Source organism: Lissotriton vulgaris, chromosome 10 (genome assembly GCF_964263255.1).
Source record: "Lissotriton vulgaris chromosome 10, aLisVul1.2, whole genome shotgun sequence".
Lineage (NCBI taxonomy): Eukaryota > Metazoa > Chordata > Amphibia > Caudata > Salamandridae > Lissotriton > Lissotriton vulgaris.
In genome coordinates this window covers 63,862,718-64,350,304 of record NC_141698.1, presented here as the reverse complement: position 1 = coordinate 64,350,304, position 487,587 = coordinate 63,862,718, and the positions used below count along the sequence as shown (strand labels likewise).

At 45.4% G+C, this 487,587-nt stretch overlaps 3 protein-coding genes across 3 annotated transcripts; 1 reads left to right on the top strand and 2 right to left on the bottom strand.

Annotated features, from left to right (window-relative positions):
• Nucleotides 1-884: 884 nt before the first annotated feature.
• Nucleotides 885-243,492, bottom strand: LOC147684635 (hexosaminidase D-like). The gene is made up of 14 exons (XM_086940480.1): nt 243,359-243,492; nt 190,515-190,611; nt 167,129-167,411; nt 164,408-164,517; nt 156,191-156,278; nt 118,919-119,083; nt 117,770-117,953; nt 108,829-108,900; nt 107,283-107,487; nt 85,949-86,031; nt 62,737-62,815; nt 52,157-52,258; nt 29,752-29,844; nt 885-2,401 (listed from the first exon to the last, which is right to left on the bottom strand). The coding sequence occupies exons 1-14, from the start codon at nt 243,366-243,368 to the stop codon at nt 2,206-2,208; spliced, it is 1,767 nt and encodes a 588-aa protein (XP_086796606.1). The 5' UTR covers nt 243,369-243,492; the 3' UTR covers nt 885-2,205.
• Nucleotides 243,493-296,088: 52,596 nt separating this feature from the next.
• On the top strand, nt 296,089-365,136 carry MLST8 (MTOR associated protein MLST8). The gene is made up of 9 exons (XM_086940479.1): nt 296,089-296,187; nt 310,115-310,258; nt 315,304-315,355; nt 323,269-323,431; nt 333,260-333,335; nt 350,506-350,658; nt 351,269-351,393; nt 358,837-359,000; nt 364,389-365,136. Exons 2-9 carry the CDS (start codon nt 310,130-310,132, stop codon nt 364,505-364,507), a joined length of 981 nt encoding a protein of 326 aa, XP_086796605.1. The 5' UTR covers nt 296,089-296,187; nt 310,115-310,129; the 3' UTR covers nt 364,508-365,136.
• Nucleotides 365,137-370,874: 5,738 nt separating this feature from the next.
• Nucleotides 370,875-473,390, bottom strand: BRICD5 (BRICHOS domain containing 5). Its single transcript, XM_086940478.1, has 6 exons — nt 473,275-473,390; nt 465,759-465,890; nt 422,091-422,231; nt 421,517-421,624; nt 376,965-377,118; nt 370,875-373,820 (listed from the first exon to the last, which is right to left on the bottom strand). The coding sequence occupies exons 1-6, from the start codon at nt 473,338-473,340 to the stop codon at nt 373,726-373,728; spliced, it is 696 nt and encodes a 231-aa protein (XP_086796604.1). The 5' UTR covers nt 473,341-473,390; the 3' UTR covers nt 370,875-373,725.
• Between the last annotated feature and the right edge of the window lie 14,197 nt (nt 473,391-487,587).

Here is a 487,587-nt window from a genome sequence, read left to right as displayed (position 1 = left end):
GCAGAACCTCTGGACATGGGTTTGTGCACAGCATTCTGCGGAACATTAGCAGTACTACTATAGTACTACTAAACCTACTACAAAATGCAGTTTGAGAATACAGCTCAATATATTATAATACCATTAACTTGATTTCGGACAATATCGTTTCTTTTAGGAAGAGCCCCTGCTTTTGTTGTCAATGTGCCCACATTACTGATCTCAAGAATAAGGCAGGAGGTTTAAAGACATTGTAATGTGGTTCATATCTCTGCATTGTTGCCAATGGAAAGAACCTGTTTTTTTTAATGGGGCCAATACTTTTGTGATTGTGCAGAACTAGCAGCAGAACACCAGCTCATTTTCAACTTAATCTGTCCACCAAACAGTGACATTTCCAGCAGGCATAGCTGGATTCCTAACTTTTAAACTACCTAACTCTTGTGACGGAGCTATCGCCTGATAACCATGACAACCACTAAGAAGTCAACAGTTAGTTGAAGGCTTCTCTAAGTAGAATGGTAAAGTACGGCTGTGGGTCCTACATGTATATCTCCTTACGGATCTCACTCTGACCAACACAGGTTAAAGTTGAGACAACTCATCAATGAAGAGCCAATAAGATACCATCATTCAGAGAAGTAAAAAAAGTTTGACAGACTGTCTAAATCCACATTCGCACAGAAGATGTGAAACCTCCATCTCGAAGTTCTGACAAGATTTGAAACCCATCTCTGAGCAACAGAAGAGAACTCTTTCTTGCCCACAGTGATATATCACAGAGCGGTTGCCCTTGAGCTAACCTTCCGTTTCATGGGCTCTTGAACGTCTGAAAGTTGGCGGAGTCTGAAAGTTGGCTGAGAGTTGTAAATTGACACATACCAGTGAAAAACATAAGACATATCCATTTTTAAAAAAATCAAACAATTTATTAAATTGCAGAAAAGAACTGAGCAGTAAAAAAAAAAATAGCGCGCTATTTCAGTGAACTCCCTGAGATTTTGCAGTTGATCTCCCCTTATTTGGGCTTGCTTGCCTTCAGTGGCGTCCTCTGAACTGTTTCAAGGGCCTCGTAGTCTGTTTTTGCTGTATGTTGGAGGCCTTTTCAGTTCAGGCTAGACCAACAACTACTCATCTGTAGTACATTGTACGCAAGCTAAATTGTTTGCTCACCCTACTATCAAGAGAAGCAGGGCCTGGACCTTCTGGGATCAGATTAGTTCAGTATGGTAAACAAGGGACAATAGCCATTTTCCACCACAACTAGAGGCCAACTGCCACTGAATAGAATGGAGCAAACATTAACACCAGAAACAAGTACTAGATCATGCTAAATCAGGAAATAGGGATTCCACCTCTTCTTCAAAGCTCATGGGGCTTTAGGACTGCCAGGGCTTCTATATATGGCCAAGAGTTCAAGAGTTCTATCTCGTAAACCACCCAACTACAGTAACTGCTTGATCCATTCAACGTCAGATAGAAACCTAGAAAGCGACAACAATCTAACCATGCAACCAGATGTACAGCAAATGAGTGGAATATTTGTCTACATAGGTTCTCACAGATAGGTCAAGAACTGGGACAAGAAATAACAAGGAACCCTGACAATTTCTAGATAGCTCATCTGGCAAATGTGTCCCAAATAATCTCACATTCTCATCAGAGAGGCTCGACCGCTGTGATCATTACTGCCACAAAAATGTTACTCGCGCAAAGTGATGCAACTAAACTCAGCACTCAAAGGGCCTCGGTTGTGAGAACACCAACATAACTCTCCAGCATGATATCATACAGTGGTTTCATTTGGGTAGGACCATGGGTAATATGCAATTATCAAACATGTCTGGTATCTCCAAGTTGAACCTCCCTCTAAGATTCTTTGCAGTTCACCCATTCTGCAACCTATGCAATCACTTCCTTGAAAATTGAAAGAGAGAGTGAGGTAGACTTATTGGCCCCTAATGCATTCTGCTAAATGAGTAGTATAAAAGCAAACTCACATTTCATCGTGAATTTCGAAGCAAAGAGAGCTTAAATACCCAAATCTGAACTCCAGTTCCAAAAGAAAACCCGAAAGCCCCTAAATCACCAAGTCTGGTGGTGGGTGACCACATGGAATTAAACCCATCCAACCAAAGACACAAAAATGTAATTGTGGTTAAAGTCTTGTTCACAGGCACGTTTTCTCTCGGGCTCCATTGCAGGGTTTCATCGTGTTTCGCTTGGCTACCGCCTCTTCAGGATGGCCTTTGGTTGCGCGTTGAGTTTGTGGATTACATGGTAATCTTTAACAAACTCACGCAGAGGGTCCATATGTGGATTTACATACTCCTCCATCCACTCCTCCACTGTGTCAGGGAAAAAGACCTCCTCCAGGTGACCACGTAGCTGCTGAATCACAGCCTCCAACTCCTCGTGACTTCTGTTGGCAAGACATAAGCAAAACAAATTCAAATGTATGTGAATGGAGAGGTGAAATGCTGAGTGTTCGAGACAGTGACTGAATTGCTGGAGAAGTTTGTGGAGTGGATATCTCAAATGATAAATAGCGGTAGCCGTTAGGCATGGGGGTATTTAATAAGTAGATACATGAAGACTGAATGAATTACTGGTAAAGCAAAAAGCCAACAGAGTGGTGGGGATGAATAATTAAAGGATGAACTCCGGGGCTGAATAGCTATGTGAATCAATTGAGTTGTGAATAGCACAAGGTGTGACTAGCTAGGTTTTATGTATGGGGTTGTCCTGACTCTGTTGGACACGGTCGCTCCCTCCTGCCCTGCTCTTCCCTTAACGCTGGCTGGGTATCGTTAGCGCTGCTACTGTGCATACTTTGTTTGAAGCATTATTTAAATGCGCCTCTGCTTGCTGGAATTTACTGTATCTCGCTAGCGCTGTAAGAGTGCCTACATCGATTGTAGCCTGCTATTTTTCACAGTGCCTTGCTCCTAGAGATAGCGCTTTGTCTGGCTGCTTGACTGTCTGCGCCCCGCTACTCACCACAGATTGATTAATTATTTAACTTTTTGTCCCCAACCCGGTCGGCTATTGCCTTTGAGCCGCCATTACCTGGGTTGTTGTTGTTGTGGCCGGAGCCCGCCCCCTACACCACGCACCCGCCTCCCAGCAGCTCCTCCCTCCCACTCAGAGGCAAGGCTTCCTCGTGCACCTCACGACGCTGTGACCGTCCTGACTCTGTTGGACACGGTCGCTCCCTCCTGCCCTGCTCTTCCCTTAACGCTGGCTGGGTATCGTTAGCGCTGCTACTGTGCATACTTTGTTTGAAGCATTATTTAAATGCGCCTCTGCTTGCTGGAATTTACTGTATCTCGCTAGCGCTGTAAGAGTGCCTACATCGATTGTAGCCTGCTATTTTTCACAGTGCCTTGCTCCTAGAGATAGCGCTTTGTCTGGCTGCTTGACTGTCTGCGCCCCGCTACTCACCACAGATTGATTAATTATTTAACTTTTTGTCCCCAACCCGGTCGGCTATTGCCTTTGAGCCGCCATTACCTGGGTTGTTGTTGTTGTGGCCGGAGCCCGCCCCCTACACCACGCACCCGCCTCCCAGCAGCTCCTCCCTCGCCCCTCCCCCTTCCACTATCCTTATATGACAGTTGTCCCAACGCGCAGCGTGTACGCGCAGCGATCGCGCCCAATCCGCGCCGAAGGTGCGCCAAAGGTAAGCCCGTCTACGCCCGTCCGCGCCTGGACCGCGCCCAGCGCCAGTCCCCCTGCCCCTCGCGCTGCCCAGCCCCCCCGCGTTACCTACGATGCAGCCACCCTCCTAGCCCTCAACCCCGGTCGCGCCCCCACCTGCGTCCAAGCCGCTCCTGGACGCACCCATGGACCGTTCTCCTGCTTCTCCTGCAAATTTAGCGGCACCGACAACATCTCCGCTACGACCACAACACAGATTCCCGACCCCAACCACCTACAATGCATCCTTCTCAACACCCGCTCGGTCCACAGGCACGCCATTGACCTTTGGAACCTACTAGACACCATCTCTCCAGACGTCGCCTTCCTAACGGAAACATGGTTGAACGCTTCCTCCGCCCCTGACATCGCCATCGCTATCCCTGACGACTATAAGATCACACGCAAGGACCGCACCGACCATACAGGAGGAGGAATCGCTATCGTCCATAAGAAATCCATCCGCATCTCTACCAGCTCCGATGCCAACCTCGCTAACTCCGAACACCTTCACTTCCAGATCCACATCGACCCCAAGACAACTCTTAGAGGCACCCTCCTCTACAGACCTCCAGGACCCCGCGCAAAATTCAGTGAAGACATCACGGACTTCATCACCCCACACGCGCTCCCCTCCAAAGACTACATCCTTCTGGGAGACCTCAACTTCCACCTTGAAAAGATCAACGACCGCAACACCGCCACCCTCTTAGACAACCTCGCCAACCTCGGACTTAAACAACTGGTCACTTCCCCCACCCACATCGCAGGTCACACACTTGACCCCATCTTTACCTCCAGCAACCATGTCTCCTTCAGCCACACTACGGATCTCCTCTGGACTGACCACAGCTGCGTTCACTTCACCTACAACAAGCCGAAACCCATCATCCACCTCCAACCAACTCTACAAAGAAACTGGAACAAAATCACCACGGATCAGATCACCACATCGCTCCTTCGAACCTCCCCAGCCCTCTCTTCTAACGCCAACGAAGCCGCCTCCAACCTCACCCTTTGGTTATCCAACACCGCCGACACCTTAGCACCACTGAAAAAACGTCAACACAAACTTGGCAACAAGAAGGCCTCATGGTTCAACGATGATCTCAAGAAGTCCAAGAAACTGTGCCGCTCCCTTGAAAAGGCCTGGAAAAAAGACCCATCCAACAGCAACAAGGACGCCTTCAAAAGCGCCACCCGTACTCACCACCAACTGATCCGAAAAGCCAAGAAAACATCTTTCAAGGATCGACTTGACAACAACGCCCACAACAGCAAGGAACTTTTCAACATCGTCAAGGAATTTTCCAACCCCTCGGCCAACTCCAACGACATCACCCCCTCTCAAACCCTCTGCGACTCCCTAGCCTCTTTTTTCCACAACAAGATTGCTGACATCCACAACAGCTTTGACAACCAACCCGGAAGCCAACCCACCCTACCATCTGATGACCATCTACCCCCCGTAAATACCCTTAACGCCTGGAACCCAATCTCCACTGAGGACACCATCCGCCTGATGAATTCCATCCACTCTGGATCCCCCACAGACCCATGCCCTCACCACATCTTCAACAAAGCAGACTCCGTCATAGCTCCGCACCTCCGAGACGTCATCAACTGCTCCTTCAACTCCGCTACCTTCCCAGAAGACTGGAAACACGCTGAACTCACCGCCCTTCTAAAAAAACCCACAGCGGACCCCACCGAACTCAAAAACTACCGCCCCATCTCGCTTCTTCCATTCCCGGCCAAAGTCATCGAGAAAGCCGTCAACAACCAGCTCGCCGCCTTCCTCGAAGCCAACAAATCACTCGACCCCTCACAATCTGGCTTCCGAGCCAAACACAGCACTGAGACCGCCCTCATCGCAGCAACAGACGACATTCGAACTCTACTGGACAATGGAGACACAGTCGCCCTCATCCTCCTCGACCTCTCTGCAGCCTTCGACACAGTCTGCCACAGCACCCTTTTACAACGCCTCAGAAACATCGGAATCCAGGGAAAAGCACTGGAATGGATCACCTCGTTCCTCACCGGAAGAACCCAGAGAGTCCGCCTCCCACCATTCAAGTCCGAGGCCTCTGAAATCATCTGCGGCGTACCTCAAGGATCCTCACTCAGTCCCACCCTCTTCAACATATACATGAGCCCCCTCGCGACCATCGCCCGCCAACACAACCTCAACATCATCTCTTACGCGGATGACACTCAACTGATCCTTTCTCTCACCAAAGACCCCAGCACCGCCAAAACTAACCTACACGAAGGAATGAAAGAAGTCGCCGAATGGATGAAACAAAGCTGTCTGAAACTGAACTCAGACAAAACAGAAGTCCTCATCTTAGGTACATCCCCCTCTGCATGGGACGACTCCTGGTGGCCGGAAGCCCTCGGAAAAGCACCCATCCCGACAGACCACGCACGGAACCTAGGCGTCATCCTGGATTCTTCACTCTCAATGAACAGACAAGTCAGCGCCGTATCCTCTTCCTGCTTCAACATTCTTCGCATGCTCAGAAAAACATTTCGCTGGATCCCCTCCGAAACAAGGAAAACAGTCACCCACGCTCTAGTCACGAGCCGACTGGACTACGGAAACACCCTCTACGCAGGTTCCACCGCTAAACTCCAGAAGAAACTACAACGAATCCAAAACGCCTCAGCCAGGCTCATATTAGACATCCCACGCAATGAACACATCTCTGGTCACCTTAAAGACCTCCACTGGCTACCCGTCAACAAGAGGATCACTTTCCGACTGCTTACCCACGCACACAAATCACTCTACGACATCGGACCAGATTGCCTCAACTCTCGAATGTCCTTCTACACCCCCTCCCGCCAACTTCGCTCTTCCAGCCAAGCCTTCGCCACTGTACCTCGCATCAACAAGACCACCATGGGAGGCAGATCCTTTTCTTACCTGGCTGCCAAAACATGGAACTCACTCCCCGCTTACCTTCGCCTCACCCAGAATCACCTAGCGTTCAGAAAGCAGCTTAAAACGTGGATATTTGACAAATAATCCTCCTCCCCTTCCTAAGCGCCTTGAAACCCTCTGGGTATGTAGTGCGCTATACAAATTTTATGACTTGACTTGACTAATAGTTCGAAGTGTGAAGAAGAATGAATAAATGGATGATGTATAAGCCAGAAGGTTGAATAGGTGAGCATTAACAACCAACATGTTCAAAAGAGGGGACTGAATAACAATAGTCATGGGCAAATAGCTGGAGTTGCTGAATAGCTGTAGATAACTTGGAGGGCTAAAAGGCTAGAGAGCTGAATAGCTGACCATGTTTAATAGAAGATGATTTGCACCACTGTCCAAAGAACACACAGATCTTAAATCCTTCAGATGGTCACATAACTACCGATCATAGCAATCTCTGAGGAGATGATCTACACTGCAGTGCAAAAACTAACTGATGGTCATAATTTTCTCCATACAAGTCAATAAGGCAAAGATGCAGCACCAAGACTTCAGGCATAGGACAAAGCCATAAAAGCACTTGATGGCAGCTCCTACTTATTGGTATTTCTTGATCTCTCAGCTCCATTAGTGAGGCTCAGGTATGAAAAACCCCTAACAATTATGTGCACAGTTTATCCAAGGGCAGGGGGGGGGGGGGGGGGGGGGAGGCGTGTGATAGGTAGCCCAAATCACCCTCTAGAGTTTTTGGGCTGTTGCAAACAAAAACAAAACGAGCATAACTCTAGCTGGAAAAATGTACATATATTAATCTATAATAAAACTGGAATTATTCTTGGAATCATATCATAATTTATCAACACATGTATCAAACTCATTAATCCATCCAAACACTTCCTTGAATGTTGTTATACATACATATTGTATTTGTGAATGCTTGTATTAAATCAAATTACACAACCTTAAATCAAAGACACACTGTAATAAGTAGACGGCCCAAAACCATCATTCCTAGTTGGGTCCGTCACGAGGTAGTCCACTTTCTGTACTTTGCACCCGTTGCCTAATTTCCATATACTGAACATCTAATGGGATCAGGCTAGTAATCCTTGCCTCAATCTTCCTTTTCTATCCTTGATGTGGACTCCTCAAGTAATAGTTGACGCATTTGGCCAATCAATTTCCGGCCTCTTCAGGACCGTACGAGGGAGTGTGGCCCGCTTATTTTAAACAATAATAACATAAATAAGCCTACATCAGTATGGATCATTATCATAAACATCTTACAAATATATTTACATATAAACAAACTTCTACTAACATAGAAGATTAAAGTGGCGCATGGTGTTTCGTGTCTCTATTAAAACAGTAGATACCAAACGTACAAGTCGTGCCTGTCAAATAAACACACAGCGCAGACCTAGCCACCAACAAACGAAAGTTGCACCAGGGGGTGAAGGAGGAAAACATGCCAACTCCACTAAAACTAACCTCAACAAGGTGGCAGTTCATGTGGGCATATACTCCATCTCAATTTAAGGTGCATATTAGCAACTAGTGAGTTGAATGCCATAAAGTCATTACCTAAATTCGTTACCAAATTGTTTATAGTCAGACCTCTCTCATACGTGTGTATATAACCCGCTTACTACATCAGATGTCTTCACGGGTAGGGATACTATTAAGCAAAACTTGTGGCTCTGTCATATGGGAAGAAACACAAAACTCTTACTACAAGGAGACCAAAGTTCCAGGTCCTAAGAAAAAACCTCTACCGGGTCAACAATTACATATAATTGATGTCCAGTGGACCGATTCTAAGTTACGATCAATCAGTTTTGGCTGCATGGAACAAAGGCAATCGCCATGGGGTGAGTATGCCTCTATACGTTGTATACAACTCCACGAGAAGCCAGTCTGTCCACAGGGTTTTGTTGCACGCCATTTGATCCACTGCCAGGCTAACTTCCTCAATCACCGAGGGGGGATCTCTACCACCGGACATTTCTGGCTGTGTAAAGTACCCAGGCAGGGGAAAGGCAGGGCTTCCAAATGTTCCAAGAGCCCAGGTTCGTCTAACCTGACATCCTCCTGATAGAGAACCTGATAGTAATTGAAGGCCTCCTAATGGCCAACTGTGATGTGAGTATGTCCCCCATCGGTGATCGGCTGGCCATCAATTTAGGCCGTTCTTCGAGCTGCAGTAGCAACGCTAGGACCCGTCCCTCACTGTCACCCTCTGCATTTTGTTGAGTTGTGTATTCAGTGTATTCCAGCCAACTCAGTCTATCCGTCAGGGCCATATGCTCCGTCTGGAGCCGGCAAGTTCCTCTACGTGGTCATCCCCGAATGGGTCTCAACCGCTCAGATTGCTACCTCTATAGCCGTCAGCTATCCAACGCAATGACAATTTGATGCCCTAATTAGTATTTATACAAAGGCCTCCCCTGACCACCTTGAAGGCATCCCATTCCACCCCCCATCTGATCCTGAGCCTTCAGGCAGCTCAAAGTATTCTAATAATTGTGTGGCTATCGGGGGCGGAGCTTGCCGGCAACCAAGATGGCCAGATAAGCCCGGAGCTCTGCTACGTGGTTGCAAACTATCCTTTATAATCCTGCACTAGCCTGATTTACGGATGCTATAACTGGCACCCCTGCACTGGTGAAGAGCCGAGGTTCGATGCGAACTCAGTCCGGCAGCACATTGCTACCGGTGACTGGAGCTTGGACGCACATCGGAGCGGCGAAGCTGAAGGCCGGAAAGCCGCGGCCTCGAGTGCGTAGCTGCCCTACGCGACGTCGCAGTACGTGCGGCTGAGGAGTGACGCTGCGCCGAGGGACGTTCTGAGTGAGAGCCTCGAATCCGGCTACGCAACAAGTATCGGCCCGGAACAACCTGCGAGGCGTCCCTGAACTGTGCCTAAGCTCTACAATGCGCTGGGACACGGGGAGACGGCCCGGACACACTGAATTTGCAGAGGTGACGGCGCAGACGACCCACGAAGCGGCGACCATCGCCAAAGAGCCGACAGGTGCCCTGCAATAGAGGTGCGTGAAGAGTGGCTGTGCCCTCAAGAAGGAAAGAAAGCGCTACTTGGCCAGCGCGACGACAGAAAGTGAGAGAAAGTAGTGACGTTGATGCACATGTGGGGCCCGCATAGGGAGAGTCTGGCCCAGTGACCATATCCCCGGCGCAGTGAAGTTGATGTGCTAGCAGTAGGAGGAGTACTGTGTCCTGCTGAACTGGGTAACAGACAGACACGAGCGACCCCACTCCAAACGTGGCGGCGCGCATGGGTGGCCCAGGCCGGCTACAAACAGCGTAACGAGGCTTTGAACTGCCCTAAGTGCCACCCCGAGTGCCAAACCACAGACGACGACTCACCCCAGGTGATACATTGGGGGGTGAGACACACGGCAAGACCCGCAAGGCTGTAAGGTCAGTTAGAGGAGCCACTGACTTGGAAAGGGGAGCTCTGGGACTCTTCCTGGAACTACATCTGAATTATAGCGACAAGAGGGGCCCAGCAGACGAGGCCTCGGTGGTTTCTGTCAGGCCTGCTGAAGAATTAGACTCATCCATGACGCGGGAGCACGTTGACTATCACGGTGCCTATACTGCACAGCGACACACACAACGCTTTGCGCCATCAGGAGCTACACACGATTTGGGACTAACTGGAGCATAGCACGCTCTTTCTGCCACAGTGCTGGTCACAGAGTCGGGGCTCTGCAAGATGGGAAGAGGAGATAAAACCCAGACAAAAATCTCCTTCAATCAAAGACGCTCAAAGTCGCAAGAAGCTGCGAATTCAGACAAGGTGGCCTTGCAGGAAGGCAAAGAAGCGGCAGCAGGCTCGGATTTAAAGAATATGCTAAAAGCTATGGAGAAGGGCCTCCAGAACAGCATGACAGCCCTGGGCTCGAAAATAGACCCCCTAATTATAGTATAGACAGGATGGCGGAACGGATCGATAAACACGGAGAAAGGATGGACATGTCCGAGAGGAGGTTGACGGAGGTCCAGGAGGCGCAAACAGAACTGGACACGGATCACAAAAAAATTGAAAAGCTCATGCAGACTCTACAGGACAAAACCGAAGATTTGGAGGCGTAGTCTTGTCGCTGCAACCTGAGAATAACGAGCCTTCCGGAGACAACGCAGACAGGCAACATGAAGAGATTCATAGAAAAATTGCTGACCACCTTGCTTGGGGAAGAGTCTTTTTCCCAGATGTTTGTTGTGGAGCGCGCCCACAGCTCCCTTGGTCCGTGCCCGGCCCGGGGGCCCCACAGCGTCCGATCATTGCCAAACTGCTCAACTATAGGGACAGAGACGTAGCACTACGCTTGGCCAGAGATAAGAAATCTTTGCAGTTTGAGGGTTCGGAAATATCTCTGTATCCTGACTTCACCGCCAGACAGCAGGAGGCTCGTAAGCACTTTGCCCCATACAAACGTCACTTAGGGACCTGGGCCTGGACTACGCGATGCTGTACCCTGCAAAATTAAGAGTCAACAGACAGGGGCAATCCCACCTGTTCACAGATCCTCGAGCCCTACAGCAAGCCCTAAAGAACTGGTTGAGGGATCATCGCAGGGACACCTTGGAGCAGAGGGACGACGCCAGCGTGAACAGCCAACTGGAGGAGCAGGAGTAATGGACTTCGAAATGGTTGCACCGTACGGCGGTAAGGCGCAAGGGCTGCATTTAGTTAGGAGCTATTCCCTGTGAGCCAGTTGTACAGATGGTGCAACAAGTTGGGGCGCTGTCCCCAGGACACGAGTGGGACTGCAGTGAAGGGCTTGGACTTGCCTAGTGACTCAGGGTGATAACTGGTTCGGGGCGCGCCCTGCTTGCAACAGCGCGGAACTATTCCCATGGGATCGTGCTCTGCTTACTGGTCCGTAGAACGATAGTGTTAATACCAGTGCAGGGGAACGATTTTGAGGGATATCCTGTCCCTAGTAACGATTGCCTGGCTAGGCAATACCTTTCGCCTCCAGGTTGCTAGTGCATACTATAATCCACAACGGGTAGCAAGCGGAATGGCTCCAGTGTAGTGCACTGTTGCACTGTTTGCTGGTGGCATGGCAACCTCTGCCCCCGCGCGCAATGCTACCACATGACTCCTTGGAGTTGTTTTTTTAGAAAGTTAAGAGTGGGGAAGAGAGGGAGGGAGGGTGGGAAGGGGCTCTGCAAGGCCAAATTTGGGGAGGTCTGCTGTGGGTTGGGGGAGGGGATGTTTTGTTGTTCTCTACACAAGTTGAAGGGGGGGGGGCCATGTTGTTCCACTGTGTGCGCACACTGCCCACCCTGGGCTTACGAAATATCTTACCACACGAGCTACACACACATAAGAGAAATGTCATTCACAACCAAGTCGACTGCACATGATCCGCAAGCTGTGCTCAGAGCACTCACATGGAATGTCCGGGGCCTCAATGATCACCGCAAACTTCGCAGGGTGTTAAGCTACTTACAGCGGCAAAGGATTGACCTGGCTCTTCTGCAGGAGACCCACTTTCCACTCACAAGCAAGATGCTACTCAGTAGGGGATTGGTGGGTACTTCTACAGCAGCAGGCTTTACGACACACTCCAGGGGCGTGCTGACATGGGTCAACCCGAGATCCAAACTGACACTGTCACTTCTGAAGGCAAACCAGGAGGGTAAATTTGTGATATCCCACTGCAAGGCCATGGGGATGGATCTTGTAGTCATTAATGTTTATGGCCCGAACTACGACTCCCCGGAATTCTATCATAATCTAGCGAGTGTTACATGCACTTATCCCACTACGTAGGTACTATGGGGGGAGACTTCAATTTGGTGCTTAACCCGGCACTAGATAGGTCAGCTGGCCCACCGTGCAAGCCCTCAGCAGCTGCGCAAACGCTTTAAACGGAACTCACTAGATTGGATCTGGAAGATGTATGGAGGTGCAGGCACACAACACAGGGAGGTTACACACACTATTCTGCCTACCATGACATTCACACCAGAATTGACTATTGGCTGGTGTCTTCCTCCATGATGGGACGCATTAAGGATTGTGAGGTCCTGACTCGTACGCTGTCTGACCACTCCCCGCTCCTGTTGGTACTAGTGGCCCCTACGAAACAGATCCCCCCATTTACATGGCGTTTCCCCCCATACTCACTGCTTGATCCGCTGTTCAGGGGAAAACTAGCGGAAGTGATTGATGTCTTTTTTGAGGCTAACATTGGATTAGTAGACAGCTTCCAATCGGTGTGGGAAGCCTTTAAACTGTACATTAGGGGCATAGCTATGTCAAAACATTCTAGTGTACTAAAATCTATCCGACAGAGGCTGACTATGCTAGAGAAACAATTAGAGATCCTAGAACAGTGGCAGCAGAGTACGTCAGACACTACTGTTGCGGAGGAGATAAGAACCCTTATTACTGAATATAACGAGGAAGCGGACAGGGAAGTGCAGCACATGGGAAAATATGTGATGGCGCGAACATATGGAGAGAGGGAACGACCGAGCTCGCTCCTGGCTAAATTACTTAAGGGCAACAGGGGAAAGACTCACATCACCGAGTTGAAGAGACCAGACGGCCAAGTGATCACTGATGAAACTGAGATAGCGAACGAGTTTAGGAGTTATTACTCAGATCTGTACTCCTCTAGAGGCGGAGACCTGTCTGATGAAATCACGGATTATTTAGAAAACATAGAATTACCCATCCTCACGAACACTCACCGTGAATTCCTGATGCTACCGATAGGGAAAGACGAAATCACAGAGGCCCTGGCGAGCATGCGCTCTGGAAGCGCACCTGGTGCTGATGGACTCACAGTAGGCTTTTATAAAGCATTTCAGGACAAGCTGATCCCTCACTTATCCACACTGTTCGATGACACCTGTGTGGAGGGCAGCATGCCACAATCCATGAGGGAAGCACTAATAGTCACAATACTTAAGCCAGACAAGGCATGCGACGTGTACAGCTCATTCAGGCCACTATCCCTCCTAATCTTGGATGCCAAACTCTACGCGAAAGTGCTGGCGACCCGACTCGCCCTTCTAGCACCCAAGCTGGTCGCTCCAGAACAGGCGGGATTCATTCCCAGTAGGAACTTGACCTACAATATTCGCACGGTTCTTGGAACTATGCAGCATGTTAAGCATGTTGCGAAGGCAATCGCGGTTTTCTTGGATATGGAGAAAGCTTTCGACTCGGTCGAATGGCCATTCATGAGACACGAGTTACAGCGCCTGGGATTGAGAGAGCCGTTTATACAAATACTCTGTGCCCTGTACCACAAACCGACGGCTAGGCTCCGATTAGGTGACCTGGTAAGGCAAATGCTACTTACCAGTATGCATCTGTTCTTGGCATGTAGTGCTGCTGACATTCATATCTGTGCATAGATCGCCGCCTAGTGTTGGGTCCGGATGATTGCACATTGTTGTCCTGGAAGAGTCTTCGAAGTATCACGAGATAGGTGGCTCCTCCCCTGGACTACAGTGCGCATGGGCATCGACTCCATCCCCAGATTGTTTTTAGCCATTGTGGCCGAGATGGAGTGAACCTTGTGAATGATGACCATGCCATGAAATGATATGTAAATCCTGCAGCTGCTACAGGCACCGGGGAGGAGGGCGGGCGATATGAATGTCAGCAGCCCTACATGCCAAGAACAGATGCATACTGGTAAGTAGCATTTGCAGTTCGAGACATGTGGGCTGCTGAATTCATATCTGTGCATAGAATACATAGCAGTCCCTCCATTAGCGGCGGCCGCCCGTGCCAGCTACAGCAGTTTGGAAAAGTGTCTTGAGAACAGCCTGCCCTACAGCTGCCTGCTGTTTGGAGTGCACGTCTACACAGTAATGTTTAGTAAATGTATGTGTGGTAGACCATGTGGCTGCTCTACATATGTCCTCTAAGGGAATGTTTCCAAGGAAGGCCATAGAGGCCCCCAACTTTCTGGTGGAGTGGGCTCTCGGTGGAATTGTAAGAGTGCGTTTAGCTTTCGCATAACAGATTTGAATACATTTCACGATCCACCTAGCAATACCAGCCTTGGAAATAGCGTTACCCTTGTGGTGTGACGCAAAAGCAACGAAAAGCTGCTTAGTCTTTCTAAAATCCTTGGTCCTATCAATGTAATACATTAGGGCCCTTTTAACGTCAAGGGTGTGGAGCATCCGCTCCGCCAGTGACTCAGGATTTTGAAAAAAACCGGCAACTCAATTGTTTGGTTTAAGTGGAATTGAGACACAACCTTGGGTAGAAATTTAGGGTTAGTGCGGAGCACTACCCTGTTAGCATGAACCTGGAAGAATGGCTCTTGGATTGTGAGGGCCTGCAGCTCACTAACCCTCCGTAGCGACATAATTGCCACTAAGAAAGCCACTTTCCAAGTCAAGAACTGAAGTTCGCAAGAATGTAGTGGCTCAAAGGGAGGACCCATCAGTCTTGTAAGAACCACATTGAGGTTCCATTCTGGAGCTGGTGGGGTCCGTGGTGGAATGACCCTTTTGAGTCCTTCCAGAAAAGCTTTGATAGCAGGCACTTTGAAAAGTGAAAGGTGCTGTCTATTCTGGAGGTATGCGGCCATCGCAGACAGGTGAATGCGGATGGAAGTATATGCCAAATTACACTGGTATAGATGGAACAGGTAACAGATGATGCTCTGAATGGAAGCATCAAGTGGATTAATGTTGTGGTTTGCGCAATAAATGACAAACCGCTTCCATTTGGCCGCATAACATGCTCTAGTAGTGGGCTTTCTTACCTCCTGAATGATGTCCATGCAATTGGGAGGAAGGTTAAGGTAGCCAAACTCTAGGACCTCAGGAGCCAGATCACCAGGTTGAGCTGTCACGGATCTGGGTGCTGAATGTCGCCATGGCTCTGCGTCAGAAGGCTGGGTGTGAGATGAAGCCTTTGATGCGGTACCACGGACAGTTCCAGAAACGTGGTGTACCATGGTTGGCGAGCCCACGTTGGAGCAACCAGGATGAGAGTCATCGAGTGTTGCCTGAGCTTGCGTGCCACCAGCTGTATCAGGGGTGCTGGGGGAAAAGCGTACGCACATTTGCCTGACCAGTTCATCCATATCGCATTGCCCTGCGATTGCGGGTGTGGGAACCTGGCGGCGAAGCTTTGGCATTTTGCGTTCTCCCTTGTGGCGAACAGGTCTATCTCTGGATGACCCCATCTTTGAAAGTACGGCTGGAGTACTGATGGATGTATCTCCCACTCGTGCATTTGGTGGCTGTGCCTGCTGAGCAGGTCTGCCATCTGATTGTCCTTGCCTGGGAGGTGTTCTGCCATGAGGAAGATGTCCCTCTGAATGGCCCACTTCCACATGCTCTGAGCCAGATGAGACAGCTGCGGAGAGTGTGTTCCTCCCTGTTTCTGAATGTAGTACATGGCCGTCATGTTGTCCGTCCGGATCAACACGACCTTGTTGCACAGATGTACTTTGAACGCCTTTAAGGCCATGAAGATCGCCATCAGTTCCAACACATTGATGTGCATCTTCTGTTGCTGTAGAGTCCATAGTCCCTGCACTGTGTAATGGAGTACATGCGCTCCCCAACCCTGGAGAGAAGCGTCCGTAGTCAGGATAATCTGTGGCACAGGCTCCTGGAACGGTCGGCCCTTGCAAAGGTTTTGTGGATTCCACCAATGCAGAGAGTTGTATGCCCGACCGCTCACCAACACTAGGTCTTTCAATTGCCCGTGAGCCTGAGTCCACTGACGTGCTAAGCACTCCTGAAGCGGGCGCATATGTAGTCTCGCATGCGGGACAATGGAGATGCAGGAGGCCATCATGCCTATCAACTGCATGAACACTCTTGCTGGAAGCGAGTGCTGAGGTCTGAATCTTTGGACCAGCGACTGAATACTGTCGATTCTCACTGAATTCGGCTGCGCAGTGGCCGCCAGTGTTTATTGTCGCCCCCAGATACTGCCGTATGTGGGCGGGCTGGAGATGGGATTTTGGGTAATTCAGTGAGAACCCCAGATCGTGCAGAAGGTGAATAGTGTGGGACACGTGGTCGGCGCACTGCTGGTTCGACTTTGCCTGAATGAGCCAGTCGTCCAGATAAGGGTAGACGTGGATGTTTTGACGCCTTAGATGCGCCGCCACCGTTGCTAGGCACTTGGTGAAGACCCTGGGCGCCGTGGTGACGCCAAAAGGCAGAACCTTGAACTGGTAATGCTGGTCCTGAATGGTGAACCTTAGGTACTTTCTGTGAGAAGGATGCAGGGGAATGTGAAAGTATGCATCCTTGAGATCCAGAGTTGCCAGGAAGTCCCCTTGCCGAAGCAGTGGGAGAATCTGCTGCAGAGTGAGCATATGGAAATGCTCTGACAGAATGTATAAGTTTAGAGGTCTGAGGTCTAGGATGGGCCTGAGGGATCCGTCCTTCTTTGGAATGAGAAAGTACAGGGAGTAAACACCTGTACCCCTTTCTTGTAGTGGAACGAGCTCTATTGCCCCTTATTGCAGCATGACGTTGACTTCTTGCTGCAACAAGTACAAGTGCTCGCCGGACATAGGACGGCTTTTTGGAGGTATGTTGGGTGGAGTGGATGTGAGCTCCAGACAATAACCGTATTGGATAATAGATCTGACCCACATGTCTGTGGTGATGGACTTCCACACGGGCAGGAACTGCTGGAGTCTCCCCCCGACCGGTGTTGCGTGGTCGGGGGGCAGTGACAAAGCGTCACTGTTTGCTGGCGGTGGAGGACCTGGAGCTGTTATTTCCACGCCCTCTGCCTTTGACGTTGTTGCCACGGTATCCACCCCGACCCTTGTTGGTATATGAGGATTGGGTGTTACTTTTATAGAATTGCGTGGATTGGGACGCCTGACCCCTCGAGGTGCCTCTGTTATTGGAGCGGCGAAAGGAACCACCCCGAAACTGCTGGGACTGCAGGGCACCCATAGATTTAGCAGTGTCAGTGTCTTTTTTCATCTTTTCGAGGGTGGCATCCACTTCTGGCCCAAACAGGTGGCCAGGATTGACAGTTTGGTTCAGGATGGTAGTCTGAATGTCCGGTTTAAAGCCTGAGATTCTGAGCCATGCATGTCGGCGCAGTAGAACGCTAGTGTTTACTGCGCGTGAGGCGGTATCAGCTACATCTAGAGCACACTTAATTGAGGCATTAGTGATAAGTTTTCCCTCCTGAATCAACATTTCAGCAGTCTCCTTGTACTGATCTGGTAAGTGCTGTAGAAGGGTCTCTAGAGTGTCATAGTGTGCCCTGTCGTAGCATGCAAGTAGCGCCTGCGTGTTGGGTATGCGCCATATATTGGCTGCCTGCGCAGCAATACGTTTCCCTGATGCCTCAAACACCTTTGATTCCTTGTCTGGGGGAGGAGCATCACCCGTGGTCTGTGAGTTGGCTCGTTTACGTGCGTTGGAGACAACCAGAGAGTCTAGCGGCAACTGTCCTTTGATGTACGTCGGATCAGTGGGCGCTGCCTTGTACTTTTTGTCAATACGAGGATTAATGACTCTTGCCCGGGTGGGCTCCTTGAAAACCTCTGGCGCATGCTTTAACACTCCCTTGAGCATTGGCAGTGTCTTGACAGTTTTTTCAGCCACTGAGAAAGTGTCAAAAAGAAAATCGACATCCACTGGGTCTGCATGGAGGTCGACGTCATGATTGGATGCAGCCCTTTCAATTAGAGCGTTGAAGGCCGCAGAGTCTTCTGTCGGGGAAATTTTTGCAGCAAAAAGTTGTGGCTCGTGTCCCGAATGGGGGTCCCCAGGGTCTCCCCCAGCAGACCATGGCTCAGTGACATCCTCTGAGTCCGAGTAAACTGGATAAGCATACTCATCCTCGTCTTCTCCATCACCCTCCCCAGCATTGGAATGAGTGGGTGAGAGTTCCTGACCTTGCGGAGATACAGGCTCCAGAGGGGCAGATGTACCCGCAGAGTCCAACTTCTTTTTAAGTGGGATGTGGAAGTGCTCCAACGCTGGCTCCGGCGTGATCTTCCGTTTAAGGAGAGACAGCTTGCCTGTGTTGGCGTCGATGGCCACCTCTCGACGCTCCTCCTCCGCCAGTGGCTGGTGTCGTGGGTTTGGAACCACCGACGATGCCTTCGGCGTCGAAGTTAACTTTAAGGGCACCCAGGTTTCGCAGTGAAAGCCTTCGGCGCCGTCCTAGGTGGGAGCGTGAAAAGAATCAGCGTCTTCGCCGGTTTCTGCAGAGGCTTGGGCGACACAGTCTTCTTTGGCTCGACCTCCGCAGCACCCTCCCGAATTCGCTGAAGGGACTCCGTGACCTTCTTGGTAAACGAAGCAGAGGGACGGACCGGCTCGAGAGAGTCCTCCGGATTAGGGTCGGCGACCAAGACCGCAGTCTTCGGAGCCGACGCAGCTCCCCCCTTCGCCTTGTCAACCGGAAGCGGTGCAGCCAGAGACTTGGGGTCGTCCTGGCACTTCTTCGGGGCCTTCTTATGGTCATCGACCTTTTTGGCGTCGACGCGACTTTTGAGAGCGTCGACCAACTTCGGCGCCGACGCAGCCGCGTCGGGCGCCTTCGCCTTCGACACCGCAGCCTTCGGATCGGCCATTTTGGCGTGGCTCTTGAGCTCGACGGCCATCTTGGATTTCTTCTGCGCCGAGGCCTCCGAAGCCTTAGATCCAACCAGTGCGACTTGCCCTTTCGGTTTCGATACTGGTGGCGTCGATACCGACGGTTTCACTTTCAGTTTCTGCACCTGTAGCGGTGCTGCACCAATGTCCGTGGCCGGGCCGGAAGGCGGAGCCGTGGGACGGGTATCGAGGTCTTGGGTAAGGCCCGAAGGCGATCCCTCGACCTGGGCCTCATAATGGTGGCTGGCCCCGGAGTCAGTGTGAGGAAGCTCCTCCTCCGAGCTATCCTCTACGGTGGCAATGGCCCCGTCGTCGTCCCCTACCTCGTCGACGACTTCCTCGAACTCCTCATCTTCCGCGTCGTAGCTTTCCTCGACCTCTGACGCCGGGTTAGAGTCCGAGACATTTTGGATGGTGTCGTCTTCAACATCCTCCTCGAAGATGTTCGCCGGAGGGGGTGCCGAACTCTGGGCCTGCAGTCTAGCGGCCCGTCGTAGCTTGAGAGTCTTCTTCGACCGGAACTTGGAACAGGCCATACACTTGGCCTCGTCGTGGTCCGGTGACAAGCACTTGTTGCACACTGGGTGCACATCGATGTGCGGGTACTTTGAGGCACACACTGGGCACCTCTTAAATGGACTTCGTTCCATGATGAAGTAGTCTGGAGCGTCGTATAGGCCCGTCCGCGCCGATAGAACGCGGAAGGACAGCAGGTGTTCGGAGCCGATGAATAACCAACCCGAACGATAAACAATACCGACGCGAGTCCTAAAGACCTTTTGGTTTCAAGTAAAGAAAGTTAAACAACTATCGATTCCGACAGAGGGAACCGAAACACATCCAAACCCAATGGCGGAAAAAAACAATCTGGGGATGGAGTCGATGCCCATGCGCACTGTAGTCCAGGGGAGGAGCCACCTATCTCGTGATACTTCGAAGACTCTTCCAGGACAACAATGTGCAATCATCCGGACCCAACACTAGGCGGCGATCTATGCACAGATATGAATTCAGCAGCCCACATGCCTCGAACCGAACCCTTTCCCAAATTGCAGAGAAACTAGACAGGGCTGTCCATTATCCCCCTTACTATACACACTAGTGGCTGAGCCGCTCGCCTGCGCACTGCGGAAATATCACAGTAATGAGGGGGTAAGTTTACCAACATATAAAATAGTTGTCTCGACGTAGGCAGATGACACCCTGCTGTATGTTAGAGACCCAGAGCATAACTTGTCGTCTATGCTTAGAGAGGTAGTCCGTTTTGGAACGCTCTCTGGCCTGAGAGTCAACTGGTCAAAGTCAGTGGCCTCTCCCCTAACCCCGGGGACCAGCAGGTTCGAAATGGAATTCCTGCTGCAATGGACCGTGGATCCGGTTAGATATTTAGGAGTCCGGTTGCATCCGGACTCAGAAACACTGCTCAGAGAAAACTATGGGGTGGCTTACAGCTAGCTGGAAGACGACGTAGAAGCACGGTGCAGACTACCGCTATCCCTTATGGGACATATGGCCATCATGAAAATGGTAATACTGCCCAGATTCCTCTTCCTGTTCAGCGCCATTCCGATGGTGCTATCGAAAGCCTTCTTCCAGACCACGACACAGCTTATGATTAAGCTAGCGTGGGCAGGCAAGCAACCTAGAGTGAAGTGGACTGTCCTTACTCTACCGTACAATATGGGTGGACCTGGAGCTCCAGATTTTGAGCTCTACTGCAGGGTGGCGCAGGCCGCCCATCTGCACACTTGGTTACATGGAGACACGAGCATCCCCCATGTGCGAATGGAGCGATTTTTCGCTGACCCACTATCTCTCCCAGCCATGATTTTCAGACCAGTGGATCGATGGACGGGCATTTTGGACTCTATTACTGCTACGAATCATGCCTGGCACTCCCTCTTGCAGGCTCAGAGTGGCGCTTTGCTGTACTCGCCGAGCATGCCTCTGGAGTGGCCTCTTTGGCTACCGCCAGTTAGGGAGAGAGGAGTGGTGCAAGCATTACACAAATTGGGCATCCGAGCGGCGGGAGACCTATTCTTGGAAGGCACAGTCAAGACTTGGGATCAGATAGCGGCAGAGGGAGGAGGCGCCTCATTGCTGATCCGTTTCCAATATAATAGGGTGCGTAGTGCCCTCTTGGACCTGCTGGGGCCAGACTTGGCTGAGCCACTAGAGGTTCCAGAACTCACATACATTGTCAAAACAGAGACACCCCGTAAGTTAATAACGAACCTGTACAAAACGGCAATATCACATCGAGAGCACCAGCTTATGAAAGCCAGAACGGCCTGGCAAAGAGACCTACAGGTCACAATCGACGACGATATGTGGCGGTATTGCTGTATTAGCCCTAAGAAGCTATCGCTAAATGGTAGACACAGACTGGTACATTTCAAGTTTCTCCAAAGAGTGCACTACACCCCGAGAGACTTTACAGATACGGTCTCAGACAATCGGCTGAATGTGAACGATACCACGAGCCGGTTGCAGAGTTTATGCATCTTGCGTGGCAATGCCCTGGGGTACTGCAACACTGGGACAGGATCTTCACGTCAGTAAACGAGATCCTGGACCTTGAGCTGACCCCAGACCCAGCGCTAGCGATCCTTGGCCACTCCAGAGGCCTACCGGTGGCAGTGGGATGACTCGCTGACTTGGGGATGCTAATAGCTAGGCGCGTGGTGGCGTGTTGCTGGATGAGGGGCCCACTTCCGACAGCTAAGCGATGGGCGCGCGACTTGCTGTACTTCTGCACGCAATCCGAGCATTACAGTGAGCTGATGCCTCCGACAAGTCGACCGAAGAACTTTTGGGGGCTATACCAAACTCATCTAAGGGCAGGGGATACAGGGGCCACTGAGGAGGAGGGACTGAATGACGAGAGACCGCAGTCAGTCGCATCAATTATAACAGAAGATGACTATTTACCAAACTTAGGACGGAAAAAAGGCATCAGGAGAGACCAGGGGAGGTAGGGGGCACACAGCAGGGGGGGTAGTGTTGAGGGAGTAGGGGTGCGGGAGGATGGCGGAACGCCACTGACGCTCAGGGACAATTAGGCAGGTGAGAGGCTCGACACACGTTGCACTCGGTCACGCATGAGGATAGGGGTGCTTAGTTAGGCAGCAGATGACTATTGGTTAGATTAGACTTGAGTGTGGATAGATGCTTGGATAGCCGTTAATACGGGGGGGTTGTGTGTTTGCTGGACTGGGAGGGGGGGGATTTGTTAGTTCTACCAAGGTATGTCAGAAGTTTACGTAAGGTGGGAACGTATAAGGAAGAAGAAGGATTAGGCAGGGGTAGGGGGTAGAAGTTAGGGCACCATAGTTCATACTTGGGGGGAATAGTATGTTATCCTTCAACTTGAACATAAACTGAATGATGTACAAATTAAAACGTACATTCCGCCGCCGGATCCCAGGGTTGTCAGCTAAACGGCTGTGTTAATCTTGCAATTCTGTGTTTTATCCTTAAAGTCTCACTGCCGCCGGCCTCCGGGTTGTAGGCTACTGGATGGAGGTCACCTTTCAAAGAAGCAATAAAGGTTTTTGAGAAAAAAAGAAAAGAAAAAAGAAAATAAAAATAAAAAATTGTGTGGCTATCGTCTCCCGGAACAGTGTCCTGCAGTGCATGGGCAGGCATAGGAGTCCGACCGCTACCCCTGTGCAAGGTGACCAGAAAGGGGCAATGATCTGACAGTGTTCTGCCCAGTGTTCCACCGTCCGAATAAAGGGAGTTAACCCGGGATTACGCAAGAGTAGGTCAAATCTCGTGTGGAGTTGATGGAGCGGCGAGAAATGCAAGTATTCTCGCTCAAGGGGGGTATAAGGAGCACCAAATATCCTGCAAACTACTATCGGTCAGCCAATTTGCTAATAGACAGGCAACTCTGTCTGCCTGCGTACCCTGTAGACCGGTCTACGTGGATATCATGCAGGCAATTAAGGGGACCCCCAAGTCTCAGAGCCTGAAGATCATGTAGCAGTGTGGGAAGGAGGGAATGAGGCGCACCTTCCAGGTGGTCCTCAATTAACAAACATCGCCCTACCGGGTCCACTCTTTGGCAAACCATCACAAGGGGGACTGCGGGTGCCATCTATAATAATACCCCCCTAGCATATGCTGAATGAGGGGTGCCCACTATCTGACCCCTCCAGCGTCACTGCGTGCTGCAACTCCAGTGATGTCATGTGTGTTTCCTGAAGATAGGCCACATGTATATGTCTGCGCCAAAGGTAAGAACATACCTGATGGCGCCGCTTAGGCATCCCAAGTTCATTCTAAGACAAGAAGTTATAGACAGGGGGAGAATGAGCAATTCACAGCATCATTTACTAGATAGTGAGACACTCTCTCTTCCCGCACCCCACTTCCCACCCACCCTCCTACCCTATCTGCGCAGCCCACCAGCATTCGACCACAGAAAAAAGGAACCAAAGAACTTATAACAAAAACATGAACTGCAACCCCAACTCCCTGGCACTCTATGTGCTAGTTCCACCAAGAAGAATGTGGATCGTCGTCCGTCAAGGACAGTGTGAAGCAGCCAGAACGCCAAGAAGAGATCCATATTAGTACCCTCTGCTCCCTATGGCAGCTTACTAAACTAATAATATTGAGCCTCGACCTGCCTTTTGCATCATTTGCACGGGCACATAGCAATGCTACTTCTGTACATCAGACACGGAAGGACGCAGGTCTGCAAGGGTAGTGTCATTCGGGTCCAGTTGGCCTCTCAGTTTAGCTTGATCCGCCCGCAGGAGACTCATCTCCATCGTGAGAGCATGCACCTTAAGGTTCAGTGAGACCTTGACATTCCTGATGGCCTCCAATAGCTCATCCAATCTGCTCAAGGCGGCTGCTCCAGCTGGCACCTCCGGGGCAACTCTCTCGAATGTTCCACATTCTGCGCAGGCAACATAATCCCCCACTCTGTTTGAAACCCCACTTAGGGCTTTGTTGTTTGACCATTTTCACCTCATTTTGGTCAGGGGGTTCCCTTTGACGCACCCCTGGAGGTTGAGTGCTGGGATGTGAGATGTACGATCTCTCAGGTACAAACAGTTGAGTCCCGCCAAGAGGAAAGGACCCAGCTTCAGGCAGCAGCAGAGCGGGGAGAACTGTTTTCCCAGGAGTGCGACCCAACACCAAGGACTTACCATGTGAACAAAGGCAGGGCATCAGACTAGCCCCAGTGCCTCAAAGGGCACAGGTCAAATGCGCTCCCCGGTCAAAGTATCCTCAGGTACCGCCATCAGTCAGAGGGCAGTCCCCTCTTACCTGAAGATCACCACCTGCTGCACCAGGTGATTACTACAAGTGTGTCCCCAAAAACAACTGAGCCAGGATCCCGGGTCCTTATAGTTCGGTGCTGGTTTGTGTTACTTCCCGATACAGGCTGCACCCAGGGGTATGCGGATAGTCTCAGCAACAGGGAAGCCAGGCAGTGTCCTTGGGTCTTGACCCCAACCGGCATGAATCACTTGATATGCAGAGGGAAGACCTACCTTTAATAAAGCGATCTGCTCCATGAGTGCGAGTCTCTGTTGTCAACTGGTGTATGAACGCACCTACCAGGATATCTGAGCCTGTTCCTGCAGGGCCACTGTTACTGCAGTGTCCGGGGTGCTGCTGAGAAGAGCAGGAGAGAAGGTAGGGGGGGCCCTTGCGATGAATGAGCCCCCTCAGCATGGCCACTGCTTAGGAGGAGCTCACCTTGCTGCATCGAAGCAGCATCCGATGGACCTCAAGGAGCGGGAGTTAGGGGAGGTCAGCACAGCGTTCAAAGGGGCTGGTAGGCCCTGACACTACTCCCACTAGCGCTCGCAGTGATCGCCGCAGCAGTCCCTCTGCAGCACCGCAGCTGACCCGAAGAGGATCGACGTATGATCAGGGGGCCCCACAGCACGGGGTGAAGGAGAGAGAACCCCCTCCCCAGACGTCCTCACCTCTGGTCCGGAGTCCACGTCCAGCCATCACTCTTCATGAAGCCTCTGAGCTCATCAATTGTTTCTTAGCGATGGAGTTTGGTGGGCACGCACAGCGTAGGCCCTCTCACGGTGCCCGCATACTCAATTGATGATGCTCCAGAAGCTATCCCCCACGCCGCAATCCCCGTTAGCGGCAAACAAATGTAGTGCGGGCTCGTGTCAGAGGACATGCCCAGGTCTCAACTCCCCAAGTGGCTGCTCCTCTCTACTCAGCACTTGTCTCGCCACGTAGGAGCACTTGGGCATGATCGTGGGGGCAGAGAGGCAACAAGTGCCTCTCTAGAACAGTAAGCCAAAGGAGTGTCCACAATGGTACAGGATGCCTTTACAAGGGAGAGGAGCTCACTTACCACACATCCATCTCGTCAGACATCTTGGCCATGCACCCTTGATATTTAAAATGTGTTTTATGTATTCATTACTATGTATATCTAAACATATTCTTTATATCTTTTGTTCACAATAACTTTTTTTGATATGTTTAAGTAACTTTTTTTGATGTGTTTTGTTTGATATAAACTTTGATTCAACATGCTGTGAGTATAGATATGTACTTCTTGACAAGGTTTTTAATATAGACCACGCAACCAGATACGATGAAAGATTTAGATGGATTTCCATACAAGAGATGCAGCTGAAAACTTGACCCTTGTTCACTACAGACTAAGCCACATTGTAGACTCCAGCAATATCTACATATGAATATGTTTCCACTACCTTTTTGGGACTGTCGTGATCAGCCCTTTTGATACGAATACCGAATGATGCGATTTGTGGGCACCCGCACAGACTTTGGCATTCTTCGGTTGTCCATGGGCCATGCTGTAGTGAGCCAACGGTGAAATACTTCTCCCGTTACATAGGTTTTGAGATATGGATCATTGGTACACAGATGAAAGGGTCCAATCTAAGATGAGATTTAGAGAGTGTATGCAGTTTCTGTGTGAACACGGGGGAAGACAGGTCTTCCTTCAAGTTGCCCTCACACACCCCGAGAGGTGTCATGCTTCATCATAGGGCTTTTGCCCCTCGTCAGGTCGGCGCTGCAATGCCTGATGGACTCCCGGAACCGGGGCTCTTTGTCGGGGATCTTTTGAAGAAGAAGCTGTGAGGTGCGTGCGGGTGTTGGGGCTGGGTAGTGTATAGAGAGGTGAAAATAATTAAAATAGGTGTAGAGCAGTCCTCTTAAATCAATTTCAATAAAAAGGTAGCTCTGGCCTAATTAAAAATCAAGCGTGTGCCCCTGTGTGGGAAATAATGTTCCTAGGGGGCAATCTTTGTGTAGAAGGTCGACATGTTTCGTGCCTGGTCTTGCCCCTAACTGGTCAATTGGCACTTCATCAGGACCGAAAAAAAATAAGTGAAATTCGTGCACTACAGCCTGGTATTCAGTAATTTAGCATAAATTGCCAGGAACTGTAGAAATGCCCTAGTTGACGTGTACTGGGGAATTCAGTAGAACCCTAGAACAACGTTAAGGAACTGACCGGGATAGCCGGAGCTCCTTGTTGCTCCGGTGATAGGCGTGGGTTAGCAACTTGCCGTCCTCCTAACCAAGCTCCTTGGCCCCCAATCTAAGATGGCCAGTAGACCGTCCCCGCTGGACAATATTCCAACTTGGCAGCGACATTGCCACGCTTGGCGGGAAACAGGAAGTCATTTTATTACTTCCGGAGTCATCTGTTCGTGCATAAATGGAGACGAGGTGCCATTGGTAGCTCGGACAGATGCTAATGATAACAAGCGTACAGCATGCTGCATGGGGAGAAAGGTCTTTATACATATATGGTTTCCAACAGCATCTTGTCTAACATTTAGTTTTTTTACGCTATGCACCACTTTAATCCTTTATGTTACTAGAAGTTTGTTTATATGCAAATGTATTTGTAAAACATTTATTATAATGATTCATACTGATGTGGGCTTATTTATTTTATTATTCTTTAAAATAAGCGGGCACACTCCCTCGTTCAGCCCTGTATAGGCCAGAAATTGATTGGCTAAAACAGGTCGACTATTACTCAAGAAGGCTCTACATCAGGGGTGGAAAAGGAAGATTGATGCAAGGATTACCAGCCTAATTGCATTAGATGTTCAGTATATAAATGTTAGGCAACGGGTACTAAGTACAGAAAGTGGACTACCTCATGACTTATCCAACTGGAATGATGGTTTGGCCCTTCTACTTATTGTTATTTAAATGAGAACGATATGTCTTTGATTTAAGGTTGTGTAATTTGATTTAATACAAGCATTCACAAATAAAATATTGATGTATAGCAACATTCAAGGAAGTGATTGGATGGAATAATACGTTTGGAACATGTGGTGATAAATTGTATGATTCCAATAATACTTCAAGTATTATTGTGGAGTAATATACCTTCATCTTTCCCGCTAGAGGGCTCCTTCATTTCCATCAAGAAGATCACATTTTGTCCAAATTGAGTCCACCAAAGCCATAGCTCCTTCCTTTTCCTTTACTACATGGAACAGCTGGGTGGTGTCAGAGCTGCACTAGAAGTCAAGACTTACCAGGGTCACCGCAATCTATTCAATAGTCTCTTTCAGGAAATCAATATTGGACCTAGTCAATCTTTCTAACAATAACCCCAGAGAAATGAGAATTTCTCTTCTTACACTGTAGAGAGTTTACAATAAATGTTCAGACATAGTGTTTTGAATCTACCACTCTACCTCCCCGAGCACCCCCAGGAAAAACCCCAGGCTTCACACTAAAGTCTGACATCTTGAAGAAGCAAATGCATAAAACGAAATGCTTCCTCCTCCGGCAAGTCTTTTGATCTTCTTCTGAGGTACGGGCACTATCCCATTTGAATGAATGAAAAGCTTCCTACAAGTCATAAAAATGTGTACCCAGTGTGCCCTTAGGATGTTTATTTATACGCTATAGAAACACAGCACAAATGTCAAAGAAGGTGCCCCTCCAATCTTTGTACAAGGTCTGAGCAAACACTGTAGAAAATGACTGGCTCAGAAGAACACATACACCCCAGCAGTCAAGGGGTTAAGAAAAAGTTCAGTAGCTATTTATTCCACACAATGTTGGTTTCTCTCCCAGTATTACCTTCTGGATGAAATCACACAGCAGCAATATAGAATGTCATTAGACAAACCTGGCTATTCCTACTCCTGAACTACTGTGCACGACCAATCCATGAGCATATTTACAGCAAATAAGACATCATCATTATCATCCAGATGAGGATTCCATTTAAAAAACGTTCAACTATTTAGTCTAGATGAGCTCAAATCCCATGGCCCAGCACAAAAATTAAGCAACAAATCATCTGACCTTTTGAAAGGGAAAATATGACTTGAAGTCCATTGATGGCAGAAAGTGATTTATTTTTACAGTTCTATATCTGATGATGTAGTTTCAAGTGAATTTCTAATCTATCAAAACTTGACTACTGTAACCAGGCTAAGAAATGGTGTGAAGTGGCTCCAGCCCACACAGTTAATCTAACATGTAGAGAGCTCTCTGACCTGCTATCCCTATCTCAGAGCGCATAGTCTTCTTCTGCATAATCACCCCAAACAGCTCACTCGGTGCGGCTGTGATATACCACCCTCTCATTCCTCATTCCTGGACCCATCCCTAGAACTCGCCCCTTATCTACAAATACATGGTCATGGTACTTACTACAGACTGCTCCAAGAACATGCAAAGGTTTACTTCAATCAAGGTACTAGGCCCTATGTACTGAGGGCCTAGTACATAAAATATAGAATGCTCCCACCTGTACTGCCACCACAGTCCTTGCAAAGCAATCTCTCATCTCCCTCCAGGACTCTAATCTAGTACTTCAGCCTTTACCTAATAAACATCAATCACCGAACTGTCTGGCAATTAAGAGTAAGTCACCTCAACTCACTTTCGCAATACAATAGAAACATTTCAGCGTTGAGGAGTTTCAAACAACTAACAGCACAATTTGTGAAATCTCCCTGAATTCCTCGCATCCCAAAGTCCCACTGGAAAACCTCTATCATAAGATTTCAAGTCCACATGACTAACATGCCTCACTTGCAGCAATAAAATCAAACACAGGCATCAAATCCAGCAGTAGGAAGTCCAATGAGCAGCAGGCTACACTGAGAAAAACTAGCAAAGATCCTTTGTATAAGACAAGTGAGACTGGGTACAAGTGTCCAATTCCCAACCTCACTGGCACAGCAAGTGCACCCTATGGTGAAATGGGAGTCGCCTCAGCACGTCTTTATAGTCTGTTGAGGAGCCTTATCTATTGTTCAAAAACAATTTGTTGCTAGAGGTTGCTTGTCCCGATGAAGGTTTTGTACCAAGCACTAAAAACCTGGGTTGACACTTCGCAGACACCGTTTGCTCGCTTACCTTCCCTGCTACCATTATGTTCTTTCTGGAATATAAAGGACGAGACTAAAGCAAAGAAATCCACTGGAATGTTGAGAATGCAACAAATAGCTCAAGAAAGTTCCTTAATTTTTTACTGATTCATTACGAACCATAGATTGTGTTCTTACTTTAATACTGTGCTGCCGAACAGCTCCATCTTGTACGGGTTCGCAAAGTGATGCTTGCGGTGGTAGCGCGAAAACCAACCAGGTATGTTGTGCCTGTAGAGGGACAAGAGAGAGAGAACAGTGGGAGGGGGAGATAGAACCAAACAGAGGGTATGTGTGTGGGAAAAAAGAGAAGAGAGAGTGAGAGAGAGAAAGATAAGAAAAGTGAGTTACAGAAGAAAATAAAAAAAGAAGAAAAGAGCGAAGGGAACATAAGAGGGACACCGTACAAAGAGAGGGCAAGAAACAATATAAATACATATATACACACACACACACACACACACACACACACACACAAATATATATATAATACACACACATTTTATACACATACATATATAGCAAACACACACACACACATAAATACATACATACATACAGAGGGAGAGAAGGTAGAGGATGAGAAGAGAGTGAGAGGAGGAGAGGGAGAGGTGGTGGGTGAGAAAATTGGGAAACATGGTTCCGTTAGTCACAAGCTACTGACTTAAAAGGCAATGAATGAGTTTTTTGAATGTTTTTGATTATTCAATTACAAGTTTTAAAAAGTGATAAGATAGCACCAAGGATTCAGCAGGGCACTGCACAAAGCCAAGGAGAAAAGGAAAGGAGAAAAAGTACCTAAATAACAAATCGATTAAACCTAAAGACATTGAAAGCTTAATGCAGAAAAGCATTAACGCTGAAATACAAGTGAATGAAACTTAAGTAGTGACAGGCAGACCAGCACAGGACTGCCAGGTCGAGTCCCTGTGCTGGGCTGCCCGAGATAGTTCTTGCTGAGGCCTAACACTCGACAAATGTGGGTTACGGCTATGGTGAACACAGTCACATATATTGTGGAACACTGGTTGTATCCATTTTTTAAAATTATTTTAACATATAGATAATTCATCTACTTCGTCCTTCATTTAATGGCTGAGTGACTCCGCTCAAGGGTCCTGAAGAACGCCTCATCCCTCACTTGTAGGGTCCTTAAATTTGCAGAAACAAGTTGACCTCTTTAGCATTATTGGGTTGAACTTCCACTACTCTTATATTTATTCTATCCGTTAATGGACACAAAATAAAGCATTGTGTTAGTCCCCCACAAGATGTAGTTTTATGTCACACACCTGCTCCAATGCATCTGCATTACTCAACCACACCTACAGTTCACATAGAGTTTTCACTCCAAATTCATGGGAGTTGTAGCCCACACGAACCTCGGTGAGTGGTGTGAGTAGGAACCCTATGATAAAGCATGCCACCTAAGGGTGGGTAAGGGTTCTCATCCTTAACAAAGGAGTGTGTTGCAACACAAGAGACAGTGACATTAACACCTATCCAATGTGAGTGAGATTTCAGACAATGTGTACTCTTGTGCCCTCAATACTCCTCTGTGACATAAACAAGATTTCTCCAGACCGAAATGCAATCAATAAAGATTCCCAGTTAGCAATATTTCTCTTGGACAGAAAACCACACAGCTACTGAAAGTGATACCAAGAAATAATATAGAAAACGAGGGGCAATACATCGCTGTGACTCAAACCAAGATTTACCCAGACCTTAAAACAATATAAATGATTAAGGGAAAAGGGTTGTATCTGATTAAACGAAGATTTGTCTGAACCAAAAAACTGTACAGATTACAATGGGGTAATAAATCTCTGTGGTCGAAACCAAGATATATTCAATAACAAAACAGATCTCAACAGGATGTGGTTCTCTGTGACACAAACAATGAAGTATTCTGACCTGAACAGACACAGGTCCCTATATGGCTGATGTTCTCTGTGACAGAAACACCTTGTGAGCGGGGTTATTCTTCTGACCTGAAGAGCTCAACATGAACATTAACTGCTCTGGTCAAACCCAGACATGTACCCACAGGCATAACTACAGATCAAATAAAGGACACCCTCTACCAGTCTTAGTTTTTCAAAGGAGGCCTGTGTCCTGTTTTTTTCGCTTTATTCTTTTCTATTCCCTGGAAATACAAACATTTACTTTCAATTGACACATTTTATCCAAACCAGTTTTTCTATGGAGAATGGTAAGGCTTTTCTAAGAGTGGTGGATCTCAAGTATATTAATAGTAGTAATATTTATTTGTTGATTACTTCAAATCATTACAATCAGCAAAATACATATCCAAAACAAAGTCAGATTAAAAATATACAGATACAGTGTACATTATTATCCAAGATAAAATCCACAGCTAAGCCCTGACATATTTTGTTTGACTGCAAATAATCGGTTTGCAAGAATAAAGTGCGTTGTGCCAACAGCATAATTCACAAAATACAATACTTTGAAACAAAAAGACATAAAAAAGCACAAAAGAATAACATTCAAGACAAATTTGACAATAAAGTACAATTAAGCTAATAAACTTTTAGCAGCAGAGATAAAGTTGCCTTGTGCTAGCAGCTAGATTTCGCAGATAAACATTTAGGATAAAAAGTACATGAAAAACGACCAACCATAGAGAAATTGCGTTAGAAACGGCATTAGCAATAAAGTGCATTTATAGTAATAGACTTTAGCCGGGCTTCAGAATGCCCACGCTCCCCCATAAAAACATTTAAAACCGATATAAAAGAACCACACTTGGGCTATCAAACCCTAACAGCTATAGTTTGAAGACAGTACATAACCAAGAAAATCATTTCAGCTCTTTAAATAACTTTCATAGCAGCAATTTCTTCACTTAAATTGCCTATATTACAAAGTTTCTTTTCAGCTATAAAAATAAACTTAACAAATCGGTAAATGAGACTGGTGGTGGCTCCATTTAAACATGAAATAATTGCGTTTCTACAAGATCTTACTCCTAATTCATTAAAAATTGACTTTAAGATGGTCTCTGCTGTTCTAACAATTTTGGGCATAAAGTTACTATATGCACTAGGGTTTCCTCACAAGACCCACATAACCTACATAGGTTGGATGCCAGTTGTTCTCCCATTTTGGTAAACCATCTTTAGTTGGATATCTCCAAAACCGCAATAACATACATTTATTTCTAATTAAAGGTTTTAAATGAAACAGCAGATAAGGTTGGGGAACCAATTTACCAAAGGAATTAGTAATTGACCATAGATTTTTTTTTTCCTTAGTTCATCTTTATCCATTATAGTTGACAATAAGATAGCTGATAGGTTGCTTGATTTTTTATAAACCACTTTAGTCCTCACTTCATCTTCTAAATTTGGACAATCGAAGTTACGTAGACACTCATTTAAATACATTTGCCAACTACTTGCATATTCACTTATCATCTCATGCCAACACTGATTTGCAAAAGAGCCCTCTTCAGCACGAGACCGTGACAATAAGGTCTTTAGAAATGTAGATTGTCGGGCCAAAATTTGATTTTTTTAGACCAAATTCTAGTCTTATATTGGCACGACTAATATATCTAGGTATCATAAAAACTGATATGTATGTCCTTAATTCAAGGTCATCAAGAATTTTTGCATCTGTACCGCGAAAAATAATGGAACCATAATCCAAAAATGGAATTAACTTTGCTTTCATAACCTTCAGCATAATTTGGGCATAGTAGCTTATCTCTCAGTTTTCTAAAAGCAAATGATAATGCTGTTCCCTTAGCTTCAAGGTTGTTAAAGTGCTGCCTAAATGACATACTATCATCAAATTTGATTCCTAAATATTTGTACGATTTTATACATTCAATGAGAAAACCATTAATATTCCATTCTTTTAATCCTAATTTACTTTTTCCCACAGTCATTATTTCCGTCTTTTTTGTATTTATTTTTAACACATTTTAGCAACAAGTGGAAGTGGCCTTCCTCTCCAAGAGACTAGGCCAAGACACGTGTTACTGCAGTCTTCCAGTGCGCTCACCGGCAGCACCCTTGTGCAAGATGGTGCCTCTCACCCAAGCTAAATCCACGGCACTCCTGTGTCCAGTCCATGTGCAGGTTGGTGCCTCTCACCAGTGCTGTTCTTGCCGTTGAGGTGGTGCCCATAAACCTGCAATAGATTGCGTCTGTAATACCACTCATAGCTGCTCTTCACCACTATTGAGTGCATGACCTGAGTTACACATGGTGCCGCTGCCTGTCTGGCACGTTTCTAAAGCCATATGTTACACCACCTTGACAGTGTGTGCAGCAACTGATCTGACCGAGGCCAGACAATGCAGGAAAGAAAATCGCCACATGCTCATCCTGTGCTCCAGGCTGCACAAACGAGGAGGCCCAACAGAGTACCAGAAAGACAAAGAGGATGCCAAGGGTGCTCCTCTTAGCGTTTAAACTCAGACCAACGCTACCTAAAAGGGTGCGGCCAATAGGCGAAGCACAGGACATGCTGATGGTGTGTTATGAATCGTATCCCAGATCAAGGTATGCAAAGAACCTGACTCACCATTAGCTAGAGTAGGAATCCACCAATCTAGAAACCGCTTCACAGGAGCAAGACTAAACATAGACAGAACCAACGTGTGAGGCAGAGATGAGGCCAAGTCACTGAGCCCTTTGTCATCTCAGAGCGGCAGGCTGTACAAACCATCAGGTAGAATCTGTGGGTTGAGAGACTCATCATTTATTTTACAACCACCAGTGCGGAGGACAACCGAAAGTGGCCTCTGCTGCTACACCTTGCGAGGAGGATATCAACAAGTTACCACGCAACATATAAAGACAGGTCAGTGTTCAACTAATCCACCATAGTTACCGCACTTAAGAATCTTTGAGTCAATGTCCAACGTGGACTGCAAGTGATTCTCACTACACCAAGCTCAGCAGAGCCCAAATGAATCTGTTGATGCCTGATGAAACAGAAAAGGTCATGGGCTGCGCCTCGGCCAAACAGAAAGCAGATACTCAAAAAAACCTGCAAATCATTGCAGGACATAATAACCCTAGGGCTTCTAAAATTGGCTTTGAAGGTGAAAGCCTCACACATAGAATCTGCCCCCTACAAACCCATCAAAGGCGATGTCAACAAACCAGATCATCAACTTTGGTGTCCTGCCAAAGGGAGAGGCACACCAAAGACCACATCAAACATGCAGACTCTGTGTAGGACTGTTCGCTCCACCAGGTGTCTGCCCGGCTAGTGGCAAGAGATTCTCAGCATGTGAGAAGATGAACCATTTCACAGAAGTATGCTGGTTGTCTCACACACAGAAAACACCCCAGAAAAAAAGAATTTGTTATTTTACACCCCTCAAAAGGCAATAAAGCTGCAGAGCACATGGACGACAATGAAGGAGAAAGAACAGTGCATGTGCTATATACTGTTGACCAATTCCATACCCAGTTATGCTCCCCACCACCGTGCCAAGTACAGGTCTGTGATCAGCCAGTTACCGCCGTCATTAAAACCGGCGTGCCCATCAATGTCATGACCAAAGAAAAGCGAGAAACCTTACCATATAACCATATCAGCTGGATATAAAACCTAAAAAAAATAATGTTTTTTGCATATGGACACTCAAAGCCGCTGTCTTAAGCAGACAAGTTTGTCATTGACATTCCCATGATGTCACTACCCAAGCAAAAGTATATGTCACACAAGGAGGAGTAGGCGTGCTACTGAGCTGCCAGACATGCCGAACAGATGAATGGCTTCACCCTATTCAGTTTGCATTCAAGTTGCATACTAATGGACTTAGAACTGCCTACTTTAAGACTTCAAAGAACCATGTCAGATAACTGAATGCCTAAAAGGGCAGATTCTACAACTTCACATCGATCACTCAATACAACCTACAGCCCAACGACACTGCTGGGTGGCGTTTCATGTCTGGCCGAGAGCGGAAGAACTGCAGTTAGAGGAAACCGATATCACTGAGAGAGTAAAAGCATCTATTCGGTGGGTATTGACGATTATTGTAACCTGTAAGGCCGAACTGGGGAAAGTGAGACTTTGTATAGACATGCCTATCCTGAAACGGGCGATCAAGTGAGAGAGACATTTCACTCAGATATTAGATAATCTAGTGTGTGAAATACGTGGATCTTGCTGGTTCTCCAAAATGTGCAGCAAGTCGATCTACCACCAAATCTTGCTGGACGCCATGTCCAGGTAAATCACAACTGTTTGTACACTTCAACCTCCGCCACAAAAGGTTGAGCCTTAGTATACCTACTGCAGCAGAGGTATTTCAAAATACTGTATAGGATGTGCTGTAAGGGCTGACAAGGGCCATCAACATGAGGGACAACATAATGGTGCATGATCCGTCACTCAAAGAACACCATGCTCTGGTCCGCAAAGTACTGAAAAGACTTGGAACTGTGGCCCAATGCTTCACAGAGAGAAGTGTTTTTAGGCTACCGTGTTTGAGCAGAAAGAGTGGCCCCAAAACCCAACAAGGTGAAAGACCTAAAAATCCCCCCCACCAATCCTCAGTGCTGGAAGTGTGGATTTTCCTAGGCATGGCCTATTATTGCGGGAGGGTCATGAAGAATTTGATGTTTCCTTTTCAACTCACGAAAGTGTCAACCTTTGGTCTTGGGAAGAGGGCCATGAAATGTTGTTACAAAAATAGTGCTATCAGTTGAGATCACGTCCTTTGACCTGGTCAAGAAGTCAACGTTCTTTGTAATGCTACCTACACAGGGCTGGGGGCAGTCCTGTCACAAAAGCAAATCTCTGGGGAACGGGCCCAACACAGCACTCCCCCTAACTGCATAGAGATACTCCCAAATCAAGAGGGAAGCTATTGCCATCCACTAGGGTTGTAAACATTTCTATCTGAACCTGTAGGGTCACTTTTTTCAAAGTGTAAACTGAACACAAACTACTAATCCCACTATTCCAGGAAGGCTGAAGTTTACCTTCTTAAACGGCTGTGAATTCCTTTAGGGCAGTGCACTTAAGCTGGTTGTATGGCAAGCAGAGAGGAAAACACATAAGGCAGTCATTATGACACTGTGCCAAAAAGGGAGATCCTTCCAGCTCTGTTATATCCTCATTTGCCTTTTCAGCCGGTGTAATATGTTTATTACAGAGATAGCAGGTTGTTGTAGAACACGGTAGTGTTATATTATCCCATTTATCTTGTTCTTATTTGAGTGTAAGTGGCAGAATGTTCCCTTTTGCTTCTAAGTTTAGTTTGACTCTATCAACGCCTTAACTAAGACAACCAATAAGGTTAAACAGTGCATCGGGAGCATGTTCATCCATCAGTTTCTTTGACTCTGTGACCTACTCGCACCTGCTCCTTGTCACTGGAAAGGTGATCTGCCCTGAGCTGTTAACCAGAAAGAGAGCAAAAGAAGCTCTTAGGAGCCATAGTGTAGAATATGCTAGTTGATGCTCTTTAATGTTGTGTATAAGTTACCATTCGCTACACCATTTTCTTTTGTCAAGCACCATTTTATGTACTGTTTGAAACTAATCCTGTTTGATATCAAGAAATGTCAGTTGCTAAGTTATGTTTCTGTAACGAGGAACTGTTCGTGCCAGTGCTTAGCTTTTCCTTGAAAAAGGCCCTCTCCCACCTGTCTGGTAGTTTGATCGCAGCCCAGGGTGGAACGGCCTTAGAAAGTGTTCTGAGCTGTGCAAGATACGAGAGTTAAAACCTTTCTTTGTCTTTACGATGTTCGCCCACATCTATTGGGAAAATTCCACTGTGGACGTGTTATTAGTTGACCATGTAATTCATATAATATATCTTTATGCTTACAGTTCCTCAGTTCCCTCTGTAGTACACTCTCGAGACTGTGCAGACTGAGCCCCGCTCTGAGAGTATATAATAAATGATTATTGGTGTATATTCTCCACTGTTTCTCTGACTCTTCATTTAGCATGGAAAGCTGAGAGGCGGTCAGTGGTGACCCGGGTGACCCTAGTTTGGTCACTTCCTTCGATAGGCCCCTCTTTGTGTGGACAAAATAAGTGACTAACAGGGTCGGGACAGGGAGCCCAAAACAGCCCTGGCAATTTTGATGGACCAGCCTCCTGGGGGCCAGTGGGGGTTGAAGAGTGTAGCACAGCTGCTTTTGTTACTGGGGGGCAGTATTGCAGCACCGTGCCAAAACCTGCACCCAGTAACAAAACCACACAGGGGAGCCACAGTCAGCAGAACGAAGTCGGTACTGAACCTGGTTACAAAACAGGTTCCATAAACCCACATCCTCACTATGAATCCCAACACCATAGTCACAGTCATTTATTGCAAGGACATTGGATGTTGTAGGACCCACTGTCATACATTTACAGCCAAACAAGTGGCGCAAAAGTCACAGCGAACTTGTTCACAGATATTGAGTCACTTAAAGATCTGAGTAGCAGAAGGGACATTATGTACTCACTGACACCAGATGACATTGTAGGGTTGACCATAAGTCCCTCTCTTTAAAATGCAACAGTCTGTATCTGTTGCTGTGGAGTTTTGGGAAAGGAAAGGAGTGAAAAGAGCATCAAATGGCTAAGAACCCTATTTACATTCTGTTGCTGATGCTGCATTTATGCCCTTATACAATGGATAGTAAGGGCAGGGACAGCAGTGTCAATGCCAGGGATCAAGAAATAAAAACTGGGAGTAGCAGCGGCCACCCCAAGCTTCTCTTAAATGAATTCCAAGAAACTGTTTTCAGTAACTTAATCAGACAATGTCTGCATAACAAAATATTAACTTATTTTACATGAATGGGACAAAAGAGGCACCAGGAGCACAGATGGACTGACATGCACTGTTAAATCAAAATACAGATGTAGTGTAAAGCAAACCAAATGGCCAGAGTAAAATGCCTGGCCTTCAATGGCACCATTTCAGAGTACTTCCAGTAACACGTTTCTCTAGGATTCAACATAGTAAGACAAAGGTCTTTTATGGAGGGGTATCTATATGTACAGCCCATTTCATTAATGTTGGCACTGGGCCAGTGACTTATTCTGAGACGTTTAGTAAGTCTTTTGATGTACATTATAACATTTGACATCTTCTATTCAAATGTTTGTATTGAGATTTCTAAGCAAACAGAAAGCACGGAAGAAAGGAACCGGCACAATACAAAAGTACAGTAGTATTATTGTGAGACGCATTATAGTAAACGTGTCTTGTATAGAGGTCACAATATGTGAAGAATAACGCACAGAATTTCTGGATTACGCAGACTGAGGCCAGGATCTCTGCTCTGGAGGACACCCACCAAGAGCAGATTCTTGATCTCACAGGATCCATCCTTAAAGCGGTAGTGGCTGAAAATGAGGATTTGGAGGGTAGCTCTCGCCAAAATATGTCAGGATACTGGGTGTTCTGGAGTCTGCTACCAACTTTAACTACAAGGGATTTCTGGCAGAAAATCCTATGGATGCTCTCTTTGGCTGCAGAAAATGGTCTAATGTTTTTACCGTGAAGCAGGCACACTGCACTCTTGCACCCAAAACAGGCCAAGCTCCATGCCCAATCATAGCAAGATTATAAAACTATAGGTACAGAAAACTGATATTACGGCTGAACAGAGACAATCAGATCTTCAATACGAGGGTCCGAGATATCCTTTTACCCTGACTTCACCCCTGTGGTGCAAGAGGCATGCTGTTCTTTTCAAGAGGTGAAAAAGCTCCTTCAGTCACAGGTATGATTACGACTAGAACACAAGAGTAAAACCCATTTTTCTGCAAACCGCCACTGAGCTAGACTTTATTGAACACCACATCTAGCCGGACTCGGCTAGAGCCTCCTATTCATCCATCCCAACTACCTCTTGGAGTGTTGGCTGACGGGGCACTTCACCCTTAGTGACAATGATTAGCTATTTGTTGTCTTAACTACCTGTTGCATGATTTTTCGGATGCAGTGACATTGTGCTCTTGTTGTAGGGAGAGCCACTCCTCATTCCCGGGGAGAACTGTTTCCTCCGCTGTCTGTTGTCTGCCCACCTGTGTAGCTGATTCCTGTGTTGACTCCCTGCCCTGTCACTGTACTCGCATTGTAGCATATGACAATGGCTCCAATGTCAGCTGTGACGATGACCTATCCAGTTGTTATGATCAGAGCACTGCCGTGCTCTCTCGGCTCCCCCTTGCGTGAAGCACGTTCATTGTGCTTAGTCAAGTCAAGTCAAGTCAAAGGATTTATATAGCGCACTACATACCCAGAGGGTCTCAAGGCGCTTAAGGAGGGGTGGGGAATTACTTGTCAAATATCCACGTTTTAAGTTGCTCTCTGAATGCTAGGTGGTTCTGGGTAAGGCGAAGGTAGGTGGGAAGTGAGTTCCAGGTTTTAGCTGCCAGGTAGGAGAAGGATCTACCTCCCATGGTGGTCTTGTTGATGCGAGGTACAGTGGCGTAGGGGTGGGCGGAAAATCCGTTCCGCTCGCGGATTTTGCGGATTTTCGGGAAATCCGCAATCCGCGAGATTTGCGAATCTCCCGCAAAATCCGCAAATCCGCGAGCAGCGGATTTTGCTCGCACTGCTCGCACTGTTCGCGGGAGTTCGCGTGAGTTCGCGCCCCGCGTATAAGTGCAAAATTGCAGAAATACGATCTTAGCAAAACTGAAAGTAACTACTTACCAGGTTCAAAAGTTCAGGCTCATCATTAGTAGCCATTTCCTGTAGTGCTTCCTGAGGGGCCCCTCCAGAGTTCAGTTGCCAGTTGAAACTATTATGTGACCCTGCTCTGAACCTCAGAATAGTTACACATATGCCACAAAGGTCCTGAATTACAGCTAAGGGAGACAAGCAGGAGCCAGGCTGGAAGTTAAAATCCATTAATCAGCCCCTAATTCATTATTGTCAGTTGGGGCAGGGCAGGTGTTGTAACTAATTTTGCAACAATGAAAGCACTTAGCAAGTGCAAAAGATCACTAATCAGGGCGCACTAAGGAAGCAGGTGCCAGCTAAAAAAATATTCTGTGACACATTAATTAGCCCCAAATTAATTCAGGTCACTTGAGGCAGGGAAGGTGTGCTTTGCTTTGCCGAAAATAATGTACACTGGACAACCAGAGGGTGTGGTGATGAAACAGAGGGTGGCATGGGTGGGCCAGAGGGTGGCATGAGTAGTCAGAGAGTGGCAGTGGTGACAGAGAGTGGCAGTGATGAAGAATAGTGTCCCAAACAGGCTGGACACGTAGAAACAACAAGATCGCGAAACTTGCGACCCGACAGGTAAGTTCGCAATTTGCGAAAGTGTACAAAACCCTCGCGAACTGGCAGAAACACGGGCGAACACAAAAAAAAAAAATCCGCAAATTCGCGGGAATTCGCGGATTTTGCGGATTGCGAATCCGCAAATCCGCAAAATTCGCGAACGCGAGATCCGCAAAATTCGCTCATGCCTACAGTGGCGAGGGCTTGGTTGGAAGAGCGAAGCTGGCGGGAGGGGGTGTAGAAGGACAGTCATGTGTTGAGGCATTCTGGTCCGATTTCGTAGAGTGCTTTGTGTGCGTGGGTTAGGAGCCGGAAAGTGATCCTCTTATTGACGGGAAGCCAGTGGAGGTTTTTCAGGTGACCAGAGATATGTTCTTTACGCGGGATGTCTAATATGAGCCTGGCTGAGGCGTTTTGGATTCGTTGGAGTTTTTTCTGGAGTTTAGCGGTAGTCCCGGCGTAGAGGGTGTTTCCATAGTCCAGTCGGCTTGTGACCAGAGCGTGGGTGACAGTTTTCCTAGTTTCGGTGGGGATCCAACGGAATGTTTTTTTGAGCATGCGAAGAATGTTGAAGCAGGATGAGGAGACGGCGTTGACTTGTCTGTTCATTGAAAGAGAGGAATCCATGATGACGCCCAGGTTCAGTGCGTGGTCTGTCGGGATGGGTGCTTTTCCAAGGGCTTCTGGCCACCAAGAGTCGTCCCATGCAGAGGGGGAGGTACCTAAGATGAGGACTTCTGTTTTATCAGAGTTCAGTTTCAGACGGCTGTGTTTCATCCATTCGGCTACTTCTTTCATTCCTTCGTGTAGGTTAGTTTTGGCGGTGCTAGGGTCATTGGTGAGTGATAGGATCAGTTGAGTGTCATCCGCGTAGGAGATGATGTTGAGGTTGTGTTGGCGGGCGATGGCTGCGAGGGAAAGGGAAAAGGGTGGGGCTGAGTGAAGATCCTTGTGGTACGCCGCAGATGACTTCAGTGGCCTCTGACTTGAATGGTGGGAGGCGGACTTTCTGGGTTCTTCCGGTGAGGAACGAGGTGATCCATTCCAGTGCTTTTCCTTGGATTCCGATGTTTCTGAGGCACTGTAGAAGGGTGCTATGGCAGACTGTGTCAAAGGCTGCGGAGAGGTCGAGGAGGATGAGGGCGACAGTGTCTCCATTGTCCAGTAGATTTCGAATGTCGTCTGTTGCTGCGATGAGGGCGGTCTCAGTGCTGTGTTTTGCTCGGAAGCCGGACTGTGAGGAGTCGAGGGATTTGTTGGCTTCGAGGAAGGCGGCGAGCTGGTTGTTGACAGCTTTCTCGATGACTTTGGCCGGGAATGGAAGGAGCGAGATGGGGCGGTAATTTTTGAGTTCGGTGGGGTCCGCTGTGGGTTTTTTCAGAAGGGCGCTGAGTTCAGCGTGTTTCCAGCTTTCCGGGAAGGTGGCGGATTTGAAGGAGCAGTTGATGACGTCTCGGAGGTGCGGTGCTATGATGGAGTCTGCTTTGTTGAAGATGTGGTGAGGGCATGGGTCTGTGGGGGATCCTGAGTGGATGGAGTTCATCAGGCGGATGGTGTCCTCAGTGGAGATTGGGTTCCAGTCATTAAGGATGTTTGAGGGGGGTGAAGGTTCGGCAGATGGTTGGGTGGGTTGGTCTCCAGGTTGGTTGTCGAAGCTGTTGTGGATGTCTGCAATTTTGTTGTGGAAGAATGAGGCTAGGGAGTCGCAGAGGGCTTGAGAGGGGGTGATGTCGTTAGAGTTGGCCGAGGGATTGGTAAATTCCTTGACGATGTTGAAAAGTTCCTTGCTGTTGTGGGCGTTGTTATCTAGTCGTTCCTTGAAGGCGGTTTTCTTGGCCTTTCGGATCAGTTGATGGTGTAAGCGGGTGGCGTTTTTGAAGGCGTCCTTGGTGCTGGTGGTTGTGTCTTTTTTCCAGGCCTTCTCAAGGGAGCGGCAGAGTTTCTTGGATTTCTTAAGGTCATCGTTGAACCATGAGGCCTTCTTGCTGCCAGGTTTGCTTTGTCGTCTTTTTAGTGGTGCAAGGATGTCGGCGCTGTTGGATAGCCATAGGGTGAGGTTGGTGGCGGCTTGGTCGGGGTTTGAGGAGTGGGCTGGGGGGTTTAGAAGAAGTGATGAGGAGATCTGGTCGATGGTGATTTTGTTCCAGTTTCTTTGCAGAGTTGGTTGGGGGTGGTTGTTGGGTTTGGGCTTGTTGTAGGTAAAGTGAACGCAGCTGTGGTCAGTCCAAAGGAGATTCGTAGTGTGGCTGAAGGAGACATGATTGCTGGAGGTGAAGATAGGGTCGAGAGTGTGACCTGCGATGTGGGTGGGGGAAGTGACCAGTTGTTTAAGTCCGAGGTTGGCGAGGTTGTCCAGCAGGGTGGTGGAGTTGCGGTCGTTGTTCTTTTCAAGGTGAAAGTTGAGGTCTCCCAGAAGGAGGTAATCTTTGGAGGGGAGCGCGTGTGGAGTGATGAAGTCCGTGATGTCCTCACTAAATTGTGCGCGGGGTCCTGGTGGCCTGTAAAGGAGGGTGCCTCTAAGAGTGGTCTTGGGGTCGATGTGGATCTGGAAGTGAAGGTGTTCAGAGTTGGCGAGATTGACGTCCGAGCTGGTTGAGATTTGGATGGATTTCTTATGGACGATAGCGATTCCTCCTCCTGTGTGGCCGGTACGGTCTTTGCGTATGATCTTATAATCTTCTGGGATGGCAATGGTGATGTCTGGGGCGGAGGAGGCGTTCATCCATGTTTCAGTAAGGAAGGCGACGTCCGGAGAGATGGTGTCTAGTAGATTCCATAGGTCAATGGCGTGCCTGTGGACCGATCGGGTGTTGAGCAAGATGCATTGTAGGAGGTTGGTGTCGGGAGTCTGAGGTGTGAACGTAGCGGAGTGGTTGGCGGTGCAGAAGAATTTGCAGGAGTAGCATGAGAAAGGTCCATGGGTGTGTCCATGAACGACTTGGACGCAGTTGGAGGGACGGCCGGGGTTAAGGGCTAGGAGGGTGGTGGCATCGTAGGTAATGCGGGAGGGCTGGGCAATGCGAGGGCCAGGGGGTCTGGAGCTGGGCGCGGTCCAGGCGCGGACGGGCGTAGACGGGCTTACCTTTGGCGCACCTTCGGCGCGGATTGGGCGCGATCGCTGCGCGTAAACGCTGCGCGTGGGACCTGCTGTCATATATGGATAGTGGAAGGGGAGGGGCGAGGGCGGCTCAGCTGGGAGGCGGGGCGGGTTAACTCTGACCACAACAACAAACAAAATGGCAGCGGAGCGCTGGGGGATAACGCGCAAGCACAGACAAAGTTACACTGGCAATTACAATTTAAAACAGAGCAAAAGCGGCAATGTTAAATGTCAGCAGAGCACAAATGCGCCAAGCAAGACAAATTGCAGGTAAAAACAACGAGGCGCTGCACAACGATACCAGGTGTCGTCAAGACACTGGGGAGCGACCACTCGGCTCGGGAGAGAAGAGCGAGAATTTTTGTTTGTGCTATGAAAGGTTTCCCTCTCCGAGCTTGGTTATACTTCTTCCTCTCTGTATTGGGTTTTCTTTCGGTATTCTATGATTGGATCGGCGGGGTGAGGGGTATGGTGAGATTGCAGTGGTTGATTGTTACTATTTTTGTTCAAGGTTCATGCAGTCACACTCAAACATTCAAATGCACACTTTTCTTCTCCCTCTATTGAAGGGCCCAGGTGCAGTCCAGCCAACTCACAAATATGCCCAGTCCTTTGGTGTTACGTCTACCTATGGTTAATTATTTGCCATGGAATATGCACAGTCTGAATAACTCCTGTAAGGCCAGGAAGGTGTTGGTCTATCTCGATTGTGTTAAAATTGATATAGCATGTATATGGACGATGCTAGTCCTTTTGTTGGCAAAAAAAGATTGACTTAGCAATGCTAAAGGAGATTCGTTGCTCCACCCTAATGCTTATGTTTGCTGCATCCTGAGGCTCACACTACTGCTTTTCTTCATATTCCAATAAATCCAGAGGGGTGGTCACTCGCGTACCGAAATTAGCAAATTTTTCCCTCCTAGAACTAATCGCAGATGTTGGCAGCATATTGTTGCGCTGGCCGGTACTTTCGACGGAGATGGCCTGCTCCTGATAAACATACATGGCCCGCGCGTCAACGACCTTGCTTTTTTTCCTTCAATATAGCAATTATGTTCCACCTAATGATAATGATGATACTGGCCCACTATTTGGTGGGGAGACTTCAACCTCACTCTTTCCATGCTGCATGATATATCCTGTGAGTCCTTCCACTTGACACCATTAATCAACTTACCCCTAACTCATATAATGCAACCCTGATCTGGCAGAAGCTTGGTGAGCCCTTCAGCTGAAAAAAACGGAACACACATTCTACTCCCCAGTGCACAACACTTTTTGCGAATGGGTATGTGGTTACTCTGGAGTGCTATCATGCATTGCGTGTGTAGTGCTGACATCATGCACCGCATTCTCCGGTGAAATTGTCTTTGTATCAACCGGCCCCTGCTCCTTAATTCCACACATGAGATTGGATGGTTCAGAAGCAAAGTCTGTGCGGTCATCTTTGAGTATTTTAAGCTCAATAAGGCCTCATTTAGTGATGTCGCCATCCTTTGGGTAGCCTTTAAGGCCTATATTTAAGGAATTTGTAGTTCCAAGAGTGCCAGAGAATTGAAATCCATTAGATATCGGCTGTCCCAGCTTCGGAGGAGGTAACAATGGAATGTGAGACCAGGCATTGGGATGTCAAGACTGGGTTGAAGGATGGAGCCGGGAGGAGGGGAGGGGGTTGTTTGATCAGGATATGAAGTACTTCAGGCTCTCACTTCAGATTGTGTCAAAAAAACAGGAATGGACCCCAATGACTTCAACAACCTCAGATCTATCATGAATCTTCCCTTCCTAACCAAAACACTGGAAAAATGTGTTCTCCTTCAACTAAACCGACACACTGAGGAATTAAAACTCCACAACACTTTCCAATCAGGATTCAGGAAAGGTTGTAGCACCGACATCTCTATGCTGAATATTTAGGATGACATTCACAGAAACCTGGATGAAGGTGATACCTGCCTCCTAATCACCTAATCAGTGGCATTCAATACAGTAAATCACCCAGCTTTACTTGGAACTCTCAGATATCGCATGGGTGTCAATGGCACAGTCTTGAAATGGTTTCCGTCCTATCTGTAACATCGCTGTCAGCAAATTAAAATCCACAACTGTTTCTCCAACCCAGCTCCTGTGACGCTAAGCGTATCCCAAGGCTCTAGCCTCTCCCCAGCCCTTTTAAATATCTTCATGAAACCACTCACCGCCATTTTAAACCAAGCAGCAATCAAATACTTCCTATATGCCAATCACATACCACTCAACTGCAAAATCAAATCATGCTGTGACCTCTGACAATTGAACACCACACTTCTTAATATACGATCATGGCTCAAAACCAACTACCTTAAACTAAATCCCAAAAAGACAGAACTACTTCTCTTCTCCCTCAGTACTAATCCTTTACCTATCCTAGAATTGATCAAGAATCTAGACGCTCTTAACTGCTCTTTCTCTCTCTCTCTGTCTCTAACAACATTAAGTCTCTGGGCATCACCCTGGGCAAAAACATGTCCATGGAGGAGCACATCAACATCTCTGCCAAAGGAGCATTCTGCACACACAGATCTCTCAAGAAAGTAAAGCTGTTATCCCCCAGAGAATCTTAAAATGGTAGTACAATCTCTTGTCATCTCAAAACTAGATTACGGCCATTCGTTCCTTAGAGGAACACCTGAATGTCTGCTGGCGCCCATTAAAGCTGCTCTTAACGCTGATTCCAGACTCCTCAGAGGTACTAAAATATTTGACCACATCTTTCCTACCCTCAGTAGTCTTAAATGGCTTCCCATCGAAGGAAGATGCTTTTTCAAGATAGCCTGCATCACCTATAAAGTGCTTCATACTAAATCCCCTGAATACTTAGAAATCAGAATTTCAAGAGCTGGAAGAATCCAAACACTGAGAAGTTCCAACGCTCTTCTTCTCATTCCTCCCAACTTCAAGAAGAAATCCTCAGGCTCGCTCCTTCTCAGGTAATGCTACGAAAATCTGGAGCTCGCTACCCAAAGATCTCCGCTGCAACTTCTCCTTCTTTAAACAGGACCTTAAATCTCTAATCATCAACAGTTACCTCACCATGCACACAAACTGTTCTAAGTTCCCCTCATTGATTAAGGCCTTCTAGATGGCCAAACAACTTGCTTAGTTGCCTCTTTGTCCCTTATTCTCTCCTTTTCCTCCATGTGCCCTGTGTTATACTTTGTGACTTTATAAGCACTTACAGCTGACTGTCTTGTGAGCTTCACATAACGAATTTCCTCATGTACCTCTTATAAACATATTTATGTATTCTCATAACCTGTAGAGCACTCCGATACCCTCAGGTCCAGCTAGCAATATATACAGCTCAAAATCCTGTTTAGCTGGAAGGTGTAATATGAGGTTGGGAAAATGTGTGGAATGCCGCCTAAGCATTGATTATTGCTGCGTTATGAAAAATGGCAATAAAAAGACTAAAAACAACACGCAAGCATTTTTTTTGCAATTATAAGTCAGTCTTTTCTATCATAGTTATAAAAGCATTAGTCTAGACGTGGACAGGATATTCAGGGTCATCCTGTAGTGAGAGACTATCTTGAGAAAGTCTTGAGCCAGAATGCTTGAGCAGCAGTTGCAACAATCTGCCATAACCGATCCAGAGTCTGCAACCTATTTCCTGTTCATCTAATACCAACGCTCATTTCTGCCATGTAATTTTATAACTTTCCTGAATAGCATTTATCAAAAATGCCCACATTTCCACTGTGAACTACCAGTTGCATGTCATTTTAAGGACTAAGGGGCCTATTAGGATCCTAGCGGGGATTGGGACCGCCCGCCATAAGGGCGGGGGTCCTGCGGGGGGGTATTAGGATGTGCCCGCCACAGTGGCGGGCACATCCTGCATTTTTAGCATTGTGGCGGGCGGTGCTCTCAGCACCGCCCGCCACAATGCTAAAAATGCATTTCAGCATTTGCGTAAATAAAGCGGCAGGCATCGCGTGGTGCCTGCCGCTTTGTTTATGCAAATGAAGGGGGGGAACCACAGGTACCCACCGTGTGCAACCTCCACTCCTCCTTCACTCTGGGGGCCTGCAGGGGGCCCCCAGAGTGAAGACCGCATGCCTTTCCGTGGCGGCAGGTAGCTGAGCAGAGGAGCCAGGAGCAACACAGCCTCTCTTTCCCCCTCCCCCCCCCCCCGAAAAAAGAAGGAAAATGGCAACCCAGGAGAGAGAGAAGGAGGGAGCATAAAGAAAAAGGAAGATGAAGTTCAGTGAAAAGGAGCTGGAGGTCTTCATCGAAGACGTCAGCAAGGACAATGAAAAGCTTTTTTGGCAAACAGTCCCTTCATGTGCAATAGTCTCAGAAGAGACAGATCTGGCTTGGGAACCAGAGCAAGATAAATGCCATTGGGATTACCCAGCGCTCCATTGAGGACATTAAGAAAAGGTGGTATGACCTGAGGAAGACGGCGAAGGCAAGGATGGCGGAGAGGCAGAGGCAGACCATCAAAACTGGTGGAGGGAGGAGCAGAGCACCTGCACCAATAGCTCTGGAGCTCATGGTAGAGGCCACCCTCCAGCCAGAGAGTGTGAGTGGGATCGGCGACGCAGACAGCTCTGCCAGAGCTGCCAGCAAACAAGGTAAGATGCATGCCCAGCATGCTGGGCTTCCCCCTCCCCAACCCTCATCATGGGAGATGTAGTCATAAGAAACACATGTTCAGAACAGTCAGTCTAGCAAACTCACTAGCATGTGACAGCAATTAGCAAGCAGAGGACAGTGAGTGTGATTGGCAGGCATAATGTTTAATGCAATGCAAATGCTGCCAGATAAGTGAGTATATCTACATTTTATCATTACAGGCGAGACATCTCGCAGTGCAGCAGAGGGGAGCAGAGGGAAGGCACCCAGGCCAGAGGGGAGACAACAGGAGGAGGAGCAGTCGCCTGCAGGGCACACAACCACCGCACCACCACCACCACCACCACCAACTTCTCCATCCCCACCATCACCGCAGCTCCCGACAACGCCGGCATCACCACCAACACCATCCCCACTACCACAATCAACACCACCACCACCGTCAGGCAGGAGGCATGCCGTGGCCACCCTCCAGCAGATGGAGGTGTCAGAGGAGGAGAGCACAGGGGTACAACAGTCACCAGTGGCTGAGGACGGCAACATCGAAATATCTGATACCCCATCAGAGCGCACGCACACACATCCTCCAGACGCCGCAGGGCAAGGGCAGCCAGTCCTCCAATCTCGGACCAAGGTGACAGTGTTCGCTGGGCTGGAAGGCAACATGCTGAAGGTCCAGCGCCTGCAATGAAGAGCGATGCGGTCAATGCAAAGGGAGATGTCACACATGAATGCGCACATGCACAGAATTGAAAAGGGAATCAGTGCAATGAACAACACCATGTCTGAGGGCATGAGTGAAGTGGCGTCGGCTGTGAGGCAGCTCTACAGCAAGTTCGAGGAGGACCACCTGTCTAGGCGCAGGGAGAGGCAGAGACTTGAAGCATACACCAAGGCGGTGAACCGGCTGTCCACTGCTACCTCCCTCATGTGCAGAAGGTCAATAGCCATGCAGGAGGAGATGGCACACTGTAGTAGGGATGTGGCTCGGGGGATGATGACAATGACCTCAGCACTGGAACTGCTGCAAACCGAGAAGGTGGCCACTACAGCAGAGAGGGGGGGGGGGGGGGGGGGGGGACAGTGAGGAGGCTACGAGCCATAGTAGCATCACGCCCTCTCCCACCGAGACCAGGAGGCGCAGCGAACGCCACAGCGCTGGCCAGGAACATACTGGCAGTGCAGACAGTGGGACCAAGGAACGTGGCAGTACAGCGCGTGGGCGCAGGAAATAGAGCCAACTAGGATATGGTGCTCATAAAATGGGTGATGTAACCCATCTCTGTATGGACATTGGTTTTGATCTTGGTGGTGTGCTCATTAAACACCATCACTCAAATACAGTAACTGGCTATGTCTCCTTACTCACTCAGAAATAGTTGCGTGTTATCTCAGCCCGTCTGTATCACCCATCCGGTGCTGCTGCCACACCAGCTGCGCAGGGCTCTGACTGTGGATTGTCCTCGCCCTCAGAGTCAGTTAGTTCCACTGCTGTTCCTTTCTTTGTGGCAAGATTATGTAGCATTGCACATGTTGCTATTATTTTGCAGCAGATGATGGGGCGGCACTGACGTGCACCTCCACTTTTGTGGAGGCAACGGAACCTGCTTTTTAGCAGTCCAAAGGTGCGCTCCACAACGTTGCGTGTGCTTTCATGTGCCACATTGTATCTCCTCTCCCTTGGGGTGGATGCGTTGAGATATGGCGTTAGTAGGAAAGACCGGAGGGCATATGCGTGGTCACCTAAATGTAAAAGAAAGTGCCATTAATTTGTGTCACCAATACGTTAATCCAGGGTATACATCAGGGTGTGTCACATTGATTTACCTAGTAGGTATCCTTCTCCAAATTCACCAGCAGCCAGACGTGTATAGATCCCACTGTTCTTGAATATGTAGGAGTCGTGGGTACTCCCTGGGAATTTAGCAACAATGTCAGTGCTGATGACATTTGCAGCACATCACCTGCACGTTGGAGTGAGTGGATTTGCGGTTGCAGTAAATGTATTCTGTAGCTGCTGGAGGGCAGATTGGTATGTGGATCTCATCGATGGAGCCTATTACGTGTGGGAACTGTGCCTTTTGGTAGTAATCCAGCTTGATTTTCTGCAGCTCCCCCTGTGTGCTGGGGAAGCTTATGTAATGATGCATTCTGTCCATCATGGCGTCCAGGAAGATGTTGAAAAAACGGGATAGGCAGCTCTATGACACACCACCTGCTGCGGCTATCACACCCTCGTAACTTCCAGATGCCAGGAGGTTCAGGCAACAGAGTACCTGTACATAGGTGGGTATTGCGTGAGCCCTTGGTGTCTGGTGCACCAGGTATGGTTCCAGGTCCCGTATCAGGTCAAGGATGGTGTGTTGGTGTAGCCTGTACCTGTCATGGATTTCTGGCTCAGTCAATTGGAACAGTGTGACACACAGTCTATACACACGCTCTTCCCGTCTCCAGAACCTCACTCCTGCTGCTCGCAAACGTATCCGCCTTGCTATGACGTAGAAGCCCGCCATTGTGTCCACAATGTTGCATTTTGGGGCTGTTTTTATGCACTGCACCTGATTACCACCTGCTCTGGGTCAGTGGTAATTAACGATTCTTTAGTACCGATTTTGGTCAAATTCGGTATTACTGAATTTTGTTACATCGAAATTTCGAATTTTTACCGATTCCTTATTTACCGAATCAGTATTTTTTTGTTTTGGGTTTCACCGATCTGTAAATAAGGATTTGGTAACTGTTTCCCTTTAATTTACTGATTCGTTATTACCGAGGGCATTCGGTAATACCTACATCGCAGAGGGCTAAATACTGGTCGGTAAAGCCGAAATTTACCGAATTTCGGCTTTACCGACCGGTATTTAGCCATCTACATCTAGCCCTTAGTCTATTACATACTATGATTCACGTTCACCATTTTTCTGCTTTGACTGCCTTAATTCAGATATATTTTGGCATCAGAAAAAAAATAGAATTCAAATTGAAGCTGTTAATGTTGATGGATATTTCCAAATAATATGAATTGAGATGAGGAGATATTAATAGTAGGAGAACATATCAGAGGTGGGGATTCAGCGTTCTGATTCACAAATAAATCTGTTAATGTTTCTAGCCAGTCTAGAGTGATTTGTATGGCAAGTTTCCAAGGTCCATGTTTGAGAAGCTCATATAGTGCAGGTTTCTTTGCTATCTGGTTATTCCAGTTCTGGATTTGTAGTGGAATAAACCAGACAACACGTGCTAGAAGGCAAAAAACACAACTGCATTGGACTAGCTACTCAAACATAGAATCAAGACACTTGAAAATCCTGTGTGGGTACATGGATCTAATTACAAAGTGACTGGGTGGGAATACATGGGGCAGAAGGTGTCAATTCAAGGCCTGGAAGATTCTGAAGCATCATGCAAGTCAGCTTAGTCTAATTTCAGAGTTTCCAGCTTGTAGGCAGTCATCATTCAGAGCTGTCAGTGTATGTTGTGACCTGTCAAGAAGCCCCAAGAGATCAAAGTAAAGGGAAGCAGCAAGCAAGATTTCAGATATACTTGGAAATACAATAAGCTGCTATTCTGTTGCTTACCTGGCATCATTCATTACATCACGAACCTTCAATTCGAGCTTGTGATGGATCTGATTCACCAGCTGATAGATCTCGGAGCCTGGAAATGCTCCTTTCCCTTTGCTGCCAAGAGTAAGAAAGGATTGTGTTGGTGGCCTTATGGCAGAAAGGCAAATTTATTTGATTTCATTTTGGGTTCTTGCAAACCCACATAGTATCTTAGTTGCCTAGTCCCATCACTCATGAGTGGATCATGCACAACAGAGAACTGATGCCACACTGAAATGATGCACAGTAACCTAGAAAATATGCTACAAGTCATTATGCAAGTCCGGCCAATATGCACCCCTGTAGCCCTTTGGATAGTACAATAATTGGGGTGCATTGGGTCCCTCAGAACCCTGGATACTTGTGACACTTGACCAGCTGCGCTTATGACAGCTATACCATGGTTGCAAATCTTCCATAAGCTGCTGTCTGCTCCATCCTGTACCTAGAGCCACCCACCAACAGGCATTCACATTTATCCCTTAGCTTAACCAAATATGGCATATTATTTACTTGGCCAGAAAATAAAAATGAGCGTAAACTCCATACATTCAAAAGATGGACAACCATTCCTATCAACCATCTGAAACTATAACACATCACAGATCACACACCAATGGGAACCACAAGCACTTCAAGCAACCAATATTTTTAAAGTGATAATTTATTCGACTTTTAGGTTTGTATGCTATCCACTCTTTCTTTCCTCTTCTTTGACAACAAGATGCATATTTGCGCTCTTTAATGTCTTCTTAAGTTTCCTTAACTTATAAATACATATCTAGAAAGCCTCCCAATACCCAAGATACAGAGTTATTCCTTGCCAAATAAAATTGTGACTCCTCCATTCAGGCCCTAGGCCCTAAAATTAGCTACCTGATAATAGCAGATTATCTACCATTTTCAGGAGTCTCGTAGACCCTTGGGAGTCCCTTAGAACTCTCAAAGGTTTTCATCCTACCATTTTGGGATTTCTCCTAGACCCTAATTATCTATGGTATGAACTTAACACATAAGTAAAGAAAGAAATCATTAGCTTGACATAAGTGTGTGGCATATTAGGTGAATAGATAAGAATACCTTGATCAACATTAGCTCAACCCCAATCAGAAAAGAAATAACACGAAATAGTTCTGCCAAGGTGTGGCATCCTGAAGTACTTTAAATTTACATATATAAAGATTTCTTTAGAGCAGCCAATATGAAATAATAAGGGGTATTTTGGAAGTCTATCTGAAGACTCCTGGAGCCAAATGTAATTAATTTGTCTTTACAAACACAATCAACCTTAAAGAAAAAGTCAGGACTACTAAGACACTGACCAGAATATACATTATCACAAACCTTTTTAGAAGACACACATATGAGAAAATAGGGACTATGCATTTAGATTAGCTGCAGCTCTGTTAAGAAAGCACATTTCCTGCAACTACTTCCTTGCTATTTCCCTAATGTAGGAGGTGGGTTGCATATGACTTTAATGCAAATACTCCTGGAGGAGAGATAAAGTTACAAATAGGTAACTATTGCATTTCCTCCTGGCCATCTATACCAATAGTCAAAAACAATGAATAGTACAGCAAGTCCACTCCAAAAGAAAGACAGCAAGGAAAGTAGCTCTCTAACCAAATACATTCCTAATAAAGCATCCACTGCAGCTTGGAGAATCTCTGCAACTGGGATGTTCTACAGCAAAGTAATAGTAGTGGCCATAACCACCACGTGGAGCGAGACCTATGTCTAACAGGTAACATTGTGTTCGCTTTCTGGTAACTGCAAGGAAACTACCCATCTTTAAATGCATTGCCTTGCAGCGGCTAGGCCAGTTTTAACTGGCCCATTGTTGCCAAAAAGGTTTTATTTTCATAGGTCATTAAGCTTTGTATGAAGGGACATCTCTGAAAAAGGAATGGGACTGTAAAAAGATGGAGAAAGTAATGGTGTGGATGGATCATGTGGAAATCTGACTAGTTTGGGAGAAACCTAGTGTGTGTCGATCAACACAATCACTTTTTTGTGTGAAATCATGTATATGTTTCATGCCAGAACAAGGTTCACTAATCATACATCCCATGGTGATTTATTTAACAAACCTGGTTTTCCAAGTTCAATGCTACAAAGGTGTCTTGCGAGCAGGCTCAAATTGAGGACAATGATCATAGAGAAGACTATTTTATGCTCTCAAGGAGGGACTGTCTTCTAACTGGAGGAAACAATTTCTTCATTCTAGAAAACCCCTGAAAAATAGGGCTAAGAAGGACATTTCATTTTCTGCATGAAGAAACAACTGCAAGGTGTACTTTCATGGATGAGAATTTAGGCCGATTTTGTAAGTAGATGAAATAATGCAATCCCAAACCTTTGGGTGGTAGTGAACCACAAAATCAGGTCGCACATCACATATAAGGGTAAGTAAAGATAAAAAAAAAGGGAACATGTGTGCTATACAGGGATTGGTCACGCTACACCATCCACCTAGTGTTAAAAAGTATCAGAAAATCCAATACTTAATACATAATAATTTATCCCAAAGCACCACCTCAATTTAACAGTCTAGGTCTGTTGGAAAGGCAGGTTCAAGGAGTAGTTGATACACACAAAGAACAAAATGGAACTATGCAGAAGATTATCAGAGTTCAAACAATAGAAGGACTTTTGTTTGAAGTTACAAATGCTTTTAATTTCCAAAGATGAACAGTCTGGATAGTAGCAAAAAAGAGGGGACCCCTGAGAAACTAGTGTGAAGTACACCTAGAAAGGGAAAATACACCAATGTAAGCTTTCTAGGGCTACTTCAACTTGAACAAATCCCTATAACATGATTAAAGGGAACATAATAGAGACACACGAACCAAATTTACCCCTTTATCATCGCGGTTCTTGGGACCTGCGTTTTGTAAGGAATTTGTCCTTTTTTATCAGGTAATTCGTTTCCATGTCCCTTGCCAAGTGAGATTTTTTCTTGTTTTTTGCATGTTTTCTTTAAAACTCTAGGGCCCTTGCATCACATTGTGTTTTCACTTTTTATTATTTTCTGGTCTAGATTACAGTATTTCTGCGGAAGACCATCCAGTTGTTGCCTCTCCTTCATATTGGAGATATTATCTTGAGACTTCTTGGTGAGGACAAGGCTTGTCAGATTGCCAATTTACTCTTTTTTGTCATCTCTGGATGATCTTAGCATGCGGTCCTTTGAAATTTTCATGGTACATAGGTTTGCCTATCAAATTATGTGTATATATTTATCTTTCACATAGACTTTACTTGATTCTTTTTACCATTTTGGCTCCTGTTTTTGATCTAAAGTGAATGTGAGACACTCATTTGGGTATTCATTATCATTAGGCTTTTCCTTCTTTTAATTATCTTCCTTTAGTGTATCATATGCAACTGCAACACAATAGTGACACACTTTTCATTTTGTATATGAGAATATATGTATGCATTATTACTCTTTTTCTTTCACAGCACAACATCTAGAGGTGAAACTCCTGATGAAGACAGTGTTTCTGTCGAAACGCGCGTTGAGTCAGCTTTGCACCCGTTCCTACAAAAAGACCCATCAATTCATCCAAATAAATTGATTATGTTTTTGGTCTTATTAGATTGCATATCATCCATATTGCATATCTTGTGAAAATCAATTTCAACATTTTTGTCTGAATTGAGTATATATGGGAAAGAATGAATGTGGTATGTATGTTGTGCGATTGTGAAAGTCTCTATGATAATTGTTTGTTTCATTGTCTCTATGTAATTTACTGTGTTTTATAATATATTGAACAAATTAGAAAATTGTATTGATAAATATTTTGAATTTTTCTAAAAAAAAAAAGTAAATTTGGTTTGTGTGTCACTATTATGTTCCCTTTAATCATGTTATAGGGATTTGTTCAAGTTGAATTAGCCCTAGCAAGCGTATATCAGTCTGGATAGTAGTCCACAAATGAGCAAGATCAAAGATGAATACAGCTGACACGTGTTTAATCGAATGACAACATTTTCAAGGCTCCAAAAAAAAGGGATTTTCACCACATTTCCTGGAAATTACTGGTATGCCTCAGAGCCTTGAGGACATAAATGAGTTGGTGGTCCCTAGTCTCGTAACAATTAATTTAGCACACACCATTATAAGCAGCCTCATGCTTAGAGTCGTAAGCGTGCTTAACAAGATGAGGGAGGACTATGGTAGGTCCAAATATAAAAGCCCAAAACCGCGGCACCTCGTCTTGTTCCCTAGTAAGGGGCAAGACGCGGTGCCGCATATTTGGACTTTTATATTTGGACTTACCATAGTCCACGATCATCTTGTTAAGCATGCTTATGACTCTAATCGTGAGGCTGCCTTATAACGGTGTGTGTCGAATTATTTGTTACAGGACTCGGGTCCACTAACTCATTTATGACCTAGGGGCTCTGAGGCATACCAGTGGTTTCCAGGAAATCTGGTGGAAATTCCTTATTTTTGGAGCCTTGAAAACGTCGTGATTCGAAACACGTGTCGGCTGTATTAATCTTTGATCTTGCTCATTTGTGGACTACTATCCAGACTGTTCATCTTTGGAAATTAAAAGCATTTGTAACTTCAAACAAAAGACCTTCTATTGTTTGAACTCTGATAATCTTCTGCATATTTCCATTTTGTTCTTTGTTTGTATCAACTACTCCTTGGACCTGTTTTTCCAACAGACCAAGACTGTTAAACTGTGGTGGTGCTTTGGGATAAATGATTAATACCAAACCTTCTAGGCATGTTGTAGAGCAATATTTGAAAGTATGGACTGGATGCAAAATCTCTTCTATTTGAATCGACATGCAGAACTGGTAGATAAAAATATAGCTTCCTACAGAGCGAGATTTAATTGGCCATATTTGGATTCGTTCAGGAGCCAAGTCACCACGTTAAGCGATGATGATGGTGTGAATCATAGGACCCCTTAACTTATGCAGGTAAGCTACCTGTGTGGCACGCTCATGTGTGGACACAATGACAGGAGAAGTGGGAGGCAGAACCATCATTGGTTTGGCCATTATGGGGCTAGTGGATCACCTTGACCTTGAGTTGTTATCAGGTGAGGTAACAACCCAAGGTATCCAGAGTACTGGCTGAAATGCTTAGAGACACTTACCTTACTAGTCAATAAAAAATACATTCCCCGTATTTCCCGGCTGCTAATACCTGGCAGCTAAATCCAAGGATTTTTTTGTTGTTTGCATCTGCAAAGGGGTAGATGGAAATCACACTGGCAGATGATTCCATCATGCACCTTTTTTTAGTGTCTATTCATAGTTCTTGGTTAAGGTCTTCCTGTGGGAATCAGTTTGCCCATTCTGAACACCTGGTCAGTGAAATGCAATAATTTGTAAATTCCTGTCTGTATACCATTTCCTGATTGCCTGTGTTCCTGAGATAAGATTGTATTGTGTGCTTCCTTCTTTGTTCAGGTAATACTCTGCAGTGAATTTGTCCAGAATGGAGTTTGATTTTGTTGCTGGAAGGCCAGGTGAACCATCAGTGGTTCCCAAAAATGAAAAATGTGAGAAGTCCATTATTTCTGTGGTTATCTTCCCTACATCTGAGGGAGCACCATGTGTGTGTTTAGAGAGGGATCCGTCACAATGGTCTGTGTTGGAATATTCTGGGGAAAGTACCACCCTCCAGCACATTCTCCAGTTTCCACCCAGGAATTTCTAAACTGTTACCTGGCTAAGGGTGAATTTCTGTTTCAAGATATAAGACAGCTGGCACCATTGGTCTTCTAGGCATTGTGGCAGAGGCCTCGTTTGAAGTCGCCCAGGAAGAACCAGGAAAAAACAGGACACATTTGAGCCTCAGAAGGTATGCCATCTGACATGGTGATGGGTGAGATGTGAACAGAGTGCAAAAAATCAAACAAACAGACAACAGCCTATCCTCAGAAGTACACACTCTTATTTATAGAGTGATTAATACATTGTCTTGTGAATCGACCGAACTGTGGTGGACATGACCTTGGCTTGACTGTCTCATAGTGCAAACTGCTGGAGAATTCAGACTGTTAGCTGGAAATGACAACAAGGCAGCAAAGGAGTCGAGCCAATTATCTACACACAGATGTACAAAGTTCCTCTTTTTTCTCAGATGTGCTACAACTAGTCACACATTTCAAGAACGTTCTGGGTGCCAATTTCCAAACCGAAAGGCAGGACATTGAAATTATTGTAATGATCATTGCCTACCAAGAACCTTAGAAATGCCCAATCCTTCTGAGATATTGTAATTGGGAAACAGGCATCTTCAAGATTAATGGCACACATCCAATATCTAATATATCTGCATCCTGAACTTAGCTTTAGCTCGAGAATGAGTCTGAATTCTTGTTTGGGTGCTTTCCTTCAAACAAGATATTAATAGAAATACACTCCTCTTTGTTTTTACGCATTCTTCTCCAGAAGGATTTTGACTACATGGCATACCCAGTCCTTATGATATTGAGATGGCTTTTCTGCAGGAGTCCCCATTGGAGGCCAGGCCAGTTGAACCTGTTCCAATAGCCATGTTACACACTAGTCAGCACCAATATGTCTTTTGTAAAATGTTGCTATAAACATGATTAAAGTAGCTTTTGTGTCCCAACGTAGAGGCCGATGAAAGGGTGGAAAGGGAAGAACCACTGCTTCCACCCGCTAGAGGCATCCCTACAGCCACACTGGGTGGCTGAGATCCTTTCCCTCAATTTAGGAACTTCAGTGGATATGGCTGCCTGTGCTGCGCTGCTTCTTGGGTTGTTATTGAGGCAAGCGAGGGGTTTTTGTGCACCTTATAGAACTCAGGACTAAACTATTGATAAAGGAGAGCTTTTATTTATTTTTTGTTAGAGATACAGAACACAATCCAATGAACTTGAGAAAAAAGAATGAAGCTGTGGACTGAAATAGATTGGAATAGACTGGGATTGGGGCACTGGACTTGCACTGGGTAGTGCCTGTAAGGACAAAACTATACAGAGAAGGCATAAACTAAACATTAAACAATAAGAAGGAAATTCAACATAAGAGTTTGATAGGCAGACTATCAAAGATTACAGTTTTTTGCCTCTTGAAAGTGTTTTTCTGTGAGGTGACAAGATCTTTAAAGAAGGCAAGATTAATCTCGCAGAGTTCAGGGAGACATCCGGCAGATCTTATGGAGGAAGAGCGTTGTGTGAGTCACTGTGCTGGAGGCACACGACTCAGACTCTTACTGTCGTCCTCAGCAATGCTAATCAGGATTTTAATACAACCATACGAGAGGACAAAGGCAACAGAGAAAGAAATACAGAAACAGGAAGTGGCCTCAGGGAAACGCAAGACTGGATACAAGATCAGTGTAAGGACTAGACTACACAGGATTAGAAACACTAGGAACAAGACAGGGAAATCTGTAAACTAACAAGGTCAGGATGGAAATATGCAGACAGAACAGGAACACAGAACACAAGGCAAAGAGTATGTACATAGCAAGGGCACTCAGGGAGTGTGCATGAAGAACTAAAACCACAGTCAAGAGAGGCACAGAGATGGCAAAAATAACAGGAAACCAATAAGGCAAAGTAACCAACAGGAAGTAAAGAGCTGGAAAATAAGAGAACCCAAAGAACAGAGTGTCAAGGAGCAAGCGTGGGAATCAGAGTAGCAAGCCAATGCTGGAACGAATGAGGCCTCAGCAGAAAAAGACTGCAAGTCAGTGTACTCTCAGTTTACAATGCACGAATAGCTGGAGGTCACAGGAGGGGAACATGTGAGAGGACAGGCATTAACCAGGTGTAGGAAAACAAGAAAATAACAATGAATGGAAGGCTGTACTTCAAGAAAGACTATTCAAACCAGCAGGCACACAAAGGGGAACATAAAAACCAGGAAGCAAGTGCGGAATGGAGTTGGAAAGAAGATAAGTCCAGAGTGCAAGTATAAAAGGGTCAGGAAGACGATAGAACCCAGGAATCATGATAAAGAATAGAGCACGTCCATCAGCATGTGATTCGGTAAGGTTTTGGCAACAAAATGTACTACAAGGACCATGATACATAAGGAAAACAGTGCAAAAACATGGTCTGGAATGTGAGGCAGAGCCAAGAATGCATGGTGTAGAACTGTATATCCCCCTATACCTAGTGGCATGATGATAGAAATCCGACATCGGCTGAAACTTTGGCTGGAACAGACACCTTTCCTGTGATTTGTATTGATGATTCCTATACTCGTCTCTCTTCCAGGCCCTCAGACTTATGCTGAATTATTTTAATCTGCATGACCACCAAACAAGGCATTTCTTGACAAAGAACCCATTTTGAGCCTCTGGCTGCAAGGGTGTTATGTAGAGCCGGGAAGATCTCAAGAGTAAAACTGTAAAGGTAGCCTTGAGTTGCCAGATCAGCACAGTCTACAGTCATACTAATAAAATAATTAATGACCATTATGCTGTCATTCAAAATTTCTTCAATGTCTATCCATTTTCTCTGAACAGGCCCTCAACAACCCAAGTAGACAGTCCTAAAGGGAGCAGGCGTATCACTCTAAAATGGCAGTAGCACTGGTAGTTTCCACAGAGAGTGAAGTAGTGTGGCTCACTAGTGAAGTAGTGTGGCTCACTGGTTAGAGGCGGCAGACCCGAGAGCAGAGGACGGCCCGGGACCAGGGTTCGAATCCCGGCGCGGCAGGTTTCTGGACCAGGGTCAGCGGACTCGATAATTCTCTCGCCTCGGTGCCCACTCTGATCAGCGATCACACTCGGCAACTCTGGGCATTAGCTTGCCTCATCTTCACTAACGGCCCCACCAGACCGCCGGGGATGCCTGGTCTCACCCTGGAGATACCCATTAAGGGACCATCTCTCAGGGAAGCTAGGAAGGGTTTCGCAGCAGTCGAAGCGCCTTGGGACCCTCCGGGTAAGTAGTGCGCTATATAAATGCCTATACATTTACATTTACAGATACAGCGGACATGCTGCTGATTTTTCTTTCTTCGTAACCAAGCCTCTTGATCTCCTTGTCACTGTACGACAGAGGGAAGGGGCATGAGATCTCATGGTTGGAGAGACAATTAGAGGATCCACTTGCATATCTTCCCTTAGAAATACTGGGGCTGTATTTGTTCTGAAGACAAGACGGGAAGTATTGATCGTAACAAGCATAAGACCTGTCTGTCTGATTCCAGTGGTCAGAGAGCAAGGGTAGCATCACTCTCCAGACCTCTCAGACGTAGCATCCAGGCATTCTCGCTCATCATGTTCATGGAGCTAGATGTTTACAAACTACTCCTAGGTCAGCCAATGCTTGCATTTATATAGAAGGGGAAAGTGAGGCACGAACATAACCCAAAGGTTGTAAGGGTCAAAAGAAGCTTTCTTTTTTCACAGGAAGGGCATTTAATGAAGAGTTATGGTACTTTTGTGGAAAAAGAAAATTGTTTCCTGTCAAGAAATGGTTACACTGTAACTAGAAAAAACAATGTCAAATGGTTTTGAAATATATATAGTTTGATGGCTGGACAATGTCTGCTGATCCTTGTACAGGAGATCAAAATAAAACTGAACTCAGCTCCACTGATACTGTATGATAGGCTCATGAAAGATATGCCTTCTTAAAAGGACAGTTTCACAGCTTCTAAGGGCTGTAGCCTATCTACTTGCAAAACTATTTGTTGGGGACAAGCTTTTAAATAACTAATTTCTCATTCTTAAATGCCTTAACAGTCAAAATTAGACTTTCTGGAAAAACTAAAGCTCATCTGATCGAACTCTAGCTAAAACAGTCATTTCCCTTATCTCCTTATCTCAGAATAATGGTGCCTCCTGTCAGTGATTCACGTTTACTTTCTCACTTCCCCTACATCCGCTTAGCTCTTTCCTGCCTTCCCCCTTCCTGATTCCAATAAATCTGAGACATACTCTATCTCTTTTTGTACCCTCCAACTATCTGCCTTTGAGCCTCTCACCTCAACCCTTCTCTGATCCCACCCAGAATGCTTTTCTGCTTTTCAGCCTCATCTTACATCATTATTCTTTTTTTCATTGGAAGATTTGTTTTTCTCCAGGGTTTTACCTTTACCTTAAGGATCAAAAGTCTATAAACATATCAACATTTACTTCTGATTCATTGTAAGTGATAAATGCCATTGGTCAGTTATATGTACAGAGGACTGATATCTTTTGGTGGAGTGCGCTTTATAGGAATTAATATAAATTTATTGTCCCTATTTTCTTTCATTTTTTTTATTTTGTATAAATAAAAGTGAATTTATTTTTTGTAGAAAAAGTTTCAAAATGTATTATTATTTTTTCAGACTGGCTTTTCTGAAGAAAAGGATTTGCATTCTTTAAGTTTGTGACGTACTTCGGGATCCCGCACGTCAGCAGGATTATTAGGTTCTAATACTATTAATAACGATTCCTTGGGGGAGAACCCATGTCTCACAAGTGCGCTCAGAATGCTCCAGGTACAGCCTGTTGAACACACTTGAGCATTTAGTATAAAAGGAACAGTTGGAAACATCTATCTCGTGCCACTTACTGCAACAAAGAAAGGGACACATACCAAATGTTTGAAGTCAAATTCAGGTCCTGAAATCCCAGTGATTCCAAAACATGCTTCTTAGCTTGTTTGGTGAAATTACCTGAAAATAAAGTCAAACATAAAATCAGAGAAAATAGAAGAGCAACCAACTTCCGGAAGATTTAACCTCAACACATTGCATCCAATACATCAAATCCCCTTTGTTGTGAAAGAGGAAATGTAGTGGAAGTGCTATTGTATAGTGGATGAGACAATGCAGTGCACCCCGATGCAGGCATTTTAGGCGCTATATTAGACTGTTGATGCATTGGCAAACAGTAAAGTAACATACTACATCCAGGACTTTATAAAGCCGCTCAAGGGGATGCTCAGGACTTTATATTATATCAAAGATCAATCTATTGAGAATATTTTATATCATACTGGGGATCAGAACAGTGTCCAAGAATTTATATTATACAGGTACTTAAAGCAGTGGCATATTTGTACATCGTACAGGGCCTCAGAGCAGCACCCAAGACTTGTACCAGAGTTCAGCGCATTGCCATTATTTTATATCATATAGGGGCTCAGAGCAGTGGCCAGAACTTGATATCATACTCAAAGCAACGCCAGTTTGTATCTTGTACCGGAGCTAATAGTAGCATCATAATTCTATATATACTGAGACTCAGAGTGGTTTGCAAGACTTTAAATCATAATCAAATTAATAGAAGTATAGAATAAGTTACTTACCTTCCGTTATGCCTTATCTGGTGGAGGCTCTATCTTGCAGCTGATTCCTTATCTTATAATTATCCCCAGGTGTCAGATTGGGTCTGGAAATTTTCTGGTAGTACCACTGCACGCCAGAAGGTGGCATCTGTCGGTTACATGGGGTATCATTGACATCGTCCATGCCAGAAGCGATGTGCACGGCACCTTTATGGGCGCCACCTCGGTGCACTGATGCCAGTTCATTTTCATGACTTTCCACGCAGGTAGCTCAGCGCCACAATGAAGACGGACTACTGGTGTGAGTTGCTAGGGCCCTTCGTAAGGAGAACCCTCAGTTGTTCATCAGGTCGCAGAGCGGGGGGATCGGTATGGAATTTGCGGCTAGATAGGGTCTCTGAAGGTAAGTAACTTGTTCATCTGAAAGAGACTTCTACTCGCAGATTCCTTACCTCAGAATAGATAACAAATCAATGCCTCCCCGGAGGCGAGTCTGCGAACACTCGTATACCAGAAAGTCCTGCAGGACCGAACTGGCAAAATGCCCATCCCAATGGACCTGACTGTCCAGGCAGTAGTGCTTTGTGAACGTGAGCAGTGAAGCCCACGTTGCAGCCTGACAGATGCCAGGACCGGAACTCCACGAGCTAATGAAGAGAACCCAGCTTTGGCTCTGGTACAATGATCATGCAAGCCTTCAGGTGGTTGCGCTTTGGGCAATAGGTAGCAGATTTGTATGCAGGCACAATCTATCTGTAGATGGTTAATTTCTGCACATCCTTCCCTTTCATGGCCCCAACGTACCCTACGAAGAGTTGGTCATCCTCCCAGAATTAGTTTATGAGTTCAAGGTAGAACGACAACTCATTGTCTGGATCCAGACGGTGGAATCTCTCCTCTTGATTCGAAGGACAAGATTGGGCAAGAAATGTAGGCAGGCTGATTGTCTGGCCTACATGGAAAGGGGTGACAACCTTTGGGAGTACAGAGGTACAGGTCCGGATGACCAATTTCTCAGGAGAAAACATGGTCTAAGGCGGTTGCACCAAGAGAGCCTGAAACTCGCTGACCCTCATGACAGATGTAATGGCACAAGAAATGCGGTTTTGATGGTTAATAACTGAACAGGGAAGTTGTGTAACGGCTCAAAAGGAGAGTATATCAGCAAAGTAAGGATCAGGTTCAAGTCCAACTGGGGCATTATGATTTATCTGGGGGAAACGTGCTGCAAACCCTTGAGGAATGTCATCACAATGGGTGACTTTAATAAGGAAGTTTAGTCTGGCAACCGCGAAAATTTAGAAATGGCTGAAAGATAGCCCATAACTGTGTCCAGAGCAGTGCTCTGCCAGGCCAAAGAAAAAACAATTAAATGGACCTGAAAAAACAGGAGCAGATAGAGGATCAATGTTTTTTGATACACACCATGCCACAAATTTGTTCTATCAGCAGGTGTATACCGATTTGGTGGATGGATTCCTGGCAGCCAGACTAAATCAGACTTTTGGAGGAAGGTTGAAGCCGGTCAACTGTTGCTGCTCAATCTCCACTCATGAAGGTGTAGAGTGTGCAGGTTTGGGACCAGAACCCTCTCCTGCTGGTGCAACAGAAGATCCTTCCAAAGAGGCTGCTTGCCTGGATGATCAATGCTCATACTCAACAGCTCGGGATACCAGACTCTCTGAGCCCACTCCAGAGCCACAAGAATGACTTGGGCCAGGTTATTCCTGATCTTCTTGAGAATTCTGGGCAGGAGTGGTATTGGCTGAAAGATGTACAGGAGGCCGTACCTCCACTCAAGACAAAAAGAGTCTCAGAGCGAGAGCTGCCTTGGAAACTCCAGAACGAAGAACAGCTGACATTGTGAGTTCTTGGTGGTGGTGAATAGATCTAACTAAGGCTCTCCCCAATCTTGGAAGAGGACTTGCTTCACGTCTGGATGGAGACGGCATTCATGAGCTGCTAGGCATTATGGGCTGAGTGTGTCCGCGTTGGAGTTCAGGGAGCCCGCCAAGTGTTCAACCACCAGAGAAATGCCTTGGTGTTCCAGCAATGTCCAGAGACGCAGGGCTTCTTGACTAAGAGTCCATGATCCCACCCACCCTGCTTGTTGCAGTACCACATGGTGGTGGTGTTGTAAATGAACACCTGCACAAGCCTTCCTTTGATGAACAGTATAAAGGCCTTCAACAGCAAGCACATTGCTCAAAGCTCCAACAAGTTTATGTGGAGTCCAGACTAAGCCAGAGACCACAGTCTTCTGATCTCCACCTCTCCCAGGGGGTCTTCCCAGCCCAGAAGTGACACATCTGTTATTACAGTCAGAAATATTTGAGGAAGGGAGATGAGTTTATGTGGGTGAGAAGAGCGGTAATACAGCTTTGGGGCTTTGTTAATTTACAAATCTGTACTGTTTATTGGCCAAGAGCACACACAAAAAAAGAAACTTGAACACAACAATGTCTGGCATATGTACAAGAATCTCGAGATCCAGTTGTGGGGTATATTTAAGCACTTGACAGGCATAGTGATGATCTTTCATTCCTTCACAGGGCCCCAGAGATGGCTGCCACCGCCACCACCCTCAAACAAAGGAGTATGAAGAAGAGGTAAGTAGTGTGTTTCTGTATCTTAATTCCACAGTCACCAAGCACCCCTGTCTCCCCATGCCTGAGTCTCTCATTCCACCCTTCCCTTGTAGTGAGATGCTCTAACTGTGATAATGCCCAAGAGAAGAGTGACAAGAGTGAGAATCCCTCTTCTTACGTCACCATCACAAAAAAAGATACAATAATTGACAGTAAGGAATAAGGATAGGGAGTTGCCAAAACCAACACAAAAGTCTCTTTCTTGAGTCCTCTAGATCCTTTCCTGCCCCCCCCCCCCCCAGCAAGCCGGTTGTAGCCCCCTCTCTCACCAGACTAGCCACAACTCTCCAGAGTTGGGTCAGACTGGCTGCATCCCTTCTGGCGGCATCCGCCACTCTTCTGACCAGGTCTCCGAGGGCTATTCCGTCTACTGGTCGGTACCTTACCTCTCTACCTCATCGTCCTCTCGGGTGCTCGGGCCGCTCCACTGCTCGTGTTTACCACAGTGGAGCTTCCCCTGTTCTGTCAGCATCGGCCTGCAGCATTTTGGAAGGGGACCCAGAAGTCAGTTTTGCCATGGCCAGCCAACCCGTCTCCTTTTTCAATTGCATGGCCCCGCCCTCCTCCTCCTGAAAGGAGATGTACATCGTCAGTGTTTGAGGAATGATCCCTGACTGCCATCTTTCCTCTAACAAGTTGTCCTTCTTTCCTGTCAGGTGCCCTCAATCGTGGTATGTGGAGGTGCAGTCGCATTTATCAGGTAAGGAGAGGGTGTGGAAGGGGGGTCCCTTCACATACCTCCATCCCTACTTTCTTCTTTGGAAGAAACAGATCTACTGGGTATCGGGACAAAAAGTCTGCATTTACCTGTTCTTCCACTTATGATGTTAGGTTTTAAAACTGAAAGGTCGTAGTGCCACAAACCAGCTACGATGCGTGGAGTATTGCTTTCATTAAATGACATACACTCAAGAGGTGCGTGGGCAGTGTACACGGAAAATTCTCATCCTTCAAGACAATAGGGAAGGGCTACTATAGCCCTTAAAAGACTACATCTTCTTCTTCTACCATTGAATAATTCTTCTCCGAGGGGAAACAGTTTTCGGCTGATCTACAAAATGAGTTTCTCAATTCCCTCTTTGTCTTTCCGGGTCAAAACTGCACCCAGCTCCACCCCTGAGGCATCTGTTTGTAGGATGAACAGCTGTGAACAATCAGGGCTACGGAGAATAGGTTCAGATACAAGAGAGTCCTTTAACATACAGAAGGCACTTAAATAGTCTGTGAGGGTTGGCATAACCCTAATTCAGCTTATTTACCTTTCTTCAAGGGATCAGTCTAAGGAGCTGATAATTGGGAATAATGAGGTATAAAGCATCGGTAATAGCTTATCAGTCCTGGGGTTCACCTTGAGGTTTACAGAACTTAATGTTTGAAGGACATTTCTTATCTGCTAGATGTGGGTTTCCCACACCCTACACCCGGACTGGCCTTTGCGGGCACCAGACGTTTTGCCGGTGGTCTGGAAGGGTGGGAGCAGGTTTTGGACAGATGGTGGCCATTTTTGCTACTAGAGGCCAGTTTTGCAGCAGCAGCCCAACCCACCCCCTCCCCCAGGGCCAGTCAAACTTAACTTCCAGGACTAGTTTGCGTACTCAGACCGGCCCCGTGGGATTGTAGATAACAATATTGTCGATACACGCCGCAGCATACACCTGGTGTGAATTTAGTAGGGTATTCATCATTCGTTGAAAGGTCGCCGGGCCCCATGCAATCTGAAAGGGAGGACAGTGAATTGGTATAACCCCCCTGGAGTGGAGAATGTGTTTTTTTCTTTGGGATGGAGGGACCGGCCAATAGCCCTTACAGAGGTCTATGGGGCTAATTTACTGGGCTTCTCCTAGTTTTTCAATCATTTCACGACTCTGGGAATGGGATAGGTGTTGAATTTAGATATTTTATTCACCTCCCTAAAGTCAATCCAATAACGTATTGTGCCATCTGGTTTTGGGACTATGCCAATAGGAGAGTTCCATTAGCTTACGGACGTCTCAATAATTCTCATTTTCAGAACTGATTGTACCTCATCCTCAATGGCTTGTCTACGGGCCTCAGGTATCCTACAACGTTTTAATCCGACTTTCTCCCCAGGCTTGGCATGGAGTGATAAATCAAATGGGTCCTTCTCGGGATGGTAGAAAATACCCTTTTATATGACTTTAACTGTTCAAAGCAGTTCTTGTTGTTATTTCCCTTCTAACTCGGGATCAATACAGGTCATGAGTAGATCGGGTTCTTCAGGGGTGGAGCCAAAGAGGGCTAGTCGTGGGCCTTCCCATTTCTTCAATATATTCACATGATAGATTTTTTCATCTCAATTTAGTAGGTGACTGGAGTAACTCACTCTAAAACCTTAAAGAGTCAATGCTATTGTCACAACATTTTATCGCCAAAGGAAGGTAAAATCAACAATACTAGATCGTCTACCTCAAATTCTCTTGAGCATAGCACGTTTATCATATTGGTCTTTTTGTGCCTGCTGCACCTGTTCTAGGTTTTGTCTCGTTATTGAATCTAATTTAAATGTGTCTTTAATTCTGTTACACAGCCCAGCAGGGTGTTAATCTTTTTCCTGTTCCCAAGACTCTTTCGCCATATCTAATAGAGTACGAGGTTTGCAGCCAAACACCAATTTAAAGGGTGAAAATCTTGTACTGCTCTGTTCTTGACATCTGATAGCAGAAAGGGCTAGTGGTAACAATTAATTGTTCCCACTTTCGGACTTCTAAATCTAATAGTTTTTTTAATGTGGCTTTTAATGTTGCATTCTATGACACCATCTGTTTGGGGATAGTAAGCAGCGGTGCTCATCTGTTTAATCCCCAATTGTGCACATATTGGTTTAATTAATTTGGAGGTAAAGGGGACCCCTGGTCTGTTAATCTTTCTTGGGGGGAAGCGGAACCTTGAGAAGAGCTCAGTAAGGATAGTGGTAGGGTGGCGTAAGAGAATGGCCTCAGGATATCATGTGGCGTTTGGGTACCCACTCTTAGAGGTTATCAATGGGCCAATAATGACCATCTCCACCCGAGAAAAAGGGTAATCAATTATCGGTAGGGTTAATAAGGGGGCTTACTGGGTACTATGCTTTTGACAAACTGAGCAGTCCCTACAGTATTTCTTTATATGGCTATAAGTACCAGGCTATTACAAACGCTCCAGGACTGCTCCCTCTGTCTTCTTAGGAACACAATGTCCTCCTAGTAGATGAGTAAGGGCCAAAAACAAAACTTTATCTCTAAAGGGGGTGGGAATGAGTAATGGCTTAGGCTGGGTGCCTCCCCTCTTGCTATATAGTAACCCGTGTTGTGTGAATAACTGGGAACCTACTGCATGAGGATCGTCTTCTTCCTTACTGTCTGGAAGCAATAGACAAACCTCAACAGCAGAGCCATTCACAGCCTCGTGACCCAGGACCCTAGTAAAAGGCACAATTGCTTGGGACAAGAAAATGTCAGCTTCCAAACAGTGGCATTTTCAGAATTATGACTTAAAATCTGACTTTTTGGAAATTAAAGAGGATTTTTAATTACAATTCATTGAATCGTAAACAGGTTGAAATGGCAGTTTAAAACTGTATTACAGGCTGCAACGGCAGGCCTGAGACATGTTCTAAAAGGCTACTGGAGTAGGTGGCACAAGGAGTGCTACAGGCCAACTATTAACATTTAATTAACTGGCCTGAGCACATATAGTGCAATTAGCTACGGACTTATTAGTAAATTAAATGCACCATTTATGCAAATGCCAATTGTACAATGTTTTAGGGACAGAACACAGGCACTGTACCACCGATTAGCAGGGGAAAAGTGCACAGAGTCCTAATGCCAACAAAAACGGGTTCAGCAACGAGACAGAAATCTGGGGGTGACCCTCCAAAAGAGGGGTGGGGGGAGGTGCAAAAGCCAGATTCTGGAAATTCCCTCTTCTGACCCATTTGTTTGCAGTCATGAGATTCAGTATCAGCCTGCATTCTGTCTGAATATTTTTTCTGGACTAAAAATTACCTCAAATACATTCCTGTTCCTCACTGAGCCAGTGGAACCGGTTCTATGGCCCACTTCATCAGTAGAACACACATTTTGTTATATATAGGACCAAGAGAGATTATACTTTTGTGCATTTGTTGGTGTAATTGGTGGTGGTCTATTGAAACGATTAGCATTTCCACTTTGTACTCTATACAGCAGTCATCTGTTGGTGATGTCTCGCCCCTCTTCAGGTTAAAGTTGAATACTCACCCACTTTAGGCAAGCACATAAAGATGAGGAAGGAGGAGAATCATTGTTGTGAGTTGTTTTGACTCTGCTCTGCTGAGAAAGATTCTTCTCTGATAAGGTCAAGGTTACTGTTGTTGTTATTGCGGTTGAGGTTGATACCAACTAGGTGACTGAACACTCTATAATAGGTAGTAGTAATTATCTCTCTCATTGAAGAAGGCACATAAAAACTTCTTTTTCTCAAGCCTTTCAACATTGAAGGTTTCTGTCTCACTATGCATCTGCTGCATTTCTTCGTAGATATGCAGACAAATATGTACTGAACCAATAAAGGAAAGGTTCAGTATTTTCAACAGAGCCTCATTCCCTACAGTTGTTACCTATAATTTGGATGATTTTCTAAAGGTAACTTTATGGCAGTACTATGCTTAAATCATCTTGCTCACACTATATGTTTTAGGAGCTAATGCATGCCTTTTATGTACAGAAGAGACAAGGGCGTTAGTTGGGCTTATTGTAAAGAACATATCTGTAGTATCCTGTATAAGCATTTATCCTGTTGCTTTCTCCCTAGCTGATCAGCTTTGAATGTGCTGCATGGAATGTTGGTGTGGTGATGATGAATGGAATGTTTGGGTGCCTATGAGATGAGGTGTGACAGTTGGAGTTGGGAATGAGCAGCAGGCAGGCTTCACTCCGTGGGGCTCCTCTACATGAACTTACCATGCTACAAGTAAGACTGAATAAACCTTCTTAAACTACTAGTCGGGCTACTGGATCTTCATTACTACATTTGGCAACAAGGATGGATTTTGTCCAGTGTGGCCATACACGGGTGAGAGATTGCTCACCGGCTAAGTGTTTTATGTCATATAGTCTTTGTCTCTTAATTATCTTACCAAGTCGTGGATTGCTACTACGTATTTTATATCCTCGCTCTGCCAATTCTGTGTATTTGCTTATTGCATATCAGCACTGACTGATTATTTACTATTTAGGTGTTGTTTTTTTAGTGCGTGCAAGGCCTTTGTTTTCATTTATGTTGCTGCTGTGGTAACATCTTTCTGGTATGCGTGGAGCAGGGTGTCCCACTCATTGGTGCGTGGATTTTCCTACAGTTTCATATTTTAAATGACATCTTAGGCTACATTACTACATTGAACTTTTCATATCCCTTACACGTGGCATTGCATTATGGATTGGATGTGCCCATTTTCTTGGATTATCTTTTGTGCCCTGACACGAGGGTGGTGCATTACTTCTATGCTATGACGTGTGTTAGTCATTCCTATGGCTAGTTCGTGTCATGCTGTGTTGTGCCACATCTCATCTCTGTCTGTCCAGTGGGTGTGGCTGTTTCTTTTGCCATATTTTATGAATTTCTATAGAGGGAGAGGATGGGGATATACTATCTTGATTATTATTTATGCATCTTTTTTATTTCTATTTATACATGCATCTTCTTCATTTTTATTCATCTATCTATCTCCTTTATTTTTCTCAATGTTTTTTTATGGTTCTTCTGGTTAATGCTTTATTCCTTCTTGCAGTTTCATGTTTGCTATATAAAGGGAGAGGATATGTAGTATCCTGTATTCATGTATATGCATTTATCCTGTTGTGTTCTCCCTAGCGGCTCAGCCAGTGTGAATGTGCTGCATGGAATGTTGGTGTGGTGATGATGAATGGAATGTTTGGTTGCCTGTGAGGTGAGGTGTGACAGTTGGAGTATGGGCTGAGCAGCACGCAGGCTACTTCTGGTGGGGCTCCTCTACATGAACTACAACTACGACTAAATAAACCTTCTTGAACAACTTCACGGCTACTGGATATTCATCACTACAATATCCTGTTCAGATGGGCAGTATTACTTTAATAGACTTGGTGCAGTGGCTTCTGTTGGAGTGTGTGTCAGAAACCTGTCTTCGGAAAGTTCTTCTCGACCTGGAATTAGAGGGTGTGGCAGTCTGGGAGAAAAACGCAGATATAGTGTATGAGGGACTGCGGCAGGTGGCGACTCTACTGGGATACCCCACTTCATGGCCCTTTGTGCAGAGACATCTTGAATAGTTAGACTATCCATCAAAGTGTTCTACAAAGGAGAACAGGAGGTGAGGTAGGTGTTTAAGAATGGGAGTCTGAAAAATGTATTTTGCTGCGTCAATGAATCTCCTGGAAGGCAGTCCTCACACATATATCTTTATTTTATGCCTGGGAGGTTGAACTACCATAGGCAGTACCTCATCAGGTTGGATTTATGGAATAGGTATCTCAGATGGCATACTAGGCCTAATAGCAGCTGTAGCAGCAGCAAAGAATGGAACCTGATAAGCACAGGAGGATGCATCAAAGGAGAGCTGGACAGTTTGCACACTAGAGATATGGATATGTCAAATGGACCATCGCAGATCTGGGGGACAATGGATGCAACTTCAGCAGCTGTAGAGTTGTCTGTAGTGGGTCATCTGGTGAAAGGAACATGACTGGGGCTACTGGTCTGCCTGGAAACTCTTGCGTAGATATAGAAGACAGAAAACCCTTCTACAGCTTTGAAGGAGCCTGCACTTCCTTTAAAATATTGCACAACACTGAGTGCAATATGTAACACTATTAGGAATAGTGATTCCCTAATTGTTATTTTCTGCGAATTCCAATTAGATAATTGCAATTCCTAATGTATGAAACTCCATGAGTTTCATTTAGCATTTCCTTGGGGGTCGCAAATCGTCCTACCTCATTAATATTAATGAGGTAGGTCGCAATTTGCGACCAATTGGGAATCGCGAAAATCATGGGGAGGGTGGCCTGCTGACCACCATGTCTGTGGTTGCTTTTAAATAAATAAATCTTTTTTTTTAATGCAGCTCGTTTTCCTTAAAGAAAAACTGGGTGTGCTTCAAATAATTTTAAGTTTTCCTTTCATTTTTTAAGAGCAGGCAGGGGTCCGTGGGACTGCCTGCTGTTGAAAAATGTTTTCATCAACATTCACAAAAGGGAAGGGGTCCCCTGGGGAATCCTTCCCATTTGGGAATGGGTTAACATCACATTGAATCTGATGGTAAACTGCAAATGTTTTGCAACCGGTATTTAGTTGCAAAACATTCATACATATCACTGCGATTCGGTATTAGCAAGAGACACCATAATACACCCCTTCCTAATACTGACTCGCAAACCCATTTTGCGATTTGTTAACAGGTTTCCGTATCGCAAAATAGAAGTTGGTACATTGGAAAAGCATTTTTTGAGTTCGCAAACAGGCCGATTCTAACGTAAAATAGCTTCATACATGTATCTTGACATCACTCCTTTGGTCTCAAGTGATACAGCAGCAGTTGTTCAGACGTAATAAAATTCCTTCACAGTGACACACAATGCCAGAAATGTTGGGGTTTATCATGCAATACAGTTTTGGGTATTATTTTTATGCAAATGGATAAAGGAACACTGAATAATTCTGAAAACATAGTCTATGCAAGGGGATATTTGTTCTACTATAATAACCGTTTTCCCTAAAAACGGTTTCCTGGTACGGTGAACAAGCGCTCAGGAAACCCCACATGCTGATAAGGATGAGGAATACTCAACTGTTTATGATTAACACTGAAGATCCTCCAAGGCAGAAGAAAAAGAGTTTCTAGGAATGCATCTGAATATAATACATTGTTTTGTTAATGAATTTCTTTTTTCTTTTTTTTTTTTAGAAACCGAAAAAAGTTGTGACTGTAGTAGGCTTAGAGATGGTTTGACACTAACGCTACAATTTCAACACACATAGTCTTGCGTGTAGATCTCCACTGCTGTCGCAGTGAAAGCCGCCAAGGAAAATGCTAATCTTCTAATGAGAATATCCAAGTGTAACTCATCCATATCAACGTATCAAAGGAAAGCACCGAGCTAACTTGTGTAAGGACTGAACAGATTCCCTCTAAACAAATCCCACACCTCGTTTGATGAATCGTTAGACTGACAAAGGAATATAGATGCAAGGCCAATGCATCGCTAAGACTTGCCCAAAAGTATGAAGTTGCTGTTTTGGGCAAAAGCCTTCAAAGCACAAATTTAACCTGCATGTACTGATTAGAGACCAAGGTGTATGCAATGGTTAAAAGTGCTAAAAATTGATGAATCCCCTGTAAAGGTTTTGTTCCAACAGCTAAGAAACCATCTGTAACGAGGTGCACAGATACATACCCAAACAACATGGAGTCGCCCTGACAGCAGGAGCATAGAGGAAAGGCGTGGGCTCCTGTGGGGTGGCTCCTAATGGGTGAAAAGGGAGTCCCGACTAGATAGAGGAATTTTGGCAAAGTAAAGATGAGTAAGGAATCAGGTCGCAATCCCAGGACAGCGTGCAGAGCTGAGATAAGGAAGGGCCACAAACTGCGTGCGTATTTCTTTCCTGCAAGGAAGACAGATATCCAACCAGGAAACCAGAACTACAGGCATCCCACAAGGAAAACGGCGGAAATCACATGATTACACTCCAGGAATGGGAGTGGAGTCAGGGTTTTTTTGTTGGGGGGTGGAGAATAAGGATGCAGGAAACAACAGGAACAAGAGGAAGGAAAAAAGTTGAGGAACGGGGAATGTGGCGACCAATGGATACTTGGGAAGAGGAGGGGAAGAAGGAAGGAGTGGCCAATTCCTATAAAATTCAGGAAGGAACCGATCAGGAGAGGACACAAAACGAGAACAGTACCAATTCGGACATAGGAAACTATGTCTCAGGCGAAGGCATTCCATGCCCACTTTGAGAGAAAGAGTAACACCTGGGTCTAACTGAACTGTTGGAAGATGGTCCAGGGACTGAAGAAGCAAATATGCATCCTTAAAGACTTGTGATAAAACTTTTTAGGACTGGAGTAACTTTTTGAGAGCTCACTCGATTTTTGATATACAGTCTTTAATTGTGAATATCTTCATGAGTGTTGAGTTAATCTGAGAAGAGATGTAGATAAATACTTAGGTGACATATTAAATAAAGTTCTGTCCAAAGTCCTTTGTGTACCGGACGATTCGGTACACCATCTTACCAACATCGTTGCATAGGGTCTGTTGTTTTCTCTCTGTAGGAAATATTGAAATTTCTAAACCCTTGCCTTGGTCACCAATCTAGAGCAGTCCATTACCCACCAAATGCCTGTAATGTATTTCACAACCTAATTAGGAAAGGCTGATTTATGATTCAATTTTTTATGAACCCTTTCCTCACACTAATACATAATGTATATACTACTATAACACCGACTAACAGCTCATATATTCAATAATTGTCTATCTCTATCAATGAGTTAACCTCAAATGTAAATCAACCAACCACTGGCCTCAACAACACAAGATCGTGCAGACTTTTTAGTGACCATAAACTGGAACAAAATGGGTAACATTTTTCTCTCTCAATGAGCATCATGAAATGTCAAATATCAATAACTAGGGAGTTTTAAGATATTTATGAGGACATGTCTGTATCAATTAGGAAGTGGCAAAATTGCTAAACATGTTGGAAAAAAAAACGGACTACTGAAAAGACACCCGACACCAGTCTGTGACAGACTGATGCAAAAGTCAACACGCAAGATATAAACACAAACAATTCAGTAGAAGAGCAGGGTCTATCATAGATAATGAAAAGGTAACTCATATTTTTTTAAATAATATGCCACAGTAACTGATCACAAACCACCTAAGAGGTAAAAGATGCATGGTTAATCTTCTAGCACTGAGATCAACTTTTGTGCCACTGGTTGCAGACACAGGACGGTGCGCATTCTATAAAATGTTATATGCTGCTCATTTAGATGATGTTTGAGACACCAATGATCTCTCCGGAGACCTCTACTTTAGTTCTGACATAAGAAAATAAAACATCGTCAACAGGACATAAAGCCCTTATCTCAAGGTTTGCTGCCAGAATTTTATATGCATAGCTCTCAAAACACCTGGCTTCTCAATTGTAATAACAGGCTAACTCTGGATAAAAAACTGGGATATATAGATATATAGACTGATTTAGGCAATAATAAAACGTAACAGAATAGTAACAATGACAGATTACCATTAAATATTGCTGATGGACATGGTCAGTAAGATTTAGGGATAACTTTAGGTAAATACCATGCTCTCAAAATGGCTTCCTTAATTTAAGCCTCCCAGGTCATAACACCCTATTATGCACCATGTTATTCCCAACAGGTCAAGACTAATCAACCTCCCTTGATACAGAGAAAGTTTTCTCTAGAGTATTTTATTTATTTGAAAAGTTTTATAAAGCGCAAACAAGACCCAGATCGGGTGTAAGAGTGCTGTACAAAGAGGACAATTTGCGTTGCCGTGAGGAGACAGTAAAAGACAATACAAAAAGGGTAGCATAGGTGGAACCAGGTGAAGGCCCTACTAGATGAGGCTGTGCAGTTTAAGCAGCGCATTACTCCGCAAGAACGATACAGTACATTTCGAATCGAGTACATATTTCAAAACATATAGAGAAAATGATTGTCTAAAATACATTACAATACACAAAGTAAAAATGATTGTCAAGCACTCGAGGGAAGTGATTATCACATGACATAGAAGCTATTGCTGCTGAAGTTCTTCCAAAAGTAGCCATTTGACTTGTTTCTTGAATGAAGCAGTCGAGGGGTTGGCTTTGATTTCCGTTGGTAGGGCATTCCAGATTCTTGGAGCCAGCCCTGAAAAGATGTGATTGTAAGTTCTTTTTTTGTTAAATTTGGGTGGTTTCAGGAGTAAGGTGTTGGAGCTTCTTAAGTTTTGACTGGAACCAGAGAGCTTGAGTTTCTTTGCCAGGTAAACGGGGCTATTGCGGTGTATAGCTTTATGTGTCAGACATGCTATCTTGAAGCGGATCCTTTCAAGGGAAGCCAGTTAAGTTGAATTAGGTCTGGTGTAATATGATCATGTTTTCTGGAGCCTGTGATTAGTCTGGCAGAAGCATTCAGGTTAGCTCTTAGCGGAGCTGACCTTGCTTTAGGAAGCCCTACTAGGGTTACCAAGCCATATTCTACTTGTGAGATAACAAGGGATTGGACTGCTGACTGGATGTCCTCGGGAGGTAGAAAAGGTTTGATTTTCCCGAGAGTGTGGAGCTGATGATTAGCACTCTTTGTAGTGGCACTGATGTGTCCTTGCATGTTAAGATATTTGTCCAGGGGGACACCTAAAGAGCAAGCGGAGTCCACCACGTGCAGGTAGCAGTTGAGTGCAGAGATATTTTTGATCCACTTTTGCGTGGGGGTCTCTTGGTTGCGGGGTGTAATCAGGAGAAATTCCGTTTTGAGGGAGTTTAGTAACAGATAGTTATGCGTTAGCCATTGTTGAGTTTTTTGGAGTGCTCCACTATAATCTCTGAATGGCAAATCAAATCGGTCTGATTGTGGAGAATCTTCATTCCAGTCGGAATGGTTCCAGGCTGACCTATCACCCAAAAATCTCAAGCACCTTCTGAAATAGGAACGAAGCACAGAACATAGACCATGCGGTCTAATTAAAATGTGAGGCACAAGGGAGATCTTGTCCTGCCATTGTATTCGCCCCTACATCCATTTCTCAACTCTTAGGCAGTGTCTTTGAATGTTAATGTTTGAATTACACCTCACTTCCATTAGAGTCAAACAAGAACAAGCTCCCAGTTTGCACTCCTTATGATTTCACCTCTGTCGAGAGAAGGATGCCTGTGCTGTGTTACAAATTGGGCTCTTTAGTATGTAACCGGTGTAAGAAATCGGAGGAAATATTGAAGTAGATGTTATGAACTTATTTTTAGTTTTTTCATCACACACTCTCTGTGTGCAGCATTAAAACAAGCTGTTTTCTGAAAAGTGTGTATGTGTCTTGCAAATGTAAAAGGAATATGCTACTTACCAGTATGCATCTGTTCTTGGCATGTAGGGCTGCTGACATTCATATCTGTGCATAGATTGCTGCCTAGTGTTGGGTCCGGATGATTGCACATTGTTGTCCTGGAAGAGTCTTCGAAGTATCACGAGATAGGTGGCTCCTCCCCTGGACTACAGTGCGCATGGGCATCCTCTCTATCCCCAGATTGTTTTTCGCCATTGTGGCGTAGATGGAGTGTAATACTGAAAGTGATGACCATGCCTGAAAATAATTCTGAGTGCTACAGCTGCGACAGGCACCGGGGAGGAGGGCGGCGATATGAATGTCAGCAGCCCTACATGCCAAGAACAGACGCATACTGGTAAGTAGCATATTCCGTTCGAGGCATGTGGGCTGCTGAATTCATATCTGTGCATAGAATAAATAGCAGTTACCTCCTTAGTGGCGGTTGCCCGTGCCAGCTGCAGCAGTCTGAAAGAGTTCTGAGAACAGCCTGTCCTACAGCAGCTTGCTGTTTGGGGTGTACATCTACGCAGTAGTGTTTGGTAAATGTATGTATGGTGGTCCATGTGGCTGCTCTACATATATCCTCTAGAGGAATGTTCCCTAGGAAAGCCATGGATGCCCCTAGTTTGCGTGTGGAATGCGCTCTTGGGTGAACTCTTAAAGTGCGTTTAGCCTTTTGATAACAGATTTGTATGCCTTTAACAATCCATCTGGCTATACCCGATTTGGAAATGGGGTTGCCTTTGTGTTGTGGAGAGAAGGCAACAAACAGTTGTTTAGTCTTTCTAAAGTCTTTTGTCCTGTCGATGTAATACAGGAGAGCCCTTTTAACATCTAAGGTGTGCAGTGCTCTGTCTGCCACTGAATCTGGGTTAGGAAAGAAAACTGGCAGTTCTATGTTTTGATTAATGTGGAACTGCGAGATTACCTTTGGCATGAACTTGGGGTTGGTGCGCAGCACTACCCTATTAGCATGAATTTGTAGGTAGGGCTCCTGAATTGTCAGGGCTTGAAGCTCACTGACTCTTCGTAGCGATGTGATGGCTATTATAAAAGCTACTTTCCATGTAAGAAACTGTATCTCACAAGAATGAAGAGGCTCAAAGGGGGGCCCCATGAGCCTGGTGAGAACGATATTTAGATTCCAGACAGGCGAAGGAGGGTGTCTGGGAGGGATTACTCTTTTAAGGCCTTCCAAGAAGGCTTTAATGGCAGGCACTCTGAAGAGGGAAAGATGCTGCCTGTTTTGAAGATAAGCAGCCATTTAATTAATCAAAGGAAGAATGGACACTTGGTACTACTTAACCATTGGTTAAGTTGGGACACTCTCATAAACGCGGTGTTGTTCGTGCGGTGTATATCTTTCTTCCGCCCCTCACTCGCGTTGTGGCATTTATCATTGAGTGTTCCAACAACGTGCTATATGCCAAGCCTCAACCAGAGGCAACCTCTGGCGCAAGTAGCAGTGTCCAGAGATAAAAAATGCATGGAAAGGGCACCCAGAAAAAGTTTGTAAAAAACATATACTGCACCCGTGGTGAGTTTTAATGAAAAAAGGTGAAGTATTGTTATTAAAATTAAGGATTGCGGTATTACTGGAGGTCGTGTTAATGAATCTCCTTATACCTTATAAACTACAGTGTCAACATGTTTCTGCTCCATGTGGCCCAGCCGGGTCTACGGAGCATTCGTCAGGACAGAACATAACAAATGAACAACAGACAACAAGGGGATTACTTGCACGATTTGTGTAGTAATATGATTTCAAAAGTTGTATCCAAAGGAGCCTTTTGGAAATTTTCTGAAAAAAGGCATAGTGATAAGCAGCCATGGCAGCCAAATGTATCCTAATGGAACTATACGCTAGATTGCATTGATATAGATGCAGCAAGTAACATATGATGTTTTGCGTGGACGCATCTAGCGGATTAATGTCATTGTTGGAACAGTACATGACAAAAAGTTTCCATTTGGCTGCATAGCACGCCCTGGTTGTAGGCCGCCTTGCCTCTTTGATGATGTTCATACACTCAGGGGGCAAGTTGAGGTAGCCAAACTCTATGACCTCAGGAGCCAAATCGCTAGGCTCAACTGTTGCGGATCTGGGTTCTGAATGTCTCCACGGCTCTGAGTGAGGAGGCTGGAAGTGAGGCGCAACCGTTGGTGAGGCACCACTGAAAATTCAAGGAACATGGTGTACCAAGCTTGCTGTGCCCACATTGGAGCAACCAGGATGAGCGTCATGGAGTGCTGCCACAGTTTGCGCGCCACCAGCGGTATGAGTGGGGCTGGGGGAAAAGCGTACGCAAATCTGCCTGACCAGTTCATCCATATCGTATTGCCCTGAGACTGCTGGTGTGGGAACCTGGCGGCGAAGTTTGGGCATTTTGCGTTCTCTTTTGTGGCGAAGAGGTCGATCTCTGGATGACCCCACTGCTGGAAGTATGGTTGGAGCACCGAGGGGTGAATCTCCCACTCGTGAATCTGATGACTGTGCCTGCTGAGTAGGTCCGCCATCTGGTTGTCTATGCCCGGGAGATGTTCCGCCATGAGGAAGATGTTCCTCTGAATGGCCCACTTCCACATGCTCTGGGCTAAGTGAGAGAGCTGCGGGGAGTGTGTGCCTCCCTGTTTCTGGATGTAATACATGGCAGTCATGTTGTCCATCCGGATCAACATGACCTTGCTGCACAGGTGAAACTTGAACGCTTTCAGTGCCATGAAGATTGCCAACAGCTCCAAAAGGTTGACATGCATCCTCTGCTGTTGTGCCGTCCATAGTCCCTGCACACTGTAATGGAGGACATGCGCTCCCCAACCCTGGAGAGATGCGTCCGTCGTTAGCACTATCTGTGGGACAGGCTCTTGGAATGGTCGTCCCCTGCAAAGGTTTTGTGGATTCCACCAATGCAGAGAGTTGTATGCACGACCGGTCACCAACACTAGGTCTTTTAGATTTCCATGAGCCTGGTTCCACTGTCGCGCTAAGCATTCTTGAAGGGGACGCATGTGCAGCCTCGCGTGCGGGACTATGAATATGCAGGAGGCCATCATACCGATCAGCTGCATGAACACCTGTGCTGGGAGCGATTGTTGAGGCCTGAACCTCCGAATGAGCAGCTGCATGCTGTTGATTCTGGCAGAATTCAGCTGCGCTGTAGCCGTCAGAGTGTTCAATGTTGCCCCTAGGTACTGTTGCACATGGGCGGGCTGCAGGTGCGACTTTGCGTAGTTGAGTGTGAACCCCAGACTGTGAAGGAGGTGAATTGTGCGTGACATGTGGCTGGCACACTGCTGGGCCGACTTTGCTTGAACAAGCCAGTTGTCCAGGTAGGGATAGACATGAATGTGTTGTCTTCGAAGGTGCGCCGCCACAGTCGCTAAGCCCTTTGTGAACACTCTGGGGGCAGTGGTGACCCCGAAAGGCAGGACCTTGAATTGGTAATGCTGATTGTTGATGGTGAACCTGAGATATTTCTTGTGACTTCGGTGAATGGGAATGTGGAAATATGCATCCTTGAGGTCCAGGGTCGCTAAGAAGTCGCCCTGACTGAGCAACGGCAGGACCTGCTGTAAAGTTAACATATGAAAGTGTTCTGACAGTATGTACTGGTTGAGGGGTCTGAGGTCTAGAATGGGCCGCAGGGAACCGTCCTTTTTTGGGATTAAGAAGTACAGAGAGTACACTCCTGTACCTCGTTCTTCTGCAGGCACGAGCTCTATTGCCCCTTTTTGCAGCATGGAGAGTATTTCTTGCTGCAATAAGTGCATGTGCTCTGCGGACATAGGACGGTGCCTTGGGGGTATGTTGGGGGGGGGGGGTGGAGGTTAGTTCCAGACAATAGCTGTATTGGATAAGTTGTCTCACCCACCTATCCGTGGTAATGCCTTCCCAGACTGGCAGGAACTGCTGGAGTCTTCCCCCGACAGGTGTTAGATGGTCAGGGGGCAGTGACAAGGCGTCACTGCTTGTTGGGAGCGGAGGATCTGGCATTGTTATTGCCACGTCCTCTGCCCTTGGCGCTGTTCCCACGGTATCCACCCCTGGTATTCTTTGTATAGGTGGATTGGGTGCTCCCTTTGGTGTACTGGGCTTGCTCTAAAGCCTGTCCTCTAGAGGCTCCCCTATTACCGGAGCGACGAAAGGGACTGCCCCGAGGGTTGTGTCTACCTCGAGACCAAAAAGGAAGTCTGGGTTAACCGGCTGGTTGAGCAGAGTTGTTTGAATCTCGGGTTTGAACCCAGAGATGCGGAGCCATGCGTGACGTCTCAACATTACACTAGTGTTAATGGCCCTAGCTGCTGTGTCTGCCGCATCCAGTGCGCATTTGATGGATGCATTAGGAATTAACTTCCCCTCCTGTATGATCATTTCTGCTCCCTCTTTGTAAACATCAGGCAGGTGTTGCAACAACTGTTCTAGTGTGTCGTAGTGAGCCCTATCGTATCTAGCCAATAGGGCCTGTGTATTTGAGATCCTCCAAATATTAGCAGCCTGTGCTGCCACTCGCTTTCCTGACGCCTCCAAGATCTTTGAATCTTTGTTGGGAGGAGGAGCGTCACCACTAGTTAGCGAGTTTGCCCTCTTGCGGGCATTGGCCACTACGAGGGAGTCCAATGGGAGTTGTCCTTTGATGTAGGTGGGGTCCACTGGAGCAGGCCTATATTTTTTTTCAATCCTTGGGTTGATAACCCTTGCTTTTGTGGGCTCTTTGAAAATGTCCGCAGCATGCTTGAGGACCCCTTTTAGCATAGGCAAAGTCTTTGTGGATCTTTCAGAGGTGGAGAAAGTGTCAAATAAGAAATCTTCTTCCACAGGTTCTGCGTGCATTTCCACGTCATGGTTGAGGGCTGCCCTTTCTATCAAAGCGTTAAACGCCGCCGTGTCTTCAGTAGGCGAGGGTTTGACATTGTAGGACTGAGCGTCCGGTGCAGCTTGTGGATCGTCAGGGTCTACAGTTTGATCTACAGCATCAGGCCATTGCTGAGGTTCCTCCTGGTCAGCGTCAGCGTGATAAGTGAAGGCTGCTTGACCATATTCATCACCCATGTCCTCCTCACTCTGTGCTGGAGAGTATGCCATCTGTTGTGGATAGCTTTGAACGTGTTCAAAAAGAACTGGTGATGTGGCAGAGTCTTTCTTCCTTTTAAGAGGGATTTTATAAGCCTCTAAGGGATGTTCAGGTGCAATCTTCCGTTTATGGATGGTAAGCCTGCCCGATTCCGAGTCGATGAAGAGTTTCGACTGGTTGTCGTACGAGGGTTCTTGGAACACAACCTCTTCAGAGGTGGGCCTCGAAGGTGCAGACAACGTTTTGGAAGGGTCGGCGCCTTTGTGGTGTTCGAGTGGCTTGGCTCGAGCCGTTGGCGGAGGACCGAATTTAATCGGAGGTTAGCCGACCTTCTTTGAGCCTGCCGTAGCGGTCGATCCGAGCTGCTTCGGCGACTCAGTAGTACGTTTGCTTGATTGCGTCGACTCGGGCTCCCGGTGCATAGCATGCACGGCCTTGGGCATCGATGTGACCTGCTGTTTCGGGTCGACTTTGGCTTTCGACTCGAGGTGTTTGCTTAGGAGCGGCTTGAGCGCTGAAATCTTCGGCTCAACAGCCTTCTTGGCCTGGAGGCCTTTGGTCTTGTCGCCATGTTTGTGCGTCGACGCCGACGCAGACTGCGTCGAGGTGACGTGCTTGACGGTAGAGCCCTGTTTTGACGCTCCAGTCTTCGAGGCGACGGCCCCTTTCGACGCTGAAGGGTCGTCGATAGTCTTTGACATGACTGGCGTCGACGTCGATCCGACGACCACTTTAAGTAGTTTCGGTTTCGATTTTGGCTCTGTAGGTTTCGGTTTCGATTTCGAAGAATCGACCGATGGCTCCTTCGAGGTGTTCTTAGCCTGGCTTGGACGCGGGGCTATAGAATGTAAAGGAAGATCTTGGCTAAGGCCTTTCGGGGATGCCTCGACCTGAGCCGTAGGGAGCGTATTGTCCGTAGTAGGCCCCGCTACTGGGGTTGGGCCCGGCTCATCACTGGAGTCGTCATCGATGGCTCTGATGGCCCCCTCGTCGTCCCCTACCTCGACGACGTCTTCTTCGTGGACGTATTCCTCGTCTTGCTCGTCCACCTCGAAGTTGGAATCATGCTCCGACGCTGATTCCGACTGCTCGTCAGGATATTCTTCTTCTTCTACTTCTTCGGCGCCTTCGTCGTCACCGGCCTCGAAGATGTTGACCGGCTCGGGCGCCGACTTCTGCGCTGACTGTCTTGCTGCGCGTCGAACTCGAAGCGTCTTCTTGGAGCGGAACATCGAGCAGGCCATACAGCTGGCCTCGTCATGCTCGGGGGATAAACATTTATTGCACACTGGGTGCACATCAATGTGGGGGTATTTCGAATTGCAGACGGGGCATCGTTTAAACGGGCTCCGATCCATCGTCGTCGTAGTTTGGGCCTTTGGTGTCGAAAGCGAAAAACTGCTTCCGACGTCCGGTTCGAAGAACTGGAGAAGAAACAGGCACCGAATGAGACAATACCGACGCTTCGAAGGCCTTTTGACCTTAGGAAAGAGTCAATACAAAGTTTCCGAACTGGAGTCGAGAAAGTACATCCGAACCCAATGGCGGAAAAAAACAATCTGGGGATGGAGAGGATGCCCATGCGTACTGTAGTCCAGGGGAGGAGCCACCTATCTTGTGATACTTCGAAGACTCTTCCAGGACAACAATGTGCAATCATCCGGACCCAACACTAGGCGGCGATCTATGCACAGATATGAATTCAGCAGCCCACATGCCTCGAACATATATCTTCTCCTGTGTCATGGATTTAATGATATTCTCCTCTAGTCTACTTTCCTGACAACCTACCAGCTGAATTCTTTTTTTATTCTTGAAACATTAGCATTTTGTCCCTATACAGAGGCTGTATGGCGCCTGACAGATAACACTGTAGGTAGGAAGGCAATAGAGCCCTTTCAACACACTCCATATACAGCAGGCAAATGGGTTACATTATGCACCGCCTCACAAAGGTCGACATGCAGAGTAACATACACAAAATAATAAAGCAGCCACGTCTAATATTGCACAATGGAAAGTTAATCTCACGCTGCAACTGATTGGAAACTCAGAATTCCCAGGGCATTATCTGTAAGGAGGACTGTTACACACCTAACCAAAAAGTGAGGTTTTTAAAAAATGTTTAAAGCTGCATGTGGGCCAGTATAGACCTTTCAGTACAATTATTTCCAGAGTAGCTCAAAGACGGCCAGACCTGTTCCAGATTTTCAGAATAGCCACATAAGACATATACCTATAAAGTTTCTTAACGGAACTCTTTTATGTGATCAAAGATCATTCAAAACGTTGTCTATGCGTCCAACCCTCTCGGACCTACGTTGAGCATCCCGACAATAGCAGATTCATTTCAACCTTGCCACCAGCCTTTCATTCTGAGCCATTTTGCTCTACTAGCACACCAAAGTCAGAACTTTTTGCCAGAATATACCATTAGAAAAGGGACCATTTGCAACAGGAAAGTAAAGGATATACTTGGTGTAGAATTAGCATACCTACCCTCTGGAATTGTATCTTTCCCCTGCCCCCACTAACATTGCATGAATGAATCTAGAAAGTTCACCAGCTTGTGCACTTGCAAAGTCCAGCACTGAGCAAAAGTACCATATACCCTCGGCAAGAACATCATCTGTACTCCTGAGCCATATTTCAATGGCGTCCACCTACCCAGGACGGTCCTTACTTGTTCCTTACTGTTCAAACTGGAGTATCTCACCGTGTTCCAGGGTCTGCAGGCAGACGGCAAGGGAAGGAATACCCACAGGCAGCAACTCGCAAAGCGCCGAAAAGTGATCATATCTGAAAAAAAACAGTGTGTGCCAAAGCAAGTTAATTTGTTTTACCGGTCAGTAGGGAAAACAGTTTCTGTTCAAGTAAAACTGGTAAAGATGAGGTTTAAAAGAGAAGGATGTATTACATCTGGAGTTAATTCTGAAAAAATAACATTATCCAAATTAATGCAGGGATATACTGTATCATTGTATTTTGAGGCTCACTGTGATAGTATGTGCTATATTATCCATGTGCTATTGTTGCTAGTGCTAATAACGCCTGTGGTAAATCCAGAATGTTTACATCTCTCAGCAGCACTCACACCAACCAGTAACAGGCAAAACTATAACTCTACCAAAAAGCAGGTACAAATACAAGCTGGACAGAGACTCGACACAGATGGAAATGTTCTTTCACAAGAGTACAATGATAAGAAAATGGCATCGCTGTGATGTACACAAGTAACAAATTTAAAAGAAATGGAATAACTATTCAAAAACACCACTCGCCACACACACTGAAAAATTAGAATTTATCACTACTGGGAGACCTGAACATGCATTTAGAAGACACCACCTGCAAACTAGGTCAGGCTCCTATTGAGGATTTGGGTGCTCTCAACCTCGATTTGATTAATTCCTCCCCCAATCACAAAGCTGGTAACTTGCTGGACTAAATTTTCTCTAATATCACTGGTCTCACCTCAGATCCTCCTCTTCCAATACTCTGGTCTGATCGTTTTGCAGTGCCTTTTTCCATACCTTCCTCCTCTCCACTCAGTCCCCCAGTAAGCGGACCTTAAGTCATGACCAGAAAGTGGATCAAACTCAACATTACTGCCCTAAATAAGAGTTTATCAGACACCCCTACTCAATTAGTGCATTAGTCGACAATTGGCATAGAATCTCTCTCGACCTAACCCTGCCAGCTAAAATCAAATTTGTGTCCAGGCGGTACCCCCTGGTTTAGCTACAGGAACAAAAGAAACTAAGAAACTCAAGAGAGTCTGGAGGTAGCAATATGATGATTCAAAATATAAGACAGCCTTGAATAATTATTATAGACACTGTAGTGTTTAAGTGGTTCAAGAAATGTCTGACCCTAGCAATATCACTTACCCTCTATCACTTCCACATGCTCAATGTGAAGGGCTGGCAGATTTCTTTATAAAATAAAAGTGGCAAAAATCCGCCTTACTCTGGCTACTAGAGCTTTATCTGAAAACGGCAGCTCACACCTCACCCTATTCCTTCAGCTCCTGAGGAAACATCACCCACAGATACAACTCTATCACTGGCCCAACTTTAATCCTTTCCTCTCCTGGACTCAGCTTATCTCTTGGACATTCTGTTGTCTATTAAATTAGGTGTCCACTTGATCCTATCCCCCATGCAAACTCAGTAATCTGAGTCCACACCTTTTCCTCTCATTAGTGGAGCTCTTAAACTCCTTTCTAAGGGAAGATCACTTACCCAAAGACTGGAAGCACACAAAGGTGCTTCCCCTGATAAAAAAAAACCTCACCTTGACCACTCTAATTGGGCCAACTCTAAATCCATTTCTCTGTTGCCCATTCTCTGGAAGATCCTAGAAAAGCACATTAACACTCAATTGGCCACCTACCTGGAAGCCCGGAATGCCCTTCACCCCTTCCAGTCAGAATTTAGACCTGAGCACTGCAGAGAAGCTGTGCTTGTAGGAGTCACGGAACATCTACGAAGTTGACTCCTAGACAGGGGCGGCACGGCCACACTGATTGTATTAGATCCAAGAGCAGGTTTTAAGACTGTTCTCATGACATTGTTCTAAAAAAAGTAGCTCAACTAGGCATTCAAAAGATGGCGCTTACCTGGTTAAAATCCTTCCTGACAGACTGTACCTTCCAGGTATTCTTCACCAACACTGTGTCAAGCTGTGGCCTAACCATACTCCCATTCGCCGACGACACCAGGATCGTCTTTTCTCTGTTGTCCGAGCAGGAAGCCTGCTCAGAAGATCTTCATTTCTGCCTCAACTGTGTCTCTATGCGAATGAATACCAACTACCTAAAATTAAATGTAGACCAGACCGAGGATCAGATACGGGGCAAGAATCCCCAGCTCTGGGGTGCCCAGCATTGGCCTGCCCCTCTGGGAATACTTCCTGAACCCTTCAACAAGGTAAAAAATCTGAGCACCTGGCTGGATTCCGCCTTGTTCATGAAGCCACAAGTAGCCAAGGGTGATCCTTCCTGCTTCGCCATTATGAATTGGCTTAAAAATATACTTTGGATACTTCCTTTCTCTGCTTAGAGAACCGTCATCCAGGCCATTATACTATCTAGGCTGGATTATGGTAACATCTTCTATCTGGGGGCTGACAAGACAGTGATAAGACATCTCCAGCTGGTTCAAAATGCAGCAGCTAGGCTTCTGTCCCAGCTCCCCAAATCCTTCTCCTCCGTGCCTGGCCTCTTTCAAGACCTCCAGTGGCTCACAGTGGACAAATGCATCAACTTTAAGGCTCTCTGCTTCATGTAAATAATCAAGCAACATTCAGGACCATGGTTCATCGAAAATCTGGTTGTGCCCTACAACCCTCGCCACATGCTGCGCCCCAGAAACCAGTCCCTCTTTACAGTGCCTAAAGTAAGAAGCTCCTGAATGGGTGGCCGCTCCTTTTCCTTTCTGGGTCGCAAGAAGTGGAATGCTCTCCAGGAGTCTATTAGAGGCTGCTTCTCTCTACCCTCCCTAAGAAGCTAAATACATGGCTTTTTAGGTCACGTGCTTCGTCTGCTGATACGTGCCCTCAATCGTTAGGAAACCCAACGGGTAGCTATGTGCTAAATAAGAACTCAATTATAATAATAATATTAATAATACAGAAACACCATGACCGGTGAACAAAAAAGGCAGCTAATAGTACTGGGAGGTGAATTGTAGGCATTAGGTTTTCTTTCATAAGCAAAGGCATCTATCTCGGGATAGCTCAAATCAAGGAAAATATGGTGCAGCTTGCATCTTGCAATACTCAATGGCGATTTTCCAGGAATGTTCTGCAGAGTGAGTCTACCTCTGTAATCTTCAGGTTCATGGCAATGAGTCATTTCTAAATTGTTTGAGCTTCCAGACACAGACGCCTGAAATGATTCCCACCTAGCTAGCTAAAACAGTAAATTATTCTCACGTTGTCTGTACCAGAAGAACGCAAATTTTAAAAGCTGTCAGAAACAACTTGAGAACTAGAAAAAAATGTTTTTACTTCTATAAAGTTGATGTGATCAGACATCTGTTTTTTGGACCATGTTACAGGTAACGGAAGACGATCCTTGTGAGCACTACATACCATGAGAGTGGCACCTATTATAATTGTGTACACTGGGATAGCCTGATGGAATATACTCCCTGCAGCAGGTTTTTTGATTGGCAACAAAATAAGGGAATGACCGAATTTCAGACTGAGATACAGCAAGTCTGTCTTCCCAGCTGGAGGTGCAATGGTACCAATGGTCCTCGAAGGGTTGTTGAAGAGACCTCATGCGCAGTCGATTATGTGGTACTAGAAAAATGTAGGAAGCCATTGCCCCAAGTGAGCTGATATCTGATTTGCTGCCTTTAGAAGATTGCAAAACTTCAGACAGATAGATGATAGTGTTTCTCGAAGGAGAAAGATTTGGCCCAGAGTGTCCACTATGGCACATAAGCATTGAGTGGACTGGACTGAATGAAATGAAAAGAAATGAAAAGATAATTTATAAAGCGCGATGGCTACCCTGGGGCGTCCCAGAGCTGCAGAGGTTGGGCTAGGCGGAGTACGCTAGACTTAAACGAATTATTAAGATGATTTATTAAAAATATGATTTATTAAAAAGCCAGGTTTTAAGGAGCTTTCGGAAGGTAAGTAGTTTAGGTTCTGATCTGATCTGGAACTGATGTTAATATGACATGGGTGACTTGCAAGTCAGTGATATAAGTTTAGGTTATAGTTGTGCACAACTTGAGGTTTAGGTTGTATATTAAGGCGTAAATCGTGCTCTTTTGTATACTCCCTGCATTGGAGTATTACTATGAACTAAAAGGTGCACTAGCACTGGACGGCACTAGTGTCACAAAAGGCACTGATATTTCATGTGCTGGATCACCAGCTATGTTAATCAAGAGAATATTCCAGATTCAAAAAGTTCCTTTTCATTGTAGTATTTTATTCATACTTTAGTTGATGTGTTCAGTAATCCATAATCAAAGTTCATTAACATTTGACTGTGATACATTAGTTCCCAACCATCCACTAGTTCCAATGCATTTCGGCCCACTGGCCTTCATCTGGGAAATATTCGATTGATCCTAAATGTAAGGCTTCATGAGTCCTCGAGCCGTGGAAGAGACCGGAATAGGTGCCATGCGGGGAGCCGCCAGCTAGCGAATTCTGACGTGAAGAATTCCCCCACCACGGACTCATGAAGCCTTACATTTAGGATCAATCGAATATTTCCCAGATGAAGGCCAGTGGGCCGAAATGCATTGGAACTAGTGGATGGTTGGGAACTAATGTATCACAGTCAAATGTTAATGAACTTTGATTATGGATTACTGAACACATCAACTAAAGTATGAATAAAATACTACAATGAAAAGGAACTTTTTGAATCTGGAATATTCTCTTGATTAACATAGCTGGTGATCCAGCACATGAAATATCAGTGCCTTTTGTGACACTAGTGCCGTCCAGTGCTAGTGCACCTTTTAGTGACTTGCAAGTCAGCCATCATGGAGGACGGGCTCTAGGCGTGCTCTGCTCTACGCCCTGCTTATCCAGTGAACATTCTGCAAGGAGCCCGACATCTGCCCCACAGAGACCTACCCCATGCCACTGACTTCCATGCTGTGCCCAGAGGAGGGGACGTTGCTGCAAGACGGTGTTGAAGCAATACCGTAGACTCCTCTTTTGCTATTACCAGGAGTTGGATCACGGCCGGAGAGGCGGGTCATTGGAGCTGAGCCGCTGATAACTAGCTTTGGAGAACGACAGGACTATGGCTGTCCGTGGTCATAAACTGCAGAGTGGCAGTAAACTAGGACACAACCTGAGAAGACTTGCAGTTGCGGACCCACGAGGATACGCGGGGGTGGGGTTTGAGGGCGAGTTTTTCCTCTCATTTTCTCTTTACCTGCTAGACTGCAGGTGTGAGGTGGCTACCTGGATGGATCCAAGGACTCCTCATCGCACTTACACCTGTGTTGGTGATGGGATAATGCTGAGAAGGTCTTAGAAATAAAGTTCACTCACACCGGAAGAAATAAAGACAGCAATCACAGCTTTGGTCACTGGCAAATACCCCGACCCTGATGGTCTGCCGGTGGAACTGTACAAAGCTTAGGCATTTCAACTGGCTCCACGTTTGTTAACAATGACAAGGAAGTCATTCCACTGGGCAGTCTTTCTGCATACCAGAGAGAGGTGACAGTAATTTCCTTAGCTAAACCTAACTAATACCCGTTACTCGTTGGCTCTTATAGACCACTTGCACTACTCAATACTGATTACAAGGTTCTGGAGATAATACTTGCTGATCGACTGGCACCCATGCTCCAGTCCTTGGTTCACCCGGCCCAAAATGGGTGTATCCCCGCTTGCAATACCTCCCTGAATTTGCGTCGTTTCTTTAGAGTCATGACGTATTCCCGACAGGCATGCACTCGCACAGGATGCCTGGTCTTGGACTAGTGAAACTGTTGTATACTAACCTCCAAATTAGGGTTAAGACAGGGCCTTTCATATCAGATGTAATTCCTATCTACAAAGGGACAAGACAGGGCTGCCCGCTGTCACAATTGATGTTTTCGTTGGCGATTAAACACTTGGCGTTGGCGAAGCGCCATTGGGGGACACAGTTGGGCGCCCCTCTGGGAGATGGGATACACGCAATATCATTATATGCCAATGATATGTTGTTATACATTTGGGACACCCACAACATACATGACACAGTTGCTTTGACCCTTGTAAGTCAATTAGGCGAAATCTTGTATTTTTCCATTTCACTCTGATGTACCCGATCCATGCTTTTGTCTCGATGGGACGCACCTGGATTGGCAACAACATACATTCAGATACTTGGGGGTGAGGGTTTACTACTCTCTGGATGATTTGTTTGAGGGCATTGTCGTTCGAGCAGTCACATCACTACACGCCCAGATGGCTTCTAATGCACAATGGCATTGGTGGTAACAAGCAGGGTGGCGTTATTGAAGATGGTCGTTTTGCCCGCCTTATGTATTTCTTTATGAATCTACCCATACACATCCCTAGCACGTTCTTTTGTGCGTACGAACAACAGATCTGCGAATTCATCTGGAACAAGTCGAGATGTAGAGGGACCTTCACAAAACTTTACATACCCATGGGTGGGACGATGGGCTTTATGGGGGCCGGCTGCCACATATTTTGAACAATACAACATTGCCGCCCAAGTCCAATGGATACCTATGTGGTTGGCGGGCTTATATCTGTTGGACACTACCACAATCTCCCCTGGTTGGGGTCTGCCTGCTTTATTGCATCTATTTTACCCTTGCACAAAAAACGCAGAAGTCCAACTCCCTATTGCTGGGTTGGCATTCCGTTGTTTTTGGAAGTGCCCCCTTATCACTAAACGTACAATCTCCTATGCTCCAGGGTTGGCTCTACTAGGTATGCCTGGGGGTGGGGGAGTCCCCACATCGACAGACAAATTGGCAGTATGGCATGCGGCAGGCATATACATGTTGTGGGACCTATATAGAGATTGAAATGCTGGTGGAGGACGGTGGCCAACCACCGAGACAGTTCTTATTGCACAGCGCATTGCTTGTTATGCTTGGACGCCACTGGTGCGACGTGACCACCGAACTACACATGCACCTCACAATTCAATACCTACATGTGAAGGGCAGGGGTAGACATCTTATACGTTGGTTCGATGACTCCCTCTGGTCCCACACTGCTTCCCAGCTCCTTTCATTGCTCTCCCGATGGGAGGAGGAATTAGCTCAACAATACTTTGAGAAGCAATGGGCCGCAGTATTGGAGTGCCCGCGACACATGCCATACAAACGCCTGATTCAAACTCATTCGGCTATACATTGTTCATAGGGTTTACCTTACACCTGCCAATATCAACAAGTTTTATCACAGGGAGGGTGCTGCTTGCCCGCGCTGCTTTCATATAGATGTTGACCGAAAGTACATGCTTTGGTCCTACACCCACTTGCAAGCCTATTGAGCCACCATCACTGCAAAACTTTCTGCTTGCACTGAAAGCCCTGACCGCCATACATGGGAGGTATGTCCCTAGGGACTGTTTCGTAGGCAAAGGAGGCATAGGGTTACCTCCCGCTTTCTAGATCTTGGATTCATAGTGGCTAATCGTCTCATCACCTGCAGATGGAAAGCCTTGGAGCCCCCACGAGTTGTGGATTGGGAGCAATCCTGGCTCAACTGGGTGCAAGCCGAAAGTGTGGCGTTGCATGAGGGAAGATATACTAGTGTTATGAAAGTACACTAGCGCTACTTAGTGGGACACCATTTAAACTGATTTGCAATCTAATCATTCTTCTGTGATGGGCTGTACCTCTGGTGCAGTGGCGGAGACTAGAGGTTAAGCAGGCAGCGGCTTTAGACTAATATCACTTATTGCTTTCTACTGGCACACCTTTCTGCATACTCCCCCCCACCCCATTCTTGCAGGACGACATGGTAGTGGCTGAATGACGTAATGTCTGTGGGGATGACATCAGGGGAGGATGATGGCGAGCTGGTAAGCCGTGGGAACTGTTCTGTTGTTTTGTTTGGTACCTTTGTTCGAAGTGTATGGCTCTATTTTTATTATCAGACATGACTCCAATGGCACTCCACCGTTCCCGTTTGTTGCCGCATGAGTTGCCATACCTATTTCACTGTATCTATGTGTGTACATATGGATTGGTAACCTATACTTTCTTAAAACTCGAATCAGAGTTTCCAAAAGCCCTGCAGGCTTCCTAATGCCCTCATCATTATGACTCGTCAGTATAGTGGACGGTACGAAATTATTACATTTTGATATTATGTGAAATTCCCAGCGTTTTTGGCTTTTCTACTGTATTTTACGAAAATGTAAAATAAAAATTGCAATAAACAGTTCCAAACAAACAAAATTGACATGGGTGACTTACACCCAATTGGAAAAGGACAGAGTGCATTCTGATAGTAGCAGCAAACCTTCTGTGGTGTTGAGACTTTGATCATCTAGTCTTCCTCAAAGGGATAGATTAATATGTTTTACTTCCCCAGGTAAGAATCTACCACTGAGCAAATACAAGGAGATAATGGGCGGAGCACTGAAACTTTTCAGACACTCACCCCCAGTCACAGATCTGGGTTGAATCCATCATCGTTCTTTAGCTCACTTAGCCACCTCAGTTCAGACCCAGCTATATGCAAATCAGTCTTGACCCTGTGCCTCATGGGTGCAGTCCAGCCCGAACTGCCATGCCAGGTCTACCCTGAACCGGAAACGAGCATCTTGGGACCGGTTTCAGGGCAACACCCCTCATCAGCCAGGCTGGCTTGAATCCAGTGGCAAAGTGAGCAAGGGAACCACGCCTGGGCATACCCTGCCAACATAAGGCGAACAAAGCAAACACAAGGAGATGATGGACGGAGCACTGAAACTCTTCAGACACTCACCTCCAGTCACAGATCTGGGTTGAATCCATCATGCAAATCAGTCTTGACACTGTACCTCATGGGAACAGTCCAGTCCGAACTGCAAAGCCAGGTTTTTCCTGAACCGGAAACAAGCATCCTGGGACCGGTAACACCCCTCATCAGCCAGGCTAGCTTGCATCCAGTGGCAAAGTGAGCAGGCTAGTTGGTGCTGTGAAAAGGAGTGACCTCTGGCCTCATAGTCCTCTCTCATTATCATTTGATACTTGAGTTTTTAAAGTACGTGATCACCGATTTTATCTTTTGTAATGAAAATAAATAAAGAACTTGCAGACACTAAGGCATCAACAAAATTTATGGCATCATCATGACTCGCACGCTGATTATATGCACCTATACCTAAAAACAATGAAAACATGTCAGCTTATACAGTTAGTGGACATAACGATATGTTAGCTTAGACAGTAAGTGGACATGATGCTAACATTTCTAAGCATGTAACACTTTCTATGAAAGAGATAAGAGTCTGAGCAGAGGCGCTTAATGAAACAAGCATTTGCAATGCAATAGGTTTCGCATGTGGGAGAGTTTAAGCTATAGGCATTGTAAATGCCTTTTTTTATCTGTTTTGATAATGAACACATAAATAAAAGGCATTGTCATTTACAATGCAATTGCTCAAATTCTTGTAAATACGAGACCTATTTCATTTCAAAGAAGCGACTAACCATTGTCTCGGACTGCTTAGAAAGTGAAAGCCCGCATGGTGAGCTGAATGTTGCAGAAAAACATGTTGCGCCTGCAGTAGGAGAAACTCGTTTAAGAAAATAGTGCTTATAAACATACTGTGCAACAACAGAAGGAAAAGGACCAGTCCTCATGGGAGGTTACAAATGAAGACAGGGTGATACTAAGGAGGGACTAACAAGCATATTAACGAATCAGAAGCCAGCATTCACAAAGGACAATGACACAAGCCAATCAAAAATATGAGAGTGATCGGAGCTTCTAGTCCATACTCGAATACAGCATGCCTCACAGAGCAGCACATGTGCTGCCCAGGCTTGACCTAAAAAGACTGCCCGGTAGGGTTAAACCATGGAAACAGAAGACCTTGAACGGGAACTCTCACAGTGTTCACAACAGTCCCTCCACAGCACAATTAAGGTGCAGGTGAAAGATAATCTCCACGATGAAGCATGCAACCACTCTTGGATCCAGGGTCGCTGTAAGTATCCTACACGGAATATTCGGATGATGTACCTGTGTGTCATTTATAATGTCTATTAATAGGAACACTAGGAGCTAAAATATAACTTCGTTTTGTAGTACAGCCTGCCAATCCCTTGACTTAGGTAAGTTACGAGTATAGGAAGGCAGGGCCTTTAATATCCTCTTTCTCTCTCCACTGACCGTAACTAGGACACAATGGTCTGGTCACACCAGCAATCTCAAAAACCCAGAATTTTGCCACTAGCGCTCCGTGTGCCATGCCCAGGAGTGGGACAGAAGTTTGTTATGAGGTCAGGTTTATTACACTCCAGGTCATAGGACAGGTCCATGATTTCACACAGTCAGGAACCACACTAAGCCTTTGCACACATGCTTAGATTATCATGATGCTAGGGCCAAAGTAAGAGTTGGAAACCAGTTGCAAGCACAGTAGGGTACTCAGGGTAAGGAAACACGCCTGTATACTATGCTAGTGACATTCCAGTCCCAACATATTGTGTCCTCGCGTTGGGTGTACCTTTGGAATGATTACAGTTTGTAGCCAAATCCCACTATCAGACCAGGGCAAGGATAGATATTCAAAGCGATACAAAAGGGGATGATGGACGGAGCGTTTGAGCAAATCAAACACTCACCCCCAGTCAACTGATCTGGGTTTAATCCATCACCATTCTTTAGCTCACTCTGCCACCCCAGTTCAGACATTGCCATATGCAAATAAGTCTGACCCTGTGCCTCATGGGAACAGTCCAGCCCGAACTGCCAAGCCATGCCTTCCCTGGACCGGAAACACGTATCCTGGGACTGGATATTCATCAGAGGCAGACACAAAAGCACTGGTGAAAAGAACCTCTGCTTCTTTGGTGTAGAATCCTGAATATGGTAGGTTTTACTACACCACTGTGGTGGACAAGGTGTATTTGCTGCAACGACAGATGCAAAATCCAGCAACCAATCTTAAATGTAGTCTACTATGGCCTACCAAAAATATCAATGACAGGCTATACCATACACAAATCAGGCAGGGAGGTTACCCCCTAAGTGGAATAATTGGGACCACATAATAATCTCCAGTGACAGAAGTCAGAATCTAATTTAAAGTCCTTTGAAATTTAAACAAAGCTTTCTACAATAAAGACTCAGAAAGCTGGCTACGCAATAAGTTCCTACAGGGAACCTTGCTTCAACCCACACACAAACCATCTAGGAATATTTTCCCAACAGGTACGTTCCAACATCCATGTTAAAGTTTCAAGAACAAAGAGGGTGCCTTGTTGGCCGAACACCAGGCAAGCCACATGCTTGCAGACTGAAAGGAAGGAAATAATGCATCTCTTCCAGGATGACAGGAAAATGCAATGCATGGACCTTGCGCTGTTGTCTGATTCGCTAACCATCCATCTATGAATGGACAAGACTGTAACATTTAAAAAATGGCAATCAAGTAGAGTCAGTGATTCATAGAGAGAAGTTCTGACAGCAGGATGACGTTTGGAGGAATGTCCAGGGACAGTCCTGCCAGGCAGGGACCAGAGATTCCCCTGAAAGGGGCAGTTGCCCTCTTAAACCAAGCCCCCCACCTGGCTGGAAGGTAGGTTACCAGGCCCTATGGTTGTTGCGCCACTGGTGGACAGATATCACAAGGCTGTCTCTTTCAATGAGTCAGTTTTCATCAGTGTATAGTGCCATGCGCTTCTATTGGTAAATGGACAGTAATTCTGCAGTGCAAGGGCAACATAGTACCAAACATAGTGATGAACAAGTTACTTACCTTCAGTAAGTAAAGCATTATCTTGTACAGACAATATCTAGCTGCAGAGTCCTTACCTTTGAATTTCCCAGGCATCAGACAGGATCTGGAAACTTTTGCATGAGCAGTACCCCTGCGTGGGGTCGGGTGGCTCTGTTCAGTTCCGCGTCGCATCGGCACCGGATGTGATGTTGGGGTCACCTATATAGGCACCACCCAGGTGCACGGATGTCAGTTACTTTTCACAACTTTCGACGCCAGAAGCGTAGAGCCATGAAGTGAATCGACTAGTGTGTGTGTCCAAACTAGGACCCTGAAAAGGGAGAAATCCTAGGCCTATAAAAATGTCTGCAGAGCTGGGAGGCATGGGTGGGTCTGTAAGGAATCTGCAGCTATATATTGTCTCTACCAGATAATGTGTTACCAAAGTTAAGTAATTTGTTTATATGATGGAGACTCCTAGTTGCAGATTCCTTGCCTTTGATTAGACACCCAAGCCAGATACCATCCTGGAGGTGGGCTGTGGACAAATCACTAGACTAAAAAGTCCTGCAGGATTGAACGGGAAAATTGCTCATCCCTGCTGACCCGACTGTCCAGGCAGTAGTGTTTAGCAAACGTGTGCAGGGAAGCCCAAGATGCTGCCTGACAGATGTCCTCGCACACTGTGAAAGGTCTGTGCAGGACGGTGGCTAGGGTATTGCTGCCGCGGTTGAAAGCCCCTTCCATTGCCAGGGGCTGAGAGGCAGACTGTCGGCGAGATGTCACTGACAGGCCCAAGGACCTGGCTGTAGCCTGCAAGTCCTTAAAGCACTGCAACGCCGAGTCTGCCTTCTCTCCGAAGAGACAAGTCTCATCGAAGGGCATGGCTGTGATATGCTCTGGACATAACCCGAGAAGCCAGATGTTCTCAGCCAGACGTGGTGCCGCAAGGCCTCCATCAACGACACCGCTCTGCCCAGTGAGTCAGTCGTATCCAGACCACACATAATAGTGAACTTTGCTGCATCCGTCCCAACTCTCACTGCTTGGAAGAGCATGGCCTGAGCCGCCTCTGGGACCTGTAGCAGCACTTGCACAACCGTTTCTCATATGGAATGCAAGAAATGGCTCAAAAGGTATGCAGTGTTTACCGACCGCAATGAAGAAGCCTCTTGGACTCCCTGTCTGGGGGAGCGGAAGGGAACACGCCATGGGATGTTGAGCCTTGAACTATCAAGCTCTCAAGGGTAGGATGTTGGCTGAGGAAACCTGGATCACCCGGGGCAGGGCGATGGTGGCGTGCTATTGTCCTGTTCACAGGAGCCCCTGTGCTAGGCTTGGGCCAAGTGCCTAGAAGGACATCTGTCAGTGCTTCATTGAAGGGCAAAAGTGGTTCGAAAGAGGAAGCTACAGGTTGAAGCACTTCGGTCAAGAGGTTAGTCTTGACCTGCACCGAGGGCAGCTTCAGGTCAAGGACTTCCGCTGCCCTCTTCCCCACCATAGCATACAATGCTACCTCTTTCATAGCCACAGTTGGTGGAGATGGCAAACCAGCATCTGGAGGGGTGTCCACTGGCTTCAGTAAGCTCCTCATACCAGTCCAATTCCTCACCAGGAGTGTCTAACTGGTGTTCTATAGTTCCAGTGACCCCTTCCCCTCTTCTCCCATGCCTGTAACCAACTCAAAATATTCAGTCAACTACCTAGAGCCCCTGGGCTCTGTCGAAGCCGTAATCGGCATAGATCGCCCCCTTCCAACTCAGAGTCATCAGGAATCAGAAAGGAGCTGGCGCCCCCAATGGGTGCAGGCGACACTGGGATCATCGATTTCGGGACCGGCGCCGGCAAAGTTTGCTTTGGCACGACCAGCGTAGATTCTGGATCGGATCCATGAGACTCCACCGGTACAGCTGGCGCAGAACCTGACGGGGCCTCTTCCGACCCCAAGGGGCCTTGAGGAGAACCTGAGGGGTCAGCCCACTCAAATACTTGGCGCACGGCCTCATAAAAATTGTTTATTTGAGATGGGGTCGGTCCGACTCCTGGAAACGGGGGTAGGGGCAGAGTCGGGCCTGGAATCGGCTCTGTAGAACCATGCCTAGAACTGAAATGTTCTTTACTCGTCTTCTCAATCCTCACAAGAGGAGGTGAAGTAAAAATCCATCTAGACAACATCTTGTGCTTCTCCCCAGAGTGTCAGAGGGGCTCGAATGCAATGAAGAAGGCTTGGGGCACCTGGAGCAGTCCCGTGACAATCTCTTCCTCGATCACGACCGAGATCGCCTAGTAGTTGTGCTAGATGGCGTTGACTGCCGGGCTGCAAGCAGTTTTAGGGACCGCTACGTCAAAGCTTTCGGTGCCAAGACCCATCCAAGCACGACTTAAGAGTTGTGGTTGCGCTCAAGATACCATAAGCACACAAGGTGCGGGCGGGTAACCTACATGGCGCAGTGACAGGTGCACATGGCTTTGACACACAAAGAAAAAATCTTTGACAAAATGCCGAAAAAAAGTCAGTCAAAAAGAGATAGAGGGGTAGCTCTTCTCCGGGTCAGCGCTAACGGAAAGAAAAGAACTGATGTCCACATGCCTGGGTTGCGCCTATATTGGGGACCACGATGTCACATCCGACGCCAATGACGCCACGCAGAACCAATGGCATGCATGGGGACTGCTCACGCAAACGTTTCTGGATCCAGTCTGGTGCTGGGAAATTCAAAGGTAAGGAATCTGCATCTAGAAGTTTCTATCAGATATATGGTTAACATAGTGTCAGCATTCATGCCCTCGTTTTGTTAAAGGGCGTTTACATGACAAACTGTCTATTGTTTGATCACCCACAGAAGGGTTGAGAGGGTTTTAGAGCAAAGGACTGACATGCATGTGTGCTCCTGAACTTATTTCTGTAAGTATACCTAAGAAGTAGGCGAGGGAGCACTGACAAAAAAGGCGCCAAACGAAAATACCTTCAGACTAGCTAAGTGCAAGGCGAAAACCTTAGGATTGCTATCGCACAAGTTACTACTTGTGTAACGATATATCTGTAAGAGACATTAGTTAGTGATAGATTCCTTACCTTAGAATATCCCCAGGCGTCAGACTGGATCCGGAAATTTTTGCGTAGCAATACCCCTGCGCGCTGTTAGGCGTCGTCTGCGGCTCCGCGTCCGTCGTCGGCGTCGTGAGCGCCGGGATGACGTCATCGGAGTATATAGACGGCGCCCATGCGCGCTGACGTCAGTTCTGATAACACAGCTTTTCCGCGCCAGATACGCAGAGCCATGATAGAACTAACACTGGTGCCATGAAACTAGGGCCCTGAAAGGGGATGACCTTAACCCTAAATATCGGTTCGCAGAACGGGGAGGATGGGAGGGCGGTAAGGAATCTATCACTAACTAATGTCTCTTACAGATATATCGTTACACAAGTAGTAACTTGTGCATCTGAAAGAGACACGTTAGTGATAGATTCCTTACCTTAGAATAGATACCCCAGCAATACCAACCCCGCGGTGGTGGGTCTGCGAACCAATATCACACCAGAAAGTCCTGGAGGACGGAACGGCCAAAGAAGCCATCCCTCCGGACTTGACTGTCCAGGCAGTAGTGTCTTGCGAACGTGTGCAGCGAGGCCCACGTGGCTGCCTGACAGATGTCCTGCAGGGGGACACCGCGGCCCAGGGCAGTTGTCGTTGCCGTGGCCCGAGTGGAGTGAGCCCGCAATCCAGCCGGGGGCTCCTTCCTCGCCATGGAGTAGCATGCTTGGATGCACAAGATGATCCACCTGGAGATGGTCCTCTTGTGTACAGCCTTTCCCTTCTTCGCGCCCACGTAACCAACGAAGAGTTGGTCATCCACCCGGAATTGGCGAGTGCGGTCCAAGTAGTAGGAGAGCGCACGTTTTGGATCCAGACGGTGGAGCCTCTCCTCCTCTTTCGAGGGATGCGGAGGCGGAAAGAAGGTGGGCAAGGTGATGGACTGCCCGATGTGGAAGGCCGTGACAACCTTGGGCAGAAAGGAAGGTCGTGTACGCAACACCACCTTATCAGGGTGAACAGACAGGAAAGGCGGAGAAGAAGAAAGAGCCTGGAGCTCACTCACTCTCCTGGCAGAGGTGATGGCAACCAGGAAGGCCGTCTTCAGCGTAAGGAGGCGAAGAGGACAGTTATGAAGTGGCTCAAAGGGAGCACACATCAGATAGGTGAGAACAAGGTTCAAGTCCCACTGGGGCATCACGAAGGGAACAGGAGGGAACATGTGTGTGATGCCCTTCAGAAATCTACTCACTATAGGGGACTTGAACAAAGAAGGCTGATCAGGTAGCCTCAAGAAGGCTGAAAGAGCAGAGAGATACCCTTTAAGAGTGCCCAGAGCAGAGCCCTGCTGGGCAAGGGAAAGAAGAAAGAGCAGCACTTCCGAAAGGGGTGCAGAGAGGGGATCCACAGCCTTTGCTGCGCACCATGCCACAAATCTATTCCACCGGCAGGCGTATACCGACTTAGTGGAGGGACGCCTGGCTGCCAGAATGATGTCACAGACTTCGGGAGGCAAGTCAAATGGCCTCAACTGCCGCCGCTCAATCTCCAAGCTTGTAGGTGGAGACTGGACAGGTTCGGGTGCAGGACCGTCCCCTGCTGCTGCGACAGAAGGTCCTCCCGAAGAGGCAGACGAATCGGGGGATCGACTGACATGCTGAGTAGCTCGGGATACCAGTATCTTCGAGCCCAGTCCGGAGCCACAAGGATAACCTGGGCCCGGTCGCGCTTGATCTTCTTCAGCACTCTGGGCAGAAGTGGTATAGGCGGAAAGGCGTACAACAGGCCGCAGCTCCACTCGCGACGAAAAGCGTCTCCGAGCGAGTGCCGCCTTGGAAACTCCAACGCGCAGAACTGCTGACATTGCGCGTTCTCTTCTGTGGCGAATAGATCTAACCAAGGCTCTCCCCACTGTCGAAAGAGACCTTGCGCCACGTCCGAGTTCAGACGCCATTCGTGATCCATCATGCACCGGCGGCTGAGTTCGTCCGCCCTGGCATTCAGAGAACCTGCCAGGTGTTGAACCACCAGAGTCACGCCCTGATGTTCCAGCCACTGCCAGAGGCGCAGAGCCTCCTGGCAAAGGGTCCACGACCCCACACCGCCCTGTTTGTTGCAGTACCACATGGCGGTGGTGTTGTCGGTGAACACTTGCACCACGCTCCCCCTGACAGAGGGGAGGAATGCCTTCAGTGCAAGACGAATCGCCCGCAGCTCCAGAAGGTTGATGTGGAGCCGGGACTCCGCCGGAGACCAGAGGCCTCTGATCTCCGCCTCTCCCATGTGGCCTCCCCAGCCCTGGAGGGACGCGTCCGTCACAACTACGTGCTCCGGCTGGGGTAGAGAGAGGGGTCTGCCACTGACCCAGTCGCGGTCCGTGAGCCACCACTGCAGTTGTCTCGCAGTGCCCTCCGAGATCAGGACATGATCGGACAGGTTGCCCTGATGCTGGGCCCACTGAAACTTCAGGTCCCACTGCAGAGCCCGCATCCGCCACCTGGCGTGACGCACCAGAAGGATGCAGGAGGCCATCAGTCCCAGAAGCCGCAGCGTCAACCTGACCGAGACCCGGGATAACGGCCCGAAGACAGGAATCAGAGCCTGAATATCCCGAACCCGCTGCTCGGGTGGGTAAACCCGAAACTGCGCCGAGTCGAGAACCGCTCCGATGAAAAGGAGCTTCTGAGAGGGACACAGGTGTGACTTCGGCACATTGATGGAGAACCCCAGCAAGTGCAGGAGGTCGGCCGTAGTCTGGAGGTGGCTGACGACTGTCTGGGGCGAGCCCGCCTTCAACAACCAGTCGTCGAGGTAGGGGAAGACTGACACCCCTTGCCTGCGCAGATGGGCTGCGACCACCGCCATCACCTTCGTGAACACCCGTGGGGCGCTGGTAAGGCCGAAGGGGAGCACGGTAAACTGAAAGTGCTCGTGGCCTACCGTGAACCGCAGGTAACGCCGGTGGGCCGGCAGGACGGGGATGTGGAAATAGGCGTCCTGCAAGTCCAACGCTACCATCCAGTCTCCTGGGTCCAGGGCAGCCAGGACCTGAGCCAAAGTGAGCATCTTGAACTTCTCCGTACGGAGGAAGCCGTTCACGTTCCGCAGATCCAAGATAGGGCGTAGGCCCCCTTTGCCCTTCTTGGGTACCAGAAAGTAGTGGGAGTAACAGCCACGTCCTACTTCTGGCCCAGGAACGCGCTCGATGGCCCTCTTGGCCAAGAGGGCCGAAACTTCCCCTTGCAGAAGTCGCAAGTGATCCCCCGACACACGGTGGCATTGAGGTGGCATGGATGGAGGGGAAGACTCGAAGGGGAGGGAGAAACCCCTTCGGACAATTTGCAGCACCCACCTGTCCGAAGTGACTGTATGCCAGTGGGAGAGGTGATGGCGAACCCTGCCTCCCACAGGCGTCACATGGGCCTGAAAACTCGGACTAGGAAGGTTTTGAGGCGGGGGCTGCTGAGGGAGGTGTGGACTGGCCTCGCCGCTGGCCCCGACCACCGCCACGGCGGTTCCCACGGCCGCCACCGCGTTGCTGAACATTCTGCGGCGCGTGGCTGACGGTCCGTGGTGGGGCGCCCCTTCCGTGGCCACGAAAGGAGCGAAAGGCACCCGATTGCTGGCGTGGGGCCGCAAGGCCCAAGGACTTGGCCGTGGCCCTGGAGTCCTTAAAACGTTCCAGCGCATGGTCTGCCTTGTCGCCGAAGAGGCGACGGCCATCAAACGGCATGTCCAGGAGAGTGGCCTGGACATCGGCCGAGAAATTGGCGGACCTCAACCAGGCGTGGCGTCGAGCCGCCACCGTCGTTGCCATCGCCCTGCCCAGTGAGTCCGTGGTATCCAGCCCACACCGGATGGAAAATCGTGCCGCATCTCGGCCGTCCGCAAGGGTTTGGCTGAGTTTAGCCCTGACCTCCTCAGAGCATTGTGGCAGCACCTCCGCAACCGTGTCCCACAGAGTGTGGGTGTAGCGGCCCAAGAGACAGTTGGTGTTGACTGACCGGAGCCCTAGGCTCACAGACGAGAAGACCTTCTTCCCGAACTGCTCATATCTCTTGGATTCCCGATCGGGCGGGGCCGTCGGGAATGCGGTCTGGGAAGTGGAGGCCTGGATGACCAGGCTCTCGGGGGTGGGGTGGGTGGACAAAAAGCAAGGGTCGCCCGGTGCCGGGCGGTAGCGTCTGGCCACGTTCCTATCCACAGGGGGACCTGTGGCGGGCTTGGACCAAGTGCCCAGCAGAACGTCACACAAGGCCTCATTGAACGGCAGAAGGGGCTCCGCGGAGCCGGACTGCTGTTTGAGCACCTCAGTGAGGAGATTAGTCCTCACGGCCGCGACGGGGAGCTCAAGGTTTAGGGCCTTAGCTGCCTTCGTCAACACTACGCTGTAAGCAGAACCCGCCTCCGAAGCCACAGTCGGGGGCGATGTAAATCCAGTGTCTGGCGAGGTGTCAATACCACTGGCCTCCCCAAGCTCATATGTCCAGTCCTGATGTGACTGGCAATCACGTGCCAGAGGGTCCTCGGACCCCTCCCATTGCTCCTCGTCACCCAGCTCCTGGAGACCAGGATGAACAGCCAGGGCCTCCTCGTGGAGATAGAATTCTCCGACGGCCGACGGAATCGGCGCCCAGCGGCGCCCCTCCGACGCCTGAGGCGGACCGTAGGAAGCATTGGGGTCGGCAACCACTACGGCTGCCGGGGACGACACCTGAAGGGACGGCGCCGGTGAGGTCGTAAGGTCGACCGGCGAGGTCCCGGATCCGGAGCCGGATCCAGCGAGGTCGCGCGGCGCCGGGACCGAAGTCGCCAGCGGCGCCGGGCCCGAAGCACCCGACGTCGTCGGGGCCGAAGCGCCCGACCCGGAAGGACCTCCAGACGGAGCCGATCGGCCCGAAGGCGCCACGGGAACCGACTGAGGAGGGAGGGCCCTCATGGCCATGAGGTACCTCTCGACCTCCTCCTGCGACGCGCCGTGCCCAGGGACCCGAAGGTGTGGGGCAGGCGGCGACGCTTGCGACTCCCGCGGAGCCGCGTGGGCGGTGTCGCCCGAACCCCCGGCCGCATCGAGCGAGCGTCGGGGCGGGTCGGAGGACCGATGGTGGCGCTCCGACCTCTCATGCCTCTTACCTGAGGACTTGGATCCAGACGATCGGTGACCACTCCCGGAGCGTCGATGACTCCGACCTCGCGACCTGTCCCTCGACCTCCCGTGGGACCGGGACCGGGACCTGGAGCGGCGCGGGGCCGACTGCCTCAGCTCGAGACGCTTGCGGGACCGCTCCCGCCTAGCCTTCGACGTCAGGGCCCGGCAGTCGTCACAGGTTCGATCGTCGTGGTCGAGGCCTAAGCACTTCAGGCACCGGCGATGGGGGTCCGTGACCGACATGAGTCGGCCGCACTTCGAGCAAGGCTTGAACCCGGGCATCCCTGGCACCGATAGTCGAGAATCGACTAAGTAGAGGATCAAAAAGATCAAAAAGTTTTCAGTCAAAAAGTGACTGGGGGTAGAGCTTCTTCCGGATCTGCGCTAGCTGGCGCGGAAAAAAGAAGAACTGACGTCAGCGCGCATGGGCGCCGTCTATATACTCCGATGACGTCATCCCGGCGCTCACGACGCCGACGACGGACGCGGAGCCGCAGACGACGCCTAACAGCGCGCAGGGGTATTGCTACGCAAAAATTTCCGGATCCAGTCTGACGCCTGGGGATATTCTAAGGTAAGGAATCTATCACTAACGTGTCTCTTTCAGATATGCCACAATACAAGGGTGCAGTTTTAGTAGTGACTCGTAGTGGTCCGTTTAAAGATGACGTAGGTTTTAGGGGGTCGGTGAATCTGAAATTCAGCAGGAAAACTGTTACTCACCTGACCAGTATGTAGTTTGAGAAGACAGACAAAGGTGTAGAAATGTAATTTAGTGGTTAGTGATACATACGACTTTGGCTAAATTCTCAGGTGGATTAGAGAATGGCAAAGGAGAGACACCTAACAGGCATTTCAAGTAAGGCACTAAATGAAGCTTTGAGGGACCTGCAATTCTTCGCTGTGAAAGTCACTTGAGTAATCTTAGAAGCAGGCAGAAACTGGTGCAACAATACCACCTGATGGCATTCAGGCTATGGGTTATGTCCTGAGGTCGATGTGGCAGACATGATGAAGCAGTGAACTTAGTGTAGCACATTCTGAAGTCCGGGTGAGGGCACAAAGGAAATGGTGTAACTGTGAATGTGAAGTCTTTTATTTTTGTTAATGTGCTTGGCATTATGTTAATTTCAGCTGCAGGAATACCTTGTTTACTTATTAAATATATACATAATTTAGGGACACTGTTTAAAGTAGAGGCAGAGGAAAAACAAACGGCTTCTGACCATGGACTTTAAGAAAGCAAGCTTTGAAGTTAAGCTATTTATACACTCAGTAGTAGAACCTCTGTTTGTAATGGTTGAGAAAAAAAGCAATAAAAGCTAAAGAAGCAACCCAAAATTGTATCTTTTAAATAATTAGAGTGATGAGGGCAGCCCAGGAGCAGGGGCTATGTGTGATTATCAGAGATCACAGGCAGCTTTAGAGCTTGGCTTCCCTATTGTTGCTGCAGCATATCTTACCTCTGCCACCCCGTCAGGGCGATGCCTTGGAAGGTGGTGTTAGGGAACTGCTGTTGAATCTGGAATACCTGCCACCATCCACGGTGGTTCTTCTGGTGCATCTCTATCGGAGTCCAGACCTGGTCTGGGCCGCTGGCTCCTTTAAATGCACTAGCAAACCAGACGGTTTTAAACCCGAGCCCTTGGTACTTGGTGATATGCTGTCCTGTGTAAGAAACAGAAACAGAGGAATGTGAAGGTTGGTCTGGTGGCTGGTGCTGGTTCCCAGCCTGGCACAAGGTGCACAGAATTGAGCAAACAGTTTGTCCCCCTCCCCTCAAAAATCCCAGGCAGGGGGCTACAGCCAGAAACTGGGCTACATTAAAATACCTTGGCCCACTCTTTTATTAAATTCAATTTAAAATCCAAGTCTTGATTATCTAAAACAAGCAATGGTTGCATTTTGCCACAAAATGGAAGTTGATCATACAGAAATTCTGTCTGTGTCCTGGAGTTTCCGTGTGAGCAATTTCACTGCGCGGACATTTGCTTGTGGGTCCACTGGAAAAATCTGGTGAAAATCCAGACAACACAGAGTCTGTACGTGTTCCACAATCATATTCAGGTTAGTTAACCACCATGACAAATGATCACAAATGTCACTTCCTATCGGGCGAAGGAGTAATTGTATTTTATTGGTGGAAATGGAAAGGAAATAGTCTCAAAATTGTTGAGGGTTCAGAAAAGGGGTTTCAACATTTGAAACATGGGAACACAAAATGATATAATTTCAAATGTAATATGCTTTTTGTTACATTCCCTCATACAGAAATGTATACCTGTTACACTGTTATATGTGGAAATTGTTGGGAATTATGAATGCTCCCGGGAATTTGCAAAGGGCTATGTGTTCCAGAAGTACCCCAGAGATTCTTTGTGAATTCCTAAAAACTCGAGATGTGTCCCAAAACGTAAAGGTTTCTATAATGGAACCCACTGCAGGTTTTTCTCCAAGGAAGCTACCAATGCTTTTTCGCAGTCACAAAGTAAAATGTGCCGCTTTCCCACTTTTAATGAGGCAAAATAGAAAGAAATTTTAGTGGCAGCCATGTGTTCAATTTCAACCAATCTGTCTAACAAAAAGGAGTTTGGCCCATATGGACAGAAGTGGGGTAAGGGCCCAAATACTTTGTGAAAAAGGAAGGAACCCACACTTCGATATTTCAACCAAGGCAGGAAAAAAATGATAGCTGTTAAAATTGGGGAAAAAATATTAGTGAGCCGTTCAATGCCCCCAAAACATGTTTGATGAAACTCCCCTTTTAAATATGACCCAGGTCCCTAAAAGAATGGATGTGACAGTGGTAACAACCAAAGGCATTTAGAAAAGCTAAGTGACCGGTGACAAATAAGGGAAAACCAAGAGTATCTTATTGCTTCAACCAGGCAAATACCCAAACAGAAAGTGTATGAAAACACAGTAATGAGCAGGTTGGTCTGGTGGATGGTGCTGGTTCCCATATGCCAGAAAATCCCAAAATTAATTGCACTTTCAGGGGTCACTTACTGATCTGTCCCAGTTCCAATTTTGGTCCATAGAGCCATATCATAGGTGCTGCATGCTTCGTAATGCCAGATTCTGGAACACAAACAAAAAAGTGAGAGCATAAGTATCCTATGCATACTTTCGTGGAGCCTCAGACATGCCATGGTCCAATGAAAAATACTCTTCCCCAGTCAGTTTTACAAGCTGTGCAGCGTCTATCACCTTTAGGATTAGAAATCCATTGAACACCCCACAGACCTGAGCCTTTACACTAAAACACCTTTTGTCAGCTTTGCATAAATTATCAACCAATATCCTACTATCAAATGTCTTAAACTCATTCCATCTTTTGACACATACAGGAAAAGAATGCAACTAAAATCTACCTTTATAAAGAGAAATGCTCAAATATGCTACTGTCCAAAGTCTTTGAACCATTATCCTCAGTCACTTTTAGGAAGAAACATTCTGAGATATACTATCGAAATGATATCAGAAACACCATAGCTTCTTTCCTCTATAAGAAGAGCCTTCCCCGGATTTGCTTTAGTATGGCAAGACACATATTAGAGATATATGGTTTGGAACTTCCTGTAATTCACTTATATCCAATTCTGCACTTATTTTTACGGATACTTTCCCCATTGCACGACCCAATCATGAGACTCAGAGACATCGCAAGCTCTTTCATTGTCAAGTGGACTCCTCCCCCAGGTACTCCAGCCAATAGTCTCATAGATGTCACACCATCTGTGAGCATAGAATGAAGTCACAACCAATATGCATTTAACTATTTCATCCCCAGGAACGGTCAAACTTTGTGTCACTATTAGACTTTTGCTCAGATGAAGCTAAGCCTACCAAAATAAATGGTAAATACACACAGCACAAGCTCTTGTCCTCCGGCAGCCACACGCAGAAACCATTACACTTGGCATCGCTATACCCCAGCAAGATGCCTTTCACATGACACTACTTGAAAATCCCAGACCACAAGTGACAATATTTGTGACCTATACAACATACCTCTACAATTTAATAAGAAGCAGGCGAGTAAAGAAACTAAAAGATGGGGATACCTGGCTTTTTAAGAAGCTGACTATCCTATTTCAAATCCAAGTAACCTTGAGGATTTTGTCAGATACAGTCAAAACCTTTGATTGCAGATGACACCAGGTTGTCATATAGAGCAAATGCCTACGTTACTGCTTATCTTCTTAGCCAGTTGTTTTACATTCTAAAAAGCCAAACTGGACCCATCTACTTGCATACATCCATCATGCAGCAGACCTGTCTTTAAATAGCCACCCAATCACCACTCAGTCATCTCAAGGATCCTGCACAAGACTCCCATACCTTCCATTATTGCTCACCACACTACTGGCATGCATATGCCAATATCACTCACATTAGAACAATAATACAAATGTGCCCTTTCCACAAAACCAGTCAGGCTCAACTCCACAATATCTCCAATTTATAATTCATCTAATTTAACAAGGTACCTTTTCTCAAACCACCACTTACTAAGCTGCTACACACCCTGTAAACTTCTCCAGGCATGATTAGTTCAATCACATCACCTTTCTTTCTACTCCGTCCCAATTAACATCTTCAACTACAGGGGACTAGGGCCAGAAACAGTATTACGTTCTTTTGAGCAATTGAAAAGGATTTGCCCTATTACAGAATGACTGGCAATTCAGTTTTTCCTATTTGTATTCCACATAATGAGCATCTAAGATTGGCTTGCAGCCAACAACACGTGTACATTCACCTTCAAAACTCCATTAAACCTTTCTACTTGCCAATTGCATCGTGGATCACACAATGCTGGGGTTGACAGGCTTCAATCCAAATTACTCAATACAATAATTCAGTCTACAAATATAGCATCTTGTGTACTTTGAACACTACTGTTGGTCAGTAAAACCTCAGTACATCATTCCAAGAAAAACCCTTCTTTCAAGATCATGATGACATAACTAATATTTCCACTCCCATTCAACATCACCTCTGATCACTGTAAGTGGCAGCTGACAATACCCAAAGCAAAATGCAACGTTTATGGTGAAATCTTCAATAGGCTGATAACATTAAAAGCCATCTCCTACTGTGTCCCGCACATTGGCATCAACTGGAGAAACAGCCATCTTCAACCACTTCAATTGCACATTGCCCTGTCAAGCTCTGCATCTATGCTAGAACCATAGTTAAACTCAAACAATTAGTGTTTCACAAAGATATTCTAGAATGACAACCCTTAGCTTTCCTCACCTCCTTTTCGAGAACATGATTTCCCACTCTCATCAAGAACCATCCACCTTTACAAAATGCCTCCACAAACTTACCAAATAACCCCATTTTCTTTAGGAGTCTATTAAAAGACGGTTGCCCATTCCATCCAACGTGCAAGGGGCCTCCTACCTTGAACCACCTCATTACTCTCCTACACACTCTTCTAATTCCCCTCAGTCACCCCATTCAAAGATCCCGCCACACTATCCAGAACAGCTGTCACATCATTGTTATGATCCTCTAGTTGTTCTCCTCATCACCCCCAACCCTCAATGGTAATCTGGATATGCAGTTTGTTTAAAAAAAAAAATCAAACACGGACACCACTCAATTCTGGCAGTGAACAGTCTTCTCACAGATGCAAGGGGTCAAGATATAACTATTCCTCATGTTTTGGAAATGGTCCACTACCCACGTCTGTGCTCTGTTGCTGACAACATATGTGAGACAAAACTCTTATTATACCTCCTAATCTAAGGAACTGATAAGTAGTGCCCCAGAATGTAAGCATCCACATCTAAAGATATTTCACCCCTTATTCCTTAATCTTAATATAGGGCAGATTCCTATGCATTTCCTCACTCTGAAAAGTGTGAAGAAATGTTCCTTGTAACATGCTTTACCTTTTACGCTGTCTATCATTCTATGTAAGAGTTCCATCTTATTTACAAAATGCACTATTATCTCACAGCAGGGGAAACATCCTTTACGACGCAACTTTTACAACGCAGTGCCTTTACAACGTGGTATTTACAACGAATACCATTACAACGCATTGCGCTGGGGGGCGCTCTAGGATAGGGAATAAGTTTAATTTACTATCCAACACCTTCCCTAGTGTCCACGGGGACTGGAGTTGGAATAGTAAATTAAACTATTCACTATCCAGCACCCCAAAGCGATATGCGTTGTAAAGGTTTTCGTTGTAAATACCGCGTTGTAAAGGCATGCGTGGTAAAAGTATGCGTTGTAACGTCATACATCCCACAGCAGTATACACATATACAACAGAAAGATAATACTTTCTATCTATTTTCGCTGCTTCTCTTATTTAGGAAATAATTCAATATCCACCAGCTTGGATAGTGTAGCTCTCTCTACCTGGATGCAGTGCCTGTAAATTTATAATTGCCACCATTAAGTTGTTGAGAATTTTACATATACTTTCATCAAATAATGCTTGAAAGTAATACCATCCTCTGGGACATTAAGCCTTAGATACCATGCTAAATGTTTGGTTAGCACAATTGTCAAGTCAAGTCAAGTCATAACATTTATATAGCGCACTACATACCCAGAGGGTTTCAAGGCGCTTAGGAAGGGGAGGTGGATTATTTGTCAAATATCCACGTTTTAAGCTGCTTTCTGAACGCTAGGTGATTCTGGGTGAGGCGAAGGTAAGCGGGGAGAGAGTTCCATGTTTTGGCAGCCAGGTATGAGAAGGATCTGCCTCCCATGGTGGTCTTGTTGATGCGAGGTACAGTGGCGAAGGCTTGGCTGGAAGAGCGAAGTTGGCGGGAGGGGGTGTAGAAGGATAGTCGAGAGTTGAGGCAATCTGGTCCGATGTCGTAGAGGGATTTGTGTGCGTGGGTAAGCAGTCGGAAAGTGATCCTCTTATTGACGGGTAGCCAGTGGAGGTCTTTAAGGTGACCAGAGATGTGTTCGTTGCGTGGGATGTCTAATATGAGCCTGGCTGAGGCGTTTTGGATTCGTTGTAGTTTCTTCTGGAGTTTAGCGGTGGTACCTGCGTAGAGGGTGTTTCCGTAGTCCAGTCGGCTCGTGACTAGAGCGTGGGTGACTGTTTTCCTTGTTTCGGAAGGGATCCAGCGAAATGTTTTTCTGAGCATGCGAAGAATGTTAAAGCAGGAAGAGGATACGGCGCTGACTTGTCTGTTCATTGAGAGTGAAGAATCCAGGATGACGCCAAGGTTCCGTGCGTGGTCTGTCGGGCTGGGTGCATTTCCGAGGGCTTCCGGCCACCAGGAGTCGTCCCATGCAGAGGGGGATTTACCTAAGATGAGGACTTCTGTTTTGTCTGAGTTCAGTTTCAGACGGCTTTGTTTCATCCATTCGGCGACTTCTTTCATTCCTTCGTGTAGGTTAGTTTTAGCGGTGCTGGGGTCCTTGGTGAGAGATAGGATCAGTTGAGTGTCATCCGCGTAAGAGATGATGTTGAGGTTGTGTTGGCGGGCGATGGCCGCGAGGGGGCTCATGTATACGTTGAAGAGGGTGGGACTGAGTGAGGATCCTTGAGGTACGCCACAAATGATTTCAGAGGCCTCGGACTTGAATGGTGGGAGGCGGACTCTCTGGGTTCTTCCGGTGAGGAACGAGGTGATCCATTCCAGTGCCTTTCCTTGGATTCCGATGTTTCTGAGGCGTTGTAAAAGGGTGCTGTGGCAGACTGTGTCGAAGGCTGCAGAGAGGTCGAGGAGGATGAGGGCGACTGTGTCTCCATTGTCCAGTAGAGTTCGAATGTCGTCTGTTGCTGCGATGAGGGCGGTCTCAGTGCTGTGTTTGGCTCGGAAGCCAGATTGTGAGGGGTCGAGTGAATTGTTGGCTTCGAGGAAGGCGGCGAGCTGGTTGTTGACAGCTTTCTCGATGACTTTGGCCGGGAATGGAAGAAGCGAGATGGGGCGGTAGTTTTTGAGTTCGGTGGGGTCTGCTGTTGGTTTTTTCAGAAGGGCGGTGAGTTCAGCGTGTTTCCAATCTTCTGGGAAGGTAGCGGAGTTGAAGGAGCAGTTGATGACGTCTCGGAGGTGCGGAGCTATGACGGAGTCTGCTTTGTTGAAGATGTGGTGGGGGCATGGGTCTGTGGGGGATCCAGAGTGGATGGAATTCATCAGGCGGATGGTGTCCTCAGTGGAGATTGGGTTCCAGGCGTTAAGGGTGTTAACGGGGGGAAGGTGGTCAGCTGATGGTAGGGTGGGTTGGCTTCCGGGTTGGTTGTCAAAACTGTTGTGGATGTCAGCAATCTTGTTGTGGAAAAAAGAGGCTAGGGAATCGCAGAGGGTTTGAGAGGGGGTGATGTCGTTGGAGTTGGCCGAGGGGTTGGAAAATTCCTTGACGATGTTGAAAAGTTCCTTGCTGTTGTGGGCGTTGTTGTCAAGTCGATCTTTGAATGCTGTTTTCTTGGCTTTTCGGATCAGTTGGTGGTGAGTACGGATGGCGCTTTTGAAGGCGTCCTTGTTGCTGGTGGATGGGTCTTTTTTCCAGGTCTTTTCAAGGGAGCGGCACAGTTTCTTGGATTTCTTGAGGTCGTCGTTGAACCATGAGGCCTTCTTGATGCCAAGTTTGTGTTGACGTTTTTTCAGTGGTGCTAAGGTGTCGGCGGTGTTGGATAACCAAAGGGTGAGGTTGGAGGCGGCTTCGTTGGCGTTAGAAGAGAGGGCTGGGGAGGTTTGAAGGAGTGATGTGGAGATCTGCTCTGTGGTGATTTTGTTCCAGTTTCTTTGTAGAGTTGGTTGGAGGTGGATGATGGGTTTCGGCTTGTTGTAGGTGAAGTGAACGCAGCTGTGGTCAGTCCAGAGGAGATCCGTAGTGTGGCTGAAGGAGACATGGTTGCTGGAGGTGAAGATGGGGTCGAGAGTGTGACCTGCGATGTGGGTGGGGGAAGTGACCAGTTGTTTAAGTCCGAGGTTGTCGAGGTTGTCTAAGAGGGTGGCGGTGTTGCGGTCGCTGATCTTTTCAAGATGAAAGTTGAGGTCTCCCAGAAGGATGTAGTCTTTGGAGGGGAGCGCGTGTGGGGTGATGAAGTCCGTGATGTCTTCACTGAATTTTGCGCATGGTCCTGGTGGTCTGTAGAGGAGGGTGCCTCTGAGTGTGGTCTTGGGGTCGATGTGGATCTGGAAGTGAAGGTGTTCGGAGTTGGCGAGGTTGGCGAGGTTGTCGGACTTTAACTTGAAACCCTTTACTTGTAGGTTTTCACACACCTTCCATAATACCTACATATGTGATTTTTATCTTCTGTAAACACTGGGAGAGCATCTTCAAAACATATCAGCATCCCTTCATGTCATTAACAAGACAAACATCCCTCTCTGAAAATAAATAGCCTAGCCGGGCCAATGAGTACTCAAAATGTAATTATACATTAAGGGGTTAGACTCGTGCTGTAAATCAAGTTAGAAGTGCCACAAGCAGGTCCAGGAAAGAAAACTACGACACGCCTTCTCAGGGCTCCCCTAATTGCATCACTGTTAAAAGGATGAGATTCTACCGGACTATTAGCAGGCAGTCTTCTTAGATTAACATAGAGGCACATAAGCTTACAGTTCCAAAGCTTGACGAAACAGTAAATAATACTTTGACACCTCCTCTCTTTCATTGATCGCTTCCTCAATCCTTAACAGGCTCAGGATTAGATTTCAAATAGATTTTGTGTGAGCTAATATGCATGTATCCTTAATGACCTTTGAAAACTAGTGAACAATTGCTTGCTAACTTCCCCAACAGCTATTGATAAAACCTGTTCCTTAATGCAGGTATACAATTCTACATGCAGCTTATATTTCCCTCACAAGTACAGAAAAGTCAAACCCTTTCTTGCATTATACACTTTAATTATGCCTCCGCTTCCCTTCAGTTGTCTACCTTACATATGAAGACACAATAACTTCGATTCTGTCCTTCAAAGGATCACATACACATATCAGTTTTACTCAATACGCCCATTATACTGCACAGCTGCGTAAAGAAAAGCTTTTGTTTAACAATGGTGAAAGGCAAACCGTGATTAGCAAAATCCTTTATTTTCCTCTCCATATCGCCACACAAAGACAGTCCATAGATCAACTGTTGTAATTCAGCGTGACCCACTGGTTCATCTTCCTGGACTTGTAAAATCACTTGTTGGTCATCACACAACTATTTTGCCAATTTTTCCAATTGATCAAACTCTGAATTTGGTTGTTAAAGGTACTTTCCCATTCAGTTACATGCCCTAATTCCACCCCCAATGCTATCATCATCACATGTCCTATGATGTTAAGTACCAGAATCATAAGCAATACTTCATAAACCTAATGCATATCCCATACCGCATCACATTGATATTCCTAACCCTAGCCATAACACCAAGGCTGATCCAGACCTTCTCTGTCACCCACACCACACCTATAACCTAACCCTTACCTTAGCTCTAACCCAATGCTAACTCCGACCTTAGCTCTAACATTCGCCATAAGCCCTAATGTAACTAGTGACTTTAACCTTATCCTAAAGCTAACTGTAACCCTAATACTAATACTTTTTCAGTCTTTACCCACCTGAAATGTTCCCTAATAAAACATGTTAGTTAAATATATTTTATTTTTTAAGCTTGTTTTTTGCACGCATATTGCTTTCCAACTTGGCCTTTCAACCTATAAATACTGACCGTATGGAATTTCTTGCTATTTCATTCACATTTTGGACTTTATATCCTTTTTTTTCAACTCTGGTCACACTTATAATCTTGGCCTGCTTCACAGATTGAGCTATAGAATTCTCAGTGTTACACACATCCACCAAACTGGCATCCGCCATTACACATCATCTCTGCTGTATTTTCCTGCTATGGCATGGGCAGTATATTGGTCCCACAACATTTCATCTATAAACTGTCCAAACCTACGTGTAGCAGCTAATGTTCGCCTGCAGCTAAAATTCATAGACATTTCCCATATCACTCTGCATAAAATCGAAACTTTTCCCAAACTTATTTTTGGTTTAAAAAAGTCTAACATCACTAGTGCATTCTCACATTCGCCACAATACACCACATTTGGAGACATTATCACAAGTAATTCATGTCTAAACCCATTACAGCAATGTAGCACTACTCTATGCTACTGAGTAACACAAAACACCCACCAAACACATTATACATGACATCACACAAAGGAGACAGACTGCAAAGGGAAAAGATGGCTACGCTTACAATAGTATGAAATAAACTATTGTTCAACAAGGTGCAGAACATCGCCCATTGTGTCACCTACATATTGATGCTAGTATCGGGTACACCTCTACCTCTAGGCCTCATCCACTACACTTCTGTGCAATAAATTACAAAAGCATCACAAATATCAGCCACACACAAGGAAAACCTACTACAATACACAATTGACAAACAAGTACCAGATTATCACGTTCTGTCAATTTCATCAAGTGACTCAGACATCTTTATTGCAGCTTCACAAACCAGACACTCATGCTTCTGTGGTATCTTCCCAAAAGAGTCTCCATATTTAGTTGTCTACATACAGTTCTGGTAGGATTTAAACACATAGATATTAGCACAAAGAACAAAAAAAACACAGTGAAGAACAGCCTTTGGATCTGCCATTGGATGGAATACAGAGAAGGCAAAATGGTGCAGGCCATGAGAGTGGAAGAAGGCACAAACCAGGTGGTGATTTCATAGGGGCGATGGTGCCACCATGAAGCAGCAAGGATCATTTGGTATAGTGGACAAATAAACAAAGAGGGATGAGGAGATAAAGAAATTAAGGAGGCATTTCCCCAACACGTAGAAGGAGATTCTTTTCAGAATCTAGCACAATCTCACAATCAGGAATGTTGGAAACTGCCATACATGTCTGTGCGCGGAGAAAACTAACAAAGGGATATGAGACGGATTCAGAAGTCTTTGAGTTGGCTGGCCAGAGGCACTCATACTTACTCTTAATGGAATCCTCGCTAATCCATCTCAGCATGTCGTCCCACATCAGGAGCTGGATCCCTTTGTACCTAGAAGTCAGGAAGCTCACTACCTTCTGAATATGGTTGAGGTACATCTTTCCCAGGTCTCCATTGTTGCTATTCATCCATGACTTGGAGTCGTGGCCTTCGCCAAGAGAAAAGACCTGTGTGGGATGAGAGGAAGAATGAGAAAGAAAAGGGGGTCTGATGTGATGTGTTGATAAGTGTAAACCTATTCAAGTGCAGATGGCATTCAGAGAAGCCTTTGGAACAGTGTACTTGCAGGTGAGATAACTTTACAAGTGAGACTCAGGGAGCATTTATTTTTTTAACCGACCTCGGTATCTTTCACAACACGGTCTGGAAGACCAAAGCGGTATTCCCCACTGCTGTTGTGACCGCCACCCAGAGTATCAGAAATTTCGAGAGGAATAATGTGGTAATCTGTCGCTGGGCTGAACTGATCTTAGGGAATATAGCATTATAGCAGAAATTGGAATTATCCACCAGATTGTTTGGCATTTTCCCATTTTCAGGCCCTTTCCTAACCAGAAATGTCGCAATTTAGAAATGGTGAAATTCCCAGGAGGAAGTATCAAGAATGTGCTACTCCAGCATGTCATGTAATTTCAGAAATGGCAGAATGCTTCTGAATTGGAAATAAGACTGCTCTTCGAGTGGCTAAAGGTGGACTTATATGTAATTGTCTTGTTACAGAAAAGCAGAAACTGCGATGGCAGATTGTAATTTTGCTAGTTCTCTTTTATGAAATGTACAGTGCTTCAATTGTTTTGTCATATTCTCATTCTGGCTATCATTGTCCTTGTTTTTGTTATTAAATCCAGTAAGTATATAACTATATGATAGATTCTGAAATAGGATGAATAAACCAGGGTGTCAGTCTGAAACTGAATGCTGTGAGAAAAAACATATTTATTGAATAAAAAGGGAGGGACCTGCAGATCACTACATTTCAAGCCCAGATACATTTAGATGTGAACGAAGGTTTGTATTATGCCTATCAGACATAGGTTTTTAAAGACCGTACTACCACGCAATATGACATCATTGAAAGCCCATGATTGACAAATTAAGAGACAGCAGTGTCCATGTGCTCTTTATCTTTTACCTCATCAGCGCCAATGTGAACCCAGGTTTTCTTTGGGTGCTTGTCCAGAACCTGCTGCAAAATCAAGGTCACCAAGGGCAGCGTTTCAACAGCATGGGGGTTCAAGCTGTTGGGGTACTTCTCGACCTCCCTCAAGTGCTTGTACTTGCCATGCTTCAGGACAAACTGGCAAAGAAAAGAAAAGGGGAATGTTAGAAGGGTGGAGAGAGATGGAGAAAAGTGCCTGGCTTGTGAGTACAAGAACTCACCCTCCTACTGAAGAAGTAAACTCTGGCCACTAATGCTTTACTCAAAGACCAGAGCAGCACCTCTCAAGATCTGAAGCAAGAACCCAACCATTATATAAATTCTGCTTTGCCCACAAGGAAAGGCACAGAGTTGCCTGGTCCATCATACTAAGTAGATGCCCACCTATTGCCTGAGCAAAAACCCCAAGGTCGGATTCATAGAATCGCTTACCATTGCTCCTGCCAAAATAGAAGCAATTAATGGGACGGTCACTACAATCCCATGATTCACCCTCAGGAACTCTTTGTCCCTACTCAATTCTCTAGAAGCAGACTAAAGAAAGTTCAGATAAAACATGTAGACTAACTTCTATCTATCTAACTCGGACTTAAAATCAAGCTAATCTCACTGAAAAGCTTTCTCTGCCAAAGCCCCTTCCTCTTCCAGTCATTTGGTGCAATTTTTGAGCTGCACTAACAAGTTATAAAGGCAATAAAATAAATAAAGAAGACAAGCTCCACCTGTGAATCTTAGGCTTGCCATAATTTAATTAGGATGAAGTTTTGGGCTTTGTGGTGTGCATAATAAATCAACAAGCATTGGCCTCGCTAACAGGCCAGGCATTTAAATTAAGCCTCCTCTTTGATCATTGATGGGTTTCAACACTCAATAAGTTCCCATACACGTACTCTTCCATACGCTTACTCTTGCACTCCTGATTTTGTAAGCGGGGACGTGGATGCTGCGGCCAAATTGTGGCATGGTAAGATATTGGTGATTAACTCACCTGTCTCGTGGCATGATCTGCTGAATTTTATGGACAGATGCAGCCCGTTTATTAGTTTCTCCCCCGTGTGGTATATTCATACCATGTTCGTTGATAATTTATTTTCATCAATATATAATTTTTGGACACTATTCGAACGCCTGAAAGTAATAAAGCGTCGGAATGCTTTTAGAAATAGAATTTTGGACTCTCTAATGACCTTTCCAGTCCTGATGATGACCGCATAATAATAAAGCGGTCGAAACGCCATCTACGCATATGTGGCCAGCAATTCAATGAAGGACACATTTTTTTGGTTCAAGTTGTTCCCTCTGTATGACGCACGTTTTTTAGTTTGCCACTTGTCTGGTTTGTGATACACATTGTCTTTTTGCACCAGCACATTGTATTGAGCGTCAGTGTCGTAGCTGTTTTTAGTGTGTATTAATTGTAATAAATGTGCATATTTTTCGATAATTATTTTTGTATATGGTCCCTCTTTTTCCTTTTCTATTTTTTAATTAATGGGCTGTTTGTTTATAATGTGTATTTGTTTGTAAATACTGTACTTTTTTTGTAAATTGCTTTGTGTACCACTGTTTAGATTATGTACTCTTGCACTCCTGCATCCTTCTGACCACTAACCAACTCATTCTTACATTTAATCACTTATACAAATCTAAAACACCCAAAAATGTTCAACAACATATGCAAGATAAATTAAAATAATAAAAATAAAACATACAGCCACCTTTACACATTGGGCATTTGCTTGCGATAACAAATAAAATTAAACATAGCAGCAGGTTTTCGACTTGCAATGGTGCTGTACGCAGTGTATCGTCGTTTTAAGTTCCAGCACAGGTGACACGTTTAAAACCAATGTGTTAGTCATCTTGTAACAATAAAATAATAATACTCTATAGCCAATGCCATTCTTAGATGGGCACCTCGTTTAGAGGGGTGGGCCATGCTGGACGTGGCACACTGTAGATGAAATGAGCGACAATCAAGAGCCAATTGGCACTGTCTTGGGAACAGTGTATGCTTCAAAAATAAAAACAAAAAAGAGAAAGACGGAAAGAAAAATCCCACTAGAAAAATGGATAAGTCAGTAGCATTGACAATGAATTAAATTAAAATAGAAAAGCAGGTCAGATTAAACAAAAAATGGATTACTATGGCCCTTCATGGGAAAAACCCACAGTGAAAGAATAAACCAAGAAGACCAATAGAGGAAAAACATCCCTAAATCTGTGCTCGTGGAATGTAAATGGGGTACGTAAAAAAAAAAAAAATGCTCACCTAAACTCAATGTCAAACAACTATCAGATTATTTTCTTACGGGAAACTTGGTCTATAAATCCAGTAATACTTGAAGGTTACAAAGAATATTTTGAGGCAGCAATTAAGCAAAACAAATATGGACACCCAAGTGGGGGCCTGGCAACGTTTATCGCCATAAATTTGAAAAGTGGAGCATGAATAAGTTATTACGAACATCAATCATTTCTTAACAGTATAATTACGGTACATGGAAAACAATAAATCAAAATCAATATTATTAATACATTTATATATACACCCCACAGCAAGCACAAGGAGTAATATGAGCACTATTCACATTAATTTCCTATTACATCAAATGATTGAGGATCCATTAATTGAATACATCATATCAGGAGACTTTAACCTAAATCTGCTTGTGCTCTATTTAAGAGATTACCTAAACCAGCAACATGATTATTTATGGGCAATTCCTCAGCAAACAATACCTGCAGTAACTAATACAATTCAAAGCAAGTTAGGCATAAGCTTCATTAAAGATGTAGAAGCAATGGAATTAAGAATTCTAAATGGAAGGCTACCACACGACTCACCTCCAGCATGAACATATTCAAAAAGCCATAAATCAAGAATCGATTATACAATAGCATCTTTGAATATCTTTAACAAGATAACTTCCTTTAATATGGAGAAAGTGTCTGACAGCGATCATAGTCAGCAAATACTTTCTATAATTCTATATTGTATAAAACATATGCAACGGTACCCGGGTAGGTGGGAACAGTTAATTATAGGAGATTAATCTGGAAAGAGAACACCAAAGAAGCTACTAACAAACTGGCTCAAAAATTGATTAAAGAATGCTTTCAATAGGAATATTTATCTGAAACGGAACAATGGGTACATTTCATACAGAAACTAGTTAAAACTTATGTGTCTAAACAACATTATAAGAAATACACAAAGACTCAAATTGGAACAAGGAACAAAATCAGTCTAACCAATACAACGCGGATCATGAGAAGAACATGCAACAGCCTTCAGAGACAATAAAAAAAATGCCCAAATGATATGGATTTACGTTCTTACTTAGAGAGTAATAATTATAATCTGCAGAAGTTAATCTGGGATGAAAGAAATCGAGCAAAGCATGATCTCTGGGCTAAAGTACTGTACGCAAGTAAACAATCGAACTCAAGGGTTTTTTGGAAAACGATAAATGGAAACAGCTGTATCATCCAAATTAAATGAAAAAGATTAGATTAGGTTCTTGACAACAAACCTAAACACCAGCTGGAAAACCAACCAACTGGAAGACAGTGTGAATGTGACTGATACGCTAAAACAAGATCGGGAGCATGAAATTGAGATAACAACAAATCAAGTATGCAAACTAATTCGGAAACAAAAAGATGGTGCTCCTGGGCCCAATGGCATTCCATTTGCACTTTACAAAGAAAACCCGCATATATGGGCAGAATGTCTCACAAAAGTACTTAAGGAAACTGTCAAGACATCAACAGTGAAATCCCTTGGGAGAACGCGATCTGCTAACCAAGATTAGGATCAGTAATGAATATAGGCACCCGAAAGCTGTGATATCTTATATATTATCTATATAGGATGTTATATTTTTCTATTTTATGTATAATGGCATCTACTAAATCTTAGATGCCTTTGGAAACATATACAGTTACATCTTTGATTGTAACTAGTGTGCGGTATATACATGAATATTCCTCTATATACTTTTGCAAAAATAACAATATATTCATAAACTAATGAACATTCTTTCTTTAATTTTCATTAACAAATGAATCGATATCATTAGATGGTCGACTCTTTAAAAATGCTCCTTCATTAAGCCTAACGATAGGATATAACAGTGCTTCTGTTTATGTTTAGTAACCAAAGAGAAATAGCAGGACTTTTTAATAATAAAAGGTTTGTCATAATATAAGCCATAAAATAAGACATACAATCCGTTTGTTTATCTTTGGATTCTCAATCTAGAATCCAGTCAGTTCGTAAAGAACGATATTGAGTATGTTGCAAATAGGATAGATTAGTCTGTTCTTTAGTTTCAGTCACTATCTCCTGACCTCGGTCACACCGTAGGTACTAGGGAATAGTCCGTTTTTTATGTTTAGTTATTTTTGTCGATATCAGTCACATCACTGATGACGATAACACCCAGGCAACTGATACGGATAATCTCATTCAAATCTGTTTGTTTATTTTTGGATTCTCAATTTAGAATCCAGTCAGTTCGTAAAGAACGATATTGAGTACGCTGCAAATAGGATAGATTAGTCTGTTCTTCAGTTTCAGTCATTATCCCCTGACCTCGGTCACATCGTAGATACTAGGGAATAGTCAGTTTTTTATTTTTAGTTATCTTTGCCGATACCAGTCGCATCACTGATGACGTTAACACTCAGGCAGCTGAGACGGATAATCTCATTCAAATACTTCCATATAAACGCGACTTTTCTAACGTTTGTCGACATCCTGTTTGACGATTGCAGCCGCCAGAACCACGCTTCTCGCCGTCGGACCGATAGAGTTCCTTTAAACAATGTTAGGAGATAAGAGCTATACTCCGTCTTTAGACTTTTTTATTCAACTACACTGCTTAACTGAGATTTAGTATCCAGTTGATCCCTATAGTTAGCAACAACTAATATTACTTATCTTTCTCTATATCTTTGTTAGGAAACTAAAAAGAAAGAACTTCCCCACATCAGGAGGAATCGTCTTAGACCTAAGGGTATATTTACACCCACGCAGGTAGATCAATACTTTGATCTTCTAGAATCGTTTTTGCTTTTTGCCCCCTGGTTCACACAAGAACTCAGGACACATAGAAGCAAGTGTAAGAAACTTGAACGTCTCTGGAGACAGAGCTATGACCCAGCAGCCAAGGCACTCTACAAACAAGGCCTTAAAGAGTTTCGTAAACTCAAACAATACTCTATGAGCTCGTACTTCTCTGACACCATTGCCAAAGCTAAGAATTCCACCAGGACACTCTTCAATATAGTCAAAGACTTCACACAGCCCAATTGGACTAGAAGAGCGGAGGTTTTTTATCAGTAAAAGGGTGCACTGCCTGTTTATACGCATATAGTTTCAGAAAAACAAGAGTAGGCAGGTGCTGTACGGCGAGTGGACAAACCCAAACCACTCCTATGAGTAAGAACACTACTCCTAATAAGTAAACGGTTTGCCGCAGCACTCAATAATGTAAAGACGTTTTGTACAATGACAATATACAAGCATATTCCAGAGCACCAATTGACAGAAGTAAACAAGTTCCACAAGATGAGTCTTTTAATGAAGATTACAGCCAGCCGACACGTGTTTCATCGCCTTCGCGATTCATCAGGGCTGAAAACAAACAAATAAGTGGCATATAGCATATTCTTTGGACAAATAAATTACTATACCAGACCATGCTGTCTGGGTATTGTATACATACAGTAAATGCTTCCTCCAGCAGTGAACATACCGTGATTTGTTCAGGCTTATTTTTCTAGTGCTACCACAACACATCCGTGTCGAATGAGGTGTCTATAGTCGATATTAAATACAGACGTGAGTGTACGTGATAGTGGTTGTGAAGGGTTTGTGTGGGCGGAGATAGTACCTCACTGTATGTGGTCACTGATCCCAATGACACATCGTGATAAAAGAACCTGAGGTGCAGCGAGAGTGCCCTGACCGTGTGCGGCTCTTACATACTTCATGCTAAACTTGTGCTAAAGTGCAAAACTGTGTCATTGAGAAGACATACCTAGACGGCCGTGTCAACATCCGAAGGTCTGTATCCATGTTCAAAGAAAGATAAAACGGAAAGATCTCATCACTAACTGTACTCGAGTGATGTCTGGGCAAGATATCGCCATAGTGAGACTCATTTACAATTATGCACGTAGACTCACCGCTTAGCTGGTGATAATTCCAACCCAGCCGGGCCTTCTCTAGTAGCACTAGTGTCAGTGCGTCCAGAAGCGGTGAAAGTCCTGGTATCTGTGACATAATCAAGGTAAAATATGTCACTATAGCTATGCAGTGTTGCCCTCATCTATTGTTAGCTCTAAGCAGAAACTGCCTAAGCCAGAAATGTCACCGACATTCTATTACTCGAGTCCTGTTATTATACAAAAAAGTGCGCTGGAATTTCCTGTTTACTATGTTCATTGTTGTCAACAATTCTGTATCATACGTAGAATATTGTATATAACTCCATACACGGTAAATCACTTAAACTTACAATTGTTTAAACAGCATGTGCGTTTTAAGACGGGCTCGGAAATCACTCGGTGTCTTTCACCAGACTTTCGAAACTTCTATGGTCAGAAGTATGCTGTTAAAAGAAAGGATTGCTTGCATCAGTAACTATTATGTTTCTTTACCATTTTGTGATGGTACCTGTCAGAGCGTAATCGCTATCTTACCCATATCAAATTAGTAGCAGGAAAACCTGGTGCGGTTCCGAATATAGTAAGTATCGAGGCTATTGATAGTAGACAAAAGCGGGATTAGGGGGACTTACTCGTAATTAATGAATAAACAAGTTATATATCCATATTTATATTTGTGGGCGCATAATCCCCGCTTACCCGTGTGCGGCGTTTTCATGAAGCGACAAGCTAGTGCAGCTTTTCCCGGGCCCGGTTCCGTGTATGGACACGTGACCGCATATCCGCCCATATAACAGCGCGTCACGAGCGCAAGGCGTTCCCTCCCGCGTGAGTACAATTGGGAGGAAAACGGGTCGGCCATCTTAACACGATAGTATAGATTCCATCTCTACACGATATATCGGGTTTATCTGTCGTTAATGCGTTTAATTCATGGAGATGAATATTATAATTGGAGATAAGAATTGTGTGAATTCAATGTAAGATTACTGTTAATAAGTGAAACAGTCAATCTTCATAATGACGTTCGTAATATTTTACTTAATGATACAGAGTTGAGTGTTTGTCGTTATTTCACGGAATTCCATATTTTATCTAGCTTAATTCATGCTCCCCAGTGCAAAGTGACATTCCGAATTTGATATCGTGTGCCTTGGTGCAATATGCACCGTGATTTAAAATATATAAAATCGCTTTATCTTCTATTGTGAGAAAGGCCCAATCATACTGTGACAGCCTATCACAATACAATGAGTATATTATCTAGATCCATGTTTAAGTATTTACATCAGTCTCTGTCGGCGCGGGAGAAACATCCCAGCATTAAGAAAGATATTGAATCAACATTTTCCCATATTTCCACATATACAGATCTACAATATTAGTGATTCCCTTGAACATCTCAAATGAGTACAACATATCAATCTCTGTATTCAGTCACCCAAGAAGTATTGCATCTCATGGTCATAATTCAATCCCAATTTTACCGATTTCAAACGCATAATCCAGGTCGCTTCTGTGCGTCTTAGTCTTAATTCGCGATTACCACCTCTTATTGCCAGAGGTACCGTTTCTATGCCAAAAAATTGGACATTTTTATTCTTCTGACTCTGTTGGCAAGAGGCCACATGTAAAGCCACCGGATATTTGGGGTCACAGTTAACAATAGCCCTCATATGTTCCAACATTCTTTCTTTTAAAGATCTGATCGTGCTCCCCACATATCTTTTGCCACATTCACATTCAATGACATAAATCACAAATTTAGTTGCGCAGTTGATATTGCTTTTGATGTTATAACATACTCCATCAGGGCCCATAAAACTGGTTATTCCGTGTTTTGCCCATTTACACATACTGCAGAATCCGCATTTGTGGAAACCCAGACCACGTTGTGTCAACCAATCTGCACTCCTAGTGTCTCGGGGTACAGTGGGACTCAACTTGTTCCGTAATGTGTTCCCTCTTCTAAAGGAGATTTGTGGTCGTTCTGTGATACAGTTACTTAGTGCTTTCTCAGATTTCAATACACTCCAGTGTTTAGTGAGACTTTTTCTTAAGTCAGAATGGAGTGAGTTGAAGTCCGTGACCATTCTTATATAGTCTTTACCATCAGTATTTAGTTTCTGTTTAGTGATTAGAGTGTCTACTCTCTTCACTTTCTTGATCCTCTGTTCAGCTTTCACAATGGAGTTTTTTACATAGCCCCTGGCCTGAAATCTTTCTTTCATGTTGGTAACGCATCTCCCGAACTCAACATCCTCACTACAGTTTCTTCTTGCCCGAACAAATTCACCAAATGGTATGGCGTTAATCTGGTGTGGGGGGTGAGAACTGGAGGCATGCCCAATGCCCTCGTTGCCCCTATTCCCTTGTCGCAAACATTATGCGACAGTCTCTCAAATTTCTTTGAAGAGAAAATTATCAACATTGCTACCACCATCCAACAAAATGACAAGGTCATCACCAAAAGTCCCGACATTAATCACGATCATAATCTGGCCTCCACAGCATTCCAACCTCTCTCTAAGGAACAAGCTACGAAATTATTTCTGGACTGCAAGTCGGGCTCTCCTCTAGACCCTGCTCCAGCCTCAATCCTGAATGACATTGCTCCTTTAATTATCGATTCCCTTCTCGAAATCTGGAATTCCTCCCTTTCCACCAGTGTGGTCCCTGCTGCCTGCAAACATGCGCTCCTTATCCCTATTCAAAAGAAAGTAGGTATGGATCCTCTTTGTCTGAGTAACTACCGTCCGATTTCACTTTTGCCTAAACCCGCCAAAGTACTAGAGAAAGCAGTCCAGCTCCAACTTTCAGACTATCTGGAATCTAACTCCCTGTTTCATGACACCCAGTCAGGCTTCAGACCGGACTTTAGCACGGAGTCTGCACTACTCGAAGTCTCTGAGTCAATTAGAGAATGCACGGACAGGGGAGAGGAGGCCATGTTGGTACTCCTCGACCTGTCCGCTGCATTCGACACCATCTCACACGACACATTAATGACTCGCCTGCAAGAGACAGGGATTGGTGGCCCTCCCCTCCTGTGGATAAAATCTTTTTTAAATAACAGAACCCAACAAGTGATGCTAGGATCGTTTCTCTCTGACAAAAAACCACTGACCTGGGGAGTCCCACAGGGCTCTGCCCTGAGCCCTCTCCTCTTCAATGTGTACCTTAAACCTCTAGCAAAAATTGTGGAATCATGTGGAGTCAAGGTGACTTTCTACGCCGACGACACACAACTGGTGTTCTCCTTTAAAGACCATGATGAAAAATCATTTGACAACTTCCGCAACTGCATGGTAAAGATCGCCTCATGGATGGCCGAGAACAATTTAAAACTCAACACTGATAAGACGGAAGTCTTATTCTTTAATCAAAAATCTCCTCTACCCCCCAATATCTGGTGGCCAGTCGAACTAAACCCTCCCCCTGTGCTGGTCCCAGCGGCCCGAAACCTAGGATTCCAATTCGATACTGCTCTCTCCTGCAAAACCCAAATCAGTAAAGTAACCTCTGCCTGCTTTGGAAAGCTACGCATGTTAAAAAAAATCATTCCCTACCTACCACTTGACTCCCGGAAAACAGTAGTCCATGCCCTGATAACCTCCCACCTGGACTACGCAAATAGCCTGTATTTGGGGGCACCCGCCTATCTCATCAACCAGTTACAGAGAGTCCAGAACGCAGCGGCCAGATTAATCAACAACATCCCTTTTCGACACTCCATCTCCCCCCACCTTATCAAACTCCACTGGCTCCCAATAAAAATGCGTATACAATTCAAAGCCCTGACCCTGGCCTTCAGAGCCCTCAATGACCGTGGCCCTGCATACCTCCGACGCAGACTGAGACTCTCTCACTCACAGCGTAACCTCAGATCCAACAACCTACGTCTAATCACAACCCCCCGTTTCCGCCTCTCACGCACGGGTGGAAGGGCCTTCGCCGTTGTCACCTCTAAACTCTGGAATCAGTTACCCACAGAGTTAAGATTCACCTCCTCGGAACCCCTTTTCCGAAAAAAATTAAAGACCTGGTTCTTCTCCCAGATCTAATAACTCTCGTTCCTCCCCCATTCCTTCCTCTGAGATAAGGTCTTCAGCGCCGGGACACCTACGTCGGAGGTAGCTGTGCGCTCTATAAAACCCTAAATAAATAAATAAATAAATAGGGTACTTGATTGCCATACGAGTAATGTATTCGATCTTTACAATTTATTACTTTTTGTTCTTTTTCAGGGACTTATCAGTTTTTTATCCTGCAAAGTATTAGTCACCTGGTCACATTAACGGCGAGAAGCTTAAGTCGTTTCATCTGTCATACCAGGTACAGGTTACTAGAATAATCTGTACAAAATGAAGGAAATTTAATCATCTAAGGGAATAGTAATACGGTTATTCATTCCGTCTCCCTTTCTCGGTTCTCTTAGACCCGGCTCCTTTGAATCAAAAACCACAGATTATATGTAACCGGACATACAAATCGGACACCGAGTTATGGTAATTACCTGTTTAGATTCTCTTTATCCCTTAACAGTTATCCATTAATTTGTACAAAGCAACCTATTGCTATAGAAATAAAGATTGATTCCCCGCTCGACACCCTTAGAATGTAAACGGAAATTAATTTAGGGGGACAAATGAGGACATTAAGATATGTCTTATATGTGAATTGGTTAATACGAATAAAGACTGCCCATCATAAATTAGAAATTTCTAATTATTACTTGTTTTCCACAGCTCTAAGACCTGTTAAGCTGTCAATCCTTTGGATTTTTCTTGTTAATTAGAAGAAACGTGTGAAGAAAGAAATCAATTGAGTCATTTTGGCTCCTGTTTTAAATATATCGGTTCTGTATGTAAGTATACAGGTGAAAGATTTACTTTGTTCTAAACCCTATATAGTAACTGAGAGATCCCTCATAGTACTCCCTTGTCCATTGTTTATCCTCACTGTTTAGAACTAGATAAACAAAGATAGAGATAATGTTCTAATAGAAAGAATACCTTATAACTGGTTCAGTATAGGAAGTGTCCCGTTGATTTCATCTACAAACTAATTAATGCTTACATAAATTTATCAATCCATTACCTTCTTTTCTCTTCCCACTCTCTCATCTCTTGTCTCTGTTCGGAGATATATAGGAAATTGAAATAAAATGTTGATTGTTGAAATTAGTTTTGTAAATAAAAGGTTAAATGAAGCTACCTGTTGATAAATGTGCCTTTTTTAGACAACGTTAATGCTTTTTATATAAAAAAATTGTGTGTAATGATTTTTATCTCTGTATGTTTTTTACAATATTATCTATAGAAAACACGTGGCTCCTCCAGAAGAAGGCGCTGGTCGCCGAAACGCGCGTCGAGAATTATTATGCCACTTCCTATTTATGAATTATTTCAGTAATGAGTCAATAATTGTGTGTTATATTGATTTAAAAACTCTTTTTATGTATAGTGATTATTTGATCTGTTATGATTTTTTTATGTATATGAAATTCATGCTCTTTTTAATATATATGTCAATAAATACTAGAATCTGATTTCACCGGTAGCTCTCTTTCCTTTAATATCTTTGTGTTCATTATTGAATTTTAATCATGATTGCCTAGGTTGTTGTTTGCCGATCAATCATCAATAATTCCTGAAACATGGAGGGGCTCATTAATATCACCAATATATATAAGTTCTACAATCAATCTGTATGGGCAAAGGAGAAACAGATAATACCACCAAATCAAACAGGGTTTATGCAAGGATTAGGCACCACAACAAATATATTAGTACTATCAGTATTAATGGATAAATGCATAGCAAAGAAACAACTACTGTATTTGTGTTTCGTTGACTTTAAATCAGCTATCGATTGTGTACATAGACAACTACTGTGGCAAAAGTTGAAGGATCAAGGTATTCCATTGTCCATCTTAACATCAATCCAACTCCTCTATTCAAACACCTGGGTCAGAGTTCGAATGGGAGATGGCTTGTGTTTATCAAAGGAAATTCCAACCTCCACGGGCTTAAAGCAAAGGTGTGTATTGGCACCTTTGCTTTTTAACCTGTTCTTATCAGACCTAACACAAGAGTTGGATGAAGTGAATGCCTATCCTCCAAAATTAGCTACCACTCAGATATCAAATCTGCTATATGCAGACAACGTTATCCTATTAAGTCAAACAAAGCTTGGGCTACAACGCCTAATAAATAGGATATCAAGGTACTCATAAGAAAATGGAATGGTTATAAACGAAACCAAGACAAAAATTATGGAGGTTAACAAAAATCTAAGGTTGACAAATCACAATAAGAACAAGTAAGAACATACAAATACCTGGGAGTACTATTTGATGATAAAGGATCTTTACATCTAGATATAGTTGATATGCAACAGAGAGCAAATAACCTGTAACTGCATTTAGAATCTTGCAGAAGTCATTGGGGGGGCTGAGTTAATTACAATTTTTAAAAGTAATATCGTCAAAACTGTTGCCAACATGAACATATGGTAGCAAAGCACTGTGTGGGAAAAGATTCTGTAATCATCAATAATGCTGTGACAAAACATTTTAAATCTCTTTTTCAACTTCCACACAACGCATCACCTGCACAGATAAGATTGGAATTTGAGTTAACCAACCAGCTAATTGCACGAAAAGGCCAATTTATAAGAGTGTGGAAAAGAATAAAAATGCATAATGTAAATCAAATGTCCAAATTGTTATGGCAGGAAATGAATGCAAAGAAGAAATCACAGTCCTGGAAGTACTTACATGCTACATTAGACAAATACTCAGCAAATTCTATCTGGGATATGCCAATAACTAAAGACTTGTTTAAAAATCGATTAATAAAATAACAAAACATCTATCATTACTTCTGGATAAAGACTCTTGCAAAAAGAAAGCATGCATGGTCATTAACGAATGGATATACAAAGGTGAAAGCCCAATTATATCTTGAAACTCCATGTTCTCTGAAGAATAAACATATTTTTATAAAGGTTCGTTTTGCTGCTTTTTTTGGCTTATGCCATGTAATGACTTAGCTTTGAACAGTGGAACTGCGCTGTATCGCTTATGCAAATTGGAGGAAGATAATATTATTCATTTGCTGTGTGTATGCCCGAAACTTAAAACTGAAAGAAAATCTACACTTAAGCGGTGTTTTAACTTACGAGGAATACGGACTTGTAGACAGGCACTGATAAGATATCTGTATTCAGACAATATAATACTAAACTCAGCTTTTGTAAAGTTTTTATTGATATTAAGAACAGAGTTAGACCTGTAAACTCAATTTGAGAAGTTATATAGGATGTATATAAAATGTAATCTGTATTATGAAATCGGAATTATTAAGTATAACATTTTTGATAATCTAATAATTGGTTTATCTATTTAGGTTTTTATTAGTTTTTAGAACTGGATTTTTTATAACAGTAATGATTGGTACAATATTGTAAGATTTTAAATAATCAAACAATATTATAATTAAATTGGACCTTTAAAAGGAGAAAATAGAAATCAAAAGGGTAGGCCCACCAGCTCTGTCACTGAAGCTCTCTTATTTTAAGGAGAATGTACAGTCACTCATAGGGCAAGAGAGCCAATGGCTGATGTTGAACCACCCTTTAAGCTTTGCTGTATGCTCTCATGGGATGGAAGCAGAGGGTAAATCATACTCATGCAGACCAATGACAGAAGAGGGCTGGTCTAAAGCCCCTAGAATTATGGATAGATATTTATGTCAACTAAGCCTGTCAGACCTTCCAAAGAGATTCTTGCACGATTTATTTTAGTGCACATCTCCTACTTTAGGTTATGGCAAAAGGGTAATCAGTACCACAATCCTTGCCTACAAAGGTAATCAATAACATTTCATGTAAAAGGATACAGCTGCAGGTTTTAGCACACTTCAATAACAATCCAGACAATTGGTTTACCACATGCCCCATAACATTTCATAATCAACTGATCTGAATTAACTTTTCCCAATGAACCAAGGAGCCTATAGTCTTTATCATTGGCTTGCAACCCAAACCAAATAACTACTGCAGCAACCACTAGGTATACAGTAATAAAATATGCACAAATATATGTATGTATATGTATGTTTACGCAGTTGTCAAAACAATATACAATCCATCCTAAGAGGGCCTAATAACGATTCTAACAGTAACAAGCTTCAATTTCCGCAGTTTGTTTGAGTGGGTCACCAACACCAAACACCGTGTCCACTACTATCATTTGTGAGATTCCAAATAACTAAATACTTGCCTAGAGGCTTAAACCAGTGTAACAACAATCCACACTCAAGGCTTCACGTTCTATTGCTTTTAGCGCATGCTTTTCACAATTAGTAAGTCAGGCCTGCTATCTTTCTCATAACTTTCTATAATAAACAGACCAAACATATAGAATCGAAAATACCTCTTCCCAAACAACTGATAAAGCCTATCGCATTTATGAGCGGCCTGTAACCAGTAACCATTGTTTTGATATAATAACTAATTCAGATGTACTGAAGTGTGCACAAACTGGCAACCCTCATGCATACGGTTATAAAATTACAAATTTGGAAAACATTACAGTTGCCAAATAAATATACAACCCATCTCAAAAGGGTGCAACAAGGATTATTACAGTGAACATGTTCTACCCACAGGGTTTGCAGAGAGGGTGACCAACACCAAAACCCTTACCTAATCCAGTAATCAGTGAGATTTCATGTAACAAAAAAATACCCTTCTATACCATGTATCACAGTGTGATAATCCACTGTTAAAGGCCTGTAACACAGTGGGATAACAAGCCCCTCTCAAAGGCCTGTAACACAGTGTGATAACAATACACCATTAAAGGCTTGTAACACAGTGGGATAACAAGCCCCTCTCAAAGGCCTGTAACACAGTGTGATAACAATACACCATTAAAGGCCTGTAACACAGTGGGATAAAAATACACAATTAAATGCCTGTAACGCAGTGTGATAACAATACTCCATTAAAGGCCTGTAACGCAGTGAGATAACAATACTCAGTTAAAGGCCTGTACACAGTTGGATAAGAATCCACCATCAAAGGCCTATTGTACCCAACAAGTTTTTTCACAACATCAGTTACATATGCATCAGGATGGCGTACCCATTATTTTTGCATTGTTCAGTAACACCCTAATACAAAAGATTCAGTCAAACCCAGTATACTGGCTTACATAAAAAACTGGACAACATGAAATTGGTGCTGTTTGCTGACTGTAATTTCTTTTATTATGGGACAGATCCTGAGATCTTCCTACCCAATCTGCTAAAATAATTACCTTTTAGGCATCCTCAGGTTTTCAAATTAACCATTGGAAACTAAGAAGCACAGGAGTGTTGAGTCTGCAGAATAACAATACGAATATGCTGGAGAGATAAGGGCTAAATTGCACCCCTCTAGGCATAGATTATGGGGGTGAGAAACATTCCCACCATGGATGAGGTATACGATTGTAATACTCACCAACTATTGAACAAATTATAAAAAGACCTATACCAATGGAAGTAGCCAGAGATTTCATAGATGGGAAGGATATATTCTAGGAATCATTATTTTTTTGCTAATTATTGCATGTGATGCGAGCTCACAAACAATCAGGATTTTCTAAGCGCGACTAATCACCTGATAGGGTATTCAGGCGCTTGCAGTTATTTGCAGACGGACACCTCATTCCGGTCGAGGGTCTGACGGAGGGGAGCGGACTCCCAGTCGGACAATTTCTCCTACATAGACAAATCATCTTGGACTGTAAACAGACCTGGGATCTGACCAGGGGGACACCCACGACACACCCAACACTCTGCACAATACTGACCATGGGCACAGGGCGCCACCTTATCACATATATCTATAGAGCTATTAGAGAACTTACAGCCACGCCATTCACCCAACTTAGGCTAATGTGAGAGGAGTAATTTGGGCACACATTGAACGACAAAGAATGGCAGACCGCATTAGAACACCACAAGCAAGTGTCACATAGCCAGTGCTTTAAAAACATTAAAATCAATATACCACATCTGGCATATCTGACACGAGCAAAGCTTCAACACTGTTACACTATGACACAATTTCAATATCCATGTTGCCGCCTCGCTAACGTCACATTCCAGCACATGTTCTGGATCTGCCCCCTACTGAAAATACACAACATACTACAAGAAATCACAGGTCTCGCGGGTCTCAATACATGGACGGCCAGCACATTGGGAATCTCCAGGCGTAGGAAAGAGATAGAGCGATAAAAAAAAAAAAAGGTTTGCATCGCTGACCCTCCTTCTAGCAAAACAATGCATTGCAGTGCACTGTTGCGCACCTACAGGGCCTCCATTAGAGGCCTGGGCGGAGCTGTAATTAAATGGGTCGCAGCGGAAGAAGACGCAATTAGGCTTGAAGAGGCACGCACTGCCTCCACATCTCCAAGGAGAGGGCAACACTCCTTCAAAATAAAAAAATAAAAAAACAACCCTATCACTCAGGAACTCCGCTATAAATGATGGAACCCTCGAACTTTGCCCTCTCAATCATAAACATGCACAGGCATATCTCCACCTGCTCCTCCCCGTAAGCCTTTCCCACACAGACACAGCACTGATCCCCCGTGAAATGGTACATCTTCTCAACACCACTATGATAACCCTGTGTAAAATGCAGTAAGGCCCACAAAAGGAAGACACACAGACACTGGCCCAACACCCATCTCCCAACCACACTTTCCTAGTTCAACCCCCAGTTGGGTAATCGTACCCACATCCCGCACCCACAGAAGACGTGCCCAACGATCAAGCCTTAGGACCAGAGGCAGCAAATGCAGACCAAATACATCTCCATCACGACTACACAATAGACCACCCAACCAAACACAAAGAAACCCCAAGATGGTCACATTCCAGAGATGTAATGTAATTCACTGTCATTCGTAAACGATACTACAGTTGAATATAATGTGCGAAATGGAAAACTTAATAAAAAGGTTTAAAAAAACAAAAAATCCAGGCGTTTGCATGCCCGAACGCTTATTCCAACAGCCAGGTCTTGAGGGCCATTTGGAATTCCAGAAGTAAAGTGATGGTCCAGAGGTGCATCAAGAGGCTTTTCCAGGTCTTTGCTGCGATGTGGGAGAAGAAGAGTCCTCCATCTCTGCTTCGGTAGATGCGGGGGGTATGGGCAAGTGAAAGGGAGGCGGAGCATTGTCTTGGTGAAAGTCTTGGCTGGTGAAAGTTCAGACAGTGGCTAATGTAGGCGGGTCCTTGGTTGTTTAGAGCCTTGTGTGCGTGTTTCAGAAGCTTGGATTGGCATATTTTCTCTACGGGAAGCCAGTGGAGTTTCCTGAGGTGGGGTGTGATGTGGGTTTGTCAGGAAAGGCAGAGGATGAGTCTGGCTGCGGCGTTCTGTATGGTCTGAAATCTCTGTAGAGGGGGTCAGTGGCAGCTCCTCTGCTAAGGCGGAGGATCGTCGCCCCACTGCCAGGAGCAGCAAAGAAAGGAAAAAATAAAATGATAATAGCTGAATGTTATTATCATTTTATTTTTTCCTTCTGCTGCAGCAGTGCATGGGGGACGGGGCGGAGTTGCAGGGGAGAAGTGGTAGAACACTCCTGTGCGAAATGACTGTTTGGTCAGCCCTCTCGGGCCACCAAAAACAGTCATGAGCACTTCCTTGTTCTCCATGCAGGCTGCATTCCAGCCTGCATGGAGAATATGCCCACACCTCCAGCCCCTGGCTGAGCGCCGTGTCAGGGCGCTCAGATCAATCACAACGCTGCATTGCAGCGTTGTGATTGGCTTAGGGGTGGGAGCCTGGTTGCCTGCTTCCTGTTCCGACCTGGAGACGAACACTGGCGATTAAGAGAGAAGACGCGGGACCTGGCAGCAGCAAGGTAAGTTTTATTTAAAAAAATGTTTAAAGCAGCCCGCGCCCCTAACCTTTGCCCCCCACACCCATGAGCTGTGCCGGCCACCCCTGGAAAGTGTGCAGCGATTCCTACATAGAGGGCATTGCCATAGTCCAGTTAGCTGGTGGTGAGGGCTTGTGTCACGGTGTGTCTCGTGTGTAGGGGTAGCCACTTGAAGATCTTACGTAGTATTGGCAGAGTGAGGAAGCAGGAGGAGGAGACGGTGTTGATCTATGATTTCATGGTGAGCTTGTTGTCAATGATGATTCCGAGGTTTCTGGTGTGGTTGGTTGTAGTGGGTGCGGGTCCTAGGTCTCATGGCCACCAGGAATCGTACCATGTGTTGCCAAAATCAGTATTTACTTCTTGTCTGTGTTCAGCTGCAGGCAGTTGTTCTTCATCCAGTCGGCGACATTTGTTATGCATCTGTGGAAGTTGGTTCTGGTGGTGGTGGGGTCGTCGGTGAGTGAGAGGATGGATTGGGTGTCGTCTGCGTAGGAATTTATTTTGAGACAGTGGGATCGGATGATGTTGGCCAGCACGGTCATATATGCGTGGGGTGTAGGGCTGAGGGATGAGCCCTGGGTACACCGCAGGTGGACTCTGGTTCAGAGGTGAAAGGTGGGGGTGGATCCTTTGATTTCTTCCTGTGAGGAACGAGGTGACCCATCTGGTAGCGGCCCCTAGGATGCCGATGTGGTGGAGTCTATAGATCAGGTTGTGAAGGGATACAGTGTTGAAGGCTACCGCATACCAATCCATTCTTTTTCATCCACCATGCTACCTCAGTTTGAACCCAGCCATATGCAAATCACTCTTTACCATGTTCCTCATGGGAACAGTCCAACCTGGATCCAAACTGAGGTGGCATGGTGTGCAAAATAACGATGGACTGGGATGCAGCCTGAGTGATTACCAGTGGTTGAGAATAATTAAAGTATTTCATCCATCACTGTTTTGTATACTTATTGTTCTGCGCTAAATGAGACAGGTATGCCCAGACATGGACCCTGTGCACAGGGTGTCACTGGAACCAAGCTGTACCTGGCTGATGAGTCCATAACCAGGGTGATGCCGGTCCTGGGTTGCCTATGTTCTGGTTCAGGGAAGACCTGGCTTGACAGTTGGGGCTCGGCTGCTCCTATTGGAGCAGGGTCAAAACTGATTTGCAGATAGGAAGCATTCCACCCGTCACTGTTTTGTATCATTATTGCGTCTACCAAAGCATGGAATCAAGAATGCCTTGGCTATGGTTTGTGATGTTCTTTTGGCCACAAAAGAGAGGGTAAAACATTATCTTCTGAAAGAAATCTGACATCATTACAGGTGTGGAATGATCGGGGAAGAGGAGGCAAGTCACTGTTTGTTTGTTGCGGGGGAGGTGCAGGGTGTGGAACCCTTACCTCTTCCCTTGCCATTGTTGCCTCTAAATCCGCTGCGAAAGTAACCTCTTGAAGAGGGTGACTGACTGTTGCCTCTATATGATGTTGAGGTGTTGTCTGTGGATACGTTCTTGGAGCCCCCCTGTAGATGGAACAACTAAAAGAACCCTGATTGGATGGGGACTGATGGGGCTCCCATGGATTTTGCGACCTCTGTGTCCTTTTTATCTTCTCTAAGGAAGTGTCTACCAGAGAAACAAAGATGTTCCTTATCAAAAGGTAGATTTAAAATAGAAGCTTGGACTTCGGGTTTACAACCTGAAATTCGAAGCCAGGCGTGCCTTCTTAGCAAGACACTAGTGTTGACTGCTCGAGCTGTAGTGTCAGCTGCATCCAAAGCACATCTAATTGAAGTGTTTGAAATTAGTTTCCCTTCCTGACCTAGGCCGTGTGCCTTAGCTTTATCCTCATCAGGTAGGAATTGTAGCAATTGTTCCAATGCATCATAGTGCGCTCTGTCGTATCTGGCTAAGACAGCCTGGGTATTGGCAATACGCCAGTGATTGGCTGCCTGTGCAGCAACTCTTTTTCCCGAGGCATCTATTCATTTAGATTCCTTGTCTGGAGGAGGGGCATCCCCAGAGGTTTGCGAGTTTGCCTGTTTACAGGCATTGGAAACAACTAGGGTATCTTGATATAAACTAGATCTGTTGGTACAGATTTATACTTTTTATCTACGCTTGGTGTAAGAATTTGTGTGGGAACAGGATATTTAAAAATATCGTTCAAATGTTTTAACGTACCTTTCATCATAGGTAGTGTATGAGTAGATCTCTGGGAAGAGCTTAATGTTTTAAAGAGAAAATCCTCCTCAAGTGATTCTTTATGCAGCTGAACTCCATGATACTCAGCAGCCCTATTTATTAATTCTATGTACCCTACATTATCATCAGGTGGAGAAGGATTTGAAGGCTATAAATCCAGATCGTTATCTGCGTTTGGATCTGTATTATAATCCTTCCATGGATCAGGACTATTATCATCAACCCCATCCCCATCTTCAGCATCTTGGTTGTGAGGTGATTGTGGTGGTGGTGAATTTGTGGGTGTTATCAACAAATTTGGGTTAAGTGGGGAAAGAGGTGATAGAGGAGGAGGAGGAGAGGGGTTAGTATCAATATGTTTCCTCTTTAGAGGAATGTGGGAATTGTCCTCAGCTTCTGGTTTGTGTTTTAATGGTAATTTTGCAAGAATATGTCCAGTTTTGGGATTGATGGTTATTTTTGTTTTGGGTTTGGGTTTGAAGGTGGGATGTCAAAACGATGCTCCTTTGATGGAGTAGGACCTGTCTTGTCTTTCGGTGCCAATATTTTTGGAGCCGATGTTTTCAGCGCCAAAGTGTTTGGATCTGAAGAGGATTTCGGTTTTGGAACGACAGGAATTGTCACCACAACATGTTTCGGTGCCAATTGTTTCGGCTCGGTGCGCGAATGGGGGCGACTCAATCCCAAGCCGGAAGGCTTTGATGTTTGTTTCGCTGCTGGGCCCTACGAAACCTGTTCTCTGTACCAACCTTGGCCCGCAGGCAGAAGAGGCACCGAAGCATTTTTCTTGGGAAGACGTAGAGTTTGGGGCAGGGGAGGATCGGTACTCACAGTACGTCGACCCTGGAGAATGTCTTAGTCCTTGTCGGAGTAGGTTTCTGACACAGAAATGTGTTTGTCTTCTTCCTCTGGTACTCGCGCATCTTAGACATCTTGTTTGGAATCTTCTCCGAAAAGATCCGGAATGCAGCCGCTGTGTTGTTGTTGCATTTCGTGACGTCAGGCCTGATGGTCACGGAGCGTCTTCCTGGATCGGAAAGATTTGCACGTGTGCAGTCTTGTTCCTCATGCTCCGGGAAGATGCACAAGTTGCACACTTAGTGCGAGTCGGTGCGCAGGTACTTGGTGTGGCCTTGAGGACAAAATTTAAATGGAGTCCGTTCCATCGACTGCGAAAGCGCTTGACGCGGCTAGGCCCGACGGCCTTATCTAGTCTCTAGATACTGACCAATGCTGCCTACTCATACTCTTAGACCTATCAGCAGCCTTTGACACGGTTGACCACAAGCTACTCATCAAAGCTCTCCAAGGAAGAGTAGGTGCAGATGAGGTGGTCCTACACTGGTTCTCCTCCTTCCTACACAACCACGCCCAAAGGATAAAAATCAAAACCTTTATGGTAGACCTACACCCAGTCAGCAGAGGTGACCCCCAAGGCTCAGTGCGCTCTCCTCAACTGTTCAATATATACATGGAACCCCTCACCAACCTACTTAAAAAAGCCAACATCCCCTTCCACCTTTATGCCGATGGAATCCAGATCTATCTGGAAACCTCCTCCATCGATGACATTCAGAGATTCAATGACACTCTAAGAGAAGTTCAACAATGGCTATCAATAAACCACCTAAAACTCAACCAAGATAAAACAGAAATCCTCTTCTTCTCCAACAAAGAAGAAAACCAGCATATCATAGAATGGCTAAAAGCAATTGATGCTGTCAACGGCAATCTCACTCTGGCTAACTCTGTAAAATCATTGGGAATCACCCTAGACCCAAAACTCGACATGTCCAAACACATTAAGAACTCCGCAAAGAGCCCCTTCCTCAATCTGAAACTACTCAACAAAATAAAACCCCTCATCCCGCCCAAGGACCTCAAACAAGCCACTCAATCACTGGTGCTATCTAGACTCGACTATGGGAATGCAGTCCTCACCGGTACAGCAAAATCCCACCTGGCTCCTCTCAAAAGAACTCTCAATGCAGCAGCCACAATGGTCACCGGAGTTAAGAAATTTGATCACATCTCACCCGCACTCAGAGAACTAAAACGGCTGACAGTCAAAATGCGGGCCAGTTTCAGAACCGCCTGCCTCAAGCACAAAGGTAAACCCGACTACCTAGCCTAAAAACTCAAGAAGGCCGGTCAGACAAGGGACCTCCGGAGCTCCAACACCCTACTAATCATCCCTATGAAGACACGCAAAGAAAAAACGCTACTCAATCCTTTGCTGGGAGCGCTCCCAAAATCTGGAACTCCATCCCAGCTGATATCAGGACTATCTCTTCCTTTGTAAAATTTAAAAAACTCATACAAGTCCTCTTCCTCAACCATGCCTTCCCGAACGGAGAGCCGACACAGAAGCGAACAAGCATGCACTCTACACAACCCTGACACTGTGTCATTAAGACCTACCTCTTCCCTGCTCCCCAAACCTTCCTCGTTCCCTCCTCCCTGAAAGAGGTTCAGCGCTATGACAATGTGCACCAATCGAAGTTATCGCAGGACTTCCTTCCTCAATGTTGCACAGCACACTGGGACTTCCGAACCAATATGTATAGAGGTATTACTGTGTGTCTCTTGCCTTAAAATTGTTGAAAAGCGCTACAATACCCTCAGGTCTGGCCAGTGCTATATAAAACTCCTTAATACATATAAATAAAAATAAATAATAATACAAAGTTTCCAATAGAAAGAGATTTTTCTTTAAACGATACGCAGAGAATGGGAAACGCGATTGAATAACAATACCGTTGAGGGTAAGTGGATTGCGCACCGGGGGAACCCGCGAAACAGTGTCGAAACAGTGTGTAGCAATTCACGTCCGAACGCGATGGCAGAAAAAAACAATCTAACAATGGAGTTGCTGCCCATGTGCACTATCACAGAAAGGAGGAGTCATCAACCTCGTGACTGGAAAGACTTCTTGGAAGAAAAACAAAGTGCAAAGATCCGAACACAACACTAAATGGCAGGACTATGCAAAGCATGTGATCTGCAGCTCACATTCCTCGAACATATTGTTATCTCTTAAGAAAGCTACACTCTGGGGTAATTGAAAAGGCATGCCCAACCAGCCGCACTCCAGGAGACCAATTTAAAATTGGTCTGTTGTTTCAAATAAAGGGATCCTGGCTCTCCAGTAGCGTCTCCAGGAGCTTGACAAAAAGTGTTTTACCCAAGTAAATGCCAGTCAACTCCAATCTTTTTGCATTTCATTTTTGTATGTTCTTCATTTGTCACAGAAATAATTTCAACACTAAAGGAGTTTTTCAACCTTCCTGACGTATGTGGTGGAGGACCCACTTGACAACCATTTAAAATTAAGTGACACCTTTGGCCCAATACATGGAGTAAACCTTTCCTCTGTAGTCGAGAGACGCAGCAAGCACATGTGGATATGTGTCAAAACATGCCCCGTAACCCTAACCCAAATGCCACATAGAGACCTAGCTTGCCAGAGACACACTTGGCCGCTCCTGAGCAGTTTCATTACATTTTCTTAGCCTCTCTCTTGTGACGCGATGGCCTAAAGGAGCAATGGTAATGAATCAATATCTATTGAATTTTAGGTGGGACGATACGGTGTGTGAAAGAATATTGCTTTTAATACGAATATTGTGCTTCCGTCTCTAAACATGTTACAGGGCAAGAACTCATTTATATCATCTTTACCAGGGTGAAACTGATGCTCTGTAAATCACAACTCCCTGGACTAATGAACAAGAGCACAATGCTCCCTAGGCAAAGTAAGGTTGAGAACTTATGGTACACCTCCTAAATGAAATTGACACACTTTTGGGTTTAATGGGAGTGTTCCAATGACAGTCACCCCAAGCACTTCAACTGTATCCATCCTAATATATTTAAGCTTTTGGCTGCCTCTATGTTTAGTTTCCCCTCTCATCAGGTTCAAGTACTAGTGCAGGAATAAGTAAAGAAGTCACAGAACTCTTTGGAGGGTTCCTGTCTCGTTCCCACAGCCATGTATGGCCAAATATATGTTAATAATCATGGACTATATAGACACTGTCAAGAGAACCCTCTCCTTATATCAATCACACAATAGACGGTAAGTACCCACATGTGCTGCTGCATCTATCCTCACTCTCTCCACAACACACATGTTTATGCATTGCACCACACAAACTCTTCCCCCAAACTTCCTCCAGTCGACCACTTTTCCCCACATAGGCCAAAGTACCGCCAGGACCATTTTAACAATACACTTGAAGGGCAACCAGGACATTAATGTAGAGTGCTCTGTGACCTTATAAGGATTGGAAGAAAGATACATATTATACTTAAGAAGTTTCACCTTACTCAACAACTAAAAGGGCTTTAGGCCTCAAGAGGGATATGTAAACACTATAAATAGACTGTCATAAAACACCTCTCACTGTTTAACTGATGAACTGACCTGTTAATGCCCCAGTTAATCTTTGCATTTGGAGGAACAATGTCTACTGGTAGTCCTTCACACAACATGCAAAACTAATTGGACACAACATTCACTGTCTTAGGTCCAGAATTGTGTAACCATCTCATGTTACTTAAGAAAAGTCACAGCTACCTAGTGCAAAAAAAGAAGAAAAGGGGCATAGCGTCATAGTGCAGCAAATGTAGTGGCACTGGGTCTCAAGGATGCAATAGGCCCACTTCTGCCCCAATATAGCTCTTTGATTTCCCAACACAGTACAGGATACTGTTTCCTCACTTGCATTAAGGGCCGCAGCACCCTTACTATGGCACTGACACAATGTTCAACTGTTTGATTCAACAAGACTGATGGAGTAACCCCCAATGGGAGGATCTCCTGTGCTAGGCTATCTATCATTGAACACAGTTCCATGCACAACCTCAATCCCTAGAGGAGTCAAGTGAAGAACTGGCACTGAGGACACTCATGTGCTCCCAAAATAGCAACTGCTGTTGCGACAGTAGTGCCCTGTCATGGAGAGAAATGAGAAGCCTTTCTTGCACAAACTGCTGAGAGCACTAATGAATGATCAGGGTGCTTGAAGAGGAACAGTTCTCATTATAGAGTGGATGGATAAGCCAGCACTGAATTAGCTGATGACGTAAAGAAAATGCTCTTCAGAAGGAATGACTACGCCATGTTGGGTCAGGTAGGTTGCGGAATAGCAGGTACTATACTTGTGTAAAAAAAAGGCTCTTTAAATAGAGGACTAGAGTGGAATGAGTCTGTCCCTTGCCATGCCAAAGATAGAGTCTGTAGGACTCACTTATAGGATGTCGCTCTCCCAGGTTCCTATCCATAGAATGTGGTGGGTCTTTGAGGTGTGTTGGTAGTCTGAATGGTTAACGCTCACAGTTTAAAGGTTTCCTAAAGAGGGTTTTCATGAGCAGATTAGTGTCTTCCTGGGTTCTGCAGGCACTCTCTTGATTACGGGCTGCACAAGATGTGTGAATAAAGAATGACAGAGACTGTAAATACTCAGATTATTGTTTTACATTCCAAACATTGCACACTGTATACAGGCCTCTTTTACTGGGTGGACGCACAGCCGTTCAAGTGTTGTTTTGCAGCGCACAGCACACATGCAGGGCATTGTCCCTTGTGTAAAGTGAAAAATAGAAATGTTGCCAATGTACTGTAGGCAAGCAGGTCCTGAGGAATCAATCTCCCCTGGGTGAGATCCAAGTAACTTCAGAGCAACATCTAAGACAAAATACCAAACTGTCTAATGATGAAGAGATTGAAGCAAGCATTAGCAGGTACTAGTTCAGTCAATAATACATTGCAATAGTCGCTTCCTCCTTTAAGGGCAGATTTGTTAAAGAAATAGTGTCTGCGGTCGGACCACCAGTCCAGTCTTGTTACACAGGAAACATCGCCACCAACCCGGCACTGGTAGTTGTATTTGGTGTTCCCTGACTATAAGTACAGTCTTTTTTGCCTGAGGCAACTCCTTGGGGAAAAAAGTCTCAATGATTGCATCTCCACATTGCAATGGTGCAAGGTAGCCATGCTGTCACAGATGGAGCTACCTGAAAAACAGCAATCATGGAGGCCAGGACATTTTGAAGGTTTTCCAGAAGACCTTAAAGGTTTAGATGTCAGTTTTGCACAGACATAGCGATGCTAGAAATAGTGAAAAGTGGACAACTCTAAATGGGAAGGACGGTCAGATGCCATTTCCAACAGTCTCAGGACCGCTAATTGGTCTTCATATGTCTGAGTCTTCAGCGGCGTCGGCATCTAAAACATTCCCTTCCCACACACACACAAACTGAAAGGGAGTAAACACAGAGATTGGCAAAAGGAACAGCTGTCAATTTTTGGTGAACTACTGCAATAATCTCTTTGTGAAACAAAGTAGAAGCATTTGGTAACAGTGTCATTTTTGTTGCTTTTTCCAGCTTGATTTAACTCTTTTTGACTCTTCATTCAAGACAAACTCACCAGAGACTGCACAGGGTGGAAATTCCAATTGGAGGCAAAGAAGACCTGAGTTCTGCAGGAGGGGAGTCTGCTTTCTAAGACGAGTACCCTCGCTGGTGGCTGAATGGAGGGCACATGGGTGCTTGTCCTTACTGATTTAAGGTAAGGCACAAATTGCAAAGGAAAAGGTTATGCCTTCTGGGCACCTCACTGAAATGCAGAAAGCACCTCCAGTAAATATTCAACCCCTCATCCCCACAAAGAACCCATAAGCCTTCTACGTGTTTGGCGAGAGAAGAAGGGTTGTTGTTTTGGAGTGTCCTGCCACATCAATCACATTCACTGCCAGTCGCACATTTTCACCAGCCTGCCTATTTCAGACAAAACTCGACTGGTAACTAGACCTCAACAGCGGCCAGATGTGAGTGTAGACGGGAGTCTAAGATGGAGTTAAATATTTTGACATCAAAGTTTAACAGGTGGAGCAGGCCAACTGATCTTTGCCCGGTTTCAACTGTAGGGTTAAAGTGAATTCTATTGTGGTAGGTGTGACAGATTTGGTGGCAAGAAAAGAGCTGTATACTTTAGAGAGGAGTTCCGCTAACCGTACACAAAAAGCTTTATGAAAGGACACTGAGAACCCATCTGGCCCAGAGGCATTACAGGCTTTCAATTGGTGTATGGCCGACTTCACCTCTTCAGGGGTTATGGGCTCTTACAGTTCCTGGTCAAGTGGGGGTCCACATATGGGCAGGAGAAGTGACATAAATGGGCGGTCTGAGAAACTACGGATGAAGGGTGGGCTTGATAGAGCAGTGTCTAATATGGGCTTGATAGAGCAGTGTATAATATGGGCTTGATAGAGCAGTGTATAATATGTCTTAAAGAATATCCATTCCATTTCCATTTATAAACTTTATTTCGGCCACTGGGGCCAAAGAAATGCGAGAACAATAAAAATAGATAATATACACTATATAGTTAAAAAAGGAGAAAAACACACAGTGCATTATAGTTACAGCAGGGATGTAAAATGATGTATAAAATTGTCTGCAACCCTTTAAAAACAAGGTAAAAACAACCATCCGCAGATGGGATGTGTTCTAAACTTTTTACAAATGTTAAAAATGTAGGACAAAGATACAACCCCAAGCATGAGTAGACAGTTGCTCAACCTGTGCTAATTCAGTGCATTAAAGAATATCAATAATATTGGTTGTGTCTGTGTAGGAAACCCTGCCCAGTCTCTTATGGCAGAAATATGGTGTCTGCCTTGCTTCCGCTTCAGTTTATAAACCAGCAACCGATGCACTTTATCCCCCTTTTAGTAGTATTTCTGGTTAATAGTTTCCTTGCCGCTTCTGCCATGTAGAGCTGTTCTAATACACAGCAAACCCTTCTCAGTCCCCTATAGAACTTATGGGAGCCTGTAACCTTGAACTGGGACTCGAGCAGGGACAAAGGAGTCTTCAGGTCCGCCTTCTGAGTCTTGGCTAATCGGACAGGGTGGATGTGTGATTTATAAGCTCCCCTTTCAGTACCGCCTTTGCGGCATCCCACAGGGTAGCCCATGATACCTCCCCCGTATCAATTTCCTTAAAGTAATGGTCCAAGGACTCTCGGATGGAGTCACGTAACGCCAGATCTCAGAATACCATTTCATTAACATACCACTGTGGGGTCACTTGCTGATGGAGTGTAGCAGCATCTAAGACCAGGAATACTGGGGAGAGGCCAGAGAGGGTCTGGGTGCCCAAAGAAGTCAAAACTACCCTCGGTTGGAGTGCAGTAATTATTAAAAAGAGGTCAATCCATGTGTGTTTTTGGTCTACATGAGAGTAGTATGTATAGTCCCTTTCCGTCGCATGGGTTTACCTCCAAATATCCAGCAAACTCAGGCCATGCATACCTTGCATAAGGTTGGAGGGGATCGAGTAAGTGTTATATCGTGATACAGAATGGTCCAAGGTGGAGTTCAAGACTGTACTGAAAACCTCCCCAAGATTAGCTAACCCTGAGCATAGCTAGCCAGGAGTGGGAATAGGAAGCCATTGAAATCCTCTTTGGGGCCATAGATGGAAAAGAACATGACTGCCCAGGAGCTTATATGAGCCCGTACTCCAACTGCTCTACCCTCTAAATGAACATGGGATGAGTCCACTACTATAGGCAAGTCTTGCCTAATATAGAGAGCCACGCCCTTGGTCTTGTTGTGGTCGGGTGAATGAAACTGTAACGGGTACCAGTAGAAGTCGAGTCTCTTGGTGTCTGGCGCTAGGAGATGTGTCTTCTGAAGCATTGCAATATCTCCCTTCTTGGAATGGAGTCATTTTAGAATCGCTTTCCATCTTCATCAGAGAATTAAGACCCTGGATGTTTAGGGAAGCTACAAGGAGACACTGTGGTAAGCACCAAAGGGTGTAATCTCATCATCTGTGTGGGCCATGTTGCTGAGCAAACTTGAAAATGAAAGTAAGGCCCTCACAGACCTAGCCGAATCTCATGCCCAGACCAAGTGAACCCTGGAGGGTTGTGCACGCCCCAAATCAGTGAATGAGGGAAAGGATTGGAACTGTACAACTAAGTGGAACAACATCAGGAGAAACAACACCACAGACAATAAAAAAGAAAATAAAAAGTTTGTCAGTCAGACAATGACAATCGATGTACCAAAAGGGGTAGCTCTCAAGGGTATCCGGGGTCCTGCGTAGAGACGGATATCACATAAATAGGGGGTCTGTACGAGTCTGAAAAAGGCTACCAAATGAAGGAACAGTTTTACTAATGGGGCAGACGATTCTGCGGTTGCCCCATCCTCAGGCCTGGTGACTTCTTCAGAAGCAACATTCGTACAGAAGTTTATCAATCATTGTCCTGATCAGGTTGGTCCATATGCCAATCACACCACCGTGAGAGTTTCTTGGATGCCTTTGTAGGTAGTTGTTGCTATTTATCCATGGCGTGGAGGGATGCCGACGAAGCACCACCGTCCTCGGCGGGAGGGTCAATAAGCAGCAGGGTTCAGGCTTCATCGGGGTGCACAAGGACACCCGTTTGTTGTCAATGGTGAAGAATAAACACAGCAGGAAGCCCCAGAGATACTGGATTTTCTTATTGCGCAGGTAAAACAGTACATCCCGAAAGGTACAGCATTTGGCCAGGGTCTCAATGGATATATCCTGAAAAAGAGGGAGGCTATCACCCCTGAAGTGATGGAATCCATCTTCTGAGCTGCTCTCAAAATGTCCTCCTTTACAGCCAGGCTGACAGCTGTACAAAATCTTTTTTCCAGGCCACATGCCTACAATTTAAAAAGTCTGAAAAGGCGTGGAATAGGGATCAAAAAGGTGATGGCAGAAGTATACCGCCAAGCGGGTACAAGTGAAGAAATTTCTGTGGAATCCGCAAGCCCAGATCCACCACAAAGTAGGGAAGGTGAAAGAGTAAGAGCCTGGGACATCCTAACAGGATCCTTAATGGAACTCTTTTCGGATAACAAAAGTGAACATTCCGCCAGGCACCAGAAGAAGCTCATGCGGGCAAGCAGCCACCATCCCGGGTTCAATCATGAACTTCGCAAGCAAAAAAGCCTAATAGTATGCAGAATAAGAGCAATCTCAAACCAGTTAAAAACAGGGGGGAAATCTGACAGAAGCGTGCTTAAAAATTTAAGAAAACAGTATAAGAAAAACTGCAGAGTAGCTAAATCTAGTTATCAGGTTGCAATATGGAATAAACTCCTCTTGGCTAGTAAACAACGGAATGGAAAACACTTCTGGTCTCAGATAAATTTACTGACACTCAGAAAAAACAGACATCAAAACGCAGGGATAAATGAGGAAGAATGGGTAGCCCACATAATGAGTATGTATAAATAATTAAAGTTTAAACCAACCCCAGGTAGTCCAACATCAAAAAAGGACAAAAGGAGGCATATAGAACAAAACACACAAAGTCTCCCTGTGGGCCTAAATGCGAATAACAAACTAATCTCCCCTAAATATAAAAGCAATTTAATTGAAGTAAGCGAACTAATAAAAATCATCAAAAAGCTAAACTCGGAGGGTGCACCAGGACCAAATGGCATTCCAAATGCCCTCTTCAAGGCAGAAGCTTCATATTGGGCCCTTTATTTTTCCCCACTCTTTAATGAATGTTTTGAAACAAATGAAATCCCTGAATCCTGGACGGGAAGTATTATACAGCCAATTTTCAAAGGGGGAAATACAACAATGCTGACCAACTACAGACTAATTACTTAAATTGATGTCGAAGCAAAGCTATATGCAAGTTGCCTACTAACCAAACTAAACAAATGGTCCGATGGAAACAACCGCATCCCGAGATCTCAAACAGGGTTTCGGGTGGGAGCAGGAACTCTAATAAATTTAACAGCATTTACCTTGTTAGCCGAAAAAGCTACATTTAAAAACACCTGCTGGTTCGCCTGTTTTGTGGACCTTAAGCAAGCTTTCGACAGCGTGCCCCGTGAATTTCTTTGGGAAAAACTGGCCAGCTGGGGCATCCCCATAAATCTGGTAAAAGCCATTATTATATTCACGTACATGGAGCCGAATAAAGGTAGGAGATGGCCGGTGGGTAACCAAGAAAACAAAAGGGCTTGAAACAGAGGTGCGTGCTAACACCTACCCTTTTTTATCTGTACATATCTGATCTTGAAGATGCCCTTGTGGAAATAAATAGTCACCCACTATCGATTGTTAATGAGGAAATTAGGTGCCTTTCGTACGCCGATGATTTAGTACTCCTAAGTCAAACGCAAATCGGTTAACAAAGAGGAATGAATGCCGTAGCCAAATATTTACCAATACAAGGGCTAGAACTGAATTTATCAAAAACAAAGGTCGTACGGCTAGTAGATGCCAAAAACAAAAACAAGAAATATACATGGTATATAGAGGGGAAGAAAGTCGAAATAGTTGCTTCCTACAAATATCTTGGATGTACGGTAGAACGAAAATTAACCAACAAGTCACAGCTCATTTCAATGAAGTCAAAATCTCAAAATCTGATATATGGCTTTAATGTATTAAAAAAGAAATTAAGCTGTCCGTCATATGGCAACTTATTAACAGTTATGCAGGCACAGTTAATGCCAACAGTAACCTATGGCACTGAAATAATGAAAGGATGTGAAATCACGGTTTTAAACAAAATACAAACAAAAGTACATAAAAAGTCTTCCAAATCCAGCAAAGCGCATCGCCTGCTCAGGTGCGGCTAGAGTTTGGCTTATTAAACCAGGAATTTCGCAGCAAAGGAGCTTTTATTAAACTGTGCTGGAGGTTGCGTGCTTCTGCTAGTGGAACTATAGATCACCTATGCTGGAAAGAAATAGAAAGACAAAAAGGAAAGAAAACGCAAGGATCCGGGGGTAGTTACTTAAACCAGGTGATAATGGACCTCTCCGCCCTAGATATTTGGAATCTTAGCATAGGAAAAAAGGCATTCAACAAACTAATTAACATCATAGTAAAATGTTTGTCTCACTCAAAGGATGAGAACACCCTACTGCAAAGAAGGCATGCCTGGACAGTTATTAATTCATATGGGAAAAGGAAGCCTCAGGAATATTTATCAGCGTATTTCTCACGTACTCTAAAACACCAATTTATGAGGTTGCCCCTGGGCATGTGGGAAACAAAAGACTTAATCCCAGCATGAAAGGATAAAAGGGAACATCGAGACTGCAGACTATGCGGATATAAAGACTAATCTGTTCAACACATTTTTTGTGTATGCCCTAAGTTACTGAATGAACGGAAAGCACTTTTAAAATCACTGCTGAACAATTTGAATATACGCTCATGTAGAGAAGCGGTAACCACCTGGCTCGGCGGGACCTCAATCCCATTAGTATGTAGAGGGGTGAAACTTTTAAACGAGTATCTGAAGGAAATTGGTTGAAACTATACAGAGAGCGAAAAAGATTCTCTAAAAAACTAACAGCCAACCAGAAAATTTAGAAGAGTCAAAGTGCTGTTTTTTTGTTTTTTTTAATAATAATGATGGTAGAAAGACATGATTTTTCTTTTTAAACTTTGTTTAAAAAACGAAATTTTTAAATATTAGAAGCATATAAGTAATTTATTGATTATTTTTGTATGATTAAACAAACTATTCTATGTGTATATATGTAGTAGTATTATATAAAAACTGTTATTTGGTGTAATGGTTTTTGTTTTTAAAAAAGACCGATCACCCAAAATAAAAATCTTGAAATCTTGTCCTCCTTAATCCTATAGAAATAGACTCTGGTGAGCACATCCAGTGCCAATTGGTTCCACTACTGGTATGTAGAGAAAACACGGTGAGTAGGATCGAGGGTGAAATCACAGCCCTCAGTGTCCTGGAGAATGTGCTTAAACAACTGCTGTCCACAGTTGTCGAGCTCAGCATTAGGCACAGAGGCGCTCACGCCTCTAATCCGGATGTTGTTGCGCTGGGAATGATTCTCGTAGTCCTCTAGCATGTCTTCCAGGAGTTGTTGTTAGGTTTCAACTGCTAATACCCTTCTATCAGGTCGTCCTGCACCTGATCTAGCTGTGGTACTGTCACCTCCACCAGGTCTATGCTTGACTCTACCCACTTCACTGTTTGGTCAAGATCTGCAAGTGTTTTGGTAACACTGCCAGTCATGGCAGCGATATCCCTATTCATCTCCTGGAGGAGGGATTAGATATTCCCTTTGTTGTCAATGGAGATAGATCGAGATGCCACCCACCTGTAGCGCCTAATCAGCTGCCTTTGTTACACCACCACTACTAGGTATCTTCATGGCCACCATCATGTCTTCAATTGAGGAGGTGCTTTTTGGTGCAAAGAGGCCATGAGGGAAGGCCCCCTCATCCAGTAACTCAACTGCCGGAATGGGGCATGATTACGGTCCATCAAGGAGGAAGGCGAATCCAAAGGACGCCCACAGTGGCCTCAAGGAAGGAGTTGGGTCTTTTCAAGAATGGTAATGTATTCCCTGAGCGCCGCAGACCTCACCTGCAGCCCTACGCTGCCCCCGACCAATATCGTAGGCAGTGCCCCCATAGTGCAGTAAAATAAGTATTCCTAGTGGGCCGGGCGGATGCATTCAGCGTTGGCTGCATGCACGCTGGGAGGGATGCGGCATCAGTGTGGGCAGCTATCTTTGGTGTGCGGCTGTATTTGGCTCACCCGTGGCAGTACAGCCACATTCACCACACAATCCACTCCACTAATGATCAGGCTGTCCCCAGGGTGAGGGCGGTCGGCTGTTGCCTCCTTTGGACCCGTTGTGATTATGTGTCAGACATTTATAGGAGCTCCGGCTGGAGAGCTCAGACAATAGACACCATCATGTGTCCTCCTTCAGGCTACGCCCGCCACACCTGTGTTAAGGCCTGATTAACTTTATTTCATAACAAATACAGAAGCACATTTAGAAAAGAGTTCATTTATGTACCGAATGCACCTCAATAACATAAATAATCTATTTTATTCTTCATGGGACACTGCCGTCATTAAGTAAAATCCACTAATGGGCAGTACTGCTGTTAGACCTACTCAGTGCAATTGTTCTTCAGAAAACTATGACTGGATGAAAGGCTTGAAATCGACCTTCCTACACACAGTGGTGGAACTCTATTTATCATCATCAGAGAACTGAACAGAAAATGACCCCTATAAATCTGAATTCCATTTGGTCCCACCTATTTGGCCTCCTGAATATCTGCTATATAACATCAAGAAACTATGCAGACAATTGTTCCTGAAAAGATGAAAAGGTACAAAACAGCCTTTGATGTTTGGAACCTACACTAGGAAATATATTCTTTTAAGTTATTTGAGATTACCCCACTATGACCCTATTCCATTTTTCAAACCCTTGTACTGTGTACACTCCTGACCATAATAGGGTAATCACCTTTCCCCTTGGTTCCACTGCACCCTACTCATGGCCTCACATTTCAAGTCAAATATTCCTAGCTCCCAGAACCACATTAATATCAGTATATTGTGGTCACCCCTCTGCCCCTTTCTGACATGTCCTTTGATATGTTGACTCTTCCCACTGCCTTTGCATTTTGTTGTTTCATGGTGGGAAACTACTACATTTCAAAAAGATATATTTTTTTTTTAACTAGAGAAAACTTGTCAGGCTAGGCCTAACTGAGTAAAGCCAATCTCCTTTCATTTGCTTCCCTCTTCTAGCGGGGACAGTGGAAGGACTACAAATGGGAGACAACCAAACGGTGAATGTAGAAATTGCACCGGCTTCTCCATTGCCCAGATACTAACAATGGATGGGCCACAGTCTTCTTGGAAATCGCTTACAAAAGACATAGTGGTCCATGGAGGACAAGGCCCTCAGCTCCTATGGTTGGAAGCCTATACGTTAACTGGTGCATAAACAAGATGCCCTGCTCACCACACCAAATTCATACCTCCACATTAGAAGTCAACTTTTTTAAGTATACCACTAACTAACCATTTGCGCTATGCTCAGCACTGGATTTTATTGAACTAGCTTCCTTAACACTGGGAAGACTCACCCTCATTGGCTCCGTAGAATCTTCAACTCTTTCTTTCACCTGGCCAGATTCCTTAAGGCCTCCTTAACCCTTGCCCATATGGTGTGTAACTTTGGAATAATAGGAGACTTCTATCCCCAGATCAAAGCAGTCAGAAAGGACACATGTCAACAACTTCACCAACTACATGGATTACTACAACTTTCTCATACAATTGTATTGGCTCTAGCAGCATTAATTGCAGGGCTCAACTATTGTAAGTCTATTTGTATTAGTCATCCAAAATGATATTCTTAAAACTACAAAGAGAACCATTTTGACTGGCTCATTTTTGTTCAGCGTTACTGCAACCACACCATAACGGACATGAAGGCCCTGTGATGGCAGCACGTTAAAAAAAACACACTCAGGCTTCTCCAATGAGTAGCTTGTGAGCTACTAGTAAATATCCAACTGCCTTTGAGTAGCTCTTCTGTTTGCCAGCCTAGTTAATTAGAAACGTTTTCTTGGTGGAATTAATATATTTCTACTAAAATTGAAGTGTATATTGGAGACAAAAATGTGTGTATTTTCAGAACTCATAAGATGATCTCTGGAGACACAGGGCTGAATTTCAAAAATATGTTTGAAGCTGAAATTTCAGTGATAAATCATGTGTCATTGGGAAGCCATATTACTAATATTAATACGGTGCCATGTGAATTGCAGCTATGGCTGCTACGTATTACTTATGCAATTGCATTCCAAATTAACTGCAGCCTTTTTATACTATTGCTGGTAACTATGCCTGGCACACTGAGGTGGTCATTGCTGACAGCCTTGCATAGGTTGCCCACTAATATAATCTTGTTTAATGCGATCACTATTACAACACTAATGATATTAGTAGTTAAGGATAGCTTTCACTGAACACAACTAGCTCTTGTTACAGAAAAGAGTGGAGATCCTTGCTCTAGATAGTATGCTGAACTCCCCAACCACTTGATATCTTTCAGGCTACGAAACATCCAAATATGTCAGGTCGACATCTCAAACTAGACTGTGAACTATCCAGACAGTTCAAAGGATTAAGAAGCATATCACGTCACCTAAGGGGTTCAACACTTGAACCTGCATTCTCTCACAACTGAAATTAAAAAGAGACATCCTCAAAGTCTGCACGGGGTGAAGGCCTAATATTTCCAAATAGACTATGACTAAGTGCCACATCAAATAGGATACAACCTCATGCAACTCACAAAAGGTTGTCATGTAATTCTTCCCAGTAAGTGTTGCCCATGGGTTTTATGCCTAGGGTTAGCCTGCACCATCCACTGACCCATTAGTCAATGCACAGTGCTCAACAACTTTATACAGCAAGGCTTTAACTTCATGAAATCAACACTTGACTCTTCCTAGACCTACATAGCCACCAGGATAGCTTTTTTGCTTAGCTTAGTAGATCCTAGGATGAACTGAAGCGAAAACGGTCTTTAAAGGAACAATCCAAAATACGCTGTGCCAGAGGTTTTCTGATTTGGGTCACTAGCCCAAATCAATTTCCAGTTTCATTATAAAAATCTGGATTTTTAAATTATTTCACGTTGCATCAAAATGTTATTATTTCTCCAGGTGATACCTGGAATTATGGCATGAATGCAACTCTAGTGGACCATTGTTGGACCGGTAAGTGATGAGCTACCAAATAGCTTTCCTTCCTCTCTCCCATACTGAAAAGCACAATGGCTATCAGATATGTTCAGAGATTCATCAAAAGCATCAAATAAAACTAATGCAAAAATTAGTGCAAGTGATTACTTTCCTTGTGAACAGCAGCTGTCAAATATAAACCCTGTCAAGTTGTAAATTCCATAAAGCACCAGGCGTAAGCACATACTCATAGCCCAGTCCTACGCCAACAGCCTCTGCAAACAGTATAAGACTTTTGAACACAGAATGGAAAAGGTTTATACTAGTTAACATGTGGCCCCTGGCTCACCTCCATGTGTCCGAAGCATTGCACCAAAGGGACCACTTCCAACTTATTGATCTCAGCCAAATGCAGGATCTTCTCAATGTCTTGTTCACTATGAAGAAAGTAAAACGTTAGTTACATACAATGGCCACACACACAAGCCTGTGTCTCAGTGATGTAACTTCTGCTCAGAACCTCGATTAGATTAGTTGTCCCAAAAAGTGCTAAATGTGTAACTCAGGAATACTTTAGTCAGAGACTCCTCAAATTAATGGCAATGTTCAAATGGTTGGATGTTCAGCAGTAGCTGAAAGAACATTGTCTCCTTCGCAAATCTACCCATTAACACAATCCGCAGATAACAGCTTTTGGAATTCAATGGGAGGCCTTTCTCTAGTGAACCAAGACTACTTTAAGAGTCTCAGACTGCATTAGCCAAATGCTAAGCCAGTGATAAATAGCTAGGCAGCAGAACGCATTTAAGCTTATTTGCTTCACCCAAACTACTATTTTTTTCAATCTGAAATGCAATAATATTTTGCCTGATGGATTCACTAGAGTAAGTAAATTAATGATATTGGATAGAAATAATCAAATATATCAATTGCAATAATAGGATATGGGTGAATAAATTATATCATCATCAGTACAGCAAGATATATGCCTGAGAAATAGCCTGTATAGGGTCAAATCTTTCTGAAGGGAGAGCGGGGAGAGGGGAAGGAGAAGGGATTTGAAGAAAGGAAAAAGGTCAAAAAGAAGGGGGGCGGAGGCAGGGACACAAAAAGAGGTGAGAGGTAGGGAGGGTTCGGCAATTAACAATTCACATATACCAAGGTGAGGCACACAGAAAGACAGGTCCAACATGGTAGCTAGGCATGGTGGCGATGATAGTAAACTTCACGGCGTTAGCAGTGAAAATGATAAAAGAGCATTGCTGAACCCTCCCTAACCCTCATCTCTTTTTGTGTACCTGCCCCCCCTTTATTTCCTTTCTCCAAACAACACCACCCTCCCTGCTTCCACTCCTGCCCTCCCTTCTGAAATTTTTGGCCCTTGCGTGGGCTATTTCTCAGGCCTATATCTTGCTGTCCTGATGATGATCCCCTACTCTTGCTGGGATCGAAACGTCATCCACAACCACATCTTGACTCCGATTGACTTATTATTGAATCCTAATTATTATTAATTATTATTATTATTAGGATTCATGTGGAGCACAAGACGTTTTTTACATTGTGACTGGGAGTGCAAATGCCTGAGGTCTGGAAATCTGGTGATTTCCAAACCTGTTTTTACCCACTGCCCTTTAATTATACTTTGTTTTTTCTTTTGGATTATTTGTTTAATAAACGCACTTTTCCATTTGGATAATACCAATACAGGTCGCAATGTAGTTCTGTGTAACATTGTTAATATATAGTTGTTCTTGGTTGGGTCTTCTCGACTTACAGGGTACCCTTGTTTCTCTATAAAAAGTTTAAGATTACAATCAATAGCTGTGGTTGGTGACAATGTATAGCTGCAGGTAGGAAATGTGGATGGCTAGGCGCCCGCCGCGTGAGGTGGATTTAAGCAGAGAGCCAACCAGTCAAAGCAGCCAATACAGTAATTAGTTGATACAGCAAACTCTTTTAAAATACCTTTTTTTTAAATAAACCAATGCAATCTAATTTGTTCTACCTCAATGCACAATTACAAGGGATAGGAAAGTGGTTAAGCAGGGTCAACCAACCTCGTATCGGTAGAGGTGACAACTATTTACATAGTGGAGTCATTTGAAGGATATCGTTTGAAGTTGGGCAACACACAGTGAAGTTTGAGAAGGAGAGATGCGAATGCTCACGGTTGGGCGGTAGTCCAAGAAGGAGAGATACAAAGGCTCATTGTTGGGCGTTTTTTCGTCTTCATGATGCTAACAAAGTGGAATTACCACAAGAAGTTTGAGATTAGGAGTAATAATATGTTCATTGTTTATGACTGCTCATAACAAGGATGTTCCCGAAAAGGACGTCCGTTTAACCCATTGTGGGTTTTTCTATATAAATGTGCCATTGTGAAGTTTTTGACCGAGGTTTTGCATTTAATGTATTTTTATGCAAGTCATTTTTTTATTTGGGAAGACTATTTATTTAATAAGCCTTGAGGAAAGTGGTTTTAGACTCCCACCCCACCGAAACTGCTGCATAATCTATTAGCACTGATCAAATTGTATAGGACAAAGTAAATCGTACAGTGATATGGAATTATGGATATTTATTTTTGAAGGCTAATTTGATAGCTCATGTTTGCACTTCTTCCTATTTTATGTTTGCTGAATAATTGTGATTTTATGCTTTTTTGCATTTGACTGTGTTTATGGAAAAAATTATGAGTTGACAAAATCATTATAATAAATTAATTGTAACAAAATTCTAATTTGTTGGGGTATTGTTGGCACAGTACATGGGCTTATATGCGATTGTGTGACTCGAAGGTATAAATAATGTCACCCAGGGGAAGTCGTTTTAATTTCTGGTTAGCAATACCCTGTCTCCTTGGTGCTGACAGGTTACTCTTGTCCAGGGTTCTCCAACCTTTTCTGTAATAAGAGCTACTTATGCTCAATTAATATCATCCCAGCTTACCAGTATCATTATTGTTGTAATTGTGACATTTCAGACAAGATTACATTAGCGGCCACCATATGCAAAATGACCATCAGTGATCACCTCAGTGTATCAGACGGGAGTGCCAGCAATAATGTAAAACAAGCATTTACAATGCAATAGGTCTCGCAGCATTAAAGTTTGAGTTATTGGCATTGTGTATGACAATGCGTTGCATAAAAGTTTTAGCAAACTTTGAATTGGTGAGCAGTGAGAGTGTGTGCAAGAGTATGCTGTTGCTCACAGCTGTTATTCTTCACACAGCTCTGATGATGCACCTCATGCACGGGGCCGAAGCAGTTATTATTCACACAGCTCTGATGATGCACCTCAGACACGGGCTCACAGCTGTTATTATTCACACAGCTCTGATGATGCACCTCAGACACGGGCTCACAGCTGTTATTATTCACACAGCTCTGATGATGCACCTGAGCACGGGGCTGACGCAGTTATTATTCACACAGCTCTGATGATGCACCTCAGACACGGGCTCACAGCTGTTATTATTCACACAGCTCTGATGATGCACCTCATGCACGGGGCCGAAGCAGTTATTATTCACACAGCTCTGATGATGCACCTCAGACACGGGCTCACAGCTCTTATTATTCACACAGCTCTGATGATGCACCTCAGACACGGGCTCACAGCTGTTATTATTCACACAGCTCTGATGATGCACCTGAGCACGGGGCTGACGCAGTTATTATTCACACAGCTCTGATGATGCACCTCAGGCACGGGCTCACAGCTGTTATTATTCACACAGCTCTGATGATGCACCTGAGCACGGGGCTGACGCAGTTATTATTCACACAGCTCTGATGATGCACCTCAGACACGGGCTCACAGCTGTTATTATTCACACAGCTCTGATGATGCACCTGAGCACGGGGCTGACGCAGTTATTATTCACACAGCTCTGATGATGCACCTCAGACACGGGCTCACAGCTGTTATTATTCACACAGCTCTGATGATGCACCTGAGCACGGGGCTGACGCAGTTATTATTCACACAGCTCTGATGATGCACCTCAGACACGGGCTCACAGCTGTTATTATTCACACAGCTCTGATGATGCACCTGAGCACGGGGCTGACGCAGTTATTATTCACACAGCTCTGATGATGCACCTGAGCACGGGGCTGACGCAGTTATTATTCACACAGCTCTGATGATGCACCTCAGACACGGGCTCACAGCTGTTATTATTCACACAGCTCTGATGATGCACCTGAGCACGGGGCTGACGCAGTTATTATTCACACAGCTCTGATGATGCACCTCAGACACGGGCTCACAGCTGTTATTATTCACACAGCTCTGATGATGCACCTGAGCACTGGGCGATCCAGGCTTGAACAGGAATAAGAGATTTGATTGAAACGTTCTTTCCTTGGCCATGAAACACAAATCTAGACCTGAGAACTAAGTCCTGGAATCGCCCAGAGCTCTTAAAAGAGTTGCATTCATTCATTGTGTAAAACATTATTGAAACACAAAGAACCATGATACTGGTATAGTGGGATAATACAGACGCTTAAATCCAAAAGATATCCAATTAGTGAGTTTGATTTTGGGTGGAGACATGGTCTACCTGCTAAATGGTTGGCTGTGAGACCTTAATATCAGAGTGTGAGTCCTGGCTACCCAACAAAATCAACATTTTGTGATCCTCTGCAGATCACATCACCTCCTTTGACTCACGTGCCACATCGTCCCAAAACGAGAAGCCTATGAAACAAGACTGGTACCGGTACTGAGAGATACAGACAGACGTGCATAGACATACACACACTTTTAGACAACAGCACTTTGAATTGAGTGACTTTCATTGTGCGATTGGTAAACCCCAACTATGGGACTGGCTACAACTCCCAGAATGCAACAAGCTGTAAGGGCTGTTTGAAGAGTCTATAGGGCATGTTATGTATAGTAAAGTAGTAAAAAAGACTGCACGTAAAAATGGCTTTATTCTTCCTGTGGCAGGAATAGGTGTACTCCACATCCGAGAGCCCATGTATCACTGTGACTGTCCATGCCATAGAATGTGTATGTGTTTAATGACAGCTGCAAGGAGGTCCCAAGTCATATGAATGACTCCAGTCAGTCTTGGATTTTTAGCCAACTCGCTTTGCATGCTGGGATCTTGGAGGCTAGATTCATCATCGCCTTGGATGAAAAGCCAGAACGTGAAGGTGTCACGCTTGGCATGGTGGGTGTCACGCATCGTGCGTGTCACTTTGACAGACAGCTATATGATAATGATTAGTTCCTGTCAGCATGTCCGCGCCATAACATAAAATGTCATATTTATACCAGTTTCCAGTGATCAACTGTTTCAGCCCCCACCCAACCGACAGACGCCATCCAGTTGCATTTAATTTGTAAACCAAACTGTCGTTCATTACTGCTTCACACCGTGGGGGAGACTTCCTGTGTGAAAGACGACCCCCGCCCCCCACACAGAAGTGAAAACCTATATGTGCGCCGGGCAGCTGTGCACCCTTTCGGATTCCGCGGCCTGCCTCGTTGCCCCGGCGACGCCTCATTAGTGCACCCCGGGGTCGGACGGCGCTGAGAGCAGGCACTGTGCGCTCCTGTGCTAAGTGCGTCCGGCACTTCAAACAGTGGCAGCAGGTCCGCTGCTGCTTGTCCCTGCCTCATTAAACCCACGAGTGCAATAAAAGGAGCGGCTAATGGCCGGACAAACCACTTGAACACGGCAGCCCGAGACCGCCCCCACCCCCAGAGGGGGTGAGGCGGGGGTGAGGCTGCACCCCGGACCAGGCACTTAAGGCATGCCTGATGAATGCAGCGCACCGACCCAAGGCGTGCTCATGTTGTCACGTGCAAACACAAGTGTTTACCTTTCTCTTGTCTTCCACAAGTCTGGCACCCCCTCTCCCCGCACCTACCTACGTGCATCTAATGCCCCTCATTAGCGCGTGGAGCAGCACCCTCCTTAAGGGCCCCCTGTGCCGCCAGAGTTCAGTGACTAAACAATGACCCCTTCTCACAGCACCCCTTCTCCATCTCGCGGATAAGACTTAAGAAACTCGTTGGATGTGAAGTTACAACGTGGATGCTTCGCCAGCAGTGGTTTTTAATCTCCACTTTGACCATTTGTGCTGCTTTAGCCAGCCACAATGCATTCTGAGAATTTCTAATGGGGCCAGGTCAAACAGCAAGTCCCAGAACCCGAAGCCCTGGTGTCACTGGACCAGGACTGGCGCTGGACTGGGTACCTTTGAGTTTATGCGCTCGGGGTTGGCAGGATCCGACACCGGGTTTTAGTTTTAGAATACATTCCGATAAAGTACCAAGATCACACGCCGAGACCGCTGCCCGCTCGAAGGGCACAGAAGGACGTGCTGGCTCGGATTGCGGAAGTTTCCTTCTCGAGCCTTCCCTTGTCTTACTAGGAAACAACACTAAAAGTAGCTCCTAAAATATAGTACTGGCTATCTCACCCTTCCGTCCCCCCCCCCTTTGCCCCCCACTATTACCCCAACCTCAGAGGTAAGTCAAACTAACGCCAATTGTAAACCCAGAGCATCGACAGGACGGCACTTAAAGCAAGGGCTCAGGGGGCGCAGAACACCCCTTGTCTATGAGACTGTGTGCCACACAAGTGCCAATTATCAATAACACTTCTGCACCCTACCAATTTGCACTTTCACCCCCTAAGGATCTGCACTTCTGCACCCTACCGATTTGCACTTTTGCCACCTAAGAATCTGCACTTTTGCACCCTAGGGTTCTACAATTCTGCACGCTAAGGAGTTGCACGTATGCACCCTAAGGATCTACACTTTGCACATTAGGGTCTGCACTTTGCACCCCAAGGATCTGCACTTCTGCATCTTAAGGATCTGCACTTCTGCACCCTACGGTTCTACGGTTCTGCGCTTCTGCACCACTGCACCATAAGGGTCGGCAACTCTGCACCATAAGGATTTGCACTACTGTGTTTGTTTAGCACGTTTAGTGCCCCGCACGCCTCTAAGCTCCATGACGCCATTGAAGCCCCGCTTTGTTATAAACCACCTGGGTTCTCCTTTTTGTAAGATTTTATGACAAAGTTATCAAAACAGAATACACCGGTACGATTTTGAGCTTTTAAATAGTGTGGCTGCTCTGGAGTAATAAGATCGAAATGTAGCGCCACGATATTCAAGCAGAAATAAACGATGCGCCAAGCAGTGATTTTAAAAGGCACGTGTGACCTTTTCACGACTGTGCACAAGAAGCAGGCACCTTTCCAAGGCGATTCTTACCTGCCTTGCTTTGTTGAGTGCTCCGTGGTGCGCAGCTCTACCTTAGGCGCCTCCATGCCTCCGCTGAGGTCCCTCCGAGAGGGGCTGCTCTGAAACCCTACGAATCCCTCCGGGCGCTGCTGTCAGGGCTCAGCTGTCGGAAAGTTTCAGATCACAGAAACATTTAAACCAGCATCCCCCCTGCTCGCGGCCGCCCCGGGCATCTTCCCGTGCTTGTGGCGGTGTTGTTGAGCTCCCTCCCGCTTGCCCTGGCCGGGGAGAGAGGCCTCGGTGGGAGAGGAGCTGCTGCGGCCGGGCGGCGGAAGGGACTTGGTGAAGAAGTTGAAGAGGGTGCTCTGACGGGACATGGCGGCGGTTGAGCTCGGGCTCCGCTGTGGCTGCACACGGGATCTGACCGGGGAGCGCGGAGCGGCACTGGCGGTATGTGTGCGACGGTGGGGGGCTCGGTGCACTCGTTTGTGTGTGTGCGCGCGTGTGTGTATGTGTGCGACGGAGGTGTGTCTCTCTGTATGTATGTGTGCATGGGCGCTCGTGTGTGTGTCTCTGTGTGTGCGCATGCGTGGGTCTTGGAGCTTTCCAGGAGAGGAGACAGGAGCTGGCCACAGCGAGCGCATTCGCGTGCACGTGGCCCGCTCACTTCCCTGAGCGTGGCCAGCTCCTGTCCCCTCTCCTGGGAAGCAGAGTCGCTCACAATAGGTCTCGGGCGAGACCGCACTTTCACGCGGTTCAACGCCAGGAGACCTAAAAAGGCATTCCCAATTTGGAATGCCTTTACATGAGTAATACATAACAGCTGTAGCTGCAATACCCCTGGCACTAAAGTATAATATTAGTAAAGAACTGCCTCACTGACACATGATTTATCACCTAAATATCAACTTTAAATACAATTTGGAAATTCAACCATTTTTTTTTCCAAACTGAATTTATAAAACCTGAAAATACATTTATGTCATGAATACACACTTTCAATTTAGCTATGTATATAATAATTCAGCTGAACAAGGTCTCCAAATTTGGTAATCTGGGCTACACACTGGAGAGCTACTTACAGGTAGCTAGAAAGCTACTAGTAGCTCATGAGCTACTCGTTGGAGATTCCTACTCTAGCCAGTTCTTTTAGGGATGCTTTAGAAACACTCACTGTGTGATAGACTTTCTAGCCAAAGCCTTTGTCTCTATCTCTTCCTGGGTCTCCTTGCAGCAAAACTCCTCACTCTCACACAAGATCAGTACTTGCTATACAAATTACCACAGCATGACATCTAACTCCTACTTTGCCTGAGGAAGCCATGACTGAGCTTTACCTGTAAGCATACGGAGATCTGAGAATCTGGAGCTCCCCATGAAATGGAAACATGTCTTCATACTCCATCAGAAGTCCAGTGGCACCAAGCTTGGCAAAGAGCGGGAACACCTGCAGGACACAACATCAAAGATCAGTGACTGTATCTGCTCAGCCATTATACAAGCAATGGATGCCCTGAAACTACTACCATACCTCAAACCTAGGGACAACTACCTCCCCGCCTGGCAACTAGGGAAGCAATGGGATCAAAGGTTACTGGTCAACTCCTGCCACCAGACAGGAAACAGACAGTCAACAGGCTCCAACCCTCCTGACACTTTTTTTAAAACGTGTTTTTTATTCAGAATTGCACAATAAGGCATATTACATGTTGTCTCAAGGCCAAGGAGCAGAGAAAAGAAAAAAGCAAGGATTTATCACACAATTCAGATTACCAATGCAGCCTCCTACATTAAACCGGGTAAACTGTTGTTACTTTCAACCCAGGAGCAACATTATGAAAAACATACCTTCATATTAACATAGGGTACAATTCCTGTGAAGATTTTTTATTTATTTATTTAGTTCATTTGTATAGCGCAACAGCTACCCAACAAAGGGTTTCCCGGCGCTAATGATCCAGTGATTTGATGGATGCAGGTCTTTAGATGTTAAACAGCCAGGTTTTTAAGGCCTTCCTGAATTTCATGTAATTGATTTCATTCCGAAGTGTCAACGGAAGAGTGTTCCAAAGTGAGGGTCCAAGATATGAAAATGATTTGCCGCCCATTCGTGTCAGCCTGATTTTTGGAATCACAAAGTGGTTAGCCGTGGCTGATCGAAGGGTTCGAGATGGGCGGTAGGGATGTACAAGATTTTGTAGATACTTTTGTAGATGTAGATAAGATGAATCATCCAAGATAAAATATAACAATAAACATGGCAGCAACAAGCAGAATGGATGCTATCGTCCACAGGAGCCTCACACAGAGAACAGGAGAAGGAAATAAATAAGCCAGACACCCGGGCTTATAGGGCAGACAACTGGCACACCCGTGCAGGGGGTCACCTGGAAGGCAGGAGTAGAGTAGTGCTCAAGAATCAGAGCGAGGCAGTGTTCTGGGAATCAATAAGAGTATTGTGCAATGGACGACACAACCTGCCACTTCAAGATCACAATCCATCTAGACCACAGTAACATCCACCCGCCAGAGAGAGCCCCCATCCCACGGAGGTCCACAACCACTCTCATCGTCAGCTTTGCCACGGGTACCTCCCCCCACATGTACCCCACACCTGCAAGCTCCATGCAGCATCAGTCAAACTTAAGGGATTAACCTCCGGTGTCAATGTAAGCAAGGTGGATCAAGCAGCCTGGGGAGGAACTGCATCTCCCGGCTCCTCATTCAACATCAGCCTCACCAACATATCCCCACAATCCTCTAAGTCGCGTTCTGTGTTCTCGTCAGTATGAACAAGCGTAAACGACGCTCCTCAACACTCCTCAGCAAAGCCCCTTAGCGATGCCCCATTCACTCAAATCAGATCTCCATTTATCCAGCTGGGTGAGGTATCGAGGGTGTGTCCAGTGCATTGCAATGCTGCGTTTAGCCAGCACAAGTCCCAGGAGGGCAAATCTGTGCTGCATATGGGACTCGGTCTTGGAGGAAGGAAGAATGCCCAGAAGACAATGCTTAGCCGAAGCCTCAACATGGACCCCCATAACATCAGAAGGTTTTAATGCAGGCACTGTCAACTGAATTGCCTGTAAGAGCCACTACCTCTTTCTCTCTTATTCCTTCTCTCTATTTATTAATAGCTCTCTTTCCAAACTTCTATAACCTCCCGCTGACTGCACAAGCACTCTTTCATGGATATCAATAAGGGATAATCACAGAAGGCTGCTGCCATCCCTGGCTCGCCTTTAGGTGGTGATCCTAGTGCTGCATTTGCTGACCTTTGATCTAAGAGGTCATTCAGGCAAACGGGGCTCTAAGCGCCATGCTTACTTTTAGTACCATTCCCATAGCTCTTCAGAAACCAACAAGACACTATTCATGAGCTATGGGGAAGACAAGCAGTCAACCCTGTTACCTCTGGGAGGTCAATGGCCGTTTGAGGACTCTTCGGCTATCCCATATATTTATATATGGGAAAGCATAAATATATTTTTTATTTTGGTGAGTCAATGCCCTTAACTTGCTATTGATCTGGCTTTTGGCCTTTTTCAGGACCTGTAGTTTAGACCCAGAGCCCTCTCTCTGACAGAACTCCTTGTAACTCCAAAAGTGTTTTTATTTTCCAAGCCATCCAATATCTAGCCCTATGACACCCCATGCAACAAATCTCTTTCTTATTGATTCCAAGAACACTTCCTCGCTCTGATATGATTCTTGAGCACTTCAAACACCCACTTAGCATCTAAAAGCCCTTCCTCTCTGCCTCAATGTTCTGTTTATTTCATCTTCTTGCACCCATCTTTACAGCCTATCTCTTCTCCATCTTTCTACTCCTCACAGTCACCATCCTAGATGACTTTCTTGGACCACTTAGCCACTGTCTACCTTTGATCCTCATTTTGCATATCCTTGGGTGCCTATTCCTAATGTCAATTTATCTCACAGCATGGACTTAACCTCTTGTGCTCAACTTCCTCTAACAATTGTGGAATAACATGCACTGACAGATGCCTACCCCTCCCATGAAACAGGCGTTCTCTGCCTTAACCGGGGTGTCTCACCTGTTCAAAATAGGATACTTTGGGAGCAGCCCCCTTGAGGTCCAGGTGGACAAGTCGCATCTGTCTGAAGCCTTCAGGGGCTGGTTGAACACTTCTAACGGGCGGCAGATCTTCCATTGCATTCAGAGCCTCTTCCTTTGGGGGTTGAGGAGGCAGTTCCTTCCTCTCCTCATCGTGTACAGAATCAATGGCTGGGGTTTTCTCCCAAAATAAATCCTGAGGTTTTTTTGGTTTGGGAACCAGTACGTCTTCCAACCTAGGAAGCCGCACAATACTCGAGGACCTGTGCAAAAGAAAACAAACAAAAGTGTCACACATAAGTGCATCACTCCCATAAGAAAAGTGGAAACTATGCAGCAACAGCAGAGGAAAGAATGATGGACAGCTGAAAATTTTCTTCAGCAGATCCAGATCTGCATGAGATTATGCAGTCACTACTGAGCCAAGATTTAATGTCACAGCCAGAGGCTGATTTATGTGCACTTGCTATTCTACCATCACCTTCAGCACCTGCATGTCTTTTATAAAATCTTAGTTTTCAGATCACTGAAAGCTAGGAATATTTCTATTTTCAGGGTCACATACGAAGGACTCATCCTTTACTCAGAGGAGGGAGGATCAACCCTGGACATTTCCCAGCAAATGGCCTTTAGTGAATGTGAAAGGTTTTCATACTGAAACACCAAGCAAGAGGGAGCAATAAGATACACACAACTCTCAGAGGGCACTTATGGATGGAAGCAGGCATATGAAAGTTTAGTGAAAAATGGTGCATGGCTATACTTTTTACAGCACATGCTTCCAAACTTTTTTATGAATAATATGTTCCAGGTTTTAAACACAGTTCTAAAGGGGATCCAAAAAAAATAATTTCAAAGCCCATCACAGCAGCCAAAATCATTACTCCTCAGAAAAAGCAAATACATTCTGGTGGACATCAGAAAATTGTTCAGTGTACAAAAACTCCTAGACTACCACCTAGCCCTTTGGAAAATTAAATTAGGAGAAGAAGCTCCAGTACCTTCAGCCTCCATCCTTAACCCTGGAATTTATTTTGACGCTAACTTGTCTCTGACAAGCCAATTAAGCTAGCTGTCAACCACAAGATGCCTTCTTTTAAGACCGTTACATATGATTCTACCCCATTTACCAGCAAAGACAAGTGCCTTGGTGGTTCAGGTGACTATACTGAGTCGCCCTAGTTACTTCAACTCCTTACACTTCCCAAGCATGATTAAGCGGTTGCAAAGAATACAAAATGTTGCTGCTAAGTTGCCCTACAAGCCTTAAATCACCTTGGCCACTAATGCACTGAAGGATCAAAACAGGACACCGGTTGAAAGAGGATTCTTTTCAAGGGCATGTGACCGTTCTTTCGAGCTTTTCACTGCCTGGGACCGGTCCATATTAAATACAAAATTCAAAACTATTGTCCCATGTGAAAGTTAAGATCAGTCACAAACTTCATAACCGGGGTCCTCCAAAATAGGCAAACTAGGTCCAGTGGACGCACATTCTCTGTGATGGGAACTTAGACATGGAACACCCTGCCCTTCTATTTAAGATTTGAAACTAAGCTTTTGACCTTCTGTAAGCATTACAACTGGATGCACACACTACAGCAAGTTGAAACTGGTTAGTTGAATTAAGATGCTTGCTGTTTTCGGCCTCCAGTTGCTGGGTATCAGAGCGCTCTATAAATGAGGAGTACATTACAATACATTACAAGCAAAACAGGTACATTTGTACCACAAAAACATAGTGAACGCATCATATAGTGTACCCATAAGAGCAAATTCACATTAAATAATTGGTGCATCAGGTGAAATAACACATGCTTTAAATGTTGTGGCAGGAGATATAACACCTCTTACTCGCAGCACTCAGATATTGCATAAGAGAAGAATAAAGCATGTTGGGATGGGAATGTGAACTGCATTGTGCATAGTCATGTTCCCTTACACTGAGTGTGTAACCGCAGGTATTTGGTAATCCTGGTGTATATTTTGACCCTGGCATTCTGTTAATCTACGCATGTATACATAGGCCTATTCCTGTCTATTAACATGAGTTAGGTCTTAGACCCCCCCCGTGACCTGCAGGAGTGCCCCAAATGCATCAGCATTGGCAGAAAGTGGATACCATCCCTGTCATGGGTTTAGCACATAGAGCGGTGATGGTAGTATACCATGTTTTGTGAATCCATAGTTATAGTCAGACCTTTTAATCTCAGTCACTGGAGTAGAGGCTTATTGGGCCCTTCGTGTAAAGTTCTGCCTCTATGCCCTAACCCAACTTCTAGCACTAACATCCCAAGAATACATGTAGCGCATATCTCTTGCGTGGTACATGCATGGTGTGTGTGAGTGTGTATGAGAGATCGAAAGTAATGGAAACTGTGGGGTCCATTTTAGATACTCTGGCCTGGCCTAGCACTCAAGACGGACGTGCAGTTGTTTTTGCAGATAGTCTGGATTTACTGTTTCCATGTTTCAACATTAATTACACTACAACATGTCTACATCTATCAGCATTTTTCTCTTACATTTCAAACAAACCAAACTCATTAAACAACAACCAAAGTTGTCCCGATTACCTTTTGAATTTGGTGTAGTACATTCCAATTTCCACACTGCATGTCTTGTAAGACAACATTTCTTTTAATATATCATTTACTAATACCCCAAATCTATAATTGTTTTAGTTTTTCAACCCCGCCCCATAGGTTTGAAGCGTTTCTCTGTTACTTATGGTGGACAAGTATCTCCTTTATATTAATAAGGCTTCCCAGGCTAGAATGATACCCAAATTTCTGGTTCTGCGTTCCTGATCACACTTATTTCATTTTCCACACATCCCTTTCTTCCAACTTCCGGGTCTCCACTCTAGGCAGAGCAGACGATTTCCAACACCTGGATATTTGGCGTTAGACTAATAGCATCACCAGGTCTATAACGAAAATGCCATTTACCCGGTAAGCATCTGTTTGTAATGTGATGCTGTAGATTTACATACTTAGCATACTCCCGCCATCTAGTGCTGGGCTCCAACGTTTGCAAGTTGTTTATCTTCAAAGAAGTCTCTCAAAAAAGAAATAGTATGACTCTCATTCTTGATGTACATTGCACTTGGGTTTGGACTCCATGTCAAATTGTTTACGCACAGCGCGTGGTGGTATGAATGAATTGTCAACGTAAGTAAGGTGAGTGAAATGCAATGTGTGGTTAAAATGCAGTAAGTAAGAGATCTGCAAAAGACACAGGCTTCCAGAGAGGAGGGCAGGCACATGTGAATCTACAGCACTACAAGATACAATCAGATGTTTAGAGGGTTAAGCAGCATTTCCCGTTTGTAGCAGGTGTGGCTGTGAAAGCACAAGCATAGCATAGACTGCATAGTAGTCCCCTCCAGAAGCTGTGGCAAGCGTATAGATGATGCTACTATCTAGAACAAGGTTCTTAACACAGTTTGGCAAACAATGGCCTGTTAGAGGGCTAAGAAAGAGTTTTAGGTTGCAGAAATGTCTTCCTTTCAGATATACACTAGCAGGATATAACCAAGGAAGACCATGGTCTCTCCTTTCTTATAAGTATTAACAGGTTTGGATACATTTAACTGTGCACCTAGCTATGCTTGCCTTGGAAATGGGATGCAGTAAGGCTTTGCAGTGGTAACAAAGAGCCGATCAGAATTACTGGAAAGGCTTAGTTCTGTCAATTTAATAAATATGGTCGCTTCGATATTTATTGTGTGCAACATTCTCTTCTCAACAGATTCCGTTGCAAGAAGTAGACTGGGAGCTCGATGGTTTGGTTAAGGTGGAATGGCAACACCACCTAAGCGAGGAGCTTTGTGTTGGCTCTAGAACAATCCTTGCGGACCTGTATAACGTTTTCTTGTAAAGCGAGTGCTTCCAGTTCACTAATGTGTCAGAAAGGTAATGGCCACTGGAAAGCCACATGCCAAAAGTGGAAAAGAAGGGGGTATGAATGTAGAGGTTCAAAGGGTTGCACCATGAGTCTTGTGAGGACTACACTGAAATTCCAGAGGGTAACAGGAGGCACTCTAGTAAGTATAACCCTCTGGAGATCCTCGCGAAGGCCTTAACAACCAGAATTCTAAAGGGGGTGATTATTCCCTATTCTGTAACTAGGCTGCGACTAGAGATAATTGTAAGTGTAAGCAAATGGAAGTATAGGAGAGGCCTACATTTTGCAAATGCAAGAGGTAACGAATAATGTTCTGGACAGAAGGTTATAGAGGGTCCAGATTCTTCACATTACAGCAGTCAACAAACCTTTCCTGTTTTTTAGCATAACAGACCCATGTAGTGGGTGGTCAGTCTTCCTTTAAAATGTACATTCATGGTGAAGGTTGAAGTAATGAATTCTAGGCACTTAGGTGCAAATTCACAAGTTTAAGCTGTATGGGATGTGGATGTCGAACTTGACCTTGCCTCTGTGTGAGAAGGTCCAAACTGAGCAGGAGGCATTCACGAGGGCGGACTGACAGTCCCAAGAGAATGGAGTACGAAGGTGTTTTGCTTGCCTCCGCTAAATTTAAACCCCCAATAACTGATAAAACCTCACAAAAGGAAACAGTCATTATCAGTGGAAACATATAAACACTGACAAACACCAGCACCACCACAAACTAAAATACCATTCAAAGAAGGGGTATAGTTTACATAATGAGTCACTTTTATTTCTTCCTGAACAGGAAAACACAATATAATGTTGTTATACAAGGTAGCCGCAAGAAACACTGGTCTAAAATCTGTTGGTTAGAGAGGTCAATAAAATATTGCTTATTCTGCCTTTTGTTTCCTCCAGTTGTGTGTGCAGAGTTTAGAAGCAAGGTTTAAGTCTGATCTAATTATTTTCATACACTGCACATAATATATGGGAATAATTATTTCACTGATTGGGGAAATGGCCGTATGTACTATGACATTTAGCCTCAGACAAAGAATGGGAAAAACCCTCTGCTATATCAGACCCCTTCTCTGACAAGTCAGTATTGATTCATGTCACTTGGCAAACACCACGGACTTCAACCGTTCAGTGCAAGGTGCAGTGACACATACATAAGAGTGCTGTCATCATGCACATGATATAGTGGTGCAAACATGACGCAAGACTTTCCACATAGCAACTCAATTCAAAGCTGCACGATTGTCCCATTGTTAAGCTTCCCCCAGGCCTGCGTTCAACATGGAGACTCAGTGGAAGCTGCAGTTGGGACTGGGTGACGCTTATGGTGAACCTATGGCCGTGGAGCAGAGAAAGTAGCATCTATGAGCAGGGTTAATGGAGTGGGGTGTTGGTAAGAGTTGTATGTTGTTCAAAGCAACACCCACTAGTCAGATGTGATGTACTCCTAATGAGAGAAGAAATCATGTATCCTACCTCGACTGGAGACATGTGATTTAGGGATGTTGAGGGGGAGCAAGTCCCTATCTAGAGGCAGTTGCTACTTCTCTACAATCACTTTTGCCCTTACCCCTGTAGTAGCTTTGTTGAAACCTCTTTCCGCTTGCAAGTCGAAGGACTGCTGCAGCCTCTGGTAGGAGTGTGACGGCTCGGTGAAGTTGTTTTTGTTCCATCCATTGGATGCTGTTTGCGAAAGAGGAATGCTTTGCAGTGCGGCCATTGGACTTTGTTTCTTTAGTTTTCCAGCATTTGCGGCAAAAAAAGTTGCTCATTCTCTAACAGGAGCTTGTGGATACATTGATAGACCTCTGCTTGAGCCCTAAGATACAGAAACAGGAGTGGCTCTTGGGAATAATGTAGGTATTAATGTCTGTAGAGGCTATGTCCATGCCACCTAATGCACAGCGAACATAAAGATTGATTATGACATTGCCCTTCGACACTGTTTCCTCCTGTCCTTTCCTTAGGTGACATGCATGTCCGCCTTATAAAAGGCTACAGCTCCTTTAATCACCTCATGAAAGGCCAAAGAATCATCAGGAGATGAGGCTGTAACTAGATAGTGGCATAAATCAGGATCACCTGGGCAGGTCTATATTATAGTCGTCCTGGGGGTTATCAATGGGAACTGTACCCGAATACTCGTCATGGGTCAAATGGGCCATATGGGCTACTTGGATGTGACTGGTTTACAAGGGTCCCCTCTGGAGACTCTGGTAGAGGCAGCGGGGTGCTGCGCATTGGCGTGGAGGTGGGGGGAGGCGTGGGTGTTGGTGGAGGTAGAGGTGTGGTTTACTGCAGAGGGAGAGGACTGTCAGTTCTGTCCTTCTGTGTATTTGGTGCCAGCTTCAGGGAGAGAGGCTAGGAGGAAGGTTCCTCTTCAAAGGCCAGTCTCTTCATTCAAAGAAGAGGTTCTGGAGGGGCACGTGGAGGGAGTGTCACTGAGATCTTGGCCGTAACAGGAAATGAACAGGCACTTCTGCCTATCATTAAGCTGATGCTAAAGTCTCTCAGGATGGGAACCTTGGTGTCCTGAAATCAAAGTGTTGATGGGGGCTCTGAGATTTGACTTTTAGGTTGAGCAAAGTTTCAGAGACAATAGAGTCTTATGCACTGGCACAGAAGCCTTCGATGCTTGCTTTGAGTCGGACACATAGAATTCAGTGTTCTTGGAGAGGCTTTGGCCCTTTGGGGGAAGGTTGCTTTGCTGCGGAGCCAATTCCTGGTGCCAACTGGAGATCAAATGTGATGGGGCCCTTGGCATAACCTTTGTTTGCAACTGGTCTCCAGGCTTGATGCCCAACTCCCACAGCAGTAGTGCTCTACCTCATCATAGGACTTGTTTTGCAGCCCTGGCTTGGTGATGTGGGCCTCCGGGGTTGATGGCAAATACTCCTGATCCTTGGCGTGGTCTTTGTACAAGGACCTCTCTTCGGGCATCAGCTTGATGACCTCCATTATATTTAGAGTCTTCCTGGATCTGAAGATGAGGCACAATGCACAGGAGTCATCGTCGTAGCCATGGGACAGGCTCAAGTTGCACACTTAGTACTAATCCACCCATAGGCTTTTTAAATCGCAGTGCGGGCAGTTTGAAAGGGTGTCCACTTCATCACACGCACAGCATTCTCTGGTGATGAAGGACTAAAGACAACTCTTGGTCCTCGAAGGGCAGGAGCCCTTGTTGCCTGTGGCTTCTCTGACGTTCGTCGGTGCTGTCAGAGGTATTTACGCTTCGGGAGGGAAAAAGAATGGAGCGTTGTTGAATCTGGCACAACGGGATCAAAAAAGAACCAAACAATTGAGAACACAACAAACTTGGAGCCCACCTAGTATACATCTAAACTCAGGCAGAAAACAACAGTCTAACACGGAGTCAGTGCCTATGGGCAATGTACACCAAGAAGAGGAGTTACATCACATCATGAGACTCGAGAGACTTCTTTGAAGATAAACAACTTGCAAAAATCCAAATCCAACACCAGATGGCAGTGGGTTTGCTAGCCATGTGTATCTACAGCCACCTATGCTACAAACACTTACTTTCTTTTTTAACATTCTTGGCTCAGGACATTACTGTCAGAAGATAAATCAGGGGACTGTGTAGCTTGTTCCTGTGGATGGATCTTGTAACTTTTTCCCAATAGTCCACCAAACTTCCACACAATCACGCTATGTTATAAAAGTTGGTGCCCCACATTTTGGGCAGTATCTAGGAATCTTAGTTTAAATCCTTTGTAATCTTAAAGGGGATTAAAATGTTTTGTGCAAATCGTTAAATGCAATACATAATTCGAGCAAGTGGTTGCCGGTGGGTGCTAACGGAATGCATTTTTGGAGAATGGAACATATTTTTATTTCATCTGACATTTTACGAGAGCAAGAGAGGGAAAAACATACATATGGGAAAGAAGAGAGACAGAAAAATAGTTACAAAGGGAAAAGGCAGGATACTGCAGGAGTGAGACAAAGGGGCAGAGTGTGTAAGGTAGTGTTTTAAAGAGGCCGGACGTGGATTCAGCACTAGCAGCCCTGGTATTCGATGAGCGGACATTTGATACCTGGCTGGGCTTCTGAGGAGCGCTTTTGGGCACTAATTAGTTTTTTTATTTTTACAAATTAAGCACTGGTTAAATTAAATATATATTTGAGAATAGAATTTCTAGAGACCTTCTTAGGACCAAGTTTAATCCTGTCTCACTGTAAATCTGTGAGTTCTTTACTTAGTGAGTCTTCCCATAAATTATAGATGCAGCACCCTATCCATGTGGTGTTTGTCAATTCCTATGTCCCACTTTTGTTAGGCTGCATGGGTGATCCAATAAACTGTCTCACAACAGGTTACATTTTCCCTTTAATTCTAGATATTTTTTCAAGTTTTCTCCACTAAACAAATCACTTATTTTGGTAGTTTCACTATCCGTCCCATACCACTACAATTGTGCAGCGGGATCCCTGAGGTGTATTCCATAATCAACTTAGATTTGTTAGTGTATGTTAACAACAATATCTTGCAGAAGCAATCATTAAAGGCAAACCTCCCTTCTATTATGTAGCCCCACAAATATCCAACACTATTGAAGTAATTCTAATGTGTTTATTGAGTAATTTAGTATCTGGTGCCTTAGGTTCTGTCATCCATCTTGCCATCCATTATATCTGAGCCGCCAGAAAATATAGTTCTAAGTCAGATAATCCAGCACCACCAATCTTTATTGGGAGCTTAAGTTCGTATAATGCCCCTTTTTTCCTATCATGGGCCAGATTATCACCACCTTTCTCACCCCCCAAGCCAGTAGTTACATTACTAGTGCAAAGATTACAGGAGACAGTGGACCCCTCCACCCCTAATGGATTCCTCTAAAAATGTCCCACCTCTCCGAAATAATTACACCTCTAATAACTCTTGCAGAAGTTGCCACATATAATATCTTGAGCCATTCAAGGACATGCTCCTAAAATTGCTTATGGCATAGCGTGGCATAAACATGCTCCCAATTAAACAAATCAAAGAAGGTGTCCATATCACTGGCACTGCTGAACGGTTGTCACCATTTTACATGTTCCCCTTGATGTGAAGCAACCTCTTCAAATTATATGACATACCCTCCCGGGAAAAAATAAAGCCTGATCGAGCAGTATTAATATTGGTACCATCCGAGGTAAGAAAACAAGTTACTTACCTGTTACTTCAGTTATCCAGTATTGGTATCTTTCATAGATTCACATGCCTGAATCATTCCCCGTCGCCGAGGCGGGAGTCCCACGGTATATAAAAAAGCAGTGCCAAAAGTAAATTACAGTAGTAGGCCCTATGAGAAGGCCTGAGGCCTAGATTGTAGTAGCCTATCTACCTCATTATGCTAAAAAGACCAAAGTCTTTGCACCAAACAATCAGCTTACAACACAACTCTCTCTGCATAGCCAGTTCTCCTCAGATTTCGTAGCACAAGAGGGAATGAGTATCCCAAACTTAGAGAACTGACTCTCCGGGGAGGAGGGTGGGTGCATGTGATTCTATGAAAGATACCAATACTGGATAACTGAAGTTACAGGTAAGTAACTTGTTTTCTTTCCAGTATTGGGGTATCTTTCATATATTCACATGCCTGAATCAGAATAGCAAGTAGTAAGCCAGGCAAAAGTCGGTTGCGGATGGTGGGAGACTTATTGTGGTGCACCCCCATAAACGTATATTTAACAACCAACAAATGCAAAGTGAATGATCTACTAATAAAATCATGTCTAAATTCAAAAGAGTAGACATCTAGTACTCCACAGGCAAGGAATATTAGCATAACATAAACAAGTAATCTGTTAAATATACCCTTCTTTTATATCAACAAAAATACTGAATAGTATACACACATTAAAAATGAACCAAACATTGTTACCTGAATATGTTCTTATGGAAACAGGTGACTTAAAACCACTTGGCCAACTGCCGCATCCTCTTGATTTGCTGATTGCAGGCAGTATTGTCTTGTAAACATGTGGACATTCTTCCATGTCGCAGCACGGCCAATGTTCTCCTGCATTACTCCTGCAAACAATGCTGTAGACGCTGCTACAGCTCTTGTAGAGTGAGACCTTACAGTCCTTTGTAGTGGTCGGTTAGCTTTAACATGGCAGAAATGGATCGCAGAGGCTATCCATCTGATCAATTGCGTTTTGTTCAGCTCCCACTCGTGGCAATTCGACAAGGACCTGCTTAGTTTGTCTGCCAGGGTATTATGCAGACCTTTGACATGTTCCGCCTTGAGAGTTATATCGTGAAGCGTTAGCCATTCCCATAACTCTTGAGCCTCTTTTGATAGTGTAGCTGACCTTGTCCCTCCCTACTTGTTTACATAAAACATGCTGGTGGTATTGTCCGTTCGGACCAGGACTGAAGACCCGGTGATTCTGGGGAGGAACGCTTGTAGAGCTAGGAAGATGGCTCTCAACTCTAGACTGTTGATGTGGCATTTCTTGTGTTTCTGAGACCATTTGCCTTGCACCTGCAAGTCTTGGAAATGGCCTCCCCAGCCCTCCATGGACGCATCCACCGTCAGGACGAAGTCTGGAGGAGTTTGTAAGAACGTGAGTCCTTGTTTTAGATTGTGAAGTTGTGTCTACCATTTCAGAGCATCCACTATACGTGGGGTGACTTCGATAATGTCCTCGAAGGAGCCTGTCGCTTGCTGCCATTGAAGATGTAGCTCCTCCTGTAGAGGCTGCATTTTGAGGCGTGCCAGCGGAATGAGATTTATGGCTGAGGAACACATTCCCAGAAGTGAAGCAAAGAGGCGAACAGAAAGGGACTTTCTTTTGGATAGCTTTATAGCCAATGCCTGTAGACGGAGCTGCCTTTCTTGAGACTAGATTGCCTTGCATTGTATCGTGTCCAGACAAGCTCCTAGGAAAAGTAGGATTCTTTTCGGAACCAATTGAGACTTCTTTTCGTTGACAGTGAGACCTAGGGATGCAAAGAGATTGCGGAACACTGTTATGTCGCTCTGCACCCTGCATTTTGATGAACCTTTGACTAGCCAGTCGTCCAAGTACCGGAAAACCTGGATCCCTGATGGGCGTAGTGCGACAGCTACTGGGGCCAGGCCCTTTGTAAAAATCCTTGGCGCCGCCTTGAAGCCGAATGGGAGAACTTTGAACTGATAATGGGCGCCAGCCACAGTGAAACGGCAATACTTTCGATGTTTTGGATGGATTGGGATGTGGAAGTATGCGTCTTCCATGTCCAAGGAAGCCATAAAATCTCCCTTGTTGAGGCAATTTAGAATTTCCAAAAGAGTCACCATGCGGAAACCATGCTTCTTGAGATATTTGTTGAGTTTGCGCAGGTCTAGGATCGATCGCCATACCCCTGATTTCTGTTTTTATGAGGAAAAAACAGGAATAGAAGCCTGTCTGCCTCTGATGTACTGGAACTTTTTCTATAGCATTCTTGAGGAGCATCGAATGAACTTCCTTGAACAATAAGTGAAGACGAGGGGAAAGGGGACCCCTGGGCGGAGTTATTGGTGGTGTGGTGACAAACTCCAGGGTGTGACTATGTTGTACTAAGTCCAGTACCCACTGATCGGATGTATTCCGCTGCCACTGTTCTTGAAAGGCAGATATCTTCGCGCCCACAGGGAGGAAAGGAAATAAGGTTGGCGCCCGGCTGATCTCACTGTTTTCTGTGAGTGTCTCGCCCTTGATTGTTTGTGCGCTTTCGTCCACCTTGGCAAGAGAAACTAGCTGTTCCGGATTGTCGATAAGAAGACTGATATTTTTGCCGGTACTGAGGCGGATATTGTCTGCCTTGTTGGTAGTAGTTTCCTCTAGGAGTATCCACGTCGTCTAGCACCTCTAAAATATCCTCTCTTGTACTGCAATGAACCTAGGGATCTTGCAGTGTCTGTATCCGTCTTGATTGCCTGGAGAGCCTCGTCGATGTGTTTCCCAAATAGAGACTCCCAATCATAAGTCATGTACAGGATCTTAAGTTGGACTTCGGCCCTAAAGGTGGTAGCCTTTAGCCAGCCCTGTCGTCTGAGAACTGCAGCTCCTGCCAGCTGTCTAAAGTTCGTATTAGCAATATCCAAAGCGCAGTCGATAGTTTCTGCCGCTGCACGTTCCCCTTCCATTAAGATCTTGCGTGCCTCCTGTCTTTTATCCTCTAGCATTAGATTAATCAAACCAGCCATCTCGGACCACATTTGGCGATCATAGCGCCCTATAATCGCTAAAGAATTTGGAGCTCTGATCAAGGCAGCAGCCATGGAGGAAAATTTCTTACCAATATGGTCCAAACGACGCCCCTCCTTATCCGGTGGTGTAGTGATAGGGGTGGCTGGGTTTTTCGATCTTTGCTGCTCGGCCTGCGAGATGACCGAATCCGTCCGCGTGTGTCCATTGAGGCATGTAGGACTGGTGAGAGGAGCGCAATACTTTTTATCAATCCTTGGCAACACTGCTGGAACTGAAGCAGGGTTTTTCATCACCTTGACACCTTCTTTCCAGATATAATCTATAATAGGAATGGCTCTTGACACCTTCCTAGTTTCTTCTTTAAAATCATGGAGGAAACATTCTGACTGCTCCACTGTCACTGGCTACTGAAACCTAGATGCAGCTCGCTGCATGAGATTATGGAAACCACCTATGCCTTCAGGCGGTAAGTCTGAAGGTTGTGGAGTTGGTGGAGACGGCATGGGAATAACGTAGTCCTCCCACGGATCCAACGGTGGATTATTAGGTAACTCTCCTTCCTCTACTTCTTCATCCGAAGAAGTGTCCGGGGTCTGCGTAGGCAAGGCAGGTTGTGGAGTTTCCGTGACCGGAGACCTGGGCGGTGGAACATCAGGTTGAGGAACTGGAACAGCAGGTTGGGCTGGAGGCACAACCTGTTGAGGTGGAAAACGTTGTTTATAATCTGCCAGCATAGCCTGTAAATCTTGGATGAGGCTTGGTGGTAAATGACTGGCCTCCGAAACCTGAGACCTCCTCTGGTATTATGTATGATGAGGGACTACAATGTCCTCCTGATAATAATGCACAGAATAAGTGTCTTCTTCTTCATCATCCTCCTGGCATTTATTATCTAATTCTGAGGGATGGTGAGCTATTCCAAAAGCACCCTTATTGTCATCATTCTCAAAACTCTCCTCTTTGTCATCAGCATAGGTCTCTAGGAGATGAGAGTGCATAAATGGCGAAATGTAAGATTCTTGCTGTCTCTGGTATGATACTAATTGAAAGGTCTTTGTAGAAAGCGGGGTAGAAAAAGCCTGTTTCACAGCTAAAGGCTTAGATGAAGCAGTATCTATTTCTCTTGATGCCACCGGTGATAACGGTGTCACAGTCTTCATCGATATGTTCATCGTCGACGAGGTCGATGACGAAGGATTCGTCGTCGATGTAATCGACGTCGACGGGACCACCGTCGACGGACTCTAAGTCGATGGGACAATCGTCGACGGGCTTGATATCGACGGGGTCACCGTCGACGGACTCGTCGTCGATGTCGTCGACGGACTCATCGTCGATGGACCTTGCTTCTTCGTCGACGAGACAGTCGTCGACGGTACCGTAGATGACTTCGTCAACGGAGGCTTCTTCATCGACGGGTGCTTCTTCGTCGTCGAGGCGGTCGTCGACGACGAGGGTTCTTTTAGCCACAATACAGATTCTTGTAGATAGGATAGGAGAAGTGATGGCTGTAGTGGAGATCATAGCCGTAGATGAAGAAGTAGAAGTAGAAATGGTAGTCACAGGTGAGGAGACAGAAGAGCTCTTACTCACAGTTTTCTTAGAAGGTTCTTTGGTGGCTGAGGCTCCAGAGATATAAGATGGAGATCTCTGTGAAGAGCCTGAATTCGAGTGGGAGGTTTTAACATGTTTTCTCCCCTCACTTGAATTATCCTCTTGAGATCTCGCTCTCTTACTGGAGGTAGAGGCTCTGTCTTGGTCATCCGTAGAAGAGGATTTTAGCCACAAAAGGACTCTGGCCTCCCTATCCCATAAAGTTTTAGAAGGGAAGGTGCGGCAGATCTTGCAATTTTTTGCCTCATGTTTTGGATAAAGGCAATAAATGCAGTCCTTATGTTGATCATCAACTTGGACCCTTTTCTTCTCACATGTTCTACAAGGTCTAAACAAGGCCTTCTTGTCAGACATCCTGAAGCTTTGATGACGAAAACTGAGTCAAGATCTGAGGAGAACTAGCTCTGCAGAGAGGGTTCTAGAGGGTGCTGTAAGCTGATTGGTTGGTGCAAAGACTTTGGTCTTTTTAGCATAATGAGGTAGATAGGCTACTACAATCTAGGCCTTAGCCCTTCTCATAGGGCCTACTACTGTAATTTACTTTTGGCGCTGCTTTTTTATATACCGTGGGACTCCCGCCTCGGCGACGGGGAATGATTCAGGCATGTGAATCTATGAAAGATACCCCAATACTGGATAACATAGCATTTAGGATCTTGCTCAATCTTCATTTGTTTGAGCATGGAGAGGGGAACTGTATGAAGACATGTTTAGTGAATCTCGAAGTGGCTTTGGTAGTACTCGAATAAGTACGTCCTCTGCTTCCGTTGCTGAATAGGGTAGACTACCTGCATCCCTGGAAGTGTTCTAAAGATTTAGATGGGATTTACCTGAATAAGTCCTGGAGTGTGAGTAAGACTAATGCAAGAGACTCCTGGAGCGGTCCCAAGAACTCTCACATGAACGAAACCTGGAGTGGTGCAGAGTCACATGGCTAGTGGCCAAGATCTTCATAGCCCACTCGTGGATGGCCTTAGGGTTAATGGATTTACACTGCGGACACACGACACAGAGTTGTGGTCCCTCTCCAGGCACCACAGACTTACAAAGTGGGGCCCATCACCAACATCTGTCGATGACAGGTGCCACAAGGCTTAAACCCGGTGGGTTTCTTCACGGACATCTCTGAAAAAACGGAAGACAGGTGTAGGAAGGTGGATACCCGACTATGGTTACCCCAGATTTTTTGCCTAGTGTTTAGCTGGTTTTCGACTTAGTTGGCCTGGGATCCTGCTAATCAGGGTCCCAGGCTATCTGCTCTCACTGTAAAATGGACTCCATGTACTTTAGGTACATCTCCAATTGGATATTGGGTCACCTTATGAGCCCCTGGACAGTGTACAATAGTTACCAAGGGCATAGGTGCATCCAAGGCCTACCAGGGGCTGCAGCATGTACTATGCCACCCCTGGCTGGCCATACAAACTGACACAACCGACTGATCACTCAGCTGGGGCAAGGTCGTGTAATCACCCCTCGCTTAGGTATAGTATTCCTATACCTACTTACATATTGACACATAGTAACCTGTAACTCAATCCTATGGCAGGCCTTAACAATTTTGGAGGCAGAGTGCTTGGTTATGTGTGAGATGATGCTCTAGCATGAGCTGAGCCTGTCTGCAGCTTTCGGAACCATGTCCTTATAGCTGTTCTATGATATCGCCATACCATATACTCTTAAGTGCATTATAATCCCACGGTTAATGCTAACTTTGGTTTGGCTTTATCCAAACATGTCATGTAAGGTGTCATACGCTTTGGAATACTACCCTCTCGCCAATTCTGGCGACGGGCGTAGCATTCCACCCTTCTAGAGGGAGAAGACATGTTGTTGCTGACTATCCCGGTTAAAGTTAACCAGAGCCCCAGCGTCACAAAATGGACGCTGCTGCCACCGACACAAGTCTGAGCTCCTGCTGCTGGGAGTCCTTCCAGTCATGGAGGTTTAGACAATAGGTTTCCTGCCTGGGGAGGTGCAAGCACCACCTCAGACAGGACTTTGTGTATTGGGACAGGGAGGGCTGGATAGAATGAGACACTGCCTTGGGCACACTAGGTGCTCCATGCATACCCCAGTTCAAACCGGTTGCTGGGGCACTCCAGCCCCAGCTCTGGTGCGAAACTGGACAAAGGAGAGGGGGTGTAACCACCCCCCTTCCTGGTCCCACCCACAGGAGGGACCTAGTCAGTAATCCAGCCCCTTTTAGTTGTATAAAGGTAGGAGCTGAGTCCTGAGACTTGAGATTTGATCCTGACTGAAACCCGAAACGAAACTCTGGACCTTCGACATTCTGCTGAAGCTGAAGACTGAAGAATCTTCCTTGCGGCCAAGGAGTGACCACCTTGGGCAACCAGGCACCATCCAGCAAATCAACGGCTTGCTTTGTCGATGTTCCCGCCGGAACCCGAGCACCGAGCCTGACAAGACCCAGACTTCCAGACCGCTCTGACCCTCTCTTCACGGCTGCAGCACAGCTGAGATCCGTGGAGGCGACAAAACACGTGGGACCGGACATCTCGAAAAGCCTGCAACTTGCTACCTGTGCAGCTCCTGAGGCACCCTCGAAGCTGTGCACTGGGGATTGAGATGCCCCGATCCCGAGCTCCTTCTGTGACGAAGATCAGCCCCCCACACTGCACAAGTTCTGCTTGGGGCCCTTCTGCTATTGTTCTGCTCGACACATTGTCCGATTGCTGGCCCGTTGGCTAGTAGCCTCTGTGACGACAATCCTTTTGAACCACATCGCTGGTCTGGTTGCTCCGGACTGGTTCTTGCTTCCCTACAAAGGTGAAGCACCCCAGACCTTGCTGGTCTGCACCAGAAGCCTTTGATGTATCCTGGGAGGGTTGCCTTTGCCAAGGCTTGTCGACTCCAATCCGGAAGTCGACCCTCCATTTGCGAGATACTTCGTGGGACAACCCGTCTCCAGCACCTGGTCGTCGTCGACGCCTCCTGGTCCACATGGCTGCCAAGACAAGCTTCAAGATAGCACCTGATTGCTCCTCGACGTCGTCTGGTTCCTTCCTGGTTCCACCCAGTCACTGGCTAGTGACCCAGACTCTGTCCCCTCTGCTTTCAGGTCCTCTTCATCCTCGATCCACCCTTGGACCCACCCGGACGTCTTCCTCCTGGTCACCTGCAGCATCTTTCCTCAGGTCTCCATAGGTTTCAACGACGAAACCCGACACATCTTCACACCTATGCACCCGCCGTCCGTGGGGGAGGTAACGCAAGTACTTCGGTGCTCCCAAGGGTATTGACTATCGAAGTGTTTAAGTCTTTAGTTGTTTCCTCCTAGCCGAACCGGAAGTGTCCTAAATCCTTCTAAATCTAACTTCTTAGTTCCCATTGACTTTGCATTGAATCCCACGTGTGTGTAAAGACACTGCACGCGCTGCCTTTGGGCCTCCTACTTCTAAACTATTGTTAAGACAGTGTAGCCCCAGCGATTCCCTAGGCACTAGGCCTTTCCTTTTCTCGTGACGTGGTACTTATACCACTTTCTTAGTATATGGTTCTCTTCGCCCCTAGGGCCTAACCGTAACTTGTGCAACTTAACGTATAATAACTGAGTGACTTGTTATGTGCTTTGGCCTCTGACCTCATAAAGAGTTCAGAGGAGTGTTTTAGAAATAAATACATATATATTTTATATATATCCTGTGTGGTGTCCTTTCATTTGATATTCAAGGGGTAACATATGGTAAAACAGCTAGCTTTACACGCCCTCTAGAGTCTTTTAGCCTAAGACTGTTCTGTCGACGCTACCACTAGGATATCTGGTCTATAAGGTTGACTTATAACCATCACCATAAGGGTTGCTTGGACTGGTGCAAGGTGATCACTAGAATAGTGAACACCATATACCAGGCCAACTCCTCACAACAGGCACACTAGACTTTGACAAAACGTTGAAAGAAATCAGTCAAAAAGTGGCTATGGGGAGCTCGATCCGGATCCACGCTGATGGCGCTGAAAAGAACTAACTGAGGTCAGAGCTCTGGGCTGGTCCCTATATAGGCGCTGCACATATTACTTCTGCTGCAGACCACACCAACGACACCACACAGAGTTGAGGGGCAAGGGGATTGCTCAAAAACATTCCAGGCCGAGTCGGACGCATGAGGAATATTCTAAGGTAAGGAATCTGTGGCTAGAAGTCTCTTTCAGATTACAGCAGTGGTGAGTGGTCAAACAGTGTTTATTGAAATATTCAACAGCTACAGTTTTCCCTATCCTGTGTGTTGATATGACAAACATGTCTTATCTAGTATGAAGGTCATGAACGGGCAAAAAAATAAAGAAGTATTCTCTCCAATTTGGATGGGCGTTTCACAATGCATATGCACTTTCAAGTCCGTTAGTCACAACCTAATGGCATGTGCTTACTTGAGGCTCCAGATAGGAGAAAAGGATCTATCCCAGTGGTTATCAACAATGCAGTTAAGTGACCAACACATATTAATGAGATGTGTATGCCTTTCAAAAGCAAGGGCCATAACTTTAAAAAAAGGAGCAGGTACTATGTTGGCGGCATTTACACCTACTAAGCCTTGTGGTTGTCTGTATATTTTACCTCTAAGCTACACATAGGACATTCAAGATCTAATATAAGATGCTCTCAAACATTGGAACACCTGGTCTTATTCATACAAGAACTCCTCAGTCATAGGCTGAATATCTAGTATGATAGAGTAGTATCTTTGTAGTTTCGCCATCTCTTCCTCAGTGATGCATCTCTTGAAAATGCCTATTTGCTCTCCCTTACAGTTGCATGACTTTCATGCCTTTTTACCAGACTAACCATAGTGGTTACATTCTAGGTATCATAATACATTTAAGGCCAGATTCATCAATGTAAAATCGGCTTGCAAAGGGCCAGATTCTGAGAATCTGGCCCTTTGCGAGCGCAATTTTTGCATTTGGGATTCATCATCCCAAATGCAAAAATCGCTATTATAGATTTCGCAATTTTGCGAGGAATTGCATTTAAGGAATCTCTATTTGAGATTCCTTAAATGCAATTCATGAAACATTAAAAAATTGCGAATTCGCAGTTTTGGGCCGCTATTTACCGCAAAGTCAAACCTCGTGGTAAATAGCGGAAATTTAGAAAAATTGACTTAAGTGCATTTTTCTAAGTTGTATGTTACACACACACATGTCCTTGGGACATGTGTGTGAGTAACACCAGCGTCCAATATCATTTCAGGGGTGCAACAGGGTGTCCCCATTCCAGCCACCCCCCAGCCCCATACCAGCCGCCACCCGGCCACCAGCCACCACCCCAGCCCCATTCCAGCCACCCCCCAGACCCATTCCAGCCACCCCCCCGACCCATACCAGCCGCCACCCGGCTCCACCTTCATTATTCCTAGTAATAAACATTAGAAAAATCACAGACAAACTGAAACATTAAATATAGCAGTAAATGTGATTAGCATGCACAGGAAAGTATATTCCACAGTTGCCCTAATGACTTGACTGCTGATTAAATAAACAAGCATTTGCAATGCAATAGGTCTGGCGTTTGCAAGAGTTTAAGCTATTGGCATTGTAAATGACAATGCCTTTTATTTATGTTTTAAAAACGAACACATAAAATATAGGCCTTGTCATTTACAACGCCAATAGCTCAAACTCAAGTAAATGTGAGACCTATTGCATTGCAAATGCTTTTTCAAAGTTCCCGGTGTAGAGGTCTGCCGGATGTCCAACCTAGCTGCTTTGTCCACCACCACGTGTTTCTCAATTCCTTATTTATTTGTCTAAACAATTCATGTGTTTGCTGCTCCATCTGTAAAAACTTTGGATTTACCACCCACTAATATATTCAGTTTTGCCAAGAAAAAAGAGCTTTCAGCTCTGCCCCTAAAAGCCGCCTCTTTACTGCTATAAAGTTGCTATGTGAGTTCCGTACAGCAAGTGAATAATCTAAATAAATATGCACAGTTGAGTTACATACTGAATGATTGGACCTGCTTGCAGTACTGTATGTCGATCTCTATGATTCAAAAACAGCACAATAATGGGGCATGGCCTGACTCCAGAGCTAGGAGGGAGAATTGGCACTCTATATGCCCTCTTGACTGTAGAATATTTCGACCAGCCATCTTGCATTCCACTGAGGGTCCCTCTCTTTTGCCAAGCATCCCCACTAAACAGATGTTGTTTCTTCTATGCACCCTTCAGTATACACAGATGATTCGTTTTTGCAAGCACTGAGCTTCTTGTTATGATTATGACAACCTCCGTTATTTAGGCTTCCACATTCGTGAGCCTGTTGTATCTATAATTCGCTCCTTTGTAGTTCTGGTATCCTGCAAAGGTAGGCGGATACAGTTAAACGGGTTGCCAGATGCTAGCATTTATTCAAAGTATTGACTATGGAGTAGTACTGGAAAGGTGGCAGCACCCATCTACAACATTATTAAATGCCTGTTGCTGTGTATCATTCAGTGAGGCTCTGTAGTCTCCAGTATGAGGAGAGACTGGACCTTACTGTTCTCAGTCTACAGCATCACATCACAGAAGTTCATAAGTAAGCACACCATGAGTGAGGCTATTTTCCCACTCCAATGCTCATCAGCTGCATTTAATGTACAGTTGGGGTGACATCATTCTGTAAGCTGCCAAGCTGCCCTGCTACTTGCCACTCGACATTGGGTGTCTAGATTAGTTGCCCTTGTGTCATGACATGACAGCATTAAAAGTCCCACCATCTGCCATCAGGGGAACCTTCTCCTTTTTTATTTCAAATTCTCCTAGGAAAGGACTGCAGCGACACCCAGAGTCACCTGCTCTCTAGTTGTTTTTCCAGTGTGGAACCAACCCACTTTTAGGATGCCAATACAGCTCGAGTGATAAGTCTGGTCTACTTACAGGACAGGGGAGGACGTTTTCCCGTTTCTGCCACAGCCAGAGATAGGACCCAATCCGTGGCCTCGGGAGCTCCTTCCCCAAGTCCTGCATTCAGTATGGGGCTTGTGTACTTAGCAGGCCGTGTCTCTGCCACATTCAAGATGGCTGCATGCGGCTCTGAAGCAGGCCTGGACTGTGCAGCAAAAGCCCCTCTGTTGCCATCTCCAGAGATGTTAGGCTGGCCCAGACTAGCTTCTGGTTTTTGACTGCTGAGCGCATCCTGCGTTTTCCAGATCTCTGCCATCATGTGAGCTCGGACAGCCTGCCCTGCATTCACATCCTCCTGTGCCTCCCTTATATTTCTAAAGTTCTGCCTTCTTTAGGTTCTTTTCTAATATATTCAAAGAAAACTAAGTAATATTTATAAGAAAAAGTTACAGCTCATATGGTCATCATCATTATAACTTATCTTTTATGTAGGACACTAGATTTGAAGGTAAACAAGCACGTCGAAAGCCAATAAGAGTGCATAACAAAGCCCGCTAGTTTTCAAAGTTTTCCTAACTGTTCTGGTAGGTTATTTTATAGTCAACATGCTTGTGATAGAAAGGCTCATCCTTCCGCCCAACTGCATATAATCTTGAGAAGCAATACAAGCTGGTTTCCGTTCAGCCATAAAGGCCTGTATGAATGATGTACGAGTAGTTGAATCCCAATAAATGACCTTGTGCATACTTATAGAGGGCATTTAACTCCTACCTTTCTTCCAATGTTAGCCAATGCTGAGAACGAGAAGCACTAGAGATATGATCTCAGGGACCCTCATTTGTAACTGCTTGTACTGAAGCATTTTGCAGAACCTGTGGCTTTCTTAGTCTCTTTTTGTAGACCCAATCATCAATGAGTAGCAACCATCTATTTTCCCTCCAAAAATGGTTCTTGCAACTTCCTCTCTCTCTCCGGCTCATCTATAAACTGGCAAACGGGGTAAAGTAGACTCAGGTGATAACTATGAGCCGCAAAGACGATATTTGTTTGGGAGTCCGTGGGATATGAGAATAAAAATAACACACAAAGATTTTACATTGCTCATTTTCGGTTGCCCATACAGCCGGGCCTAAAAATTAGATCTATATTTTAATTTTCTTTAGAGAGCAATCGGGAGCTCAGCCTTATCATTTTAGGACTTAGCTAGATTTTGGACATCGAAGGTGAGTACTACTACAAATATAATTGAAGCAGATTTTATTAGATAAATTATCACCTGTCAGAGGAAAATTAATCTGTAATACGTCCGCATAAGAACAAAATGATACATCTGACTCACAAGCCATTTATGTAAAGGTTTAATACACACAATGAAAGGAACGGAGGACAGGCAAAAACCTTGGGGCACAACATCTACGTCAGAGAAAGACCTTGACATCTTGCCTCCTATTTTCACCTACACACAGTGGTCCAAAAGAATCCAGTTAACTCACTGTGCTGCTATCTCAGACAACGCCACCTCCTCTTGCAAATATTTCACCAAGATGTTGTCATCGAGGGCTTTGAAGACCACTGACAGATCAGGTAGAAATACTGACTGCAATTAGTCCATTATGCTGGAAAAGGTATTTTTGCACATACTGCAGCGTTGTATCTGTTCCTCGGTTCGACCTGCATCTTGGCTGCCCTATGACGTTTCAAACAGGTCTCCAGTTGTCCTATACAGCTATCTTTACTACTTTCAAGAGGTTGGGGATACTGGAGATGGACTGATAGTATTCTAAAGCTTTGGGGCCAAAACTGTATTATAAACAAGAGGATGTATTTACTTTCTTTACTGCATTAGGTATGCTGCCATTTTCAAGGTCTTAACTACAAAGTGCATAATTTAAAATTAAAAATACAGCTTGTGATTGATTATAAGACTCATTAATGCTTTATGTACCCCGTCCTCATACATGTGACAGGATTAATTCCCTCAATTACTATATGAATGTATTCCACTGATAACTCTCTAAACCCACCCTCTGCAAATGCTCGAAAAACACAGGTATTATCGAGTGAATGAGAAAAGGGCTGCCTCGCTTGAGCTCACATGATCCCATGATCCAAAATCCCATGTGGCAAAAGTAGGAGAACACATGAACACTGAAACCTCACAATGCAGAATCATAACAACATTGCACACCCAAAGATCTTTATAGACAGAGGTGAGAGGTGAGATTAGAATCAGGAGCATTTAGGAAGTCCCCTCTGTTGACTAAGTGAGCATTGGCAAGTTTCCAATCTATGACGAATTTTCTTTTTCAACATCCAACCATTTTCCCCTGACCGCCTTAAAAAGGAGCTTTGCATTGGCAAAGCCTATTGAGGCCTTTTTTTTCAAATAGCTTCGATGAAGCTGGTAAAAGGTCTAGTCAGGAATCATACCACTTTACACGGCAGTAGAACATTTGAACATCAGGATGATTAATAGAAATAAGAGATATCACTCAGTATATTACTAAACTTAGATAGAAGGGACAGCGTGGACAGTGAGAATCATGAATAAACTAGACAGTATGTATAGTATAATATTGTTCCATCTAACAGACTTTGTAAACAATACTTCAACATTCTCACAAATTACAGCTCCTCGTGCACCCAAAGGACATTTTGAAGGCCCTACTACAGGGGAGGAGGACACTGCAGAAGGCTTATGGATATTTATACAACAATCCTTGGCACACTCTGTCTTGACTCATGCACCTTAAAGTTGAGGTCTGCCTGTGTAGAGAATGAGGGGCACTACTCACTTTTGATTGAAGAGAAGCTTTGTAGTGGCCAAAATGACAATGACCAGGACTACCACTCGCAGGGTGTTCATCCGCATGTATCGTGAAAGATACCCCACTGTGAAAAGTAAAATAGAAAAAAAGGATATTAGGGGATATGTTTTAAGAGTAAAGAAGTCAGCCTATACTGGAGGAGAATGAAGCACCTTTCTTTGAAGGAGAGGCTATAAACTGGCACCATCTCAAGAACCTTGGACCAATGAAAGCCCTGCTGTGAACGCCTGAGGATGAAGTAACAAGTGATACAGTGTAAAATAGTTAATACAGCTTTCCACACCATATACACTGTTAATTTGGGGTAAATCCTCTTAAGAGGAGGCTTGACTAATAGAGAGAAATGGGCTCAACGGTGCTGAAGAGGTGGTGTTTACCCAACCTACACTTGTGATGCTCCCACAGGGATATAGGAAGACTGGTTGTGCGGGTGCTTGCATGCCAACCAATGCCGTGTAGTAGGGGACAGATGTGCAGACTGCATGCATGAGCAAACATTAAACCTTACAAGACAAAAACTGGACAAATCCAAGAGTTAAGAAGTGCGTATCAATTATACTAATATGCCATTCAATACTTCAAAAACAAGTCTGTTGATAATATACATCTCAATGCAATTCATCAGAAAAATATACCACATTTCATTTTTTAAATAGGTATAATATACACTTGGTGAAGAATAGGTGTGCTTGAAAAGCATCGAGAATTTGGTTAGAAAAATGTGGTATATATTTAGAACCAATAAGAGGATTATCTATAAATTGTTTGCGTTGCATACACAATCTTTTGGTTAGATAAAAGAGGAGCAATGAATTTACATTTGATTTTTTTCCTCACTAATGATTTGAAAAAGATTTTGAAAACTTGAGTTAAGAAATTCAATTACAACATAGAAGATGATAATATAAAACATGTTTTTGAACTATTCATCAGTGCATTGTCATCAGTGTCCAGCACTATGTAACTTTGATATTTGTTATTATTCTGATATAAATATGACTTGGGAATCATGACCTAAAAGTCCATGGAGCAGCGACCAGATACGTTTAACTGAAAATTGATACTGAAATAACTAAGGTGTGCAACAAAAGGCCTGTTACATTTAATATAAAACGCTGGCCTGGCCATCCCAATGAATCTCTCAGATAAGTGACCAGAAGATATGATCCAAGAAAGAAAGAAAGAAGGATGAGCACAACACTTTTTCCTCTAAAATATGTTTTTACTGGCAGATGTCAATTGGATACAGCTTACAATAGTCACAAGGTAGTATGCAATCAAGGTAAAGAGTACTCCAGAATACAGTTTATTAGAAGTTCCATTTTCCTATTGCGGTGGATATCCATTCCAGTATTATAAGGCCCAAAGTCAACCAACCAGGCCACCACAACAGGTGACATCATCCCAACCTGTTCCTTCCAACCCACTCTGTTTCTTTCCACACCCCGCAAGCATAATAAGCATTAGTATTGATTTCGGTGCAGTCAACTGCTGGTATTCTTGTCTAGTCTAAGAAAGTAGTCGTAGACTGCAAAGCTCGAAATGCAAATCGTGAACGCATCTGCATCAGTTAGAATCTGGCAAAGCCGAACACCAACAGTAGAGGAATGCTTAGGGGGGGGAGGGGGTGTATCATCCATGATACCTTGCTTAAATGCTTTGCAAAGGAAATCCCAATCTTGAGCTACAAGGTAATTGTGTAATCATGCTCTCTCCTTTTTATGAAGGTGGACGCTACCACATCACAGCCAGGGAATCGATGTCTTCTGCTGTCCTGTACCGACGGTGGCATAGGGTCGGAGCTTTGCTAACATGTAGCTTTGCTAACAGTAGGATCTAAGAATATAGTTAAGGCCTTATCTGAGTCTGGGCGAGAGAAGAGGTACACTATCAGTTCCTCCAGCAAATTATTCAAATCAACGCCCTGTAGTTTGTAAGAGCAGATCAATAATTCCCACCAAACCATATGACGACCCTCACAACCATATAACGTGGGGCAGGTTTGTGTCCGGGATCGGCACGGAGGACAGAGCGAAGCCTCTCTTTGGTAGATGATAGAGCTGCAACATGGCGTAAGGCAAGATATATTTAGGATATTAAACTCAATACATTTATAGCGCATATGCCACTCTGAATCATGAAATGGGTTACCTATGTCACCCTTCCATTTCGCTTATAGAGTATCCCTGGCTCAATCCAGGTGCTGGAGATGTGCTTGATAAAGCCATCGAACCAGATGTTTCCTATCCCCTACGGCAGGGTTCTGCAAAGTCCGTCTTGGAGGGCCAGATCCATGCCAGATTTTTAGCATATCCCTATTTAGATAAATGGAGTTATCTTAAAAATCTGCCATGGATCCGGCCCTCCAGGACCAACTTTGAAAAGCCCTGCACTATGGTGTACAGAGCTTGAATTATCACTTTAAAGGTGGGTTCCGAGCCTTGGACCAGAAACACAGGCCCAAGTGATCGGTTAATTTAAGCGTAAGTAAGGAAGTGATGAAAAGGGATCGCAAATTCTTCCTTAAGTGTATCAAAAGTAAGCAATTCACCTGCCGAAAATACATCCGAGAGGGTAAAAATTTCCCGTTCAGCCCACAATTCCAGATGGGTCAGGGGAATAGCATTGTTGACGGTTATCAATTTTGTAAAGGGAATCGCTGGAGTGCAGAGGTACCTACCTTTGTGAAGTACTTGTTAGCGCCAAAGACAGTACAACACAGTGGATAGCACCTGGGGAGCAATAGATAGAGGAGTTCTCAAAGAGAGAATCATGGAGCTCAACTGACCCTGAATTGGATTCCCCAAGGGTGACCCATCTCAGAGAGGGTATGACCTGCTCACCAGCGAGCTGGTCACTGAAGATGTGCTGCAAGATAATATTTTTTCAAGATCCAAGCCACCAGGCTCAGTGAGACCTTTAAGAGTACACAGTGCCACTTGTCGGTGCCCCCATCCCAAACAAATTCGCCCATCATCACATCCAGGTCTCAAAAAAAGATTTAGTGGAAAAAACTAAGGGAGATTAACCAAAAAATATATATGATGTGGGGCACTATCCTCTTAGTCAACGCTATCCGGACCATGACCGCCAACTGGGCCTTCGGCCACCACAGTGTTCTCCCTAGATTACCTTCAAGAAGATCTTCAGGCAAATGATGTATATTAATCCCAAGGTATCCAAATGAGACCATTTCTCAGTGAAACCGAGGGTCTTAACTGGAGAGGAGGCCCAAGTGCATAGCTGGCACAGAGAGGGGAGATACAGAATTAAACCCGGTGATCTTAACTCAGAAAACCGCCTTGAAGTCAGGCAAGAGATGAGCTATAGACAACTGGTCATGACATCCCAAAGCCTTCTCAGATTATGTGAAGCGTTATAGCCTGGAATAAAACCCAACTGGTCAGGGTGTACCAATAGAAGGAGATTCAGAAGCAATTGGTTACCTAGTAATATCATAAGAATCTTTACGTCAACATTGAGAATCGATAAAGGATGATAGGAGGACATGCCTTTTGGATCTTTATGGCGATGTAGCATCATAGAGATGATTACTTCATTTAAGTAGCCCTGAGAGGTTGAATAAAGCTGAAGCAGCTGGTGTGCCAACTGGGGAGGGCAGAAAAAAAGTGAAGAATTCAGATTGATGTCCACAGGATCTGGGATTCTTCCCCCAAGGCAGATTGTGTAGGACCATTCTGAGCTCTTGTAATGACAAAGAAAAATCAAGATCTTGCCTTGCTGTCGTAGTCAGGCGGGGTAACGGTAGCGGACTGAGGAAAGCATCAAGCGCCAAAGCAGTGGAAGCAGCTGGAGGTTTAAACAGGTCTCCACAGTAAGAAAAAAACTATCCCTAATGGTCAATTGAGTAGTCAGTGTCTCTCCATTGGGAAGGCCAAACTGAGTGTGACAGAACTCAAAGGCAGTGGCTTAGCAAGATGTGCCAAGAGCCATCCCGCTCTATCACTCTCGTTGTGAGTCCTGGCTCGATACACAACGTAATTTTAAAAAACTAAATTTTTCTAGGCTATCAAAGAAGGAGCGTCTAACAGATTTAACTTTGATTGCCTTGCCCGGGTTGGTTGAGAGTAGCTGCCCAAGACTCTGCAGTGAAGCTTCAAGTTGAGTAAGCTTGCCTGCTAACATCCTCTGTACCCCCAACCACAAACTTAATGCAAAACCCACAAGTGACAACTTTAAATGTTTCACACTCTGGGCAGTGCCCTCATTGTCTGCAAAATAGGAATCAATATGCTGCAGCAGGAAGTGGCAAAACAACGTGTCATCAAGCACATTTGCAAAGAATAGAATTGGCTCCATCCGTTGTCCCCAAGTCAATTTAATAAGAAGGGGGTTATGGTCTGAGGCATAGTACGAAGCAGACACAATGCATGAGTGAATGTCAAAGGTGCCCACAAACCTATCCATTCTTGAGTGGCTAAGGTGAACTTGAAAATACACGGAGTAGTCCCTCTGAAGTGGGAAGTTTGGTTGCCAGACATTGCCTGGTTGCCATCTTTCCAGCCACGCCTGGCGTGCCCTTGAAGGCTGTGGATTGAGGAAGCGGGGCATTGAATGATCTAGGAACATATCTAGCACACAGTTAAAGTCTCACCCTAACACCTAGGGGATCGGGGGCTGGTCTAGCAGACATACAAAGTTGTCTAAAAACAAGTTTGACCTCTTTGAGTCACAGTCTACTGATGACCGAGCATCGAGTGAGTATCAGGTCCTGCCATGCCTCAACCTGCCTCTAACTTCCAAGTGCACAGCAGGGGGGGAATGAGCAGTCAGAGAGCACTGGGGCGGAAAAAACCAGCAAGGGGGCGATAGGCAAGTGCCAATTGGAGGGGAAGAAGACCACCTTCCAAGTGATGTGTCTGGGGGTGGGTTGCCACTCACCGGCTGTATTGTGCTCCAGCCACTCGCACAGTCCCCCAACAACTCCAAGCTTCATCGCCCAAAAAGGGGAGGGGGGCACCGCAACTGCAGCCCTGGCCGTTCCACCCAATGCCTTGGGCCATCAGCCGTAAGTGAGCAAGGTCTGGGCCCACAATGAACCGAAAGGTGCAGGACAGCTGGCGCTAACAGCGCACTTCAAGCGCATCCAGAACCCATCGGTTGACCAAGGAAGTGCAGATTAGCCGCGCAATATTCGGGGTCACTGAGCACGCTGGAAGCTAGGGCCAACAAAAGGAGCAGCCTGGCCCCACCCCAGATATGCGGCTATGACAGACGGGAGGTTCAGATGGGACCCGCTGCAGTTGTATGTGGAAGGATTTGGCAAGTCGTGTGGAGCTCTCTCAAGCTACGGCTGCCATGTTCGACAGCTCAGCCATGCCCCCCAGGATGAGCACAAGACTAAGCCTACTGCAATGAAAGAGGACTGCTCAATGTGATGCAGAATTAGGGAAAATTAATTGACTATTACTCACAAAACCAATGTGTCAAGGCATGTTCAGTTGGGTTTGTCATGCTTCTGCTCCACTAATTCAATTCGTAGATAAACCAATGCTGAAGTAGCTGATTCAATGCACCCTACCAGGTATTCTTGGGGCATATAATTGACCATTATCTTCAAGGCTGCTAACACAGATCTACGAGCAAAAATCTACAATCCCACACACACACAGTGTAACACATAATAAAATCAATAGTTAGACTATTCACACCAAAGGTTGTGGAGAGATGCAAGCCACAGAAGTTATTCTACCTGACATTTTAGTCAGCTTCTGGGTGTGTCCTACCTCTTGACTACTTCAGGTGTGTATTTTATTACTGGCAGAGTTTGGAGATAGCTGAACTCGGAAAAATCTCAACAGAATTGGGATGAACAGTGCAGAGGTATTTAACCTGAATTTAAGATGTATTCAGAGATGCCAGTTTAAGTTCCAACTGTAGGGAAAACATCTCTCTCTTGCTTCAACCTTCCAGTTGCCACCCAAAAGCCTCTCTCAGCGCACGGTGTAAGTATCACAAAGATAACATGGGTAGTTTCTCTTGAGCCTTATACATATTAGTAGAAGTTATTTTTCCTTCTTTGCCTAAAAACAGCCATCCACCCTGCTCCCACAATCCAAAGGCAAACTTGATTACTTTCCCCATGGTCACACATTAAAGTGCATCTCAGCTCCTTTCTCACAAATCAGAATATATTGTATGCCCCCCACCTATTCAGAACTCCCTTAATGCTTTGTGTAGAATCCTTTTTTCCCCCATAGCAACATTTCTTATATCTTTGCCTAACTCTATAGAACCAAGGAGACTGATCAACAGCTTGGTTTCAGCTCTAGTGGGACCATGCCGCCCCAGAACTACTACAGCTAATTAAGAAAACAGAACTCAATTCCAATGAGCACATCATCTGTCCCATCATCATATAAAATGGCTGGTAATATACCAACTAAAACAATTATGAATTAACATATTAACTAATTGTCAAAGTCACAGGGTAAGGGTCTATATGCTGTGTAATGTATGGCAGTCCCCACTGCGCTATATAAATGCCTATACATTTACATTTACATTTACTGCTTACTCAAATGAATAACACAGCCAACTTAAGAAGGCAGGGTAACTATAACCCTTTCTGATACATGTGTGTTAGGCTTAATTTCCTCTCACTTGTAGTTCCAAATCAGTGGCAAACTCACATTTTCTCTAAAAAAGGGATTACTGACCCACTTTTTTTAAATTTATTTACCAGTTTTATCTCATAAAATCAAGAAGAACAGGTCATACATCAGTCATAAGCACTTAACATATAAATCTTAGAATTTCACTGCGTGATCCAAAATACAAATCACAGATTGAGCACAGCTAGTACAGAACATCATGATCAAATCTTAACAGGCGATAATAACAGATGTTAAAGTCTAGGGTTAGAGCATGGCATCAGAGACTTTTTTAGTCAGATCCGGGTTTTCTCGTAAATACTCAGATAGCGGTTCCCAGATGTCTGAGAGTTTAGAGATAGTTGGCAGCTTCTCAGCATATATCAGAAAGTTATCCCTGCAGTAAGCAGCGTCAACCCACCGATCCTTAAGCACTGGAGCGTGTTTGCTATCCCAGTGCATGGAGAGTCTAGGTTTCGCTAGCAATAGTAGTATGGATACGAGTTTCTTTTCCTTTGCCCTTAGTGGTACATCAAGGCCAGGCAAGCACGCTCTAGGGGTGCATGAGATGTTACAGGACATCATTTTCGCCAGATGAGTGGTGATTTCTATCCAGTACTGCTGCACTCTCTCACAGCACCAAGCAAAATGCGCAAAGTCTGCTTGATCTGTCCCACATCGCTTACATCTTGCATGGTTTCGTAGAGATTTTGAACAATTTGAGGGTGTGATATACTTGATGGATATACTTATAATGAATAAGACGCAGGTTCCCATTTGGAGTAAGAAGTGTGATCAGTGTGCAACTAGCTGTCCAATCTTCCTCTGTGATGGGGGGGTGGGGGGGCATTACTGACCCACTTTTATTCAGGTTCTTCGTTGGATACCAATGTCGAAATTCCAGCAGTCCCCAACATGACATAAATACCAAACGGCTATTAGGTATTCTCCAACTAGACACTTCTTCAGCCGCCTCCAGCAACAGAACATCCAACAGTATCAGACAGAAATGCATATATTGCATATATTCGCAACCCCGGATATACCATACATGTGGTTATCACCATGCTCAAAACAGTTCTTCTCCACACCCCAAAATAATGTTCCTCTCCATAAACTACAAAAAGCACATTATTCAGAAGTCTTAACCTATACCAAACACAAGCAGACAAGCCAATGGCTAACAAGGCACCCCAATAGTAATGAGTATTACTAACTGCCTTACCAAGAGTTCCTCATGTTGGACAATATGCATGCCAAGCTACTCCCATGCGACTTAACCAAATTTGGAAAGTCATCCGGGGAGAAATTCCAACGAGTCGGGCGCTCTCAAAGGACACTGGAACATACATGTTAAGGCCACTAGTAGCCGATCCTTAGAAGCTGATTCAAAATCCAGTCATTGAAGGAATCCTCAAAACATTTCCTGAAGACATAAAGAGTCCTCAAATGTCTATAAGGCCATGTCAATGGTAATATGCAGCCGTAAAAATCCCTGTAGGAAATCGGCGCCCTCTTCGTCTGTGAGAGGTCAAACAATGTAGAGGAAAAAACAGAGGGCACGTTGTCCATTGCTGCATCGCTAAAAGTCACCATCTTCATGTATTCCAGAGTGGTGCTTTGTGTGATGATGTTTGAGGTGTTTTGTGACATCATTCAAGTGGATGGACCTCTAACCTGGTCAGAACCGGTCCGACATACAGACAGCTTTCAGGGCCAGCATCAAAGTCCTGTGATGACATCACAAACGCTCTCCAGATCTGGTTGGCTCAAGACTATTCCTCTAGGTAAATACACAGAGATCATTCACACAAACAAAACCTGGTTCAAAAGTACATATCAAGCAGTAATCTGCCCAGAATACATGTTCAAGACTTAAGTAAAATAATGACACCAGTAAGTATGTTCTCAGGTTTACCTCTGCCAAGCAACTCGAAGATACAAATGCCCTGAATCGACACAGCATTACAAGAAGATGCACTGGCCTTTTGGTGGAACGACTGATGTGGGCTTGTTTCCTATAAATGGCCACACAGAACTTCAGAGATTTCCCATTCGTTAACAATATATTTCATTTCAAGGAAAGTTTCTGACCGGAAACAACAACCAATAGCAATAATTCAATGGGACTGTGGGCAGTTCTAGGAAATGCTGACTTGAGCCTGCCCTCTTCTGAAGGGGGATCTTTAAATCCAATGAAAATCAAATTTCAACAAGGAATGACTTGTTGCAGCTTGTTTTCAAGACGACCCTCCACCCAACATGCAAGGGTTTACATGGGCTAAGAGGTGGGAAAAATAGACCTTGCGCAAACTAAGATGTGATTATTAGCACTTGTTATATAAAAGTTACACATTTCCATTTGCTTGAAGGCGAGTTCCACAACACAGAAAACCAGTGCGCATCATACTTTCATAAAGAAGGAAGAGTCACTTTTCTGATTCCATCAAGTTTCCCTCGCTCAGTACCGTAGAAACTACAGCATATTGTTACAAACATATTTTCTGATGTTTTTAATCAGACAAAACCACTGTAATTCGGCAACAAAGGCACAATTCTCCATACCCATGCAATGCTACCTTTCACGTATGTGAATTCAAATACAACATGATAACAGGAAAGGCTCTATTACACTTTATTTCGGTTACTGTAGCACGTGTCACGTTTGAAGTTTATGGGCCACGTAAGCATCTAGGTGGAGCGTAGATATCCATACCGTTACAGTGAATTTTATTTAAAGATCGCAGATTATGATTATGCATTAAATCTTTTAATGCTGTCTCTTACTTTGAAGCAGTGCTTAATTTGTGCAGGTGTTTGCCGGTGCTCAGCACCGGCACTTATTCGTAAATGCTGGCACATATTTATTAGAAACCACCACATGGCAGTGTTGTGTGTGTATTTTTAAGCAAAGTTCATTAGCGGAACATTTAGCCATTTAATATAAAGGATAAAACAAGGTTTTAAACACGCAGTCTAAGTGACATGTGGGTTGTGCCTGGTGCAATGGACCCGAGAGTAATACCTTGGGTCATAGCACCTAATACTTTTTATTTTCAACACAAAAATTAAAGCACTGCTTTAAACTAGAAGCAACATTGACTTCAATCTGACCTCTAGAATCTGAATGTCCTCATCCCTTAACTCCAAGGTGCTCCAACATTCGCTATCTTTTGAATACTGATCTTCTGCAGCTATTACAATCTTTTTAATGGAAGGGGGGCCATCTCCGAAGATCATCTGGCAGGATCCGACACAGGTAAGAGACCACAAAGTAAGAAGCTGGTACTCACTTCAGCAACTCATCATTTTCACTTTACGCATCAAATCTACACTGGACAGCACCTGGAAATAGTTCAAACGAAAGGAACCAGGCGATCTCTCCCCAGGTGACCTGGAATCGAACAAGAACATTCTAGACATTCTCTATTCAGGTTCTAATGAATGACCTCCTCATAACCAAACACAGTATGTCATGAACACTACATTTACTCTTCCCTTATACAAAAAAAGTAACTAATATAACATAATTCAAACAAAAACAAAATAACTTTTAAAAATCATAAACGGCACAATACATTTCCCAAATTAAACATATTTGACCGGGAGCAATAACACACTCGAATATTTCCCACAAACCGATCTTGAACCTCAGGCTACTCCCCGAACCTATGAGAAATATGTCTACAATGGCCACCTTGCTCTCAACAGCTAGATCTGGAGCAATGGAATCTCCCTCATCATCAGACCCATCCAAACTGTCCATAATAACTTCATGTCTGTATCTAACCACTCTTGCCACATTCCACCAATTGACTCTAACCACATTACCATACACTTTGTCAACAACAAACGGTCCACTGAACTTTTCACCACCCTTCCTGACAAAAGCACCCTTCTTAATGAATACACTATCACCGAAAGAACAATTTGCATCCCTCACACAATTTCAGATTGTCAAACTTTTTTTGGTTTAATTATAGCTTCAGCCACGTCCCTTCTTACCTTTGCGTCACACTCATCCAAAACTACACCAAACCTCACCCACTTCCTCATCCAACTGGGGCAAACGTTGGCGGATGGTTTTCTACCCTTCAACATTTCAAATGGAAATATTGGTAAGAGGATTGCAGACTGGTCTAGTAAAACCATAACAATAGATTGAGAATAATAACAGTGTGCAGCAAAATCTAACAAAGAACCTTTTGAACACCTAGAAGACCACTCCACAGAAACATGAGGAGAAAGGTGGGCCTTGAGGACGCTGCAGTTAAGCAGAGTATCCACCAGGGAGAGCATTTCCAAAGGTAAGTAGTTCTTCTAAAGGATATGTCTACTCACAGATTCCTCACTTTTTGAATATATATCAAAGTAGTACTTCCCAAAAGGTGGAGGGTCTGAGAAGTAGACTTCACACTAAGAAATCCTGCATGACTCGTGGGGCAAAATGTCCCTTATTGTGGGTCTGAGAGTCAAGGCAATAAGGCCTGGTCAATGTATGAACCAATGCCCATGTAGCCACCTGGAGATGTCCAACCACATATCACCCCTGGCCAAGGCCGCAGTGTTAGCCTTAGCTCCAGTAGAATGAAACCAAAGGCACTCAGGAGTCTCCTTTTTAGCCAAGGCATAGCACATTTAATTCAAAGAACAATCCATATAGATAATGAATGTCCATTTCTGGGCTGCTATTCCCTTCTTAACACAAGAAAATAAAAATGGTCATTCACACTATTCTTTATTCAGATCCACAGAATAGCTAAGGGCTCTCTTGTGTTTCAAGTGGCGCAGCCTCTTCTTATAGGGATGTGACGGAGCGAAGAGAGCCGGGAGTGTGAGAGACTACTGCAAAAACACTTCTGGCAAAATGATGCCCAAGTCTGAAGCGCAAACTTGTCCGGAAAGGAGGAGGTGTATGCTGTTGCACTGATAGTACCTGCAGTTCATTGACACAGCATACATCAGTAATCGTAATGAGAAAGACAGTTATAAGGTTCAGAAGTCTCAAAGAACAGCTGGGCTTAGGATCAAAAGGCATACTTATTAAGAATGTAAGAAGCAGATTAAGTTGCCACTGCAGCATACCACAATGACCAGGAGGAAACCTATATGTAATCTAGCCCACTCCGCTCTACTCCAATCCAACTCATTCTTCAGCACTCCAATCTACCTTCATCCACCCCAATCTACCTTACTGCACTCCAATCTACCCCACTCCACCCCAATCCAATCAACCCTACTCCAATCTACTGCACTCCCCACTCCAATCTACCCCACCCCCCAACACTCCGTCCACACCAATCTACCTCACACAACTCCAATCTACCCACTTCTACTACACTCCAATCTACCACATGCTACACCACTCCAAAACACCCACTCTATCTCAATCTACCCCACTACAGTGTACTCCAATCTACCCCTCCACTCTACCCCACTCCACCCCACCCCTGCCCATGCCACTAACACTTAGCCATGCTGAACAGCAGCCACGCTGGTGTACTGGCTGGACTGAACTGTATGGTTACTGTGCCATGAAACCGAATAAAGAATTATCAACATAGCTAAAACATATTGCCGAAGCCAATAAAACTTGCGCAAGCAAGACGTATTGGCTTTGCCAATGCTTGTTTTTAACTGGAAGTCAGCGTAGGAGTGCCATCTGTCCACGTCACCTCGCACAGCAACCTGATATTCCAGTACTTGCAGAAATGGTCAACCTCCCCGTTCTTGCTCATCACTGGGGATTCTTGTTAAGTAGTACTTTGTATGTGTAGAAGTGCAGCGACAAAATGAAGAAAAGAGTCTTTGTTTTATTGTTATTTATTTCACGAGGAGGGAAAAGAGGAAATGAAAGAAAAAAAACAAGCTTAGAAAAATAAAACGTGTTGCAACCTGTGTTACGATAAGACACTGATACTCAAAGTATGGCCCCAGGAGTCGCATGCGGCGCACCTGACCTTTACATGCGGCCCCCTGGTCCCCAGCAGCACTGGGCTGCTGTTTACTCGACTAAGCACCAACATCAAAAAGATGCTAAATAAACAGCCAAGCATTTATTTAAGGTTAGGTGAAGCCAAAGAAAGGAAGTACCTAGGGTGTCCTGCACCTCTTAACTTTAGGAACACTTTCATTTTTAAACACATCTTGCAGCAAAAGTGTAAACATTTTATAAAGTCTCTACAAAATCCAAAAAGCGTATTTAATTACCACGCAGAACCATTTATCCTTAGCCTTGGCACATCAGATGTTATATCAGTGCGCTGAGAAGTTTTGTTTTTGTTTCAAACATGAATTTAAAATCTTAAACCCCCCCCCCCCCTCCCCTCCGGACAACAATGCCAATATTGAACTAAGAGTTAAGTCAGCTGCTATGTGCATTCTCTTGGGCGCCGGGGTTCCTATTATACATGAACAACATTATAATTTATGAAATCAAACACAGGAGAGGATTTTGTAAAGCGCACATCCTGAAGTCATATTTTGAGGTCTACTTATACTGATAATGAAGAAAAGGGAAGGACAATCAAATCAATTGCCTAGGATTACACAATTTGGTAAAGTTGGGAAACAGGGATTAATCCCAGGCTTTCTGATTTCTCACATCACTAGATATATGCTTTTCGCTTTCCCTATACCCACCATACCACAGACACTGCCCGCCAACCCTCCTGCGCGGACCACCACCCTGCATCAATGTGGCCTTCGGCATATCACAGACCAAACATTTTGGCCCCTGGAAAGATTTTTGAAAGTACCCAAGTGCTAGGAGATGGAAATAGCATGTCAATGAAGGCACATTGTATGCAATATGTGGAGATCTCGGAGTGTAATTATATTAAAATTTGCCATTATTATAGCACATTAGAACTGAAATTGATTTGCATGCGTAATAATAGTACTGAATAGTCTACAACTCGATACTACTCAGCATTGCTTAATTTGAGCCGGTGGTTGTAGATGGGGCCCATCAGCACTCATTTTTGGGTACCGGCCTTTTCTTTTCCTCATCAGACTTTGACCAAAAGCATGACGCAGAAAAACAAAAACAGAGGGAAAGAAAGAGTAAGAAAAAGAAGGAAAAACAGGGACACAGGGTTAAGGCAGGGAAGAAAAATGATTTACAGGGGTGAGACTGAGGGGAAAGGGGTATCTGGGGCTGGATTAAAGAGGCATGAGGTGGAATCAAGACTACACAATCTTAGTATTCGGCACCCCCAACATTTGGCAGCGCTGCCCACAGATCCCTGAGCAAGGTTTTCACCCTAGCACTTATTGTTTTACAATTTAAGTACTGCCACCCAGAAGAATTAACATTTAAGTTATTCTTCCAAGGATGCAAAAATGCAACATTACCGACTCTAACGAGCCGTTCAAGGGAGCTGCAGAGGGACATCTAGGAACGACCTCTGATACTGAAACGACGCTGTAGGCTCGATTGGGACCTCTAGTAATGCACTGGGTTACTACAATCAAGTGTTGATGACTCCAGTAACCAGGAAGGTAAAATCTATCCCAGTTATCTCAGGGATTATATATCTTCCTGCCCATCTATATCATGGGAGAAAAATATAATCCCCGTATGGACGCGGACTCAGGCTGAGATGAAGTCATGGGCACAACTGCCTCTCTCGATTCTCGGGAGGTCGACAATTTGTAAGATGGTGTCACTTCCACGCCTCCTTTATCAATTGCAAAATCACCCCTTTTAGATCCCATCCATGTGGTTACGCCAAATTAACTCATGACTGAGTTGTTTCCTTTGGGCTGATCAAACTGCTAGAGTTGCGCAGAAAATCTGCTTTCAGTCCAAGTACTGTGGGGGATAGCAACCCCTGATAACCAGTCGTACTATGCAGCGTCACATCTCTTGGTTTTGAATGATTGGTGGAACAGAAACAGAAGAGACTCAGCTTATCGTGCAGAACAGTGGCTGATGGGTGAAATGTTACCTCATACACTCCTACTTAAACTACGGGTACTTCAAGGCCTCCCGTCTGCCACACGAGTGGTTACTGAGGTATGGAAGGGCTCGGTGGGGTCGGCTAACGGGAGAGACGCCCTTGTGGCAGAATGGTCTTTTGCCTCAGCTGTCCACCTTATCGGGATTACAGAGGTCGGGATGCCATCGGTATCTCTACTTTAAATATTGTTATGCAGGGCACCACCCTAAAATCCTTCCAGGAGCTTGGAGTGGAATTTAATATGCCACATACACAATCTTATAAATATCTGCAATTTTGCCACACTCTGTCCCTGTATATTGTGCCCTTGGAATCTCTGCCGGAGTTTAACCCGTTTGAAGCAAAGGTATTTATGGGTGACCTGGGAGACCACAAGAATTAGAAGATTTACCAATCCCTGGTGACAAATCTCTCCACCACATTAGACTCCCTCCAAGGTAAATGGCAGACAGAGCTTGGTCCCCCCGACAATGACGTTTGGACGGAAGCGTTAGAATCCCCTCAGGGCGCTGCAATAGCCTCTTGCTTACGACTCATTCAATTTAAATATTTACTTTGCGCCTATATCACCAGACACAGACTGTGGAGGGAGCAGCTGATACCTGCCTCTACATGTCTCCGTTGCAGTGAAAATGAAGGCACTTTCATCCACACAGTTTGGCAATGCACTGCACTCACTAAAAAGTCTTAGAATGTTCAAGGATGAAAGCCCCAACAAGGATGCTATGATGGTTCCAATAGCTAATTTCACTTTTTTTCTGTGGGCTATATAGAGTGTGAATTAAAATGGCATTACATAAGGAGCAGTTTGAAAATCTATAAACAGGAGTGTGGAATTCCTATTGCCCAACCCCCAGGACATATTCTTTGGGGTCAAGGGCAACAAGTTTTCATATATGTTTTGTCCAATGGACAAGCAAGACTAACTTCCTAAAGAGCAAACCCTATGGCTAACAGTTTACAGCACCAAACTTTGGCTCTGTGAAAGAGGACTGTGTGACACTAACTTTTGAATCCATATGTATAAGTTGTTCAAGCTTGCATATATGATTCATCAACACTAAAGCCTTTATTGTTAGGGCAAACGCTCTTTAAAAATGCTGTGAGCTCAACTTACACTATTGACAGTGGTACCAGCATAAAAATGTGTCAACATCGACAAACTATATCACTTTAGGTTATTTATAATTCTCCCAGAATGCGGTCTAATGGTCGAACGTCAACGGCACTGGTTGGGGAGCACGCTGCAGGGTATTTACCAAAGGAGGAAGACGATCCACAGACGAGCAATCCTTCCATATCAACTGTCTGGAATTAATGGCAGGTTCCTTTGTGGTGACGTGTTGGACTAAAGAACGAACACAGTGCTGCATTCCTCTCAAAATGGACAATGTAGTGGTAGTTCGCTACATCAACCACTCAAGGGGCACGTGATCCAAAGCCCTGTCCGATCTAGCCAACGATTTTGGGGTGTATTGTCTCTCACACCAGGGCTCGGTCATGGCAGAACATCTCCCAAGGCCGGACAACCAGGTTGTGGATTGCCAATCACGCTATCTACCGAACACGAGTATGCAAAATACAAAAATGGGCATAAAAGCAAGATCGGTGATTGCTTTCAAAATAAAATGCATACAAGAAGTGTAATGTGAAAAAAATATCAGTGTAAAACCATCACAGGCAACATTATGAGCATCTTGAAAATAAATTAGGGGTACGCTTTAAAAGTAAAGTCGCAAAAGTGCCCTCACAGTTACATGTCCTTGCGTATGTGCAGATTTATTACTTTTAGGAATACCCAAGCAGTTACAGAAGCAGGCCCGGAGAACTGCACTTCTAATAAACCTTTGTGAATTCCACTTTGAAATGAGCATATATGGACGTGCATATCTCCCAAAAGTAACAACTGAGGAGATTTATAATGCTTCCGAATTTCAGCTAATATAGCATTTAAAGAGTGTTTACATGGGAGTTTAGCAAAAGATCTTACATCTGTATATTTGATCGTTTTATACATGCATATAGTTGCTGTTGAGAAAATCTGCTGAATGACTGTAATTCACTTACCCTAAACCCTCTTTATCTACACCATAGAAAACGTTTTACTCCTACCCTTGTCAGGAGTACATTTTTAAATCTTTTCCAGCATGGTAAGAGATTGGAGAGTGGTTGGGGAGTACCATAAACATGTTAGTTTGAGTGTGTACAGACACGCAGAGTAATCCAACCCTGCATGTATTGCTTTCCACCTACATGCAAGCCCTGTATGTAAATTTGCAGAAGGTAGCTAGAATCCAAATCCTGATAAGAACTTTGACATATTCAGTAAGACTATTATCAGAGCCCTGAAATAATAGAAACACTGCCACGATTTGTTACCTAACTGCATGCCACCAAAAAGGACAGGTGTATTTTTATCAGGACAAGTGAATTTATGAAGCATCCCATTTGATAAAATGCTGCATCCCAGATAAAGCTATGAATTAACAAGTTTTAGGACAAGACAGGACAGACACCTAACCAAATTTCTATTAGTTGCACGCCAATTTAACATTAAAACAAATGCGTGTGGGAAAGGTCTGTGTGCAGAGAGGGCGCGGTGCAGAATTTAGCCAATGTCTACACCTTAAATCAAGAGCCTGAAGAGCAACACAATAGGCAACTCTCTGTGAGCTATGTGCCCAGCGCCTGCTCCCTCAAGGAGCAGGTTGTGGCTGGACAAAGGTCTGGGCATACGACGTGATCAAAGGCCACTCCTGCACTGGGCAACCTAGCAGTCACTAGGGAAAGGAGCGCTAACTGCAGGGCCTGCTATGGTGCATGACCGAGTGGACTGGCATCCTTCCAGCTACTATTAATACTGCATTTGCTGAGTTGGGAACAGCTTGGCCACCATTGAAAGATGGCCAAGCAGCGATTTGTAAGAGCTGAACAATCAACCCCACTGCACCCGTAAAATGTAGGGAATATGCGAAGAATCCACCAGCTACTGCCTACTTAGTAGTCCCTAACTTGAAAGACACGCTCCAGCAGTTTTTCCCTGTGGCACTAGGTAATAAGGAGGTCAGCTTGCTAACGCTAAACCCTACCTCTCCCCCTCTCCTTCTATTCTTTTCTCTGTGTCTGTGCCCATGCCCCTTCCCCCCTGCCCTATGTGGTCCACTGTACTTAACATTCTGGTCATCCCTCTTTAGTCAGCTTTCTGCCACTGCCTCCTCCCCGCTGCCCTCCGCTGTTGTGGCCATTCCCCTGCACCCTCACTCCTGCTCTCTGTGGTCTGTTGTGCGGCCACTGGTCACCTGTTTGGCCTCTTTTTAGCTTTCTAGAGCACTGGCCATAATTTCTATGAAAAAACAATTCCTCCAAATGTATCTCATTTCTTAACGAAATGCTTTAAGTTTTACAGCTTTGAATCCATCAAGATCGCTTCAGGTGTACCACACTGTTGTCAATCAATCAATCAATCAATCAATTCTTTATTCGGTTATTAAAGCACAATAACCATAAAAGTTCAAGTAAAATCACAGTTAATAAACATAACAAGTTCATCCAAATCACCAAAGTCAGTTCATCATAATTCAGGATTCAATCGATTTACGCGATTTAAAAAAAAAAATGTAAACGAGGAAATAAATACAATAGTTAAAATGTTATCAAGTTTCTGTACAGCTAAAAAGGCAGGGCGACAGCGATTTATTTCCATGATCTTCAATAAAAGAACAACCCACCTTCGTCTGGGCTTTGTGTAAAATTTGCAAAAGAAAAGAATATGCATATCAGATTGTTCTGACAAATCGTCACAAGGACACTTAATCACTGTTGTCATAAATACAGAATGTTACCACTCTAGAACACTGTGGGAGGCTGCAACAGGACACCGGGGAATCAACTGACAGGCTGCTGTTGTTGCTGGAAGTACTTGTACCAAGGACCAAGAAGAGGGCTCCTTGGCCCATCTGATATCGAATTGACTATTCTTATCAAAAAGATTTGAGAGAGCAGTGTTTACTCAACTCTCTAACTTTACCGAAATTAAGAGCTTGTTGTCAGACCAACAGACCGGTTTCAGACCGGGCAGAGGCACAGATTTAGCCATCATATCCATCTGTGACTCACAGATGGCTGGATGGATGGATGGATGGATGGATGGATGGATGGATGGATGACTCACAGTGAAAAAAATGGAGCAGCAACCTTTGCTAATTCTGCATTTATCAGCGGCTTTTGACACAGTCCACCACCACAGTCCACCGCAAAAACTCCACGACCTCAGAATCTGTGAAAATGCTCTCAAATGGATTGCTTCCTATCCCACAGACAAACTGTAGTCTACATAGCACCTTTCAAATCACCTCCCCACACAAACACTGACGTGCCTCAGGGCTCCATCAGGTCCCCTTGATTATTCAACCTAACCCCCTTACCAAAGTTGATTAAACATACATCCTAACCTGTTGCAACTGTGCAAATTACACCCAAATCATTTTAAAAATGGATAGCTCCAAAGATTTCTACAATTCACAACTCGATGACTAACTTTGTGGCATTAAAACACATGGATGATGAATAACTATCTAAAGTTCAATACCGCAAAGACAGTGAATATATCTGCAGGCAGTGGCAAAAGTACCAGCATACCTTCATAAGGCCTAAGGAACCTAAAGCCAACCATCAACATAAAGAGAACTTAAAAACCTAGGAGTAACCGTGGATTCAGCTCTCCTCGATACTGTATGCTAACATTGCAAGAGTGTCTCATACACTGTAGTGTGGCTCACCGGTTAGAGGCGGCAGACCCAGAAGCAGAGGTCAGCCCGGGACCAGGGTTCAATTCCCGACGCGGCAGGGCATCGAACCAATGTCAGCGGGCTCGATAAATCTCGCCTCAGTGCCTCTCTAACCATGGGTCCCACGCTGCAACTCTGGGCAATAGCTTGCTTAATCTCCACAACGGCCCCCTCGCTACCGGGGGATGCCTGGCTTCACTTGGGGATGCCCAATAGGGACCATCTCACAGGGAAAGCCAGGACGGGTTCCCCAGCCGCACACAGCGCCAAGAAACCCCGGGGTGAACATGCGCTCTACAAATTCATACTAACATAACATAACTAACATAACTATAAAAACTCCATGTTGCATCTTTCTATAACTTGTACACCTACATAAACTACAAGCCATCCTCACAATCATAATCTCCAGTCTTAACGATGCCAACAGCCTATACCTTGGCGCAGCCATGTTCATCATAAGCAAGTTACAACTCATCCAAAATGCTGCCGCAAGGCTTCTTCTCCACCTTCACCCAAAAGACAGAGTGACACTAGTCCTGCAATTGTGCCGATGGCTACCTATAGTTAGGAGAACAATGTTGAAGGCACTCTGCATTCTCCACAGAGCCTCCCGAAGAAAAAGACCACTGTACCTACAAGTTAAATTCAAGCAAAACAAACCAAACAGAACACTGCGCCCCAAGCTTGCATCACTTATCATCATACTAATTTACCATAAGAAATCCGTAGGAGGCACTGCTTACTTAGAACAAGCCACCAAGCTCTGGACCTCCTTTCCAGCCAACATACATCCAGGAGCATTTACACTTCTGAAGACAGTTGGAAACATGGCTATTGCCTAGATAACTGCACCACCTACATAAGGCAACAGAAATCAGAAAAGGGTTGTACCCTCAAGTGAAATCCTCTTACAATCTACGAACTGCAAGCATCTCAACCAGCAACAAATAGTAAATTATACCTCTTACATTCACTTAAGACATATCTACTATGAGGGTTGTCCATCACCAGCACTATACAGCCAAAAACCAGCCTTCACCAAAAGAACAGGCATCAAATAACTGAAGAGATCTGACACACACTGCAGGTCATTTCAGAGGACTTTAATAAAGTACCTCATTTTAGGCCCAAAATAGCCATACAATCTGACCACTTTTTTACATCCCACAAATACACTCAGATATGGAATGATAATAAAAATGCCCATCCCAGCAGATCTCTCCACTTTAATCTCCTTCCAACCATACCAGCTCAGGTCCACACTTATACACAAAATCTCAGATTGGGCAACCCAGAGCAGACTATATATTATATGAAATAGCATAAAGGGACCTGCAGAGCTGTTCAAAGCTACTAGCATACCCATAAACCTGAGCGTTTCTCTCTCACACTTCATCATCCAACTCACTGCTACACAGCGCGTCCCATAACGCGATAACTGCACCTCAGTGGTCATCATGCACAATATGGAACACTTACCACATAGGTTCAAATCAAAGACAACATTCTCTCGACCACTTCGTTTTATTCTGCAGCAGCCAAGTCAAATACAACATAACAATCAGAAAACCTAATTTCCCAGAAACACTAGGGAAGAAATGAAGGCACAGTACATCCAATGGGAACCCAGATCTGTCCTCCTAAATTCAGTTCTCTCGCTCTCTTTCCCTCTTTCTTCGCTGCTCCACAGCCAACATGAAGCTAAGTATCAGGACTCCTATCCCTCAATATTGTTTATTTCCAATTTGAAAATGCTTCGAATTCTAACTTGTTTGTTTTCATGTGAGGTGTTCGGCCTCGTTGCAGCGGCTGCAAGAATTCTTTGTTGCTCCTTTCGGGGCCGATTTCACTGTAATTTTCTGTCAGCGGGGCATGCTTCGGTCCACTGACCGCTAGAGAAGGTGCGCCCCTTGCGTTGCACATTTAGGCACAAACGTACTCTCAAACCCCCATGGATCAAATCGCATTTCTGCTTTTTCAGCCCCTTCCGAGCTCCCCCTTTGGCGGTGCGAACTAGTCACAGTGTCTAAATAAGCCCCCATCGCCAGGGGTCCGATGCCCTGCGGAGTCCCTACTCATTTATAGCGGTAATTATCTCCTACTCATTGCTTGCAGACTAGACCCAGGTGGTGCAATAGCCCTTCAGAGCTTACAGGGCTATTGAAATCTGGCCCACTGCATCCTGTGTTACTCCATTGGCAAACTCTGTAATTGTAGAGCCTTCGCTCCCAAATATTCTGGGGTTTCCCCAGCATAACAAGCATTTGCAATGCAATAGGTCTCGCATTATTTAAGTTTGAGCTATTAGCATTGTAAATGGCAATGTTTTCATTTATGCGTTATTGTTTTTTTCTTTGCATAAAAAGGTACATATAAAATATGTGTTGTACAAAAGTTATTTATGCAGTATTTTGAAAATAGCTAAATTAATGGCTTTGTCATTTACAATGCCAATAGTTATAACTTTCGCAAATGTGACACCTATAGCATTTGTAATGCAACATGTTTTGTATTTACGTGACTTAGCTGTATTAATATTACAAATTACAATGTCTTTTAATTTTTTTAAATAAGTAATACTTAAAAAATAAATGGCATTGTCATTTACAATGAAAATAGCTTAATCTCTCGCAAATGCGAGACCTATTGCATTTGCAATGCAATAGGTCTCGTATTTCCGCGAGTTTGAGCTATTGACATTGCAAATAACTATGCGTTTTATTTATGTTTCAAAAACCAAAACATAAAAAAAAGGTCTCTCACACTGCTGTCTCTCACAAACTGCTCTCTTTCTTACACACACACTGCTGTCTCTCTCACACACCATGCTCTCAGTAGAACACACACACTGCTGTCTCTCACACTGCTGTCTCTCTCACACACACTGCTGTCTCTAATACACACTGCTGTCTCTAATAGACACTGCTGTCTCTAATACACACTGCTGTCCCGCACACTGCAGGTGTGGGTTGTGTGTTTCCAACTCATGTCTGGAAGGTGGGCGCTGCTGCGTTTCATGGCTATTTTTTTATGTTTTACATACTCCCCAGGTGCCCTCATGCCTCGTAAACGTAATTGGCTTATGATTTTTTCCCTTCAAAGACACATTCCCTATAAGATCCTCCCCCCAAACCCCTTGTCCACGTTAAACGAAGCACTGTGGTTTTGCAGCTTCCATTAACTTCAACTGCTTTTCTTTATGAGTCTTGTTTATTAGCTCCCACGGGGGCAGAGCTGCGATCTACGTTCTGGTATGTTTTTATTTTACACAAATAGTCATGAAAATATGGAATGTCATAAGCCATATATGCAGATGTGCAGATTGTAAGGTGTGCTGTTATTACCATTTTAAGATGCTTCTGTGCCTAACGTAGCGCCTGCTGCTACAGGTGCACGGTAACTAGATCTACCGAAACCCCCTTCGGGCTCCCTAGGTTCCCACAGGTGGTGGGAACAGGCAGTGTTTGTTTGTCTTCTCGTGCTGGAGGGTGGCGCGGAGAGGATCCAGGGCGGAGGGGCGGGACGAGGAGCGGAGAGGCAGTTGCTGAGTGTCAGGGCATGCTGCAGAGCACCGGGGGGCTCCCCTGCACTAACCAATCTGCCGGGGACTGCCTACTGCCCTGCCTTAGGACCTACTAGAGACCCCATACTTTCTGGGATTTAACAGCCGACGTCTATTGTGAGACCAGCGAGAAGCACCCTATTGCTAACGGTTGGAGGTGGCGAGAGGAAGACTGCCTGCTCACCTGCTGTGGTAGCAGCCGGGACCATGCACACATACCTAATATACAATTTTATCTACCTAAATGGTAACTCTGAGCCTTTACATAGCAGCACCAATTGCTGAAATGTATTTCGCTCACACACACGTTGTTAAAAAGATGATATGACTTGATAAAACCGTGCTGTGAAAGATTGGCAGCTTATTCCAGCGAGACAAAGTTCAGCTAAAAGCAATGTTTCAAAAGGTTAGGAATTAGAAGATATGCAGCCGGTGAGCGTTTTTCTTGACTGGGGATGCTGTACCAGAATACATTTATAGAAACTAAAAAAAAAACTGATCCCTCGTATGCTAGAAATGCATTAAAACAGAAAATACATTGTTCGCCTATACCCAAATAAATGTGCAAGTGTCAGTATTTCAAGCCGTAGAAGGGCATGGTGATTGTGTTCCTTCTTCGGGGTTACATTCAAGATAATATTTGTGCAATTTCGTCATGAATCACAGTCACCGGGTACATACTTGTATCACTGCAGAACCACCACTCCAATAAAGCACTGTGGCTGTCAACTCAGAGGAAATGTAAAGAAAGGGGAGGGCTTTGCGCATGGGTTTTATGTTTGCAAAGTCGGGAGGAACGGTGTGCAATGCTGAGAAACATTGCTAACAGATTTGCGCACATAAAATAAATACAATTATAGGCACCCAAGAGTAGCTGGCAGAGTGGTGTAAAAATAAATACCATTATAGGCACAAGAGAATAGCTGGCAGAGTGGTGAAATAAAGACGCGCAGTGAAAAAATATCGCGCAGCTACATAATTAAATAAACAAGCAGACAGGCAGAAAGAGAAAGCGACATACGAGGCATCCGGACACGGAGACTGACACAGCGAGACAGACGGCGAGAAAAAAAAGGTTTACAATCCCGGGCAGAAGTCAGACAGGCCGGGGGCGGGACGTCAAGACACACCGGAAGCCCGGGCGGGCTCCCGTGAGGTGAGAGAGCCTCGCACGCACAGAAGTTAGAGACCGCCGCCGCCTGCAACGAGCCCTCGCATGGAGACGAGTACCGGTGAGTGGGGGGGTGAGTGGGGGCCTCTGCTGAGCTGCGAGGGCGGGGGGCATGTGTGTGTGCATGCGTGGGGCGGCGGGGGGTCTGTATGTGTGTGAGCTTGCGTGTGTGTATGTGTCGTGGAGTCTGTGTGTATTTACAAGAGCCCGATGACGGGGGGGGAGGGGGGAGTGTGTGAGCGAGCGTCTGTCTGCTGTTTGTGTATATGCGCACGCATGTGCGCGGCGCAGGACGGAACGTGCGCGTTCGCGCACCCAAATCTGCCTTCTAAAGCTTGTGACAGTTTCTTGTCCTCCATTCCCCCGTGTCCGATAGCTATAAGTCTCCGACCCTGGACGCATCCTTCGGATGCGAATTCCAGGGCGAGACCTAATAAGGATGTCTGGGTGTTGAAAACATTAATGATAGTCTGGACTGCCTTCTGGCAGCAGGGAAGAGAGCATGAACTTGCACTAAACAAGATAATATGAAGCCTGAGCGATGAACTCTGCTCCGTTTGTGGGGTTTGCAGAGTTTTTTGCACTCACCGCTCCAGGGAGGGGAGTGGTTTCCTCACTCACCAACAGTAAGTTGGTGAGTACGAAAAATCCAACGCTAGACACTTCCCTGTGAGATTTCTCAAAGTGGGTGGTCGCTATCGCTCGTGTTGACAAACCCATTGGCGTTGAGGAAGCTGCCCCTCGAGTAGAACTTCTGCTCTAGCAGCACAAAGAAGCAGCACCCTCTTGTACTGTGTGAGCAGAGCCGGACTGGCCGTAGCAGGCACCTGGCATTTCTCCGGTGGGATGCTAGGGTGGGGGCCGGTTTTGGGCCCCTTGGGGGCCGTTTTTGTTACCGGGGGCTGGCAATATCGGCCCCCTGTAACAAAATCAGCCGAAACCGGCCGTAGCAAACAGCTTGGCCACACCCCTCTCCCCCCTTCACGGGGCTGGCCGAGCAGCTTGCCAGGGCCAGTTTTGGTTCCCAGTCCGGCCCTGTGTGTGAGATGCTGTTCGTAATGATTTTACAGTGTGGGACAAACACCCGGCACTAAAAATCAGTGCAAATTGTGCAAGGTAACCCACTCCGCCACTCGTGGAACTCTGCATAGCTTGGTGGAGGTTTTTTGTCACGTTGTGGAGTTCCGCATAGCACAACTCCGTGAAATACGCCTATGCTTAGGTAATATTTACACACCTGCAACAGTAAGGAACTGCCCAGGCACCAAATCCAATGGCAGAATGGCTTGATGAAATGATAACATTTGCAGCTGCAAGACACTAGCTTCTTTTTGCTGCTTAGATAAACACAGGCTCTCAAGCTATTCAATTTGAAAAAGGGAAAAATACAATTAACAAACTGATTTTGAACCATTTTTTGTTTTTTTGTTCTGTATTATATAGCGCAAACTTGAGCCGAACGTATCTGAGCGCTTTACATGAGCACCAGTTGCGTTACAGAAGGACACACATTTTTTGTTAGGCACGGGGAGATTAAGTGATTTGCCCAGAATCACAGGTTGTTGAGCGTCCCTGTGAAGACTCAAACCCAGTTTCCCAGCTTCAAGGTTGACCACTCTAGCCGTAAGGCCACATCCCCTCCCCATTCCTAAAGGACGAATCAAGAGGCGTGGTCCCAGATTCAACTCTATCACAAACATGAAAGTAGATTGCCCTAGATGGAAATACAAATCATATCAATCCTAGAAGGTGTGTTGCAGCCAACCATATTCCACACATTTCACTCTGCTCCAGACCTACCAGTGGTTCAGAGACACTGTCTTGTCTGGAGAACTCCTGTTTTCCCTGGGGGTCTAGCGTGCCTGCTCTTACATGCGTAACACCTTTTTTATCAACTCCTAAGTCAGTTAAGAAAATATCAAAGAGACATTGGAACTTTTCTACCTATATCATATTGTGCTAAATGTTTGCAAAGTATGGTCCAATCTGTATGGACAATCTAAGGTGAAGAAAAAAACAGTTTTAGGTCTTAGCGGACAGGTTACTCTGTCACAACGGAGACAGAATCGCGTCCACTGAAATATAAATACAATTATATCCTATGGGATAAATATTTAGGTGGACGGGATATCTGTTATTGATATGACGGCTTAATCCGTACGCCTAGATCTAAATCCAACCCTATTTTCCATGGCTGCCTCTGTCTTCTATCTGGCCAAAAAGGACCATTCATAGTCTAAGAGGATGGCAGTTGGCCACCAGTACTCGCTTGCTCGTTCTTAGCATATGAGAAACTAGAGCTGTCTATGCGATCCAGCCAGGTTAGCTGGGTATCAAATATATGGATCTGTCGGAGCGCTATGTCGCAGATGGTCGATGCAAGTAGGCACTGAATTATTAAGAGAGGCACATTATGTCTACAGAGATTAGAATCAAAAGACACACACATAAAAAGGCAGACTGAAGCGACTGCAATATTTGGAAACAAATCAAATTTCCAGCTGCGAGAAAAGACGTCTATAGCCACAGGTAGTTGATAAAGTAGCAATGCTTGGCATCCCAACTGGCAGGGATGCAGAAGCGGGGAGAAAAAAAACCCTACCGCAGCTGCTTCCAAAGTAGGCAGATGCGCCCAACGTGCCTTGTGTTCTAAAACAGAACCCAGCCTTGAGAGTTAGGGCCCACTGCCAAGTCCTCGTCTCTCATCTGGTGCGCGACACATGCTCTGGCACGCCAGCAGTTCCTTCTTATTAAGGTTCAACACACGTGTGCGCAGAAAAGCACGCGGGTTGTGTGCCGCAAGGGAAGCTTTTTGCTTCATCATGGTGGACTCCAAGTGAAATTCCAGTCATAGCTTAAATTGCCGTATCAAAGAGCAGTCTGTGGAAGCTTGGCAAAAGCTTGCATGGTGGTCTTAAGATCTAATACCGGGCACTAGATATAACTCATATATTGGTGATGTGAGGTCACAGAATTTGCTTTGACCTGATATTTATTTGTACTTTTTCTGTTGTTTTATTATATATTGCTGAGTCGGAGAAACATGTATGTATATGTGAAATTTTATTATTTTACCTGCTAGTTAATAATATGTCTTATGTTTTTATACTCACCATATCAATTTTTTTTAATAAGCTTTTATGGTCGTATTTCCGACCGAATTCATTATTATTATTGATTGATATTGACCTCATATATACCCCAAGTCTTCATATACCCAATGTAAGATTCTGACTCAACTTGTTCTTTTGACGAATGCCTAATTTTACGACTGTAATTTATTGCATACTTTTAAAATAATGGAAACAGATTGGAGGCAATTCAGCGACTGCCAACAAAAATAGTACCGGATTTTAAGCCACAAGCACAAAGCCCTAAAAATCTTAAACATACACCCAGCGGTGCAATTGATCCATAGTTGGACATTATAGAGAATTTCAAATTCTTAAAGGAAATATACACAGTACAGGAAGTTGCATCTTTCAAAGCATAGAAAAGCCACAACCAGGGGATCATACCTGAGAAAGGAGGCAGGAAGTGGAGGTTTAGAGACAACTTTTGAAAACATTAATTTTTGCAAGCTGCTAGAGGAACATGAATTGACAGCTCGCCTTAAATTGGTTGATCACAATTCTCATCAAATGCTCTTGGCTCGGGCTACTTGCAATATGCCACAATAGAAATACACCATTTCTAAATTTTTCCCCTTAAATCTTGTATGCAACTATAATAAATTTTAGATATTTTCGAGAGTAACTGTACAAGTTAGAAGTATATCCTATTACCAATTGCTTGTTATCTACTTACCAAGGTCATGGTTAGAAGTATACTGCTTGGGTTTTGTTTGCCTAGTAAAAAACTTGGAGTATCTTGGTCGCCAAAAATGTGTATTGGTATATAAAAATTAATTCAATTTATGAAAGGAAACGTAAAGGATTGGCCGAGCCTCCGAGTTAAAGTAGTTGAGGAAAAATAAAAAAAAAAAAAAAAATCGATAAAAGAAGCCTGTGGTAGATGTAGGAAACTACAGCATGGAGTAACAGTCTAACTTCTTGCTACATGCGTCGAGCTCGCTTCAGCGTGGAGATAGATATTTCACAATAAAATGAAGTGGGGCTGATTGTGATGAGAGCCTGCTGCAGGTGGCGGAGCTGGAAGCGAGCAGATGAGCCGGGATGTCGCTGGGATGACGAGAGTTGGCATCGGATCAGATGTGGGAAATGCTGGTCTTCTGCTTGGCGGGAACTCAAGAGCATATGGAGCCTAAAAGGAGCCAGGCGGGAAAAGAGGTTTCTCCAGGCCCGGCATGGCTCGCGCGCTTGCAACGCCTTGTTTTAACTGTACATCGGGAATTCCGAATCCTCATTCATCTTGCCACGCTGGTGCATTCACTTGCAAAAACTGACAAAAGTTTAACAACGTAAGGAAGAATACAAAAAACGAATGAATGTTTCCAGAATAAAACAAAGTTGAGTGCCAGTAAATCCGCTGTTACAATTGTCACTTGGACAGGATGGACTGCGTCGCAGCACGCCGAAACAGACTCAGATTAGCATCACATGATGTAACAAGAATGAAACGAACTGCTGCACGCGCACCAGCGCGAGACACCGCAAAAACGATCCCGTTCCCCAGGTTCAGGCAGGGGCGTAGCTAGAGCTTGTGGCGCCCGGGGCTATCCCACAGGTTGCCGCCCCTGGGGGTGTGGGGGAAGGGGCGCTGGGGAAAAGTACAGCGAGCACTTGAAAGAGGTCAGAGAGACACGTAGTATCACCACTAATAGTTACCTCGATCAATCTTGCAAGTTACATGCACATACATGACACGGTCCAAGGCTACACAGTTGAATACACCAGTGACCGGCAGTACAAAGGAGAAGACACTGACTGCATAATCTATCTGGGGACTCAGAAAAACCACATGTGACATCCATCAGAGAGCCATCAATCAACACAGCCATGTGTTGGAGGCAACAGCAGTGTGCGCTTCCCTCACACAGAACAGGTAACACACAGACAGTAGCACAGCAACCTTCATTTATTTGAGATGATTATGTAGCAATAGCTAGATCCAAAGTTATCAGAAAACTTAACAGCAAATGTTCACATGAAAGATAACAAGTCTATACAGAACATCTGATTAAGAGTGCTTTACTTATCATATAGCACTCCATCCTACTCTTACTATAAATGAACGCACTTCAATTTGTGCTTGCTTCTACATGCTGCGGCCAGGCCCCACAAGTCGACGGCCACAGCAGCACAGGGCTGCACCACCAGGCCGGGTCTGACAGCCTGAGACTCAAGAGAAAAGTGACACAGTGCATAGCTGCCAAGGTTTCAGATTGCTAATGTGTGACATTTTCATAATTTCAGGGTAATTATGAGTGACATTCAACGACTAGGAGTGACACTTTCTCACGAGCAAAAATCAAGCAACAAAGTTGAGGGAAACATGTATAACAAATGACAGCCATTTCAGAACGAGAAACTCTATGAAGATCTTAAAACTATTGCGAAGCACCAGAAATGGAAGGGCACTGTTAAACATGAAAATAGACGGCATAGTTGCCACGTTTTAAGAGTGCTTGTGTGTGACATTTTCAAGGTTTCAGAGTACTTATGATTGACATTCAACTGTTAAATGTAGGACACTAAGAGTGACACTTTTTTGCGAGCAAAATGAAGAAATTAAGTTTATGTACACAGATAAACATAAGAAATTACACTCATTTAAGCAAGGACAAGCTATGAAAAGAAAATGAAACTGATGTAAATCACCTGATCCTACTGACAAACGATTGTATATATACCCACAATCTAATCCTAGATTATTTTACACTTATGATCACCACTGCTGCTTTCAGAACCACCAAGAAATTGCATTGACAGTGAAAAATTGCTAGACCATGACTGGGTCACAAAGGGCAAATGCTAGCAGCAGTAAAACTTTAAAAAGTTTATTTTGCCTATGCCCTACCTAAAAGCAGCAACGACATCCTAGGACCTGGAAGGACTTGTAAAAAAATGCCCAGCTGAGTGTGCTGCGTGCGCAGAGTGGAGATAGCAAGGGACATCATAGTCAATTCTTTTCCCTCCTACCCACCACTGGCTCACCTTCGACTAGGCCGCACAGGAACTTGCGGGAGCCTGCAGCTTCTGTCTCGGTCTCCTCCCCGACAGTCTCTGGGGGATGAACCATTGCCGGTGTGGGGCAGCAGTGCACGGGCTGGGTGGTAGCTCTGCTTCCTCTCCAGCTGACTGCAGCTTCTCCTTCTGCACCATGGTGAGAGGGTGCGCCGGGAATTGGGAGAGTGAATGTAAAGCGTCTTGAAGGGGCCCCAGGCAGGGACACATCGCGCACCTCGTCCCCACTTAGCCGAAAGGAGGTGGCGGCGCTGGCTCTCCCCGGAGACTTGCTTCCTTTGTGTGCAGCGCAGGCCCCGGTTACGGGCCTATCACCCTTTAAGGGCTATTGGATGGCGGCCGCGGGAGTAAAAGGAAGTGCACCCTGGCGTTGCGCGCGCGAGGAGTGTGAGGCCGCAGCCTATCAACACACGTCTCGCGCGCGCAACGTCAGGACGCACTTCCTTTAACTCCCGCGGCCGCCATCCAATAATCAAACAATTACCACCACTACAGTACGGCCACCAGTGTCACGCGGCCGCGGCTTTCATATACAATACTTCTGTTTCTTCCCTTTTCGTGCTATCTTTTTTCCACAGGCTCCTCTCCTAATTGCAACCCAATAAACCTCATCATTGTAGGCAAACACCATTCTTTACCCCCGACACCTCTCAGTAATCAGGAACGTGCGTGCTTCCTCAGGGCAGGCCGTGAGCAGGTCGCGTGCACTGTCTTTAGTCATCCTAGTCATGTGATTACAGCCGGGGCTGAAGAAACCAACACGATGCTGTGGGCTTTGCCGCTCACGCAGGCACCAGGATGACAGGGGCCAAGGAGGGGCACATAGCGCGGATACAGCCCCGAGCCCAAGGCTGTGCTCTCCTCACCTGCAGTCTGGCGACTTGACAGCTCGCTCATAGTTGATCCAAGCAGCGGAACCCTTCCGGCCAGGCAGCAGCACGATCCTTCCAGCACACTGGCCACCCCCAAATCATGCCGCCTGGGGCGGACCGCCCCCCCCCCCTAGCTACGCGGCTGGGTTCAGGCGTGAGTAGTGCACAAGGTTAAGGAGCTCGAGACGCCGCCGTGAGCGTGCACGTAAGCAGGGGAGGATCGCCGGAGAAGACATGGAGCCTGATGCCGATGCAGAGAACTGACCTGCTGCGGAGGGAGAGTGACACGCGGAAAGAGCCAGGTGAGTGGGGGTGTGTGGTATTGGTGGGGGAATGTGTGTGTGCATGTGTCTGAGTGTGCCGCTTAGTTGTGTGGGGTGGGGGTTCTGTGCACTCCTGTGTGTGTGTGTGTGCGCGTGATTGAGAGGCGAGAGGCTGCCTTGCACAGTTGGAGCAAGAGATGTGCACGGCTGGGGGGGCGGGGTGGAGCAAGAGATGTGCACGGCTGGGGGGGCGGGGCCAGGGGGCGCGTCCACGAGGTGTAATCGGCGCTCGTGGCCAGATCTAGGTCGCTTGACAAGGATCTCGGTCACAATAGGTCTAGCGAGACCTAAAAATGAGCCCTCTTAATACCATGGTACCGACCCATGTATCTATCTTCAGGGAGCCTGCCTCATACTTGCCTTATGAAGGAGTACTACAACTTCTACACAGAAGAGGAGGAGATCTCCTACTTTTAAGTCACAGATGACTTCTGTGGCACAGTGGATGACTCAATTCATAAAGCAGTCTCAGACACTGTGGAACACTTGGAGAGAAGCTACTTGAGATGGCACAGTGCTTACACCCCTGCCACAGAGACAAGACCTACCGGGGCTCTTGTCTCTTAACTCCAGGGCTACCCACCACCATTACCCACTCGTGACAATCCGTGCAAAGGCCCTCAAAACTGTGGTGTGGACCTGGATGCAGTTTTTAGGCTTAAAAAGCGTTCTTGGGTCACTTTCCCCACCAACTGGGTGCCACAGGGGAAAATCAACCCCTAAGGGCCCTAACCCCCTAGACCATGGATGGCTCCCATTCAGGTTCAATGGTGACTCAGAGCACGAGAGACCTTGGCCAGGTCTCGGTCATGGCAGAACCTCTCACAGGGTGGGACTGTGAGAAAGTGGCTCTATATGTACTGGACCAAAGTAAGGTACGGTGTGTATAAAGACCACCAACCCGAGAGGTATAACAGAGGTTAAAGTCAGGGCTGAACCTACTCTCAAAAGTGGTAGCTTGGTCAAGCAGTAAGGCAGTACCAGAGGACAGTGTAAAGCATTTGTTGTACAAACTCAGTCAGCAAAAGGTTTCACACACTCAAGGACTGAACTCCAGGCCAATTGTATTTATATCAAAAGATATAGCCGTTTTATTTTTAGAAACAACAGGTATCAAAAATATACTCTTCTCAATTATGAATGGTCTCAAGTAATTACTTTGCAGAAAGGAAATAACTTTGTAAACACAACCGGTACAGGGGTTGCAGTAGGCAACCCAATTCTAAACACAATCTAACATTGAGCTCATTGGGTTTTTCTACAACAAAATGCAGTTGATTACTTTGTAAAGTACTTTTGTAATTCCAGGACTGGATCCTAGATTCAGTCCTGGGGTCTAAGCTGAAAACAGTTTAGTAAAAACGTTTTAGTTATTGCAATGATGTTTAAGGAATATAAAGGTATTTTAAAAGTTCACACTTAGAAACTTTTCAGTGAAAATCTAGCAACAGGTAAAGTACGTTCTCGTTACTTTTGTAATCCAGTACTGGGCTCCTAGCTCCAGCACAGGGATCTCTACTTAAGACAGGTAAGTAATTACGTTTCTGTAGTAGGTACGATTTTTAAGGAATATTTCAAGTTTTCAAAAGTAGATACTTAGAAAAAATGTCATAGAAAAGCAGACAATGGATTCCTACGGAGAATATACAGGTTACTAGTAAACCCGGTTAGGATTACTTTTACGGTTCAGTACTGGGCTTCAAGGTACAGTTCTGGCTTCTCTCCTGATCACAGGTGAGTACTTCGGAATTCGGTATTCGGCTGATTTTATAGGAATATTTTAGAGTTTCAAAACTTCACACTTAAAATATTTTTCGAGTCAAACCAGTCAATGTTATCCTATGGCAGGAAAGTAAGTTATCGGTTTCCAGGCGAGTACTCGACTGGTGAAGTTAAGGTTCTGGGCATAGAATTAGGGGCCCCCTTAGGGTCAGGTAGGTAGTTGGTACCCCCTCAGCGGTACAGGGGCAGTCGGGTGCAGAGTTAGGTAGGCCCAATGTTATCCAATGGAGGGGCGGGGGCCTTCGGTTGATGGCTGCAAGCAAGCAGGCCACGTGGCTGTGGGAGCTGAGCTCCAGGTCACTTACTCAGGGCAAGTGGGGAAGTAGAGTAGGGTAGTAGTTGCACTTCCAGCGGCACTCTGGCAGATGGGTGCAGGGTGCTTTTGAGCCGTGGGGCGCCAAATGTTATTCAATGGAAAAGGTTAAAAGGGAACAAAGGCTGCAGACTCGGGACGGTGATTCTTCAGGTGTGACCACCACTTCGAGAGGTAAGTTGGGATCTTGGAGAAGAGGTAGGTACCCCAAAGGAAGGCACAGGGGGCTACAGGGAGCCGGGTGCAGGGGTGTCTTTTGGTGTCGGGAATCTTACCCTCAGCTGGCCGCGGCTGGGGGGGGGGGGAGGGTCTCTGGTTCCGAGGCTGCAGGCGTCGTCTGGTTCGTCGAGGAGGGTCGCTGGGCACTGGACTTCGGGTCCCAGTTGCTGGGGGGCTGTCCTCGGGATACTGGTTCACTCAGGTACGGGTTGGGTTCGGCGGGTGCAGAGTGGGCTGGATTTGCGGTTCCTGGCTGGCACCAGGGGTGTTGCTGTTGGAGCAGAGCCTCTGCTCATGGGAGTCCCAGTCTCTAAGAGGGTCTCGAGGTTGCTGCCCGCAGGAGACGTCGGGGTTAAGCAGGAGCAGGTTCAAGGATCAACAGGCCGGTAGGGCTGGGGCCAAGGCAGTTGTCGTCGTCCTTTTGTTAGCAGCTGCACGGCAGGTCGTCCTTCTTGTTCTTCTTCTTGTTTTTCAAAACGGGATCTGAGGAAGGAGGGTTCAGGGAGCCCCGAAATATTGAATTTAGGGGAGTTACAGGTAGGGCAAGGGCAGGGACCAATAGGTCCCTGTCCTGGGGTGGGTACAGCGCCTAGCCTGCTCCTCTCCGGTGGGAGGGGATCAGGAACCTAGCTGGGATTGGGCAGGGCTCAAAGAGCCCGGGGTCATGCTTCACCTCGTCTCTCCCACCTGAGGTGTGGGGTTGGCACAGGCTCGCACACACCCCCTTCCTGGCGTAGGGTTTCCCGCCAGTCTTCCTGTCAGAGTGGGGGTCAGAGCTGCTGGGTACAGCAAATGGTCTGGAGAAGCTCAAAGAGGCAGCATGCCTTTGAAGCTTCCCCCTGCCCATCCTGGGGGAGGAGACCTAGCACCTCGCCCAGGATGTGCATTGTTGCAGGCCCAGGAGAGCGGGGGCTCTCCACCCAGTGGTCCAGCCACATGTCTGCTGTGTGGCAGCCCAGGCAGCCTCTCAGTCCAGACGTGGATTGTAGGTTAGGTTTCATGGGGCATCTCTAAGATGCCCTCTGGTGCATTTTACATTAAACCTCACACTGGCATCAGTGTGGGTTTAATGTGCTGAGCAGTTTGATACCAAACTTCTCAGTCTTCAGTGTAGCCATCATGGTGCTGTGGAGTTCGTAATGACGACCTCCCAGCACCATATACTCAAATGGCAGCACTGCACTTAGAGGGCCCAGGAATGGCCCTGGGTACTATAGGGGCACAGGGCTCATGCACCTGTGCCCACACCACTGGCGTAGGGCACCCAGCTAGAGGGGTGACTGATGTATGCCAGGGCAATGGGGTTTTGGGCATGGCACACAGGGATGTGTGCCATGTCGACTCTGTTTAGTTCTGTACTTAGACACTCAGCCTGCCAAGGCAGTGTGTGGGTGTCAGGGTACAGGACCCCTAAGGATGCCACAAAAAGTGCTGCAGCCCTTAGGGGTCTTCTCTGATCACCATGCCCTGGGTACCTACGGTACTATTTACTAGGGGCTGATAGGTGGCCAGAGATGCCAATTGTGTTTTGTTGCAACACAGCTTTTAGGGAAGCAACACAGGCCCTGGGCACCTGGGTGGCAGGAGTCCAGGGCACGCTCAGTCAAAGCACATCAGCATTTTAGCAAAAAGTGGGGGCATACCAATGCAAGAAAGATGGCACTTTCTCACAGGGACAATCAGGTTGTGGATTGGCAATCACGCCATCTAGGAGAAACAAGCCTGTGAAAGTTGCTTCGATCCATGTTATTAGCACTCTTGGACTGGTGGGGCCCGTTCACAATCAACCTCTCGATGGCACATCCTTGGACTTTCGAGAAATGCAGCGAACCTCGTCTCTCGAGCCTGGCCGATAGCACAGGCAAACACTACCGATCAGCTTGGTTTTGATTGTTGGGTTGGTGCGAGCAACAGGATTTGGATCGCTTGGAGTCCAATCTTGTCCACATACTACATTTTTTGCCTTGGAAGGGATGCCTACAAATTGGTCAATACCTTTTGGTCAGCAATTTCAGCAGAACTTGCCTTGGTGGCAGGTCGCCCAGTAGGAGAGCACCCTCTGGTACGGAAATTGCTCAAGGGCATCCATTTATCCCTTCCTGCTGAGCCCCGATACTCGGTTCTTTGGGACATCAATAAGGTCTTGAATCTTTTTAACTTCTGGCCAAGCAATTTCACGTAAACAACTGTCAGCCAAGCTGGCCACCCTTTTATGCCTGATTCCGTGCTGAATGAATGATCAAAGCAACTTCTGGAGGAGAGTGTGTAATACTTTTCATGGGCGATCTTAATTGTCACATCTGCCCTAACACAACGAGAGATGCCTGCGATATCTATGAGTCATATGAACTGGACTCTGCCGATGCTATTTTCAATCATCTCCAACACACAAAATCAGGGGATCTGCTTAATAAATTTGTGACCTCTCTCAATTTACATCTAGCAAATGAGCTTCTTCACACCCCAAGATCCCTTAAAACAACCTTTCATGGCAGAGGAACGAACTCTATTATAGACTTTATATTCTTCTCAAAAAATCATGCTTCGCTAATATCAGGCTGGGACACCCTCAATCACCCTTATAGTGATCACTATCCTTTGTCTATATCTGTTGAGCTTCCTTCTCTAACCACGGGTCAAAAAAGCTTAGAGGTAAGATATGATCAACCAATTCAAATTGGAGCCACAAACGGTTATACTGTTAAATGGACAAAAATCAATCCAACTAATCTTCTCAAAAACCTAGTCACCAAGAGGAGGGAGGAGATTCATATCTGTCTCTCTAACAACAATAACCCCAATGACATCTGTAAAGCTTTCATCAACATCCAGGCTACACTGAAAGAATTACTGACGCGCCAGTACAAATCCGGACCTATTGTACACAAAGGGTGGTTTGATAAGAAATGTTCCATGGCTCTAAAGTCTTTAAAGAACTTGCTGCGTATCACACCCAAACCACTTCCAGAAATACGACAGGCCAGGATCCAATATCGCCAAGCTATGAAAAATAGAAAAAGGGAACTGAAAAGGGAAGCATGGCAGAATTTGGTGACAACATCTGTAACCGGGGACATGTCAGCCTTCTGGAAACTTATCAACACTCCCCTGCCGTGGGTAGTTATGCCTGAGAGGTATTTGGACATGGCAATAAATGGCGAGACGTGGGCGGCCCGTTTTCAAAAACTATACAGCAATCCCACTTGCGCAATTAACTCTATACCAAATTGCATTTCATCATCAATCTTAAACTCATCCCCGGAGAGCACTAGTAAAATTGTATTCTCGCACAAGGAGGTTGAACTGGCCATTAGGGAAACACCCCCTGGGAAGGCACCTGGTCCGGATGGCATTCCGGCAGATGTGTACAAGGCAGAAATTGAATTTTGGGCCCCCCTATTGACTTCTGTTTTAAATTCCATAAATACTTTTGATCTACTTCCATCTTGGGCTGAGGCAATAGTAATACCAATCTTTAAAAAAGGAGATAGACACTTGCCATCGTGCTATAGACCAATATCCCTGCTCGATACCCTAATGAAAATTGTCGGACGTATTATCCTGAAACGAATAACTAATTGGACAGAGGATAAGAACATACTGTCGAACTTGCAATATGGTTTTCGGTCAGGCAGAGGAACAATAGAACAGACCCTCAATTTACACCTCATCATGTCTAAATACGTCGATACTAAAAAGCGAAGCCTGTACATAACGTACATAGATTTAACTTCAGCATTCGACTGCGTCCTTCATGACCAATTATGGGGCATTTTAAAACAACTGGGGATAGATCCATCAATTCTCCTATTTATTAAAGCCCTGTACAGAGATGCCGGTGCCAGAGTCAGATTTGGCCTGAAGGGAGAGTGTTCGCCACGCTTTAACATCAATAGAGGGGTTAGGCAGGGGTGCATTTTAGCCCCCCTGCTTTTCTCCCTCTATATAAATGCCATTGGCGAACAGCTCAAAAACATCGAATGTGACTTCCCAAAAGTAGGTGGTCAATCTATCCCAATTCTGCTATATGCAGACGACGCAGATATTCTCTCCCAGACCAGAGTGGGCCTACAAAAAGCTGTTTCTGCATTCACAGCGTTCATGAACGATAGGGGCCTGAAAGTCAACATAGGAAAAACTTTCACAATGCTATGTAATAAAAGGCATAAAAAAATCCCTTGCCCCGTGTTCATTGAGGGCCAAAGACTCGAGACTGTGGAGGCATTCACATACCTGGGCATTTGTTTACACAAAAAACTAACATGGAAAGCAGCAATAGAGAAGAGGAAACTTGCTTTTGTAAGAGCCATCGGTGGACTCCGAGATTTTGCAGGAAAAATAGGGGGGAGGCCTGTGAAACAACTAATAACTATATACAAAGCAAAATGCGCCTCTACTGCCACCTATGGGGCTGGTCTTTGGGGAATAGATAAAAACATCTCATCGCTACAGATAGTGGAAAATCAATTTTTAAGATACCTTCTGGCCACCACAAAAGCAACTTCCGTGTATATGATGCACATTGAATTGGATCTGCCATACATATCGGACATTATAAAATCTGAGCCTCTTCTCCTCTGGCACAAAATCTGGACTACCCCCGAGACCGCCTTGAACAGAGAAGTTATACTAGACATCTTAAAACTGGAAGGGGCCAAAACCGTCAACCAATCCAAATGGCTGACCTATGTCAAAAATCTCTTTGCGGAGATTGGGCATCCAGAGTGGTTTACGGATCCTTCACTATTGGAAGACATCTCAAGAAAAACCCTAAGAAAGACCCTAATGGCCCACCTGGAAACAACTAGATGGAATAAGCAAAAACATCTTAATAATATTCAGGCTTATCAAAGGGTGACATCCCATAAGGGTCTACAATTATACCTCTCTTCGGATTTCTCCTGCTACTCGAGGATGTTGCTTACCAGATTTAGACTGGGTACATTTTTCCGACTTGTAACTTTCCCTACACGTAACGATTGGACACAGATTCTCTGCCCATGCCTCTGTGATGAATTGTCAACCCAAACTAACATCCACACTATTCTTTTCTGTAAATATTATATGTCTCTGAGGAAAGCCCTTTTGTTACCCCTGTTAAAGAGATGGGGTATTAGGTCTTGTAAAATCGCCTTCGAGCGTCTGCAAGAACTTGAAGACCGGGAGGTGATCTCTAAAATGGAACAGTTTTTAAAATTACTGATCAAATTTAGGAAATCCCTAGAAGGATATGGGTGTTAACAACTGTAGTTTTTAATGCTGCTTTTAAATGCTGTTTTTAATTGATTTCTTAAACAGTGTGTTTTTACCAATTCCTAAGTAATTGATGAATTTTAAATTGAAATTCTATGTTTTTCTCTTTTTATTATCTTGTTTTTAAAAATATTGTATAATAATGTACGCTTATATGATATTTCTTTGCTGAATATCGAATAAAGCTTATTTTGAACCTTTGAACCGTGCTGAATGGTCTCCGATGTCCGGGACTTAGATATTACTGACAGGACATTTACCCTGTATGTGGTCACCTTTAGTGTTTCCAGAAAGACAAAGTGCAACTCCCGCTTGATTTCTTAAACCGTTTTTCCAGCTTCCCCAAAACTTTGATTGGTGAGTTGTATCAAGGCGAATGAGACCTTGACTGAAGATTGTTATCACCATGTGGAACGACAATTGATTATCGCCCTTTGAAAGCCATTCAAGGTAGTCTCTTTCCTCACCATTGCACGATGGGTCCAATGGATCATGCAAGAGGCGGGCATCAATACAAAATTATTTGGTGTACATTCTACCAAAGGTGCTATGGCTTCCAAGGCCTTAGCCCTCGGAGCTCGCTTGGAGGATATTTTGAATGCAACAAACTGGTCTTTGAATTCAACCTTTGAAAGTTCTATTTCAAGCTAATTTCCTCCATTGCGATTCTGGCGGTAGATACACTTTAAACTAACCTAATCTGCGCCTCGACTTCCAGTCTTTGAATGCAAATTTCCTAGCTATCATAAAGGAAAGTTTCAATTCTATTAAGGACTCTGAGGAGAGGGTTAACCCACCAATGTTACACCATTGCCTGCCCCAACATGGTGGATCTGTTTATGAGATGTAAGTAAACTGTTCACGTTTAGAAACGTTTATGATGATGTATATCGGTTTGCTTTTCTGACTAGAACAAAGAGCCCTTATCTGGTCGCAATGTATGCAATTCTTGCTTTTTGCTTCAACCTTGCTGTACCTGTGGGTTACAATTTTACCAGTTGAGTATTGCAGGTTCAGAGTTGTCTTAACAGGAATAACTTCTTCCAAGTCCGACTTTTGTCACAGAAAGAAAGGGGGAATGAGAGAGGGGACTAACATGGATGAGGATAGTTCTGGGTTTCCATTGGATGAACTTTGCCTTCATTTCTTCCTTAGTTTTTTCTGGGAAAAGAAGTCTTCTGATTATTGTGTTGTTTTTGACTTGACTGCTGCAGAATAAAACGAAGAAAGTAAAGCCTACTCCTTAATGAGGTCATTTTTAAGTCCTTAATAAAAATGTTCCTTTCCTTTATGATAGCTAGGAAAATGTACGTTTTATTACAAGATCAGAGACTCTATTATTACTTACTTTCTTTACTGTTTAAACTCTAGCAGCAAAGAAAATTGTTTAAACATGACATGGATGGAAATCTTAACATGAACCTTTAAAGAACTCTGCAGTGACAAGTGCCAGTTACCTCTTAAGCTGCCATCAATCAGCACACGCAGTACAGTATAATCATATCTGCAAGGCAGCAGACGCCCTCTCCTTTTCTGCTTTAGCAAAGATAAGTATTGCACCATTTTTTTTTATTCTACAATCACCTTATTGGGTGTACTCTATATTGTACTATTACATTTTAAAGTGTATTATATGCCATTGCTTTCTGGATGTGAATTGGTGCATTTATTTTTTTAATAACCAACTTTTATTAGGTTTAATATCACAGGGTATCATCCACCAATAAGAAAATAACATTATCACGTTTGTGTTAGACGAAACCATTACAGAATCACAGTCGCAAGTGTCAATATGTTCATCCCAGCGGCAATCCATGGTATGCCCACCATCCACCCCATAGCTTTTGGTGTTTTTGAGAGCAGCCTCATGCCTCGCATATTGGTTTTTCGTGGCGAGCACACCAGTCAACTCCTTTTCTGCAGATCAATTGGTCCATTTTTTTTGTATCCTTTTTTATTTCGGGTAAAGCTTGCAGAACAATAGACTCTGACTCTTATTATTATTTCTGGTCACATCCTAGCGAAAGGAGAACTTGTGGGCAAACATTTTTTGCTTTGCAGAGACTTAAAATCCTTCCGACTTAAAGTTCCACCACGGCCAAAGTAGTCAGCTATCTGGGACATGAAGGTGACATTAGATTTAATTTTATCTTGGCCAAACAATTAACTGCTTTCATTAAAAGAAGTGTCAGCTAAATTAACCATGCCATGGTCTGTTGTTATTTAGGGCAGTTTCTGATGTAAAGTTTTAGAAATGAAGGACTCTAGTTTACCCTTGATAGCTTGGCATGAGTAGTCAAGCTTATCTCAGAGGCAATGTGTAAAGCATTACGACAAAACGCACAGTAACACTGTGACACTACAAATGGACACCACCATCAGTTTAGCAAAATAACCAATCATGGTCTGAATAAAACAAGACCAAAACAACAAAAATTCAATATACACAAGTAAATGTATTAATTCTACAAGAATAAACCAAAAATACAGTTCCTTGAAATCAATAGAACGAATTGGGACCATCATGGTGTCATGTCCAACACAAATCTAACAGTTCAGTGGTACGGCATCAGGAAGGCCTACAAAACAGTACCTTTGGAAATGAAGAGGGCTCTGAAGCCTTCCGATGAAATTCAAAGATGAGGCCTTGCTGGCGGCGGCGGACGCAGTTCTGGAAGTCGGTGAAGAAGTCAGTGAGACATTGAAGTCACATGCGTTGCAGATCAAACTCCTTGTTGTCGAAGTCAGGAGCACTGGGAGCAGCAGGCATCAGGGCTGCAATGTCGTCGAGGTTGATGCATCGTGCTCCTCAAGCGCGGTGACCACGGCTTCGGTGCAGGCAGTGGCGCTGTATCGATGCAAAAGCGATGTCGTCAGTAGAACCAAGGCTGTGGTGAGAGACGGGGCGATGCATCGTGCTCTTCATGAGCAGTGCCCTCAGCAACAGTGCAGGCAGCAGTGTCATTGGACGAAGTTGGAGTTGATGGTGCTGTTGTCAACAAGCCAGGGTCTGCAATTTGAGAGAGGGCGATGCGTTGCGCTCTTCACGAGTGGTTACCTCAGCCACGGTGGAGGCAGCGGCGTCGATCATGGCATCAAGAGTCGTCAACAGTGAAGTCGGCGCTGCGATGTCATCATGGTCAATGTGCTGTGCTTCTCACAAGCGGTGACCACAGCTTTGTTGCAGGCAGCAGCGTCAATGACAGAGTCGGGGTTGCTTTTCTGGGAGTCACAGTACAACCACTCAGTTCCAAGGGTCCAAGACTGGTTTTGGCACCACTAGGCAACACAGAACTCACAGCAGAAGAGTGCCAGTGCTGGCAACAAGTCGTGGATGAAGTCTTTGATCTCCCTTAAACTTCCAACAGGAGGTAAGCACAAACAACCCCTTGGAGAACCTTGGCAAGCAGGATGAAGAAAGCAAAGTCCAGTCCTTTCACTGTCCCATATAGACGCAGCAAACTTGGCAGTTGGTTTCACAAAGCGCTTGGCAAATTCAGGCAGCAACATGTCAAATACGTATTCAAATGAGTGCGAAAGCTCCAGTAATGCCTCACTTCAAATTCAATTCAATTCATGAAGCTTTATTCAGCACATGTAAAATGACCATTAAAGCACAAGAATAAAAACATGATAATAACAAATACATCAATATCTAAAAAGGTTTACAAACAATGTTACAGACATAATTCATTAAAAGCACATTCTTTTCCTGGCATTAACACAGTAATTTAAAAACGTGGCTGTGTAAAAACAGATATCGGCCGATTCCAGATTAAGAATTAAAATCATTGCCTGGTTAACTGTACGTACACCATATTTTATAAACATCGGTTTCAGGAATGCAGTACGTAAATTTGAGTACAGTTTACAAAACAGTAAAAAGTGCAAGGTGCTCTGAGTAGAAACGCCATCACACATGCATGGCCCTGACAGGTGTTTCTTAAGGGTCGGGAGAGTCACCAGATGGTGTGCCAAACCAAATCTAAGTCTAGTAGGTACAAACTTATGAGATGGCCTAAGTCACCATGGTTAAATACAAAGGAAAACCTTCTACCATGCTATATCTGGTGTAGAGCACGACAGTGGTCAAGGTACCGTAGGCTAATGCCCGCTTCCTTGCCCTAAAAACCCAAAAATTACTTTTCAGCTCAACTTTGAGTATCCTAGATGCTGCACTTGGATCAAGCAAAATATTCAAATTAAATATCTCGGAAAAACAACAAACAACATATTTTACCCAAGGTATCTTAAGGTGTTTATCCAATGACAAGCAATCCTCGATTATAGACCTATTAAAAGACTTTTCTGCCTTAAGCCAAATTGAACGCCAGATCATAAGTGGCCTTAGGGATAACAGATCTATTAAATAGTTTATATCTAATTCCCGATGGATTAACTCAGTTGGAGCCGAAGTTGGTAGACACAGAAGCTTTTTTAAGAAAGAGTTTTCCTCTAATCGCAACTGTGGCCCCATACACCCGCCCCTTATAATGCAATGGAAACACATCTTGCTTGATAGATCTTAAGCATATCCCTGGTTCGTCGGTCCTCAACCTTAGCAGCAAATCTAAAGACACCGAAATAATTTTTGGCCATTTAATTCCAAATGTTGTTAAATTCTTCGGTCCATTTCCTGTCTTTGGAAAAGGTGATACCAAGGTAACAAAATGTATCTACCTGCTGCACCTTTTCGCTATCGATAAAAAAGGTATTTAAAATTTGCTTTTAACCCCACAGGTCATAGTGTGTGTTTTCCCCTTGTTGATTACTAGTTTTCTATCCTTAATAAAGGTAGAAAAACTATCAATCAAACGTTGTAATCCCAAGGGAGTTCTAGAAAGTAGAATGGCGTCATCGGCGTATAATAACACCGGTACAGGGACGCCATTGATCTGGGGGGCATCTGCATTAATCTTTTTCAGAATGGCATTGATTCCATTAATAAATAATATAAAAAGAAGGGGGGCCAGTACACAGCCCTGCCTAATCCCTCTTTTGACACCAAATTTTGGGGTGCATTCGCCTTTGGTGCCAAAGCGCACACATGTTTGTAGGTTCCCGTACAACCTGGCGAGGAAGAAGGTTATGCCCTCTGGAGCTCCCAGCTGTAACAAAGTTGGCCATAAAAAAGAATGGTCTACCATGTCAAAGGCGCTACTTAGGTCAGCAAAGCAGAGGTAAAGTGAGCCAGGTTTTGCTTCGGTATATTTCCCGATCAGTAAATCAAGATTGATGCACTGGTCGAGTCTACCCCTGCCCTTCCTAAAGCCATACTGGCTGTCAGCCAGTATGCCCTCTCGCTCGACCCATTCCTCTAACCTGACAAGCATGACTCTACTCATGATCTTAACTGAGGAGTCAAGAAGAGAAATGGGGCAATAATTCTTCACATCAGACCTTCTGCCCTTTTTATAAATCGGGACAATGATAGATTCTCCCCAGGTTTTGGGGGCCTCGGTACACACAGCTGCATTAAAAACATTAGCCAGGAGAGGTCTCCATATCTCAGGTGCTGCCTTGTATATATCAATTGGCACCCCGTCAGGGCCTTGGGCTTTGCCCCCCTTACTCGCACGTATGCCATGTTCAACCTCGCCAGCTGTTATATCCAATGGTAAAACAACCCACCTGCTAGGGTCGGTGTCTACATTTCCATTGGTATCAAAGATGTTAGAAAAGTGAGCAACCCACCCTTCACTCGGGACATTAGAGGTCAACTCTGGTATCTTTTCGTCTTTAAGAAAAGGAGAATTGACCGTCGTCCAAAATAGAGTACTATTGGATAACTCCGCTGCTTGATTAAGGGAGTCCCAGGCCAGCTACTGTAAATCACTCTTCCTCTGTTTCAGTGCAAGCTTGTAGTCCGCTCTTAATTTAATGATTGAACGGTGTCCCTGGGCTTTTTTGCAAGCGCCTGTTTAAGTTTAGATAATGAGATAGTACATAAATGTTTGAACCAACCTGGTTCATTTCTACGCTGGCCGGTATTGTGTTTAGTGAACCTGGCATCAATAGAATTATTAATGCCAAGGAAAGAGGTTAAAATCTTCTCATAATCAGCACTATTTTCAAGAATGAAAATAATATCTGCCAAGCTATCCTTCACTATAGAACTTTTTAGGTCATGGGCCTTATCCCCTGCCCATCTTAATCTGACTCCGTTAGGTCTGTGTGGCTCAACATTTGTGATTGTAGTTCCTACTTTAACCAAGCTACCACCCCAAAAAGTGGTGTCCAAGATGATGTAATTGTTGTCACTTAATGTGGTTACTGCGATTCTGGGGAGAGCACAACACGAGATAATATCGGAGGAAACAATCACATGGTCAATAACAGAGCTAGAGTGCCGGTTTTTAAAAGTCGGAATGGTTTGACCATTTACATCTTTCATGTGATCCATAATTTCCAGATCATAACAGCCCATGAATCGCTTTGACTGTTGTTTTCTTTTTAGAAAAACGTGCTTGGAGCCGGAAGGATTTAGTGTTACATCATTGATTGTGTATGACGCAGTGACTACCATGGACTAGAGTGAGTAAGAGTGGAATTGGGTTTGGTGGAGGTTTTTTCAGCATGCTACAGTTTGATGGTAATGAAGTCCATGTCTGTTTTTCGAGGCCATTCCATCAGATGAGCATGGAAAGTTATCCTCACAGTATTATCATATAACGTCAAGCAGATATGAGGTAAACTAATCAGTAGGCGCAAGTTTAAATTAACTTCTTAAATCCCCTTATTATGTTGAGGCGGAGAGACATTAATTGTTTTCGTTTTTTTTGTTAAAGTGGTCAACAGTTCTGAATCCTGCGGAGAACTCATAAATAAAGTTACGGGTTCTAAACGTATTGACAAGTGTGAAATTAACAAGTGAAACATTTGGAGCTGGTAACCAGGATAGAAGGGATATAAAATTAAATACACAATAACCCTGGTTCTAAACAGCACAGCAGTGCTAGTTTGCTTCGCCCATTTAATAAGGAGTGTATAAGTATTTGCATAGTGTGTAATAAGTATCATCTCCTTTTGGGCAATCAAATGCAGAACTGACACATTTGTTTTTTTGTAATGCATATTGTGGTTTGTCTTCAATGTCTTGGCTGTACAGTGATGTTGGGTGGGTGTAATATATTGTAAATATACAATCTATTCATATTGTTCTTCGGCGTATGCCAATTATCCTCTAAAAAAAAAAGTATTATAATCAATGATTGAAAAATAAAAGGTGATCACTGTTACTGAGTATAGTGGCCATGAAGGAAACTATGGGTGTGTAGAAAGCAAGTCAGTACTGGCATTTTTTGTTGTGTTTTCAACCAATAGTGGCTCAGCCTTGCTGAAAGATAAGGGCCCAACCCCCCTTATAGGTGGTACACTTTCTTAAAGTGGCATTTTCAAACATACAACTTAAAAACCAACTTAACTAAAAGATGTATTTTTAAATTGTGAGTTCAAGCACACCAAATTCCAAATCTCTATCTCTTCCTAATTGGAAGTTACACCTGTAAAAGGTTACAAGGAAGCTGATGTTTCTTTGTTTGGGTCCATTCAGTAAGTGGAAAAATGGCATCTAATGCTTATATTTCAGCAGAATATTTAGAAGTCATATAAACCAATCATGTGTATCGCAATGTCATTGCAGTGTCAACGTCATTACAAAGCATTACACTTATCATAATTGTGCCTCTGATCTAGTAATAAACTGGGCATCTCCCTCAACACAGTGACCAGCAGTTTGAATTGTGTTAAAGACACGGAGGCGAAGATGATCCCTCCTGCCTTACCCATATTTTATGATTTATCTCATTCTTCCAGGTTAACTTCAAAATAACATTCCGACTAGAGAAGATTCATTGTTTCATCCTGTTATTCTTTATAAATGACTGGATTTCTTCTTGTTAAAATGTGCATCTACTCGTAAGGACTATGAACTTTGTTCTCTTTTCAAAACCTTTATGAAGATTATCTTTGCAGTGAAAAGGTGTTTGCTGTTGTACTGCAGAGTTGATCGAACTATTCTGCGTGTGCTGAATGGTAGACTGCTTATGAGGAAACTAGCACTCTTTATAGCTTCAAGTTGATTTTTTCATCCATGTCACAAGTTGAAACAATTTTCTTTGCTGCTGGATTTTAAACAGTAAAGAGATTAAGCCATAATATTTGCCTCTGTGTCTTTAATAGAATCCAAACCTCCTGTCACTTTAGTTGGGGAGATTTCCATTTGGCGTCGCAAGTTAAGTATCAAGGTCCTAAAATGTAGATCAAAATGGCTTTCGAGAGGCTGTGACATTGCTGGATTTTTAATGAAGGGTTGAGGAACACAGGGTAGGATTTTTTACATTACTGCGTAAAGAAGTTTGGGCCTCTCGCTGTGGCACATTATCATTGTTCGATAAGCACAGTATTTGCCATGCCACATACACAGGTCATATGTTATTATATGCCTGTTAAATATTTGTTCATATATATATATATATATATATATATATATATATATATATATATATATATATATATATATATATATATATACAGTATGTGTCGTCCTCTGCTTGATTCAGCTCAGCTCCTTACAGCCAAAGGAAGATGCAAGACCCAATTCTTAGGTGTTTTTAGATGTTTATTTCAAACCCAAACACCAGTTTGCCACGACGTGTTTCGGCCAAAGCCTTGATCACATGATATATATATATATATATATATATATAAATTAGCATTTTTCCAACACCGCACAAGTTCAGATTAGAGCAACACAGTATTTTAGCCTTTTCCATCATGCCTCCACAGGGAATGGTATCACAAATCATCCATTGTTTGTTTGCAATGCACAGCTTTTTGGCACCATTACTCGATGTTCTCCTGCTCACCCCTATGTTGCCAGCTGTGTATGATTGCATTTGTTTATAAAATCATTGGTGATTGGTTTCAAAACATTGGTGATTTTTTTTGAAACATTTATGATTGCTTTCAAAACATACCGGTTCTAGAAAAAACCCTGGAGTGACCACTTTAGTATAAAAGAACCTCACTCCCCCAACAAATTAGAGGAGAATTCCATCCGAGCTGAGATGGGAGCCCTGAATGCTGAATTTTCGACACCCAGCTGTCTGACATCCCTTGCGGAGTGTCATACTCGAGACAGAGACGGGGTCCTTTGTTCTCTACCCTCAGGTGAGGGGGCTGGTTCATCCCTGGGGATTTCTTGACTGTAGATACCTACACATATGCACATACATGCTACATACACAGGTCTAGGCTAGGTACATTTAGGCAAAATACTTAGGTCGTGCATTTTAGGAATATCCAAGTGCTACTGTTTTTATCTGAACTGCTCATGTTCATTTTATTAGCACTATGGTAGGAATGTATCTACAATTTACTATCTGGATGCTTGCCATATGGTCAGTAGGCTTCTGTCTCCTGATTGTCGCAGCACATATGTTTTACACAAGAATATGGATTGAGCAATAAATACTCATTGAAAACGTCCTAATCGCCTTCTTGTGTATTTTCTGAGAATAAGAGAGCACAAGGGACTGAGAAAAACGTACACTACTGTTTTTTCACGATCCCTGAGGGATCAGGGGTGTCATGTTCTGTGGTTGCCAGAAACTACATACACCACTGTAGAATATAGGGGGTGGTAGTGGCACTGTACAGCTAGCTGGTCTAATGGCTGACCTATGCTGTGGGTGTTTCTAAAGTCGACTTAAACACCAAGCCCTCAGTTTAGGTCATCCAAAACGCGCAGGTCCTGGGGGATTCCTAGTAATTACATGACACCCCCATTATATTGCAATCAGCTTCTTCAGGTGAGAGAAATCTGATATAGGGAATTAAATTGAATTACTTTAAAGCAGGTATTCAAGGACACTTTCTGTAGATATGTCAATATCTTAACACACTCCCAATCTGTAACCACTCTGCCCAATGTATCATCCCATTTTTGCCTGAGGGTGCTCAGGTTTTTCTGTGCCATCCTGTTGAGGACACCATACAACAATTTAACCAAATGCCCACTCTTTCCCAGGGAAAGCAGTAAGTGTAGGACATTGTGTGTCCGGGGTTCGTCTGCCCCGGTTCCCCAGAGAGTCGTAAAGGTCCGAGTCAGCGCTTCATAGGTGAGGAACCGCCTGTGTTTCAACAAGGACCTCCAGGGGCATCAATGTGGAGGCCTCGTAACAGACGCTAACTGTTACCAATCCCACGTCGTAAGATGGCCTGCCGAGAAGACGGTGGTGGGGCCTCCATGTGGTAACCCCACAAGAGGGTGCTAAGGGGTATTAAACAGGCCCTACCCAGACCAGCAGATGCTGCGTCCCAAACATTGGAGTGCTGTCTTCAATTGCACGCCAACCTTTTCCCTCCCAGGAATTCGCCTCAGCAGTCAGGCCAGAAGTGCTTCCTGACAAGCTCACGAGGGACCTCCTTTGGCACAATACGTGATGCAGGGTGGCACGTCACAAACTTAATTTGCTGACCACTGAATGAGGACTGGCTGTTTCCAGCTTTGAAAACTACTACTTGGCCTTGAGGTTACAATGGGTGGTCAACTGGCTGGCTGGACTTCAATTATCGGGCACTGCCATGACAACTCCATCCAAGAGCCAGTTCCACATTTTACCCTTATTCCAACCAGATGGTTCCCTTTATTGCTGCGAATAGCACACTGGTGTTTTAAACGTAGCCTACTAGTCTCCAAAGCTACCAGCCATATGCCCCTGCGCTTCCACTAATGGACAAACCCAGGGGAGATCAGATCACCTTCGCAAGGGAACTTGCTGCCTGGCATGAGATAGGCTTCCACACACTGGGGGATCTTTATCGGGATAGCTCCCTCATAACCTTCAAAACCCTAAAAACTGACTACGGACTCCCGCCCGACCACTTCCTCCTGCACAACTCCCAAATTGGGGCACTTGACGAATGTTGAGGTGGCATGAAACAGAAGCTCCCAATGTACCTTACTGTCCAATACCTCGACGTCATGGGCACAGGCTGTCATCTGACACAGTGATTTGCTGGGTTGCTGCATACACACACTTATTTAGTTGAACTCGCTACGTTGTTGCTTCGACACAGATCTCGGCCAGCCTTGTACAGACAAAGAGTGGAGGGCCATAGTTGAATGCCCTGCGCTTGTTCAGCGTAGCGCATGTTTCCACCTTATCCAACACTACATACTCCACAGAGCATATCTCACTCCTCAAAAGATCAACTGATACTATAATCGCACTGACGCTGCCTAGCCTCACTGCTCCCTTCCTGATGTTGCCTGGTGCACATGGTCTGGGACTGTCCTTTCCAACACCAATACTGCCTGTGCATGCCCTCTCGACTTGCGGACTGCACGGACAGACTTGTGCCTCACACTTGGCAGATCTGCTTACTGGGCCTCACTCACAGAGACAAGAAACTCCGGGCCACCACAAGGTTTATAGACTTAGGACGGCCTCTTGCCAAGCGTTTGATCACCTGTGGGTGGAAGTCAGAGACACCCCCGCAGTCACAGCTTGGGAGCTCTCCATGCAGGCCTGGGCCAGAGCAGAAGGCGTTGCCTTGGTCAGGGAGGAAACACAGGGTAGCATAAGTACCTGGTAGCAGCTAGTTGGGATGGCATCCTGACCGAATTCCAAGCTTCCAAGCTGCTTTAGCGCCTGCCAATACACCGCCCGAGGCGTCCTTGTCGCCAGCGACTGCAACGACCTCTGCAATCCCTGAATTGTCACCTGGTGTACCTGACACTGAACCCTGAAGGCATCCCCCACAATATGGTAACTGCTGTTGCATCCCTCATTCAAACTGTCTCTCTGTAATGGTGTTTTTTAGTCCTCCACTCCTAATAAGAAAATGGCACGGACCCCACTGTTGATGTTCCCTGCTTAGGAAGAACTCCCCTCCTTTTACTTTTGGTGCTCCTATTTCATGTAATATTTACTGAGTCTTCTATTTGTTGCACTGATGTTTTTTGCTGTTATCGCGGTCTATTTCATGTATCACACTTCTGTTGTATATGAACGTAATATGTAATGTGTCCACAAATAATGCAATGAAACAACAAATCATACAATGTTCAACATTTGGACGGTATGCATCGAGTTTGTTTCCACCTGTCCATTCGTCCATCTATACACCCACCAAGATCCACCAATCCACCTGTATATACCCACCCTTTCACTCAGCAAGGCCCAGCCATCCAAGCACCCATATGTCCATCCATCCATCCAAGCACCTATCCGTCTGTCCATCCATTCATTACTCTATCTATCCATGTACCCAGCAAGATCAGCCCATCCACCCCGGTCTATCCATCCAATCACCCATACGTCCATTCTTATGTGATTCCATCCATTTACCCACTAAGATCCACCTATCTGGCCAACCATCCAGCAACCAAGATTAAGCCATATACTGAAATCCATCCATCCAAGCACCAATCCGTCTATTCATTCATCTTGATCTACCCATCCTCCAAGAACCAGAGCCATTCATCCATTCTCCCAAGCACCCACAAATCCATCCATCTATGCCACCTATCCATTGGTCCCTCTGGCTGTCCATCCATTCATCGAAGCATGTACTCATGTCCATCCATTAATCCATCTACCTATCTATTCCCCAACATCCATCCATATATCCATCCTCATGATGACCCATCTATTCAGCCATCCTCCCATTTACACCCGCTCCATTCAGACCCACACTCTCCATTCATTCATCAATCTATCCCTCTAGTTGTCCATTGATTCACCAACCTATTCACTCGACTACTTAAATCAATAGTTATCGAAACGTCAGCATGGTCAATGGTTGAGTTAATTCATTACTCATTATAAATGTTTATTCGGTTTACACATAGGAAACCATAAAAGTACACAATAAAACGACACAGTTAATATATTACAATTGAAAATGTAGTATTTAAAACAGATTCATATCTCAATACCCACTCCTAATGGGTGGACGTAAGAATGGGAGTGTAGCAATAAGGCTATAAACCTAGCAACAAAAACCGGCTTTGAGGTCCGCCCTGTTAATGGTTGTATTTACCTGGTGCTACTGTCACGTGTTCCAATCAATTGGTATCAAAATAATTTAATAGTACAACCATTGGAGTAAAAGAAAGATAAAAAACACAGGAAGAGAATCGTAATTTTTTTTAAATTAAAATAATACATTTCGCGAAGCCAAACATTAAAAACTGTATGTAAAAATTAATAATATGCTTAATTCATTTCTGAATAAAAGTGGTTGGGGTAAATGAAAGTCTATGTAGGTAAACATCTATCTATGTGCCAAATTAAAGCAAATGATGTGGGAATAAGGCAGTACAGCAAATAGGCTAGAGCTTTTCAAATGTATTTCAATGTTTTCGATTCCATCCACTGCTCAATAACCTTGGACAATTCACTGGAAACCAGTTCTGGTACCTATTCTGAAGTAAGTTAAGATGGCATCACGAGGCTGACAGCTGCATGACAGAAAAATGTAAAAGTGACAATGCTAAAATTACGGACAATTGCTGTCCGTTATCAGATCAGAAATGGCCATCAGGGTGAAATTAAAGACAGTTCGTGTAATTTACAGACAGGCGGTGGCCCTACCTACCACAGACTGAGCTCACGGGCCAGCCCTTCAGGCTCTGCCTCAATGCCCTTCTAGGCCAGTCCAACTCTGCGAGGGGGTGGGGGGGGGGTCGACTACTGGCCCGGAATTATTATCACTCTTACAGATATATGTCTCTCCCTCCCAGCACCCTCATAGCACCCTCATCGCCCCCCCCCCCCAAGCGCCCCTCTTACTTGTCGACATCTCGCAGGTGCTTCTCGGGCGGTCTGGCTCCTCAGAGCAGCGGGAGGGACTCGAGGGGGCGGGGCCTCAGCAGGTGAGGCGGAAGCAGGAAGCGGCTTTCAGCTGTGACAGGCGTCGGCAGCACAACTCCAGCTCCTGCGGCCAAACCGCCGCCGCCAGTGGGTGTTGTTGCCGCTCCGGGGCATGGCAGGCCATGGCGGGCCACACTGCGCGCTCCCCCGGGCCCTGGTGGCGGCAGTGGGGCAGGGCCAGGCGCGCGCGGCTCTAATCCCCACCCCCTGGTGCTGTCGAGTGGGCCTGTGTGTTTGAGAACAGTCCAGCGTTTTGGGACAAATAACGTATTCCGGTATTTTTCCGGTCAGAAACATAAATATCAAACGGCGTAAAAAGCGGGTAATAGAAGGTTGTTCAAGTTGTTTCATAATGATTATTACATGCACGCCAAACTACTGGTAAGTGGGAGATTCCTTCGTAAACTTTATTTCGGATCGAAGAACCATAAAAGTGCAGAAAATTTGCCAGTAAAAATACATAATAGATAATAAATACACAGTAAAATGCAGTACATCTAAACCGGATAAAAAAACACGGCTCATAAAACAACTTTGTCCAATCAATCAAAAAAGTGCCTTTCCGCCATAAAATAATTTAAATATGAGTGTCTAGGTTGCATTGTGTAAGACACTTGTTAGATACACCCTACAACCTGTTAGGTACAACCCCATTAGGGCAAATTCCCATGAGACAAAAACCTCCAAAAGAACCTATGGCCAAGTTCAAAAAGTGTCCGCTATTCCAGCCGTATTGTCTAGGAATAGGCACTAATTCTGTGAATACACACGCGTTATCTAATGAAACTAAATCTAAAAGTGCACAGTGCTTAGTATAAAAATATTTTATGAACAGTAAAACTGTAAAACATTCAGACAAAATATTTCACCTAACATTTTACTACAATGTACGAGGTTGGGCATAGGAACAGATATTGTGCCTATAATATTGACCTCCTTACATTTTCTTAAAGTTAACTGTGGGATTTCAGATGCAAGAACCCGATTTCATCCCCACCAAAATAGACAAACATTACAAAGACCTTCTTCGCACATCCAAATTGAAAACTGGTATCTAGAGACTGCAAAGACAATTTGCTGATGTGTATCAGTTTTCAAAATTCTCAGGGCCTCATAACAATGTGATGTCCCTTGATTTCTGCAAGGTTGGATTAGCCATTTGGACCTAAATTTATTTTAGGCTGGGCCAAAAAATAGGGCATGGGTCTCTGTTTCCTTAGTTGTGCCACAGGAGGGACACTTTAGCAACGAATCTTGACCCTCACCCCTCCAGTGATTGGTAAAGGGTTGTGATCCATGCCTGACCTGAATATATAACTCCCTTGCTAAGGCTGGTTGACCCTCAACCCAAAAATCCTCTAGTCTATACATTTATTTGAACCCAATGAATCTTTCTGTCAAAATTCCCAAGTAAGTGCTCATCAAGAGGGATAGTTGGAACTCATTGTAACATTTCATAAGTTCCCCCTTGGGCATCGTCAAACAGGCCTCAGCAGGATCGTCCTACTGGCTTGCTTTGCCAATGCTTTTTTTGTGTTTCCCTGATGTACTGAAGCCATGGCAACCCACCTGCCCCTTTTAACCCTATAATCTCCTCTAAGGCCAATCTATAAGAGATCAGCTCAGAAGTGGCCAAGATTCTTCCCCAGAAGAAAAGAAGTCTCGATCCAGCCCCCTCCAAAATTGGTCTAACACCAAGACTAATCTGAACGGAATTAATGGAGTGCTGGAGGCTCAATAATCGCCTGAAAAGGTTGTTCTCTACCTGCACAACATCTTTGACACATTTTTGTCCCCAAAGCTCAGAGCCATATAAGCTAGCGCCTAAGGCTTGCGATTTATAAATCTCTGTAATAGGGCTAACAGGTTTGAAAAAACATCCCCACACACCTTTGAAAGTCTACCTGTATATTGGGCCAGTTTAAGCCTTAGTTTAGCAGCATAGAACAACCTCCATATGCCTGCTGAGTGTTAGTCCTAGGTAATTGAAAGTAGAAACCCTCTCAAGGGGAATGCCATTCAGGCTGGGATTTGGACGTGCAAAATATGATGGATTGACGGCCATGAATTTGTTCTTTTTAATATTATTTCTAATCCCCTTGCCTTACAAAAGGCATCAAAGCTATTTGGTATCCTCTGGATACTCATTGAAGATTTTGAAAGAAGAAGGGTATAATCGGCAAACATCAACGTAGATACTTTGCTAGAGGCAAGGCTGGATGCATCATTGTTATTAGTGATGTTCAACAAGTCTATAATATAAGAAAGTGGCTCTATATATACTGGACCAAAGTAAGATACAGTGACCTTACTCTCTAATGTGGTAGCTTGGTCGAGTAGTAAGGCAGTATCAGAGGACAGTGTAAAGCATTTGTTGTACACACTCAGTCAGCAAAAGGTTTCACACACTCACAAACTGCACTCTAGGCCAATTGTTTTTATATCAAAAGATATAGTTGTTTTTTTTAGAACCAAAAGGTATCAAAATATACTTTTCTCAATATGAGTGACTTTGGGTAATTACTTTGCAGACAGGCAATAGACTTAGTAAGTATAGTAGTTACTGGGGTTGCATGCGTGTGCGTCTCTCCCACTCCTCCCCATTCAAGCAGCAAGCTGCCCATTGTATTCTTTTTTTCTTTTCGTTTTAATATAGCGCGGACTTTACCCGAAGGTGTCAGAGTGCTTTACAAAAGGAACAGAACTGATATAATAGAACAATACAAGTGAACAAATTTCAAAAGTTACATTACATGAGGCAAAAGTGACACTCGTGAGTGAACATAGTACAAGTGGTCGCAAACGGTGCAGTACAGGAGGAAAAAGTGACGTGTGCAGGTTACAAAAGCGTACAAAGTACAAGTAGAGGTATAATACTGCAATAAATGGAGGACGCTCAAACACAAGAACAAACGTTACATAGGCAATGGTGGCACTTGTGCAAGTATCGAAAGCAAACAAAAAGTACGAGGTAGCAAACTGTGTGAACGCGCTTCCCAGGAGCAGATTCTGGTCTGTGAACGTGCTTCACATGAACAGCTTTTGCGCGTTCATTCAATTAGAGTGCTCCTCTCTGGAAGACCTACTGTGTTAATTATAGGTCCTTTCCGGGAGAGGTGCTATTAGTTAGCAGCGTGGGGCACCTGTCGGCATGCTGTGATAAAGACTTTCTTTGTTTTTACATGCTGCGCAGCAGTTGATCTGCTGTTCGATATGGCTTTAGGTCAATAAAAATGCTTTATGGCGTGGTCAGCATTAATGGTGCCATATCACTTTTTTTTTGTAATACTTTGAGCCATGTTGCAAAGCAGTTCGACTGCTGTACAGCATGTTAAAAAAAAATTGACAAAGTCAATAGATTTTCACATAAGCAAAACCAATTCCTGTTTTATCACATTTTAGGGCGTGGTTGAACAGTTTTTAAAAGTGTTTATGCCACTATCTGTTTGAGCTCGCGTTCATTGCCTTCCAAAGTGCTGATCTTGGTGGTTGAATCAGACTAATCTCTCTTAAAGGTCATCTTCATTTGGTGCCACATATGAGCTGATATGCACACACAGAAGAACTTATTTTTCTTATGAGCCTTGTCACACCCAGGCAAGAAAGCATATTAAGAATTCATTATTTGCGGACTGATTATTCATAGTGCTGTTTGGAGAGCCCAGAGGACGGATCCGCCTATCACTTCAAACACCAGCCAGCGTGTGCTTCACTCTCCGGTTCCCGAAGATGGTAGATGTATACCCAGGCCACGGGGAGAGCTTGGAGATGTTGCAACTGCAATGTTCTCTCCCGAAGCTCACCTCTCCACCCCCTAAGGCATCATTGGAGCCACTTTACATCTTACAGTGGCTCTGGTCCCACTATGTTACTACCCCAAATAATTTCTGCCAATATAACCCCCAGCATTGGCATTGTCTAGGTCACTGGGTAGGGCTGATTGGAAATACCGCGGCAGACACCAGCTGCATATGGGTGAGCGCGTATATACCACTCAATAGGGTGGGTGGTGGGATGTGGGTGGGCAGTCCCCTCCGCTCATGCTGCGCTAGTTGATTATGTCAATTCTGGCAGTCACAACACTTCTTCCCATATTTACAATTCGTGGCCTGATGCTTCAATGAAAAGTTGAAAAATATTGTAATTCTGTGTACAAAGCTAGGAATTTAGTCAACATTTGGTGAAATGTATTTGAACAATGTATTTTTATATGCATTGGCCACTCTGCAGCTGAATGTTATAACTTTTTTTTAAATAAATCTATTTTATAGAGTTTATCTGCAAGGGACCTAAAGTAAAGCAGTGCAAAGTTAGAATATTAGAACATCCCATAGTCTATTAATGCGTCTCATTAAACTAATAAATAAATAATTACAGAAACAACTACCCACACAAACAAGCTCTCAGATCGAAGAACTACTATGATGCTGATGTGAAAGTGCTCCACAATGTACCTAAATAAATGTATGATCTTTGGCAACATAAAATACTGCTGTGCTCTTGCTGTATAATTAGTAGCAAAACTCCAGGCTTCTAAGGGTTTTTAGCTGCATTAAGGCAATAAAAATAGATGAGTATGTATGTATTGCAGCATTGGGGGTGGTCCTGATGGATTTGGGGGTCAAACAATTCGGGATTTATAGAGCGCACTTCTCACCCGTGAGGGTCTCAAGGCGCTGGGGGGTGGGGGGTATGGGGTATGGGCAGCTTCCTGGTCATTCGAAGAGCCAGGTCTTGAGATCTTTTCTGAATAGGTGCAGTGTCGGGCTTCATCTGATGCAGAGGGGGAGTTCATTCCAGGTCTTGGCCGTGATGTAGGAGAAGGATCTGCCATCTGTTCTGGCCCTGTGGATGCGGGGGACTGTGGCTAGGTCAGTGGAGCGGAGGTTTCTCGTGGGGGAGTGGAAAGAGATTATATCGATGAGGTATTGAGCTCTGGTGTTATGGGGTGCTTTGTAGGCGTATGTGAGCAGTTTGAAGGTTATTCTTTTTTCGACAGGGAGCCAGTGGAGGTCATGGTGGTGATGATAATGTGATCATGTTGTGGGATGCTGAGGATGAGCCTGTCTGCGGCGTTCTGGACCGTCTGGAGTTTGCAGAGGAGTGTTTTGTTGATTCCGGCGTAGAGCGTGTTTCCATAGTTCAGTCTGCTTGTGATGAGTGTGTGGGTGACGGTCTTCCTGGAGTCGGGAGGGATCCAGTTGAAGGCCTTGCAGAGTATGCAGAGGGTATTGAAGCATGTGGAGGACATGGCATTGATCTGGCGGTTCATGGTGAGTAAGGAGTCGAGTATGATGCTGAGGTTGCGGGCGTGGTCCATACGGTGGGAGGGTTTCCAAGGGCAGTGGCCCACCAGGTGTTGTCCCAGGCGGAGGGGGGCACCCGAGGAGGAGAACTTCAGTTGTCTCCCAAGTTGAGCTTCAGGCAGCTGCTGCTCATCCATGATGTGACGACCTTCATTCCTTCTTGGAAACTGTGCCTGGTGATGTCGGGTTCCTTGGTGAGGTAAAGGAGGAGCTGGGTGTCATCGGCGTATGAGAGTAGATTGAGTCTGTGTTTTCTGACGATGGTTGCGAGGGGGACCATGTAGACTTTGAAGAGCGTGGGGCTGAGTGTGGGTCCTTAGGGTACTACGCATCTGATCTCTGTGGGTTTGGAGAGGAAGGGCGGGAGTCTAATTCTTTGTGTTCTGCCTGAGAGAAAAGATCGGGTATTGTTCTAAATCTTGGATGCATACATGGGAAAGGCCTACTGTCTTTTTTTCTTCTTTTACACTTGTTAGTCTTCATTCTAATGATGTTCTGGCTGCAGGTGTGCCAAGACCCACCAGAGATGGTGAGCTTCTCTGCAAGAGAAGCAGTTTGATTGTGACTCTGTAAGTAATGCAGCTGGTTTTGAAGACAGTGTGGGCCAGCAAGGAGAGCCAATGGGGCTCCATCACAATGGGGATGTTTTGATCATATTCTTTAGACCCTCCATGAGATATGCTGTGGTTTGTAGGATGCCACTAAGGTGTGCCACTGTGGATTCAGGGAGGCCATGCAACATTACCCCCATCCAGTTGTGAGAGCATGAGGGCTTGAACAGCACTTTTTCTGGAAGAGAGTTTCTGGAAGAAACATTTTAACTTTCTTTAGAAGAGACAGCTGATAGCAGGCCATCTAATTTCTTTTGGCAGTTTGTTCCCTGAGACTGAAGTTGAATCCAAGTGACTTGGCATTCAATAGAAGTTAGTGTGCAAAGCTGTCAAGGTTTATGTCATTGAGCCAGGTGTTTACTATATGTTGTCTTTTCAGCAAATATCAGGAATTATGTCTTAGTTGGCTGAGCTTAAGCCCTGTGCATCCAGGTTTGGATGATATCAAAGCAGTGTTTGAGTTGTTGAATGTCTGAAGCCGTGAAGACTTTCAAGTAGCTTTGTGTATCATCAACATTCAGGTAAATCTTGATACAGTTATCTATGATTAGAGCACCAAGAGGCTCCATGTGATGGTTGACAACGACAGTAGACACTATGGCACCCTGGGGGCCTTAACAGATAACAGGGTCTTTTGTGATCCGGGGACGCCCATGAGAACAAATTGGTGTTGATTGGAAAGGTAGGAGTATAACCAGTGAAGGTCATTGCCGTGAATCCCATTTGAGACTCCAGGTTGCATTTGAGAGTGGGATAGTCAACTGTCACATAGGCATCTGAGAGGTCCAGTAATATCAGGAGACAGGAGTCTTCTCCATCTGTGGACAAGAGCGCATTAACTATATTGTGTAAGGTAGCGGTCTCTAATCTGCAGCGTGATCTGAGGCCAAACTTGTAGTTGTGCAGGTGATGGATATCATTGCTGTAATCTTCAAGTTGAATACAGACTCCTTTTTCAATGTAGGCGAGTGATGGGCCAGTAGTTGGCAAAGTCCTCAGGGTCTAGTATAGGTACTCCTTACGAGTGGGAGGATATGGCCTGTCTTGTGACCACACCCCTTTGCCGCTGATTATTTATTATGTTTCTTTTTTTCATCACAGTATAGTTCCAATGTTTGATTTCATCGTAGAAACACTAGGACTGAGGATTTGTTCCAGTCTTGAGTTACCCAACATCTTAGCCATTCCTAACATTTGGCACACCTACAGTCCACCTGGTCTAGACATGTTAGGGTTACTTAAATATTTTAGTCCCAGCAGTATCACCACTGGTTTATTTGCTGTAGCATAGGCCACTGTGCTTTAACGGTACTCAGTATTTCTTTTATTGAAAAATTAGAGATTATGACATGCCCACTGCACGCGTATAACAACAAAACACATTTAGGAAAACATTGTATGACAACAGGAAGGTTAGCCCGGTCAGTCCCCCAAAATCTACTGATGTATTCAAAATAGGGCCCCCTGTTTTCCGTTTTTACTGATTTTTAAAGATATAGACAGAAAGAACTGTGTTTACTGTCTGTATTTATTTTTAAAAGCGGAAATATACACATAACATGGCGTCTTTTGAGTGACTCTTCAAGCTGAGTTTAGTGACTTTCAGGCAAATAGCGCTACATATTGGCAGCATGGGAAGGTACAAAGCTCAATGAGATTTGCTTACATTACAGCATACATGTGTTTGCGCTAATATGCACATATTTTTGTGGGTTTATTATATTATTATTTGTGGCTGTGTAATGTGTTAAACCTGACAGGCGTCGAAGTATGAGTGTACATGTATCCGTTAAATGTGCAAATATCTAAATTATCATCTCATCTGTTCACAAAACACAAAATAAATATGGATAAATACAAAAACGATGGTCCAAAAAATATATACAGATAAATACAGACGGAAATGTTCAAAAAATAAATACCATAAAACCGGGAGGCCTAATAATAATCTCTCTTGCTCCCCACTTAACTTGCATTCCTGAAGTACTTTATAGTGATGCCTTTTAATCGAGATACATTAAAAACTATTACTAGACTTGAATTATTCTATTATGGCCTCCACAGTGATGTCCCTTCTGATCCTACTTCACTACTTATTTGCAAGACAGGATAAGTTGCCACTTGAACTTGCAGCATCTGTTCGTACACATAAACAGGCCCTTCTCAGTACTATTAAGTAGTTCAGTAGAATTCACCCAAAATTCGTCCCTAGTTGTTGAGAGAAACACATTGTTCAGCTGAATATATTTGAAGCTCTGTGTATGAGAAATAAATAGTCACTATCTCTTCAAATGTCAATATTGTGACTAAATTGTGTGAGAATAATGCGAGTCATGGGTTACGCCATAAAGATGTATACCTGGAAATGCTAAGGACTCAGACTAGCGAACCGCTATTTCAGATAGAAACATAAGATAAGAGGGTCTTGAAGCATGTTCTTTTGAAATAGGCTGGATCAGGAGATAGATAGAACTGCAGCCAATTAATGATTTGAATTCCACACATGAAAGCCCCTACATGAAAATACATGAGTCCCTTTCCCTCGTCCCCTCCTCCCTTAAATCACAAAGAAATATATATTATCTAACAGCATACTTTTTAGATTTGGACTTGAAAGGACATACATCTCTAATCTTCACCTCCCCACTTTAAAAAACAAAAAAAGATCAATCATTGAATGACTGCATGATGTTAGGCCACAGAGGCAATAATTCCTTGGCATGAGACTCTGAGGTACAAACACTGGCACTCCTCACTCACCTACTGGGCGATGGCAGAGGGAACAATACTCCATAGAGAGGAGACGGCGGGTTTGCGAGCTATACCGATAGCACAGATATGGGATGACATTCTCAAGTCCTTTAATCGGGCGTATCAAGAACGAGGAATCACGTAGGCGGGGGACTGGATGGGTTGTATATGCGTGACAGGGCCATAGCAGGGAGGCACGCCAATGAAAAGAGGAAGGAAACAGACGGACGAAACCACACAGGACCACCGAGAGAACAACATCAAATATAATAAGAGGGCGAGCGGCCGGGCTGCGCGCGGTTCTCCCCTCCCCGTGCACCAATGGGCCCATGGGAACGGCTCCTACACAAACAGTGGATAAAAAGGTGCGACTAACCGGAGGAGAAACTACGCCGCCCCCCCTCCCCCCCTCCCCACACACCACACACCTTACACCGCGAAGGAAGGAACGCACGAGCACTTGTCCCGTAACTCACACAGACACAACGCCTGGCCTACAAACCCGAAAGATTAGATCAAGTAAAGCAGAACTTCTTTTCTTTTTCTTTAGTTTATAGTTTAGTTCATTTCCTTTTCATACTGTGAATTCCCCCCTCATGTTCAACAGTTGAGTTTAGGCAACTGACCTTTCCCTAGTTGATAGGGCACCAGCCCAGAGACACATGAGCAGTCCCTCTAAGACACACCAGAAAAGGAGGCACATCGCCCCAAACCGACGAAGCGGGGCGATAAGCAGAGCACACCACTAGGCCGCACGAGCATCGAAACATACCAGAGGGCTGACCTAGCTAACGGGCAGGGCCGGACTGGGAACCAAAACCGGCCCTGGCAAAGTGCTCGGCCGGCCCCCCCTCCCCTCCACCCGGGGGGAGAGGGGGCCGGCCGCGCTCTTTGCCAGGGCCGGTTTTCGGACGTTTTTTTGTTACAGGGCCGTTTTTGCAGCTATGCTGCAAAAACGGCCCTGTAACAAAAACGGCCCCCAGGGGCCCCAAACCGGCCCCCACCCGTGCGGCCCACCGGGGAATTGCCCGGTGCCCGCAACGGCCAGTCCGGGCCTACTAACGGGAATCCGACAACATGTGCGCTCAGCTACACTGCGGAGCTCGGATAGAGCATATAACTTGGAAGGAGGCCACCCGCTAGGCGCCCTGAGACTGAATGAGATCGGGGACTCTAGAGAGATGGGAAGCGACCCCTGCAAAGGTACACTGCGAGGAAATATTAAACAGTATATACTACCGAGTGCCCTGGGGAATCTAACAATGCAGTTAATTGTTGGCTGAAATGTATAATACAATTGGACAGATTATTTCTTGTCACGAGCTGAATGTGGGACAGATTTATGCTTCCTCGCAGTGAAATGTTCAAAAATATGAACCTCTATGTCATATGATAAATGACAATACAAATATTCAAACAAATAAAGGGGAAAAAAAAGTTATAGTTTAAAACAAAAATAGATAAAAATTGTTCTACCAAAGAGATCTGGTATTTATTTAATTACGCAAGTGTGATATAAATGTTACAGACATTCTAAACTTGTCACCGGGCAACCCGGGATGCCGGTAGAAAGGCTGTGTTACCATCTTATTCTCTCTATTTCCTTTAACTTGACAAATATCTCATGCAACTGATGGACATGCCACCGGCCCCAGGGTTGTAGGTGTAAGGCTATGTCACTTGTGTATACCTAAATAAAGACGGTTGAACTACAAAAAAAAAAATATATACAAAAAAAATAAAAAAATGAGACTGAGGTACAAAAGTATGTGTGGACTTTAATTATAATTTTCATTCTAACTGGCTGTGTAAGGAATACTTGTGATCCACCTTCTTGAAAGGAATAGATCAGTCGACAGAGCAGCCTTGCCATGCTATGGTAGCCTGGCAAAAAATCCAAGTAGACTCCTTCCCCCACTTTGCCTTGATTATTAGGATGTGCAGCAAGGTATGAAAGTTGCCTAAAATGAAATATACAACACAGAACTTTATTGCTGGAGGTCATTGATCGCCTTTTCCTTGTTGAGCTTTGTGAAACTGAAAACGATGAGCCCTTTACACTTGACAGTCAATGTCCCACTCTCCAAAGTTGAGGAATGCTTGTTGAAAAAGGTCCACTATGAAACCTTGAGGGTCATTTCCTTCTGCCTTAAAGGATACTCCAGGACTTTCAGATTGTTCCTTCTCATGCGATTTTTCAAGTCTTCACCCTGGCATGAGAAGTCTTTGAACATTTTACCAGGATCTTGAGTTTGACCATCTAAGTTCTGTGGCATTCCAAGTATAAAGTATGCTGTTCCGCTTCAGAGAACCTAGCGCCCAGCTTTTAAACTTGCGTATTTTCCGAATGGCAGCTTGGGTCTTGGGATTAAACACTTTAACTGCGGCACAGTCCTTTTCGTCCTTCTCCCTATACAGTCTGCAAAGTTGTTTGGTGGCTAAGGTAGGATGTGACAGCTACTCTGGAGGCCCCTCAGTAATTATTTTCTTTGCCGCTCAGAGACCTCAGATGACTGGACCGGTTGGGAAACTGTGGCTTTCTTGAAGCCATTTGTTGTGAGGTTTCATTGAAACTGATCTTCATCTGAATCTTCACTTGCCAGCCCCCTTTTTTTCACAGTTTGGATTTGTCAAAAGTCAAAGTAAAAAGAATGAAATTAAATAAAATGAAAGAAGGATTTGTAGAGCGCATGGCTGCCCATGAGCGTCCCAGCGCTAGTGGATGAGCAAACGAAAAGAAGATTTAGGGTTATGGAAAAAGCCACGTTTTCAGGAGCCTACGGCAAGCCAGGAGGTTGGGTTCGGCGCGCAAGGTCAGGGGCAAAGAGTTCCACAGCTTGGGGGCATTGTAGGAAAAGAGGCGGCCCCCTGTGCGAGCCTTTTTAATCCTGGGGACGTGGGCAAGGTGTAAGTATGAATATCGGAGGTTCCTAGAGGCTTCGTGCGGTCTGATGAGATTTTTTAGAATGTGGGGGCCCTTGCCATGAAGGATTTTATGGGTGGTACAAAGGGTTTTAAAGTGTACTCTCTCCTGAATGGGCAGCCAGTGGAGCCATCTTAGGGCGGGTTTTACCGAGCTCCTGCTGTTAGTGGATGTTAGGAGCCTGGCTGCGGACTTTTGAACCACTTGCAATTTGGCAATGCCTTTCTTAGGGGCTCGCAGATACAGAGCATTGCCATAATCTAATCTGGATAATATGAGGCTCTGAATTAGGAGCTTCCTGGAGTCCTGGGGAGGAGGGGGAGGATTTTGCGGGTGGTTCGGAGGATGCCATAGCAGGCCCCTGCTGTTTTCCTGGCTTGCGTGTTAAATGTGAGATCCTGGTCAAGCCACATCCCCAGGCTCCTAATGTCCTGTTTAGGGGCCGGGGGAGGTCCCATACAGGGTGGCCACAGAGACTTAGGTATGAAGTGGGATTGGTTGCCCAGTACCAAGATCTCATTCTTTTCGCCGTTGAGTTTGAGGTGAGAGCAGTCCATCCAGTGGGATATGTCTTGAAGGCAAGTGTAAAGGTTGTCAGGGGGGCGGTCCAGCTGGCTGAGAGAGACGACAAGCTGGGTGTCTTCAGCATAGGTCACGAGTTTAACACCGTGGGGAGTGACTATATCTTCCAAGGGGGACAAGTAAATGTTAAAAAGAGTGGGGCTCAGGGAGGAGCCCTGGGGAACCCCACAGTGTAAAGGAGTTACGTGGGATCTGGAAGTTCCCTCGAGCACTTGAAAGAATCTATTGTGGAGAAACGATTTCAGCCAAGAAAGTGCAGAGCCGGAAATTCCCAGTCCCCTGAGACGGCGAATCAGCGTGAGATGGTTCACCGTGTCAAAGGCAGTACTTAGATCTAGGAGGATCACTGCCACTGATCCTCCTGAATCAAGGATCTTTCTCGCCTCTTCCACTACTGCGATCATTGCGGTTTCCGTGCCCTGGCCAGGACGAAAGCCCGTCTGGGAGGGGTGTAAGAGTCAATTGACCGCCAGGAAGGCTGAAAGCTGCTGGTTGATGAATTTTTCAGCAATCTTGCTGACTCCAGGCAGAAGTGAAATGGGCCGGAAGTTACTCAACTCAGCGGGGTCGAGGTGGGGCTTTTTAAGAAGGGCTTTTACAATGGCCCTTTTCCAGCTAGGGGGGACAATACCTTGTGATAAAGAAGTGTTGATAAGTTTGGCCATTGGAGGAAGGATGGCGGGGGCAACTAGTTTTAAAATGTTAGGAGGGGCTGGGTCAAGTGGGAAGCCGCTTTTTATAGAGAGAAAAATAGGAAGGAGGGTCTCTTCAGTAATAGGAGAGAATGAGTTTAGGCGAAATTCTCTTTGTAGCTGGGTGCTAAAGGAGGCTTCTGGAAGGCCTTCTGTTGGGGGAAGGAGCTTGAGGATGTTTTGAATTTTGTCATTAAAGAATTCCGCAAGCTTATTACAGCAATCCCCAAATGGGTCCTTGGGGGGAGGGGGGTCTGGAATTTTGAGGAGCTTATTTATTATGCAGAACGTTTCCCTAGATGAGCTAGAGGAGGCTCTGATTTTTTCCTCAAAAAAAGTCAGCTTGAGTAGATTTAAGGGCCTTTTTGTAGATTAGGATTGAGTGGCTGTATTCTTTCTGTTTCTGAGGGGAAAAATCTTTCCTCCATGCTCTTTCAGTTTTTTTGCAGCGTTTTTTTAGGCGAAGTTCGTGGTTGAACCAAGGGGATTTGGACTTTCCACCGAAGGTGTGGGCGGGTTTCTTGGGCAGGATTATGTTGAGAGAGTCCTCAATCCAAGCAGAGAACTTGGAGTCTGCGACATGAATGAGGGATTCTAGAGACTAATACCTGCCTGGATGAGGCTCAGTTTGGTTTTAGGCCAGCCCACGGTACTGAGTCTGCATTGGTGACCGCGCTGGATGACCTCCGTTCGCGTGTCGACTTGGGTCGAGCAGCCTTTCTAGTGCTGCTCGACATGTCGGCCGCGTTCGACACGGTCAGCCATGCCATCCTGATCAGGAGACTAGAGGAGATTGGGGTATCTGACCTGGCCCTGGAGTGGTTGGTCTCTTACCTTGATAACAGAGACCAGGTGGTAGCCTTGCCGCCCTACCGCTCTGACATCAGGAAAGTGGGGCAGGGCATACCTCAAGGGTCGGCCATTAGCCCTATTCTATTCAATCTATACCTCCGTCCCCTGGTCAGTTTGATTAAGTCCTTTGGCATTGCGGTCATCAATTACGCCGATGACACGCAACTTATCTTCTCGTTTGAGGGTAAGGATGCTGTGTCGCAGGAGACCTACCATTGCTGCATGACAGCTACCGCAGAATGGCTAAGTCTGAATTCTCTGCAATTCAACAGCTCAAAAACCGAGATACTGCACTGCTCAATGGATCGTATCCCCCGGCCTTTACCACCGGACTTCTGGCCTTCTTCCTTTCAAGATATCGGGGCAGCGGCAGCTTCAAATCGGAATTTGGGGGTGTTGTTCGAATCTAATCTACAGCTAGACGCGTTTGTCAATAAGACCGTGGCAACGTGTATGTTGCTGCTCCGAACATTGCGGAACATTCTCTCTTTTCTCCCGGCTCATGCCCGCCCAGAGGTAGTGCGTAGTATCATCTTAAGCAGGCTCGATTACTGCAACGCGCTACTTCTGGGTGCACCAGCCACCCTAGTGGGTAAATTGCAGCGGGTGCAGAATATGGCTGCTAAACTGGCTCTCTCCAGGCGGCGTCTTGACTCCTCTTCTTTGGCGCTTATGGACCTCCATTGGCTGCCAATTGCCCAGCGCATTGATTTTAAAGCACTGTGTCTTGTTTTTAGGGCTCTTCATGGCCAGGGGCCATCGTCGCTGCAGATGATGTTTTCCTGGTACACTCCCACTAGACCCCTTCATTCCTCATCAGCCTGCCTGCTGGTAATCCCCAAAATCATGAGGATTCGGATGGGCGGCCGCTCTTTCAGGTTCGCGGTAGCTAAGCTATGGAATGCATTACCCTTGCCTTTAAGAAGCAAGGAAAATCTTTCCTCCTTTCAAAAAGGTTTAAAAACACACCTATTCCCCAGGATAGCGTAGAGAATGAGGCAGCATAAATCTGCGTATGGCTGATCAAGTCAAGCGCCAGGATATCCTTCGGGTGACAGTTTTGCGCTATACAAGTATGCCATACAATACAATACAATTCATTAGATGGAAGGGAGAGTTCCAGGAGTCGTCTCCAATCATCAATGGGTAGTTTCGACCAGCAGCGTTCCAGAGTTCAAGGGGCTGATTTAGTGCAGTGGGATACCGGGATGTACCCCCTAAAAGAAATTAGGGAGTGGTCAGACCAAGGTAGAGGGACGGGGTTTTGTACTTTCAGATCAGAAAGATTTGAGAATAAAGAGTCCAGGAGGTGGCCCTTGATGTGAGTGGGTTGACAGTTGAAAAGATTAAGTTGGTATGAAGCCAGATCGAGTGCCAACTCAGAGGCCACCTTGTCGCCCGAGTTATCGAAGTGGAGGTTTAAATCTCCTAGGGTCGTGAAATTTGGGGAGGCGCTGGCCAGGGCGATGGAAGATTCCAGGAGGGAACTACAAAATTGCCCTGGAGTGCCCATAGGATGATAGATGAGAATAACCAACAGCGATTTCAAGGGGGAGACTTGGATGAGAAAGGAAGTATTTTCGCAGTCTGAGATAGGGCTGTCGGTGAGACGGCACGACAGATGGTCTTTATGAATAATTGCTATTCCTCCTCCCTTCCCTGATGGTCTGTCCAGGCACTGGCTCAGGTAGCCTGATCCAGCGCCTGGATAACTTTATTTGGTTCATAAAACATGAGTTATGAAAGTTGCAGATACATTATTTACAACTATTAAGAAAACAGAGATAGATGAAGTAATAACATTATTTCCAATTCGTTTTTTTAAATTTATCCACCTTGTTTATTCTACCACACCATCTACCCCCAGCTATTATCCAAAGCTGGTTCGAAACCCACAATATCATCAGAAACGTCAGAGTAACTGGAAAGAGGAAAATATTTCTCAGGAGCCTGTACCCCTTCTGACAAACGTTCCCCCTTTGCAGGCTTTGTTATGCATGGTTTCTGTCTGATGTTGGTGTGGAGATAAACATTGGTAACAGTATCCGTGCTGATATTGGTCGTTATTTGTGCTGGCTGCAGGCTGAAGGGGTAGTTTATTTAATGGTCAGAGGTGCTGTGATGACTTCTTATGGATTTTTGAAGCAGTCAGATGGCCAGACAATTTATAAGCTGAAAGCTGAAAACGTACATGTACCATCCACTAGTTTATTCTGCTTTTCAAGACCAAGCAAGTTTAGAACTTTAGCAAAGCCTTTATCAGTTAGAAGAGTCCGAGGAGCAAGATAAGACACCCCTGTATCTCCAACGAGATTGTCATAGCTGTATGACTTAATGCATCCAACGAATCCAGCAATTTGGAGGGTTATACTACTCCAGCCTTTGTCAAGGACTGCTCTTCATGACTGAAGTTCTGCAGGAAGCTAAAGCATTTTGAGGAGGCTTACACAACATCCAGAATGGCATCCACTATCAAGTGGAGTTTTGCGAAGAACGCTGGTTGCAGCTGAGGATGCGCAGAGCATCTCAGAATTTTATTTTGCTGCTAACAAGGCTGACTTTGATCCACGGGATGGAGAGAATGTTTTCCCATAACTCCCACAGAGTTTGAACGTCATTTGGGATTCAGTAAGATCCTAAAGGCGTCTTCATCCTCTGAGTGACCACCAAGCAAGAGAACTTCATTGCATGGCCCTAAGGACAGCCAAGGGAGTCTACTGTGATTTGGTTCTACAGTATTGTTAGTCTAAGCCTCCGCTGACAGCTTTATCTTTAAATGTGTTATTACACTGACCCCGATTCAGAAATTACTGAGGATGCTGACCAAATAGATATCACTGTGCACAAAGAGGCATGACAAAGCGGGATAATTTCATTCATTTGTGTGAAACTCCCTTTTCACCTAGTAGATTTCCCATATCTGGCCTCCAGCACCCTGGGTCATGAACAAAGGAGCATACTATGTAATATCTTTCATTAGGTATGAGGACTGGAGAGGGAATGGGGAAAGTTCCCGTCTAGTCAATGAGCATTCTGGGCATAGGCTATGCTGCCAACCACACCTCTTCCAATACCTCCGGCTATGGTTCATGTCAGCAGCCACCAGTTCCTTGAACCTCCAAGACATACTTAGCTTGGGGTAGTTCCAGGCACCATCTGGTTTCCAGTTCATCACCTGAGTATGTTTGCACTATATAAACGTTTTTTCTCTCCTGACGCTGGATTCTGCACATGCCCAAATGAAACACATCTCCTGTACTTGTCAAATCACTTCAGGAGCACATTTCTGTGTCACCTTTTTCAGGTTTCGCCTAAGTGAAAGCTGCGCACTGCGCAGCTTTTCGCGCAGGCGAAAACCTAATGAGAATACCATGTGGCTTGGGAATCCGCCCTCTGTTCCATTGGCTAGCTCCATAAATGGAGGCTAGCCATTGGAACAGAGATCTGTCCGTCATGGCCGGACCAGATTTGTGGGCGTTCCCGTGAATTCTCCCCTCTCCAGCCTTTTCTGAACGTCATCGCGGCGGTGGGCGGTTCCTATTTTTTTGGGGGGGGAAGGTTTGTTTTGGTCATTGCAGGCCGTCCGCCGCCGGAAGAAGTCCAGGTGAGTTGCCTTTCTTGCCGTTTGCCATTACCGCCCCCCTCCCGCTGTCCGTGCCTTTCCCGCCCCCCCTCCCGCTGTCTGTGCCTTTCCCACCCCCCTCCCGCTGTCCGTGCCTTTCCCGCCCCCCTCCCGCTGTCCGTGCCTTTCCCGCCCCCCCCCTACCGCTGTCCGTGCCTTTCCTGCCTTCCCTCCCGCTGTCCGTGCCTTTCCTTGTTCTGTTTCCAACCCGATGATATTGCACTGTGTTTACCCATCTGTTTTGGGCTCAGTGAGTTGCCGGTCATAGGTTCCACATGCTGTATTATAGCTCAGCTGGTTCTAACTCCTGCTGCAGAGATTCGTGTATTTTATACTAGCCACATGTAATCTGTGTAAGACATCTCTGTGGGTTAATGAACCTGCGGAGGACATCTGTTTGGAACGTGTCGGTCACATTCCAGAAAGATAGGTCAGTGGGTTAACACGTCAGCTTCACTCCGCTGTGTGTAACATGCAGAGTAACTTTCCATTATTATAGGACAATTGGTTAATGCACCTCTTTCAAAGATCAGTTCCTGCCCCCCCTCCCGCTGTCCGTGCCTTTCCCGCCCCCCCTCCCGCTGTCCGTGCCTTTCCCGCCCCCCCTCCCGCTGTCCGTGCCTTTCCCGCCCCCCCTCCCGCTGTCCGTGCCTTTCCCGCCCCCTCCCACTGTCCGTGCCTTTCCTGCCCTCCCTCCCGCTGTCCGTGCCTTTCCTTGTTCTGTTTCCAACCCGATGATATTGCACTGGATTTACCCATCTGTTTTGGGCTCAGTGAGTTGCCGGTCATAGGTTCCATATGCTGTATTATAGCTCAGATGGTTCTAACTCCTGCTGCAGAGATTCATGTATTTTATACTAGCCACATGTAATCCGTGTAAGACATCTCTGTGGGTTAATGAACCTGCGGAGGACATCTGTTTGGAACGTGTCGGTCACATTCCCAGAAAGATAGGTCAGTGGGTTAACACGTCAGCTTCACTCCGCTGTGTGTAACATGCAGGATAACTTTCCATTATTATAGGACAATTGGTTAATGCACCTCTTTCAAAGATCAGTATTTAACCTTGAGGTTATACTGCATTCCAATCCCACTTAGATGTCTCAGGAGGTAAATGCGCCAGCTGCGTACATCTGCATGCATTTGCATTTTACACTACAAGCCAGATAGTACTGTGGGTTGATGAGCCTGAGGTCGACGTGCGTCCTCGTCCATAAGAAGCACAATCTCGCACTCGCCCTTCCCTTGCAGAGAAAAATAACAGTGATCCCGTTTAAATATATAATACAAGTACTGAACATGAAAGCGCCAAGATGCAAGTCAGAGGGTGATGTGCGACGTAAATATTACCGCGGCGCCTCCCTTCCCTTTGTGCAAGAGGTTAGACTGGGATAGCGGCGTGGGTGGGGGAGGGCGCTTCCTCTTGTTAGATTTACCCCCCTAGAAGCCGACACATAGAAATTAGCGCGGGAGAACATCTGGCGTCGGAGTCCGCCTTCACATCGCCAGCTGTGCTGGCGTTTTTTTTAATTCAATGTATGTATTGTATATTTTACCTCATGGTTCGCAGAAGGCGGAGGTGTGGGGCGTAGAGGGGGCGTGCGAGGCCCCGCCGCCAGTTCTTGTTAGGCTCTCACAGTCTTGGCTATACACTGTAATCATTTTTTTTGTTGCAGTTTTATATAGCGCAAACTCCACCCGAAAGTATCGGAGCGCTTTACACGAGCACCAGTTACATTACATAAGGACACCTTCCTTTTTAGTAGGGACGGGGAGATTAAGTGATTTGCCCAGAACACAGGATGTTGAGCGGACGCCGAGACTCGAGTCTGATGGTAGAGGTGTAGCGCAGCGGCCAGGGTGCCAGGGTGCCTGACTTCGGACCATGGGGTTCAGGGTCCGCTACCCACGACAGGTTAGCCCAGTGAGACTCTGGGCAATAGCTCGCTCAATCTTCCCGTGGACCCACAGCGCCAGGGCACCTCTCCGGAGGTAGCTGTGCGCTTTACAAATTCTGGTATTTCATTTCCCCAGTTCAAAAGGCGGCAGCTCTGGCCCTTACGCCACCTCAGCTCCTCTACTGTGGGGAAAGCCAGTGGGTTGTTATCTAGGGCCAGATGTAGGTAGGCGTTTACCGGGTGGTAACGGCCGAAAACCGGTAAAATCGGCCGTTACCGAGGAAATGAGATGTAGGAGGCCATGATTTACCGATTAATGAAAATCCGAGTCGGAAACATACCGACTCGGTAAGAATGACCCGGTAAAATTACCGTGTCGGAATATACCGTATACATAAATACCGAGTTGGTATTCTCCGACTCGGTAAATCTGGAACGGTAAAAATTAGCCTTGGAGATGTAGGTAAGCACAAAAATACCGATTCTGCCGAAAAAACGGTATTTATTAGTCGGTATTTACCATGCATTGAAAGCAGGTGGTAACCAAGGGAGGGCTATAAAAAAAGTCCCAAAATGCACCACAGGACCCATGATGGCGGCTTTTTTCATCATAGCAAGACGGCAGAGACTACAGGCAGCAGGACAGAGAGAATGGCTAAGGGAGGAACAAGTGTACAGGCAGAGGATAACACTGTTCCAACTGACAGAGCCTGAAATGCTGCAGAGGTACAGGCTACACCCAGACACCATCAAGCAATTGATCAGGGACCTACACCCTCTCCTGGACCACCCAACACCCAGGGCCCATGTCATCCCACCTCATGTCCAGGTGCTATGTAGCTTACACCTGCTGGCCTCAGGGAGCTACCAGAGTGTGATAGCTGCAGTGGGTGGCGTGTCCCAGGGCTGCCTGTCCCGCTTCTTCCGGAGGTTTATTGACGCCATGATGCAGAGGATGGGGCATTACATTTCATTCCCTGTTACACCGTCAGAATTAGCCAAAACCAAGACTGACTTTTATCAACTGGCACACTTCCCTCACGTGATCGGCTGCATCGATGGCACCCACGTCCCACTCTGTCCACCTGCAGCCACAGAGCACATATACCGGAATCGCAAATCGACGCACTCCATCAACGTCCAGGTCATATGTAATGCAGGTAACCTCATCACTGACATCGTAGCCAAGTTCCCCGGAAGTAGCCATGATTCATACATCTTCCAGAACAGTGGAATATACACGCGCCTACTTGCCGGAGAATTTGGAAATGGATACCTGCTAGGTAAATCACATTGACACACCCTGACACTCACATTAGATCTACGTCTCATGTACTTGCAATTAATGTCTATCTTTCTCCCCCTAGGCGACAGTGCATATGCCCTGCGGTCCTTTGTGCTCACTCCCTACCTCAACCCATCCACCAGGAGTGAAAGGCGATACAACGTGGCTCACAGATCCACACGAAACGTAGTTGAGCGCACATTCGGACTCCTAAAGAGCAGGTTTCGCTGCCTCCACAAGAGTGGAGGTGCACGGCAGTACACCCCAATCATCTGCTGCAAAATAATAGCGACCTGTGCAATGTTGCATAATCTCGCCACCAAGCAAGGCACTGAGGTGGAGCTCACCTATCATGAGAACATTGATGAGGACCCAGAGGTGGCAGAGCCCCAAGCTACAGTGGCAGCAGCAGCTACAGATGGGAGACTGAGACGGGCAGAGGTTACACAACAATATTTCTGAGTGAGTAAAGAGACACAGGCATGAATGTAACTTTGTTGAAGTAGTTTAATATTCACTACGCCACAGCATTGTTAGCTCACATTGGGCTCACTAATACAAACACTCCATGAGTGTGATGTCACGGTTAACACCACCGTGACTACAGCCTTGGGTGGAGTACAAAGTCATTGTTTGTGGGCACGGGCCACAGGGCGGGGCTGCTGTGGCTGTGAATCAATGTCCTCACGCTGGCCTGTCACACTTCCCCCACGCCTGCCACTCCTCCGTAACTCATGCACAGGAGTGCTTGCACCACTCCTGCTGGTGGACCCCTCGCTTTCGGCAGCACAAGTGTCGCCTCCAGTGCCAGTCTGATGCGCGAGCACCAGCTCCATTGCAGAGGTCATCCTGGCCATGCCTTCACTTAAATTGTTGCAGCACTGCACTATGGCAGTTGCAAATGTGTTCAGGGCCTTGGTTTGCTGGCGCACATCCACACGGGCCTTGCGTCTCGCCAAATGGTCCCTGTCCAATTTGTCACACATGACAGTCATGCACTGTGTGATATCTGATATTCCCGACGCCATGGTTTGCATGCTCTCTGCCATTTCCCCTATGCCCTTGCCTACTGCTTCCAGTTTATCATTTGTTGTGCGTGCCTGCCTCTGAACCCCCATCATTGCTTTTGCCTGCAGGCGCTGCACCTTCACCATGGTGGCCTCCAGTCCGCAGAAGACACCTTGGACTTGCCGCACATCCTCTTCCTCCCGTGGCCGTCGCCCTCGGACACTGGCACGCGTGACTCTGGGAGTGGGCTGCTGCTCGGTGTTGCCTCTGTCCTGTGTGTCACCCTCCTCCTCCTCCTCCTCCGATGATGTTTGCAGTATTCTGCGAGGGGGCACATCATGGCTCCTGACTCTTCCCAGCACTGGGGATGGTGATGTGGGGGTGGGTGATAGTTCTGCCGCTCCTGTGTCCTGACTACCGAATAGGAGAGGGGATTGTGGATTTTCTAAAGTTGCCTCCTCAGGTATCGGGGCTGCCTGCTCTAGGTCCTGCCCTCCGTGAGATGTGCTAGGTCCGGCTCCTTCCCTCCTCTTCTCTCTGACCTCAGTTGTGCTGCGCTTTGACTCTCCTGTGGACAGACATGGACATTGTGTCAGTAATGTTGTTCACCTGTGTCATGTGATAAAATACACTTCTATTGCACTTTAGCCTCTCATTTGCCTATGCTACTTGTCTGTTGCTCCCCTGGCTGCAATGCACGCTGACTGCTCTGAGGTATCTACACATGACTACATTTCACAGGATGCTTTGCAGGACATTAGTTAAACCTGTTGTGGAGTCTGATTTGTCCTGTGAGGGGAATAGGTAAAAGGGTAAATGATAGTGTTCTTGCATCTTACCTGGTTTCTTTGCTCCTCTTGCTGAGCTGTCTGCGTCTCCAATTCCGTGAATACATTCCTTCTCAAGGGTGGATGCGACCATCTCCTCGATGTCGGTGAGTCTGGGGGCTCTGTTTCTTCCTCCGCCTGTAGCATCACTTTCCTTGCGGTGGGCAGCAAGCTTTTTTTTGGTGATTATGCGGATGTCATACCACCGTTTTTTTAGGTCTTCTAGGTCACGGTGGGTGACACCAATGGCATTTACCTTGCCTTGTATGTCCAACCAGGTGCTGCGTTTGATGGATTCTGCAACATACAGAGTTTGCTTTCCTAAAATTTTGCCATAATGTCTGACAACCTCCGAAATCAGCACCTGCAGTTCCTCCTGGCTGAACTTCTGCTTCCTTTTGCGCTCTGCAGCATCTCTCTGTGCCTCCTGGCTCTCCATCTTGCTGTGTATTTTGTCTCAGGTAAGGCTGCTCCACACTCTGTCCTCCTGCTCTCCTGACTGTTTGTTTCTGCACCTGCATGGGCGTGGCCTGTCCCAAGTACTGGGGTGTGGTGGTTGGATCTGATTGGTTAGTTCCCCTGTGGCTTGGTATTTGGGTGTGGTTGAAGTACCTGATTGGTTCACAGGCGCACATGTTTGTCAGTTTCAAATTCTTCGGCGGATAGTTCCGACACGGTAAATACCGGGTCGGTCTTTGCCTACTCGGTATTTTCCGGGTCGGGAGTTGCCATTCATTCCTATGGGCCGTGGCACCGGTGGATCGGTTTGGGTTTTTCCGTCTCGGATTTTACCGTGTAGGTATATTCCGAGACGGTAAATACCGTTTCCGATTACCGACTGGTTCCGAGTCGGTATTTTTTACCGGCATTCTTACCTACATCTCATTTTCCTACTCGGTAATACCGAGTCGGTATGACTCGGTATTTAAGAGGTCGGTAAATAATATTTACCTACATCTGGCCCTAAGTCTGTTAGAAGCTCCGTCTGGGAGAGAGTGTGAGAGCCACGGAAGGAGGCTGAGGTGGATCCGTGATCCTATGAGAGAGAGCGACAAAAGTGGCTGAGGTGGATTTAAGTGGTACCCGTGAATAGAGCTAGAGACCTCACTGCTAAAGTCCCGGCGCATTCACATAAAAGAAAACACCACTGTAAGAGGTGCCCTCAGCAGGGAAGCCTACCACTGAATGGGCATACCCTGTCCCTATACAAGCTGCAGGCACTGCGGGAAGCGCTTTAATTTCCGAAACACTCAGGTCAGCACATTCTTATGTGGTGCGAGTCTGGCTTCCAAAATTCCCTCCAGTGCCTAGAGGCGGCCCGGCTAACAACACTCGCTATATTCCTGCTATCTCATATCTTTTATTATGGATTCTATGTGAATGCCTGGAGATACCGTACCATTTACTTAAGCAGCGTGTCGCTTTCTGATGTTATGCTACTTGTATTATCATGAGTGGCCTCTTATAGCAACTTATTACAGCTGAACTCTGAGTCACAAATAAATGCCGGCCTCCGTAGCTCGCACATGCTGCTAAAAGTGGACCCCTGGGAACAATAAGGCATGTAGATCACACATAAAAGAAAGAGGAGAAGGAAACAGAGAGATAGTTACATGTCTAGACATATAGGCATCAGGACATCAATTGAAGTCATATATATCAAATGTATTACCCAGTCAGTAACATGTTACTAACATAACATAATAACAGTTGGCTTATACCCTGCCAAACCAGATTTGACCTATCTTGTCAGAAATTTTTCCGATATTGATTCTCCACTCCTAAAAAATAAAGGAGGCTTGATAGGCAGGAAAGGGAGAACCCTGAAATGTAATGCTCAATTAAGACCATTACGAAAACCTGCACAATAAGGTTTTTCCAGTCCTTAGTATTTGTGTATGTATTCAAATAATAGAATTGTTACAGAAACAAAAGTTAGTTAGGTGAGGAAATTAGCATAAAACCAAAATCAATTAAAATGCAAACTGCCATTTGCCTTTAGGAAATTAAACAGCCGCACACTCGAGACAGTTGCTGCTCATTTGGTGCCCCATACCTAAATTATCTTTTGTTTCCCATCTCAGCTAGTTGCATAAGGCCTCCTCCAACGAAGGTTCCATCCAGCACTCTTGGTATATTCCCTTTGTAGAGAGTAGGCCTCAGCATAGGCATGGAGGATTAGTTCTATGCTCTGTTCTGTATCACCGCCACCTTGCCCAGAAATGTCCAGTTCTGTAAGCTTTCATTACAACTACAGTGAAATGGTGTGGTCTAGTGGTTAAGTTGGTTACTTTATTACCTAGAGGCCTTGGTTATTATCGTAGCTTTGGCATTTGCCCAAAATAACTGTAATTCCGGACAAATACATTATTCTTCCTGTGCCTCGATGTATATGTAATGTTAATATGTGAAAAGGTAAAAAATACAATTGTGGTGTAACCTTTCTAGCACTATCCCTGTTCATATACTGGCGTACTCCGAATCGCATCGTTTCTGTTAAGAGGTCTTAGCTGGAAAGGACACTCATACCCCCCAGTGCACATACCAGAACACAATACAAACACACCATACGGCTCTGGTCTATTTTTAGCACTGTATGTCCAATACCCTCCTGCCACAATAGAAATGTACTCTACAAAGTAATCTGCTCTAAATGTTAGTTCTTATTTTGTTTTGAATGAAGCTACCATCTCATAATATTTGAGCACCCTATGTTTTGGTTTGAGACAAGTATGCTCCATATGAGATCTGGACTCAATCATGTGACCAGAGGCAGATATGTACTTTGGTTAAGCCCCTCAAACCACCCCACCCCCAAATAATAACAAGAAGTTACAGGTTTTCAGGCAGTCCTTCCCTTCCCATATCAAATAATGACATTGGTTGACCATAAAGTCATCTTGTGAATCTTTTTGGGGGGAAATGGTTGCACCATGAAGCCTATTTGTAATCTTTTAATGTGTGGATTTAATTTTCCATTAAGATGAGTTTAGAGCTGCTGAGTATCTTAACTAACTCCTCATTGATTTTCAGGGTCTCTTTATTTTATAGGCTCATCGTTTTTTATAGGTCAGCTTTTGTGAGTTGTGACCAGCGGTTTGTGAGTGAAAGTGTGAAACAAAAAACCATCTATACACTGTGGGCCCGATTCACAAAACTAACTTAAGACAAAATCCTAAACTTACTACTTTTGGTATTCACAGAAGTTAGGATTTTGTCTTAAGTTTGTCTTAAGACAGACTTAAGACAGACTTAAGTTAGGATTTTGTCTTAAGTCTGTCTTAAGTCTGTCTTAAGACAAACTTAAGACAAAATCCTAACTTCTGTGAATACCAAAAGTAGTAAGTTTAGGATTTTGTCTTAAGTTAGTTCTGTGAATCAGGCCCATTGTGCCAGATACAGGACTACAAAAATCATCCCTTCCAGGGTTTGAAGTAATTTATCATTAAGTTATATTTGTGCATTTTTGAGGGAGGCCTGTACATCTTGACTGTTATTTTCCTCTAATGTCTAACATCTAGCGGGTTTGTGTGCATATCATAAATAGCTAATCATTCTTTTCTCCTCATGTACTTGAAATTGTAATCTGCCACAGGCATCCATGAACACATTCATTCTTGTTACAATACAGAAATCTATGGTTAGAATATGTGGTTTAAAGACAAGCATGGTATGGGACTTCTTACCTTATTGAACGCAGCTCCAACGTGACAGTTCTTGATTCAAATCGAATAGCCTCAGAAAGTACACTCCTGAATGCTAGCTATAAAAATCTGTATTTTGAGAGGACACCATTTCTACATCTCTGAACATGGTTCTATTATAATGATGAAAGATGCGCAGTCAGGGTCTTGTAGATACACAAGTATATTTATTCTTAAGTTACAGGAAGATGGTAAGTTCAATAAGTGCTTCAGTAATTGCCATTAGATGTTCCTTAAGTTGCCTCGGTTAATGCCCCACCAGGAGCAGCCTCCTGGCTGCTCAGCCATCCAGATCAACTGACACTCCACTCATACAAACACACTCCAACATTCTACATGACCTCATCACAAGCTGAGCAGGTAGGCAGAGAACTACTGAAAGGAGAGTGCACCAGGTAAAAGGAAGACTACAACAGGTTCCTAATATTTTAAGTGGCATTCTAGATTATATGCTCAATTTCAGACTTTCTTACTTTTGAAAGAAATTGATACATACTGGAGAGCAAATAAATGGTCATTGAGGTGATATTTATATTGTTTAATAGTAGATAAAGTTGAAATCTGGTTCATTGCCACACTTTACATTTTTTATACCAGTAAGTTTCCATAATATGTCATCATCTCAGATATTATCTTTGAGATATAAATTCCTAAACACATTAATTTATGCAGATGTGTGGATTTTCTAAAATGTTTTTCATGCATATGCATGGTCTACCGTAGATGCTCTTGGTACACCCTTCCCTGTGGTCGTGCTTTTGAGTGGGCGGATGCACCTTATTATTTGCAATAGCAGCAGATACATTTTAGAACGCATATCTGTGTTAAAGTTCCCTGCCCCAGTTCACTTAACTATTACCAGTTAAAAATTAGACATAACCCTCAGCAGAACTGGATGCTACAAACCATGATACAAAAGAATACTCAAATCTCATAAGATCCATAATGGGTAACAATCTGAAATCAAAAGGGTTGGATTTTGTGAACTGTTGGTGTGGAACTACTGTCCTTTCAACAAATCACAACAATGTTGTACTTTCAATTGATGTTTTGTGAATAATATTTGTTAAGGGCTCCATTTACAGTAGATGTTCATGAAAAAGACTCACAGCACACAATGCTGCTTTCAGTTTATTAGGGCACTCAATTTTACTCATATTGCATAAATGATATATACCGTACTTGTTGACATCACCAAACCCTAGGCTGAGATGATTAATAAACCTGGGCGGAGTTAGCGGAGTACCGCCAAGCTACGTGGAGTTCCACGACGGCGGTGTGGGTTACTTCGCGCCGTTCGCGAGCAGTATTGACCATCTGCGACCGCCGACGTTGAGAAATCTCGCTGGGAAGGGGTCTAGCGTTGGATTTTCCTTGGCTAGTGGAGAAAAAACTCCGCTCCGCAATTCAGAGCTTTTTGGAACTCTGCGAGCTCCACTGAGTGCGAAAAACTCTGCTAACTCTATGAACGGAGTGTAGTTCACCGCCCAGGCTTAATGATTAACAGCTCATGAGCTCAACCACCCTCCTGTCACCCTTAAAGATAATTTGGATCTAGTGTTTCTCAATGAACTCAAGATAAAAACATCTCTCCATCCCCATCACCATCAGTAAAATCACTGGGCTCTTTCCTTTCACTGGTTCCCCCTCCGTTCAGCTTCTACTGCCACGTGACCACATAGAAATGTTTACCCATACCTCTCATTCAACTTTTGCAAATAAATCCTTTCTAGGGTGCCTCAATCCTGACATCCCCACTCCCATCCTTCTTTGAGGCCATTTTACACCCCACATCCTTGTCGCTTTCTCTGGCCTCCCCTGTGCTGGACAATAAGCCCACCAACACTTCTGAAGTACTGTTTAAATTAAGATAAGGGTGAGAATGCAGAGATTTGGACGTTTTTCTGTATTTTTGGCCTCTTGTTGTATTCAGTCCCTCCCAAAGGCATTTAAAAACAAAGTCCTCAGAAGCCCTGGCATTGTGAATAATGTATGCTGCTGAAAAAACTACGAACACTAGATGTTTGCAACTAGAAGAGTCTGCTGCATATAATTGTACATTGTGTTTTTCGATCTGACTTCTGTGCAAACATTTACAGGTGAAAACCTTGTGACACATTTCTCTTTTTGCCTTATGTTTTCATTTCCATAATGTTTCTTTGAGAAATCCTCGTGCAAACGACACAACAGACTTTCTGGGATCTCCCATGGATAACACACGTTTAAGTACAGAAATTGCAAGCAGGCATAAAGTACAAATAGGGAAATGTCTGCTTTTGTAGGATAAGAAAAGTTAAAACTGCCCGTGGCCCCTTGCTGGGGCCTATATACGCATGTCCTTACTCTTCCAGAGCCTCACTCTTCAAAAGAAACTCTGAGAGGAAAGAGCATGTGTGCCTACGCCTTTGAACGCTCACCATTTCTCGTCCTATGTATGTCTATTTGCATGTACCTTGTACCCTCAGCTTGTTTTCCCTCTTCGTCTCTGAAGTTGTTGTTGACGGCTCTGTGTCTATCAGTATATCTGGCACAGTGACTCTCAGCCCTTATTTTCTCTAAGTGTCTTTTTCTGGCCCTTGGGCCCTCACCACAACTTCCTCTCTGTTTAGCTCCGGTGCTGTGGCCTGGCACCCTCACTATGTTTTATGTTCTTGAATTGGTGTCACCGCTGAACAATCAATGTGTCTCTGTGTCTGTCTGCTGCTGTGGCCCTTGCACCCTCAGTTTCTCACTAATGTCCGAGGACATCACCCTTGAATACTCGCTGATTCTCTGTCCATTTAGTGCAGTAACTCTTTCACTGTCAGCTTTTTCTCACAGTATACACAAGAAGATGATGGATGGAGCGCTGAAACGTTTCAGACACTGACCCCCAGCCACAGATCTGGGTTGAATCCATCCTTGTTCTTTAGCTCACTTCACCACCCCAGGTTAGACCCAACCATATGCAAATCAGTCTTGACCCTGCGCCTCATGGGAACAGTCCAGCCCGAACTGCCAAGCCAGGCCTTCCCCGTAAAGGAAACAAGCATCCTGTGACCTGTTTCGGGTTAACACTCCTCATCAGCCAGGCTAGCTATAATCCAGTGGCAAAGTGAGCAAGGGATCCATGTCTGGGCATACCCTGCCAACTTAGGGCTAACAAAGCAAACACAAGGAGATGATGGACGGAGCACTGTAACTTTTCAGACACTCGCCCAGTCACAGATCTGGGTTGAATCCATCATCGTTCTTTAGCTCACTTTGCCACCCCAGGTCAGACCAAGCCATATGCTGTTTCAGTGCTCCGTCCATCATCTCCTTGTGTTTGCTTTGTTCTCACAGTATGTCTGATGAGGTCACTCTTAAGTTTGTACTGTGTCCATCTGGTGCCGTGGTCCTTACACCCTCAGTTTGTTCTCTCTATATGTCTGATGAGGTCACCCTTAAACACTCACTGTAAATATGGGTCTGTCTGTCCTGTGGCCCTGCCACCATCGCCTTGTTTTCCATGTTTGCTTATTGTGTTCACCCCAAATCATTTGCTGTGTCTCTGTGTCCGTCTAATGCTAAGGCCCTTGCACCCTCTGCTTCTCACTAAATGTCTGATAAGGTAACCTTTGGACACTGACTATGTCTCTCAGTCATTCTTCTGCCACAGCCTTTACACTTTCAGCTTGTTTCTACTGCATGTCTAAGGAAGTCAGTCTGAACACTCACTGATTTTCTATGCCCATCTCAGGGGCGGCTCTAGGCTCATGGCGGTCCTGGGCAGGGAGCGTAGGTAGCGGGCCCCGGAAAAGAGGGTCCGGGCGGGGTGGAGCGCGGAGGCCAGTGAAAATGGGGGGACCGGGGTCAGGGTGTTTGGAAGTGGAACAGAGCCGGAGGCCGCCAAATCCCTGCCAGGGGCGGCCACACAAATATGTATCCATCCTCAGAGGATTATTATATTAAGGATATATATTGGCGTGGTGGCCCCTGGGGTTTGGTGGCCCTGTGCAGGTGCACAGCTGGCACATGCCTAAGGCCACCCCTGCCCATCTGATGAAGTGTCTCGTAGATCCCCATTTTCCTGAGTGGGTGTTTCTGGTCTCCGGTCACACGTTATGTATTCCCTTTTTACGCCTGTCACTGCTGCTTCAGTTTGAACTTTTCCTCCCCAAAGTGGAATTTCCTCTTCAGAGGAAATTCATACTACAGAGAATTAAGCTTCATTCCATAGGGATCAGTCTATCTAGCTATTCTTGACACACTCCTTAGATAAGAATGCGATCCATGTCCAAAGTGCATGCCTTCCATAGATGCTCATTGGAAAGCGCCCAGCCTCATTCATAGGTTACCCTTCCCTGTACCGGAAATTCATTATTTGTGATTAGTTTGCTTCTGAAGAGTGAAAGTAATGCCTCTCCTCCTCACACAGGAGCTCTTTGTTTCATCTTGGATTAGTTGCTCTTCACCTTTCATCTGTCCTGGAGGCATCTGTATGTTCTGAGCCTTCACTGGCAGTGCTGCATTGTCTCCATGTAGGCAGGGTTCCAGAGTCACATGCCTGAGAGTGCTGAAATGGAAAGTCCTTAATTTAACCAGAGAGCAGGTGGCCCACAGATAAGAGCAGTGCAAGCCACCTTCGTGCACAGAAAATGTAATCCACAGAATCTAACACACACTGCCACCCATCCCCTATCTCTTTACCTATGCCTGCACATCTCCCTCCTTCCTTCTGTCTGTATTTTCCTCAAGCACAAAAGTGAGTATGTGTTATTGCTGAAATTGTTTTTTGATTAATTTAGTAAAGGCCAGAGGAAAAAATCAACTTCACCCCCCAGGCCTACAACACAGAAACAAAAGAATCACAGTTATCACACACAGTCCGATAATAATCCACTGGAAATGGCCTATTGGCTTTAACAAATGCTTTTCACAATATTTAAGCTAGAGCTACTTCCATTGTCTTAATTTTTCTTAATAAAAAACAGACCTATAGAAATGTAAAGTTTTTCCCAGTAAAGCAATCAAGCCTATAGAGTTTATTAGTGGTGTATCACCTTTACCACTCAAGCTTACAGTAGTGACGGTAAGCTTTCTCACACGGCAGCTGTCAGGCATACAGTCATGAAATTACAAATTTTAAAATTACAAATGAATATCTCCTCCAAGAGATCTGAAACTATACCATCCTGTATTTTAAAGCTTCATTGTGTCAATATCCACAGCTACTAGGCTGGCAATCGTGTTTGGCTGCAAGGAAAGACAATCAAATAAGCATATGTCTGCTTTTTCAATGTTTAAAAGTAAATACAGACTTGGAAACAGATTGTTTTCAGTTTATATTTATTTATAAAGATCAATAAAAATGCTAAACTGGCAGCCTTAATAAATGCTGTTCCAATATTCTACAGTTGGAACAGATCAATTATATTGCACAATCACTTAATCATTTCAAATGTGTTGATATTGAACATTAACATTTGAACATGAACTGAATGTGTTCCCCTAAACAGTCTCAAGCATTCTGACCTGAATATATTTAACATTTTGCTAAAGGTGTTGGTTTAGAAGAAAACAACATTCTTTTTTTAAGTCTGGATTAACATTGCATCTGTTGCAAGAACATAAGTTACTGATAGAAACAAGCATTTACAATGCAACGGTCTTGCCTTTGCAAATGTTAGAGCTATTGGCATTGTAAATGACAACTTTTTTATTTATGCTTTGGTTTTACAAAACAGATAAATAAATGGCATTGTCATTTACAATGCCAATAGCTTAATCTCTCGCAAATGCGAGACCTATTGCATTTGCACCCACACACACACACACACAGAGCCACACACACACAGAGCCACACACATACACACACACACACAGAGCCACACATACACACACAGAGCCATACACACACACACACAGAGGCACACACACACACAGAGACACACACACACAGAGCCACACAAATACACAGAGCCACACACACAGAGCCAAACACACACAAAGCCACACACACACAGAGCCACACACAGAGCCACACACACAGAGCCACACACACACAGAGCCACACACACACAGAGCTACACACACACAGAGCCACACACACACAGAGCCACACACACACACACAGAGCCACACACACACACACAGAGCCACACACACACACACAGAGCCACACACACACACATAGAGCCACACACAGAGCCACACACACAGAGCCACACACACATACACAGAGTCCCAGAGCATAATTCCAAGAGGCAATGTAGTTTAAAAATTACTTGTGAAGAAGCATCCGGGACACCGTGGAGGCGCTAACAGCTTATTGCTACCGTGCGCCCGGTGGTCCATCACTGGGTGCTGAGGTAAACACCCTGCGTCCCGAGGCCGACAGAGACCTAAAAAAAGCCCCACTACTCCCAGGCTCGCCCTTCCTGTCACACACTGAAAACATTTTAAAGCATTTTAGCAGATTATGTCACAAAGAGGTGTGCGGGGGAGGACACTTTTTTTGGTAAACGAGTCCTCGGCTTAAAAGGGAATGAAGAACCTTTGACCATAGATTGGTCATGACCTATATCTGAAAATCTATGAAGCCGATAGATGTGGCTTGTAGGTAACTCCATGTCACTCAAATACATGATGTTTAATGAATGAAGTGCATTCTGGGAGCAGTAGTCTTCATTGGGCTGTATAATGAGCCCTGGCACCAGCGTGCCTCCTGAGCCCCTCTCTGGGGCTCTGAATTAACCACATGGATGCTGCACATATTCCTCTGCTGTGCTGGACCTTAATGTAAATGGGTGTGGTCATGACGAGCTCAGCTCGTCATGAGCACACGAGCACTGTGCCTCATGACGAGCTGAGCTCGTCATGAGCATCGAAGGGGTTAATTTATTAAATCAACGGTGAAGCTGCCCACGCTGGTGCGGCACAGCTGTGCCTCTATAATGGGCCCTGGCACTACTGTGCCTGCTGGGGCCTCACTGGAGCTCTAAGCAAAGGTATGCCCAACGTTGCAGCTGCGGGGCAGCTGTAAAGACTTGTGTGGGTATCCACAGAGCTTGGGGGAGTCCCCCCCTTAGGGACTCCCACTGAAGAAATGCCCCCACGTTGCAGCGGCCCGCCACTGCAGCGCCGCTGGGAAGTCTCAGGGAGAATGGGCACCACCGTGCCTATGAGCCCCACTTGGGGGACCCTTAAAAACAAATGCCCCACACCAGAACAGAACCGGCCCCACAGGACTGTGGAGCACTCCAGGAACTGCCCAACAATGGTGTAGCGGCCGCTGCCAGACGGGGCCGCTCTGACTCTTCCTCTCCAACACGGACTATGTTGAGCCCCACTCACCGGCTCTCCTCAGGCTGCTCCTCTGGTGGGGTTTCAATCGCTGTCTGGGCTCTTGGGCGGCTGCACGCGGGGCTGACATGCGGCGGGGAAAGGCACCGCCAATGTGCCTCGTGCCCACTTCGCGTTACCTCTCCACCGGCTGCTACACTTGCGGGGCTCTCCCTACTCATGGGAGCCCCGCCTCGCCAGGGCCCCGTTTCACCCAGTGCCCCATCTCGGGACCGGGACTTAGTGTGGAGCCAGCGAGGCTCCCAGCTGCCGTCTCCTGCACTTCCGGACGGATTTCAGGCCCGCCCACATCACGGGCAGGAGGTGCCTGACATCCGGTATGGACACAGAGACTGCGGCGGTGAGTCTCGAGGCAAATGAGGGGTAGGCTCCCTCTAATTCAAAATATAAAGCAGGGTGGGCACCCATAATTAAAATAACAAAAATAGGCGGCCATAACGCGGGCTGGGCACCCACTAGGAATTAAAAATATTAATGCGGTCAAAGTCACGGGGTGGGCACCCACGCAATAAAAAACAATTAAACAGAGCGGGTTTTACAGCAAGGTAGCAGACACAGAAGAGACAGGTGGTGTTACATACATTCGGGGCTTTGGAGTTATGTGGTTGGGGGCGGGGCAAAATAGTTTCTCTTTTAGCCCCGTCCCTTTCAGACTGGGCGCTCCGACTTCCTGCTGGGGTAAAAGGTTCCTTATCTTCTTTATGGGGCCATCTGGACCCATAAAGATGATAAGAAACCTTTTACTTCAGCAGTAAGTCAAGGAACCCAATCTGAAAAGGACGGGGCTTAAAGAGAAAGAATGTCACTAGGACCTCTTCTCCAATGGCTGGCAACCGTTTAGGAGGCCAGCCAATGGAGAAGAGGGGCGGGGCTTAACCCTCGCTAGTGAAGTTCTCCTAAAAATATAAAATCTCGCGAGCTCGACTGCGCATGTTGCAGTACGGCACGCGAGACCTAAAAAGAGTTTTCAGAGGTACTGCTGGGAGAGGGGCTTAGGCTCTGTCCTCAAATCAGTTCCCTTGAGTACATCATTTGATTGGGCCTAAGCTGTGTGTGTCTATTGCAAAATATTGCTTGTATTGCACTGTTTGGTTTATGGGAAACATTGTGCTTAATACAGCAGGTCTGAGTTTGTTATGGTGGCAAACCCTGTATGAGAGATATAGTACAGGCCTGATCTGTTTTTTATGAAACTTAGGAAAAATGTTATAGTCCTGACGTATTTGTTGTGAAAGCACACTTCATTTAAGGGTGGATTTGTATTGTATGTTAAAATCTGCAAATATGTATTTTCTTACAAAGAATCTCAGGGATTACCGTAGTAGGCAAGGGTTTTTGGTATTAGTTACACCCTATAAAGATTACAATTGTAATGCTAAATAGTTCAGGTGATTGTTCTATTTTATTGTACAGAATGCATTTACAATCCTAGAGACACCAAAGCTTAGTTTCAGCATGCATTTGTCAGGTAAATCATTTTGAAATGTTACTAGTTCCAACTACATGTTTTCACCCACTTAAAAACTAATAAGAGTGAATGACAATAAGATGAGAAAACATCAATATGGATAAATGGACCTGTATTTGACCGAGTAGTTATAGGTTCAAATCCCAAAGAGGCAGCGTAGTCTTTCTTTCTTCCGAAGTCGCTAAAATGTGTACCACTGAGTGGGGTAACAATAAATATCTATGATTCAACAGAAAGATGCCCTTCTGGATGAACATTCACATTACAAGTACACATGTTATGCCATGTTATGTTATAAAAATGGAATTGCTAAAAAAGAAATATCATAAAACTTTATGTATAATCGGGCCTCACTGTGCCGCATACACGAATAGAAAAATTAGCTTGTGTTCGTACAGCTTCACTTTAAGCCCTAAACCCTAATTATGTATTAGTCAGCAGTTAGAAGACATTTAACTCAAAGTAATGTATTAATCCTGGAAAATACAGAGAAGCATTAGCATGGGGCCTTGCTTGTGGTGATCATCAGATCTAAATGCAGTAAGATAGGCCTCCTTGGAATAGGACATTCATGGTCCACTTCAAAAGGGTCTCGAAGCCTTCTGCATAGCCTCAATAGCCAATGTAAGTGTATGTTTCATTTCATTCATTTCCATGAGCTTTGGTCTATGAGTTGTCAATCTGCTCTGTATTGCCCATCATTCATTTTATGTATCCTGCTGATGCAAGCAGTCCTAAATAAAAAGAAACTGGTTGTAATGCATTTCAGGTCAAGCAAAGGTAGGTAAAGGATGCAACAGCCACAGCATATCCATGTGGCTCTTTACCTACATACAGGTAGCTCACGCACAAACTTCAGCCCACTTTTCCTTTAACACCAGCCAGCCCAGTATTTCTCTTTCAAGGTAATTGAAATGATGAGGCAACTGGTTGATGCCTCCATTTGTGAAAAATGAGCGTGTGGTTGTATTGCCACAGTCTTAGTGCCACACTTGAAAAAAGTTTAGCCTTAGTCCACTCTACACCTTCAAGCTGAGGCGAGGAGGAAGGGCTGGAGTTGTATTGTAGATGGGATGGGCTCATGAAACCAAAACCTACACCTCTGCAAAACTTAGCAGGAATGGCAGTAGGAGCTGCGTGTCATGTTCGAATACTGGAAGTAATTGATGTGACCATTTTCCAACAATTGTTTGCTTGATCTGAAAGCAATGAAATTTAGGCTTTCCTGTAGCAAATAGTGCATCTTGTACAGTTGTCTGTTTGGCTGGATTTCACCTCTCAGAAAACCTTGGTTAAAGAGATCTGGGGGACAGGGGGACATTTGTGCAAGCATACTCTCAAGTTTCTGTCCCTTGCTTATTGTATGCAGTCTCTGCCCTATGATGGCAGTTTGTGGTGTTCCCCCTTTTATGATGCCCCTTTCTTTGTAGATGGGTTTGATATGTTGATAGGATTGAGAGCTGGGTCTGTGCTTCTTTTTGATAAGCCTCACCACTTTCTGTTTTGTAGGATGAGCTGATTGTGGGTAACCAGAGTGGAGTCATGCACATTTGTGACCTGAAAATTGATTACAATGAGCTGCTGATCCCAGAGCCGCGGTGTCCATTACCTCTGTTCATATCTACCTCAATGGCAGTTATATGGGAGCTGTGAATAACTCTGTGAGTAGCAGGAGGAACAAGCCTCTGCCTTCACTCTTTGTACCCACCTCTTATTTTGAGTGTAAAGTTCTTTCAGGCCGATGGTAGGAAGTGATTTTGGATGAGTGCAATATTATTCAACTAGAGCCCTTCCCCATAGTGGTGAGGCCAATTCCTATGTATATCTTTCTCACTCTTCCAGGTCTGTTTTTACCACTCCTTTCTGATTTCAGTGTGATCTCCATGGTTATACTCCTCTAGTCAAAGCACTCGCTTCCCAGTCCTGGGACACCTCCCCCTTCCTTCTGTTCTATTCTCAGTTATAGAGTCATCTCTAGCCACATCTCTCTTGTTTGGTAGCACCCCTTGAATGATGCCGCCCCCATGTGCTGTCCCTTCTGCGGACACACTCTTTTGCTTATATCAACATGTTCTTACCGTTGGTACACTCCAAGAGCATTGATTTATTGGCTTGTCATACTTTCTTCTTCATGCTTATCCACTTAGCTCTGGATTGGCCATCCCATATTACCATTCCATGAAACTTCACGGAGGAGTTCAGTAACTTCATTTGTCGGATGTGTCTCTTATTTGTGCTTTAAGGGCAATTGCTGTATGTGTAATTTAAATGGAGGCATTGGAGAAGACGTTACGCAACTCATCCTGAAGACAAAAATTCTAACCCATCAGTGCTACACTTTGCACTGCAGGTTCAGTGCAGGCTCTATGTGAGTACAATGTCAATGGTATATGCATTTTGTACATATTATATATGTGTGTTTGGAGGTCAATGCTGGGTATTTATGGATAGGACCATGTTTCCATAGAAAAAACATTTTTTGTGTTGCTTATAACTTTGGCATTGTTTGATGAATCTTCGCAAAACTTTCTAAACCAAAAAAGATGTTCAGCCACCTCAGTTGCGTCCTTGAATGTTACAGGGTGGTCCGTTAAGCTGGGGTCGAGAAAAAGAAGTGGGATCGCAAAAAGCATTTTTCCCCTGCAATTTTCAATTGGAAAATTAAACGCAGCAACTGCCAAAAGGGATGAACTGATTTATACCAAATTTTGCAGAAAGTTAGATCTTGGACTAGAAAGCAGCCATTTGTGATTTGGTGTAAATCCGTTCAGGAGCTTTTGAGAAATTAAGGTTCAAAATGTATGTATATATATATAGATCTAACACACCAAATAATAAGATCTGATTTGCTGCCACCACATCATCAAAGATGTGATTGCAGCAATTTTAGGACTCGAAGACTCAGTCCCCTGTCTTGTGAAGAGAGAAAAAAACATATAGGGGGTAAGTTAGGGATACCCAGCTCCCCTGAGACTAGTGATGGGTCCGGTCCTTGGGCCCAGGGGGTCGACGCAATGATTATTTTATTTTTTATGAGGGGGTGTGCGGCCCCTCTCTTTAAGCCTTCATGAGGCCCCAGGGACCTCATCCCCCGAGGCCAACGTTATATTTAGGGGAGGGGAATGTATGACCTCCCTCCATAAGCCTAATAGAGGCCCCGTTGACCCCGTCTTCTGGGGCTGACTTTTCCATTTAGGGGAAAGGGGCATATAGCGTCCCACCCACCAAGTTTCACAGATACCTTGGGGACTTATCCACCAGGGCTGACTTTTACATTTAGGGGAGGGAGCATCAAGGCCCATCCCCAAACCGTTCTGCGGGTCCAGGGACCACATCCCTTGGGGCTAGAACAAACCAGTGTCCCATAGACTCCATCTCGGAAGACAATTCTGTTCCCTTCCTGGGAGAGTGTGGGCATTCCCTGCATGCGCTCTCCTGGACAGGGAACACAACTTTGGTAATGCTTGACTGTAGCATTGAAAATAAGCTGCTCCTTACCAGGTGGGAGCAAAGTAATAGAGCCGGCTCCTGCCAGCACCCATGATGGGTGCTGGCAGGGTAGCCTTAAGGAACTACGGGGGCCTCGGGGCTCCCCCTGCGGCCGCCAGCATTTGCCTATGTTGTGGGTGTCCTAGGTGGGCATAGGGCACACACTCTAAAGAACAAATTGCTGGCTCCCACTGACACCCAGTGTGGATGCTGGCTAGGGAGTCGGCAGGGGCTGTTGGTGCCTAGGGGCTCCCCGCGGCCCGAAACATTTATCATATTTTAGACACTGATCACTTATAAAATAAAAACAAAATAAAAAGTAACACAGCAGCAGTACTGATCAGACTAAGGAGCTCCCCATAATGCTGTGGAAGGGCTTTTTGTAGAGGGCTGCAGAGAGTGCAGCAGTCCACCAGCAATATTTAAAAAAAAATGTAATTAAGTCTCCTGGGTAATTGTAATGTAAAATGTAATGTAAAAAGGATTTGTAGAGCGCTGCGTTCACCGGACGGTTTCTTGGCGCTGCTAATTCAATCCATAAACTAGAAGAGCTTACCATAATCTTTAAAGCACTATGAGCTGGAGATGTAGGCTGTTCAGGTGGAATGCAGGTACCCTTGTGTTTGGTTCTATGCCTGCAGTTTGTGGCCTGATAAATGTTTAAGAAAAACACTCAAGGGGAGGAGCCAAGATGGCGACCGGAGCGGACGTGTAGGCTCTCGGCTCCGCCAGCTCTTGACTCCCGCACCAGAATCCTGCTCTATATCCTGTAGCGCATCACCAGCGGGACGTGCGGTATGATGTGCTGACTTCGCCAGCGTTCCTCCGGGTCCTCTGACTGCCCGGTAACCGCAGATATCCCGGGAATTGCTTCACTGCTCTGGACCCCGGCTTGAATCTCCGCGCGCCGCCGGACCCCTGGGCTCCGTGACGGTCGGGCTGCCCGCCTGCAGCCGGAGTGTGGGAAGTGCCGCCTCTGCTCAAGTTATAGACAATCCTGCACAGACAGCCAGGATCTCGCATTGGATTTGCAGCGCGAGTGCGTGGCGAGGACGCAGGGGATGTGAGACTCCCTTGCTGGACACCGACGGAGTGCTGCTTCGATCCCATCGCTGCTCCTGCCTGGCGTCGGCGAGCCCCCCCCTCCGCCCTGACTACTCAGCTATGTCGATTCGGCTCCACGCGAAAACCGCTGGCCGAGAGATGACCCTGGAGTCACTACGGGCTTGATTTAATAATTGGTATTGCCTCGCGGACCCCCACCCCCCAGCTCTTGTATTAGATCATCGACAAGATGGCGACGCCTGTTTGCTTGCGACGTGAGGAAGATGGCTTGTCCTCGCCTTGGAACTGCGATCCCACGTCCTCGCAGGGAGCCAGTTCACATTCGTCCTCCCTTGCTTTGGAGCTACAGGAACGGCAGCCTGCGTGGTCTAATGGGGATGTTATGGCAGCTCTGGGAGACTTACGACTGGCGCTGGGACGTGGCTATCATGCGCTGGGCGAGAAGCTTGATGCCATTGTGATCGACCTGGGGTGGGAGCGGAAGGTCTGTCCCCCACAGAGTCTGGATTTACCCTTGCAGCTTGCTGACTGGGATACAAGGTTTCCGAGGGTTCCTAACACTGTTGCTACTGTTTTCACCGATACTTGTTGCAACTCGAGGCCACCCATCGGACCGGTTAGTGCTACTTTGTTTTCCTCTTGCTCCGAGACTGACTTCCTGCCTTGTTCAACATCACCACTGTCTTGGACAGTTGCTACTTGGCCTCTCGCCCCCTCGCTCACTCTGTCTTTGGGGTTTCCAATCTCCCAGTTGTGGACCTTTTACTATTTGGCTGTAGTGGCGAGACTTTCAACTGAGGACAGCGAACTTCCTGGAGGCTGGCGACGTCCATTTTGCGCTCATGTCCCTCCCCCTCTCTCACTTCGGCCATTTTGTTTCTTTGTCTCTGAGGGTGTCAGCTTTTCGTGTGGGGTGGGGGTGGGGGGTCGTCCACGATCGGGCCAGGGCTAGGCGGTTTCTTTCAGTGTGATTGACATACCGGCGGGCGGGGACTGGGTTGGGACTGCTTTTATTGTTTGATTTATACACACATTTAGCAATGCCTCTCCCCATTTGCAGTATAGTTTGCCAGTCCTATTGTGCTGATGATAATTGGGGTAGGGGATGTCTTTGGGGCCGGTGGTGACCGAGAGTATGTGGAACTGACCTCCTCCAGACTTCCGATCGACTAGTGGTGACCTGGGCTGGAACGCGTTTTGATATATTGAATGCGCGGTGTGTGATGCTTTTTCCCATTTAAGGTCGCAGTTATTGGGTCCTGCTGTTTACCTTTGTTGTTGGGATGGCGGTTCTGTGCGGTGTGGGGGGTCCAGGGGTAAACCACTCTGACTCTCACTTGAAGCGATGTTACCAACTTTAATGCTGCAAATGGCGTAAGAAAACTTGTAATGGCTATGAGTCCGGGAAGCCTGGTATTTGGTGGCTCCTCCCCACCTTCCTCATTTTTTGGGAGTCATAGATAAATCTACTTTTTTCTTACTCCCTATATTTCGAGTGTTATACTTCTTCCTCTTTCTTTTTTCCATTTCTTTCTCTTCTTGTTCTATATTTCGGGTTTATTGGGCGACAGACACACTGCTGGGGGGGGGGGGGAGGGGGGGGGGGAGGCCGTAGCCTCTGCATGCGTGTAGGGTGGGGGGTTGGGGGATTTTTCGTTTTCTGTTTCAGTTTCTATGGTGCCTTTATTTTCTTCGTTGTTCGTCCTCTTTTCTTTATACTTTCTTGGGCCCGTGTCGGGGATAGAATAGGGTGGGTGGCGGTGGACACTGGGTGCTATGTTGGGTATGCCACTTCTGATGTAGGAATTTTAAGCCGCCATCCCGCCTGGGGGAACTAGCTTTTTGGGTAATTGGACTACTTGATACAATTGTTGGTAATGTTACGTCTCGCCTGCACGGGCTCCTATTCTTCATTTGCTGTTTATGTGAAATTATAATATTGGACTTCAATAATTGCAACAAAAAAACCTTTAAAAATTAACCTTCAATGCTCCTGAGACACGATACCACGTTGTTTTACAGTGTAACTCTCAATGTTTGCCTATGATCCTCATGTGCTATTGTGTCGCCGTAATGTATGCGCCAGTGCTTCAACAGTTTTCGTGGCCGGCCTTGTGGTTGTAGGCCCGTATTTGTACTTTTACCACTGCACAATAAAGGTTTTCAAAAATTAAAAAAAAAAAAAAAAAAAAAAACACTCAAAGGCAAGTTTAATGTTTTTTATTGCTTTATTGAAAATATTTTGTGACAATCACTATTCTCTCTTTCGGAATCTATATTGATAGTCATGAGCACTGAATAGTTCGGCCCACGTGAGGGATCCCGGAGCACTTTTCCACAGTATGTAAACTTAAGTGTAGATGTTCACCTTTCTTCGGGAAGGCCTGTAGAAACACTTAAGATAATAATATTGTGCAGCCTATAAGGATGGCTATGATGGCTAAATTCTTCAGATTATACTTTAAAAAGGGTAAAGAAAACCATATATATGTATATTTTAAGCCAAATACTTTCATAGACGGCTTAAGTCTTATTTCACAAACCGTTTTTGCAAAAGTAAAGAGATGAAGGATAGAAGGACTATGTAGCCATTAGGCTGCTCTTATGTGGGTGTAAAAACAGCGTCTGTACCTTTTAGGACCCAGAGACCATAAATATCCCATCATGCCCAGCAGGTGGCAGTTGCTTCAGTTCTATTTTTCTGGCTCCTGATGACAGGGTCTTGTAGAACTGAGCTCGGCCTTTTTAGCTTTTTCTCTTCAAAGATCTTAAATGGATTTTTTTGACAACTGCTTCATTCAACGGTTTTCAGACATGAAAATGTCTTTTTCTAACAGGAATTTTGGCATGTAGTCAAATAAAAGGTCATCTTTATTTGACAAGTGTTCTGCTTGTGGGAAAAAGAAGGCCAAGTCAAACCCTCTTGACGTCTGCATCATCTGCCTTCCTGAGAGCCATGTTCTTGACAAATACCAACACTGCAGGAAGTTCTCAAGGTATACCCTGAGGGAAAGGGAGAACATTTGCCTCCATGGCACAGAAGAGCAATGCAGTCTGAAGGTGGGACAATTGGAGAGCGAGGAGAGGGTCAGTCCTCTACCAGGGCTCTTCCACCTTCCTCTGAGGACTCCAGGCATGGAAGGTCCAAAAATAGTAGTATAGCCCAAATATGACGTTCTTCCAGGTCGACATTGAGAAGATCAATGTCGAGACAAGGTACAGTACCAACTTGTTCTCTGTCAAGGACTGGGTCGACATCAAAGAGGACGCGAAGATCGATGTCGAGACAGGGTAGGTCAATGTCGAAGATGACTACTCCGTCAAGACACAGAAGGAGTTTGACGTCAGGGAGTTTGTTGACATTGAGACAGAGAGGAAAGTCGACATTGAGGAGTGTGTCGACGTAGAAGAAGGTTGACATCGAAGAGTATGTAGACATCGAGAACATCTATGAATGCAGAAAGAAGGAAATGGAGAGGCATTTCATCATCTCCTGACTGAATACACCAGAGTGTATTCTACTTCTTCTCTGATAGTGCTGCCAGACTCTCCTGCTCCTCTTCCTTCATGTCCTAGGTTGCCTCCACCACTAGCTCCCCTGCCTCCACTGCCTCTTCCTCCGGCACCGCTTCCACCAGCGCAAATTCCTCCTCCTCGATCTGTGGAATGTGGAAGCTCCTCTTCTGAGGCCTAGAGTTTCTCTGTGACAATCGCTTTCGAGGACTTACTATTATTGGTGCCACTCCAAACATCGCCACAGGCCCCGGTGCTCGTCGTCGCAACCTTCCTCCAGATGATCTCACATCTTCCTGCATCTAGGTCTAGATCAACATCACGTACAAGTTCTAAACTCCATTCCTACTACTCCACCTCCTCTTCCAGCACAGGAAGATATTCTCCAACGCTGTTGTACTCTCCACAACCACAGGTTTCTCCAGTGGATGATGTCACTACCTTCCAGGATGTCCTCGTGAGGGGTCTGTGAAGTTAAATATCCCGATGTCAGTTCCAACACCATCCACATTGGTCATATTTGAGATGCTTTACCACCGATCAGTGTCAAGGCCTCTCCTTCCTTTGTTTCTGGATCTGTTGGAACCAGTGACGGACTTGCTCCTCACTTCAGCTTCTCCTAAATCTGCTCTGTCGATGATACAGAAGAAAAACAGACCTCCAGAGCAGAATCCACACTTTCTCCGCTCTGTGGTCAACTTAGTGATTAAGAAACACCATTCTGGGGAGGAGCCAAGATGGCGATCGGCATGGAAGTGTAGGCTCCCGGCTCCGTAAGCCTCTGAGCCCCGCAAGACGATCCTGCGCACGATTTTGGTATTGCATGGCAGCGGGGCGACGGTGAATGCGCGCAGATATCGAATGCGCGATTCCGACGTCTCTACCGGCCTCGCAGACGGATATATTTGCGAAGTTGACTGATGGCCTCAAACGACCCTGAGCCGAGACCTCGACTGATAAACAGGGCCGGGCGCTGACTCATCGGCGGCGGCCAGCAGGACCTGGGCGGAGTCGGCCCACCGGGACGCAGCAACTCCAGAGCGGAATTTTCTGAAGGTGCCCTGGCTGTCACACGGTGCGGCTGGAGTGCATCCTCGACATGGTGGCTCGGTGGAACTATTATTGACTGCGGAGTGCGGAAGGTGAGCCTGTCGGCTTTGTCTTCTATCCTGCCCGGTTTTCGCGGGCCGCTCCCGCACTTGTGACTGGTGCTGAGTCGGAAAGGAGATGGCCATTGCCGTGGATTGCTTTTCGGGCTTATACTTTGGAAGCCCTCGGGATTCCAGCTGTAGTCTGCCTGAGCCAGACTTGTCCTTGCCCTGCCTTTGTTCTCCCGACCAGTTGGAAACGCCTGATGGGTGCCTGAACAAGACGGAGTACAATACCTTGCCCACTGAAGTGCTGCGTGAGGGCGAGTGCGAGGCACTGAGTAGCTCTGCGATGTGGGAAATGCAGCCTGTGCTGTCTCGCAGTGATATTCTTGCTGCTCTGAGTGACTTCCAGTCCGCTTGGAGGGATGGCTCCCGAGCGCTTGGTGGAAGGCTGGACGATATTGCGCTCACACTGGGGCGACTGCATCCGGATGCCCCCCAGATACGCGAGGAATTGCCCCCACCTATGTTTGAGGAGGGTACTGTGGCTATACATGGACGCGGAGGGGAATGGATGATCCCAGACAGTGTGGGTGCCTGGGGCAGAATGCCCACATGTCTCTATTGTTCTGAAGGATGCCTTTCCCAGCATTGGATGGTGGCTCCGTCCGCTACAGCGCCGCTGATGACTCGGACACTGGTTCAGCCACTGTTGCCTCCTATGACTGCTGCCTCTTTCCTCGCCCCTGTATTTCTGTTGTGGTATGCTTTTCCTGGATTGGAACTGGGAGTGATGGTCTTCAGTGGAGGAGACTCTGTCTGTGGCCGGCGACGTCCATTTTGTGTTGGCAAGTTGCGCCCCTGCCGTGCGTGGACATTTTGTCTTCCTTTGTCTGCTGAGACGGGATCTCCTCTGCGGGCATGGCACGGGGGACTTACAAGAACGGGCCAGGGCTAAGTGGTTCTCACTAATATTTGATGTCTGTGTGGCTGGAGGGGAAGCGGATTGGCGAGTTCCTATGATACACTTAATAGCGCAATACGTGATGATTCACCCCCATTTTTATTGCACTAAGTGACTGCTGCTGTTGACTGTTTCTTTTGGGGTGGAAATTACACTCGTGGAAGGGGAGACCGGGAGCCTGTTGGGACGGCCCTCCTCCGGTATTATATAACCTTTTTCTTTTTCCTTTTCCTTTTCCCTTTTCTGAATCTAAATTTCGGGCTTCTGTTTTTCGGGCGACAGGCACACTGCTAGGGGGGGGTAGGCCGTAGCCTCTGCATGCGTGCAGGGTGGGGGGGTTGGGGGGGCGGGGTTTTTTGTTTTGTTTCAGTTTCTATGGGCCTTATTTTTCTCCTCTCTTTCCTTGGTTCTTTTCTCTTTTTCTTCCTTCTTTTGGGTCAGTATGGTGGCTAGGCGTAGCGTTGCTTATCGTTTTTGTTGTTAGTTTTACCGCTAACATTAGTTAGGATGTTCCACGTTCATGGGGCGGGTAATGACCAGTATGTACTGTGAATATATGCTTTTATCCTGATAAGCGTCTTTTTTGTGCCGATCTTCCGATTGTGACTCTTCGCTTCGTTGATAATCTGCTTTGTTCATTGCCCACTATGTGCTTTCGGTGGATTGAATGGCGTCTGATCCTTCTAATTTTATACTTTAAAAATTAACCTAATTTATCCTGTACTCGGCGGTCGCTTTTCCCATATGTAATATTTCGAATACTTGCTGCTTTTCATCTCTGGGACTGCTGAGCTGTTCTATGGTTGCTTTTTGTGCTACAAACTGATTTCGAGGCCGGCCAGAATGGTTGTAGGCCCGTACCTGTATGCTTCTGTTGCACAATAAAGGTTTCAAAAATTAAAAAGAAACACCATTCTACAACTCCTTTGTTACTGTACCACCAGACAAGGAGACGCAGAAGCTGGATTTGGTAAGCCGCAAGGTATGCGGCACAGCTGCTACCACTATGAAGGCAGCGAGGGCATCAGCTCTTCTGGGCAGGTACAGGTCCTTATGGAACTCCTTACAGAAATCTGCCGACAACCTCCCCAAAGACAAAATGGAGAACTTCCTTGAGGTTCTCAATGATGGGATGATGATTTCTAAACAGATCATTAGTGCTGCAGCGGATTCATCCTTGCTAGCGGTACTCAAATACTGTCACGGGGTGGAATCACGCAGACATTCGTGTCTCTTCTCCCAGCCTTCAAGCATGAATCAGAGCAATGGATCCTTAACCTGCCATCTTTGGATCCACACTCTTTGGCAGTCGCACAGATGACGAGATGACCCGGATGAAGTCGGAAACAGAGACTTTCAAGGCAGTTGGCCTCGAAAAACAAAAAAGAACAACAAAGACCCTACAAGCCCTACCAACTGCATTTTTTCCCTCGGAGGGTTCAAACCCCTCACTGGTACAAAGGCCACCAGCAGAGTCCATACCAGCAACAACAGTGATGGAAGCCTATAGGGAGAGCCACTCAACAGCCTGTTCAGTGAAAATCCTAAAGCAGGCGCCAAGCAATTAATCTTCCTTTTCCCCTCTAACATTACCCACTTCTGTAGGGGAGAGTATTTCACATTTTCTGACAGAGTGACAATTCATTACAAAAGACGCCTGAATAATGAATATTGTTTGGAATGGGTATTGTCTCAGGTTCACCTGTCCTCCACCGAATATACCATCAAAACCATCCAATCACCATCTACAGATGCTATGTGCGGAAGCTTACGGTGGAGACTGTTCCTCCCAAACAACAAGTAACTGGCATTTATTCCTGATACTTTTGGGGAAAAAAGAAAGGTCCCAGAAAGGAGTTCAGACCCATTTGTCAATTTGAAAATTGGCCAACAGATGGATTTGACGAGAAAAGTTTCAAATGCTGGCACTCTATCAGATCTTTCCACAGTTACACCAGTTGGCTCAGCTCAATAGACCTCCAAGATGCGTACTTTCATGTACCAATAGCTAAGAAGCATCGCAAATTCTTGAGGTTTGTTGTTTATCAAAATAATTACCAGTACAAAGTGCTTCCATTTGGCCTCAAATCAGCCCCCAGAACTTTCTTGAAGTGCATGGCAGTGGTAGCCACGCACCTCAGGAAGCATTGAGTTTTCGTCTACTGCTACCTAGACGATTGGCTCATCAAGGTGTCGACTCCACAGGAAGTCTGACTACATTACCAATGGACAAGCAATCTCTTCCAACGATTAGGGCCACATATTAGTCATAGCAAGCCAATGTCTACTCCTGTTCAGGTACTGCATTATTTGTGGGCCTCCATCAACACCAGTCAAGCAATTACAATTCTATAGGTGTCACATTTGCAAAAGTTATAACTATTGGCATTGTAAATGACAAAGCTATTAATTTCGCTATTTTCAAAACCAACACATAAATAAAAAAATTGTCATTTACAATACCAATAGCTCAAACTTTCCTAATGCTAGACCTATTGCATTGCAAATGCTTGTTTATTTATGTGTTGGTTTTGAAAATAGTGAAATTAATAGCTTTGTCATTTACAATGCCAATAGTTATAACTTTCGCAAATGTGACACCTATAGCATTTGTAATGCAATATGTGTTGTATTTACGTGACTTAGATGTATTGATATTACAAATAACAATGGCTTTGAGATAGATAGATAGATAGATAGATAGATAGATAGATAGATAGATAGATAGATATATTGATGCTGGGTGTGTGGTTGTGGTTGTGTGTGTGTGGTTGTGTGTGTGGGGTTGTGTGTGGGGAGTTGTGTGTGGGGTTGTGTGTGTGTGGTTATGGGGTTGTGTGTGTGGTTGTGTGTGGTTGTGTGTATGCTTGTGTGTGTGCTTGTGGTTGTGTGTGTGTGGTTGTGTGTGTATGTGTGGTTTTGTGTGTGGGGTTGTATGTGGGGGGGTTGTGTGTGGGGGGTTGTGTGTGGGGTTGTGTGGGGTTGTATGTGTGGGGGGTTGAGTGTGGGGGGGGGTTGTGTGTGAGGGGTTGTGTGTGTGGTGGGTTGTGTGTGTATGGGGTTGTGTGTGTGGGGGGTTGTGTGTGTGGGGGGGTTGTGTGTGTGGGGGGGTTGTGTGTGTGTGGGGTTGTGTGTGTGGGGGGGTTGTGTGTGTGGGGTTGTATGTGGGGGGGTTGTGTGTGGGGGGGTTGTGTGTGTGGTAGTGTGTGTGTGTGTGGGGTTGTGTGTGTGGGGTTGTGTGTGTGGGGGGGTGGTTGTGTGTGTGGTTGTGTGTGTGTGGGGGGGGGGTTGTGTGAGTGGGGTTGTGTGTGTGGGGGGGGTTGTGTGTGTGTGGAGTTGTGTGTGTGGGGTTGTGTGTGGGGGGGTTGTGTGTGTTTGTGAGGTTGTGTGTGTTTGTGGGGGGTTGTGTGTGTGGGGGTTGTGTGGGGGGATTGTGTGTGTGTGGGGTTGTGTGTGGGGAGTTGTGGGTGGGGTTGTGTGTGTGTGGTTATGGGGTTGTGTGTGTGGTTGTGTGTATGCTTATGTGTGTGCTTGTGGTTGTGTGTGTGGTTGTGTGTAATGGTTGTGTGTGTGTGGTTGTGTGTGTATGTGTGGTTTTGTGTGTAGGGTTGTGTGTGGGGGGTTGTGTGTGGGGTTGTATGTGGGGGGTTGTGTGTGTGGTGGGTTGTGTGTGTATGGGGTTGTTTGTGTAGGGGGGTTGTGTGTGGGGGGTTGTGTGTGTGGGGGGTTGTGTGTGTGGGGGGGTTATGTGTGTGGGGGGGTTGTGTGTGTGTGGGGTTGTGTGTGTGGGGCTGTATGTGGGGGGTTGTGTGTGTGGGGGGTTGTGTGTGTGGTTGTGTGTGGGGGGGTTGTGTGTGGGGGGGTGGTTGTGTGTGTGGTTGTGTGTGTGTGTGTGTGTGGGGTTGTGTGAGTGGGGTTGTGTGTGTGGGGGGGGGTTGTGTGTGTGTGGAGTTGTGTGTGTGGGGTTGTGTGTGGGGGGGTTTGTGTGTGTGGGGTTGTGTGTGTTTGTGAGGTTGTGTGTGTTTGTGGAGGGTTGTGTGTGTGGGGGTTGTGTGGGGTTGTGTGTGTGTGGGGTTGTGTGTGGGGGGGTTGTGTGTGTGGGGGCGTTGTGTGTGTGGGGTTGTGTGTGGGGGGGTTGTGTGTGTGGGGTTGTGTGTGTGTGTGGTTGTGTTTGTGTTTGGTTGTGTGTGTTTGGCAGAGTTAATTACACTCTTTCACACACTCAAATTCCTCAATTGATAGTTCTGTAGAAAGATGAAAATACATTCTTACAAAAAGCCACATTATCCGGAGGAACCTACGAGCAAATCTTGTTTCCAAATACGCAAATAAAAAGCAAAACGAGAGTGAAACTATTTAAAGTCGTACAAACAGTTCTGTGACAATTAAGGGAACAAGGGGCGAGGATGTGAGCGTTGGTTAAAGGCCAGATCTACCGAATTTGAGTCTCGGCGTCGACTCATCAGCATCTGATTTTGGGCAAATCAATTAACTGCCCGAGTCTCAAACAAAAGGATGTGTCCTTGTGCCATGTAACTGGTGCTTGTGTGAAGCGCTCCAATACCTTCGGGCCGAATTTGCTTTACATAAAACTGCAAAAAAACAGGCCAAACTATTTTTTTGTTTACATCCCAAAATGCTTTTAGCAGAAAGAGAGAGAGTGAGAGAGTATGTGTATTTGCGTGTGTGTGGGATCAGTTGGTTGAAAAATACACTAAGCCAGAATGTTCTACATTCCTTGCGATGTTTCATGGAACATTGCCAAAAGATGATGTCACTTCCTTGAAAGTTACAGCAGTTTCATTGCTATCATTCTATTTGTCCTGCCTCATACATTTCTAGTCCCGCATCTGAGATTGCCCTCTAAGGGCTGTGGCATGGGTGACCAGCCTGCCGTTTCTGCTAGTGCCGGGCCTCACATTGCATCACATATTCGGCCGAAACTGCAGTGTAATTAAACAAAGCATGTTCTACTCGTGGAGTTCACACAGATTACTGCAAGGCCTTCTCTGGTATGTGATGCCAGATCAGCGCGGGAGATGCGTGCCATAGCTTACATTCCACGTTATAGTGTATATCCTGTAATCTAACAATTAGCAGTAGAATGTAAACTACACTTTCTGGAAGCGAAGTATCTCTTCTCGTAATTCAAAGCAATGAGTTTCACAATTCACTGTAAACACATGTTAACGAAATGTGAGCATACTTCGCAATGGGGGGCACTCTACTTAGTCTCTGGTGTACCTTTGCAGTGATGATGGCCACATATGCTCTGCACTATGCTGTGGCCATAACTCAAAATAAAGGATGCTCACATTTCCAGACTTGGAGCCTGATGTACCAAACATGTTTCCCCAAAATACAGGCTTTGCGGGAGCTGCGCATCTATAATAGGCCTGCGTGGCTGCATTAGCCGTGCACTGTGCAGGTGAAGTCCTGGGGCGGGGCGCTCTAATTACGGGGCCCGTGTGCACGGGCACCAGAGCTGCTAACAAGCCCTACGAGGGGCTCCAGTTCCGAGGCGCTAATGAGGCCGCAGAGGACAGGGCCACTGTGTGTAGAGGGTGGCACTCCAGGACGGCCACTGTGCAGACATCCTCGGGGGCGCACAGTGCGACACATGGCGGGAAAAATGGTTTGGGGCAAGGACCAGGCGCTATAGGGCTTCAAAGGCAAACAGAATATGGATAATTCGGACAAAAAGTGACGTAGTGCTACTTGGGTAAAAGCGTCAGGGGGTCCAAAGGGTACACGGACCAGAAGAATAAGGCACATAAGTAGAAGAAAAAAACATGAGTCAGGGAGCATAGCAGAGGGGGACAGAGAATGGCGGTCAGGGAGCTTGGAGAGGGCGCTATAAAGACCAGGAAGTAAAGTGGGGGCCACAGGTGAGAAGCAGCATAGGAACAATCGGAGCAGAGGGAGGGGCAGGGGAGCCAGTCCGCATAGGCAGAAATAAACAAGAGGACAAAGAAGAAAGGCGACCTGAGATCATGGGACCCGAGCAGCAGAGGGACGAAGGACGGCGACCGCTTTAAGGTGTAGGGCACAATTGCAAATAGGCAGATGCATCCGGAAGCATAGTGTTAATGGACACCAGCGCACAGAGGGAAAGGCATCAAGGACAAGGAAACACAGGAGGCACCGTGACCCGCGGGCTGGAATAACAAGCAAAAAAAAAAAATGGTAGAAAACAGAAAGGTTGGGGGTGAGACAGAAAGCGAGACAGAGAGAGGAAATGAGAGGAGATATAATGAGACAGTGTGAGAAAGGAAAGAACGGAGACGACAGAGATGGCGGGAAGAATGAAAGAAAGAATATATCGCCAAAGATTTTTGTTTTATTTTTTTCACTGTAGCAGACTACAAGCAGGAAGTGGGATAAGGGAGGGGGTGGCAAATGGTGAGCATTTTTATGTTCTCAGTGGCCGCCGCGGCTCACTGAGAACATCAAAGCGGCAGCGAAATTACTCCCAAAGCTGCAGGCGGACAAATGGTGCGCGCCCCCGGCGCACAGGCACTGTACCTCATCCGCCTGCAGACTTTGGGAGCATTTTTGAAATTCACTTACTATACTCCTCGCAGAACAATGCATGCACGTTGGTTCAGCGAGACCTTAAAAAGAAGTGGGGGGACGCTGTCACCGGAAGTAACGTCACGACAGGAAGTGACGTCACGAAAGGTGGCTTGCATGGGTCCTCGCGTTTGTTCAAAAGCTACATTAAGTCTGTATCCGTGGCCATGCCTTGTAGCTCAGCCAGAACGGTAGACAGCACCTATGGGAAAACGCAATATCTCATTCCACTAAACCATATGGCCGCCGCTATAGATTCATTATCCGAATTCTTTCCTTTAATATACAGGCAAAACAGCTACCCCTCGTCCTGCTGCGTGAACTTTCAGCATGGTCGGCGCTTTTGTGTCCATTATCCCTGCACTTATTTTTATATGGCTCAGACTGTGACATATCAGCTGACACAATTTGACCCCGTGGTCTTTAAGTAACAAGCTATAAAGGAAGTCTGACTGCTGAAGGCGCGCTGGAAGCAGATAAACCAGTCACCTAAAGCCTGTGTCATGTAATTTAGCTTTAATGCAGTCAAGCCCAATTCAGGCAAGTTTAGATCCGGGAGGCTGATGTCACAGCTCGCCGTGAGCTCCGGGCTGACAACGGCGGATGTGGCAAACGCTACCTCTGGGAAAAACAGCTGTGTGGCAGGGGGACGGCGTCCAACCAGTAAAATAAGTGGGGGGAGGCCGTCCACCCGCGTGGTACCCCGACTCAAGCCCTGTCTGTGGGGTTTGTTCACATGGGCTACCAGGAAACAAAAAAACAGGCAGTTTACAGCAGGCTTCCGCGAACCACAATGGGCCCTCCTCACTTATATTTTTTTTAAACAAATTAAGCACTGCATTTTATTATTTTAATGTTAAGGGGTATTGTAGCAGCACGAACAGTAAGTAGTGTGGACCACACAGTAGAACTGAACTGCACTAATGCTCTCGTGTCCGTAGAAAGCGCTCTGTCTATTCGCCTACTAATGCTCTCCTGTCCGTAGAAAGCGCTCGGTCTATTCGCCTGCTCGGGCGATCGCGCGTAGTCCTTCCTCTGTGTTCAGCGTTTCTCTCGCCGCTCTGTTGTTATGACGACACAGTCGTAAATCCGCCATTTTGCGCTTCCTTGCGACAGGCGAAGAGGCATGAGCGAAGCTGAGAGCGGGCTTACGGCAGCCGCAGGAACCGACCCCTGAGGGCCGATTGCTGTGCGGAGGGTGAGAGTGCCCCGCGCACGCAGTGTTATTAGGGCTCCGGTTAGATGAGGGGAAGGGAAATGGTGGCAAACCGGGCCTTGGAGTAGAAATGTTTTTGTGTACAGCGGCCAGCAGGATGTGTGTCATGTGGAAGTGGGTGGAGCAGGGCTGCCCTCTTAAAGTAACAGCTGTGAAGTTTACCGGGGCACCGGAGAAGCCCTTCAATCCAGTTTTATTCTTAATTTCTACTTGTAGTTTGCTTCTCGTATAATGACTTTCACACTGCAATTAAAATAAAAACAGATTGGGCGAGCTGCTCCCAGACTGACAAATATGTGCCCTGTTCTCTCTCTGTCCCTCCTTCAATCACAGGCCAAATCATGGATTAGGTTTAGGAAGATAATTGTTTCCACGAGAGTGACACTGCTGAACCGCTCCATCTAAGAGAATTTGTGGCATCAATAATGACTGAAACCCGTATCTCCTTTTTCGTATAATTTTTTCATTAACATCTGCTCTGTCTGTTTCCAACAAAGTTACTCGACCATAACTCTTGCAGATGGGATGATCTCGGCACTTGCACGCGATCAGTCTGAAATAGTGTTATTGGGTATCCATTCTTTTGAAGTGCAGAGGGAAAAAGTATACCATTCCTTGGTCTAAACAGGATCGATCAGCAGAAACGATGTAAAGAAGTGTGGTTATTGATTCGGCATGTTGAATGAACCCAGGAGCCACAATGAGTTTGAAAATGTTGTTTCTGCAGTAGATACCAGTTAGTTTATGCATTGCAGTTTTTACGTTCTTTCTATAGGTGCTTGTTCCTGAAGTGCTTTCATTGCTAACCTCTCACGCTGCCCTCTCTCTGAAGTTGGTGGTTCTCATACATTGTATTTTACCTATGGTACTCGACCCTTTTCCTATGCCACTTGTAGTTTAGTGGGACAGATCAGGCTTATCAGGCATTGTGTAGTGTTGCTAGGGCTATTCCGTGATTACGATCTTCAAAGGTTTTTTAAACACCAATTAAACAAGCATTTGCAATGCAATTGGTCTCACATTTGCGAAAGTTAGAGCTTTTGGGGTTGTAAATGGCAATGTGGTTTTTTTTTGCAATGGACTGAACATTTAGAAAATAAGTGCATGCTATAAAAAAAAGGAACCTTCTGGAAAAAAAGTGGTTGCATAGGTTTCTAACTAATGGTATCCCTTTGGGCATGGGGAGGCTATTAAATCTGCAATTTGCAACCAGTTTGTCTGCTTAACAGAAATAGTAGAATATATTTATGGAATGAAAGGAGGTAAGCATATGGATTGGGTCAGGTTACCCAAGGTAGATGGGTTTCTCTGATTTTTAACGGGTGGCATGCTAATGGTCAGCACCACAGAGAGGAGCACTGGCATATAATAAAAAATACTGAACATGTGTAACGAATAAGCAACTCCCTTCCCTGTAACACCGACCGCATGGCGGATGCCAACATCAATGATCATTTCAGCCAGACTAATACAATTTTGTAGAAGATGCAAATGTAGAGTACAAAATCATTCTAAAGCCGTCCACCTAACCTAACAAAAAAAGAGCATCTCCTCGATAGCTTCGTTGACGTTTAAAGTGCCTGTTTCCATCTCGTCGACGATGGTGTCTACATTCTCGACGTCGACGATTATGACAGCAAAGGTAGTGTCGACGAGGACGACGTCGACGACAGCAGCTATTATGGTGATTACGACGAGCTCGTCGACTACTCCGTCGACGATCAATCCACCATCGACGACGAAAACTCAGTCGACGAGATCCATTTCTCCGCCGACTGTCCCGTCGACGGTTCTATCGACGATGATTACGCTGACTTTTCCGTCGATGACTAGTCCGTCGACGAGGTCGTCGACGATCCAAAAAGTCCGCATTTCCATACGAGGGCAACAAATAATCCCTGAGATGACCTCTCCTAGGCGGGTAACACCTTTGCCTCCCACTCTGCTATTTGATGAGGAGTCTGACGACGAGGGTGATGATGGTCCTTATGGGGATGCCTAAAGCCCATCGGACTTACAAGTAAAGTGTCAGGATACAGATTCTGAGGAATATTACGATGAAGTGCGCCAATATGTCCAACAATGAAACCAAAAAAGGCTTGGGTCCGTGTTCTAACTGGCCTAGACCACTCTAATTTAGAACAACAACACAGATGGCCAGGTAGATTATTTGGAATACAATTATACTTCACTTAGCCAAAAAAATCCTAAGCGGGCACACTTTTCATTTAGTGATTTTTACTTATTTCATGATTTTTTGAAAAAAACATTTACATCTGTCCAAACATCAAGAATACTCCAATAACAAAGTTCACATGAAGTACGATACTGCAAACACACAATTTACAAACAGTATAAGTGAGACATATTTACAAAAACACCATATACATGAAAAAGAAACAATGCCTCTATTCATTCAATGCATGGGGCACCAGTCCTGATAACATAGAAACACACAAGGGGCCATTCACTTCTTCTTTGCTGGCCTGCTTGTTTGACTGTGCTGGAAACTTTTTAGTTCAAAGGTCAAATCTCAGGTAGAAAATGTCTCGAATTAAAGTCCTGAGACGCCCTTCCTGAATCCTGTTCCAACACAGTCAACGCGTTTTGAACCCAGGCATTATTTGGGGGTTCTCCTCAGGACATGGACTGGAAAGTGGCCTGTACCGTGGAACATACAAATAAATACATGATTGGTGTAAGAATACTTATATATTTGTTGTCTTGATCTGACTCACACACCCTTAAATTTGAGCTGAATGTACCTGATAAAAAGTCTTGCTGGGGCGACTGTGTAGCTTCTTGTGGAGGCAAATGAGATTCTGCAAGTGTACAAAGAAAATGCCAAAAGTCGCTACAGTGTTGTGTTAAGTGACTCAGCTAACAAGGATATATATATACGTGATTAATAGTCCTACCTCGCTGTAGTTTTCGTGGTCTAATCTCAATCTGTTGTGACTTTTTGTGGTACCCGGTGCTGTGGACAACAGTTAGACATGGATTTAGTCACCCTTTCTGAAGGTGTATTTCCAACGCTCAACTCTACTAGAGAGCGGAGAGGTTTTTTTCACATACCTTAAACTTCTAAAGGGAGTCTATCCGTGGTTAGTCAGAATTGTCCAGAAAAGTGTCCATTAACGATCATATCCACCGGGTCTGTAAACATGACAAAATACAGGTGTTTAGAAAGCTTGTCTTCCCAACTTCCTCATGTTGCAACCTGGATCTTAAAAGCTAGTTGTTTGCTTACTTGCGCTCCATCTGTTTTCACTCGATTCACCGAACCGCTGGCAGCTTCTGCGTGGGACGTCAGCGCACGTCTCAATGCGTGTACGTTTTTTGAAATCTTTAAAGGAGCACATCCATCGTTAGCAAGTCGCTGGGGCACTTGGTACTTGTAGTGCATTTCCTGTATATGCCCGAAGCTTCTTCGTCTCAGTGTTCTCAACAGGTTTGTTTTGAGCAATTTGGAATTAGCACCGTGACCTGTACGCGTACTTGTTCCAAAACGATGATCCCAATACACAAGACGCAGTTATCTTAGGTTACTCAATTCGGAAAGTTCGTTCAATCCATTGAGTGTTGTGTTGAATTTCATAATCAAGAATGCCTCCCTCTGTGACAATTGTAGGCCTTTTTTAGGGCAGGGTTTGGATCTGGAGTTTTGCCAATAATGACTGCTTCATATTAACATATAGTCCATTGCAGTAATCTAATTTGGATAAAATCAGTGCTGTGACAACGGACTTTTGAAGATGGGAGTGAATGTATGGAATTTTTCTGATGATGTTCAGAAGATAGAAACAAGAGGGAACTATTTGGTTCCTCTGATTCTCGAAAGTAAGCAGTTGTCGAAAATGATCCCAAGGGCTTTCCCTTTGTCAGCTGGTGTGGGAAGAGAACCTAAGTCTTGTGGCCATCAATCTTGGGGACCAAAAGGTGATGTCCCGAGTTAATTCTCAGGCAGTTCTCACTCATCCATGCGCTGATGTTCTCCATACATTTCCGGAATTGTATAGCAGTCTGGGAAGGGATGCCTGATACTGAAACAACAATTTGTGTATCGTCAGCGCACTATACCACTGAGAAACCGAGAGAGTTAATAAGTTTGGTTAAGGGACTGATATAGAGATTAAACAGCGTAGGACTTGGGGATACTCCCTGTGGAACGCCACAGTGGAAAGTGAAGGACTTTGACACAAAATCCTTCATGGCTACTTGTTGTCTTGTGTCAGAGAGGAAGGAGGCAAACATTGAGATGGTAGTGTCTCTGATGCCCATTTCATGTAGACAGCCTATTGGAATATTGTGGTTTAATGATGTCAGACTCCACCGAGAGGTCCAAAAGAATCAATGCAGCATTGCCTCCTCCATCCATAATCAAAACTATGAGTGCTGTTTCGGTACTATGTTGGCTACATAAATCAAACTGGGCTGAATTTAGCAGATTGTTCTCGTTGATGAAGGATGAAAGTTGTAAATTTAGTGCTTTGTCAATATATTTCCTTGACATGCCTTCTTGGCTGTTGTGACCTTTCCTATGGACTCATGAGTCTCATCTTTGCTTCCACGTACATTCTCATTTACTGATGATCACTTTATGCCCCAAGTTCTCTGGGGTAGTCTTTGTGCCTGGACAACATTTGATCTTTTTGTATACTTTCTTTCATCTTCCCTTTCCTTGACTGTCATTGTCATGGAATCCAGACATATGATTTAATCAGGATTTATAAAGCGCGTCTAATCACCCAATAGGGTATCCAGTTGCTGGTACACCCCAGAGGCTTATTTGAGCAGCCAGGTATCGGGGCCATTTGGTATTTCGGTAGTGATGCGATGGTCCAGAGGTGCGTGTGCTACTTTTTCCCTTTTATATGTTTTTCTGCCATTAAACATAGCTAATTTTTTAACCATATTGTTTCAGAGGGCTCACAGTCTAATGGCACCTTGGTCTCCATTTGTCACATCCTCTGACAAGTGCCAGGCGGTGACTAAATGAGCACTCAGACTACCATGTGTTTATAAGCATGCTCTATTCTCCCTGACTAATTACACATTGCTAGACATGACCAGACCTTTGCTTTGGTCATCCTTCCTCATCCCTGCCTGTCCTCAAAATGCCTGTTCCTGTCCTCCTCTTCCTGTCCAACAGTGGTTCCTAGAAGTGGATTCCAGTGTCCAGACAGGGGTCTGCTACTGGGTCCTAGTCCTCCCCACATCACAGTAGTCTGTGTTGAAATATCCTATGTGGTTAAGGCACCTGTTGAAGAGATCTTGTGTACCCAGTAAGCTCTACTGTAATATAGTGGTAAGGTGACTTTGATGTTAGCCCATTCTCATTGCTAAGCCCATGTTTCAGTATCTGAACTCAATTCTGGTTGAGCTCATATGGGATAAGGGCAGACGTAGGGTAGCAATGTCCAAATTAATATGCCCTACAGCGGAGGGGTGCTAGTGGCACCCAATTGGAGGCATACTACTTGGTAGCGCAGCTCCAGTGGTTCAGCAAGTTGCTGTGTGATCGCAGGGGACTGGACGATGCTGTCAGGGGCCCGATTCCCAGTGCACGGATGCTATTTCAGCTCTTAATGGATATATGATGTTACAACGCGGACTTTTACTCCGCATACCGTTACAACGCGGTTTTTACAACGCGGATACTGTAACAACGCATGTATTTACAACGCATTTTTTTACAACGCAGGTACCTTTACAACGCAGACCATTACAACGTAAGTATTGGTAAGTATATGTTAATAGTAATAATATAATAGTAACTTAATTTTAAAAATATAATTTAATGTAATTTTAAATAATTTAATTTCCGTTAATTATTTTAAATTTAAATTAATATTACTTTATTTTTACCATGTACCCCTGTACCCCAGAAACTGAAAACTGACCCTAAACCCCAAAAATAAATTAAAGTAATTTTATGAAATATAATTTAAATTAATTATTGAAAATAAAAAAATATATAACTTTATTTTTACCCTGTACCCCTGTACCCCAAAAACTCAAAACTGACCCTCAACCCCAAAAATAATGCAATGTAATTTAATTTAATTTATTTACTATTAAATAATTTAATTTAAAATTAATTTAATTTATTTTTACCCTGTACCCCAAAAACTGAAAACTCACCCTGAACCCTAAAAATACCCCTTTACCCAAAAACTGAAAACTTACCCTGAACCCTAAAAATACCCCTTTACCCAAAAACTGAAAACTGACCCTGAACCCTAAAAATACCCCTTTACCCAAAAACTGAAAACTGACCCTGAACCCTAAAAATACCCCTTTACCCAAAAACTGAAAACTGACCCTGAACCCTAAAAATACCCCTTTACCCTAAAACCCAAAACTGACCCTAACCCCTAAAAATACCCCTTTACCCCAAACATATAACATTTAAAAAATAACTATATACTTACCAATACTTACGTTGTAATGGTATGCGTTGTAAAGGTACCTGCGTTGTAAAAAAAATGCGTTGTAAAAACATGAGTTGTAACAGTATCCGCGTTGTAATGGATGCGTTGTAACAGTAGTGCGTTGTAAAAAATGCGTTGTAACAGGTGCACACCGCTCTTAATGAATCCCAGGTAGTTGATTCGTGGAGTCCCCATGCATATCAAGGTGATCCGTCGGTGCTGGCTGCGTTGTCTTCAACCAACCCGCACCGACCTTACACCCAAGATTTGCCATTGATAGGACTGGAGATGGTAGCTGGGGTGGAGCACTGCAGGGCTTGGCGTATTGGTCAGCTTACGGGGTGACCCGGGTTGGGGACCTCTTTAGAGACTGGGAGTTGTGGACATTTGATTATCTCTGCATGACCTTTGAGATGCTTAGAAGCTATTTTTGCTGCACCTTGCAGTAGTGGCTATGGTGTGCGACCACTGGAGACCAGGAGCGACTGAACCCCCCGTTAACCACTGGTGCCAGGTTCTGTGCGTGACCACTGGTCAAACTAAAGCTGTTGCCTGTCTTTACCAGGCCTTGAGATCGGACATCATCACACCTCTGAATTCGCTGCAGGAGAAATGGGAAACTGAGATTACTTCCCAAACCACAGATGCAGACTGGGACAGGATATTATCCCACAGGGGAGAGGTGTGGCGCAGGAGCCAGAGCAGCTGACTCGAGGCTCACAGTTCGATTCCCAGCGCCAGCTCAGTATCACATGACTCTGAGCAGTAGCTCAAATTTACCCAATGGCCCCCCAGCATCTGGGTACCCTTAGGGGAATCAGTTGCGCTTTTTCTGATTGTGAAATTTATTTTATATAAGGACATCATAATGGGAGATTTAAACTCATTAATTTCTTATTACACAGAGCCTATCTTGCACCGGGAAAGATCATCAGGATGTTTGGGGCGACAAAGGTAGATTGCCTTAGATATGGTGAACAATGAGCCGAAATGCTGCACATGTTGTGATCTTGCCCATCCCTGGTGGCCTTCTGGACAGACGTACTGGAGACTATTAATGAGAGACATGCCAGAGCACGTTAGCCGACCCCCCTCGCCTGGAAAGGCTTCTACCAAGCACGCTGCTGATGCGCCGGACAAATTAGACATCATCCTCAAGGAGATACGTGAATCCAGAATGGCGCTTGAACTACAGATAGGTACCCTCATTTCAGGCCTTACGCTGCTTAAGGCTGACCAAAGCAAGCTGACTGATACAGTAAAAGCCCATGACCATTCCATTGCAGATCTCGCACCAAAAGTTACAGGCCACTCGTCTACAATACAGCATCTGCAGCAACAAATGACAACACTTATGGACCGGGTGGAAGACGCCGAGGGCAGAAATAGGTGCAATAATATACGCGTTATTGGTATACCGCAACGTAGTGAAGGAAATAAAGCAGCAGACTTTATGGAGAAATGGTTCAAAGACCAAGTAGCTTCTGAGGGGCTTTCCCCATACTTCTGCGTGGAGCGCGCCTTCAGGATCTCGACTGGACCGCCTAAACCTGGTGCACTACCCCGTCCACTGATAGTAAAAATCCTCAACTATAGAGACCGTGATACCCTCTTACAGAAGGCGAGCGAAAAGGAACTGATCCAGTTCGAAAATCAACGTATCTCCTTGTATCCAGACTATACTATCCTGGTGCAGAGACAAAGATCGTCTTACCAAGCCATAAAGAAAAGACTTCAGAAAGCGCAACTCAAATACGCGCTTTTATCCCCGCTAGGCTGAAAGTTATCCACGACAAGAAATCCCACTTTTTTGAGAGCCCTGCGGATACTGAGGAATGGATGGAGGTGATGGGAATTGGCTCCAGCCAGACTAGCGGCACGGACTTCTCTTCACAGGTCTCGGACAGATTTCCGGGACAAAACTCTTGCCGCTCACAGAACTCTACCCGGAACAAGGGTGGCCCAGGCCCATCGCGGGAGCAGCAACGACTGGATCAGGAAGGAGCACTGGCAGTGGCTGGTGCTTTCCGGGACGATATCAATAAAATATCCACAGATTCAGACGACAGTACAGTACCCTGACTCTGAACATAGTATTACTCTCTTCCACTACATTACACCCGGAAGAGCTGATGACATGCTCAACAATTGACCATTGGCGCTGAATATGTGGCGCCCGTGGAAAACGTACCGATCTCACTGTTCACCACTGAAAAGGACTCTACACCCCTGGAGCTGCTATATCCTTTTTGTTGGGATTGTTTTCCTAAAGTATTGTTACCCTGCTATGATTTTTATACTGATGTAGAAGGAACAAACTGTACATTTTAAGGATACTGTCTAAGTCTCACTAGGAATAAGCAATGTACAGTCCCTCTCTCCTCTATTTTACTCTGTTCTGAGAGAATCTCTGAAGAAACCCTGCACCAGTCCGTCGGTGGCGGATAGACTCAATCCCCCCCAGGGACACTGAACACATTCCCCCCCCCACCCCCGTAGTAGGATACGTAGAGCCGTTGGGTTCTAGATCTGATGGTAACCATGTCTCTTACTGAGGATAGCCATCTCGCTGTTAGGGTATGCACCGTTATTTGTTATGTGCTATTTGTACACTATTGTTGGGCACAGCATGGTCCTGATGCTGCGCCAAGGTTAGTTAAAGTTGTTGGGTTGGGGGACTCCTGGTCGGGCTTGGTTCATGCCTTCTACACATGCAGAATTCTTTCTTACCCACACAGATATTCCAGGGAAAGTTAGTACCACTTGGATGTACACCTTCGTCACATGGAACGTACGTGGCCTGGGGGCCGTCCAGAAACTACCTCGTATTCATGCATAGCTTCTTCGACTCGACGTCGGGCACACATAGCATTCCTCCAGGAATCTCACTTAACTGATTCTGAAGCCCAAAAAATGCATAAAAAATGGAGGGGTCACATTTATTCTACCAATTACTCCGCCTTCGCTAGAGGGCGACCATTTGGATACGCCATGGGGTCCCATTCCTGGAGCTGGACAGAAGAGTAGACGATCAGGGCAGATACATTTTGGTGAAAGGCACCCTGGATGGTTCCTTAGTGGTCTTGGGCAGCATTTATGCCCCTAACTTTGACCAGGACCAGTTTTTACGCAGATTGGGTACAGTGCTGGCTGACTGAGATGGCAAACCCGGGATCCGGGGTAAGGACTGGAATGTAGTTTTGAGCACGGCCTTAGATAGGTCCCACCCCCCACTGCAGGGAACAAACGCCAGTAAACTGGCCGATTGTTTCACTACATGGACAGATGGTTGGATACTTTCCGACGTTTGGCGCCACCTACACCCGAATCATAAATAATATTCCTTCTATTCTTCTGTACACGGTTTACACACTAGAATTGACAGGTTCCTTTGCTCCCGGACCATCATAGATAGGATACCCCACTCCATCTATTTAGCGAAAACGTTCTCCGCCCACAATCCTCTAGAACTCACGATAGGATGGGGCCCAGTACCCACCCCCGTTCCTACTTGGAAACTGAACCCACTACTACTAGAGGATGGCCCTTTCCGCACGACCCTCCCTAACGGTATCACTAATTACTTGACTGAAAATTGGAACACAGCCTCTTCCAACCTAGTGGACTAGGATGCCCTGAAGGTGGTAGTACGGGGAGCATCGATTGGTCAAGTAGTTGGGGCCAGACAAGAGACACACCAACGGTTGGAAATTATAGAACAGCGCCTAAACAAACTGGAACAGGAAGCGTTAGCCGGTCCAGAAAAATGAGGGGTGTTACAAGATGCCCACATAGATCATGCAGAAATATTGGAAACTTTACGGACCATTGACCATCGCGCATTCCTGCAACGGAAACACACTGACGCAGATAGATCAGGTGCACTACTGGCCCGCATAGTCAGGGACAGGCCAGACCCCCCCTGTCATAACCAGTATCCGCACCCGGATGGGACAGATAGTTCACTCACAGAGGGAAATTAACTCTGCCTTTTATGAACATCTGACAATGCTATATAAACCCCCCGACCTGGTAGACGGTCATTCCATAGCAGCATTCCTGCAGGACCTCCCATTTCCGCTGAGCCCTGAGGCAGTCAAAAAGGACATTGATGGCCCTATTACTCAAAATGAAATCCGCACTGCCATTAAGGGGTTGAATCACAACAAAACCCCTGGTATAGATGGTCTCCCAGTGGAGTTTTACCAGACCTATGCAGAGACCTTGGTACCCACCCTGGAATCTGTGTATAAGGTAGCCTTTGTGGTTGGTCATATGCCGGAATCCACTATGCAGGCCCTGGTCACTTCAATACCTAAGCCAGGCCGAGATCCTTTAGAGCTTTCTAATTATAGGCCCCTCTCCTTACTGTCCACTGAATATAAAATGTTAAGTAAAGCCATCGCTAATCATATACAACCACATCTTAATAGACTAATACACGAGGACCAATGCGGGTTTTTACCGAATCGCAGCACTTCAGTGAATACTAGACGACTACACTCTGTAATGCAAGCCATCCCTCAAGAATATCAAGCAGCAGGATGCATAGCATTGGACCTTAAGCAGGCCAATGACTCCCTCTCCTGGGATTTTATGTTCATGACACTGCAAAGATTTGGGTTTCCCGACGTTTTCCTTAAATGGGTCCGTTTACTGAATACATCCCCCACGGCTAGAGCACGCACTGTCCGTTTCATTTCCGGCCCATACGCTATTCATAGGGGCACCAGGCAGGGATGCCCGCTATCCCCATTATTATTTGTACTTGCACTGGAGCCCCTAGCGCTGGCCCTCAGAATCAGCGGCTCAGTTTGGAACTCCGATTGCGGGGACTCATCACATAATATCTATCTATGCAGATGATATACTGTTATATTTACGAGATCTGACAGCGGATAATGCCCCCCTCCCCAACATCTTTGCCATCTTTGAACAGCTGTCAGGACTGTCTATAAACCCAGAGAAATCGATTACATATTTTTTTCGGGATTCACAACATCCACCTCACACACAGTTTGGAAACTATACAATACTGGTAGCCCCCTCACCTTCAAATATCTGGGCATCCAGGAATATATGACACAGAAGAACCAGATAGAGGGTAATATAGTCTGAGCTATAACAGCCATCCGTGCCAGTGTGACCTTCTGGGCATCGCTGACACTCTCAGTGATGGGCAGAGTTGCCGTATCAAAAATGATAAGGCTGCCCCGCCTCCTATATTATTTTGTAAATATACCTGTAGTTCTCCCCCAATCTATTTTTAACACATTGAATGCTATGTTGATTACACTAATTTGGGGAGCGGGGCGACAATGGATCAGTCACCGCAAACTCCAACTGGGGACACTCAGTGGCGGCTTAGGAGTTTCTGATTTCCGAAGCGACTTCTATGCCAGCCAACTCCAATGGCTGTCATACTGGATGGCAGGGAGAAATCTGCAGGAAATTGGGTTCACACCACAGAGAATAGATCGCGGCGAATTATATTCCTTACTATTACCAAAGGCCAGGATACCTTCAGACTGCCCATCCTTGTTGAGAACTGCCCTCCAATGCTAGAGGAAGCCTCTATCATACACCAATGCAGTGATCCCTTAGGCCACAAATATTCCCCTCATTGGAATCCCCACACCACAGGGTAGATTATCGAGGGTAAGGATACAGGACTGGACAGCTGCTGGGGTGGAGGACATAGGAGCATTCTTTGGCGATGGCACCATACTAGACTTTGACTCCTTTACACGAGCCAGGGGAGCACCAACACGTTTATTCTTACTACACGCCACCGTGATGCATTATATACGGACTACCTGGGCCCCACAAAGGGAGGAACCCCCACATCATGATCTAGTACATCTTCTAAATTTATATGGGACCTGAAGGTCACTTAGTGAGTGGCTGTATACAGGAATTAGAACGCATGCTGCTATCACACTCACCTCTCTCAGGGCACAATGGTCTGAGAATTCCCCACTGGAAATCACTGACAAGGCATGGGCATGCATGTTAGAGCACCCCAGACAGGTATCACGCAACGCTAAACTAAAATGTATCCAGTCCATGATTCTGCATAGATCGTACGTCACGCCCAAACGGCTCCATCGCATGTTTCCAAATTCCCCCCATTGCTGCCCCCGTTGTCGAGAAGACGAAGCAGGTTTTCTCCACATGCTGTGGTCTTGCCCTTGCCTCGGCGATTACTGGGAACGAATTTGCACAGCATTGAACGCAGTTACACAACTCCCAGTGCTGGCTGAGGCTCTGAATTGTCTCATGGGCCACCTGAGATGCTCAAAGATATAAAAGGTACGATTAAAATTCTTGGACCTAGCGTTTATCCTAGCAGTGACAGGGCTCGACAAATCTGAAAAATTGTACTAGTCCTGCAGGTTTAGTAACTTGGAAAAGCCCCTCGACCCAACTGCAACCTACTCGACCTCTGTCTCTGAAAATGGAGCAAAAGTGACAAGTTATCAAGATTTAAAGGCATCTTTATTGCTCAGTCCCTTTGTGAGCAATAAAAATGCCTTTAAATCCTGTTGTCTTGTCACTTTTGCTCCGTTTTCAAAGAAGGAGGACAAAAGTTAGTTTGTCTTCCTACTCGTCAGAAAGGGCGAGTAGGACCAAAAAATAGCTTGTACTCATCTATTCTCCCTCGCAAATGCGAGCGGGCTAGTGGATTTGTCGAGCCCAGGGTGAGGGCCCTCGCTATGAGGTGGAAATCCCCAAGATGCCCGGCTGTGTCCATCTGGCAAGTGGACATGTTTCAATGAGGAAAGGCCGAAGGGGCTGTTCTGCATAGGGAGGAGGAGAGGGGGTTGCGGAAACAGCCCCTTTCACTGGAATGGGAGGCTATGCTGATTGAACTGGATAGACTTGATTTATCATCCCGTAGCCCGTTCTTCTTCCATTTCATATCATACTAGGTTACCAGATGGTTGCAGACTCCCAAGTCCTCAGATCAGGACTGACAACCTCTAGCCCTAGACCATGTTCTTCCTTAGAGCACCGTGTCTGTGGTAAGCTACCCTGACCATTACGAACTAATAAAGATCCCTTGACCAGGAGTTACGGGGGGAGGGGCGGGTGGAGGGAGGGAATAGGGGAAGTTGGTTCCGTTCTGTTATGTGTATTCCCACACTGCTTTAATTTTGGTGGAACTCAAGTTGCTAATACCCTACGTTGCTGACAAAAATGCTACTGGAGTCTGGGTTCCGGGACTATTTACTCATACAGAGTTCATTACGTATAATGTGTTGGAGCTGATTGTATGGTAATGCATAGAAAAGAAAGGAAAAAGAAAAGACCATTTCTGCTGTACTCTATGTATGCTATATTATACGCTGTGGTCACCAATAAAGTGTGTTAAAAAAAATCTATTTTCAGTTGATGCTGAGCCACTGGGTCATCCCGTTTATAAATTTGACTTTTGTCTAATAGTTGTATCTCAACTTATTTTGTTACTCCAGGTGCTGGTTAGAATCATGAACTCAAGCCAGGGGACGGTGGGAAGTGATCCAGTAATCCTAGCAACGGCTGGTTATGATCACACAGTGCGCTTCTGGCAGGCTCACAGTGGGATATGCACTCGCACTGTGCAGCACCAGGACTCTGTATCCTTTCTGTGCAACCATGAAGACAGTTAATTGTGGAACTAGTTCTTGTGCTTAATTACACTCAGGAACAGTTTGTTTATGTGGCTACATGAGATGTAAGACTTAATGTTACTATGGTATTTGTATAATTCTCACCTCTACTTTCTTAAAGCTTTGACATGTAGTAAATAAGTGGTGATATTATTATTTTAAAAAGTCAGTATACTATGATTTGAAAGTTGTGTAAAAAATGTAGTGGTCAAAAATTTAGAAATGTCATAAAACGTTTGTTAAAAATGTCTATGTTTACATGTATTTCAATTACAAATATAACAAGTGCATTGGTAAAGTCTAAATGTATGTAACGAGTATATAGGAGCACAGTCTGTAGTAAAGTAACACAGATCCTTCGTAGACACCCACTTCAAACAACATTAAGGTTTTCTGGTCTGTTTACTCATTTTACCTTCCCTTAAGAACGCATAAGTGTAAAGCATCTACTACATCCGAAACAGCCAACATGTGTTTTGTTAACAAAGACGTAACTTAACAAAAATAGTGAATTTTATATATGTCTTTTGTTAATAATTGTAGTATGTAAAATATACCATTTATTAAGGGTAAGACTAAAACACCGAAACGAAATAGGAGAATCGAAGGTTAATTTTAGAAGTGAGGTGCTCCAACAGTGACACCCAATTAGTTGATTACACCAGAATGTTTTGTAGTAGTCAAGAACGATGTATAGATGGTTACAACTTACAACTAGTGTAATAAGAGAACTGTAAGGTAGGGCGAGAGAGCAAAAGTATAGGAAATGACAGAAAGCCGTTAGTGCTAATCATAAATTGTCAATGCAGGTAGGGCAATGTTTGTCAAGGTTGCAGTTGCATCTAATTGGTCTATGATTGGCCAAAATTGGTGAACAGTTAAGAAGTATTCTACTAGGGAAAAAGAAAGCAAAATAGCAATAGTTTGTTCAAAAGAACCAGCATGCAAATAATACATACTGTATAAAAGTGATTATTGCCAAATATGTGTCAACAGAGAGAAGGGGCAGTATATAACTTGATATTGACCTGGCACTTGCAAATAGGTGCAAAATCGTAACTATAATTACAAAAGCAAGATGAGCCTCTAGGTATGATTATAGAAGTATAAATTGGTGCAGTGACATATCACTTCAAACAAAGATGTGCGGGCAAAAAGTACTCAAATTATATAAATGTGATGTGGTAAAGAGATAAAGAACAAGAAAGATAGCAGGTACTGACTTGTGATGCAGGTTTAAACTGGTAGTATGTAACAAAGGAATTAACCGCAAATAAAAAAAATTCTAGCTATCTTGTCAAGAATTTTCAATTTTTTTATGGACAGTGATGCGAGGATTATGCTTATCTTTCTTTACTTCAGAAATTACAGCAGCCAATAAAATGCAAATAAACTTAAACTGCACTTCCCATGAACCCCTTTAGTCCACTCTCTCCACCAATCACCAGGGTTATGTAACACTATATATGAGAATATCATCATTTTATCTATTCACGTTTGCTGTGTGTTTAAAGACAGATGTAAAATTTCAAGCTCTGTCTTCCTACACAATACAAAGAGGGCAGATCTTTCACCCAGAATCAGCAACACTCAGCCTAGCAGTCTGGCGCCTGAATACCTAGAGTTCGGACATTTAAACATTCCGCAAAGAACAATGGAAATACTAAAGGATGCAAGAAAAGAGACCACAAGACAATGCTTTGCAGCTAAGTTGAAACAGTACACCATTTGTTGAACAAAAAAGAATACCCTTAACTCCATTTCCACACAGGAAACAGTGCTCCTAAATCTTACACACTTGCTTGACCGTAGCTTTAACTACTCAAGCCTCAAGATGTATCTGACCGCAATTGTAGCCTACACCAAGGAAAATTCATGTAAATGTTTTTTTCACAGCACCTTTCATCAAAGGATTCCTTGATGGGTCCAACAGAATTGCACCCCCAAAAAAAGCTCAAGCCCCAGTGTGGAGCTTAACACAACTAATGACAAGTCTTAGCTTCCCAGTATCTCCGGGATGGGTGCTGCCAATTGATCTTTGACGATACCCCCTGGACTGAAACCTTGAATATTATATACACCACGGAGACGGATCAACTTGGCCCATGCCAGGTGGAATTTTGAAGGAACTTTCGATGGACCTTTGACGATGCCCCCTGGGCAGATACCAAAACTGTTTGTACTCACTTCGATGCAGATCCGGTGAAACTGTCATATGCAGCTATAGAGGAGTCTGGCACTGGTTTCACCCTCTCGTTCGTCACCTACCCAGCTGGTCATCTGACATTGTTTTCCTCGTTTCAACATTGTGCTTCCTTCCCGCCCCCTCTTCCTCCCTCCATGATTCTTTGATATAATTGATGTAACTATGTAACCTGTAACTTGCTGATCCTCATGTAAAGCGCTCTGATACCTCTGGGTCTAGCCAGCGCTATATAAAACGTCTCAAATAAAATAAATAAAAATACTCTGTGCCACTCTCCTCTATGCCATGCCACTAACATTTAGCCATACTGAACAGCAGCCACACTGCCGTACAACATGGCTAAAATACAATACCTCTCACATAAGCAAGAAATGGTTGGCTTTTGTATTCTGTTGGTCACCTTTGTTTCACACTGCCCATACTGGCATCCCTCTGACCAGCCTGGTATGTGAGCTGGGGGCTATGGACTATCACCACGACAAACATCAACACCACTTGCTGCCACAGACTTGTTTTTCCTCTCATCTCTGTTTACAGGCTGGCCATGGACAACTTTGCACAAACAGGTTCCAAATACCAAACAGACTCTTGCAAACATGGTTTATTGCACTGCACACAGCAAGACTTGTTTTTGCCAACAATGGGACCTGTTTTTATCAACAGAACAGACTCTTGGATCTGGCCGGTCTCACATGTTTTAGACCCTGAAGCAAGGTCCAGCTACAAGATAAAATTGTCTGTTTGGCCTGGGTGGGAGGAGAATAACTGTTGGGCTTGTTTAACCATGTTGATGAAACAATGTTTGGCTTGTGTGACAACCTATCCGGGGCGGGGATATCAAGCTTACATGACACTGATCATAAAGATTACTTTGTCCTGATACTGTATAAAAGTGACCTGCAGGAGAGCTGTTGTTAGAACACCTCATTAGATTACCACGGAGTCTGTTGACAGGTTCTCCTCATGAGAAATAAACTTGTTTCTTGTCTTCCAGTTTCCAGCGCCTGCCTCATTATTTTGATAGTAAATCCAGTGAATTAAAGGTGACCCTGCGCCGGGCAGCATTGGGGGTCTTAGGAGATTCGCTGCTTTTCACAATGCTCCTAAAGGGGATGTATGTAAGCGTGCAAGGGGACGTATGTAAGCGTGCATTAGTGTGTGCATGTTGTGTATGCAAATACCACAAAAAGTGAATCACAATTGGATTCAGGCACTATTGTTAAGGATTTCTTTGGTCCTAATTAAGGCCAACAGAACTAATTGGGCAAATCTTATGGCCATAACATGTAGACCAGTGACCGCTCCTAGCCCCCATCCAGGTTCAAATTAGTGCTTTCAATCTTATCAGGATAAGCCACAATAAATGCATAGCCTTTGGTTATAATAGAGAATTTTATATCTATGAACACCTGATTCCTATAATATCAAAAAAACCCTGATCGAGATTGAACTCACCTAGGTGTACTATCAGTTTGGGCGAGGGACTCTTATGAAGCATGCCTCGAAAATGCTGTGGGTTACATTGACACTCCTGGAAAGCACTCTCATTCTTTCTTGGGAGTCACACAAGAGTGATACTAAGATCCTAACAGAAGATTAATTGCTTAGAAAAGAGAAATATCAGAAAGATCTAATTTTATCTTGCAGACTGAAACTGTGAGATGGTTTGACTTGCTGTACTACGTACACCAGAGTAATTGGGTCCCCTCATCCCAGATGCAATGCCGATAATTTGTGCATTAATTACTTTAAGCATGCGGACATATGCATCATGCAGCCTGCCAGAAGAGATGCATGAGTCCGAGACGCCTACCCCCAACTCTCCCTCTGCTCCATCAACCTACAATAAGAGCAAAAAAAAGACCAGATCAAGACGCAGCAGAGGTTGGTGAGAGCGTGGAAAAACTTAAGAGGGGCTAATGATGAGAAGGCTGAAATTTGAAGAACCTCATGATAAAGGTTGCGGAAGTTCCCACAAATCCGGAAGCCTGTTAGGTTCAGAACACCAAATAAAACACACCCTCTATGTGCACAGTATCTCAATGATATAAATAAAATATTGCAGTTCCCTCAAACGTATTTTCAAACAATCTTATTTCAGCAATTCTGTGAAGGGATCAATGTGAGAACGCTACTTACAACAGCTAGCGCAGCAAAGAAAGAGTTGGAGCCTGGTCATAAGTTATATATTATTGTAAAAAAAAAGTTATTTAACTGTGGAAGCTTAGGAAATGTAGTTTACTCTGCTTTCCATTATTCAGAGCTTTGAGAAGCTATAAAAAGATTACGGTTGTCTTAGAATTAGGACCTTATGCTCACCAAGACTGTTCCATGTCCATGCTCATAACTGTTGGAAGGAGAGAGGGCTGTTTTCGATTGAGCCTGGCTGCATGTGTCCATGGGGGAAGGTTACGCTTAGCTCCGAATTGTGCTGTAATAGAGAGACCTGTGTATGTGACTGACCATATGTTTGTGTGCGCGTGCGTGCATTGGAACTGGAATTTGAAACACTTTATAACCTGCTTCAGTATTCGAGAATCACATTGTGAAAAAAGTGATAAGTTCATGTAATCTACCTCTTGTTCTAAAGCTCAAAGCATAGATCGTTGTTCAGGACATTTCTTGACTTAACTCTGGCCAGTTAGTAGTATAAAAATGGTTTATATTTTCTTTTTAGAAAAAATGAACCTACGAATTATAAGATTAATCAGCCTCAGCATAGTGTTGGGCCATACTGTTTTAACAATTTAGGACTAGAAAAAAACAGAACTTCATCTTCCTATGCGTCCTTAACTAATCTGCTCAGCAAGTGAATTCCCTGGAGATTACACCTGATCGCAGCATGATTGCAGCTGCAGGTAAGTTACTGATGTTTGGTTACTGATACAGATCTCCTACTCCTAAGAAATTGTTATGTGGAAGAACCCCAATCTTGCAGATTTAGGCATTCCAAAGTTGAATCTCAGTGCATGATTCCACTCGACGAAATTAGTTTAATATTTTTCTCCTTCAGGCAGCGCACATCTTCTAGTGCTTTTTAATCAGATCTCTGAGACCTATCTTGAAAATATTTTGGTGATATAAATTATATAAGCTGTATATTTCCCGCAATGGTGGAATAGTCTGTTCCATTCACAGGATTGAAAACAAATCAGTACAGTCTTTTGCTTCAAATAGATGGTCAGGATTTACGGGTATGTTAATCCCCAGGAGTATAGCCAACAATCCCAGCCTTATACCTATTGCAATCCAGGAACTAAATAATATGTAGGGCAGGAACCCAAGAAATATAGGAGCAGGCATATGACCCAGAAGACACTGGGTCCAAACAGAGCATCACTCGAGATCTCTTAATCACTCTTCCGATATCTTGAATAAAAGAAACACAAAGTCCACCTTATGCAATACAAAACCTGCAATATGCAGTGTATACAACTCAGCTTCTGTCTTAAAACACTTGTCTTTCTGTAAAGAAAGATTGTAACTAATTCTAGTCCCATCCAAAATCAGGCCTAAACTGAATAGCCGAGTGGAGGTTCCGGGGCTGTTGAGAGAGGGGAAAGTGGCCCACTGGAGGCACAAGCATGTATACTATGTAGTTGCTAAAAGATGTAATCCAAATGGAAAGGCTACCAGGATCATGGGCAGTATTACCTATAGTAGAGCAGTGTACACCAGAGGAGTGTAACAAGCAAAGGAAGGATTCAGAAGGTAAGCAGGAAGTTACACTGGGAGGGAGAGCTAAGGGCCTGAAAGGGCAATGAACCGAAGATAAGAAAACAAAGGTGAGCGTGCAGAGTGATGAACAGCAATAGCGAATGAGTCAAAACAGGGAGGTGTTGCTGTCCTGGTGTCTGCACAGTTTTTGTATATTCAGTATGTTTCGGAATCCCTACCGATAACCCAGAAGTCTCTGTTAAGATAATCGCCAGGATCCGGTACTCCTTATATGCCAATTCCTATGTCCGCATTTCTCAGTATTGACACCGCATTGGCAAGATGTTTCCCAGTAGTCTAAAGACAAATACTGAAATGAGAATTTATTTTATAGGAAAACCATCTCTTCTTTCCCGCCAGGATGAGCATAGATCACTGTAAAAATAAATTGTATTAAATCTTTTCACTGTTTTTTTAAATAAGCCATATACAAACAATACAAGGACACGTTTGCTTGGGACAAGTTCAAATATCATAACGCAATCAAACATAGTCAAAAGAGTCCAAGTGAACAGAATAACTTCAGGGAGTAAGCAGCACACCAGCACTATGAGGGCCACGCTTCCCAGAATTTCGTATACATTTTGCCACATACTGGCTACTTGGGTATCTCTTTTTCGGCATAACAGCAGAAGTTCATACCTCTCCGCCAAGTAGACAGCGATGGAGGGGTCGGTGAACGCCAATGTTGAGCAATGTCCTGTTTGGCCACGAGATAACGAATCTCAGCAAATAACCTATGGTATTTAGTGTCCAGTCAGCCATCCATTATCCCACAAAGCACCACCTTGTATTTGTATTTTGTATTTGTGTATTTTATAAAGCGCGCAGCTACCCCAACGGTGTGTCCCGGCGCTATTGAGCAGACAGCAGTTGGTCCAAAGCGGAAACTTACTAGCAGAAAAGAAAAGTTTTAAGGGATTTGCGGAATTCAGATTCCGACTGAATCATGTGGAGGTGAAGCGGAAGTTTGTTCCAACGCTGGGTGGCACACACTTCGAAGGTTTTACCTCCAGATCATGCTTTTTTAAATCTAGGAGTGATTAGTAGCAGTTTGGTGTTAGAGTGGACAACTCTGGAATTACTTTATGGGCGAAGACTCGACCTAAGATGTGCTGGTCCTTTGCCTTTGGTAGTCCGAAAGGCCAGGTTCATAGCTTTGAACTCAATTCTTTTGGAGATGGGAAGCCAGTGCAGTTTGTGCAGGTAAGGGGAGATGTGTTGTCTAAGTGAAATGCCACTGACCAGACTGGCAGCAGCCTTTTGCACTATCTGGAGTCTGTGGCACAGTCCTGCAGTCAGACCCAAATAGAGTCCATTGGCATAGTCAAGATGCGAAGTTATGAACGCATTGGACTATGGTTTTGCGGTTATTGCTGGGTAGGTAGTTTATAAACTTTTTAAATAATTTTATTTGGAATCTAACTCTGCTGCTGCTTGCAGTGTGCCTGTGACCTTCCTGTGGACTGAGGACCAGTAGGCTTGTACAGCTGGGTAAAAACCGAAAACGTGCTAAAAGGACTCTGAGAGGTCGCCGCAGCACGTGCAGGCAGGCGAGCTTGGACGCCCCATCTTCTAGAGCCTATGAGGGCACCATCTTTGCGTTGCACCAGTCATCATCATCGTCCAGCTCTCCCAGATCTGCTGACCAACTCCCTCTAAGCTTAAGCAGACTGTCTGGGGCATTAGGGAGAAGTGAACGGTATAGACAGGAAGTTCCCTGACAACCCTAGAGTTCCATGGTCACCTTCAACTCTAAGGGGTTAGCTACAGGGACCTTTGTGAGTGACTCTTTGTATGTGTCCAGGGTTTGCTTCACTTGAAATATTAGAAGAATTGTGAGTTACGAAGGTCCTATTCAGCTTTGAGATTATCAAAGAAAATAATATGGTCCTTGTCCCACAGGTCCCCCAACATAATCTTCCCAATCCGGTACCATCCCCAGGACCCCTCCAGGCATGCAACTCATTATAGAAAAGTCCCGGCCCACAGAGGAGTCTGAGCCTGCCGTTGGTGCACCTAAGCAGCAGATATGCAAAAGTGCCACCCACCACCACAGGAGTGTAATATTAGAGACCTGAGGGGAGGAACGTGGAAGGAGGTTTCGCGCATATGTAGTTCTAGATGCCAGGAAGTCTCTTTTCAAACTCCCAAACAGTCATTCATTAATCAGGACCATTTGTGTGGCCCAGTAGTAAAGGCCAAGGTCAGGGGAGCCCAGGCCCCATCATAGGTGGATGCGTGCATTTAGTGTGGGAGACTCTGCGGGTCCTTTGAATCCCAGTAAAACCTCATTGCCATGGATTGTAGGTCTGGAAAGAAATAAGTAGAACAAAGGGGTAATTCTGTAATACATTGAGAAATGTAGGTAGGACCCAAATTGTATACAAAGTGATACAGCCCGGCAAATTCAGGGGAAGGGGGCCCAATTAACAAGATCTGTACATGTGTATGCCAGGATTGGTGCAATGTTGAGGTCCCATGCTACCTGTGAGTTGGATGTAATATGGAAGTCAAGATACTTGAAGGGACCCGAGGTGACCCCCAGTCAGGTTTCAGGTTGTGGCAGGAAAAGGGCCTACCAAGTGTATAAATTGTGACTTTTCCCATTCAACCCGAAGGCCTTCCGCATCACCATATTCCTTCAGCATTCTAAGGAGGCGTGGGAGAGTCGTCTGGGGAGACTGCAGATAGAGCAGCATATCATCAATAAAGAGCGCTATCTTATCTTCTTGGTGCGAGGGGAAACCTTGGATCTGGGCATCTGTTCTAATCCAGTTTGCTAGAGGATCAATCAAAAAAGCTAAAAGCAACGGGACAGGGGGCATCCCTGTCTCTTGCCGTGCGGTATATGAAGGGCATGGAAAGAGTCCCATTGACCCGGACCCTCGGTACAGAGCAATCGTACAGTGCTTCAATGAGATCAAGCAGCCTAAGCTCATTCATGCGGCAGAGAATTTGGAATAAAAGGGGCCAGTGGAACGTTTCAAAGGCTTTTTCATTATCGACGAGTGGGAGCGCAGCCGGGCCTGATAGCTGGTCAGTGTAAGAAAGGGCCGTCTGGAGACTACGCAGACAATGTCACATACTGCTACCTGGCATAAAGACTTTTTGATCTTCATGGATCGATGTCCAGACATGTCATAATTTTTGCTAATATTTTGGATTCTATGTTTCACAAGAAAATGGGTATGTAGGAGGCACAAAGTGTCGGCTTCCTCCCTGGCCTAAGGAGGGTGATGCCAGTGGCCGGGTCAGGAGGCAGAGTTTTGATATGGTGTGCTTCCTAAAAAAGAGAGAGCAGATGGGGGGCCAGAAGGGTAGAGAATTTCTTATAAAAGTTTTGTTGGAAACCTATTTGGGCCTGTTTTTTTCCCAAACGGAGTGGCAGAGATGGCTGTCTGCACCTCCAATAGCGTGAAGGGTTCATACAGCATGGAGGTGTGGGGCCATGACAGAGGATGAATTGGGAGGTTCGCTGCAATTCGGTGGGTCTATTCCAACAGCAGCAGTAAGCTATGGCTGTATGGTAAGTGATAATGTTCTGCAATCACGGTGGTAATCTCAGCCAAGTCAGACGTGAGGTGTCCCTCTTGGGTCTGAATTACCAGGACAATGTGAGGGCACTCCCACCTCTGGGACAGCTAGAAGAGCAATTTGCCAGTCTTATTGCCATGTTCATAGAGCCAATACTGATTTAAGGAGGCAGCCATATGTGCTGAATCAAGTAGTGTGCGTTTCAGTGCCCCACCAAGGTCCTCCAGTTGCTGCCTATGGGCCGTTGAAGGTGGGGCCCCGCAGAATGCTCCAGCATAAGTGTCTGGGAATCTAAGAGTGTATGTATGATCAGGTTTCCTATCGTGTTCGCGACCGTGGATTGCCTGTAGTGCCATACCACGGATTATTGTCTTAGACGTAGGGGAGTCCACTGTGTGTTGGAATAACTCAAAATATTCAGCGGTATCAACTCTCAGGAGATCCACCAGGGCGTTCTCCTTAAGCCACAAGGTATTGAGCCTCCAGACACCCTGCTTCCCCTCACACCTTGACCCCAACTGCAGCTTGACTGGGACGTGATCGGACAGCCCTTGGGAGAGGATATGGGTGTGTAGCACAAGTGATAGGGAGTCCATTGGCACAAAGTAATAATTAAGGCAGGAGTGCGTCTTATGGGAGCCAGAGCAGTTCGTGAACTCCTGATCCAGGGAGTGGCATCTATGCCAGACCTCTACGAGGCTTCGAGAGTGTGCCCACCTATTGAGGGTCAGCGTGTTAGAGGAGGGGTGCTCAGAGGATGTATCAAGTGCCCTATTCATACTTGCATTACATTCTCCCGCCATATGAAAGTGCCCAGTAGTGTCTGCAGCAGCACTCCAGAAAGATACATTGGCGTGGCAGCCACCAACGTCTGAGGCACATAAACCCTGCCCATGGTAAATGGCTGGCCCTCCAGGACAAGAGAGCGACCCCACATGTCACAATGGGAATTGACAAACACAATAGGTAATGAATGACATAAAAGAATCTCCACCACCCCCGCTCCCCTGCTGAAGCTGGCGCGGAATCCCCTTGTGTAGTTATGGTGAGCAAGGAAGGGGCAGTTGGCTCCCATCAAGTGGGTCTCTTGGAGCAACAACACTGCAGGGGACTGCTGCTGCTTATCCTAGTGCAGGACTGCACCTCTCTTTATTTTGTCAAGGAGGCGATTAGCATTCCAGGTTAATACTTTTAGATGGTGGCCCATCGAAAGAGTGAGAGTAAGATTTGTGATAGGTGACCTGTACGGATGGGGGTGTGGGGGTGCAGCATGTACGCTGCAAAGAAGGAAGTAGTAAACAAAACCAAACGGACCAAGCAAAACATAACTAAATCCTCCCGCCCTACACTTCTCCTCCAGAAGCATCTGTCGCCCATCAAACATTACTACAATGAAATGACAACAATGAAACGTGGTTTGCCCCTTGTCTGCAATCACTGTGGCACCCAGTCAGCATGTGGTAAAATTGTTCTGGCCTTTCATGGTCCAGCCTGGGCCACGAGGAATCTTCACTGACAGCTAATTCAAGCATGTGCCGCAACCCTTGAGCCTCCAAGGGTGCTGAGACGCACCTCTACTGTCCTTGCGAAAACTCCATTCCACTCGGAACCCCTCGTGGCTCGAGCCTAGGGTAGCGCCGCCGATCAGACTTGGCATGGTAGGGTCTCCATGTGGAGCCCCCCTCCTCGACCTATCCCCACACTCTGCTTGGGTGATCGAAGAAAAATGTCTTCGCTTGAGAGACAACCTTCAGTTTGGCCAGGTAGAGGAGCATGTAAAGGAGACCCATGTTACATAGCTTTTTCACAACTGGTTAGAAAAATTTCCTCTGGTAATTGACCGACCAGGTGGTGGGCGCCACGACAGTGCCTTGTGGGTGCATTCTATAAGGAAACCTGAGGATATCTGGTCAGGAGGGACGAAGTTATGCAGCAAAGTTTCAAGGAATATCTCCAGGTGAGGCCCCATGGCTGGAACGTTCACTGCATCGTCTGCACCATATCCTCCAGGACCGAAATACACCCCTATGGAACTTGCCTGATCGAGTTAAGCAAATCCTGACGGAGGAGCGAGAAATCTGCCCTGACGTCCCCAATTTTAGTCTCTAGGCTGACCTGGAGTCCTGGATTGCAAACAGAAATGCCACATTATCTACTGACTGTCCCAGCAACGAGGCCTCCATGGTCCTAGGGTCCGAATCTTTTGATGCAATAGAGTCTGTTGGGGGCAGGGATTTAGCATATTAATCGGGTTTGTGCTCCCTCTTAGCATGTTTAACCTTGGCCATTATGTGGCGGGCGAAAGGAGCCGGACCCACCAGTCCCCAAACTGGGGCAGCACAAGCAGCACTCAACTCTGCCCACCCTAGAGGAATCTGTTCGATGCCCACCAGCGCTTTGCTGGGCCCGTCAGAGGCGCCACAGGTGTCTCTAAGCACACGGGCCCCACATTCGCCACAGAGAACAACGGGGGGGGATCAGGTGGTGGGGCCAGCAACAGAAACAAGAGACGACCATCCAGCGTAAAGAGACTTGCAAGCCGGAATCTGGCAGCGTCCAAGTGGATGCCAAGGCGGCGCAAAAACTTCAAAAGTGGCAAGGCGGGCCCACTCTGCAAGGCGGGCCCAAAGGCTCACCCCCCCCTAGAGGCCCACTCAGGCTCATCCAGCCAGGTACCCCCAAAGAAGTCCGCCGGGGAAAGCTCACTTCCAGAAGATGCTCCTGTTGTTTTCTCTGGATGGGGGGTTGCGCCCTGCGCCTCATCAGGATGGCCACAGTAGTTCTCCGAGTAGCCTCCCTCATGTGCCTCCGCAACCACCAGGCAGCTGCATCTCTTCCTGCAGCCACCGGCACCTCAGGGCAGGGTGAGCAGGTGAGTGTGGCCCTTGACCCAACGGAGCCGGTCTCTGGCACCATGACCAGGTAAGAAGGCCGAGGCCTGTTAACAGACCTTGCGGGCCACGATGCCGGGACTGCACAACGTCGGGAGTTTTCTTTCCCCGGGCTTCCTCCTCTCTAGGGCCGGTCTGAAGTACCTCAAGGATGAGAGGCAGCAGAGACTGGGCAGTAATGACCTTGCGAGGCCAGGATGATGCAGGATATGAGGAGCAGGGCGGGAGCTCACTCACGGTGTGGCTTCCATCTTGTCTCACCGGCCCGCCCGCCTGAGTTTCTAAAATTTTAAATTGACTGAGTCCAAGAAATGAAATTACAGATGAACATTTTAATTTGAATTCTTATGCATAAAGTATCTCCTAGGAACTGCCTACTTGACCAATATTGAAAATGTGGTTTGTGTCCTGTGTCTCTCTCTTTATTTGATGGTGTGCTGTGTTTAATGTTTGATTTAATTTGAGAATTAATAAATATTTAAATCCAAAATCGATTGGAAAAGATGGTCTCACGTTCTCCTGTAGAACAACTTCATTTCCTGCATTCTTGTGTACTTTGTGCTCGCCTATTGCTCTGTGCCTTTTTTCAAATTAGTTCATTAATTGCCTCCACTTGCTCCCTGAAGGCTATCAGCACATCCGCATGTACGACTTAAACTCCAACAACCCGAACCCAGTTATCAACTATGATGGTGTGAGTAAGAACATCACCTCAGTCGGATTTCACGAGGATGGCCGTTGGATGTACACAGGAGGGGAGGACTGCATGGCCAGGATATGGGACCTCAGGTGATGGTTCTGTTCCATTTCCACCTTCTGATATTTCCCTGCACCAGTCCTTTGTCTTAAAACTTCCCCCACACACAGATGTACTTTAATGATTCAGTTGCTATCTTGGCATCAAGTAATCCGGAGTTGGTTGTTATGTGCTGAGGCTGACTTGCATGGAGTTCTTGCATCCGGGTTCCTTCAAGCATTAACCCTTGAAACATCAGCCATTACATTTTATATTTTTTACAAAAGCATTTTTTGCTGTCAAATTAGCCACATTTACTTTCAAAAGAACTTTGCAAATTGAATATAAAGAAATGTACTTTCATTGTGATCAGCTGAAATCAAGATTTAAGGAGTATTTCAAACTAAGACCATGGTTAAGGTGGGGTCGACAAACAATTTCAATGGGACTTTCTGAACGAGGGGCTCCTAATCTACTTCAAAAACGTGCTTCCAGTAAATGTAGAAGGTTTAGTTGATTGTGTTTAGATGCTGTACATGCCCCAAAAAAGCATGGCAACGTCTAAGGTCTTCAAACTAAGACTTTGCTTTTGTGCTTAAGAAACACAAGGTAAGTAATTTGTCACACGATGTATTGTCCTCTTGTGGCAAATTAAATGGCCTGGTATGCAAATTATGCAGCAAATCGCTTAAGTTTGGATTGGAAAAATACTTCTATTATAGTTGCAATTTGGGTTGTTTCGGCAATCACTAGATTCTTTTTTAATATAGCTCTATTGGAGCCTAGGAAAGAATAAATGCTTGTTTGATTAAAAACATCTTATTTTGCTATGATTTTACTTTTTACTTGTGATATAGAAAGTTGTTTTAGTTTATATATGATGATTTTGATATGATATATGTTTCCTACTAGCCGTGTTCATTTTTTAAATTCAGGTTATAAAAACAACTTGGCCGGACCAATCTAACTGGTTATCCAACACTGCAGTGCCTAGCGCCACACGGGTTTGTTAAAAGAACCCTCACACACCAACCTAGTTGGTGTCATGCTTCATCATCGGGTTCCCAGCTGAGTAGCCGAATGCTACTCCGCTGTGCTGCGACACCTGGTTACAGTGGAGCTGTTTTTTTGTGAATGTGATGAAGTGGTGTGATATAAAAATACCTCTGAGACTGTAACTGATAATTACTGTATTTCCAGTGGCCCAGGGTATATTTAAAATCAATGAGCGGATAACGTTTTAAGACTAGTGATTGTGTCTTAGTTATCTCTGGTCTACATGTTTCAGCCCTTTGCCAGATTTAATAGGGCTTTCTTCAGGACCTCTCTCACAAAAGTTAAAAAGTGAAAGTGAAAAACATTAAAAAAGTGAGTGGTAAAAAGTTTAAACCACTTGTATACGCATTTCAAGCACACACGCTAAGGTGTGCTGTATATGCTTTGTGGACTAACTGTAATTTGGGTCCACAAATGTGCATGTACCTGTAAAAGAAAGTGAGACAATACAGCACAGTACAACACATAACACATAAGATATGCAACCTGGAATACATTTTATGCCACATTCTTGGTTATTTTCATATACTGTTGTGGTGGTTGCTAAAGCACTCGGTGTCAGGTAAACGTGTGGCGCCATTCATACACATGTCATGCACTCAAATATAACAAGTGAAGTAACATGCATGTGACCGGACTAATCAAGGCGCTGAGTTGAAGTTTAATCAAAAAAAGTGCTAAACTGCGTGAAGAGTGAGGCGCAGCAAAACACGTGGACTATCTATATACTGCGTGATAGTCACCTTTACCGGGGGCCGAGAAACTGCGTGGGTCCGGTTGAGACGCGCCGTGCAAACATAGCTGTTATCACTATTATTTGGTGATAATCTGAGTCTGTGGGTTTATTTTTGGAAAACCAATGGTTAAATTGCCCGTATTAGAGACAATTGTAATATTTACGTTATTTACGAAAATTCAATACTGATCTGGTCCCGGGAGGGGTGAGCACCTATTGTCACACACTAGGGAGGAGTACAAAAATAGAAAGAAGGAAATTATTAGTCCCAAACTCTGTTACTGACAGTATACTAAAAGAGAGTATTGGGAATTGCAAAGAAGGGGGTTTACGCATTTCTGGTTTTAGCCAATATTAGCAAGATCTTACTTCGTCAAGGTGCTCGCCCGCAGTGCCACCTACTCGGGTCTCCTCAGGAACAGGATGTTTCCTGTGGTGGTGACCGGAGCTCCTATTTGAGTTGTCTTGCCGCAGGAAAGACTTCCTGGTGTCAACGTGACACATCAGTACGCCTCCCTGACGTCGGCGTAGAAAGACTAGGATGCCTCTCACGGTCGTTTTGAGCATCAGGCGGTAACTTAAGAGGTTCTTGCGAGTGTTCACGTAGTGGTTTATGTGTTTTGTTGTTAGAGCACACGAAAAAAGCACAGATCTCAGTGTGTTTAAATCATAACAATTTAAAGATCAGAAACCATTTTATTTTAAAGATCAGAACAATAAGACTTTCGAAGAAAGTGGCAATGTCTTGAATGTTTGTTTTTTTAATTTTTAAACGTTTGTTTTCAAAGAGGAAAGAGGTGCATAATGTCAGGTTCGTCTGATAAGATGGACAGATGTTGACCCCACAGTAAATGTAGGAGACCACTTTATATACATATGCCATATATGCACGAACAGCACAATATACATTTCATTTTTGGTCATCATATGAAGATAACGGATTAGGATGTTAAATAAGGTAAATTATCTTAGAGTGAGGATGACCACTAAAAAGGTCATCTGTTCAGACTATTCCATGGTATATTGTCGTTTAGACCATGGAGGTGGGTGCACAAGCGATATATCCATCGCTGTTCTTTTTCCAGACGTCGTCATTGTACATTGTTGGTGTTAGGATCCAGCTGTTCAATAACAAACCAATCCATGTCGTTTGTTGTGTGCCCTTTCTCTGTAAAGTGGTTTGTCATACGTGTTGTGTTATGTTTGCACCGAACGTTGCTTCTGTGTTTACAGATGCATGTCTTGACTCCGCGGCTGGTCATGCCTATATACCTTAAGCCACAAGGACATATGATAAAGTATATGGCGTGGGTAGTATTGCAATTTGTGTGTTTGTGTATCTCCCACACTTTTCCTGGGTCCAGATTTAGGGATTTGGTAGTCTTTGTCAAGTTACATACACTACAATCACCGCATGGATAGTGCCTGGTCACTTTCGGGAGTCCCCATGCATTGTGTATGGTGTTGATTTGTTTGGTATGCTGTTGTGGTCTGGTAGGCACTGAATTGTCCTTCAGGCTTCTCCCCCTTGCGGTACGAAAACAGAGGTTTTTCCCACTGTTGGTTACCAGTGTTCAATATCTTCCAATGTTTCTGAATAATATGGGACACTTGATTAGACACTGGATTGTAAGTGGTCACACAGGTGAGCGGGATAGTCGTTTTTTATTTTATTTTATTCCACACACATTTGCAAGCTGCTTTTGGGTGCCCACACTGTAAAAGTCTCACCCATTACACTCAGAAAACTTGATTTATTCGAGCGTATGTAAACTGAACTCTGTAGGTTTCTGTTCTGCAAAGAAAAAACTTTATTATATCCTTATAATTCAAGCATAGTACCATAACAGCCATCAGCCTTGCAAATTAGTGTGACTAAGGTAACACAAAATGAAGGAGAACATTCTAAACGTGAATGGAAGACGATGTAAAATTAGATACCCATGGGAAGCACAAAAAGTTTACTGCCCATAATCAAAAATCTAATTCAAGACTCTGCATTATGCTGCTGGGTTGCGGTTCTAATGGGCTATTGTAATATTAATTGGACTAGCTTTACATACGCTGATAAAATGTACCTCAGGTCCATGGCATTGTGAATTGGATGCAGCAGTATGATTCATTCTCTTAGTTTGCGTCTTCAATATATGAATAGAACAATTTTCTGTGCTCCCATGGTGCCGGTGCCTTTAGAATTGTTTCTTTTTAATAAAGCTTTTTCAATTTATTAACAATTTATTATCTTGGTATTGCAAATGAAAAGAGGGAGAGAGCACACAACAATGGACAATGAGTTATTTATATTGACTTTCTATATATCTAGAAAGAGCAGCCATCAATAACATTAACTCATTCCTACAATTAGAAAAGTTACCATAACATTTCTGCACTAAAAACGTCCCTACTCCTGCAAGCAAAGATTGATAACTTCATAGGTTCATTGATACTTTTCCTGCAGTAAGATAAATTCCACTTTTCCACACAATTATATATTTTGCAGCCATATCTCTGTATCTGTGGACCCTCAATATTGCGACAATTTGAATGTCAAGATATATTTATAAATAGTGCAGTGGCTACATAATTTTACCTCTACCCCTTCTGCAGGTTTAAACTTTCCAACATCCATCTAAATTGAAAAACAGCATTTTATGTGACTTATTGACAAATTAAATTTGGCATTTCCCACTATATCAGTGACAAGCAACTTCAGCTTCTGTTTTTCATAGTAATTATTTCTTGCTGGATTCATATATCGCCAGTTTTAATTTAAACAGTTTCAGATATGAAGAGAATTGTGTCTGCTACGTGTCAGAGCCAATTTGGTATTGTCTTGGCAATGCCATCATCTTTGAGAATACTGAACTGGACAAGAGAATCATATACTGGGTTACTAGCGTTATTTTCATACTTCCTCATTTCATACTGTATCTGGAGAGTAGGTGTCTGTTTTAAAACCCTTGAGCTATGCATAAACCATGGGGAGAGTAAGGGCTATATTTGCATGTTGGTTTTATTATTAGTAACTATAATTGAAAGAAGATATTAGTGATTTGGAAAAATTTCAAAGACAAGCTTTCCAAATGTATCAGTAGGATGGAAATTGTGCATAATGGCAGGAGCCTAAACTGGTCCTTAAGAGATAGTTGTCTTCAGACTAAGAGACTGCGGTGAATTTTTATCACCACACATTGCTGCATCACCGGTGAACCTTAACCTTGAGGGACATAATAGGGCAAATTCATCCACAGGAGAGACAGAAGACAGGGATGGGCATTAATAATGGAAGTTATATGGTTGTAGTCATTGCATTTTTAAAGCTGTTAACACATGCTAGGGGCACATGGGGATTGTGATCCTTGAGTGTTATCAAGGGCTTTTAATGAGCTAGTCTGAGGTGGAGAGACCACTCCAGTGGGACCCAAGGACAGAGAATGACCAAGCATAAGCCTCATATTCATACTTTTCCCCATATATTTGCACACTAGTGTCTGGGCCTGCTGTAAGTGAAATACGGGTGAGGTGCACGAAAAGACTTCTAAATCAATGCTGTCACATCTTGGGAAAAAGATTCTTGCCTCGTTATAGCTTTGAGCGTGGTTGAGTGTGCTTGAATACTCTCGCAATTTGAAGATAGAAGAGGATTCATGTTCCGTCCTCCAGAAGACCCTGATTTACCCATGAGAGGGGCTTTCCTAAGGTTATCTATCTCCTGATCAGACCAGGTGACGTGACTGGGGTCTGAAAAGCAGAAGAACCCCACTGTACCATGTAAATATGATAAAAGCACAACTGGGGAAAACGGAATGCCATTTAAAGGGTCTGTCTAGGAAGCTTTACTTGCATTGCCTTTTGAAAGGGAAGTTTGTTTTAAATGTATCTAAAATAGAAAACAAGACAACTGTCTGTCATTCACTTCTGTTACTGAAAAATACACAATTGAGTAGGCATACATAAATCTGTCCCCGTGGGTTGTATAAAGCGGACATCTCCAGATTTCCTAAGAACTGTCCAGGGCTGTTAATTCTGGCTCATGAAGTTTGAAGTAACATATGGTTAAAAAAACACAAGGAAACTGTTTCTTCCTCTGCCAATTGCTTTCTTTACCATATTATGTGCACTTCCACAGTCGAGAAAAGGTTACAAATGAAAGCATTTGTTTTTAAGCAAAAGGATGTTCAGATGTTGAAAAGGATCTTTTAAATGCTGTTATTTTTAGATTGCGGAAGAGATTGGGTAGATTTGGTCTATGTTAAAGCAAGTGACATAATGAATGGTACATTCTTAGAGTCTTACTAATTAGAAATGGATATCTTTGTTAGTTCACATTTCTGACCAAACATTTTTAATTAAAAAAACTATTGATTACGTTGTCTGCAGTGGAGATTGATTATGGTTCTTTGAATGCGGGTTAGGCCTGGGGAAAATAGTGCAGAGCTAGCTATATAATCTTAATTTCTGTGATTTGTATGTGAGTTGTGACATTGCACTTAAAGGAGCCTTGCTGATTTTTATTTTTACTCACTGATAATAAACCTTAACATACACTAGAGAACGTGCTTGTTCATTGGGTTAGAGTTGTGTTCTTAGTGTTACACCTATTGGACTGTCATATGCTAGTAGAGGTGGTGGGATGATTACGCAAACGACTTTCATGTGTTAATTCATTAATAAACTTGTAACTTAGAAAGTGGTGATGATTTCTGAATCCCTACACTCAGCAGCCCAGGCTTAGGCCCAGTTCTGCGTACTGCCTTACCATTACCAATTTCTTCTGTGCAGTATGTGCTGATACTTGGATTGTTCTCGTTTTAAGGAAAGAATGTCTTATCTTCTATTTTGGAAGATCTGTAAACATTTAAACAAAGATTTTTCTTTGTTTTTCGTTTTTGTTAGATCAAAAGCTTCAGGCTCAAGTAAAACTTGTTGAACGTTTTGTATGTTTTGCAGTCTCACTGCAGAGAGCTCCAGCTGACTGTCAGAGATAACTTTGTATACAATACTTCAAAGTATGGAAACAGCTGTTAATTGCCTACGTCATGGTTTAAAGCCAAGTGGAAAGGTGTTTAATAAGGGCAGCTAGTATTTTTAGGTCTCGCCTGTCGATGCGCATGCGCATCGAGCAAGGCGAGAGTATTGGGACTTATCTACTCTTTATCTACACTGCAAGGAATCGTGGCGATTCCTTGCAGTGCCCGTGACTTTTAAGCTCAATGCGCATGCGCATTGAGCTTAAAAGCGCGTGCACGTCCGTCTTTGTTTACCCGCTCCGCCCCCTCCCCTTCCCGCCGTGTCGCATTTCTCCTCCCCTCTCCCCTCCGTCTTGTTTATTTTACCCGCTCCGCCCCCTCCCCTTCCCGCCGTGTCGCATTTCTCCTCCCCCTCCCCTCTCTTCCCTCCGTCTTGTATGCCACTCGCAACGCTCCCTGTTCTTGCTCTTACTCGCTTTTCTTGTTTATTTTTAGGCCTGTTAGTTGAGCTTTTAAAGTACTAACTTACCGACTCCTGACAACTCTTGTAATTAACTGTCTTAATATGGCTATAAACACTACGGAACCAGCCATTGTAACTATATACAAATGACATACCTTATGGATACTGTCTCAATATTATTACTGTTTAATTTCAATTGTTTATATAGCATATCACACATATATTTTGTACATTTCGTCAGGTTCTGCCTTTTCCCTACTTTTGTCTCTCTCCCTACTAATGATATTTCTACCCTTCTCTTCATCATGGATAAATCATTTTCCCTCCTCAAGATGTCCCCCAATCTTTCCAATCTGGGAAACGAGCTGTTTCCCCTAATTACATAAGCATGGCCACGCCCGCTTCCGGGCTTTTACTAGCGCTCTCACACGCACACTGGTCGGAAGTACTGCAGTTTCAGCCGAGAGCCGCACATCGCTTCAGCTTTCGACCCACGTTTCTGTTCCTGCGATTCTGCCACCTTTTGGTTGCTTTATGACCTGTGTTGCAGGATGGAGCCACTCACAGCAGTTGTTGCCTCCCCTTGGCTCTGAAAACCATTTGGCTACTGCACTTCGCCGCCACAGAATTAAGCTCGATTAGGTAAAACTAATTGCAGTATGCGGCTACCTTAGCCTAACAACCCCACTTTTTCTTCACCTTCATAAATTAATTCATGACCCGCTCTATCCCACCAGCCGCATATGAACCGACCGTTTTCCCGGACCCCATCCTGCTCATGTCATGATTTCACATCACTGTGCTGGTAAGGACAATCTTTTACGCCCCATCCTAGTGCCAACAGAGCTCACGTGCATTATATGTGTGCTCAATACTTTCCATTCGTTCCTCCCCAGCTCATTTGACCGGTTCCTCTGGATGCCAGAACCGACGCGCCCGTGGTAGCACCTATCGTGGGCATTGCAATTTTGCTTGCCTTGCCCCAATCCCAATTGGATAGTTCTCCTTTCACAGGTCAGCATCCTACTCTCACAGTCCTAATATCGCGACACGCCCACTTCACACACACAGCAGGGCATGTTAATCACTATTGATCATGTTTTCTCACCCTCACTCACCCTCAACCCCTCACCCTCACTCACCCTCAACCCCTCACCCTCACTCACCCTCAACCCCTCACCCTCAACCCCTCACCCACCCTCACTCACCCTCAACCCCTCACCCACCCTCAACCCCTCACCCTCACTCACCCTCAACCCCTCACCCTCAACCCCTCACTCACCCTCACTCTCACTCATCCTCACTCACCCTCAACCCCTCACCCTCACTCACCCTCAACCCCTCACCCTCACTCACCCTCAACCCCTCACCCTCACTCACCCTCAACCCCTCACCCTCAACCCCTCACCCTCACTCACTCTCACTCACCCTCAACCCCTCACCCTCACTCACCCTCACTCACCCTCAACCCCTCACCCTCACTGACCCTCACTCACCCTCAACCCCTCACCCTCACTCACCCTCACCCTCACTCACCCTCAACCCCCCACCCTCACTCACCCTCACTCACCCTCACCCTCAACCCCTCACCCTCAACCCCTCACCCTCAACCCCTCACCCTCACTCACCCTCAAACCCTCACCCTCAACCCCTCACTCTCACTCATCCTCACTCACCCTCAACCCCTCACCCTCACTCACCCTCACCCACCCTCAACCCCTCACCCTCACTCACCCTCAACCCCTCACCCTCACTCACCCTCAACCCCTCACCCTCACTCACCCTCAACCCCTCACCCCCTCACCCTCACCCTCACTCACCCTCACCCTCACTCACCCTCACCCTCACTCACCCTCACCCACCCTCAACACCTCATCCTCACTCACCCTCACCCTCACTCACCCTCAACCCCTCACCCTCACTCACCCTCACCCTCACCCTCACTCACCCTCAACCCCTCACCCTCAATCCCTCACCCTCACTCACCCTCACTCACTCTCAACCCCTCACCCTCACTCACCCTCAACCCCTCACCCTCACTTTGATAAGTGGTCCAAAAATTATAACTATTGGCTTTGTAAAGAAGAAAGCTATTAATTTAGCTATTTAGAAAAAACAACACATAAATAAAAAACAAAAAAATAAATAACACCTATAGCTCAAACTTTACTACTGCGAGACCTATTGCATTTCCAATGCTTGTTTAATTACGGCTAATGGCATCTCTAACCTCAAACATTACTGAACAGGCTTTTCCCTTCTGGTGCCACACTTTAACACAACATGGAATGTAGGAAAACAACAGTAGTTCAACATAAACATTCCTGTTGGCTTCGCAATCTCTGCAGAGAGGAATCTTATTATTATCAGCCCATTTATTGAATTGTTAAGAACCAACCATTCAATCAGGGTACTTATATTGAGTCTATAACGTCTACTGGTTGTATACTTTTCTTCTCGGAGACCAGTTGATGTTTTCCTTTAGATGAGAGGGATTTAGACTTTATTTTCTAAACACTTGGTTCAGGGTTCGGCCATGGTTTGTTTCCACTTTCAAGACAATCAAAATGATAAAATAAATGTTTTAAATTACTTGGCATTACTAACGCCTACCTGACTAGTGATATTATATATACATATATATATATTTTTTTAGGTCCCGCAACCTTCAGTGCCAGCGAATATTCCAAGTCAATGCTCCTATCAACTGCGTCTGCCTGCACCCCAACCAGGTAAGGTTCAGCATTTGCATAAAATCCAGTTCCAATTTACTGCATGGTTCCCTGCTCTCTGTGTCGGGAGATCAGCCTTTTTGCTGTCCACTTTGAATGTCTTATGCTGAAACTTCTGCATGTCCAGTTTGTTGGTGGGCTAAACTTAGTGCATGACAACAGATGGACTTTCTTTGTTCCCTCTTTTCTGCTTGCCTGCAAATTGTAATTCAGTGTTCTGTGTGAACATTGGCCACGAATGGCATTTTGGAATATTCTTCGGATGAAAGTGGCTATACAGCGCATATTTCAAATTTTGACTGTCTGAGCACACATCCATTTTCCTTTGTTTGTAGTCACCAGTATTTGCATTGTATTACTGTACAATTGCAGTCCTTTAGTTATCGCTTGAAACGTCCCTATGGGGAAAAGGAAAGCCTTGGATAATGGGGTGGGGGGGCCCTCGAAGATAGATAGGTAAAAAAGCAAAGAAATCAACTAAGCAATCACTGGGTAAACCTAACTTTGTTATGGATCACATTTTTAGGTTTCGGCTACCGTCCCACTGCGTAAGCAGTGGGTGGGCGGAGCCGAAATCTTTTGTTGGTAGTATGGGGGCCTGAACACACCCTCTTCTCCATTGGCTGGCCTCGTAAATGCTGGCCAGCCATTGGAGGAGAGGAGCGTCACTGAGTTCAGGGCCCGCCTCGACACGATTCGGGGGCGTTTCCGTGTCTTTTTTTAAGTCGCGCCCTCTCCTCTTCCCATTGGCTGGAATTTTACCTTCCAGCCAATGGGAAGAGGAGAGCACGCCCCCAAATCCCTACAGGACGCTGTGTTCCGAGCAGCGTCTACCGAGGCCATGAGGTAAGCCTCTGCCCCCCTGTTTGTGCCGTTATTTTTTTGTTTGGCGGTTATTTTCAACCCCCATTCTTTTCCTTCGGTTGGTAAATCGCAAAATAGTGCACCAAAGTCATCAATTATACCACAATGCACACTCGTGAGATTTTAACCAACATAATATACAAGTATCTATGGTAAGGCAGAAACTTAAACAAGAAGCGAGTCTTTCGTTGCATTCAGTAATAGCGCGTGATATGCTTTAAAACCCGGTAAAATAAGCAACTTGATTCTGGATAAAATCTCAGAATGGCACTGTCACCGGACCTAATGTATGTAGTTGAAAGTGAAATGAACATAGTCTAAAATGGCGGCGCTGCTTTTCCCTCGCGTAGTGATTCTGCTGTTCGGCGATGACAAGTGGAGTTACTTGCTGGTCGCCTGGATGTGGAAGCAGGGCCCACTGTGAAGTGCAGCGTCGAGGAGACTGTAGAGAGAGGGCGTTACTAGCTGGGCAGCAGGGTGGTACTGGCAGGGAGGGGGGTGCGTCCGCCATCTACCGGGCAAGGGACTGAGCTCAAGAAAAGCAGGTAGCTGGCAGGTTTTGTAGGTTTGTCAGGAAGGACTCAACCACCTTCTTGGAGCTGAACGCTCCAGCCACCTGCAGTGGGGCAAAAAAAGACGCCTTGTAGGTCGCAGTTCATCTGAGCAATTGTGGACATCTCACTTAATTTAAGGCTAAGGGAAACATCGGCGTACGTGTTTTTTTTTAAACAAACATCATACCGTTTCCCACTTTTAAAGACGAGTGTAGTTATATCACAAACCTAAGCCTGGCATATACATACTCTCACCTTGTTTACCTTTCGCTGGCCATCTCTCAGACACTGACTCTAACCCATGCCCCTTTTCCAACTTGATACGCATTTTCTGCGCAGCCCCTTGTGATCGTTATGTCACCGAAACCTAATGCAGGACATAAACTTCTATTAACTATACATTATATGGTCCTTTCTAGCTGACAGAAATACCTCAAAATTCTCAGAAATCAGTCATCTCCAAAACTTAAGACACATACTCCATTACTGGCACTACTTACATTGCCTAAGTGAAAAAGTGTTGTCAAAAGAACGCACTTAGGTACCATACACAACTACAGCTCTTGCAGTCTCCCGATGACGCTGAATTGGCCCTCGTTGGGATCAACCATCTACTCAACAATGGGTTCAAGGAATCAGACCAGCTGTTCAAGAAATACAGGTAAGGATGAGGCGGTGGCAAAATCCCAAGAGAGAGGTGCCAGGCAGCTGCTATGGCCCACCGAACGGGCTCATAAGTTCACCCCAACCCCTATTAAGATGAGAGCTGTCGGCCCCTCAGTTGCATACCCTGGACGTATCTGTTGGACTGTTGTCCTCTTCACTTAGCGAATACTCCCAGCTGACCTTCAGATTGCGGTGCTGTCACTTCCAGTGGAGTGCATTAAAGCGAGAACGGGTGACACAACACACAACCTCCGAGTATTTTAGCAGCCAAAGCTACGCGAGGTGTACTTTTGCACTGTCATTCCCTTATGCATTGTCATTGTCTTCCGTGTCTTACCAGTTCACCCACATATTGGCTGAAGGACCTTGCTCATGACAGCTCTTTCGCTGGCTTTGTTCCCCAGAACCTCCAGCGACGTCACTCTCTAGAATTTATTGCACCCTTTGGTTTCAGTAACGATATATAGAAATGTTTAGCACATTAAGGTTTAGAATGAAAGACACAGTTTAAACGCTTACACTGAAAAGGAAAACCTTGCAAGCTTCTCCTCTTAAAACATACATCCCTTCTGGCCCTTCACAGAAGAGACCTTGACCATGGAAGCACTTGCTTTTGTGATACAAATGCCATACCATATCAATTCAGTAAAAATGCAGCTTAGTGGGTTATTGCGTCTGTAACAGTAACTCGTTCGAATTTAAACAGGGCTTATCTAGTCTTTCAACATTCTGAGGAGGACAAATGTCTCTGAGATAGTGGTAAGGTCCACTAATTAAAATACAAATTATTTAGATTCGCAGTTTAAAATGTGCAATGATTAATGTGAAATTAAAAGCTGAAATGACACGCATTTGAAATGTGCAAATTGTAATAGACAGTCATAGCTATGTATATAGGCCAAAGAAATGCAAAGAAGCAAGTTTGCTTTAACTAGAAATAAACCTAATATTGCTGAAATGTGCACAAACATAATTAAGAAGCTTGACCCTATTGTGACATGCTTAGAAAATGCTCGTAATAACGCTTTGTGGCCTGCACACTACTGTACTTCTACTCATAATAAATATTTAACAGAAAATGACGCTGTGGCTCAGAAAATACGTATTTATACAGCTGCTCCTTTAGCTGGCTGGCTTCCAAACAGTGGAATGCCTTGCCCCTGGTACTCTGGCAAGGAAGCTCTGAATTGATCTTTCAAAGGAGGCTTAAAACTATATTGGAGCTTGCCTCATAGGTGTTGCCCGAGTATGAAGTTTTAGCACAGGAACACTGGCTGAAGTAACCAAGTGCTCTATAAACAACTTTATTATTATCCGTTCCTTTGTGTGAAAAAGATTTAAAAATTCGCCAAAATAGCTTTTTTTACTGAACGAGTACATCATCTAAACAGTGTACGAGATATTTGATGTGGTAAGCGTTTTTAGGTTTCGCCTCGCGATCCGCTGCGCAGCAGCGTTCGCGCAGGGCAAAACTTTTGTTTACCAGTATGGCTGTTCGTCTCGCCTGTTTCCCATTGGCTAGCTCCATAAATGGAGACTAGCCATTGGAAAACAGAGGCGTCAGTCATTTTGCGAGGCGACTCGTGGGCGTTTCTGAGAATTTTTTCCATCCGGCCCCTTTTGTCACGTCAGTGCGGCGGTGGGCGGGGTTTATTTTTTTGTTTGTCCATGTTTATTTTGGTCATTCCGCGGCCGTCCGCCGCCGGAGGAAGTCCAGGTGAGTGCTTTCCGTGTGCCCGTTCGTTCCCGCACCCCCCTCACGCTGTCCGTGCTTTTCCCGCACCCCCTCCCGCTGTCTGTGCCTTTCCTGCCCCCCCTCCCACTGTCCGTTCCCGCCTCCTCCCGCTGTCCGTTCCCGCCCCCCCTCCCGCTGTCCGTGTGCTCGTAGGTGCCTGTTGAACATGCAGTTGTGTGATCTCCGCATATTTTCAGCAGTTCAGTTCCGTACAAAATAGCCACATGTCAGGCTGCAGCATATTGTGGGTGTGTCAGTCCTGAGAGCTCACGCCTCTTGACCTGGTATGTTATATTAGTGCAGACTCACTTTTAATGTGTGATTCATTGAGGTCGTTGGTATGCAGCGATGACGCGATTCACGTATGGGCCTTCTGGCTTCCTGTACACGCCAGGCAGTTGTTAATATCGCCGTAGAAACCACGCATCACCGCGACAGGTGAACATTGTAGCATCAGAGGTACTACATACAGAAGACCCACCTCGCGCAGTCGAGTATTGAAACGAGATTTCCTTAAATGTCTCCATCGTCCTAGTAAACATACTGCTGCAACATATTCCTGAGTGCGTAACGTGAAGAGGGGGGTGAGCTGGCTGGAAAAAGCCATGCTGCCCATGCATCGAGCATAAACAATCACCCCTTAAAGGGCCTTTATCATGATGTGTAGCTAAATTATGCAACGCAGCAGCCAAGACTCGCCTTCTCTTTAAATAAATTCTCCAGTGTTGTTGAAGTTTTTATTTAAACCGTAGACTGCGGAAACCACACTACCTGAAAGTCTATCAAGTGATGTTTGTCTTTGTGGCAAAATTCAGCTAACCCTTTGCTTCCCAATCAAAGAGCCTTGACTGATGTATATGTTTATCTAACTGAGATTCAGGGAACCGCTCCAGCATTCCCTGTTTGGCGATGCTCATGTATTTCAAACGTACGGAGAAGTGTTTTACAATAGGACATAGAAAGACCCACAAATAAGGCAAACGGTGCACGATAGTTACTTTATTGTTCATTTTTTGGATTAAATAATAATAATAATAATAATAATAATAAAGGAGTTTATAAAGCGCCTGGTGACGCCATCCCGGCGTGTCCCCGCGCTGTGGAGTGAGCAACAGGAAAAAGTGAGAGACCTATAGGGTAAAAAGGTGGGTTTTTAAAAGTTTCCTAAATATTGTCTCTGTCTCTGCAAGTCTAATGTTCGGAGGGAGAGAGTTCCAATTTTTAAACTGGAATAGCGTGGATACAGAGGTGCAAATGTAGTACATGAAGGATAAATGTAAATGTATTTGTCATTTGTGATCGAGCTGGATTGGTGTCGGGTACCGGTATGACGTTGCCAACATGTTAGCTGTACTTTTAAAATAACAAGCGATAAAGTTTCTAAAAACAGGATATCGGTGCTGCTTCAAACGTCTTGTTCTGTGGCTCTGGGTGTGTGGGTGTGTGTGGCTCTGGGTGTGTGGCTCTGAGTGTGTGTGTGTGTCTCTGGGTGTGTGGGTTTGTGTGTGGCTCTGGGTGTGTGGGTGTGTGTGTAGCTCTGGGTGTGTGGGTGTGTGTGTGGCTCTGGGTGTGGGTGGGTGTGGCTCTTAGTGTGTGGGTGTGGGTGTGGCTCTGAGTGTGGGTGTGTGTGGGGCTCTGGGTTTGCGGGTGTGTGTGTGTGACTGGGTGTGTGTGTGTGGCTCTGGGTGTGTGTGTGTGTGTGTGTGGCTCTGGGTGTGTGGGTGTGTGTGTGTGGCTCTGGGTGTGTGTGTGTGTGTGGCTCTGGGTGTGTGTGTGTGGTAGTAATTGCTGTCTGCTGAGCTCGTCCGTAGGGTACAATAGGTCTCACATTTGCGAGAGATTAAGCTAATGGCAATGTAAATGACAATGCCATTTATTTATCTGTTTTCAAAACCAACACATAAATACAAAATTTGTCATTTACAATGCCAATAGCTCTAACTTTTCCAAAGGCGAAACCATTGCATTGTAAATGCTTGTTAATCTTGTTGAAGAGTGTGAGGAGATTTTATTGGCTCCATCTGGTATGAGTGGAAGCTCTCCAAACAAGGTTAGCGCCTCAACCCCCACTTCAACTACTACCCCCGCAGAATCTCTCCATTAATCCCTGATAGGTTTAAATAGTCTTCTTTGAAGGGCCGGCAAATAGCTGTCCAAGAAAGCTTATTGGGTAAAGAGTTATAACACCCCTGAGCTAAGTGCCCGTCCATATGAAAGATGCTCCACTGAGCCTGCCATTATTTGCACAAATAGATTTTCAGCCCTGATGGATATTCCAGAGGAACTCTCTGAGGAACCCTGTGAACATTTGGAGACAGAATGTGAACGTGCATGATGTGTGGACACAACAAATAGAGATACATGCTTATGCACAGCCGTGTTCAAAGAAGAGCTAGCCGATCTAAAGGCCCCAACTAGGCAACTCTTAAATGAAGTCAAACAACTCAAGGGTACAATTGATATACTCTCCTTGGCATTAAAAGCGCAATCTAGCACAAACCAACAAATCACTGAAGTTCCAATACGAACCCAGGATCACAGAGAAACTAACACTAAGGGCAATCTATGTAGCTCAAATCTAGAACTTAAAGCCAAAGGTAAAAAAGTAACATGCACTAACAAACCGACTTATGGCCCCAATTCTCTCTTCCAGCATCCTGCTAGTAATGACAAGCCAATGAAGAGATCCTCTCGTTTGTCAATCACGGGCGACCGAACTGAACTTCCCAACTTCCATCGTCCTAGTGAACAGACCAGGGCTGTACCAACAGATGGAATCACATGGATAAATCCTTGTTCTGTCTCTCTAAAAGCCAAATCTTTATGACAAACGTCCCAAAAATTGCACCTAGCCTAATTAAGGAAGACGAGCAATCCCTGATCAACAAATGTACCTAGTGGTTGAGACATGTACTTAAGTGTAGGTCCATAATCGGGGAGGATATTTCCTCCGCTGTAAGACGACCATATAATGGGAAAAACACCGACTAAGTCTGTCTCACCTTGGCCACTCCACTACTGGTAGAAAATCTGCTAGCTTTTGATCTAAGAACATCACATATGATACATACAGACATCAGGTTGAAATTAAACCCTCCCAAAACTGACTTCACTCAAACAACCAATGTTTCTGAGCTAAGTGTACCTGAGGACTCGTCCCTCCAAAATATAGATTGACTTTCCATCGATCCTTGCCTTACATTTAGTTCCTTAGAGGTCTCACATGCAAGGGAGGCTGTGAGTCACTGTTCAGAATATTACCCTGGCACTGGCCATGCAGGAAAGAACAATGTAGCAGATACACCTGGGTCATTAACATCTCTGCTGATAGATTGCCCTAGTACATTTGATAATTATGACTCAGTCCCAGTTAATTGTAGTTCGGGAATAGCCAGGGAGGGTGACCAGGGTAATCTAGCAGTCAAACAAGACACACCATTCTTGACTCTTTTATCCTGGAACATAGCAGGTCTGTCTCTCAAGCTTTCATCTTTGGACTGGTCAGACTACGTAGACAAGCATGATATTGTAGCCTTCCAAGAGACATGGGCACTCATTCCAGTTTACCGTCCGGGCTACTTAAAATTCCTTCAACCAGCAATAGGTGGTAGGAAAGGCAGACCGTCGGGAGGTCTAACAATATGGGTAAAGCAGAGCCCCCTTTATAAGATAGTAGAAAAGGAGACTGATAGCATGGCTCTGATGGCAATACTTATCTGTCTGCCCTACATATCTCCCCAAAGGAGAAACAGCCGCCCTCATCCTCCTGGACCTATCAGCAGCCTTTGACACAGTCTGCCACCGCACCCTATCAGCACGCCTCCATGACGCTGGAATTCAAGAGAAGGCCCTGGCCTGGACCACATCCTTCCTCTCCGGCAGAACCCAGAGCGTCCGCCTCCAACCCTTCCGCTCAAAAACCACCGAGATCATCTGCGGCGTCCCACAGGGATCCTCCCTCAGCCCTACGCTGTTCAATATCTACATGGCACCGCTCGCCCACGTCGCACGACAACATAACCTCAACATCATCTCCTACGCCGACGACACCCAGCTGATCATATACCTCACTGAAGACCCCCACACCGCCAAAGCCAACCTCCACAGAGGAATGAAGGCCGTAGCCGACTGGATGAAGGACAGCAGACTGAAGCTGAATTAAGACAAGACGGAGGTCCTCATTCTCGGACCCACCCCATCAGCCTGGGACGACTCTTGCTGGCCCACATCGCTAGGCACAGCCCCGGAACCCACAGACCACGCACGCAATCTGGGGGTCATCCTCAACTCCACCCTCTCCATGACCAGGCAAGTCAACGCCGTCTCTGCATCCTGCTTCAACACCCTCCGAATGCTCCGCAGGATCTTCAAATGGATCCCTCCCGACACGAGAAAAACCGTCACCCAGGCCCTCGTCACCAGCAGACTTGACTATGGTAACGCCCTCTACTCAGGAACAACAACCAAGCTCCTGAGACGACTACAACGAATCCAGAACGCCTCGTCACGTCTGATCCTCGACGTCCCCCGACGCAGCCGCATCACACCCCACCTAAGAGGCCTGCACTGGCTCCCCGTCAACAAGAGGATCACCTTCAAACTCCTCATCCACGCGCACAAAGCACTACACAACACCGGACCTACATACCTCAACAACCGACTCAGCTTCCACATCCCCAACGAAGCCTCCGCTCAGCCAGCCTCACCCTCGCCACAGTTCATCGTATCTGAAAAACCACAGCCGGCGGCAGATCCTTCTCCTACCTCGCCGCCAAGACCTGAAACGCTCTCCCTACCAGCCTACGACAGACTCAGGACATGCTGGCCTTCAGCAGACTTCTCAAGACCTGGCTCTTCGATCAATAGCACCTCCCCCCCCCCCCCCCCCCCCCCCCCCCCCCAAGCGCCATGAGACCCTCACGGGTATGTAGCGCGCTGACGGATTGATTGATTGATTGATTGAACCTACTGATTGTTAATGTATATGCCAGGGGCACTGCTGGTGGTAGATTATCGAAGACAATTTTAGACCTTAACCACTTCTTAGATAGAACGAGTGAGGGGAACAACTTAGCATAGTGGGTGATTTCAATACTACATTCAATCCCATGGACTCTGAGATTAGCAACCTCAGTGCAGATGAAGATGCCCAGTGGGGTATTCCCCATCTGGAGATATCACCAATAAAAAAAATGGACTGAGGCAGCTCCCCAACTTAAAGCACTTAGTCTAGAAAAGGGTTCAGGGCTGTGAATGGCCGCACACCCTCTGACCACTTAGGAACACATACTTATGACAACGGTTTAAAAAGTACTCGTATTGACTAAATTGTTATTAACATAGAAAACTGGTCATCCCTAGTGGACATGGAGGTCTGTGCAAGGAACGAAAGTGAGCATAACCCACTTCTGTTAAAACTCATGGCAACAGGTTACGTAACATCTTCCCCCACGGTTGCCGCAATGGAGACAGCAAGGTTTTCATAAGTACTGACAAGAGGAGGGTCAGGTGGTCACGGGTTGTTGAGAATAAAAGTACACTGAGAAAAATGCAAGGAGAGATGTCAAGTACACTAGACCGACTACAAAAATGTAATAATCACTGAGAAGCTAATTCTAATATTATCCAACTGCACAAGACCATGTTTGGGAACATGAGGAATTTCTTTGTTAAACCCACCAGCACCTCGAAGAGAGCCCCACTAAAGCATGATCACTGGTATAACAAGGATTGTAAAGAAGCATACAGACAGCTGTCCCGGGCAATCTGAAGCAAAGATATAGATAAAATAAGTGTAGCACGAAAAAAGTATTCAATTACGATAACGTTAGCAAAAGAGAAATGGGATAAGCAACGGTGGGGATATCTCCTACAAGCTAGCAAATTGAAAAATACGTAGTCATTCTGGCAGCTGGCAAAGAAGGGTAGAGGTGGTAAAGATAACATCCCCACAAACTATATTGCACCCGACCAGTGGGTATCCTTGTTTGAGAGCCAATTTGCAGCAGGTGAGCTCTCACCTCCCTTTCAAGGTCCAAGCCCAGATATAATAATAACGTTCTCATTAAGCGAAGTGGTAAAGGCTCTGAACTCAATACCAAAGGGTAGGGCTCCTGGCCCCAATTGCATTCCAGCGTACCTATTCTTATTTGACAAAGACAACTGGCTCCAATATATTTTAATTTTAATTCTCGCTAACGCGTTAGCCAGTGGAACCCCATCCCAGACTCCTGGCGAGGAGCCGAGATCTTACCTATTCATAAAAAGGGTGACAGCTCAAGCCCAAGCAATTACAGACCAATCAGCCTAATCAACTGTACTCAAAAGATTATGGCTAGATTGGTCTTGAATAGAATCCAGACATGGATAGAAGAGAATAATATATTATCTCCTTTTCAAGTAGGTTTTAGGACCCTCGTAAGCACAATCGATCAAGTATTTTTCTTCATTTTAATCTATTGGCGCATCGTACTACTAGCGGGCGGAACTATATATGCCGCCTTTGTCGATATCAAAGCCGCATTCGATACGGTCCCGAGAGCTAAGCTCTGGGCCGTATTGAAAGACCTAGGGTTGCCCCCTGAGCTCTTCGAGCTAGTAGTTAAGTTGCATGAATCTAACTATGCACAGGTTCTCTGGGGGTCACAAGGTAACACTACCCCCACATTTTGAATTAAAAAAGAAGTACTACAAGGGTGCGCACTGGCCCCCACATATTTTCTCTGTATATAAATGGTGTGGTCAATTATTTTGCAGAGTTCTATTCTGATGCACCCACAGTTGCAGGCAAAAAGGTCCCAATATTAATGTCTGCTGATGATACCCTGATACTATCTAAAACACAAGATGGGTTGCAGCGAGCATTAACTAATTTTAGGTCATTTTGTAAGGCACATGAGTTGGTAGTAAACGTGGACAAAACTACAAATATAAGTTATTAAGGCTAGGGTTGTAATGAACAAGGAGTCATTGGAACAAACTGATACATTTACATATTTAGGAATTACTATAGGCCGTAAATTAGACTGGAAACCACAGATAGAAACATTGGCTCTAAAGCATTCCTAACTCGCTGGAGCAATACTGAAAGAACACAGGCTTTTCCAAAGCAAGCCTGTAGGTTCTGCACTTAAGATATATAACACCAAGGTTACTCTATGGTGCGGGGTTTCGGAAATCTGCACTCTAAAAGAAACGGGTTAGTATTAGATTCCTTACCTTAGAATATCCCCAGGCATCAGACTTGATCCAGAAACTTTTGCGTAGCAGTACCCTTGCGCGTCGGTAGGCGTCCGTCATCGACGTCGTTGGCGCTGGAATGACGTCGCCAGAGTACTTAGCCGCCGCCCTCGCACGCTGACGTCAGTTCTTCTTTTTTCCGCGCCAGCAAGCGCCGATCAGGAAAAAGTGGTATCCTTAGTAATTTTTTGAGTAAACTTTTTCGATCATTTTTTATCACTTTTCAAAAGTCGAACGACTCAGACGGTGCCGGTAGGGTTGCCCGGGTTCAAACCCTGCGTCGACTGCAGCCGACTGATGTCTGTTACCGACCCCCATCGCCGGTGTCTTCATTGCCTGGGGCCCAACCACGATGACAAGTCGTGCTCCGACTGCCGGGCCTTGGCGTCGAAGGCTAGGCGGGAGCGGTCCCGCAAGCGCATCGAGCTCCCGCAGTTGGCTCGCGCGGTTCGAGGTCCTGGTCCGGTAGGAGGTCGAGGGAACGGTCGCGGGGCTGGAGTCATCACGGCTCGGAGGATCAACACCACTCCTCGAGCTCCAAGTCCTCAGGTAAGAGGCACAAGAAGTCTAAGAAGCGACATTGCTCTTCCGATTCCCCCCCGACGCTCGCGCAACGCGGCCGGGGGTTCGGGTGACACCGCCCACGCGGCGTTGCGGCCTGCTCCATACCCGCCGGTCCCTGGGCAGAACGCGACGCCGGAGGAGATCGACGCCTTCCTTATGGCCATGAGGTCGCTCCCTCCTCCGTCGGGTTCCGCAGCGCCTTCGGCCCGACTGGGAGCCCAAGCGGACCGGGTGCTTCGGCCCCGGCGCCGTCGGCAACTTTGGTTCCGACGCCGCAGGGCCCCGCTGGATCCAGATCCAGGTCGTCACCGGTCAACCTTACGACCTCGCCGGTGCCGGCCCCCAGGGTGTTGCCCCCGGCGCCGTCCCAGGACGACGTCGTCCCCGGTCCTCCCCTCGATCCGGGTCCGGTGCCGGAGCGGCACCGCTCTTGAAGCCGATGGGAGACTTTTACTTCTATGACCCGGCCCCATCATTTGAACCTGAGTACCAGGAGATGGGTGGCGAGGCGGATTGGGAGGGGTCTGAGGACCCTCTGGCACGTGAGTGCCAGCCTTATCAGGACAGGTGAGCTAGGGGATGCCAGTGGTTTGGACACTTCGCCAGACACTGGTTTTGTCTCCCCTCCTACCGTGGCTTCGGAGGAGGGGGCTGCCTATAGTGTGGTGTTGAAGCTGGTGGCCAAGGCCTTATCCCTTGAACTCCCCGTCGCGGCCGTGAGGACTAACCTCCTCACTGAGGTTCTTAAACTGCAAGCAAGCTCTTCGGAGCCTCTGTTGCCGTTTAATGGGGCCTTGTCTGACGTTCTTCTGGGCACCTGGTCCAGGCCCGCTACAGGTCCCCCTTTAGATAGGAACGTGGACAGACGCCACCGTCCCGGCTCCGGGTGACCCTTGCTTCCTGTCCACCCACCCCACTCATGAGAGCCTGGTCATACAGGCCTCTAACTCCCAGACCGCATTCCTGACGGCTCCCCCGATCGGGAATCCAAGAGCTACGAACAGTATGGTAAGAAGATGTTCTCCTCACTGAGTTTGGGGTTGCGGTCAGTTAACACCACGTGCCTCTTGGGCCGTTATGCCCACTCTCTGTGGGACACGGTCGCGGAAGTGCTGCCACAATGTCCGGAGGAGGCCTGGACTAAACTCGCCCAAGCCCTTGCGGAGGGTCGAGATGCGGCACGGTACTCCATCCGATGTGGGCTGGATACAACGGACTCGCTAGGCAGAGCGATGGCAACGACGGTGGTGATTAGTCGCCACACCTGGCTGAGGTCCGCCAACTTTTCAGCTGATGTCCAAAACACCCTTATGGACATGCCTTTTGATGGCCGTCGCCTCTTTGGCGACAAGGCAGACAGTGCACTTGAGCGTGACTCCAGGGCTACGGCCAAGTCCTTGGGCCTGTCTGCCCCGCGCCAGCAACCAGCTGCCTTTCGCTCCTTTCGTGGCCTGGAAAGGGGCGCCCCCATACGTCCTGCCAGCCACGGGCCGCAGACTAATGTCCAGTGCGGTGGCGGACGTGGTAACCGCCGTGGCGCTGCCCGGGGACAACGGCGAGGCCAGTCTACATCCACCGCAGCATCCGCCTCAAAGCCTTCCTAGTCCGAGCTTGCAGGCCCACACGACGCCAGTGGGGGGGCAGGGTTCGCCATCACCTCCTTCACTGGCGCACCATCACTTCGGACAGGTGGGTACTGCAAATCGTCCGAAGGGACTACTCCCTCCCCTCCAGCCATGCCACCGCAGTACCACCGCGTGTCGGGGGATCACTTGGATCTTCTGCGAGAGGAAGTTATGGCCCTCTTGACCAAGGGGGCCATCGAGCGCGTTCCTGGGCCAGAAGTATGGTGTGGTTGTTATTCCCACTACTTTCTGGTTCCCAAGAAGGGCAAAGGGGGCCTACGCCCTATCTTGGATCTATGGAACATCAACGGCTTTCTCCGGAAGGAGAAGTTCAAGATGCTGACACTGGACCTGGACCCGGGAGACTGGATGGTAGCGTTGGACTTGCAGGACGCTTATTTTCACATCCCCGTCCTGCCGGCCCATTGGCGCTACCTGAGGTTCATGGTAGGCCACAAGCACTTTGTTTACTGTGCTCCCCTTCGGCCTTACCAGCGCCCAACAGGTGTTCACGTAAGTGATGGCGGTGGTCACAGCTCATCTGCGCAGATTAGGGGTTTCAGTCTTCCCCTTCCTCGACAACTGGTTGTTGAAGGCGGGCTCGCCCCAAACAGTTGTCAGCCACCTCCAGACTACGGCCGACCTCCAGTGCCTGCTGGGGTTCTACATCAATCTGCCGAAGTCACACCTGTGTCCCTCTTAGAAGCTCCTCTTCATCGGAGCGGTTCTAGACTCTGCGCAGTTTCGGGTTTATCCTCCCGAACAGCGGGTTCGGGATATTCAGGCCTTGATTCCGATCTTTCCGCCGTTATCACGAGTCTCAGTCAGGTTGACGCTGTGGCTTCTGGGGCTAATTTTCTAGAAGTAGCATTTCTTGGCCCACTTTTGTTAATTCTTGTGAATTCACTAAAGCTATTCATCTGCACTTAAAGCAAGGACTAATACCATGGTGCACTTTTCAGACTTTATTTTTTTAAGTGGACCCCTAATTTGGTCTGGCGTTAACCATGTCCTTTCGCATTTATGAAGATTATTTCTCTCCCTCGATTGGCTGGCTTCACTGTGAATGACAGCATTCTGCTCTTTAACAAGGAGCATTGCCGCACCCATAGTAGTTTTGTAAAGTGCCAGGAACTACTGTGGCAATGTATGCTTTTTGAGATCAAAAACAATTTTAGCTTTTGCCAATGTTTGTTATCATGGCGAAGGCTAGGCAGCTCCCACATCCATAAGGGTTCCCAAAAACCATGCCAAAACAAGTCATGCATTAACAAAACCAAAAGGCTGACCGCCAATTTCCGATCCACTGGTTTTGCCAATGTTTGTTTATTTTTGTTTCCCATATCTTTTTTAAACTGGTTACACTGATTTTCCATTATGAATATTTTTGGGAAATACTATTATACATCAACACATTTTACTAAATGATACTGCAAAGAAATGGTACTTAAAATTTTACATTAGTTTAGCTAAATGTTTTTTTCCCACTTGCATTTTTTGGTGAATATTTTATTTTGAAAGCAAAGAAGCATCAATTGTGCTTTCAAGCTTCTGCAAAATTTTCATCTAATCAGAGAGCATTCTGGGAGCATTATACATCGCCTATTATTGCTAAACTTTGAAAACGTCTGTATACATTTTTATACTGGAACAACTGTCAGTAGTGCAGTCCGATCTTACAACATTTACTTAGAGCGAGAGTGCTCACCCTAATAATAAAGGCTTTGCATTATTGACCCATAAATACAAGTTTGAACAGCATTTACTTAGGGGCACAAATATTGTCTTAATTGCAGACATTCTATCTATAATGTGGAACTGTAAACTGGCAGTCAAAGGGTTTGTGATGTAGGGGGTTGGGCCTACTTGTCCCAAGGACAAAACACACATCAAAACTTGTTGCCCTTGACCACAAATATTATGTCCTGGGCGTCTGCCTATAGGAATTCCACATACCTGCATTTAGCTTGTGGTTCTTCGTCCTAGAGGCCGTGAATGCTATATTATCAATGTGGTGACTGTTTGTTGAATTTGTGCTTTGTGATGATGCCAAAGGCAAGAAATGTGAGGATCTTCAGTCGCATATTGATAGTGATGTGAAAAAAAAGTACACTGTATTGCATTCTTAGATTTTTACAGGAAAACATAACTGCTGTAGTGGACATAATAAAATGCTTTAGACAAAAACACCCTTGTCTACCAAGAGTTTAGTGTAATTGGTGTAGATGTGAAATATTTCCTTGCAAATAGGCTGGGTAACACTTAAAGTGACTTTGGCACTGCAACATGGCCCATGTTAGAATGCTTGCCACTTGGTAAGCAAAGAAATGATGGGGAGCAACACAGGAAAATGTATTTTACAATGCATGAGAAATGGCTTGCAATGATGCATAGAAATGACCCTTCCCCAGCAATGGCAATTTAAGTCAATGAAGCCTCAGTGTGGTACCCTGCACAAGTTCTAGATCCCTTCCTTATTGGTGAATTTTCTCTGAACTTTGAAAAGTACGGCTTCATGGTTGACCGCTTCAATAACTCTGAGGGCGTTGGTGCCCAGTTCAATGCATATGTTGCAGAACCTGTCCCAGAAAATCGCAATCTTCACGTGCACCAGTATTAGTATGGAGAGCTTTGTCATTGGACCGAGTTAGCAAATTGTGTACTGGCTGTTCTGGTGTTGCCCTTCTCAAGTGCCAGTGTTGAGAGGGGCTTTTTACAGATAAGTTAACATGGGAAGGAAAGAGTAAGCACGCATTACCAAAGACTCACTGAAGAAGTATTGTATGGTGTACTAATATAAGTTTGATTGGTAAAACTTTATTTGGACCTCATATACACTGTCTATGTACCATGAACTATCAGTGCAGAAAGCAAGCAATAATAAAAGCAAAATGTTCCATAAACACCATAAAGACACTGTTTATGTTGTTGTTAATGGCACGAAAATGTGTAACCACTGATAACCACTGTTTTAAGGTATTGAAATCACTGGACAACACTGAAAAAACACTTCCAGAATTGACCAAAAATAGAAATCGAAAATAGGAAAGCCTTAATTATATGTTACATTTCATGCATTTCCATGAGATCTTGCCTACGAGTAGTCATTCTTCTCTGTATTGAATTGATTTTACGAATGCAGCAGATGCAAGCAGTCTTCAATAATAAAAGAAACTGGTTGTAAAGAGACTTCTGGCAAAGCAGCAGTGCATTATGGATGCAACGGCTTAGGCCTATCCATGTTGCGCCCTGCCTACCTACAGGTAGCTCACACAAAACCTTCAGTCCACTTTTTCTGTCACTAAACCAGCCTACTGAAATGAGAAGACAACCTAGTGATTCCCCTGTTTACGAAAAATAAATGTGTGCTAGAACTGCCTCAGTCTTAATGCCACACTTTGAAAAAGCCTAGCCTTAGCAATCCACTCGTCACACTCTTGCTAAGGTGTGAAAGAGGAACGGGAGTTGTGTTGTGGATGAGACTGGCTAATGAAGTCAAAAATCCACACCTCTCCATATTGTGGCAGGATAGTTAGTAGCAGCTGTGTGTCCATGTTCAAGAAATGGAAATAATTGATGTAACGGTCTCCAATAAATGTTTGTTTGACCTGCCAGTAATAAAGCTTAGTTTTTCCTGTAGCAAATTGTGCATCCTGCAGTGTTGTCTATTTGACTGAATGTCACCCCTCTGAGAACCTTGGTTAAAGAGTTCTGTTGAGAGATGACAACATTTATGCAAACATACACTCTAACGTTTCTTTCCATTGCTTATTATATGTGATCTCTGGCCTGCAATGTCACAATTTGTGGTGTTCCCCCTTCAATAATGCTGCTTTTTTCAAAGATAAATTAGATATTTTCATAGGATAAGGTGCTATGTCTGTGCTTCATTTTGATGAGCTTCGCCACTTTCTGTGTTCTAGGCGGAGCTGATTGTGGGTGATCAGAGTGGAGCCATACACATTTGGGACCTGAAAACAGATCATAATGAGCAGCTGATTCCAGAGCCAGAAGTGTCCATCAACTCTGTTCATATTGACCCCGATGCCAGTTATATGGCAGCTGTGAATAGCTCGGTGAGTAGCAAGAGAAACAAGCCTCCGTCTTCACCCTTTGTACCCACCTCTTATTTTTAGTGTGAAGGTCTTACATGCTGATGGTATGAAGTGTTTTTGGATTGGGAAACATCATTCAACTAGAACCTTTCTCCTTAGAAGTGTAGCCAATCCCTAGTCAGATCTTTACCACTCTTCCAGCTATATTTCTACCACTTCTTGCTGAGTAGAGTGAAATCTCAGTGGTTATACTCCTCCGGTTTAAACACTCACTTCTCAGTGCTGGTGTACATCTTAGGAACATCTTCACCTCCTTCTGTTCTCTTTCCAGTTATAGAGTCGTCCCATGCCACATCTCTCCTCTTTTTTTGAACCTCTTGATTTATGTTTTGCCCTTCTAGGTGCTGTCCCTTCTATGGACACACTATTTTGCTTATATCAATTTATTCTCCCTATTGGTATACACTCCCGGAGCACAAATTGACTGACTTGTCATACGTTCCCCTTCATACTTTTTCACTATGTTCTGGATTGGCCATTTCTTATTACTATTCCATTTATCAGATGAAGGTTCAAAGATGGCTTCAGGAACTTATTTTGTGGATTATTCTACTTATCTTTTTCCTTTAAGGGAAATTGCTATGTGTGGAACTTAACTGGAGGCATTGGAGAGGAAGTTACGCAACTCATTCCGAAGACAAAGATTCCAGCCCATAAGCGCTATGCTTTGCAGTGCAGGTTTAGTCCAGACTCTACGTGAGTACAATATTATAGATGTACGTATTCAGTAAACATGATGTAAATGTATGTGTGTGTGTGTGTGTGTATGTATATATATATATATATATATATATATATAACACAAAGTACTGAGACTTCGGCAAACAACGATTAACAAACTTCTTCTTGTTTGGATTCTTTAGTTTCTCTTTATTCTTTCTTCAGTTTTTTTATTTTTGTCAATATAGCCAAGTATTTTTAATACAATACACAGCCACAGAAAACAGCCAAAACGTGTTTGGCGCTGCATTTCGTCCCAATGTTTTTTCTCTCGTCAACACAATTGTTGTTTCAAATGGTCACGTACTCCTTGATACGGGTCTTCAAAACGACTCATCAGCCTCAAATCGATTATGTTTGCAGAGCCCATTCTGAGGCTGATGAGCCGTTTTGAAATTAAGATTAGGCTAAACGCCCAGCATCATGAGTTAAGACTAACAATTGTAGAAACTGAGGCCAAGGATCCAAGGTTAATAAGAGAAGCTCTTTTATTTAGGAGTACAAGCCCTGAAGAAGAGTAGTGGAGCGCGAAACATGTGTTAGCTGTTTTCTGTGGCTGTATATTGTATTAAGACTACTGACAAAAAGAAAAAACTGAAGAAAGAATAAAGACAAACTAAAGAATCCAAACAGGAAGAAGTTCATGAATCATTGTTGTTTGCTGAAGTCTCAGTACTTTGTGTTTTATATGTTTAGAAGAATACATTGGTGGGGACCAGTGACTATGTTTAGAAGAATACACTGGTGGGGACCAGTGACTGAGATACATAGGGCCGGGCAAGATTTCTGTTACCGAAAGTATGTTATTTTTATATTATATATATATATATATATATATATATATATATATATATATATATATATATATATATATATATATATATATATATATATATATATATATATATATATATATATATATATATATATATATATATATATATATATATATATATATATATATATATATATATATATGTATATATATATATATATATATATATATATATATATATATATATATATATATATATATATATATATATATATACACACAAAATTAGAATCCGATCCACTGAATTCAGACAAGCCCACAGTTCAACTGTTAAAGTTCTTTATTCGGCAGGCACAGATTTTTATAGAGAATGCATAAAGGATAAAAGGTAACTGTATCATATGGAATGATATTGATTGCCTTGGAGGGGGTGGGGTCAGGTGATATCAGAAAATACGAAACTTTTTTCCCCTGAAACAGAAAATATAACGTGATATTTATACAGCACCCAACAACTGTACAGCTGTACAATATGGTTGTATATAATAATATCATGGGTAAACTGTCATAGTGTTGTTTCAAAGCAGATCTAACTGTGAATTATTTCCCCAAATTCACAATGCTGAATTCCTTTGCAGCATATTTAGCTTCCCTAAACAATTGAAGTTAATTTGATTCGATGTGTACAAAAGAACCTTGGATGATGTCATCAATGGTTGATTTGAGATGTCATGAGTGATGTCGTAAATGATGTCATTGAACATGTCATGAGTGATGTAATATGTGAGGTCATAAGCCGTGCATAGCGGGTGCACAAGTTCTAGTTAGCTCTGCTAAGTATATCTGGTGAATTTCAGTGGTTTTTTTTTTGTTCAAACAATTTTATCACTGACATATTCAGCTAACTATAACGTTTCCTTAACCTTTTTTTCCCCGGTGCTTTCTAGTTTTTTTTAAGTCATATTTTATTACTATACGTAAAGCCAATGCCTGCCATACACAGCCTTTGGCCATGCTCAGCGGGGCATTGGCCACAAAACCAAATGTTTTTTCAAAGTAGAGGGATCCACATGGCCTCTTCCTGAGCCTTATTAGGCCCTGGGGACCCGGCGTCCTTCTTTTTTTATTGTTTCTTTGTTTTGCAGGAGGGGGGCCAAGTGGCAACCCTCCCCGAGCCTGATTAAGCTCTTAGGAACCCAGGGCCTTCGTTCTATGAAAGGGGAAGGGGAGTTGTTTGAAAAAGAAATGCTTTTTTTGTAAAAGCACCCCAAACAGCACTTTCATTTTGATTGTGGCCGTGCCCCTTGCTTTAGATGCAGTTTGTCTAAAGAAAGGGGCGTGGCCTCTATTAAGTGCAAGCGCAGCATGGGGCGCTTGGAAACAACCCCAAAAAGAAATATGCGCAAAGCAATAGGTCTCGCATTAACAAGAGTTTCAGCTATTGCCATTTAGAATGCCAATAACTGGAGACCTATTTCATTGCAAAGAAGCGGTCGCCATGGTCCTGGCTGCTTGGAAAGTGAAAGCATGCATGGCAAGCTGAATGTTGTTGCAAAGCACGTCGTGCCTGCAGTAGTACAAAACTCACTAAGAAAATAGTGCTTACAGACTAAATAACACAGACTGTGTAGCAACAGAAGTAAAAGGGCCAGTCCTCATGGGAGGTTACAAATGAAGACTATTCGGTACTAACGATGGGCTGTGGTGACATGTGATGGGCAGAAATCTGTGTCTGAATGTATGTAATTTGTCCAGCAGTACAATACATCATCTTCATGTGGTGTTATCACCATGTGGGCATTCATTGATGTGGAAGTAATTCTTGCAAGCTCCCGTTTGTCTTCTTTGTGTCTACAGATGTTTTACACTAGATACAGGGCCAAAGACCAAAACAGTAGAACTATGCACAGCAACAGTGTACTATTCTCTTTGGCTCCGTCTTTATAGCAGCTTGTTGTTGGCTTGCTCTTGTTTTTTTTGTTGTAAAATGGTTTTCCTTTTCTGTCTGCATGCTGAAACCACATTAGAACAAAAGGTCTTCTTTTTCACTGGTTTCCCCAAGGACAGTGTGTTCTGATATGTGTGTTGGAAGACTCTGGTGTTTGCATTCCATCTGCGCTTGAGCAGAGAGTGACCTAGTGAATGCATACCTACTAGTGCCCCTGGGATTCAAAGGTTGGCACTGCTTCCAGGACAGAGCACTGCGCTGTAGGACTAATCTTGTGCAAGAGATGGCAGCATGGCCAGAAGAGCATGACCGGCATCTTCGCTCACCGTATTAGTAAAGCTAGTATCCTTGCTAAAGAATAAGGTTATGCAGCAAAACACACTTGCCTCCGGGTTCTTCATCGAGCCTTTCTGGCAATTGTATTTTTTGATGGTCATGGACTGCCAGGAGGGTCCTACCTCATATTTCTTTTTTTATTAGAGCAGGCACAAGGGAGCAGATAAAGCGGCGGCCAGCACCATGGAGAAAGGGCAGAGAGCCAGTAGGTCTCTGTTTCCGGGTCACAGCCCTCATATTCCTACTGTGAAGGGAACTTGCTGCACTTTATGGGCTCCTAGTAGAGTTTAGCCATGCAGCGGCTTTGGAAACGAACACAAAAAGCTGTACATGGTTTGGAGAATGTGGGTTTGGGAAACAGCACACATGGAATGCACAACAGAAAGATTCACTTCCAGAGTATATCCTGTGTTGAACTTCCTGCAGTGAGAAGTCCCTGCACTGCTTGGATCATCCCTTTCTTAGAACTCAAAACTTGACAGAACAAGGAATTCGGAAATAGGACCCATTACTTTACTACACCTGCCACACTTATAGAAGATCTGCAGCCAAATTCATCGCTTTACTTGAGCTGGCAGAAAATGTTCTGATATAACATCCTGAAGCGGAAGGTTGAATGAAATCTATTCACATCTCTCCTTTGGAGCGGTCAACCACCATCACTGTGGAGAAAAAGGGAGTAGATGCATCTGGATAATAATTTTGCTAGAGCTAGCACCCTGAGGTACAGTTTGTTCTGCTGCTGTATAGCTAAGGTATTGTATTTACATGTGGCCGACAACCTGGTAGAATAGGGGGTTATTCTTTACTATAACTGGTGTCTCTGTAGACCAGGAGAGGCAGATAAAAATGTTACTTTATTAGATCTTACATCATGACCTGCCGTTTGTGTTTTTATAGTGGGATAATCTCTTTATTAGTGTTAAACCCTGGGAGAAGAACAAGTTATACAACTGTGTTAATACTTTCACCGGCACTTTGGACCTAGTTGACCCTTTTGCCGAAGTTTACATTCTACAAATGAAAAAGTTCTGGAGCGGGGGAAATATCTTCGCTAGAAATGGTGACCTAACAGCACAGAATTTCAAGCTCGGCTAATAATTTTGCTAGAGCGTAAACCATGACAGTTTATTCTGCAGCTGGACTTCCCTCCTTAACTAAGGTCACGAAAGAGATTTGCTCCTTAGAGATTTACATTAAATGTCAGACTTCCACAACCACGTGTGAAGGCGATCCATTCCACTAAAAAAGATAGACTATTCAAGGAAAAACAAATGTACTCATTCAAAGTCACCATTTACCTAGAGCATGTGCATGCCATATACAGGCTCTTCTGACCAGATGCAAGTTCTATACCCCCTCATCTCCTCTAGGTTCACTGTATCGAATGTATGTGGTGAACAAAAAAGAAATTCTTGACTTACTTACTAGAGGGATTATGAACCGTACCATTCCCTTTCATAATCTGTAGGCCTCAACTTTGGCCATCTTTAAAACATTGCAGCCAGTGGTCCTATTAATATTTCTCCTGTCCGCAGTACTGGGTTTACTGAAATCAGCAATAGCGACATTCTTGATTCCAGCTGCAATTACGATGGCTACTATGAGGCTTCTCAGGAAGTTTAGACAGCCTGGGTATAATCATGACTTCTTGAGAGGTAAACCATACCCTGATTCCATTATAGTATCTGCTGTTAAGAGAAACATCCTTGTCGTTTGAGGAGAAAACAGTTTTTGCAGTGGTTGGGGGGGAGGGGGGGGGTATGCAGTTGGGGCTACTTTTAAAACAGGCAGTGCTATCTCTACTCTTAGAATCTAATGTCGATCTGTCTAGGATCTGATCAGAAGTCCTCAGACAACCACCCCAAAGAGTGATATCAAGATTTCTAGGCAGAAATTAACAAGTGCCAACTTGCATTTAACCAAGTATTTTGTGCATTTGTTGAATCTGTGCACCTGGGTGATCATGATTGCTGCCACAACATTGCTTTAATTAAATCTTCTTTTCTAAGATGGTTTATTTGTTCATATATGTTTGTATTTATTTAGTCTAGTGCCTGATAAAAAAAAGTCAGTATTTTGTGCTGCTGGGGAAGATTAAGTTACTACTAATTATATCCATATTCATCACTTTTTGCTTTTAATTTTTGCTGGGGACCACCTAATAAAGAGAGACAATTCGGGGTACACACTATACATTTCTAACCTTTAGGTCCCTTCCCATACAGAAAATCATCCTTTGTTTTTCAAGATTGAGCCAGTCCAGAAACAGATAGTATGTGGGCGAGGACTTTATGATAAAGCATGCCACCAGAGTACTAGTTGGATGAATTTCCTTTTCAAAAACAAAGGGTCTCCTGGGCCTGTTCTAGGGCGAATTAGAGACTGATAGGAGGTTCTCTCTCTGTTTTATTTTAACATTTAATTGGGTGTTGAGGCATTGCTTCTACAATACGTCTACTTTCACCAGCCCCCTTGTTTTATTGTCTGGCATTTCTTTGATTGCTTTGTGGAAAAAAAAATTCTGTTGTAGATGATCCGAAAAACTACAGTCTCTAGACCTTTTTCTGAAACTAATGCAGTTTCCATAAGTCTTGAGTGTTGGAGTTGGCACATTCCACAGTCTACAGTCCTGGATACCCTAGCAGTTCCCGCTTTGTTTTAGTTGGTCACATTTTCATTAGGTAATGAGATGTATTCTTCGTAGGTTCCTGTTAGGAGAAAAATGTAGGGCTCTAGTTTGTGGTTAGGCAGCTCTATTATCCTAGTAGGGTTTGTAGATCATGTGGAGGACTTTACACTTAATCCTCGCATCCAGTGGGAGTCAGTGAAGCACTTTCAAAGCTTTTTTATGTGCTCATGGGCTTGTATGTTCAGACCAAATTTGGCTGCCTATGTTTACTCTTTACAGCAGTCTTATCATGGAGATTCTTTGTGGACGAAACAATATTGCAGGAGTTCAGTGGAGCCATCACCAAGACTCTTGTTGGCTCCACTCAGTGAACAGTACATAAGAATGGAAAGATTCCTTGGAGAGCTGCAGATGGATGACATGTACCACTGCATTGATTTGGGAGCCAGATGCATACAAGAAAACTATGAATCTTCTGTTTTTGGGTTAAGCTCTATTTGGTCCACTCAAGGATGAAGAAATACTCATTCGAAATCTGAAGCAGAGACGGTTAGGAGACCGTAATGGTAAAGGATGGTAAGGGTAATTTTAGGTTTTAGGGGTTGTTAGTGATTAAATAAGGTTAGGAGTAAATAAAATAAAAAAGAAGCAGTACAGACATTTGTGGTAAAGGCATGCGTTGTAAAGTTATACATTACAACTTTTTAAAACTCCTCCACCACTGGTGGGTCAAATTCAATGACTGATACACCTCGGTCACCTAAACCGTCATCTGCATTGTGGACCAAGCCTCCTCTACTCCTGGAACTTTAGTCTCCACTCATTTCAGATAGAATTCCACAGGTATACACCACTCCAGCTTTTTCCTTAGTCTGCGGAGAACCTCTCATCTCGGTATAACTTTTCAGGGGTTCAGCATTCATTACTTATTAATTTTCTTCTTCCCTTCTTGTATCAGTTTGGAAGAAGCCCTGTTTGACATCTTTAAAGTGCTTCTCTGTCATTACAAACCTCCTCTACACACTTGGAACCTTTCAATCAGCTGCCCAGACGGTGTTTAGGCGTGTATTACCACCACTCGGACCTGGAAAATTCACCATGGTTAACTCCGGCACACCCACCAATGGCTGCTTGTATTTGATGCCAAACTTTTCACCAGCTGCTCAAACACTGACATACTCTGCCATGCAGCACTATCCATCTTGCACTTCAAACTGTTTAGATGCCACCTCCTTCACTATACTTTAATTCGATACCCTCTGTGCCTAGCGTCACACTTCTCCTTTCTGCCCCACGACATCTCACCTCGTGTAACTGCCTGCAGAGAGTTCTGCCAAAGGCAAGAACAGGGCGCACACGAGATCTCCAACATGTGCTTCTATTCAGTGCACCTCTTGGCTCTGCGCCTCGTATTTTTAGTAATTATAAACTTAAGAAATATTACCTGCTGTCTAGTGATCTGTGTCCGAAACAAGTACGTAGCAGGTTAGTAACCACCATATTCTTAATTTATTATTGCTTTGGGATCAGCCAGTTTGCCTTTTCAGGGTCTCTGCTTTCTCCATGTCAGTTAAATCGTCGATCAGCCATGAGCTACCATAGTTTGTCCATAAAAATAAAAACATGGCCTTTTAGAGAAATCTTTGTTTAGGAAATGGTTATTGGCTCATCAAATGAACCTTTTGCACGGTCCTGTTGCATCTGGTTATTTGTTTGTTTAATTTTCAGACTCCTGGCAACATGCTCTGCGGACCAGACTTGTAAAATCTGGAGGACGTCTAACTTCTCGCTTATGACCGAGCTGAGCATCAAGAGTAACAATCCTGGGGAGACGTCACGGGGCTGGATGTGGGACTGTGCTTTTTCAGGAGATTCCCAGTATATTGTCACTGGTAAGAGTGCCCTATATTCAGAGTGTGATGATCGCGAGAGGAAAATGCAGGAATATGGAAGGGGAGGCTTTTGTTTCTTCTGGAGTGATTTCACCGCTTTGTATTGGAATTGGGTAGCACAAAATGCTGATTTTTTTCAAGATTGTAGGTTGATTTCTTCAATGGAAACAACTTAGTTTTCAGGAAACACCTTTGATTAACTCCATTGTTGTGAGACTCCTCAAAGTGCAGTTGAAGGGAGCCAGAGAGGGAACGTATGTAATCAAAATTAATGTTGCAAGAATAACACAACTATATTCCGTTATGGCCATCTGGAAATTGCCCTTCATCACCTAACCCCCTGTCAGCAACTTCTGATCCTCCCAGATTAGCCACAACTCAAGGCTCCTGAAAGGTAACCTAATTTATTCTCCAAACCCCACAGTGACTATGAGCTGAGAACCATAAGTCCAACACTGCGTCTCAGACTAGTAATATAGTGGCAGAAAAGTTGGGGATTTTTGGACCATAGTATGTTTTAACGCTAACAGATTTAAATGTACACATATTGTAGTAAAAATAAATGGCCATTTTTGTACAGTTTTAAGGAAACTGCAAGATGGCGCATTAGTTTTGTCGGGAGCAAATAAAAATTCCTCAGAATGTAGCTGCTGTGCCAACCCCAGGCACCATAATTGGTCCTGTACTGGTCCCTGAAACAACAACTGATTGCTTCTGTTAGGAGTTCAGTTAAAATAAATGTACATTCTTTCTAAATGGCCTTTTTACTTGACCTTCGATCCTTACCTTTGCCGAACAGTAAGCAATATGTTGAGAATCAATAGTATGGTACAAGCCTAAAATTCTTGCCCTGCTCTAAAGAGCTTCTACTCTGTTCACGCCTCTGTACTATGGCCAGGGCCACACACTGGTCTCTTAACACGTCTGTGCACCCTTCTTGCATCAAACTTCATCCTGGCAGACTGGCAGACTGAAAAATATGTTTTTTAGTTACACACTGCAATGCCCCCTCTTCTTTTACTTGGAATCAGAAGTGGAAGGGAGAAGGGAGGAGGATTACCTGTTTATATGCTGTCTGTGTAAGTCTTTTTGTTTATCCAGCATTGCATCTTTTACAGAGTCACTTTGTTTGAACAGTTCCAGTATAGCCTGTCATAGGGAATTATTCCATCCACGAAATCGAAGTTACCAGTGCCAGAGAACTGTACGAATAATCTAAAAAGGGTTTCCTTTCCTTCGTAGAGGTAGAGCGAGACAGAGAGGGAGAAGATCTTTGCTACTCTCTCTGCCTCTTCACTGGCACATTGTCGGATGCCCCACAAGACTCACCTTTGCTTGTGAAGCGATTCCGCAGAGACGACAAGAGCCACCGCCCCTGTACCCACCTGACCCGTGCGGAGAGTGACACCAGCAGGGATGAGATGGAACCAGGGATGGGAGCCAAGAAGAAATGAAAAGGTCTTGGTGGAATTGGAGTAGGGTAGGGTCTTGGAGAAACTGGGGAACAAGAAAGACCCAATTAGGACGGACCACTCTTCCGGCCTCAGGGCAGACCACCAAACACATGCAACAATGAGCTTCTTATCCACTGTACTCACCAGAACTCATGTGGGCTCTAGAACAAATGAAAGGACGTGATAAACCACAGCAAGCGCCCATGCGCTAAAGAACCAACCAAGGGAAAGCGCTCCTGCGCTTTGTTAATGAAACCAAAGGATAACCACCAAGAACTAAGCGCTCTTGCGCGGTGATGAATATCCAAACACACAGCGCTCCTGCGCGGGGACCAAGGCAACCAAAATATCATATAGCGCTCCTGCGCGTTTCCTACATGCAACCCCAAAACAAACGTAGCGCTCCTGCGCGATATGAAGAACAAAACCCAAAGACAAATGTAGCGCTCCTGCGCAGTATGGCCAAGTAGGAAAGTATCGGGCAAGCTCTCCTCGGCTGCCGGGTAAGGTCATGAACAGCGCTCCTGCGCGGTGACCAGATGCAACCAAAAGGAAAATAGAGCGCTCCTGCGTGGTATCCAAATGTAACCAAAGGAAAGAAACACAGCGCTCCTGTGCGGTTCGAGTAAAAAGGAAATGTTCAGGCAAGCGCTATTATGCCACGGAAGGATGTCATGAAACCGCTCCTGCGCGGTTTGCATTACCATATATGAGAGCCACGGCAAGCGCTTCTGCTAGGCGGGGGCGGAGGTAGGCAAGGAGCCCTCAGCTTCTCAGGACTCCAAACGGGTTCCGGAAAGGAATCATGCACTGAGCCGGCGGGAAACGCAGTGTTTAAGCGTTTCCCCCGGAAGTGCTTCATGCCAAAAAGGACTAGACCGGTCCTCCACTTCCGCCCGGAAGTGAGGATCCCGATGTCTACATGTGTTTGGCGGCCGCTCGAGACGGCAATCGCTGCAACGTGGCACACATAATAGGTTTTACCTTAGATGTGAGATTCATTATTTACATGATACTTAATCAGTGTTTGACAGAGTGCACGCTGCCAGACATGGAAAATGTAATGTCTCTGTACAAGAATGCATCTGGGTTCTCATAGAGTTTTGATGTGAAAGGCATTTTAAAGTTGCTCAAGCTTAATGGGTGTTTCTCACCTAGGTATGTGTCTAAATGCTTGATCTGAACCACAATTGTACCTTGTAGGTAGTGTAGATAGGATGTGTAGCATGCACCATCTGGGCTGTCGAGAATGGATTGGCAGTGACGTTGTCATACTACACTACTATACATTTGTGCGAGATCACACTAGGCATTTGACTAATTCAGCAGCAGGGGAGGGAAGTTTTGATGTGTAGTGTTGTAGAGAATGTTGAACCAGTTGGATTGAATATGTGAGAGCTTGAACCTCAGCATTACAAATTTCAGTAGGTGTCTATTTGGGTAATACCCAAAGAAACCAGAACTTGCTCTTTTGCCTTGAGATAGCGCATTCGGTGGAACATAACTTATTTTGTTATTTGGGTAATGAAGTGCTTTTCATAGCACTGGGATATGTATTGCTTTGTGTTTTTAGTTCATGTTGATAGAGCATCCCTTAATGGATGAAGAAGTTAAATCTGGGCTCAAGCATAAGATCAAGAGGTGCAATAATGTTCTTCATTGATGCAGCTTACCTTTTGGGATCTGCCACTGTTTCCAGGCAGCCATAAATTACTTTTCTGGAAGGACAGCCTTTACAGGAAAATGTGGATATGTTTGTCGTCCTTAAAGTCTGAGCTGTTTAACTCACATCTAGATAATTTTTTTGCGCAGAAGATACTTGTGGATTAGCAATTTGCTTCTCTCTTCTGAAAGTTTTGCGAGGCTTTTTCCACCCTTGTGCCAGTTCTGGCATAACTAAAGGATTTGTTTGTCTATTATGTGTTTGAGGCCTTTGTGCGTCAACTTCAACCCAATTACAAGAGCTCTGACTAAAACGTTCTCTAGCATTTTGCTTGTACTATAGAGGGAGAATTTAAATCTTACATTTGTGACTGGATGCATTGGGTCTCATTGATCAGTGGGTTCTATACAATTATTTGGTAAACCTCAGTAAAATATCTTTGATTTCATCTAGTGTTAGGCTTCACGCCTATCTCATGGCCCTAAACAAGCATGACATTTTTAATTGTGGATGTGATTTACTTTAGTGAGGAGGATTAATGAGCTTTTAGTTCAATTCCCATCTGAATCTGGCTTTTTCTAAAAGTGTCTATTGCTGAAATGTGATGGACAACTATGTGACTAGGCCTTAGTCTTTTTGCATTCATTCTTTGCTTGCCTTCTTATCTTGAATAGACATCCTTTTTGTACAAGTAGTGGTTTGCGACTTGTTTGCCCAAGTCCCGTCTGTTATTAAGTTAGAATTGTCCAGACTTTGGGGATAGGAGACACCTGTGGCGAGCAGTAGAGGAAAACTACATTGTTTGTTACCCTGATAGTCCTAGGCCTTTCTCCCTTTAATTCCTCAGCTCATTAGTTTGGTATACTATCCTTTCTGGCTACTGGACAGGAAATGGAGTGGTGTACCTACTGAAGGCTATTCTGGCATGGTGGAACATCCATTTAGTGTACCAACTGGGCCCAGGATTGGTCAAACATCTTTCTAAAGAATCACTAACTGATCTCAAAATAAAGTGCCGGAATACCCACAAGTGGGAAATAGAATAAAGGCATATCAGTACTTAACGCGGTGGTTTAAACCCAGATCTTTTGACTGGTTGTGAGTGTTTGATTGATTCAGATGCTCCGTCCATCACCACCCCCTTTTGTACCGCTTTTGGCCGCCATAAGTGTGGCAGGGTATGCTCAGACGTGAGTCCCTTGCTCACTTTGCCACTGGATTCAAGCAAGCCGGGCTGAAGACGGCTGGAATGCCAGAAACCGGTACTCAGAAGCTTGTTTCCGGTCCAGGGTAGACATGGCTTGGCAGTTCGGGCTGGACTGTTCCCATGAGGCACAGGGTCAGACTGATTTGCATATAGCCATGTCTGAACTGGGGTGGCAGAGTGGGCTAAAGAACGGTGATGGATTAAACCCAGATCTTTTGACTGGATGTGAGTGTTTGATTGATTCAGATGCTCCGTCCATCACCACCCCCTTTTGTACCGCATATCAGTACTTAAGTCAAGATTATGGTAACTGTTCCCTTTCTTATGCATTCCCCTATGATTAGTGACATGTTCATTTGGGTCTTGTGTTCAGCTTTGTTGTCAAGGAGTAAGGGGTATTGCATGACCAATGGCCATTACTGATGAATGGAAACGAGGAGGGCCCTGGAAGACGATCGACAATGCCAAGGTTTTGTTAGGTTGTTTATCAAGAGTTGTAAGAAAGAAATGCTGGAAATTGAGAGAAATGTATCCACTCACTTTCAATATATGAAACTGTGAAAGGATATTGTGTATATTTTGAAGGAAACAGAGAAAAATAGAAAAAGGTATTACATGTACATCAGAATGCAATAAGCGGGCCCAGACTAGGAGTCTTTTTACAGGTAGAGCAGAAAAAAATTGGTGAACCAGGAAACCTGCAGAATCTGCTGCACAAGCCCTGTAATTGTGCCTATGTAACAATGCTGATGCAAAATGATATATGTATGTCTCATACAGGGGTTTCAAATGAACATCTGCAATTTGGTCTTAGTCAATGTGTGCTCAGGTTCCAAATACAGACCTATAAGAGGAGCCTCTAAAAGGCCATTTGGACATGGTGGGGAAATTTAGGTTTAGATGCTTCATCCTAGAGCACAAACGCTCACATCCATGGAGAAACCCCAGAATCCCTGTATGATTTCAATGTACTTCATATGTCTTGCATGTTCACAAATGTTACACCATAATACATCTTGGACGACCTGACTTCATGTCTCTCTTTCTCTCTCTCTTTTTTACAGCCTCTTCGGATAACCTTGCCAGGCTATGGTGCGTTGAGACTGGGGAAATCAAGAGGGAATATAGTGGGCATCAGAAGGCCATTGCCTGCTTGGCGTTTAACGACAGTGTGCTTGGCTGATCCCACCCACTAGAGCCAGAGGGACGAAGGTGCACCTGTATCTTCACGGGTCATGTCATGCAGCATTTCCTGGTGCTCTGCAGTTTGTTGGACTGTGCAGAATTGACAACTGCAGTGAATGTATATAATATATTCTATAAGGGAAAAAACTTCCCTCGGAAACAGACAGCAAAAGTTATGATATATACTTCTCTACACAATGAAGTGTACCCAGTGAAACGGAATGTCTATAATGCATCCGCAAGATACTGCAACGTATCCTCTGTACACCAACAGGTACATGTTCCAGTGGTTTAGCTTTATCAGGTGCGATATAGCATGGCTGTTTTCACATTTTCTGGGGATGAGCATTTTCTGTGAACTTCTCTGTCTACTTGCCTACACCGCCTGGATATTTTGGAATCTGATTTGTGATTAGCAGTACAATTTTTACGCTGCACATTTATGAGTACTGGATGGAACAAAAACCAAAGTTTTGACACTCTGACTGAGGCTGCTATGCCTTTGTGATATATGATTATAGCTTGCAGCTGAATAGTTTCTGACCAGACTGGCTAAAACATTGTCTCTTTGTACATCCCTGTGCAACATAATAAACATCAGAATGTATATCTGTTGTGTTGCAGTCAGTAGTAGCCCCAGGTCACCTCTTATTCGTTCTTGTTATCTGTTTCGGCATTTTTATAAGGAGGAAACATACTATGCCTGAGTGATTACAGATCAGCAGAAGTGTTCAAAACGATGGGAACTGTAGAGAGGAGTAGGTCATGAAAAGCATTTGAGAAATCAGGAAACTGTATGTGCGTACACAAGGTACTCAAGGACTGATGAAGATTCCCATAAGTAAGGAGGTGAACCATCAACAAAAGTAGGGAAGAAATCTGTGTGCCAGGCAGGTAAAAAGGAAGGACAACAGAGTTCGGATACGATTCAAAGAACAAACAAGAAAGACATAAATGACAGTATGAAGTGAGACTACATGCGTGAGAAAGCTTAAAATGACTAGAAGTAAGAGTGTGATTGGCAGACCCGCATGAAGGAGAGTTGTGCATAAGGGCATCACTAATAAGGTCTGCATCGCACAGGAGAGAACCATGGATTACAAAAATAAGCAAATGAGAAACAGCCAAAAGAACCAGGAGTAAGACCAGTCATTGAAAAGCAAGATACTGACAAGTCTCAACAAGGTGAGCAAAGGATAGAAACAAACTGGGAAGAAGGATTAAGGTGGTAGGTAAGAAATAGGCTGGTGGCGGATTGGTATGCAGCTGGAGAAACAAGAATTTGTTTCTAATAAGAGCGATTGAGCACCTCCAGGTTGATGAACTGCTACCCTTAGTGAGGACTTAAAACCGTGTGAGGGTAGTGAAGCATTTACATTTTTTAGAGGAGCACAATGCCCTAATGAGCATTGCTTTAAGACGTGGCGATGGGGCATAAAGACCTGATTACGAGACATAAAGGCCTGATTTTGTATTCTTAGGAGAAAGCATAATGGACGAGATGCTGGAAAAGTATTTATAGGAAAGGAACAGGAGTTAGAATGGTCATATCTAATTGCACTGGTTATTGCTGCTTGCAGGAAGTAGATCCTTTCTGTTTTGAATAGTTGTGATTATGGAGCACGGCCCAAACTAGTTGCAGTTGACATGTGAAGGGCAGGGTTTCAAAAGAATCTATTTCAAATAAAATAGTCACAAGGGGTTGACATTTTTTTCCTGAACCGTTTTGAATTTAAAAAAGCACAGAAAATTAGGACAATAGAGCCAGTTTTATAGCATTGGAAATTGACACTGCATCCTTGAGGTTGGGGGATGCAGCAATATAATGTGGTACACTGCCTTGGCTGTTGTTTCAGTTTATTGGCTTCTATAAAATAATGCATGAGCACTAATTGAGCTGTGCCCTTATCCCCCTATTTTTACAGAACAAAAATATAATGTTTTCCATCGATTTGACCTTTCGCTTGAGGTCTTTAAAGGAAAATGTTTTTAGGACCTTGTGCCCAGAATTTTTGTTTCAGACATTTTTAAATGCCTCTTCTTATGGATATCTTTGCTCTTTGTGAAGTGCTCCTCTTGTACAAGGAAGAAGGCATCAAAATACTCCCTGGTACATAGATGGCATCAGTCTAAAGTAGATAGGAAGCGGTCATAAAACTTTCTAGAGTAAGATCGCCATCTATCCTAGAGGCCAAATTGTCCATTTATTTATGTTTGGTTATTATAGAGCATCTAAGCACAACTAGATGTAAAAGATTGTGTGTAAAATTGTCTGGATTTGTTTGTAACATGGTAATTAGCACTCTGTTTTGTTCAAATAATCATTCCAAAACAACTTGTACACCTCTGAAATGTTTTTAAACTGGTTTCTGTATGTGATTACTGCTTCAGGTTTATGTTTCAGAAGGGAAGTAATACCAAATTTCAATGCCTTTTCCAGTATTTTTAAAGGTCTATATTAAAAAACACCTGCCAGGCTGGCAAAAAAATCGCCAGGTGACAACTCAGTCAGAGAAGCAGAGTCGCAATGAATGTGCGAAGTACAAGAAATGGCAGCATGGAGAAAAACTTCAACCTGCCCATCACTCCCTTTCAACATTGAGAGGATTCAATTGGAAAAATTGTGCCAGAAAATTACTAGATATTGAGAACCTTCTCAACGTAAAGGAAGACTGTTGTCAAGGCTGTTGACATTGAGGACACATTTGACCTCGAGACATGCTACAATGTCAAAGCCATTGAAGTTGTGACACTTTCCCGTAAATGTGTACTCTTCATACTTAGACTAGTGCTCGCCACCAAGAACGACAGCTCTGCTCGTCATCTTCCTAGATTTTGTGGCCGAAAAACAGTGTTCTTCTAAAGAGGCTCAACAGGGTGAGCCTCCTCACAAACTTGCTGCCTACTCAGAGTAGAAAAGGCTCCAGTCCATGACTCCTGATCTTAGGAGATCTTTGTAACCCTGTAAACCTACTCCAAGGTCACTTCTAAAAATCTGAAAAGAGAGCATATGTGTCATTGAGCCCCATGGAGATCGCATACACTACAACAAGGCTACACTCCATAAGGCACTACAGGAGAATAGATAACAAAAACTGCAATACATATTTGACCATGTCTAAATTGAGGCTGTCTCCTTTGGATCACCTCAGCGGCATTCATGTTGTCATGGTGAGAAGCGCAGCCAAGTTCATTATTCCCTATTTTAGCTTTCAAAAGCTCAGCAGTATTTCAGAGCCTTCATCTCTAAATTCCAGCCAGACCACTGCTGTGATTGGTTCCAGGGCATATTGCAACAGTGGTGGATAAACCTCTTACACCTGTGACACTTGGTGTGATGATTAAAAAAATGCAAGCCACCTGAGCAAAGCACCCTTTCCCTTTTATTAATTTTATTTAAAACTTTTCACCACAACTAATTCCAGTATTAATGCAAAGGTTTAATGACAACATGCTAAGGATAAGCAACAAGCAACAGGATATTCAAAAATGTTGGAAGACGTTCTTGTGTTGTCAAGTTGAATCCCTCAACGACAACAAACCTTACATCAGAAGAAACCATCACAACAGACATTTGCAGCAGCATGGACAGTGTTTGCACTTAAGGAGCACTGATTTCCTGTTCCACCACAGCCATCAGCTACTGCTACTCTATTAAGGTGAAGCATCTACAATTGCATATTAGAGAGGCAAATTTGTATCAAAAAGGCAGATTGGTGCTGAATATTGTTCAGAAACACTGTACCTTACTGATCAAGATGCCACCTCCTGCCATTGCACCCCAAAAAGCATCCTTTTATCATAGGGATCATCCTGAACAGAAATCACCATCTTGCTGTACAGCAACAGTGGAACCAGTTCAGTTGTGACATAAAGTCAAGGGGATTTTGTTTTCTTGTTCCTTTCTAGAATGAAGGAAAGCTAATCATAGACCTGAAAAGTACTAACAAGTGGATCAAGAGGGAGAAATTCTGTATGCTAGCCCTTTGTGGGGCATTCCTGACCAAGCCTGAAAATATCTGCACTCATTAGATCTCTCAAGATTAACTACAATGTGCTGCTTATCCCGTTCCCATATTTGCAGAGCAGCAGGTTGGGTACATTTGACGGAAGAACTCATGTACTTAGCAAATAGTAATTTTAGTTTGCTGATCCACCCACTGCTTCCTCCACACAAGGTCCCAGCTCCCCTCCTGGATCTGCTATAATGGGGATGTACCATGTTACAACGCATACCATTACAACTACCTACCATTACAACGCATACCATTACAACGCATAGCGCTTAGAGGTGCTGGATAGTGGTAAGTATAATTTACTATTCCAACTCCAGTCCCCGTGGACACTAGGGAAGGTGTTGGATAGTAAATTATACTTATTCCCTATCCTAGAGCGCCCCCCAGCGCAATGCGTTGTAATGGTATGCGTTGTAAAAGTTGCGTTGTAACAGTAGGTAGTTGTAAAAGTTGCGTTGTAACAGGTGTATACCGCTATAATGGCAGCAGAAAGTGAGGCGAGTGCCCAGCGTGCATCACAAGTTTGAAATTGCAGCTTATTGCAAGAAGCCTGGCTGAGGGTCATAAGTATTTCTCCCTAGATCACTGCTTAACATGTGAGGTTATTCCTGGATATGGGGGACATGGCTCGGAGGTGTGAAATACTGACTCCTGTAAGAATAGTTCATTTATGGTAGGGCGACTTGAATAGGTCATGACTCGCTCCATGAAATGAAATCCTCTTTAGACTCCGGCGACAAAACAAACACTCAAGTGGGTCAGGCCGCTTTGCAGATCCTCTTTGCTTGCCATTCTTTTGGTATTACTGCCGCTTTTGGTGGTGGAGGGGCTTGATACTCTTCAGTGTCTATGCAACCAATGAAGATCTATTGGAGACATAAAAAATAACTTTTAATCTTCGTATTCTATTATAGGAATCTTTATTGAAGTTATAAACAACCCAGACCGTTCGCTGTTGCTGGCATCGAGATGGAGATCCATATTAAGTTAGAATCCTAAGGTTCCCTCAAACCAGACGGTTACGGGGCCTAGCAAGATTCAAGAGCTATGCACTACCTTAAAGGTGCAGCATCTGTTTTCAGCTTTTATCTTCTTGCTCCATTTCTCTCATCTTCATTTTCATTTAAAAAGGTTCAAGAAATACATTCTCATCTTCCTAATTTTAAACCAGTGGCTTTAAAAAAAAGATATTAGGTAAAGTTCTTCACTCTCTCATACGTGGACACGACTGTTCAGTGTCTATGACTTCACTGAGGACTCTAGTGATGGAGAACTGCAACTTTACCTTCTTTGTTTTCTTAAGAAGACAGACTGCCCAATTTACCTGTGAAAATTCAGTATGAGTTTCAACCAGGACATTGTAACTTATCCTTATCTTAGTATGCAGGAAAATTAAGGTGCAAGGGTGGAGGAAGCTGTTTCTTTAGGAGGTAAAGTACAGACGTATTTATCAAGGGATATGTTTAAAAATAATGTTTGTCAGTATTTGAAATGCAAGTAGAGCTACCAGGCTAAGCAGTAGAGCTTTGCCAGCCTGCAAAATCCATAACTTGCCATACTGAGTTAAAAAGAAATGGCATTTATGAAGGGGAATAATATATCCAGTATTCCAAAATTAAGTGAGGAATGCCAGGGAACAAAATTAGGGTCTTCGTTTTATGAAAACTATTGGAGTGATTTCGAGTTTGACGGCAAGGTTCCTGCATTTCAACGTGACTAATATCACATCTGCCCTATTATAATTGTCAAAGGATATAATGCACTGTAAGAAGGTGGAGATGATATCTGTCATGCTTGCTACAAAGTAACACATCTGCTAAACTTTAAATTACACTCAGTGTTTTGGCACTGACTTTCATTGCCTGTCGATTGTCCTTGAGTGTAAAAAGCCGTTAGGAAAAAATATTATTTTACATCGTGGTGCGCGGTGTAGATCCATGAAAGAAGTAACCGTGCCATATGCAGGTGCATGCTCTGTCGGGCTACAACCTCTTAGTTCATGTGCCCCATTTAGAGGAAGGGAACGGGATTTAACAATGGCAGAGCCTTAGCTGGCTCTGCCTGTAATGACTCTTGACGTCATTGCTTGTCTGCCAGAGGGCTTCCAGTTCCTAGAGACAGTTGCTCTGTACTGTTTAGGAGCAAGTGATTCTCGCAAGAGTTTCCTCCTCATGACCCAGTGCGAAGAATGGCATTATCAGACACAGAAATCCATTGATGATCGTGATGCGCAGGGAGGGAACTCCCTGCATATCCGGTCCATTGAGGTTTGTTTTTCAGAAATAAACCCTGCTTTGGAGTTTGTTTTTGAAAACACCAAGCAAATGTCGGGGGCGAAAAGGAGGGGTGGAGTGGAGTGGAATAGCAGAGAAATCGGAAGAACAGAAAGAAGGAACAGATTATGGCAAGAGGTAGGATATTGTTCTGGGTGGAAATGGGACAGCACAGAGTGCTGTTATGATAGGCTTGGGTGGTGCTACTGTGAGTCTTATGGCAGTACCAGGCAAGGAGATTTAGAAAGCTCTACAGTGTTAAAGGTAGGGTTAAGGGTGTTGTTGCAAAGTGCTTGGTATACACCTGCACCTCCCATGTTGCTTAAAAAGATACGGTCAAGGATTGCAGGCCATTATTACTCGGATCTGAGTTCAGGTTTCCCTGAAAAGCCCTAAGAAATACTTTGTAGTAGTCCAAACTAGAGACGACGTAAACTTGCAACAGGACTATGCAACTTTGACATGATGTAGCCTATAGTTCCTCATTCAAAGACGACTTAGCAGAAAATCAATTCGGCATACTCTGCCATCCTAGATATTTTAAAAGGATGAATTTTATTTACCATTCTTGAAAAGACTTTTGTAAAAGCAAAGTAGTCATCTAGCTTTCTAGTGCACAAGACTTTTTTGTACAATAGGTTGCTATTGGGGTAGTAATTAAATTATTAAATGAAGGTAAAAGTTCTAATTCAATTTCACATATGGGCAGAGTTTACTGATTAGGTCTCCTTATCCGTCTCTTACTTGCATGAGAATACTGATTGATTTAATTTTAAAAAACGTACATTTAGTGGTGCTAAAACAGCCCTTATCTTGCGAAAACTCTTTTGGCAAAAGACAGCCAAGATGTAATATAGCAGGCATGTTATCCCCTGGAATCGCTTTCTGCATTCTGCAATTACATCTGTAAGGTCAACATCAGCATTGCTGAACATGGTTCAGATGGCTAATTTCCCTGCCATCTCAAAACTTACTTCGCATTCAGGAAAATCAACTTTTTATATAATTCAGTTTTGGATAAGATCCCAAATAGGCGCAACCTGTAAAGTTCTTGGGATCTGCTGATAGGAGCATATATATGTGTGTGGTCTTTAGCATTCCACTAAGATCCAAGTACAAAGAGCCATCTGGAAGACATCTTCGCCATTGTGTTTGGTCTGGTTCATTCTGAATGTGCACCAGTCACTATTTTTCAACTCATGAGGCAGGATCCTGCAGCTGTGTATCTGTGACTAAGGTCTGCTATTTGTGGGTTCTGCAAGAGACTTTTCGAATAATAGCTCAGGTCTTAATAGATGTCATCAGCCAATCCCTTTTGACCGGAAAGGTTCTTCATTTGCATATCCTAGTCAGTAAAAATGAACCTCAGCATTTCTGTTCTCTCGGAGTTTTTTCCTAGGTAAACTATGGGCGAAGGTGATTTTAGTGAGTTTGTCAAGGATTCTGACTTTAGGGTAAGCCGTAGGCCAGGACCTGTCCTGGTATGTGCAGTTACTGTCTTACTTATGGCTTACACAGATTTATATGTTAGCTGTTGTAATGTTGGCGCTCTTAGTGGGCAGCAATGCGTTTGATCACATTGTGCTAATGCTGCTCCTTGCAGACCTCACTCCCCTTAGACAAGACTCCTGTTTTATATCCACAGGGTTTTACTGTCACTTTTGTTTAAAGAACGATGGCTAGCATCTCCAAATTGACCTTTATTTCTTTCTTTTTGAGGACCTGACAGTCTGCTTGGTGATTGGGCCATGTGGATGGAGATCAGTTGGCTGAATGTAGATTCTGAGCTACGCAAGATTGCATCAAGGGGAACGTACACATGCACTCCTAGCGGAGGAAATGTTAATCTGAGGATTCTTTGGGGTATGCACCCACTCTTGGAAGGGCGTGATCTTGAACCAATATTTTGTGCCTCTCTGGGTGTTGATTAGATGAATGCTATGAGACGTGTCCCTAGCTTCACTGAAGTAACCTCCATAATGCGCAGTCTTCAATGACTGTTTTCCATCATGTGAGACACAGTGGCTCCTGATGGTCTTCAATGCTACACAGAGTAAGAGGTGACACTATTGGCATTCTGAATTGATGCAGGAGAGGTGTGACTTCTGCAGTCAGAAATCCTCAGGGAGTGTGCATGTTTTCCCAATGAAGGCTATTGCACTCAGTGTTTGGGGGTTGCCCATTACTCAGGTCAAGCTTGTTCCTTTAGTCCTGGGTCGATTCTCATATAAATCCAAAATTACTACTTGTCCCACGGTTTCCCTACATCTTCTTTTCTGAGTTTTGTTTTTGTTTAGTGATATATATACTCACTGAGTATTTCTTTTCAGCTGGGTGGCCATTTATTTTACTATGGAGTAAAGTTGGTTGATTGGAAGGATAAAAACTGTACTTGGATGAACAGAGTATTGATGCACAATGTAACTGTTTAGGAGGATCTATATCCTTCAGACCTCCACTAAAAGTAAGGTTCTATATAAGGGTTAAGACTAAGTTATATATATTGCTGTGATGCATGAGAAGTTTAACAATGTATGAAGAGAAGCTTAACAATATATGAACTGCATGACTACAATTGGTGACGCACCGGAAGCACTTATTGTTAAAAATACAAATAATAAAAAAACAAGAAAATCCTTGGCAATATCATTTTGGAATCAAAATCCCGACATATAGGCAGTCTTCCTAAATTCTGCGTCCTCGAACGTCAGCTAACACCTTGGGCGGGTTCTCCTTTTGCAGGGGGACTTTGACCGCCTGGCTCATTGTCATTGAGTCCTACTGGAGTTACAGATACTCCCAGCAAACGAAATGTCCCAGTGTGTTGCTTCGTGAACAGGCAAACTCCGTTAGGTCAAAGTCTGGATCTTGCAGAGGTTCTATTCAAGTATAAGAGGAAAAGTGAGGTGGTGTGGTGCCGGGATGCCTTAGTCGGGAAGGTAGTAGAAGCAGACTGAGACACAGATGTTACTGGGGAAGCAGATGTCAATGCACAGGTAGATAAGCCTCTGCTTGCCTGGACCTGAGAAACAACCAGACAGACAGATATTGAATGACTTCATATGGAACTGACATACAAGGCGGACTAGAATACAAAATATAGGAAGTGCTTATTTATTTGTTTGTTTTATTGTCACATTCTTCAAAAGCATCAAAATCACTAAATCGTTATAAGGTGGCGGAACAATCCAGTACAGACATATCGAAGCAGCTTCCAGTTTCAACAGATAGACCATAACATTAAAATCAATTACGTGCTTAAACCACTATTAAAAGATACTCAAAGTAAATGTACTCTAAGAAACATGGTCAATTAAAATAGCAATGTAAAAAAACATAATGCAAGAGGAAGCTGGGTTGGCATTGTGTGGTGAAGTTGTGCCATCCTACTTTGTTTTTTCTTCTAACCATTTTGTTTTTCCCTCGAGTGAGCTCAACTGTCGACATTCATGTATTCCATATTCCACCTTTCAACCAGAGAAGATTGACAGCAGAGACTATTGGATGAGGTACACCAAAAGTGTAGCTGCCAACCTACGGCACTTTCTTACCTGGCACTTGGTGATGGGTGCTGGTGGTAGCACATTATACGTCAAGATGCAGTCTTTTCTAACAACAACCAGGGAGGAGATGCCTTCCAAGCCTCTTCTGTAATGGTGCAGTCAGCCCACCCAGCCATCCTCACAGTTAGTACATTCCTTGCCTTTCCTCATTGTGATGTCCTTTGTCCATGATGGATGTGGCAGCCTGCCTGTCCCATTGTGTAGGGATTCTCTACGATAATACTCAAACTACTGGAGGAGAGAAATACCCGTCCCTTCAACTGTAGGTGCAGGTATTCCCTTAGCAACTTGTACCCCTTACCTGTGCCCAAACTTTCCCAGTGTTTCTGGTTTTCATTTATAAATCAAAACTATCCTGCCTTCACAATCTGGCTGCCATCAAGGAATGGACCCCCACCAGTTATGACTGGCTTAACCTGTGACTGACTACCTGCCTGGATAGGGCTGCCACGTGAAGGACAAAAGCCCAGATGCACTTTGAATAAAGCTAGACTTGTCCCGGAATCCTGACTGCTCCTAAAGTACAATAAATACCACCCCCCCCCCCCCCCCGCAAGCCAGTAATTCATCCTTTGCATCCGGACTTCAAGGCAACCCTTGTTACCATTGTTAGGACTGTTTGCTAGTAATAACAATTATGAGGGCTGTCTTGCTGAAGGGCTAGAGAGCGATAACCACTGGACTTTGGAAGACTCATTGCTGCCATGACTGACCTAAAGTAGAGGATCCGAAATATCCAGTGTGCAACAAGACTGCCTCTCTGCAAGGAACACTTTCACAGAGCTCAGCTGATTAAAGATGATTAAAGATCTGTGTGGTGGTTGCTTCTACTGACTGAACAATCCGTACAGCCCAGCAAGCAAGAGTAACCAAAACAACCGAAGCTCATCACCTTGGGAAGTCATTGTTCTGCCACCATCTGTGGTGAACCTTAATCATCCCAAGAACCTTAGTGTTCATTTGTATGCCCCATTTTACCCCACGGAGACTTTGAACTTTTGCCCCTTCTCCCCTGCCCCTGGAATGGTGTGCCATTGGCCACAGCTAGTTGCATTTATTCTGGAACTGTTTGAACAAACATTTTACTTGCGCGTTTCAGGGGATATCACCTTTTGTTTTGCCTTGACCTAAAATCTCAGTTTCCATTTGGGAGAGATTGAACCTTTTGGAATGCTGATGCTCCTAGAGCGTCATAATCTATAAATATGCCACCTGCGCCAAACACTTAAGACTCTGGTATCGTCAGTGTTTCTGGATTTATCACTGGCTAGAGCTGCTCCTTCCACGAGCATTAAAAGGCAACCTTAGTTTGACTTAACTTGCTGTTATCTTGGCGGTGGGACTTTGGGAAAGACCAGTTTGGGAAGGGACTGTACCAATACATTCTATGTAAAATAGTGAGTGCACAGATGGTAGAGGGCTCGTCCCGGAATACGCGATAGCCTGTTAAGTCGGTTATATTTTCTAGTAAGACTGTCGGTTTTATTATGACCGATGTTTTAACTCAGGCACAGAATAAAAGGTGGTGTGTGTATGTATGTTTATATATAGACATATATATATATTTTTTTCTTCTGACGTTTGGAGTATTTGGCTTAAAGAAGGAAGACTACAAAGTAGTCAATGCATGAAGCAGGCTACTGGATGCTCTCAGGACCCATCTCATTAAATTAAGCAGCAGCAACTTCAACTCCATTGTCCCCAGCATCTGTGTCACTGTGAAGAGGAGCCTTCAGCACAGGTCCACTGGAAAGGGTCTGCTTAAGCATTCTGATACTCCTCTGTCTAGTCTTGGAGGTGAGGCTTGTCAAGGGAGAAGCTATGGTCCCATAGTAGGCATCAAGGACTCTCTCTTAACCCCCTCTCCACACCCACCGGTCCAGGTTTCAGGAAGAACGTGAGGAGTATGTGCTGGGTGGTATGTTCAACATGGACAAAGCTATCTCCCCAAATAAAAGCAATCATTGTGTGCAAGATGCATAGTTCAGGCACTCGGCCTCCATACATTTCTCACGCATAATGGAGGCAAGAGATTTTCATTATGGGCACTGGACAGACATTTACTAGAAGAAAGAATGTAGGCATTCTCCCCACAGTCGGAGGTAAAAAGGGGCTTGTGCCCCTTCACTACAAAATCCTCTCGCACCCCGGTGAGTCACCTCATAGCTTTTAGGGGGTGTAGAATCTACATTCATTCAGAATGGGGTTACACTTTGGTGGCCCCATAGTCATCAAAGCATAGCTATGATGATGAAGAGTAAACAAAAAAGATGGAGCACACCCACTGGACTTGCACTTTTGCTAATTTCATTTGAGGAAAACCTAGAGCGAACCTAAAAAAAATGATAGGGCAGGATGGCTTGACTTTCTCAATTTTGCAGAGGACTTTTATCTAACATTGCACTCCACAAGACAATCCGCTTCTCATGTGACAATGCCTGCCCCCACAAGATCATACTTTCTTTCCCAGGTCACAGCTCCTCCCTTGAGACCAAGCCGCCTCCCGCAAGACTACCCCTCCTCTCATGAGACCACTCATACAGTTGCACCCACCTCTTCTTCTTTCATTGTACCTGTTACTCCCAGTAATATGTATGACTTACCATCTCCTCTCTTGACCCAATAGATTGGGAGATTCTCACAGAGGATCTGCACTGGGCCACCCACCAGTTCCAAGCTCACCTTGCGTCCACTCAGGATTCCCAGAAACTCTCTGTAGTATTTTGTTTGATTGTGCTGGAGCAGTAGCTGCTCACTCTACAAGAGAGATAAAATACAGGGATCAGAACAAAAGTGCTATACCTCCTGGCTTTTCTCCTTCTTGTGTTCTTTAAGTACCCAGTAAGCAATGAGGACCAGTCTTTTGGTACATGCGGTCGAATGCAGCTATTTTATCTAATTCTCTGCTTCATATCCAAACATAATGATTAAATTGGTTACTATATGGACGCTGTTGGTTTGATGTGTGGAATTAGGTTCCCATCTCAGACTAATTCTAGGCAGACATTCACTTAAGTAATAACATAACACATGCCATACAGGGATTCTAGTATTGGCTCCCACACCTGAATGCTGAAGTGTTCGGACGCTTAATGAGCGTAGGTCAGAATCGGTCATGTACCTATTTGTTGTGGACTAATTTATCACCGTAGACCAACCACAATCACAGTTTTGTTTCCTTAATAAGTACATTCTCCCATGCATCCAAGTACAGTCTCTGATGTAAACTTTGTGTTCGAGGCATGTGTTCTGTGGATACACATGCTTTGCATACTCCTGTCATCTAGTGTTGGGTCTGGATGTTTGCTAGTTGTTTTTCTTTGAAGAAGTCTTTTCTAGTCACGAGGTAAGGTGATTCCTCCTGTCGGTGATAATGTGCATGGTCATTGACTCCAATGTTAGATTGTTTTTTTCTGCCATCTGGTTTGGACGTGTTTTGCTGCACTCCCGTTCAAAACCGTTCTTCGGGTCCCCTCGATGTGCAATCCACTCTACCCTTGACGGTATTGTTTCGTACGCGGTTCCCACTTCTCCGGGTATCGTTTCGGTCAACGGAATCTACTTTTTGATCAGAAAGCTTCGTGGACGGCCTTTGGGCCTAACCACGTCGGTTCAGCTCTCCGTCGATGGAACGGACCCCGTTTAAATTCTGCTCTCAATGCCACGCCAAGTATCCGCGCACTGACTTACACAGGGTGTGTAACTTGTGCTTGTCCCCGGAGCACAAGGAAAAAGACTGCTACGCTTGCAGATCGTTTTGATCATATAAAACTCTTCACAATTGTCTTGCTGGACATCGAGAGATGCAGCGTCAAAGCATTGAACATAGGCGGGACATCCTCTGTGAAGATTCCGGTCGAGAGGATTTCGAAGCATCAGCGGCAGAGGAGGAAGGTGCCTTCTCCATACAGGACTCTGATTCGGAACTAGAGATATACCTCGACGCTGAAGAACTGCCGAAGGGACAGGATGACATGAGTACAGAAGACCCCTTGCCCCTCAAAATCATTCACAAAAAGCACAACCTTCGGCACCACCTATGCCTTCTGGCCAAGGTCGGCACTAAGATGACGTTTCTGACGCCCCGTCTCCAGGCCTGGCTCCGAAACAGCAAGTCAAGCCTTCGGACTTGGTACCGAGTCGACAGAAATCCTCGTTGGAAGCGAAGCCTTCCGATTCCAAAAGGAAATCCGTCTCGGCACCGAAGCCCTCCGTACCGAAAGTCAAGCAATCTTCGGAGCCAAAATCTTCAGTGCCCGAAGGCCAGCCCACGCCGGCACCAAAAACGCAAGCCCCAAAACCAAAAGATATCTGTTCGGATCCGAAGTTAGACATTGTCCCACCGAAAACGGATCCCAAACAAGAGACTTTTATATCAACCCTGACACTGGTCATATTCATACCAAGTTGCCTCAGAAACACAAGCTTCCTGAAGAGGTCACTCATTACAAGATCCCTTTAAAGAAAAAGTCTGATGCTACCAGTCCTTTTCATCCACCACCATCATCCCCTTCTCCAGCTTCAAATCCTTTGCAAATCACTCCTCAGGATTCTCCACAATCTCACCATGATGACGATGATATTGATGATGGGGGTACACATTTACCACTAGATGCATGGACAGATTACACTATAGATCCTCCAGTAGATAGTGACCCGGACCTTTACCCAGCCAAGCCAACTCCTCCAGATGACAATGTATCCCATCAAGGGCTCCTTGCCAGTGCTGCCCAATATCACGGGGTGGCACTGCACAAAGAATCATTAGTGGAGGATTTTTTGTTCTAGACTTTCGGATCCACACATATGCTTCCTATACTTAAAGGCATGCTAAGACACACTGATGACATTTTTAAAGACCCCGTGCGGGCACGCATCTTGGCTCCTCGAAATGACCAAAAGTATAAGGCCTCCCCAACAGACCAAGTATTTATTAAAAGCTAGTTGTCACTAGATTCACTGGTAGTATCTAATGCTTGTAAGCGGGCAAATTCCCAAACCTCAGGGGAAGTTCCTCCACCAGATAAGGAGTCTTAAGGTAATAGAAAATCAATGGTGCATTGCACATACACAGAGCCTTTTAGCCATTTATGACAGGGCACACTAGGATGAAATGGAGCAATTGCTTCAATATCCCCCAGATGAACATAAAGCAAAAGCACAGGATTTAGTGAATGAGGGAAAACTAATTTCAAATTCCTCCATAAGGTGTGCTCTAGATGCTGCCGATACTGCTTGGTTAAGGAGACATGCTTGGTTAAGGATCTCAGGGCTTAAACCTGAGGTCCAACAATCCATTCTAAACACACTATTTGATAAGAAACAACTTTTGGGTCCTGAGGTAGATCAAGCATTAGAAAAAATGAAAAAGGACACTGAAGTGGCCAAGTCCATGGGAGCGCTCCAGAATCCTCAAACAGAGGCTCCTTTTGTTGTCCCTTTTATCGACGGGGGTCCAAAGCCACATCCTCAGACCAGAATATCTCTACCTACAATGGTAATAACCAGTCCTCTCTCTCAAGATGCATTTTTCAAGAGCTTCTAGGGGAACAACTCTAAAGGTAGGGGTAAAAGCAATACCTCGTAACTCCCTTTCCCCTAATAAGCAGTGACTTACCCACACTTTCCCCCGATCATACCACACCTGATGGGGGAAGACTTCAACAATTTCTCTCCATTTGGCAATCTATAACAATGGACAAATGGGTGATTGGAATTATCTAACATGGTTATTGCCTGGAGCTTAGCAAGCACAAGGAGATAATGGACGGAGCGCTGAAACTTTTCATGCAGTCACAGATCTGGGTTGAATCCATCATCATTCTTTAGCTCACTATGCCACCTCAGTTCAGTCCCAGCTATATGCAAATCAGTGTTGACCCTGTGCCTCATGGGAACAGTCCAGCCCGAACTGCAAAGCCAGGGCTTCACTGAACCCGAAAAAAGCATCCTGGGACTGGTTTCTGGGTAAAACCCTTCATCAGCCAGGCTAGCTTGAATCCAGTAGCAAAGTGAGCAAGGGACCCACGTCTGGGCATACCCTGCCAACTTAGAGCGATCAAAGCAAACACAAGGAGATAATGGACGGAGTGCTGAAACTTTTCGGACACTCCCCCCCAGTCACAGGTCTCGGTTGAATCCATCATCATTCCTTAGCTCACTTTGCCACCTCCCTCAAGGGGCTTTTTTCGAGGAGCTTCTAGGCGGAACAATTCTAAAGGTAGGGGTAAGAGCAACACCCCGTAACTCCCCTTCCCCTAATAAGCAGTGTACCCACGCTTTCCCCCGATCATACCACACCTGTCTAGGGAAGACTTCATCAATTTCTCTCCATTTGGCAATGTATAACAATGGACAAATGGGTGATTGGAATTATCTAACATGGTTATTGCCTGGAGCTTACCAGCAATCCTCCAAACATTCAACCTCGATCTCACAAATTATCTCCGGAATACCTACAATTGCTAGAATGGGAAGTGCAATCTCTCTTACTGAAAGGAGCTATAGAGCCGGTTCCACTACACTACCAAGGCTCAGGGGTTTACTCTCTGTATTTCCTCATTCCAGAAAAGGACCGTTCTCTAAGACCTATTCTGGATTTCAGAAAGTTACACCAATATATACTATTAGAACACTTTCACATGGTTACCCTTCAACAGGTAATTCCACTTTTACAAAAGGCAGATTTTATGTCTACTCTAGACTTAAAAGACACATTTTCATGTTCCAATTCACTTGGCTCATCGCAAATACCTCATGTGTGCTGATAGCAGGCAAGCACTACCAATTCAAAGTACTTCCCTTCGGAATGACTACAGCGCCCAGAGTATTTACCAAATGTCTGGCAGTAGTCGCAGCTCCTCTCAGGAGCCAGCATATTCATGTCTTCACCTATCTAGACGACTGGCTCAAAGCGAGCACTTACCAAAATTGCCTACAACACACACAGATCACAATAGATCTACTTTATAACCTTGATTTTACAGTCGATGCACAAAAATCTCACCTGCATCCTCTGCATATGCAGTCTTATCTAGGAGCCACTCTCAACACAGTCAAAGCTCTAGCCTCTCCCAATGTAGCCAGAATTCTCAATTTTTAGGCTATGATACTACGGTTTCAGTCCAACCAAGACTTTACATGCATCCCCTACAAGAGTGCTTGGCACGTTAGTGGAATCAGTCACAGGGTCAATTAACCAATCTAGTGTTGGTAGACGGCCGTACCCATCGCTCTCCGCTTTGGTGGAACCCACAAAATTTATTAAAAGGACGGCCTTTCATCGACCCCATTCCACAGATGATGCTCACAGCAGACGCATCTCTGACAGGTTGGGGTGCCCATCTCCTACATTACACAATACAAGACCTGTGGAGCAACAAGCAGAAAAGTCTCCACATAAACTATCTAGAGCTTCTAGCAGTTTTTATAGCGCTCAAAGCTTTTCAAACTCACCTAATAGGCAAAACTGTCCTAGTCCGAACATGACAGTAATGAATTATGTGCAAAAGCAGGGAGGGACGCACTCTCTCCAACTGTCATGCCTTGCTCAAACCATTTTGTAAGTGGGCATTCCATTACAGGAGTTCTCTTCTAGCCGAACTCCTCCCAGGAGTCCACAATCAGATTGCCAAGCTCCTCAGCAGAAGGAGACAGCAAATTCACGATTGGGAACTTCAACCCCAGGTTCTCCTTCCATACTTTCAACAATAGTGATTTTCACAAATAGACTTTTTCGCCACAGCTGACAACGCAAAATGCCCAGGCCCCGGCTCCGTTCTCAAAACGCCTACGCCGTTTCACCTCTCCCACTCATTCCTTGTCTGGTTCGGAAGCTCAGGCAAACATACCTCACACTAATTCTAGTAGCTCCCACATGGGCCTGTCAACCATGGTACACCTTCCTGATGGAGCTGTCACTAGTTCCACATCAAAAGCTGCACCTCACCTCGACCCTCCTCACACAAAACTGTGGAGAAATCAGACATCCACAACCCAAAGAACTGAACTTATCGAGTTCGCTCCTGAAATCATAGTTTGTTTATTTAAATCTACCATCTGACTATGAATATTCTAAAAGAAGCAAGAAAGCCTACCACCAGAGCTTGCTATGCAGCAAAGTGGAAAAGATTTGTTGTCTACTGCAATAACAAACTCAATCCTCTGGGTGCTTCTATACAGAACATCATTTGTTACTTGTTACACTTAAGGCAAACTGGACTAGCTTATACATCTATTCGTTTGCATCTGGCAGCGGTAGCTGCGTATTTGCAGAACAGGCAACATTTGTCCCTATTCGGAGTTCCAGTAATCAAAACCTTCATGGAAGGCTTGAAAAGAGTAATACCACCAAGGAGCCCTGCCCCAGTACGGAATCTTAACATTGTCCTTACAAGGCTAATGGGTCCAACTTTTGAACCTTTGCGAAAGTGCCCTTTGCAGTTTCTCTCATGGAAAGTTGCTTTCCTCATTGCATTCACCTCATTGAGGAAAGTTGGTGAGCTACAGGCATTAACATTGGAAGAACCCTTTGTTCATCTACACAAAGACACGGTAGTTCTCCGTACAACCCTAAATTCTTCCCCAAATCGGTTTCTGCTTTTCATATAAATCAATCGGTTGAGTTACCTGTGTTTTTCCCTCAACCTGATTCTGTAGCAGAACACGCTCTTCACACGCTTGACGTAAAAAGAGCTTTATTGTACTACATAGATAGGACAAAAGACTTTCGCAAAACAAAACAACTGTTTGTTGCATTTGCACCACCTCACAAAGGCAATCCCATCTCTAATACTGGTATTGCAAGATGGATTGTTAAATGCATTCAAACATGCTACACTAAAGCTAAAAGAACTTTATCCATACCCCCAGAACGCATTCCACTTGCAAAATAGGGGCTTCTGTAGCCTTTTTAGGTAACATTCCTCTAGATGACATATCTAGACAGCTTCATGGTCTACACCATACACATTTATCAAACACTATTGTGTAGATGTGTTAGCATGACAACAAGCTAATGTAGGCCAAGCAGTACTTAAAACACTATTTCAAACACCTTCAACATCTACAGGAGTATACTACTTTGTAGTCTATGCAAGCATGTGTATCTACAGCACACATGCATCGAACGGATTACTTATCCAGTAAGCATCTGTTCTTGGCATGTAGAGCTGTAGATTCACATGCGCTCACCCACCACCTCAGGTACCTGTAGTTGTTTCAGTTCTTCAGTATACATACGCATGGACATCTCTATACTACACTTACTCCATTCTCACCGACTTGTTAGAAGAAAAACAACTTGCAAGCGTCCAGATCCAACACTAGATGGCAGGAGTATGCAAAGCATGTGAAGCTACAGCTCTACATGCCAAGAACAGATGCTTACTGGGTAAGTAACATTATCCTTCTCAGTTATTCAAAGAAATAGTACCTTATTAAATGACCTAAATCAGCTGAGTGTAAAGGATTGTTTGAATAGTGATTTCGTATAGCATGTCTGATTGCGTTGATATGCATGTACGGTTCCCTAGATCTTTGCAGAGTCTTGTGCATATGAATGGTTGAGATTATTCAGAAATGTCAGAGTGTGAATAAAAAACAATAAAGGGTACTTCTCAATATATATTTTGGTGGCTTGAAGAACCTGCCACGGACCTAGTGATCCTTTTAGAATGGCACCGAAGCAGAAACTAAGATGGGGCAGGCTGGCTGGAATTCTTTTAATCTTTGTTGTAAGGACGAACATAAATTGATATTTCCAGGTGACATTTATAGATTGCAGATGTTTTTGCATTGTTCAAAGGCACAGTGTGTGTTACAGCAGTGATTCATTTAAATCCTGGCTCTTTCCCATTCTCAACCCATGGACATCCCTGCTATGCTGTGGCCAGGCTGGAAACTGCTTCTATTGTTACTTTAATGAAGAGCTTTGGGTGACACCAGAGCATAAGCATCCATATAGCCTTGACCGCCTCACTCAAATCTGCGCTTACGTGCGCCTTTCCTAGCTGCATTTAGTTTCCTCTTAATGGTATGGATTGGCACCTACTTTTCTTGCACTCAGCAACTTCTGTATATGGGACATAGACCCTTTTTGGGTGTATTTAGATCTATTTATTTTGTTTCCCCTCATCATCATGTCACTTTAGAAAGGTTAGTTTATACCTCAGTGTTCCTGCTTTAAGCCATGTATGTTGTGCCATTGGATGATGGCAGATGTTGGCCTCCAAACCCTTTGTATCTCCTGTTTGGTAATTAGTAATCTGCATCAAGTCTTTGCTCTGTGTGCTGCCATCGAAAAGGGGTCCCTTTGAAACTGCATTGGCTTATGCTGGGAACTGGTGCGTTGATGAGTTACTCTATCAGCTGCATTTTCTTGTTTCTTTAAAAACCTAATAACTCTATATTTAATTTCAGAAAGATTTTAGGAGGTCTTTTTCACCAGTCCCATCCTGTCAGTGAAGTAGCCGTCCTTGCACCAAACAGTAGGGCCTGCCTATCATTGGTACAGTACTGCGGGTTTGTTGCACTGAGTGCTTTAGTCCAGCACCCTACCTAAGCACAGATCAGAGTCCAAAAGCCTTAGCCTCTCTGAAGAATTGCCTTGGGCAAATCAAGCCTATTCCTGTGTGTAGTCTCAGTCTGACAGAGAAGACCTTCTCCTACATTCTTTTCTTTTAAAGTTGACCCATCCTCCAGTGATGTACATATGACTTTCATATAGGGGTGCACCATTCCTGCCACGACTCTGCTCCCGCTGCTGGAGGACTCTGCCATTGACTGTAAAGAGTGCACCTCAGCCACAGGAAAGCAGAACAGTGTGTCTCAAGTGGAGAAGTGTGGCTCAATGGTTAGAGCGGCAGACCCTGATGCAGTGGTCTAGCCCGGGAGCAGGGTTCAATTCCCCGCCCCGGCGGGTCTTGGGCTCAAAATTCCACGGACCTGATCATTCTCGCCTCGGTGCCTATTCTAATCATAGAGTCCCACTCTGCAATTCTGGGCAATAGCTTGCTTAATCTCCACAACGGCCCCCACAACGCTAAGGATGCCTGGCCTCCACCCTGGGGGTGCCCAGGAGTGGACGCCTCACAGGGAAAGCCAGGACGGGTTCCACAGCGGTATTCGTACAAGCGCCTTGAGACCCTTGCGGGTGAGTAGTGCGCTATACAAGTATCAATTTACAAGGACAGGTAACAAGGTTGTTTTTGAATGCCTAAGTTATGTGTCTTGCCCTAGAGCTGTGTACCGAAGTCCAGCGGGAGTGCTGCCACAAACTATTTAGTATACACTTTTCTCTGACCTGTGGGTCCCCTGCATTAGGTAATCCCTGTATAATCAAATAGTTTACTGACACCTGAGCTGATTCTTGAGTTTTAAGTTATTGCCCTGCTCACTACAATCCTGAGAAACGTAGGACATCTCGCTTGCCCTACTTTGAAAGCCATGTGCAGAAAACACGTACTCCACCCAGTGTGCAGAGACAAATGACTCCCAAGCTCCACCGTTGTGGCGCAGTTAGCCACTGTTCGCCATATGGACCCCTGAACAGGGTCTGGCGTCCATGTTCACCAACAAACACATTAAGATTCATTAATATACAAAAGCAACATAACTCTACCTCATGAATTTCTGCTCTCAACATTCCATTACTCAAAACCTGCCTCAAACAAATCCAGAATTTGATGTGAAGAACTTACCACCGGCTCAGCTGAACAAAAACGGAATCCCTCCTCTTGAGATAACTCCAACCTGCCAAAGAGGCTGGTATGCAACATAAACCTAGATTACTTCCCAGCTCACTGACAGCCAATGCAAAAATCACTTCAATTAATTATTCACCCTTGATATAGACCTATGCTTCAAGCAATGAATCAATAAGAAAACCAAGACTGCATGGTACCAGGTCTATCTCTCTCTCCTGAAAACAATGACAACATTCCTGCACAAAAACAAACTACAAAACAAAAACGGAAGCTGTGTTCTTACACCGCTTGGAATAAGGCATCCTCTGCACACTGCCCCGGCCATTTAGAACCCTGAAAGGGACTCTAGAAGCGTAAAGCGTGTTTCATAAAGGGTTTGAAGGTTGACCACAACAGCCCAGCACTGAAGGAAGTACATTGGTTCCCTCTACAGTCATGTGCCATCTTCAGGAGGAGTTGCGTAAACTAATGCATCTGAAACCACAACCACACCTCCTGGCAGAGTAACTATCCACCTCGAGCAAAACGTGCCACACCAGGAGCTGGGAAATCACCAGACTGGAGACAAAGTGCAAGAAAATACCAGAAGGACACCCTTCTCTATCTGTGCACACAGGATCTGGAAAAACATTGCCATCAATATTGTAAGCACTCCCACCTTCCTGCAATACAGAAGGAAAGCATGTCTCTTCAAAGAGAACGACCACCCTAAATTATCCAGTATTTGGGTGTCTTTCATAGATTCACATGCCTGAATCATTCCCCGTTGTCGAGACGGGAGCCTCCGGTATATAAAAAAGTAATGTCCTAAGACATACATATAAAAGAATAGGCCTAAGGGTCTCACCTTAGTGTCCTATCCAGGTCCTTATGCAGGAAGGACCAAATAGAGTAGGCCCAAGGGTCCCACCTTGGTATCCTATCTGTGTCCTTTTGTAAAAAGGACCAAGGTAAAGAGAAACAACCAATCAGCTACTACCTCCTTCCAGAACCTTCCTGTCAGGAGCCTCAGTCTCTCAGATTTTCTACCGCACGTTGTGCTAGTGAGTCTCCACCTGAGTTCTCCTCAGGAAACTTATTCTTTTCATTAAAACTAGATATTTTCACAACTTCTTTGCCATGGCTGATAGCCAGAAAAAAGGACTATTTCGAGCCTGTACCTCATGTGGCAAAAAGAGGCTCCACGTGGAAGATAAACATGAGACCTGTTTATACTGCCTCTACCCCCAACACCAGGCCAAGGACTGCAGAATATGTAGGACATTTTCACATAAAACCCAGAAGGACCGGGAAGGACGTCTTCTGATATGGCTGAACAGGCTTAAAAACAAACCTGAGAGCGACCTGGTTTCAGAAGGTGAGAGCATGTCTGGCGCCTCGCAGTTCTCCTTGAAGAGGCCTAGGATTTCCTCTCCTGGCCCCTCAGACACCCCTCCTAAGAAGGCCAGAAAGTCTTCAGAGGGCAAGCCACCTGTGTCTGACAAGGACCTTCCTGTCCCCAGGAAGCAGTCGCTGATTCCGACGACAACGTCGATGGCCTCCTCAGCGCTGAAAACCGTCTCTACGTCGACGACAACAGTGTCGACGACGACGGCCTTGTCAGCGTCTTCCTCGTCGACGAAAACGACACCTTCATCGTCGACGAGTAGACCGCTGTCATCTACTGTTCCCTCGACGACTAGGACTACGTCGTCGACGACGCGGTCGACGCCGAAGACATCGACGACGACACCGTCGACGAAAGCCACAACGTCGACGAAGCCTCCTTCGTCGACGAGGAGCACCCCGTCGACGGCGCCGAAGCCGTCGACGGAAAAGTTGTCGTCGGCGGGAACGTCGACGAGGGCATCGACGACGGATATACCGTCGACGAAGGGTAAAATTCCGCCGACGACGGAAAGCTCTTTGGTGGCACCGTCGACACAGGCGTCGACGGCAACTAGTACCTGGAAGGAGTCTGAGCTGCTCTCACACGCTATGGATGCCCAGACGTCCCATGTCACGATCAGGATTACTAAAAATCCAATCACACCGGACATGACATCACCTAGTAAGGTGCAACAACTAACACCATCCTGCTTCTTACAAGACCAGGAACTGGATGAGGAACCGTTTACCCAGGCCACTAGCCCTTCGGAACTGGTGCTTAAGTGCCAGAGTACAGATGAGGAGCAAGATGTTGAGGAATCTGTGGATCAAGCTGTCCATACTCAGGTACACACACAAGTGACACCAATGGTGTGCCTGTCAGCATCCTTAGTTTCGGACCTACGATTCCTCATCCAGGACTATAAAGAGCGGTTTCCAGAAAAAGCCACTCCTGTTGCTCCTTCAGCTCCGCAGGTACCTGCTCCTGTACCACGACATAAGCCCCCTCCGCTGGTACTTCCTAGAACTCAGGATCCAGCACAAGACACCATCTCGTCCGATGACGATGAGAGAGACCATGAAGAAGGGGAAGTCCGCGATGATGACACAGACCCTGACGCAGACCAGGACTACGTCACTCACTATCCGGCCTCTCCAGAGCCACAGTCTTCGGAGTCTCCACCCGCAGACATTGGCGGCTTCCATAACCTCATTGAAAGGGCAGCCAAAAGGTTCCATATGTCCATGGAAACACAGGAAACTGAATGTTTCCTCTATGATTTTAAGGAACCTGCGAAAAAGACAACAAGATCGATCCCGATTATTGACTACCTACTGAAACAGGGCAAACAACTCATGCAGACGCCAGCTTCTCTGCAAGTAATAGTGCCCAGGCTTGACAAAAAATACAAAGCTACATCTTCGGCACCAGCATGCCTCACGATTCACCCCAAGGCAGACTCTGTGGTTACTCAAGCAGCGCAGAAGAAATCGCGAAACCCTGCGTCTCCCTTATCAACACCACCCGATAAAGAAGGCAGGAAGCTGGATGCCATCGGAAAACGCTTTTCCACCACGTCTGCGACGACGGTGAAGATCGCAAATTCTATTGCACTCCTGGGCCGCTACAACCGTCAACTCTAGGCGGACATCGCGCCCTACCTCGCTAACCTTCCAGAGGATCTGAAAGAGGAGGCACACTCGCTACTCCTAGAGGGCCAAACATCGGCTTCTGAATTGATTGACTGTGCCATCGACGTAGCCATGACTGGCTTCAGACAGCTGGCGGGCGCCGCTGTTCTAAGACGTCAGGGTTGGCTTAAGGCCCCCTCCTTCCGCCAGGAAGTGCAAACTAAAATAATTATCTGAAAGAAACACGTTAGTGTTAGATTCCTTACCTTAGAATATCCCCAGGCGTCAGTCTGGATCCGGAAACTTTTGCGTAGCAGTACCCCTGCGCGTCGGTAGGCGTCGTCTGCAGGCGTCCCCTGCGGCTCCGCGTCCGTCGTCGGCGTCGTGCGCCGTGATGACGTCGCTGGAGTACATAGACGCCGCCTCCGCGCGCTGACGTCAGTTCTTCTTTTTTCCGCGCCAGTGGACGCAGATCTGAAGAGCAGTACTCCGGTCTTTGACCAAGTTTTTCGATTGTTTTTTCTCTATTGTGCCTGATAGGATGCCTGGGTTTAAGAATTGCGATGACTGTGAGCGCACAATGTCGGTCACAGACCATCACCGCCTCTGTCTCCGGTGTCTGGGCCCCGACCACGACGTGGACTCCTGTGTCGACTGCCGGGCCCTTACCAACAAGGCTAGGCGGGAGCGGTCCCGCAAGCTACTGGAGCTCCGGGTGTCGGCCCCACGTCGGGACCGGGAGCGGTCCCGGTCCCGGTCCGGCCGGAGGTCGAGAGAGCGTTCGAGGGAGCGGTCGCGGAGCCGCGCCGAGCGTTCCGGAAGTCGACACCACTCGTCAGGCTCGTCAGGTAGGAAGCACAAGAAGTTGGGGCGTCGTCATCGTACCCCCGACTCCCGCGCGATGCGGCCGGGGGCTCGGGTGACCCCAACCCCGCGGCTCCGCGAGAGTCGCCGGCGCGGCCTGCCTCATACCCTCCGGTCCCTGGGCATGGCGCGACGCCTGAGGAGATCGAGGCGTTCCTCATGGCCATGAGGGCGCTCGCTTCTCCGACGGGGCCTACGGTGCCTTCGGGCCCAGTGCTGCCGTCTGGGGGCCCTGGCGGTTCGGGTGTCCCTGCCTCGGCGCCGTCGGGTGCTCCGGCCCCGGCGCCGCCGACGGCTCCGACCCCGGCGCCGCAGGGGCCTTCGGGATCGGCGCCGGCTGGTCTTCCGGCCTCCCCGGCGCCGTTGCCATCGGGGTTGCCCCCGACGCCGCCCCCGCGCGGCGCCGGTTCTCCACTGCCGGTTCCGGCCGGCGGTGGGGTTCCGGCGCCGGCTCCGGGCGGCGCCGTCCCCTTGCCTTCTCCGACGCCGGACGCGGCGCCGGACGGGCGTCGCTCGACGCCGGTCCCGGCGCCGATGGGGCCCATGAACCCCGAGGAGCCGGTCTTCATCATTGACTCCGAATACGGAGAGGATGAGGAGTACGGTGAAGGTTGGGAGGGGTCCGAGGACCCTCTGGCTCGCGAGTGCCAGTATGACCCGGACTGGACAGGTGACTTGGGGGATGCCAGTGGTTTGGACGACTCTCCTAACCCTGGTTTGATCTCTCCTCCTTCCGTGGCATCGGTGGAGGGAGCTGCCTATTCTGTGGTGCTGATGAGGGCTGCCAAGGCCTTAAACCTTGAGCTCCCCGTCGCGGCCGTGAGGCCTAACATCCTCACCGAGGTCTTCAAACCGCAGTCATGCCCACTGGAGCCACTGCTGCCGTTTAATGAAGCCTTGTCAGACGTTCTGTTGGGCACGTGGTCCAGGCCCGCTTCAGGTGCGCCTGTTGATCGGAACGTGGCCAGGCGCCACCGTCCTTGTCCGGACGACCCCAAGTACCTGTCTACCCACCCCACTCCTGAGAGTCTGGTGATCCAGGCCTCGACCTCCCAGTCCGCATTCCCGTCGGCCCCGCCCGACCGGGAATCCAAGAGGTATGACCAGTTTGGCAAAAAGGTCTTCTCGTCCATTAGTTTGGGCCTGCGGTCTTGCAACACCGCCTGCCTCTTGGGCCGCTACACCCACTCTGTGTGGGATACGGTCGCGGAGCTGCTGCCAGAATGCCCCATGGAGGTGCGGGCAAAACTCGGTCAGGCTGTGGCTGAGGGCCGAGATGCAGCGAAATATTCAATTCGGTGTGGTCTTGATACGACCGACTCGCTGGGCAGAGCTATGTCTACGACGGTGGCGATTCGTCGCCACGCCTGGCTGAGATCCGCCAATTTTTCGGCTGATGTCCAGAATACCCTGATGGACATGCCGTTTGATGGCTGTCACCTGTTCGGTGACAAGGCGGACCACGCGCTGGAACGCTTCAAGGACTCCAGGGTCACGGCCAAGTCCTTGGGTCTCTCGACCCAGCGTCAGCAACCGGGTTCGTTTCGCCCCTTTCGTGGCCAAGGAAGGGGCGCCCCCACACGTGCTGCCAGCCACGCGCCGCAACAATCCTTTCAACGCGGTGGCGGCCGTGGAAACCGCCGTGGTGGCGGTCGGGGACAACGGCGGGGTCAGACCACACCCTCCCCCGCAGCATCTACCCCAAAATCCTCCTAGTCCGTGCTTTCGGCCCCATGTGACGCCAGTGGGTGGCAGGGTTCGCCATCACCACGCTCACTGGCGCACAATCACTTCGGACAGGTGGGTGCTGCAAATTGTCCGAAGGGGCTACTCCCTCCCCTTCGAGACCTCTCCTCCAGCCATGCCACCGCAGAACCACCGTGTGTCGGGGGACCACTTGACACTTCTGCAGGAGGAAGTTACGGCCCTCTTGGCCAAGGGGGCCATCGAGCGCGTTCCTGGGCCAGAAGTAGGGCGTGGTTGTTATTCCCACTACTTTCTGGTGCCCAAGAAGGACAAGGGGGGCCTACGTCCTATCTTGGATCTAAGGAACGTCAACGGCTTCCTCCGGAAGGAGAAGTTCAAGATGTTGACGTTAGCTCAGGTCTTGGCTGCTCTAGACCCGCAAGACTGGATGGTAGCGTTGGACTTGCAGGACGCCTATTTTCACATCCCCGTCCTGCCGGCCCACCGGCGTTACCTGCGGTTCACGGTAGGCCAGGAGCACTTTCAGTTTATCGTGCTCCCCTTCGGCCTTACCAGCGCCCCACGGGTGTTCACAAAGGTGATGGCGGTGGTCGCAGCCCATCTGCGCAGGTTAGGGGTTTCAGTCTTCCCCTACCTAGACGACTGGTTGTTGAAGGCGGGCTCGCCCTAGACAGTCGTCCACCACCTTCAGATGACGGCAGACCTCTTGCACGACCTGGGGTTCTCCATCAACGTGCCGAAATCACACCTGTGTCCCTCTCAAAAGCTCCTTTTCATCGGAGCGGTTCTGGACTCGGCGCAGTTTCGGGTTTATCCTCCGGAACGGCGGGTTCGGGATATTCAGGCTTTGATTCCCATCTTTCAGCCGCTATCCCGAGTCTCGGTCAGGTTGACGCTGCGGCTGCTGGGACTGATGGCTTCCTGCATCCTTCTGGTGCATCACGCCAGGTGGCGGATGCGGGCTCTGCAGTGGGACCTGAAGTTTCAGTGGGCCCAGCATCAGGGCAACTTGTCCGACCACGTCTTGATCTCGGAGGGCACTGCGAGACAACTGCAGTGGTGGCTTACGGACCGCGATTGGGTCAGGGGCAAGTCCCTCTCCCTTCCCCAACCGGAGCACGTTGTCGTGACGGACGCGTCCCTCCTGGGCTGGGGTGGCCACTTGGGAGAGGCAGAGATCAGAGGCATCTGGTCTCCGGCGGAGTCCCGGCTCCATATCAATCTGTTGGAGCTGCGGGCGATTCGTCTGGCACTGAAGGCATTCCTCCCCTTTGTCAACGGGAGTGTAGTGCAGGTGTTCACCGACAACACCACCGCCATGTGGTACTGCAACAAACAGGGCGGAGTGGGGTCGTGGACCCTTTGCCAGGAGGCTCTGCGCCTCTGGCAATGGCTGGAACGTCAGGGCGTGACTCTGACGGTTCAACACCTGGCAGGTTCTCTGAACGCCAGGGCGGACGAACTCAGCCGTCGGTGCTCGATGGATCACGAATGGCGTCTGAACTCGGACGTGGCGCAAGGCATCTTTCGGCAATGGGGAGAGCCTTGGTTAGATCTATTCGCCACAGAAGAGAACGCGCAATGTCATCAGTTCTGCGCGTTGGAGTTTCCAAGACGGCACTCGCACGGCGACGCCTTTCGGCGCGAGTGGAGTTGCGGTCTGTTATACGCCTTTCCGCCTATACCACTTCTGCCCAGAGTGCTGAAGAAGATCAGGCGCGACTGGGCCCAAGTTATCCTTGTGGCTCCGGACTGGGCTCGAAGGTACTGGTATCCCGAGCTACTCAGCATGTCAGTCGGTCCCCCGATCCGCCTGCCTCTTCAGGAGGACCTTCTGTCGCAGCAGCAGGGGACGGTCCTCCACCCGAACCTGTCCAGTCTCCACCTCCATGCTTGGAGATTGAGCGGCGGCAGTTGAGGCCATTTGACTTGCCTCCTGAAGTCTGTGATGTTATTCTGGCAGCCAGGCGTCCCTCCACTAAGTCGGTATACGCCTGTCGGTGGAACAGATTTGTGGCATGGTGCACAGCAAAGGCTGTGGATCCTCTCTCTGCCCCTCTTTCGGAGGTTCTTCTGTTTCTTCTTTCTCTTGCCCAGCAGGGCTCTGCTCTGGGCACTATCAAGGGCTACCTTTCTGCCCTTTCAGCCTTTTTGAGGCTTCCTGATCAGCCTTCTTTGTTCAAATCCCCGATTGTAACTCGGTTCTTAAAAGGCATCACTCACATGTTTCCACCTGTTCCGTTTGTGATGCCTCAGTGGGATTTGAACCTGGTTCTGACCTTTCTGATGTGTGCTCCCTTTGAGCCCCTTCATTTTTGTCCTCTCCGTCTCCTGACTTTAAAGACGGCTTTCCTGGTTGCCATCACCTCTGCCAGGAGAGTGAGTGAGCTCCAGGCTCTTTCTGTCCAACCTCCTTTCCTGTCCATTCATCCTGACAAGGTGGTTCTGAGGACTAGACCTTCTTTCCTGCCCAAGGTTGTTTCGGCCTTTCACATCGGGCAGTCCATCACCCTCCCTTCCTTCTTCCCGCCTCCGCATCCTTCAAAGGATGAAGAGCGGCTCCACCGTCTGGACCCAAAACGTGCGCTTTCATTCTACATGGATCGCACACGCCAGTTCCGGGTGGATGACCAACTGTTTGTTGGCTACGTGGGTGCGAAGAAGGGACGGGCGGTTTTTAAACGAACCATCTCTCGATGGGTCGTCCTCTGCATCAAAGCGTGCTACTCTTTGGCTCGGAAGGAGCCTCCTGTTGGGCTGAGGGCCCATTCCACTCGGGCCACGGCGGCTACTACTGCCCTGGGCCGGGGAGTCCCCTTGCAGGACATTTGCCAAGCGGCTACGTGGGCCTCGCTGCACACCTTTGCGAGGCACTACTGCCTGGACAGTCAAGTCCGGAGGGATGGCTTCTTTGGCCGTTCTGTCCTCCAGGACTTTCTGGTGTAGTTTTGTATTGGTTCGCAGACCCACCACCGGGGTTGGTATTGCTGGGGTATGTATTCTAAGGTAAGGAATCTAACACTAACGTGTTTCTTTCAGATGAACAAGTTACTTACCTTCGGTAACGATATATCTGTAAGAAACATTAGTTAGTGTTAGATTCCTTACCGAACCCACCCATCCTCCCCGTTCTGCGAACTGATACCTAGGGTTAAGGTCATCCCTTTCAGGGCCCTAGTTTGTACATGGCACCAGTGTTGGTTCTCTCATGGCTCTGCGTCTCCTGGCGCGGAAAAGCTGTGTGCAAAGAACTGACGTCAGCGCGCGGAGGCGGCGTCTATGTACTCCAGCGACGTCATCACGGCGCACGACGCCGACGACGGACGCGGAGCCGCAGGGGACGCCTGCAGACGACGCCTACCGACGCGCAGGGGTACTGCTACGCAAAAGTTTCCGGATCCAGACTGACGCCTGGGGATATTCTAAGGTAAGGAATCTAACACTAACTAATGTTTCTTACAGATATATCGTTACCGAAGGTAAGTAACTTGTTCGATATGCCGTATGATGGCGAACATCTTTTCGGCGAAAAGATCGATGAAGCCCTCACCACAATCAAAAAGGACACCGATACAGCCAGAGCTCTGGGAACTCTGCAATCTAGAAATCAGTCCTTTCGTGGCAACAGAGGGAGAGGACAATCTACGTACAGAGGTTCCTACCAAAATAGGTCCTCCTATTCGTACTCCCAGGGCAAGACGCAGTTCAAACAGCGTCAAAACCAGACGGGACGTCAAACTTCCTACAACAAATCGTCCTACAGGGGAAAAAGTCAGAAGAGACCTGCAGGCAATCGCCAATGACTCTTTCCATTGGCCAGCCCTTCCACCATCACATTCTTTACGACTTGGAGGAAAACTCTCCTTCCTGCAGAATTGGCGACAAATAACGACGGACCGGTGAGTTTTACAACTTCTCCAATTCGGTCACTCACTGGAATTTCTTTCAAATCCCCCAACGACACCACCAGCCAAGCGCCCTCACAGATACCTACGGCTGCTTCTTCAGGAAATAGCTTCCATGCTTCAAAAGGGCGCACTAGAAAAAGTTCCACACGCCCAAAAGGGGGAAGGATTCTACTCCCACTTTTTCCTAATTCACAAAAAAGGCAAGAAATGGAGACCGATCCTCGACCTGAGAGCGCTCAATGTGTTCCTAAAGAAACAGTCGTTCCGTATGGTAACACTACAAGAGATCCTGGGACTCCTGGAAGAAGGCGACTACATGACGTCACTAGATCTTCAGGACGCCTACTATCACATCCCTATCCTCAAAGGACACAGGAAGTACCTCAGGTTCGCAGTAGCAGGAATCCACTACCAATTCCGTGTTCTCCCGTTTGGCCTTAAATCTGCCCCACGGATATTTACAAAATGCCTCTCTCCTGTGGCAGCCTTCCTTCGTCAACAGGGACACCAGGTGTTCCCATACCTGGACGACTGGCTGGTAAAGGCCCTGCCGGCAACAGCCGCAGCCGCGTCTTCCAGCGCCTGTCTGCATCTTTTCCGCCAACTAGGCCTGACCCTCAACAGAGAGAAGTCATCATTGAAACCAAGCAAAGTCATCACTTTCCTTGGAGCGACCCTGGACACGGAACGCGCAAGAGCCTTCCCATCGCAGGAGAGAAAATCGAAACTTATCTCCTTAGCCACGTTAGTGGCATCCAAAAAGACTCTGACTGTCCGTATCTTCAAGTCGCTCCTCGGCATGATGTTTTCATGCATTCTGCTCATCCCACACTGCCATCTAAAAATGCGGCCCCTTCAGGAAGAACTGACAAGACAGTGGACACAAGCTGCGGGATCATTCGAAGACCGCATATGAGTCACTCAATCTATAGTCAACCATCTACAATGGTGGAGGTCAACCAAACACCTATCGCAGGGACTGCCGTTCCTGCTTCCGGCGCAACCACATGTAGTCACGACGGACGCATCCCTAGAGGGCTGGGGGGCGGTCCTGCAAGAACTACAGATCAACGGCAAATGGACGCCGCAGGAATCCAAACTCCATATCAACATTCTGGAGCTAAGGGCAGTCTTTCCGGCGCTCCAATCTTTCCTCCCACGCATCCGAAACTCCCCAGTGCTCGTCAGGACAGACAACACCACGACGATGCACTACCTGAACAAACAGGGAGGGACGCGTTCGCTCTCACTCGCTCAAGAATCTCAGAGAGTCTGGAATTGGCTCCTCCAGCATGGATTAACACTCAAAGCCGAATACGTTCCGGGCAAAGACAACGTCCTAGCGGACGCCCTGAGCAGGGAACAGTCTCTATCCCACGAATGGGAGCTGGATGTGGAGGCGCTGAACTACATCTTTGCGGAGTGGGGAACCCCGCAGATAGACCTCTTTGCCACCAGGGAGAACGCCAAATGCCCAAGCTTCGCAAGCAGGCTTCCCCAACCAGGAACACTAGGGAATGCATTTTCCATAGCTTGGCGGAACGTGTTTGCTTACGCCTTTCCGCCATTTCCACTGATACCCAGGTTCATCAGGAAGATGAAGTCGGAGCCCTGCACCCTGATCCTCATCGCCCCATCCTGGCCGAGACAACATTGGTACACGGAACTGCATCGCCTGTCTATCCAACCGCCTCTTCGCCTACACAGTCATCCGACCCTGCTCACAATGTCCCAAGGACAGGTTCTCCACCCGAACCTGGGCCCTCTGAAGTTATCAGCCTGGCTCCTGAATACCGCGAATTCAGCCACCTGAACATTCCGCAGGAGTGTAGAGATGTCCTCGCTAAAGCTAGAGCTGACAGCACTACAAAAACCTATTCTCTTAAATGGAAGCACTTCTGTGTCTGGTGTGCAACAGAAGGCCTACACCCTTTCCATGTCACCCCACAGCAGCTGCTACCATATCTACTACATCTGGCGCAGTCAGGACTTGCACATGCGTCCATCAAGGTACACCAAGCAGCAATATCCAGGTTCACCAGAACTTCTAGGGGTCCTTCCCTGTGGGCGGACAGGCTTATCAAACAATTCCTGAAAGGCCTATTCAGGTCCTTTCCAAGGCCAAAACCTATCCCTCCGTCGTGGCACCTCAACGTGGTCCTTCACCAACTGATGAAGCATCCCTTCGAGCCTATTCACAAAACGGATATCAAATTCCTTTCATGGAAGACGGCCCTCCTCCTGGCCCTAACCTCAGCCAGAAGGGTTGGTGAATTGCAAGCTCTCTCCATCCAAGACCCTTTTTTACAATTCAGAGACGACAGAGTCATCCTGCGCACTAACCCACGATTCATACCCAAAGTCTCCTCGGACTTCCACCTTAATGAGCCAGTGGTTCTAAAATCGTTCTTTCCAAACCCACCTACCTCGGCTGAAAGAACGCTGCATTCATTAGATCTGAAGAGATGCCTCAAATTCTACATCGACAGAACAAGACAATTCAGAAAATCATCCCAACTCTTTGTTGCATTCAGCAGACCAAGGAAGGGCATGCCCCTGACGAAACAAAGTATATCAAGGTGGATCTCTTCAGCGATAACTTTCTGCCATGACAAGGCTGGGCGGCCTTTGGACTCGCGGGTCAAAGCCCATTCCACGAGAGCCATGTCCACGTCTGCGGCACTGTTTGCTGGAGTGCCACTCCTGGACATCTGTAAAGCGGCGACCTGGAAGTCCCCGCATACCTTCACCAGGCACTACTGCTTGGATGCTGAGCTGACGAAAGATGCAGCAGTGGGCAGAGCGGTGCTTCGCCATCTATTCCAGTGAGGTGAGCCTTCTTGCTTCCCGCCATCCTAGACTGGTATGCACATCTCTTTATTACTAGATACTACATGATATTGTATGTTGTTGATTTACAGTCGCAGATATGTATTATCTGCAGGCTTATATATGCTGTACCAACACAGAATGTGCATATTGTATTGCTTGCTACTCTGATTCAGGCATGTGAATCTATGAAAGACACCCAAATACTGGATAAGAAATGCGTTACTTACCTGTAACTGCAGTTATCCAGTATTGGTGTCTTTCATAGATTCACATGCACCCTCCCGCCTCCCCTGGAAGGACTCACCTATCTCTCTAACAAGTTTACGCCTAACTAGCTTGGTGCGTACGAAAATCTGAGAGACTGAGGCTCCTGACAGGAAGGTTCTGGAAGGAGGTAGTAGCTGATTGGTTGTTTCTCTTTACCTTGGTCCTTTTTACAAAAGGACACAGATAGGCTACCAAGGTGGGACCCTTGGGCCTACTCTATTTGGTCCTTCCTGCATAAGGACCTGGATAGGACACTAAGGTGAGACCCTTAGGCCTATTCTTTTATATGTATGTCTTAGGACATTACTTTTTTATATACCGGAGGCTCCCGTCTCGACGACGGGGAATGATTCAGGCATGTGAATCTATGAAAGACACCAATACTGGATAACTGCAGTTACAGGTAAGTAACACATTTCCTATAGGCACCTCCATATTTCATGCTTTATTGTGAACAGTCCTCAATCGTACCTTTTTACTCTCATCCACCGTTCGGCTGTCTTTTGCTAGCTTGCTACTTACCTATATATATATATATATATATATATATATATATATATATATATATATATAGAAATTCACTGAAAAAACCATAGGTTATAGACCATATATAGTTAGGAATTCGCATTTACAAAACCTTATTTTACTCACACAAAACCATTGAAATTCCATATATAGTTAGTTGCACTAACTATATATCGCGCACCCGCAATCCACTGCTGATGATGTCACATATTACATCATTCATGACATGGTCAGTGACATCACTGATGACATCACTGATGACATCTCAAATGACATCACTGATGACATCTCAAATGACATCACTGATGACATCTCATTTGACATTACTGATCACATCACTGATGATATCATTCATGTGATAATACGATGAACCTCTTCAGACTCTAATATAACCTTAGATACAATCAGTGTAAACAGACACTCACAGACTGTCACTCATCCATGGAGTTACTCACACACCTAGTCAGTCATGCAAAGAATCAATCACACCTCCATTTCCTCAACTATACAGTTATACAAACTTTACTTATTCAAACATATACTAACACATATTTACTCTCTTATACAATCCCTGATACAAGTTCACAATGATCCATACAGCCACTCACACATTCACTGGCTCTTATGCACAGTTATTTATATATGTCAACTCTCACATGTACTGTGTTTTACATATGTACTTACTTTGACATGTAGCACTGAGATATCCATTCACTCACCAATACACTCATGCACACAGTCAACCGCCCATACAGCTGTTTCCACATGCACTTTTGAAACCATACATCTAGTGAATCAACTGCTCACACATCTATGCACAGAGTCATACACCTCCCAGCCACCCACACACACACTCAGTCTCCCATACAAATACTTGGGCAACCAATCAATAACCCATATAGTTACTCATATAGCTACTTATCAACACATGCAACAGTTTACAGAACAACAGACATAATGATGCACAAATTAAGACAGTTTAGTCACTAACCCATGCACTCAGTGAGACACATTTAATCACTCACTCATACAGTCAGTCATGCATTTACTAAATCCTTCATCCAGACACTTATACATCCACTCATTCTTCAATATGTAAGACATATTTTAACTTTACAGAAACATACAGTCACTGGATGTTGTCATCAGTGATGTCATCAGTGATGTCATTTGAGATGTCATCAGTGATGTCATCAGTGATGTCACTGACCATGTCATGAATGATGTAATATGCGACATCATCAGCAGTGGATTGCGGGTGCGCGATATATAGTTAGTGCAACTAACTATATATGGAATTTCAATGGTTTTGTGTGAGTAAAATAAGGTTTTGTAAATGCGAATTCCTAACTATATATGGTCTATAACCTATGGTTTTTTCAATGAATTTTCAAGGTTTTGTAAATGCTAATTCCTAACTATATATGGTCTATAACCTATGGTTTTTTCAGTGAATTTTCAAGGTTTTGTAAATGCTAAATCCTAACTATATATGGTCTATAACCTATGGTTTTTTCAGTGAATATATATATATACATACATATATAAACATATATCATCTGTATATCTATATAAATACAAACATAAATGCATGCATACATATACTTATATGCATACAGATGCATGTTATTTACATGAAAGTTGAAAAAACACTCATAAAAGCAAAGCTAAAAAGCCACCTCATTACAAACAGAATGGCTTTAACTTAAACGAGGGCGAGATCTATTGCATTTTCAATGCTTGTTTACTTTGGTTCCATCAAGAAGGCATTCAGATGTGTCACACATTTGCCATAAATTCTGAATGTTAGCACTCTAGTTGCACATTAGATCACTGTAGTAAAGCTACTGCTCACCAGGGACGTCTGCTGCTGGTATTCAAAGTGCATGTTTCAGTCTGCATGTCAGAATTTTTTTAATGAAATAGAAGAGGACTTGAGAAGTCACTCAAAATGATCCCTAATTTTTCTTTCTGAAGCACTAATCCTACTTTCTATGGCAAAATTAACCCCCTCATGTTGTTCCTTTTTAAATTGAGTGTTTTCAGACTTACCACTTCATTCCAATCAAGATGGCTTCTGGTGTGCCATACTTTTGTCATAAGTAAGACTGTTAGCGCTCTAGTTGTTCTTTAGAACACTCTGAGACATTCTGTCATTGGGCTATACTTGGGGTACATCTGGGTGATATTTGGGCTACATTTAGGCTCTTTTGTCTCTGGTGGCCATCTTGGGAGACTGTATGTCAGAATGTTTTAATGAAATTGAAGAGGGTTTGAGAAGTCACTCAAAATGTGCCCTAATTTTTCTTTCTGCAGCACTAATCATAATTCATATGGCAAAATATACCCCCTCATTTTGTTCCTTTTTTAAATTAAATGTTTTAAGAGTTACCACTTTATTCCAATCAAGATGGCTTCAGGTGTGCCATACCTTTGTAATAAGTAGGACTGTTAGCGCTCTAGTTGTTCTTTAGAACACTCTGGGACATTCTGTCATTGGGCTATACTTGGGCTACATCTGGGTGATATTTGGGCTACATTTGGGCTCTTTTTTCTCTGGTGGCCATTTTGGGAGACTGCATGTCAGAATTTTTTAATAAAATAGAAGAGGATTTGAAAAGTCACTCAAAATGTGCCCTAATTTTTCTTTCTGCAGCACTAATAATACCTTCTATTGCATAATATACCCCCTCATTTTGTTCCTTTTTAAATTAAATGTTTTAAGAGTTACCACTTTATTCCCATCACGATGGCTCCAGGTGTGCTATACCTTTGTAATAAGTAGGACTGTTAGCGCTCTAGTTGTTCTTTAGAACATTCTGGGACATTCTGTCATTGGGCTATACTTGGGCTACATCTGGGTGATATTTGGGCTACATTTGGGCTCTTTTGTCTCTGGTGGCCATTTTGGGAGACTGCATGTCAGAATATTTTAATGAAATAGAAAAGGATTTGAGAAGTCACTCAAAATGTGCCCTAATGTTTCATTCTGCAGCACTAATCATACTTTCTATGGCAAAATATACCCCCTCATGTTGTTTCTTTTTAAATTAAATGTTTTAAGAGTTACCACTTTATTCCAATCAAGATGGCTTCAGGTGTGCCATACCTTTGTAATAAGTAGGACTGTTAGCGCTCTAGTTGTTCTTTAGAACACTCTGGGACATTCTGTCATTGGGCTATACTTGGGCTACATCTGGGTGATATTTGGGCTACATTTGGGCTCTTTTGTCTCTGGTGGCCATTTTGGGAGACTGCATGTCAGAATGTTTTAATGAAATAGAAAAGGATTTGAGAAGTCACTCAAAATGTGCCCTAATTTTTCATTCTGCAGCACTAATCCTACTTTCTATGGCAAAATATACCCCCTCATGTTGTTTCTTTTTAAATTAAATGTTTTAAGAGTTACCACTTTATTCCAATCAAGATGGCTTCAGGTGTGCCATACCTTTGTAATAAGTAGGACTGTTAGCGCTCTAGTTGTTCTTTAGAACACTCTAGGAGGCTGCAGTAGAACACTAAGGAATCAACTGACAGTCTCTGTCCTTGTTGGATGTACATGTTTTACTGAGAATGTCAGACTTCATTTTCACATGACTGAGAAAGATAATGTGAATTTACAGAAAATATGCTTTCAGTTTAGCTTATAGATCCCCTTCCAAACCACTGTGGGAAAATCATGAGATATTAGTTTTCTTTCAAACAATATTCATGATATCACAGCAGAAGGTTTTTTCACATGGTAAAATCACCTTAGAACCCACCACAATTCCTAAAACGAGTATGGTACCATCAACAAATGATTTATAATGTAACTAAAGTCCTAAAACCCTCTATTAACTACAATGCTTTTTAATGAGGTGCTATCATGTATATTGGTCCCAAGATGGCTGCCAACACTTCTTGGATGAAGTGCTGACAGCCAATCAGATCAGATGTGTGGTTAGGCTCCGCCCAGATATATATCTTTTTTTTAACCTAAATTACTCAAAATCCACTGGAGCACATATATTGAGACCTAGCAAAGGCACATCGGGCTAACAGTCCCTACAATTTTGCCAAGTTTCGTGCAAATCCATTCAGCCGTTCGAGCAAAAAGTGAGGCCAACCGCCCTATGGAAATTAACATGGGAAAAACGCGTTTTGGGACCCCCCTTTTTTCTCGCCCCCCCCCTTGATGAAACCCCCCCAAATTGTCAGGGGCTGCTCAGAAACAAAATGTTCCATTTTCCTGAAAATTCCAGCCAATTCCGTCCACAAACGCCAAAGTTATTAGACATAGAATTTTCAAAAATCCCATAGAGAAAAAATCCTAACTATATATACCTACTGGCGACCGCCAGTAGGTAATATATGCAGTTCACCGACAGTGAGAAAATATTCACCAGTTGGCTCATTTTTCTCATCAAAGGTGACTGGTGAGGTTCTGCATGCACAAAGGTATGCAGTTGTGCCATGTATGGTGTATGCATGCATGCAGGGTATTGATACGCAAACCTGTGTATTAAAACATCAATACATTCAGTTTCTGATCCAACCCCAAGGTGTCTGGAATAACCACTGGTTGACAATGGGAAAAAGTGGTTTGCAAAAAATAAAGGAAGGCCGCATTAAAGTTACTTTATCCTTTTTCATTTTTATTAAATAATATAACACTCATTATAATACAAAAAGAAAAAGACAGGCAACTGTATTGGATGCACGCATTAGCTGTATACCACAACCAAGAAACCTAAAATTCCGTTTGCTAAAAAATAAAATACATTTAAAGTTAAAGTCCTCTTTTATTAAAAATATGGCAAGAATTGTAATGCGCTGGTGTTGTGGTTTAGTTGATGTATAAATGCATATTGTGGTTTGCATTTACTATAAATAAAATAAAAATATGGAATGCTCCTACAGAGATTCCAAGGCTGGGAGTGCCTGTCAGGGAACATTCCATCTAGCAGCAGTTTGAGATGTTCCTTTGAGGGCTTGTAAACAGTGGTTCTTTTAATAGAACAAATACACTTTATTTTCATTTACCTGCGTGCCTGGGGTGATCTTCCGTACAACAGTTGACTACTCTGTAGCTGATTCCATGAAGAGGAAATAGTGGGTAGTAATGGAGATCATAATCTTGTACCTTCCTTAGGCCATGCAAGGAACTGCACAGCCCTGCAGTTGGTGGTGGTTCCTTTATCCCTTTCAGGGCATGCAACCAACATTAGAGCTGATTCACAAAAGCATTTATGAGTACTGGAGTACTACAGAAGTTACGAAGTTACTCTTTTTGCATACTCTAACATACCTTTATCAATGATGCCCAAAACATCCAAATCCCTATTAATAAAAGTGCAAATAGAGCAGTCTTTACTTTTTCCAGTAACTGTACATGAACATTCCCGGGAAATTCACATTTAATTCCCATTTTTGATGTCTTGATACTAATTCCCAAAAACTTGTAAGAGTATGTTAAAGACTACTACAGGAATTCTACTTTACATACTGCAAAATGCCTTGCCTCAATATTTTTTGAATTCTAATATTTGGAGGTGGGACTTAATTTCACACGATTCAAACTTAGATCCACTGTGGTTTGGAACAAGATTCAACGAGTGGTTCATCACCTGGACACCATGCATGTACCAGATAAATATCTTGGAGGAAAAATGCAGCTGCCACCTGGTCACCGCACTGTCAGCTTGTGACTTTGACTACAGCCTCCCAGAGTCCAACAGGATTCTTTTACCCTTGGACAATGATGCAGGCGGCCTGCAGACAAAGACGTTTTGTTCTCCAGTGACACAAGCCCAGTGTATTGATGTGTAACCGGCTCAGTAAAGAATGTAAAAGGGCTGGGCGGCGAGGACGGACACAGATCCCTAATCAGTCCCACAGAGGATCCTGTATCTTCACGGGTGCCAAGTATCTCCCTGAACACCCACCTCTTGGTCTCTGTGAAAGGCATAACAGCTGGGACACCCTCGCCTCAGAGGCACCCATGAAGAATATTGTGAATTGTTTGAATTTTCTGAGTTAATAAATATTATACACTAATACACAGATATTAGTTATCAATATAATAAAACAAAATGAACTTTGAAAAAGGAAGATGTACTCTGTTATCTTGCCTTCCTCCTATATGTTGGCTATTGTGGTATCACACATCCACCGTTATCTTCTCCATTTGGATTTTCCCTTAGCATACATTGTACATTGGAATTTGTACCTACGTCTCATTCAAGCCAGTCCCCCGGGGCCATATATATATTTTACAGGGGAGGGGGGGGCCCTCCCTGACCCTCCTTCGGCCCTGGGGACCCCATCCCCCACAGCCATATATATTTTAATAGGGGGCGTAGACCCCCTCCCAGACCCTCCTTAGACACAGGGGGCCTTCCAGTGTTTTTGTTTTTAAGGGGAGGGAGAGCATGTGCCCCCCCCTCCCCGAGCTGGTTATGCATTGGGAACCCTATCCCAAAGGGCCACTGTTAAAGTTAAAGGGGAGAAGTGCCACACTACCTGAGCCTTGTTAGGCTCTAGGGATCCTATCCACCAGGGCCCCTAGTTAAAATTAAAGTAAGGGGGCATCCCCTAGGCAATTTCGGCCCCAGAGAAAATAAAACTCTTTTTTTTCTCAGCCCTCGCTTGACGGATCACCCAGAAACTTTTCATGCGTAAACTAGGGAAAAAAGAGCACTGTTATGGAAATTTCCTGGATATTCGTCAAACAGCGCCAAAGTTATTAGCAACACAAAAAATGCATTTTCAATGGAAACACAATCCTAACTATAACTACCCAGTGTCAACTGCCACTGGGTAATATATATTTTTGCAGCGTGAATCTTTTCTAGATTCACATGCTGTGCATTATACCACCATCTGGTGGTTGGGTCTGGAACTCTCATTTTTGTGGTCCTATTTTTGTCTTTTTTTTTTTCTCTTGTTGGTAGGCGCCGACGGACCCCCTTTTGGTGTCCTTTTCCATCATCATATTATTTTTTTGCGCCGTTAAGTCTGAATGCTTGGGTGCAGAATCTCCAACACGAAAGAGTTGAGGAAAGTTCGGGAGAAGTTTGCCCAAAGTTCACGAATTAGGAGAACACCGGCTAAGAGGTACTGGAGGAGAATTCGAGAGAGAAGGAAAATAATTTCCTCAATCGATTTCGAGAGGGCTTCTTGTGCGGCCTAATGGAGAAGCCTCCGTTCCAGTTCTGCCCAAATTGATACCACAAATTCTCGCAGAACGACAAACACCCGGTCTGCAACCTCTGTCTGCCTGTAGACGATCATAGCGAAGACTGCAACGCCTGCTCCGTGTTCTCGTTGAAGACACTGAGGGTGAGAGAGACAGAGGCGAGCCCATCATAACATGCAGGGAAAGCGGACAACTCCCTCCCTAAGAGACCTGGGTCTCTTGAACGACAAGGTGGAGAACATCACCATAGCTGAAACTTTGGATGCTGACTTGATGATCATCGATGTCAAAAGCAATAATACGAAGAGTCACAAGAGTCATCGACCTCAAAGAAAATGTCAGAGTCTAAAAACATCTGACTCAAAGGGTGCCTCCTGGTCGAAACACTTGCCGACTGCAGGCACACCCGAAACAAGGAGCCCCTCAGATCCCTCAAAAGGGACACCACAGGAGTAAGATCTCCAGAAAAAACCTAGTCGTCGAGGGAAAGACGTTTCAACGTTGAAAAGAGAGGTCAGAGAAGAGCATCGAAGCTCGACGACCGAGACGTCTTCGAAGGACTCTTCCACGTCAAAGAGAAAGACAACAGTGAACCTCGACACCGAAGAACGGGCTGTAGAAATCAAGAAAAAGAAGAGGCGTCTAGAAGCCAAAATGTACACCCTTCTGCAAAAGAAGTAATTTGACGAAAGCCTAAAGGGTTTTCAATTTCCACTGAATACTTTAACACTGAAGGAACAGGGTGAAAAAGAAGTCAAGAAAATTGAGCCTCCTCTCAACTCCAGAGGAACAGGAACTCTTCTATGAAGAGGAATAGCTGACAGGATTGTACCAAGACTTTGAGGAATCAGAGTTCACAGAATTTGAGTGGCAAGACCTGGAGACAGATTCCCTGGAGGAGGGGGTAGGCAGCTATCCATCGAGGCCATCACCTCCGGATGGTATTGGCATCTATAATTAGGTGATTTAGAAGGCGGCAGACACATATCGGGTGCAACTGCAGGAAGAAAGGCAACAGTCCTGTTTCCTGCTGGAAACACTTCTGCCCTCTGAAACCAGGAACCAATTCCTACCAATGCTCCCTAGTGTTCTAGACCAGGGAAGCCTGTAAAGTACCCACCACTTGTAGAGCCGTGACTCCAGGGTACGATGCCAGCTGATCCAACAATCACCTAGACTGCACAGAAGAGGGCCAACATCTCATCTATATCTGGCCTCCCTCCAGACAAAGTGAGCAAGACGATGGACCTCATGGGTCAAAAGTTTGAGTGCAGTGCGGCAAACCATTGGAACATCGCAAATTCAAATGCCTTGATAAATTGTCATACCTACCAGCACTCGGAGGAGATGGCTGAATTAATGCCTGAACAATACAGGAAGAGAGCAGCTCACCAGGCGGACAAAGGCAAAAACATCCCCAACACATGCCTCGAGTCAGCATTAGACGCAGCAGACACATCCAGCAGCCAAATAATGATGGGCATCACCCTGCACTGCCACTCATGTCTGAGAATTTCGGGGTTCAAGCCTGAAGTACAGGCAAACGTACTAAATACCCCTTTCAATTGAGAACTATTGGGAGCTCGATATATTGGTAGCTTGGTGGATGACCCATTGAATCAGCTCAAGAAAGATAATGAAACCACAAAGTCGATGGGGGCATTGCAGTTTTGAGGAGGCATGTGAAAGGTAACAGTATCATTGCGCAGCCCATGGGGAGAAGCAGCTTCCAGTCAGGAACATCCCACCAACCATTCCAGGGAAGAAATCCTCCACAACCCAGCAGAGTTTGCAATACCAGCAGTAAGGACGACAGTCATTTCGCGGAAGGACACAGGGCAGAGGACAGCCACATAGGGGAGGCTCAACCCCCACCAACAAGTGATTTCACAACTGTCCACAACCTTTCACAAACATCAGTAAGAGGCAACCAAAAGGATCTCAAACTCCTACACTCAACACCAGTGGAAGGCTCAATAAAAACTTCCTTTAGGAGTGGAGGAAGATGACATCAAACAAATGCATCCTAAACATAATACAATGTGGAGCTTGAATAGAATTAGTCAAGAGACCTCCGGCAAGAGGACCAAAGAAGAAGGTCAATTTGAAAGAAGTACCATCTCGCCTGCTCAAGGAGGTAGAGGAATTACTGGAGAAAAAAGCAGTTCAGACAGTGCCAAAGGTAAATTACTCGACATACTTCTTAATTCCAAGTATATACTGATCGCCACGACCAATTCTAGACCTCCGATTTAGAAACAAGTTTATAAAGACTCAAAAGATTCAAAAAGACAGCATTGCAGGAGGTCATACCACATTTGCAGAAAGGGAATTACATGGCAACTATAGACTTAAAAGATGCATACTTGGCCATTCTTATAAATCCAAAGCACCAAAAATACCTCAAGTTTGTGGTAAACCAGATTCCCTACCAGTTCACAGTGCTGGCATTCTGGATAAAACCTGTGCCATGAGTGCTTACAAAATGCCTTGCTGAAGTAGCAGCACACTTGAGAAGACCGGGCGTACATGTCTATCCTTACCTGGACGACTGGCTAGTAAAAGCAAACTCACATGAAAAGTGCAGGGAACATATTCAACAAATAATGAGAACTTTATTCGCTTTGAGATTTTCAATAAACATAGAGAAGTCATCACCGACACAAGTGCAAGAAAAGATGTTTCTTGGAACAAGGGTAAACTCAATCCAAGGGGGGTGTACCCCAGCAACAAGAGAATACAGTAATTACTGCTTAAATCTACCCTATACCAGAAGCTCTGACAGTGAGGACAGTGGGAAAACTCTTAGGGAAGATTGCATCCTGCATACCTCTGATACCATATGCGAGACTGCACTTGAGGATAATCCAGGAATGGCTCTAAAACCAATAGTCATAACTAACAGGGAGTTGGGAAGATCTATTGGTTGTCACACAGAATGTACAAGAGGAGATGTGGTGGTAGAACAGATCACATAGAACACAAGGGAAGACTTTTGCACAACCAACTCCAACAGTGACCATTACAACAGATGCCTCCCATATGTGATGGGTAACTCATATGGGCTCACTTTTGGTACGAGGAGTTTGGAAAGAGTAAGATGTAGTACAACATATTATTATCCTGGAACTAAAAACTGTGCCTTAAAAACCTTTCAGATAGTTGTTAGGAAAATCCATATGGATTCAAGACAACACAACAGCAATGTTTTACATCACTAAACCAGGAGGAACACAATCCCTTGTACTATCAAAATTAGCCCAGGAACTGTGGAAATGTGCCATTCAGAAGAAGATGGAACTAACAACAGTTCAACTCCCAGGAAATGGCAATATAAAAGCAGACAGGCTCAAGTGCTCAACAAGATCTTTGGAAGGTGGGGAATCCCAATGATCTATTTGCAACATAGAGGACCACCAAAGCTTTGACTCGAGACAGCCATACCACCAATCCCTGGGGAATGCAGTTTATAAACTAGTCGGGACATTTGTTAATGTCCCCCCCCCCCCCCCCCCCACCCGGTACCACTGATAGAGTGGTCCGCAAATGCATACAGAGCAGAATGACACTCATACTAATTGCCCCACGGTGGGCAAGGGGCAAATCTGGTTCTCAGAACTTATTGAAATGGCACATGGAAACATAAAAATATTACCCTGCTTTGGGAGCGGAGTTGGCCTAACGGCTAGGGCGGTCGACCTCGAATCTGGGGAACTGGGTTCGAGTTTAGGCAATGACGCAGAACATCCTGTGGTTCTGGGCAAATCACTTAATCTCCTTGTGCATAACAAAAATGAGTGTGTCCTCATGTAATGCAACTGATGCTATGTAAAGCACTCTGATACACGAGTCGGGTCAAGTTCGCGATATATAAAACTCTGTAGTTAAAAAAGAAGGAAAAAACAATCACCATTACAACAATACCTACTCACAATGGAAAATCTGGAGTCTTTGAGCATGGCAGCCTGGCTCCTCAAGAACTAGAATTTGGACATATGAAGCTGGCAGAAAACACAATGCTGTTCTAAGAAAAGCAAGAGAGCCAACTACAAGAAAATGTTATATAGCAAAATAGAAAAGATACTCCATATGGTGTCTTAAAAATAGGTTATTAAGAAAGAATTCAAAAGACTCAACAGTGATAAAATATCTAACACACCTCATAGACTGTAAGTGGACATATGCCTCGTTAAAGGTACACTTGGCAGTGATAGTGGCCTACACATGGCGTCACATGGGAAGCAGTTTCTTCACAGTCCCAGTAATTAAAAGATTCATAGAAGAGACAAAGAGAATCGCACCACCTCCTACCTTTAGTCCCCTACCACTTTCACCCTCTCCCACTCATTCTACGAGTGGTCCATTAGATATCACTCCTCAAGGGTTCCCACATTAATTTCCAGGTGGGCATAGGACAGAAGATGATACTTTTGATCCACCCCATATATTATAGTTATAGGTCGATATTGATCTCGACCTATACCCTGCTAGACCATCTCTTCCTGATGACACCACCTTTTATGAGGAGCTTATTGGCACAGCTGCAACTTACCATCAGGTACCACTACATAAGGAGCCTATAGAAGCAGATTTCCATTTTGAAACCCTTTTCACTACACATAGGGCAATACAATATCTCCTTTTGCTCAAGGGTATGCGGCATACAGAAAATGTTCATAAAACTCCTATGCAAGCCCGTATTATCAATCCCAGGTTTGAGAAAAAATACAAGGCCTCACCATCTGACTTTATTTGTATCAGGGGATTTATTCCACCGGACTCTCCTGTTGTCTCCAACGCCCGTAAAAGTCCTAATTCCCAGCTGCCAGTGATGCTCCACCTCCTGATAAGGATATTGAGCTTATTGATGCCTCTGTGAAAAGAGTAGCTGCCCAGTCTGCCAACAACTGGCGTATTGCTAACACCGTGGGATTATTGCCCAGATATGATCTTGCCCACTGCTCCTCCTACACCTCCCACAGAAGCATAGAAAGAGAGGATAAGAGCTTGTAGCTGAAGGTAAGCTAATGTCTAATACCTCCATTAGACCCTTGACTCTGCAGACACTGCTGCAAAGGGATTTAATACTAGCGTTTTGTTGCTTCCCCATGCTTGGCTACGCATATCTGGCTTTGAGCCCAAGGTTCAACAAAACCTATTAACTGTCCCTTCTGATAAGGAACACTGTTTTGGCCCACAATTTGACCAGGCTCTTGAGAAGATGAAAAAGGACACAGAGGTTGCAAAGTCCATGGGTGCATTACGAACACCAACACCCCGTGGCTCCTTTTGTCGCTCCTCCTATAGGGCGTGCTTAAAACCAACATCTTCCGATGCCTCTTCCTTATACCACAGAGGCCAGAGTCACCAGTCTTCTCCCAGAGGCTATTATAGGGGCACAGACAGGAGCAACGACTCAAGAGATAGAGGCAAAGGTGCATCTCCACGTGGTGCTGCACCCACTGCAAAACAGTGACTCTCTTCTCCTTCCCCTGATCATTCCACACCTTTCGGGGGCAAAGTGCAACAGTTTCTCCCCACTTAGCTATCCATAACATCAGATCAGTGGGTGTTGGACATTATCCAACATGGGTATTGTGTGAAGCTCATCACCACACTGCCAAACATTTCACCTCGCACTCGCAGGTTCTCTCTGGAAGACCTAACATTACTCAATCAGGAACTGGAGATATAGAACCTGTCTCTCTACAAAATCAGGGGTATACTTCCTGTACTTACTTCCTAATCCCCAAAAAGGATGGATCTTTGCTGCCAATATTAGGACTACAGTCCTTAAATCATTACATCCTCTCGGAGCATTTCTATATGGTCACTGCTCAAGACGTGATATCACTTCCACAGCAAGGCGACCTTCTCTCCACTCTAGACCTAAAGGGTGCCTATTTTCACATCCCAATACATCCAGCACATCACAAATACCTGAGATTTGTGATAGCAGGCAAACATTATCAATTCAAAGTCCTCCCATTCGGGGTGATTACTGCATCTCGAGTATTCACCAAATGTCTATCAGTGGTATTAGCACATTACGCAGACAAAACATTTGTGTCTTCTCATATCTTGATGACTATCGTATCAAAGCCACTACTCTTCTACTGTGTCAACACAGTCATGGTACCATGAACCTGCTTGATCAGTTACGTTTCACCATTAATTTCCAAAAGTCTCATCTTCAGCCTTTACAGCTAAAACCGTATCTAGGGCCTATCCTGAACACACAACTGATATTAGCATATCCCAGTGCATACAGAATTTAAAATTTCCAAACACTAATACAACAGTTCCAGCCCAATCAGAACGGTCATGCACCTATTAAGAATGATGGCATCATGCATCGCCATAGGCCCTCATGCACATTTACACATGCGTCCGCTGCAGGAATGTCTTGCACAACAATGGTCTCAGTCACAGGGTCAGTTAGTGGATCTAGGGCCAGATGTAGGTAAATAACATTTACTGATTTGAAAATACCGAATTTTACCGATTCTGTATTTTCGAATCGGTAAATGCTATGTAGCAAATCATTCGGTAAAAATTACCGAATCGTTCAGATGCGGTATTTACCGAATCGGTATTTACCGATTCAGTAATTACCATTTATTCCTATGGGCCTGGAGGCCCATAGGATTGAATGTCAATTACCGAATCGGTAAATATTGATTCGGTAAAAGGGGGCAAACATTGAAGGGTGGCAGGGTGTCACTTTGACACCCTGTTGCACCCCTCAATTGTGTATGGGTGCACATGTTGCAGACATACATGCTCTAGGGGCATGTATGTCTGCAATATGGCACTGAAGCAATTTGCCTAAAATTGCTTTTTGGGGTGTTTTCGTTATTTACCACCAACTTGTAGTTGTTCGTAAATAACGAATCCTAACATGGGATAAGCACTCATTTAAGTGCTCCCTTCATTAGGAATTCGGTAATTTACAGAATCGGTATTTAAGAAATTGGTAATTTACCGATTCCTTAAATTGCTGATTCAGTAAATTACCGAATCGTTAATTTTGGCCCCTACATCAGAAAAGCCTATTACCGGTCGGTAACGCCCAAAATTCGTTAATTTCGGCCGTTACCAACCGGTAATAGACTTCCTACATCTGGCCCTGAGTGTTGACAGACAGCCGCATTCATTGCTCTCTGCAATGGTGGAACAAAAACAACCAGTTAAAAGGGCGGCCTTTGCTGGTTCGTATGCTCAGGCAAACATCCCTCACACTCATACTGGTTCCTCCCACATGGACCAGATGGCCCTAGTTCACAATACTATTCGAACTCTCAGTAGTCCCATACGAGAAGCTCCACTTCAACCCGGAGCTTTCTTATTCAGCACCAGGGAGGATTCAGGCACCCAAATCCCAGGAAACTCAACCTTGTGATTTGGCTCCTAAGGTCATAGAATTTGGTTATCTCAGTCTCCCACCGGAATGTATGACTAGTCTAAAAGAAGCTCGTAAACCTACCATTAGAGCATGCTATGCAGCCAAATGTAAAAGATCTGTCTGTTATTGTCACACTAGCCGTATCAATCATTTGCTACCCAGTCGGGTTTTCGTCCCCATCTAAGCACAGAGACTGCGCTCCTTGAGGTCTCAGAAACCATCAAAGGGGTTCTGGACTCTGGGGGCAAAGCCATGCTGGTGATGTTGGACTTGTCGGCGGCATTCGACACCGTACCCCATGATGGCCTTCTCGCAAGACTCTTTGAGATAGGTCTGCGGGGGACGGTGTTCGACTGGTTTTCCTCTTTTCTAGCCGGCCGCCGGCAAACGGTCTGCGCGTCGCCAGATTCCGCCGTGATGCCGCCTCTGGGAGTCGGGGTCCCTCAGGGCTCTATTTTGAGCCCGACCCTTTTTAACATCTTCATGACCCCATTGGCGGCGTTGGCGGAGTCGTATGGCGCCCGGATCGTATCCTACGCTGACGACACCCAGCTCCTCTTCTCATGTAAGAGAGGAGGAGACTTTGATGAGGAGAGTATCCGGGATTGCCTTGGGGCTGTTTTCCAATGGTTCCAACTGAACAGCCTCAAGTGCAATTCCGATAAGTCCGAGGTACTCTTCTTTGGGTGTGACATAGAGCCAGACTGGCAGGCCTGGTGGCCGATTAATATGTTTCCTCCGTCCTGTTCTTCCCATGTCGCCAAGAATTTGGGGGTCAAGATGGATAAGGGGTTAACACTGAAATCCCAGATCCTTGGGGTGGCGGGCACCTGCTTCGGCATCCTTAGGATGTTGCGGAGGTTCCTTCCCCTGTTGTCTGAGGAGCACAGGAAAGTGACAGTGCAGGCTCTGATTGGGTCCAGGTTGGATTATTCCAACATTCTTTACCTGGGCCTACCAGAGTACTTGCTGCAGCGGCTCCAAGTGGTGCAGAACGCTGCCGCGAGAGCAATCTTTGGATTAAATAGACGGGCCAGTGCATCGGGCCTTTTGAAAACCTTGCACTGGCTTCCTATCCGGAAACGGATCGCTTTTAAGGCTCTAACTCTGGCCTTTAAAGCTCTCCACGCTGTGGGAGCAAAATACCTTCAAAAGAGGCTGGTTTTTAATCAACCGACCAGGTCTTTGAGGTCGGAATCTCTGTTTTTGGCGGTTGTCCCGCGTGTAAAGAGAGCGCGCCTGGGTGGCCGCTCTTTTGGATTGCTGGCGCCACAGTTGTGGAACTCTCTGCCGCTTGCTCTGCGGGGAGCTACCAGCCTCCTTGCTTTTAGAAAAGGTCTTAAAACCTGGTTGTTTACTCAGTAGCCTGTTTTCCCTGTATGTACTTGTTTTGCATTCTGTCCTTTTTTTTATCGGTGTTATGTTATTGTGTTGCAGCCTTCCTTCTCCAATAAAGCGCCGGGACACTCTTTTTGAGTAGCCGTGCGCTATACAAAAGAATAAATAACATAACATAACATTTAATGCTACAGCACAAAACAGTGTATATTACCTTCTACATTTGCAATTCTCTGGCCTTGGGTTCACTTCCATGCAATTACATCTCGCCGCAGTGGCCGCCTATCTACAAAATAGGCAACAATCATCTTTGTTTAAAGTAACAGTCATCAAAGTTTTATGGAAGGCCTTAAGAGGGTAATTCCTCCTCTAGTTCCACCGACACCTACCTGGAATCTTAATATCGATCTCACAAGATTTATGGGTCCACCACTTGATAAACTACATAATTGTGTCCTCTAACTCCTATATTGAAAGGTCGCTTTTTTAATTTCCATCACTTCACTTATATGTGTTGTTGAGCTCTAATCGCTAACCCTAGAAAAACCCTTCTTCGAACTACACAGGGGTAGGGTAGTTCTCCGTACCAACCCAAAATACCTTCCCAGGGCCGTTTCTGCCATTGAGCAAGACTAGGCAGCCGCCTAGGGCGGCAAAAGGAGGAGGGAGGCAAAAAACATGCTTGTGTGAACGTTTGTTAAATAAATAAACCCCTTTTACTTGTGCTCTACTCTTTAGAATAAAGTTTCACCTTGAAACAGAGTTCAGAGAGAGAAAAGATAAGTGGTCTCTCTCCTTAAAATGTAATGGTAATACTCTTTTCATCAAAGCTATATTTAAATATTTGAGAGAGAAAAGAAGTTAAACGCTTGCTGATTTTCTGAAAATAAGACAAAAGCACACAAACATTGTATAGGAAAACTAAACTTAAACAAATGATAATTTGGTCTCTGTCGCCTCAGCTACGAGGCTCTCCCTGACGGGAGTTGGCGCTTGAACGATGTGCAGTGAGTGGGCTTGTGGCCGCAGCCTCGCCTTCTGTGTGTTGACTGCAGTCTTTTAATGATAAATTAAGATAACTGAGTGGACGTCGTGGCGTCGAGCGTCCATTTGTGTAACCTCGCTGCTCCCGGAATGCTGCTGGGTGTTACAGAGCCAAACCAGCAGCGCTAATCCAAAGTGTTGGTAATCCCACTGCGGGCTCTGTAATCAATTGGTGTTTCCTGAACGCAATATTTTGGGATGGTAAATTGGGGGTAGTGCCTTCGTTTAACAGCGTTATTAATCAAGTAGCTTTCGGGTGAGCACCAATATTTGCAGTGAATGGATACACTCAGGTTGTACCACAGAAAAAGTTAAATTAAAAACAAAATAGTTATAGGAAACGTAATGCGGTGTTGCATAACCCTGTAACATACTTCAAAAACCCTGCAAGTGCGGATGAATATTGAACACAAATACATTTGGATAAAATTAGAAAAGCATAGATATTCATGGAGACAGTCAGAAATATAGAAATAAGTCCACAAAACTGGGAACCTTATACAGTATCTGGTCTCCAACTAAAACCAAACAGATCCCATGAATCACGCATTTAATCTTTGACCATAGTACACCACAGATTCAAGGGCGATTTTGCAGGCCCACATAACGAGATTTAAATGTATTGTTTATGCAGAGTGAATTACCAAACAATTTAAGATTGATCATTTGTAGGAATGGGAAAATAGCAACTAGTATCGACACATAGCATTAAACTTTCCATACAATTTGCAATTCGTTGTTGCAATACGTGTCTTGAATGTGTCTCCTGTTGTGAAGAAGTGTTTCTTTTCTTGGATTCTAGTCCTGCAAATGAAAACCCCACCAATAGTGCTCATAGGATTTTGGAGGCCAAGCACCACATCGAAAAACTAAAACGCATGTCTGGTAATGAGGGGGGCACGGTGTGCTGCATACTAATGCTGGCATGCACTTCTCCGTGCCTCTCGCGCAGCACACTCGTGTCAAGGATTCACAGCGATATCTCTGCAGATGCAGACATCTGACGCTTCCGGCTCTTAAGGGAAAGAAAAGTGTATTTCAAAATACTTGACACATGAGTGACTGCACTGCTTGGAAATAATGATGATGCAAAGCAACGGACTACACTGATGGGCAACCAGTCGCCAAGTAGACATACAGCCGACAAGGGATGCAACCAATCAGAGTGGCAAGATGGCCAGAAGTAGCTGCAGTTCTTTGCTGCCTGCATTCTTAGTTCAATGTGAACGGAGAGGGTAAAGCATTCCGGGATTATGGGTCTGTGTATCTGCCTGTGTTGGGTGTGATTGGAGGTGGTAGAGGCTAGAAGCCCTACTGTTCTCTCAATTCAAGCCCATGATAGCATAACTGAGTTAATACCCTCAGAACAGGGCAATAACACTTGCATAGCCGCAACAATTGATACAGATGACATACTTTAATATGGAATTGACAGTCCAGACTAGATAAAGAGGCACCAAAGCAGGCCTCTATTTCCTAACACCTGGATGACAGGGGGAGAGAGTGGTGGTAGTAAAAGGGAGGGGGCGGCATTTTTCAATTCTCGCCTAGGGCGGCAAAACACCGAGAAACGGCCCTGTACCTTCCAAAGGTGGTATCCCCTTTCTACCTTAACCAATCAGTTGAGTTACCTGTACTCTTTCCTCAACAAGATTCAGTTACTGAAAGGGCTCTTTATACAATAGATGTTAAAAGAGCTCTAATGTATTACATTGACAGAACTTAAGACTTTCATAAAGTTGAACAACTGTTTGTTGCTTTTTCATCCTTCATAACGGAAAGCTTAAATCCAAATCAGGCATTGCCCGATGGATAATAAAACGCAGTCAAACATGTTGCATCAAAGCCAAAAGGACTTTTCCAACTCCTCCTACAGTACACTCTATTTGCAAAATACGGGCTTCCATGGCTTTCCTAGGCAATATCCCACTAGCTGATGTATACAGAGCAGCTACATGGTCTACACCACACACTTTCACTAAACAATATTGTGTGAATGTCCTAGCACTGTAACAAGCTAATGTAGGTCAGGCAGTGCTAAGCACACTCATTCAAACAACTGCAACACTCACAGGTTAGCCACCGCTTTTGGAGGGAACTGCTTTACAGTCTATGCAAAGCATATTTATCTACAGCCACACATGCCTCGAACGGATTGTTACTTACCCTGTAAGCATCTGTTCTTGCCATGTAGAGCTGTAGATTCACTTGCGCTGACCCGCCTCCCTGGACACCTGCAGCCAATGCAGTTACTTTTTACCTTTGCATAGCATTGGACATCTCTTTACTGACACTTTTTATACTCCATTCAAGTGAAAACAATCTAACGTTGGAGTCAATTCCCAAGCGCTCTATACCAAGAGGAGGAGTCACTTTACCTTATGACTTTAAAGACTTCTTCGCGGAAAAACAACTTGCACATATACGGACCCAATACTAGATGGCAGGATTATGCAAAGCATGTGAATTGACAGCATTACTTGCCAAGAACAGATGCTTACAGGGTAAGTAACATAACCCTTTTATTCACTCATTAAAAAGTATGTGTAGTTGATTCATTTTTTATTTTCAAATTAAACAAAAAAAATGTAGGCAGGGTGTGTACGTTTATTTTTAAATGATTTAAAAGATAATATTTATAGATTACATTCATATATTTAAACTATTTTATAATTTACTTCAAATTTAATTTGAAAAGGTCATGTGCTGAAATGTTTTATTTCAGTAGTTCAGGTTAATGTTACCTTTTGTAAATTCTTTTACATTTATATTTTCATAAATATATAGGTAAACAAATATTTTAAATATATAAAGATTATAAAGTTTTCTGATACTTTCCGTTATGGAAAACTCCACCCAATGACAGAGATCCTCACTAACAGGTGAAAAGATTCTGGTTGTAATATTACACTCATACATTCTTTTGTAAGACACTTCCCACCCCTTTGTCTCGGTAGGTGGATATGTAATTGTACACCTTGGCTTAGATCTCCACTTGCAAATGGTGAATAGCAAAAAACTCGAGAGTTACACCTTGGTGTAGGAATAGTAATATATGATGATAATATTAAATTAATTACAAAGTGCCTGGTTACTTTTAACCAAAATTTCCCTGCGCTAAGAATTCCTAGACTTACACATAAGTAGATCGTCATATGTTTACCTTTGTGAATCCTACCCATAGTGTTTCCAAATAATCAGATTTTTCTGTTATGGTTTAATTCTCAAGGATTTGGTTAGGGATAGAAAACAAATTACATTGTCTTGAAAACTAATTTCTAATTAATTTGTTACTACCTTAAGTGTGAACCACCAGCCCCTATCACCCTTTGGGTGAGAAGTGTGTAATGTTACTAACCTATGTGCTTAAAATACAGTATTGGGGACGTGTCCACCTGGAACTGTGCAATGATCGGAGTAGGCATGTTCACAGTCAGACTTTGCTCCCTGATGAGTAACAGGTCCTGGAATCAGCCGACTAAAGGTGGAGAGGTTCTGCGCTGCTGGAGGAGCATAATGTAAGTTGATTGTCACCCGTGCAGCTCTTGAGAGCATCCAAGATGGCGTCGCTCAGGGGAGATGAGTTCTGCACATGATACATGATGAGGGGGCACCGGATCAGGAGGATTACCAAGTCCCCCTGCAAAGAGCCTTGAGAGTCAAGGTGGCTCCTACAAAGAGAGTGAGAATGCAGTAGGCTAGATCTGCCTGCTTTATCCCCTTCATAAAAGGCCTTTGAGGAAGACGCATGGGAAGGAAGGTCACAGCAGAACCCGCGAGTGAACTCCCCACCAACAAGATAGAGAACCGCCCGCTGTATGACTAGCCAGACTGAGCGCGTATGACTTCTAGGTGATGGCAATTTGAGGACTCTGTGTCGTTTGCAAGCTTGGCTCATAAGTAGAGTAAGAAAACGGCCTGTTGCAATTCCTCATATAGAAGAAAAAGGGAAAACCAAGAGAGGGAAATCTAACTTTTTTGGTCCATGGACTGCATAAATAACAGTTGAGGAATGTAATTTCCAGGGGCTGACTGGAGCAGTGTTGAGTGGTGGATCTTGGGTGTAGTATGTGCATGAGAAAGGTGACATCTTGTATGCTGTCGTGCTCGTGCCCATGCGTATTGTTACCTAGTGTTTACCTTTGAAATGTGTGAGGTATTCAAATGCGCAAGTGTGACACCCATCTGGCGCACTCGTGCAATGATTGTAAAATGTTTTGCAGTGTAACTGTAAAGATGTCTTTGTATGCGAGTGTTGACATTTAATGTGGGGATCATGCAGGAGCCATCTGGAAGATATATAGACCCCTGCTGGGATCTAATGATTATTCGGGACTTGGATATTGACTTGTAACCTTGCACTGCTGGATGTTAATAAACCGCTGTACCTGTTTTACTCTATCATCTGGCGTCTTCTCTGTGTGGGACCTCTAGTGCTCCGATGGGACCTACTTCTTACAGATCTCATGGTGCAACCTCCCAGATTTACTTTGTTTACTTCAGTATCCCAGATGCTTGAGGCATTTTGAGAACATCAGAGCATGAAAATAAAACAATAATATCAATAGAGGAGAGCACTTCATATCCCGGCTAATATTCTCTTAAGATTTAATTAATTGTAGACTAGTGGTACTGGCTGAAATTCACAGAGGAGGTCCACTCATACGTCCTTGTACAGTGGTATTTAAGTCCTGTCTTATTTTAATGATGATACTAGCAAGATGTGCTTAAGAATGTCTTTACCCCTTTTACAATTCCACAGCCTCCAACCCCTGTTAAGTGGTCTTGTATGTTGTCAGTCATTGGCCCGTGTACATGCTTGATGTCCATTAAAATGCACCACCTGTAACTGAATGCTGTCTTGAGACACAATTCGAAAAGGTTGTCTCTTTCTCCATCCTGGTAAATGAACTTTCACCTGCCTCCTCTAAATCTTCACAATGCATAATCAAAACTTCCCACCCATGGCAAAGATTGCTGAATAGATTGGAATATGTGCTAGTGGAAATGTGAAAAAACTGTGAGTAAGAGGTGGGAGTTTTTGAGAGAGGACAAGTAAGGGGTGAGGATCAAGCCACTGATGGAGTAGTTTAACAGAATATAGTCCTATACGTACCTTTTATATACGTATTTTCAATGTATGTAGATATGGAGTTACAACTAACAAATCTATTCTTACCTATGTATTCCCCTATAACAAATGTTGTGGTAGTCGATATTCTGGCTATGATATTTTTGTAGGACATTATTTTTCTGTACCACATTCTGACATACAGCCATTTATATATGCCCAGTTTAAAGGGCTATCGTGGCCAAAGTTTGCCACCACAGTTTGTAGCATTTTGTGAAAGTGGATATCTAGATATCTGGCAGCACTTACCCCGGGCCCTGAGATGTTTGCACTCATTTGAATGTTTTCCAGGTCACGCGCCTCAATCTTGCGCAGGAAGCAGGCTTTCTCTTCTCCTGGCTTGTAGCACACAAGACCCTGCAAGAGAGAAATAGAGCTGCAATTTATGCAAAGACCATACATAATACTATTCCAAAATACAGGTCTCGCTTCCTCCCCCCTCGACAAAATGCAAACCTAAAGCTTCTATAGGCGATTTGAATCTCTCTTAAGCAAGAATTCTGGGCATACAAATCACACAGGGAACTTGCCACTGTGTAGTTAACTCATTATTGAGTTTTCAAAAAAAGGTTTTATTGGGTTGTCAATTAGGATTAGGACTCATAACCTAATATATAGTACAGTGCAAGCATTGAAAAGGTCCAAAAGGGAAATAGATTTTGAAGTGAAAGGAAAGAGGCAAGAGGCTCACAGGTAATGGGCAGGTGATATGAGTGTGAACTCGTGAGCGATGAGTATGAATGATCTCTGGAGTTAATTTGGAAATGGAAAAACTAAAATCTAATATTGAGTATGACACATAATCATTCAGATCTGCACATACATGTTTGTTGTCGAACAGCACCACAGATGTCTGGTTCCTCGGAGACGTTACACAGTAAGTGACCGTGTTCCGTAGAGGGTCCGTAATGGCAGATTGGTTTGTCTGGAAGCCTTGGTGATTCTTGAAGGCGAGATGGGCGATCTGTAAAACAGTGAACATAGTGAGATGGCGTGTGGAGGCAGATAGATGTGAACTAGCAGATCCAGATCCATGATGTGTCTCGAGGCAACAGACCTTCTTTAACAAGTTCCTTGAATGAGTGAGTAAATCTTCTAGTACATTGCACACTGAAAACTAAATGTCCTGTTGCTGCTTATGTGATGTTAGTGCTTATATAAGGTGCCTGTTTAAGTGTCTGCACAGCAGATTATCAATGTTGCTGCTTTGTGTTCATCAAATCTACCCAGATTTACACAGAGGGCAGATGAGGTGACATATTCTTACACTCTGCTGTAACCTGCTAGAAGGATTTAAGCCTGTGCCAATTATTGCATGAATAAAGCGGCTCCATTTTCAGCATTGTAGGATCTTCATTGACACTCATGAAATTTAGAATAGTTCCCCACTGCATGCATCACTTGTTCTCAATATACTTGTCTGTATAGTATACACCAGGCTGCTAGTAGCGCTCTTACTTCTTGTAAGTAGCACTTGTGTAGCTTGCTTAGCGTACTAAATTAGACGTTATTGGTTGAATTAATACAAGCATACCAAAATAGAAAAGTGTGTATTCAAGATGAAAATGTATCTTTTTAGAACTCACAAGCGGATGTTTCACAGAATAATGTTGAAATTCAAGATATGTTTAAAGCTGATATTGGATTGGTAAATCATGCGGAGTTGGGAGATGTTTATTACTAATATCACTGACTTGAAGCCATGGGCATTGCATAGATGGCTGCTATGTGCTACCCACAAAGAGGCATTTCACATTGAGAAAGCCTTTTTTTGTTACATTACTGCTAGCAGCCCTGCTATACTGAAGTGGTCACGGCTGGTAATCTTGCATAAGGTCACTATGTAATACATTCTGTTGTAGTCACTATTAAAACTCTAATAATATTAGTATCCTGGGATAATGTTCCCGGGACATAAGTAACTCTTACTATAGAAAACTTTGGAAACACCCTGTTTACACAGAGGGTGCCATTGTCCAAATGCGCATATGATGAGCAGAACCTTCTGATTACTAACCAAGGCCAGGTTATTCCAACATGTTGTCTGTCAGACTCCAGAAAAGACTATTTCATGAATCCATTGCAACGTCTGTTGTGCAAAAGGCTATTAACACTGTCTTTTATTGATGGAAATAGTCAGCCTTATCGGCTTAAATTAGAAAGCTGTGAAAATAGACTCCTGCCCCCTTAAGGCTTCAGGAACTTCCACTACCTGTCACAGTCAGGTCTATTTTCCGGCTCATGTGAGAAGGATCCCAGAACACCCTGAGGTTTCACACCTCTATCTTTCTGAGATAACTTCTTCAAAAAAACATTTTAACACCTTCACTCAACTTCTTTACTCAACATCTACCGAGTGGCCCTGTTTTTATTGCACCTTACAGAATTTTTCCTGTCAAAATGCTCTCCTTGTGTGTGAAGTACCCATCATGAGCAGGAAGAAAAGAAAAACACTAATGCATTCAATGTGTAGTTTTTATTCCTTCTACACATGCTGGTAAAAATGTGAGTTCTGTTACAAAATGTCTAAGACCAGGAACATACTAGGCCAAGGTCAAGTCAAGTCAAAGAGGCTTTATTTCGATATACAAATATCTTAAAAAGCATACAGCATAAAAACATTATTTAAAAACATCCTGCACGTATAAAAAGTTTAAGAAACCCGCAGTATACATAGATAACACAATCCTAACTATGGTTCGGTGGGGTAATAAATTAACTAAGACGGTCTGTATATACAGTCCCTGATTAAACAATTTGGCAAAGCCACTTTGACCTTATGCGCCAAGCCCAACCTAAAAACTTGGCTATGGCACAAACATATATCGGGCGAGTGTCCGTCTGTAGAATTCTTAAAGCAACACAACACTGCCTAGTGCCCAAGACCAAGCACACAGGTTTAATCCAACGTCCACGAGGTGTCTTGTAAGCGGGACATTCGAAGAGCAGGTGAGGAATAGATTCAGGCCTGGTAGGACAAAAGGGACAGAAGGAAACAGTTTGGTGTGGTGGTTTCCACCGGGAAGTGAACTCCCTTACCGGAAGCATGCCAGTTCTAAAAGAGGGCTCTATCCCAAGGGGTTGTAATAAAGTCCAGGTAGATCTCGCGCAATGGGACATCTTTGGTCATCAGAAAAGTCCTGGATGATCTGCCCAAGTTGGTGTTGGTATTCCTTTTGGCCAAGATCCAGGACCAGTATAATTTTTTAAGTGCTATTTTGGGAGGGGCAGTCCGCTGGTGCCAAGCCTCTCCCAACCCTAAGTTCAACAGGAGAGCTTTAATGTCTCTGAGCCCCTTCACTTTCGCCCAACTGGGGGAATCCAGGATTTCTCGCAAGCCCTCCGCATAGCTGCTAAGTTCCTTTACCCTCCAAATGCGAGCCCATAGAAGGAGGGGGCGGAGCCTCGCTTGATCTTCTATGGAGCGACAACCCATATCCAGTTGGAGGGGAATAATAGGAATGGAAGCTTGAAGACACATGAGGTTTCTGAGAAAAGTGTTTTCAGAAATGGTCAACTGGCTCATGTTCAAAGCACCCCAGAGCTCCGCTCCATAAAGCGCTGCGCTGACGCCTCTGGCATTGTAAATCTCAAGCACCGTCGCTATGGGCTTCATTGACGAGGCTCTCTGCTCCTTCAACAAAGCCCCCGTTACCCTTTTGTGGCTCAAGAGCATTTTATTCAGATGACTGTCCCACCTCATTGTGTCCACAAGACGAATACCCAAGTAGTCAAACTCCCTCGTTCTCTCTAAGGGGACAGTGCCCAGCGAGGGAGGTGGACCAAGTTTTTTTGGGGGGTTCAAGATGAGGTATTTCGTTGTATCTGTGTTGATCTTGAGACCCCTAGATGCACAGAATTGCTCAAAGCTAGTTAACAAGCGCTGGAGACCAACAGGGGATTTCGAGAGTAACCGGGTGTCGTCCGCAAATAAGAGTGTAGGTACTAGCCGCCCTGCCAGACGGGGAGCATCAGCTGGAGATGACAAGAGGTGATCAACTACCCCGTTTACATAGAGTGAAAAAAGGGTGGGGGCGAGTACGCACCCTTGGCGGACTCCTCTGTTAACCTCAATGCGACCTGTCTTTTGCCCCTGGGTCCCCCAGCGCACCTGCGCATAGTTGGACTCGTGGAGCCTCATAATCAGGGACAACAGATATTCAGGCATTCCCAATTCGAATAGAACCCTCCACAATTGGTTCCGGGGCACAAGATCAAAAGCAGTTCGAAGATCAATGAATGCTAGATACAAACTGCCTTTCCCCAACAGTACAACTTTCCAATATATCATGAGTAGTCGCAATGACTGCTCGATTGTTCCGGTTCCCGCCCTGAACCCGGCTTGGAAGTCAGATAAGATATTGTTATCTTCAACCCAGTCTAAAACCCGACCCAGTACAACTTTGCCAGCCACTTTTTGAGAAGAGTCGATTAGACTAATAGGCCGGTAGTTGGCTGGGTCATCCTGGCTACTTTTTTTATAGATCGGAACAACCTCGGCGCCCATCCAGGAATCCGGTAGGGCAGCGCCCTCAGCGGATGCGTTGAGCAGGGAGGCAATCAGAGTTCCCCACTCCATAGGATTCATGCGGAGCAGGTCCCCCGACAAGCCGTCAGGTCCAGCAGCTTTTTGTGGGACAAGGCTATTCACTGCATTCTCAGCTTCTTTTGGGGTGAAGATAGTGCCCACACCAAGCGAAGGACCAAGGGGGATTGGCGAGAGGGCGAGAACCCCCTCCTCCTCTACTGCCACATTATACAGATTGGAAAAGTGATTGTGCCAGGCTGCCTCAGGAATGTAACAGGTAAAAAGAGTGTCAATGGGTCTGTGTTTCTCCCTAATGAGATTTCAGAAACCTCTGGAATTCCTATCCCCACTGGCTACTTTTAGCTCATGCCAAAAAGTGTCCTCCCAATCCTTGTTTGCAGAAATTAGGGCAGCCTTATAAAGTTTACGCTTGGATGAGACCTCGGCCCCGTCCCCGCGTTTGACTGCCATAATGACTGCTCTCTTGGCTGTCCGACATGCAGGAGAATACCAGCCCAATTTCTTTTTTGCGCAAGCATGCCCATGGCCCCTTCTCTGGTTGCTCGTAACAGTGAACATGTCCCCTATGGACCTTGAGATCTCACAAAATAAGGATGAAATATCCCCTGGACACAGGTTCCCATGCTCTAGCTTCAACATAGCATTGGCCAAAATCCCCCCAATGCTGCTAACCTTTACGGGGTCGATAACCACCTTATCCCATTTTAAACGTCTAAGGCAATTTGCTGGTACCCCTTCCCCAGTTTCCCTTAGGGTGAGTGTAGTGGGTGCAGCTATAGGCAGTCCATTAGACCACCACAAGGGGGTCAGGGATAGGGAGAGGGGGTTGTGGTCGCTGTCGGTAGATGCAACAACCATCATGTCAACTAGGTGGGCCCAGAGGCTGAAACTAAGAAATATGTAGTCAATTCTAGAAGTATGTCCCGCCCTGTTGTAAGTGTGGGCCCCGTTTATATCTGATGTGGTTCTTCCGTTCGTCGCCCTTAGCCCAAATTCCAGCATTAGTGCGTTCAATTGCACAACCCTCTGCGACCATCTTTTCACCGGTGGCAGGTTGAGAGAGGGTATACCTCTCCTTGAGTCCTCTTCGTTTAGGTCCAGAATGTCATCGGCCGCTAGTGGCTCAAAGGTACAGTTGAAATCACCCATCAAAAGGATGAGTGAGTTAGCTGGACACTCTCTCAATTCTGCCTCTAATACCGACAAGGTCGGAGAGGTTGAGCTCCCAGTGGCCCCTCTGGTGTAGATGTTAAAAATTTCCAGTGAGGAGCCTCTCTCGGGGCTCCTCACGGAAAGCCTCTGCAAGTCTGGGGTTTTGAGGACATGCTGCTTCACTAGGCCAAGGACAACATTTAATGATACAGGAGCAAGGAAGAGCTGATGAAAAAGTATAAGGCTGAAAAAGTCTCTATTTGTGCATCCTCAAAGTATCCAGCACCTCGTAAAGACTCCCTCAGAGGGAGATCTAAAGAGAGAAGACAAAAACTGATTTCTGTCAGCACTGCTGGTCAACGCTGTAGATCATGATACACTATTGAACGCTTCAGCCCAACATGCTCAGTCTATTAGGCTGGATCTGCATCCGTGGCAACTCAGCTACACGACCACAAGTTTTCTAGAATTTAAGCATTGAGGCAGCATAGGTCAGCCGCCTCCTATATGCCATTAAGTTTCAGGGCCATCTCTCAGCGGCGATACATTGGCTGCCATTGTCAAAGAGCAGTCGCACACTGATGTCATGCTTGCTGTGGACGTTGAAGTGGCACAAGACAACATCAACACTACCACCAACAATGCTGAAGCCTTCCCTAATCACTTTCGTGTCTCTTTCACTGTCTGTTCACTCGACATTGCTACTCCACACTCCCCAAGATTTTTATTGGCTGTGTGTTTCTCAGTTGAGGTAGACGCCATGGTTCTCAACATTGTCTGTCGTACCAGAAACTCCAAAGAAGACTCCACTTTCATTGGTCCCATTTGGCTTGGTTATTCCTGCAGAAGATCTGCTTCACGTCCCTTTGGAACTCCTTCACCTCCCTTTACCACCTTCCTCAGTTGATTCCAAACAGACATTCCTATCACCAATTAGACCGCTGGCTCATTAAGTGCCTTCTGCAGCAGAGTCCCATGAAGCTCACGCAAATCCTCAGGGGAGTCTCACATCTCTTAACTCTCCTTAAAATCACAAAAGACCCAGATGTCTTTCAAAATCTACATCCGGCTTCCATTCCTCTTTTTTTAACCATCTTAATTGATTTTTTAGCAGTGCAATGCAATAATTTTGCAGTATTAGTTATTAGAACATTGGAATGTTGGGAGCTCCATTGAAAACAATGGAGTGCTCTGGGCTTATAATGGCTGGTATAAGCCTGGAGCTCCAACATTCCAATGTTTCTATGTTCACAGCTCTGGCTGTGAACAAAGGCTTCAGGGAGCCTGAGGGGATTCCAATCCCCTCCCGCTTCCAAAAGGCTTTGTTTTTTTGTTAGAACATTCTGCCCTCTGGTGACAGAATGTTCTAATAGCCTTATAGCCCTTCGTAGATGGGCTATGCCGCTATTAAAGTCCCTCTCCCTTGTTAAAGGCCCTCGCCTTCGGCTCGGGGCCTTTAACGCTGGAGAGGGCCTTTAATAGCTGGTATAGCCCTCTACGGCGGGCTATAAGGCTATATTATAATATATAATATCAACGTATAGTATGCAATATGGAGGATGCTAGCAATATGTGTAGCATAGCATGGTCAGAATGCCAATCGAAGATTATATAACCCAAAAATGTAAAACTGTGAGCCTGGTTCACTGCTCTTGGGAGTCTTGCAGGTGTGTGGCATACTGGACGAGGAGAGGTTGCACTGGTAGGCTTCCACTCAGTTAATGATTCCCTTCCATCCTATACATTAACATTTCCTTAAGCTTGTCCTTCCAGTGTGTGTTCATCGGATGATATTATCACCATCCACAACGTGCTAGTTAGGGGAGCAGCTAAATTAAACATCCAGTTGGAAGCTCCACAATCTGCAGTTTCAATCATAAAGGAGATGTAACTACCTTGGACATCACTGAGCTCTCTTGTGCCTCTAGTCTACTGCAATAGTCTAGGTCTGCTGGAAATTACGGGAGATCATTTACTGACCCCCAGCAAAGGTGAAGGCAGCTAAACTGTTTATATTTTAAATATATCATCTCTGCAGAAAGATCCTGATATCCAAAGTCTGGCTCAGTCAAGTAACATCAGTCAGAAGATGACATGTCTCTGACCCATGGACCACTGCACTACTTGAAAGGTGAGCATTGCTGCAACATGAAGGAAGGCATGCGGCACGCGGCACAGTGGTTACTACAGTGTTAGTGTGACAGCTCTCCTGTGGAGTTGTGAGAACGAGAGGTATGAAAGGGGATGAGGTCGTTTATGAATGCCCTCCTAGGCACAGACAACAGGACTGGGTGAAGATTGTGAGAGAGGGGTTCCTTGCTGACAAATTGGGTCTTTGCTGCTGTGGATGGAGTGTAGCTTGCAGCAACAGGATACTCCCTTTGCAAGGTCTCCAGGAGTCTCCCTTTTATATCATCTAGGCTTAGGTTGATGAACAAGTAATTACTGCCTCTTTTCTGATGCAGCTCGCGTACAGAACAGGAAATGATTAAAATGAAGAATGTGGCAGAGACCATAAAGACCATAGGCCTAGGGAAGAAGAGGTTCGTCAAACAACAGCACTAGTCAAAAGAGAGACAGTACTATCAATGGAGTGTTCAATTCCCTCACTGGCTTATCAACCATAGCCCGTCAGCAGCAGGGCCATAAGTACCACTGTCAACAAAATCCCTCGAAGTCCAAATCGCCGCCTCGCTATAAGACCTTCAAATACCTCATGAAGTTCCTGCCCAGGAAATAGGCAGTGATAACCTTGTCACCCCACCTTTATTTCCCTGCACCTCCCTTCCATTCATCACTTACATGGGGTAGGCGTTTCTTGGCATCTAAACTAGTGTCAATTAAAATAGACAAGTGGTTGGTAAGTAGTGTGGTTAATGGGCACTCTTTCTGTTTTCGTTCCTCCAGTATCAACATCGAAGCACCACATTTCTATGTTGAGGAAGGAAACTTCTGTTCTTCTAAAGAAACTTGCAATTAGACTGGTACTGTCCCACCAGAGGAACAGGTGGAGTCTACATCAGATACTTCCAGATCGAAACGAAAAGCCAGAATATGGACTTCAGCCGGATAATAGATCTGCCCCTTACTGGCATGTACATAAAAAAGAGGAACGTTTCAGCTCTACCTTTACATCAGATGTTTCCCTGTTTAAGGAGAGAGGAAACGCTGTGAGTGAGAAGACCTGCAGGATGATTGCTTTCGCACACTCATAGCGCAAGGCATCACAAGAAATATAAAAAATGTGTGGGTTGTAAACGCATTGCTGCAATTCGGACTCAAATCAGTCCACGCTCATTCTCCAAATGCATGGCCGTAGTGGCTATTCATCTTAGAAGGCAGAGAATATTTGTCTTTTTTCATCTAGACAACTTTTTGATCAAAGCTCATACTCAGACAAAGGTGAAATGGGATTTCAAAAGAAAAGCAGGGTGGCTGCGGAGAGTTAGTCTGCATATCATTCTTATAAAAATAAGTTTTGATTCCTGAGCAGCACTTTTCTTATCCAATAACCATAATTAGGTCCCTAGAAGTAAAAGTGTATCCTTAGGAGGAGAGAGTATCATCTGTCTGAGACCAATACCATCCCCAAATGATCAACTGAAAAATGACAGCTTAGCAAATCTCTTTTCTTCTCAGTTCTATAGCGTCCTGGATCCCCACTGTCCCAAATGCAAGGCATCTTCGAGACCCGTGAAGCAGTGTCTAGAAGATAAAAGGTCACAAACCTAGGATGATGGGGGCAACAAGCTGCAGCTGACTCGGAAAACGCTCTCTCACATGGCGGTGCAGATGATGGAATCTTCTACAAGCAGTTCCTTTCCAGAAGGAAACACCGTTATTGATGATTGCCACAGATGCATATCCTAAGGGATGGAAACCGTATCTGGAACATCTAATCTATAGGGCTACCCGTAGGCTTCCCAGTGCTACGCCAACCATCCTACCCTAAAACCGAGCCCCTGTATGCTGAGGGATCATCTAATTGACAAATAACCAGGTCTTTTCTCAAAAAGGATTCAGAGTCTATTTGACACAGTTTAAGCTGCAAACAATTCCATAGCTGAAGAGCCAAATACTTAAAGGAGCAGCCTCCCCATAAGGATCTGCAAATGTTTGGTGGTGTTGCGAGGAATGAATTTGCAGATTTCCGGGACCTTCCAGGGTTATATGGGTCAACGAGGGCACGTAGTATTTGGGGTCCTTTGTTATGGAAGGTCCTATGAGTGATGCAGAGCTATAAACTGCTCCTGCTGCTCAATGGGGAGCCAATGGAGGTCGACCAAATCCCTTCTTGCCAACAAATGCCATGGAATTTTAAGATGGAGACATGCAGTCGCATTTTGAATGATCTGAAACCTTTCTTTAATATAGTGTGGGGAGCCTAGATATAAGGAGGTCCTGTAATCCAGCCGGGAGATGATCAAGGCCTGTACAGTGGTTCTCTGTGAGAGAAAGGGCAGATGGTCTAACAGTTTCCTTAGTAATATTAGTATTCCATTGCTAGTTTGTTGGCCAGGGACTCCATGGTAAGTGAGTCATCCAGCCGGACACCCAAGCTTTTTATTTGAACTTTAGGGCTTGGGGTATTCCCTATGCGATCTTGCCAAGGGAGTTACACCAGCATTACTCCTGTCAGTCCTCGGGCTGCTACACGAACAAGGAATGCTCTAACAGTGGTTAATCAGCTATCTGGAGTTTAAATGGTTCATCTGGCGCCCAAGTTTTTCATTACGTCCCTAAACGAGTATCATTTTGATTCACATGGACAGTATCGCAACTCTTTACTGTCGAGGTGGAGGTTGAGAACACTTTCACTGGAAGCTCAATAGATCTGGCTGTGGGAAATAACCATTGGTCTCACGCTGATGCCAATATGCATCTCGGACAACCTAAACCAGCAAGTGGACTCCATCAGTTACCTCTATGAGGAACACTACAAGTGGGCACTGGATGACAAACTCATGCAAGACGTCTTAGAAGAGGGGATTACTCAATCTCTAGACCTCACTCAATCGCTAGACCTCTTTGCAGTGGCTCAAAACAAAAAATGCAGAGACTGCATCCAGAGCTCTGGAGCTAAGATGAGTGGACAATGTCCTTTTGAGTGGATGGTCAAGGACATTACTGTACACTTTTCCCACTCATTCTGACTGTGGTGGGGAAAACTATGCAATTGTCGGGAGGTGAGTATTTTAATATCGCCTGATTGAATGCAACAATGGTGGTTTTCAGACCTGCTTCAAATGTTCATCAAACCACACAAGTGTAGGAGCTCAGTTTTACCGGGGTTCAACTTCAATTGGTTCTGGTTCATCCAGAGTTGGATATGAGTCATGGCTCCATGAAAAGTTTTGATGGCATTTGGTGAGTTGAGGGGGAAGATGATCTGGAGATCGTCAGCGTAGTTATAAGTGACGATGTCCCATTTCAGAAGTGATTGAATGAGTGGCCGGAGGTAAAGATTAAAGAGGAGCGGGGAGAGGGAAGAGCCTTGGGGAACACCACAGGATGTGAGAGTTTTTTTAGCAGTGTAGGGGCCAAGGCGGACCGAAGTGTTTTTCCCCATTGGACCCATACACAGTTTTCTTTGAAACGAGTTGTAATGAAGATTTACTCATCTTTTCTTCACAAACTAGTGGCAGAATTCGACATTAAACATGTCATTACATTACCTCTCTTCAACATTCTACAGGTGTAACTCCTCAGCACCTGTAGAATGTCCCATACCTTCATTAGAAGTAAGAAGGGTACTTAGACAAAACGAACGTGCTAGGAAATCCCACCAGTTATTTGTTAATTTCAATTAAATGCGACAAGGCCTAGCCACATCCTGACAATTTATTTCTAGGCGGATTATAGCATGCATATCTGTATGCCACCCATTGGCAGTGAAACCCCTCCCAGGAAGTCCAAGAGGTAATTCCACTAAGTGTAAAGGAGCCACCACAGCTTGGCTCAGCAGTGTAGGGTAGGCAGACATTTGCAAAGCTGCCATATAGAGATTAGTCCACACCTAGACACTACTGCCTAGAATTGGATACAAAGGCTGACGCTAAAGTTGGCCAAGCCGCATTGAGAGACCAATTTAGATAGCCACATTACATTCTCAATTAGGTGCATTAGGTCAGACAATACCTGTTTTTCATGCACAAGAGCTGTGGTGACATATTGGCTGATAGGTTGCTATTTTACTCTGTTTATGGCTGTCAACGAAGATGCTATGATGCAGAAGAAATGGTTACTTACTTGAAGTCCTGGTTCTGCATCGTATGTATCTTCACTGAAGTCATAAATGACCCGCCTGTCTCCCCGGCTGGTGTTATATTGAGCATTAGAAACAGCATCTGCTTGTTTGACATTCATCTGCTTCTCTTTATTCCTCTCTTTTGTCTAAAAAAGAAGTGACTCTGAGAGGTGACTACCAGTACAAAGCATCAAGGGCAGTCAAAGCAGCTGGACCCCTAAAGTGACAGTCTGCTTTCACAACTTTCCAATGTAAGCCTATCAGGCTGCACTCTTCTTTCAACGGTAGACAGGTTTGGCAGTATTTTGCACATCGGATACGGCAATGCGGTCATGAAATTGTCATTTCTGGACTTTGAAGGACTACATTTTGGTAAAAAATGGCCTTGGGTACTTTGTGAACTGTGCTGCTTATCATATGAACAGATGGGCAATATCACTCTCTGTTATATTTATGGACAAATATATTTATATTTAGTGTGTTAGGGTTTACGAATGGCGTGTGGAATTATCCTAGCATTTATGACTTCAATGAAGATACCTATGGTGCAGAACCAGGACTACAAGTAAGTAACCATTTCATACTGAATACCTCTGTTAAGAAAGAGGATGATTCTTTGTTATGGCTCTATAGGGATGTTGCAGATGGTCTTGGGTCAAGTGAGACAGCGGTTATGCTACCTGCTGTCATCCTGGGCTGCACCCTTCCTACTCAGAGGGTTTTACAATGTATACCTGAAACATGGGGTTTAACCTTTCGAATAGTAGCGAGAATACAAGACGTTTTATTTAGGTGTGACTTAAAAAGCATGGCCTCGCCTGAAGCTGGATAGGAGTGGAGAAGTGTGGGTCACTGGATAGAGCAGGCAGACCCTGAAGCAGAGGTCAGACCCGGGACCAGGGTTCAATTCCCGACGCGGCAGGGTCTTGAGCTCAAATGTCCATGGACTCGATAATTCTCGCTTCGGTGCCTGACCTAATCATGGGTTCGCACTCTGCAACTCTGGGCATTAAGCTTGCTTAATCTCCACAACGGCCCCTCGTGGCGGGATGCCTGGCTTTCACCTTGGGGATGCCCTGTAGGGGCTATCTCACAGGGAAAAGCCAGGACGGGTTCCCAAGGCAAGCGCGGAGATATCGAATCTGGCGCTATATAAGAATATAATAATAATAATAATAGGAGGTTTGCTGGGTTTATATAACCCACGGGCAAGACTCACTAATATTTTACAAAGTAATTTTTCAGGAAGTAGTTTCACAACCATGTCATACCCCTAGCTTCAACAGGAATAAGTCTAGTTTCAAGACAAAATAGAGATGCAAACTCTGTTATATAGTATACAAGCAAGTACATATATGTATACAACATATTTATTCATACAAAGCACTCATTCAACTCTATGCACTTGGTTATCGCCCTGGTTTTTAGGGCGAGGCCTCCGCCCACGTAAGTGGGAGGAGTTTCGAGATCCTAATGTTAAAGAAGAGAAAAAAAAGTATCTCCTAGGGCCTTTGCGAGACAAATTCCACACATTCCTTAGTCTGGTATCTCATCTGGCCAGTGATTCGTCTTCGTTGTGGTGTCGTTTTAATAGGCTTGAAGTGATAGGGTAAATGTAGTTTTCGGACGCCATGTTGGGCATTTTTCGTGCGTGCTCGCGCAAAGAAGTACATTAATTATAATTAGGAGCTGTCAGGGTGGAATCCAGATGGCCGGGCGCGTTCACCATTCAGCAGCGCTCAGCGCGCAGCTGCTCCATGCCAGGCCGGGAAAGGGCTTCATTAGTTCAAGAATTCTAAAAGCAAGCATCTATCGGAAGTGGGAGATAGGAACCTTTTGACTGGTTTCATATAGTTCAGAGATTCACTTTCATTCCTCTTTAAATATCACTCTTTAGGTGTTCAAGGTTTGTGTATATTTTTTTTACATATCTTAAGACAATCCAAAAGTATTTTTTCAAGATGAAATGCCAAAGCAGCACAATGCAGAGCAATGACATACTACAAGTGGCATACTATAATATTTTTTTAATAAGGGGCAAGACGTTGAAAGCCTAATAGCATTCTCAAAGTTTATGTGTAGTGTTCATAAAAGCAGCAAATCTGGGATAAGCTGGGGGGAACTGTCTTTCGCTCTAAAGGCTGTCTGTCAACAGGTTTCCCCTTTCAGAAGTCTAACTGGAATTCTTCAGGACTGTTTATATGGAGTAGTTGCACTATTCTAGCAGACAGTAAAGCATCTGATTACAGTGGTCTTGGGGGCAGAAAACATGACCGCCTTGCTCCTGTCACACTCACATACGTGTATATGACAATTGTGAGAGTGCAGTTTGAGAGTTGAGAGTGCAGATTGAGAGTTGAGAGTGCAGATTGAGAGTGCAGATTGAGAGTGCAGTTTGAGAGTGCAGTTTGAGAGTGCAGTTTGAGAGTGCAGTATGAGAGTGCAGTATGAGAGTGCAGTATGAGAGTGCAGTATGAGAGTGCAGATTGAGAGTGGTGTTTGAGAGTGCAGAGTGGAGATTGAGAGTTGAGAGTGCAGTTTGAGAGTGCAGTTTGAGAGTGCAGAGTGGCGGTGCAGAGTGCAGAGTGGCGGTGCAGAGTGCGGAGTGGCGGTGCAGAGTGGCGGTGCAGAGTGGGGGTGCAGAGTGGGGGTGCAGAGTGGGGGTGCAGAGTGGGGGTGCAGAGTGGGGGTGCAGAGTGCAGAGTGGCGGTGCAGAGTGGCGGTGCAGAGTGGCGGTGCGGCGGTGCAGAGTGGTGGTGCAGAGTGGCGGTGCAGAGTGGCGGTGCAGAGTGCAGAGTGGCGGTGCAGAGTGGCGGTGCAGAGTGGCGGTGCAGAGTGCAGAGTGGCGGTGCAGAGTGGCGGTGCAGAGTGCAGAGTGGCGGTGCAGAGTGGGGGTGCAGAGTGAGGGTGCAGAGTGGGGGTGCAGAGTGAGGGTGCAGAGTGGCGGTGCAGAGTGGCGGTGCAGAGTGCAGAGTGGCGGTGCAGAGTGGCGGTGCAGAGTGGCGGTGCAGAGTGGCGGTGCAGAGTGGCGGTGCAGAGTGGCATTGCGGCGGTGCAGAGTGGCGGTGCAGAGTGGCGGTGCAGAGTGGCGTTGCGGCGGTGCAGAGTGGCGGTGCAGAGTGCAGAGTGGCGGTGCAGAGTGGCGGTGCAGAGTGCAGAGTGCAGAGTGGCGGTGCAGAGTGGCGGTGCAGAGTGCAGAGTGGCGGTGCAGAGTGGCGGTGCAGAGTGGCGGTGCAGAGTGGCGGTGCAAAGTGGCGGTGCAGAGTGGCGGTGCAGAGTGCAGAGTGGCGGTGCAGAGTGGCGGTGCAAAGTGGCGGTGCAGAGTGGCGGTGCAGAGTGCAGAGTGGCGGTGCAGAGTGGCGGTACAGAGTGGCGGTGCAGAGTGGCGGTGCAGAGTGGCGGTGCAGAGTGGCGGTGCGGCGGTGCAGAGTGGCGGTGCAGAGTGGCGGTGCAGAGTGGCAGTGCGGCGGTGCAGAGTGGCGGTGCAGAGTGGCGGTGCAGAGTGGCGGTGCAGAGTGGCGGTGCAGAGTGGTGGTGCAGAGTGGTGGTGCAGAGTGGCGGTGCAGAGTGGCGGTGCAGAGTGGCGGTGCAGAGTGGCGTGCAGAGTGGCGGTGCAGAGTGGCGGTGCAGAGTGGCGGTGCAGAGTGCAGAGTGGTGGTGCAGAGTGCAGAGTGGCGGTGCAGAGTGGCGGTGCAGAGTGGCGGTGCAGTGGTGCAGAGTGGCGGTGCAGAGTGGCGGTGCAGTGCAATGTTGGTGCAGTGGTGCAGAGTGGCGGTGCAGTGCAATGTTGGTGCAGTGGTGCAGAGTGGCGGTGCAGAGTGGCGGTGCAGAGTGGCGGTGCAGAGTGGCGGTGCGGCGGTGCAGAGTGGCGGTGCAGAGTGGCAGTGCAGAGTGCAGAGTGGCGGTGCAGAGTGGCGGTGCCGTGGCGGTGCAGAGTGCAGAGTGGTGTTGCAGAGTGGCGGTGCAGAGTGGCGGTGCAGAGTGCAGAGTGGCGTTGCAGAGTGGCGGTGCAGAGTGGCGGTGCAGAGTGGCAGTGCGGCGGTGCAGAGTGGCGGTGCAGAGTGCAGAGTGGCGGTGCAGAGTGGCGGTGCAGAGTGGCGGTGCAGAGTGGCGGTGCAGAGTGGCGGTGCGATGGTGCAGAGTGGCAGTGCAGAGTGGCGGTGCAGAGTGGCGGTGCAGAGTGGCGGTGCAGAGTGGCGGTGCAGAGTGGCGTGCAGAGTGGTGGTGCAGAGTGGCGTGCAGAGTGGCGGTGCAGAGTGGCGGTGCAGAGTGGCGGTGCAGAGTGGCGGTGCAGAGTGGCGAGTGGGGGTGCAGAGTGGGGGTGCAGAGTGGGTGTGCAGAGTGGGGGTGCAGAGTGGGGGTGCAGAGTGACAGTGAGTGCAGAGTGACAGTGAGTGCAGAGTGACAGTGAGTGCAGAGTGAGTGCTGAGTGACAGTGAGTGCAGAGTGACAGTGAGTGCAGAGTGACAGTGAGTGCAGAGTGACAGTGGGTGCAGAGTGACAGTGAGTGCAGAGTGACCGTGAGTGCAGAGTGAGTGCAGAGTGACAGTGAGTGCAGAGTGACAGTGAGTGCAGAGTGACAGCAGACTGCAGAGTGACAGCAGAGTGATAGTGAGTGCAGAGTGACAGCAGAGTGACAGTGAGTGCAGAGTGACAGCAGAGTGACAGTGAGTGCAGAGTGACAGCAGAGTGACAGTGAGTGCAGAGTGACAGCAGAGTGACAGTGAGTGTAGAGTGACAGGGAGTGCAGAGTGACAGTGAGTGACAGTGAGTGCAGAGTGACAGCAGAGTGACAGTGAGTGCAGAGTGACAGCAGAGTGACAGTGAGTGCAGAGTGACAGCAGAGTGACAGTGAGTGCAGAGTGACAGCAGAGTGACAGTGAGTGCAGAGTGACAGTGAGTGCAGAGTGACAGTGAGTGCAGAGTGACAGTGAGTGCAGAGTGACAGTGAGTGCAGAGTGACAGTGAGTGCAGAGTGACAGTAGAGTGACAGTGAGTGCAGAGTGACAGTAGAGTGACAGTGAGTGCAGAGTGACAGTGAGTGCAGAGTGACAGTGAGTGCAGAGTGACAGTGAGTGCAGAGTGACAGTGAGTGCAGAGTGACAGTGAGTGCAGAGTGACTGCAGAGACAGTGTGTCAGGGTGCACATTGTGTGAGTGTGCAGAATGAGTGTGCAGGGTAAATAGTGTGTGACTATGCAGGGTGACATTGGGAGTGTGCGGGTGAGCAGTGTGTGAATGTTACGGGGCAGTGTGTGAGTGTGCAGAAAACACCACACACACATACACCACACACACATAACGCACACACAAACCACACACCTCAGTCTCTCAACACCACACACTTGTCACCACTCAACACAACACACTCACCACCACACTCACTCCCCAGGCTCACCCCCACAGACTCACCAGCACACACTCACCAGCACACAGAAAACAACACACACAACAACACACCCCCAGCCGTCAATGAATGCTTTCACCATGCACAAACACCAACAACCATCATCCATCTGTGCACGCTTTTACCAAGCACACACCCACCAGCCGTCAGTGCACCCTTCCACCAGGCACACACACCTCCAGCCGGCAGTGCACTTTTCCACCAAGCAATCGCAGTATGGTACACTTTACTTTTAAACATATTCATATAAAGCACAGCATGCCACCATTGGTAAAATTACAATTCAACCAACATACTTCCACTACACACCACATGCACACACTCCATAACACATGGCAAAAAGACATTGGCATTTACAATGCCATTAGCTCAAACTCAAATAAATCCGAGCCCGATTGCATTTCTAATGCTTGTTATGTTCTTGGGCAAGCCATGGTTTTATACAACTTAAACATCATCGACCATAGATAACTGTAGTTTTCGGATCCTCAAAGTCTCAGCACGCTTCCTTTTAACTAAACATTTCTTTGAGATCGTCACAACAGAACAGTAATTGTTTTCACATAATATGTGAGCCTATTTAAAGAATAATTCTTGCTTTTATATTCAGATCATAAAATAGCAAATACTTGTGCAACCTGCCATGGAATGAAACTCAAATTGAAGAAGGAAGAGATTCCTACAAAAAAGGTCCATGCATGCTTATGGGGTTAGCATTTATGTTTTAGCTCCTAAAGTTGTTAACAAATATGGCATACAAAGTAGGAAACCATTATTTGTGATACTTTAAAAAGACACATATAAAATGGCATGCAAGGCGTGTTGCCATGCTAGGTTTCTGTTAACGCAGCCTCCTAACAGCAGTTGCAAAAATATTGTATGGGCGGTTGGGAACCATTCACAAAGTAGAAGCTGGTCGACTACTGCTGGTCCCATAATCTGGCAACTCAGACATGTATTTGCTCTCTGTGGTAGGGGACAAGGGGAGCCGAAATCCCTTTTTTTAAGGAAACCCTTTCCCCCTAACGTCATTGTTGGTTGGTTTATTGCCATTGTGTCAGCTTTACAAAAAAAGGTTCCTTCTTGCACAATACTGTAGAGGTGGATTCCTCAAAATAAGTTGACGTCACAAGATAATGCTGGTATAAACTCTGGTGTTTATTATAAGGGGAGAGCGCCGGGGTCACTCCGCACTCTGGACTATCATGCCGGAGATATCCGCCGTTGCTCCCTGCATGCATTGCCCCCGTGACGTGGTGTCAGCCGCTAGAGCCCTACACCACATATCTCCCTCCTTTAATAACACATAACAAGAACTGTAACAACGAGAGCTGCCGAGGGAGGCGTTCCTGACGCTGGGTGCTCTAGCAGGTTTACTTGATTGCAGGGGGAAAGGGGTGGGAAAGACAAGTTGAGGAGGGATACACAACATACCATAAGCTTACATATCGTATTCTCTGTTTCTTTTTGGTAACACAATTGCCCTGCCTGTGCGGGAGCGTGTAGTGGGTGCTTGTGCCATGTGCGTCTCCCTTGTGCGTGTGCTGGTTTCCCTTGGACTCTCTTACTGGTTAACATTGGGAGCTGTGGAGGCTTGACACCCAATGTTTGATTCGCTGATGTTTTGGTCTTCTTGTTGCCTAAGTTTTCTTGTGGTTCCTGGACTCCTCTGTCCTTGTGTGTTGCCACATCTGTCTTCCATATCTCTTGGTGTGTTGTCTATTTGTATGTCTGCCCCTGGGCGTACTCTTCATCTTCCGATTCCCAACAGGTGTTACTGGTGCCTGTCAAGGCATCTCCCTTGTCCCATCCACTAACTTTTTTGCACTTGGCCATTCTGCTGTGGGCCCGTACTTTCCCATCACTCAATAAGGCCAATCGTGTGTAGATTTCTTTGACTTGCAGGGGTGCTCTGAACTTGCTGTCGCCTTTCCTTCGTAGTTGTGCCATATTTACTTTACGTAGTTGTGCCCCCTTTTCTAGCGAAACGTCTTTCAACCTATGCATCTTGTTGCAGTGGTCTGTATACATTTTCTGGGCCTTCTCCAAATTGCTCCGAACTACCCCTGGGGACCACTTACTCTGGAGCGTCAGGTTCATCCAAACCGTATTGTCTCGTGTGAACGGGTCCCGGCCCCGTAGGATCTTAAACAGGCTGTAACCTGTAGCTGTGGGAGTAATGTGATGAAACCAAAAGTGTGTCTAATTTCTGCCTCCCAATCCTTTCCCGCGCTGATGGCTGCTTGCACCGACCCAATGATCACGCGGTTAAACCTCTCTGCGAGTCCGTTTCCTGCCGGATGGTACACTGGGGTGTGTCTGGTCATAATGCCATTCCTCTTCATGAACGCAGTCCATTTATCGGAGGTGAACTGGGGGCCGTTGTCACATGTGATGACTTTTGGAATTCCCTCTCTCAGGAATGTGGTCGTGAGGAAGGCCGGGATTCTGTGCGTGTCCACTTTTTCGCACAGTTCTACTTCCGGCCACTTGGAGTATCGGTCCATTAACACGATGGCGTACTTGGGGACACCCCACTTGTCGAGCACTGGTCCCAGTATGTCGACCAACAATACTTCCCATGGGTTGGTGGGGGTGGTGAACTTCCCCAGAGGTGGTCGGAGCATGGTTTGTGCCTTGTCTGCATTGCTGCACTACTCACAGACCCTTACATGCTTCTCCACTTGACTGTCGACGGCCGGCCACCAATACGATAGTTTGACTCGATTCTTCGTTTTCACGATTCCTAAGTAGCCTTCATGGAAGATAGTGAGCAGGCGTTCCTCTAACTGTTGTGGTGGTGTCACTTTGTCCCCTCGTAAGAGAAGTATAGCATTCTCACTGATGGACAGCTCCTCCCGCACTTCCCAGAATTTCCTAAGGTCAGTGTCAAGTGCTTCTTCTCTGGCCAACCTTGTGTGACGAACCCTTTCACCTTCTTGAGATGGGGATCTTCCTCATACGCTGTTTTCCATACCTGCGCGCTTATGACTTCTTCCTGATCACTGGTGAAGGCGATCATGTACTCGTCCCATTCTAAATGTGCGAGCTCACTTTCCATCGCCGCCGATCTGCTAAGGTAGTCCGCTACTTTGTTCTTGTTGCCAGGTATGTACTCTACATCATACACGAAGTCCAATAACCTGAGAGTCATTTTTGCTATGCGTGGAGTGGCACTGGCGTGTCTGCTGGATGTAAGTACTTTGACAAGCAGCTTGTGATACGTCCGGAGGAGGAACCTGGAGCCCCAGAGAAACTGTCGGAAATTTTCCATCGCCCAGATGGCTGCCAGCATCTCCTTCTCAACTACACTGAACTTCTCCTTGTTGGAGGCCAGAAAGCGAGACGCGAAGCTGATTGTGGTCACGGCTCCATCTTTAGACCTTTGTGATAGGACAGCTACCAGGCCTTTGTCACAGGCGTCTGTGGTGAGGATGGAAAGTGCAGATTGATCAAATCCATGGAGGGGTACGGCATCGCAAATGTCGTTCTTAATTTGACTAAATTCTTTATTGGCGTCAGTTGACCAGTTGAAGGCGTTCTTTTCTTTGAGGCTCTGACGTACATGGTGCTTCTTGGTGGCGGTGTTTTGTACAAATTTACTATAGAATTCAGCCAACCCGAAGAAGGAACATACTTCTTCCTTGTTTTGAGATATGGGTGCTGACTGAATTGCTTCCACATTGGCCCTCTTGGGAGAGATGTCTTTGTCGCTTATTTCGTGTCCCAAGTAGGTGACGTGTGGAGGCCAAATCGGCACTTTTCCCACTCTGCTGTGAGACTGTTTTGCGATAAGATTTGTAATACAGTAGAGAGCTTCGCATCATGATCTTGTTTAGTCTTTCCCATGATCAAGATGTCATCTTGGAAGTATTGCATTCCCCTGATGTCTTTAAACAGCGTGTGCATCAACTTCTGGAACACCGCTGCGGCAGATGCCAGGCCGAAGGGCATCCACTGAAACCTGTAGCAGCCAAATGGTGTAATGAACGATGTTAGTTTTCTACAGGAGTGGTGAAGCGAGATTTGATGGTACGCCGCTGTAAGATCAATGGTCGAGAACCATTTGATTCCCTTGGTCTGGGCCAACTTTCATTTATTTTAGGTAACGGGAATTTGTCCACAATGATGTTCTTGTTGAGTTCCCTCAGGTCTATGCAGAGGCGCACCTTCCCATTTGGCTTGCGTTCGACTACCAATGGTGCCAACCATTCCGCGCTTTCGATAGGTTCAATCACCCCGTTGTCTTCCAGGCGCTGTAGTTCCTTCTGCACCGCCTCCCTGCAGTTAAATTGGATGTTCCGTACTTTATGGCAAACCGGTGTAGCTCCTTCTTTGAGGCAAATTCTGTGTGTGAATTTGGGGAGTCTGCCTATTGTGCCGCCAAAGACTGCTGGTAAGTCATCCTTCCACGTTCCGCCTTCACTTGTCTGTGGGTCATCTGTCATGAGGAATTGTATAGCCCCCTTGGATTTAGTTGAATCCCTAATGCCCCTGGATCTGCCCACCGCAATACAGAGGGCCCCTTTTCCGCTATGTACAGTTTGCCTTCTGAGGTCCAGCCCTTGAATTCTAAACGGAGTGGGTGGAAGCCTACCATGGAGATCTTCTCCCCTGTGAAAGTGACGGGGTGAACATCTGTGGGGTGTGGGTGAGTGCCTAATGTGCGTGTGAAGTCCCTTTCCCAGATGTTGCGTTGAATGATGGTATAGGGTGACCCTGAGTCCTCCACCATGGAAACCTGTATACCCCCTATGGTCAATAAGCACAAGAGTTTATTGTTGTTGTTACAATCAATACCCAGAACTTGGTCATCAATGCAAAGAACACTTTCCTCATCAACTTCACCCTCCGCCCCATCCGTCTCGGAATCCTGTAGGACGCATTTACCCGAAGAGTTGCTGGGTTTGTGCCTACACACCTTCCCAAAATGAACCATCACCCCACAATAAGCGCATTTAACACGAAATGCTGGACACCGTCTGTCATTGGCTGCGTGCCTATGACTGCCGCATTTATAGCAGTTGCTCCTGTGGGTATTGGGTGTAGTGTGGGGTCCAGCCGCTTTGTATGGTGGTTTCTTGTTGTACTTGGTTACAACTGTAGGTGAAGGTTTGCTCTTGTGGGATTTGGTGTCAGTCACTTTGCACACCGTAGCCTTGCTGGTACAGTCTTTTTTAGCAGCTACGGCGCACCGTTTAGAGAGTTCCGCTTTCTTGACCATGGCTATGATCTCATTGAAGGGTGTATCACCGCTTACCCACATCTTCTCCTGTATATTGGTATTCATCATGTGCATTATTATCTGGTCACGTACCAGTTCATCATGGAGGTGTCCAAACGTACATGTGGCTAACAACCGTTTGAGCGCAGCCACGTAATCTTCCAGAGACTCTGTGTCTGTTTGTTTCCGCTGGAAGAAATTTTAGCGGTCTATGTTCGTACAAACCATCGGCTGATAATGACTGTCTAAATCCACCAACGCTTGTTGAAAAATATCATTGTCGTCAGGGAGTCTGGTTTTCTTTACCATATTTCCATACACTCTCAGACCTTCTGGCCCCAGATTATGCAAAAGGATTTTTTCTACTTTTACTGGAAAATGCGTCTTCTCCTTTGTCTTCCAGAGCTGACAACTAATTCAGAAAATACCCCTTCCAGTCCTCCCACTTCATGGCGGGTTCTCCAGGTTTCGGCAGGAAGGGGACTGGATTTATGAGGAAAAATGTCTGTGCACACAACTTGACTGGGCTATAGGACTGGAACCTGCCAGGCGTAGGCTAGTGACTGCAGGACGGTGGCCATTTGAGTTGATTTGCAGGGACACTTGGCGTAATTGGCATTCGGCAGTGTGGCCCAGTGCGCAACGGTTGGGCATGTATTGGGAACACACCTCAAGTCTACTCCTCTGTGTTAATGGGGACCTCTTGGAGAAGCGACTGGCTGGGCAGCAGGCTGGAATGAACTCTGTGAGCGGTCCCTTCTGGTCCTGCAATGAGGGATGTCAGCAGGGATTGCAGGAGTCGGCGGGGCAGGACTGCGCAAGGGCAACTTCCCTGAAGGAGGGCTCCTCTAGATGCGAGCCAGCAGGCAGCACAGGCACTTACTTGGGACGTGCCTGCTACTAGGAGCACATCGTGCAGGACTGCAGGGCTCTGGACTGCCGGGCTCAGCTCTGTGGGTGAGTGCTGCTGCCCGGGGCACATAGTGCAGCACTGCAAGGCTTTGAACTGCTGGACTCAGCTCCCTGGTGGACACTGCTGCCAAGAGCACGTAGTGCAGCACTGCCAGGCTCTGTACTGCTGGGCTCAGCTCCTTGGTGAATGCTGCTGCTAGGAGTGCGTTGTGCAGCACTGCAAGTCTCTGTGCAGCTAGGCTCCTCTCTGTGGGGCATGGAGCTGCCAGGAGCACGTTGTACAGCACCACCAGGCTCTGTGCTGCAGGGCTCCTCCCTGTGGTGAATGCTGTGTTCACCCGGTCGTGGGCTGCAATTTGCTGTTTCCTGCTTGGGGGCAGGGTTCCACTCGCGGCTGCACTGGACTCCTGGGGGGCGCTGCGCCAGCCTCACGACCCGCTGCCAGGCTCTCCCCAACACGTATTTTACCGCGCTGAGCGCGGCGGCCGTTCATTACTGTGCACAGATGACGGCGATGATGGCCAGCCTCGTCGCGAATTTGTTGAGGTGGATTCCTCAAAATAAGTAGACGGCACAAGATAATACTGGTGTAAACTCTGGTGTTTATTATAAGGGGAGAGTGCCGGGGTCACTCCGCACTCGGGACTATCGTGCCAGAGATGGCCGCCGTCGCTCCCAGCATGCATTGCCCCCGTGATGTGGTGTCAGCCACTAGAGCGCTACACCACAAATACGACAGCGATTACAGTCACTTGTAGCAACACTCAGTCAACCAATTGGAAACGTAAACTTTCAATCAGAGTCAGTTGAAGGCTCTTCATGATTTATGCAACAGTGTTTCTTTATTTTAATTATCAGTGCTTTTTAGTTCCTTTTCATTTCATTCTCATTTTCAGATTCTAAGTAAAAGTGAGTTGTAATACAACTGCTGTTGAGTCGCGTGTATGGCTGTGATATATCCCTTTCATTAAAAGCACGCCAAACCATTCCTAAAAACAAAAATCCAAGCAGTACATTTATCTACTCAGTGACATTGAAAGGTTCAGGTTTTAAATGTGCTAACCAAAGTAATGCATCATTTGTTTAAAAATATTTTCACTTTGAGAGAGTTTTAAGTTCAGTTATTATTTATTGAAGAGATACCTGGGTTTTGAAATTTCTTTCCATAGTTACAAGTGTGGTCAGGAGGCTGCTTTAGAGCGTTAATGAAGAAATTGTCATACGTGTTTTGATGTACCCTGCCATCTAGTTGATGTATTTGAAATGTAAATGAGAGTACCATTAAAAGTGCATTGCTTCTTTAAGCTATCTCTTGACACATTAATTTGCATTTCTTTATTACTCACATGTTTACCCAGGGCCATTGTGGTGGGTGGCTGTAGAGATTGATGTGCTTCTACTCTGTATTTACTTTGCAAAATGGTCTATTGCTATTGTTTCTTATTCTTACATTGAATTAATAATGTGCTGATGTCCTTGTATATGTACGCGTTAGTATGGGATAGTGATGATGTAGTAGACATTGGTCCTGAACCGATGAATGCTCCCCCAAGTGCCCATTCTGAATTGTCCCTTTTTTTGTTGCAGGATTGCAATGCCAGACCATTTGTGTAATCAAATGCACTACACTTGATCACAGTAAGTCGCATAACACAACCCACACCTTCCTAAAAGTCACTATGCTATTTTCTGTATAAGCGCATCCAGTACAACACGAGGACCTGGTTGGGTCATCGCATAGACCCTTTGCTGATCCAATGCTGTCCTGTGATTTGAGAAGTAAATATCATGTCAAATTCAAAAAGCTATTAGAAACATGGCTATTTAATATCTCTCTTTAAGTCTCTGGTGACTGTTCATGAAAGTGGGACACTCCTTTGCAGAAATCTGACTCGGAAGACGGCGTTTCTGTTTTCTTCAGGACCCACCACCAAGAATTCGCGGTACCCGCTGCGCAGGTCCCGCTTCGCCGCTCACCTGCCTGACTCGTCGGTGGATCTTACGCCCAGCTGCTCCTGTGGGGTTCTGTGAGACGGGGAGGCGGCAGGGCTGCGAGCGCGACCCGGGACTCGCTTTCCCAGGAGTCCCGGTGTCTCTGGCCGTGTCACCTGGCCCCGCTCTCCCTGACCGCCCCGCCCCCAGCTGCCCCAGGTGAAAAGGAGGGAATGATCTCTCGGCAGTGGGACACTCCTTTGCAGAAATCTGACTCGGAAGACGGCGTTTCTGTTTTCTTCAGGACCCACCACCAAGAACTCGCGGTACCCGCTGCGCAGGTCCCGCTTCGCCGCTCACCTGCCTGACTCGTCGGTGGATCTTACGCCCAGCTGCTCCTGTGGGGTTCTGTGAGACGGTGAGGCGGCAGGGCTGCGAGCGCGACCCGGGACTCGCTTTCCCAGGAGTCCCGGTGTCTCTGGCCGTGTCACCTGGCCCCGCTCTCCCTGACCGCCCCGCCCCCAGCTGCCCCAGGTGAAAAGGAGGGAAGGATCTCTCGGCAGTGGGACACTCCTTTGCAGAAATCTGACTCGGAAGACGGCGTTTCTGTTTTCTTCAGGACCCACCACCAAGAACTCGCGGTACCCGCTGCGCGGGTCCCGCTTCGCCGCTCACCTGCCTGACTCGTCGGTGGATCTTACGCCCAGCTGCTCCTGTGGGGTTCTGTGAGACGGTGAGGCGGCAGGGCTGCGAGCGCGACCCGGGACTCGCTTTCCCAGGAGTCCCGGTGTCTCTGGCCGTGTCACCTGGCCCCGCTCTCCCTGACCGCCCCGCCCCACCCCGCCCTATAGGTTCCGGACTATAAACTTGGAAGCTGCTCGCTGCGCGGGAGCGCACGGGAGCGCCCGGGCAAAGGGCGGGCCCTCTGTGGCCCTCCGTGACCTGCAGTGCCTGGTCTGGGCGCACCCTTATTAGTCCTCTGTATCATTGGTTCGTATTGATTGCTACAGTTGCCTTTCTGATTGAACCTATTGGGGTCACTTTTCCTCCGGGTGGTCTATTTTGCTCTCCTTGTGTTTACAGTTATCTTTGGGTCATTTGTTGTGATATTTTACTATAGCTTGTTTCCTTTTTTAACTTCCCAGAGATGTCTACTCCTAAAACTAGGAGCCAGAGAGCTGGAAACGATAAAACTAAAAAAGTAATTGGCACCCTAGATAATTTTATTTCTCGAACACACTCTTTGATAGACGAGGGCATTTCTATCATGGAAAGGAGAGTATCATTGGACCTGTGGAGAAGTGTGGCTCAGGGGTTAGAGGCGGCAGACCTGGAGCTTGAGTTCGGCCCTGGACCAGGGTTCAATTCCCCGCCTCGGCGGGTCTTGGGCTCAATAATTCCACGGACTCGTTAATTCTCGCTCCGGTGCCTTCTCGACTCACGGGTTCACACTCTGCGACTCTGGGCAATAGCTTGCTTAATCTCCACATCGGCCCCTCGCGGTGGGATGCCTGGCTTTCACCTTGTGGATACCCTGCCAGGGTTATCTCACAGGGGAATACCAGGACGGGTTCCCTAAGCAAGCGCGGAGATGCCCCAGGGTAAGTCATGCGCTATATAAGCTTCATACATTTACATTTACATTTACATTTGCTCACGCAAAAAGATCTTCATTGGGCAACATTGCAATGATGCATTCCCAGCCGCCAAGTTTGACAAACCCTGTTGTTACTTCTGCTGGGAACTCCATTAATGATTCTACTCCCGCCAGCAGTCAACCACTAATTTCTACTAATGCCCCTGTCACGAGCATACTACCCTCTAATATCCCCCGTGTACCCGTGATAGTTAATCATGATGTTATTGACTCCTCCACTACGGTTGGGCCAGACATCATTACGTTAACTTCAACTGATGTGAACCCAACAAATCCTCCTATAGACAATCCCGCCATTTCTTCACAAGGGTCTATGGGTTCCAACTCCGGGGGGGACAATACAGGTGTGGCGACAGCAAATGATGTGACTGTCCAGGCACCCACTGTTCAAACTGAGTCTGACCCCTTAGATTCTACCCCCCATTTGTTATCTCTAGGGGTTCCGGATGATATAACTCCTGATAGCAGTCTGGCCAGTCTTCTGGATGTGAGTGGAAGCAATGACTCACTAACTAACTCAGGAGACGGGCTTGACTCCTTAATGGAATCTATGTCTAGTTTGTTAAAATCCTTGCTTTCGCCCCTGGAGAATAGGCTTTCCAACATAGAACATCAATTAGCTACTATTCTTGCGCTACAAGACCCTAGGCTGACTACCCCTGGCCCCTCTATTCCGGTGGTTTCACCGCCTGTTATTAACACTGGGATTGATGTCACAAATCCACCTACGGGGAGTGCTCCAGCACCCGCAATTATCCTCCCAGCTCCTTCCCTCCCAGCAACCAAAACAGTGAATAAAACCAAACCCTCCACTTCTACAGGTCCAAGTGCAGCGAATAGAAAGACAGTTACCAAAAAGACTCCTAACAACCCAGCCCCCATTATTCCACAGTCTCAGTCCAGAAAAACCACATCGCGACGTAACATCAATTTACCGCCAGATGCTTGTCCGTATGTGGTTGTTCTGACAGGGATTCCTGAGCTGCCAATATCCACTTCTGAGCCCTTTTGGGCGATTAAAAATAAAATATGCCACTGGCTTGACAAAAATTACCCTCCACCACCCGGCCTAAACAAGAACATACTTATGGTCGAACGGGCACCTTGGGTAGGTGGGAAGAAGAAAAGTATAAAGGGTGATTGTGTCGTTATCACGTTTGAGGACCCACGACTTGTAGAATTTATATGTTCAACTCCTCCCTGTGATAGTAAGTCAGTGGTAGCAGCCAAACCCCTGGCTTTTTTTTATATGCAGGAGGGCCATGAGGATGTTAGATGGAGTTGGATGAGGACAACTAGGAAAGGCTTGGGTAGAGGTGGTACATACCAGAATCCACAACAATGGGGAATGCCTGTAGAGGAAGGATGGAACTTAGTCCATAGGAGGAGGGGGCACCAGTGTAAGGGGGATACACATTTTAATGGAGAAGGGTGGGGCCCACAGCTCAATTACCCTTTATTCCCTTGTTATAATCGATTTAGTGGGTTGGAAGAAGTAGACTGACCATCACCCCAGTGCATTGAAGATGGCGGGGGTTGTGGGGTTCTTTCCACTGTAGATAGTGGTTCTATCGTTCCTACTATGGAGGAAGTACCGGACCAGGGTAGCACTATTCCAGACCCCTTGTCAGGGGATGTTGATTCTCAGGCCGCCATGGATACACCTATGCTGTCCCCTTCCCTTGTTAAAATCTTGTCCTGGAACATAGCCGGCTTAAAGAAAAACTTGCCTGACCCGGAATGGAACAATTTTGTAGATGATTTCCATATTTGCATGTTCCAGGAAACCTGGTGTGTAGAGCCAGAACACAAACAGGGCTATTCTACGTTTTTTGTCCCTGCAACACAGTTTGGGAGGGGGCGCCCATCGGGTGGCTTACTTATTTGGATCAGGATAGATTTGAACTGTAAAATTACTGTGAATTATGTCCCCTGTAACGATATTCTACATATAACTGTTAAAAGGCAGTCTGCCAGGAATGCTTTTGAACTTTTTTGTATTTATGCCAGGGGGCTCCCAGGGGGCCAATTGTCTCCAACACTGGAGTTGTTAGACAACACGCTTTCTGCCCTCCCTCCTAAATCTTCAGTATTAGTGGGAGGCGATTTTAATTGTACATTCGAGCCTCTTGATGAGGATGAATTTTTGGGCTGTTATAATAAGCCAGGAAATCAGTTAATTCCATCCTTATCTCTGGCCCCAATTAAGAAATGGTCGGCTCGAACCATACAGTTGAATGCTCTGGTGTCTGCACATGACCTATGTGCCTTAAATGGCCGCACCACATCCGATCGTATGGGCGCTATGACCTTCAATCGATTAGGTTCCCCGTCACGGATTGACTACATCCTTTTGGATGTAGGGTCATGGGCTAATCTGGTTGATATGGAGGTCAGCCAGAGGATTGATAGCAACCATAATCCCCTTTGCATGGGTATGTTCTGGGGAGACAACAGTGGTGAGGAGGTTCACAATGAGCTGATTACCAAAGAACTAGTCCCCTCTAACTGTAATCGCAGGATTAAATGGAATGTGGTTAGGTGCAATGAGGGGACACTTGAGAATATTAGGGTTCTAGTTTTGGCTGCTTCATCTGCCCTGGCCCCAGTGAACCAAATTGCACTCCAGCTTCAGGGGTCGGTGCTGGCAATTAAGTATAAAGACTTAATAGGGGAGATCAGCATGTTTTTCTCAAAAAAAAACAAGGGATGTCATTTGTTTAAATGCACGCAAAAAAGGGGAACCCTTGGTACACTGCCTCCTGTAGAGAGAAAAGGAAAGCAATTTCACTAGCTATTAAAAATAAGGATGCCCCAGCTGCTAGATTAGCTAGAAATGAGTATCGCACTAGTATTATGAAAGCCAAAAAAGATTGGGAAGAGGAACATTGGCAGGCTCTAAAGGAAGCGGCTCATGGGAAAAATGCCACTGCATTTTGGAAACTGATCAACGTCATGGATAGACGAGGCGCTGAGCCCATACCAAACCATATAACTGAGTCCCAATGGTATTCCCACTTCTCAAATGTATATGGCGTGGGCTCCGTAGAAGCTGCGCCAGTATCCCCTATACTAGGTACTGATTGTACGGTCCATGGGAATGATGGCTCTACTGATGTACTGTTTTCGCCCCGTGAGGTGCAAGAGGCAATCCTTAAAATAAAACCGGGTAAGGCACCTGGCCCGGATGGAATACCGGGTGATTTATTGATGTCTAACCCACTGGTTTGGGCTGATTTTATTGTAAATGTTTTGAACCTTATTCATTTAGGCCACCAGGTACCGGACTCATGGAAGGGTGCTGAAGTTGTTACCGTTTTTAAAAAGGGTGAGAGAGAGGACCCTGCCAACTACAGACCAATTAGTCTAATTGATGTTATTCAAAAAGTAGTTGGCAGGGTAATTGTAAATAGGATTGAGGGCTGGCTTATGGAAGGAAACATTCTGTCCCACTTTCAGGCCGGATTCAGAAACAATGTTGGGGCCATTGACCAAGTCTTCAGATTCTGTGCAGTTTTCTGGAAAACAGTGTCAATAGCCAGAGGGAGCCTTTACCTGGCTTTTATTGACCTCAAAACGGCTTTTGATGTAATACCCCGTGTTAAACTTTGGAATGTCCTACTGGATATGGGTTTCCCATCTTACCTGCTAAATCTTATCATCAAACTCCATGAGGGTACATATGCAAAGATACGCTGGGGGGCGAAGGGGCAACTCACTAAGAGTATACCTGTCAACAGAGGGGTGCGGCAGGGGTGTGTGATGGCCCCTACTTTATTTTCCCTCTTTATAAATGGGGTTGTGAAACATCTGCAAGATACACCGGCCGATGCCCCCATCGTGGCTGGGGAGAAAACACCATCCCTCCTCTTTGCCGACGACACCCTCCTCTTATCAAAAACCCCCACAGGTCTCCAAACCCTTCTTGATCAGTTTAGTGTTTTTTGTCAGGAACGGGGACTTACAATAAACACGACCAAAACTAAACTAATGGTCATGACCGCTAAGAGGAAATATAGGAATATCCACTTGACCTTGAATGGATCTCCTTTAGAGGTGGTCGATGAGTTTGACTATCTTGGTGTTAGGATTAATAACCATTTGAAATGGGAACCCCATATATGTAAAATGATTTTAAATCTTAAAAGGGTCTCCGGCACTATTTTAAAAAACCAACGCCTCTCTATAAGCAGGCCAGTTGCCCCTGCCTTATCAGTCTACGAGGGGAAAGCAATTGCCTCAGCTGTTTATGGCTCGGAACTGTGGGGCAATGAGAATACCAACGACCTTGTCCGATCAGAGAACAAGTTTATGAGGGACTTGGTGTCGCTTCCATCCTCTACCCCACTTAAACCTTTATTTTTAGACCTGGGTAGAAAGTATATTGGGGACATCCTCCAGCTCCGTCCCCTCTTATATTGGGTTCGTTTGAGGAGGACCCCCGAACTAGCTAATTATGCCCTTGTGCTAGATGAAATACTAAAATTAAACACCTCTGGCAAAATCAGATGGTTAAATGCATTAAAAAAGCTTGTAGCAAGTGTGGGTTTAAGCGACGCTTGGGTATCCCAATCACCTCCACCCAAACAAGTGGTGAAAAAATTATATTGGGATTGGATAGAGACCAAGGCGCATCAGAACCCAAACTGGGGTCATTTGACCGAGACCTTTTTGACCCATAAATGCACCCTAAAACTGGAATTGTTTTTGGACTTCATTCAGATTCCTCGGGAAAGGACTTTATATCTTAAATTTAGACATGGAACATTGCCCCTCAAAACTTTTACATCTAGATGGAACAATAGGAGGGAAGAGGATACAATGTGTCCAGGGTGTATAAATCCCGAAGAATCATTGGGCCACTTTTTCTTTGCCTGTAAGGCATATATCTTACCTAGGAAGAAATGGTTAAAACCAGTACTAAAGAATCTTGGTGTTAGAGATTACAAATCAGCTTTGCGTATTCTTATCTCCGACACCTCTTCTATGGTTACTATTTGTGGGGTTGCAAAGTTCTTATCATGTGCCTGGATCATTAGGACTAAGATTTTAAAAAATGCTCATCAAGTCAATTTTTCCACATAACTCTTATATGTCTTTTTGTAAATAATGAACTGTTTTTATAATTATGTGTGTATTTCATGTTTGTACTTTTTATGATACCTGTGTCGAATAAAAGTATAATGACTTGACTTGCACTACACTTGATCACAGTAAGTCGCATAACACAACCTACACCTTCCTAAAAGTCACTATGCTATTTTCTGTATAAGCGCATCCAGTACAACACGAGGACCTGGTTGGGTCATCGCATAGACCCTTTGCTGATCCAATGCTGTCCTGTGATTTGAGAAGTAAATATCATGTCAAATTCAAAAAGCTATTAGAAACATGGCTATTTAATATCTCTCTTTAAGTCTCTGGTGACTGTTCATGCCAACCTGCTGTGCCTAGCACCGAGATGATCCTCAGGGCGCGAGTCCTGCGCAAATGCAAGTTTCCATATAGTAAAGTACATTTGGGCCACTGTCCATTATCTCTCTCTTGTGGTTTATTTTCCTTACCATCCCATGATAGATAGAATTTCTTCTATAAGTGACAGTCTATCCCTAAGCTTCTGCTGCTAATTATCCTTTCTTCTGACATGAAGTGGCTGTCCCTCATCTCACATACACATATAAATATTGATCATTTTACAAATGTGACTGCTTGGATTTCTGAATTGTAACTAGCTAATTACAGACCCTCAGTATAATGTGTACCATTTGTCATTACCCAGCATGCCTTGCTACAGACCATTACTCCCATTACTCTTGGAGTGTATCTGCCCCCGGCTCTTTGGGTTAAATCACATACTTGCCATGCCTATTTTAACGGGAATATGGACAATTTCCTAAACTATTGCCAATTATTTTACATATGTATCAGCCAGCATATAAGCAAATTCATCTACATGTATTTGTTGTTTATTTTTTGAGGTGACTACTAGTTTTTAAAGCAAACAAGTGATTTATACAATGCTAGGCTAGCGTTATGGTTATATTTCATTAAAATGACCCTACCTCAAAAATGCTTGAAATAGTTCTGCAGTGCTAAATCATTGATAGATGCACATGCTTACCTTTTCCCCCCTTCACCTGGCTGGTAATCCTTATTAGAGAATGTTGAACAGCAGTGATAAACACTCTTAACATTGCACTATGGACAGCCAATCCACCTCTAATCTAAGCTAATGAGGAGGCAAAGCTTTCTTTGAGCTTCATTTGCCTTAAAGGCGTCCATAGCATAGATTTTCTACCGCACATTAAGTGCAAGGGAATACTACAGAGCTTTGCTCTTTCTGAATAATTGTTCTACTTACCACCTTTCAGTAGAGCAGATAAGTCAGGGTTTCTCTGTCCTTGTCTATGGGCGGCTTGTGCCTAGGATGAAGTTTCTACAAATGATTGGCCTTTTGCACAGTAATTATGGTGGGACTCTTTTAAACAGTAAAAGCTTCTTTAAAATCCCTAACAGACCTGTGGGGCAAAGAAAATTATTTTAGCTCTTCCCCTTCAGCAGCATATTTACTGCTTGCATGCTGATCATACCTCTCAGAATTGAGACATTTTCTAAAAGGAGGCCATTGTTCGCTGTACAGGATGGAATCTGTCCAGAGTACTTCTCATCTTCCTCCTTCAAAGAGCGCAAACAGAAAAAACACTAGACTAGGTCACCACCTATTGTAATTCTGCTTCTTACGGTGTCAAAACTCTCTGTGGCTGTTCTTCAGCAAAAGGCAACTGGGTTGCTAGACATAGATCCATCTAATGCATTTCTGGTGCCAAAGTCCAACCTGTCATCAAGCGCTATGCAGTTGACCAGTGCCAAGACCGCCTCTTTTTTTAGCAGTATAATCCAGCTCATCAGCTATCTCATCAGCGCAGCTAACATCATAGACTATGCCAGTCTTGTTGAGGTCAGAAAGACACCCGAGTGTCAGGAATGTTGCGGAACATGACGCAAGAGCACTAAGTCTGGTGCATGCTGACAGGTACCCAGGATTTTGGGCCTCATATAAGTCCAGAAGTGATCAGGCATGGAGAGTGTGGAAGACTGGAAAATGGAAACTGGAATAGGAGATAGCCTAGTTTGACTTCCGGTTTAGGAGTGAAACATCTTGGGTAGAAAGACCGTAGAAAGACTGTAATGGCATAAAAGACCTTCACAAGCACTGGGTAGATGCCTAGTTGTTTCAGCTTTCTGCTTCCAGACCAGTTCTTCACCCAGCCCTGCATCCCTCCACTATGTTGTTTGCCTCCTTCCTCATTCTCTTTCCAATCCCTTCATTAATTACAGAATTCTGGTATTTACAGACCCCTTTAGACTCGATCTTCTCAGACCACTATTTTCACCTGAGCACTGAATGTCCTGCTTTGGTTTCCTCCACATGTAACTGGCCCCGCTGATGTAGAAGAGGGACAGTTACATTCTTCCTGGGCTGAGTGAGAGGTAAGCTGCTGGCAATAGATAACTGTGTTGCACATTTTGGTATTTGTTCTAAAGTCTTTGTGCAGTCCTTTGTTTTGTAAATATTAACCAGTGGTGGTTCTGATGAGCTGAGGTTGCTGTTGGTACTACTCTGAACCATGGTCTCTGGTTCTTTACCTTTTCTCCCATTTTGCTCTGATTACTAACTGAGGTATTAATATTCTGTATCTTGATTGGAACAGTTGGACAATTGGGACAGCCAGCTATATTCCTTGGGGTTCCAATCCATACTACAAATGTTGGCACTGAGCCATCCTTAACGACACCCTCTCAGTTGATGGCCAGTCATCCACAATACCAACTTCATCGAAGGACTGCTCTTTAGGTCTCGCCTACGCTTAGGGGGATCTTTAGTCATAGCTCACGACTTTTGCCTATACACGTTCATGTTTTCCATTAATTTGTATTGCAACTCGTGGACGTTTGACGTTTCCCTTGCAGGAGCGAGCTGTGGCGCCATCTGTTTTTAATGATCTTGATCACGCTTTCAAAACAGATGGCACCGCTGCTCCCTCCCGCAAGGGAAACGCCAAATGTGCACAAGTGGCAAAACAACCCAATGCAAAACATGCACGCGTTTAAGCAAAAGTAAATGCTGTGCGTGTCTGGTCCCGGTTACCATGCAGATACTGCTTGTTTACCCTTGCAGATGAAACTGCCTTTGATACGACACACGCACACACATTCCTACGCTGCAATCATTGATACCTTCGTACTATTGTTTTAATTGGAGAAGTATTCTGTACTGTAACTCATAGTAATGTAATGGATGTCTACACAAAAGTCACCTTTATGTATTAATCCTCTGCTTCCAACACAGAGGAGGAAACCTCTTCTAGCCAGGAAACTGAAGAGGAAGAAGATACTGAGGAGACGAGGAATTTGAAGATGCTACTGGTCCAAAGGACTTAAACATCTGTTTTTTCCCAGAAGCCAAGGAGACCAGTGAGGATGACATGTACCCATGTTATGCAGATCTTTCTTCGTATGGCCCTCTTCCTCCTATGGTGATATCACCAGTAGTGGTCTTCTCAGAGTCTTTGCAGAGTATGGAGCAGGAAGTCTACTCTAGATTCCCACAGCCTCTGCACGACAGCGAGCCCTTACTGTCTCAAACCGGTGTCTGCCAGCTTCAAAGTCCTGCGCCCAGCCCTTAGGGTGCTATCATCCAGATACACCTGTGATACCGCTCATTGGGAAGAGGCAGAAGAGGCTGGTGGAGGGGGATTATAATGCATAGGAAGGAGTTCACTATGGAAAGCTACCAAATTCGGACATTGATCAATCCACTGAAAATGGCAACAAGTGGAATCAGTGCGTTGCCCAAATTATAGGTCTAATGATTCAGTACCCAAAGACTGCTCCATTGATGCGAGAAGGAACCACAGCCTGATGGAATGGACCGCCAATAAAGTTGACCTACTTTTGTCGACCAATGGAAAAACTGTTTCTGGTTTGATTTTAAAGACAAGTCCACGGGTCATTCAGGATTATTCCAGTATGGGTTCACCTTGGAGAAGACTGTCTTCTGTGTGAAGAACTTGGCAACCTTCTGTACTTATGTTGCATGTCTGGAAACACAAGAGACACCACACAATAACCCGTGCTGCCTGCTGAAGCAGTTCAAAACATGCTGTCATTTAAAGTGCAGACTCAGAAATCCAGTCACTCCCTGTGCAATGCCAGAAAGGAATGTCAGGAAAATAAGATCACATAGGTAAACAAGCAAATGTATTTTCAGCCACTTCTCTTCTCCTACTAGAAGGTGGGGAAGATTCGACTAACAGTCATGAGACAACAAATGCTCATCCTGGACAATCTACCAGAATACAAGTGCACAGACCAAAGCAATCCGGAAGAGGGTGAATGATCTTAGCAGCCCTTTTGATTCCCCTGTGGACCTTGCAAGATACTATCTAAGGCAAACTGTGTACTTCTCCGAGACTATAGGCAACTTTGTTGTTCTTGGTTCTTTCAGATATTTAAGAAAAAGCCTGGACATGTCCTTTGATGGACCAACTTTATTTGGAAATAATGAAAAAGCACTGCAGCAACAAAGTTGGACACTGAATCCGCAAAGTTGATGACCTCACATTAGAGAAAATAGCTCTACCAAAACTACAGGAAGTCATCATGCACTGTAAAAATATTTTAAAAATCTGCCATTAGCACTTGTACTTTCAGCGTGTCTCTCCCCACTCTGGTGGAGCGGTGCTCCAGGAGCAGAATTACAGGAGCAGTGCAGGCACACAAGACACCTTCCTCTCCTTTGACGCCCACCTTAGCCATGTTTGAGGTGCGGGGGGGGGTCTAGAGTTCATATGACAGTGTGGCAGGGCATACCCTCAGACAGATAGATTTTCGACATTGTCTGCTACGGTAATTCGTTGTGAATCTTCCTTTGTGTCTCTGCTAAAGGAACACCACCAGCAACTTCAAGCCCTACAGAAAAATATCCTGGATGTTATGGAAAGGAAAAATAAAACATTCAAGGTTTATATCCTAGGAAGTTCCTTCTATTGAAGAACTCTGATAGGTGGCGCCTGATTCTAGATCGAAGGAGAATGAGCAAATACCTTTAGAAGCAAACTTTTAAAATGGTGCAATTATAGCATATTATTCCATACTCGATAATCCCGGTGACTTCTTCATCTCCACAGAACTGCAGCACACTACTTTCTATTTCCATTGCACCCACAAGTTCACCACTACCTTTGTACTATAGTAAAAGGCCAACACTATCAGTTCAGTGCTTTGCCCTACGTCTCAGGCTTGCACCTTGCATCTTTACCAAATGCATAGCTCTGTTTTTGCACCATCTTCCCTGGCTGGGAATTCACCTCATATGGACGATTGGGTGCTGTGATCGCTTACAAATACTGCAAAATGCTGCAGCTCGCCTAGTGCTTAGACTCCCACGAAGGGCTAACTCTAAAGCCACCCTGGATGCCCTCCACTGGCTCCCAGTGAAAAAAAGAATAAAATACAAAGCACTCCTCATATGCCATCAGATTATCTGGAACAAAGCCCCCAGATATCTGTCAGGTCTGGTTACCAGATACGAACCACGAAGATCACTAAGATCTAGCGATACGGGCACCCTTGTGACCCACCGCTACAGGAGAGAAAAAATGGGAGGCCGGTCCTTCAGAGTGACGGCAGCCACAGCATGGAACAAACTTCCAATCCATCTCCGCCTAGAGCCTTCAGAAAATATTTTCCGACGAAAACTCAAAACTTTTCTTTTTTCCTTATAGCCCACCACTGCCCTTTTTGCCTCGCTCTGTCCACTCCCCCCCCCTTATGAGTTTATGTCTCTCTTTTTTAGCGCGGGGACACGCCGAGATGGCGTATTTTTCCATGCGCTCTACAAATGTCATTATTATTATAAATATAAGAACTTGATCCAGCGCAATACTTGTACTTTTTTCTCGATGGGGAAAAATTAAGCATAACTCTCTTAAAAGTGGTTTTCTTAAAGGGTTGTAGTCCAAGGCTAGAGTGAGCAAAGTTCACACAACTGAAATGTCAATTGAGACACAAACCTGGTGTACGCCAGACAGCCTCAATATTGTCTTAGTATGCATGTCACCATGCAGTCCACTCATTCATCTGTGCTGGCTTCACATGTACACCATCCAAGAGAAACTGGACACCCAATGACATAAGAGTTTTGGTGACTAGGATGAAAAAATCCAAGTTAAATCAACATCTTCAGAAGTTATTACACTGATGGAAGATCAATCAACCATGCAGACCTTTCAATGATGTTGGCTGGCTTCACCTGTAAACCATCCAAGAGAAACTGGACACCCAATGACGTGAGAGTTTTGGTGACTAGGATGACTACATCCAAGGTAAATCAACATCTTCAGAAGTTATTACACTGATGGAAGATCAATCAACCATGCAGTCCTCTCATTAATCTTGTCTGGCTTCACATGTACACCATCCAAGAGAAAATGGCCACCCAATGACATAAGAGTTTTGGTGACTAGGATGAATAAATCCAAGTTAAATCAACATATTCAGAAGTTATTACACTGATGGAAGATCAATCAACCATGCAGTCCACTCATTCATCTGTGCTGACTTCACATATACACCATCTAAGACAAACTGGACACCCAATGACGTAAGAGTTTTGGTGAATAGGATGAATACATACAAGTTAAATCAACATCTTTAGAAGTTATTACACTGATGGAAGATCAATCAACCATGCAGTCCTCTCATTAATCTTGTCTGGCTTCACATGTACACCATCCAAGAGAAACTGGACATCCAATGACGTAAGAGTTTTGGTGACTAGGTTGAATACATCCAAGTTAAATCAACATCTTCAGAGGTTATTACACTGATGGAAGATCAATCAACCTTGCCGTCCTCTCATTCATCTTTGCTGTCTTCACATGTACACCATCCAAGAGAAACTGGACACCCAGTGATCTAAGAATTTTGGTGACTAGGATGACTACATCCAAGTAAAATCAACATCTTCAGAAGTTATTACACTGATGGAAGATCAATCAACCATGCAGTCCTCTCATTAATCTTGTCTGGCTTCACATGTACACCATCCAAGAGAAACTGGCCATCTAATGACGTAAGAGTTTTGGTGACTAGGATGAATACATCCAAGTTAAATCAACATCTTCAGAAGTTATTACACTGATGGAAGATCAATCAACCATGCAGTCCTCTCATTAATCTTTGCTGGCTTCACATGTACACCATCCAAGAGAAACTGGACACCCAATGACATAAGAGTTTTGGTGACTAGAATGAAAACATCCAAGGTAAATCAACATCTACAGAAGTTATTACACTGATGGAAGATCAATCAACAGTTTCCTAAAGGCCATCCTTTGCAGATACAGAAACTACAGGTTTACAGTCCCACTAAAGCCTCATGCAGAGATGAGAAGCACTTTTCCTGGATCTCCCAACTGGCGCACACTGGCCCCTAGCTGCATTCATGAGTAATTAGACACCCAAAGGTGCCAGATATCTGGTGACATTATAAACTAATGGGGTTACCCAAGACAAGCCCTAGGACCTGGGTAACGTATGATACATGCAACAGTATGGTCCTCCTGGCCTTTACTTTGAAGGAGAAATACGATATTAACTCATGTATTGCAGTAGTGGCAAGAGAGAGGCACAATAAACAGATCACACGTGGGGTTATTTGAAACAATAAATCCAATTTCTATTTTCAGAAATGTTCTGGTAATGCATACATTTTTAATGAAATTTGTATCATGGTTGCTCCAAAAAATGCATAGGAAAGTGTTCATAGGAGTTCTCATGTGCAAAGTGATAGGAAAAGAAAGGAATAATAGTTGTTCACATTGTAATGGCATGCATTGTAGTCACATTAGTTGTAATGGCATGCGCTGTAAAGGCAGTTGCATTGTAACAGTTGCATTGTAAAAGCATTGCGATGTAATGACTGCGTTGTAATGGATGTTTCCCATTGGGAGCTCCATGAGCTTTCCCATAGAACATTTTCGGAAACTCTGTAAAATCCTGCTTTTTACAGTTCATTATCTATCTAAATTGGTTCTTACCCCAGACATTTTGAAGCGGTAACTGTTGGAATATTACAATACATTTAACCTGCCCAAGTATGTTGAGGGGGAAGGGGGGTCAACCTATCCAAGAAAACTTTGGCAGAATGTGTCATACACTACATTTGTCAGCACTTTTTTCCTAATCATTGGCTACACTATGTGGTATGCAGTTAAAAAAAGCTGGGTATGCCTTTTCTAATGGTATATCATTGTTTAGAATGTGTATATATGATCTTTCTTTTCTTATACATTCCACTTCCTTTCATTTGTCCACTCTCACTTCTTTAGTAGATTCTGAGTCATAGGTTTATGGTTGCGAATCTACTTGGAAGATCTGCGTTAGAAAAATCTAAATTTAGACAAATGTCCTAATCATAGGCCACAGTGCAATAGGCAGAGCAAGACATATCTTAGAGACTTGTGTGATTGTGCCACTGCCCAGCTTACAAAGGTCATACAGGAACAAAAAGCAGAGAGATTCCAATAATCTTAAAGGCTCAGGTCTGGGCAGCAGTAAAGATAATATCATAAAAGTGTGTTTAATATATATACGATGCATCTGCTCTATTCAAGCCAATAATAGAGGATTCAGGAGGTGCTCTCTGATATGAAGGTCGAAGATCAGCAAAAAGCCTCTCAAACTGCACATTAATTATAAATAAAATTTCAGTTGTAAGTATATTTTAAAAATGCAACCATTAGCAGCAACTCTCATTCTCCTGGACCTGTCAACTGCGTTTGAAACTGTCTCCCACCAGATCCTGATCAACAGACCTCACAACATCAGGATTTAAGGAAACACCCTCAAATAGATCACCTCGTAACTCACCGGCAGTACCCAAAGGATCTGTCTCCTACTGTTAACCTCAGAGCCCAAGGAGATCCTCCGCGGAGTCCCCCAAGGATCGTCCCTCAGCCCGACCCTCTTCAACACCTACATGACGCCCTGGCCGACACCGTCCGATCACACAGACTCAACATCCTCTCCTATGCCGATGATACAAAAAAATCTGGGAGTTAAGATTGATAATAATCTGACGCTGAGATCACATATTCTTGGTTTGACGGGCACTTGCTTTGGCATTCTTAAGATGCTCCGGAAGTTCCTACCTTTGCTCACAGAAGAGCATAGAAAGATCACTGTGCAAGCCTTAATTGGCTCCAGATTGGACTATGCCAACGTCCTCTATTTGGGTCTTCCGGACTATCTTGTTCAGCGGCTACAGGTTGTGCAGAACTCTGCGGCTCGCGCCATCTTCGGCCTCCATAGGCGAGCGAGAGCATCCGGGTTGGTGCAGTCGCTTCATTGGCTGCCCATCCGGAAGCGGATTATGTTTAAAGCGTTGACCCTGGCTCACAAAGCGCTTTTTGGCTCTGGAGCAAGGTACTTACAGCGCAGGCTTGTCTTTTATCGCCCGGTTAGATCTCTGGGGTCGGAATCTTTGTTTTTGGCCGTGGTCCCCCGAGTGAGGAAGGCCCGTACCGGGGGTCGCTCCTTTAGTTTAAGGGCCCCTCAGTTGTGGAACACCTTGCCTCTGGCCTTGCGGCGCATACCCAATCTGCTCCTGTTTAGGAAGAGCCTCAAGACCTGGCTTTTTAACCTTTAGGATGTCTTTCTTTCCCCTGTTTGTCTCTGTTTTTATGGTGTTATGTTTTTCACACTGAGCTGCCTAAATAAAGCGCCGGGACACTCTTATTGAGTAGCCGTGCGCTATAGAAATAAAATTTAACATAACATAACATACACAGCTCATCCTCTCACTGTCTGAAGATTCCTCCACCCCAAAAGCTAACTTCCACAGATGCATGATGAAGGTCGTGGACTGGATGAAGAGCAACTGCTGTCTCAAACTCAACTCGGGAAAAACACAAGTCCTTATCTTTGGGATCAACACCTCGCCATGGAATGACACATGGTGGCCAGCGGAGCTTGGCACACCCGTCGACCCAACAGACCATGCCCACAACCTCTGCATCATCCTGTAGAGCAAGCTGTTCATGAAGAAACAAGTCAACGCAGTCTCATCCGCTAGTTTCCACACCCTTCGCATGCTCTGCAAGATCTTTAGGTGGCTTCCGGTAAACACCAGAAGGAACATCATGAAGGCCCTCATTACCAGCAGACTGGATTACGGAAACACACTCTACGTAGGAATCACTGCAAGCCTCCTGAAGAGATTCGAGACAATACAGAACTGAGCAGCTAGTGTCATACTCTACCTCCCCAGAACTACCCACATCACACCCCCACATCAAGAAACTACACTCGCTCCTGATTCAGAGGAGATGTCCGTTCAAGATGCTGACCCATGCCTACAAGGCCCTGCAAAACGAAGGACCAGCATCCATTAACAAACGCCTGACCTTCCACCAACCGACCAGACACCTGCCATCAGCCTCATTCTCCCTCTCAAACACCCCACAGATCCGTCGAGCCAACAGCGCAGGACATTCCTTCTCGCACCTGGCAACTAAAGCTTGGAGCAACCTCCCCTACTCCTCAGCACCGCACCACAGCTCCAGCAGTTCAGAAGAAACTAAAGACCTGGATGTTTGAGGGTGATTTCCTGCGCTCTATAAATGTTTTAAAATCCAACACATTCTCTGGTATTGCCAGCCCCCTACAGTAAGTCGTTATTAAGACTTGCGATGTAATTGCACGCGTGGTAACAACGCGGTCGTTGTAACAACCGCGATGTAAACTACTGCGTTGTGTTTACAGCATTGTAAATGCTGTTTCCCGCCCCGAATATGACACGGATGGCCACGGATAAGGCAGGGGATATCCATATTTATGTCCAGAACTACTCAGTCTGTCAAAGATGGTCTCCAATAGGTTATGGGAGAAGACAAATTACAAGGAAGAGATGGGCGGCCTTGTGACTGGGCTCAGCTCTAAGCAGTGCAAGTCAACCCTTTCTCTTTTTTTATTTTTTTTTTATTGGCATTTAGGCAAATCACATAAGAGTCAGTATACATATATATGAGGTTGTGTATCATAATATAGCCAATAATTAAATCACATCATCCATAACAACAAAAACAAAAGGAAGCAACACAGCTTGATCACATGTTTAAATCATATATCATGGTACACTTAGACATATCATAGTGTTGTTGTTGCAGAACACATTTTACGGAGTATTGATGAATGTAATGAGCCTCGGTGAGATGGACAACAGTATTGTCTCGGCATACATGTCTTAGGGGTTACTAATTATCTGTTAGTCTGGTGTTTTGATCTGGTTTGTGGGTGAGTGGTGCAGTGTGTTCATGGGCTGAATTATAGGCAGACAACCAAGTCAAGAAGGGTTCCCATATATCTCTGGGTCTAGATGCCAGTGGCAGCAATTCCCAATATGTATGCAGTTGTTCCTGACAAAATGTAACGTCTAAAATCCATGCCGTAATGGCGGGAGGGGTTCATTTGCCCCAATGCATTGAGACTCTGCATTTCGCTAGAGGTAGAAGCATGGCCAGTAACTTGCGGCACCCGACTGGGGCCTCCCTGAACTATCCCAAGATTCCATCTTTGGATGATGGGGTTCATTGACCTCCAGTATTTCACGTATATTTCGAAACACCTCCCTGAGGGACCTTGCCTCTGCAACAGGCTGCCTCAGGGCGGAGTCCAATGCGTTTAAGCTGCGTGGGTGTTCTATATATGTGGTGTGAGTACTTAAAGTGTATAAGGCACAATTTGTAGTTTTGTGAAAGCATCTCTAGTTGGCTACAGCTGAACTGTCATTGAACATCTGGTATAGGTTCCTCCAATTCAGAATTCCAAGCCTCCAGGGCCTTTGGCTGTACCACCAGGGATGTACGTAGCATGGAGTTTTATAGTCTAGAGATAAGCTTACTGGGGTATGAATTGGAAAGCATTAATTCTAGGGCCGGAAAAGTGTCTGGAGGGGACGGGAATGAGTCATGTAATTTGCGACATGTACCTCTGATACTATAATATAATAATAAATCAAAGAATCTGGAAATCCCTCTGGATCAGCTGTGGGGGGGTTTATATAAAGGGTATAGGTCAGCAAATGTGTCTAAAGTCAACCTTTTCTAAATGAGGTAGAGGGTGTGTGTCTGTCTGTCTGTCTGTCTGTAAATAAGTGAGATGTAAAGCAGATGGGTTTTAGAAGCACAAGTTGAATCTGACGGCACCCAAAGTCTGATGCAGGAAAATTGTATTTGAAGAGAAAAAAAAATGCATGTTACCTATCTAAAACAATCCGGTAGGGACTTCTCTGATTGGCATTTACACTACATTTCTGACACCCAAATGGTATAATCTGAGAATTCTTACCTTTGGTTTCTTGTCCAAGAAGCCCAGGATGCCCACCACAGTCACACCGGCCACAACAATGAACAAAATGACAGCTACAAATGCCCAAAATATCCGCCACGTGGGTTTTAGTGTCTCGCTCGTCTCTCTGTCCTACCAGAATGGAAACAACAGGGGAGTATATAAAATGGGCATATTTCGAAATACTTTTACACATAATTTGCTTACTTGCACCGCCTTTTCATGGGTTATACTTTTTATTTCTGTAGGCATTCCATTTTAACACTACATGTTCCCCAATGGCAGCGTGTATGCTTTGTCCATGTGGCTAACACTGTATATTGCTATATTGGCAAATGTCTGTTGGGAGCAACCAGTAGGATGTCCTCCATTTTCTAAGGCTTCGTCCCTCATCCTTGGTAGTGGTTGCAGCCTGCATAGCTAGAACAAAGGTCATGCCATTTCTACAAGGAACAGGGAGGATGTAGACACAGATGACCTGCTAACTTTTGAGGATAAAAAGGGCGCTCCACAGGGGATCTTGCACTTCATTTCCCACAAATTAAAATGTTGTTAGATTCCGTAGACTTCTTAAGACTTGGCTTTGTACCCAAGCTTATAACTAGATTCTGTTGACAACTAAATACATGAGGTCCCAGCAAATCCTTAAGTTCAGCGCCAAGAAACCAATCTGTGTACGAGCACTTTATAAGAAATTTTAACATAACATAACAAATGTTCAGTTCTACAGAGATGACCTGTGTGAGAATAAGAAACTTTCAGTGAGAGTCTCTGAGTCCCCCCAAGTGCACTGCCAGCAATGTGGCCATCTGCCAACTCTATGGTCAACACTGGAGCAGTGTGTGGATTGGCTGGTACTGTGAGAGAATGGACGAGTAGGGATTCCGTGTGTATATGTATGTGGTATTTATATAATGCGGAGTGCAAGGGATTCATCTACTTTTTGCCTTTGCAGATTGTTTTTCACGTCAACTTCCATTTTCAGACCAAAAGTGATACCTGGAACCCAATACTTATGTTTCACTTACACAGACAAAGCGCCATTATATAGTGTAGCTATGCTTGTATCATAAGCAAGGTTCTCTGTTCAGACAGGCCGCGTATGTGCTACACCGGTAGTACTAGTTAAAAAAAATAAAAAGTGAGAAAGTGGCTTGTATTGGTAGAATGTAGTTACTGTTGTAGGAAGCTTTGCTCAAACACAATGAAACCTTTAAAGCTGGCACAAGAGAAAGCACGAGTGCAGGGAAAAGACAGTAAGCAATAGTGAAAATGTATATTATACAGTGAGAATTATTAATGAAGTTCTTCCTTTTAGGTGGATTTTTTTTCAAAGCTTTTTGTTTTTTTTCCCCAAAAAGTGGTGTTTAATTAGAAAAGAAAGGCATAGAGTTCTCCAGCCTCGCCAGTATCTGCTATATGCATATTTTTGTGGATTAATTGACTCTACATGCTGGTGTGACCTTCTGGGAGTTTCACTTAAATATTAAAACCTCCATCCCTGAGCCTGCTGCTTTACTAGACACCCCTCTTTCTGGCCATAGTCTCCCACATACCTCTCAAAATGAACTTTACAGTATCAAACTGATGTAAGATGACATGCATAAGATGATTTAAAAAATCCATCTCTTCCACAAGATACCTGCTTCTGAGCATCCTAATACACACATTAACTTTGAAAACGCCACCACGGACAATATATGTACCACACTTGCTGCACCTAAATACTCTATGATATTAGATTCCTCAAAGCATCTTATTATTCGAAGCAGCTTTAAACCAGACGCCCCAAACATAAGAGATCACTTTGACCAAGCATCATCAGAGGCACCTGCTCCTCTCACCTCAACTGAATTATCTGGCACCATCCTATCAAAGCGTACCTCCTGAATTGTTGGTCCACACACTCCATTGACACCGCCATATCTGCTCTCACCCAAATTTGTGATCCTAATATGACTGCTGTTATGGAAACTACCCATCATGGCCCTATTTGATACTATTGTACTTCCAGGAAACAGCATACTCCACCTTTTATAGAGCTGATAGAGCTGATAAACAGCGGAGTTGCCCTTACACACAGGAATTGCTTTAAATGCAAATTCATTATCTTAAATAACACTCCTTTTGCGAATATTACAAACACAACATGGATACATCAGTGGTTAAACATTACTTAAAACAACGTTAGTGAGGATTTCCTTAATCACAGCACTGATAACTCATCTACTCTTATATTCAGATTTTCTCTGGAGATTTCAGTCTCCAATGGGGACAGGAGGTGGACACTTCCTCAAATTCTTTATATTGGTAAGTTTACTCCAATGATGCAGAGCCCAGTTGACACTACCAGCTCCATCCTGACTGGTATTTGGAAATGATGACCACATGCACATGTCCGACCTATTCCAAGGGAATTGATCAGACCACTGCACTCCTTTCAGAATATCTCCACCAACACACCCTCTCCATGTTGTGCCGCAATCTGTAATGGTACAATTGGAAGACCTCAAACATTTTGACAAAAAAGGTTTTAGGCTATTTGATCCCCTTGGTAAAACCAACAACGGAGCCTAGAGGTGACCCCTGAAAGCAATTACAGTGAAGGGATGATGAGATCCTCAGAAGCATGGTCCCGCCTGCGCCTACAATCTCTTGACTGAAAAGAACAGAGAACCCGCTAAGTGTAGGATAGCATACACAGGATGCAAAAAACACTGTGATCACTGCCTCCCTCTTCTGAAACCTAAATTCAGAATGTTTGACCCGAGATTTGGGAAGCCTCATTGCAACTCCCATCAGAGATCCTCCTGCCAAACTCCTGCACAAGGTAGATACCCGTCATGCAAAAATCTGTAACTGCAGAAAGTTTAAGGGCTTGAAATTCCCACCACTGAGGGATTTCTTTATATATCAAGGTTAGCCATACCACCTTGAACATAGTTGAGGCAAATAAACTGCCCTTAACAGTGGTCGAAGTGCATTAAAAAGAGTATGGGAACTGTTATGCTACGCGTAATGAGGGTAGGGTGGATGAGCAAGAGGGCCTGATCAAAGGCGTGATTGAAAAAATTTAAATATTCTGTAACTTTTTTGGGTCTTTCACCTTCAGGTAACTACATATAAATTAAAGCACAGCTTGAATAAAAATTAAATGCAAGTTATGTTAATCAGTGGGATATGCACTATCGTACATTATGAAACCTTTATTAGTTAATGCGCTGCACCAGAGATCCACAGAACTAAATCCTGGTCTGTGCAGTGGAGAATAGTGACTTATGTATGTTTAGGGCTACAAGGTCCTAGTCTGTGAGGGAAAGTATTGTGAACATGTAAGTCATTATTTTACAACGCTTTGTGGATGAGAGGCAACATTAAAAAAACAAATCACATGTACATATTCAGACTGACGTAGAATTTGCAATGTGATCTTGCAGTTTCTTAGTTCTGTAATTGAAGGTACATTATTTGCTGAGAGACATGAAATACTGAGTGGGTCAGCTCAGATCCAAGCTAGGTCTGGATGAAATTTTAATTATGCCTGAGTAATTGAAATAATGGTGTGTTACTTACTAAAGATTACGTGATTATGTCCATTCGCTTAGTTATAGGTAATTTGGCACAAACATCTACCACAGGAGCACAGGAACAATGAACTTGGAGAGTGGCTTTTGCTGTTCTTGTTTTGTCACATTTAGTGCTCTTGTCTTAACGTATGCATCCTCGGGTCCATTTTGTTTGTGAGGGTGCATTTTGTGCTAACTAAATATCTCTAAACGCTGAGTTACGCTGCTCACATAATTTTGCTGTAACTTTGCGTAATTACGCTACAGTAAGTTACATGACTTCGGACCACCCCTAACCAAACCCAGGGACTGTAGAATTTGCAGACTTCTGCAGCAAATGCATTAACTCACTGAGCTAATGAAGCGATTTATAGCATTAATTCCTGTTTTTTCTTAACAAATATTTGAAAGTTTGAATAATCTCAGGGGGGCTTGTGTTCTCACTTTATATTCTGATACTGGGGCATGGGTGGAAGACAGGTTGGTGAATAGTGGGATATGCTAGTGGCTGGGTTCATTTAGGGATGTATTAATATCCGACCTCCGCGCTTTTTGATCTCATCTGAGCACGCACTTCAGCGCTGTCCATTGTTAACCATTATCCTAAGCTTATTTCCCTTAATTGAAGTTTGTTCCATGAAAATGAATTTTCAGATCTGGTGGGATTAGTTTTGTTGTTATTTTTTGTTGTTATAATGCGCCGATATTACCAGTTGGCAATGTAGGGTGACAAGTAGGTACAAAGTGTCCTAAGGACTCAAAAATGGTGTATAGTACTGTAGTTTCATCTTTGCAGCCACTTCAGCGAGCTAGCTTGCTGGGAGGTAGAGGGTTCTAGTCGAGCGACACAGTGTGCTTCATTTTATATAGACTAGTTCCTCAAGAGGCGGACAGGAGCGTCCCGTGCAGGTAAGAGTGGTGGGGCGGGTGGGAACCATACAGACACAGATGATAACAAGGGAAAACTAATTTTTTATTTAATTTTCCCTCCTCGTTGTCTGTCGAGTTCCCCCCTAACTCACCGCTCTTACCTGCACTCGCCGCCGCTCCTGGAGGCGGAGTGAGGTGCGCGTCCTATCAGTTGGGTTACAGGTTGTGCCTGGAATCCCCCATCTCCAGAGGTTGAAGAGGTCTGGGAAACAAAGTTCCCAAGCTTTATTAACCCCTTCGGCGCTGCGCACATTTTCGCCCTGTGCGGGTGATTTAAATAGTGGGCGGGATTTGGACGGCCCCCAGCCATCCTCCGCACACGCCCACCGTGACACATGACGGCCGGGGTCCGTCATGCGCACTGAAGGGGCTTAATGTTATCCAAACAGTTCTCATACCTTTTTATTTAAAAAAAATAGTGTAACTGAACAGTTAAGTTGCCACCAGTTGAAAGATGAGAAGGGTGTCCTCTACTGTGAAGTGAGAGAAGGAAGAGGCCGCTGAAGAAGAAGCAAGCCTTCCCTCCAGGATCCCTGCTGCCTGAAAGAAATGTAAATGTGCGCCATTGGTTAATCAACAAATCTAAAGGTTGCTTGGGAGCCAGTATAGGCTTTACTGACTGATAGAATCTGAAATGGGTACTTTTCATGGAAACCTGTAAAAAAGGTTTGCACTAGGTACAATCAGTGTATTACTGAAAAGGTAACTTTTGAAAGCTCTGTAAATATTTAAACAATCTCTTTGTGTGGCAGCCCATCAATCTTTCATATACTGTGTGTAATATATTTGTATGCTAATGACTTACATAGTCAAAGTGCTTTCTGTCACAGGCATGGGCGCTTTTTTTTGCTGTAAATACAGACCACTATTTCCCCAGCGAACGGAGCAGTATTTAAGTCAGTGGCCGTCCGGCTACAACCACAGGTATTTGAAGTGATCGCATTAAGCAACCGAACTTTCCTACCAGAAAAAATGCATTTGCCACACATACATTTAAGTTGCATTTGTTTTTCTTTTAAGGTGTGTGCATTATATTTTGTATGCAGTTACCTGCAAGGGGAAAACCAACAAAATAGTTACAGAATATTTTGCTTTTTTCACGAGTCTCTGCCCCTGCCCCGCACTAGCAGACACCATCGCCATTGTAATCAGGATCGTAGTTCCCATACTTTTCTTTACGTTGCCCATCTCCATAGTCCAGGAGTGCTTAGAAGTGACCCTGTTGGCGATACTAATTCGAACTCAGATCTTTTCCTTATTTCAAGGGCAGAAAGAAGCCGCTCCAGGCCTCTCCTAGATATATGCTCACTCTCTGCTCCATTGAAGAGCTTCTGTTGGCAGCCAGGGACGGGCCAAGCTTCCTGAGCTGCTCCCACCTGACGCAAGCTTCCTATTTGCCCGTTCTGATGGGTGAAGGGGGACTGGCGTGTTGAGAGTCGGAGCTTTTAGTAGTGGAGGGAAAATTAATTAATGAAGCCAATTTATAAAGCGCACAGCTACCCCAACAGAGTGTCCCAGTGCTACTCAAACCTAGTCCATATGTTGCTCACAATCAGTCCACTGAACATTTTATGTTAATACATTTTTAAAGCTCTTGTTTATCCTGAAGTGCTTTGTGCTGACTCAGCAGAAAACCTAAGAGAGACTTTAAGTATGCTAGTTACTGAAGAGCCAGGTTTTCAGAAGTTTCTGAATACCAGCAGAGAAGGCACAGCCCTGATGTTTATCGGTAAGAGGTTCCAGTGTTTAGTGGGCTTTTAATTCTTTCCTAAAATGGGTCTCATCCTGTATCGAACGAAGAGAGGACTGAAGTTTGTTCCAAGAGTTGCCTGCCAGTACCGGAAAGGAGCGCCCTGGCGACCTGACCAGGCGAATCTTAGGGATCTTGACATGCAGAGCCACAGCCTAGCGAAGAGTCCCAGGAGGATTACAGTGGAGGATTCTCCTAAACAGCTATCTGGGGCAACGGTTGTAGACGCCCCGATGGGCGATAGTTAAAGCTTTAAACAAAGTTCTCTTCTTGATGGGGAACCAATGCAGTTCCCTGAACCGAGACCAAAACAAAGCTCTCCTAGATAGGCCCAAAATGAGCCGAGCCGCTGCGCTTTGGACTATCTGCAGTTTCCTGATCAGCACTCGTTTCAGAGCGCGGCAGATTTTGGCAAAACATGGAACATAAAGAGGTACGCAGATGTAGACACTCCACAACTTTACTTCTCATATGTCTCTTACCCATTAGCCCAGGTCTCCTCTCCTACACAGCTCCCTTAACAGACCACATCTCATCCACTAAACCAAATCTACTCAGGATCACTTCTCAGTAGACGACATCTCCTGCCCTACACCACTCCTCTCCTAATAGGCGAAATCGTCCTTAGCTTGCAACATGCCCTCCGCTGCATCACATCGGATCCACTCCACCACATCTCCTGCACTGCCCCACATCTCACCTGCACTGCACCACATCTCATCCATTGCTCCTCATCTCATCCAGTGCACCTGATCTCCTCCAGGGCACCTCATCTCCTCCAGTGCACCTCTTCTCCTGCACTGCACTGCACCGCATCTCATCTGGTGCACCTCATCTCATCTCATCCCCTGCACTGCAACTCATCTCATCCACCACAGCACATCTGATCCACTCCACCACATCTCCTGCACTTCATCTCATTTCACCCACGGCACCTCATCTCATCCCCTGCACCACATTCCTTTCACTATTCCACATCTCCCCCACCAGCCAGCCCACCTCTGCTTTCTAACATAACATTTCCCCCACTAGCCGACATCTCCCCCACTAGGCCACATTTCCTCTTCAATAACAAACTAGCCCCTACTAGGGCATACCTCCCACTGTAACGAAATCACATGTGCACCCCTGGTCCACAATTTGGAGAGGCACTGGACCACTTCTCCCTCCGCCATCAGAGCAGACCACCTCTCCCCCTTCACCAGAGCAGACCACCTCTCCCCACCTCTCCTGCGTCAGTTTCCCCTGCGCCCCTCTGCTCCAGACTCACCTGGGCGCTGCTGCCGCTCGCCCGGGGCGCGGTGCCGCTGGCCTGTGTGCCGCCCCTGGCCTCCATTCTCCGTCTCCGGGCCGGGGCTCTGTGCGGGCGATGCGCTCCCAGACTCTCCGCCGGCTGCGCCTGTTTGGGACGGCGCGTCCATCGGCACCGGGGACCAGGACCCCCGCCCGCCGGGGGAGGCGATGGCGAAACCCGAGAGCCGGGCCTGGAACAAACGAGGCCTGTGAGAGAGACTGTGCCCGCCCCCGAGGGCAGGGGGAGCGGGGCATCCCACCTGGGCCTCTGTGCGGGGGCTGCACCTGCGGCGGGCGGGAATAGACGGGCAGGCGGGCAGTGGCTGCAGAAAATGTGAGATGTTTGTTTATTTCACGTTTGTGCGGAGGCCGCAACCACAACACGAATTCCGGTGCGACTAAACCACTCTTCTAATTACAAATAACAATTGTGTGGTGGGTGGGCCAGTTTGTGGAGCGTGGCATGAATTTGGGGGAAAGATGGGCCCAATGGCCAGAGCTGCCGACTTTGGAATTGAGGAACCAGGTGCGAGTCCCGGCGTCGCCTCCTTAGCATCCTTTGATTCTGGGCAAATCACTTAATCCCCTTGTGCCTTTAACGTGCAGTTGTGTGTAATGTAACTGGTGCTTATGACAGGCGCTCCATGCATACTTTTATTCAGGTACATATAAATTAAGCCATATGCGCCGACATTTATTCATCACACATTGATTGTGTGTTTAGCGCTAGATGAAAGATTGAGCGGTGCGTATCAGCGTTATTCCTCATTTACACTTCTACATTAAATACGAGGGTGTTCTTCCAGTGTAGTAACAAGGTGCCGTTTTACCTCTGTACATTTTACCTCTGTACATGAAGAATAATATTTCCGCACGTTATTCCTCATTTATGGGCGCAGTTTCCAGGAACTTTTTGTTGGTGTCCAGCATCAGTGCTGTAATGCGGTATTTATACATTTGTGGTAAGGGTCTGTCACATTAGCCATGCCTCAGTCGATACCCTATCAGTAGAGGATGGTTTGCGGTGGGATTTTGAGTCACCCTCGCCAGTGGGGCTCCTTTCATTGATCCCTGATGGATGAAAGGCTGAGAGGCGGCTTAACCCGAACTGGTCCCAGTTGACTAGTGTGAGTATGAAAAAGGCTTTATTTCGATAAAAACATATCTTAAAAGCATGAACATAAAATCAACACTTATGGGTAACAACTCATTTCATCAATATTAGCACCCTGGTGGCAACTTTTTGTAGTTTTTCTTTAAAAAATATACATTTACACCTCAAAATTAATCACATTGCAAAAAGATAAAAACTATTTACACAAACAGGTAAAATCTTGAATTAAATATTTTCTCTCAGCCTTTTGCATCTGATGGACCAAGCCCATCTCAGAAACTTTGCCAGTCCACATGCATACAACAATCGGGTGTCAGATTTTAGGATGCGCAGCGCTACAGAGTGGTCTCTTGTGCCCAGTTGACTAGATTATCGAGCAGGTTCATCACTCCTTTGATCCACTTTCCTGAGGCTCGACCTTCAGCTGGAGGCCTCTTCCCCTGGAGCGACCACAAGCAGCAGGCCTGTGCCTCCCAGACACCTCTCAGTGACAGATTTGCTGTTGTTTAAAGACTGCTTTGCAGTCAGAGCTTTGTTTAATGAATCCCACTGTTCTCCTTTGAAGGTACTGTCCCAGCAGGGTAGGCATTTTTTCGACCAGTGCTTTCGGTGGGGGTAGGTAGTGAGTGACAGACACTCTAGTCTGGAAAAGGCTGTGGAGAGGAGATGGGTTTGGGCTCACAAGAGTCGCTGCACCTGGGTCTATCACTCCGCAGAATAACTCTAACCAGAACTACTAATGAACTTAAATTAGTCAATACCCAACTGACCGCCTTCCTGGAAGACGCTAATATCCTGCATCCAAGTCAGTCAGGTTCCAGGCCCATACATTCCACAGAGTCAGCACTTCTACAAACCACAGAAACTCTTAAATTCGCATTGGACCAAGGGAAAAATGTAGTGCTGATTCTGTTGGATCTATTGGACGCATTTGACACGGCTCCCGTGACATTCTGGGAGACCGACTCAAATCATTTGGCATTTCCCACATGGCCCTTGCCTGGCAGAAATCATTTCTAGCTAATAAAAAATAGTCACCCTCGGCCACTACCAATCAGCGGAGAAATCCTTTCTTTCTCTTGCTCTGCACCCAGCATTGTTTAACATCTATATGGCCCCTCTGCTCAACCTGATATCATTTAACATCAAAACTATTTCCTACGCAGATGACACTCAATTAATTCTAACCCTAACCAAAGAATCCACTGATGCAGAGAAGAATTTCTAATGTTGCCTTTCCGCTGTCATCCATTGGATGCAATCCAATCACCTGAAATGCAACAGCCGAAAAACCGAGATCAGACTGCTTTGCCGAGACGGTGATCGCCGTACGACACCCCCGCCAAATACAGTGAATGTAGTAAGGAACTTGGGAGTAAAATTTGATACCTCACTATCCTTCCATCAGCAAGCTTTCTCTGTGGCCGGCACATGCTTCCATTTGATAACGTCTCTTAAAAAGTATTTAGAATTCGAGTGCATCATCAGCAAACCTTCTCGCGCCACCCAGCTTCAATCTGGTATCCAGAGGGGGCAAATCAATGGCAGTCCTAGGGACCAAAGCCTGGAACACTCTACCCACCCATCTCCGACTCTCTCAGATGGATTCTATTTTCAAGAAATCCCTGAAAACTTGGATCTTTGGAGCACCGGATAACTTAGTGTTTTCACTCATCTGATCTGGAAGAACATACCACTGCTCTCCTATCTTGTCTCATTTCTGCTTTAGTGCCATGATGCTCTCCAGAGTGATAGCTGCGCTCTACAAATGCTTTAATTCATTCAATTCTAATGCACCATAACTCCTACTCTTCCTCTAAGTGACTCACTCGCTTGGGTATAAAACCTCCTTCAACCCCTTTGTGATACAAAGAAATGTTCAGGTCTATAAAACCTTAACCCCTTCCACGCTGATGACGAGCTGGGCTCGTCATGGCGTAGCCTCCTCGTACGCTGATGACGAGCCCAGCTCGTCACGTAACATGCGTTTTCGCAAATCTCAGCGTGCGAGGGGACTTAGGCTAGCGCGCATGAGGTTAACCTGCCAGTGCCACCCCATTCTTCGCCCTACTTTTCCAACACCCTTTCCAGTCTCTTCACAACTGTCTGTCCTCCAGTTCCTGTACCAACCGGCCCAACCCTCAGTCCCCTGATCAGTTCTCCTTGAGTGAATCTTGCCTGTTAAATAACGCCCAAGTGGGCAAATAACCGTTAATGCAATCAATGTACTGTATTCGCAAAAATACACCTTATCTGTGCTGCCTGGTGTACAGAAAATACGGCCCAAGTGGGCAAATACCTTTCAACTGGTTTCCGATGTTTGCCCATATATATATATATATATATACATTCTTTTCACTTTAAAAAGTAGACAGTGCAATTTCTGAGTTCTGTAATGTCATTCTAAGGAAGGAAGAACAAGTTCTGCAAACAGGTATAGTATAGCGACTTACAAGACCAATCTCCAGGACTTAAGGTGAGTGGTGGGCAAGGTCTGGCCTTGTGATGCTCGGGGACAGGGGGACACCCTGGGTCCTCTTCTCCAAGGCCCAGGGGCGATGGGTGCAGGAGTGTCCTTAGGCGTCAGGTTTTTCCTTACTGGACAGGCCCAGTTGAGGGGGCCTGCGTGCAGAGGCTGCAAATGATGTTGGGGAGTTCAGGAGGAATGAAACCATGATGGACTAAAGTTCTGGAGGGCTGAGGACCTTGTTGACCCCGATGGTCCTCTTCAACTTGAGTTGGAGGCAATGGGTGCAGAGGTGGCTTCGGTTGTCGGTATTTGGCAGTTCCGAAGGCCTGAGTCTTCTCTTCAGAACAGGTCAGCTGTTCATGGGAGGTCTTGAGTCTTTTTTGAAGGCAGGCTGTCCTCCCAGGTTTTTGAAGTTAACAGCTGCAGGACGAGTCGACTTTGGAGCAGTTTTCGATGAGGGATGCAGGCAGGCCGGCAGGGTTGGTACGAGGTTGGTTGCTTCTTCTCTCCTCTCTGCTTTTGCAGCGCTTCAGTGTTCTCTCTCTTCTTAGGTTGTCAGGATCTGCTTCTCAGGTGCCAGGAACTTCCCTAAATATTGAATTTAAGGGCATTAAGGATGTGCATGGCAATAGCTATGGGCTACTGACCCTTGGGGTCACTGCGTCCCCTATATGACCACCTCCTGTGGGAAATGGACATAACCCTGTCCTAAAATTCCTAAGTATGCCATCATAAGGATGGCTACTGCCCACCTCAAAGTAGCCCACCTTAATGGTGGTACTAGTCTGGTGGTGGCACGCGTACCTGACTAGCTAATTTTCCCACTATTTCAGGTACCAAAGGAGTCCTGGGCAAAGAGGGGCGGCTTCTTCTCCTGTGAGGCGAGCCAGATTTGCATTGCAAAAGCGGTTGCTCTCTGAAGCTTGCCGGCCCAAGGAGGCTAATCAGCAGGTCATCCTGTGAGAGGGGGTGTTACACCCTCTTCCAAGACAGGCTTTTGTTCTGAGTCCCCTGAGAGCAAAAGGCTCTCACCCTAGGATGTCAAAACAGTGTCTCGGGTGACAGGCTGGCAGAAACCAGTTAGCATGGACAGCAAAGGCTGATAGGTTTTCAGGGGGCACCTCTAAGGTACCATTGTGGGCTTTGGGTATGGGCGGACCGGAATAACAGGCGTGGAGGCCGTATGTAGTGAGCTATGTCTTTAGCTCTTTTTATTAACACACACAGATATAGAGTTGGCAGAGGTAGAGGCACCAAAGGATTGGAGAGGGAAGGTCCTGGAAGGTAGTCGTCAGGGAGGAGCGATCCGCGATGAGCTGGCGTGGTACGTCTTCTTCTCTCCGGCTTGAGGATCCGGTGGCCCTCGGAGTTAAAGAGAGACAAAACAGGGCAGTTTAGTGCTCTACGTTGAGTACTGACCGATGACACCAACACCCGTTTGTGATGGGGCAGAGGAGAGAGTGAGGAGGGTTCGGGAGGGTCGAAGACGGAAGGGGATACAAGCGGGAAAGGAATAGGGTGAAAGTAGTGAGGGGTCCGGTGGCGGTATTCTCTATATACAGTGGCTCGGGAAGTGCGCGTATATACAGTGCTCCTAGGAGTGCTATACAGTGAGGGGATTTCTTATATACACTATGATACAAGTCGACCTGCAGTTCAGGAGACAGGGTACTCACATGCCCCGCCGCAACTCTTCTCCGAGTTGCGGCCGCTCTCCAGCCACCTCCTGGGGACTCCACCAGTCCTCGCTCCAGATCTCTTCCTCCTCGCCTCCGGTCTTCACTTCTCCTTGGCTTCCGCTATCTCCGTCCACCGCCTCCAGTTCTTGGGTTGCTGTCTCCTGCCACGAGTCCGCCGTCAAGAACGCTGGTCCTTCTCTGCGGCGTCCTTTTCCGTGTTCCGGTCCGGGATCGTAGGCGGGACTTCCGGGGTCAGCGATAGTTGCTTCCGGGTTGTTGTCCCTCGTACTCGATTCCTGCATGGAAAGAGAAAGGGGAGTATGCCGGGTTGCCAGGGACGCGGTGGGACCATCAACGGAGCCCAAAGAATCGGTGCTGAGCCACCGCCCAATAGAGGTAGGGGCACGGTCCGTTCCACATCCCTTTCCCCTAGCCATCTTTCTACTAGAGTTTGTTGGGGGTGGGTAACGAGACAAGTAGTCGGCATTTCCCTGCTCCACCCCTTTTCTGTGTAGCGTTTTAAATCTGTAGGGCTGAAGAGTAAGGAACCATCGCAGAACACGGTCATTGTGTCCTTTGTTTCTGGCCATCCATTCTAATGGCGCATGGTCCGTATATAAGATGAATTCTCGACCATCCAGGTAATAACGAAGGCTTTCTACGGCCCATTTGATAGCCAAGGCCTCCTTTTCGATTACTGCATAATTCCGCTCCCTGGGAAAGAGTTTTCGGCTTAGGTAGAGGATTGGTCTCTCATTACCGTCCCGGTCTTTCTGGGAGAGCACAGCCCCTATACCCTGGTCTGAAGCATCCGTTTGAAGGATAAACGCCTTGGTGTAGTCGGGACTGATTAGAACGGGTTCGGAAACCAGAGACTGCTTCAGTTGGCTGAAGGCATGTAGCAGCTCCGGGGTTGGATGGGAGAGGGCCTCCTCGGCTTTTGTGGACTTCTTGAGGAGATCGGTTAAGGGAGCAGCTGTTTGGGAGAAATGGGGAATGAACCTCCTGTAGTAACCCAGGAGGCCCAGAAAAGCCCTTAATTCTTTCCGTGTTTGTGGGAAGGGGATGGACTGTATGGCATCTATTTTTTTTTTTGGGGTCTGATGACACCCTCGCCCAGGAGGAAACCCAGATATTTTACGGTTTGTGCTGCCAGTGTGGTCTTGGAAGGATTGATGGTAAAGCCATGGCTTCCCAGCGAGGAGATGACTTTCTGTAAGTGTTGTAGATGTTGGGTCCAGGTGTCGCTATAGATGATAATGTCATCCAGATACGCCCCGGCGTATTGGGAATGAGGTTGGAGGACCTGATTCATGGCCCTCTGAAAGGTGGCGGGGGCACCGTGAAGGCCAAAGGGCATCACTTTAAATTGAAACAGGCCATCCGGGGTTGAAAAGGCTGTTTTCTTTTTGTCCTCTGCACGGTGGGGGATTTGCCAATAGCCTTTACAGAGGTCAAGGGTACTGATGAACTTAGCCTTGCCTATGCGTTCTACCATTTCATCTACCCGGGGTAACGGGTATGTATCAAAACAGGAGACTTTGTTGACCTCCCGGAAGTCTATGCAAAATCGTACCGAGCCATCCGGCTTCGGTACCAAGACAATAGGGGAATTCCAGTGACTGATGGACGGCTCAATGATGCCCATTTGTAGCATCATGTCGGTCTCCTCCTTGATCACCGTCCTTCGAGCCTCTGGAACTCGATAGGGCCGTTGTCTCACGGTTTTCCCAGGTTCAGTTCGGATACAGTGTTCTATAACCGAGGTATGGCCTGGTAAGGAGGAAAACACCTGCTGAAGGGAGGTCAAGGCAGCACGTAGATCTTCTTTTTGGGGCTCCCGTAAGTCGGGATCAAAACAGACCTCATAAGGGAGGACTGTTGGCGTAGCACGACCGGACAGAACAGGACGGGGTCCTTCCCATCGTTTCAGAAGATTTATGTGGTAAATCTGGGTAACCCCTCGTTGAGGATCCAACTCAATTTCATAGGTCACAGGGGTTACCTGACGCAGGACTTCAAAAGGGCCCTGCCACTGACCCAGCAGTTTGTGGTCTGAGGAGGGCAGAAGGAGAAGTACCAGATCACCTGGGTTGAATGAACGTGACCTAGTTCCCTTGTCATATTGACGTTTTTGAGAGGCCTGTGCTGTTAACAGGTTCTGACGCACAATCTCTCGTATTTGTCCTAAGTGGGTTTTTAGGTTAGCAACATATTCTGGGAGGGGTTTGGTGCGATCAGGTTCGGCCTCCCAGGCTTCTTTTGCCATGTCCAACAGGGTTCGGGGAGCCCTCCCATATAAAAGTTCGTAGGGGGAGAAACCTGTACTACTTTGGACCTTGCATCGGATTGCAAACAAGGCTAGGGGCAGCATCTCTTCCCATCTTTTGCTTTCGAGGGCCAGCAGTTTCTTAAGCGTAGTCTTGAGGGTGGCATTATATCGTTCGACTAGGCCATCGGTCTGGGGGTGATAAGCCGAGGTCCTTATCTGTTTTACACCAAGCTGTGAACATACCTGTTTCATAAGGGAGGAGACAAAGGGGGTCCCTTGATCCGTTAGGATCTCTCGGGGAAAACCTACTCGGGAAAATATTGAAATAAGGGCTTTTGCAATGTTCTGGGTGGTAGGCTGTTTTAAGGCCACTGCTTCTGGAAAACGAGTGGCATAGTCTACCAAAACCAGGGCGTATCGACACCCACTTCTGGAAGGAAGCAGAGGACCTATAAGATCCATGCCAACCCGACTAAAAGGAATGTCTATGAGGGGCATAGGCTGGAGGGGTACCCGGGGAGGGCGATATCGGCTATTTTTCTGGCACACGGGACATTCTTGACAGTATCGTTTTATCTGCTGATAGACCCCCGGCCAATAGAACCGGTCGAGGATGGATTGGCCGGTTTTTACGTCACCAAAATGTCCCCCTAGTAGGTGGCTGTGGGCTAGGAATAACACTTTCTCCTGAAAGGGACCAGGGATTAACAACTGCGAAGCTTGCTGAGGGCTGCCCTTCCTGTATAATAGTCCATTCCGCTTATAGAAGTAGGGACCTACTTGAAGAGGGTCTTCATTGTCCAGAGCCCGGTTCCAGGCATTCTGTAACATGGGATCTTCCTGTTGAGCCGCCCGAACTCCCTATCAGATTCCCAAGGATGGTCGTTCACTTGAACGGGATACGCGGTGGTGTGATTTCTTTTCTCCTTCTTCTTTTGGCTCTTAGTTTTGTACGGTTTGATGGGTAGGTTTGCTTCATTATTGGTTTGGGGAAATGGTGCTTCTGCCCACCATTTCTCAAGGGAATCGGTTGTTTTCTGGAGGAGGTGAGGAAGTCCGCTATAGTCACTGCCCAGTATTATTTGTTCTGGTAAATTGGGTACTAAGCCTACGTTCAGAAGGCTTCCTTGGTCTGCATGATGTTGTACCCGCACCCTAGCAGTGGGATAAGTCTTGGTGTCGCCGTGTACGCACTGGATGGCAACTGTACCGGTCACTGGTCCTATGCGAGTGGGTAGTTCCTGAGGGCGCAACACGCTTTGCCGGCAACCGGAATCAGCCAGAGCGCGTAATGGTTGACCGTCTATTCTCACCGGACAGTGAAAACGAGGGGGTTCCATCTCCGGGGTGTCACATACCAGATTCCTAACCAGCCCCACCTCCATGGGTTCCTCTCTCTGGGGACAAACTCTGGCGATGTGCCCATAACCCCCACAATGGTAGCATTGGGGTCCGGGGTTCGGTGGTCGTGGTAGGACGGGGTAAGGAAACAGGGGAGTTGGTTCTGGTTTTCTAGGTAGTGGAGGTCTTTGGGCTCGGATGTGATTGGGGTGATGACCTCGGGTTGGGTGCTCCTCCTTTATCCTCTGAGTCTCCTGGGCACGATTGAAAGCGCTGGCGATTTCCACGGCCGTATCTAGCGTTAGGCGGGCGTGCTGGCGTACCCACTTCTGCGTGGAGGGATGCAATGAAGCCAAAAATTGCTCCAGATATATTTTAGCCAAAATATCGTCCTTGGAGGAGGTGGCGGGTTTCAGCCAACGATTAGCCAAATCCTGGATACGGAAGGAAAGAGCTCTGGGGTTTTCTTGTGGCCCTTCCTTCACTTGTCTGAGGCGTATCCTATAAGTTTCATCGTCGATTCCTAGCCGCTCCAGAATGCATGTCTTTATATCAGCATACGGGGTCTGCCCCTGGACATTGGCCTGCTGGTAGGCCGCCTGTAACTCCCCAGTAAGCAAAGGACCCAAATAGTGACCCCAGCGGTCGGCTGGCCAAGCAGCAGCGTGGGCCAGGCGTTCAAAGTTTGTAAAGAAAAAGTCCGGGTCTTCGCCTGGAACATACTTTTGAAGCACCACCGACGGAAGGGAAGTAACGGGCCTCTGTTGTCCCAACACGTCAGTGAGTTTTCCTAGGGCCTGGTCTTGGGCCGTACCTTGACCCTTCAGGACATCGTGTAATTGTCCACGATCCTCTTCGGCAGTCTTTAGGAATTGTTCCATGAGCTTTCCCATCTGCTCCTGGGATTCGGCCAGCTTCTTTACTGCAGCCTCCATGCTTCCGGTGTATCCCACTTCTGACACCACCTGTGGGCTTTGGGTATGGGCGGACCGGAATAACAGGCGTGGAGGCCGTATGTAGTGAGCTATGTCTTTAGCTCTTTTTATTAACACACACAGATATAGAGTTGGCAGAGGTAGAGGCACCAAAGGATTGGAGAGGGAAGGTCCTGGAAGGTAGTCGTCAGGGAGGAGCGATCCGCGATGAGCTGGCGTGGTACGTCTTCTTCTCTCCGGCTTGAGGATCCGGTGGCCCTCGGAGTTAAAGAGAGACAAAACAGGGCAGTTTAGTGCTCTACGTTGAGTACTGACCGATGACACCAACACCCGGTTTGTGATGGGGCAGAGGAGAGAGTGAGGAGGGTTCGGGAGGGTCGAAGACGGAAGGGGATACAAGCGGGAAAGGAATAGGGTGAAAGTAGTGAGGGGTCCGGTGGCGGTATTCTCTATATACAGTGGCTCGGGAAGTGCGCGTATATACAGTGCTCCTAGGAGTGCTATACAGTGAGGGGATTTCTTATATACACTATGATACAAGTCGACCTGCAGTTCAGGAGACAGGGTACTCACATGCCCCGCCGCAACTCTTCTCCGAGTTGCGGCCGCTCTCCAGCCACCTCCTGGGGACTCCACCAGTCCTCGCACCAGATCTCTTCCTCCTCGCCTCCGGTCTTCACTTCTCCTTGGCTTCCGCTATCTCCGTCCACCGCCTCCAGTTCTTGGGTTGCTGTCTCCTGCCACGAGTCCGCCGTCAAGAACGCTGGTCCTTCTCTGCGGCGTCCTTTTCCGTGTTCCGGTCCGGGATCGTAGGCGGGACTTCCGGGGTCAGCGATAGTTGCTTCCGGGTTGTTGTCCCTCGTACTCGATTCCTGCATGGAAAGAGAAAGGGGAGTATGCCGGGTTGCCAGGGACGCGGTGGGACCATCAACGGAGCCCAAAGAATCGGTGCTGAGCCACCGCCCAATAGAGGTAGGGGCACGGTCCGTTCCACAACCATCTAGGTGCATGTATTGGTAAATCCAACACTGACATCAGTATGGGTTTACCAATATGAGATGTTTGGTACCAAACATCCCTATATTCAGTGAAACCATCATGTAGCTGGGAATTCTTTATCACCTGGATCCAGCACATGTTTCAAAATTACTTCCCTGGTCACATTGTACTGGCAGTAATAGGACTGACCAGTCCAGCACAGTGGAATACCTGCTCATGCAGGTATGCCCTCACATTTAATATTCAGCACCCTGCCTTAGGGCTGTCAGGCCTGCTGTAGCGATGACTTACAAATATTACGTGCATTGTTAGGGGACATGGCACACAGGGATGTGTGACATTACGTGTTTTCACTTTTAGCCGCACCAAGACACACAGCCTGTGATAGCAGCCCTGCATGTGATTGGGGATGGGTCCCTTAGGGTGGCTCATGTGTGCTTATGCCCTTAGAGACCCTGTTTAGTACCTCAGATCCTGAGTACCAGGGGTACCATTTACTAAGGACTTACAGAGGGTGTTAAAGGCTTTACTAATTGGGGAAAACACTTGAACCTTTTTAGGGAAAGAACACTGGTAATGGGGAACTGGTAAGCAGGAGCTTAGTGCAGGTCAGTCAAAGATGCATCAAATACTTGGCAAAAAGTGGGGGGGGGGGGGCACTGGAACAAAATCCCAGCTTCCTACCTATAACAAAGGATGTTGGCAGAAATATGTGGATTGGCCTTTCAGATGTTCTTGGCTCGTTTGGTTTGTGCTGGGCAACTCCATCAAAACCTTTGTCTTCATCTCTGTTGAGGCAGGAAGAGATGCAAAACGTCTGTCGCCCTCCTAATCAGAAGAAGACAGGCTCCTCTGTTCCGATAGTCGGGTTAGGGGAGGAAAGACCAATGTCTGAAGAGGTGTCCAGCCCACTGGCATCCTGCAGATCCAGAAGTAGCGTTTGGTCATCACAAAGAATATTATCACCATAATTATTAACATCGTCAGCATGAGATTGAATGGTTTCTGGGTCAGAGTAGGAGCCTTTTACGACCTTCGGTGAGGTGGAAATGGAGTTTCAGATCTGATAAAACTATCAACTCCATTTCCGACATCGATGATGTCAGAGCTGGTGTCAGGACCCCGGAATGCGGCGTTGGTGGCGGTGCTGGAGATGTCATCAGGTGTTGCGCCGGAGCTAGAGTCAGCAGAGCCAGGATCGAAGACGGATGGCCCCGAAGCGGGGTTGAGTGGTGCAGTCGACCTTGGTGACAGGTCCTCCAGTGGTAACCTTACTGGAGGCTTCCTCAGATCCTTCAGGCAAGAAGGTGCTCCAGAGGGATCTGATGGGGTAATCAAAAACGTTGTCCAAGGCCAGTTTAAATTCATAGAAATGTGGAGGTGTTGCTGGTGGCCCTGGGAAGTTGGGCACATTGGGATCAATTATGGAATAAATTCCAAATGAGGGTGGAACGACTCTCTGGCATACCACAGAAAGAGGTACCTTTTGGCTTTGTGCGACTAAACAGTGAGAATGGTGGTACAAAGGAGACCCGTGCTTCAGCATCTTGTGCTTTTTTGACTTACCTGAAATGCTAAACTTTGGCGGTGAACAGTGAGATTGGCCTCCGGAACGAGAGCGCATCCGCGCCTACAATCTCTGCTGGTACCAGGTCTTCTTTTACTTCCTCTGAAGTTCTTTGAATGCAGGTTTGGTTTCATGGTTGGAAGTGGCTTCTTATCTATCTTCACGCAGCATTTGCATGAAGCCGAGTCGTGCTTTGAGCCGATGCACCAGAGACGGACAGTGTAGGTGTCTGTTACCAACATCTAACAGTTGCGGTCCTTGCAAGGTTTAAACACCTGTATTTTGGAGGGGACATGGCCCTTGCACATTGGATGCATTTGAGAGGGAAAGAAATACTGTAAGACTGGCATGATTCGATGATACTCCGGATCCGCGTCAGGAGGCGCAAAAACAAAAGGAATTGACGTCCTGGCGCAGAGGAGGTGCAGATATACCTGCCCCGGCATCACATCTGGGGGGGAAGAAACAGAGGTAGGGCGACACCACGCCACCTGGGGAAATTCACAATGTGAGGAATCTGTGATTAGATCATCTTTACCAGAAAAGGTGTTACCGGTTGTAACTTGTAAATCTAGCTGTTTTTCCAAACTAAACATTTTCTAATTATATATCTAATTAAAAGTTTCAAACTGTATGCTTTCTAAAGTATGTTCTTCATATCTTCAGCATCTAAAGAGAGTTGATGCAGCTGAGGAAGTGAATGGGATGACATTGGATGTAATGAGAGACTGGAAGGAGATGAGAGTGCTCTTTGAGTGAGTGGATGCAGGAAATGTAGGATGTATGAAGGCGAAACAGTGGAGAAGCAAGGGTGTGGGGGTGAAAGTGAGTAAAAGCAGTGACAGCAAGGGGTGGTCAGTTTTTTTTTTACTTCAAATTTTCCCTACAAGAATAAAAATGAAGGGAACAACAATTGACTTGTTTCAGTTCTTTGATATTTAATACGATTTTATTTTACGTATGCTGCCTTTTTATTTACACACGTGCACTCACCCCGAGGAGCGTCCTCTTCGGGAAGATTGGCGGAAATGAAGTTGCCAATGGAGTTGTTGTTATGGAAGGATCTCACCGAGTTAGTTTGGGTGTCTAGATTTGCTGTTTGAAGGTCACAGATAAACAAGGTCAGTGAGATTTCATCTTACCTCTGTTTACTCCAATGTATGTACTCCGGTTTCACACTAGCTCAGATGCCTGTCTGAGGTTCATTTTGCCTCCCAGAGATCGAAATATCCCATAAGAAGGATCGTTTCAGATTGCGCTTAGATGTATAAAGCAACGGTAGTAAGTTCCCTTAACATTCCCATTTTAGATGTCATGGATCAATTTATAAAGGATTGTATGAGTATGTGAAACAGTACTATTTCACATGCCCATAATAAATGCCTTTGTAAATCGGCCCCTACTAACTCCACCCACCGGTCACATTGTAATAGGGGAAACTGAGAACCACACAACTTTCACCGTGCTTTTTCTTTGTACTCGGAATGATCATGTAAGTTTGAAGCAAGTGTTACAGTTCACCACCACCTAGTGCAATTTGGTAGAAATGCAGCCTATAATTTTTAATTTATTAGGTCTCGTGTTTGGCATTCGCATGCGTTGCATGGGCCGTCTCAGCGAGACTTAAAGTAATCTGTATATTGGCTTCACCCCCGTGTAATTTCTTCTGCCCTTCGTGATTGGTTTAAGTTTGGCATTGCAGTTGTTTTCTTGATTGCTGTTGGCTGTTGGCCCTATGGTCACTTCCGTGTAGTCCCGAGGCAGCGGCGCCTAACTACAGTTTCGTTCCGCTCGCACTTAATTGCGTGCAGTGGGCCATCTGGTTGGGGGTGTGGCCCCCCTCCTCTCCCTCGTTCGGCTCGGCCGCTTGTTCTCGTTTTGCCCGTGAACCACCGGTTTTACAGATTGTTGCA

Excerpts from the sequence above, each read along its gene's own strand:
- LOC147684635 (XM_086940480.1), bottom strand. Across the intron at positions 52,259-62,736 it reads AATTTGACTTCAAACATTTG|CAAAGGGAAAGGAGCATTTC; the intron begins GTATGTGTCCCT and ends TACTCTTGGCAG. Across the intron at positions 2,402-29,751 it reads TTCGGCAGCACAGTATTAAA|AAGTCACGAGGAGTTGGAGG; the intron begins GTAAGAACACAA and ends TCTTGCCAACAG.
- MLST8 (XM_086940479.1), top strand. The coding sequence starts at position 310,130 with ATGAACTCAAGCCAGGGGACGGTGGGAAGTGATCCAGTAATCCTAGCA. Across the intron at positions 323,432-333,259 it reads GCCAGGATATGGGACCTCAG|GTCCCGCAACCTTCAGTGCC; the intron begins GTGATGGTTCTG and ends ATATTTTTTTAG. Across the intron at positions 350,659-351,268 it reads TGGCAGCTGTGAATAGCTCG|GGAAATTGCTATGTGTGGAA; the intron begins GTGAGTAGCAAG and ends TTTTCCTTTAAG.
- BRICD5 (XM_086940478.1), bottom strand. The coding sequence starts at position 473,340 with ATGGAGGCCAGGGGCGGCACACAGGCCAGCGGCACCGCGCCCCGGGCG. Across the intron at positions 422,232-465,758 it reads TCTTGGACAAGAAACCAAAG|ATCGCCCATCTCGCCTTCAA; the intron begins GTAAGAATTCTC and ends ACTGTTTTACAG. Across the intron at positions 421,625-422,090 it reads TGCTGTTCGACAACAAACAT|GGTCTTGTGTGCTACAAGCC; the intron begins GTATGTGCAGAT and ends TCTCTCTTGCAG.